This window comes from Microcaecilia unicolor, chromosome 11, assembly GCF_901765095.1.
Source record: "Microcaecilia unicolor chromosome 11, aMicUni1.1, whole genome shotgun sequence".
Taxonomy (NCBI): Eukaryota; Metazoa; Chordata; class Amphibia; order Gymnophiona; family Siphonopidae; genus Microcaecilia; species Microcaecilia unicolor.
In genome coordinates, this window is record NC_044041.1 from 147,011,600 (window position 1) to 147,576,113 (window position 564,514).

The 564,514-nt window shown below is 47.4% G+C and overlaps 2 protein-coding genes across 6 annotated transcripts in view; both read right to left on the reverse strand.

Moving 5' to 3' along the window:
• Positions 1–21,167: 21,167 nt before the first annotated feature.
• LOC115480781 (radial spoke head protein 6 homolog A-like) lies at positions 21,168–377,533 on the reverse strand. Of its 2 annotated transcripts, XM_030219680.1 has the most exons (7): positions 377,080–377,374; positions 376,007–376,235; positions 262,168–262,908; positions 166,417–166,561; positions 118,053–118,170; positions 42,445–42,722; positions 21,168–21,202 (listed from the first exon to the last, which is right to left on the reverse strand). In XM_030219680.1, the coding sequence occupies exons 1-6, from the start codon at positions 377,274–377,276 to the stop codon at positions 42,500–42,502; spliced, it is 1,653 nt and encodes a 550-aa protein (XP_030075540.1). In that variant the 5' UTR covers positions 377,277–377,374; the 3' UTR covers positions 21,168–21,202; positions 42,445–42,499. The 2 variants fall into 2 exon arrangements, with proteins under 2 accessions (XP_030075540.1, XP_030075541.1); XM_030219681.1 differs by lacking the exons at positions 21,168–21,202; positions 377,080–377,374 and adding an exon at positions 377,433–377,533 and having other exon boundaries at positions 42,205–42,722.
• A 116,010-nt stretch (positions 377,534–493,543) lies between these two features.
• Positions 493,544–564,514, reverse strand: part of SYMPK (symplekin) — a 767,776-nt gene continuing 696,805 nt past the window's right edge. The window contains exons 24-27 of one of the 4 annotated variants that reach the window (XM_030217307.1): positions 535,575–535,754; positions 533,893–533,979; positions 524,760–525,032; positions 493,544–494,054 (exon numbers count right to left, since the gene is read on the reverse strand). In XM_030217307.1, the coding sequence (XP_030073167.1) occupies positions 493,887–494,054; positions 524,760–525,032; positions 533,893–533,979; positions 535,575–535,754 (708 nt within the window). In that variant the 3' untranslated portion in view covers positions 493,544–493,886. Of the gene's footprint in view, positions 494,055–524,648; positions 525,033–533,892; positions 533,980–535,574; positions 535,755–564,514 lie in introns of all 4 variants that reach the window. The other 3 variants (XM_030217306.1, XM_030217308.1, XM_030217309.1) reach the window with 3 other exon arrangements.

A 564,514-nucleotide genomic window follows, 5' to 3' on the forward strand; every position in this document is an offset into this window, starting at 1 on the left:
CCGTGCCCAGCTCGCACCCCGCTGGCATTTGTGCGCATGCCCGTCGGAGCACGGCGCCATGTTAGTGGCGGCTCCGTGCACCCGGGGGGCACTGCGCCTTGCTTTAACATAGGCAGCAGAGACCCCTTGGGCCTAAGGGTATTCGTGATATTGAAATAATAACAAGACACATGGTATTTTCTTAACATGGCACAACTTGGCCGCAGCTTTATTTTAAATACAAACATCATAACCCTGGGTATACCCAAGCCAATCAACCTTCCGGCTTAGTAGCCAACCCAGTCCGCCGTCATTAGCAAGACTGACCAATCGTATACAGAGCTCCCCGCCGCACAGCAAGGGAGCTCAACCGTAAGCGCAGCTATCCCAGCTGCCTAGCTTACTCCCTCAGGCTTGGGTACCCCGCCACCAGCCCGGCGGGCAGCCCATTTAATAAACGAGTGGCCGACAATCCACACACTTTTTGTCCCTGTAATAGAAAATAGTGGTTGATAAACAGAGTTAAACGGGACCCTGATGGCCGGGGAACTCTTCTCTGATGTAGATCTTGTAAGCCTCTGACTTCCATCTACCCAACTTTTTAATGGATGGTGGTGGAAAACCTAACACTGCTGCGTATGTAGCAGCTCCAATCCTAAAAGAATGCGTTCCAAAATTCCCTGGGTCATGCCCCGCCCTCAGCAAACATTTGCGTAATACCGCAGAGAATTGGAAGCGGGTCAGAGGGGAGCTATCCTGGTGCACCAATAGAGCTTCGCCGCCCGTGGGCCTCCATGCTAGGTATTCCTTGATGTTCGCTACCGGGCAAGTCTGGAGCGAGTCTACCTGCACCAGAGTGATTGCCTGCCCCCTGCACAACTGGTCTGTTTTAGATCTATGAATTACGAACCGTAGGGTATTACCCGATAGCGTAACCCTGCTGAGCAGGAGACCGCACCCCGCCAGGGATTTCTTGGAGGGGGCTACCAATTCACATACCCTCAGTGCCCCAAAGAAGGCCAGAGTGAATGCTGCCCGGAATAGTCGAATCTCGTATTGTGATTTGCACACGTTCGACAGAGCGTGCCAAATTCCCAGCAGCATGTCAAGCGTTATTGGTAGTCTCCTATCTGGTCTAGCTCCGCGCTCCCGCCGCCATCCTTCTAGTAACTTTCTGACCATAAACTTATTTTTTGGGTCTCCCCACCCCGCTATCTTCGTAAAAAATGAGAATGCAGTCAGGTGTCTGGCTACTGAGCTGTGCGACCCTCCCTCTTTCTTCGCGTGTACAATATAGTCAGCTATCGCACTGTCTGGCACCGGGCTTCCGTGCCATCCTTGAGTATACAGGCTGGTAACAGGCTGAATAGGTCGTCCATGTTCGTGGCGCAAGTGATTGTCTCAGCAATCGCCAGGCCTCGGGGCTCCGAAACTCCAGAGGTATTCGGGAACAGTCTCTCCTTCCGCCTCGGCATGCGAGGCCAATTTCCGGAACACTTCCCACTTTGAACGAGAAAGAGCATCGGCAATTGGGTTGCTTGTGCAGGGGACATGCTTTGCACGCAATAAAATATTGTTGAATAAACACAACATTACCAGCTCGCGTGTCAAGTCGATCACCCGAGGACAGCGCGCAGTTTGCCTTTATTATGTCTACCACTGCCCTGTTGTCCGACCAAAAGACTACTCTCCTGTTGCTTAGCCTCGCCTTCCATATGGCCACTGCTACTACTATCGGGAAGAGTTGTAGGAATGTGATGGGACATCCTTTCCAACTCTGCGGCCATATGTCCGCGCACCAGGCTCCCTGGAAATAAATCCCAAAACCGATGCCGGCGGCTGCATCGGTATATAGCTGCAAGTCGGCGTTGGATATCAGGGCATCTAGCCATACTACTCTGCCATTGAAGTCGCTCAGGAACATGTCCCACACCCTGAGGTCGTCCTTCATGGACCTCGTCATCCTAATATGATGGAAAGGTTTATGAACCCCTGACATTGAGCTGGATAACCTGCGCAGGAATGTCCTGCCCATGACGATGACCCTGCACGCAAAATTAAGGTTACCCACCAATGATTGCATTTCTCGCAGTGTGACCTTTTCTCTATCCAAAGCCCCCACTATGAGAGTTTTCAGCTTCTCAAGTTTATCGAGGGGGAGCCGAGACACCATGTCGCAGGAATCCAGCTCAATGCCCAAGAATTGCAGTCGTGTGCATGGGCCCCAAGTTTTCTCTTTAGGTAAGGGGATACCGAAGGACTCTGCTATCGCACGGAAATGGTTAAGCGTGGACTGGCATGCGTGACTGGCTGCTGGACCCACGAATAGGAAATCATCCAAGTAGTGAATTATATTCTTACTCCCCGAGGCTCTCTCTACGGCCCAGTGCAGGAATGTGCTGAAACATTCGAATATGGAGCAGGACACTGAGCAACCCATGGGCATGCACTTATCATAATAGTATTGACCCTCAAACTTGAAGCCCAGTATGGGGAAGTTGTCTGGGTGCACTGGCAGACGTCGAAAGGCCAACTCGATGTCTGCCTTGGCCATGAGGGATCCCTGCCCTGCTCGCCTCAGTAACTGTACTGCCATGTCAAATGAGGCATATTGTACTGAGCCTGCCTCGGGGGGGGGGGGGGGGGGAGAAAATCATTCACAGTTGCCTGCCGGGTAAGATAGGTTATGTATGAGCCTGTATTTGCCAGGGTCCTTCTTGGGGATGATTGCTAACGGGGACACGATGAACCTTTCAAAAGGCTGATAAGGGAAAGGGCCCATTACCCTCCCTAGGTTCACTTCCTTAGTGATGCGCGCCCTAGCCTCCAGGCGCAGTCGCTTCACTGAGGGGGAGTTCCTAACAGCTCTTCCGAGCCACGTGCCGTAATAGGGTATTCTAAAACCTAGGGCAAAACCTTCTTCAAGTATGCGGGCGTCCTTTCTATGCGGGTATTGCGCTAACCATGGTCGCATAGAGCTCAGGTTGACCAGAGAGGGGGCTTTATATCTGTTAGCGATGTTACAGTTGGGTGGCTGGCCTGTCAGGGGCTTTCTTAGCGCACTTGTTGGCAGGATGTGGGGCTCCGCAAGTGGCACAAGCATGCTTGTATTTACAGTTCGGCAAGGAACAAGCAGCTCTGTTGATGCGCCAACAAATTCCCTCCTGGGAACCCGTTGTTCTCCCCGTGCCGTTGAACCCTCTTGGCCGAAAGGGCCTGCCCTAAGTGCTAATCGCCCTCTCTCTATTCGTCATGGTGTACAGCCACAGGTTGACATCCTTGAACCCCCACCCCAGTGTGGTGTCCTCCTCCATCCTGTCCCTGTATTCCTCGTCGTATTTCAACCATCTGTAGCCCTCGTAGTCCTGCATTATGCTATGGGCATATGCCAGCATAGGGCTGAATTGCGTGGCATCGGTGTGACCGGCTGCATCTATTACCCTGAGAAAGGCCCAAAGCCAGTTAAACAAGGATCTAGGTGCCCCTTTAGCCCGTGTAACTGCATTCTCCTTTCTGTCTTTACTCCTTTTCTTATCCCTCTTCCTCCCTTCTAGTACCTGAAACATGTCAAACATTTTTCTACTCTTTATCTTTTTCCTGGTGGATTTGGGAACCAACCTCCATAGGCGAGGTAGGGCAGCCAGTGGCCAGCGTTCTCTGTTTCCTCATCCTCATCCGATGAGGAAGAGGAAGAGGAGGATGAGGAATCGGAACTGCTCTCACTGCTAGAGTCTCTCCGCCTACTCTTTTTCTTCCTTTTCCCTTTCTTTTTCTTCTTCTCCTTCTTGTCTTTCGCAGGCCTCGCATTGTTAGCGGGCATGACCTGGCCCCCTCTGTTGCCCTCTCTCCCAGAGTGTGAGCTCTGCCGTCCCATGATCGCAGCGCTACATCCTTCCATCCAGCCCACCCCCTCCCCAACATTCACATCAACATTTGCATTATATTGTCTGTGTATTCCGCTGGACGTACCTGTGGGTTCTGTCATCGATGGATATCTCCACTGTGTTGACTGGCAAGCCTCGCGGCTCCCCCGTGCTCGATAGCATTGGGTTTGGCCCAGAGGTGCCGGCGTGCTGAGTGCCCCTGAGTGTGGGTTCCCGCATTGGAATAGGTGGTTTAGGGCACAGGTAACCAGGGTCTGGGGTGCCCGAGGCCGTTGTGGGTGATGGGTGATGGGTGTGGGGCAGCACCTTTTATAAAGGCGGGTTGCCGTGGCTGGTAAGGGGTGGGACCATAGCCCAGTCATGCACCATAGTATGGGGATTGCTGGGAGTAACCCATGGAACAAGAAAAAAGACAAACACACACTCAAAGACTGGAAACAGTTACAAAGAAAATACAAATACAATATCAGACAAACTAAAAGAACGTACTACAAAACCAAAATAGGACCTGCCTCCCAGAAACGCCATAAGATCATCACGCAAATTTCTCAATCTGCACTTCCCCAGCTGTAAAGGACTAAAATACAAGCTGATACATGCCACCACCTTCTCTTACATGAGCACGCAGCTGTGGAATGCATTACCCACATCCCTGAAAGCTATTGACGAAATAACTAACTTCCGCAAATCTTTGAAGACACACCTCTTCAACAAGGCCTACAAAGAGAACCCATAGCCTTACAAAGCTACCTCACCAATCCACCCAGTTATTAAAGTCCACCTTCTATACCATCATGCATAACACCTTCCTCTCTCTTCCCTTACTTATTCTTTGTACATTACTAACTGTATCTGATATCATAGTAACATAGTAGATGACGGCAGAAAAAGACCTGCATGGTCCATCCAGTCTGCCCAACAAGATAAAACTCATATGTGCTACTTTTTGTGTATACCTTACCTTTGATTTGTACGTGTCCTTTTCAGGGCACAGACCATGTAAGTCTGCCCAGCACTATCCCCGCCTCCCACCACCGGCTCTGGCACTGACCATATAAGTCTGCCCAGCACTATCCCCGCCTCCCGCCACCGGCTGTGCCACCCAATCTCAGCTAAGCTCCTTAGGATCTATTCCTTCTGAACAGGATTCCTTTATGTTTATCCCACGCGTGCTTGAATTCTGTTACCGTTTTCATTTCCACCATGTAATTACTATGTCATAACAAAACTCTGTAAGCCACATTGAGCCTGCAAATAGGTGGGAAAATGTGGGATACAAATGCAATAAATAAATAAATAAAACCCCAGCCCTAGCCATATGGCACTGGGGCTGCGACCAGATGCTGCCATTTCCCTGCCATTGGCCCCGGGCAGTCTGTCACCTGAGCCACAGCACTTTGCATCATTGGGTGTGGTGGTGTCCATCCCGGGAATGGTGGGGGGTTCGGCCAAAACCCTGGCGTGTCTGGTCTCAGCGGCAGGGAGAGGCTCCCCGTAGTGTCAGCTGTATCACTCGCTGACTCAGGGGCACCCGCTCCTGTCTGCGCCTGTTGGGTGGCTGCTTGAGCTTGAAGGCCTGTGGCCGCCTTCTTGCGTCGCTTCTTTGTCACCTCCACTGCTGTAGGAATGGCTTGTCTGGATGCATTATTGTTGGCTTTCTTCTTTTGGCCTTTTCCTTTGCCCAATGTGCCCACCGGCCGTGCCATCCCTGCTGAGGTGTTGGTTGTGTCCTCGGCGTTCGGCGTTGCTGCGTCCGGCAGCATGTGGGGGTGCGCTCTGTCCTTCCTCCATCCTGCATTCTGGGACGTGGCATGCTCCCTAGAAGTCCGTGCTCATTGCCGCTTCCATTCTGCTTGAGGAAGGGGGGGGATAATAAGGTTGAGAGACAGAAGGATCTTGCTGAGGCCCTGCCGGGAAACCCCAATCGCTCCGTCGGCGTTCACGTCTTGCTTGGATCTTGCAGCAATCGAGACTCAGCTCGTGTAGCATGTAGCGGATGGGCGCGCTCACGCCTAATGGGGGAGAGCGATGAAAAAACACTGGGAGCTTGCACAGCGTCACCGCGCCGGGATCGGGACCTCCAGCAGGGATGTTGCGGCGTCCAGGGCAGGCATATTCACACGACCTCAATCAAGGCTTTCGTGCGGGCTCAGGTTCTTTGTTGCAGGCTGATGCCCGGACGCCAGAAGAGGATGTCCAGGCTCTGCCCAGGAGTTTTAAACCCCTTTTGCTCCCCACCCTTCACAGCGGGGTGCTTCTGTGAGGCGGGAACATGCCCACCGCGCCCAGCTCGCACCCCGCTGGCATTTGTGCGCATGCCTGTCGGGGCACGGCGCAATGTTAGTGGCAGCTCCATGCAGCCGGGGGACACTGCGCCTTGCTTTTCTTTCTGAGAAGTTCTGAGAGAAGAGGACATTTCTCTGGTAAGTGAACGCTACTTTGCTTTGTGCTTTGGGAACTTAAAGATTAGGGTTTAAAGGAGGAATTGTAGGTTAGTGTTAGGCAAAATAAAAATATAAAAAGCACATTTTAACAACTAACCTCCATAGTCTTTTCCACTTAGTTTTAAAAGCCTTGTACCACAGCATTAACAGATAGAATCTTCCATCTTAAGTAGAGGAGTCTGGTAGCCGTGTTAGTCCACTCTTAAGGTTATCAATAGAAATCAAACAAAATAAAACATGGAAAAGAAAATAAGATGATACCTTTTTTATTGGACATAACTTAATACATTTCTTGATTAGCTTTCGAAGGTTGCCCTTCTTCGTCAGATCGGAAATAAGCAAATGTGCTAGCTGACAGTGTATATCACCCCCATCCTCCCACCCTGTCAGACTGTCATAATAATGCTTGAATGTTTTCACTTATATACACTGTCAGCTAGTACATTTGCTTATTTCCGATCTGACGAAGAAGGGCAACCTTCGAAAGCTAATCAAGATTAAGTTATGTCCAAAAAAAAAGGTATCATCTTATTTTCTTTTCCATGTTTTATTTTGTTTGATTTCTATTGATAACCAGATAGAATCTAAAAGGCACTGCAGGATCTAGTTTAGTCTTCCCACCCCTAGAACAACTCTTCAATTATAGTCAGTTATTGTAATTAGGGTAACAAGCAAGGAGTGCTCTTACAGAGTTTTAAATACATTTCATTATCATCTAAGAAGGAAACACTAAATAAATCATACAATATACTATCCAGCTTATAATCGAAAGGGAAAAACGCCTATATTTCGACTCAAATCGGGAGATGGGCGTTTTTCTCGCAAAGGCGCCCAGATCGGTATAATCGAAAGCCGATTTTGGGCGTTTCAAACTGCACTCCATCGCGGAAACGAATAAAGTTGACGGGGGCGTGTCGGAGGCGGGACTGGGGCGTGGTTATCAGCCGAGGAGAGATGGGCGTCTGTAGCTGATAATCGAAAAAAAAAGGCGTTTTTACCGCGATTTTGGGTCACTTTTTTTGGACCCTTTTTTTTCACAAACAAGTCCCAAAAAAGTGCCCCAACTGCCCAGATGACCACTGGAGGGAATCGGGGATGACCTCCCCGGACTCCCCCAGTGGTTACTAACCCCCTCCCACCAAAAAAAAACCCACTTTAAAAACTTTTTTCTCAGCCTGTATGCCAGCCTCAAACGCCGTACCCACCTCCATGACAGCAGAATGTGTTCGATCCTCTCACAGCCTTTCCCTGGGTCAGATGTGGCTCTCGGGTGCACTACGGGGTCACATCAGCATTGCATTGTGGTGGGTGTAGGGTATTGGGCTTCATGATTTCATTAACTTGTGTTACAGTCTTACAATGTTGGTAGTTGGTAGGCTCTTCTCCCATGGTGCTTTTCCCCCTGCCTACTGGGTCAGAGTGTGCCCTGTTGTGTTTCCTGTTGTAGACCATGCGGTAGTGGCCATTTTTGTAAGCCAGTTTTAGTTCCCTTTCCTGTGTTAGCCACGTTAGACAACTTAGTTCTTATCTTGAATGTGGCTGAAAGAGGGCATTGTACAGCATTCTGCCAGCTCTGACCTACTGCTCATCTCAGTACCAGGGAGACTCGTTGCCAGTGGGGCACAACCTCTGCAGTTAACTGTGAGTAAACGTGCTTATTCCAATAAAGGACGTTTTCGGAGAGATTAGTCTTCAGCAGGGGCGTATCTGGAATCCGGCGGTAGGGGGGGCCAGAGCCAGAGAGGGGGGGCACATTTTTGCCTCCCCCCCCCCCCCGCCGCCGCCGCCGCCGCCGCCGCCTCTCTCCACCCCCTCCCCGCCGTCAACCCTCCCCCGCTGCTTACTTTTGCTGGCGGGGTCCGACCCGCAATCTCCACATTTCGGCTTCCTCCGTGGCCATGTGCTTCCAGGAAGTAACGCTGCAGCGCTGATTCGTTGAATCTAGTTCGGCGTCTGACGTGCTGGGACGTCAGACGCCGAACTAGATTCAACGAATCAGCGCTGCAGCGTTACTTCCTGGAAGCACATGGCCACGGAGGAAGCCGAAATGTGGAGATTGCGGGTCGGACCCCGCCAGCAAAAGTAAGCAGCGGGGGAGGGTTGACGGCGGGGAGGGGGGCCAGGGCGAAATCTGCGGGGGCCCAGGCCCCTGTGGCCCCACGCAGATACGCCCCTGGTCTTCAGGTGTCAACTGGTGTGCCAATGTTATACAACAGCAACAAGTCCTAGAGGCCTGCGTGTATGCAGGTCCCTGAAGCACTTTTAGTGGGTACCGCAGTGCACTTCAGGCAGGTGGACCCAGGCCCATCCCCCCCCCCACCTGCAACACTTGTGCTGGTAAATGGGAGGCCTCCAAAACCCACTGTACCCAGATGTAGGTGCCCCCTTCACCCCTAAGAGCTATGGTAGTGTTGTATATTTGTGGGTAGTGGGTTTTGGGGGAGGGGGGCTGGGAGCTCAGCACCCGTGGCACGGGAGCTATGCATGTGGGAGCTTTTTCTGAAGTCCACCACACTGACCTAGGGTGCCCAGTTGGTGTCCTGGCATATCAGGGGGGCCAGTGTACTACCAATCTTGGCTCCTCCCACAACCAAATGGCTCAGATTAGGATGTTTTTGAGCTGGGCATTTTTAGTTTCCATTATCGCTAAAAAAAACAAACGCCCAGCTCAAAAACGTCCATTTTTTCTAAAATACGGTTCGGCCTGTCCCTTCACGGACCCGTTCTCGGAGATAAACGCCCATGGAGATAGGCGTTCACGTTCGATTATGCCCCTCCACATAAACTAAAAGACACTTTTATATTAGGCTAATATCCTTAATACTGTAGCAAGTTTTAAATTACTGAAAAACTCAAAAACACTAAGATGGAGTCAGCAGTCCAACAGCGAGAGGGGTGCTATCCAGTCTTTTGCATTGAGTGTCACATGTATGATTATCTTCTAGTTGGTGAGATGTCATATGTGTGTGCCTGATGCAAAGAGCTCCTAGCTCTTAGAGAACATGTCCGTTCTCTTGAGGCTAGAGTAGCAGACTTGGTAGAGCTGAAGATGACAGAGAGGTACATAGAGACCTACAGGGATGTTGTAGAGAAGTCCCACCTCAGGTCTGGTAGCCCTTGTGCTACCTTGGAGGAGGGAGGTCTCCTAGAAGGAAAGCATCACCCTGGTGAAGTAGGAAGTAATCCTGTAGCCAGGACCGGCCCACCAGGGGATGTATTATCCTCTCGCACCGAGGATATGTCTCCAAGTGCTGCCCTGGAGGGAAAGGTTAGGACAGCCGTTGTAGTTGGTGATTCGATCATTAGGCATATAGATAGCTGGGTGTCTGGTGGACGTGAGGATCGCCTGGTGACTTGCCTGCCTGGTGCGAAGGTGGCAGACCTCATGCGTCACCTAGATAGGATTTTAGATAGTGCTGGGGAGGAGTTGGCTGTCTTGGAACATGTGGGTACCAATGACATAGGAAAATGTGGGAGAGAGGTTCTGGAAGCCAAATTTAGGCTCTTAGGTAGAAAGCTCAAATCCAGATCCTCTAGGGTAGCATTTTCTGAAATGCTACCTGTTCCACGCGCAGGGCCAAAGAGACAGGCAGAGCTCTGGAGTCTCAATGCGTGGATGAGACGATGGTGCAGGGAGGAGGGTTTTAGATTTCTTAGGAACTGGGCAACATTCTGGGGAAGGGGGAGCCTATTCCGAAAGGATGGGCTCTACCTTAACCAGGGTGGGACCAGGCTGCTGGCATCGGCATTTAAAAAGGAGATAGAGCAGCTTTTAAACTAGAAATGGGGGGAAGACCGACAGTCGCTCAAAAGCGCATGGTTCGGGATACGGTATCTTGCAAGGATACCTCACAAACAGGGAAGATAGGGTTTCTGGATAATGAGGTTGCACAACAGACCGTGGTAGGCCAGGTGCCTTTAAATACAACTAAAGATCAGTCAAAAGATGGCAAATCAATAGTGTCAAGTACTAAGCATCATGCAAATAGGAACAACAAACATGCTCTGAAATGTCTATATGCAAATGCTAGGAGTCTAAGAAATAAGATGGGAGAGTTGGAATATATTGCACTAAATGAAAAATTGGATATAATAGGCATTACTGAGACCTGGTGGAAGGAGGATAACCAGTGGGACACTGTCATAACGGGGTACAAAGTATATCGTAGTGATAGGGTGGACCGGACTGGCGGAGGGGTAGTATTGTATATTAACGAGAGCCTTGACTCAGATAGATTACAAATTCAACAAGACACAAATCACACCTTTGAATCATGGTGGGTTGAAATTCCATGTATAAAAGGGAAAAGGACGGTAATAGGAGTGTACTACCGTCCGCCTCGCCAGGATGAGCAGGTAGATGCAGAAATGATAAAAGAAATCAGAGACACAAACAAAATGGGCAATGTGATAATAATGGGTGACTTCAATTATCCAAATATAGACTGGGTAAATGTAACATCGGGACACACTAGAGAGGTACAATTCCTTGATGAAATCAAGGACAGCTTTATGGAGCAGCTGGTGCAGGAGCTGACGAGAGAAGGAAAAATTCTAGACTTGGTCCTTAGTGGAGCGCATGATCTGGTGTGGGACGTTATGGTACTGGGGCCGCTTGACAACAGTGATCATAATATGATCAGTTTTGATATCAACCTTGAAGTAACTATACACAGGAAGTCAAATACATTAGCGTTTAACTTTAAAAAAGGAGACTATGATAAAATGAGAAAAACTTAGGGAGGCAACTGAGAGGGTAAAAACTGTAAAATAGGCATGGACGCTGTTAAAAAATACCATCCTGGAGGCCCAGGCCAAACATATTCTGCGAATTAGAAAAGAAAGACGGAAGTCCAAAAGACAGCCGGCGTGGTTGAAAAGTGAGGTGAAGGAAGCTATTAGGGTTAAAAAAAACGCCTTCAGAAAATGGAAGAAGGAACTGTCTGAAAATAACAAGAAGCAGCATAAGGAGTGTCAAAGCAAATGCAAGGCGCAGATAAAGAAGGCCAAGAGGGATTATGAAAAAAAGATAGCATTAGAGGCAAAAAAACATAGCAAAATTTTTTTTCAGTATATTAAAAGCAGGAAGCCGGCAAAAGAATCGGTTGGGCTGCTGGATGACCAAGGGGTAAAAGGGGCGATCAAGGAAGATAAAGACGTAGCGGAGAGATTCCAGGAAATTATAGACCGGTGAGTCTGATGTCGGTGCCGGGGAAAATGGTAGAGGCTATTATCAAAAACAAAATTACAGAGCACATCCAAGGACATGGATTACTGAGACCAAGTCAGCACGGCTTTTGTGTGGGGAAATGTTGCCTGACCAATTTACTTCAATTCTTTGAAGGAGTAAACAAACATGTGGACAAAGGGGAGCCGGTTGATATTGTGAATCTGGATTTTCAAAAGGCGTTTGACAAGGTACCTCATGAAAGGCTACAGAGGAAAATGGAGGGTCATGGGATAGGAGGAAATGTCCTATTGTGGATTAAAAACTGGTTGAAGGATAGGAAACAGAGAGTGGGGTTAAATGGGCAGTATTCACAATGGAGAACGGTAGTTAGTGGGGTTCCTCAGGGGTCTGTGCTAGGACCGCTGCTTTTTAATATATTTATAAATGATTTAGAGATGGGAGTAACTAGCAAGGTAATTAAATTTGCTGATGACACAAAGTTATTCAAAGTCGTTAACTCGCGACAGGATTGTGAAAAATTACAGAAGGACCTTACGAGACTGGGAGACTGGGCGACTAAATGGCAGATGACGTTTAATGTGAGCAAGGTGATGCATGTGGGAAAAAAGAACCCGAATTATAGCTACGTCATGCAAGGTTCCACGTTAGGAGTTACGGACCAAGAAAGGGATCTGGGTGTTGTCGTCGATAATACACTGAAACCTGCTCAGTGTGCTGCTGCGGCTAGGAAAGTAATAGAATGTTGGGTATTATTAGGAAAGGTATGGAAAACAGGTGTGAGGATGTTATAATGCCGTTGTATCGCTCCATGGTGCGACTGCATCTCAAGAAAGATATAATAGAATTGGAAAAGGTACAGCGAAGGGCGACTAAAATGATAGCGGGGATGGAATGACTTCCCTATGAAGAAAGACTAAGGAGGCTAGGGCTTTTCAGCTTGGAGAAGAGACGGCTGAGGGGAGACATGATAGAGATATATAAAATAATGAGTGGAGTGGAACAGGTGGATGTGAAGCGTCTGTTCAGGCTTTCCAAAAATACTAGGACTAGGGGGCATGCGATGAAACTACCGTGTAGTAAATTTAAAACAAATCGGAGAAAATGTTTCTTCACCTAACGCATAATGAAACTCTGGAATTCGTTGCTGGAGAACATGGTGAAGGCGGTTAGCTTGGCAGAGTTTAAAATGGGGTTAGACGGTTTCCTAAAGGACAAGTCCATAAACCACTACTAAATGGACTTGGGAAAAATCCACAATTCCAGGAATAACATGTATAGAATGTTTGTAAGTTTGGGAAGCTTGCCAGGTGCCCTTGGCCTGGATTGGCCACTGTCGTGGACAGGATGCTGGGCTCAATGGACCCTTGGTCTTTTCCCAGTGTGGCATTACTTATGTACTTATGATCCACCACTGTATAGATAATGACAGAATATAAGCTATAATGTAATGTACTTATGTAGATAATGGACTTTTTCTCCAGGAAGTTGTCCAAACCTTTTTTAGACCCAGATATGCTTAAGTACTTCTTGAGTGAAAAAATATTTTCTTCTATTTGTTTTAAAAGTATTACCATGTAACTTCATGGAGTGTTCCCCTAGTCTTTGTATTTTTTTTAAAGAGTTAATAATTGGTTTAGATTTTCCCATTCTACTCCTCTCAGGATTTTGTAGACCTTTATCATATCTCCCATCAGCAAAGGAGTTCCCTTACCTTAATCAGTATTCTTTGTCTTATTTGCTATCCCCTTCCTAATAATTCCTAGCATTCTGTTTGATTTTTGGCTGCCAGTGCACACAGAACATTGTCCGTCTCAATCTTCTTTTTTTTTCATCATGTTATCTGTTCAAATATATCCTTACAATATTGTAAATTGTCACTTGAAAAATTTATTAAAAATGCATTTAATCGAAAATAAAATTATGAGTTCTGCTTGTTTGGCTAATAAAGAGATTCGAAACAACATGACCAGCCAAATGTGTTTCTGACTTTACTATTTGTCTCAAAGCTAAAGCAAATAGGGCATCCAAAAGGATGTTATGTTGGTTGTATAAAATCTGTGGTAGAGGGTCAAAATGGTATATTAAAGTCTGTCAAAATATGCAGTTTAGAAAAATCCACTTGTAAAGAGAGATAAAAGTTTAACAACACAGCTTCATAGCGGGCCAACAAACTTTTGATAATATTAAAAGAGTACTCCAATTTATTTGGAACATTAAGAAGTATGGTGTTCCAGCATTGATCCTGGGAATCAATATAGAAAAGGTCTTTGATGGGATCTATTGTCCATACTTATTTAGGACCCCAGAAAAGACTGGAATAGTAGGACAATATTCGGTATGGATAAAGATATATTTGAAATCCTTACCAGTTTACAGAGTAATGGTACTTATACAGAGAGCTTTGAATTGGCTAGGGGCACTCGACAAGGTTGCACATTATCACATCTGCTTTTACATAAGGATTTCAGCAGAAGGAGATCTTAGGCATTTACTCTGGATTCTAGATAGCATGACTTAAGTTGTGCGTGCAAATCTGATCATATTCTGGATTTGCGTGCGCAACTTAATTAGTTAACAAGCCAAAAGCAGTAAAAACTACGCTCGACCACCTAAATTTTCAGAAAGCACTAAAGACAGACCTGTTCAGAAGAGCATACCCCACCGACCCAACATAAAAATTTTGAATTCTATTATAAAGATACCCAGCTTAAAGTTATGTTTATGTGGCAAAGAGACCGGGACAAATTGCCCCAGGTACAAAAGCTGAGATTTTGAGCCCACTAGGGACAAAGAAAGTACCTGCATATAATGTGTACAGCACTGCATACGTCTAGTAGTGCTATAGAAATTAGTAGTAGTAGTACAAAAGCTGAGTACAATAGAACACTATCTACTAGAGGTCTTAAGTTTGGCCTATCATCAATAATATTATTAACAATAAATTCATGGGGTCTTTTACTAAGCCGCGATAGCGTTTTTGGCATGCGCTAAATGCTAGGGACATCCATAGGAATATATAGGCATCTTTAGCATTTAGCACACGCTTATTTTTAGCGCGTGCCAAAAATGCTACCATGGCTTAGTAAAAAGCCCTATCAGAGTGCTAACAAAAATATTCCATTTCGTACTTTCACGTTCCTCATTGTCCTGTTCTCCAGTAGGAGGCAGTAGCATTTTAATTTGCTCCTATTACAGATGGAGTTTCTATTGAGTAGTGACATGTAACTACAATCAAACTACAGTTGAAGCTTCTACGAGGAGGTAATTAAACATTTATTAAGTTAATTAAAACTGACAAACATGGAGTGTCCTGATTTGATAACACAAACCATATTATCTCTATTCTTTGCAGGTGATACCACATTCTGTAACTCTGTGAGTGAAGAGATATATTGGTATTGTTTTGGAACAGCAAGAGCAGCTTGATTAGAGTCTGTGTGCTGGATTGTCTGTAATACAATTTTCAGCTTTTATATTTTACATTACATTAAGTCTTCTATTCTGCAATAGCTTTCACAGTTCAATGCAGATTACATAAAAAATATTACTAGAACAGGCAACTGGGAATGTACACAATCAGGATTGCAGCATAATAATAGATGATGTCACACATTTCTTAAACAGAATAGTCTTCATTTTTTTTTTTTTACAAAACAGTTAAACGAGTTAAAGAATGAACAGATGATTGAAGAGTATTCCATGATGAAGCAGCTTGATATGGAAGTGAAGGTGAAAACTGTTTGAAATACTTAACCAGCTTTACTGAGGGAAATAATAGAGAGATTTGCTCTCTGACATTGATCCATCTTTTCATCTGGTCTCTCCATTTCTCTGTCATGTATTACTTTCCTATACATAGATTTTATTTCTCTCTCTACTCTTTGCAGTCTTCATTACCCCTGCACTTCATAGGCTTCCTTTTCTACTCCTTCCATTTGGACCTGCATTTCTCCTTCCTTTCTTCACATTCCAGTTGCCAGGCATGTGCATTTGCTGTTGTCATCCCCTCTCATTCCCTCACCAAGTGTAATTCCTTCTCTGTCACTCTCTCTCTTCTGTACCTCTATTTCCTCTCTTTTAACTTACACTCTTACCTTTCTTCCCATTCCCCCTTTTACTTCAAAATATCTACCTTCCCTTATCTACCACAAACATATTCCATATGTAGGTATAGCGAATGATACATACCTGTAGCAGGTATTCTCCGAGGACAGCAGGCTGATTGTTCTCACGACTGGGTTGACGTCCACGGCAGCCCCTCAAACCGGAGTAAAAATCTTGCGGGAGGTCCCACACGCAGGGCATGCCCACTGCGCATGCACGGCCGTCTTCCCGCCCGTGCGCGACCGTTCCCACTCAGTTGAATGACAAGCAAAGAAATGAGGAAAAAAACGCAACTCCAAAGGGGAGGAGGGAGGGTAGGTGAGAACAATCAGCCTGCTGTCCTCGGAGAACACCTGCTACAGGGATGTATCATTCGCTTTCTCTGAGGACAAGCAGGCTGCAGTACACAAATGGTGCTGAGGGATGTGTATGTGACAATCTCATTACCTACCTACTTTGGTACCATATTGTTAGGGTGTAGAATGTGCCAGCTCACATGTCCCAATTGTGGTAGGTAATGGTGGTGTGATGCAATGTGGCTTATGCTGCAGAAATACTATGTACCAGAGAGATCCATGTAATAGCGATCTCAGTAATGGCATCATAGCATGTGGCTCTGTTGCATTGACTATGCAACCAGATAATCCCTGGATGCCTGTCATGCCCCACGCGTCTCACATCCTGTGTGGTGATACAACTGAAAAACGCATAGGTTAGGTTAATATGGGGCTCATTTTCAAAAGAGAAGGACGTCCATCTTTCGACATAAATCGGAAAATGGACTTTCTTCTCCCAAGGACGTTCAAATTGGTATAATTGAAACCCGATTTAGGACATTTCCAACTGCATTCTGTCGCAAGGATGGTCAAAGTTCAAGGGGGCATGTCGGAGGTGTAGCGAAGGCGGGACTTGGGCAGGCCTAACACTTGGACATCCTTCTTACGACTAAGCCACAAAAAGGTGCCCGAAATGACCAGATGACCACCGGAGAGAATCGGGGATGACCTCCCGTTACTCCCCCAGTGGTCACTAACCCCCTCCCACCATCAAAAAAACATCTTTCAAAATATGTCGTGCCAGCCTGTATGCTAGCCTCAGATGTCATACTCAGGTCCATGACAACGCATGCAGGTCCCTGGAGCAGTTTTAGTGGGTACTGCAGTGCACTTCAGACAGGCAGACCCAGGCCCCCTACCTGTTACATTTGTGGAGGGAACAGTGAGCTCTCCAAAACCCACCACTGTACCCACAAGGGCTATGGTAGTGGTGTACAGTTGTGGGTAGTGGTTTTTTTTTGGGGGGGGGGGGGGGGTTGGGGGCTCAGCACACAAGGTAAGGGAGCTATGTACCTGGGAGCAATTTATGAAGTCCACTGCAGTGCCCCCTAGGGTTGCTGTCCTGGCATGTCAGGGGGACCAGTGCACTACAAATGCTGGCTCCTCCCACGACCAAATGGCTTGCATTTGTCCGTTTTTGACATGACGTCTTTGGTTTCGAAAATCGCCGAAAGTCAGAAATGTCCATGTCTAGGGATGTCCAAATCTAGAGACGTGCAAATTTAAGGATTTGGATGTCTCTGATGGTATTTTCGAAACAAAATATGGACATCCATCTTGCTTTGAAAATACAGGTTTCCCCGCCCCTGGATTTCGCCATTTTGCAAGGACGTCCAAATCGCAATTTGGATGTCCCTTTCGAAAATGCCCCTCTATATGTCATTGTTGGGCCACAATGGAGGGTGTTGGAACTGTAATCCACTACATTCCTCCCCACCGCTATCATTATCTAAACCAAGGGATCAATTCTACCTGCCAAGGCAGAGTAGGAGATATCTCAGATAGCTAGAGTATGCATGTAAATGTCAAACTCACACATCAGTGCACAACCACCATTGAGACACTGGGACAGACCCTGGATGAGGGAGAAGGGACATATGCCAGATGGAAATGGGGAGAGGAGGGACAGACACTGGATGAAGGGGAGAGAGGGGACAGATGTCGCATTCGCACTTCTCACCTGCGGCGCGTCTGGCTCACTCTCCGCATTGGGCCCGCTCCCACCTCCGTGAAGGGGAGCGTCGGCCATGCTGCCTGGGCCGACGCTCCGACACCGCTCTTTCCCATGACCTGCTGTGCCGGCCATCTTGGCGGCACAGCACTATTGCTCCCGTTCAGGTCACCATTGCAGTTTGCAGCGCTGGCGCTCTGGGACTGGCACTTGTCTTCCGGGCGCGGTGCCCAGGAGCTCTGGGCACACCTCCTATGGCCAGATTGGCCAGTTGCGTCTCGGCTCCGTCCCTCCAGTCGGCTGGCCTATTGGCATGTCCTTTCCCAGCTGATTCCAGCCTCCCTATCCCTGATGGGGGGGGGGGGGTGGCTATGTAAGGAGCAGCTTTCCCCTATCTACTTGCTTCAGCTTCTACTTTGGTAGAGTGGCTTGTGTGTCTCTGTGACTCTGTCTATTACTGCTTATTGCCTGATCTGACCTGACCTCTGCTGGAATACTGACTACTCTCTGCTTGCCGCCTGACCTGATCTCTGGTGGTATCCTGATTCCTCTCTGCTTGCCACCTGACCTGACCTCTGCTGGTATCCTGACTACTCTCTGCTTGCTGCCTGGCCTGACCTCTGCTGGAATACTGACTACTCTCTGCTTGCTGCCTGACCTGGCCTCTGCTGGTATCCTGATTACTCTCTGCTAGCCGCCTGACCTGACCTCTGCTGGTGTCCTGACTACTCCTGCCTACTCCCTGTGGCCGTCTGACCCCTGTCTGTATCCTGAAGTCCTGTCGGCCACCTGCACCTGGGGGCTCAACCCGCAGGGAATGGTGGTCTTCTCAGGTGAAGCCTCGGGGTTGCTCGGCTGCCTGACAGAGCGCCGGCTCAACATCTGGTCGCTGTGCTCCTTCAGGGCACAAGGGCTCACAAACATGACAATAGAAGCTGGATGGAAGGGGGAGAGAGGATACAGATGCTGGATGGAACTGGGGAGAGAGAGGGGCCTGAGTGGATGGAAGTGAGAAGAGAAAGGGGCCAGATACTGGATGGAGGAGGGAGAAAAAGAGGAGAGACTCTAGATGGGAGGAGACAGAAGGGTCAGATGCTTGAATAACTGATGGAAAAGGGGAGAGAGGGGGCAGACGCTGGATGGAAAGGGGGAAGAGAGGGGGCAGATGCTGGATGGAAAGGGGAGAGGAGAGGGGGCAGATGCTGGATGGAAAGGGGAAAGAGAGAGAGGGAGCGACTCTGGCGAGAGTTAAGAAGAGATCGAGGAAAGAAGAAACAAGAGACTGGGACCAACACAATTAGAAAAAAGTAAACGGCCAGACAACAAAGGTAGGAAAAATGAATTTTATTTTTAGTTTAGTATAAAGTAGTGTGGTAGCTTTGTTAATAAAGAAAATGGAAATAAGATGATAATTTTATTGGACTAATTTTAATCAATTTTTTACTAATGTTTAGAGACCCAACCTTCCTTTCTCATGTCAGAACAGAATACCTTAATAGCAGTATACTGTCCTGACATGAAGAAAGAGGTTTTGGCCTCTGAAAGCTAACTGAAAAATATATTTGATCCAATAAATTGGTATCATATTTTCCATTTTTTTTCTTTTATGTGTATTTGTTAACCTATAGTATAGTGATTGAAATATGTCAGTTTTTGAAATTTGCATCTGCGGGCAGGGCAGTAGCAGCAGCACAGCGAGTAGGAAAGAACTGGGATGGTGGGTGGTGGGGGCATCGGCTGCGGTGGTAGGGGGGCGTCGGCCAATAGCCAGGTGGGGGGGGGGCCCAGACCACTCTCAGTCTGCCCCTGATACAGGTACTTTATCTCTAGGGGGCTCACAATCTAAGTTTTTTGTATTTAGGGCAATGGAGGGTTAAGTGACTTGCTCAAGGTCACAAGGAGCTGCAGTGGGAATTGAACCCAAGTTGCCATGATCAAAGCCTGCTGCACTAACCACTGGTATACTTGGTGGAGGAGCTTGACAGCAGTCAATTGGACAGGTTGAAGGTGTTTGAGCAAGTAGAGTGAAAGACCAGCATAGAGAGAATTACAGTAATCCAGATAGGATATGACAAGAGCAGTAAGGAGGGTGCAGATGAGAGAGGGGGAGAGAGAAGGTTGGACATTATGAAGAAAGCGTAGCATATAACGGTATCAATTTGTGGTTTGAAATGTAAGCTTTGAGTAAAAAATGACACCCAGAATTCTGACAGTGCCTTGAAAAGGAAGGGGAACATTGTTCAGGATAGGACAGGGAGGAGAGGGGATAAGAAGATTGGGGAACTGGAAGACTTCATACTTGGAGGCACTAAGAAACAGTAAATGGTCCTCAGCTACAGTGAGACATGGGAGAGGCAGGTATTAAGTGAGAAATTTGGATGTCATCAGCATAACTCCTGAATGATCATGAGAAGGTGGGGGCAAGAAAATGTTAAAAAGCTGTGGTTAAGAATGGAGCCTTGGGGGACACCAGAGTGAACAAGAAATACAGGTATATTATTGATTTATACACCTCTAGGGAACTGGTTAAATTGTGAACCAGAATTATCCTTTTATATGCATCTGTGCTGTTTCCATGACTTATTATTGTAGGTGATTTAAATTTACATCTGGAAAATATTTTAGATCCTAATGTAATTAATCTGTATTCTTTTTCTAAGTACTTTACAGATAGTAACATTTCCTACCACTCCTACCCATGGTAGGAGTACTTCATTAGATTTTGTAGCTTATACTTCTAATCTCTTGATGAATAAGGTATAATTATGTCTTACCTGACAATTTTCTTTCCATTAGTCCCTCAAATCTAACCTGCTAGAGGAGGGACATAACCCACAAGTCTCTGGATTGATCTGGGGATGCTATGGAACACACCTTTTGAATTTATATGGTGTCCAGTCTCATGGTCAGATCATTATTATATATATATATTTTTTTTTTTTGGGGGGGGGGGCCTTGTCATCTGACAACCCTGATCCTGAATTAGAGAATGACACGGAGACAAAGTTTGTCCCCATCCCCATAGGTTCTGTCTCTGTCCCCACCCCATCCCCACAGGCCCAGTCTCTATCCCCGCCCCGTACCCGCAGGTTCTGTCCCCGTGGGTTCTGTTCTCATCGGCAGAAGCCTCAAACACTTATGATTTTATAATTAAATCTTTTTATTAAACTATAAAAAGGAACAATATGCTGTGCAACTGCTGTGTATAAATTACAAACAGAAAACAATAATAACGAGCAGCTATAATAACCCTTCTCCCCACCATCACTCTCTACCCTTCCAACCCCAACAATAGCTGATTTCTACTACCCCACGGAATCCTAATCCTTCCTGTTAAAATGTCCAGGGCACAAAATACAACCCGTTCTGTATGCTGTAGAGGGGAGAAATATGCCCTATGAAGCACTGTTTTGATTTTTTAAATCTGTGAATGAATAAAAAGTCATTAACAATCTCAGGATTCAATCTAGCGCTCCTGTCTTCCACAGTCCTTCATGCAAAAAAAGATGTCTTCTTAGATGTGCTGGTAGTAGGATGTACAGGATCCCCCATGCAAATTTTGCCAGTTGTGGCCAGCATGTTTGCTTGCTTTTCTAAAAAATCAGAATGTTGTTGTAGATATCACTCAAACATAAATAACAATCCAGTTCGGCCAGCATGTTTGCTTGTTTTTCTAAAAAATCAGAATATTGTTGTAGATATCACTCAAACATAAATAACAATCCAGTTCATCAAAGTAGAAAATGACACGGGAACAAAGTTTGTCCCCATCCCCACCCCCGCAGGATCTGTCCCTGCCCAGTCCCCGCGAGCTCTGTCCCTGTCCCTGCGGTTACCGCGGGTCCCCGTCCCCGTATCATTTTCTATCCTGAATGTCTGCTATAATATATAGGAAATCTTCCTCAATTGCGGTCAAAGAAATGTGAATGTCAACAACTAGAAAGAAAATGGCAGAAATCTAGGAATCCAAGATTGGGCTATGTTTAATGAAATTACTAATAGAGAGATTAAACAGTTACTTTGTAATCTCTCTAAGTCAACTTGTATTCTGGACTGTTGCCCAGATTTCTTGTTACGTGATCCAGTGGCGTACCAAGGGGGGGGGGGCGGTGGGGGCGGTCCGCCCCGGGTGTCAGTGGGTGGGGGGGTGATCCGCTTCGCTCCCGCTGCTCCCACCCTATTTAAAAAATTTTTTTTTAAAGTGTCGTTGCAGGCAGCGTCTCGCGTCTACCCTGCAGAAGTAAATCTCTTCGCTTCGAAGTTCGTCGTCGTCGGGCCTCACTATGTCCCGCCCTCGCGGAAATAGGAAGTTTCCTCAGAGGAGGGCGGGACATAGTGAGGCCCGACGACGACGAACTTCGAAGCGAAGAGATTTACTTCTGCAGGGCAGACGCGAGGCGCTGCCTGCAACGACGCTTCAAAATAATTTTTTTTAAAGGTAGGGTGGGAGCAGGAGAGTCGGGTCGGGGTCCTCAGATGGGAGAGAGGTATTGTGGGGGTTCTCACATGGGGAGGGGGTTTTCATATGGGAGAAGGGGACTGAGTGGGGAGGGGGGTCTCAGATGGGAGAGGGGTGTTGTAGGGGTTCTTACATGGGGAGGGGGTTTTATATGGGAGAAGGGGACTGAGAAGGGGACTGGGGTGGGGAGGGGGTTCTCAGATGGGAGAGGGGTGTTCTGGGGGTTCTTAGATGGGGAGGGGGTTTCCAGATGGGAGAAGGGGACTGGGGTGGGGAGGGGGTTCTCAGATGGGAGAGGGGTGTTCTGGGGGTTCTTAGATGGGGAGGGGGTTTTCAGATGGGAGAAGGGGACTGGAGTGGGGAGGGAGTTTCCAGATGGGAGAAGGGGACTGGGGTGGGGAGGAGGTTCTCAAATGGGAGAGGAGAGGGGTGTTCTGGGGGTTCTCAGATGGGAGAAGGGGTGGGAAGGGGTTCTCAGATGGGAGGAGGGAAAGGGTTCTCAGATGGGAGGAGGGGGCTCTCAAATGGGAGAAGGGGGCTGGAACTGGGGTCTGAGAAGGGGTCATGATGGAAAATGGGGCATGCCTGGGTCAGGTGGGAGAATGGGTCGGGCTGAAAAGGGGGGCAAGGCATGTGGATGAAGGTGGCTGAAACTGAGGGCTGAAGGAGGGTAGGTGGGATAAGGGGGCTAGTACTGGGACCGGGGGCTGAAAGGCAGCAGGGGCTGAAATTGTGGGGACTGGGGGCTGAAAAGGAGACAGGGAGAAGTGGCTGGGGCTGAAGCTCAGGACTGGTGACAGAAAAGGGCTGGGGTTGAAACTGGGGGCTAAAAAGGGGACAGGGAGAAGTGGCTGGGGGCTAAAGCTCGGGACTGGTGGGAGACAAGGACTGGGGCTGAAACTGGGGACTGGTGGGATAGTGGGGCTGGAACTAGGGGCTGGAAAAAAGGGGCAGAGAGGGGACAGATCCTGGATGGAAGGGGGAGTGAGAGGGAGGGCAGACCCTAGATGGATGGGAGAGGGAGGGCAAATGGTGGATTGAGCGGACAGAGAGAAAGGGCAGACAGTGGATGGAAGCGATAGAAAGGGCAGAGAGTGAATGGAAGGGGGAGAGAGAGAGGGCAGACAGGGGCAGATGGTGGATGGAAGGGGCAGAGATAGAGGGCAGATGTAGATGGGAGAGAGGGCAGACATTGGATGGAGGGGACAGCAGAGAGGGCAGACACTGGATGGCAGAGAGAGAAGAAAGACAGATGCTGGATGGAAGGAAGACAGTGAAAAGATGAGGAAAGCAGAAACCAGAGACAACAAACTGTAAATAAAATATATATTTTTATTTTTTTTGCTTTAGGATAAAGTAGTATTGTAGCTGTGTTAATGTTTATAATAGAACATGTAAACAAGGTCATCTTTTTATTGGACTAATTTTAATACATTTTGGCTAACTTTCAGAGAACAAAACCCCCTTCCTCAGGTCCGGATAGGATATTGTAACAACACTATACTGTATTGACCTGAGGAAGGATGTTTTGGCCTCTGAAAGCTAAATGTATTAGTCCAATAAAATGGTATTATTTTATTTTCTAGATTTGTTTTATTTCTATTTGTTAATTTGTAAAGTGGTGATTGGTACTTGTTAGTTTTTTCAAATTTACATCTGCTGTCTTTATGTTTTGCACAGTACTAGGGGACATTTTCTGTTTCTGTGGTGTTGCATTGTATGCAGAGTCTGGCATCTTGGGGGTTCAGTTTAATTTTTGTCTAAATAGAAAGTTTATTATTGCTTATTCTATAGTGGATTAGGGTGTATCTGTGTTTGTGAAAAAGACATGGCTTTCGGTTGGCATTGACTGTGCAAGATGGACAATCTGTGTTATTCTGCCTGGTTTTGTTTTACAGTAGGTGAATTGATGTTCTAGTGCTCACTGTAGTGTTTAAGATGCTTTCCTTTTCCTTGTGTGACTTGTAGAAATTACTGCTTATGGTATGCTAGAATTCAGGGCCGTGCCGATGCGGTAAGCGGGGTAAGCGCCGCAGGGGGGCGCCCACCTCTGGAGGGCGCCGCCGCGGTGCTTACTCTCGCCCCGCGCCGCCGAGGCCTTTAAATCTTTTACCTGGTCGCAGCAGCGTCAGTGAAAGCGCTGCCGACGTCTCCCTTCCCTTGCACTCATTGGTTCCCTCAGTGTCCCGCCTTCTAGAAGAAGGCGGACACTGAGGGAACCAAGAGCGCGAAGGGAGATGTCGGCAGCGCTCCGCTTTCACTGACGCTGCTGCGACCGGAAGTAAAAGATTTAAAGGCCCCAGGGTGCGGAGGAAAGAGCAGAGGCATAGGCGCCCCGTATAAGAGGCTTGGGGAGGCTAAGCCTCCCCAGCCCAACCATGACCTTTAAAACCGGCTCCGGTCCCCACCTGGCAGTGTTGACGGCGTCCCCTGTGCCTTTGAGCAGCTTACCGGCACACGCAGCACTTCTCTTGTTTCTCCTCTTCGTTGCCGTCGCGTCGTCCCACCCCCCCTTCACGCGATTTGCGAACCGCGCTGCCGCTTAGCACTGCTTAAAAAAAAATTTACACGTCAGCAGGAACAGGCTGCTTCAGCCAATCCCAGGAGCCTTCCTTCAGCCCTTGGGCGGAACACGCTGAAGGAAGGCCCCTGGGATTGGCTGAAGCAGCCTGTTCCTGCTGATGTGTAATTTTTTTTTTAAGCAGTGCTAAGCGGTTCGCGAATCGCGTGAAGGGAGAGGACAATTTGCTGGAAATGGAGGGGAAGGGAGAGAGAGGAGGATTGCTGGTTATGGATGGAGGAGGGAAGGGCAGAGAGGGACAAGGATGGACATGGGGGCCCACGGAGAGGACAATTTGCTGGAAATGGAGGGGAGGGGAGAGAGGAGGATTGCTGGCTATGGATGGAGGAGGGAAGGGCAGAGGGGGACAAGGATGGACATGGGGGCCCACGGAGAGGACAATTTGCTGGAAATGGAGGGGAGGGGAGAGAGGAGGATTGCTGGCTATGGATGGAGGAGGGAAGGGCAGAGGGGGACAAGGATGGACATGGGGGCCCAGGGAGAGGACAATTTGCTGGAAATGGAGGGGAGGGGAGAGAGGAGGATTGCTGGCTATGGATGGAGGAGGGAAGGGCAGAGAGGGACAAGGATGGACATGGGGGCCCACGGAGAGGACAATTTGCTGGAAATGGAGGGGAGGGGAGAGAGGAGGATTGCTGGCTATGGATGGAGGAGGGAAGGGCAGAGGGGGACAAGGATGGACATGGGGGCCCAGGGAGAGGACAATTTGCTGGAAATGGAGGGGAGGGGAGAGAGGAGGATTGCTGGCTATGGATGGAGGAGGGAAGGGCAGAGGGGGACAAGGATGGACATGGGGGCCCAGGGAGAGGACAATTTGCTGGAAATGGAGGGGAGGGGAGAGAGGAGGATTGCTGGCTATGGATGGAGGAGGGAAGGGCAGAGAGGGACAAGGATGGACATGGGGGCCCAAGGAGAGGACAAATTGCTGAAAATGGAGGGGAGGGGAGGAAGATTGCTGGCTATGGATGGAGGAGGGAAGGGCAGAGAGGGACAAGGATGGACATGGGGGCCCACGGAGAGGACAATTTGCTGGAAATGGAGGGGAGGGGAGAGAGGAGGATTGCTGGCTATGGATGGAGGAGGGAAGGGCAGAGGGGGACAAGGATGGACATGGGGGCCCACGGAGAGGACAATTTGCTGGAAATGGAGGGGAGGGGAGAGAGGAGGATTGCTGGCTATGGATGGAGGAGGGAAGGGCAGAGGGGGACAAGGATGGACATGGGGGCCCAGGGAGAGGACAATTTGCTGGAAATGGAGGGGAGGGGAGAGAGGAGGATTGCTGGCTATGGATGGAGGAGGGAAGGGCAGAGAGGGACAAGGATGGACATGGGGGCCCACGGAGAGGACAATTTGCTGGAAATGGAGGGGAGGGGAGAGAGGAGGATTGCTGGCTATGGATGGAGGAGGGAAGGGAAGAGGGGGACAAGGATGGACATGGGGGCCCAGGGAGAGGACAATTTGCTGGAAATGGAGGGGAGGGGAGAGAGGAGGATTGCTGGCTATGGATGGAGGAGGGAAGGGCAGAGGGGGACAAGGATGGACATGGGGGCCCAGGGAGAGGACAATTTGCTGGAAATGGAGGGGAGGGGAGAGAGGAGGATTGCTGGCTATGGATGGAGGAGGGAAGGGCAGAGAGGGACAAGGATGGACATGGGGGCCCAAGGAGAGGACAAATTGCTGAAAATGGAGGGGAGGGGAGGAGGATTGCTGGCTATGGATGGAGGAGGGAAGGGCAGAGAGGGACAAGGATGGACATGGGGGCCCAGGGAGAGGACAATTTGCTGGAAATGGAGGGGAGGGGAGAGAGGAGGATTGCTGGCTATGGATGGAGGAGGGAAGGGCAGAGAGGGACAAGGATGGACATGGGGGCCCAAGGAGAGGACAAATTGCTGGAAATGGAGGGGAGGGGGAGGAGGATTGCTGGCTATGGATGGAGGAGGGAAGGGCAGAGAGGGACAAGGATGGACATGGGGGCCCAAGGAGAGGACAAATTGCTGGAAATGGAGGGGAGGGGAGGAGGATTGCTGGCTATGGATGGAGGAGGGAAGGGCAGAGAGGGACAAGGATGGACATGGGGGCCCAGGGAGAGGACAATTTGCTGGAAATGGAGGGGAGGGGAGAGAGGAGGATTGCTGGCTATGGATGGAGGAGGGAAGGGCAGAGGGGGACAAGGATGGACATGGGGGCCCAGGGAGAGGACAATTTGCTGGAAATGGAGGGGAGAGGAGAGAGGAGGATTGCTGGCTATGGATGGAGGAGGGAAGGGCAGAGAGGGACAAGGATGGACATGGATGGGAGGACAGGACCCAGGGAGAGAGAAGAAATTGCTGGAAATGGATCTAGAGCAAGAAATGAAGAAGAAAGGAGGAAAGTAAAGAAATAAATGGAAAGGAAGCCCTGGAAATGGAGTTAAGAGGACAGATAGCAGCAGACTCAGATACTGGGCCAGCATGATCGGAAAAAGAAAGTCACCAGACAACAAAGGTAGAAAAAAATCATTTTATTTTCATTTTAGCGTTTGGAATATGTCTACTTTGAGAATTTACATCTGCTATCTTATTTTGCAATGTATAGCAATTTGTTTCTAAGAATATTGCTGACAATTCCTGTCAGTGTAGCAAGTGGTGAGCGATCATTTTCACCGGGGGGGGGGGGGGGGGGGGGGCGCCAACTGATAGTCTGCAGGGGGGCGCCAGAGACCCTAGGCACGGCCCTGCTAGAATTGCTCTATAGGTCCTGAGTGTTTTGTATTCTCGGCATGCCTAGTACTAGATTTTGGAGAGGGGGGGGGTGTTAAAAAATGACCAGCCCCGGGTGTCAACTACCCTAGGTACGCCACTGACATGATCCACCTCAGGAAATTATAGGTTGGCCAGTGTTCTTTGCAAGTTGAATTTTAAAAGCTGGTTATTTTTTCCATCTATGGATAAGATTATACTGACACCTCTTCCCTTTAGAAAAAATTTAGATCTGTCACTGACCAGTGATTTTAGACCAGTAACCAGCACTCCTTTACTTACAAAACTAATAGAGACTATAGTTAGCTTATAATTGTCAAGATTTGTTGATGATTATAATGTATTACACTGGTTACAATTTCTGTTTAGAAGGTTACACAGTATGGGAACACTTTTGCTAACTTTGACATCTGAAGTTACTCAGTTGATCATTTAATCCTTTTGACTAAATTGAGTAAGTTAGGCATTATTGGCCCAGTTTACGCGCGGTTTCTTAAATTTTTGACTAACAGACATTATATGGTGAAAAAAGAAAGGAGAATAATCTCACTCCTAGTTACCACCTTGTGGGGTCCCTTGGCATTCTCCAAATTCACCTGTACTCATATGCAGAAATCCTGTACTCATATGCAGACAAGACCTTTGTACTGGTACCCACCCTAAGGGCCCTGTTTACTAAGGTAAAATTATGTATCATACCTGATAATTTTCTTTCCATTAATCATAGCAGATCAATCCATAGACTGGTGGGTTGTGTCCATCTACTAGCAGGTGGAGATAGAGTGCAATCTTTTGCCTCTCTATATGTGGTCATGTGCTACCAGGAATTCCTCAGTATAGTCGATATCAAAGCTCCATCCGCAGGAATCACCAACCATAGAGAATTACACCCACAAAGGGCCACTCCGCCACCCAACCACTGCCGAAGCGGGGGGGGGGGGGGCACCCACACCCGCTGACGCAGGGGAACTGGCATGTCCTGTTACCGCAACCGCGGGAGGAGCTGGCTTAACCCATCACCGTCAAAGCGAGAGGGAAACAAAGCTACCCTACTACCGCACGAAGCGGGAGGGAGCACTGGCATAATTTAGTTATGAATCCAACCACCGTCGAAACGGGGGGAAAGAAGCAACAGCTCATTGTAACACAAAGTCGTCCCAACTCCAGGGAAATCCAAGTGGAAGAACTTGAACTCGAAGTCCTCCTGAACAGGAACTGAAGTCTAAACTTGAACCTGAAATATAACTGAACTAGAACAAACAGTACAGATATCTGGGAGGGACTATGGATTGATCTGCTATGATTAATGGAAAGAAAATTATCAGGTATGATACATAATTTTACCTTCTGTATCATCAAGCAGATCAATCCATAGACTGGTGGGATGTACCCAAGCAGTATTCACCCAGGGTGGGACATGGAAATCCCAGAATGCAACACTGAAACTCCAAACTGGGCCTCGGCCTGTGCTGCCACGTCCAAGCGATAATGCCGTGAGAAGGTATGAGCCGACGCCCAAGTCGCCGATCTGCAAATCTCCTCCAAGGAAATGGACCTGGACTCTGCCATCGATGCCGCCTGTGCTCTAGTAGAATAACATAGTAACATAGTAGATGACGGCAGAAAAAGACCTGCACGGTCCATCCAGTCTGCCCAAGATAAACTCATATGTATATACCTTACCTTGAATTTGTACCTGTCTTTTTCAGGGCCCAGACCGTATAAGTCTGCCCAGCAGTATTTCCCGCCTCCCAACCACCTGTCCCTCCTCCCATCACCGGCTCTGGTACAGACCGTATAAGTCTGCCCTCCCCTATCCTAGCCTCCCAACCACCAACCCCTCTTCCCCCCATCTGCTCCGCCACCCAATTTCAGCTAAGCTTCTGAGGATCCATTCCTTCTGCACAGGATTCCTTTATGCATATCCCACTCATGTTTGAATTCCGTTACCGTTTTCATCTCCACCACCTCCCGCGGGAGGGCATTCCAAGCGTCCACCACCCTCTCTGTGAAAAAATACATCCTGACATCTTTCCTGAGTCTGCCCCCCTTCAATCTCATTTCATGAGATAGGCGGCACCTTCCCTGCGGCCACATAAGCCGCCGCAATCGTTTCCTTGACCCAACGTGCCACGGTAGGTTTAGATGCCTGCAGACCCCTACGGGGGCCCGCGAACAGCACGAACAGGTGATCCGACTTCCGGAAATCGTTGGTCACGTCCAAGTATCTGATGATAACTCGTCTAACATCCAGGCATCTGAGAGCACGATACTCCTGTGGATAATCCTCCCTACGGAAGGAGGGTAGACAAAGCTGCTGATTCACATGGAAGTGAGAAACAATCTTGGGCAGGAAGGAAGGCACTGGGCGAATAGACACTCCTGCCTCCGTGAACCGCAGGAACGGCTCTCTACACGAGAGCGCCTGGAGCTCGGAAACCCTCCTGGCTGAAGCGATTGCCACAAAAAAGACCACTTTCAACGTCAGGTCCTTCAGAGACAGCCACGATAATGGCTCAAAGGGCGGCTTCTGCAAGGCCCGCAGCACCAGATTGAGATTCCATGTAAGCACTATCGAGTGCAGAGGAGGGCGTAGGTCATTAACCCCCTTGAGAAAACGCACCACATCTGGCTGAGAAGCCAGGGAAGCACCCTTCAGGCGACTCCTGAAGCAAGCTAGAGCCGCTACCTGGACCTTAAAAGAGCTGAGCGACAGGCCTTTCCCCAGACCTTCTTGCAGGAACGCCAACACTGAAGCAATTGTCGCAGTGAAGGGCGACAGGGATCCTGCCTCGCACCATGTTACAAAGATACGCCATACCCTGGCGTACGTAGTAGAAGTAGAGCGCTTCCGTGCTCTCAGCATAGTGGCGATGACCTTGTCCGAGAAGCCCTTCTTCTTCAGCTGCTCCCGCTCAAGAGCTAGGCCGTAAGACCAAAAGGGGAGGGATCCTCCATCACCACGGGACCCTGATGTAAGAGGCCCCACTCCGCTGGAAGCCGCAGAGAACTGTCTACGGAAAGCCGGATCAGGTCCGCATACCAAGGGCGTCTGGGCCAGTCAGGTCCCACCAGGACCACCCGGCCTGGGTGTTTCGCCACCCGGCCGAGAATTCTGCCCAGCATAGGCCAAGGCGGGAACACATAGAGAAGCTCCTGTTCCGGCCACTGCTGGAGAAGAACATCGACCCCCAGAGATCGAGGGTCCCGTCCTCTGCTGAAGAACCGCGGCACCTGGCAATTGGCCGAGGTCGCCATCCGATCCAAGGTTGGCATGACCCAGCGCTTCGTGATCTCCAAGAACACCCGAGCAGACAGTTGCCACTCTCCGGGATCCAAGGTATGGCGACTGAGAAAGTCCGCCTCGACATTCAGGACTCCTGCAATGTGAGCCGCTGACAGCTGTTCCAGATTCGCCTCTGCCCACTGGCATAACTTCATGGCCTCCCTGGCTAGGGGGGAGCTCCTGGTATCTCCCTGGTGATTGACATAGGCCACGGCCGTGGCATTGTCTGACAGGATTCGAACTGGCCTCAGTATCAGTACCTGAAGAAACGCTTGAAGTGCCAACTGAATGGCTCGAAGTTCCAAGAGGTTGATGGACCACTTCGCCTCCGCTGGCGACCATATCCACTGCGCTGTCCTTCCCAGGCAGTGGGCTCCCCAGCCCGTCAAGCAGGCGTCCGTCGTAACGACAGTCCACTCTGGGGATGTGAGAGGCATACCGGCTGACAACTTGTCTGACATCAGCCACCAACTTCTCACCGCCAGGTCCAGGGGAAGGCGGACTGCGTAATCCTCCAAAACCGGAGTCCAGCGCCACAGAAGAGAGTGCTGTAGTGGCCTCATATGGGCCCTAGCCCAGGGCACTACCTCCATCGTGGCCGTCATGGAACCCAACAGTTGCACATAATCCCAAGCCCGAGGAGCTGAGGAGGCTAGGAACAGGCCCACCTGGGCCTGAAGCTTGAGGCTCCGGTTGTCCGGCAGGAACACTCTGCCCACTTGGGTGTGGAACTGAACACCCAGATACTCCAGGGACTGAGTTGGGCTCAGCTGACTTTTCTCCCGGTTGATGATCCATCCCAGGGAGCTCAGAAGAGCAATGACCCTGTCCGTCGCTCTCCCACACTCCGCAAAGGAGGGAGCTCGAATCAGCCAGTCGTCCAGGTAGGGATGGACTTGCACTCCTTCCTTGCGGAGATAAGCTGCAATGACCACCATCACTTTGGAGAAGGTCCGCGGAGCCGTAGCCAACCCGAACGGGAGGGCTCTGAACTGGAAGTGCCGGCCCAGCACTGCAAAGCACAGGAAGCGCTGATGAGGCAGCCAGATGGGAATGTGCAGATAAGCTTCCTTGATGTCCAAGGATGACAGGAATTCTCCTTCTTGTACCGCAGCAATCACAGAGTGGAGACTCTCCATACGGAAATGCCGTATTTGCAAGGCCCGATTGACTCCCTTGAGGTCGAGAATAGGCCGAGAAGAGCCTCCTTTCTTTGGCACCACAAAGTAAATGGAGTAACGTCCTGTGCCACGCTGCTCTATGGGCAGTGGAACCACCACCCCAAGGCGGAGCAAGTTGTCCAGAGTCTGCTGAACTGCTGCCACTTTGAGGGGAGACTTGCAGGGAGAGTTCAAGAACCCGACTCTCAGGGGCCTGCAGAACTCCAACTTGTAGCTGTCTCTGATGACTTCTAGAACCCAAGCATCTGAAGTTACCCTGGTCCACTCGCCCAGAAAAGAGGACAGCCTTCCTCCTATCTGCTCTGGGCCATGGACCAGGGCCCCGTCATTGGGTACAACACCCTGGGGGAGGACTGGAGGAAGAACCTCCTGAGCGGTGGTCTCTGCGAAAGGAATGCTGCTTCGGGGAGAACCTCTGCTTGAAGGAGGAGGAGGAGCCCGACTTGCCCGGGCGATACCGACGGGCTTCTTGAAAACAGCCCTTAGAGGAACCAGGGCTAGCACTGCTGGCCCTTGCCTTGACCTCCGGCAACCTCTTGCCTTTAGAAATGCCGAGATCCGTCACGATCTTGTCCAGCTCATCCCCGAAGAGCAGCTTGCCCTTAAAAAGCAACTTGGCTAAGCGGGATTTGGAGGCATGGTCAGCTTAAGCCATAGCCATACCTTTAGCCAAGGCTCTCAAAACATCATACAGCAAGTCTGCCAAGTAAGCCAAGCCCGACTCCAGGACCGGCCAATCCGCCCTCAAGGAAGGATCCGAGGGGGAGGCCCGCTGCACCACCGCCAGGCATGCCCTGACCACATAGGAGCCGCAAACCGAGGCCTGCAAACTCAAGGCGGCCGCTTCAAAGGCTAACTTTAAGGCCGCTTCCAATTTCCTGTCCTGTGAATCCTTAAGGGCAGAGCCACCTTCCACCGGCAAAGCCATCTTTTTTGTCACAGCAGTGATTAGAGAGTCCACTGCCGGCCAGCGCAAGGCCTCCTGTTCACCCTCTGGCAGAGGGTACAGACGAGTCATGGCCCTGGCTACCTTGAGGCTCGCCTCAGGAGAATCCCATTGAGCCAAAATTACAGTTTTCATGGCTTCATGGATGTGGAAGGTCCTGGAAGGGCGCTTGGTTCCCAACATAATAGCGGGACCCGCCGAGGCTGAAGGAGAGCCTTCCACCAGAAAGGAAATACTCAACATGCTCATAGCCTGAACTAACAGGTTAGGCAAGTCCTCTGAGCGAAAAAGCCGCGCTGCAGAGGGGTCATCTCCCCCATCAGGGTGAGGATCAGCCTCTTCCAAAGAATCCCCAAGGGACCTTTTGGAGAACTCAGAAACGCTGCCCTCATCTACATCAGAGGAGACAGAGTCCCCCAAGACCTGAAGATCCACCCGAGGGCACGATCAGGGAAGCCTCTTTCCCCATATCTGACAAAGGAGCAGGAGCAGCGTTTTGCAGTTGAAAGGCCTGATGCAGCAACAAAATAAACTTGGGAGAGAAACTCCCCTGTTTGTGCACCTCTGCAACCTGGGCCACAGCCCTAGAGGAACTCTCAACCTCCACTCCATAGGGCGGGGGAGAGGCGCGCTGCACATCCAAAATGGCGACCGGCGCACGGGAAGCATGGCGCTTAAACTTCACCATCTTCTTACCGCCGCCCAACTCAAAGGTGGCCATACCAGAGTCCGTCCGAGCTGCATGGGATGCCGACGTCGGAAGGGCGGACATCAGGGGATGGGCGCCTAAGGCAGGAAAGGCCGCCGACGCCCCAGCGGAGGAAAAACCGGCTAAATCAGCAAAGTCCGGAAGGGCGCCCAAAAAGGGCTTCTCTGCCTCCGATCCCCGCGCCTCCCCACTAGCCGCGCGATCGCGGTCCGGGGAGCGCTTTTTCGCGCCCTTACCATCTAACACCATGATCCACGAGGGAAACGTTCGGGGAATCCCCTGCCCGCTAGGAAAAGGTAAAATTACCTGCTTCTTGCTCTGAGCTGCAACGAATTGTGTACCAGTGAGCAGCTGCAAGTAAAATCTTTTCTGCTTCAAGATTGTTATGTTTTTCTTTTTTTTTTTTTAACGGAGCCAGCGGGAGGGAGGAGAAAAGGAGAGACATGGCACCACCAGGTTGGTACTTGCTCACGAAGAGCCCTCAACCCCAGGTACTCAACAAAGCCTAAGTAAATAGGCATGGAGACCAAGCCAGAGCTGCTGCGTGTGACCACACACCTGCAAGATAGAGAGAATACTGAGGATTTCCTGGTAGCACATGACCACATATAGAGAGGCAAAAGATTGCTCTTTATCTCCACCTGCTGGTAGATGGACACAACCCAACAGTCTATGGATTGATCTACTTGATATGTAAGCAGCATTATAGGCGCATTAACATTTTTAATGCATGTTAACCATGTACGTGCCTACAATATCTCTGTACGCGCCTATATGATGCTAAAAACACTAACGCACCTTAGTAAATAGGACCCTAAGTGGATCAGACCTATTAGAAAATTGTATTAATAAAATAAATATTGGGCAAAATCACATTAATTAAATATGAATAAAAGTGAAGTCCTATGGTTTAGCAACCATCAGAAGATTACACCAGATAAAATTCCACTGGGATAAAATGAATATTTATCAGTTAATCATACTACCAAAGTACTGGGTATCTAGATTTGTCTTTATCGATGGAACCTCAGGTGAACAATTTGTAAAAAAAAAAAAAAAAGAAAAAAAAGAAAAGTGTTTTAGACTTGGATAACTTAGATCAATCCGCCAGTGTTTTATAAAAGATCACTTTGGCCTTTTAGTACAGAGTTTGATTTTAGCACAACTAGATTATTGCAATTCTGTTTATACTGGAATATCATTAAAGTTGTTTTTAAAAAAAATTAAACTATTTCAGAATATAGATGCTAGCCTGATATTTAAACTGAAGAGATCTGATCAAATCACCCATGCACTTATAAAGACAGCATGGATAGTGTTTAAATTACAATGGGGGTCTTTTACAAAGCATCGGTAAGTCCAATGCGAGCTTACCAAATGCTAAATTGGGACTACCGCTGCTGTTCCATGGCCACCAGCGGTAGTTCTACTCTGAGTGCACGCCATTTCCGGTGGAAAAAGAAACCTCCCGGAAATGGCTTGCGCAGCAGTAACCCAGTGGTAATCGGGCATCACCGCATGCTGCCCGGTTACCACCAGGTTACTGCAGGAGCCCTTATCACAGTTCCACGCAATAAAAGTTCTCTTATCACATTTTTCTGGGAGCTTTTTACCCACTGTAGTAAAAAGGGCCCTGGCATGTGGAAAAATGGCCCCTGCCGCTAGCGCAGGGCCTTTTTTTCCGCAGCTTGGTAAAAGGACCCCTTTTGGCACACAATAAAGTGATGGTATATTCTGGACTTTTTACTCTTTGCTTTCTCTTCTTTTTGTTTTCTTTTCCCTGCCTGCTGCTTATTTGTTTAAATACTGTATTTATATACCCTTCCCTTCTGCCCTCTCAACTGTCATTATAATTGCTTTTATTAGTTCATTGTAAGCCGCTGTGGGGCTGCTTTACGTGGCAAAAAGCGGGGTATAAATGTTCTAAAATAAATAAATAAATATGTCTGTGTTCTCAAATTACTTATGGCTCAACACCTATGTATCTGACTAATTAGTGAATGATACATACCTGTAGCAGGTGTTCTCCGAGGACAGCAGGCTGATTGTTCTCACGACTGGGTGACGTCCGCGGCAGCCCCCACCAACCTGAAGAAGCTTCGCTGGCGGTCCGCACGCAGGGCACGCCCACTGCGCATGCGCGGCCGTCTTCCCGCCCGTGAGCGACCGTTCCCGCCAGTTGAATGACAAGCAAAAATGATGAAAACACAACTCCAAAGGGGAGGAGGGAGGGTAGGTGAGAACAATCAGCCTGCTGTCCTCGGAGAACACCTGCTACAGGTATGTATCATTCACTTTCTCCGAGGACAAGCAGGCTGCTTGTTCTCACGACTGGGGTATCCCTAGCTCTCAGGCTCACTCAAAACAAGAACCCAGGTCAATTGAACCTCGCAACGGCGAGGATACAACAGAAAATTGACCTACGAAGAACAACTAACTGAGAGTGCAGCCTGACCAGAATCAAAGCGGGTCCTGGAGGGTGGAGTTGGATTTACACCCCAAACAGATTCTGCAGCACCGACTGCCCGAACCGACTGTCGCGTCGGGTATCCTGCTGGAGGCAGTAATGCGATGTAAATGTGTGGACAGATGACCACGTCGCAGCCTTGCAAATCTCTTCAATAGTGCCTGACTTCAAGTGGGCCACTGACGCTGCCATGGCTCTAACACTATGAGCAGTGACATGACCCTCAAGAGCCAGCCCAGCCTGGGTGTAAGTGAAGGAAATGCAATCTGCTAGCCAATTGGAGATGGTGCGTTTCCCGACAGCGACACCTAGCCTGTTAGGGTCGAAAGAAACAAACAATTGGGCGGACTGTCTGTGGGGTTGTGTCCGCTCCAAGTAGAAGGCCAATGCTCTCTTGCAGTCCAATGTGTGCAACTGACGTTCAGCAGGGCGGGTATGCGGCCTGGGAAAGAATGTTGGCAAGACAATTGACTGGTTAAGATGGAACTCCGACACCACCTTCGGCAGGAACTTTGGGTGGGTGCGGAGCACTACTCTGTTGTGATGAAATTTGGTATATGGAGCATGAGCTACCAGGGCTTGAAGCTCACTGACCCTACGAGCTGAAGTAACTGCCACCAAGAAAATGACCTTCCAGGTCAAGTACTTCAGATGGCAGGTATTCAGTGGCTCAAAAGGAGGTTTCATCAGCTGGGTGAGGACGACGTTGAGATCCCATGACACTGCAGGAGGCTTGATAGGGGGCTTTGACAGAAGCAAGCCTCTCATGAATCGAACGACTAAAGGCTCTCCAGAGATGGCTTTACCTTCCACACGATAATGGTAAGCACTAATCGCACTAAGGTGATTCCTTACTGGTTTGGTCTTGAGGCCAGACTCTGATAAGTGCAGAACGTATTCAAGCAGGTTCTGTGCAGGGCAAGAACGAGGTTCTAGGGCCTTGCTCTCACACCAAACGACAAACCTCCTCCACTTGAAAAGGTAACTCTTTTTAGTGGAATCCTTCCTAGAGGCAAGCAAGACATGGGAGACACCCTCCGACAGACCCAACAAAGCAAAGTCTACGCCCTCAACATCCAGGCCGTGAGAGCCAGAGACTGAAGGTTGGGGTGCAGCAACGCTCCGTAGTTCTACGAAATGAGAGTCAGAAAACACTCCAATCTCCACGGTTCTTCTGAGGACAACTCCAGAAGAAAAGGGAACCAGATCTGACGGGGCCAAAAAGGCGCTATCAGAATCATGGTGCCGTGGTCTTGCTTGAGCTTCAGTAAGGTCTTCCCCACCAAAGGTATGGGAGGATAATCATACAGGAGGCCGGTCCCCCAATGAAGGAGAAAGGCATCCGACGCTAGCCTGCCGTGTGCCTGAAGTCTGGAACAGAACAGAGGCAGCTTGTGGTTGGTCTGAGAGGCGAAAAGGTCCACCGAGGGGGTGCCCCACTCTCGGAAGATCTTGCGTACCACTCTGGAATGGAGCGACCACTCGTGCGGTTGCATGACTCTGCTCAGTCTGTCGGCCAGACTGTTGTTTACACCTGCCAGGTATGTGGCTTGGAGGAGCATGCCAAATTGGCAAGCCCAACGCCACATCCCGACGGCTTCCTGACACAAGGGGCGAGATCCGGTGCCCCCCTGCTTGTTGGTGTAATACATTGCAACCTGATTGTCTGTCCGAATTTGGATAATTTGGCAGGACAGCCTATCTCTGAAAGCCTTCAGTGCGTTCCAGATCGCTCGTAGCTCCAGGAGGTTGGTCTGCAGATCCTTTTCCTGGAGGGACCACAGACCCTGGGTGTGGAGCCCATCGACATGAGCTCCCCACCCCAGGCGAGATGCATCCGTCGTCAGCACTTTCGTGGGCTGTGGAATTTGGAATGGACGTCCCAGGGTCAAATTGGTCCGAATGGTCCACCAGAGCAGTGAAGTGCGGCAACTGGTGGAGAGGCAGATGACATCTTCTAGATTCCCGGTGGCTTGGAACCACTGGGAAGCTAGGGTCCATTGAGCAGATCTCATGTGAAGACGAGCCATGGGAGTCACATGGACTGTGGAGGCCATATGACCCAGAAGTCTCAACATCTGCCGAGCTGTGACCTGCTGAGACACTCTGGTCTGCGAAGCCAGGGACAGGAGGTTGTTGGCCCTCGCTTCGGGAAGGAAGGCCTGAACCATCTGGGTATCCAGCAGAGCTCCTATGAATTCCAGAGACTGGGTTGGCTGGAGATGGGACTTTGGGTAATTTATCACAAACCCCAGCAGCTCCAGGAGTTGAGTAGTGCACTGCATGGACCGGAGGGCTCCTGCCTCCGAGGTGTTCTTGACCAGCCAATCGTCGAGATATGGGAACACATGCACTCCCAGCTTGCATAGATACGCCGCCACCACCACGAGGCACTTTGTAAACACCCGTGGGGCAGAGGCGAGCCCAAAGGGCAGCACACAATACTGAAAGTGCCGTGCGCCCAGGCGGAATCTGAGATACTGTCTGTGAGCTGGCAGTATCGGGATGTGAGTGTATGCGTCCTTTAAATCCAGGGAACATAGCCAATCGTTTTTCTGAATCATTGGCAGAAGGGTGCCCAAGGAAAGCATCCTGAACTTTTCTTTGACCAGGAATTTGTTCAGGCCTCTCAGGTCTAGGATGGGGCGCATCCCCCCTGTTTTCTTTTCCACAAGGAAGTACCTGGAATAGAATCCCTGCCCTTCCTGCCCGGGTGGTACGGGCTCGACCGCAGTGGCGCTGAGAAGGGCGGAGAGTTTCTCTGCAAGTACCTGCTTGTGATGGGAGCTGAAGGATTGAGCTCCCGGAGGACAATTTGGTGGAAGGGAGCCCAAATTTAGGGCGTATCCGCACCGCACTATTTGGAGAACCCACTGGTCGGAGGTTATGAGAGGCCACCTTTGGTGAAAAAATTTCAACCTCCCTCCGACCGGCAGATCGTCCGGCACGGACACTTTGAGGGCGGCTATGTTCCCGTGGATCCAGTCAAAAGCCCGTCCCCGGCTTTTGCTGTGGAGGCGCAGGGGGCTGCTTAGGCGCACGCTGTTGACGACAACGAGCGCGCTGGGGCTGTCCCTGTGCCTGTCGAGGCCTTCGGGCCGGCTGGGTGTACCTACGCTTGGCAAAAGCATAGGGCGCAGCCTGCCGGGCCCGGGAAAAACGTCCACCTGCTGAGGTGGATGCTGAAGGCGCCCGGTGGGAGAGCTTGTCGAGGGCGGTTTCCCGCTGATGCAGTTGGTCCACCAGCTGCTCGACCTTCTCGCCAAAAATATTATCCCCCCGGCAAGGGACGTCAGCCAGTCTCTGCTGGGTGCGGTTGTCCAGGTCAGAGGCACGCAGCCATGAGAGCCTGCGCGTCACTATACCTTGGGCCGCAGCACGAGATGCCACGTCACAGGTGTCATAGATGCCCCTGGACAGGAACTTTCTGCACGCCTTCAGCTGCCTGACCACCTCCTGATAAGGCCTGGACTGCTCCGGCGGGAGCTTAGCAACCAGGTCCGCCAGTTGCTTCACATTGTTCCGCATGTGGATGCTTGTGTAGAGCTGGTAAGATTGGATGCGGGTCACGAGCATGGAAGATTGGTAGGCCTTCCTCCCAAACGAGTCCAGAGTGCGAGACTCCCGCCCCGGGGGCGCCGAGGCGGTATCCCTCGAACTCCGTGCCCTCTTGAGAGCAGAATCCACGACCGCCGAGTCATGGGGCAATTGGGGCCGCATTAACTCTGGGTCCGAGTGGATTCTGTACTGGGACTCTGCTTTCTTGGGAATGGTGGGATTAGATAATGGTCTCATCCAGTTCCGAAGCAGTGTCTCTTTGAGGACATTGTGCAACGGCACCGTGGAGGACTCTCTAGGTGGTGATGGATAGTCGAGGACCTCGAGCATCTCAGCCCTCGGCTCGTCCACAGAGACCACGGGGAAGGGAATGCATATAGACATATCCCTAACAAAGGAGGCAAAGGAGAGGCTCTCAGGAGGCGAAAGCTTCCTCTCCGGTGAAGGCGTGGGGTCAGAGGGAAGGCCCACAGACTCCTCTGAGGAGAAATATCTGGGGTCCTCCTCTTCCCCCCACGAGGCCTCTTCCTCGGTATCGGACATAAGCTCATGTAGCTGAGTCCTTAACCGGGCCCGGCTCGACGTCGAGGCACCGAGGCCTCGGTGTCGTCGAGCGGTGGACTCCCGCGCCGGCGGGGACGAAGCTCCCTCCATCGACGGGGACTCCACCTGCGTGGCGGTCGAGACCAGCGCCGCAAGCGGCAGCGGTGTCGAAGGCCTCGGCGCCACAGTCAACGCAAGCACCCCCGGCGCCGGCACAGCCTGGCGCATCAGCCCTTCCAGGATCCCCGGAAGGATGGCTCGGAGGCACTCGTCCAGGCTCGCTGTCGGGAAAGACGGGGGGGGCCGGTAGAGGCGTCGGTGCCGGAAGCTGCTCGGGTCCAGGAGACTGCACCGAAGTGCTGGGACCCTGACGTGTCGGTACCTCCACTACTGAGGGGGACCTTTCCTCTCGACGTGGACGCTTCGGCGTCGACTCCTCTCCGGCACCGAGGGCCGGGCGCACTGATGGGGACCGATGACGGTGCTTTTTCTGTTTTTTGCGGTGCCCGTCATCGGCGCCAGGTGGAACGGAGGAGGAGGAGGTCGATCCCCCTCGGTCTCGAGGGGCTGGGTGGGACAGGGTTCGGTCCCGAGGGCCATGAGCAGAGGGAGTGACCGGGGCCGATTGCCCACGCGGAGGGCCGACGGGACCTGTACTCCTGGGGTCGATGCCATCGGTGCCGATTTCGCGGACATCGATACCGATGCCGTCGAGGTCGACGTCGAGGGGCCGGCGCAAGTTCCAAAAAGACGGTCCCGAAGAACTTGCCTCGCAACCTGAGTCTGTTTCCGGAGACCAAGACACAAAGAACACGACTTGATATTGTGCTCCGGCCCGAGGCACTGGAGGCACCAAGCGTGGGTGTCGGTCTGCGAGATAGGCCGGCCGCACCGACCACACTTCTTAAATCCACTCGGGACCTTCGAGGACATCGACGGAAAAATCGCGTCGGCGAAGTTAAAGTCGTCGATGGTGGCGGTAAATCACACCTCGAAAAATAAATCGACCCGCGCGGCCACAAGGCCGCAATGTGACGCCCCCGCTAGAAAACGAGGGAAAAATTAAGCGCGTTCTCTTTTTTTTTTTTTTTTTTTAAAAGGAAAAAAAAGGTTTGGAGCGCGCGACAAGAAACAGAAAATTAGCGAATTCGCGAACAACGCGACGGTTTTCCGGGGCTGACTAAGAGAGAGCGGCGACGCACGACTCTCTCCAGCGCGGAAAAGAAAAGACTGGCGGGAACGGTTGCGCACGGGCGGGAAGACGGCCGCGCATGTGCGGTGGGCGTGCCCTGCGTGCGGACCGCCCGCGAAGCTTCTTCCGGTTGGTGGGAGCTGCCGCGGACGTCACCCAGTCGTGAGAACAAGCAGCCTGCTTGTCCTCGGAGAATGATATTTATTCCATCATATAAGAACTTTTGATCTATGGATTGCTTGCTTTTAAATTATCCTCGTGTAAAGGTGTTCATTCTAAGAGAACGTTTGAGGGTTCTTTTCTTTACAAGTTGATCAACATTGGAATAATATACCATTAATTAATTAATTAGAAATCCTTTCTTTTTCAACAATATAAGATTGGGTTTTTTCCTTCCGTTAAGTGCCTGCTTACTGGATTTTAGAAGATGGACACAAATGTTTTATAATAATAGTCACTCTGAACCAGATTTTGGGATTGAGTGGTTTCTAAATGCCTCAGATTGAGATTGAACCCAAAACTTAGTGCTGTGTCTGTGGCTCCTTTGCTCTTTCCCTCAAACAGGAGTACACCCACTCCTCTGAGCCTACCTTACATTTGCTCGTGGTCTAGTGGTATAGCCAGGGCAGGAGTAATCTCCACTGGCTCCGGTGTCGAAATGACTGCCATGATCTCTAGTGCCTGGGGATTGCTCCTGCCCCAGTTACACCACCAGCAATTATAAAGTAGGTCTGGGGGTCCTACAGGTGAATGGGAGGGAGGTACTGGTGTGTGTGTGTGTGTATGTGGGGGGGGGGGGGGGGGGTCCCATGAGCAGGGATACTCCTATTTGGGGGGAGGGGACCACAGCAGTCTGTTTCAGTTCAAACAGAGCAATGAATTTTGGTTGCAAATTTGGTTTTGGCTAAAGCTGAACAAAGTAGTCTAACTGGCATAAATATGAGTAGTGCTTATATTGGTATTCTATAATGGAACCTAGTCATCCAGGTTCTGTTACAGAATCAGCTCCCTCTGGGTGTATAATTGGAACCACCTAATTAAAGACTTGCCCGAGTGGGGTACACCCAATGATCCCATTATTGTAAAGGTATTAGGAAAACAAGAAAATGAGTTTTCTTAAGATTAAGACATATATTTAAAAATATATTTATACAGTTCATAACATGGGGAAATACCAAATTTTAATGGTGATAATTTGTGAGTCTGAATGTTGTTTTAAAGGTTTAGCTTTTAATCATCATCATCTTCTTCCTCTTCCTCCTCCTCCTCCTCTTCCTCTAGAGCTTCCTCTTGGGCAGCTTTCAGTGCCTGTTCCTCTTCTACAGTTGGGTCACTTATCTCTGTGATTTCTGGACCACTTGGGTACTCCATCATTACCACAGGTGGTGGTGGTGGGCTATAGTTCTCTGGATTATATTTTAGCCCCCAACCAACGTAGATATTCTCAAATTTCCTATGAAGGATACAAAAAAATTACTAGGCTGCTCAGCTTCCCTCTGCCATCTCCCTCTGTTTTCTGCCTTTGCAACTCGTTCCTGTAATAAATATGGATGCTAAATTGTAAATGGGTGAACAAATCTATTGCTCCAGTGGATAGTATTCCATACCAGCAAGTAGGGGGGTCTATATTATAAAGGGGGGGGAGGGAACTGAACTATCAAGTGGTTTTTTGCAACTACATTCAAAGTGGTTTACATAGAGGGGCATTTTGAAAGGGACGTCCATGTTTTGATATGGACATCCTCGCAAAATGTCCCGATCCAGGGGCGGGGAAACCCGTATTTTCAAAACAAGATGGACGTCCATCTTTCATTTCGAAAATACCGTCAGGGACGTCCAAATCCTTAAATTTGGTCGTCCCTAGATTTGGCCGTTTCTGATTTTCAGCGATAATGGAAACCAAGGACATCCATCTCAGAAACAACCAAATGCAAGCCATTTGGTCGTGGGAGGAGCCAGCATTTGTAGTGCACTGGTCCTCCTGACATGCCAGGACACCAACTGGGCACCCTAGGGGGCACTGCAGTGGACTTCATAAATTGCTCCCAGGTACATAGCTCCCTTACCTTGTGTGCTGAGCCCCCCCAAAACCCACTACCCACAACTGTACACCACTACCACAGTCCATACGGGTGAAGGGGGCCACCTAGATGTGGGTACAGTGGGTTTCTGGGGTTTTGGAGGGCTCGCTGTTTCCTCCACAAACGTAACACTGCACTCACTAAAACTGCTCCCGGGGAGGGGATGTCCATAATCGGCTTTCGATTATTTGGATGACCCTGGGAGAAGGATGTCCATCTTCTGATTTATGGTTGAAAGATGGGCGTCCTTCTCTTTTGAAAATAAGCCCAATAGTATATACAGGTACTTATTTGTACCTGGGCAATAGAGGGTTAAGTAACTTGCCCAGAGTCACAAGGAGCTGCAGTGGGAATTGAACCCAGTTCCCTAGGATCAAAGTCCGCTGCACTAACCACTAGGCTACTCCTCCACTCCAGGACCTATAAGGTTAAATATAAAGGATAAATCATATACTTTCAAATTTGGGACTACTTAATGGATAACGTTTAGTCAGCCACCTCAATGTCTGGCTAAGATTTAGCTGGATGACTGAAGGAGTGCCAGGAGATACTCCAGAAGCATACTTTAAATGTAAGAGAGAGCTCAGAGCACCAATATCGGGCACTATCTGGTTAGCTTTATTAAGTTAAGTGAGACCACATAAATGGCTGTTGGAAAGTTAATTGGATAATTTATTCAGTTAATTTTGAAGCAGCATATTCTGTGTTCTGATTTAACTAGATATTCAGCTGCTTTATCCAGTTAACAGGATAAGTCAACTGATTGATAGTAATCAAATACCTTACAACTGCATATGGATCTCTTAATCGTGCTTTATTACAAGTGATGGCCCACACACCTCAGCATGACCAGATAAAGGTATAGGCAAATAGGATCCAAAGCATATTTTTGTAAAATTCAAACCACCCATCCTGAATGAGCCTGCCCTGCCTGCTTTTAGAGCTACTAGTAGCAGCAAAGACAAAGGGTAATACAAAGATGCCAAGGGTGGCCCAACTCAAAGCTGTAGATTTAAGGCCAATGAGTGAGGTTTCTCTCGTGGGTCCCAGCCATGTTTTAAATCCATTCTAGCATATGTACACTCCACAAACTGACATATTCTGATCAGTAAACAGAAAACTAAATTACTTTTCCTACATTTGTAGTCTGGTTTCTGCTTTATTTTCTTCTTTTAACTCTCTGCCAGGGCTTCCTTGTCCACTTGGCATTTTTCTCTATGTCCATCATTCAACTGTCCTCTTCCATCATTTTTGTTGCCCTTCTTTGAATCTTTTCTAATTCTGATATATCTTTTTTGAGATATGGTGACCAGAATTGCACACAATACTCAAGGTGAGGTCACACCATGGAGCGATACAGAGGCATTATAATATTCTTTGGCTTATTTTCCATCACTTTCCTAATAATTCCTAGCATCTTGTTTGTTTTTTTGGCTGCTGCCACACTTTAGGTACTGTCTACATTGACACCTAAATCTTTTTCCTGGGTGCCGACTCCTAAGGTGGACCCTAGCATCAAGTAACTATGATTTGGATTATTCTTCCCAATGTGCATCTCTTTGCATTTCTCTACATTAAATTTCATCTGCCATTTGGATACCCAATCTTCCAATTCCTAAGGTCTTCCTACAATTTTTCACAGTCTGCATGTTTTTTAACAACTTTGAATAGTTTTGTGTCATCTGCAAATTTAACCACCTTACTTGTCATTCCGATTTCCAGATCATTTATAAATATGTTAAATAGCACCAGTCCTAGTACTTATCCCTGCAGCACTCCACTATTCACCCTTCTCCACTGAAAAAAGGCAATTTTAACCCTACCCTAAGTTTTTTAAAATTCATTAACACATTCCTAATCCACAACAGAACTATCCCATGTCTTTTTAATTTTCTCAGGAGTCTCCCATGAGAAACTTTGGGGCTCATGTTCAAAGCACTTAAATAAATGTACATAGTAACCTATGGAACTATGGGGCCCTTTTACTAAGCCATATAGGCGCGTACGGGCATCAATTTTGAACTACTGCCTGGCTACCATGTGTCCCGGGCAGTAATGTCATTCTACTATGTGCCCCGGAAAATTTCTGGCACGTGTTACTAACCGGGCGGTAATCAGCATTGTATGTGCACTGACAATTACTGCAGGGTTAATGCGCAAGACTCTACCACTAGGTCAACGTGTGGCAGTAAGGTCTCAGGCCCAAAATGGAAGCACGCCAATTTTTATTTTGCTGTACGCCCATTTTCGGCTTTAAAAAAAAGAGGCCTTTTGGGAGATCATGTGACGCCATGGCGGAGAGCAGACGTACCTGAAGAGCTCTCCGATTCCGTTCCTCCTTCCCCGACAACCCAGGCCATCAACAGACCCACAGTGCAGAATAAAACGCACCGGAACACAGCCCATACACAAGAGAGTGGGTACCGAATGGCGGGAACAGGGGATGGCCACGAAAACCACCCAAAAAGAAAAGCTGCGGCAAAAACAACCGGACCCCAAAATGGCGTCCCCTCCGGATGTGCCTGGCGCCACTGTATCCTCTGCGTGGGTGGCGGAGATAATGGCGGAGATGTCCGCTGTTATGGAGGAGCTACTAGAAAGAAGATTAGCCCCCATCGACTCAAAACTGGAAAAACTACACACACGCATGGAGGATCTGGCGAGAGAGTGCGTGGCCTGTCAGACCCGAACAAGTGTGGTGGAGGACAAGCTACAAGAGGTGGAAGTCGAACAAAAAACAACCAGAAAGCAGGCTGAGGTGCTAGAGCAAAAAATAGAAGAACTTGATAATTGTTCTAGACGCAATAACCTGCAACTAGTGGGGCTTCTGGAGGCCATGGGAGGCAAAGATTTAATTGTGGAGCTGGAACGCTGGCTTACAGCACGAGTGGATTTCCCTTCACACATGGGCCCTTTGAGAGTGGAGAGAGCCCACTGGCTTGGCCCTCGCACAGACAATAGCAATAAACCCCGAGTGCTCATTATGAGAATATTGAATTTTACCCACAAGCAATATATTTTGCAAGCCTCAAGGAAGGACAATGTGTTGATTTATGAGCAGAAAAGAATATTATGTTTCCAAGATTACTCAGCGGGGGTGGTGGGGAGACACCGCGCTTTCTCCCCAGTGTGTTCAACATTGTTTAACCAGAAGATCAGATTCAACTTGATGTACCCAGCGCAGCTGAAGATCGTATAAGGGATCAACGCACATGTTTGACGCGGTGGAGGAGGCGAAAAACTTTGTGGCCAAGATTGAAGCAGAAAGCGCAGGGAGCAGCGGGAGAGATACCCTGACATGAGCCAGAGGAGAGGTCGAGGCATTGATTTATATCCTAACCCGAGGGAGACTTTTATGGGACCTCATGGACACAAGTTGCCACAGTTAAGACAGGTTTGACTAGATTGCATATAGACTTAACAGCCACAGTTAAAGTTTGTTTATCTTAACTAGTAAACAAGGATTCTGAGTAGCTGGAGAGACTCACACCCTAACACATAAGTCACAGGAACTGACCTCGGTAAAGCTGGATAAACCTAGGGATTCAGCTTTGGTGGCGGAACATCCAAGAATGGAGGCGGGGACTGAACAGCTCACAACTATAGGAAGCCCCTCCAAACCAGAGTCAGGTTAACTGTATATAAGTTCATACTGTGTAATACCATCTGAGGGGGGGCATGGCTAGAGGGGTAGAAGGGGTAAGTCTGAGAGGAATATGTCTGTTGGGGAATGATTGTCAAGGGGAATCAGTGATTGAAGTGGATGGAGCTCAAAGGCAAGGGGTAGACGATTGTTGTGTTATACGAAGGGGAGGGAGGGCAGGAGGCGGTAAACATGATCCATTCCCAATTTGGGGAACGCAGCACAGGGGAGAAGGGGTAAGAAGGAAGGGGAGGTAAGGGAGAGAGAGGGGGGGGGGACAGGAAGTAGAGGGGACAGAGGCTCGGGAGGAAGGGACAAAGGGGAACAAGACCAATGTTGCGTTCCCAAGGACCTTGGCATACTGTCAGGTTTCTTCCCCGGGAACCCTGGGTACGTGAGTCCTTGGACCACGGCCGAGGAGCGGCAGTGGCAGGCAAGATCACCTTCGGAGCAGAGAAGAGTCAAGGCTGGACTGGAACCCCAAACTGGAGTCCTGCACTGGAACACTCGGGACTAGAACGCACCGGACCGGAGCACACTGGAGTAGGCTTCACCTACGCTTAGCTGCCTTTCCCCAAGGGTTGAGCCCTCAGGTTCGAGCAGCTGGTAGGGCTTACAGGAAAACCAGAACTGGAACCAGCAACAGGAACAACCGGAGTCAGGATCCAGCAGTGCTTCCAGGTACCTAGGCTAATGTGAGACAGGCAGGCAGGGAATGTCCGGGTTCAGGCAATAGTCCGAGACAGGTGGCTGGCAGAGAAGATCTGAGTACAGGCAATAGGCAGAGACAGGAGGCTGGCAGAGAATATCTGAGTATAGGCAATAGGCAGAGACAGGCGTGGTCAGGTTCAAAGCAGGAGTCTCTGGGCAGGCGGCTAGCAGAGCAGTAGATAGGTACAGGCAAGGGTCAGAACCAATAGCAAGACTAGGGCTGGAGCTCCAGTAACAAGGAGAACTGACAAAGGACAAGACGAGGGCTGAAGCTCCAGAAACCAAGGAAACCCCACCAGGGAAAACCAGAGGCTAAACTCAGGAGACCTAGAAGCTGTACACAAGCTAACAAACAGAGCAGTCCCCAAGCTAACTAGGCAAACACTAGGAACTCACACAGATCAAACACAGAAGAACTAGTAAAGCTGAACACAGGCTACCAAGCAAGGCTGTGCCCAAGCTAACTAGTCAAACACTAGGCAATCACACAGAACTGGACAATGTAGCAGTGCACAGAGCACTCTAGCATACCAGGGACCTTATACGATGCAAAGGCAAGGGCTGCAGTCTCCAAGTGATTAATAAAGCCCTTCAACACCAGAGGCACAGCTGCAGCAATCTCCTTGCCTCCAAACAGAGGCTTGACACACAGAGAAGTCAGCCCACAGGAAGGAATAGCGGGAGCCATCTTGGATAATGGCATAGAGGAATCGGCAGCCATCTTGGAAGAGGCATAGCCCACACAGGTGAGGTCCAGTAAGGCAATCAGCACACAGAGCCAGAGAGCAACTAAGACAGAGACAGACACAGAGACAAGCAGAAGCCAGCACAGCCACTGACTCCCAGAAACAGGGTAAGAATGAGGGTGGTCACGGCCACAGACGTGACAACCAACCACTGCACTGGGACGGGGAAAGATCACTGAATCAGAGTCGGAACAAAAGTCGATGGTGGGCTTGGGGGGGGGCATAGGCTGGGATGCCTCCCTGAGAAGAAAACATGGCTTAAGAGAAACATCACAGAGAATTAAAAGACTGGTAGACTATGGTTAGGCTCATCACCTGGAATGTGGGGGGTATACACTCACCAGTAAAGAGAACAAAAATCTTGCAACATTTACAGAGAAATAACATAGACATTGCACTACTGCAAGAAACACATCTTAGCCAAGAGGAACACGCAAAACTTAGGACATGGTGGGTGGAGGAATGTGTCTCAGCGGGAGCACAAGGGAAAAAAGGAGGGGTAGCGGTATTAATTTGTAAGGGGCTGACAACAGTGGTGCGTCCCCTTGCGACAGACACTAGAGGCCGCTATGTCCTAGTGGAATTGGAGATCTCGGGACAAAAGCTGTTAATAGGCAATCTCTATGCTCCCAACCAGTTTGACAAGCAATTTTACAACCAAATACTACAACACCTACTCTTATATCAGGGGGAACATGTGCTAGTGGGGGGAGATTTCAACACAGTATGGGATGCCTCAGTAGACAGCTCACAGGGTAAGAGGAGCGACTCGGTGGCATCTAATAAAGGCTTGAAAAGATTAGGACAGACGCTAAATCTAATAGATGTGTGGAGGGTGTTGCACCTCACTGGAAGAGATTATACCCATCACGTGCGGGCACATGCTTCCCAAGCAAGAATAGATTACATACTCATTTCAGAAAACATGCTAGGAAAAGTAAAGGATACGCATACTGGGCCCTACACGATGTCGGATCATGTTTGGGTATGTCTTGATTGGGCTTGGGGACAGCGGAGACATAAAGGTGGCTCTTGGCAGTTCCCGTTGGACCTAGCTGGAGACGAGACATTTAAAGTCAAAATAAAGGAAAGCTGGGAGGACTATGCAGCACTGAATCACCAACACATAGAGACCCCACTTTTATTTTGGGATGCAGCGAAGGCAGTGCTGCAGGGTGAAATAATCAGCTACTCGAGGTTCATTATTGTAGAATTTTTTGATTAGTGTAGTTATTGGATTCTACATATTCCAACATTGTATAGGGGTAATTAAAATCACCCATTATTATTGCGTTGCCTAATTGATTTGCCTCACTAATTTCCTTTAACATGACTGCGTCCGTCTGCTCATCCTGGTTGGGCGGACGGTAGTACACCCCTATCACCGTCCTTTTCCCCTTTACACATGGAATTTCGATCCGCAATGATTCCAAGAGGTCTTTTGTTTCCTGCAGAATTTTCAATCTATTTGATTCAAGCCTCTTGTTAATGTACAATGCTACTCCTCCCCCAATCCGGCCCACCCTATCACTACGATATAATGTGTACCCCGGTATGACAGTGTCCCACTGGTTATCCTCCTTCCACCAGGTCTTAGAGATGCCTATTACGTCTATTTCTTCATTCAGTGCAATATATTCCAATTCTCCCATCTTATGTCTTAGGCTCCTAGCATTTGCATATAGACACTTCAAGCTAGACTTGTTATTCCTTATCACATCATGTTGATTACTTGACAGTACTATTTTACTATCCTTTGTTTGGTTTGTATTATTTTTATTTAAGGACATTGAGGGGCTAATTTTCAAAGTACTTAGACTTACAAAGTTCCATAGGTTGCTATGCAACTTTGTAAGTGTAAGTGCTTTGAAAATACGCCTCTGAATCTACTACAGTATCTTTTGCAACCTCACTATCAAGAAACCCTATCTTCCCTGTTAGCGAATGATACATACCTGTAGCAGGTGTTCTCCGAGGACAGCAGGCTGATTGTTCTCACGACTGGGTTGACGTCCACGGCAGCCCCCACCAACCGGAACAAAAACTTCACGGGCGGTCCCGCCCACAGGGCACGCCCACAGCGCATGCGCGGCCGTCTTCCCGCCCGTGCGCGACCGTTCCCGCTCAGTTGAATGACAAGCAAAAGAATGAGGAAAAAACACAACTCCCAAGAGGAGGGAGGGTAGGTGAGAACAATCAGCCTGCTGTCCTCGGAGAAAGGGTATGATACATACCTGTAGCAGTTGTTCTCTGAGGACAGCAGGCTGATTGTTCTCACGACTGGGTGACGTCCGCGGCAGCCCCCACCAACCGGAAAGAAGCTTCGCGGGACGGTCGGCACGCAGGGCACGCCCACCGCGCATGCGCGGCCGTCTTCCCGCCCGTGCGCGACCACTCCCGCCAGTTGAATGACTAGCAAAAGATGAAACACACAACTCCAAAGGGGAGGAGGGAGGGTAGGTGAGAACAATCAGCCTGCTGTCCTCGGAGAACAACTGCTACAGGTATGTATCATACCCTTTCTCCGAGGACAAGCAGGCTGCTTGTTCTCACGACTGGGGTATCCCTAGCTCTCAGGCTCACTCAAAACAAGAACCCAGGTCAATTGAACCTCGCAACGGCGAGGGTACAACAGAAATTGACCTACGAAGAACAACTAACTGAGAGTGCAGCCTGACCAGAATAAATTCGGGTCCTGGAGGGTGGAGTTGGATTTACACCCCAAACAGATTCTGCAGCACCGACTGCCCGAACCGACTGTCGCGTCGGGTATCCTGCTGGAGGCAGTAATGAGATGTGAATGTGTGGACAGATGACCACGTCGCAGCCTTGCAGATCTCTTCAATAGTGGCTGACTTCAAGTGGGCCACCGACGCTGCCATGGCTCTGACAGTATGAGCCGTGACATGACCCTCAAGAGTCAGCCCAGCCTGGGCGTAAGTGAAGGAAATGCAATCTGCTAGCCAATTGGAGATGGTGCGTTTCCCGACAGCGACCCCTAGCCTGTTAGGGTCGAAAGAAATAAACAATTGGGCGGACTGTCTGTTGGGCTGTGTCCGCTCCAAGTAGAAGGCCAATGCTCTCTTGCAGTCCAATGTGTGCAACTGACGTTCAGCAGGGCGGGTATGCGGCCTGGGGAAGAATGTTGGCAAGACAATTGACTGGTTAAGATGTAACTCCGACACCACCTTCGGCAGGAACTTTGGGTGGGTGCGGAGCACTACTCTGTTGTGATGAAATTTGGTATATGGAGCATGAGCTACTAGGGCTTGAAGCTCACTGACCCTACGAGCTGAAGTAACTGCCACCAAGAAAATGACCTTCCAGGTCAAGTACTTCAGATGGCAGGTATTCAGTGGCTCAAAAGGAGGTTTCATCAGCTGGGTGAGGACGACGTTGAGATCCCATGACACAGTAGGAGGCTTGATAGGGGGCTTTGACAAAAGCAAGCCTCTCATGAATCGAACGACTAAAGGCTCTCCAGAGATGGCTTTACCTTCCACACGATAATGGTAAGCACTAATCGCACTAAGGTGATTCCTTACTGAGTTGGTCTTGAGGCCAGACTCTGATAAGTGCAGAAGGTATTCAAGCAGGTTCTGTGCAGGGCAAGAACGAGGTTCTAGGGCCCTGCTCTCACACCACACGACAAACCTCCTCCACTTGAAAAAGTAACTCTTTTTAGTGGAATCCTTCCTAGAGGCAAGCAAGACCCGGGAGACACCCTCAGACAGACCCAACGCAGTGAAGTCTACGCCCTCAACATCCAGGCCGTGAGAGCCAGGGACTGAAGGTTGGGGTGCAGCAACGCTCCGTCGTTCTGCGAGATGAGAGTCGGAAAACACTCCAATCTCCACGGTTCCTCGGAGGACAACTCCAGAAGAAGAGGGAACCAGATCTGACGGGGCCAAAAAGGCGCTATCAGAATCATGGTGCCGCGGTCTTGCTTGAGCTTCAGTAAGGTCTTCCCCACCAAAGGTATGGGAGGATAAGCATACAGGAGGCCGGTCCCCCAATGGAGGAGAAAGGCATCCGACGCTAGCCTGCCGTGTGCCTGAAGTCTGGAACAGAACAGAGGCAGCTTGTGGTTGGTCTGAGAGGCGAAAAGGTCCACCGAGGGGGTGCCCCACACTCGGAAGATCTTGCGTACCACTCTGGCATGGAGCGACCACTCGTGCGGTTGCATGACTCTGCTCAGTCTGTCGGCCAGACTGTTGTTTACGCCTGCCAGGTACGTGGCTTGGAGGAGCATGCCGAACCGACACGCCCAACGCCACATCCCGACGGCCTCCTGGCACAGGGGGCGAGATCCGGTGCCCCCCTGCTTGTTGACGTAATACATTGCAACCTGATTGTCTGTCCGAATTTGGATAATTTGGCAGGACAGCCGATCTCTGAAAGCCTTCAGTGCGTTCCAGATCGCTCGGAGCTCCAGGAGGTTGATCTGCAGACCCTTTTCCTGGAGGGACCACAGACCCTGGGTGTGAAGCCCATCGACATGGGCTCCCCACCCCAGGCGAGATGCATCCGTCGTCAGCACTTTCGTGGGCTGCGGAATTTGGAATGGACGTCCCAGGGTCAAATTGGTCCGTATGGTCCACCAGAGCAGTGAAGTGCGGCAACTGGTGGAGAGGCGGATGACATCTTCTAGATTCCCGGTGGCTTGGAACCACTGGGAAGCTAGGGTCCATTGAGCAGATCTCATGTGAAGACGAGCCATGGGAGTCACATGAACTGTGGAGGCCATATGACCCAGAAGTCTCAACATCTGCCGAGCTGTGATCTGCTGAGACGCTCTGGTCTGCGAAGCCAGGGCCAAGAGATTGGTGGCCCTCGCTTCGGGAAGGTAGGCCTGAGCCGTCTGGGAATTCAGCAGCGCTCCTATGAATTCCAGAGACTGAGTTGGCTGGAGATGGGACTTTGGGTAATTTATCACAAACCCCAGCAGCTCCAGAAGTTGAATAGTGCACTGCATGGACCGGAGGGCTCCTGCCTCCGAGGTGTTCTTGACCAGCCAATCGTCGAGGTATGGGAACACGTGCACTCCCAGCTTGCGTAGGTAGGCCGCTACCACCACGAGGCATTTGGTAAACACTCGTGGGGCAGAGGCGAGCCCAAATGGCAGCACACAATACTGAAAGTGGCGTGCGCCCAGGCGGAATCTGAGATACTGTCTGTGAGCTGGCAGTATCGGTATGTGAGTATATGCGTCCTTTAAATCCAGGGAACATAGCCAATCGTTTTTCTGAATCATTGGCAGAAGGGTGCCCAAGGAAAGCATCCTGAACTTTTCTTTGACCAGGAATTTGTTCAGGCCTCTCAGGTCTAGGATGGGACGCATCCCCCCTGTTTTCTTTTCCACAAGGAAGTACCTGGAATAGAATCCCTGCCCTTCCTGCCCGGGTGGTACGGGCTCGACCGCATTGGCGCTGAGAAGGGCGGAGAGTTCCTCTGCAAGTACCTGCTTGTGATGGGAGCTGAAAGACTGAGCTCCCGGAGGACAATTTGGAGGCAGGGAGGCCAAATTCAGGGCGTATCCGCACCGCACTATTTGGAGAACCCACTGGTCGGAGGTTATGAGAGGCCACCTTTGGTGAAAAAATTTTAACCTCCCTCCGACCGGCAGATCGTCCGGTACGGACACTTGTAGGGCGGCTATGTTCCCGTGGATCCAGTCAAAAGCCCGTCCCCGGCTTTTGCTGTGGAGGCGCAGGGGGCTGCTTAGGCGCACGCTGTTGACGAGAACGAGCGCGCTGGGGCTGTCCCTGTGCCTGACGAGGCCTTCGGGCCGGCTGGTTGTACCTACGCTTTGCAAAAGAATAGGGTGCAGCCTGCCGTGCCCGGGAAAAACGCCCACCCGTGGGGGCGGATGCTGAAGGCGCCCGGTGGGAGAGCTTGTCGAGAGCGGTTTCCCGCTGATGCAGTCGGTCCACCATCTGCTCGACCTTCTCACCGAAAATGTTATCCCCCCGGCAAGGGACGTCGGCCAGTCTCTGCTGGGTGCGGTTGTCCAGGTCAGAGGCGCGCAGCCATGAGAGCCTGCGCATCACTATACCTTGGGCCGCAGCACGAGATGCCACGTCACAGGTGTCAAAAATACCCCTGGACAGGAACTTTCTGCATGCCTTCAGCTGCCTGACCACCTCCTGATAAGGCCTGGACTGCTCCGGCGGGAGCTTCTCGACCAGGTCCGCCAGCTGTTGCACATTGGTCCGCATGTGGATGCTCATATAGAGCAGGTATGACTGGATGCGGGTCACGAGCATGGAGGATTGGTAGGCCTTCCTCCCAAACGAGTCCAGAGTGCGAGACTCCCGCCCCGGGGGCGCCGAGGCGGTATCCCTCGAACTCCGTGCCCTCTTGAGAGCAGAATCCACGACCGCTGAGTCATGGGGCAATTGGGGCCGTATGAGCTCTGGGTCGGAGTGGATCCTGTACTGGGACTCTGCTTTCTTGGGAATGGTGGGGTTAGTTAATGGTCGCACCCAGTTCCGAAGCAGTGTCTCCTTCAGGACATTGTGCAGCGGCACCGTGGAGGACTCTCTAGGTGGTGATGGATAGTCGAGGACCTCGAGCATCTCGGCCCTCGGCTCTTCCACAGAGACCACGGGGAAGGGAATGCTGATAGACATATCCCGCACAAAAGAGGCAAAGGAGAGACTCTCAGGAGGTGAGAGCTTCCTCTCCGGTGAAGGCGTGGGGTCCGAGGGAAGGCCCGTAGACTCCTCTGAGGAGAAATATCTAGGGTCCTCCTCTTCCCCCCACTGAGTCCTCATCCTCGGTATCGGACATTAGCTCATGTAGCTGAGTCCTGTACCGGGCCCGGCTCGACGTCGAGGCACCGAGGTCTCGGTGTCGTCGAGCGGTGGACTCCCGCGCCGGCGGGGACGGAGCTCCCTCCATCGACGTCGACGGGGACTCCACCTGCGTGGCAGTCGAGACCGGCACCGCAAGCGGCGGCGGTGTCGACAGCCCCGGCGCCGGGCTAGAGCTCGCCGGCGCCACAGTCATCGGCGCCGAGGGCGCAAGCACCCCCGGCGCCGGCACAGCCTGGCGCATCAGCCCTTCCAGGATCCCCGGAAGGATGGCTCTGAGGCACTCGTCCAGGCCCGCTGCCGGGAAAGGCGGTGGGGCCGGTAAGGGTGTCGGTGCCGGAAGCTGCTGGGAGCCAGGAGACGGCACCGAGGTGCCGGAACCCCGACGCGTCGGTACCTCCACAACCGACGGAGACCTCTCCTCTCGACGGTGACGCTTCGGCGTCGACTCCTCTTCGGGATGCACCGAGGGCGTCCGGTGACGACGCTTCTTATCCTTTTTTCGATGCACGTCACCGGCGCCGGAGGGCATGGAGGAGGAGGAGGTCGATCCCCCTCGGTCTCGAGGCACCGGGTCAGACAGGGGTCGGTCCCGTGGCTCACGAGCTGAGGGAGTGACCGGGGCCGACTGCCCACGCGGCCTCTCAACCCCACTCTCACCGGCGGACCGGCGGGCCAACGGGACCTGTTCTCCTGGGGTCGCTGCCATCGGTGCCGATGTCTCGGGCATCGATACCGGTACCGAAGAACCGGCCTTCGATACCGATGCCGTCGAGGTCGACGTCGAGGGGCCGGCGCAAGTTCCAAAAAGACGGTCCCGCAGAACTTGCCTCGCAACCTGAGTCCGTTTCCGGAGACCGAGACACAAAGCACACGACTTGAGATTGTGCTCCGGCCCGAGGCACTGGAGGCACCAAGCGTGGGTGTCGGTCTGCGAGATCGGCCGGCCGCAGCGACCACACTTTTTAAATCCACTCGGGACCTTCGAGGACATCGACGGAAAAATCGCGTCGGCGAAGTCAAAGTCGTCAATGGTGGCTAAAATCACACCACGAAAAGATAAACGACCGAGCGACCACTAGGCTGCAATGTGGCGTCCCCGCTGGAAGCGAGGGAAAAGGGGAGCGCGTGCTCCACACGCGCAGAGATTTTTTTTCTTTTTTTTTTTTTTTTAACAAACAAGAAAAAGGAAAACCGAACGGTAATCCGAAGCGAAGCGACGATCCGCGTAAACGCGGTCGAAAAATCCGGCGGCTGAAACAGAGAGAGTGGCAGAAGCACAACTCTCTCCAGTCGCGGAAAAAAAGGAACTGGCGGGAGCGGTCGCGCACGGGCGGGAAGACGGCCGCGCATGCGCGGTGGGCGTGCCCTGCGTGCCGACCGTCCCGCGAAGCTTCTTTCCGGTTGGTGGGGGCTGCCGCGGACGTCACCCAGTCGTGAGAACAAGCAGCCTGCTTGTCCTCGGAGAACACCTGCTACAGGTATGTATCATTCGCTTTCTCCGAGGACAAGCAGGCTGCTTGTTCTCATGACTGGGGTATCCCTAGCTCTCAGGCTCACTCAAAACAAGAACCCAGGTCAATTGAACCTCGCAACGGTGAGGGCATAACGGAAATTGACCTACGAAGAACAACTAACTGAGAGTGCAGCCTGAACAGAACAAAATCGGGTCCTGGAGGGTGGAGCTGGATTCAAACCCCAAACAGATTCTGCAGCACCGACTGCCCGAACCGACTGTCGCGTCGGGTATCCTGCTGGAAGCAGTAATGTGATGTGAATGTGTGGACAGTTGACCACGTCGCAGCCTTGCAAATCTCTTCAGTAGTGGCTGACTTCAAGTGGGCCACTGACGCTGCCATGGCTCTAACACTATGAGCCGTGACATGACCCTCAAGAGCCAGCCCAGCCTGGGCGTAAGTGAAGGAAATGCAATCTGCTAGCCAATTGGAGATGGTGCGTTTCCCGACAGCGACCCCTTTCCTGTTGGGGTCGTAAGAAATAAACAATTGGGCGGACGGTCTGTGGGGCTGTGTCCGCTCCAGATAAAAGGCCAACGCTCGCTTGCAGTCCAATGTGTGCAACTGACGTTCAGCAGGGCGGGTATGTGGTCTGGGAAAGAATGTTGGCAAGACAACTGACTGGTTAAGATGTTACTCCGACACCACCTTTGGCAGGAACTTAGGGTGAGTGCGGAGTACTACTCTGTTATGATGAAATTTGGTATAAGGAGCATGAGCTACCAAGGCTTGCAGCTCACTGACTCTATGAGCTGAAGTAACTGCCAGCAAGAAAATGAACTTCCAGGTCAAGTACTTCAGATGGCAGGAATTCAGTGGCTCAAAAGGAGGTTTCATCAGCTGGGTGAGGACGACGTTGAGATCCCATGATACTGGCGGAGGTTTGACAGGGGGCCTTGACAAAAGCAAGCCTCTCATGAATCGAACGACTAAAGACTCTCCAGAGATGGCTTTACCCTCTACACGATAATGGTAAGCACTAATCGCACTAAGGTGATTCCTTACTGAGTTGGTCTTGAGGCCAGACTCTGATAAGTGCAGAAGGTATTCAAGCAGGTTCTATGCAGGACAAGAGCGAGGTTCTAGGGCCTTGCTCTCACACCAAACGACAAACCTCCTCCACTTAAAAAAGTAACTCTTTTTAGTGGAATCCTTTCTAGAGGCAAGCAAGACGCGGGAGACACCCTCAGACAGACCCAACAAAGCAAAGTCTACGCCCTCAACATCTAGGCCGTGAGAGCCAGAGACTCAAGGTTGGGGTGCAGAAGCGCTCCGTCGTTCTGCGAAATGAGGGTCGGAAAACACTCCAATCTCCACGGTTCTTCGGAGGACAACTCCAGAAGTAGAGGGAACCAGATCTGACGGGGCCAAAAAGGCGCTATCAGAATCATGGTGCAGTGGTCTTGCTTGAGCTTCAGTAAGGTCTTCCCCACCAAAGGTATGGGAGGATAAGCATACAGGAGGCCGGTCCCCCAATGGAGGAGAAAGGCATCCGACGCTAGTCTGCCATGTGCCTGTAGTCTGGAACAGAACAGAGGCAGCTTGTGGTTGGTCTGAGAGGCGAAAAGGTCCACCGAGGGAGTGCCCCACTCTCGGAAGATCTTGCGTACCACTCTGGAATGGAGCGACCACTCGTGCGGTTGCATGACTCTGCTCAGTCTGTCGTCCAGACTGTTGTTTACACCTGCCAGGTATGTGGCTTGAAGAAGCATGCCGAACTGGCAGGCCCAACGCCACATCCCGACGGCTTCCTGACACAGGGGGCGAGATCCGGTGCCCCCCTGCTTGTTGATATAATACATTGCAACCTGATTGTCTGTCCGAATTTGGATAATTTGATAGGACAGCCGATCTCTGAAGGCCTTCAGTGCGTTCCAGACCGCTCAGAGCTCCAGGAGGTTGATCTGAAGATCCTCTTCCTGGAGGGACCACAGGCCCTGGATGTGAAGCCCATCGACATGAGCTCCCCACCCCAGGCGAGATGCATCTGTCGTCAGCACCTTCGTGGGCTGCGGAATTTGGAATGGACATCCCAGGGTCAAATTGGTCCGAAATGTCCACCAGTGCAGCGAATTGCAGCAACTGAGGGGCAGGCGGATGACATCTTCTAGATTCCCGGTGGCCTGGCACCACTGGGAAGCTAGGGTCCATTGAGCAGATCTCATGTGAAGATGAACCATGGGAGTCACATGAACTGTAGAGGCCATATGACCCAGGAGTCTCAACATCTGCCGAGCTGTGACCTGCTGAGACGATCTAGTCTGGGAAGCGAGGGACAGGAGGTTGTGGGCCCTCGCCTCGGGAAGAAAGGCCTGAGCCGTCTGTGAATTCAGCAGAGCTCCTATGAATTCCAGAGATTGGACTGGTGGGAGATGGGACTTTGGGTAATTTATCACAAACCCCAGCAGCTCCAGGAGGTGAATAGTGCACTGCATGGACCGGAGAGCCCCTGCCTCCGAGGTGTTCTTGACCAGCCAATCGTTGAGATACGGGAACACGTGCACTCCCAGCTTGCGTAGATACGCCGCAACCACCACGAGGCACTTCGTGAACACCCATGGGGCAGAGGCGAGCCCAAAGGGCAGCACACAATACTGAAAGTGCCGTGTCCCCAGGCGGAATCTGAGATACTGTCTGTGGGCTGGCAGTATCGGGATGTGAGTATAAGCGTCCTTTAAATCCAGGGAACATAGCCAATCGTCTTTCTGAATCATTGGTAGAAGGGTGCCTAAGGAAAGCATCCTGAACTTCTCTTTCATCAGGTATTTGTTCAGGCCTCTCAGGTCTAGGATGGGGCGCATCTCCCCTGTTTTCTTTTCCACAAGGAAGTACCTGGAATAGAATCCCTGCCCTTCCTGCCCAGGTGGCATGGGCTCGATCGCATTGGCGCTGAGAAGGGCGGAGAGTTCCTCTGCAAGTACCTGCCTGTGATGGGAGCTGAAGGATTGGGCTCCCGGTGGGCAATTTGGTGGAGTGGAGGCCAAATTCAGGGCGTATCCGCACCGCACTATTTGGAGAACCCACTGGTCGGAGGTTATCAGAGGCCACCTTTGGTGAAAAACTTTCAACCTCCCCCCGACCGGCAGGTCGTCCGGTATGGACACTTTGATGGCGGCTATGTTCCCATGGATCCAGTCAAAAGCCCGTCCCCGGCTTTTGCTGTGGAGGCGCAGGGGGCTGCTTAGGCGCACGCTGTTGACGGGAACAAGCACGCTGGGACTGTCCCTGTGCCTGAGGAGGCCTTCGAGCCGGCTGGGTGTACCTACGCTTGTTGTAGGCGTAGGGTGCAGCCTGCCTGGCCCGGGAAAAATGTCCACCTGCTGAGGTGGATGCTGAAAGCGCCCGGTGGGAGAGCTTGTCGAGAGCGGTTTCCCGCTGGTGTAGTTGGTCCACCAACTGCTCGACCTTCTCGCCAAAGATGTTATCCCCCCGGCAAGGGACATCCACCAGTCGTTGCTGGGTGCGGTTGTCCAGGTCAGAGGCACGCAGCCAGGAGAGTCTGCGCATCACTATACCTTGGGCCGCAGCTCGAGATGCCACATCACAGGTGTCATAGATACCCCTGGACAGGAACTTTCTACACGCCTTCAGCTGCCTGACCACCTCCTGAAAAGGCCTGGACTGCTCCGGAGGGAGCTTGTCGACCAGGTCCGCCAGTTGCTTCACATTGTTCCGCATGTGAATGCTCGTGTAGAGCTGGTACGACTGGATGCGGGTCACGAGCATGGAAGATTGGTAGGCCTTCCTCCCAAACGAGTCCAGAGTGCGAGACTCCCACCCCGGGGGCGCCGAGGCGGTATCCTTCGAACTCCGTGCCCTCTTGAGAGCAGAGTCCACGACCGCCGAGTCATGAGGCAATTGGGGCCGCATCAACTCTGGGTCAGAGTGGATTCTGTATTGGGACTCCGCTTTCTTGGGGATGGTGGGGTTAGATAAGGGCTTCAGCCAGTTCCGAAGCAGTGTCTCTTTGAGGACATTGTGCAACAACACCGTGGAAGACTCTCTAGGTGGTGATGGATAGTCGAGGACCTCGAGCATCTCAGCCCTCGGCTCATCCACAGAGACCACGGGGAAGGGAATGCAAATAGACATGTCCCTGACGAAGGGGGTGAGAGCTTCCTCTCCTGTGAAGGAGTGGGGTTGGAGGGAAGGCCCTCAGACTCCTCTGAGGAGAAATATCTGGGGTCCTCCTCCTCCCCCCACGAGGCCTCTTCCTCGGTGTCGGACATGAGCTCTTGCAGCTCAGACCTGAACCGGGCCCGACTTGACTGCGAGGAACCATGTCCTCTGGTGGCGTCGAGCGGTGGACTCCCGTGCCGGCGGGGATGAAGCTCCCTCCATCGATGTCAACGGGGATTCCACCTGCGTGGCTGTCAACACCGGCACCGCAAGCGGCGTCGGAGGCCTCTGCATCGGGCTAGAGCACGCCGGCGCCTCCATCAACGGCGCCGGGGGCGCAAGCACCCCCGGTGCCGGCAAAGCCTGGCGCATCAGCCCTTCCAGAATCCCTGGAAGGATGGCTCGGAGGCACTCGTCAAGGCCCGCTGTCGGGAAAGGCAGGGGGGCCGGTGCGGGTGCCAGAAGCTGCTCGGGTCCAGGAGACGGTACCGAAGCACCCATGGACTGACGCAGCGACACCTCTTTGACCGAGGGGGAACGCTCCTCTCGGCACTGCCGCTTCCTCAGCGTCGAGTCATCTCTGGAGGCGCCGGAACTGGTAGTCCAGTGCGCCGTGGGCGACCGATAACGATGTTTTTTAGTCTTCTTTCGGTGCCCATCATCGGCGCTCGGTGGCAGAGATGAAGAGGAGGTAGAACCCCCCCGGCCTCGAGGGATCGGGTCTGACAGGGTTCGGTCCCGATGGCCCTGGGTAGAGGGAGTGGCCAGGGCCGACTGCCCGTGCGGTTGCTCACCCCCACCGTCGCCGGTGGTCCGGCGGGCCAACGGTACCTGTGCTCCTGGGGTCGGTGCCATCGTTGGTGTCAATTTCGTCGCCATCAGTACCGGTACCGAAGATCCGGCTGTCGACACCGATGCCGTCGATGTCGAAGGGCTGGCGCAAGTTCCAAAAAGCCGGTCCGAAGAACTTGCCTCGCCACCTGTGTCCGCTTCCGCAAGCCGAGACACAAGGTGCACGTCTTGGTATTATGCTCCGGGCCAAGGCACTGGAGGCACCAAGCGTGGGTATCGGTTTGCGAGATCTGCCGGCCGCACCGACCACACTTTTTGAATCCGCTCGGGACCTTCGAGGACATCAACGGAAAAATCGTGTCGGCGAAGTCAAAGTCGTCGATGGTGGCGGTGAAAAGCACACCCGAAAAAGAAACGACCGCGCAGCCACAACGCCGCAACGAGGCGCCCCCGTGGCTAAAGACGACGAGGGGACAAACTAACTAACTTTTTTTTTTTTTAAAACACAGAAAATTAAGAAAAGAAGCGCGAACGCGCATGAAAAGAGAAAAAAGCTCATGGCTGGGCCGCGATCCGGTTTCTGGGGCTGACAAAGAGAGAGACGATAATACGTCTCTCTCCAGCGCGGAATCGAAAAAAACTGAGCGGGAACGGTCGCGCACGGGCGGGAAGACGGCCGCGCATGCGCGGTGGGCGTGCCCTGCGTGCGGGACCGTCCGCGAAGTTTTTGTTCCGGTTGGTGGGGACAGCCGTGGACGTCAACCCAGTCGTGAGAACAAGCAGCCTGCTTGTCCTCGGAGAATGGGCGCTATCTTTGCAAGATACTTTATTCCGAACCAAACGCTTTTGTGCGACTGTTGGCCTTCCCCCCATTCCTAGTTTAAAAGCTGCTCTATCTCTTTTTTAAATGATGATGCCAGCAGCCTGGTCCCATCCCGGTTAAGGTGGAGCCCATCCTTTTGGAACAGGTTCCCTCTTCCCCAGAATGTTGCCCAGTTCCTGACAAAACTAAAACCCTCCTCCTTGCACCATTGTCTCATCCATGCATTAAGACTCCGGAGCTCTGCCTGTCTCTTGGGTCCCGCGCGAGGAACGGGTAGTATTTCAGAAAATGCCACCCTAGAGGATCTGGATTTGAGCTTTCTTCCTAAGAGCCTAAATTTGGCTTCCAGGACTTGGAGGAAAACTGGTACTGGAACTAGCAGGCAGGGACACCAGGAATCAGGATTCAGAAGTGCCCACAGGCACCTAGACAAAAGCAGGGCAGACAGGGTTCAGAAGTGTCCACAGGCACCTAGACAAAAGCAAGGCAGACAGGGGTGCAGGGCTATGGCTGGAGCTCCAGTAGCGGAGAAATACAGGCAGAGGACAGGACTATGGCTGAAGCTCCAGTAGCTAGAAATACAGGCAGGAAGCAGGGCTGTGGCTGGATGGAGCTCCAGTAGCTGAGAAATACAAGCAGGGAACAGAACTATGGCTGAAGCTCCAGTAGCTTAGAAATACAGGCAGGAAGCAGGGCTAGGGCTGGAGCTCCAGTAGCTGAGAAATACAAGCAGGGAGCAGGGCTATGGCTGGAGCTCCAGTAGCTGAGAGATATAGGCAGGAAGCAGATCAATACTGAAAGCTGCCAAGCAGCCACTAAGAAAGAAACACAAGACAGGAATACAGACCAGAGACAAGACTAGGAAAAGTAATAGAACCAAAACTAGCTACACACAGAATAACTAGAATAAGCTACACACAAGCTAACTAGAAAAGCTATACACAAGCTAACTAGAAAAGCTATACACAAGCTAACTAGACACAAGCAAGAAACTCAGACTAGGACTGGACTAGGCAGAAGTGCACAGAGCACTCTAACATACCAGGGACCTTATACGATGCAAAGGCAAACACAGAAGTTTCTAGGTGATTAATAAAGCCCATCAGCACCTGCGGCTCAGCTGCAGCAATCTCAAGGCAACTACGGGTGCTGTTCAGGCACAAACAAGAAAGACAAGTCTGGCAGCCTGGAAGATCCGGACCGGACTGCGCTGAAGCCTGGAACGGGTAGGGCCAGCAAGACAGTCTATGGCAGAGCAAGACAGTTTATGGCAGACACCAGTTCTGGCCACCAGAGGGCAAGGGGAGCACTCAGAGCCATGCTGGAAGCAGCCAGCACACAGAGACAGAGCAAACTTAGAAAGAACAGACAGAAGCCAGCTTAGAAGCTGACCGCCAGAAGCAAGGTAAGCCTGAGAGGGGTCACGACCACAGACATGACAGGCTGCTGTGAACTGTCTTCTTCCTGTTTCCCAAACATGTTCCAGAATCTGGTTCCAGCCAAGCCCATTCCAGTCCTATTCTGATGTTCCAGCATTCCAGACTTACTTGTGACCTCATCTGTAATTGCCTTTATTAAGCACCTGGGAACTTTCAAGGCTTGTCTTTGCAACAGAGGTCTTCAGATGAGTTTTCATCTGTTTGTTGCAGTTCCAGCCCTGCTAGTTCTTGTCTTGCCAGTCTTCAACTTCTACTCCAACCCTGCTTGTTTCAGCGCTGCAAGCCTTCAGCTTCAGTTCTCCCTGCTTGTGTTTGCCCTGTTTGTCTTCAGCTTCAGTTCCTCCACTGTTTGTTCCAGCCCTGTCTGCTTTCAGCTTCCATTCCAGCTCTACCTGAATCCTGTTCCAGCCAAGCCTATTTGAGAATCCTGAATCCTGTTCCTGCCTTGCTTATTGTCCAGTTCCAGTCAAGCCAAGCCCGTTCCAGAATCCAGTTCCAGTCAAGCCAGTTCCAGAATCCAGTTCCAGCCAAGCCTGTTTGAGAATCCTGAATCCTGTTTGTCAATCCTATCTACATCTTCAGCTTCACTCCGGTTAGTCCAGTCCTGCTTATTCCAGCCCTGCTCATCTACAGCTTCAGTTCCCATCCTGCTAGTTCTGGTCCTGCTTGTACCAGCCTGTCTGTGTTCAGACTCACTCCCTGTTTGGGTGGTTCACCTGCTGCTGCCGGTCACTGGCAGTTGCCCAAGGGCTCACTACTCCAAACTCCGTGACACTAAGCCAGTTGCTTTATGAAATTTCTGCTTTTGGAGAATTTTATACCAGGCAGATGCAATTCCTTTACTTACATTCACTAGTCTGCAAAGTTCTACCAGGCCCTGCCAGTTCTTCTTTTCCCACCAGGACCCATCCTGTCCCCCCACGGGGAGACAGGCTGAGCTTCCCTCTCCTCCACCTCTACTCACAGAGCCTACCAGCAGAACTCCTCCCTCCTCAACTGCTCAGCTCAGACTGAATGCAAGAGCCTTAGCATGAGGCACCCCCTAGGGTCCACCTTGGGGGTCAGCACCCAAGAAAAAGATCTATGTGTCTTTGTAGATAACACGCTGAAATCTTCTGCCCAGTGTGCGGCAGCAGCCAATAAAGCAACCCAACCTGGCTCTCTATCCAGTAAAGCATTGGTGTAGAGTCCACGAGTGATACAATGATGTAATTGTATTCAATGAAAATAGTGTTTAAAATTCAATGCAAATGTAGAACAGAGCTCATCAAAGGAGAGCCATATGGATGCAGTGCAGAGATCTCCTAACTTCCAGACTCCAATTTGTTGCCAATCTTTCTAACTCACAGTCGCACCCTGAATTCTGAAAAGAGAATTATTCCATATAGGCAGGTATGTGGTATTATCCCATTTAGCAGACACTATTCTCTTCTTGTAGAAAGGCACTTATGGTAGAGAGAAGAATATGGTTTGCACAATAGGAAGTCTGCAAAAACATTTTCAGCAAGTGATATAGAAGGATTGGAAAACAAAAATTCCTGTTCAAAACAAAGCCAGAGAGGAACTTCCTACTACTACTACTTATCATTTCTAAAGCGCTACTAGACGTACGCAGCGCTGTACACTTGAACATGAAGAGACAGTCCCTGCTCGACAGAGCTTACAATCTAATTAGGACAGACAGACAGACAGAACAAACAAGAGATAAGGGAATAGGAAAGTGAGGATGATAAAATAATGGTTCTGAACAAAGTGAATAAGGGTTAGGAGTCAAAAGCAGCATCAAAAAGGTGGGCTTTTAGCTTAGATTTGAAGACGGCCAGACATGGAGCTTGACGTACTGGCTCAGGAAGTCTATTCCAGGCATATGGTGCAGCAAGATAAAAGGAACAGAGTCTGGAGTTAGCAGTGGAGGAGAAGGGTGCAGATAAGAGAGATTTACCCAGTGAATGCAGTTCCCGGGGAGGAATGTAGGGAGAGATGAGAGTGGAGAGGTACTGAGGAGCTGCAGAGTGAATGCACTTATAGGTCAATAAGAGGAGTTTGAACTGTATGCTGCAAAACCCAATGTGCTCAAAGGCGCATGATAAAGGCTACATGATAGTCATAAGAACTGGGAAAGTTAACACAACTGAGATCTTTATTTCATTTCAATTTCTTTGTAGCTATCCGAGGTGGCTTATTATTCCAGAGATAACACAGAAGCACTTTCTCTATAGTCTTATAAGTTGCGCATGCAAGCAGAATCGGCAACATACTCAGGATGTAATTCACTTTGGGTACAATCATCATTTTGATAGTATCGTGGTGACCTCACCACAACAATCATAAACGGGACCATCTTGAAGTGAGGTCTATAATAGGAGAAAATTGTACTCGCAGTTACTTTATACCATGCGATATCTATTGAAGCATAGGACAGAGAAATTGTCCAGCAATTGAGAGGAAGTACTTCAGTCTTAATGGTATTAATCTTATATCCCAAGAGGACAGAGCTATGGTATTGAGTATGTATATCATCTTCATAAGCCGTTACTTTTTTGCAGACCCTACCACACTGCACGTCCTCTGTCTGATAGCAAAGGCTCAAGGGTGATATTAAAAAGAAGAGGTGAAGGGGGACACCCCTGTCAAGCTGCCTGAGTAGGATGGAAAGGTTCCAGAGTGAATTGTTAACCTCTATTCTAGTAAGGAGCACGGAGTAGAGAACTTGCACCATAGCAATGAAATGTGGCAAGACCCCATCCATCACATTGTTTCAAAGAGATAGGACCACTCAGCTTTTCAGCATCTAAGGCCATTGCAATATATGGCACAGTATCAAACTGAACCTTCAAAAGGGTATTAGAAAAACTAGAGGAATTCTTTAGAAAAATGCGCCTTAAAACACATTTCTATAATAAAGGGACACCAAACAGACCGGAATATATCTTAAACAAAAGAACACTTATTTCACCCCACAGGAGGGACAAAACTACAAGCTGGATAATTACATAGAAAGTTTCAGACATAGGGTGAAATCCCAACTTTCCAACAAACAAAAGAGAATCCTGTACAATCTTACCCCACCAGAAAGAGCGGCCAAAGTGGTTAAGGAGTCTTATTAGTATATTGTGGTTTACCATGTCGAATGCGCTTGACATGTCAAATTGGAGGAGAAGTATGCTTTTACCTGTGGCTATTTCCTGCTTGAATTTGGCCAGGAGTGTGACTAGGACTAGACAGTTTCAGTGCCATGGTGCGGGCGGAATCCAGATTGAGAGTCTTGTAGTAATGAGAACTTGTCCATATATTCCGTAATCTGTTTGGTCACCAAGCTTTCCGTCAGTCTGGGCGGTAATTGGTGAGATCATTTGTGTTTTTCTTAGTGTCTTTTGGTATTGGGGTGAGTAGGATGTTGCCATATTCCACGGGGAAAAGACCTTGTTGTAGCATGAAGTTTAGGTGGGATGTGAGGTCTGCTATGAAATGGCCGGGGGCAGATTTGAGTAGGTGACTGGGGCATATATCCAGATTGCAGTGGGTGTTGGCAAACCTATGAGTCGCTTATGTAACTGATTCAGTGGTGAGGGGGTAAGTGTTGACCATATACGGTCAGCTGGGTATCCATCAGGGATTAGGTCCAGGTCATTGAAGAAGTTTTCGATGTCGGTATTGTGCTGAAGAACTGTATTGCATAATTTTATTATTTTTTCGTTAAAGTAGTTAGCAAGTTTGTCTGCGGATGGGATATCTGTGTTGGTTGTGGTGATAGGGGTGGTGTCTAGTAATTTATTTATGAGTTGAAATAGTTTCTTCAGGTCTTTGTAATCTGGTCCTATGTTAGTTTTGTAGTAGGACCTCTTGGCTTGTCTTATTGTATATTTGTATTTTCTGTGTATTTGTTTCCATGCATTGAGTGTATGTTCATTATTTTTTTCCATGCTTGTTCAAGTTTCCTGGTTTGTGTTTTGAGTTTTTTTAGTTTGTCATTGAACCATGGTATCAAGTTTTGTCTTCTTGATATTCTTGTCTTTAGAGGTGCTATTTCGTTTAATACGCTACTGAATCTATTCTCCCAGTGATTGAGATGGTCTATTTGCCCTCTCGTGTTGTAGGTTGTATGTACTGGTGTACTGTTTAATCCCTTCTTCCGCCAGTCTAGTGATAGGTTCAGTTTGTAGTGGTCGGTCCAAGGTGTTTTCCAATCTGGTCCAGTGAATGATTTTGTAACCTGGGGGGCATAGTTCAAGGATTATGGGGTCCTTTTGATCGTGGATCCATGTTTCATTGATGAAGATGAGATTGAGGTTTTCTGAGCCGATCCAGTCTGATATTGTTGTTGTTTTGTTAACTACGGACCTAGCACTAATGTAGCCCACTTGGATGTTTTGGTATGGGGCCACTAGGGTTGATGATATATGGATTTTTGTTAGTTGTCGTTCCTTGGATGGTGTGTGTTTGTTGTGATCTTTCCTTCCGGTTTGTTGGTATTATCCGTATTTAGATAGCCTTCCTTTAATTTGGTGGGTGTCATTTTGGTGAAGTGTGGAGTATTTGATTAGTCTTTGGTGATTTTGTAGGATGGGTATCATATTAGTTTCTGTAAGTGGGATGGATAGTGTTAGATGGGTCAGTGAGAGGGAGTAGATTGCTAGGAGTATTTTGATAGTATTCATTTTGTTGTCAGTTAGGGGGTAGATAGATTACTCACAGTCAGGTGCTCGGGGGTGATGTCCTTGGATCAGCGCTGACGAGTATATTGCTTGGGGTAGCTTGGTGGTACTCGTGTTTTCATTTCACTTTGGGTTACAAATTAGGCTGTGTTGGTGGTAAGTTACTTCCGTTGTGAGGTTTTGATGTCTTAAGGGTGTCTTTGGCATGACAGGGTACAGATGAGGTCTATTTCTGACTGTGGTTTCGGTTATTGAGTACAAATAAATGGTTTGCTTACGGTTTGATGTTTTGAAGTGTTGCCTTAGGGCATTGAGGTTCCGTATTCTGTGCTCTTGAGGCGCTAATTCCTGGGTTTAGGGGACCGTGATCATAGCTCTATGAATGTCCCTTTCATATGTGTAGTTGTAATCAGGTATGAAAAAATTCAGTAATTCAATTGCCAGAACAGAATAAAATGCCAGATAGAACTCAACTGTAAGACCATCTGGCCCCAATGCTTTTATTCAAACCATGTTCTTAACAGTCAATCATACTTCTTTCTCCTTAATCTCCTCTAGAGTGACTGCATCTATCAGAGTAGGGTGAGGGAATGCCTTAAAAGGGCTTAGGGAGGTTAGAAACATGATGGCAGATATGGGCCAAATGGCCCATCCAGTCTGCCCTTCCACAGTAACTACTAAGTCCTCCTTTTCCTAAGGGATCCCATGTGTCTGTCACACGCTTTCTTAAATTCAGACACAGTCTTCGTCTCCACGACCTCCACCGGGAGGCCATTCCACGTATCCACCACCTTTTCCTTGAAAGAGTATTTTCTTAGATTCTTCCTAAGTCTATTTCCTCTTAACTTCATCCTATGCCCTCTCATTCCGGAGTTTTCCTTCATTTGAGGTATTTAAACGTCACCATCACATCACATCCCCCTCCTCAGCCCAACAAAAGGACAGCCACAGGTGCACTTAAAGACACACAAAGAAGCAGAAAGACAGGCAGACTCAGACTCACAGCACCAGCTGCAATAACTTTCTGCCCTGCTGTAAGCCTAATTTTATATAAAACTAGTAAGGCCCGTTTCTGACACAAATGAAACGGGCGCTAGCAAGATTTTCCTCGGAGTGTGTATGTTTGAGAGAGTGTGTGTGGGAATGACTGTGTGAGAGAGAGAGAGAGAGAATGTGTGAGTGTGTGTGTGTGACAGAGAGTGAGTGTGGGTGCAAGTGTGTCTATGAGTGAGAGAGTGTGTGAGAGAGTGTGTGTGTGAGACAGATAGAGTGTGAGAGTATGTGTGTGATACACAGACTCTCTGTGAGACCGAGAGTGTATGAGATCGAGAGAGTGTTTGAGAGTGACTGTGTGACACATAGTGAATGTGATAGTGTGAGAGACAGTGTGTGAGAGTGAGAGAAAGACACTGACTGTGAGAGACAGAGAGAGAGTGTGTGTGTGACAGAGATACCTCCCCCCCTCCCCTCTGGTCTCAGGACCCTCCCTGCCCCTATCCCCCTCCTCCCCTCTCAGGTCTCTGGACCCCCTCCACTCTGGTCTCAGGACCACCCCTCCCCTCTGGTCCCCCTCCCTCCCCATCTCTGGTCTCAGGACCCTCTCCACCCCTCCTCTCTCTGGTCTCAGGACCTCCCTCCCCCTCCCAATGTCTCCCCTCTTTCTTTCTGCATCCTTCCATCCAGTGTCTCCTTTTTTTTTCCGTACCCTTCCATCCAGCGTCTTCCCTCTTTCTCTCCCCATCCTTCCACCCATCTACCCTTTCTCCCGATCCTTCTATCTCATGTCTCTCTCTCTCCTTCTATCCAGTGTCTCTCTATCTCTCTACCCTTTTCTGTTCAGTGTCCCTTCTCTCTCCACATCCTTCCAGTCTCTCCCCTTTCTCTCTCCACATCCATTCATCCATCTCCCCCTTTCTCTCCCCATCCTTCCATCGTGTCTATTGCTCCGCATCCTTCCATCTGTTTTCCCTCTTTCTCTCCCCATCCTTCCATCCGTCTACCCCCTCTCCCGATTCTTCCATCCAGACTTGTCTCTCTCTCTATCCCCTTCTTTCCATCCAGGCCTGCCACGCCCCCCCCCCCCTCTAAAGGTTGGTGCTGCTCACCCCTCCACCCCCCGCCGAGGTTGCCACCGCTCCCCCCTCCACTCCCCCAGGTCACCGCCGCTCCACTCTCTCTGTCCGCCCAGCCACAGGCCCGCCCACCAAACAGACCTGCCAAGTCTCCTGCGAAACACGCGATGCCAGCTCCCAATTCCGGCCACTGCTGCTTCTCCTGTTGAGCGGCAGCAGCTGCTACAAAAACAAAAACAGCTGTTTTTAGGAAGCAAGCACGGCACCGCAGGCAGCCATCAGGCATTGGCTGTCGGCTCTGCAGCTGCTCCTCTCGCCTCTCACGTCACTGCGCTCCTCCAGGGTCTGCTCCAGGGGCAGTGACGTGAGAGGCGAGAGGAGTGGCTGCAGAGCCGATAGCCAATGCCTGATGGCTGCCTGCGGTGCCACGCTTGCTTCCTAAAAACAGCTGTTTTTGTAGCGGCCGCTGCTGCTCAACAGGAGAAGCAGCAGTGGCCGGAAATGGCAGCTGGTGCTGCATGTTTTGTGGGTGATGGCAGGTCTGTGTTGGTTGGGCGGGCCTGGGTGGCGACCTCGGGACGGGTGGAGGGGGGGAGCAGTTGCGACCTCAGGGGGGGTGGAGGGGGGAGCGGTGGTGACCTTGTCCCTGAGGAAAGTGATTGAAATCCCACGGAGTCGTGCGGTTTCAGGGGAAGGCAATTGATGAATGTTTCAGCGAGGCAAGATAGTTCTGTCAGCGAGGCAAGAATTTGTCGAGATAAGTGCACAGTTTTCACCTAGTATATATATTTTTAAAAGTGATAAGCGATTTTATAGCACTGAGGTGATTGGGAAGCATGAAAAAGCGAATGCTACATACCTGTAGAAGGTATTCTCTGAGGACAGCAGGCTGATTGTTCTCACTGATGGGTGACATCCACGGCAGCCCCCTCCAACCGGAAACGTCACTAGCAAAGGCCTTTGCTAGTCCTCGCGCGCCGATGCGCACCGCGCATGCGCGCCCGTCTTCCCGCCCGAACCGGCTCGTGTTCGTCAGTCCCATATGTAGCAAGACAAAGACAAGGGAAGACACAACTCCAAAGGGGAGGCGGGCGGGTATGTGAGAACAATCAGCCTGCTGTCATTGGAGAATACCTTCTACAGGTATGTAGCATTCACTTTCTCTGAGGACAAGCAGGCTGCTTGTTCTCACTGATGGGATATCCCTAGCCCCCAGACTCACTCAAAACAACAAACATGGTCAATTGGGCCTCGCAACGGCGAGGACATAACTGAGATTGACCTAACAATTTATCCAACTAACTGAGAGTGTAGCCTGGAACAGAATAAACATGGGCCTAGGGGGGGTGGAGTTGGATTCTAAACCCCGAACAGATTCTGAAGCACTGACTGCCCGAACCGACTGTCGCGTCAGGTATCCTGCTGCAGGCAGTAATGAGATGTGAATGTGTGGACAGATGACCACGTCGCAGCTTTGCAGATCTCTTCAATAGTGGCTGACTTCAAGTGGGCCACTGACGCTGCCATGGCTCTAACATTGTGAGCCGTGACATGACCCTCAAGAGCCAGCCCAGCCTGGGCGTAAGTGAAGGAAATGCAATCTGCTAGCCAATTGGATATGGTGCGTTTCCCCACAGCCACTCCCCTCCTGTTGGGATCAAAAGAAACAAACATTTGGGCGGACTGTCTGTTGGGCTGTGTCCGCTCCAGATAGAAAGCCAATGCTCTTTTGCAGTCCAATGTGTGCAGCTGACGTTCAGCAGGGCAGGAGTGAGGATGGGGAAAGAATGTTGGCAAGACAATTGACTGGTTCAGATGGAACTCCGACACCACCTTTGGCAAGAACGTAGGGTGAGTGCGGAGGACTACTCTATTATGATGAAATTTGGTATAAGGAGCATGAGCTACTAGGGCTTGAAGCTCACTGACTCTACGAGCTGAAGTAACTGCCACCAAGAAAATGACCTTCCAGGTCAAGTATTTCAGATGGCATGAATTCAGTGGCTCAAAAGGAGGTTTCATCAGCTGGGTGAGAACGACATTGAGATCCCATGACACTGTAGGAGGTTTGACGGGGGGCTTTGACAAAAGCAAACCTCTCATGAAGCGAACAACTAAAGGCTGTCCTGAGATCGGCTTACCTTCCACACGGTAATGGTATGCACTGATTGCGCTAAGGTGAACCCTTACCGAGTTGGTCTTGAGACCAGACTCAGACAAGTGCAGAAGGTATTCAAGCAGGGTCTGTGTAGGACAGGAGCGAGGATCTAAGGCCTTGCTGTCACACCAGACGGCAAACCTCCTCCATAAAAAGAAGTAACTCCTCTTAGTGGAATCTTTTCTGGAAGCAAGCAAGACACGGGAGACATGCTCCGACAGATCCAAAGAGGCAAAGTCTACGCTCTCAACATCCTGGCCGTGAGAGCCAGAGACTGTAGGTTGGGATGCAGAAGCGCCCCTTCGTTCTGTGTGATGAGGGTCGGAAAACACTCCAATCTCCACGGTTCTTCGGAGGACAACTCCAGAAGGAGAGGGAACCAGATCTGACGCAGCCAAAAAGGAGCAATCAGGATCATGGTGCCTCGGTCTTGCTTGAGTTTCAACAAAGTCTTCCCCACCAGAGGTATGGGAGGATAAGCATACAGCAGGCCTTCCCCCCAATCCAGTAGGAAGGCATCCGATGCCAGTATGCCGTGGGCCTGAAGTCTGGAACAGAACTGAGGGACCTTGTGGTTGGCTCGAGATGAAAAGAGATCTACCAAGGGGGTGCCCCACACCTGGAAGATCTGGCGCACTACTCTGGAGTTAAGCGACCACTTGTGAGGTTGCAAAATCCTGCTCAACCTGTCGGCCAGACTGTTGTTTATGCCTGCCAGATATGTGGCTTGGAGCAACACGCCGTAACGGCGAGCCCACAGCCACATGCTGACGGCCTCCTGACACAGGGGGCGAGATCCGGTGCCCCCCTGCTTGTTGATGTAATACATGGCAACCTGGTTGTCTGTCTGAATTTGGATAATTTGGTGGGACAGCCGATCTCTGAAAGCCTTCAGAGCGTTCCAGACCGCTCGTAACTCCAGGAGATTGATCTGCAGATCGCGTTCCTGGAGGGACCAACTTCCCTGGGTGTGAAGCCCATCGACATGAGCCCCCCACCCCAGGAGAGACGCATCCGTAGTCAGCACTTTTTGTGGCTGAGGAATTTGGAAAGGGCGTCCCAGAGTCAAATTGGACCAAATCGTCCACCAATACAGGGATTTGAGAAAACTCGTGGACAGGTGGATCACGTCTTCTAGATCCCCAGCAGCTTGAAACCACTGGGAAGCTAGGGTCCATTGAGCAGATCGCATGTGAAGACGAGCCATGGGAGTCACATGAACTGTGGAGGCCATGTGGCCAAGCAATCTCAACATCTGCCGAGCTGTGATCTGCTGGGACGCTTGTACCCGGGAGACGAGGGACAACAGATTGTTGGCCCTGGTCTCCGGAAGATAGGCACGAGCCATCCGAGAATCCAGCAGAGCTCCTATTGTCATGCACCCCTGAAATTCCGGATGAAATTTAAGTGCCTCAGGACAGATGTCGGTAGTCAGGCCAGTCCCTGAGTTGCACTTCAGAATCCCTGGGGTGATGCAGGAAAAAACTAACCTCGTCTTCCACTCTCAGAGAGCGGAAGAGGAAAAAATAAACTAAGTTTGGATTTCTTTCCTAATTTGTTCTGGTTGAGAAAACACACACTTCAAGATTTCTTTAACAAAAAATGTTAACTATTTTATTAAAACGATTTTGCTTTTTCTATCTAGTGTTTGTAAGAAAACATTTCATCTTTCATATAACCAAAACCAATGCTTTATAACAGTAAACTCAATTAATAATTCTTGTTCTATTTCTGTTACAGGTACTTCTCTCTCAACAGGAGAATCTATCAGATAAGTATTTCCAAATTTTACTTAGGCTAACATATAGCATCTATTTCTACTTCTTTATTCATCAATCACAAAGAATTGATACTTTGTGTCTAATTTTCTATTTCAGGTTTTCCACCCAGCACCTTTCCGGATCTCTAAGGTAAGTTTATATATATATATTTTTTCTTTATCAATATCCTTGTTATCTTTTCTTTATTTAGGATTTCCCTAATGTCCCACACAGTCACTTAGCTTCGGAATCTCCTCTCGCTGAAATGCGATGCAGCCTTTCTTGCGGTGGGGCCCGTGAGGTTTTTGACGAACCGCAGATCTTTTCTCCGGAACTCTTCCTCCTACACCTATTCTTAATGAACTCAAATGTAGGCAAAACCCTTTCTCCCTGACTGGCTGAAACAGTTTCTACGCTGGGGAAGATTTTTAATAAAAACTTTGGCCCAAGTAAACTATTAAAATCAAAAAAAATCAAAAATTCCCTTATCTATTAAACCTACCTCTAATTAAACTTTTATTTACCCTACAATTAAAGAGTGTTGGACAGTATTTCTCCTTCAACAGCACTCACACCACACATCAGATATCTCCCAGTCACCACATTCCATCACTCTATTTCTTTTTCTTTCCCTTCCTTAATCACCCTGGACTACCTAACACTAAATGTTTTTTTTCTCTTTAAAATAAATTTTCACACACGGCCCCTTATTTAAACACCTGTTAACCTACACACTCCCACCAATGAACACTCCCCAACACTTTCCCTTATACCCAAATTCCTAAACCCTATATAAATTAATGTAATTTCCCCCCCCCCCAACACTATCCTTAAAATATAACTACCTTTCTATGTTAATGCTCCCTCTAACTCTTTGGTTTTGTTTTTTTTTTCCCTAATTAATTTTTTTTTCATTCAAATCACCTCTTTTGCTCTGATCACACACAACACTTCCTTCCACCTTGATCGTCCCAACCACTCTGCCAACCGCCAGAGTCACCGTTACCTAGGAGACCAGCTCTGAGCTTGGGGTTCTAAACCCTACCAACCAATCCCAAGTCCTGCTCAACATTCCAAGCTCCTCTGCTGACAAGCGGAATGTTGAGCAGCACTGCTGAATCTCCATTTTAATTGAAAAATTCCCATAGGAATCAATAGGAAATTCTTCAATTAACCCTAAAACCCCTTAAACTTTTAATAATTTTCCCCAAATTTCCCATGCTAATTAAACTTTCCGTCCTCATTCAAACCATCTTTTTAAAATTTAAAAATCTCAAAATTTAACCCCCGCCTTACAACACCCTAACAAAAATCCCTGTAAAAATTCCCAAAAAATTTAAAATCCCTCTCAAAAATTCCAATAACTCCCCCCGGACACACTACGTCGAATTCAGCCCCCTAACTCTTAATTAACCCCTTCAAAACCACCTCCCACCAAAACACCCCCTCAAAATGTTAAAATCACAAAACTGACCCCCCAGAAAAATCCACAAAAAATTCCTGATCCCAAATATGAAAACCCCATCAAAATCTGATAAACTCCTGATTTTTTAAAAATAAAAAAACCCCATTTCTACAATTTAAAAATAAACAACTTACAATTTTGGGTCACCAGACCCCTTACCTCAAAGTAGAATTTTACCACACTCGAAGACCCCCATCCGTTCCTGTCCCGACGCCCTCCACACGAAATCGGAGTTAAAAATAAAAAACTACCGAAGCCGGCCCAAAATTTAGGCCCCGGCTTCGGCCTAGCCGCGAAGACGCGTGTTCGCGATTCGTGCATGAGGCGCGCTGCCTCATGCACGCTCGCGCCGACGTCTCGCGGATCGCCGGCCATTTTCTTAAAAACAAATGCTGGACCCGCAGCGCTGCCTCATGCACCGCTTCTCTTCAGCCCCTAACATGGGCCCGGCGACCCTCCCGAACTTCCACGCGTCCTGAAACGCGGCCCCCAAAACAACGGCGCCACTCTTCACTCCCGGGACCCGTTCCGATCAACCCCAGGAGCAACCGGCGATGCCTCTCCACCCTCCCGAGAATGGGACACCGGAGGTCCCCAAAAACTCTCGGGGAGCGCCACTTCTCCACCCCAGCGCTTCCAAAAACTCTCTGCTGCCTCCTGCAGCACCTCTCTTCTCTGCTTCTCCTCCTCTGCCTCCCCGGACCCAGGTAAGTATTTATAATTTATTTTTTTTTTCTTAACCCCTGGTTACACTATGAATTTGAGTCTCTGTACTGGGAGAAGATGGGACTTTGGATAATTTATCACAAACCCCAGTAGCTCCAGGAGTCGAATAGTCATCTGCATGGACTGTAGAGCTCCTGCCTCGGATGTGTTCTTCACCAGCCAATCGTCGAGATAAGGGAACACATGCACTCCCAAGCCTGCGAAGTGCTGCTGCTACTACAGCCAGACACTTCGTGAACACCCTGGGCGCAGAGGCGAGCCCAAAGGGTAGCACACAGTACTGGAAGTGACGTGTGCCCAGCTGAAATCGCAGATACTGCCTGTGAGCTGGCAATATCGGGATGTGCGTGTAGGCATCCTTCAAGTCCAGAGAGCATAGCCAATCGTTTTCCTGAATCATGGGAAGAAGGGTGCCCAGGGAAAGCATCCTGAACTTTTCTTTGACCAGATATTTGTTCAGGGCCCTTAGGTCTAGGATGGGACGCATCCCCCCTGTTTTCTTTTCCACAAGGAAGTACCTGGAATAGAATCCCAGCCCTTCTTGCCCGGATGGCACGGGCTCGACCGCATTGGCGCTGAGAAGGGCAGAGAGTTCCTCTGCAAGTACCTGCTTGTGCTGGAAGCTGTAGGACTGAGCTCCCGGTGGGCAATTTGGAGGCTTCGAGGCCAAATTGAGGGTGTATCCTTGCCGGACTATTTGAAGAACCCAACGGTCAGAGGTTACAAGAGGCCACCTTTGGTGAAAAATTTTCAACCTCCCCCCGACCGGCAGATCGCCCGGCACGGACACGTTGATGTCGGCTATGCTCTGCTGGAGCCAGTCAAAAGCTCGCCTCCTGCTTTTGCTGGGGAGCCGTGGGGCCTTGCTGAGGCGCACGCTGCTGACGAGAGCGAGCGCGCTGGGGCTTAGCCTGGGCCGCAGGCTGGCGAGAGGGAGGATTGTACCTACGCTTACCAGAAGAGTAGGGAACAGCCCTCCTTCCCCCATAAAAACGTCTACCTGTTCTACCACCTGTTCGACTTTTTCTCCAAAAATGTTGTCCGCTCGGCAAGGGGAGTCCGCAATCCGCTGCTAGATCCTATTCTCCAGGTCGGAGGCACACAGCCATGAGAGTCTGCGCATCACCACACCTTGAGCAGCAGCCCTGGACGCAACATCAAAGGTATCATATACCCCTCTGGCCAGGAATTTTCTGCACGCCTTCAGCTGCCTGACCACCTCCTGAAATGGCTTGGCTTGCTCAGGAGGGAGCTTGTCCACCAAGCCCGCCAACTGCCGCACATTGTTCCGCATATGGATGCTCGTGTAGAGCTGGTAGGACTGAATCTTGGCCACGAGCATAGAGGAATGATAGGCCTTCCTCCCAAAGGAGTCTAAGGTTCTGGAGTCCTTGCCCGGGGGCGCCGAAGCATGCTCTCTAGAACTCTTAGCCTTCTTTAGGGCCAGATCCACCACACCAGAGTCTTGAGGCAACTGAGTGCGCATCAGCTCTGGGTCCCCATGGATCCGGTACTGGAACTCGATCTTCTTGGGAATGTGGGGATTAGTTAAAGGCTTGGTCCAGTTCGCCAGCAATGTCTTTTTTAGGACATGATGCATGGGTACTGTGGACGCTTCCTTAGGTGGAGAAGGATAGTCCAAGAGCTCAAACATTTCAGCCCTGGGCTCATCCTCCACAACCACCGGGAAGGGGATGGCCGTAGACATCTCCCGGACAAAGGCCGCGAAAGACAGACTCTCGGGAGGAGAAAGCTGCCTTTCAGGGGAGGGAGTGGGATCAGAAGGAAGGCCATCAGACTCCTCGTCAGAGAAATATCTGATGTCCTCCTCCTCCTCCCACGAGGCCTCACCATCGGTATCAGACAAGTTCACGAACCTGCGTCTGAACCCGTGCCCGACTCGACTCCGTGGAAACACGGCCACGGTAGGAGCGTCGAGAGGTGGACTCCCTCGCCAGCATCGGCGAAGTTCCCTCCGCCGACGTCGTCGGGGAGTCTGCCTGGGAGGCGGCAGTAGCCGGTACCGCAAGCACCCCCGGTACCGGAGGGGAAGGGCGCAACAGCTCTCCCAGAATCTGTGGAAGAACGGTCCGGAGACTCTCGTGCAGAGCGGCTGTGGAGAAAGACATGGAAGCCGATGCAGGCGTCGATGTCAGAGTCTGTTCCGGGCGTGGAGGCGGTTCCGGGCTGTCCAAGGGGGAGTGCATCGACACCTCCTGAACAGAGGGTGAGCGGTCCTCCCGGTGCCGATGCCTACTGGGTGCCGACTGCCTCGGCAACCCAGAGCTCTCGGTACCGAGACGGGAAGGAGACCGGTGACGATACTTCTTAGACTTCTTCAAGCGAAGCATGTCACCGGAGCTTCCCGGTACTGACGAGGAGGACGTAGAATCCAACCGTCGCTTCCTCGGGGCCGAGGCCGAAGAAGGTCGATCTCGGGGGGGCTGTACTGCAGGAGCCCTCAGGGCAGGGGGAGACCCACCCGAAGGCTCACTGCCACCAGCAGGGGAATGGACAGCCCTCACCTTCACTCTAGATGAAGCACCACCGTCCGACGACATCAGCAACAGCGGAGGTCCCGGTACCACCGACGTCGACGCAGCCTTTCGATACCTCGGTACCGACGATGTCGGAGGTAGAGGCCTCGATGCAGTCGATGCCGAGGTTGAAGACTTCCATGCTGTCGACGTCGATGCACTCGATGCCCGTGCTGTTGTCGTCGAAGAGCCCGAGAACAACGCGTTCCACTGGGCCAATCTCGCTACCTGAGTCCTCTTTTTTAAAAGAGCACAAAGACTACAGGCCTGCGGGCGGTGCCCAGCCCCCAGACACTGAAGACACGAAGCGTGCCTATCAGTGAGCGAGATTACCTGGGCGCACTGGGTGCACTTCTTGAAGCCACCGGAAGACTTCGATGACATGGGCGGAAAAATCACGCCAGCGAAATCAAAATTCGCGATGATGACGAAGGGCACCAAAAATACGGGAGAAAAACCTGAATCGAGGCCAAATAGGCCGGTCCCGAAAGCAAAAGGAAACTTACGCGGGGAAAAAGCTGGAAACACGGGAAAAGGGGAAAAGACCGAAAGGTCCCTTTTTTTTTTTTTTTGCGAAAATCGCGAAGACGCGCGAGGTCAACTTGAGGGGCACGAAACGGCGGTAAAACACGACCGTCCCGAGCACGGACAAAAGAAGACTGACGAACACGAGCCGGTTCGGGCGGGAAGATGGCCGCGCATGTGCGGTGCGCATCGGCGCACGAGGACTAGCAAAGGCCTTTGCTAGTGAAGTTTCCGGTTGGAGGGGGCTGCCGTGGACGTCACCCATCAGTGAGAACAAGCAGCCTGTTTGTCCTCGGAGAAAATGAGCATATGCTGCTCCCCAAAAAAATTTGTTAGAGCTACCCAACGAAAGAAGTGCTATGCTACTTTGTAGCAGCATTATTGACTGCAGTAATAGTGGAAAATATCTGAGGGTACTCTACATACACAAAAACTTCTATTATATTATACTGGTGTGAACTGTTTCAAGCACTCTCTTTGAGTTGGTGGCTAATAGTCCTGGTTTGTCTGTATATGTCATATGCAGTGCACTTCAGGCAGGCGGACCCAGGCCCATCCCCCCCTACCTGTTACACTTGTAGTGGTAAATGTGAACCCTCCAAAACCCACCAGAAACCCACTGTACCCACATCTAGGTGCCCCCCTTCACCCGTAAGGGCTATGGTAGTGGTGTGGGTAGTGGGTTTGGGGTTTTTTTTTTGAGAGGCTCACCACACAAGGTAAAGGAGCTATGTACGTGGAAGCAATTTATGAAGTCCACTGTAGTGCCCCCTAGGGTCAGGGCCGGTCTTAGCAAGTGCCCCTGCCCTAGCCCCACCCCACCCCATTGATAAGATTATTCAATTTTTAGAAACTTTTTTTATGAAATTTCAAATAAAGACAAATGAAGCTAAACTTGTACAGAAAAACTGATTGAAATAAATAAGCACAATGCTATCATGAACTCCCCCTCCCCAGAAATTATTCAGTTCAAGTCCACTACAATTAGTAGTTCCAATTCTCATAACCCCGGGGGGTCAGAGGTGCGGACACACAATCTCTCCACTGCAAAACACTATACACAAACTTGTGCAAAAACACACTCATAACCTTACCAAACCATAACAGCACTAATGCCAAGGACAGGACGAGCTACAACCTTATGCGTGGAAAGGCAGAACTGTAATTACACCAGGCTCTAAAACACCAATACACTACCTTGTGGAAAAAAAACAAAACAAAAAGGGCTGCAAATACTACACACTAGCAGGATACTGCACCTTGATCACACATGAAAAACACATGACAACAGATATAAAGGCAAAATACTGAACTGGAAAGTTACCTCAAGAAGTCAGACTCAGCATGCAGCAATACTAGAAAAATTGAAACTTACATGCAAAATATCACAGATGCACATTTCCACAAGCTGACATATTCCAATTAATAAATTCTGAATAAAATACTTTTTTCTACCTTTGTTGTCTGATCGTTTAGTTTTTCTATTCGCTTTGGTCCCAGTGTCTTCTGTTTTATGCAGTGTCTTCTTTCCATTTGATATTGGTTTTTTCTCTCACCGTGTCCACCATCCTCCTGTGTCCTTATGTGTCCTGTCTACCATCTGTAGCCCTGTCTCTATCCTTTCTCCAGTTTCAGCATCTGCCTTCCGATCCAGCCCTTAAATTCAGCAATTTCCCATCCATCCATATCCAGCAATTCTCCTCTCTCCCCTGCCCTCCCCTCCATGTCCAGCAATTTCTCCTCTCTCCCTGGGCCCTGCCCTCCCATCCATGCTCCTCTGTCCCCTGCCCACCTCCATCCATCCATACAGTGGCATACCAAGGGGGGGGCGGTGGGGGCGGTCCGCCCCGGGTGCCAGTGGGTGGGGGGTGCTCCGCTCCCGCCGCCTCCCGTGGCCGTTCCCGCGGCGCCGCACATTAAAAAAAAAATGGCGAAGCAGCGTCGCAGGCAGCGCCTCGTGCCCTGCTTGTAAAAAAAAAAAAAAAATCAAATCTCCTCCTTCCTTCTCCTCCTCGTCTTGACGTCGACTCGGGCCTTCCAATCAATTTGATTGGAAGGCCCGAGTCGACGTCAAGACGAGGAGAAGGAAGGAGATTTGATTTTTTTTTTTTACAAGCAGGGCACGAGGCGCTGCCTGCGACGCTGCTTAGCCGGTGGGGAAGGAGAGGGGCGAAAGGGACTCGGGTGGGGGTGTTCAGAGGGGAGAAGGGGACTGGGGTGGGGATCTCAGACAGGGGAGGGGGAGAGGAGAAGGGGACTGGGGTGGGGATCTCAGACAGGGGAGAAGGGGACTGGGGTGGGGGTGTTCAGAGGGGAAAAGGGGAGGGGAGAAGGGGACTGGGGTGGGGATCTCAGACAGGGGAGGGGAGAAGGGGACTGGGGTGGGGATCTCAGAGGGGAGAATGGGACTGGGGTGGGGGTGTTCAGAGGGGAGAAGGGGACTGGGGTGGGGATCTCAGACAGGGGAGGGGGAGAGGAGAAGGGGACTGGGGTGGGGATCTCAGACAGGGGAGAAGGGGACTGGGGTGGGGGTGTTCAGAGGGGAAAAGGGGAGGGGAGAAGGGTACTGGGGTGGGGATCTCAGACAGGGGAGGGGAGAAGGGGACTGGGGTGGGGATCTCAGAGGGGAGAAGGGGACTGGGGTGGGGGTGTTCAGAGGGGAGAAGGGGACTGGGGTGGGGATCTCAGACAGGGGAGGGGGAGAGGAGAAGGGGACTGGGGTGGGGATCTCAGACAGGGGAGAAGGGGACTGGGGTGGGGGTGTTCAGAGGGGAAAAGGGGAGGGGAGAAGGGGACTGGGATGGGGATCTCAGACAGGGGAGAAGGGGACTGGGGTGGGGGTGTTCAGAGGGGAAAAGGGGAGTGGAGAAGGGGACTGGGGTGGGGATCTCAGACAGGGGAGGGGAGAAGGGGACTGGGGTGGGGATCTCAGACAGGGGAGAAGGGGACTGGGGTGGGGGTGTTCAGAGGGGAAAAGGGGAGAAGGGGACTGGGGTGGGGATCTCAGACAGGGGAGGGGAGAAGGGGACTGGGGTGGGGATCTCAGAGGGGAGAAGGGGACTGGGGTGGGGGTGTTCAGAGGGGAGAAGGGGACTGGGGTGGGGATCTCAGACAGGGGAGAGGAGAAGGGGACTGGGGTGGGGGTCTCAGACAGGGGAGGGGAGAAGGGGACTGTGGTGGGGGTCTCAGACAGGAGAAGGGGACTGGGGTGGGGGTGTTCAGAGGGGAGAAGGGGGCTGGAACTGGGGGCTGAAAAAAGGGGCAGAGAGAGAGAGGGGACAGATCCTAGATGGAAGGGGGAGCGAGAGGGAGGGCAGACCCTGGATGGATGGGAGAGGGAGGGCAAATGGTGGATTGAAGGGGCAGAGAGAAAGGGCAGGCAGTGGATGGAAGGGACGGCAGAGAGGGCTGACACTGGATGGCAGAGAGAGAGAGAGTGAAGACAGATGCTGGATGGAAGGAAGACGGTGAAAAGAAGATGAGGAAAGCAGAAACCAGAGACAACAAACTGTAAATAAAATATATTTTTTTATTTTTTTTGCTTTAGGATAAAGTATTGTAGATATGTTAAATGTTTATAATAGAACATGTAAATAAGGTAATCTTTTTATTGGACTAATTTTAATACATTTTGACTAACTTTCGGAGAACAAAACCCCCTTCCTCAGGTCAGGATAGGATACTGTAACAGCACTATACTGTACTGACCCGAGGACGGAGGTTTTGGCCTCTGAAAGCTAAATGTATTAGTCCAATAAAATGGTATTATTTTACTTTCTATATTTGTTTTATTTCTATTTGTTAATTTGTAAAGTGGTGATTGGTACTTGTTAGTTTTTTTCAAATTTACATCTGCTGTCTTTATATTTTGCACAGTACTAGGGGACAGTTTCTGTGGTGTTGCATTGTATGCAGAGTCTGGCATTGGGGGTTCAGTTTAATTTTTGTCTAAATAGAAAGTTTATGATTACTTATTCTATAGTGGATTAGGGTGTATCTGTGTTTGTGAAAAAGACATGGCTTTCAGTTGGCATTGACTGTGCAGGATCTACGATCTGTATTATTCTGTCTGGTTTCATTTTACAATAGGTGAATTGATGTTCTAGTGCTCACTGTAGTGTTTAAGATGTTTTCCTTTTCCTTGTGTGACTCGTAGAAATGACTGCTTATGGTATGGTAGAATTGCTCTATAGGTCCTGAGTGTTTTGTATTCTCGGCATGCCTAGTACTGGATTTGGGGGGGGGGGGGGGGGTGTTAAAAAATGACTGGCCCCGGGTGTCAACTACCCTAGGTACGCCACTGCATCCATATTAAGCAATTTCTCCTCTCTCCCTGGGCCCTGCAATCCCATCCATGTCCATCCATGCTCCTCTGTCCCCCGCCCACCTCCATCCATCCATATTAAGCAATTTCTCCTCTCTCCCTGGGCCCTGCCCTCCCATCCATGTCCATCGATGCTCCTCTCTCTCCTTCCCCCTCCATCTATCTAACATAGTAACATAGTAAATGACGGCAGATAAAGACCTGTACGGTCCATCCAGTCTGCCCAACAAGATACACTCATTTTACATGGTATGTGATACTTTATATATATACCTGAGTTTGATTTGTCATTGCCTTTCTCAGGGCACAGACCGTGGAAATCTACCCAGCACTGTTCTTGTACTAAGTTCTGAAGCTAACATCGAAGCCCCTTAAATTTACACTCCAGCCCATCCCTTATCTATTGTGAACCATGATGCCTCATATGAGCCACTCAAAAGGATGCGAAACTGCCAAGAATGTTTTCAAGCTGTTTTTCATTGCTCAGGCCACAAAGGAGAAAGAAATTTGTCTTCCCCGTCTCAACCTGATTGATTTGATTTAAAAAAATATATGGTAGCCACCAACTGTTGGGAGATAGCCAGTGGTGTCAAATCAATGAGAACATGCAGGCCAGCAATGAAATTTTCTTGAGGTTGATTAACACTGCTAAAACCATAACTCACAAAATGCTATTTCATTTATGACATTAAAGGTTAAAATAAATGATCTACAAGCCAAGTCCTTTCTCCTTACTGAAGTGTTAATGCTGCCTCAGTACAGGACAAAATTTACAACCTCGGGCACAATTAAAAATCAGGACAGAAATGCATAATTATGCAGCTGAAGATTGCTAATTACTGCCTCTTAATGTATAAAAAAATGATTCTTTAATAGTTCAATGCAGTTGTAAAACAAGCATACTTCCGACTCTATACAGACAGTGCACATATATGAAGTTATTTACTGAGGATAGTGTTATGCAAACTATTATACCATGCAATATTTATTATACAAAACAAAAAATAAACATTTAGGTCGGGCAGGGAAAAGGAGCTGTTAGCAAACACCCATTCTAATACAATTCCCTTTTTGACATGCCAACATAGGTATATTTGAAATGGTGTGAAAGGATATATGTATCAGATTGTTTTTTTTTTTTTTTTTAAATAAATGCAGCCAGAGAGAAGGTAGTATGAAAAACTACCCTGATATGCTGGAAATCTAACAAATATATGCCGTCATAGTACAGACTATCATTTCCCGCCTGTTTGTAATTAAGATGTGTCAGTCCTGGGCAAGATAGGCAGAAAGTCCAAAAGAACAGTTTTAAACACTAAGCAACGTGCTATCTTCTATCACGTCAGGTAAAGAGATTTGCTTGTAAGTGGAAGCTCCAGTTATTTAGCAGAGGAAGTCACGAAGAGAATCAGTACGATAAAAGTGGTGGTGGTTAGTAGAGATGGGGGTGGGGGGTAGTACAGGGTTAGCATTAATGGGCAGGAGGATACGGGCATAAGTAGTGAGCTGAGAACACCGAGGCAACCCTCTCCCGTCGCCTCATTTACTGAATTTCCCCTTCCATTCTTTTTCTCCTCCCTCTTTATTAAGTTTCAACAGTTTTTATTAATGAAGCACAAAAATGGTGTTTACATAATGTAAATGTCTCTACAATCAATCAACACACACCAAGTACTGAAATTGTACGATATTACACATCTCCATTAATCTTTTAACTTTATCCCCCCCCTATGTACTATTAACTAACATTTAGTCAACAAGATCTATTAACAGCAATTTCCCAACAACCCTTTCCCCCCATCTTTCCCTTCTACCAATTGACACCATATGTTCAAGTGCTTGACCCCCAAAATATAACCGCCTTCAGGTGTCAGCTGTACATTCACAAAGCCTAGAATTAAGATCAAACCATAATGTATAAATTTACTCCCCTCCGCAAGAGAGCCAGGGGGCCTGTGGTCTGATGGCCCTCCTACCCCTCCCCGGAGGATGCCCATATCACACTGGGGAAGGGCTAACATAACTCCAAATAGACTTCCCCCCCCCCTACTACCCCCCCTCCTAAACCCTCCCTCCCCCCCCCCCCCCGCCTTGGTCTGCTCTACTGTCTTTCCAATTCCTAAAAGGTGGCAGGAAAAGAACTCTATTCCCATTTAGTTCCCATTAGTTGCTGAGGGAAGCTTGGACAATGCGCCAAGTTTATTAATAATGTGACTCCTCGCCCTGTCGGACAAAGTGTTAATATATCCTTCCCAGGTAAGGAAAAAATTGCTTTGTGTCCGAGGGTTATACAGAGAGTCCTGGAGCTCCATCATAAGTAAGTCATGTAAGCGATTCCTCCATTGCCAAAAGGAGGGGTTCAGTTCTTGTGTCCAGTTAACAAGTATGCACTTCATGCCCACCAAAAAAGCCTTATGGGCCATTATATTCTGGTATCTCGTACCTCCCTCTACTGGAGCTTGGCAACCCAACAGAATACTCATAGGCTGCTGATTAACCTTTTTCCCTCCTATTCTTTCTAAATATTTAACTATCCTGGTCCAGAAGGCTGTTATAGCTGAGCACTTCCAGAAAGCATGGTAGAAGTTATTGTCCGGCGCACCACAACGTCTACATTGGGCTGATTCTATATATCCCATCTGACACAGTCGAGACTGAGAGGTATATGCCCTGTATATCACTCTGACCTGGCATTCTCGAAGGTTTGCGTTTTGTGTCCATTTCAGGACTCCTCTCCAACCCTTCAACAAATCTCCCGGGGTGATCCCTCTTTGTGTATCTGCTGACCACTTCGCTGCCACTCATGTGAAATCTCCCTGTGGCCTAGCCAGTAACAGCCTTTTATGTAATATGGATATCGAGATAGGATCCTCTGATATCATCTCAAATAAGTCCCCCATCTTAGTGGTCAGATCAACACCAAGTGCAGCACGGGGGAGTGAAGCTATATAATGTCTAAGCTGTTCGTATGCAAAACATACCCCCCAATCTGCTAAGTCTAGGTTTAATTCGGCCATTGTTTTAAGATTACCACTGGGCTCCAACCAATAGTGTATAAGTACATTATCCCCTTCTCCCCAGGATCTCACTATAGGATTTTCATCCCCTGGGCGGAACGCCTCATTCCCTAGGAGGGGTAGTAATCTACTACATCTAGGATCAAAGGACCACAGCCTAGCCAGGTCCTTCCATATGGCCTTTAAGGGCCACACCAATACACTAGTTCGCAACCTTGTAGGTAGGTCCTTCAATGCCCCATGTAAGACATACATCAGGTTTAAGGGGCTACACCTTGCTTTTTCTATCTCCAATGGGGTATAATCCTCCCTCTGCAGATACCAGTCCCCCAAGTGGCGCAATAAACATGCTACGTTGTAGCGTTTAATGTCCGGCATTCCCATCCCCCCGTTTCTCCAAGGCCTCACCAGTTGTGAAAATCGTATCTGGGGTCGTTTCCCAGCCCACAAAAATTTTGAAAGCAGTTTTTGTAGAGATCTCACTTCCTGGTGTTTGAGATACAATGGGATTGTCTGTAAAAAATATAGCCATTTAGGGAAAAGCACCATATTAAACAAGGAGATGCGGCCCACCAACGATATCGGTAGTCCTGCCCATCTTCCCAGTGTTCTCTTAGTGTCTTCTAGCAAGTATTCTACATTAGCACTATATAGCAGCTTGGGGTCCTTGGTGAGCTGGATCCCTAGATATTTAAACGCATCCCCCACTCTTTTAAGTGGACAACATAGACTTTCCCACTGCTCCTCTCTCATGTGAAGTGTCATAACCTCAGATTTGTCTAGATTAAGACGAAAACCAGAGTAATCCCCAAATTCAGCAAAAATGTCCAGTAGGGACGGTAAGGACACCTGGGGGTCCTGTATTATAGTCAAGAGGTCATCTTCGAAGGCCAAGATCTTAAAGGAAGTTTGCTGTATCTGTACCCCTCTCACCTCCCTCATATTCTGGATTTCTCTTATAAGAGGGTCAAGCACCAACACAAAAAGAAGGGGCGAGAGGGGACATCCCTGTCGGGTACCCCTGGCGATCCTGAATGTTTCCGAAGCCTGCCCGTTTACCCATACCTCCGCAACAGGTCCTTGGTACAGCGTTTCTATGGCATGTAAGAAAAACCCTTCCATCCCAAATGCCCTCAGGGAGGCAAACATGAAGTCCCAATTAACCCGATCAAATGCCTTTTCGGCATCAAAACTAATGATTAAGGCCGGGGTTGAGGATTCATGTAGGCTTTCCAACACTCCTAAAATCTGTCTCATATTTCGAGCTACTGATCTTTCTCGTACAAAGCCCACCTGAGACTCCTCCACTATCTCCGGCAGGATCCGTGCCAGTCTGTTTGCCAGAATCTTTGCCAATAATTTTGTTTCAAAAGGAAGCAAAGAGATAGGTCTATATGAACTGGCTAAGAGCAGGTCCCGGCCTGGTTTTAACAAGACTATGATTTGTGCCTTCTTTAAAGACTCTGGTAGACCCCCCGTCTCTATACATTTATTGAAAACCTCTGTCAGGCAAGGTACAATATCCGAACTAAGGAGCTTATAAAACTCAGAGGAAAGTCCATCCACTCCTGGAGACTTATGCAATGGGCTGGCACATATACCCCAGCTCACCTCGTCCTTTGTTATTAATCTATTAAGGCTACTTTGTTGTATTTCTGTGATCTGGGGAAGTGATTGTCCTGCTAAATAACACTCGGCTTGGAGCCCCTGATCCTCTGGAGGGGAATATAAAGCCTCATAGAACTGCCGGAATACTTCATTCACTCCCTCCAGAGTATGCTGAGTACCCCCCTGTGTATCTCTGATTTGTGACACATATCTGGAGCCACCCACTTGCTGTAACAGTCGTGTCATCAATTTCCCTTGCTTATTTGCATGTTTGTATAACTGATAGCGATAATAAAAATTTGATTTTTTAGCTTTGGCATGTATCAACTGGTTCAAAGATGACTGAGCTTCTAGTAGTCTTGATTTATTTAAGGGCGTTGGGTTAGTTCCAAATCTCTGGCGTGCCTGCCCCACTACCTTCCCCATCCTAACTATCTCTGCTTCTCTAGATCTTTTCTTATAGGAATGATATGAAATTATGGCTCCTCTCAGCACGGCCTTGGCCGCTTCCCAAAATAGTATCGGGTCTAACTGATAACTATTCTCATTAAACTCTGAGTATTCTTTCCACTGGGATTGTATATAGGAGGCAAATTGTGGGTCGTAGAACAGTTCTGTGGGAAATCGCCACCTAGGCTTCTGGGTTCTATCCCCACCACACCCAATTGTGATCCACACAAAAGCGTGGTCTGAGACCTGTGTTGGCCCTATCTCTGCCTGTTGTAACCAAGGAATCCTATTTGCTGAAACCAGGATATAGTCAATTCGGGATAGCGTATCATGTGCCCTAGATAAGTGGGTATAGTCCCTCTCTCCCGGATGGTACAGGCGCCATGCGTCAACTAGATCTAACATAGAGCACAGCCGTGGGACTCCCTTTGTCAGGTTCACTGGCCCTACTCTAGAGGCTCCAGTACTATCCAGTAATGGATCATAGACTGAGTTAAAATCTCCCCCCATAATTATAGGCATCTGACCAAAGGAATGCACATGTCTCACCAGGGTCTGATAGAACCTCCTGTCATATTGGTTTGGTGCATATACATTAATTAGTAAGAAAGGGTGATTATTTACATGGGCTTCTAAGAAAACATATCTTCCTAGCGGGTCCGCAATTACTCGTTTTTTTATAATATGGAGCCCTTTGCGGAATAAGATAATAACTCCCGCCTTTCTATTTGGTGACGGGCTTTCCACATAGTCTCCCACCCACCATTTACACAGCTTCTTGTGTTCTATTGCTGTTAGGTGTGTCTCCTGTAGCATTGCTATATGTGCCTTTTGTCTATTTAAAGTCTGTAAAATCTTACTTCTTTTGATTGGGGAGGAAATCCCCCCCACATTCCAAGATATTAGCTTAACCATAGCCCATCCTAATTGGCTCACATATGTTATTAAACCTGTAATAAAGAGAAAGATGTCCCAGCCTACACCTCCCTCTGCTTCTTTGTGTACTCTCGACACTTCCTAATTGTCTTCTCCTACCCCATTTACATGCCATGTTCAAACAGACCTGCTCCCCACCCCCTCCCCTATTCCCCCACTCCCCTCCCCTCCCCCCCATGAATTCCCTCCCTCCCCCTCTAATCTTTAAACCCTTGAGTTCCAACAGGGAACTCATCACGTATAGTGTCCTTTCCCCCTCTATGACAATTAACCATCTGCTCCATGGGGAAGACCCCATCATGTAGTATTTATGCCTGTCTCCATTTATTGAGACCGGGTGTTTACCTTGTATCCCCCTGTCCAATTATTCCCTTGAGACAAAAGTTTAGGTATGGAGATATAGTCTCTAATCATACTTAGCAGTCTTCTAGTCCATGTCTCAAAGTCTCTTTCAACTCACATGTCCCGTCAAAGACTTTCTTCTGTAAGACGCCATCTTTTCAACATCAGGTTGCAGGTTCCTGTGCAATACTCTTAAGGAATTCTTTAGCTGCAGCCACCTCTTCAAAGAGTTTCTCTCCCCCCTCGTACTGCACCTTCAGTTTGGCAGGATATATCAGTGCAAACCTGATTTTTTTCTCATGTAAAGCCGCACACACGGGCGCAAACTCCTTTCGCGCCGCTGCTACACGTGCTGAATAGTCCTGGAAGCAAAGGATCCGTTGGCCTTCACAACGAAGCTCTCCTCCTGCCCTTACAGCTTGCAAAATCGCCTGTTTGTGGCCATAGTGGAGGATCTTCATTATCACCGCCCGTGGTCTCGTCGCGCCTTGGCGCTTTGGCCCCAGCCGATGTGCTCTCTCGATGCGCAGCGGGCCCGGCAGATTATTCAATTTTAATGTGCTCTGAAGCCAGGTTTCTAAGAAACTTCCCAGCTCTGAGTCCTTTATATGTTCTGGGAGCCCAATTAGTCGTAAATTATTACGACGCGACCTGTTCTCTAAGTCGTCTAGTTTGTTTTCTAGCTCCACTATTTTCTTCTGTAGGGCCTCCACAGGTTGTTCGGATGTCACTGCTCGGTCTTCCAGGTCACTGATCCGCTGTTGCATGTGGTCCAGATCGAGGTGGAACCCGTCAAGCCGTTCATGGGCAGATTCTGCGCGGTCAAACAATGCTTGCAGTTTTTTATCAAGGGCCGCCTCTACCGCAGCTGTCACCTCCGCGGTAATTTCTGCCGTCCATACTGAGCAAACGCTCGAATTCGGCGATTGCTGTCCGGGTGCCATCTTGGATTCTGCGATCTTGCCTTTCTCTTTATCTTTTCTGAGCGTTTTCGCCGCCATTCTTCTTCACAAGGCTAGCAAACAAAAACCACCCGGTCTCCAAGTTGTTAGGCTGGCGATACAAAAGTTCGTTTTTCCCCTTTGAGGCTGTTAATAGCGTAAGATGATGGGGGAATCGCAGGAGCTCAGTTCCAACGCGACTTCACTCCTGTATTACACCACATGATCACTCCTCCTCCCTCTTTATTAAATGAACGTCAATTTCTCCTCACTTCAGCACTGCTGCACAATCCGCTAAGCCGCCAGCTATCTATCCACCAATTCTCCTCCCTCCCCTCCATGCCCAGCAAAATCTTTTAAATTTACCTCCGTTACAACAGCTGTGCAGTGCAGCGTCAGTGAAAGCGCTGCCCGACGTCTCTCACCAGTCACCACTGCCTTCCCTTCGCTTCGTTCGTTCATTCCCTCTCAGACTCAGTGTCCTGCCCTCGCAAGGAAATGATGTCAGAAGAAGGCGGGGCACTGTCTGGGAATGAACGAGCAAAGCGAAGGGAAGGCAGTGGTGAGAGACGTCGGGCAGCGCTTTCACTGACACAGCTGCTGTGACGTGGGTCGGAGACGAGTCGGACTCGCGATCGCGATGCAAAGTAAACGGAGCGCTGAGATGGAGCGGAGTAGGCTGACCGAGGCGTGCCGCGCGGGGCCCTCTTAAGGGCGAGGCCCTATGCGGCCACCTCGGCCTAAGACTGGCCCTGCCTAGGGTGCTCGGTTGGTGTCCTGGCATGCCAGGGGGACCAGTGCACTACGAATGCTGGCTCCTCCCATGACCAAAAGGCTTGCATTTGGTCGTTTCTGAGATGGGCGTCCTTGGTTTCCATTATCGCCGAAAATCAGAAACTACCAAGTTTAGGGACGACCATCTCTAAGGATGACCTAAATTTCAGGATTTGGGCGGCCCTGACCCTATTATCAAAACGAAAGATGGACGCCCATCTTGTTTCGATAATACAGGTTTCCCCGCCCCTTCGCCGGGATGTTTTGCGAGGACGTCCTCAGCAAAACTTGGGTGTCCCTTTTGATTATGCCCCTCTATGTGGTTTACACAATAAAAGTTAAATGCTAAAGAGAAAACAGAGTAGGGAAGCAGCCCGGGATAGAAAACAGAGAGATCAGCTTAGGGGTGACAGAGTGCTCAGGTTAGCAATGGACCAATGAAGAGATAAAATTTGAATACTGATTTGAAGGCAGAGAGGGAGGTTTAGAACCAGAGGTAGAGGGGGAGAGAATTCCAGAGACTGGGACCAAAGTAGCTAAAGGTAGTTTCACGTGGAATATTGAGTCTCAGGGAGGAGTGGGGAGGAGAGATAGAGCAGGTTACCAGAGGAACAGTGGATGGTATGCACTGGGTTCTGCATAGTATTGGGCAGATTGCAAAAAGATGAACAAACTGGTTTGTCTGCTCAGCTCTATGTTATACATATACAGGAACAGTGGATGGTATGCACTGGGTTCTGCATAGTATTGGGCAGATTGCAAAAAGATGAACAAACTGGTTTGTCTGCTCAGCTCTATGTTATACATATACTTCAAACACTGTAGCTGTGAAAGTTTAGGTATATTAGAAGGATCTGCCTGATGATTGTGCTCTAGCTGCCGTATATCCACTTCAAGTTTTTCTTTTAATTTTTTGATGCTTCTTGATGTATACAGGCTTTAAAGATATCCCACACTGTCGGCCAGCTGATATCTTCACTTCTGTTTATCTCAGTTATAGCGTTATTAACCATTCCTATATATAAATTTTTTTTTGTTACATTTGTACCCTGCGCTTTCCCACTCATGGCAGGCTCAATGCGACTTAGTACATAAGTACATAAGTAATGCCATACTGGGAAAAGACCAAGGGTCCATCGAGCCCAGCATCTTGTCCACGACAGCGGCCAATCCAGGCCAAGGGCACCTGGCAAGCTTCCCAAACGTACAAACATTCTATACATGTTATTCCTGGGATTTTGGATTTTTCCAAGTCCGTTTAGTAGCGGTTTATGGACTTGTCCTTTAGGAAACCGTCCAACCCCTTTTTAAACTCTGCTAAGCTAACCGCCTTCACCACATTTTCCGGCAATGAATTCAAGAGTTTAATTACACGTTGGGTGAAGAAAAATCTTCTCCGATTTGTTTTAAATTTACTACACTGTAGTTTAATCGCATACCCCCTAGTCCTAGTATTTTTGGAAAGCGTGAACAGACGCTTCACATCCACCTGTTCCACTCCACTCATTATTTTATATACCTCTATCATGTCTACCCTCAGCTGTCTCTTCTCCAAGCTGAATAGTCCTAGCCTCCTTAGTCTTTCTTCATAGGGAAGTCGTCCCATCCCCGCTATCATTTTAGTCGCCCTTCGCTGCACCTTTTCCAATTCTACTATATCTTTCTTGAGATGCGGCGACCAGAATTGAACACAATACTCAAGGTGCGGTCGCACCATGGAGCGATACAGTGGCATTATAACATCCTCACACCTATTTTCCATACCTTTCCTAATAATACCCAACATTCTATTCGCTTTCCTAGCCGCAGCAGCACACTGAGTAGAAGGTTTCAGTGTGTTATCGACGACGACACCAAGATCCCTTTCTTGGTCCGTAACTCCTAACGTGGAACCTTGCATGACATAGCTATAATTCGGGTTCTTTTTTCCCACATGCATCACCTTGCACTTGCTCACATTAAACGTCATCTGCCATTTAGCCGCCCAGTCTCCCAGTCTCGTAAGGTCCTCTTGTAATTTTTCACAATCCTGTCGCGAGTTAACGACTTTGAATAACTTTGTGTCATCAGCAAATTGAATTACCTCGCTAGTTACTCCCATCTCTAAATCATTTATAAATATATTAAAAAGCAGCGGTCCAAGCACAGACCCCTGAGGAACCCCACTAACTACCCTTCTCCATTGTGAATACTGCCCATTTAACCCCACTCTCTGTTTCCTATCCTTCAACCAGTTTTTAATCCACAATAGGACATTTCCTCCTATCCCATGGCCCTCCAGTTTCCTCTGTAGCCTTTCATGAGGTACCTTACATGGGGCAATGGAGGGTTAAGTGACTTGCCCAGAGTCACAAGGAGCTGCCTGTGCCTGAAGTGGGAATCGAACTCAGTTCCTCAGGACCTAAGTCCACCAAAGTCCACCACCCTAACCACTAGGCCACTCCTCCACTAAAACCTTCCTCCTCTAAAATGTCAGCCTCAAATATCCACTGTGATCTGGAAGCAGATATTAAAGCTGGACTCAACTTAAGTGAGATAACTGTATGATCAGATATCAGAATGTTACCAATATCTGCATGCTGCACTTGAGACATGAGAGATCCACTGATCAGGTATGAGAAGTGTGATTATGAGAATAGGGTATAATCCCTACCTGTGGGATTCAATGTCTTCCAGGATCCATCAGCTGAAGTTGTTTTATAAGGTTCTACAATTCCTCCCGTGCTTTGGTTTTCCTATACCAGACTTTAGACTGCCTGTCCAGTACCAGGTCAAGTACAAAAATTAAAATCCCCTGCCAATATTCAAGTGTTCCCTGCTTCAGCACTCAGGTCCGCTAAATCATGCAAAAACTTAGGGTCATCTGAGTTTGGTGCATAAATGTTAATGAATACAATTTTGTGATTACCAGTGTTAGTAGTGACCTGAACATAATGGCTACAAACATCACACCCTTGAGATAGGGTGCTTACACCAAGATTAAAACACCATTATGCTTGTCAACTGCTGGGGCCTGTCCCTGTCATTTCTTCTCCTTGCCGGTAGCGGCACTGCTTCAATTGAATCAGCCAGCCTTAGGGCTTTGGGCCTGCCCTGTGACACGTCCCATCCTCACTGATGCACCTTCCTGCTTCTGCGAGGTTGGGACACATTACAGGGAAGACCGCAAGCAGGTTGATTCAACTGAAGCAGTGCTGCTACTGGCAGCAAAGGAAAAAAGTGACAGAGACCATGTAGAGGGAAGACGGAGACGTGGAGGGGCATAACTGAAAGATCGTCCAAGTACGAATTAGGACGTTCTTACGAAAACGTCCAAAAATAGGCATGTATAATTGGAAAATAGTATGGGCGTTTTTCGATAATCGATTATCCCTGTAGCAAAACAATCAAACGAGGAGCACATAAGCTTGACTAAATTGGGCGCCCTAACACGTTTGATTATCGCTGGTTAAAACAACCAAATCAGAAAGCGTGTATAACAATATACATTACTTGTACCGCAAGTACAGTGCATGCTGTTCCGTTCATCCAGGTACATCAAATATGAGGGACGTTCATACACGTCAAATACAGGAACATCCTGCTGCTCCACCCAATATTCCTCATATGTGCCCTATCTGCATGTCCGGAACTGCATGCACTGTACCTACAGAAGATGCACCTATATTATTTTGTATATGGGAAAAGGGTAGCATGCTTCATAATGATCTATATAAGGCAAGTTCCGCACGCAAGAAGGGCCCACACGCAGAACAACCATTCATGCACGTCACGCACGTCTATGATAACGATGGCGTCCACGTGCTGAGAGGCCCATATATGGGTTGAGAATCCATATATGGAGCTGTGCACGAAAAGACGTCCGTCACGCAAGGGCGTCCATATAAGGCGCTTGTTTTCCAACCCCTATTGTTCACTCCGAAATATGGCGCACATGCGACGTGAGCCAAATTATAGTGAGCAGGAGAGCCTGCTGCTGGTGCGGCTGTGCATGAGGCACCGGCACAGGCTCTTCATTAGCCACCACCACCTGCCCCCCAGGATCCAGGCCATGAGAGCCTGGTCCCGCATCCGGGAGCGGCTTGAGAGGTATGTGTTTGTCCCCCTCCCCCCCCCCCCCCCCCCCCCGTACCTACACATATAATAGCTCCATCATCTATATAACCAGTAACTGGAGTGTGCATGCAAGGATAATGAGTAATATGGGTACATGCACAATCAGTAATTAAAAGTATGTATTTGAAGCCACAACCATTCCCATATCCCTACAATAATGTATTTCCGACTATAAGTCTTTGTTGCTTTTGTAGGCCACATTTCCCCACCCCTCTTTGCAGGCTCTATGTGGCTTACAATACATCATGAATAGTGGAAACATGTAACAAAAATAAATATATTGCATACTTGATAACATGGTCATGAGAACACATATAAAGTAGTTTAACAACCATTAATTATAATGCATACCAACGGTACTTAATGGCCTCATGGCCACCTGTATGCCATCATCTGCATAGGAGCCAACTCGGAGGCTGCTGTGGGTGCTTCAGCACCCCCAATATTCATTAAATTCCTTGTATGTGTTCAGGGAGGGCTTATCTCCACTGGGGCTAGCACCTCCAATAATCAAAAAAGGTGGCTCCTATGAATCAGTACCAATGGAAGTGGTTCCCCCCCCCCCCCAACAGTGTTGACCCTCTCTGCTATTTGATTGACAAATGAATGTGTGTGTAGAGGGCAAGAAGGACCATCCCCTGACTTCTGCTCTACAAACTTATATCTTACAGACGGTTCGGAGTACACAGGGACCTCGAGTCCCTGCGGAGGAGATTCCACCGCATGCGCCGGGAGAGGCCCGATGTCATCAGGGCAGTGCGACGGCACCTCAGGGCTCGACATACGTTTTCAATACAGGACACCTGTACTGATTTGTCTATGTATTTATTGAGTAATGCTAATGTCCTGTACAATATCAATTTCCATGTGGCAAATAGCCAAGTAGTAAGTAATAACAGATCTGTCCCACAGCAAGGACACAGGTTGCAGGTGCCCTCCCATTACTGTGCTTGCAACTTCCACCGACCATCCCCCTGAGATGAATGAGATGACACGCCTCCCTTTACTATCCCCCTTTCTGGGGTGGGCGGATAGTGGTTCCTGGTAGACCTGCCTGAAACCCTACTTTTAGTGGATGTCATGGCCTCACTCACATACAAATTATGTGCTCAACACCCTTTCCCACTGGGCCCCCCCCCCCCCCCCCAATAAAAGCAACAACAACTGGCCATCAACCCCTCATCGCATCTCACAATGCAAACATGTTGGTCAGCAATGAGTGTGGTATGCCAACATGTCCTCTGTGGTGTGTGTCAGAGGAGGTTCCAGGGTTCCTTGTCATGTCATCTGATGCATCTCATTCCCCATGGGCATAGGCCACGCCTCACCACACCTTGGCCCATCCCCCGCCTCAGGCCACCCAGCTACTGCACTATGCAAGCCATGTTGCATGTGCTGATCTCTATCACACTCCTTTTACATACACAGGCCTCCAGCACCAGCAAGACGAGCAGGCGGACGAGGAGGGCCACCACCTGCAGGAGGAGGAGGAGGAGCCAGGCCAGGAGGGTGACCTGGAGGAGGAGGAGGAGGAGCAGGAGGAGGAGGAGGCTGCGGCAGCACAGGAGGCCCAGCAGGAGGAGGAGGAGGAGGCTGCAGCAGCACAGGAGGCCCAGCAGGAGGAGGAGGAGGAGGAGTTGGCCTCGGAGGAGGGGGGTCCTCATTATCAATGAGGATATGGAGGACCCCTCCCCACCTCTACCACCATCACAGCCCTCTCCCTCCCCTCGGCCACCCTCATCCCCTGAGGCAGGACCTCCATCACCTGCCCCAAGGCCTTCCCCTGGCCCTGCTGCAGCCCCTGGGCTAGCTCCATCCTCTGGGCCTGCACCATCCCCTGGCCCTGCGCCATCCCCTGGCCCAGCTCCAGCGCTTGGTGCAGAAGCTATTATGGCCCTCCTGCAGCAGCTGGTAGATGGCCAGCAGCAGCTGGTAGATGGCCAGCACCAGCTGCTGCAGGAGGTCCGAGCCCTACGGCAGGGCAATGAGCAGCTCCAGGGCCCACTAAGGGTATTGCTGGGGCTGCTCATTGCCCTGCTACAGAGGGCCTTACTCAGAGGGCGTGCCTGCCCTTGACGTACATTGGGGGGGGGGGGTTGTTGGGGGTGTGGGGATTTGGGGGGGGGGAGGGAATTGTTGGGGTTCTGTGTGGGGGGGGGAGAGAATTGTTGGGGTTCTGTGTGGAGGGGGGGAGGAACTGTTGGGGTTGTGGGGAGTTGTGGGGGGGAGGAGGGCATTGTTGGGGGTTGTTTTGTAGGGCTGGGGTGGGGAATAAATGTTTTGTTACACTTTAACTATCAGGGTGTCTGTGTGTTTCTCTCCCTTGTGCATTACATATAAGCAAATGGTGGTGTTGAGTTGAGAGGAAGGAGGCAGCAATATTCATAGCATGAAATGTGCAGTGTAAATGAGAAAGTTGATGTATGTCTGAGAATGTTGGCCATACAGAAGGCCACCTGTTCATTCCAACCTGCATGGCCACATGTGCAGGGGGGGGGGTGGGCCGGGGAGGCTGGATGGATATTAGTGTTCATGACCACAAATGGCCAGCCAGCCTCTCTCCCTCCCTCCCCTCCACCATACTGACCCACAACACAGAGTGCCATCAATAAGACATTTGTTGTCTAGCACTTGTGATCTGCCAAGTAGAAACTTGTACATCACCCTAGGTAGCACATAGACGATGTTTGCTCTCTGATGGCCACACATCCTTACCCACAAGCCACATTGGTGGCGGGCCCACGAAGGACCTACAAACAGCTGGCAATATCTTTTCACATTCAATACATCAGCAATGGTATATAGTGCTGAGGAGAAAAGGGATAACAATGGGAAACCCATTAGATGGCTGCTTACTTTACTTCATCACAGTAGCAATATAATACAACAGTTACAGAAGGGCACAAATAAATATGGTGCTCCTTATTTGGAGGTTTCATCACACGTCCTCTAGTAGTGGCTCAAGGTGAGTTACATTCAGGTATTCTGGGTGTGTCTCTGTCACAGGATGACTCAAAGTTTGTCCCTGAGCCAACCGCCACTGAAGTGACTTGCCCTAGATCACACGGAGCAGCAGTGGGAACTGAACCGGCAACCTTGTGATTACAAGGCTGGTGCTCTAACCACTAGGCCACATCAGCCACCAGGCTGTAGCCACCTGCAGGTAATTTGGGTTTGGACCTGTACACAGAACCCTCTCCCTCACCACCACGTCTTAAGGGCTCAGTAGGCAGTACCTGTAGCCACCTTCAGCCTACTTCCCAGGCTACCAAATGTTAGAAATGTTCTTGCTCCCTAACTAGGGAGGATTTTAGGAGGAAGGTGTTCAATAATGTGTTACACACATCTATTGCATATATTATTCCCCCTCCCCCTCCTATGGACCTTGAGAATGGGTGCCCACTTCATACATGGGGACTGGGGTTCACCACATACACAAGGAAGATGGAACCTACCAGCAACCAATACAGCAGCTCCAACAGCTGGCCCACACCATTCAGGACCTGGCAACCCCACAAAGTACAGCGCTGATGGCCTCCAACCAGTGCAAAAGGAACCTGGTGAAAAGAGAGCTAAGAGTTGACTGCAGACTACATACAGTGAATGGACACTCCTTGATTATGAGCAGAAAGAGATGAGGTGGCTGAGCAGACTGAGCTTACCTTGAACGTGTGTTGCAACATTGTGTATTGGGGCTTCTTTCTCCTGGACCATGAGCTCCATTTCAGCGTCAGTGAAATGACCCTTACAGATGGGTGCTTCCTTTGGTGCCATTCTACCAAGCTCTCCGCTCCCACAGACTGCCTGCTACTACCAGCCAGAGAGAATGGGAGAAAGTAAGGGAGGCTCACGGGATGTGGAAGACTGGAAACCGAAGGCCTGGTGGCTGAGGGCCAGCACTAATCACAACCCCTCCCCCCCCCAAATACACAGGTGTACCCAAGCATACATTGGCAAACACAAACCTTATTATAAGTGAGGGTAAAACCCTGTCAACGCATGTTACGAACAACCAGCAACGTTCCAGCGCAGGAAATGCCGGTTTAAATGGCAATCAAGAAAGGGAAGGCAGGTGGGGACGCCCATACTTATCTACCCATAATCGAAATCATGTGTTCCAAATCGCTATCTGAGCTGGGCACGCTTAGGAATTATGTGTATAATCGGAAAAAAAAAAAAACCCGCCCATATCAGACACGCCTATTCCCCCGTCTCAATGGGCGTTCTTGGCGACTATATAAACGCCTACTCCGTATTTTCGAAAACTCCATTGGTACAATGCCGCCATGTCAACCCCCAACCCGGAAGGGTAATTTTACGGATGGAGAGGTAGAGCTACTGGTGCAGGAGATCCAGCAACGCCACCAACATCTGTTTGCTCCCACAGGGCAGAGGCTGGCTGCAACGACGAAACAGAGGGAGTGGGAGGCGGTCCGTGACAGCGTCAATGCAGTCTTCCATTGTGCAAGGGACGTGGAGGACTGCAAGCGCAAGTGGCGCAAGCTCCGGAGGGATGTGAGGCGCAAGGCTGGTGCCCATCCCCCACCACATGATACTGCCAACCTCACCCCCCTGGAGCTGATGGTCCACTCCCTGCTACCCCAGGAGGGCATCCATGGAATAGGGTCCCTTGACACCTCTGCACAGGCTGAGGACTCAGGTAGGTTGACCATTCTTTATGAAGCTGCGCTTATGTGTTCCGCTGCACTAAACTGTGTTATACAAGTTGGGGCCAGGAGGTGGGGAGTGGGGTGAGCGGGAAGCGGGAGGGAGTTTCAGGCGGGTGTGCTAATATGTACAATAAACGACCATCTTAATGATGCTGTGCTGACTTTCTTACCTAGCCCTACTCACTTGCTCTGTATCATTACTCTCTATCCCTACCGTACTCATTTACCTTCCCTCTTACTTGTCCTGTGTGTGCATCTTAACTACATTGTAAGCTCTCTTTGAGTAGTGGTGTGTCATAGGAGCACACTCTGTGGCTGCTGTGGGTTTTTCAACACCCCCAATATTGAGCAACTATCATGTAGGTGTCCAGGGTGGAGTTTTGTGCACTCGGCTTCACCCCCAATAATGCATAAAAGTTGGCTCCTATGGGTGTATGTAGGGTACTACTGTGGCACTACTTTGGGACCCTTCCTTCCCTACTACTCCCTCCTATTTTCCCATCACCAAACCGTGCCTATTTCCTTCTATCACCTCTGTGCTCTACTGAGTGTGGGCCACATGCATGCAACTTAAGGAGCCTGTAATGGGGGTGATAATGCAGTTCTAGAGAGTCTAGCAAGTCCGTAGTAACAGAAGACATGCTGAAATGTCCTTCATTGTGACAAATATACAACAAACTGCTTGTCCACAAAGTTGTGAGCGGTGTCCTTCTCTTGGCTGGCCGTCCACCACCTCTACCCAGCTGGCTGTGGGGCTCTCTTTCACATCGCTGTCAATTCCTTTCCTCCTCCTCACCATCTCTTTGCTGGGTCAGCAGTTTGGGGGCCAATGTATATGAATGCTGAAAGACAAAAGTGGGTTATTTTCACCAACATTTGCTCACCCTTGTGCTATACAGGTGATGACTCTGAGGAGGCTGGCCCTAGTGGCCTGCAAGACCAACCAAGGCCTACAGCAGCACCACAGCCTCACCCTCCACCGCCTGCAGCAGCAGTACAGCCTCTACCACCACCACCACCTGCACCAGTACAGCCTCTACCACCACCACCACCACCTGCACCAGTACAGCCTCTACCACCACCACCACCTGCAGCTGAACCAGCAGTAGAGGCTCAACCTCCACCAGCACCACCAGCAGAGGCGGCACCTCCACCACTGGTTGACTCTGCTGATGTATGCCTATAGGGGGCCAGCTCCTCGTCACAGGCCATCCAGCCAACGGAGGCAACTGTTGCGGGTGGCCACTGAGTTGCTGAGGCACAAAGTGCGCCTGGAGGAGTACCGCCAGGAAAAACTACAGCTGCAGAGGGAAGCACTGCAGGTGCAGCGGCAAGCCCTCCAGTCGCAGCGGGAAGCCCACCAAGAGCTGCTCCAGGCGCAGCGGGAAGCCCACCGAGAGGTGCTGCACCAACTCCAACAGCTGCAGCACACCATTGAAGGGCTGCGCCCTCCGGGCCCACCACCACCTACTGCAGCCATGCTGCAGCAGCAAGACCTGCCCTCCACATCCTCCTCCAGTGGGCAGCAACCACCAGCCAAGAGGTGGGCGTTGCGATCTGCCGCCTTCGCACCCACTACTGCAGCACCCACCACCAAACCATCTCCCATTCTGGGTCCTGTGGCCAGGCTACACCCAACAAAGTGGCCAGATTTCCACTCCGTAGCCCAAGCCGAGGAGGAGGACAGTGGGAGCAGCACATCAGAGAGTGAAGATACTTCCCCTGCAGCACCAGCTGCACAGGAAGTCCGTGGGAGGGGTAGGAGGGGACGGGGAAAGTGATGTCATCACATGCTGGAGGGTGAGGGTGGGGGGGGGTTGAACACCCATGCACTTATGCAGTTATACACAATAAATGTGCACTTACTTTCACGCAAAACTTGTTTCAATGAGTCTTTGTCTTGCTCTTATGCCAAGCTGGTAAGCACTGAGGTCTGCTCTGTGGGCTGGGGGTGGAGGGGGCTCCTCTTCCTGCTCATCTGGGGCCTCCTCTGGTGGCTGTGCCTCCTCTGGGAGAGGCTGTCCTCTGCGCTGAGCCAAATTGTGCAGCATGCAGCAGGCAACAAACATCTTGGCCACCTTTTCAGGGCTGTAGAGGAGCTCCCCTCCAGACCGGTCCAGACAGCGGAACCGGTTTTTGACCATTCCAAATGTCTGCTCAATGATCCCCGGGTGCTCCGATGTCTCCTGTTGTAAGTTTCTTGTGGGCCTGGTTGTGGATGCACCACGGGGGTCATGAGCCACGTCCTCTGCGGGTAGCCCCGGTCACCTTTGGAGAAAAGCAGAATGAGATAGATAAGTGTGTATTGCTTGGAGCAGGTACAGGGGGGTGGGGAAGGGAGGATAAGGATAGTGGGTTGTGGAGTGAGGTTGAGGAAGCCAGGGCGGAGGGCTGCCCAGTGGAGGAGGTATAGGTATGGGTCCATCCATGTTGAACTTACCTAGTAGTCATCCACCGGTGAACTCTCCTCGCTCAAATCTGCGGTAGATGCCCGAGTGCTGTAGGATGTATGCATCGTGGGTGGAGCCGGGGAACCTGGCACACACGTCTAATATCTCCCCCTGGGCATCACACACAACTTGCAAGTTCATGGAATGAAAAGCCTTCCTGTTTCTGTAGGTGGCTTCGTGTGCCCTGGGGGGTCTGAGGGCGACGTGTGTGCAATCAATCACACCTATGACTGAGGGGAATCTAGCAACAGCATAGAATGCAGCCATGTTGGTGTGCAGGGCCTGGGGGGTGGTGGGGAAAGTGATGTAGTGAGAGGTGTGAGTTAGAAAGGCATGCAGGAACTGGGTGAGACAGTGTGAAATAGAAGCCTGGATGAGCCCTGTGTTAGCAGCTAATACAGATTGAAAACTCCCAGTGGCCAGGACAGAGAGAGAGGAAGTGATTTTGAGATGGACAGGGATGGGGTTATTCCTACGGGTCTGGGGCTGAAGGAGGGGTTTCAGCTGCTCACAAAGCTGCACAATGGTGTCCCTATCAAACCTGAACCTTGTAAGACACTGCTGGTCAGTGAGTTGTAGGAAGGTGGTGCGGGGCCTATAGACCTGGGGCCGTGCATACGTCCTGCGGTGTGTGCCCTCTTCCTCTACCATGCCAGACACCAGTGCATTAAGTGCATCCATTTTCCCAGCAATGCAAGTATTATTATTAGTAGTAATAACACACGCACAACACACAGACCTTTCACTGCCAGCCACCACGCCCTCTTCCACTCACACAGGCAACACAGAGACAACGGAGGTCAGGGAAAGGGTATGATACATACCTGTAGCAGTTGTTCTCCGAGGACAGCAGGCTGATTGTTCTCACGACTGGGTGACGTCCGCGTCAGCCCCCACCAACCGGAAAAAAGGCTTCGCGGGACAGTCGGGACGCAGGGCACGCCCACCGCGCATGCGCGGCCGTCTTCCCGCCCGTGCGCGACCGCTCCCGCCAGTTGAATAACTAGCAAAAGATGAAACACACAACTCCAAAGGGGAGGAGGGAGGGTAGGTGAGAACAATCAGCCTGCTGTCCTCGGAGAACAACTGCTACAGGTATGTATCATACCCTTTCTCCGAGGACAAGCAGGCTGCTTGTTCTCACGACTGGGGTATCCCTAGCTCTCAGGCTCACTCAAAACAAGAACCCAGGTCAATTGAACCCCGCAACGGCGAGGGTACAACAGAAATTGACCTACGAAGAACAACTAACTGAGAGTGCAGCCTGACCAGAATAAATTCGGGTCCTGGAGGGTGGAGTTGGATTTACACCCCAAACAGATTCTGCAGCACCGACTGCCCGAACCGACTGTCGCGTCGGGTATCCTGCTGGAGGCAGTAATGTGATGTGAATGTGTGGACAGATGACCACGTCGCAGCCTTGCAAATCTCTTCAATAGTGGCTGACTTCAAGTGGGCCACTGACGCTGCCATGGCTCTAACACTATGAGCCGTGACATGACCCTCAAGAGCCAGCCCAGCCTGGGCATAAGTGAAGGAAATGCAATCTGCTAGCCAATTGGAGATGGTGCGTTTCCCGACAGCGACCCCTAGCCTGTTAGGGTCGAAAGAAACAAACAATTGGGCGGACTGTCTGTGGGGTTGTGTCCGCTCCAAGTAGAAGGCCAATGCTCTCTTGCAGTCCAATGTGTGCAACTGACGTTCAGCAGGGCGGGTATGCGGCCTGGGGAAGAATGTTGGCAAGACAATTGACTGGTTAAGATGGAACTCCGACACCACCTTCGGCAGGAACTTTGGGTGGGTGCGGAGCACTACTCTGTTGTGATGAAATTTGGTATATGGAGCATGAGCTACTAGGGCTTGAAGCTCACTGACCCTACGAGCTGAAGTAACTGCCACCAAGAAAATGACCTTCCAGGTCAAGTACTTCAGATGGCAGGTATTCAGTGGCTCAAAAGGAGGTTTCATCAGCTGGGTGAGGACGACGTTGAGATCCCATGACACAGTAGGAGGCTTGATAGGGGGCTTTGACAAAAGCAAGCCTCTCATGAATCGAACGACTAAAGGCTCTGCAGAGATGGCTTTACCTTCCACACGATAATGGTAAGCACTAATCGCACTAAGGTGATTCCTTACTGAGTTGGTCTTAAGGCCAGACTCTGATAAGTGCAGAAGGTATTCAAGCAGGTTCTGTGCAGGGCAAGAACGAGGTTCTAGGGCCTTGCTCTCACACCACACGACAAACCTCCTCCACTTGAAAAAGTAACTCTTTTTAGTGGAATCCTTCCTAGAGGCAAGTAAGACCCGGGAGACACCCTCAGACAGACCCAACGCAGTGAAGTCTACGCCCTCAACATCCAGGCCGTGAGAGCCAGAGACTGAAGGTTGGGGTGCAGCAACGCTCCGTCGTTCTGCGAAATGAGAGTCGGAAAACACTCCAATCTCCACGGTTCTTCGGAGGACAACTCCAGAAGAAGAGGGAACCAGATCTGACGGGGCCAAAAAGGGCGCTATCAGAATCATGGTGCCGCGGTCTTGCTTGAGCTTCAGTAAGGTCTTCCCCACCAAAGGTATGGGAGGATAATCATACAGGAGGCCAGTCCCCCAATGAAGGAGAAAGGCATCTGACGCTAGCCTGCCGTGTGCCTGAAGTCTGGAACAGAACAGAGGCAGCTTGTGGTTGGTCTGAGAGGCGAAAAGGTCCACCGAGGGGGTGCCCCACGCTCGGAAGATCTTGCGTACCACTCTGGCATGGAGCGACCACTCGTGCGGTTGCATGACTCTGCTCAGTCTGTCGGCCAGACTGTTGTTTACGCCTGCCAGGTACGTGGCTTGGAGGAGCATGCCGAACCGACACGCCCAACGCCACATCCCGACGGCCTCCTGGCACAGGGGGCGGGATCCGGTGCCCCCCTGCTTGTTGACGTAATACATTGCAACCTGATTGTCTGTCCGAATTTGGATAATTTGGCAGGACAGCCGATCTCTGAAAGCCTTCAGTGCGTTCCAGATCGCTCGGAGCTCCAGGAGGTTGATCTGCAGATCCTTTTCCTGGAGGGACCACAGACCCTGGGTGTGAAGCCCATCGACATGGGCTCCCCACCCCAGGCGAGATGCATCCGTCGTCAGCACTTTCGCGGGCTGCGGAATTTGGAATGGACGTCCCAGGGTCAAATTGGTCCGTATGGTCCACCAGAGCAGTGAAGTGCGGCAACTGGTGGAGAGGCGGATGACATCTTCTAGATTCCCGGTGGCTTGGAACCACTGGGAAGCTAGGGTCCATTGAGCAGATCTCATGTGAAGACGAGCCATGGGAGTCACATGAACTGTGGAGGCCATATGACCCAGAAGTCTCAACATCTGCCGAGCTGTGATCTGCTGGGACGCTCTGGTCTGCGAAGCCAGGGCCAAGAGGTTGGTGGCCCTCGCTTCGGGAAGGTAGGCCTGAGCCGTCTGGGAATTCAGCAGCGCTCCTATGAATTCCAGAGATTGAGTTGGCTGGAGATGGGACTTTGGGTAATTTATCACAAACCCCAGCAGCTCCAGAAGTTGAATAGTGCACTGCATGGACCGGAGGGCTCCTGCCTCCGAGGTGTTCTTGACCAGCCAATCGTCGAGATATGGGAACACGTGCACTCCCAGCTTGCGTAGGTAGGCCGCTACCACCACGAGACACTTTGTAAACACTCGTGGGGCAGAGGCGAGCCCAAAGGGCAGCACACAATACTGAAAGTGGCGTGCGCCCAGGCGGAATCTGAGATACTGTCTGTGAGCTGGCAGTATCGGTATGTGAGTATATGCGTCCTTTAAATCCAGGGAACATAGCCAATCGTTTTTCTGAATCATTGGCAGAAGGGTGCCCAAGGAAAGCATCCTGAACTTTTCTTTGACCAGGAATTTGTTCAGGCCTCTCAGGTCTAGGATGGGACGCATCCCCCCTGTTTTCTTTTCCACAAGGAAGTACCTGGAATAGAATCCCTGCCCTTCCTGCCCGGGTGGTACGGGCTCGACCGCATTGGCGCTGAGAAGGGCGGAGAGTTCCTCTGCAAGTACCTGCTTGTGATGGGAGCTGAAAGACTGAGCTCCCGGAGGACAATTTGGAGGCAGGGAGGCCAAATTCAGGGCGTATCCGCACCGCACTAGTTGGAGAACCCACTGGTCGGAGGTTATGAGAGGCCACCTTTGGTGAAAAAATTTTAACCTCCCTCCGACCGGCAGATCGTCCGGTACGGACACTTGTAGGGCGGCTATGTTCCCATGGATCCAGTCAAAGCCCGTCCCCGGCTTTTGCTGTGGAGGCGCAGGGGGCTGCTTAGGCGCACGCTGTTGACGAGAACGAGCGCGCTGGGGCTGTCCCTGTGCCTGACGAGGCCTTCGGGCCGGCTGGTTGTACCTACGCTTCGCAAAAGAATAGGGTGCAGCCTGCCGGGCCCGGGAAAAACGTCCACCTGTGGAGGTGGATGCTGAAGGCGCCCGGTGGGAGAGCTTGTCGAGAGCGGTTTCCCGCTGATGCAGTTGGTCCACCATCTGCTCGACCTTCTCACCGAAAATATTATCCCCCCGGCAAGGGACGTCAGCCAGTCTCTGCTGGGTGCGGTTGTCCAGGTCAGAGGCGCGCAGCCATGAGAGCCTGCGCATCACTATACCTTGGGCCGCAGCACGAGAAGCCACGTCACAGGTGTCAAAAATACCCCTGGACAGGAACTTTCTGCACGCCTTCAGCTGCCTGACCACCTCCTGATAAGGCCTGGACTGCTCCGGCGGGAGCTTCTCGACCAGGTCCGCCAGTTGTTGCACATAGGTCCGCATGTGAATGCTCATATAGAGCAGGTATGATTGGATGCGGGTCACGAGCATGGAGGATTGGTAGGCCTTCCTCCCAAACGAGTCCAGAGTGCGAGACTCCCGCCCCGGGGGCGCCGAGGCGGTATCCCTCGAACTCCGTGCCCTCTTGAGAGCAGAATCCACGACCGCTGAATCATGGGGCAATTGGGGCCGCATGAGCTCTGGGTCAGAGTGGATCCTGTACTGGGACTCTGCTTTCTTGGGAATGGTGGGGTTAGTTAACGGTCTCACCCAGTTCCGGAGCAGCGTCTCCTTCAGGACATTGTGCAGCGGCACCGTGGAGGACTCTCTAGGTGGTGATGGATAGTCGAGGACCTCGAGCATCTCGGCCCTCGGCTCTTCCACAGAGACCACGGGGAAGGGAATGCTGATAGACATATCCCGCACAAAAGAGGCAAAGGAGAGACTCTCAGGAGGTGAGAGCTTCCTCTCCGGTGAAGGCGTGGGGTCCGAGGGAAGGCCCGTAGACTCCTCTGAGGAGAAATATCTAGGGTCCTCCTCTTCCCCCCACGAGTCCTCATCCTCGGTATCGGACATTAGCTCATGTAGCTGAGTCCTGTACCGGGCCCGGCTCGACGTCGAGGCACCGAGGTCTCGGTGTCGTCGAGCGGTGGACTCCCGCGCCGGCGGGGACGGAGCTCCCTCCATCGACGTCGACGGGGACTCCACCTGCGTGGCAGTCGAGACCGGCACCGCAAGCGGCGGCGGTGTCGACAGCCCCGGCGCTGGGCTAGAGCTCGCCGGCGCCACAGTCATCGGCGCCGAGGGCGCAAGCACCCCCGGCGCCGGCACAGCCTGGCGCATCAGCCCTTCCAGGATCCCCGGAAGGATGGCTCTGAGGCACTCGTCCAGGCCCGCTGCCGGGGAAAGGCGGTGGGGCCGGCAAGGGTGTCGGTGCCGGAAGCTGCTGGGGGCCAGGAGACGGCACCGAGGTGCCGGAACCCCGACGCGTCGGTACCTCCACAACCGACGGAGACCTCTCCTCACGATGATGACGCTTCGGCGTCGCCTCCTCTTCGGGATGCACCGAAGGCGACCGGTGACGACGCTTCTTATCCTTCTTCCGATGCACGTCACCGGCGCCGGAGGGCATGGAGGAGGAGGAGGTCGATCCCCCTCGGTCTCGAGGTACCGGGTCAGACAGGGTTCGGTCCCGTGGGCCACGAGCTGAGGGCGTGACCGGGGCCGACTGCCCACGCGGCCTCTCACCCCCACTCTCACCGGAGGACCGGCGGGCCGACGGGACCTGTTCTCCTGGGGTCGCTGCCATCGGTGCCGATGTCTCGGGCATCGATACCGGTACCGAAGGGCCGGGCGTCGATACCGATGCCGTTGAGGTCGACGTCGAGGGGCCGGCGCAAGTTCCAAAAAGACGGTCCCGCAGAACTTGCCTCGCAACCTGAGTCCGTTTCCGGAGACCGAGACACAAAGAACACGACTTGAGATTGTGCTCCGGCCCGAGGCACTGGAGGCACCAAGCGTGGGTGTCGGTCTGCGAGATCGGCCGGCCGCAGCGACCACACTTTTTAAATCCACTCGGGACCTTTGAGGACATCGACGGAAAAATCGCGTCGGCGAAGTCAAAATCGTCAATGGTGGCTAAAATCACACCACGAAAAAAGAAAACGACCGTGCGGCCACTAGGCCGCCACGCAGCGTCCCCGCTGGAAGCGAAGGAAAAGAAGGGGAGCGCATGCTCCACACGCGCAGGGTCTCTCTTTTCTTTTTTTTTTTTTTTTTTTGAAGAGAGAAAAAAAGGAAATAAATTTAAATTAACGAAGCGCGATCCGCGTATACGCGATCGCAAGAATCCGGCGGCTGAAGTAGAGAGAGCGGCAAAGCACGACTCTCTCCAGGCGCGGAAAAAAAGGAACTGGCGGGAGCGGTCGCGCACGGGCGGGAAGACGGCCGCGCATGCGCGGTGGGCGTGCCCTGCGTCCCGACCGTCCCGCGAAGCCTTTTTTCCGGTTGGTGGGGGCTGACGCGGACGTCACCCAGTCGTGAGAACAAGCAGCCTGCTTGTCCTCGGAGAATACAATATACACATGGGAACAGTGATTGGAGAGGGATAGGGGGAGGGGAAGGGGAAGGTACTGATAGAGCAAGGAGTAGGAGTAGGGAAAGGTCAAACGGTCAGTCACAAAAGAGGCAGGCCACACAGACGAACGTACCAGGTACTCAACACACTCAACTTTCTCTCTGCAACCAACAAATCAGCTCTCCCAACACCGATCTCGCCACTCTCCAACTCCACACAAGCGCTATTGGGTCTAAAGACGTTTCCCCATTGCTCTGGTCGCTTTTATTTGGGGTCCAACAAATGATGCCCATGCTCCCGCCCAACCAGATCCATTTCGCTATCCGTTATACGTGGTACACGACCAGGTCGTATCACCGCCCCTAACACGCCCTCGACACGCCCCTTATTTGGGTGTTTCTCTCTGAGCGTACGAGCGACCCGGACGTACTGAAAATTTTGTTTCCATTATACTGATTTAATCGTTTTTGTGAGATAAACGTCTATCTCCCGATTTGGGTCACAATATAGGCGTTTTTCTTTTTCAATTATAAGCTGGATAGTGGGGTGGGGGAGGAAGAGAGAGAAAGAGATAAATATTGGCCCCAGGGTAGAGAGTAGGGGTTGTGAGGTGTGGGAGGAAGGGAAAAGAGAGAGGCGGGACAGGAAGACAGAGAAGAGATATTGGGTATGGAGGGAGCATAGGGACAGGGACACAGAACAGCAATGCTGGACAGAGAGGAAATAGGGACACAAGAGACAATATTGGACATGGGGGGGGGGTGCTTTTGAAAATGCATAATCTATGGTATTTTGCATTTCAGTTTCTATTTCTCTATTATTGTGTGCAGAATCTGAATTCCTGAGGTTTCCAGTTCAGTTTCTTGTCTTCATACCTGTATTACTGATGTGTGGTCCCTTGTTTCATATTTGTTGAGGGTCTATCTGGGTTTTGTGTGTCTGACTAAGACAGTAATTCCCAAATTTTGTAATTATTATTATTTATTGTTACATTTGTATCCCACATTTTCCCACCTATTTGTAGGCTCAATGTGGCTTACATAGTTCCGGAGAAGTGTTTGCAGACTCCGGTGTAAACAAATACACAGTGATGTTGTGGTAAGATGAAGTTCATGTGGCACAGCCACATTAGGGAATCGTGCAACGGAAGAGTTGTGTTATGTCCATACCGTACTTTAATTTTGTTGTGTTGCACAGATCGGGCATTTATGTTGGATCAGTAGGGTATGCCTTTTTAAATAGGTTAGTTTTTAGTGTTTTCCGGAAGTTTAGGTGGTCGTTCATATTTTACAAGGCTTTTGGTAATGCGTTCCATAGTTGTGTGCTTATGTAGGAAAAACTGGACGCGTAAGTTGATTTGTATTTGAGTCCTTTGCAACTTGGGTACTGCAGATTTAGGTACGTTTGTGTTGATTCGGATGTGTTTCTAGTTGGTAGGTCGATCAAGTCAGTCATGTATCCCGGGGCTTCACCATGGATAATTTTGTGAACCAGAGTGCAGATTTTGAAAGCAATGCGTTCTTTGATTGGGAGCCAGTGTAGTTTTTCACGAAGGGGTTTCACGCTTTCAAATCGCGTTTTTCTGAATATAAGCTTAGCTGCCGTGTTTTGAGTGGTCTGAAGTTTCTTTAAGATATTGTTCTTTGCATCCTGCATAAATTCCATTGCAGTAGTCTGCATGGCTTAGTACTATTGATTGTATCAGGTTGCGAAATGTTCCCCTCGGGAAGAATTGTTTCACGGGTTTGAGTTTCCACATTGTGTGGAACACTTTCTTTGTTGTGGTTGTCACTTGGCTCTCTAGTGTTAAGATGCGGTCCATTGTAATACCGAGGATTTTCAGGCTGTCTGAGATAGGGAAGGTGTAATCTGGGGTGTTGATAGTTGTGGGGTGGGCCACGCTGTGTTGGGATGAAAGAATGAGACAGTGTGTTGTTCTTTATTGAGTTTTAGTTGAAATGCATTTGCCCAAGAGTCCATGATGTTCAAGCTGATCTTGATTTCGTTGGTGATTTCTGTCAGTTTAGATTTGTAAGGAATGTATATTGTGACATCATCTGCATAGATGAAAGGGTTAAGACCTTGGTTGGATAAGGACTTGGCTAGTGGGGTCATCATTAGGTTGAAGAGGATCGGTGATTCTTCTGGTACTCCGCAGTCTGCTTTCCACGGTGATGATATGTTTGAGTTTGATTTTACTTGATATGTTCTTGTGGTTAGGAAACCCTTGATCCAGCTAAGAATGTTTCCTCCAACCCCGAACTTATCTAGTAATCTTATTAATATATTATGATTTACCATGTTGAAAGCACTAGACATGTCGAATTGGAGGAGGAGGATGTTTTTGCCTATGGCAGAACCCCTAAAATATTTTTTATACACCGAGGAACCCTCAATTTATGTAAACATATATAAACTTATTTATACACACAGATTCTACAATCTAAATTCTTAAGGAACCCCTGAAGAGAGTCTGAGGATCCCTAGGGTTCCACGGAACCAGTTTGAGAATAATTGGACTAAGATGTAGTATTCTGATAGCATGTAGTGCCCGTGTAGAGTTCTTGTTGCAGTCGTGTTTGTTTTGTGTTTTTTTTTTCCATAGGTAGTGCATTGGTGTTTTAGGGTATGGAATAATATTTACAGTGCTGCCTTTTCATGCACGACGTTGTTGCTTTCTGAGTGTTTTGCAGTTAGTGCTATTAAGGTATAGTAAGGTTCTGAATGTGTTTTTACACAAGTTTTATGCATAGTGGCATCAAAACTTTAATCTAATTTTAGTTTGTCATAACATCAGACAGGGTTTTAGAAAATGTTGCCGAATCTGTTGTGTGTTGAGGTGGTTGTCTTTATAGCAGACGTGTGTGATCAAGTTTAAATTATGAGATACTGCCAGATTAGGGGTCTTTAAATACAGTTGAATTGTTTCCATAGGTTTCTATATGGTTTAGTATTGTGTTTAAAATAATTTGAGTTTAAAATATGCAACATGTTATCCACGAAAGATATATGGATTGTCAATAAGTGTAGCCAGCAGCCTTCCTTCACCACCATTTCAAATTTATAGATTGAATGCACTGCGAGAAAAACCTCACTTATTGACCTTCAATTTCACTTATTGAGGTGGTACCTGTCACTCTTCTGGATGGGCCACCCTTGGCATCTCTGCACTCTGGTCCAGCATATTCCTTCCCTCACTACTCTAGTGTCCATCAGTTTCCTTACCCCTTCCCCTCAATGCCAACTACACTATACAGCCAAGGAGCTCTCAGACAGTTGGAGCAACCTAAGGTTCATGAAGAACCTGTTAACTTTGTAGTTCCCAATCTCATGAACCAGCAAAATCAATAAGCTGTCTGAGGGTCAGAGGGGAGGAGAAAAGAGATGTGTGCAAGAGAGAGAGGCAGGTGGGATGTGAGTGTGAGAAAGAGAGGGGCAGATGGGCTGCAGGCAAGTGAGAGAGGTAAGTGAGAACGAGGCCAACTGGCTGCAGCCGTAGGCGTCATCTACTGACATATTTACTAAAGTTTAAACGATTTAATTTTCTGTCACTTTATTCTTCTGTATTTGATACCTTTTATTAATACATATCTTAATATCTAAATGTATTTCGAACTATTTTGCTGATCTTTCTTTCTGCATGTTATTAGACTATTAAGGACTCAGGACCTACCCTGCCCTAGCCCCACCCACTTTAGCCTCCCAAAAACAGCTAAGCCACCAACTGCCTATTTTGGGTTGCATCTATACACGCCTACACGCCTCCCAAATAAACTGAGCAGGGTGATAAACATGACACTTCTCAGACTTAGCTTTCCTCACAGTAGGCTGTAATCAAATAAATTCTTAGAGGCAGATGCACCAAGCAAACGTTAAAAAATCTAAATCGTTAAAGTCCCTAACGATTTTCAAAAAACGAAGAATGCACCAAAACAACAAGTCACACATGCTTGGATCGGTATTGAAAAGTACAATGTATCAAAGAATCACAATACACGACGGTAATCGGCCCCTAAATCATGTGCAGAGCAGCCAAGCGTTATGTTAGCTGCTCTGCGCATGCCACAAACAGACAAAACACAAGCACATGGCTCCCAAATCAAAACAAAAATAAAAAAAGGGTCGGGAGGGGGCAAAGGCGCTCATCAGGAGCGTCCTGTATGGCCGTCCTTGCCCCCCCCCTGCCCGAGGTCGCCGTTCCCCGCTTCCCCCTGCATTGTAAATTAAAAAGCAAAACATACTGTTAGCAGCCCCGGCCCCCCTCCCTTCCTCACTACTCTTTCTCCCCTCAGCTCCACGTCCCGACATCCTCCGCCCTGTGCCCCGCCCCCTCTTGGGGTCGTCGCCGCCATTCCCCCCCTCCCCCCGGCCCCCCCTCCCTCTTACCGGGCCCATGCAGCACCTCTCTCCTCTGTCCGAAGGCGCTGCACGGGCAAGAAGAAAAGCTGATGCCTGTCTTCGCACAGCTTCGGTCGCGCGTCTCTCTCCTCCTCGACCTGCCCCCATCTGACGTCAGTAACCTACGTAGGTTACTGACGTCAGATGGGGGCAGGCCCAGGAGGAGAGAGACGCGCGACCGAAGCTGTGCGAAGACAGGCATCAGCTTTTCTTCTTGCCCGTGCAGCGCCTTCGGACAGAGGAGAGAGGTGCTGCATGGGCCCGGTAAGAGGGAGGGGGGCCCGGTGGAGGGGGGGAATGGCGGCGACGACCCCAAGAGGGGGCGGGGCACAGGGCGGAGCTGAGGAGAGACAGAGTAGTGAGGAAGGGAGGGGGGCCGGGGCTGTGCGAAAACAGGGTTGAAAGATCTTGCAAAGAGTGGCATGAAGTTCTGGGGACCATTTCTTCCTCCTGCCCCTGGATTGATTGCCATGAAAATAAAACCTGAAAATCAATTTTTTCAGGGAGAGCTGAATTCTTCAATAATGTCTTGGCATTCAACTCGTGCCCCAGCCCGCCTTCTAAGTTTATGTTCTCTGTGGCTGATCGAGAGACAGATGATGAAGCCTTTATGTGCAGAAAATAAAATCTTATTCAGGCCAGAAAAGAGGGATTGAAAAAAAAAAAAAGACATATTGTTTTAAAATGCATGTCAGCTGCAGTTTTCGTCAAGCCATTCGTCCCCAAAAACATCAGCTGCAGAAAGAACAACAAATTATACATAAACATCTAATTTCTGCCTATACAAGGACGGGTGCATTTTTCTGTCTACAAGTTTTGGAAAAAGATCTGTGAAGTAGTCGCTAGTTTATTTATTTTTTCTACTTCTAAGCAACGTGTGTTTTGTTTGCAGTCTGAGGACGGGGATGCATGCCTAGAAAAAAAATGTATTATCCGCTAAAAGGAAGCATGTCGACTTTTCTACACATGTGGAATAACAAAACCAAACTTACGTGCAAAGACATCTCTTTGTTACCTCTGGATTTCTCTTCCATGGGGACATTTTGAAAGCTTATTTAGGAAATATTTTTGAACTCCTTGGGGCTTGTAGAGGCTTCTGTTTATGGATTGTGCCTTTCACTTTCCTTTTGACCAATCACAGCGCTATTAGCTCTGCTAATGCGCTGGGATTGGCTCATAGTTTGTTTGTTTTTTCACTTTACAATTTTTCCTGGCACAGAGCTGTCCTCTCGTTAGATTTCCTGCCTTTTTCCTGCGTAAAGGCAATCGGAAAAGGTTAGTGCATCTAGTTTCAATGGGGTTTGTACACTAATTGCTCATCTGCATTCCGTTTTCGTTAGCTGCTAGCTTCCGCGGTAAAAGCCATTTGATGCATGCAACGGATCAAAATTTCCTCGTTGGAGGGTCATTAAAGGCTCATTAAGCTTTAGTGCATCTGCCTCTTAGAGGACTGCTGATAAGATTTAAAAAAACAAACAAACAGTCCATTATAAACAGAGCACTGGCTGCCAAAGGTATCACTGCAGATTTGCAGATGAGGGCCTGTTAATGTGTAACATTTTGCATTGAGGGAAACAAATGCAGGCAGAGACAAAAACTGAAACTTTTCAGGAGGCTTCTATCCTCAATGGGCTTTCAGAGTCCAGAAATTCGTCCAGCGCATTTGGATTGGCAAATTCCTGGGTGCGGTTAAGCAAAATTATCCAGAGACTGGCTGAGTAATACATCCCACAACATGCATTGACTGCCTTCACCTTTGGTTGCAGCACAAGTAGTTGCTTCCTCAGTTGCACAATACTTTTTTTAAGATCAGGGAAAAAGAGAATAGTGTGCTCTTCATACTTGATCGGTGCCTTCAATCTTGCTTGCTGCATATCTTCCACCAGCTGATTATATCTCAGAAACTGAAGCACAAATGGTTTAGGGTAACTTTCGCTCTACACGCGGCGCGATGGGGCCCAGTGAGCCCACTCAGTTTCGAAGTCTCTATCGAACTTAATGTCCAACAATGAGGGCATCAGAGATTCCAAGAATTTGACAGCGTTATGGCCTTCTTTTCCCTCTGGGATGCCTAGTATGCACAGATTGTTCCTATGCAATCTATTATTGAGATCATCAAAGTCCCTCTCCAACTGTGTAAGCATTTTGGCATTTCCTTGCAGGCCACGTATGTTGTCTTCAACTGCATATATCCTTGCTTCCGCTGAATCCATCCTAGTATGAAAGACAGCCATATCACTTTTTAGAGTGGTAAGTTCTGACTTTATTTCAGCCATGTCCTGTTTAGTTTCAGCAGGAAGCTCTTTAACCGCTTGTATTTCAGTCATAATGTTCACCAGCGATATCGCCTCCAGTTTTGCAAGATGCCATTTTTTGAAGGGAGGGAGACTCAGTTTTGTGTCTTTTACTCTCAATAGAAAAGGGATTTGCCACCTCTGTTTTATCAGACTTCCTAGATGCCATGTTGTAGATGCTAGCAAACTTGTGCAACAAAATTTATCTCACAAATTAGGTTGGAAAAGGAATCTTTTTAGGAGTTTCCTTTCTTAAAACTGGGGATGGGAGGGAGTGGCGATCAGCATCAAGGGGGAGGGACAGGGGAATTGGAGGAACACAGTGCACCTATGCCCCTTATGTGGGTCCCAGAGCATATTCAGCCAGTGTCTTATGTGGGTCCTGGCTAAATGTGGCCAGATCACTAGGAATTAGCACAAGATGTTTAGTGCCGGTGTCTGTACATGGCCTGGCATTGAATATCTGGGGCTAATTCTGTCTGCGGCAGTCAGCACTTAAAATAAAATGCTAATCGCCTTTCCGGAGAGGAGGAGAGTAGCACCTTTTATCTTCCTATGCCAGATTTATTGTGAAGCATAAATGCAGGGTGCCAGCAGGTCCCCAAAAGCTACAAGACCCTGCACAATTAGACTTCAGAGTGAAGCTTCCAGAAGTAGTAGACATAAGAAAGAACTGCTGTTCTTCTCCAGCTGGTGAAATGGGTAGTGGGGAGAATAGGATGGTATGATGGAAAAGGGAAAGGAAAGAAGCTGCTGCTGCTACAGTCCTGCAAGGAAGGATTTTTCCACAGACAGGTGATGCACTGACCATTCTGCCAGAAGTTGCCAAGGCATAAAGTGCAGGGCTTTTAATGATCTCTTAATTTGCTCCCCTCTCTAGGGACAGCCCTGCATGGTTTTCATAGATACCTTGTTACCCACTGCATCTTCCCAACATACTGGATATGCTGAGCCTAGGCTTAATCATCACTTTTCCTCTAAGTGTGAGATACTTACTTGTTACTGGTGAAGGCATAGGCGCCAGGCCAGAGATTGGACCGCAAGATAGCAAGTGCAAACTGAGGAACTACATGAGAGGAAAGCCTGGCTGTCCAAGGAGGGGTGTGGTTAATTTCTATAAAGAGAGAAGACAAAAACATTTAGAAGTGTTCAAACCATACAGCAATAACAATGCCAATGCCAAAGGAAAGATACAGAACTTGGCAAATCAAGAGAAAAATTCTCAATCTGGTCAATATTTAGCTGGCAGTAGTCAGCGTTTTTTTTTTTTTTTAATGCTGACTGTCATCAGCTAAATTAGTCTTCAATATTGTAAGGAGGTTGGAGGGTCTAAGCAGGTCAGGAGGAGGTATGGGGCCAGACTACATTCCCCACAAGGCCCTGGGAGAAGGAATCGGTGGGGTAGGTCCCAAAACCTGGTAGGAACACCACGGGGAAGGGAGGGGGAAAAGGACTGGAAAGAGCAGCTGCTATGGCAGACGAGGGCCAGAAGGGGGAGCCGTGATGACAAAGCTCAATTCCCTTGGGTCAGAAATCAGTACAAGATTCCTTCCACCTGGGAGGGGGAGGAGGTCTCTAACCAACAGCCTAGCAGAGAAGCAGAGTTAATGGAGTGCTTGGAGGAAGGAGAGTCTGGAGGGCCCAGCACACCAGGTTTGGAGGAACCGGTTGACATGGACTGTAATTGTACTCTGGGGCAGAGTTGCAGGGACTGAAGGCAGTGGGTGGTCACAGGAGTCAAGTAGCGGTGTTGTGGGAGGTGTACTGCCATTCTGCAACCACCCAAGCGGAAAGACTTTTAAAACTGAAACCCAAGTGGTTGAACTGGGAGAACTTGGATTTAAATGGAAGGTTTTTTTCTTGTTGCTTTGTTTTGAAACTGAATGGGACCTTAACCCCCTTGAACTGAGATCTGTGGAGGAGGGGAAATAAACTGCTTGGAACTAAAAGCTGTGTCGTCTGGAAGGACTTTGTTTTTGGACTGCTGGAGGGAGCCTACCATTCCCCTGAGGGTTTGCTACCGGGATTACAGTTATTACAGTGGCACCGCAGATGGGACCAGATTGAAGCTACCACAGAGCAGCCGGAGTGAAGCTGACAAGGCCACCCTTAGCAAAGCGAAGACCAGCGGTTACCCCAGGTAAGAGGTACCTGAAGGGGGATCAATGCTGGATTGGAGTGTGAAGCTAAGGGGGGAACACAAGTCATGCAAGGGAACCCAGGCGGGGTCGTGTAAAAGGGGAGTGGTGGGAGAAGAGCAGTAAAAGTTAGTAATTAGTGAAAAAAAAAGTGGTATCGCACTTGGTGTTTTTGGTTTTCTTTTCAGGTTACTCCAGACTGGCAGGATGGAGCAGAAAGAAATGCTTCACTGGATGGCTGCACAGTTTCAGAAGCAGCAGGAGGGGGCTCAACAGGCCTTGCAGCAAGTGGTGGAAGCTGCCAAGGAACAGCATGTACCTCTGCTCCAGGCAGTGCAAGGTCAGATGCAAGCCACAGGGAGCCTGTTGGATAAAGTTGCAGCCCCGGGTACAGTGGCCGGTTTACCCATGGGGGTAGGAACCACTCCTTTTGGACCTTTTTCTTTGGGACGAATGGGGGAGGGTGATGATGTGGATGACTTTATTGCTACATTTGAGAGGATTGCAAGGGCAGTGCAATGGCCGAAAGAACAGTGGGCTGTTCGACTGGCGGGAAGCCTAGCTGGGGAAGCTCTGGCTGCATACAGGGCCATGCCTGCGGACAGCTTCATGGATTATGAGCAGGTAGTGGCGGCCATTAAAAATAGATTAGGTCTTACTAGAGACCATTATAGGAGACTTTTTAGGGAGACTACTACGGGGAGGGAAGTGCGGCCCCGGGCTTTTGCCCAGAGACTGAAAGACTTAGCCTATAAATGGCTGGAGCCGCAACAGAAGACTGCAGAACAGGTTGTGGAGGAGATTATAGTGGAACAGTTTTTGTTTGCCATACCCACCTGGTGTGCGAGTGGCTCATCAAGCAAGGGGTGCGCTCATTGGAAGGGGTGATTCAAGGAGCTGAACTGTATTTTGAGGCAGGAAGACATCTTACTAACCTCTTTCTCCCTAGTAGCAAAGAGGGTATGGGTCAAGGGGGAAGTACTCATGCCAATACGAGGACCAGTGGGAAAAGGGAGGAGGGTCGTAGGGACCTGGGTCCCAGTCCAGGGGGAAGAAGGTGTTTTAGATGTGGGAAGCCGGACCATATGCTGAAGGAGTGTAGGGAAAGACTAGGGTTTGTGGGACATATGGGAACAGACCCCGAGGATTTATTCTTCCTGGAGGTTCAGGTGGGAGGAGTGACAGTTAAGGCACTGTTAGACTCGGGGGCCAATCAGTCTATGATGTCCCGGGCCCTGTGGAATAAGATCCAGAGCACAGCCGTGGGGGAAGAGGGCGGACAGTATGGGGGAATGATTCGGATTAGGTGCATACATGGGGCTTCAACCACCTACCCTGTGTTGAGGATCCAACTTCGGAGCCCTCTGGGAAGAGGGTGGCTTAATGTGGCAATCCTGCCAAAACTGCCTTTTGACCTCATTTTGGGGAGGGAGTGGGAGCTGTTTGTACGGGGGTTGAAAGGGGTCACAGGGTGGGTGACTACTCGGGCTCAGAAGGCTCGGGGTGGGTCGCAGGATAGGGGGGAGGATTCGGTAGGGCAGCTCTTCCCTTTCCATGAGGAGATAATGGGAGAACCGGGTAAAGGGAGGAAGGCTAGAGAAACACGGCAGGCGGAGAGGCATAGCCGGGCTAGGGCCCTAAGGAGGTTGGGGGAAGGAGAGGCTATGCCATGGAGGCCACAAGAGGTGGTGGAGAGATTTCCCGCTTTTGGCCAGGAGCAGAGAGATGACCCGGTATTAAAAAGGGCCTGGGAACAAGTGGAAGGGGGGCCTTCAGGCGGGTTTCCCCAGTTTCGGGTGGTGGAGGGATTGTTGTACCGGGAAATACAGGATCTGGTGGGGGGACCGGTGCGAGGCCAGCTGGTAATTCCCAGGGTCTTTAGGAGCCTTATTCTAAAAGGGGCCCATGATCATCCTTTAGCAGGGCATAAGGGCTCCCAGAGTACGTTGAAACAGGTGCTGGAGCGTTTTTATTGGCCTGGCGTACATAGGGAAGTCCAGAATTATTGCCAAAGTTGCCCCTCCTGTCAGCAGTTGGTGGACCAATACCCTCCCAGGGTACCTATGGTACCATTGCCTATTATTAGGGAACCTATGCGAAGTATGGCTATGGATATTGTGGGACTCCTCATCAGAACACCTAGGGGTTTTGCATACATTTTAGTAGTCATGGATAGGGCCACTAGGTTTCCCTGGGCCTTCCCAATGAGAAATATAAGAGCTACTGGTATAGTGACAGAATTGGTCAAGCTTTTCTGTGAAGTGGGATTCCCACGAGAAATGCTTATGGATCAAGGGTCCAATTTCAAATCTAGACAGTTAAGAGAGCTGTGGGAAGCTTTTAACATACGCCACGTTACCACAGCTGCCTATCATCCCCAGACAAACGGGATGGTAGAGCGATTTAATAAAACCCTTAAGCAGATGTTAAGGAAAGGCTTGAAAGGGCAGTATGAGGATTAGGACCAGTTGTTACCCTATGCTTTGTATGCATGTAGGGAGAATATCCAAGGGAGTATCCCCCTTTGAATTGGTCTTTGGACGATTGCTGCGGGGCATTCTGGACATAATTCAGGAGGCGTGGGTGGAGAGAGAGGAAGAGCCAAGGAAGGTTAGTACATACCTGAGGGAGTTAAGAGCAAGGATTCAGAGGGTCACGGCGTTTGCTCAGGACACCCTGGGGCAGAGTGGAAGGGACCCTGCGTGGTGACAGCCAAAGTAGTCCCATGGACATATCGGGTAAAGTTGGGTCCTCAACTGATGTAAAGGAGGGGGGGGGGGGGGGAAACCCGTTATCGGCGAGTCTCTATCCCCTGGGCAGAGGCAGTGAGTAAGGGAAATGATAGAGGAGTTTCAGGATGTTATCAATCCCCTACCTGGGGAAACCCATTTGGATTCCCATGATATAATCACCGAGCCTGGTAGGATTGTAAGGCAGAGGCCCTACAGAACACCCGAATTTAAGAGGAAGGAAATTATAAGGCAAGTACAGGAAATGCTGGACTTAGGTATCATAGAGGAATCGGTTAGTCCCTGGTCCAGTCCGGTGGTGTTGGTACCAAAGAGTGATGGGTCCCAGAGGTTTTGTATAGATTTCAGAAGGGTGAATGCCATATCCCGGTTTGATACTTATCCCATGCCCCGGATAGATGACTTACTTGACAAACTGGGGCGTGCTCAGTATTTAACTACCTTAGATCTTACGAAAGGGTATTGGCAAGTGCCGCTGACAAAGGAGGCTAAGCCCAAAACAGCCTTTGGCACCCCTATAGGGTTATTCCAATTTAGACGAATGCCATTTGGGTTAAATGGGGTGGCGGCGTGCTGCCAACGATTGGCTGATCAGTTGCTGAGATGGCATTCTGACTACGCAGCCGCGTACATGGCTGATATTGTCATTTTTAGCTCAGATTGGGAGTCCCATTTGCCCAAAGTCAAAGCTGTGCTAGAATCCCTCAGGCGGGCAGGCCTAACAGTGAACCCAAAGAAATGCGTGTTTGCTAGTGAAGAGGTAAAATACTTGGGATACATTGTGGGAGGGGGAGTTATCAAACTCCTAAGGGATAAAGTGCAGGGAGTGCGTGATTTTCTGCTGCCCCACACCAAAAAACAATTGAGGGGGTTTTTGGTTTTTTTTTGGGGTCTGATAGGATATTATCGCAGATTCATCCCTAGATTTGCGGAGAGATCAAGCACCCTAACTGACATGCTTAGGAAAAGTTGCCCTAATGTCCTAAATTGGACAGAGGCGGGACGTGGGGAGTTCCAAAGGTTGAAAGACCACCTGTGTCAGGAACCGGTCTTAAAAGGAATAGATTTTGAGAAGCCCTTCCTGTTACAAACAGACGCATCAGAGACGGGCTTGGGGGCTATGTTATCCCAAGAGTTTGGAGGGGAGGAGAACCCTGCCCTTTTTCTGAGTAGGAAACTGCACCCGGCAGAACAGCATTACGCTGCTATAGAGAAGGAGTGTTTGGCTATAAAATGGGCTATAGAAGCTCTGAAATACTATCTGCAGGGCAAACCTTTTGTTTTAATTACTGACCACGCGCCTCTGAAATGGCTCCAACAAATGCAGGGTCAGAATACCAGGCTCATCCGCTGGTATTTAGCATTACAAGCTTTTTCCTTTGAGATACAGCATAGGGCGGGGAAGCTTCACGGGAACGCTGACGCCCTGTCCCGAATTGCGAACTCCCCAGCAAGTAGCCTGGAGGAAGCAGGGAGTCGCAATTATTTGAAGGGGGGGTGTGTATAAGGAGGTTGGAGGGTCTAAGCAGGTCAGGAGGAGGTATGGGGCCAGACTACATTCCCCACAAGGCCCTGGGAGAAGGAATCGGTGGGGTAGGTCCCAAAACCCGGTAGGAACACCACAGGGAAGGGAGGGGGAAAAGGACTGGAAAGAGCAGCTCAATTCCATTGGGTCAGAAATCAGTACAAGATTCCTTCCACCTGGGAGGGGGAGGAGGTCTCTAACCAACAGCCTAGCAGAGAAGCAGAGTTAATGGAGTGCTTGGAGGAAGGAGAGTCTGGAGGGCCCAGCACACCAGGTTTGGAGGAACTGGTTGACATGGACTGTAATTGTACTCTGGGGCAGAGTTGCAGGGACTGAAGGCAGTGGGTGGTCACAGGAGTCTAGTAGCGGTGTTGTGGGAGGTGTACTGCCATTCTGCAACCACCCAAGCGGAAAGACTTTTAAAACTGAAACCCAGGCGGTTGAACTGGGAGAACTTGGATTTAAATGGAAGGTTTTTTTCTTGTTGCTTTGTTTTGAAACTGAATGGGACCTTAACCCCCTTGAACTGAGATTTGTGGAGGAGGGGAAATAAACTGCTTGGAACTAAAAGCTGTGTCGTCTGGAAGGACTTTGTTTTTGGACTGCTGGAGGGAGCCTACCATTCCCCTGAGGGTTTGCTACCGGGATTACAGTTATTACAATATTCAATGCTAAGCCAAGTCCAGGCACCAGCATTGAATAACGACAGCAGATCAGACTCATGCAGGGCACCGGGGCTTATGCAGGTCTGGTCAATGTTCATCCAGGACCCACATAAGACAAATATTTAGTTCCTGACTAAACACTGGTCAGGATCTGCATAAGCTGTGCATGTTCTCCTCTCCCTTCCCCCAGAATCCTCTGAGGCACCACCTCCCAAGTCTACCTCATTCCCTGGTACTCCAGTGGGAAGATGGAAGCTGAGCAAACTCCACTCACTCCTGCCCTCCATAGCTCCATTTAAAAAATGGCTGCTACGACTCCTAGAGGTACTCTCATGGTACAGGTCAAGGTGGACATTTTTACAATGGAGCCGCAAAGGACAGGAGCGAGTGGAGTTTGCTCTGTCCCCACTGCCTTGCTGAACCACCAAGGAGTAAGACTGGCCTAGGGGAGGCCTCGGAGGATGTGCAGAGGAGTGGGAGGGGACCTCAGAGTATGCACTGGGATGGGTGGGAGGGAAGGGATCACAATGGTATTTTGCAGACTGGGACCTGAAAGCTATGTGGGTGCCAAGTGATATTTGGTGCCAGCACCCACATAGCTAACCGGGAATGTTAGGACTGCTTTTTATGTAGTCCTACATGCCTGGTTAGTTATATGGGTGTTAGCACTGAATATTGCTAGCACCTGCATAACTCCTGGCTCCATTCCTGACCTGCTCACTTCAAATATGGCGCTCAGAAACAATATTCAGCATCACTGCCCAGTTTTGTGCTGCTGAATATTAGCGGTTAGGCAGCCACAAGCAATTTAAGCAGGTGGGAGCCTCTCCTGTCCGCTTAAATCATTTTGAATATCAACTAGAATACGTTTCTCAACTATAGTAGACTTTAAAATGCATATTGATGGGTTAACCCTGGAATTACGTCTGTTCAGTGTTTTCATGACCAGCTAAGATGATACTAGGGCCACATTTAATTTCTAGGTATAAACATAGCAGCCAGCTTTGCGGGTGCTGTAGATGTTTGAGCACCCCCAATATTGAGCAAACTCCTTGACTGTGTCCACGGAGGGCTAATTTCCTTTAGGTTTAGCACCACCAATCATTTTGAAAATTTGGCTCCCATGGGTATAAGAATGGCACAAACAGGCCAAACTTCAAATGGTTTAGATTCCTAACTTGGTTTCTGAAAATTTACTAGGGCTGAGGCTCTAAATTTAGATGCCTAAATAGTGGATGGCAATAGGTACAAATTTAAGAGTGGGAGAAAAGATGTCTCCTTTCGGATTTACAGTGGTGGAAATAAGTATTTGATCCCTTGCTGATTTTGTAAGTTTGCCCACTGACAAAGACATGAGCAGCCCATAATTGAAGGGTAGGTTATTGGTAACAGTGAGAGATAGCACATCACAAATTAAATCCGGAAAATCACATTGTGGAAAGTATATGAATTTATTTGCATTCTGCAGAGGGAAATAAGTATTTGATCCCCCACCAACCAGTAAGAGATCTGGCCCCTACAGACCAGGTAGATGCTCCAAATCAACTCGTTACCTGCATGACAGACAGCTGTCGGCAATGGTCACCTGTATGAAAGACACCTGTCCACAGACTCAGTGAATCAGTCAGACTCTAACCTCTACAAAATGGCCAAGAGCAAGGAGCTGTCTAAGGATGTCAGGGACAAGATCATACACCTGCACAAGGCTGGAATGGGCTACAAAACCATCAGTAAGATGCTGGGCGAGAAGGAGACAACTGTTGGTGCCATAGTAAGAAAATGGAAGAAGTACAAAATGACTGTCAATCGACAAAGATCTGGGGCTCCACGCAAAATCTCACCTCGTGGGGTATCCTTGATCATGAGGAAGGTTAGAAATCAGCCTACAACTACAAGGGGGGAACTTGTCAATGATCTCAAGGCAGCTGGGACCACTGTCACCACGAAAACCATTGGTAACACATTACGACATAACGGATTGCAATCCTGCAGTGCCCGCAAGGTCCCCCTGCTCCGGAAGGCACATGTGACGGCCCGTCTGAAGTTTGCCAGTGAACACCTGGATGATGCCGAGAGTGATTGGGAGAAGGTGCTGTGGTCAGATGAGACAAAAATTGAGCTCTTTGGCATGAACTCAACTCGCCGTGTTTGGAGGAAGAGAAATGCTGCCTATGACCCAAAGAACACCGTCCCCACTGTCAAGCATGGAGGTGGAAATGTTATGTTTTGGGGGTGTTTCTCTGCTAAGGGCACAGGACTACTTCACCGCATCAATGGGAGAATGGATGGGGCCATGTACCGTACAATTCTGAGTGACAACCTCCTTCCCTCCGCCAGGGCCTTAAAAATGGGTCGTGGCTGGGTCTTCCAGCACGACAATGACCCAAAACATACAGCCAAGGCAACAAAGGAGTGGCTCAGGAAGAAGCACATTAGGGTCATGGAGTGGCCTAGCCAGTCACCAGACCTTAATCCCATTGAAAACTTATGGAGGGAGCTGAAGCTGCGAGTTGCCAAGCGACAGCCCAGAACTCTTAATGATTTAGAGATGATCTGCAAAGAGGAGTGGACCAAAATTCCTCCTGACATGTGTGCAAACCTCATCATCAACTACAGAAGACGTCTGACCGCTGTGCTTGCCAACAAGGGTTTTGCCACCAAGTATTAGGTCTTGTTTGCCAGAGGGATTAAATACTTATTTCCCTCTGCAGAATGCAAATAAATTCATATACTTTCCACAATGTGATTTTCCGGATTTAATTTGTGATGTGCTATCTCTCACTGTTACCAATAACCTACCCTTCAATTATGGGCTGCTCATGTCTTTGTCAGTGGGCAAACTTACAAAATCAGCAAGGGATCAAATACTTATTTCCACCACTGTATATATATGCAAATAAATATGCTAATATGGAGGAAGGAAGGGAAAAAGAGCTGGCTTTTTTGGGGAATAACCATAATGAATATATATGAGATATCAAGCCAGCTGTTTCTCCCTTCCTTCCATTCTGACAATGAAAAGTAGATTTCTCCTTTAAAACTTTCATGTAGACAAAAACCCACACCAAAAAGCAACTCACCTCCTACATGTTCTTCCACTAAACCAAACCTAGCCCAAATGACAACGTGGATGCAGCAGCTCACAGCAGGTTTGCTTGCTGTGTTTTGAGTGAACGGCAACGGCTGCGCGGGGGAGTGGAAACGGAGATGTACCACATGGCTTCCTTCCTTACAGTGGTGGACTAATCAGGAGCCTTCCAGTCCAGCGGCAAACGGGCGTCGGGCGAGCGAGCGGGGGTTGTAAAAGCAACAAGCAGACACGCTCGTCTCCATCCGCTTCGCTTCCCTGCCCTCTCTGTCTGCGTCCCGCCTTCCTCTGATGTCATTTCCTTTTGGGCGGGACGCTGAGAGGGCAGGGAAGCGAAGCGGACGGAGACAAGCGTGTCTGCTTGTTTCTTTTACTTCTGGCGTCCCGGGTAAGTTGTCGTCGTCGTCGTTTGGGAGGGGCATTGCCCCCCCCCTCGCCCCCCCCAGTCTACGCCCATGTAGGAAACACATTTGAGAAGGGAGCATGAAAAGTTTTTATCCCATCTTCAATACCCATTTGTTTTCTGTGCATCTGCACTAGATGGGTCTAAGAAAAGGGGGATGGCTATACTGTTTCACTCCTCGCTACAGTTTCAGGTGGTGAGGGTAAAGCGAGACAGGGAGGGGCGTTTTTTGCTATTGAGCGTACTATTGGGAGATCTGGCTGTAACAATGGCCTCAATCTATGCTCCTAATGAAGCGCAGAAAGGGTTCCTGACTAAGCTGGTGGGACACGTTTCCTCCTGCCCTCAGGGTAAATTTATTGTTGGGGGGGACTTTAATACTACGCAGCACCCGACGTTGGACAGGTCGGGTTTGCCCTCTGGTGTAGATGTCATGCTTTCTCAAGCTTTGAATCGGTTTGCTAGAGAGCCACATTGAGCCTGCAAATAGGTGGGATAATGTGGGATACAAATGCAAATAAATAAATAAATATCAGATGTATGGCGTGTTTCCCATCCAGGGGTTCGTGACTATTTGTTTTACTCTCACCCTCACGATACTTATTCCCATATTGATCATATATCTTTGTGGATGTATCATTGACACATGCCGGATGGACATCAGATATTGGAATGCCCTCCCTGTCGGATCACGCACCGGTCTGGGTTGGTCTTCCTTCGCTTGCGGGGGAGGAGAAGGAGGGAAGATGGTCATTAAACGCAACTTTGCTGAAGGATGAGGAAATCTTAGCTGGGTATAGAAAGACTCTACAAGAATATCTGGAGCATAATGTTGACTCGGGACCCTCTCTGGGGGTTGTTTGGGACGAATTAAAGGCGGTCTCGAGGGGCTATTTTCTTCAAAAGGCTAGTGTTAGGGCGAGGCAGCAAAGGGCTGAGGTTGCTCAGTGTTTAACGCAATTGAATCTTTTATCAGAAAGACATAAAACTACTCATTCTGTAACAACTTTAGAGGGAAATTCAGGGGCTTCGTTTGAAGTTGGACCAGATATACTCTGACCAGTTAACGTTTTTCCAGGATCAGCAGAGGTACTCGCATTTTGTCTTTAGTAATAAACCGAGTAGGGTCTTGGTGGTTAAATTGAGGCAGTCAAGGGTTGACAGGACTATTCTTAAAATACGTAACAATGTGGGTAATATGGTGACCAACTCAAAGCAGATACGGGAGAAGTTTCAGTCGTTTTACCAATCTCTCTATACCTCAGATACTAAGCCAAATCCTGAAGCGACACATAAATTTCTGTCAGCATGCTCTTTCCCTACACTTACAGCTGGTCAGAGGGAAGCTTTGGACAGTCAGGTCTCTGTGGAGAAGGTTGCAAAAGTGATCAAGGCCCTTCCAACTGGGAAGTCACCTGGTTTGGTGGGTTACCCAATGATTTTTACAAGGCATTTAGGGGGGAATTGGCTCCCATTCTGGCAGAGATTATAAATGAGATCTTAGTGGGTGGTGAATTCTCCTCTTCTATCCCAAATTCGGCAGCATGACTTATTTTCCACCAAAATCGTTATTTATTTTTTATTTTTGTTACATTTGTACTCCGCGCTTTCCCACTCATGGCAGGCTCAATGCGGCTTACATGGGGCAATGGAGGGTTAAGTGACTTGCCCAGAGTCACAAGGAGCTACCTGTGCCTGAAGTGGGAATCAAACTCAGTTCCTCAGTTCCCCAGGACCAAAGTCCACCACCCTAACCACTAGGCCACTCCTCAAATCCTATACCCACACTAGCCCACTCCTCAAGTCACTTCACTGGCTCCCTGTCCGCATACAATTCAAATTTCTCCTACTGACCTTTAAATGCATCCATTCTGCAGCCCCCCATTACCTCTCCACTCATCTCTCCCTACATTCCTCCCCGTGAACTCTGCTCACTGGACAAATCTCTCTTGTCGTCCCCCTTTATCAAGCGTTTGCAGATGTGAGTGAGTTTGTGTGTGTGTGTGTGGGGGGGGGGGGGGTTCAGGAAGCGCTGCCAGATGAGAGAGAGAGAGTGTGTGTGTGTGTGTGTGGTGGTGGTGGTGGTGGGGTGGTTCTGGAAGTGTGGCCAAATGAGAGTGAATGAGTGTGTGTGTGGGGGGGGGGGGGGGGTTCAGGAACGGCTGCCAGATTAGTGAGTGACTGTGTGTGGTTGTGGCAGGGGTTTCAGGAAGCGCTGCCAGATGAGAGTGAGTGAGTGTGTGTATGTACGGGTTTTCTGGAAGCGCTGCCATATGAGACAGAGTGTGTGTGGGGGGGGGAGGGGGGGGGGGTTCAGGAACCGGTGCCAGATGAGTGTGTGTGTGGGGGCAGGGGTTTCAGGAAGCGCTGCCAGATGAGAGAGTGAGTGTGTGTGTGGTGGGGAGGAGAGGAGAGGGGTTTGCCAGATGAGTGTGTGTGTGTGTGTGGGGGCAGGGTTTTCAGGAAGCGCTGCCAGATGAAAGAGTGTGTGTGTGTGGTGGTGGTGGTGGGGGGGGGGGGGGGGTTAGGAAGTGTGGCCAAATGAGAGTGAGTAAGTGTGTGTGTTTGGTTGTGGGCTTCAGGAACCGCTGCCAGATAAGTGAGTGAGTGTGTGTGGGGGGGAGCAGGGGTTTTTGGAAGTGGTGCTTTGAAGATGAGGGAAGGTAGCGCTGCCAGATTGCAGGGGTTTGTTCGTTTTTTGCCGTCACTGCCTCCTCCGTGCGATGTTCCCCACCCATCGCAATGCCCCCCCCCCCCCGCCATCCCACCCACCGTTGCGTTACGTAGTTTTGCTGGCGGGGGACCCAAAATCCCGCCAGCAGAAGTACTTTGTTGTCTGCTGACTCCGCTTGATCTTCGGCATTGCTAGCCTTTGCTGGGCGGGGTTCTGTGCGTCGGACGTCCTGCACGTGCATGACGTCAGACGCACAGAAGCCCTGCCTGCACAGGCTAGTAAATGCTGAAGTTCACGCCGGAGTCTGAAGACAGGACTTGTGTTGGCGGGGTTTCGTGTCCCCCGCCAGCAAAGCAACGTGACGGTGGGTGGCTTTGGGGGGGGGGGGGGGGGCGGCTCGGAGGGGTGGGTATTGCACCTCCATCATTTTGTGGGCTGGGCTTCTTTTCGTCTGATGAGCTTTGTTGGTTGTTTTGGTGGGGCGGTGCGCGAGGGGGGGGGCGGCGCGGTGGGGAGTGGTTTTGGACCTCGGTCATTCTGTGTGCGGGGCTTCGGGTGGTTTGCGAGGTTGTTGCCCAGCGTTTTCTAGGCAGGGGGAGGAGTAGGGAAACACGCTCCGTGTGTTTCCCTACTCCTCCCCCTGCCTGGATGTGGTCCCTTCTTTCATTTTTCTTTTGGTTTTCCGCCCTCGACGTCATTACGTTTGACGCGAGGGCGGGGCAGTGAGTCATGGTCAGTGGCTTCACCACCATGAACTTACGAACTGTTCTGGGAGTCTGAGTGACTTCAGAACGTTGTCCTCAGAACGTTGAGGGTGAGTTTTATTATATCAGATAGGCAGGTGATGGATAATATTCGCCGAATGGTTAATTTGATCCACCTTCCTGTTTGTTTATTGGGGTTGGACACTGAAAAGGCTTTCGATAGAGTCCACTGGCCTTTTATGTTTCAAGTGTTGGACCGTTTTGGAATTGAGTCGGGGTTTTGCAAATGGATTAGGGCTCTGTATACAGCTCCTAGGGCATGTGTTCGAGTTAATGGAGGTAATTCGCAGATGTTTTCTTTGTCCCATGGGACAAGACAGGGATACCCCCTTTCACCACTTTTGTTTGCATTGGTTATTGACCCTCTTGCAATGTACATTAGGTCGGACCCTAATATAGCAGGTATTCAGGTTGGTAATAGGGATACAAGTTGGCGCTTTTTGCTGATGATGTGCTTCTTTCTTTGACAAAACCATTAATCTGATGAAAGGCTTGTCGTTATACTCAGCTGTTTCAGGTTTCAAATTAAATGTAAGTCAGAGGCCCTTGCGATTGGTATCCCCCGTCCGGTTTTGGAGTCACTCCAGCATTCTTTTTCTTTTAAATGGGTAATGAGAGGTATAGCTTACCTGGGGGTTACGGTTACTCATAATATCTCCGAGTTGTTTTCGGCCAACTACCCACCCCTCTTGAAAGCTATTTCTAGGGACTTGGAGAGGTGGGATACAACTGACATGTCTTGGCTGGGTAGAATTGCGGGATTGAAGATGAATGTTCTGCCACGTTTGATGTACCTTTTCCAAGTTCTTCCAATTAGGGTTTCCAGAGGTTTTCTGGCGGGTGTGCAGGACAAATTGGTTTGCTTTATCTGGGCTAATAAGCGTCTTCAGTTGCCTAGAGCTTTATTGTACAAGGATAGGAGAAAGGGGGGTCTAGGTGTCCCAAATGTTTTGTGGTATTATAGCGAGGCTTAAGCGCGAGCGGCTTTTGAGTGGTATCAAGATCATCCGCATAAGTTATGGGTGAAGTTGGAGCAGGCTGAGGTAGGCTCTTGTCTGCTTCATGCCATGATGTGGCTTCCTCGTAAGCATAGGTCTTTAGGTAAGGACCTGTGCCCATCGATCTATTCCACATTCTTTTACTGGGATGGGCTGTTCGCTAGGCCGGATGCAGTGTTATCTAAGCTGTCACTGATAGCGAACAACCCACTGGTGTTTCCCCGGGGCCCTTCTATCGGTGGGGATCTTTGGGTCTGATGATCTGGGGTCAGTTATTTGATGAAGGCCAATTGATTTCTTTTGACTCTCTGAAGGAACAATTCCCTATATTACCTAATGAGTCTTTTGCCTACTGTCAGTTGAGATATTTTCTAGCTCAAAGGAGATTCGGGCCACTATAGTGCGTGGGCACACGTTCATTGAGGACCTTTGTGAAGATTCCAAAACTACCAGGGGTCTTAAAATTGGGTGGCGGAGCAGGTGGGGGGAAGAGGGGTTGGTGGTTGGGAGGCTAGGATAGGGGAGGGCAGACTTATACGGTCTGTACCAGAGCCGGTGATGGGAGGCGGGACTGGTGGTTGGGAGGCGGGAAATACTGCTGGGCAGACTTATATGGTCTGTGCCCTGAAAAGGACAGGTACAAATTCAATGTAAGGTATACACATATGAGTTTGTCTTGGGCAGACTGGATGGACCGTGCAGGTCTTTTTCTGCCGTCATCTACTATGTTACTATGAGGCATATTTTCAAAGCACTTAGCCTTCCAAAGTTCCATAGAAACCTATGGAACTTTGGAAGGCTAAGTGCTTTGAAAATATTCCTCTATGTATGTTACCAGGGGTCTTATTACGTCTGTATTCCTTTTCACGTGGGCAGTTGGGCCCTAACCATGTTCATAGGGAGCGGTGGCAGCAGGAACTGGGGGTGGTTATTGATGAGGGTGATTGGTCCTTTTTTTTAGAACAATTGGTCTAAGATCTCTATTTCAGTTCCTTTTCAGGAGAATGTAGTTAAAGTGCTCTACCGGTGGTATTTAACCCTGGCTAGGCATCATCATATGTTTCTTGGAGTTTCACCAATGTGCTGGCGTGGCTGTGGTCAAAGGGGTACAATGGGACATCTTTGGTGGGTTTGCTTTAAAATTAGGGCCTATTGGAAAGCAATACAATATAGATTGCAGCATTGGATCCAAAGGCCTATTAAATGGTCCCCTGAGTTTTGTATATTTGCCAAAAAACCACCAGGCCTTACTAAGTCGCAGGCGCTGATGGTCAGGCAAGCAAGGGTGGCGGCGAGAGATGTGATTGCTAGGCATTAGAAATCCATGGAGACCCCACCTTTGACGAGATGGTTAAATAAACTTTGGTTCTTATGCGAAATGGAGAGGCTTCGGGCTGTGCGAGGCCACACGGAGGCGAAATGGGAGCCCTTTCTGAAACACTGTACATGCTAGGAGGGGGAGGGTTAGGGGAGATAGCTTGGGTAGGGAGGAGTGTGAGATCGGTGTAATTGGGGGGGAGGGGGTGGGGTTTGGTTCAACAAAATCTTAAAAACTTGGGGTCAATTCTTGAGCTGTAAGTAGAATTGGAATTCTTGTTGCTGCCGATACATATTTTCCTGGGGTTTGTACAGAAGTTACACGTTAGATTTATACTGCAAGAAGTAAGCTGTTTTTGCATGTGTAGTATCCTTTGTACAGGAATTCTTTAACGATTAATAAAGACTTCATACAAATTTAAAAAAAGAAAAAACAGAAGACTCTTTCCCGGGTCAAACGAAGAACACAGGGAAAAACCTGCCGCATCTTGTAGCAGAAAAAAGAAAACTGAAATATGCGCTCGCGCGGCAAGCAGGAAGTCAGTCCGCGCATGCACAGTGTGTGCTGCACGTGCGCAAGAAGACTCTAGGAAAACTTTTTTGTTTTTGCTGTGGCAAAATGCCGGTTCCTGGGCCGACACGGACGTTGAACCATGTGTGAGAATAAGCAGCCTGCTTGTCCTCGGAGAACATCCGCTATCCTCTGCTGGACTGAATGATCCAGGTCAGAGACATGCAGCCATGAGAGTCTGCGCATCGCTATACCTTGAGCAGAGATCCTGCATGCTACATCAAAGGTGTCATATGCGCCCCTAGCCAGAAATTTACGACACGCCTTCTGTTGCCAGACCACCTGGTGAAAAAGTTCAGCCTGCTCTGGAGAGAGGGCATCGACCAAACTAGACAGTAGCCGCACCAAGTTCCGCAAGTGGATGCTCGTGAAGAGCTGATATGATTGGATAAGGGCAGCAAGCATAGCAGCCTGATATATCTTCTTCCCAAAAGAGTCCAAGGTCCTAGCTTCTCTGCCTGGGGGCACCAAAGCATAGTCCCTAGAACTCTTGACTCTTTTGAGGGCGGAGTCCACCACCATGGAGTTATGGGGTAACTGAGACCTCATCAACCCAGGTTCACCATGGATGCGATACTGGGAATCTGTCTTCTTAGGGATCATAGGACCAGACAGAGGGAACGCCCAGTTTCGCATAAGGACTGATTAACTTATGCAAAGGAGATGTTACTGCCTCTTTAGGTGGACAGGTGTAGTCCAAGACCTTGAGCATCTCAGCTCTGGGCTTATCCTCCACATCTACGGGGAATGGAATGGCCTGAGCCTTTTCCCGTATAAAAGAGGAAAAGGAGAGGCTCTCTGGAGGAGACAGTCTCCTTTCAGGCGGAGGGGAAGGTTCAGAGGGAATCCCAAAGGACTCATCAGAGGAGAAGTACATGGGATCTTCCTCTGACTCCCACGAGTGCTCTTCCTCAGTGTCAGAAAGCACTTCCTTCAGTGATCTGCGAGACTGTACCCATCTCAACGCCGAAGACCAACGGTCTTGATGGCGATGTTGAGGGGCCAATGCCCGCATGGACTGCGGCAAAGCTTCCTCCACCGATGTCGATGGGGTGTCGATCCAGGTGACAGCCGATACCGGAGCTGCAAGCAGCATCGAGCTCGGGGACCTCACCACGAAGGGCCAGACGCAACTGCAGCAGACGGCACAGCAGGTGCAAGCACCCCCGACGCCGAAGCATATTGGCATAGCAGTCCTTCCGGGAGCTCTGGAAGCAAGGCCCTATGCGCTCATCAAGAGCCACCATTGGAGAAGGCTGCGAGGCCGGTGGAGCAGTCGGTGGCAGAATCGCCTGAGGCTCGGAGCAGGAACCGGACTACTGAGAAGCTGACACATTGGCATCTCCTGAATGGAGGGGGAGCGGTCCTCCTGGCACTGACACTTCTCAGGTGCCGAATCCCTTGGCACCCCGGAGCTCCCGGCACCATGCGTTGAGGAGAAACGGTGTCGGTGCTTTTAGCCTTTGCTCGATGCACCTTGGGGTAGGGTCCGATGATGGACAGTCCTGGGGGTCCTGTACAGCAGGAGGCCTCGAGATAGGTGGAGACCTACTCGATGCCTCACTGCTTCCAGCGTGCCGTGGCCTCTCAGGAGCCATGTGTACCTCCACTCCCAACGTCGATGCGTCCCTCGACGTCGATGCCGCTGACCTCGGTTCCGATGCCAATGCCAAAGTCGAAGGACCAGACCAAGCCCCAAAATGTTTTTCCCTCTGGGCTTCTTGAGCCAGTTGAGTCCTCTTCTTCATGTGAAGACAGAGGCCACAACAAGCTGGGCTATGGTCGGGCCTAAGGGACTGGATACACTACGAATTGGTATCTGTGCTTGAGATGGTCCGGTTGCATCGAGTACAACATTTGAAGCCACTGGGTGTCTTTGATGTCATGGAAGGGAAGACAGCACTGGCTAAATCAAAAGGCTTGATTGTGCCAAGAAAAAAGGATACAAAAAAAGGGAAGGACCCGGCCGAGCAGCCTAAAAACAGCCATGCCGAAAAAGAAAGGAAACTTTACCTTGGTGAAGAAAATACTAAGAAAACAAAGGAAAAACTAACTTTTTTTTTTTAAACAAAGGGAGGCAAAAAGCTTGAAAAAACACTCGAAGGCTCTTGTCCCGGGCAGCGAGAGGAACCACAGAAATTAACTGTTGCTCCTCACACAGAAGAAAAAGAACTGAAGAGCACGGCCGCGCGGTGGGCAGGAAGACAACTCATGCGCGCTCAGAAGGCTCTAGCGAATATATTGCTATGTGAAATGCCGGTTCCCGGGCCAGCAAGGATCGCCGACACAGTTGTGAGTATAATACAGCCTGCTTGTCCTCGGAGAATCTAACTGTAGCAGGTGCAGAAATTTATGAATATTAGGCTTACCAGAGGGAATACAGTGTACTCAACCTGTCTCCTTTACTTAAGGGTTTCTTTCAAAATAGCTTGCATTTCAATTTTACCACTCTTTTGAAGTGGAACGAGCACAGGCCTGTCTCCATGAAAGGGCTATACCTTTCTTGCTTAAAGTACTTCCATATCCGTAAGTTGTAGAAATCCTCTGTAAAGTGCTAACTCAGCAGGAAATTCTCTGAAACGGTTTGCCCTTACTTATCATATCTGATTTTGACAAAGAAACTGCAGCCAAAAGGAAACAACTTCTTGAGATGAGACTGCAGTTGTGTCATGTCCCCTACCTCAACACAAGCGGCGTCCTCGGACTGCGCGGGGTCCTGTCAACCCGCACACTTGACTGGCACAGCCCTGAGCCATATGTGTGTAGTTCTTCTCTGGCTGAGGGCTCCTTGATTGCTTTGCTTCCATGCACCTGAGTCTGCTCTCTCTCTGCCTGGCTACCCTTGCTTCTCTCCTATTGGTCTTCTGGTTCCTCCTTCCCCTGCTCTTGTCCTATGGCTGTGCTCCTTCTCCCTGCTGGACCCTGCTGATGTCAGATGCCAGCACTTTATCAGCTGAGCTCTTCCTGGACTCCATGTTTCAGCTTCTACTTTGGTAGGTGTTACTTGCTCAGTAGTGTGCTTCTTCTCTACTTTGTCCCTGGTTGCTGACTTTGCCTTTGCCTGGATTACTCTCTTGCCTGCTGCCTGCCTACTGACTTTGCCTGTACCTGGATTATTCTCTTAACCTGTTCCCTGCCTATTGACTTACCTGTACCTGGATTACTCTCTTGCCTGTTGTTTGCCTATTGACATTGCCTATACCTGGATTACTTCCCTGCCTGCCTGTTAACATTGCCTGTTCCTGGATTACTCCCTTGCCTGCTGCCTGCCTATTGACTTTGCCTGTACCTGGATCACTTTCTTGCCTGCTGCCTGTCTGGTCGTTACGTTCACCACCCCGCTTCCTGCTCCGTCTCATAATCCCTGCAGGCCGTCCACACCGCTGGGGAACGGCGATCAGTGCAGGTGAAAGTAAAATTATGTATCATACCTGATAATTTTCTTTCCATTAATCATAGCTGATCAATCCATAGACTGGTGGGTTGTGTCCATCTACCAGCAGGTGGAGATAGAGAGCAAACTTTGCCTCCCTATATGTGGTCATGTGCTGCCGGAAACTCCTCAGTATGTCGATATCAAAGCTCCATCCGCAGGACTCAGCACTTAGAGAATTACACCCACAAAGGGACACTCTGCCCAGCTCACCACCGCCGAAACGGGGGAGGGGAATTAACCCAGCTCATCCCCACACAAGTGGGGGAGGGGAATCAGTCCAGCTCATCCCCGCGGAGCAGGGGAGGGACACCACCCCGCCGATGCGGGGAGATCTGGCTTATCCTGCAACCGCAACCGCGGGAGGAGCTGACTGACCCTAACACCGCCGAAGCGGGAGGGGTACAAAGCTGCCCTACAGCCGCACGAAGCGGGAGGGAGTGCTGGCAGAATTTAAGTCTCAATCCAGCCCCGTAAAACGGAGGGGAGAGGAATGCAGCAGCTCACTGTAACACAAACTCGTCTCAACTCTTGAAGAATCCAAGTGAAAAAACTTGAACACGAAGTCCTCCTGAAGTAACTGAAGACTAAACTTGAACCTAAAATTCAACCAGAATATAAACAGTACAGATATTTGGGAGGGGCTATGGATTGATCAGCTATGATTAATGGAAAGAAAATTATCAGGTATAATACATAATTTTACCTTCCATATCATCATGCTGATCAATCCATAGACTGGTGGGATGTACCGAAGCAGTACTCACCCAGGGCGGGACATTGAAATCCCTGAACTCAACACTGAAGCTCCAAACCGGGCCTCCGCCCGAGCAGCCACAGTCAAGCGGTAATGTCTGGAGAAGGTATGGGCCGACGCCCAAGTTGCCGCCTTGCAAATCTCTTCCAAGGAGACGGACCCGGCCTCTGCCATCAAGGCCGCCTGAGCTCTAGTGGAGTGGGCCTTCAACTGAATAGGCGGCACCTTCCCCGCGGCCACATAAGCCGCTGCAATGGCTTCCTTGACCCATCTTGCCACTGTAGGCTTAGCAGCCTGCAGACCCTTACGAGGACCTGCAAACAGGACAAACAGATGATCCGACTTCCGGAAATCATTGGTCACTTCCAAGTATCTGATGATGACCCGTCTCACATCCAGATATTTGAGAGCAGAATACTCTTCTGGGTAGTCCTCCCTACGAAAGGAAGGGAGACAGAGCTGCTGACTCACATGGAAGCGAGAAACAATCTTGGGTAGGAAGGAAGGCACTGTGCGAATAGTCACTCCTGCCTCAGTGAACTGCAGAAAAAAACTCTCGACAAGAGAGTGCCTGGAGCTCGGAAACTCTTCTGGCTGAAGTGATAGCCACCAAAAAGACTGCTTTCAACGTCAGGTCTTTCAGAGATGCCCTCGACAAGGGTTCAAAAGGCGGCTTTTTAAGTCTCTTAGCACCAGGTTGAGATTCCACGCAGGCACCACTGAGTGCAGAGGAGGGCGCAGGTGATTAACTCCCTTTAGGAAACGCACCACATCTGGCTGCAAAGCCAGGGAAGCACCCTTCAGGCGGCCCCTGAAGCAAGCCAGGGCCGCTACCTGGACTTTCAGGGAACTGAGCGACAGGCCTTTCTCCAGACCTTCTTGCAGGAACGCCAGCACTGAAGAAATTGGAGCAGTAAATGGAGAAAGTGAACCTGCTTCACACCACGCTGCAAAGGTACGCCAAACCCTGGCGTAAGCAGTAGAAGTAGAGCGCTTCCTCGCTCTCAGCAGAGTGGCGATGACCTTGTCTGAGAAGCCCTTCTTCCTCAGACTCTGCCGCTCAATAGCCAGGCCGTAAGACCAAAGGGGGAGGGATCCTCCATCACCACGGGACCCTGATGTAACAGGCCCTGCTCCACTGGCAGTCGCAGAGGTTCGTCCACTGAGAGCCTGATCAAGTCCGCATACCAGGGACGTCTGGGCCAATCCGGACCCACCAGGATTATCCGGCCTGGATGCTTTGCCACCCGGTCTAGCACCCTGCCCAACATGGGCCAGGGCGGGAACACATAGAGAAGCTCTTGTGTCGGCCACTGTTGGAGAAGAGCATCCCAGGGATCGAGGGTCCCGTCCTCTGCTGAAAAAGCGCGGCACTTGGCAATTGGCCGATGACGCCAACAGATCTAGGCTCGGCTGGCCCCAGCGCTTCGTGATGTCCAAGAACGCCTGAACAGATAGCTGCCACTCTCCGGGCTCCAAGGTATGGGGACTGAGAAAGTCCGCCTTGACATTCATGACTCCGGCAATGTGGGCCGCTGACAGCTGTTCCAGGTTCGCTTCTGCCCACTGGCATAGATTCATGGCCTCCTTGGCTAGAGGGGCGCTCTTGGTACCTCCCTGGCAGTTGACATAGGCCACAGCCGTGGCATTGTCCGACAGGACCCGTACAGGCTTCAACGCCAGTACCGGGATGAACTCCAAAAGCGCCAACCGAATGGCTCTGAGTTCCAGGAGGTTGATAGACCACTTTACCTCTGCAGGAGACCAGAGCCCCTGCGCTGTCCTTCCCAAGCAGTGGGCTCCCCAGCCCGACAAAGAGGCGTCCGTCGTGACGACAATCCACTCCGGGGTCACCAGAGGCATTCCTGCAGACAACTTGTCTGTCTGCGTCCACCAGCTCAGCGCCTTGCGCACTGCTGGGTCCAAGGGAAGGCGCACAGCATAATCCTCCGACATCGGAGTCCAGCGCTGCAGCAGAGAGTGTTGTAGTGGTCTCATATGAGCCCTGGCCCAGGGCACTACTTCCATCGTGGCCGTCATAGAGCCCAACAACTGCACATAGTCCCAAGCCCGAAGAGGAGAGGCTACTAGGAACTGGTCCATCTGAGCCTGAAGCTTGACAATCCGATTGTCTGGCAGGAACACTCTGCCCACTTGGGTGTCGAATCGAACTCCCAGATACTCCAGGGACTGAGTTGGGCGCAGCTGGCTTTCCTCCCAGTTGATGATCCACCCCAGGGAGCTCAAAAGAGCAACCACCCGGTTCACAGCTTTGCCACACTCTGCATAAGAGGGGGCTCGGATCAACCAGTCGTCCAGATAAGGATGGACTTGTACTCCTTCCTTCCTCAGGAAGGCCGCGATGACCACCATTACTTTGGAGAAGGTCCGCGGAGCAGTAGCCAACCCGAACGGGAGGGCTCTGAACTGGAAGTGTCGGCCCAGTACTGCAAAACGCAGAAAGCGTTGATGAGGAGGCCAGATGGGAATATGCAAGTACGCTTCCTTGATGTCCAAGGATGCCAGGAACTCTCCTGCCTGCACTGCCGCTATAACAGAGCGGAGGGTCTCCATGCGAAAGAGCCTGATTGACCCCTTGAGGTCGAGGATAGGCCGTACAGAACCTCCTTTCTTTGGTACCACAAAGTAAATGGAGTAACGTCCCTTGCCAAGCTGATTTTCTGGCACCGGAACGACCGCACCCAGGTGGATCAGATTGTCCAAGGTCTGCTGCACTGCCACAGCTTCGACCGGAGACTTGCAGGGAGAGAGTACAAACCCGTCTCGTAAGGGTCGGCAGAACTCTAGCTTGTAGCCGTCTCTGATGACTTCCAGCACTCAAGCGTCTGAAGTTATTGTGATCCACTCGCCCAGAAACGAGGACAGCCGTCCTCCAATCTGCACTGGGGCGTGGACCAAGGCCCCATCATTGGGTACGAGACCCTAGGGGAGGACCGGAGGGAGCACCTCCGGGACGGCGGTCTCTGCGAAAGGAATGCTGCTTGGGGGAGAATTTCCTCTTGAAGGAAGAGGGGGCAGAGGAGCCCGACCTGCCCGGGCGGTACCGACGGGCTTCCTGAAACCGTCCTCTGGAGGTACCGGGGCGAGCACTAGCCCGAGCCCTGACCTCTGGTAACCTCTTGCCCTTAGACGTGCCGAGATCGGTCACGATTTTGTCCAGCTCGACCCCAAAGAGCAGCTTGCCTTTAAAAGGCAATCTAGCCAGGCGGGATTTAGAGGCGTGGTCAGCAGACCTATGCTTCAGCCAAAGCCACCGCCGTGCAGAGATTGTCTGAGCCATGCCTTTAGCTGAGGCCCTCAAGACATCATACAGCAAGTCTGCCAAATAGGCTAAGCCCGATTCCAGGGCCGGCCAATCAGCCCTCAAGGAATGATCTGAGGGGGAAGCCCGCTGCACCATAGTCAGGCACGCCCTGGCCACATAGGAGCCACAAACTGAGGCCTGCAAACTTAAAGCAGCCGCCTCAAAGGACGACCTTAAGGCCGCCTCCAATCTTCTGTCTTGGGCGTCCTATAGGGCCGTGCCACCTTCCACCGGCAACGCCGTTTTCTTAGTCACCGCAGTGATTAAAGAATCCACGGTAGGCCACAGATAGGCCTCACGTTCACTTTCAGGCAAAGGATAGAGGCGGGATATAGCCCTAACCACTTTAAGGCTCGCTTCCGGGACATCCCACTGAGCCGAAATTAAGGTGTGCATGGCATCATGCACGTGGAAGGTTCTATGCGGGCGCTTCGTCCCCAGCATAATGGCAGAGCCAACAGGGGCTGAGGGAGAGACGTCCTCCGGAGAGGAAATCTTCAAAATGCCCATGGCCTGCATTAACAGGTTGGGCAAATCCTCTGAGCTAAAGAGCCGCGCTGCAGAGGGGTCATCCGCTCCATCCGAGCGGGGATCCGTCTCCTCCAAGGAATCCGCAAAGGACCGTTGGGAGAACTCAGATACGCTGCCCTCATCTACATCGGAGGAGACAAAGTCCTCCAAGGCCTGGGAATCAACCCGAGGGCGTTTACCTCCGGGGGCCTCAACCTCTTTACCAGACGAGGAAGCAGGGGCAGCGTTTTGCATAAGGAAGGCCTGATGCAGCAGCAAAACAAACTCGGGGGAGAAACCCCGCATACTGTGCACTTCCGCAGCCTGGGCTACAGCCCTAGACGCACCCTCAACCGGCGCTCGCAAGAGCGGGGGAGAGACATGCTGCGCATCCAAGATGGCGTCCGGCGCGACACTCCGCGAAGGAGCCGCGCGGGAAGAACGGCGCTTAACTTTAGCCGCTTTTGTGCCGTCGCCCAATTAAGGGCGTTCATGGCATCAATGTCTCCCACCTCAAGGGCGGCCCAAGAAGAAGCCGTCCGAGCCTCGTGGCCGGCCAATATGGCGGAGGCGAGCCGCGGGGGATGGGCGTTTATGGCGGGAAAAACCGCCACACCTGAGGAAGGACCGGGACACTCATCGGTCACGAAACTGTCACCAACAAGGGCGAATCTGACTTTAAGACCCCCGCATCCCCTCTGGAAGCGCACACGCGATCCGGGGAGCGACTCTTTGCGCCCTCGCCCTCCGACGCCATAGGCCACGTGGAGACCAATCGGGGAACCCCCTGCCCGCTATAAAAGGTAAAAATTACCTGCTGTCCGCTCCGAGCTGTAACGACCTGGTGTTCCAGTGAGTAGCTGCAATAAACGTTTAAATAAACGTCGAAATAAACGCCTTTAAGGACGTTCAAAATTTTTTTTTTTTAAACGGAGCCAGCGGGAGGGGGGAGAAAAGGAGGGACCTGGCGCCACCAGGTTTGCACTTGCTCAAGAAGAGCCCTCAACCCCAGGCACTCAACAAAACCTAAAAATTAGGCTTGGAGGCCTAGCCAGAGCTGCTGCTGTGTGTGACCACCACCTGCTGAGATAGAGAACATACTGAGGAGTTTCCGGCAGCACATGACCACATATAGGGAGGCAAAGTTTGCTCTCTATCTCCACCTGCTGGTAGATGGACACAACCCACCAGTCTATGGATTGATCAGCATGATGATATGGAAACGCGGGTTTGTCCAGCCACCGAGCAGAACCTGGTCCAAGTACCGGGCTCAGCAGCTCTCTACTTGGTACAAGAACTTACAAATCTGACAAGTTGAAACAGCCTGCAGCTCAATACGGACTCTCTTACCCTGCTGTCCTTAACATTACTTTTAACAACAAGTCCTACATATTCGATTTTCTAAGAGAAGTACTTTAAATAAGTATATTGTTGTATGCAAATATGTCATGCAGCATAATGCGGAATTCATACTAACTTGTTCTGTTGAAATTCCAGTTGTACACTGGTTTCTATAATGTTTGCAATTCTAAATTTTCACAGTTTGTAAGGAACAATGTGTACTTGCAGGAGTCGGTTCTATTAAGTTTAGAATTTCATATTCACAGGTCTGGGGGAGGGGATTATCAGTGTATCCATTCTATTGGGATGACACAACAAGAATGATGGGAGACCTATTGGGGAAGGGATGGATGGGTAACTGGCATCAGTGTGAATGTTATAACTGAGGTAAGGATGGTATATATTAGGGCTGTATCGAATATTCACATTCGATTCAGGCCCGGAATACATTATTCATATTCGGCCAACCAGTGATTTAAATTCAAATACGAATAATCAGGGGCTCTGTAGTGCTAAATCCTACTGAAATAAACACCTGATCTCTGACTCCATGTTGCTTCTTTTATTATTTGTTATGTTAAAGCTCAATGCCCATTATTCTTATTCGGTCGAATAATATTTTTCATTATTTGTATTCAGCCAAATAGTAAAATATGCTATTCGGTACAGCTCTAGTATATATTACTGATTATGACTGTCTGTACTCTGGGAGAATAGTGGAAGCTTTCATTTCAAAGGTTAAAATGCATGGAATTAAACTTTACATTCAAGTCTCAACTGTCCTGTCAAGAGGGAAAAAAATATTGGGTTATTTAAAATATAAAAAAGCAGATGATATCTTAATCATTTATTTATAATTTTTTCATTTTACAAGGATCACTTGCAAAACAGTAAAACAGAGATGATTGTACATTAAAACAATATTAGAAGAAAAAAACAATCTCAACAAGATAAATGGATTTTATACAATCTTTCTCTTTCTTAGACCACAAAATAAATAGGGAGAGTGAAACAAGACAAGGAGATCAATTTAAGCAACAGCAAACAAAGAAAACGTGGTATTAACCCGATTATCCCCAGTTATTATTTATCTAAATCATTATTCCACATTGATCATCTGGTTGGTTTCTTCAAGACCACAACGGTGCATAGGGGAAGCTTCGGAGGGGAAGCAGATGATATCTTAAAGCAGGAAACCCACTTAAATATTTTGGATTTGCACAGAATACGGGGAAGTTCGTTCATCATCAGCACATACAAAGAAAGGGGGTGGTGCACCTATAAAACTGTTGGCTATAACATCTGATAATATGGGCTATTGGGTTAAAATGGATATATAGGTTTGTGATAAAAACATTTCTTTATTGGTCTTTTTAGAGGGTCAAGATGGCATCGGGAGCAGTCACATGAATGCGTTGCTCTTTCCATACCTTAGAAGCTGATGGGCGCTTTCGTTGGACCTAACTGATCTTCAGTATGGGAAAGCAGAAAGGAACTCTGAGGGTTCTCCCTCCAGTCTTGGTAGCTCAGACAACTTTGAATCAAGATCTCTGTCTCTCACTCACAATTAAGGACAATTAAGGACAAGGGAAGTACTGGGTGAGAAGGAACAAGGGGATGGCAAATTGAGTAGTGGCTAGGAGCCAAAAGCAGTGGTGAAAAGGTGGGTTTTTAGCATAGATTTGAAAACAGGTAGAGATGGAACTAGACGTACAAGCTCAGGAAGTCTATTCCAGGCATAAGGTGCAGCGAGGGAAAAGGAACGAAGTCTGGAGTTAGCAGTAGAGGAGAAGGGGGACGACAAGAGAGATTTGTCCAGTGAGCAGAGTTCACGGGGAGGAATGTAGGGAGAGATGAGTGGACAGGTAATGGGGGGCTGCAGAATGGATGCATTTAAAGGTCAGTAGGAGAAGTTTGAATTGTATGCGGACAGGGAGCCAGTGAAGTGACTTGAGGAGTGGGCTAGTGTGGGTATAGGACTTGAGGAGTGGCCTAGTGGTTAGGGTGGTGGACTTTGGTCCTGGGGAACTGAGGAACTGAGTTTGATTCCCACTTCAGGCACAGGTAGCTCCTTGTGACTCTGGGCAAGTCACTTAACCCTCCATTGCCCCATGTAAGCCGCATTGAGCCTGCCATGAGTGGGAAAGCGCGGAGTACAAATGTAACAAAAATAAAAAATAAATAACGATTTTGGTGGAAAATAAGTCATGCTGCCGAATTTGGGATAGAAGAGGAGAATTCACCACCCACTAAGATCTCATTTATAATCTCTGCCAGAATGGGAGCCAATTCCCCCCTAAATGCCTTGTAAAAATCATTGGGTAACCCACCAAACCAGGTGACTTCCCAGTTGGAAGGGCCTTGATCACTTTTGCAACCTTCTCCACAGAGACCTGACTGTCCAAAGCTTCCCTCTGACCAGCTGTAAGTGTAGGGAAAGAGCATGCTGACAGAAATTTATGTGTCGCTTCAGGATTTGGCTTAGTATCTGAGGTATAGAGAGATTGGTAAAACGACTGAAACTTCTCCCGTATCTGCTTTGAGTTGGTCACCATATTACCCACATTGTTACGTATTTTAAGAATAGTCCTGTCAACCCTTGACTGCCTCAATTTAACCACCAAGACCCTACTCGGTTTATTACTAAAGACAAAATGCGAGTACCTCTGCTGATCCTGGAAAAACGTTAACTGGTCAGAGTATATCTGGTCCAACTTCAAACGAAGTCCCTGAATTTCCCTCTAAAGTTGTTACAGAATGAGTAGTTTTATGTCTTTCTGATAAAAGATTCAATTGCGTTAAACACTGAGCAACCTCAGCCCTTTGCTGCCTCGCCCTAACACTAGCCTTTTGAAGAAAATAGCCCCTCGAGACCGCCTTTAACTCGTCCCAAACAACCCCCAGAGAGGGTCCCGAGTCAACATTATGCTCCAGATATTCTTGTAGAGTCTTTCTATACCCAGCTAAGATTTCCTCATCCTTCAGCAAAGTTGCGTTTAATGACCATCTTCCCTCCTTCTCCTCCCCCGCAAGCGAAGGAAGACCAACCCAGACCGGTGCGTGATCCGACAGGGAGGGCATTCCAATATCTGATGTCCATCCGGCATGTGTCAATGATACATCCACAAAGATATATGATCAATATGGGAATAAGTATCGTGAGGGTGAGAGTAAAATAAATAGTCACGAACCCCTGGATGGGAAACACGCCATACATCTGATATTTATTTATTTATTTATTTGCATTTGTATCCCACATTATCCCACCTATTTGCAGGCTCAATGTGGCTCTCTAGCAAACCGATTCAAAGCTTGAGAAAGCATGACATCTACACCAGAGGGCAAACCCGACCTGTCCAACGTCGGGTGCTGCGTAGTATTAAAGTCCCCCCCAACAATAAATTTACCCTGAGGGCAGGAGGAAACGTGTCCCACCAGCTTAGTCAGGAACCCTTTCTGCGCTTCATTAGGAGCATAAATTGAGGCCATTGTTACAGCCAGATCTCCCAATAGTACGCTCAATAGCAAAAAACGCCCCTCCCTGTCTCGCTTTACCCTCACCACCTGAAACTGTAGCGAGGAGTGAAACAGTATAGCCACCCCCCTTTTCTTAGACCCATCTAGTGTAGATGCACAGAAAACAAATGGGTATTGAAGATGGGATAAAAACTTTTCATGCTCCCTTCTCAGATGTGTTTCCTACATGGGCGTAGACTGGGGGGGGCGAGGGGGGGCAATGCCCCCCCCAAACGACGACGACAACTTACCCGGGACGCCAGAAGTAAAAGAAACAAGCAGACACGCTTGTCTCCGTCCGCTTCGCTTCCCTGCCCTCTCAGCGTCCCGCCCAAAAGGAAATGACATCAGAGGAAGGCGGGACGCAGACAGAGAGGGCAGGGAAGCGAAGCAGATGGAGACGAGCGTGTCTGCTTGTTGCTTTTACAACCCCCGCTCGCTCGCCCGACGCCCGTTCGCCGCTGGACTGGAAGGCTCCTGATTAGTCCACCACTGTAAGGAAGGAAGCCATGTGGTACATCTCCGTTTCCACTCCCCCGCGCAGCCGTCGCCGTTCACTCAAAACACAGCAAGCAAACCTGCTGTGAGCTGCTGCATCCACGTTGTCATTTGGGCTAGGTTTGGTTTAGTGGAAGAACTTGTAGGAGGTGAGTTGCTTTTTGGTGTGGGTTTTTGTCTACATGAAAGTTTTAAAGGAGAAATCTACTTTTCATTGTCAGAATGGAAGGAAGGGAGAAAGAGCTGGCTTGATATCTCATATATATTCATTATGGTTATTCCCCCCAAAAAAAGAGAAACAGGTGGAAACACAACTTCAAGAGATCAGTCCAGGACAAGAGGTGAGATGCTCCAAAACAAACTTTATTGAGGACCCAACACGGTCCGTGTTTCGGTTTTTAAAAAAACCTTCATCAGGGGTCTATAAAATAACAACCAAACATATATATGATTAAATAAAAACACATTGAATCAATTACATTAAAACAAATATAAAAGATAAAAACGCACAATTTATAAAAAGAGTATTTTCATTCTTATAGTGAATTGAATTCACAGAAAAAGAATCTGATATATTGATTTAATCAATATATATACTGTTACTATACTATCAAATAAACATCATAGAGAGCGAATAGTAAGTCAATTATCTATAATTGAATTAACATCATAAAAACCTATTTCCTGAAATATTATATATGAAAATTTTTTTTTTTTTTTTAATATAATATATTGAAAAAAATTTTTAAGACATATAATAAAATCCCATAGGTCAACATATGAATTGTATGTAATATATAGCAGAACAATTGTCTATAAATAGAAGAACTAGAATGTAAATATGTATTTAATAGAAGGCCATAATGTGCTGAATGAAAAATAAATAACAAGTAAATAACAAGAGATTAACAGCAAAGGTTTCTTAATGCATATATATTAAATAAAATAAAATGGAAGGAAAGTAAAAATCAATTAAACATACCAATCAGTAGTTGCACTGGAGATATACTGACAGACAAAGGAGCTCATAAAAATGTAGTCTCTAAAAAAATTTTTTGTAAATAAAAGGAATGATCAGAATTATTAATTATAGCGATGGTAAAAAGGTCATAATAATAGATGGTATCAAAAATACTTAACGACCAATATCATAAAAAAATTTTAATGCTTAAAAAATGACGTCTCTACAATCATAAGATGAAAATTGAAAAAAAATTTTTAAAGTGTTAGAGAGGAATTGTTGAAAAAGGGGGGGTTATTTGAAAAAAGCGTGTGTATCCCAGTATCTTATGTAGAAATGCATGCAAATCATTTCAGTGATGTTGTCACAAAAGGGATCATGAAGAACCTAGCAATAGAAAAGGAAAGAAAAGAAGGTCTACACCCACATATCCCACAAAGAGCAAAAAGAGAAAAGAGAAAAAAAGATGCATGTCACTACGAGTAATAGTGTGTCTTATATTTCAAAATATGCTAGCGCGTAAAATGTAAATATATGTATGTATATGCGCACATCCCTAACGATGGAATTAGCGAAAAAGGAACAAACTGGAAAAATTATATATATATGTGTTAATAATATTGTATCAAATGGTCATGGTGATTTTTAATAAGAATTGCCTCATATATACAGATTCAATTTGGTAAGGAATTAAAAAACCAAAGCGCCAGGATACGCTCCGTACTAATATGTGAAATATAAATAAAAATACATATGTGCGTACCTAACGTTTTAGGGACGCCAAAAGTACTAACGGAAAGGACATATTGATAATATCGCTATCGTGTTATCAAAATGAAGACCAGCTACATATATATCAATAGTTCCGTATCGAGTGGTCATAATAAGCTGAGTGTAAAAAGGAAAATACCTTACCTTGAATAAAGAGTGTTGCCTTGTACCAGCAGTTTCAATTTGAAATGGTATAGAAAAGGGCGCCAAAAGCGCCCAATTTAAATAGCGCTATGATGTAACGTGGAATCCATTGATAGGATATCTCAAATTTGAAAATAAAGGTTGACCCGTATACTACCTAATAAGATGCAAGTGACAGTTATATCAAACAATTATTGTATAAGTGAGTGAAAGAAATGAGAAAAAAGGTTGTGGAGTAATGAATGTATCGCATAATTATTTAGAGATTAATTAAATGGAAGGCTCAAGGGTTCATGGAAATTAAAAATGACGACTTTGGGGAGCTCAATAGAACAATCAATTGATAATTTTATATTTAGAAAATAGCTAAAAATTGAAGGTGATAGAATAATGACCAAATATTGTATCAAGAGATACTTTAAAAATCAATTAAACAATAATGTATAGATACCAAAATTTTGAACGATATACTAACTGGTAAGATACAGGTGACAGATGAGTGAAATATATAAAAATATTGGTTTTATCAACCAATTAGTCAGAGAGCCATTGAATGAATAACTCAAAGATTATAAGAAATATTAGATCAAAAGGTACTTTAAAAGATGAATTAAATGAAAATTATGTATGGCTGTCGAAACTAATAGCCGACAGAAGAACAGGTCTATGAACTAGCTCCGTGGAGTCAATGGGTAATAGATAAAAAGATGGATCGTTGAAAAACAAATGTTAATTAAATATTCATAATGACAGGCATACTAAGATTTGTTTATATTACATCAAATATCTTTCTCAATCCAAAAAAAATTTTGGGTAATGGTTGTATCAACCAATTAGTCAGAGAGCCATTGAATGAATAACTCAAAGATTATAAGAAATATTAGATCAAAAGGTACTTAAAAGATGTTAAGACCTTTTGGGGCTTAACAAAGAAATTGAATATTTACATTTTCTTTGAAAAATCTTTTTACTATGCTTTCAATTATTTTTATTCACTTTTTACTACCAGTTTATATATATATACATTTCCATATTTTTGGTACCATTTATGTGTTGAAGTTACGTCCATATCATTTTTATTTTTATTTTTATTTATTTTCTAATATTACAGCAGTATTTTTTAGACAACTTTGTTTATGTGTATCCAAATATCCAATTGCAGTAGATGACCAATTTTTTTAAAAAATTCACATTTTAAAATCATTTTTTAGTAGGAGTATAAGACCATTTTTTCCATTTTACTCTTGGATTAGACTTAGGTTTCTTACAACAAAATTAAAAATTTTATTTTGTTTTGAGATGGTAGCCATCTTTAATAGATACCTTTTAACCATCTTACTTTTTATTATTACATTTATTATTATTATTATTTTTACTTTCATTCCATCACCTTTCCCTCACTACATATTCTCAACAGTTTTATAAAAATTTTTTTGGATTGAGAAAGATATTTGATGTAATATAAACAAATCTTAGTATGCCTGTCATTATGAATATTTAATTAACATTTGTTTTTCAACGATCCATCTTTTTATCTATTACCCATTGACTCCACGGAGCTAGTTCATAGACCTGTTCTTCTGTCGGCTATTAGTTTCGACAGCCATACGTAATTTTCATTTAATTCATCTTTTAAGTACCTTTTGATCTAATATTTCTTATAATCTTTGAGTTATTCATTCAATGGCTCTCTGACTAATTGGTTGATAAAACCAATATTTTTATATATTTCGCTCATCTGTCACCTGTATCTTACCAGTTAGTATATCGTTCAAAATTTTGGTATCTATACATTATTGTTTAATTGATTTTTAAGGTATTTCTTGATACAATATTTGGTCATTACTCTATCACCTTCAAATTTTGGCATTTATACATTATTGTTTAATTGATTTTTAAAGTATCTCTTGATACAATATTTGGTCATTATTCTATCACCTTCAATTTTTAGCTATTTTCTAAATATAAAATTATCAATTGATTGTTCTATTGAGCTCCCCAAAGTCGTCATTTTTAATTTCCATGAACCCTTGAGCCTTCCATTTAATTAATCTCTAAATAATTATGCGATACATTCATTACTCCACAACCTTTTTTCTCATTTCTTTCACTCACTTATACAATAATTGTTTGATATAACTGTCACTTGCATCTTATTAGGTAGTATACGGGTCAACCTTTATTTTCAAATTTGAGATATCCTATCAATGGATTCCACGTTACATCATAGCGCTATTTAAATTGGGCGCTTTTGGCGCCCTTTTCTATGCCATTTCAAATTGAAACTGCTGGTACAAGGCAACACTCTTTATTCAAGGTAAGGTATTTTCCTTTTTACACTCAGCTTATTATGACCACTCGATACGGAACTATTGATATATATGTAGCTGGTCTTCATTTTGATAACACGATAGCAATATTATCAATATGTCCTTTCCGTTAGTACTTTTGGCGTCCCTAAAACGTTAGGTACGCACATATGTATTTTTATTTATATTTCACATATTAGTACAGAGCGTATCCTGGCGCTTTGGTTTTTTAATTCCTTACCAAATTGAATCTGTATATATGAGGCAATTCTTATTAAAAATCACCATGACCATTTGATACAATATTATTAACACATATATATATAATTTTTCCAGTTTGTTCCTTTTTCGCTAATTCCCCCGGCGCTTCTATCGTTAGGGATGTGCGCATATACATACATATATTTACATTTTACGCGCTAGCATATTTTGAAATATAAGACACACTATTACTCGTAGTGACATGCATCTTTTTTTCTCTTTTCTCTTTTTGCTCTTTGTGGGATATGTGGGTGTAGACCTTCTTTTCTTTCCTTTTCTATTGCTAGGTTCTTCATGATCCCTTTTGTGACAACATCACTGAAATGATTTGCATGCATTTCTACATAAGATACTGGGATACACATGCTTTTTTCAAATAACCCCCCCCTTTTTCAACAATTCCTCTCTAACACTTTTAAAAATTGTTTTCAATTTTCATCTTATGATTGTAGAGACGTCATTTTTTAAGCATTAAAATTTTTTTATGATATTGGTCGTTAAGTATTTTTGATACCATCTATTATTATGACCTTTTTACCATCGCTATAATTAATAATTCTGATCATTCCTTTTGTTTACAAAAAATTTTTTTAGAGACTACATTTTTATAAGCTCCTTTGTCTGTCAGTATATCTCCAGTGCAAATACTGATTGGTATGTTTAATTGATTTTTACTTTCCTTCCATTTTATTTAATATATATGCATTAAGAAACCTTTGCTGTTAATCTCTTGTTATTTACTTGTTATTTATTTTTCATTCAGCACATTATGGCCTTCTATTAAATACATGATATTTACATTCTAGTTCTTCTATTTATAGACAATTGTTCTGCTATATATTACATACAATTCATATGTTGACCTATGGGATTTTATTATATGTCTTAAAATTTTTTTTCAATATATTATATTAAAAAAAAAAAAAAATTCATATATAATATTTCAGGAAATAGGTTTTTATGATGTTAATTCAATTATAGATAATTGACTTACTATTCGCTCTCTATGATGTTTATTTGATAGTATAGTAACAGTATATATATTGATTAAATCAATATATCAGATTCTTTTTCAGTGAATTCAATTCACTATAAGAATGAAAATACTCTTTTTATAAATTGTGCGTTTTTATCTTTTATATTTGTTTTAATGTAATTGATTCAATGTGTTTTTATTTAATCATATATATGTTTGGTTGTTATTTTATAGACCCCTGATGAAGGTTTTTTTTAAAAACCGAAACACGGACCGTGTTGGGTCCTCAATAAAGTTTGTTTTGGAGCATCTCACCTCTTGTCCTGGACTGATCTCTTGAAGTTGTGTTTCCACCTGTTTCTCTTTTGTGTTGAACTTTTGTGGAAATTTTGGACCTTTTTTTACGGGTATTCCCCAAAAAAGCCAGCTCTTTTTCCCTTCCTTCCTCCATATTAGCATATTTATTTGCATATATTCTTTTTCCCCTTCCTTCCTCCATATTAGCATATTTATTTGCATATATATATATGCAAATGAACATGCTAATGTGCTCCGCCCCATCCTTTGCCCCCCCAAATGAAAAAGTCAAACTACGTCCATGGTTTCCTGGAGAAATACCACCTGAGGTTGAAAATGTGTTAGTTCTTTAAACAACTTTTGGCATTTTTGTGGCGAATTCAGGCCTTTCACATTATAAGACAAAAATTTTAGGTCCCTTGTCATGTCAAACCTCTAACAGGCAAGCTTATGTCCCACACTGCACATCCTGGGAGCCCCCTATTTCCACTTCCCCCTGCCTCCCACCCTTTCCCCCCTCCCCGCCACCCCCAGCACCCCCCAAGGGTCGTCCAACACCAGGCCCGGTTTCCCCCCTTGATATACACACTCCCCCTCCAACCCTGCCTGGGTACACTGAGAAAAGCACATCACCCAAACCCCAGCACCACCCAATCCCAGCACTCGCCACCCCCCACCTAACACATTCATACCCCCTCCCCACCATACACCCTTCCACGAGATGTTCCCCCCTGATACCTCCCACATTCAACCTCAATTACACATAATTACAGCAGAATAAGTAACAAACAGCTTCCTAAGTAAATCAAACTTGCATTCAAAGTTACATCAATTTTGCTTGAATACTGGTCCCACTAAATGTTCAAGTGGCCACCACATCTTTCTTGGCTTTCCTCTCCACTCTCTTCCATCGCTGAAGCTTAGCTCTAGCATTCATAATCGGATCAGCAGACGGTGCTTCAGCAGATGTCACTCCCGTGTCCAGCAATATCTTCCACATTTCCGCCAATGTACGGATTCGGTGCCACTTACCCCCCGCAGTGAAGCAAAGCTCAAAGGGAAAGGTCCACCTATAGGGGATTTTCTGCTGGGTTAAGACCTCTAGTGCAGGTTTCATTGCCCGCCTCTGACTTAAGGTGTATTGAGACAGGTCCTGAAAGACTGTGATCCGGGCATCTTTATAGTCCACCGAGGACATCTGCCAGCCAAGCTTCTGACTCCAGGCCTGACTCCAGTCCTGATTCCAGTCCAAGGCCCAGTCCGAGTTCCAGCCGAGATGCTGAGTCCATGCCAAGTTCCAACTCCAGCCAAGCTGCTGAGTCCACGCCAAGTTCCGGTTCCATCCGAGATGCTGGTTCCAGGCCAAGTTCCAGTTCTAGCCAAGCTGAGTCCACGCCGAGTTCCGGTTCCAGCCGAGATGCTGAGTTCGAGCCAAGTTCCTGCCCTGATGCTGAGTACAATCCGAGTTCTAGTTCCAGCCAAGATGCTGAGTCCACTCCAAGGGCCAGTTCCAGCCAAGATGCTGAGGCCACGCCAAGTTTCAGTCCCAGCCAAGATGCTGAGTCCAAGTCAAGTTCCAGCCAAGAGGCGAGGTGCAGTCCTGATGCCAGTCCGAGGTCCAGTCTTGACTCCTGTTCAAGCTCCAGGCCAGCTACCCCTGGTCATGTTTTGAAGCTCCTCCATAGGTTTCACCATTGTTACCCATGGAGACCGGAATTCCCCGTGGAGGTCGGGGGGGGGGGGGGCCTTGAGGGGGAGGTACTGTCACGGTGGTGACTGTTTCCTTGTCTGTGCTCACCTTGCCCTCTGGTGGCCTGAACCGGTGGCTGCTATGAACTGTCACACGTTCCAGACTTCAGCCCAGTCCGGTCCGGATCTTACGGGCTGCCAGACTTGCTTTTCTTGTTTGTGCCTGAACAGCACTCGTAGCTGCCTTGTGATTCCTGCAGTGAACGTCAGCTGATGGTGGGCTTTATTATTATTATTATTTATTGCATTTGTACCCCACATTATCCCACCTTTTTGCAGGCTCAATGTGGCTTACAGGATGTGAATTTGGTATGATCGTTACATAGAGTTGGGTACAGTTGGTAGTGAATTGTAGTAAAAGAGGAATTAATTAGAAGGTAATGGGTAAGGTCATGTCGAAGTGTTTTAGAGCGTTTGGGTGATGTACGGAGTAGTATGATTCATCAGGATTGTTTTGTAGGCTATGTTGAGGGGAAGTGTCTTCAAAGGTTTGTAGTTTGATTCATCAAGGATTATTTTTGTAGGCTTTGTTGAAGAGAAATGTCTTCAAAGATTTGCGAAAGTTGGTTAAGTTGTCCGTGGTTTTCAGGGTCTTGGGTAGTGCGTTCCATAGCCGCGTGCTTTTGTACGCAAAGGTAGTAGCATATGCCTGTTTGTATTTGGTTCCTTTACAGCTGGGGAAGTTCAAGTTGAGGAACTTACGGGCTGATCTTCTGGCATTTCTGGGTGGTAAGTCTATTAGGTTCAGCATGTAGATTGGGGCCTCTGCGTGAATGATTTTGTATACGGTCGTGCAGATCTTGAACTCAATTTGTTCCTTGAGCGGGAGCCAGTGTAGTTTCTCTCTTAGGTGATTTGCACTTTCGTATTTGGGTTTTCCAAAAATAAGACGGACTGCGGTGTTCTGGGCTGTTTGGAGTTTCTTAATGGTCTGTTCTTTACATCCTACATACAGAGCATTGCAATAGTCCAGGTGACTTATCACTAGTGATTGTACCAGGGTGCGGAAGACGTATCTAGGGAAAAAAGGTTTTATTCTTTTGAGTTTCCACATTGAGTAGAACATTTTTTTCGTTGTGTTCTTCACATGGGTATCGAGTGTGAGGTTTCGATCAATAGTGACTCCCAGAATTTTCAGATTTTCTGAGATAGGAAGTGTGCAGTAAGGTGTGGTTATGGTAGGATAGTTGCTTGTGTTGTATTGGGATGTGAGGACCAGACATTGAGTTTTCTCTGCGTTCAGTTTTAACTTGAATGAGTCCGCCCAAGAGTGCATGATGTGGAGGCTCTGATTGATTTCGTTAGTTATTTCGTTTAGGTTATTTTTGAACGGGATATAGATCGTCACGTCGTCCGCATATATATAGGGGTTTAGGTTCTGATTTGCTAGTAGTTTGGCCAGTGGTGTCATCATCAGGTTGAAAATAGTTGGCGAGAGGGGAGATCCCTGAGGAACTCCACACTCCGGCGTCCAGGTTGGTGATCTGTCATTGTTCGTTACTACTTGGTAGGACCTGGTGGTGAGGAAGCCTTTGATCCAGTTGAGAACTGGGCCTCCGATTCCAAAATATTCTAATAAGTGTAGTAATATTTCGTGGTCTACCATGTCGAAGGCACTAGACATGTCGAATTATAGTACGAGTATATTTTTGCCGGTTGCAATTGTTTTTTTGAATGAGTTCATTGCAGACACAAGTACAGTTTCAGTGCTGTGGTTTGATCTGAATCCTGATTGAGATTCATGTAGAATTGAGTGTTTTGTTAGGTATTCTGTGAGTTGTTTCGTTACTATGCCCTCCATCAGTTTTGTTATGAGCGACTGGTCGGTAGTTTGTTAGGTCCATTGTGCTTTTCTTGGCGTCTTTTGGCAATGGTGTGAGAAGGATATTTCCTTTGTCCTTAGGAAAGAGACCATTTAGAGTCTGTAATTCAGTTGGTTCGTGAGGTCTATTTTGAATTGTTTGGGGGCGGCTTTTAGTAAGCTGATCGGGCAGATGTCAAGTTTGCATTGAGATTTGGCATATTTTACAAGCCAGTGTGTGATTTCATCCATTGTAATCAGGTCAAAGTTGGTCCATGATCTGTCCGCTGGATATTCCCCATGTTTCGGGTCTAGGCATTCAAGGATGCTTGTATATTCAGTGGTAGTGATTGGAATCATGTGTCGAAGCTTTATGATTTTCTCTTTGAAATATTTTGCTAGGTTAGTAGCCGATGGGGCTTCTGTGCTATTTGAGGTGACCAGTGTAGTGTCTAGGAGATTGTTTACAAGTGAGAAGAGTTTGTGCGTGTCCTTGTAATTTGGTCCTTGTAATTTAGTGCATTCTTTTGGCTTGTCTGATTTTGTGTTTGTATTTCCTTTGCATCTGTTTCCATTCATTGAGCGTGTATTCGTCTTATTAGCCACCTGGAAACTTCTGTGTTTGCCTTTGCATCGTCTAAGGTCCCTGGTATGTGGGTTTGCTCTGTACACTTCTGCCTAGACCAGTTCTAGTCTGAGTTTCTTGCCTGGTTCTAGTTTGTTTGTGTGTAGTTAGTTTTGGTTTTATTGCTTAGTTCCTAGTCTTGTTTCTGGTCTACACAGTCCTGACTCTCACCTAAAAAAATTACTAAAAAGGGAATTGTGAGACTAAAAGATACAGCGAAACGCTATGTAGATAATGATGAAGAAAAAGCCAATTTGCTAAATAGATACTTTTGTTCTGTTTTCACTAAAGAAAATCCTGGAGAAGGACCACGAGGGACTGGCAAAAGTACACCTGAGAATGGAGTGGATAGAGCACCGTTCATGGAAGAGAGTATGTATCAACAACTTGGAAAGCTAAAGGTGGACAACGCCATGGGACTGGACAGGATCCACCACAGAATATTGAGGGAGCTCAGAGAGGTTCTGGCGGGTCCTCTTAAAGATTTGTTTAATAAATCCTTGGAGATGGAAGAGGTTCCGAGGGATTGGAGAACGGCGGATGTGGTCCCTCTTCACAAAAGTGGTGATAGGGAAGAAGCTGGAAACTACAGGCCGGTAAGCCTCACTTCGGTTATTGGAAAAATAATGGAAGCGATGCTGAAGGAAAGGATAGTGAATTTCCTGGAAGCCAATAAGTTGCAAGATCCGAGACAACATGGTTTTACCAGAGGGAAATCGTGCCAAACAAATCTCATTGAATTCTTTGATTGGGTAACTGGAGAACTGAATCATCGACATGCTATAGACGTAATCTACTTAGATTTTAGCAAAGCTTTTGACACGGTTCCCCACAGGAGGCTCTTAAATAAACTCGATGGGCTGAAGATAGGTCCCGAAGTGGTGAACTGGATTAGGAACTGGTTGACGGACAGACGACAGAGGGTGGTGGTAAATGGAGTTCGCTCGGAGGAGGGAAAGGTGAGTAGTGGAGTGCCTCAGGGATCAATGCTGTGACCGATTCTGTTCAATATATTTGTGAGTGACATTGCCGAAGGGTTAGAAGGTAAAGTTTGCCTATTTGCAACAGAGTGGACACCCGGGAGGGAGTGGAAAGCATGAAAAAGGATCTGAGGAAGCTAGAAGAATGGTCTAAGGTTTGGCAATTAAAATTCAATGCGAAGAAATGCAAAGTGACGCACTTAGGGAGTATAAACCCAAGAGAGACTTATGTGTTAGGCGGAGAGAGTCTGATAGGTACTGAGGGGGAGAGGGATCTTGGGGTGATAGTATCCGAGGATCTGAAGGCGACGAAACAGTGTGACAAGGCGGTGGCCGTAGCGAGAAGGTTGCTAGGCTGTATAGAGAGAGGTGTGATCAGCAGAAGAAAGGAAGTGTTGATGCCCCTGTACAAGTCGTTGGTCAGGCCCCACCTATAGTATTGTGTTCAGTTTTGGAGGCCATACCTTGCGAAGGATGTTAAAAAAATGGAAGCGGTGCAAAGAAAAGCTACGAGAATGGTACAGGATTTGCGTTCCAAGACGTATGAAGAGAGACTTGCTGACCTGACCCTGGAGGAAAGGAGGAACAGGGGTGATATGATACAGACGTTCAAATATTTGAAAGGTATTAATCTGCAAACAAATCTTTTCCGGAGATGGGAAGGCGGTAGAACGAGAGGACATGAAATGAGGTTGAAGGGGGGCAGCCTCAGGAAAGATGTCAGGAAGTATTTTTTCACAGAGAGAGTGGTGGATGCTTGGAATGCCCTCCCGCGGGAGGTGGTGGAGATGAAAACGGTAACGGAATTCAAACATGCGTGGGATATGCATAAAGGAATCCTGTGCAGAAGGAATGGATCCTCAGAAGCTTAGCCCAAATTGGGTGGCGGAGCAGGTGGGGGGGAAGAGGGGTTGGTGGTTGGGAGGCGAGGATAGTGGAGGGCAGACTTATACAGTCTGTGCCAGAGCCGGTGATGGGAGGTGGGAAGTACTGCTGGGCAGACTTGTACGGTCTGTGCCCTGAATAAGGCAGGTACAAATCAAGGTAAGGTATACACATATGTTTGTCTTGTTGGGCAGACTGGATGGACCGTGCAGGTCTTTTTCTGCCATCATCTACTATGTTACTATGTTACTATAGTAACATAGTAGATGATGGCAGAAAAAGACCTGCACGGTCCATCCAGTCTGCCCAAGAAATGTGCCACTTTTTTGTGTATACCTTACCTTGATTTGTACCTGTCTTTTTCAGGGCACAGACCCTACAAGTCTGCCCAGCACTATCCCCGCCTCCCACCATCGGCTCTGGCACAGACCGTATAAGTCTGCCCAGCACTATCCCCGCCTCCCAACCACCAGCCCCGCCTCGCACTGTGCCACTTTTTTTGTGTATACCTTACCTTGATTTGTACCTTTCTTTTTCAGTCCTGTTCTGTTCTGCCTTGCCTCTGGTTTGGGGGTGGTTTTGCCTGCCACTGCCGCTCCACGGCAGTGGTCCAAGGGCTCATAACCCCTGTGCTTCCGCGAGAAGCCTGACATCCATGCTGCAGTTCTCATGGAAGCCAGTTTGTCTGGAATGGAACATTATCTTTACTAAAAATGTGAGGTTATTAAAGCAGTAAAAATTTGATAGAAGAGTCTAAATTGGGTTTCTTTAGGCAAGGCCTGATCAGGGAGCGTTTCCTCTGATAAGGAACCATACCCGAATCATGACTAGAACTGATAAGATCTAAACAGACAGGTGAAAGAATGAACAATTGGATGACGTCACTCACTTTTGTGCCTAACTTAGAGGCAGATGCACTAAAGCTAAATGAGCCTTTAATGACTCTCCAACGAGGAAAATTTGATCCGTTGCATGCATCAAAGGGCTTTTACCGAGGAAGCCAGCAGCTAACGAAAACGGAATGGAGATGAGCAATTAGTGTGAAAACCCCATTGAAACGACATGCACTAACCTTTTCCGATTGCCTTTACGCAGGAAAAAGGCAGGAAATCTAACGAGAGGTCTGGACCACTCGTTAGGACAGCTCTGTGCCAGGAAAAATCATTAAGTAAAAAAATAAACAAACTTTGAGCCAATCCCAGTGCATTAGCAGAGCTAAAAGCGCTGTGACTGGTCCAAAGGACGTCAGAAAACACATAAATAAAAATAAAAAAAGGATCGGGAGGAGGCAAGGGCGCTCATCAGGAGCGTCCTGTACGGACGGCCTTGCCCCCCCCCCCCCCCGCTGCTCCCCACTTTCCGCCGCTCCCCCACCCCGAAAAAGCAAAATTCTAGCAGCCCCTGCCCCCCTCCCTTCCTCACTACTCTCTCACCTCAGCTCCGCCTCCCGACATCCTCCGTCCTGTGCCCCGCCCCCTTTTGGGGGTCGTCGCCGCCATTCCCCTCCTCCATCGGGCCCCCCTCCCTCTTACCGGGCCCGTGCAGCGCCTCTCTCCTCTGTCCGAAGGCGCTGCACGGGCAAGAAGAAAGCTGATGCCTGCCTTCGCCCAGCTTCGATGGCGCGTCTTTCTCCTGCTGGGCCCGCCCCTGTCTGACGTCAGTAACCTTCGTAGGTTACTGACGTCAGACAGGGGCGGGCCCAGCAGGAGAAAGACGCGCCATCGAAGCTGGGCGAAGGCAGGCATCAGCTTTCTTCTTGCCCGTGCAGCGCCTTCGGACAGAGGAGAGAGGCGCTGCACGGGCCCGGTAAGAGGGAGGGGGGCCCGATGGAGGAGGGGAATGGCGGCGACGACCCCAAAAGGGGGCGGGGCACAGGACGGAGGATGTCGGGAGGCGGAGCTGAGGTGAGAGAGTAGTGAGGAAGGGAGGGGGGCAGGGGCTGCTTGAATTTTGCTTTTTCGGGGTGGGGGGAGCGGCGGAAAGTGGGGAGCAGCGGGGGGGGGGGGGGGGCAAGGCCGTCCGTACAGGACGCTCCTGATGAGCGCCCTTGCCCCCTCCCGACCCTTTTTTTTTATTTTTGTTTTGATTTGGGAGCCATGTGCTTGTGATTTGACTGTGTTTTGACTGTTTGTGGCATGCGCAGAGCAGCTAACATAACGCTTGGCTGCTCTGCGCATGATTTGGGGGCCGATTAACGATGTGTATTGTGATTCTTTGATACATTGTACGTTTCAATACCGATCTCAGCATGTGTGACTTTTTTTTTTGGTGCATTTTTCGTTATTTTAAAATCGTTAGGGACTTTAACGATTTAGATTTTTTTACGTTTGGTTGCTGCATCTGCCTCTTAGTCCTACTTGTTAGAAAATGAACGTATACCAAAATCACAAAACAATGCAGCAAATCAGAGATAGGGAATTATTTGTAATCCCTGTGTATGTGGTCTGCATCTGTTCTGCAGGGATAGTTGAGGGAAGGCAGGTATTTTGGGGGGATAGTTGTGAGGGAGTGGGTAGTTGCTGGGGTAATTTTGGCAAGTTGGGACAGCATAAAATGTAGTGGGGTAGTTCACAAGGTGCTAGGGCAGTTGCAAAGGAGTTCTTTGGTGGGTGTTGCATGGAAGTAGTTTTTGGGGTGATAACTTTATGGGGTGGTGGGGCAGTTGCAGAAGATAATTCTTAAGGGTTGGGGAAGTTTGTGGAGTTGAGGGGAGGGGTAAAAATTCAGCCGGAAGCAGTCAGTGTCTTTTTTAAACATTGATCGTAGCTGGCTGAATTAGCCCCAAATATTCAGTGACAGGCCATGTGTGGGCCCTGTTACTGAATATCTGGGGCTAATTAAACTGCCCTGGCTGCCAGAGCTTATGTGGGCCCCAGTCGATATTCAGCTGGGGCCCGCATAAGACAGTTTCTTCTCCCCTCAAGCCCCCTTGTGCCACCCTGAAGCAGCCCCTCTTTTTCCGGGAACCCTACCCAACACACTAGACTGCAAAACCCCCTCCCATCCAAGGACTCAATAGGCCCCCATGCCTACCTCCTCCTATCATTGCTGGTTCAGTGGGGACGATGAGGTCGCATCAGGGGTGAACCTTGCTCCTGCCCTCATCGCTCCCACTGGACCAGCAATGATAGGAGGCAGGCCCTCGGGGGGGGGGGGGGGGGGGGGATGTTGAGCCCTTGGCGGTTGGAGGAAGAGGTTTTTTTTTTGGCAATGTCATGTGCTAGGGGAAGGAGGGGAGAGTGCCTGGAAGGAGAAGGGCTGCTTCACAGGGGGGAGAGGGGTGGGAGAGAGTTAGAAGGGGGGAAGAAAATTTTTAAAAGTTATGCGAATCCTGGCCGATATTCAGTACTAGGACCCACATAGATAAAATCAGCCAAGTTAGGATAGCTTTTGACCAGTCCTAACTTGGCTGGGTTAGCTATGTGGGTCCTGGCACTGAATATTGCTGGCACTCGTCTAATCACCGGCTCCTCCCCAACACTGCCCCCTGTATCACCCCTGAACTGCCACTTTCTTTGGGAGGCAATATTCAGTGGCACCGCCTGGTTAAGTACTGCTGAGTATCGGCGGTTGAGCAGCCCCAGGAAATTTAAGCAGGCAGAAGCCTCTCCTGCCCACTTAAATCATTTTGAATACTGCCAGTTAGTTGTTGGGGTGGGGTAGTCTGCAGGGTGGTAGAATACTGGCAAGGTATAGTTTTTCTGAATGTGTCAGTTTGTAGAGTGGATATTTTTGGGGGTGGGACTATGGGAGCAATTTCCAGGTTGGTGGGGAAGGTAGTTTGGGGTAATTGGGTAGTTTGTGGAGTGGTGGGGAAGTTGTAGCAGAGTAGTTTTTGGGAGGTAGAAGTCAGTTTGAAGAATGGTGGGGCACTTACAGAGGAGTGGATTTTGGGGCTGGGTTACTTGTGGGGAACTGCTTTTGGGTGTGGGGGCAGTTGCTTGGGGGTAGTTTTTGTGGATGGGATGGGATAGGTGCGGGGTAGTGGTGCAATTGCAGAGGGTGTTTTTTTGGGGGAGGGGATTGGAAGAGTACAGAACAGGGAAAGTTAGAAAGTATGTTTTAAACTGTTAATTTTTTCCTGTAAATTATTTGTTGTTTACAAATTTCAGGCTAATCGCCTCTTGTAAACTGTCTAGAACTCTTGGTACCAGTGAAAGGAGGTACCTTAACTGCTATACTTCATTATAAAAATCAAACGACATTACAATCTACCATCTAGTCGTCTCCGTATCCTTGATAGTTAAGTTGATGGAAAGCATGGTAACCAAACAACTTATGGAGTATTTGGACAAGTTTTCCATTTTACATGATTCACAATCCGGTTTTCGATCCTTATATAAGTACTGAAACGGTGTTGGTTACCCTAATATCCAAGTTTAAACAACAAATTGCTGCTGGTATGAATATACTTCTTCCATTCGACTAGTCCAGTGCATTCGATATGGTTGATCACGATGTCCTGTTACACATTTTGGACTATTATGGGATTGGTGGAAATGTACTTAAATGGTTTAAAGGTTTTCTTTCATTCAGATCCTATCGAGTGAAATTAAATTCAACTTTATCTTCTCCATGGAAGGCAGCTTGCGGAGTTCCTCAAGGCTTGCCTCTTTCTCCTACATTGTTTAACATTATGATAACCCAATTGGCCAATGCCCTATCCAAATTAGGTTTAAATCCATTTATATACGCAGATGATGTTACAATATATATACCTTTTAGACAAAACTCGGATGAAATTACCAATCAAATTACCCTTGGTTTGAACACAATGGACAAATGGGCTAACTCATTCCATCTGAAGTTGAATGCTGAAAAGACTCACTGCCTCATTCTATCGTCACAACATAACAAATATAATCCTACTACTTTAAATATTTCTAACCTCGCTCTACCGATTTCGGATAGTCTGAAATTATTAGGGATTACAACTGATTGACAGTTAACACTGGAGACCCAAGTAACTCACACCACAAAGAAAATGTTTTATTCAGTGTGGAGACTTAAGCGAATAAAACCTTTTTTTTCCTCGTGATGTCTTCTGCAATCTGATACAATCTATGGTTTTAAGCCAGATGGACTACTGCAATGCTATATATGCAGGCTGTAAGGAACATCTACTCAAAAAATTACAGACTGCTTAGAACACTGCGGCAAGACTGATCTTTGGTAGATCTAAATTTGAATCAGCCAAGCCTCTTCGCGAAAAACTACACTAGCTTCCCATTAAAGAACGAGTTGCCTTTAAGGTCTGCACCTTAATTCACAGGATAATTTATGGGGAAGTTCCAGAATATATGCTTGAATTGGTTGACTTACCACCTAGAAATAGATCCAATCTCTCACAATCCTACTTGAATCTACACTACCCAGACTGTAATGGCCTTAAGTACAAATCTATTTATGCCTCCAACTTCACATATATAGGCATACAATTGTGGAATGCTCTACCCAAATTAGTCAATTGTACCCAGATCTACTTAAAATTCAGAAAATTATTGAAGACTGTAATATTCAAAAAGGCTTATTCTCCAGGCTGAACATAATTCAAATTAACTTCTAGTATAACAAAGATTCAAAAACACTAAATATCTTTTTATCTTTACATATTGTTGTTTCAAATGTTGTTTACTATCTTACTCTTAAACTGTATAATTGTACTTCATGCACTGTAGCCTTTTCTACAGATTGTGTAAGCTACATTGAGCCTGCAATTGGTGGGAACATGTGGGATATAAATGTATTAAATAAATAAATGTATTTATTTATTTATTGCATTTTTACCCCACCTTTTCCCACAGAATGCAGGCTCAAAGTGGCTTACAGCAGACTGGAAAGACTAGCGCCAATCCAGCGGTTTTACAAATACAATATTTAAATAGACAAATAGTTAAAGTTGAGTAAAGGGAAAAATGAATAGAAATAGAGGATCTAAAATGGTCAATTTAAATCTGTCAAAGAACTTGGGAGTTCATGAGAGATCCTAGGTCGAACTGCAAAGGATGAGATGTTGACTCGTTGCGACCTCCAAGACAGTCAGAATAGCGATAGACTCCTCTCTCATAATCTGCGACAGAAACAGCTGACTGGAAACGGATCCCGTTGAACAAGAAAGGGGATGCAAGCAACAGCCATCTGCTAGGACCGGCAGTCCTGATGAAAGTGAGACCAGCAGAATCTTCCAAGAAGTCTCTCCAACGCAAGCAGCTGACAATGCCCAGCAGCCGGGACTGGTAATGCAGTAGACGACACCGGTCTGGCGGAGCCTGCTGGCAGAAGGCACCAACGGCCCGGTGAAAAAGCTGGAGGACAAAACTGGACCAGGACGAGCCGACCACCAGCCCAACCAGCTCCCAGCATTACATCGCACCCAATGAAGAACTGGTCCTTGCTCTCCGGCACCCACCACCGCACCGCGTCCTCTGCCAGCCAACCGACAAACTGACGAACGGGAACAACGGACAGTCGCTCCCCATAGTATATTTCTTTCTTTCTTTCTTAAGGAGCAACAGGTCAGGGCTGATTGAAAAGAGATAAACAAAGCTCCGAGGTACCGAATGAAGCTGTTACAAACAAAAATTATGCAGTCAAGCAACGTCTTTCCTTAGTGATGGTTCAGGGAGCTAACGGTTCTTAAGACCTTAAGCAGCAGCCATTTTATATTATTTATATATATATAAGTTTTTACGTTCAAGGAGCTTGAACTCCTTTTCCATACAAATGCATTGTGACTTTTTTTTTTTTTTTTTTTTTTTTGGGGGGGGGGGGGAAGCTTTTTTCCTAGAACCCCTGGTCTGATCTGGCTCATTTGCCTTCTTATCAGTTTATACCACATGCCAAGTTTCATCCCATTCCATTAAATTTTAAGAAACTTATTTTGCCTCCCAGCAAGACAGACAAACGGACAGATATTCTCAACTCCTTTTCAATAATTCTTTCCAACTTCCTTTGGATTGGAAAGAATAATAAACTCCTTGAGAAATTTTCAGAGAAAAAGTCCTGCAATTGCCCGCATGTTTCTACGTTACCTGTCATGGACAACTGCAAAAGATATCATTATGATCCCAGAAAAAGAAACTATGGAGACATCTTGACTAATCAAATAACATAGGGAGACAGACTAAATTACCTCTTGATGCCTCATTAACCTATAATAATAAAAAAAAGAAATAAACAATAAGAGAAGAAAGAAAGACAATATGACAAAATTAAAAAGACCAAATAATGGAGCAGAAAGGACAGGAAAATGGAGAGAATAAAGAGCATTGTGGTGAGGGAGAGAATAAATGGAAAAATGCAGTCTGGAAAATTGGGGTGGTTGTTACCTGCATCTTCGGAGAGAGGTGTTAGAAGAGGGGGCCCCACCTCTGGTTCCTGTTCACCTGGTTCATCTCTCTCTTCTTCTTCATCCTCCTCTTCTTCAACCTCTTCCTCAGACTTCTGGTAAGCATTAAACCAGACACACCGACCCTGAAAAATAAAGTGGAAGGAGTTAATGCAACTAGAAAAGCAATATGATTAGAGTGTGTGTGTGTGTGGGGGGGGAGATGTTCCTTTTAATATGTGCAGATTGTAAAGAAATAGGCACCATTACATATAAGAACATAAGACTTGCCATACTGGGTCAGACCAAAGTTCATCTAGCCCAGTATCCTGTTTCCAAACAGTGGCAATGCCAGGTCACAAGTACCTGGCAGAAACCCAGTGGCGTTCCTAGGGGGGCTGACACCCGGGGCGGATCACTGATGCGCCCCGCCCCCCGGGTGCAGTGCCCCCCCCCCCGGAACAGCGCGACGCCCCCCTGGCGAAAGAACCCCCCCCCCCGGGTGCATGCCGCTGGGGGGGGGGGGGGGCCGCACGCCTGTCGGCTCTTCGTTTTCATGCTCCCTCTGCCCCGGAACAGGAAGCAACCTGTTCCGGGGCAAAGGGAGCATGAAAACGAAGAGCCGACAGGCGCGCGCGGCGTGCACCCAGGGCGGACCGCCCCAACCCAATTAGCAGCAACATTCCATGCTACCAATCCTAGGGCAAGCAGTTGCTTCCCCATGTCTGTCTCAATAGCAGACCTTTCCTCCAGGAACTTGTCCAAACCTTTTTAAAACCCAGATACGCTAACCTCCTCTGACAGAGTTCCAGAGAATAACTATTTCCTCCTATTTGTAGCCTTTTCTCATACAAGAGGAATTCCATCCCCTTTATCATTTTGGTCGCTCTTCTTTGAACCTGCTATATCTTTTTTGAGATATGAAAACCAGAACTGAATGCAGTACTCAAGGTGTGGTTGCACCATGGAGTGAAACAGAGGCATTTTAGTATTTTTGGTCTTATTCATCATCACTTTTCTAATAATTTCTAGCATCCTGTTTGCTTATCTTTGCCTCTGCCGCACACTAAGCAGAAGATTTCAGCACCGGTACCGAAGCTGACGATCGCAGAAGCCCTTCCATGATCCCAGGAAGGATGGCTCGGAGGCGCTCGTCAAGAGCATCTGTGGAGAGAAGCTGAGAGGCCGGTGCAGGAGACGATGCCAGAACCTGCCTGGGGTGGGGAGGCGGTACCGGGCTGTCCGAGAAGCGCATCGACACCTCCTGGATAAAGGGGGAGTGGTCCTCTCGGCGTCGACACTTAGTGGGTGCTGAATCCTTTGGCGCCCCGGAGCTCTTGGTACCATGGTGGGAAGGTGACCGATGGCGATGGCCTTCGCTCGAAGCACGTCACCGGAAGCCCCCGGTACTGACGAGGAGGACGTGGAATCCACACGCCTCCTCGGGGACGGGTCCAAAAGAGGACGGTCCCGATGGCTCTGTACCGCAGGAGCTCTCGAGGCAGGTGGAGACCCACTCGATGGCTCACTGCTACCAGCATGGGGGGCCCTATGGACAGCCATCACCTGCGCTCCCGACGTCGATGCACTCTCCGACGCCAACATTGATACCGCCATCAATGACCTCGGCACCGCTACCGACGTCGAAGAACCGGACGGGGCTCCGAACAGCAGGTTCCACTGAGCCGATCTTGCCGCCTGGGTCCTCTTTTTGAGTTGAAGACACAAAGTGCAGGCGTTGGGACGATGACCAGCCCCCAGACACTGAAGACACGAAACGTGCGGATCAATGAGTGAGATCATCTGGTTGCACCGCGTACACTTCTTGAAGCCGCTGGCAGGCTTCGAGGACATAAGTGGAAAAATTGCGTCGGCGAAATCAAAACTCGCGATGATGCTGAAAAAAGGCACCAAAACCAGGGAAAAAAACCCGTACGGGCGCCCAAAAGGGCCGCGCATGAAAGCGAAAGGAAACTTAGAGGCCAAACACTAAGCAGTAAAGGAAATCTTTTTTTCTTTTTAACTAAACAAAAAAGAAACTCGACGGAAAAAATCCCGAAGAGCAAACAAAGACGAACAGCGAAAACAAGCTTTGAGGGCTCTTTCTGGGGCGCAGAGCAGCGAAAAAACAGCCACCCTGACCGCGGGAAAAAAAGAGACTGAGGCATGTTCGCGTTTCGGGCGGGAAGACAGTCGCGCATGCCCGAGGGCTCGCAAACTTTGTTGCTAGGAAGATTCCATTCCTGGGGCTGCCGTCGGATGCCACCCATATGTGAGAACAAGCAGCCTGATTGTCCTCGGAGAAAAATATTTCCAAAAAGACTGACACAAACCAGCTTATTTCTCACCGTGGATCTTGTACTGGGTATCAATTTTCTTGGGGACAATAGGGGCAGGCAGAGGCAGATGCCCAGTTCCGTACGAGGACTGCTTGAGTACCTTGTGGAGAGGAGTAGTCACTGCCTCCTCAGGAGGGGAGGTGTAGTCCAGGACCTCGAGCATCTTGGCCCTGGGCTCATCCTCCACTTCTACGAGGAATGGAATGGCATCAGCCATTTCCCGTACAAAATAGGTGAAAGAAAGGCTCTCAGGTGGAGACAGTCTCCTCTCAGGTGAAGGAGAGGGCTCAGAAGGAATCGCATAGGACTCGTTGGAGGAAAAGTACCTGGGATCCTCTTCTGATTTAACCAAAGAAACAAACTGCAGTATCTACTAGAGTAAATATCAGGTAAACTAATACTGGAAAAAACAGACTCTAGTTAATTACGTTTTAAAAAATTGTGCTTAAATCATCATTTGGAGAAAAGCCCTCAGAAACCAAAGGCAAATTGCAGAAGATTTTTAAACGCTGATAGGCGGTGTAAACATGCACTTATCAAGCGCTTGAGAGCTGTGTTGAGAGACTGGCTCCCATCTCAACTCTGGCGAAGCTTCCTCCACTGACAAGTGGATGCCGGCCTGGGTGGCTGTTGACACTGGTGCTGCAAGCAGAGCAGGCATCGGGAGCTGCACCGTTGGCAGAGGGCCACATGGGGCTGAAAAGTGGGAGGTATGGTAAGCGCAAGCACCCCTGATACCGACGCACATCGCTGCATAAGGCCACCCTGAAGCTCAGGAAGCAAGGCCCAGATGCAATCATAGAGGGCTGCCATCGGGAAAGATTGTGGCGTCAGTTGAGGCGCAGGCTGCAGAATCGCTGGGGCCGGTGCAGGAGCAGGACTTTGGCTGCTTGGAGACACACACGCCAGCACCTCCTAGAAAGAGGGAGAGCGGTTCTCCTGGCATCGACGCTTCTCGGGTGCTGAATCCCTCAACGCCCCGGAGCTCCCGTCACCATGTATTGAGGGAGATCGGTTTCAGTGATTCTTGGCCTTCGCCCAATGCATGTCACCTATGCTCCTTGGTGCAGGCACTGAATCCTCCCGTCTTCTCAGGGTTGGATCTGACGATGGACAGTCCTGAGAGCCTGCACAGCGGAATGCCTCAAGACAGGTGGCGAGCCACTCGATGCCTCACTGCTCTCAGTGTCACGGGGTCTCAAAGCAGCCATCCCTACCTGGGCTCCTGATCTCGGTGCAATGTTCGACGTTGATGCTGACACCTCCAACCTCGATGCCGATGGTTCCAAAACTCTTCGCACATTGAGCCTCTTGGGAAACCTAGGTCCTCTTTTTCTTACAAAGGCAGAGGACACAGTTGGCAGGGCTATGGTTGGGCCCAAGGCACTGAAGACACCAAGAATGGGTGTCTTTGCCCAATATGGTCCGGCTGCACTTGAAGCCACTGGGAATCTTTATGGACATGGAAGAAAAAACTGCACCGGCCGAATCAAAAGACACGATGGTACCTGAAAAGGGGGGGCAGACTTGCAAACGGCCCGTGTCGAAAGAGAAAGGAAATGTATACACGGGGCAAAAATACTAAAAAAATAAATAAATAAATAAATAAATAATGGACTTAGTTATTTTTTTAAAAGAAAAAACAAAAGGGAGCGAGTAGGAAACCGCCGAAGGCACTCAAAAATCAAAGGAACGCTCTGACCGGCCGTGTGAGGAGCCACCACAAAAAGCAAAACTGGTGCGGGCGGTGAAGGCACTTGTGGCTCATGCTCCTAAAAGCTCTAGTTAGTTCTATGGCAAATTTGCTGGACCGGGCAACATGTGAGTATAAGCAAACCTGCTTGTCCTTGGAGAAAAAGTGTTACTATGAGTTTTCATCTCAACAGCAAGTTTTTCTTCATATTCTCTTTTAGTCTTCTTTATCAATGGCTTTGCATCCGGCTTGACAGTGCTGATGTTGCTTCTTATTTTCTTCATTCAGATCTTTTTTTCTTTTGAAGGATGTTCTTTTGGCTCTCATGGCCTCTTTCACCTCACCTTTTAACCATGCTGGCTGCTGTGGTTTGCTCTTTTTTTCCACCTTTGTTAATGCATAGGATACATCTAGTCTGGATTTTTGTTTTGTATGTAATACTGTGAACCGCTTAGGTTTAAGCGGGGTATAAGTTTGATAAATAAACAACATCCATGCCTAATTTAAAGTCCAAACCTTCGCAGCCAACCCTTTTAGCTTCTTTTAACCATTTTCCTCATTATGTCATAACTGCCCTTTTGAAAATTAAAAGCTGCTACAGTAGATTTCCTCAGTGACTTCACCCCAGATATCGGCTCACATTCAAGAAAAACTAGGGCCTGTAATGGAAGAAAGTTTTGGGGCAAGTTGATATTTATCCTTCAGGAAAGTGATGATACACAGCTTAATGTGACCCTGATAAGCTGAGTTGTGATGAGCTGGAGAAATTAATAGCTCAGAACAGGGGGCTGTGTGATGGGAACACTTGTAAAACATCAATGGTGAAAATGCCAAGGTGTCTGAGTAAACCCCACTGCCACATAATCAAGTGCCCTAGGACACATGGAACATAGGTGGAGCCTTCCACTGGGGTCCATTATGTGAATTTGTTATTTAAAAAAAAGCTTGAAACTGAAGCAATAGTAGGCAGGTTAGGGGAAGTCATTCTGACAGACAGTATCTGGGACACAATTCATTCGAAGCCGCAGCTATGTGTTATCAGAGAGAAAATACATTTGGGTGAGATTTTTTATTGTTGACATTTCAATTAGCAAAGTAGCTAAATCTGGGGAACTTTAGTCTCTCAGTAGCTGTGAGGTAAACCTTGCATTTTACTGTTCAGGAATGTTTTCTTTCTCTCTCTAAATTCAACTTCTGTATTATTAAATTTGTATTGTGATCCTTTTAAAATCTGATGCCTGAATAAACCTCTTAATGTGAGTTTTCTTTCACCATCACCTTCTGGGAAAAAGTATAGCCTTGATGGAAACTGAAACATACATATACATTTTCTGTAGCAGAACAGCTCTCCAGGTTCAGCAAAACCTTTGAGAGTGTTGTGCTGCGCATGTGTGCACCTTCTCGGGACCTCACCAGTGGAGTCTCTAGCTAATGGAATTCAACTCCATAGGGAGGAGGGATGGTATGTGAGAATATGTATCCTGCTGTCCTCAGAGAACATCTGCTACAGGTAAGTAACTTTAGGATCTTTTACTAAAGCTTTGCATGCACTAACAGACACGTGACTCATAGGTATAAAATGGGCTGCACATGCACTAAGCTTCAGCAAAATGGGATACTAATATTCTCATGTGTGGGACCTCCCTAGCTACAGGTGCCTTCAATACAAAAAAAGGGGAATAATTAAATGGTAGCTTTAAAACGAGCAATGTTTAACAATAAAATATCTATATCATTATGAAGTCGTTTTTTTTTGGGGGGGGGGGGGAGGGGAGTCAACCTGAAACAAAATAAATGGACCTAGGGAGGTGGAGTTGAATTCTAATCCCCAAATACATTCTGGAGGATTGTCTGGCCAAACTGACTGTCACATCAAGAATCTTGTTCCAAAAAATATTGAGATGTGACTATGTGGACAGATGACATTGTTGTAGCTCTGCAAATCTCTTCTATGGGGGCTCTAACATTACAAGCTGTAATATGACCCTCTAAAGTCTGCCCAGCCTAAGTATAAGTGGCAAAAATGCAACCTACTAGCCAATTCGAAAGAGTGCATTTACAGATGGCTGCCCTCATCCTGTTTGGGTCAAAAGAAATGAAAAAGCTAGGTGGTCTTTCTATGCACTTTTTTCCGCTTTAGATAGAAGGCCAAGTCTCTTGTGGGCATGGGGTTTTGGAAAAAAATGTTTATAGAACCACTGACTGGTTAAGGAAGGAACTAAGGATGTGTGCGCAAGCCCACTCTGTTATTGAAAAAATGTGTAAGGTACTTCAGCTTCCTAGGGTCTGGAACTCATTAATCCTTTGAGCTGAAGTGCCTGCAAAGGACATTGCTTTTGACTCGTAACCACTCGCCTCCACCTACCCTCCTCTCTTCCTTCCCGTTCACATTAATTGATTTGATTTGCTTACTTTATTTATTTATTTTTCTTGTCTATTAGATTGTAAGCTCTTTGAGCAGGGACTGTGTCTTTCTTCTATGTTTGTGCAGCGTTGCGTACGCCTTGTAGCGCTATAGAAATGCTAAATAGTAGTAGTAGTAGGTGGCAAGTATCCAGTGTCTGAAAAGGAGCCTTCATCGACTGGGTTAAAACAATGCTGAGATCTCATGAAACTGCAGGAGGCTTCAGCAGAAACAAACCCTGAATAATGCAAACAACTAAAGCCTGAGCAGAGATGGGTTACCTTCTGCCTGATGATGATAACTGCCAATTGGACTAAAGTGAACCCTAATGAAGTTGGTCTTGAGATCTTTCTGAAAGAAGTAGAAGGTATTCAAGCAGTTTTTGTGTAGGACAGGTAAAAGGAACTCAGGCCATGCCTACACACCAGATGGCAAACCCCTTCAATTTAAAACCGTAAGACCTCCTAGTGAAAACTCTTCTGGAGTCCAAAATAACTTGAGACACAGTGTTCAGCAAGTTCAGGAAATTCACCACTACCTTCTCAACATCCAAGCCATGATGCTAGAGACTGAAGGTCAGGATGTAGAAATAACCCTTGACCCTGGGTAATTAGTATTGGAGAATCTCCAAGGTTCTCTGAAGAAAAGCCACTGTAAACCACTGTATCTTGGCCAATTAGACGTGATTAGATTCGTGGTTCCTCAATCTTGTTTGAATTTCAGAAGAATTTTTGCAATCAAAGGTACTGGAGGATACATATACAGAAGGTCCCTCCCCTAGTGGAGGAGAAAGGCATTAGTTTGCTGTGTGATCCCAATATGGAGAAGAACTGAGGGACTTTTTTGTTGTGCTGCATTTTATTGAGGGTGTGCTCTACCCTCAAAAACGTTTCTGGGCTACTTTTGGGCTCATTTTCGAAAGAGAAGGACGCCCATCTTTTGACATAAATCGGAAGATGGGTGTCCTTCTCACAGGGTTGTCCAAATCGGTATAATTAAAAGCCGATTTTGGACGTCCCCAACTGCTTTCCGTCGCATGGATGGCCAAAGTTCAGAGGCGTAGCGAAGGCGGGACTTGGGCGTGCCTAACACTTGGACGCCCTCGACCCATAATCGAAAGAAACAAGGATGTCCCTGACGAACACTTGGACAACTTTACCTGGTCGTGTTTTTCTTACAACCAAGACACAAAAAGGTGCCCGAAATGACCAGATGACCACCGGAGAGAAACGGGGATCACCTCCCCTTACTCCCCCAGTGGTCACCAACCCCCTTCCCACTCTCAAAAAACATCTTTAAAAATATTGATTGCAAGCCTCTATGCCAGCCTCAGATGTCATACTCAGCTCCATCACAGCAGTATGCAGGTACCTGGAGCAGTTTTAGTGGGTGCAGTGCACTTCAGGCAGGCGGACCCAGGCCCATCCCCTCCCTACCTGTTACGTTTGTGGAGGAAACAGTGAGCCCTCCAAAACCCACCACAAACCCACTGTACCCACCATCTAGGTGCCCCCCTTCACCCGTAAGGGCTATGGTAGTGGTGTACAGTTGTGGGTTTTGGGGGGGTGTTAGGGGGCTCAGCATACAAGGTGAGGGACCTATGTACCTGGGAGCAATTTATGAAGTCCACTGCAGTGCCCCCTAGGGTGCCCGGTTGCATGTGAGGGGCACCAGTGCACTACAAATGCTGGCTCCTCCCACTAAATGGATGTCCTTGGTTTCCATTATCGCCAAAAATCAGAAACGACCAAATCTAGGGATGACCATCTCTAAGGACGACCAAATTATCAAAACGAAAGATGAACGTCCATCTTGTTTCGAAAATACGGGTTTCCCCGCCCCTGGATGGGGATGTTTTGCGAGGATATCCCTTTCGATTATGCCCCTCTGTCATCCAGAGGCCATTCATGAGGTTGCAGAATCTGACTCGGTTGTCTTTCCTTGCTACATATGTGGCTCTCAAATACATACCATGCAAGATGGTCCACCACATTCTATTTCCTGACACAAGTAATATGGCCCCATACCTCACTGCTAGTTGATGTAATACACTGCAACCTGGTTGTCCATCAGGATTAAATAAGAACATAAAAACATAAGTCTTGCCATACCGGGAGAGATCAAAGGTTCATCAAGAGCAGTTTACTGTTTCCAACAGTGGCCAACCCAGATCAAAATACCTAGCAATAAAGAGTAATACTAATTTTATGCTGTTTATCCTAGAAAAAAAGCAGTGGATCTTCCCAACTCCATCTTAATAATGGCTTATGAACTTTTCTTCCTATTCCTATGGGCTTCCTCTCATTTGCTGTGTTGGAATTGCTAGCATGGCTTTGTAAAAGCCTTGAGTAAAGAAATATTTTCTCCAATTTCTTCTAAATTCACTACTTAGTAGCTTCATTGCATGCTTCCTAGTCCTTGTATTTTAGGAAACAGTAAACAAGCAATTTACATATACCATTTCCACGCCACTCAGTATTTTATAAACTTCTGTAATATCTTCCCTCAGCCGTCTCTTCTCCAAGCTGAAAAGCCCTAGCTTCTTTAACTTTTCCTTTTTTATTGTACTTTATTAGTTGGCAAGACACATGATAATGCTTAGACCTCAACATAATCCAAGGCCCATACAGCAACAATTAAACCAAACCAACAAATCATAACCAATATAACATTTTCACTATAGTCTGCAGGGCCACCTAAATCCATCGATGGACTCTTATTAAAAATAATCATACAACCTGCTGACATACCTCCATGATCAACATCATAAGTACATAAGTAATGCCACAATGGGAAAAGACCAAGGGTCCATCGAGCCCAGCAGCCTGTCTACGACAGCGGCCAATCCAGGCCAAGGGCACCTGGCAAGCTTCCCAAACGTACAAACATTCTATACATGTTATTCCTGGAATTGTGGATTTTTCCCAAGTCCATTTAGTAGTGGTTTATGGACTTGTCCTTTAGGAAACCGTCTAACCCGTTTTTAAACTCTGCCAAGCTAACCGCCTTCATCATGTTCTCTGGCAACGAATTCCAGAGTTTAATTATGCGTTGGGTGAAGAAAACCTTTCTCCGATTTGTTTTAAATTTACTACACTGTAGTTTCATCGCATGCCCCCTAGTCCTAGTATTTTTGGAAAGCGTGAACAGACGCTTCACATCCACCTGTTCCACTCCACTCATTATTTTATACACCTCTATCAGCCGTCTCTTCTCCAAGCTGAAAAGCCCTAGCCTCCTTAGTCTTTCTTCATAGGGAAGTTGTCCCATCCCCGGTATCATTTTAGTCGCCCTTTGCTGCACCTTTTCCAATTCTGCTATATCTTTCTTGAGATGCGGCAACCAGAATTGAACACAATACTCCTTTTCATCATTCAAACTATACTCACACACACGCACTCCTCCCTTCCCCCTCTCTCCCCATCAGTACAAGGCTCTTCTATCTGCTATAATTAACAAAGAGAATCATCAAAAGAAAGGAGTATCACTCCTGCTCATCCACTTCTCTGGCAAAGTGAGTAATTTATGAAGAAACTTTTTCCACAATGCTAGATAAGTGCGCACCCAAGGTTTGGACTTGTATTTATATGCTTGCAGCTCAAAGGCACACAATCTGCTCATCCACTGAACCCACATTGTTGGGTCAGGTGCTGTAACTGTTATCCATTCCTTCAAAATCAGCTTTTTAGCTAGCAAGAGAACATACGTGATAAATTTCTTCTGTGCAATGGAAACAATTCTGTCTGCCAAAATAAGCAATATATATATATATATATATATATATATATATATATATATATATATATATATATATTTATTGCATTTGTATCCCACATTTTCCCACCTATTTGCAGGCTCAATGTGGCTTACAATACATCATGAATGGTGGAAATATATAAGAGAATATACATTTAGTATTACATAGGATCTTGGGTAACATGATATTGGTGAAACATGATAGTAGAGTAACAAGCAAATATTATAAGACAATTCTGGATATTTTTTTTGTTACATTTGTACCCCGCGCTTTCCCACTCATGGCAGGCTCAATGCGGCTTACATATACAGGTACTTATTTGTACCTGGGGCAATGGAGGGTTAAGTGACTTGCCCAGAGTCACAAGGAGCTGCCTGTGCCTGAAGTGGGAATCCCCAGTTCCCCAGGACCAGAGTCCACCACCCTAACCACTAGGCCACTCCTCCACTTCCTGGATATTCTGGATATAGGTGTAGGAGTTCACATTTGTTGATCTTTGTGGTATGCCTTGTTAAAGAGATGGGTCTTCAGTAGTTTGTGGAAGTTAATTAATAAATCGTTTTCAGGCAGCGCGTTCCAGAATTGTGTGCTCAAGTAGGAAAAGGCTGACGCATGCGATTGTTTGTATCTTAGACCTTTACAGTTGGGGAAGTGGAGATTGAGGAATGTGCGGGATGATTCTTTAGCATTCCTGGGTGGTAGGTCTATCAGGTCTGACATGTAGGCTGGGGCATCTCCGTGAATGATTTTGTGAACTAGGGTACATATTTTGAATGTGATGCGTTCTTCAAGTGGGAGCCAGTGTAGCTTTTCTCGTAGTGGTTTCGCACTTTCATATTTTGTTTTTCCGAATAGGAGTCTAGCTGCTGTGTTCTGAGCTGTCTGAAGTTTCTTGATTATTTGCTCTTTGCAGCTGGCGTTGCAGTAGTCTAGATGACTGAGTACCATTGATTGTACCAGGTTGCGGAAGACTGTCCTTGGGAAGAAAGGTCTTACTCTTTTTAGTTTCCACATTGAGTGGAACATCTTCTTGGTTGTGTTTTTTGCGTGACTCTCAAGAGTTAGGTGTCGATCAATGGTAACTCCAAGAATTTTTAGGGTATCTGAAATTGGAAGGTTCAATTTTGGTGTATTAATGGCGGTGAATTTGTTCTTGTTATGTTGAGAGGTGAGTATTAGGCATTGAGTTTTTTCTGCATTAAGTTTCAGCCGAAATGCATCTACCCATGAATGCATGATCTGGAGACTTTGGTTGATGTCATTGGAAATTTCCTTAAGATCTTGTTTGAATGGGATGTAGATCGTTACGTCATCTGCGAATATGCATGGGTTGAGGTTTTGGTTTGATAATAATTTCACCAAGGGTATCATCATTAAGTTGAATAGAGATGGCAAGAGGGGAGAACCCTGTGGGACTTCGCATTCTGGTATCCATGGGGCTGAGGTAGTTGAGTTAGATGTCACTTGATATGATCGTGTGGTTAGGAATCCCTTAAACCAGTTGAGAACGTTACCTCCAATTCCAAAGTAGTCAAGGACATGTAGTAATATTCCATGATCAACCATGTCAAAAGCGCTTGACATGTCAAATTGTAGGAGAAGTATGTTCTTTCCAGATGCAATCATTTGTTGGAATTTAGTCATGAGAGTAACTAGTACTGTTTCAGTACTGTGGTTAGACCGAAATCCTGACTGAGAGTCGTGGAGTATTGAGAATTTATTTAAGTAGTCTGTAAGTTGTTTGGTCACCAATCCTTCCGCTAATTTGGTTATTAAGGGAATGGATGCTACTGGTCTGTAGTTGGTTAATTCACTGGCACTTTTCTTTGCATCTTTGGGTACGGGGATGAGTAAAATGTTTCCTTTCTCCCTCGGGAAAAGTCCATTTTGTAACATATAATTAAGTGTTTCGTTATGTCTGTTATAAATTGTTGAGGAGCAGATGTCAAAAGATTGTTTGGACATATGTCTAGTTTGCAATGGGATTTGGCAAATCTTTTAAGCGTTTGGGAGATGATATCCTCTGATAGTGTTTCGAAGTTGGTCCAAGTTCTGTCTGCTGGGCAAATGCCAGGGTTCGGATCTTAAATATTTTACTGTATTAAATATTTTTGCAGGCTCATCTTTTTCAGAACCTACATGGCACTTTACGTATGAGCTCTCTATTACAACAGACAGCGACCATGATTCCAGAAGATACTTCCATCACCTGGACTAGTTATGAGTTTTAAATTTCTGCACATTAGTCTTCTGCTTTGACTATGACTATTTCCTAAGCTACCCTTCTTTCTGAATCATCTAACTCTTAAGTCCTGCTGGCCTCCTGCAGCTGAGGGCCCAACCCTTGGTGAATGGTAATCATCGCAGGTGAAGATTCCATACCTACTGCCGATAGATTGCAACGCATTGCCCGTGCCTTTTGACTATTTTTGTGCACCATATTCCTGACCCTCCATACATCAATAACTTGAACAATCAACATCATCTCTAAATTTTAATTTTTATTGTTTTTTGGTACCCTTTTCTTTTGTTCCATATACTTAACTATTGTTATTTCATCATCTCTTAGTAGTAATTACCAATCTGTCTTGCACATTATGCAAGTCAGAAGTGGGGATACATTCTGCAAATCCCAATTCCTAGTATTAAGACTGTCACTTCTACTGATTTCTTGCCCAAGTCGCTGTGAAAATCCAGCCCTGTTAGATCTTCCAGATCTCCGTCCAGATTCTTCAGCGCTTCCACCGCCTCAACCATGATCGATGAAAGAGAATTCAGAACCAACTGATACTTAATTAGAGATTTACTGTTGCTGTTTATGGACATTATAGACTCATATTTTGTTTTATTTCCAGTTTAGCAATAATCCTGATTGAAAAGTTCAATTTTATTTTGTTTTTTTGTTATTCCCTTTCTAGCTAATGACACACTCTCTATTATGAATGGACAGTCAGAATTGGACTATAATTGTCTTTATTTTCTCTTGTTGTATTGGTTTTGAAACTCTTTTCTGCCATTTCTGTTTATGTAATTTAAATTGAAGTTGATATTGCTCAGACACAGGGGTAACATCAAACCCTAATAATGGCTAAGATATCATAATGTAGGTGTAAACCCTGTTGGTATCAACCAGTTATGCATTTGTTTAACTTTGGTGTAGGCTTACTTAAGCTGCATGTCTTTCTGTAGGTTTGACTAAGCTCCAAGTGGGGTAACGGATATATAAAATGCTTCCCATACTTCCAGGTCATTATGCATATGTCAAGATCCATGCATGACCTTTGTTAATATAAATTTTCCTAGGATTGACCATTTTGCTGTATGAGGCAACCTCATACTTGCTATCCACTTTTTAGTGCTCATGATTGGATGCCAATGATGAGTAATAGTAAGGTCCAGGAATTCCAACCTGTTTAAGGATTCTGTGTCCCGTCTGTGGCCGTGCCGCCCTTCAGACTTACCCTGTTTCTGGGAGTCAGTGTCTGTGCTGGCTTCTGCTTGTCTCTGTGTCTGTGTCTGTCTTAGGTTCTCTCTGGCTCTGTGTGCTGATTGCCCTACTGAACCTCACCTGTGTGGGCTATGCCTCTTCCAAGATGGCTGCCGCCTCTTCGTCTCTGCCAGTATCCAAGATGGCTCCCGCTGTTACTTTCTATGGGATGCCTGCTCTGAGTGTCAAGCCTCTGTTTGGTTGCAAGGTAATTGCTGCACCTGTAGCTCTGGGGTTGAGGGCTTTATTAATCACTTGGAGACTACAGTCCTGGCCTTTGCATCTGATGGCATCTGATCGCATCTCATCTCATCTCATCTGATCTGATCTCATCCAAAGGTCCTGGTGTATAGAGTGCTATGTACCCAGTGTCAGTGTTTGCTCTGTGTGAGTGTTCTATGTTTGTTTCCAAGGTATGACTAGTTAGCTTATGCACCGTCTGGCTTGTTGCCTGTGCATAGCTTACTAGTTCTCTATGTTTGTTTCCAAGGTTTGACTAGTTAGCTTATGCACCGTCTGGCTTGTTGCCTGTGCATGGCTTACTAGTTCTCTATGTTTGTTTCCAAGGTTTGACTAGTTAGCTTATGCACCGTCTGGCTTGTTGCCTGTGCATAGCTTACTAGTTCTCTATGTTTGTTTCCAAGGTTTGACTAGTTAGCTTGAGCACCGTCTGGCTTGTTGCCTGTGCATAGCTTACTAGTTCTCTATGTTTGTTTCCAAGGTTTGACTAGTTAGCTTAAGCACCGTCTGGCTTGTTGCCTGTGCATAGCCTTACTAGTTCTCTATGTTTATTTCCAAGGTGGGACTAGCCAGCTTAGGCACCGTGTGGTTTGTAGCCTGTGCATAGCTCTGCTAGTTCTCTATGTTTATTTCCAAGGTTAGACTAGCCAGCTCAGGCACCGTGTGGTTTGTGGCCTGTGCATAACTCTGCTAGTTCTCTATGTGTATTTCCAAGGTTAGACTAGCCAGCTCAGGCACCGTGTGGTTTGTAGCCTGTGCATAACTCTGCTAGTTCTCTATGTTTATTTCCAAGGTTTGACTAGCCAGCTCAGGCACCGTGTGGTTTGTAGCCTGTGCATAACTCTGCTAGTTCTCTATGTTTATTTCCAAGGTTTGACTAGCCAGCTCAGGCACCGTGTGGTTTGTAGCCTGTGCATAACTCTGCTAGTTCTCTATGTTTATTTCCAAGGTTTGACTAGCCAGCTCAGGCACCGGGTGGGTTGTAGCCTGTGCATAGCTCTGCTAGTTCTCTATGTTTAATTCCAAGGTTTGACTAGCCAGCTCAGGCACCGTGTGGTTTGTAGCCTGTGCATAACTCTGCTAGTTCTCTATGTTTATTTCCAAGGTTAGACTAGCCAGCTCAGGCACCGTGTGGTTTGTAGCCCGTGCATAGCTCTGCTAGTTCTCTATGTTTATTTCCAAGGTTAGACTAGCTAGCTCAGGCACCGTGTGGTTTGTAGCCGGTGCATAGCTCTGCTAGTTCTCTGTGTTTGTTTCCAGTGATAGCCTAGCCAGCTTAGGCACCGTGGGGCGTGTAGCCTGTGCATAGCTCTGCTAGTTCACTGTGTTTGTTCCTAGTGTTAGACTAGCCGCCCCTGCTAGTCACTTCCCAAGATTGTGTTTGTTCCTAGTGTTAGACTAGCCGCCCTTGCTAGTCACTATCCCAAGTTTGTGTTCGTTCCTAGTGTTTACTAGCCAGCTTGGGCCCCGTCTGGCTTGTAGCCTGTGCTCAGCGCTGCTAGTTCCCTGTGTTGGTTCCTAGTGACAGACTAGCCAGCTTAGGCCCGTCTGGCTTGTAGCATGTGTTAAGCTCTGCTAGTATTCTGCGTTGTGTCCAGGGCATGACTTGTTAGCTGGGGCACAGCTTAGTTGTTAGCTGGTGTATAGCCTTCCAAGTCTCCTGAGTTTGCTCTGTGTATGTTCTTGTGTATGACTGGTTGGCCTGGGTATAGCGTTTCTATTAGCCCGGGTACAGTCTACTAGTCATTGTGTTGATTCCTGCCGACTGCCAGAACCCGGACAGTTCCTGCTTGTCTGCCTTGCCTTCACCTAGGTGCCAGGGGCCACTCCTGGATCTTCATTCCTGCGGTTCCTGTAAGTCCTACCGGCTGCCAGAACCTGAGGGCTCAACCCGAGGGAGAAGGCAGCCAAGTGTAGGTGAAGCCTAGGTCCAGGGTGTTCCAGTTCCGCGGGTCCAGCTCCAGTGTGTTCCAGTCCAGCGGGTTTCACTCCTGTACGTTTCAGTCCAGTGGGGCCACTCCAGTGTGCCCCACTCCAGTGCGCACCAGTCCGGTGCGTTCCAGTTCCGAGTGTTCCGGGGTAGTACTCCAGTCCGGAGTTCCGGTCCAGTCTTATCTTCTCTCTACCTGGAAGGTGGTTTTGCCTAAAGGACTCACAAACCCCGCGCTCCCGGGGAAGAAGCCTGAAGGTATGCCAAGGTCCTCGAGAGCGCGTCAAGCGCGAGAGGCGCGACATTCTGAATACCTACAACCTAAAACAGCCTGCAATCAGAGTACTAACCATATATTTGTTGAGCCCATAACAATGCTTAATCAAACCACTATTCCTTCCCAAGACCACTGAGAAAGATACATTAGATTATCTCCCCATGCACTATGCTACAGATACAATAGAAGCCATAGTAAGACCTGAAAGTGTTTATTAGTATGATCCACCTGAAATTGCTATTACCCACATACCGATACTTCATGAGATTTTGTAGATGAACTCATGGATTTGTCCCATTCAAAAAACATTTCTCACTACAGGTTTGAGTAAGTCTCAAGAGAGGTGACATCAGGATTAAGGCCCAAGGGGTTGGGTAATATAACGGGAATTCCATACGCCCCAAATAATATATCACCTGAGAATGAAGTTTCCTATCTTGCACCATACCTTCTAGTAATTTGTAAGACCAAAACTCGCCCTCTCGTTTGATAGCTCGCCACCTTCTGGAATGGATGATGACAAGCTTGACGAGCTTTCTGTCACCCCTCCCCAGAGGGGGTGACAAGTGGGGAATGTATAATTATGGTACAGCCAGAGACCCCCCCCACTGGAATGGTGGCAGGCCCAGTCATAGAGCTCAGGCCATTACAGACCTTGGCTGAGTCAGAAATCTGATGGCTGACATAACTGGGACCTTACTGGAAAAGTATGGCCTAGTTTGTAGCCCGGATTGAGGCCTAAATAAGCTAAATTAGGAAACGTTAGGTCAATAGATATGGAAACAAAATGGAGGATTTCAGCACAACATGGAAGCCGTATCTGTTATAAGGTAAAATTATGTATCATACCTGATAATTTTCTTTCCATTAATCATAGCTGATCAATCCATAGACTGGTGGGTTGTGTCCATCTACCAGCAGGTGGAGATAGAGAGCAAACTTTTGCCTCCCTATATGTGGTCATGTGCTGCCGGAAACTCCTCAGTATGTCGATATCAAAGCTCCATCCGCAGGACTCAGCACTTAGAGAATTACACCCACAAAGGGACACTCTGCCCAGCTCACCACCGCCGAAACGGGGGAGGGGAATTAACCCAGCTCATCCCCACACAAGTGGGGGAGGGGAATCCGTCCAGCTCATCCCCGCGGAGCGGGGGAGGGACACCACCCCGCCGATGCGGGGGGATCTGGCTTATCCTGCAACCGCAACCGCGGGAGGAGCTGACTGACCCTAACACCGCCGAAGCGGGAGGGGTACAAAGCTGCCCTACAGCCGCACGAAGCGGGAGGGAGTGCCGGCAGAATTTAAGTCTCAATCCAGCCCCGTAAAACGGAGGGGAGAGGAATGCAGCAGCTCACTGTAACACAAACTCGTCTCAACTCTTGAAGAATCCAAGTGAAAAAACTTGAACACGAAGTCCTCCTGAAGTAACTGAAGACTAAACTTGAACCTGAAATGCAACCAGAATATAAACAGTACAGATATCTGGGAGGGGCTATGGATTGATCAGCTATGATTAATGGAAAGAAAATTATCAGGTATGATACATAATTTTACCTTCCATATCATCATGCTGATCAATCCATAGACTGGTGGGATGTACCGAAGCAGTACTCACCCAGGGCGGGACATTGAAATCCCTGACCTCAACACTGAAGCTCCAAACCGGGCCTCCGCCCGAGCAGCCACAGTCAAGCGGTAATGCTTGGAGAATGTATGGGCCGATGCCCAAGTTGCCGCCTTACATATCTCTGCCAAGGAGACGGACCCGGCCTCTGCCATCGAGGCCGCCTGAGCTCTAGTGGAGTGAGCCTTCAGCTGGATAGGCGGCACCTTCCCCGCGGCCACATAAGCCGCTGCAATGGCTTCCTTGACCCATCTTGCCACTGTAGGCTTAGCAGCCTGCAGACCCTTACAAGGACCTGCAAACAGGACAAACAGATGATCCGATTTCCGGAAATCATTGGTCACTTCCAAGTATCTGATGATAACTCGTCTCACATCCAGATATTTGAGAGCAGAGTATTCCTCTGGGTAGTCCTCCCTACGAAAGGAAGGGAGACAGAGCTGCTGATTCACATGGAAGCGAGAAACAATCTTGGGCAGGAAGGAAGGCACTGTGCGAATAGTCACTCCTGCCTCAGTGAACTGCAGAAAAGGCTCTCGACATGAGAGTGCCTGGAGCTCGGAAACTCTTCTGGCTGAAGTGATAGCCACCAAAAAGACTGCTTTCAACGTCAGGTCTTTCAGAGATGCCCTCAACAAGGGTTCAAAAGGCGGCTTCTGCAAGGCTCTTAGCACCAGGTTGAGATTCCACGCAGGCACCACTGAGTGCAGAGGAGGGCGCAGGTGATTAACTCCCTTGAGAAAACGCACCACATCTGGCTGCGAAGCCAGGGAAGCACCCTTCAGGCGGCCCCTGAAGCAAGCCAGAGCCGCTACCTGGACTTTAAGGGAACTGAGCGACAGGCCTTTCTCCAGACCTTCTTGCAGGAACGCCAACACTGATGAAATTGGAGCAGTGAAGGGAGAAAGTGAGCCTGCTTCACACCACGCTGCAAAGGTACGCCAAACCCTGGCGTAAGCCGTAGAAGTAGAGCGCTTCCTCGCTCTCAGCATAGTGGCAATGACCTTGTCTGAGAAGCCCTTCTTTCTCAGCCGCTGCCGCTCAATAGCCAGGCCGTAAGACCAAAGGGGGAGGGATCCTCCATCACCACGGGACCCTGATGTAACAGGCCCTGCTCCACTGGCAGCCGCAGAGGACCGTCGACTGAGAGCCTGATCAAGTCCGCATACCAGGGACGTCTGGGCCAATCCGGACCCATCAGGATTATCCGGCCCGGATGCTTTGCCACCCGGTCTAGCACCCTGCCCAACATGGGCCAGGGCGGGAACACATAGAGAAGCTCTTGTGTCGGCCACTGTTGGAGAAGAGCATCTACTCCCAGGGATCGAGGGTCCCGTCCTCTGCTGAAAAAGCGCGGCACTTGGCAATTGGCCGATGACGCCATCAGATCTAGGCTCGGCTGGCCCCAGCGCTTCGTGATGTTCAAGAACGCCTGAACAGATAGCTGCCACTCTCCGGGCTCCAAGGTATGGCGACTGAGAAAGTCCGCCTTGACATTCATGACTCCGGCAATGTGGGCCGCTGACAGCTGTTCCAGGTTCGCTTCCGCCCACTGGCATAGATTCATGGCCTCCTTGGCTAGAGGGGCGCTCTTGGTACCTCCCTGGCGGTTGACATAGGCCACAGCCGTGGCATTGTCCGACAGGACCCGTACAGGCTTCATCGCCAGTACCGGGATGAACTCCAAAAGCGCCAACCGAATGGCTCTGAGTTCCAGGAGGTTGATAGACCACTTTGCCTCTGCAGGAGACCAGAGCCCCTGCGCTGTCCTCCCCAAGCAGTGGGCTCCCCAGCCCGACAAAGAGGCGTCCGTCGTGACGACAATCCACTCCGGGGTCACCAGAGGCATTCCTGCAGACAACTTGTCTGTCTGCGTCCACCAGCTCAGCGCCTTGCGCACTGCTGGGTCCAAGGGAAGGCGCACAGCATAATCCTCCGACATCGGAGTCCAGCGCTGCAGCAGAGAGTGTTGTAGTGGTCTCATATGAGCCCTGGCCCAGGGCATTACTTCCATCGTGGCCGTCATAGAGCCCAACAGCTGCACACAGTCCCAAGCCCGAAGAGGAGAGGCTACTAGGAACTGGTCCACCTGAGCCTGAAGCTTGACAATCCGATTGTCTGGCAGGAACACTCTGCCCACTTGGGTGTCGAATCGAACTCCCAGATACTCCAGGGACTGAGTTGGGCGCAGCTGGCTTTTCTCTCAGTTGATGATCCACCCCAGGGAGCTCAAAAGAGCAACCACCCGGTTCACAGCTTTGCCGCACTCTGCATAAGAGGGGGCTCGGATCAACCAGTCGTCCAGATAAGGATGGACTTGTACTCCTTCCTTCCTCAGGAAGGCCGCGATGACCACCATTACTTTGGAGAAGGTCCGCGGAGCAGTAGCCAACCCAAACGGGAGGGCTCTGAACTGGAAGTGTCGGCCCAGGACTGCAAAACGCAGAAAGCGTTGATGAGGAGGCCAGATGGGAATATGCAAGTACGCTTCCTTGATGTCCAAGGATGCCAGGTACTCCCCTGCCTTCACTGCCGCTATAACAGAGCGGAGAGTCTCCATGCGAAAGTGCCGAACTTTCAAGGCCCGATTGACCCCTTTGAGGTCGAGGATAGGCCGTACAGAACCTCCTTTCTTTGGTACCACAAAGTAAATGGAGTAACGCCCCTTGCCAAGCTGATTTTCTGGCACCGGAACGACCGCACCCAGGTGGATCAGGTTGTCCAAGGTCTGCTGCACTGCCACAGCTTTGACCGGAGACTTGCAGGGAGAGAGTACAAACCCGTCTCTTAAGGGTCGGCAGAACTCTAGCTTGTAGCCGTCTCTGATGACTTCCAGCACCCAAGCGTCTGAAGTTATTGTGGTCCACTCGCCCAGAAACGAGGACAGCCGTCCTCCAATCTGCACTGGGGCGTGGACCAAGGCCCCGTCATTGGGTCCGAGACCCTGGGGGAGGACCGGAGGGAGCACCTCCGGGACGGCGGTCTCTGCGAAAGGAATGCTGCTTGGGGGAGAAGTTCCTCTTGAAGGAAGAGGGGGCAGAAGAGCCCGACCTGCCCGGGCGGTACCGACGGGCTTCCTGAAACCGTCCTCTGGAGGTACCGGGGCGAGTACTAGCCCGAGCCCTGACCTCTGGTAACTTCTTGCCCTTAGACGTGCCGAGATCGGTCACGATTTTGTCCAGCTCGACCCCAAAGAGCAGCTTGCCTTTAAAAGGCAATCTAGCCAGGCGGGATTTAGAGGCGTGGTCAGCAGACCAATGCTTCAGCCAAAGCCACCGCCGCGCAGAGATTGTCTGAGCCATGCCTAGCTGAGGCCCTCAAGACATCATACAGCAAAAGTCTGCCAAATAGGCTAAGCCCGATTCCAGGGCCGGCCAATCAACCCTCAAGGAATGATCCGAGGGGGAAGCCCGCTGCACCATAGTCAGGCACGCCCTGGCCACATAGGAGCCACAAACTGAGGCCTGCAAACTTAAAGCAGCCGCCTCAAAGGACGACCTTAAGGCCGCCTCCAATCTTCTGTCTTGGGCGTCCTTTAGGGCCGTGCCACCTTCCACCGGCAATGCCGTTTTCTTAGTCACCGCAGTGATTAAAGAATCCACTGTAGGCCACAGATAGGCCTCACGTTCACTTTCAGGCAAAGGATAGAGGCGGGACATAGCCCTAGCCACTTTAAGGCTCGCTTCCGGGACATCCCATTGAGCCGAAATTAAGGTGTGCATGGCGTCATGCACGTGGAAGGTTCTAGGCGGGCGCTTCGTCCCCAGCATAATGGCAGAGCCAACAGGGGCTGAGGGAGAGACGTCCTCCGGAGAGGAAATCTTCAAAATGCCCATGGCCTGCACTAACAGGTTGGGCAAATCCTCTGAGCTAAAGAGCCGCGCTGCAGAGGGGTCATCCGCTCCATCCGAGCGGGGATCCGTCTCCTCCAAGGAACCCGCAAAGGACCGTTGGGAGAACTCAGATACGCTGCCCTCATCTACATCGGAGGAGACAAAGTCCTCCAAGGCCTGGGAATCAACCCGAGGGCGTTTACCTCCGGGGGCCTCAACCTCTTTACCAGACGAGAAAGCAGGGGCAGCGTTTTGCATAAGGAAGGCCTGATGCAGCAGCAAAACAAACTCGGGGGAGAAACCCCCCAGACTGTGCACTTCCGCAGCCTGGGCTACAGCCCTAGACGCACCCTCAACCGGCGCTCGCAAGAGCGGGGGAGATACATGCTGCGCATCCAAGATGACGTCCGGCGCGACACTCCGCGAAGGAGCCGCGCGGGAAGAACGGCGCTTAACTTTAGCCGCTTTTGTGCCGTCGCCCAAATTAAGGGCGTTCATGGCATTAATGTCTCCTACCTCAAGGGCGGCCCAAGAAGAAGCCGTCCGAGCCTCGTGGCCGGCCAAGATGGCGGAGGCGAGCAGCGGGGGATGGGCGTTTATGGCGGGAAAAACCGCCACACCTGAGGAAGGACCGGGACACTCATCGGTCACGAAACTGTCACCCAACAAGGGCGAATCAGACTTTAAGACCCCCGCATCCCCTCTAGAAGCGCCCAAGCGATCCGGGGAGCGACTCTTTGTGCCCTCGCCCTCCGACGCCATAGGCCACGTGGAGATCAATCGGGGAACCCCCTGCCCGCTATAAAAAGGTAAAAATTACCTGCTTTCCGCTCCGAGCTGTAACGACCTGGTGTCCCAGTGAGTAGCTGCAATAAACGTTTAAATAAACGTCGAAATAAACGCCTTTAAGAACGTTCAAAAATTTTTTTTTTTTTTTTAAACGGAGCCAGCGGGAGGGGGGAGAAAAGGAGGGACCTGGCGCCACCAGGTTTGCACTTGCTCAAGAAGAGCCCTCAACCCCAGGCACTCAACAAAACCTAAAAATTAGGCTTGGAGGCCTAGCCAGAGCTGCTGCTGTGTGTGACCACCACCTGCTGAGATAGAGAACATACTGAGGAGTTTCCGGCAGCACATGACCACATATAGGGAGGCAAAAGTTTGCTCTCTATCTCCACCTGCTGGTAGATGGACACAACCCACCAGTCTATGGATTGATCAGCATGATGATATGGAAAGTGGAATTTTCTCTAATGTAAGTTAGAAAAACAAGTTGAGAAATGAGACTTTCCTGTGAGCAGGATTGTGGTCAGCCATGGTGTGAGAAAGGAAAGGTGTAGCTGGATGCAGGGTCTTGCTTAAGATTTGTGGTCAAGCGAGCTAAAGACAAAACCATGTTAGCAAGATAGAAGCTACTCATTAGTATGAGCCAATCAGTGGTAACCATGACATTAGCATAGATCCAATCAGGTATATCTACTGTCATATTATCCATATCCTGAGGGCACCTATAAAAATCAGGGTATTTCCTGGTTTAAGTTAGAGAGAAAAGGGTTGCCACTCTCTCTCTCCAAGGGAAACCAATGTGTCCAACAGAATTGACAAATTACCTAATTGCTTTCCCTTGTAAAACCTTTAATTGGTAAAAGAAATTATAAAAGATTAGGAACTAATTAACACCTATTTGCAGCTGGATTATTATATTCCTATAACTAATTGATTGTACGTGCCTGTTGTCAATCACTGATTTGACTTGTACCTTGGCAAATAAACTCCTCATTCCAAATGATGATTTGTGGGCTTCACTTAATGATGAAAGGCTGTAAGTATAAATGCTTTTGCTGTATCAGGCTGTCTTTCACTGCATTTTATAACTTGTGACATAAATCCAGTTTGTTATAAGGCTGGTATCTTTTCCTTAGACCTAACATCTCTCTTAGTGGCAATTCCTTTTAGAACTTCACAACTCCTTGATTACCCCAGTACTAGTGCTATTTAGAGATGGAGTCAGATTTAAGGTCACTCCAGCCTTCTTGGGGGGCTCTGGACCCCTCAATTCACAACAGGATCTAGACAGGTAAGGAGTTCCGTATAGTCAATAGTACTGACAGGTATTTTGAGTCGCAGTTGTACAATTTTCTCATTGAAGTATCTCGCGAGATTACCTGCTCCTGGTGCGTCTTTGCTATTGGTTGTGATTGGTGTAGTATCTAGCAGTTTATTCACGAGTTGGAAGAGTTTATGCGTGTCTTTGTAGTTTGGACCAATTACAGTTCTGTAATATAATCTTTTGGTTTGTCTTATGGTATATTTGTATTTTCTTTGAAGTTGCTTCCAGGCGTTAAGTGTGGGCTCGTCTTTCTTTTTATTCCATGCACGTTCTAACCTTCTAACTTGTGTTTTGTTTTTTCAACTCTTCATTGAACCATGGTATTGAATTCTTTTTATGTGAGGTTCTGGTTTGGATTGGAGCAATATTGTCTAATATGGCTCTGCATCTGTCGTCCCATTCTAAGAGGAATTAGATTGTATCTGTTTTTATTGTCCATTCGTTATAGTAGATCTGTTGCCAGAATATTGCCGGGTCTATTTTTCCTTTCGTGGTGTAGGTTTTTCATTCTTGTTTATTCGGTGAGTTTTTCGTTCGCCATTGGAGGGAGATGTTTGCTTTATAGTTTATGAAATAGTGCTGCTCATAATATTTCCAAGTGTTGTCCTCACAAAACTCCAATTATCTAACGCTGTGCATTCTACAAAGGAGTGGAGCACTGTTCCCCATTCCCACTTACATTCCAAACATCCATATCCTAAAGTTTCATCTGGCATCCCCTGTGTCTTGTGATGTATACCCTATGCGAGCCTTTTAACATGATTTCCTAAAGAGGCATAGAGGATGTTGGTTTAAAACCTTCTTCCCAGTATGTACTTTAATTATATCTGCATTAACATCAATACCCTCGGACAGCGCTGACATCATGTCCGGAAACAGTCGCTAAAGAGATCGGCTCCGGCTCCCTGCGGACCCTCTGGTTTTCAATATCAAAACACTCCCCGAAAAAAGGCCTCTGAAGAGTGGGCAGATAATCCCGAAGTAGGCTGGGATCAGACGTAGTGAATGGCAAAGGGAGATGGCCACGAGATGCGTGAATAAAGACAAAGTTCGTGGCAGGCTTGGGGAGGACAAGATGGCGGCACCTTCGAGCCCTGCAGGGCGGTCAGTGTCATCCACATGGATCACAGAGATTACAGCGGAGATGTCCTCAGTAATGGAGGACCTGCTTGAGTGCTGGTTGGCACCTCTGGATACAAAATTGGAAAAGGTACATTCACAGCTGGATGAGTTGGCAAGGGACTATGCAGCATGTCTGACACACACAAGTGAAATGGAGGATAGAGTGGGTGCGGTGGAGGAGATGCAAACCTCAAATTAAAAATCAGATTTCAGCATTGGAAGCGAAAGTAGAGGACCTAGAAAATATGTCTCGGCGAAATAATCTTCGTTTAGTGGGGTTTCCAGAAACTATAAAAGACAATGAGCTCGTTGGCTGCTTGGAACGCTGGTTTGTAAAGGAACTCTGTCCTCCAGAAGCTGCAGGGCCCCTGAGGATCGAGAGAGCTCATTGGTTGGGGCTTCGGAGAGAGCAGCAAGCGAGACCGAGGGTGGTCATGATTCGTATACTAAATTATGCCCATAAGCAGGCAATTTTGAATAAGTTGAGAAGGGGCAAAACCCTAAACTTTGAAAATTGCAATGTGACGTGCTTTCAGGACTATTCTGCGGGGATGGCGGCAAAGCGGAAAAGATTTACACCGATATGTTCCAAATTATTTTCACTTAAGGTGAGATTTGCCCTGCTGTATCCAGCATCCCTGAAGGTCACCTATAACGGCAGGACCAGAACTTTTGATGCGGTTGAAGAAGCTCAGAGGTTTTTGGCTGGCATAGAAGAGGACTGCATGACAGCGAAGGCGAAAGAGGCTAATAAGTGAAGATGGACCGGATACAGGCTTGATACAGAAAGGAGATGTATAAAAATGATTGTGATGTAAAGCTGGAAGTTGAGGTGTGGCAATTGGCCACTGAGGAAAAGTCCCTAATGACAGATTGTAGTCTAGGACATAACAGATACCGAGTATAATTGGATTTTGGACCCACAGAGACAGTAATGGGAGTATGTCTTTTTTTTTCTTCTCTTCTCTCCTTTCTTTTTCACATTCTGGTTTTAAGCATAAATGCTCCTTGATTTCTCTGATGATGTAATGGCTGGTAGATTGTAGTGGATAATGATCCGGGAGTAGTGGAGGGGGTGAGGGGGTTACAAGGCCTGGAGGGCAGGGGAATTCTGGTCTCATGGCTATCTTCAGTTCACTGGTTTTGAGAGGTAAATTTATGTCTTACCTGATAATTTTCTTTCCATTAGTCCCTCAGATCAATCCAGAGACTTGTGGGTTATGCCCCTCCTCTAGCAGGTTAGATAGAGAGAACTCCAAAGTTTGCCACAAGAGGGCATGTGCAGCCAATCTAACTTCAGTATAACAATACCAAAACAGTAAGAAACTTCAATTGAACTATAGAACACTCTCCTGCCTCTGCAAAAGCAGCATAAACTTGGAAGGAAGTCTCTGAGCTGCTATAAAATAGATAATGAAAATATAACACATATGAACGCCCTATAACCGTTCTAACAAAGGAACTTGAACAGAACCGACTGAATCATAATGAATCCGAGCAGACCTTACGAAAGCGAAACCCAGGGAGGGCCTCTGGATTGATCTGAGGGACTAATGGAAAGAAAATTATCAGGTAAGACATAATTTTACCTTCCATAGCGTCCCCAGATCAATCCAGAGACTTGTGGGATGTACCAAAGCAATCCTCATCAAGGGTGGGACTGGACTACCCCGGCGGACAAAACAGAAGCCCCGAAAGTCACCTCTCGACACGCAGCAACATCAAGACGGTAATGCTTCGCAAACGTATGCAAAGATGACCAAGTCGCCGCCTTACAAATGTCCTCCAACGGAACCAAACGAAACTCCGCAAACGAAGTAACCTGAGCTCTAGTTGAATGTGCACGAATGTGAAGAGGGGAAGACTTTCCCATCAAAAGGTAAGCTGATGCAATCGCCTCCCTAAGCCTCCGAGCGACCGTAGCCTTAGAGGCCATGTTCTCTTTCTTATGTCCTGCAAAAAGCACAAAAAGATGATCTGACTTCCGAAAAGGATTAGTCACCTCCAAATAACAGAGTATCGCTCTCTTAACAGCTTGAAAGATGGCAAAACCACTTCTTGGTTAATGTGAAAACGCGTGACTACCTTTGGAACAAATGACGGCACCGTCCTCACTGACACACCCGCCTCCGAAAAACGGAGAAAAGGATCCCTGCACGAAAGGGCCTGAAGCTCCGACACCCATCTGGCTGAAGCCATTGCTACCAAAAATACAGTCTTCAACGTAAGGTCCTTCAATGAAACTTTTTTCAAGGGTTTGAAAGGAGGCCGTTGGAAGGCCCTCAGGACAAGGTTCAAATTCCACTCCGGCACCACCTGAACTCAAGGAGGTCTGAGATGTCCTACCCCTCGAAGAAATCTTACTACATCCGGATGTGAGGCTAAGGAGTATCTACCCAAACGCCCCCTAAAGCACACCAAGGTCGCTACCTGAACCTTTAAAGTGCTTAACGATAGTGCCTTATCCATTCCGTCCTGCAAGAATGCCAAAATGGATCCGAGAGGAGCTGATTGTGGAGTAATGCCTGCCAAAGAACACCAAGCAACAAACATCCTCCAAACTCTAGCATACGCCGCCGAAGTAGACCGTTTGCGTGCCTGCAACATTGTCCCAATACCTGCCTCCGGATAACCTTTACGCCTCAGCTGCGACCTTTCAATAGCCAGGCCATAAACCCAAACGGGGCGTGATCTTTCATGACTACCGGACCCTGATGGAGAAGATCCGTCAATGGATACAGATGAAACAGCTCGTCAATCAGGAGGCGAATCAAGTCCGCATACCAAGGATGCCTGGGCCAATCCGGCGCAATAAGTATCACCAGACCTGGATGCCGAGAGATTTTGCTTACTATTCGACCGAACATCGGCCATGGAGGGAAGACATACAGAAGCTCTAATGGCCATGGCTGAAGAAGAGCGTCTATGCCTTCGGACCCGAACTCCCTGCCTCTGCTGAAGAAGCGGGGCACCTTGGCATTGGAGAAGTGAGCCATCAGATCCAACACCGGAATCCCCCAATGATCTGAAATCTGACGGAACTCCTGCTGAGAGAGTTCCCACTCCCCGGCATCCAAGCAATTCCGACTGAGGAAGTCGGCCTGAACATTTAGCACCCCTGCTATGTGAGCGCTGACAAGAGGACTAGATGCGTCTCTGCCCAACGACAAAGAACGGACGCCTCTTCCGCCAGCGGAGCACTGCGAGTTCCCCCCTGTCGATTGACGTACGCCACATCTGTCGCGTTGTCGGAGAGAACTCGTACTGGCTGATATCTCAATAGAGCCTCGAATGCTAGGAGAGCCAACCGGATCGCCTGAAGCTCCAGTAGATTGATCTGCAATCTGGACTCCGAAAGAGTCCAACTGCCCTGAGCTGAGTGCCCGAGACAATGAGCTCCACAACTTGACTGGCATCCGTTGTCACTACGCGCCAATCCAGCGTAGCCAGAGGCATGCCTCGCATCAAATTCTCCAACCTGAACCACCAACGGAGAGCAAAACGAGCTCGAGGTGTCCAGGGAAGTCGAATCGTATAATCCTTGGAAAGGGGAGACCACTGGCTGAGCAGATGCCATTGCAGAGGACGCATGTGACTCCGGGCCCAAGGTACAACCTCGATCGTCGCCGCCATTGACCCCAGCACCTGAACATAATCCCACGCTGTTGGAGCCGGCATCTGCATGATGGAAGAAATTTGCTTCAGCAGCTTCAACCGTCGCTGCTCCGGAAGAAAAACTCGACCCTGACGGGTATATAATCACACCCCCAGGTACTCCAGAGTTTGAGTTGGAATGAGATGACTCTTTTGAACATTTATCACCCAACCCAGAGACTGTAAGAGATCCATAACCACATGAGTCGCCTGTACGCATTGTGCGTGAGACTGAGCGCGGATCAACCAATCGTCGAGATAAGGATGAACTTGCCATCCTCTGGCCCGGAGAAAGGCCGCCACCACCACCATCACCTTGGAAAAAGTACGTGGTGCCGTGGCCAGACCAAAGGGCATGGCCCTGAATTGGAAATGCTGCCCTAACACCGCAAAATGCAGGAATCTTTGGTGCAGGGGCCAGATGGGAATGTGCAAGTAGGCTTCCTTTAGATCGAGTGACGCCAAGAATTCTCCTGGCTGAACTACTGCCAGCACTGACCGAAGCGTTTCCATCCGGAAGTGACACACTTTCAAGGCCTTGTTGACCGCCTTGAGATCTAACACTGGCCGAAAGGTCCCTCCTTTCTTTTCCACTACAAAGAAAATAGAGTAGCGACCTTGACCTACGTCATCCGCAGGCACGGGTACCACTGCCTCCAGACGCAATTCTGCCAAGGTGTCTTGCACCGCTGCGCTCTTTATCACAGACTTGCAAGGAGACTCGAGAAAACTGTCTCCTAAAGGACGAGCAAATTCCAGCTTGTAGCCATCTTGAATAATGTCCAGCACCCATTCGTCCGTAGTTACCCTGGCCCATTCCTCCCCGAACTGAGACAGCCGTCCCCCTATCGGCGGAGAGGACTGGACCAGGGCCCCATCATTGTGTACCTCTGGCTCCTTGTTGATTTCGGGAAGCTGGGGGGGGGGGGGGAGTCTGCGCTCCGGACGAAAGGACTGCTGTTGCTTCTGAGTAAAGCATGGCTTTTGAAAACCTCCGACCCTCCCAGGTCTATATCGCTTTGCACCTCTAAAGCGCGGACGAAATGATTTCGCCTGGGATTTAGACTTGTCCTCCGGCAAGCGACCTTTAGAGTCTCCAAGATCTTTAACAATCTGAGCCAACTCCTGACCAAACAGGAGCTTCCCCCTTAAAGGGCAACCAGGCCAATCTTGACTTAGAAGGCAGATCAGCAGCCCAATGCTTTAACCAGATCCAGCGTCGAGCTGAGACCGCTAACGAAACACTTTTAGCGGAAGCCCGAAGAATACCACTAACGAAACACTTTTAGCGGAAGCCCGAAGAATATCGTATAATAGATCCGCCAAATAAGCCAACCCGGACTCCAGGAGCGGGAGAATATTGATCAACTCATCCGGCGAAGCTGCCTTCTGCACCCAAGACAGACATGCTCTGGCAGCATAAGACCCGCAGACAGAGGCCCGTAACGTCAAGGCCGCAACTTCAAATGAAGCCTTAACCGCAGTTTCAAGCTTCTTCTCTTGCGGATCTCTGAGAGCTGTGCCTCCCTCTACGGGCAATGCGGTCTTCTTTGCCACCGCTGAAATCAAAGAATCTACTACCGGGAGACGCAAAGAATCCAAATCCTCCTGTCTCAAAGGGCAAAGCTTGGCCATCGCCCGGGCCACCCGAAGACTGGCCTCTGGGGAATCCCATTGAGCCTAAATTAGCACCTGCATAGCCTCATGAATATAAAAGGCTTTCGAGGGTGCTCTAGTGCCAGACATAATGGAAGAGCTTACTGCGGGTGGGATCGCAGATTCCGGAGGAGACAAATTCAGCACTTGTAATGCCTGAACAATGAAGGGAATGAGCTCTTCCCTTCTAAATAGCCGGGCCGCGGTGGGGTCATCCCCTTCACCTGCGGGCAACTACTCCCCCTCTTCCAGCAGGTCTGTTAAGGATTCCCCCGACCCTGGTACCATCCGAATCTGAATGTCCCGATTCGTCACCCCTGGGATCCTCCAACTGAAAGCAGGACCTCTTAGCTGGCTTCTGAGACAACTCAGAGCACGAGGGAATGGAGCCCCCCAAAATGGCCGCCGACTGACACTCTCCCTCTGAGCGCAACAAAAATTCCTTGTGCATTAGGAGCACAAACTCTGGGGAAAATCCCCCCATACTCGTTCTCTCTGGGAGAGAAGAACACAAACTGTCCCGTTCAGTCGTGGTCCCAGCTGATCCAGCCCGCTACACATTCCTGTGAAAGCGGCGGTAATGCAAAAATGGCGCCGGCAGAGCCACGTACTGCCCCAGACACAGATTTTCCTGCCAAGCAAGAATTGCTCCCCTCTGGCACTTCGACGCCCGACCCGCGTTCTCCCTGTTCCGAAACCGGTTTCCCCACCTCCGCGGAACAAGCCTCGCAGGCACCCAACGCCGACCTCCATGCCCCGCAGCGCAAACATCGCTTAACAGACTCTGACGGAACAGACATGGCACCCAAAGGCCTACCTTCTCCACTGCACAGCCCTGCTCACGTTCCCTCAAGCTGAACGGAGAAACGCTTCCTAGACAAAGTAAGCCACCACTAGGTCTGGAGAGGAGACCGTTCCGTCTGAATTTCCTCGTCATTTTTTTTTTTTTAAAGAGGCAAGAGGGGAACACAGCCAAAATCCTGAGAAGAAATATATACAGGCTGACAGGGGGAGAAGGGTAGAGACCTGGCACCACCAGGTGTATCCCACAATGTGCTCCTGCACCTCAACCCCAGAGAAGGCTCAACATACCCAAGGGAACGGGACAGGAGCCTCAGACAACAGAGCTGCACTTTATGCACCCTTCTACCTGCTAGATAGAGAGAATACTGAAGTTAGATTGGCTGCACATGCCCTCTTGTGGCAAACTTCGAAGTTCTCTCTATCTAACCTGCTAGAGGAGGGGCATAACCCACAAGTCTCTGGATTGATCTGGGGACGCTATGGAAGCTATTATTGCTTTCGGGTTTGGTGCGAGTGGGGAGACTGTTGGATACATAGCTGGTCAAGGGTTGGCGGGATCTGTAGGGAGGATGTCAAAGCGCTAGTTCCTGAGGAGGAACGGAGTTGTTTGGGATGGGGGAGGACGGGGGAGGGGGGTTAAGGGATGTAACATTACCGGACAGCTGGTGGTATGATTGGGCAAAGAAGTTTGAGGGCTGTGAACGACCTTGGGGTCTGGGAGACTGGAAGAGGAGAGGGGATGTTGGCTGGGACATCCCTTCTGGAATTCAGATAATAAATGTGTATATTGATTCTTTTGAGGTAAATTAAAGCAATGGTGAAGGTAGTTACATGGAATGTGGGGGGTATTAACTCCCCAACAAAAAGGTCTAAGATACTAATGCCCAGATGATCAAAAGCTCCGTGCTGTTCCAAATAGCGCTCTACAATAGCACTGGAACAGCGCAGGACGCTATTGGACCTATGATCAGAGATAATGCATGCAAATTTAACCAGCGCAATTATCTCTGATCATGGGGTAGAAGTGCGGGAGAATTGTGCCAGAGCATGCGCTCAGCATAATCCTCCCGCACTTGTTTGACAGGTCTGGGCTGTCAAAAGCCCAAACCTGTCAAACACAGGAGCTGGAGGTCCATGGGACCACCAGGCCCTGACTACCCCAGCCCCGAGCAACGGGGGCTGGAGGTCCGGCGGACCTCCTGTCCCCCCGACGATCCCACCCCCCCAGGTTCAGGGAGGGCTGGAGATCCGGTGGGTCACCAGCCCCCCCAACCCCCCAGCAAATGGTCCCTGGTGGTCCAGTGGGCGCCAACCAAGCCCCCCCCCCCCAGCGACGGGGAGCTGGAGGTCTGCTGGACCGCCGGTCCCCCCTCCCCAACCCAACCCCCAGCATTGACAAGGATCCCCGTGTGATGGGCCTGCCTCCCTACCTTGGTTGGAGAAGGGATGCAGCCTGCCTCCCTCCTCTTCCTTCGATGCCGCAAAATGGCGGCGCATATTGTGTGTGAAGGAAGAGGAGGGAGGCAGGCTGCGTCCCTCATCCAACCAAGGTAGGGGACGGGCGGGCAGAAAGGGAGGGTGGGCGGCGGATGGAGTGACAGGTCCATCACACAGGAACACTTGTCAATGCTGGGGATTGGATTGGGGGGACTGGCGGTCCAGCGGGCCTCCGACCCCCTGTCACTGGGGGGGGGGGGGCCCTTGATCGGCGCCCACTGGATCACCAGGGGCCATTTGCTGGGGGGTTGGGGAGCCTGGAGACCCACCGGATCTCCCTGAACCTGGGGGGGGGGGGAGGGACCGGAGGCCCGCCGGAACTCCAGTCCCCTGTCGCTGCCCCCCAGTTGGGGGGGGGGTTTGCATCGTTGGGGGGAATGGGGGCCTGCCAGCATGTGAATTCATGCTGGACAGGGCTCACCATTCCTACCCAATGATCTGCAAACCCTAACGCCAGCTCGGAGCTGGCGTAGATTTTGTCGTGGCCAGCGACCCAATCTTTGGCGCGCTGGTCGCTGATCATTGGGGATGAATGCGTTAAGTGCTGATTAGCATGTATTTGCATGCTACTTGCGCTAAGAGCCCTCAAGCGTGTTGTTTCACGCGCTTGAGGGCTCTGATCATGGGTCGGTAGCAAATGCCGGCACTAGTATGGCGCTAACAGCCTCTAGCGCCGGCGTTTGCTTTTGATCATCTGCCTGTAAGGCAGTTGCTCAGGCATGGGGTGAATATTGCTCTCCTGCAGAAAACACATCTTAATAACCTGGAACATGCTAAGCTTCAAACTTGGTGGGTTCGGCATTGTATGGCGGCCCCGGCCCAGAAGAAGAAAGGGGGGTGGCTATTCTGGTTAGAGAGGAGTGGTGGATTCAATTAAATTAGTAGAAGCGGACCCACAGGGGAGGTATGTGCTGGTAGAAGTGGTGGTTGATCAGCGGAAAGTGCTTATATGCAACCTTTACGCTCCTAATCAGTATGATAAAAATTTTTATCAACAGTCGATCAATTTCCTAATAAGATTTCAATTTAGGGAGTTGATTGTGTGTGTGTGGGGGGGGGGGGGATTTTAATGCGGTTTGGGATCTGCTACTGGACCGTTCACTGCCCAATCTACGTCTTATCATCTTAATGGGGGGTTACTTCATTTGAGCCACTTGATAGACTTAGTGGCGGATTTTACACCCCTTGGAAAGAGATTATACTCATTGCTTGAGAGCGCACTCGACGCAGTCGCGTATAGATTATTTGCTGATTTTGAGGGGTTTGTTTTGGGAGGTTGTGCAGGCAGAAATAGGCCCATATGTAATTTCAGATCATGCTTGGGTCTAGTTGGATTGGAGGGATAAAAATAAGCGGGAGGGCCTTAGGCGGTGGAGGTTTCTTTTGGAGTTATTTAAGGATATGGCATTTAAAGAAAAATTAATAGAAGTTTGGAAAAGTTATGCAATGCAGAACCATGCAGCATGAGGGAGATCCTGTCTTGTTTTGGGAAGCAGCGAAAGCGGTACTGAGGGGAGAAATTATAAATTACTCACATCATGTTAAGAAAACTAGAGATGAGATATTCTGAGATTGAGTTCGCAGCTGTGCCAAGCCCGGAGGATATTTGGGGTTACACATTCGGAGGTCCATAAGCAAAGGATGACAGAGCTGCAGACGTCTTTGAATGAGCTTCTACATAGTCATAAGTACATAAGTAATGCCATACTGGTGGGGGGGAATACTAAATTAGATCCTGCAGTGGCTGTTAGATTCTATCTGTTAATGCTGTGGTACAAAGCTTTTAAAACTAAGTGGAAAAGACTATGGAGATTAGCTGTTTTCTGTTAGCTGTTGAAATTTGCTTTTTAATTTTGCCTAACACTAACCTACAATTCCTCCTTTAAACCCCAATCTTTAAGTTCCCAAAGCACAAAGCTAAGTAGCGTTCACTTACCAGAGAAGTGTCCTCTTCTCTCAGAACTTCTCAGAAAGAAAGTTCAGTGGGACCTTTCCTCTTTATATACTTTTGAATCTAAGGGGCCTCTTTTAAGCCGATTCAGCAACCTATGCAAGTATTCTACTTCTCCCACCCTTAATTATCACTTAATTGAGGTCACTGGATGAGCTAACTCTCCAGCAGCCAAGGAAAGAAAAATAACTGCCGTTTAGAACAAAGGAGTTCCTACCTCTAGAAAAGGTTTCAGTTTAAAACTAGATCACTGGATGAGCTAATTCTCCAGCAGCCAAGGAAAAGAAAAATAACTGCCGTTTAGAACAAAGGAGTTCCTACCTCTAGAAAAGTCTCAGTTATATTAACGATATCAGCTATATCATTATGGTAACAAGGCAGGGAGCTTAATGGTCAAGCTAATTCGACCGAAAGGGGGAGCGCGTCGGGTTCTTGTACTGAAGGATGGGAACGGAGATTGGGTTAGGTCGGATGAAGAGATTTGTACAGCGTTCAGAGAGTATTACCGGTCATTATATTCAGCTCCGCAGACAGAGGGTTTGGACAGTAACATGTATTTGGGGAACCTGAACTTACCATCTCTTACACGGGAGGCGGTGGCATGTCTCAATGCCCCAATTGCGGCAGAGGAGGTGGAGTTGGTCATAGCTAGGAGCCCCTTACAAAAAGCTCCGGGTCCTGAGGGACTTCGAGCGGAATTTTATAAACTATTGGGGAAGGAAATAATCGTTCCGCTCACGAGGTGTCTGAATAAAACTGTGGATTTAGAACGTATGCCAGCTACTTTGGAGTCGGCACAAATTATAGTTTTACCTAAACCGGGGAAAGACCCAGAGGAATTGGCTTCTTACCGGCCCATGTTGTTATTAAATTTCAAGGTGAAGGCGCTGGCTAAGATAATGGCGAATAGATTGGGGCGGTACTTACCAGAGTTAGTGCATGATGCCCAAGTGGGCTTTGTTGGGGGGAGATCAGTGGCAAAAAATCTGAGACGTATCTTGACATCCTTAGAATATGGTCAGCAACATCGGTTGGAGTCTCTACTGATTAGTTTTGACATGGAGAAAGCGTTCGACCGGGTTCATTGGGGATTCCTTTTTGCTACTCTGGAAGCACATGGGGTGGTAGGGAGATTTGTATCCGCGGTTAAAGCATTGTACTCTAACCCCACTGCTAGGATATGGGTTAATGGAGTACAGTCGGAAAGTTTTGAGATTCAGAGAGGAACGAGACAGGGGTGCCCCTTGTCGCCACTGCTTTTTGTGTTGACTCTAGATCCCCTGGTGTGAGATATTTTGGAAAATCCATTAAGGGAGTTCCAGTGTGCTCCTGCTGTTTTAAAATTATGGCATATGCTGATGATCTTCTGGTACATCTCACTAGCGCAAGGTCTTCGCTTCCGGAGCTGTTAGAAAATTTTTGGGAATATGGAGATTTTGCAGGCCTTCATTTGAATCTGGTGAAATCGGAGGCGTTGGCTTGGTCTGCGCGACTGAGAGCAAGCTCGGGAAGAGACTTTCCTTTGAGATGGGCGGATAATTCTTTTAAGTATTTGGGGATAAGGTTAACGATGGAGGTACGGGATTTGTACGCCCTTAATATCCCTGGGATGGTTGCTGCCACAAAACAAAATCTGGATAGATGGAAGACTCTCCCGTTGTGGTAGGGGGGCAGGATTAATTTGATACAGATGGTTATACTTTGTGAAGGGGAGGAAAAGGGGGTGGGAGCAGATGGAAGTAGAAGGGGAAGAAGTGAGGAGGCTCAAGAACAGAAGGAGACAGAACAGAGCCTTGCCTTTACTACTTCCCCAGAGAGAGAGAAGAGAAAGGGTAATGCCCCCTGAAAAATGGAGGAGAGAAAAAAGACTACATCACCCAGCAGCCCCGGCGCAAGCCCTGGTACAGAGATTACTTTCCCCAGCAGGCCACAGGGGAGAACTCTGACAAGGCAAGGGAGGGGCCCCTGGAAGGTAATCAAGTGAAAGAGGAATAGCTGAAAAGTGGGGGGGACGAGGAGCATATGGAGTGGCAAGAAGCCGAGGAAAGAGAAAGAGAGGAGAGCCCGGAGGAACCAATGGACCTCACAGCCTGGGCTCATTCCTTAGGAAAAAAGCTGAGAAAGCAGGTGAACTCGTGGTATGGCAGCTGGGCTGAGAGGGGAAAGAGAAAGGGTCATGAGGCAGAAGGGTCAGTGTATTGAGAGAGAGACCAAAGAAAGGGTGGGACCTTTTTTCTCCCCAAAGCGAGTTCAGGCTGTTTTGAATGGTGTGTTAAAGAGTGCTGTCTGAAGAGAGGTTATTCTCCCCTGTGTGAACTGTTCACAGCGGGAGGAAGCTGTTTGGGGGAAAGTGTTTGCTCAAGCCTGAAGAAGTGGTTTATTGGGAGCTGTTTATTGGGATTGGTTGCCAAAGCACCAGGAAGAAACCAGGAGCAGTTTCTTTCTTTTTCTTGTGTTTTTTTTTTGACTGCCCTTCACGGACATTCTCCCCCCTTTTCAAAGGGGAGGGGGAGAAGGAGAGCACGGGGCTGTAGACTGCTTAAGGTGGAACAAACTGAGTTCTGGAAGCAGGGGAGTGGAGTTGTTTTTCTTTCCTGTTCTGCTGTTATCTTGAAAGGAGAAACAGTGGGATTGTGTTTTTTTTTCCTGCTTTAATTCTGAACTGCTGGACTGTGAATCCCAAGAGAATAAAGATACTTACTGATTTTTGCTTTCTGGAGTTTGGATTGCTTTGAGCCCTGCCCTGTGAACTGCAGTTGGCGAGGAGGCTGAGACAGGTATCCTGACTCTTAACCGGAGGGTCCAGGGCAGAGGCAAGATCCTGAGGACCCCGGGAGGAGGGACGGATCTTTCACAATTGGTGGCAGTGGTGGGATCACACCGGACGTCCACGCAGAAGGAAGGCGGACCCGCAGGGAGCCAGAAGCCCGTCGAGGGGGCCAACGCTGAGAGCAGCGCAGACTCGTCACTGCTTCCGGTAAGCATACACGGGAGCAGGGGTGGAGTGGAGGTGAGAAGGGAGTGGCCAGCGGGGACCAGGTGTCAAGGTGCTGCACTTGGAGAGTTTTTTTTTGTTGTAGGTGACGGCAGCAGCACAAGCGATGGATCCTAAGGAGGTTTTCGCCTGGATGACCCTGCAATTCCAAAAGCAGCATGAATTGGCGGAAAAGATGATCGGGGATTCCCTGGCGGCTAATCGAGCCCAGCAGCAGCTGGTACTGGACATGTTCCAGGAGTTCCTGCAGAGGGAAGCCCACGCCCAGGGAGCCATGAGTGGGACAAGAGAACGGGACTTGACCGTGGAAGGAACGAGTATGGTAGGACCTTATACAATTAACTGGTTCACCTGGGGTAAACTGTCAGAGGAGGACAATGTGGATGACGTTTTGTGTGCTTTTGAGAGGGTGGCGCTGGCCGCTAAGTGGCCTCAAGAACAATGGGCCATTCATCTAGCCCCCCTCTCTATCGGGAGATGCCCTAGCGGTTTTTCGCGGCTTATCGCCCACGGATGCTGGGGATTACAGAAGAGTGAAAGAGGCCATTAGGGATAGTCGATGATGTCAAGGACCCTGTGGGAAAAGATAAGGAGGACCGGGATGCAGGACAAGGGGACGTATGATGGGCAGGTGGTGATTCAGTGCATTCATGGGGCTAGTACCCAGTACGGGCTGCACCGGGTGAGCATTCAGGGCCCCACAGGGAAGATAAAACCGTAGCGGTTTTGCCCAGATTGCCCCAAGAGTTGATTTTGGGCAGGGATTGGCCGCCGTTCGCAGAATGTATAGAAAGTAAGAGGGTTATGGTGACCACTCGAGCGCAGGCCCGGGAGCGCCAGGCATCCGAGCCCAATTTGGATCAAATTTTCCCTTTTCAAGGTGAGGTGGTGGGTGAGCCCGGGAATACTCGCAAGGCGAGGGCAGACAGAAGGGCGGAGAAAAGGGAACGGAGAGAGGCCTTTGACCAGGCGAGAGGGAAGCTTATATACCCCGAGAAGTAGGCCGACTCAAAAAGCAGTTCCCCCACTTCCCTAGGGAGCAAGAGTCTGACCCTACTCTAGAATATGCTTGGGAAGGTGCCCGTAGGGAGGAGGGTAGCCAGGTCCCGAGATTTGTAGTAGAAGAAGGGGTGCTGTATAGGGTGAGGCCCACCTGGGAGAATCCCGAAGGAGGGAAGCAACTGGTGGTACCCCGAGCGTTCAGGCCCCTGGTATTCGCCTGGCCCATGATCATCCCCTGGGAGGGCATAAGGGGACACAAGCCACATTGGAGCAGGTGCTGGAGAGATTCTATTGGCCCGGGGTGTACAAGGGGGTGGAAGGGTACTGTAAATCCTGTCCGAATTGCCAGAAGGTGGCCGAATGCCTCCCCCCCTCCCCCCCCCCCGGCTCCCTTGTGTCCTCTGCCCCGAGTGGGTCAGCCCATAACGCGTTTAGTTATGGACATAATTGTTCCAGTTACTAAGTCAAAAAGGGACCACAAATATGTACTGGTAGTGATGGATGTCGCTACGCAATTCCCTTGGGCCATTCCCTTAAGGAATATCTCGGCTAAGGTGATAGCGGCCGAAATAATTAAACTTTTTTGTGAGGTGGGGTTTCCCAGGGAGGTGCTGACAGACCGAGGATCTAACTTCATGTCCCGAACAGTACAACGGGTGTGGGAGGCATTTCAGATACACCATGTGAGAACTTCAGCCTACCACCCCCAAACAAATGGGATGGTGGAGAGGTTTAACCGAACCCTTAAGGGGATGCTGAAGAGAGGACTGGGGACCGAGTTAGAAAACTGGGATCAGCTGCTCCCCATTGTGCTGTATGCCTGCCGGGAATCCATCCAGTCCTCCTTGGGGGTAGCGCCATTTGAACTCTTGTTCGGCAGACCACCAAGGGGGTTCTTGGATATTCTAAAGGAGCAGTGGGTGGCCCCGGAGACAGAGGAGGAATCGGTAGGATCCTTCCTGCAGGACTTGAGAGAGAGGCTCGAACGACTAAGGGAATATTCTCAGGAGCAGCTTAGACAGAGTCAGGAGAGACAAAAGGAGTATTACGATCAGGGAACTCAGGAGAGGGAGTTTCAAGAGGGAGATAAAGTCCTCATATTAGTATCGGAAGCTCCACATAAGTATGAAAGCAGGTGGAGGGGACCCTGGGTGGTGCGTAGGAGACTGGGCCCTCTGACGTATGAAGTAGCCAGGGGGTCTGGGAAGAGGCAGACCTTTCATGTTAATTTGATGAAGCCCTGGATCGAAAGGAAAGGGTTTCAGGTAGAGAGGGTGACGTCACGCTGAGAAATGGCGGTGTGAGTTAACAGCTCCGCATGCCTCACATACAAATACAGCAAATATAGCGGATTGTCGATAGATCTTATTGAGCGATTTATACATCTACTTACCTGAGCCTGCAGCGTTTGCGATAATGGCAGGGAAGGAAGCCGCAGTATCGAGGAAATCCTTGAAAGTGTTTAGTTATCAGCCACAATCTTCCGGCGGCAAGATGGCGTCTGGTTCGGGCTTCTTGCGGGCCGCAGGTGAGCATTCAGAGAATGCTATGAGCGAAATGGAGGTGGCAGAAGATTTTAATCCCAGCGACTTTCGGGCGCTGCTCGAAGAGATACGGGCGGAGGTAAAGGCGGGTCGGGAGGATTTTACAAAACTATCTACGGAGCTCAGAGGTGAACTGCTGGAAATGGGTCGACGCGTGGAGGACGTAGATGATCGGGTAGAGGAACAGCAGGAGGCCCTGAACTCGTTAGAGAACTCGCTAAAAGAACAACAAGAAGTGAGTAAATCGCTTATGGATAAAATAGAAGACTTAGAGAATCGTGGAAGGCGATCAAATATCAGAATCCGAGGCATTCCCGAACAGGGGACTATTTAAATTGCAAAAAAGTTGCACAACAAGTTGCAAGCATGCTGCTTTCGGAAGATGGTCCTGAGGTGAGCCCGGAGGACATTAGAATAGATCGTGCTCACAGAACGCTTACAAGAGTGCGGGACAATGTGCCAAGGGATATAATAGCATGTTTCGCGGATTACAAAATTAAGGAAGCCATCTTGAAAAAAGCCCGCCAAAAAGACAGCATTAAATGGGACACACTCCCTATTGAGCTCTATGAAGATCTGGCCCCGATGACCTTGAAGCACCGAGCCGAGCTCCGAAATTACACTAGATACCTCCGGGATCAAGATACACTATACAGATGGCAACATCCTTTTGCCTTGGCATACAATAAGGAAGGAAAATGGATCCGCATTCAATCTGTAGAAGAAGTGCGTGTGACCTGGCCGGAAGTGGATGGCCCGCCGCCGAGATCGGACGACAAGATGAGGAGGAGAGAAGGCCGAATCGCCAGCAATGGACACGGGTGACGAGAGGCAAAGGACGTCTCACCCGACAGCAATCAACACAGCAATTGCCCACGGCGGCTAAGACTGTAACTTGATAAATAGTTCCGGGACGCTACTACAGATAAGCAGTTAACAGCTTCTTGCGCTATATTTGTGTTAGTATTGTTTTACGATGAGCGATAGGAGGCATGTGTTAAGTCATCGCTCTCTTGATTTAGTGGTGAGATAATTTTGATCCACTGGATATATGGGACGGGGGGGGGGGGGTGGGGGGGGGGAGACCAGGATAACACAGGAATCTGGGATATATGGTGCTATATCGGAGGGTGCTTCTTGGAAGCAGCACATAGGGAAGTGGGACATACACTTTAAGGTCCAATGACACGCATAGTTTGTATGATCATAAATGTTCGTGGTCTGAACTCCCCTTTAAAACGCTGGCTACTATTTAAGGAGGCCAATAGAGTGGGGGCAGATGTCCTATTGATACAAGAAACGCATTTGCTGGAGAGGCATGAGCATCTAATGGGCAATGCCCGATATCCTCACCAGTATATGGCTTCTAATAAGAAACAGAGGAAGACAGCGGGGGTGGAGATATTGATAAAACGGGGGGTGGCATGGGAACCAATCACAGTGAAACGGGACTCTGAAGGGCGATTTTTATTAGTGGTTGCCAAATTGGGGGGCCAGATCTACACTATAGTAAATATACGCCCCTAATCAAGCACAGGGAGGGTTTTTCGAGTCTGTTGGCACCCAGTTCTTAAAATATGTACAAGGGGAAATCCTCATGGGTGGAGATTTTAATGTCACCTTGGACCCTAATATGGATAACACGGAGGAGGCAATGGGATATGTGCAGCTAGAGAGAGGTAGATTAATTCGATTTCTTAACCAGTGGGGGCTAGTGGATATATGGAGGGTGTTACACAATGATGAAAGGGACTATACATGCTTCTCAGCCCCACCCAATACACATTCGGGAATAGATATGTGGATGGGCAGCACGGGCACATTGACACAGATAATTTCTGTAGAGATACAGACCCGTGTGTGGTCTGATCATGCCCCAGTGGTATTAGAAATGAGAGGTGACAGGATGGAGTGGGGACTGAGGACATGGCAATTTCCAGATAGTTTACTCGATGATCCTAAACAGGCACAGCGTATTGAATTAGAACTTAAGGAATTCCTTCAGTTTAATGACACCCCAGAGATTACTTCAGAAATTTTATGGGAAAGTATGAAGGCCATGATTCGGGGGAAGGTGATCTCCATACAAGCACACTTAACTAAAGATCATAGGGAAAAAGAGAGGGAGCTTAGGTCGACTATTAACCAGCTGGACACCCTGGTAAAACGGCAGCAGGACACACCCAGTCAACTAGAGGAATTACATAAGGCACGGCTACAGCTGGCGTCCTTAGAAAGTATAGAAATACAGGAGCAGTTGCAAAGGGTACAGCAAGAATATTATGAGTTTAATAATAAAGCGAGCAAACTTCTAGCGTATAAGCTGAAGCAGTTAGCAGGCCGTAATAATATATGTAGTGACAGGGATAATACAGGGAGATTGCACGAGCAGCCAGACGAAATACGACAGGCTTTTGTGCAATTCTATCAGCAACTATATCAGCCGGAGGGTCCACCTCCGCTGGAGGCTATTCAGTCTTTGCTGGATAATGTGGACATGCCCACCTTGTCAAGAGCTGAGGGGCTATCACTTTCGACCCCTATTGAGTTAGAGGAAGTAGAGGCTGCTATCAAAGGGCTGCCCGGGGGAAAGGCCCCGGGGCTTGATGGATTTGGCAATCGGTTTTACAAAAGATTCCGAACCATTCTGGCCCCCCTATTGCAGAGAGTTTTTAATGATATCAAGAAAGATGCCCTGCTTCCGCGCTCTTGGAGACTAGCCAATGTGATATTGTTGCTCAAACCGCATAAGGATCCGCAAAGCTGTGGTTCATACCGTCCAATATCCCTTTTAGGGACTGACTATAAAATATTCACCTCCATCTTGGCTACACGCCTGCAAACAGTTTTGCCCCGCTTGGTACATGAGGACCAAACGGGCTTTATCGCGAATCGGCAAACCTTTGATAACACCAGACGGGCACAATATATACTGGATCGGGTGCAAACACTTGGTCATCCAGCGGTGTTTCTTTCTCTAGATGCAAAAAAGGCTTTCGATAGGGTGCTGTGGCCCTTTCTATTCCGCCTTCTGGAACGCATTGGACTGGGCGGGCAATTCATGCACTGGGTCACAGCGTTCTACTGACAACCGATGGCCCAATTGAAGATTAATGACACAAACACACAACCTTTTGAGTTACAAAGGGGCACGCGGCAAGGATGTGCTTTGTCCCCCCTATTGTTTGCTCTCTCTATGGAACCTCTGGCGATCATGGTTCGAAGAGAGCCGCGAGTGCGGGGCATCAGCATAGGTAGGCAGGAAACAAAAATTATGTTGTATGCAGACGATGTGCTATTGACGCTGACAAGCCCCGGGGACTCCCTACAGGCAGTAATGGACATCCTCAAGGTATATGGGGAGGCGGCTGGCTTAAAAATTAACCTACAAAAATCTGAAATTATGCCCCTACAGTTTCCCATGGGGCTACAAGCAGAACTACAACCTTTATTTCCGTTCAGCTGGTCCCCCCGCTCTATTCGGTATCTGGGGGGCAATTTGACCCCGAATACTGCAGATTTGTATCGGGAGAATTTTACCTCTAAATTACCAGAATTATTTACTGAGTTGGAGAGATGGGGGGGCTTGGGACTGTCATGGATGGGCAGAATTGCGGCAGTAAAAATGTCCTTACTCCCTAAGTTACTCTATCTATTTATGGCAATTCCAATAGCAATCCCGAAGGCCTTCTTCCAGGTGCTTGACAGGAAAGTCTTTGCCTTTATTTGGCGGAAAAGGCCTCCGAGAGTAACTAGGAAGGTGTTACACCAATCTAGGAAGGATGGAGGGATGGGGGTTCCAAATTTCTGGCTATATTATAGAGCGGCATTATTTCAAATGTTGGCCGTTGGACAAGCAGGGATAACCAAGCCGTGGTCGTATGCGGCACAGTGGGGCCTGCGGGGGGTGCCATTGTGGGCGGCCCCGTGGCTCCCATTAGAGTCGCTAAGAGGGCTGCTCTCGGGGTTAAAGGGTCAGATGAGGATAGCACTTGGTGAATGGGCGCGATGCACAGCTGTGTGGATCCAGGGACGGAAATATCATATGAACACCCCTATAATATTTGTACTGGATTTCCCGCCAGGTAGAGGAGAACGAATATATGGGCAAGCTGAAGAGTAGTAAATCACCGGGACCTGATGGTATTCATCCCAGAGTATTAATAGAACTAAAAAATGAACTTGCGGAGCTACTGTTAGAAATATGCAATCTGTCCCTAAAATCGAGTGTAGTACCGGAAGACTGGAGGGTAGCCAATGTTACTCCGATTTTTAAGAAGGGTTCCAGAGGAGATCCGGGAAATTATAGACCGGTGAGTCTGACGTCGGTGCCGGGCAAGATAGTGGAGGCTATTATTAAGAATAAAATTGCAGAGCATATACAAAAACATGGACTGATGAGACAAAGTCAGCACGGATTTAGTGAAGGGAAGTCTTGCCTCACCAATCTAATGCATTTTTTTGAGGGGGTAAGCAAACATGTGGACAATGGGGAGCCGGTTGATATTGTATATCTGGATTTTCAGAAGGCGTTTGACAAAGTGCCGCACGAAAGACTCCTGAAGAAATTGCAGAGTCATGGAATCGGAGGTAGGGTATTATTATGGATTAAGAACTGGTTGAAAGATAGGAAGCAGAGAGTAGGATTGCGTGGCCAGTATTCTCAGTGGAGGAGGGTAGTTAGTGGGGTCCCGCAGGGGTCTGTGCTGGGTCCGTTGCTTTTTAATGTATTTATAAATGACCTAGAGATGGGAATAACTAGTGAGGTAATTAAATTCGCCGATGACACAAAATTATTCAGGGTCGTCAAGTCGCAGGAGGAATGTGAACGATTACAGGAGGACCTTGCGAGACTGGGAGAATGGGCGTGCAAGTGGCAGATGAAGTTCAATGTTGACAAGTGCAAAGTGATGCATGTGGGTAAGAGGAACCCGAATTATAGCTACGTCTTGCAAGGTTCCGCGTTAGGAGTTACGGATCAAGAAAGGGATCTGGGTGTCGTCGTCGATGATACGCTGAAACCTTCTGCTCAGTGTGCTGCTGCGGCTAGGAAAGCGAATAGAATGTTGGGTGTTATTAGGAAGGGTATGGAGTCCAGGTGTGCGGATGTTATAATGCCGTTGTATCGCTCCATGGTGCGACCGCACCTGGAGTATTGTGTTCAGTACTGGTCTCCGTATCTCAAAAAAGATATAGTAGAATTGGAAAAGGTACAGCGAAGGGCGACGAAAATGATAGTGGGGATGGGACGACTTTCCTATGAAGGGAGGCTGAGAAGGCTAGGGCTTTTCAGCTTGGAGAAGAGACGGCTGAGGGGAGATATGATAGAAGTGTATAAAATAATGAGTGGAATGGATCGGGTGGATGTGAAGCGACTGTTCACGCTATCCAAAAATACTAGGACTAGAGGGCATGAGTTGAAGCTACAGTGTGGTAAATTTAAAACGAATCGGAGAAAATTTTTCTTCACCCAACGTGTAATTAGACTCTGGAATTCGTTGCCGGAGAACGTGGTACGGGCGGTTAGCTTGACGGAGTTTAAAAAGGGGTTAGATAGATTCCTAAAGGACAAGTCCATAGACCGCTATTAAATGGACTTGGAAAAATTCCGCATTTTTAGGTATAACTTGTCTGGAATGTTTTTACGTTTGGGGAGCGTGCCAGGTGCCCTTGACCTGGATTGGCCACTGTCGGTGACAGGATGCTGGGCTAGATGGACCTTTGGTCTTTCCCAGTATGGCACTACTTATGTACTTATGGCATTGGTCAGCTTTATCGCTGCGGATGTTGGGACAGTTGTGGGATGAGGGGAAATGTCAGTCGTTTCAGGCTCTGGATTGACTGATAGAGACCACTTTCATTATATGCAGGTGAGGGATTTTATGCATCGTAAGGCCAAAGACGAGCTATTGTTGACAGTAACAGAACTGGAATGGGTGATGGGCTCGGGGGCAGGGAGGGGTGGCATATCCAGGATTTATAAAGCGCTCTTACATCAATCTTCCCCCTTGTCCCAATATACTGATAAATGGGAGACTCTTTTATCCGTCCATTATGAGCGGGATAAATGGCCCCGTATATATAAAACTTTACTGAATTTTTCTGTGGCAACACCACTGGTGGAGAATGGGTACAAGATGTTATACCAGTGGTATCTCACCCCCCCACAGAATATCACGTATATTTCACACGGAGGTCTCAACTTGCTGGCGGGGCTGTGGAGCCCGAGGTACATTCTGGCACATATAGTCGGACTGCCCGACCATAAAGCAGTTCTGGACAGACTTAATATCACACCTCCACACTAAGCTGGGGATAGCACTTACGCCGATCCCTGAGCTTTGTTTACTTAACATACCAGTGGAGGGCATACGTTGCTCACTTCATGGTATTCTCTCTCATGTAGTAACAGCAGCACGTATTTTAATTGCTAGATACTGGAAACAAACAGCGATCCCTACGTTGGATCAAGTCTTTAAAAAAGTGGATTACTGTTGCTTAATGGCTAAAATGACAGCTGTGAAGCGGGGACAGTTGGTAAGATTTCTCAAAGTGTGGACAATATATATGGACTGAAGAGGGATCTCTGTTTGATAGATGGAGGATACCTTCGGTTTGAACTGTTGAGCCTGACTGTTGTTACCCTGGAGGGAGGGTGGGAGGGGGGTAGGGTGCGGGGGGGGGGGGGGTTGGGTTGTGTAGCATTTGTTGTCAACAGCGCATTTGGACTGTACATTGAGTTGAAGTATTGGATATTGTATTGAACTTGTTTATGTGAAATAATAAACATACATTAAAAAAAAAAAAAAAAAGAAAGGAAACGGTTTCAGGCTCTGGCTAAAAGGAGGCAGAGGAGGACCTGGGGCCCCAGATAGATGAGATTTTCAGGCCCGGGTTATCAGACATTAACGCCCAGTTAAGTTTTGCCCAGAAAAAGGAAATGCAAGAGCTCCTGAAGGAGTTTAAAGATGTCCTTACACCATGTCCTGGGAAAACACATGTGTTGCAACACGAGATTGTAACAGAGGAGGGGAAGGTGGTTAGACAGAGGCCTTCCAGGCTGTCCCCCCAAAAAAGGCAGGAGGTAATGCGGCAGGTTCAGGAGATGCTAGGCTTTGGGGTGATCGAGGAGTCTAATAGCCCCTGGTCAAGTCCGGTGGTGCTGGTGCCTAAACCCGATGGGTCATGGCGGTTCTGCATTGATTTTCGTCAGCTGAACACCATTGCGCAGACCGATGCCTACCCCATGCCCCATATTGACGAATTGCTAGATAGGCTGGGAACGGCCCAGTTTCTCACCACGCAGGACTTGACCAAAGGGTATTGGCAAATCCCCCTGTCAGACGGCCTTCCGGACGCCCCAGGGGCTGTACCAATTTAAGCGGTTGCCTTTTGGGTTGAACTCGGCATCGGCTAGCTGCCAACGCCTTCTGGATAGGGTGCTGCTGCCGCATACATGGACGATGTGGTCATTCACAGCAGGGACTGGCCTACTCACGTGGCCCGGGTCCGAGCGGTGCTTAGTTCCTTCCGGGAGGCTGGGCTAACCCTTAATCCGGAGAAATGCCACTTTGCCCAAAGGAGGGTGAAATACCTGGGTTATATGGTAGGGCAAGGCGAAGTAAGGCCGATTATTGACAAGGTCCAGAGCGTCCAGGAGTTTCCCCGGCCTAACACAAAGAAACAGTTAAGGGGGTTCTTGGGGCTTATCGGATATTATCGCCGGTTTATCCCCCATTTCTCTACCCTGTCCGCACCCCTTACTGACATGCTGAAGGGAAATAAGCCCAATCAGTTAAGGTGGGAGGAGGAAGGGGCACGGGCGATAGAAACCCTCTGGAGGGCCCTCTGTCAGGAACTCGTGTTGAAGGCCGTAGATTTTAGGAAAAACTTTATCCTGCAGACTGACGCTTCCGGGGTAGGGCTGGGAGCGGTGTTGTCCCAGGAGCATGAGGGGGAAGAACATCCAGTGCTGTACTTGAGTAGGAAGCTCTTCCCACATGAAATCCACTACTCCACGATTGAAAAGGAGTGTTTGGCCATTAGATGGGCAGTCCAGGCCTGTCAGGTGTATTTGGAGGGGAGGGAGTTTAGGCTGGTAACAGATCATGCGCCCCTCAAATGGCTTAATCAGATGAACAATAATGCCCGCCTCACGAGATGGTATCTGGCTCTGCAGCCGTTCCGCTATTCGGTGGAGCTTTGGCCTGGCAGTACCATGAGCAATGTCGATGCTCTATTCCGAATCGGAGAGGAGGATACAGAGCCTAGGGTTCAGGAGAGGGGTAGTCTCTTAAGGGGGGGGGGAGTATGTGAAGGGGAGGAAAAGAGGGTGGAGCAGATGGAAGTAGAAGGGGAAGAAGTGAGGAGGCTCAAGAACAGAAGGAGACAGAACAAAGCCTTGCCTTTACTACTTCCCCAGAGAGAGAGAAGAGAAAGGGTAATGCCCCCTGAAAAATGGAGGAGAGAAAAAGACTACATCACCCAGCAGCCCCGGTACAGAGATTACCTTCCCCAGCAGGCCACAGGGGAGAACTCTGACAAGGCAAGGGAGGGGCCCCTGGAAGGTAATCAAGTGAAAGAGGAACAGCTGAAAAGTGGGGGGAACGAGGAGCCTATGGAGTGGCAAGAAGCCGAGGAAAGAGAAAGAGAGGAGAGCCCGGAGGAACCAATGGACCTCACAGCCTGGGCTCATTCCTTAGGAAAAAAAGCTGAGAAAGCAGGTGAACTCGTGGTATGGCAGCTGGGCTGAGAGGGGAAAGAGAAAGGGTCATGAGGGAGAAGGGTCAGTGTATTGAGTGACCCAAGAAAGGGTGGGACCTTTTTTCTCCCCAAAGCGAGTTCAGGCTGTTTTGAACGGTGTGTTAAAGAGTGCTGTTTGAAGAGGGGTTATTGACTCCCCCTGTGTGAACAGCGGGAGGAAGCTGTTTGGGGGAAAGTGTTTGTTCAAGCCTGAAGAAGTGGTTTATTGGGCGCTGTTTATATTCAGAACTCTGCTGCACGTCTTATATTCCGCTTGAACCGATATACTCATATCACCCCTCTCCTCAGGTCGCTTCACTGGCTTCCGATCAGATACCGCATACAGTTCAAGCTTCTCCTTCTCACCTACAAATGCACTCAGTCTGCAGCCCCTCATTACCTCTCCACCCTCATCTCCCCTTACGTTCCCGCCCGAAACCTCCGCTCACAGGACAAATCTCTCCTCTCAGTACCCTTCTCCACCACCGCCAACTTCAGGCTCCGCCCATTCTGCCTCGCCTCACCCTATGCGTGGAATCAACTTCCTGAGGCCCTACGCCAAGCCCACTCCCATCTTCAAATCCTTGCTCAAAGCCCACCTCTTCAATGTTGCCTTCGGCACCTAACCTGATACCTCTCAAGGAACCTAGACTGCCCCAATTTGACTGCCACTACTTGATTGTCTGTACATTTGTTCATTAGATTGTAAGCTCTCAGAGCAGGCACTGTCCTTCTATGTTATATTGTACAGCGCTGCGTAACCCTAGTAGCACTTTAGAAATGTCAAATAGTAGTAGTAGTAGATTGGTTGCCAAAGCACCAGGAAGAAACCGGGAGCAGTTTCTTTCTTTTTCTTGTGTTTTTTTTTTTGTTTGTTTTGACTGCCCTTTACGGACATTCTCCCCCCTTTTCAAAGGGCTCGAGGGGGAGAAGGAGAGCACGGGGCTGTAGACTGCTTAAGGTGGAACAAACTGAGTTCTGGAAGCAGGGGAGTGGAGTTGTTTTTCTTTCCTGTTCTGCTGTTATCTTGAGAAACAGTGGGATTGTGTTTTTTTTTCCTGCTTTAATTCTGAACTACTGGACTGTGAATCCCAAGAGAATAAAGATACTTACTGATTTTTGCTTTCTGGAGTTTGGATTGCTTTGAGCCCTGCCCTGTGAACTGCAGTGGGCGAGGAGGCTGAGACAGGTATCCTGACTCTTAACCGGAGGGTCCAGGGCAGAGGCAAGATCCTGAGGACCCCGGGAGGAGGGACGGATCTTTCACAACTTCCAAAATGGCTTTATGTCCTACAAACATTGCCATTGAGAGTTAAACAGGGGGAGTTAAAAAGACTTAATAGGCTGTTTGGAGATTTTTGTTGGGCGGGTAGGAAGCCAAAGCTTAGGCGGGATTTGACGCTGGGGAGTAGAAATCAGGGAGGAGTAGGGTTTCCTAGTTTGCAAGTAAATAACTGAGCCTGTCTTTTGCGCCATTTAGGAGAATGGTTGGGCTATTCAGTTTTATGTCCCATATGAACTTTTTTCATTGTTACATCTTAAGCCGGTTCAGGTACCAATTCATCTTAGAGATAGTGTAATGTTAAAGTCTATGAGGGAGACGTTTTGGACAAATTTACTTGCACAACTACAATGTAAGTTGGGGATAGTTATTGCTCTGGACCCAGGGCTATGTTTACTTAATATACTTGTGCCAGGTATACATAGTTCATTTCACTGTCTTCTGTCCCATGTGGTTACAGCAGCCCGGACTCTAATTGCGAGACTTTGGAAGCAAACCATGGCACCATCATTGGAACAAGTATTTGCTAAAGTGGACTTTTGTTGCATAATGGATAAAATGACAGCTGTGAAAAGAGGTCGAGTGGTGAAGTTCTTTAAAAATTGGTCCTCATATATGACATGGAGAGGGATAGCTGTTTAATTGTTGAGCCTCTAGAGAGGAGAATAAATGATCAGTCTGAAGTTACTACTACTACTACTTAACATTTCTAGAGCGCTACTACTCCTGGCGAGGGGGAAGGGGGGAGGGAGAGGGTAGTTGGGGAACATGTTTATGGCAACAGATCTTAGATTTTTGTATTATGATGCATTATTGGATGATGTTTTGCAGATGGATTTATGGAAAATAATAAAAATATGTTAAAAAAAAAGTCTATGAGGGAGATGTGGGAAGTGTTAGTAGGCAAATTGGGGGGGGGGGGGGGGGGGGATGACCCTCGGAAGTCAGACCAGCTAACAGTAAGGGAGAATGTTATGTTTTAGGCTGGAATGGATAATCTGGTTTTTGCTAAGTGGGAAAGGGTGGGCATTAAGACTTTGGAACATATTGTGGGAGAAGAGGGATCCAATGTTTTCTATGCGGACTTGCAGGGTAGGGGAGTCTTGGGGGAACAGATTTGCGTATGCTCAGATTAAACATTATATAGCCGGGGTCACGTGATGCCTTAGAGGGGAACAGCAGCTTGTTGCTTTCGCTCTCGGGCCCCCTCCTGGTTTAACGAGCCACCCAGGAACAAATGTAAACAGCAGTCAAGGAAATATCACACTCAAGTAGCAACTAATTTATGGATTCCTTTGTCACGCAAACAGAGGCGGAGATGCCGCGCAAACTAGGGATGAAAGACCAAGTGAAGACACGAGGGCAAGCAGAAGTAAAGATGACGCGGAGCCCCGGCCCTGAACAACAATTATTCAGCGAGTCCCAGATGCAACAGATCACAGCAGCGGTAAAAGGGGTGATGGAGCCGGTTTGCTCAGCTGTCAGACAGATGACAATAGAAAAGGCACTCGATGAAACTGTATGCCGCACGGGCGACCTGGAAAACAGAGTAGCAGAGACAGAAGAGCGGGAAACAGAAATGGCGGCCGCGGTCCGCACATTACAACAAACGGTAAAAGAACAAGGCCAACTGCTCGATGATTTAGAAAACCAATCTCGCCGCTCCAACATCAGAATTGTGGGTTTTCCAGAGTCGGTGTCCGACCAAACACTACTTACAGTGCTGGAATGCTGGTTAAGTGTGGATATGGCCCTTACAGACAGCATGGGAAAGCTACGCCTGGAACGAGCGCACCAGCTGGGGCGACGACAGGAAGGAAACACACGGCCAAGAGTAATAATAGCAAAGGTGCACAACTTTCTTCACAAAGTGGAAATATTGAGAGGAGCGCGCCAAAAAAGAGAAAATTTATGTTATGACGGCAAACCTGTCAAGATATTCCAGGATTATTCTTTGGCACTACCACAGCGTTGCAGAGAATTCAATCCGGTTTGCAGTGCACTGTTTGCTAGCAAGGACAAGTTTGTTACTGTACCCAGCAACCTTAAAAATCTTACATAAGGGAAAGTGGCATGTTTTCACTTCAGCGGGAGAAGTGGATGTCTTCCAGAAAGCCATGCATATCAAAACGGAATCACCCCAGGAGTCAGGGCCATGTCGACACGGTAAGCGAGGTAAGCACGGCAGGGGGGCGCTCCCATGTTCCAACTGCCCGCCCTCTTCTTCCCCCCCCCAAGATCCCTTTCCTTTTTTTTTCCTTTTAAATTTACCTCAAGGTAATGACGTCAGAAGAAGGCGGGACACTGAGCGAAGGGAAGGCTGGCTAGAGACGTCGGGAGCGCCGCCTCCTTCACTGACACTGCGCTGCCGGACGGAGGTAAATTTAAAAGAAAAAAAAAAAGGAAAGGGATATTGTGGGGAGAGAAGTGGGCGGGCAGTTGGGACATGGGAGCGAGAGGGCAGGGGAGAGAGAGGAGCATGGATGGGAGGGGAAAGAGAAGCATGGACGGGAGAGAGGGGAATTGCTGGATAGAGATGAATGGAGGGGGCAGGGGACAGATGGGCATGGATGGATATAAATTGCAGGGCTCAGGGAGAGAGGGGAATTGCTGGATAGAGATGAATGGAGAGGGCAGGAGACAGATGGGCATGGATGGATATGGATTGCAGGGCTCAGGGAGAGAGGGGAATTGCTGGATAGAGATGAATGGAGGGGGCAGGGGAGAGATAGGCATGGATGGATATGGATTGCAGGGCTCAGGGAGAGAGGGGAATTGCTGGATAGGGATGAATGGAGGGGCAGGGGACAGATGGGCATGGATGGATATGGATTGCAGAGCTCAGGGAGAGAGGGGAATTGCTGGATAGGGATGAATGGAGGGGGCAGGGGATATAGAGCAAGAAACGAAGAAGAAAGGAGGAAAGTAAAGAAATAAATGGAAAGGAAGCTCTGGAAACGGAGTTAAGAGGACAGATAGCAGCAGAATCACATACTGGGCCAGCATGATCAGAAAAAGAAAGTCACCAGACAACAAAGGTAAAAAAAAAAAAAATCATTTTATTTTCATTTTAGTGTTTGGAATATGTCCACTTTGAGAATTTACATCTGCTATCTTATTTTGCAATGTATAGCAATTTGTTTCTAAGAATATTACTGACAATTCCTGTCAGTGTGGCAAGTGGTGAGCAATCATTTTCACGGGGGGGGGGGGGCCCAACTGATAGTCTGCAGGGGGGCGCCAGAGACCCCAGGCACGGCCCTGCCAGGAGTGAAGGAGAATTGCTGCTCAGGAGCCAAATCAACAAGGCAACAAAGGATTCTATGATAATCGTGAAATGAGTGAAATGCACACACTGAGAGGCACAAATGAGTGCATGATAGCGATCAGCAAAGACTTTAAGGATTAAGTCCAAGGAATTGCTAAAGGTTAATAGAAGTTTAAAACAGATTCCTGCCAGTCAAGGATATCATCAGGACTGCATAATAACCAGGAGATAATGCTTGAAGACAGCTAAGTACTACTGTTATTCTATGCAATACTGTCAGAGGTTGTTTGTCTGTAGGAATATAGCCACAGGATTTGAGCACAGGACGCTAACAGCCTGTATGAGACGTCCTGCAAGCATGGAAACAGAACTGAAAGAAACACATAACACCATGAAGACAACATGTATTAACTGTTATGTAAGCATGTTAGTTAAGTATTACTGTTATAGGTTGAACGGTTGTGGGGCAGATAAGTGTGATAAAGATGGGAGGGGTGGGGGGAGGCCGGGGGGGGGGGGGGTATATCACGGTGACTGATGCTTTTCTCGATGCCAAGGGAAGATGTGGAGGGAGTAGATTTGGAATCGGGGATCTAGCAGGGGAGGAGACAAGGGGGGAGAGAGGGTTATGGGGGAAACGGAGGGCAGGGAAGGAATAGGAAACTGATAAGGGTCTACAAATGTTCTTTTGAGCAACGTTTTTTCCCCTTCTGACATCAATAAAACCTTTAATACACTGCATGTGGGCCTCCCTAAAGGAAGGGGCGGAGAGATTAAAATATGAGCGAGGAGGAGCGGGGCGAACTGGGCGCCTACTCCTTACCTGAACGTAGTAACACAACAGGGAGTGGCCAAGGTACAGAATGGTGGTTAAGTCAGTTAGATTTCACACATGGAAAGTGGGAGGGATCACATCCCCAATCAAACGTGCGAAAGTCTTGACGGCACTGCGTAGGAAACACTCTGATATAGCCTGCATACAGGAAACACATCTGTCCCAGGAAGAACATCACAAGTTGCAGAGAAATTGGGTGGGGGAGGTACATGCTTCCCCAGCAGATGGGCATAAAGGAGGGGTAGCAATTTTGATAAGAAAAGGGTTGGCAGCAAAATCAGAACTCCTAATGACAGATTCAAAAGGCAGGTATGTCCTTCTACATTTATGGCTACAGGGCAGGGAAATCTTGCTGCTAGCACTCTACGGGCCAAACAATGGAAAGTTTTATAATGACTTGATACAGACATGCAGATTGTACAGATCATTAAAATTAATGATAATGGGGGACTTTAATTTGGTAGCGAGGCCTGCGGAAGATTGCTCAGCGCCAGGCTTGGCACATAGAGGGGGACCAGAATAATGTCTACTTTCATGCAGAGCTTGGATGTTGTGGACACATGGCGTGCGCTCCATCCTAGACAGAAAGATTTCACTCATCTGTCCAGGGCACACGGGACATCTTCCAGGCTAGACTATATTTTAGTGGCACGCACGATGTTTCCAGAGGTGGTATATAGGGGTGCCTGACATATCTGACCACGCAATGGTCTGGTTATACCTTGAGGCCCCAAACTATTTCCAGCAGCAGGAGAGGGGATGGAGGTTTCCAGCATATTTGTATAAAAGCCAGGAGTTTGTGAAATACCTTAGAACCAAATGGGAGGAGTTTGAGCATTTTAATGAACAACATAAAGATAACCCAACATTATTTTGGGCAACTGCAAAAGTGGTCCTGAGGGGCGAGGTGATGGCGTATGTCTCTGCAAGAAATAAGAAACTATCTGGGGCAATCATAGATTTAGAAAGAAAAGTATCATTAGCAAAGAGAAAGCACCTAATATCTCTTACTGATAGGCACACTAACAAAATATATTGTCTAACTACACTCTGATTATCCTGAGACTACGTAATGATTAGAACAGTACAAATGATATCCTAATGATCCTTATGAAAACTTATCACATCTTATGCAAAATACACAATACTTATAAATAGCTGACAGGATGTTATGCAGGAAGTGAGCAGAGCATTCCGAAAACATTTTCAGATTCATAAAGTACTCAGCAGGAGATACAGTGGGGGAAATAAGTATTTGATCCCTTGCTGATTTTGTAAGTTTGCCCACTGACAAAGACATGAGCAGCCCATAATTGAAGGGTAGGTTATTGGTAACAGTGAGAGATAGCACATCACAAATTAAATCCGGAAAATCACATTGTGGAAAGTATATGAATTTATTTGCATTCTGCAGAGGGAAATAAGTATTTAATCCCTCTGGCAAACAAGACCTAATACTTGGTGGCAAAACCCTTGTTGGCAAGCACAGCGGTCAGACGTCTTCTGTAGTTGATGATGAGGTTTGCACACATGTCAGGAGGAATTTTGGTCCACTCCTCTTTGCAGATCATCTCTAAATCATTAAGAGTTCTGGGCTGTCGCTTGGCAACTCGCAGCTTCAGCTCCCTCCATAAGTTTTCAATGGGATTAAGGTCTGGTGACTGGCTAGGCCACTCCATGACCCTAATGTGCTTCTTCCTGAGCCACTCCTTTGTTGCCTTGGCTGTATGTTTTGGGTCATTGTCGTGCTGGAAGACCCAGCCACGACCCATTTTTAAGGCCGTGGCGGAGGGAAGGAGGTTGTCACTCAGAATTGTACGGTACATGGCCCCATCCATTCTCCCATTGATGCGGTGAAGTAGTCCTGTGCCCTTAGCAGAGAAACACCCCCAAAACATAACATTTCCACCTCCATGCTTGACAGTGGGGACGGTGTTCTTTGGGTCATAGGCAGCATTTCTCTTCCTCCAAACACGGTGAGTTGAGTTCATGCCAAAGAGCTCAATTTTTGTCTCATCTGACCACAGCACCTTCTCCCAATCACTCTCGGCATCATCCAGGTGTTCACTGGCAAACTTCAGACGGGCCGTCACATGTGCCTTCCGGAGCAGGGGGACCTTGCGGGCACTGCAGGATTGCAATCCGTTATGTCGTAATGTGTTACCAATGGTTTTCGTGGTGACAGTGGTCCCAGCTGCCTTGAGATCATTGACAAGTTCCCCCCTTGTAGTTGTAGGCTGATTTCTAACCTTCCTCATGATCAAGGATACCCCACGAGGTGAGATTTTGCGTGGAGCCCCAGATCTTTGTCGATTGACAGTCATTTTGTACTTCTTCCATTTTCTTACTATGGCACCAACAGTTGTCTCCTTCTCGCCCAGCGTCTTACTGATGGTTTTGTAGCCCATTCCAGCCTTGTGCAGGTGTATGATCTTGTCCCTGACATCCTTAGACAGCTCCTTGCTCTTGGCCATTTTGTAGAGGTTAGAGTCTGACTGATTCACTGAGTCTGTGGACAGGTGTCTTTCATACAGGTGACCATTGCCGACAGCTGTCTGTCATGCAGGTAACGAGTTGATTTGGAGCATCTACCTGGTCTGTAGGGGCCAGATCTCTTACTGGTTGGTGGGGGATCAAATACTTATTTCCCTCTGCAGAATGCAAATAAATTCATATACTTTCCACAATGTGATTTTCCGGATTTAATTTGTGATGTGCTATCTCTCACTGTTACCAATAACCTACCCTTCAATTATGGGCTGCTCATGTCTTTGTCAGTGGGCAAACTTACAAAATCAGCAAGGGATCAAATACTTATTTCCCCCACTGTATCTGCCAGGATGACTTCTTAATCAAGCCTGGGTTGAGTGTGTCAAGCCACCAGGGACCTCCGAAGTGCCAGGAAAGCTTCCTCTCCCTATGTACTGGAGATTGACATCAAAGTGATTACTATTAACTGATCCCCTTTGAGGCCTCAGTGTTGCTTCTCCTGCAGGCAGTGAATGGTTTTCAAGTATCAGTTGGATTATTTCAAGCTTCGGAACTGACTCTAAGCAGTAACCTTGTATAGAGAAAAGAAGTGCTCCATCCATTCCTTGAACTTCATCATCAGCTGCTCCTCAAACGCTGCCATCGACAAGGCAGAAACACCCATAACAACTGGCGTGGCTACATCCCTGAGTCACACAGGGTGTATCAGAAGCTAGGAGAAGGGTAGTTAGCGGGGTCCATCAGGGATCGGTGCTGGGATCACTGCTTTTCAACATATTCATAAATGACCTAGAGATGGGGGTAATTAATGAGGTAATTAAATTTGCTGATGACACAAAGTTATTCAAAGTAGTCAAATTGCGGGAAGATTGTGAAAAACTACAAGAGGACCTTACGAGACTGGGAGACTGGGCGTCTAAATGGCAGATGACGTTTAATGTGAACAAGTGCAAAGCGATGCATGTGGGAAAGAGGAACCTAAACTATAACTACGTCATGCAAGGTTCAGCATTGGGAGTCACGGACCAAGAAAGGGATCTAGGTGTCGTTGTTGATGATACATTGAAAACTTCTGCTCAATGTGCTGCTGCGGCTAGGAAAGCAAATAGAACGTTGGGTATCATTAGGAAAGGGATGGAAAACAAAAATAAGGATATTATTCTGCCGTTGTATCGCGCCATGGTGCGACCGCACCTCAAGTATTGTGTTCAATTTTGGTCGCCGCACCTCAAAAAAGACATAGTGGAATTGGAAAAGGTGCAGAGAAGGGCAACAAAGATGATACAGGGGATGGGACGGCTTGCCTATCAGGATAGGCTGAAGAGGCTGGGGCTCTTCAGCTTGGAGAAAAGGCGGCTGAGGGGAGATATGATAGATTACTTTCACGATAAGGTTCACAAGATAAAACTTGAATTCACAACCAGCTCTCCTCCACCCCCTTCTTCCCTTAGTCCACTCTCCCAACCCTCTTACCCCTACCTCCTTTTCTTCCTTTTCCGAAATCACTGAAGAAGGAACTTTATTTCTTCTTCAATCCTCAAAACTAACCACCTGCTCCTCTGACCCTATTCCCACTCACCTACTCAACACTATTCTCTCCTGCTGTCACCCCTTTCATCTGTCATATCCTCAATCTGTCACTTTCCACTGCGACTGTCCCTGATGCCTTTAAGCATGCCGCAGTCACCTCACTCCTCAAAAAACCTTCTCTGGATTCTACCTCTCCTTCCAACTATCGCCCCATCTCCCTCTTTCCTTTCTTATCCAAGTTACTAGAACGTGCTGTCCACCGTCGCTGCCTCGACTTTCTTTCTTCTCAACCTATTCTTGATCCACTCCAATCTGGCTTTCGTCCCCTTCATTCAATTGAAACAGCACTTACTAAAGTCTCCAATGATCTATTCCTGGCTAAATCCAAAGGGCTCTATTCTATCCTCCTCCTTCTCGATCTTTCTGCTGCCTTTGATACTGTTGATCACAGCCTACTTCTTGACACGCTGTCCTCACTTGGATTTCGGAATTCTGCTCTCTCCTGGTTCTCTTCTTATCTCTCACAGTGTACTTTTAGTGTATACTCTGGTGGATCCTCCTCTTCCTCTATCCCGCTGTCAGTGGGTATACCTCAAGGATCTGTTCTAGGACATCTCCATTTCTCCATCTATACTTCCTCCCTTTGTGCTTTGATCTCATCGCACGGCTTTCAGTATCACCTTTACGCTGATGACTCCCAGATCTACCTCTCCACACCAGTAATCTCGGCAGAAATCCAGTCCAAGGTATCTGCCTGCCTCTCTGACATTGCTACCTGGATGTTTCACCACCATCTGAAACTCAATATGTCCAAAACTGAACTCCTTATCTTCCCTCCTAAACCAACCTCTCCCCTTCCCCCATTCTCTATTTCTGTCGACAACATGCTCATTCTTCCTGTCTCGTCTGCTCGCAACCTTGGGGTCATCTTCGACTCCTCCCTCTCCTTCTCTGCCCATATTCAACAGATTGCTAAAACCTGTCGTTTCTTCCTTTATGACATCGCCAGAATTCACCCTTTCCTTTCTGAACATGCTATCAGAACCCTCATCCAAACTCTCATCACCTCTCGCTTAGACTATGCAACTTGCTTCTCTCAGGTCTTCCACTCAGCCATCTCTCTCCTCTTCAATCTGTTCAAAACTCTGCCGCACGACTAATATTTCGCCAAAGTCATTATGCCCATATCAGCCCTCTCCTGAAATCACTTCACTGGCTCCCTATCCGTTTCTGTATACAATTCAAGCTCCTCTTGTTGACCTATAAGTGCATTCACTCTGCAGCCCCTCACTACCTCTCCACCCTCATCTCTCCCTAAACTCCTTCCCTAGAACTCCGTTCACTAGGTAAATCTTTCCTAATTGCACCCTTCTCCTCCATCGCTAACTCCAGACTCCGCTCCTTCTATCTCGCCGCACCTTATGTCTGGAATAGGCTTCCTGAGCCATTACGTCTAGCTCCATCCCTGGCTGCCTTCAAATCCGGGCTAAAGGCCTACCTGTTTGATGCTGCTTTTGACTCCTGACTTGTAACTTTTATCTTATCCTTATGTGTCCTTCTGTCTGTCCTTCCCTTCTCCTTTTTGGTCCTGTCTGTTTGTCCTGATTTAGATTGTAAGCTCTTTGAGCAGGGACTGTCTTCTTCATGTTCAATTGTAAAGCGCTGCGTACGACTGGTAGCGCTATACAAGTGATTTATATTAGTAGTAGGTCTATAAGATAACGAGTGGAATGGAAGAGGTCGAAGTGGAGCGTCTGTTTACGCTTTCCAAAAATACTAGGATATGGGGGCATGCGATGAAGCTGCAGTGTGGTAAATTTAAAATGAATTGGAGGAAATATTTCTTCACTCAACGCGTAGTTAAACTCTGGAATTCGCTGCTGGGAAACGTAGTTAAAGCGGACTTCAAAAAAGGGTTGGACGGCTTCCTGGAGGAAAAAGCCATAGAAAGTTATTGAATGGACGATGTAATACAGTATTTCTAGGATGGGTGGGACAAATTGCTTGTTCTTTTGGCCACTGTCGGTGACAGGGTGCTGGGCTTGATGGACCTTGGTCTATCTCAACATGGCGATGCTTAGGTCTTGGCTCCATGGAGGCTGTTGTATCCCCTCCATACCATGGAGAACGAGCAATCCTCAGGTTGGGAACACTTTGAGGACCCTGGTGATCTCGATGTTTCTTGGTGCCATACTCAGAAGGGACTCGATGCCAGTGTGCCACGGCTTCCACCTGATGTCCAGCATCCTTGTCTCTCAATGACAATGAGAGCAAATGAGGGAACTGAATGATGACCAATCCCAATGGCTTCATCAATAATTAAAGTCAAGGGTGATAGAAACACTCTTGAATGTTGATGCATCCTCTGTGTTCAATGCTGCTTTGGGAGCCATGGAAACCAATGCTTCTGACACCGATGTCAACGGACCAGTCTGTTTCTCACAATTCTTTGATATCTGTGAACACAGAATACATTGAGAAGGATCATGATTGGGTCCCAGGCACTACAAGTACTGGGAGTGGGTATCCATTATGGATATGATCCTGCCACACCGGAAACACTTCTTAAAGCCATTAGAAATTTTTTTCTGAGATATGTACAGAAAATAGCTGTAGCAAAATCAAATGACTGGATGCTAGAGGCCAACAAAAAAATAAAGGAACCTTAAAATTGACCACAAAACCTAAGTGGAGGAGTGGCCTAGTGGTTAGGGTGGTGGACTCTGGTCCTGGTGAACTGAGGAACTGAGTTTGATTTCCACTTCAGGCACAGGCAGCTCCTTGTGACTCTGGGCAAGTCACTTAACCCTCCATTGCCCCATGTAAGCCGCATTGAGTCTGCCATGAGTGGGAAAGCGCAGGGTACAAATGTAACAAAAAAAACTAAGGCAGCTAAAAGGAAAAAAGACATCACACAACACTGATAAGGATGATACACTATATACGTTTTTGGAAACAATGCATTCATTAGGGTGGGCACAAGGACCTCCACATGAAGGAGGCCATATTTTAGATTTAGTTTTCATGGAGAAAAATGTTTCTTTTCATTTTGCTGGGGTGCATGATATATTTATCTGTCCCTTAGTTCAATCATTTATTTATTGGGATTGGTCATTATCTTATTGTGTTTTATTTGAATTTGAAAATTAAGTCAGCATACAGTTCATTACCTAGACCGTATTATAGTCAAGATCCATATGAATTATCTGATTTAAAAAAATGTCCATAGGTACTAACATGGTAGACTTTGAAGAGTTAGATGTGACAGCTGCTGTTGAAACTGGAATACTCTTGTCACTGGATTCATTGAATGACACCTCTGAAAGAGTATTGAGTTACTGGGTATAATAGGGTTCCATGGTTTTCTGATGATTTGAAAGATATGAAAAAAAGAAGACACCACGTAGAAAGAGAATGAAGTGTCCCTCCAGACTAACTTTAGAACAATATAATTTAAAGCTCCAGAAATATAATACAGCAGTGTTGAATGCTAAAAATAATTATTTTAATAAGACAATAGAGTTCTCTCCATAAGAAAATAAAGAACTGTATGCTGTAGTAAATCGGTTAGTGAAGTATAGTAGAATAAATGATATAGTTTTGTCACCTTTGAGTTGTGAAGATTTTGCATTAGGATTTGTTCAAAAAATGTCTCAGATAGTGGTACAGTTTGATATGAGAGCCTTACCAATTGAAATTAGCTGTTCTTTGCAAAGAGATGAGCTCTGGTCTTATTTTCAACTAATGAGCAGTGATTCTGTTAGGAAGATGTCTGTGAGGGTTAACAGAAAATTTTGCAAACAAGATGTATTACATTCCTCTATTCTGAAAGCTTTGAATTATATTGTGATTAATGTTTTTGTTAGTATAATCAATAAGTCATTGACTGAGGGAGTCTTGCACCTTCACTGAAGTTGGCAAGTGTGAAACCTATTATTAAACATCCATTGTTACATGTTACTATGACTGGAAATTATTGACACTGACTGGGTTTGGAACTGGTTGAGAGGAAGGCAAGAGAGGGTTGTGGTAAATGGAGCTCATTATGAGGAAAAGGATGTTACCAGTGGTGTGCCACAAGGTTATTTATTTATTTGTAGCATTTGTATCCCACATTTTCCCACCAATTTGCAGGCTCAATGTGGCTTATATTTGCCGTAATGGCGGTTGCCATTTCCGGGTAGCAGCATTACAAAAGGTATTACGTTAAGGTGCATACATACTTAGTAACATACATGGAAAATAACATATATGGACCAGATCATGGTATATATATATATCATGTGTATACATACATGGTAAAGAAGAATACATTATGGTATTGCATGAGGTTCCTGAGAAATAAATTGGTTTATAACATACATTAGGTCCTCGACTATAGAGAGACCCTGTTTGACATAAGGTTTAAGGTGGTAGTGCTTGCTCATTAATATCAAAGAGGTTAATCAGTCGTGTGATAAGATTTCAGTTTTGTGTAGATCATGTATAGTGTTATTGTTTGGTATTTAGGATGGGTGTTTATGGTATGCCTTCTTGAAAAGATCTGTTTTCAAAAGCCTTCGGAAGATGGTTAAGTCTTGCGTTGTTTTTATGGCTTTCGGTAGTGCGTTCCATAGCTGCATGCAGATGTATGAGAAGCTAGTCACGTATGTGGATTTATATTTTAGCCCTTTGCAGTTAGAGTAGTGGAGACTGAGGAATGTGTGTGATAATCTTTTTGCATTCCTGATAGGCAAGTCTATAAGGTCTGACATATAGGTCGGGGCTTCCCCGTAAATGATTTTGTGGACCAGGGTGCACACTTTGAATGCAATTCGTTCCTTTAATGGGAGCCAGTGTAGTTTTTCTCTTAGGGGTTTGGCGCTTTCGTATTCCCAAATATGAGTCTGGCTGCTGTGTTTTGAGCGGTTTGGAGCTTCTTAATGATTTGTTCTTTGCATCCGGCGTAGATGGAATTGCAGTAGTCTAGATGACTTAGCACCAGGCTTAGTACTAGGCTGCGGAATACATCCCTTGGGAAGAATGGTTTGATTCTTTTAAGTTTCCAAATTGAGTAGAACATTTTCTTTGCTGTATTTTTTGCATGATCTTCGAGTGTGAGATTTCGGTCAACTGTGACTCCCAGAATTTTCAGGCTGTCTGATACCGGGAGGGTGTAATTTGGGATGTTTATGGTATTGGGTTTGTTTGTGTTGTACTGTGAGGACAGGATGAGACACTGTGTTTTTTCTGCGTTTAGTTTTAGTTGAAATGCACGCTTGTGATTTCGGTTATGTCTTGTTTAAACGGGATGTATATCGTGACATCGTCTGCATAAATGTACGGGTTGAGTCCTTGGTTGGACAACAATTTGGCTAAAGGTGTCATCATTAAGTTAAACAGGGTTGGTGAGAGAGGTGATCCTTGTGGTACTCTGCATTCAGGTTTCTATGGTGTTGATGTTTTTGATTTAGAAGTCACTTGATAAGTTCTTGTTATTAGGAAGCCTTTAAACCATCTTAGTACGTTTCCTCCAATCCCGAAGTAGTCTAAGATGTTCGAGAGTATTTGGTGACTGACCATGTCGAACGCACTGGACATATCGAATTGTAGAAGTAGCACATTGTTTCCTGTTGCAATTAATTGTTTAAATTTGGATATGAGAGTAGTTAGCACTGTTTCAGTGCTATGGTTGGATCGGAATCCTGACTGTGATTCATGTAGTATTGTGAATTTGTTTAGGTAAGTGGTGAGTTGTTTGGTTACCATACTTTCCATTAGTTTTACTATCAGAGGGATGGATGCTACTGGTCGATAGTTGGTTGTGTCATTTAATTTTTTCCTTTTTGGGTATGGGTGTGAGTAGTATGTTTCCTTTGTCCTTGGGGAAGAGTCCGAATTGTAGCATGTAGTTCAGGTGTGTTGTAAGGTCTGTTATGAAGTGTTTGGGGGCGAACCTTATTAGGTTACTGGGGCAAGTATCCAGTTTGGAGTGGGTTTTGGAGAATTTGTTCAGAGCTTGAGTGATGGTTTCTTCGGTTAGCAGATTGAAGTCATTCCAGGTACGATCTGCTGGGTATTCACCGGGAGTAGGGTCCAAGCAATCCATGAATTTTTTGTGGTATTGTGGGTCGAAGTTTTATAATTTTCTCATTGAAGTATTTGGCAAGTTGGTCTGCCGATGGGGTGTCTGTGCTGTCTGTGGTCACCGGTGTGGTGTCTATTAGTTTATTCATGAGTTGGTAGAGTTTATGTGCGTCTTTGTAGTCTGGTCCTATTTTGGTTTTGTAGTATGTTCTTTTGGTTTGTCTTATTGTGTATTTGTATTTTCTTTCCATTTGTTTCCAGGTCTTGAGTGTATGCTCATTTTTCTTTTTTTGCCACGCGCGTGCGAGTCTCCTGACTTGTGTTTTTAGTTATTTCAATTCTTCGTTGAACCAAGATATTGAGCTGTGTCTTTGTGTGGTTCTTGTTTGTAGTGGTGCAATTTCGTCTAGTATGTTCCTGCATCTGTCGTCCCAATTTTGGAGATAGTGTTTGGAGTTTGTTTGTGCTAGCCATTCATTTTTGTAGATCTGTTGCCAGAATGTAACAGGATCAATCTGTCCTCTAGTGGTGTAGGTTGTGCATTCCTGTTTGGGGTGCGTGTCTTTTTTCTGCCATTGTAGGGTTATGTTTAATTTATGGTGGTCTGACCATGGTATGGCCGTCCATTTTGTATCTGTTAGTATAAGATTTGAGTCTAAGGATAGTTTGTATGTTATGAGGTCAATCTTGTGTCCTTTGACATGTGTAGCTTGCATATTAGACAGATTAAGGTCCCATAGTTGTAGGAAGTCTTTGCAGTCACGTGCATTGGTTGCATTAGGTGTAGGTTTATGTCCCATATTATGAGTAGATTGGAGTTGTGTACACATGTATTCGATATGAAATCCATGAAGTTTGACTGGCATTCTTGCCAGTTGCCTGGTGGTCTAAAAAACAGGACTACATTTAGATGGTCGATCAGGTTATCATGGTGGATTCTAACTGAGACAATTTCGAGTTTTGGTGTTATAGATTCAGCAGTTGTTGTTACGGTAAAGTGGGATCTATAGATTAGTGCTATTCCACCTCCTCTTTTTTCTTTCCTTGTCCAGTGCGTTAATTTGTAGCCTGGTGGGCAGAGTTCTAGGATTATGGGGTCCTTGTTATCGTGGATCCAGGTTTCGCTGATGAGTACTATGTCAAGATTGTCTGCCATGATCCAGTCAGTTATTGTTGTTGTTTTATTTACTACTGATCTGGCGTTTGTGTATCCCACCTGAATTGTTTGGTAAGGGTCTTTTATGTTCGTAGCTGTGATGATGTTCTTAAGTTGTCTGTTCTGTTGTTGTGTAGGTTTGTTATTTCCTTTCTTTCCTTTGTGGTATGTTTGTCCCGGTGGGGTAGCTTTTTCATTGTTTTGACTGTTGTTGTTCTGGTGAGGTGTAGTGTGCCTAGGTAATCTGAATAGGTTAGCTATTGTGGGTATTGTATTTGTGAGGGGGATGGTTAGTGTTTGGTGAATTAGGGATAGTGTGTAGATTATTATAATTAGTTTGGTGATAATCATCTTGTTGTTTCTCTTTAGTTATGCAGCTGGGCTAGGAATCGTGGCAGGATATAGACCTTGTACCAGATATAAGGTATATATGAATGTAGAGCAGTGCAGTATAACGGCCAAGGTGTATACAATAAGCCTATGTAGTAGATAAAGATACGTATATATGGTATGTATGAGTATTCAGTAAAGCGAATGCTACATACCTGTAGAAGGTATTCTCCGAGGACAGCAGGCTGATTGTTCTCACTGATGGGTGACATCCACGGCAGCCCCTCCAATCGGAATCTTCACTAGCAAAGTCCTTTGCTAGCCCTCGCGCGCCTGTGCGCACCGCGCATGCGCGGCCGTCTTCCCGCCCGAAACCGGCTTGAGCCGGCCAGTCTCATATGTAGCAAGACAAAGACAAGGGAAGACACAACTCCAAAGGGGAGGCGGGCGGGTTTGTGAGAACAATCAGCCTGCTGTCCTCGGAGAATACCTTCTACAGGTATGTAGCATTCGCTTTCTCCGAGGACAAGCAGGCTGCTTGTTCTCACTGATGGGGTATCCCTAGCCCCCAGGCTCACTCAAAACAACAACCATAGTCAATTGGGCCTCGCAACGGCGAGGACATAACTGAGATTGACCTAAAAAAATTTACCAACTAACTGAGAGTGCAGCCTGGAACAGAACAAACAGGGCCCTCGGGGGGTGGAGTTGGATCCTAAAGCCCAAACAGGTTCTGAAGAACTGACTGCCCGAACCGACTGTCGCGTCGGGTATCCTGCTGCAGGCAGTAATGAGATGTGAATGTGTGGACAGATGACCACGTCGCAGCTTTGCAAATTTCTTCAATAGAGGCTGACTTCAAGTGGGCTACCGACGCAGCCATGGCCCTAACATTATGAGCCGTGACATGACCCTCAAGAGCCAGCCCCGCCTGGGCGTAAGTGAAGGAAATGCAATCTGCTAGCCAATTGGATATGGTGCATTTCCCCACAGCCACTCTCCTCCTGTTGGGATCAAAAGAAACAAACAATTGGGCGGACTGTCTGTTGGGCTGTGTCCGCTCCAGGTAGAAGGCCAATGCTCTCTTGCAGTCCAATGTGTGCAGCTGACGTTCAGCAGGGCAGGAATGAGGACGGGGAAAGAATGTTGGCAAGACAACTGACTGGTTCAGATGGAACTCCGACACAACCTTTGGCAAGAACTTAGGGTGAGTGCGGAGGACTACTCTGTTATGATGAAATTTGGTGTAAGGGGCCTGGGCTACCAGGGCCTGAAGCTCACTGACTCTACGAGCTGAAGTAACTGCCACCAAGAAAATGACCTTCCAGGTCAAGTACTTCAGATGGCAGGAATTCAGTGGCTCAAAAGGAGGTTTCATCAGCTGGGTGAGAACGACATTGAGATCCCATGACACTGTAGGAGGCTTGACAGGGGGCTTTGACAAAAGCAAACCTCTCATGAAGCGAACAACTAAAGGCTGTCCCGAGATCGGCTTACCTTCCACATGGTAATGTATGCACTGATTGCACTAAGGTGAACCCTTACAGAGTTGGTCTTGAGGCCAGACTCAGACAAGTGCAGAAGGTATTCAAGCAGGGTCTGTGTAGGACAAGAGCGAGGATCTAGGGCCTTGCTGTCACACCAGACGGCAAACCTCCTCCATAGAAAGAAGTAACTCCTCTTAGTGGAATCTTTCCTGGAAGCAAGCAAGATGCGGGAGACACCCTCTGACAGACCCAAAGAGGCAAAGTCTACGCTCTCAACATCCAGGCCGTGAGAGCCAGGGACCGGAGGCTGGGATGCAGAAGAGCCCCTTCGTCCTGCGTGATGAGGGTTGGAAAACACTCCAATCTCCATGGTTCTTCGGAGGATAACTCCAGAAGAAGAGGGAACCAGATCTGACGCGGCCAAAAAGGAGCAATCAGAATCATGGTGCCTCGGTCTTGCTTGAGTTTCAACAAAGTCTTCCCCACCAGAGCAGACCCTCCCCCCAATTCAGGAGGAAGGCATCCGATGCCAGTCTGCCGTGGGCCTGAAGCCTGGAACAGAACTGAGGGACTTTGTGGTTGGCTCGAGATGCGAAGAGATCCACCAAGGGGGTGCCCCACGCTTGGAAGATCTGGTGCACCACTCGGGAGTTGAGCGACCACTCGTGAGGTTGCATAATCCTGCTCAATCTGTCGGCCAGACTGTTGTTTACACCTGCCAGATATGTGGCTTGGAGCACCATGCCGTGACGGCGAGCCCAGAGCCACATGCTGATGGCTTCCTGACACAGGGGGCGAGATCCGGTGCCCCCCTGCTTGTTGACGTAGTACATGGCAACCTGGTTGTCTGTCTGAATTTGGATAATTTGGTGGGACAGCCGATCTCTGAAAGCCTTCAGAGCGTTCCAGATCGCTCGCAACTCCAGAAGATTGATCTGTAGATCGCGTTCCTGGAGGGACCAGCTTCCTTGGGTGTGAAGCCAATCGACATGAGCTCCCCATCCCAGGAGAGACGCATCCGTGGTCAGCACTTTTTGTGGCTGAGGAGTTTGGAAAGGACGTCCCAGAGTCAAATTGGACCAAATCGTCCACCAATACAGGGATTCGAGAAAACTCGTGGACAGGTGGATCACGTCTTCTAGATCCCCAGCAGCTTGAAACCACTGGGAAGCTAGGGTCCATTGAGCAGATCTCATGTGAAGGCGGGCCATGGGAGTCACATGAACTGTGGAGGCCATGTGGCCCAGCAATCTCAACATCTGCCGAGCTGTGATCTGCTGGGACGCTTGCGCCCGCGAGACGAGGGACAACAAGTTGTTGGCTCTCGCCTCTGGGAGATAGGCGCAAGCTGTCCGAGAATCCAGCAGAGCTCCTATGAATTCGAGTCTCTGCGCCGGGAGAAGATGGGACTTTTGGTAATTTATCACAAACCCCAGTAGCTCCAGGAGGCGAATAGTCATCTGCATGGACTGCAGGGCTCCTGCCTCGGACGTGTTCTTCACCAGCCAATCGTCGAGATATGGGAACACGTGTACCCCCAGCCTGTGGAGTGCTGCTGCGACTACAGCCAAGCACTTTGTGAACACCCTGGGCGCAGAGGCGAGCCCAAAGGGTAGCACACAGTACTGGAAGTGACGTGTGCCCAGCTGAAATCGCAGATACTGTCTGTGAGCTGGCAGTATCGGGATGTGTGTGTAGGCATCCTTCAAGTCCAGAGAGCATAGCCAATCGTTTTCCTGAATCATGGGAAGTAGGGTGCCCAGGGAAAGCATCCTGAACTTTTCTTTGACCAGATATTTGTTCAGGGCCCTTAGGTCTAGGATCCCCCCTGTTTTCTTTTCCACAAGGAAGTACCTGGAATAGAATCCCAGCCCTTCTTGCCCGGATGGCACGGGCTCGACCGCATTGGCGCTGAGAAGGGCGGAGAGTTCCTCTGCAAGTACCCGCTTGTGCTGGAAGCTGTAAGACTGAGCTCCCGGTGGACAATTTGGAGGTTTTGAGGCCAAATTGAGGGTGTATCCTTGCCGGACTATTTGGAGAACCCACTGATCGGAGGTTATGAGAGGCCACCTTTGGTGAAAAGCTTTCAACCTCCCTCCGACTGGCAGGTCGCCCGGCACTGACACTTGGATGTCGGCTATGCTCTGCTGGAGCCAGTCAAAAGCTCGCCCCTTGCTTTTGCTGGGGAGCCGAGGGGCCTTGCTGAGTCGCACACTGCTGACGAGAGCGAGCGCGCTGGGGCTTAGCCTGGGCCGCAGGCTGTCGAGAAGGAGGATTGTACCTACGCTTGCCAGAAGAGTAGGGAACAGTCTTCCTTCCCCCCAAAAATCTTCTACCTGTAGAGGTAGAGGCTGAAGGCTGCCGGCGGGAGAACTTGTCGAATGCGGTGTCCCGCTGGTGGAGCTGCTCTACCACCTGTTCGACTTTCTCTCCAAAAATGTTATCCGCACGGCAAGGCGAGTCCGCAATCCGCTGCTGGATTCTATTCTCCAGGTCGGAGGCACGCAGACATGAGAGCCTGCGCATCACCACACCTTGAGCAGCGGCCCTGGACGCAACATCAAAGGTGTCATACACCCCTCTGGCCAGGAATTTCCTGCACGCCTTCAGCTGCCTGACCACCTCCTGAAAAGGCTTGGCTTGCTCAGGGGGGAGCGCATCAACCAAGCCCGCCAACTGCCGCACATTGTTCCGCATGTGTATGCTCGTGTAGAGCTGGTAAGACTGAATTTTGGCCACGAGCATAGAAGAATGGTAGGCCTTCCTCCCAAAGGAGTCTAAGGTTCTAGAGTCCTTGCCCGGGGGCGCCGAAGCATGCTCCCTAGAACTCTTAGCCTTCTTTAGGGCCAGATCCACAACTCCAGAATCATGAGGCAACTGGGTGCGCATCAGATCTGGGTCCCCATGGATCCGGTACTGGGACTCGATCTTCTTGGGGATGTGGGGATTAGTTAAAGGTTTTGTCCAGTTCGCAAGCAATGTCTTTTTTAGGACATGGTGCAAGGGAACAGTGGACGCTTCCTTAGGTGGAGAAGGATAGTCCAGGAGCTCAAACATTTCAGCCCTGGGCTCGTCCTCCACAACCACCGGGAAGGGGATGGCCATAGACATCTCCCGGACAAAGGAAGCGAAAGACAGACTCTCAGGAGGAGAAAGCTGTCTTTCAGGAGAGGGAGTGGGATCGGAAGGAAGACCCTCAGACTCCTCGTCAGAGAAATATCTGGGGTCTTCTTCCTCTTCCCACGAGGCCTCACCCTCGGTGTCAGACACAAGTTCACGGACCTGTGTCTGCAACCGTGCCCGACTCGACTCCGTGGAGCCACGTCCACGATGGGGGCGTCGAGAGGTAGACTCCCTCGCCCGCATCGGCGAAGCTCCCTCCGCCGACGTAGTCGGGGAGCCTTCCTGGGAGGCGACGGCAGCCGGCACCGCACGCGGCACCGGCGCCGGAGACCTCACCTCGGGCGATGGGCCAGCCGGCGCCACGCTCGACGGTACCGGTGGCGCAAGCACCGCCGGTACCGGATGGGTAGGGCGCAACAGCTCTCCCAGAATCTCTGGGAGAACGGCCCGGAGGCTCTCGTTCAGAGCGGCTGCAGAGAAAGGCATGGAAGTCGATGCAGGCGTCGACGTCAGAACCTGTTCCGGGCATGGAGGCTGTTCCGGGCTGTCCAGAGTGGAGCGCATCGACACCTCCTGAACAGAGGGTGAGCGGTCCTCTCGGTGCCGATGCCTGCTGGGTGCCGACTCCCTCGGCGACCCAGAGCTCTCGGTACCGACATGGGAAGGGGACCGGTGACGATGCTTCTTCGACTTTTTGGAACGAAGCATGTCACCGGAGCTTCCCGGTACCGACGAGGAGGACGTAGAATCCAGCCGTCGCTTCCTCGGGGCCGAGGCCGAAGGAGGTCGGTCTCGGGGGGGCTGTACCGCAGGAGCCCTCAGGGTAGGAGGAGACCCACCCGAAGGCTCACCGCCACCAGCAGGGGAATGGACAGCCCTCACCTGCACTCCAGACGATGCACCACCGTCCGACGACATCAGCAGACGAGGTCCCGGTACCACCGACGTCGATGCAGCTATCCGATGTCTCGGCGCCGATGCAGAGGGCCGATGCCTCGATGCACTCGATGCACTGGCGGCCGAAGATGAAGCTCTGGACGCTGAAGACGTCGATGCACACGATACCCCCGGTGCCGATGTCGACGAAGAGCCCGAGAACAAAACGTTCCACTGGGCCAATCTCGCTACCTGAGTCCGCCTTTGTAAAAGGGAACACAGACTACAGGCCTGAGGGCGGTGCTCGGCCCCCAGACACTGAAGACACGACGCGTGCCTGTCAGTGAGCGAGATTACCCGGGCGCACTGGGTGCACTTCTTGAAGCCGCTGGAAGGCTTCGATGTCATGGGCGGAAAAATCACGCCGGCGAAATCAAAAGTCGAAATGACGAAAGTGGCACCAGAAAAAGTTAGAGAGAAATTTCGACCGAGGCCTAAGTGAGGCCTACCCCGACGACGAAAGAAAATTTACCGGGGCAAAATCTGAAAATACGGGAAGGGGCAAAACGAAACCCAAAGGGCTTCCGGAGCACTTCCCAAACAGTTTAAGGATTTTCCGAAGAAAAAACACGTCGAAGAAAAGGACGCGCGAGGTCGACTTTCCGGGGCTCGACACGGCGAAAAAACGACCGTACCGAGTGCGGACAAAAGAAGACTGGCCGGCTCAAGCCGGTTTTGGGCGGGAAGACAGCCGCGCATGCGCGGTGCGCACAGGCGCGCGAGGGCTAGCAAAGGACTTTGCTAGTGAAGATTCCGATTGGAGGGGCTGCCGTGGACGTCACCCATCAGTGAGAACAAGCAGCCTGCTTGTCCTCGGAGAATGCAGTATATAAACAAACAGGTATGTATGATAATCCTATGCAGTATATAAACATACAGGTTTAACAGAGTTGGGATTATCATGATTACTAAGAGGTTGCGTTAGATTGCACACAATCAAGCATGGGCAAAATATACACAATCAAGCAGCATAAAGTTCCGAGCAGTTGAAGCAGTTGAAGCTACAACAAAGGATATTTAAAGCTATGACTGACTACTAGTGTTAATCAATATTTCAGTCAGATTGGATATTTTATAGTACTTTTATAGGAAGCAGGAGGACATAAAGAGGTAAGGTAGTGAGATCAGAGGTAGAGAGAAGCGTTGTAATATCGGTAATCAATATTGCAGTCAGCTGAGATATTTTATAGTATTTTTATGAGAGGCAGGAGGACATAGAGAAGTAAGGTAGCGAGATCAGAGGTAGGGAGAAGCATAGTAATATCGGTATCAATATTGCAGTCAGTTTAGGTCGGGGGAAGTGTAGTACTATCGGTGGACTAGCTAGGTTAGAGAGGTATATATATATGGTATTTATATACCTGATCAACAAGAACAGGCTGGAAGATTACACGTCAAATGTCCAGTTTACGTTTGAGTGGAGACATTGTTGGGGTAGTTCTTCTGTGTCGATCTTGTGTGTCGGCGATGCGGGCTGTAGAGGTTTCACCACATGAGTGTAGTAATCCACGTGGAGCGGCACTCGTTCGTCTTAGCTCAAGAGCGTCACTGGAGATCTCTCCGCTCTGTGTTCACTCTGTAGCCACGCTTCAATGTTGGTCCCTCTCAGCTTCGGCCTGCGTTCGGTCGGCCCTTCCGATGGTTCCCAATGCTGGTCTGGTTCTTGGCGGCTTCTGCTCAACGGAGCGGTGCCTCTGGTCAGAAAGGAATTCGCTCCGGTAGACAGCGGCAGTAGTGGTCTCCTGCTAAACGGCTCAGCGGTTCTCCTCGCGTGCAGTTCACCGGGAGGGCCGTCTGAGCTCCCGTGGTCTTTCTGCACTGCAGGTGAGTTTACCAGTCGGGTGGGTGCTTTTTTGGCCGCCACTGCATACTGATTAGAAGATTTCAGTGTATTATCTACAACGACACCCAGATTTTTTTCTTGAGCGCTGACCCCCACAGTGGACCCTAGCATCAGGTAACTGTGTTTCGTATTATTCTTTCCAATGTGCATCACCTTGCATTTGTCCACATTACATTTCATCTGCCATTTGACTCTGCTTTCGCTTAAATTCTCACAATGTAATCCATAACTGAATTGTAACAAATCGTATTTCCATTATTTACAATGTATTGTAAGCCACACTGAGCCAGCAAATAGATGGGAAAATGTGGGATACAAATGCAATAAAATAAATAAATAAATAAAATTTGGATGCTCAGTCTTTCAATTTCCTAAGGTCTTCCTGCAATATTTCACAGTCCGCATGTGTTTTAACATCCTTGAATAGCTCCGTTTCATCTGCAAATTTGATCACCTCACTCATCGTTCCAATTTCCATATCATTTATAAATATGTTAAATAGTACCAGTCCCAATACAGATCCCTGCGGCACTGCACTGTTCATCCTCCTCCACTGACAGAAATGACCATTTAACCCTACCCTCTGTTTTCTGTCCAATAACCAATTCCTAATTCACATTAGAACCTTGCCTCCTATCCCATGACTCTTTAATTTTCTCAGGAGTCTCTCATGAGGAACTTTATCAAAAGCTTTCTGAAAATCTAGATACACTACATAAACAGTCTCACCTTTACCCACGTGCTTATTCATGCCTTCAAAGAAATGAAGCAAACTGGTGAGGCAAGACTTCCCTCGACTGAACCCATGCTGACTCTGTCCCATCAAACCATGTTTGTCTATGTGTTCTGTAACTTTATTCTTAGCAGTGATGTCAGGCTTACCAGTATATAATTTCCCGGATCACCCCTAGAACCCGTTTAAAAATTCGGCATCACACTGGCTACCCTCCAATCTTCAGGTACTATGGATGATTTTAATGACAGGTTACATATTACTAATAGCAGATGGCCTGAGGCTTGTTCGCAACTCTAGCGATGAGCCGGTCAAAGCATTTGCATTTGGCTACTTTAATAGCTTTGCGATATACTCAAAAGGCAGACTGGTAGCGCAGGGAAGCCTGTGGTGATCTTGACTTACACCAAAGGCATTCTACAGGACACAACTGTGTCTTTAAAAGGCACCGAGCTGGAGTGTACCATGGTGATTGGGAGGCAGAACTATTAGCCTTTATGCCAAGAGGTGTATGCTCATCAAGAAGTTGTAGTAGATTGGTATGCAATCTATCAGCTGACTCATTTACACAGACTGTGAAGTCAAAGTTTATGACAGCAAGTCCCAAAGCAATTTCATTAATAGCAGTATCTGAAAAAGGGCTTGAGAGGACGTGTCCCCATACAGTTAGGGGAGGATCATACTGAATAACAAAAGAGAATGATCTGACTATGGCTGGGGATGAGCAGATAGGCAGACCAAGGGATGGGGAAGAGATATTACCCGCCGAGTTTGTGGGCAGACCAAGGGATGGGGAAGAGATATTACCCGCCGAGTTTGTGGGAAAGGACACATGTTGATTAAGTCCTAGGTTTGAGGTGAGTGAGAAGAAAGAGTCTGTGGTAGATGAGGGAAGTAGGTTAAAATCCCCCAGTAGAATCACAGAAGAGATGAGACCTGTGCATTCTGCAGTGAAGGTGGCAAGCTGATCTAAAGATGGGGAAGAGAATGATGGGGGATTGTAGAGAATTGCAAGGTAGACTGAAGCTATAGAGGAAGAAACACGAAAAACCAGTGCGTACGAGATAGAAAGAGCTGTAAAAGAACACTGGATTACCTGAAAGGTTACCTAATTGTCCAGATAGGGGGAACACATGGACTCCCAGTCTATGTAGCGATGCTGAGACTACTGCTAGACATCTAGTGAAAACCCTGGGAGCAGACATGAGGCAAAAGGCAACATATGGTATTGGAAGTGATGTGTCTCCAGCCGAAATCGAAGATAATTCTTGTGTCCTGGGATATGAGTGTAAGCATCCTTTAAGTCCAGAGAGCACAGCCAATCATGTTCCTGAATCATGGGGAGAAGGGTGCCCAGGGAAACCATCCTGAACTTTTCTTTGATGAGGAATTTGTTCAGGGTCATCAGGTCTAGGGTGGCAAGCATCCCACCTGTTTTCTTTGGCACAGAAAGTGCTTGGAATAGAATCCCTTCTCTTTTTTCCCTGGTGGAACGGGTTCAACAGCATGGGGCTTTAGAAGGGCGGAGAGTTCCTCTGCAAGTACCTGCTTGTGCAGAGAACTGAAGTGAAATGCTCTTGGTGGGCAATTTGGTGGTCTCTGATACCAATGCACCCACCGGTGAGAGGTTATAAAGGGCCTCCCCCCAATTGGTTGGTCATCCAGGACGGTTACTGTTACTGCAGCTATGCTCTGCTGGAGCCAGTCAAAAGCTCGTCCCCAGCTTTGACTGGGGAACAGGCTAGGCCTTGCGCACACGCCATTGATGAGAATGAGAATGCTGGTACTGAGCCTGCTCACTGGCAAAAACAAGGTGTGTAACTATGTCTCTGAGAGTAGTATGAGGCTATTTTTAGTGCTCACTTGAAAAAATTTTTGCATGCAGCAGGTCGCTCCTTAGAGGGAACACTGGTAGGGACCCCTCTTTGATTTGCCTAAAAATCTTAGATGAGGAGTAAAGTGCAGATGTCCAGTGGAAGAGAGTGTGAATGGTGTCAGTGTGTTTCTTGAGGAGGTCAACGACCTCCTCCACCCTGTCTCCCCGGCATGTGGCATCCATCAACCTCTACTGGACCGTAGAGTCCAAGTCAGACACAAGCAGCCATGAGAATCTGTATATCGCCACATCAAAGCCCCAATTTGACCGCCCCTATCGGACTGACCGTTCACTTGTCTCTTAGATTGTAAGCTCTTTGAGCAGGGACCGTCCCTCTATGTTTAAACTGTACAGCGCTGCGTAACCCTTGTAGCGCTTTAGAAATGTTAAGTAGTACTAGTAGTAGTAGTCATAGGTGCCCCTTGCAAAGAATTTTCTACATGCCTTCTGCTGCTTGACTAACTGGGGAAGAAATTTGACCTACTCCCATGGGAGCGAATCCACCAAATCAGACATACTGCGCACCACTTTCCACAAGTATAGGCTCATGTACAGCTGGTAAGATTAAATCCGAGAGATGAGCATAGAGGCCTGATACATCTTCGGCCCAAAAGAATCCAGGGTTCTAACTTCTCTGCCAGGGAGTGCCAAAGCATAGGCCTTAGAACTCCTGGCTCTTTTGAGCATGGATTGCACCACCAAGGAGTGATGAAGCAACTGGGGCCTATCAAACCCAGGGAAGCTCTGGATCTGATACATCATTTCAATCTTTTTGGACAGGACAGGGACCGACAGAGGGGACTCACAATTCTTCACCTGAATGTCCCATAGGACCATCACAGCCTCTCTAGGAGGGAAATCATAGTCCAGGAACTCGAACACCTCAGCCCTGGGCTCATCCTCTGTCTCTAAAAGAATCAGAATGGCAGCTGCCATTTCCCTGGCAAAAGATAGAAAGGAAAGGCTCTCAGATGGAGATTTTCTTCTTTCCTCAGGAGGGGAGGGGTCAGATGGGATATCATAGGACTCCTCCTCCTAGAAGTACAGTAGGTTCTCATCAGACTCCCATGAGCGCTCCTTATCAGTGTCAACAAAGAACTCGTCATAGGAGGGCCAAGACCAAGCCTGCCTCGCTAGGGAGGAACCATGTCCTTGAGATGGGCGTTGAGGTATCAGCTCCACCCTCGACTGTGGCGAAGCTTCCTCCACTGATGTCGAGTGGGTGTCAGCATGGCAGCATCAGTGTCGAAGACCTCAACTGCAGGCTGAGGCCCTACCGCGGCAGCAGCTAGAGACATGGTAGGCACAACCACCCCAGACACCAGTGCACTCTGTTGTAAAAGCCTCACCAAGTGCTCATGGAGCATGACCCGGATGTGCTCATTGAGCAAGGCTATTGGGAAAAACTGGGGTGTCGGGTCAGAGATAGGCAGTTGAACTGCTGGCGTCAAAACGGGTGCTGGATCCTGGTTGCATGAAGACCTACGCATCAGCACTCCCAGGGCTCCGGTCTGTCGGCAGTGCTTTTCAATCTTTTTCTTATACCGCTATGCATGTTGTTGAAATGTCTTGGAGTGCAATATAAGTTGTATGTTGATGACATCCAATTTTTATTGCCAGTTGAAGTTTCTTTTGAGGACACTTTCACAAAATTGAGATTGTGTCATACGAAAATCACTCATGCCCAGATGATCAAAAGCTGTTCCAAACAGCGCCCTAAAAATAGCGCAGGGACAGCGCGGGGCTTTTCTGCATCGATGATCAAAGATAATGCATGCAAATCTAAGCAGCGCTATTATCTTTGATCATCATGTTTTAGTGTGGGAGAATTGTGCCGAGCATGCGCTCAGCACAATCCTCCCGCACTTGTTTGACAGGTCTGGGCTGTCAAACGTCCAAACCTGTCAAACAGCATGCCGCGCAAACCATCTCCCACCCTCCCGCCCAGCGATGGGGGGGGGGGGGGCCTGGAGGTCCGGTGGGTCTCCAGCATCCCCCCCCCCCGAACCCAATCCTTAAGTGGCCGCACCCCCGAACCCACGCCGCCTCCCTAAAAACGCTGTCCTACCCTCCCACCCGACGACGGGGGGGGGGGGGCCTGGAGGTCTGGTGGACCTCCAGCCCACCCCAAATCCTCCCCCCAGCGTTGTCCTTAGATTTCCTGGTGTCCGTGGTGTGCTGTGGTGTCATGACACCCCCCCTCCCGGCCCCCCTACCTTTTGTTGGAGGAGGGACGCAGCCTGCCTGCCTCCTTCCTCTTCCAGTCAGTCGACGCCCAAAATGGCGGCACCCAGCCCCGCCCATTGCATCCTGGGATGCGCTGGGCGGGGCTACAGACCACGTAAGGGAATCGCTCCCTTACATGGTCTGTAGCCACGCCCAGCGCATCCCAGGATGCAATGGGCGGGGCTGGGCGCCGCCATTTTGGGCGTCAACTGACTGGAAGAGGAGGGAGGCAGGCAGGCTGCGTCCCTCCTCCAACAAAAGGTAGGGGGGCCGGGAGGGGGGGGTGTCACGACACCAAAGCACACCACGGACCACCAGGGAATCTAAGGACAACACTGGGGGAAGAATTGGGGTAGGCTGGAGGTCCGGTGGACCTCCAGCCCCCCCCCCCCCCCGTCAATGGATCACAGTGGTGGGAGGGTAGGACAGCGTTTTTCTGGAGGCGGCGTGGGTTCGGGGGTGCCCTCTCTGAACATGGGGGGGGATCGTCGGGGGAACCGGAGGTCCACCGGACCTCCAGCCCCCCGTTCGCGTTTGCCTTGGGGGGGGAAGGGGGGCCTGCCAGCATGCAACTGCATGCTGGACAGGGCTCACCATTCCTCCCCAATGATCTGCAAAATCTAACGCCAGCTCGGAGCTGGCGTTGATTTTGCTGCGGCCAGCGACCCAATCTTTGGCGCGCTGGTCGCTGATCATTGGGGATGAATGCATTAAGCGCCAATTAGCATGCATTTGCAAGCTAATTGCGCTAGAAGCCCTGTTTAGCATGCATTTGCATGCTACTTGCGCTGAGAGCCCTCGAGTGCGCTGTTACAGGCGCTCGAGGGCTCTGATCATGGGTCGGCTGCAAACTCTGGCGCTAGTATGGTGTTAACAGCCTCTAGCGCCGGAGTTTGCTTTTGATCATGACCCCCTCAGTGGATGAAAGGTATTTATTTATTTATTTCCAAACACTTGTAAATTAAGCCTGTACAGGCAACTAATTCGTTTACAATAATTAAAACAAAATTCTTTCTGAAACTGCAGGTGAGGGGAGAAAGAAAGAATCATTGAATCAGGAGAAAGAGAAAATCTATGAAACAGATGAAAAGGCAATAGATAAAAAGAAAGTTTTTAAAAGAGCTTTGAACAATGGAAGGAACATTAACAGCGCTCAGCGATGGAGGGAGATCATTCCAAGATCTGGGCCTAAATAGCTCACGGGAAAGGGATAAATGCAAAGCTGTTAGTGAAAGGTCACAGAGCAAATTGCCTGACAACATGGGAGGGTACGAGAAGGAGAGTAAGGGATCAGGAGTCTGAGCAGAGGGGTTCTGACACTTACATAAGAAGTTTATATCTGATGCAATACAAGACTGGGAGCCAATGTAATCAGGCAATCAGTTAAAATTAAACATTACAAAAACTCAAATTCTTCTTTTATCATTGACTAGTAAAAAAGGCCCGTTTCTGAGCCCTATCAATCTGAAATCCACGACAAAATCAATACTGCCATTACCACTCTAACCTCCTGGGCTAATGCTTTTAAAATGAAATTAAATCAAGAAAAAACGCAGTGCCTGGTTCTCTCTTCCCAATACTCCCCTTACTCCCCTTATCTCCAGACTACTCTCAACACCCCTGATGTCAAACTCCCCATATCTGACAACTTAAAGATACTGGGAGTAACGATAGACAGCCATTTATCTTTTGATAACCACACTAAGCTCACCACAAAGAAAATGTTTAATATGATGTGGATATTGAAACGAGTGAAGCCTTATCTCCTACTCAACACTTTCCGGAACCTGATACAGTCTACTGTTATTACCCAAGCCGACTACTGCAACAGTGTCTTTTTAGGATGCAAAACCCAAATACTGAATAGACTCCAAACTGCCCAGAACACAGCTGCCACTTATTTTTGGCAAATCAAAATTCGAAAGTGCATCACCTCTTCGAGCAAAGCTTTCTCTGGCTCCCTATCAAAGAAAGAATAAATTTTAAGATCAACACAATGACCCGCAAGATTATCCACGGCGAATCCCCTGGCTACATGAATGAATTGATCGACCTCCCTGCTAGAAACAGATCTATTTCTTCACGAACTTATCTTAACCTACACCTTCCCAATTGTAGAGGAATTAAGTATAAGACCTACTATGCATCCAGTTTCTCCTTTTTGGGCAGCCAGCTTTGGAACGCTATACCCAGACCAATCCGATTAATAAACGACTTCTTGCCCTTTAGAAAAATACTGAAAGCTCATCTCTTTAAGCAAGCATACCCAAATGCCCCAACCTAATCTCGCCAACTTTCACCCCCAATTCTGTTCTGACTTAAATACCAACCTCCCATCCTTCTCTTTCCATCTCTCCTTAATTTTATCCCTCCTTATCCTTTCTCCCAAATTACACTATCCTATCCTGTCTACCCTCTTTTATCTAGCTCAACTTATCATACACTACTAAGCCCAACTTTACATTGTTTTACTACTGTTTTATTAAAATTCTATTAACTTTGTATTTCAAATTACTATGTAAGCCGCATTGCGCCTGCATTATGTGGGAAAGCGCGGGGTACAAATGTAATAATAATAATAAAAATAATAATAATATTTAGGATAATTATGTTGTCATGGTAATGATTAATTTACATTTTTGTGTTGTGTGTAATTTGTTTTTTTGTTGTGTTGGTTGTAATGTTATTTGGTGGCACAGTTGTTTTCTGTGAAATGAAATGGGCAGGGTCACAATTCTCATGTATTTTCAATTATTTATTGTAGTACTCTGATAGGAGACAGTAAGTCTGACAGTTACATGAAGTGAGTATGTGTGTGTCTGAGAGTGATGTATGTGTGAGAGAGAGAGATGATGTGTGGGTAGGGGGAGTGTGTGGCGATCTGTGAGGCGGCGTCACAGAGAGTGTGTGTTTCACAGAGATAGTTTGTGTGTGTGTGAAAGTGAGAGAGGGTTGTGTAGACTTGGAGGTTGGGGGCGAGTGTCTGTGTTTGTATGATTTTGTGTGTGTGTCTCAGAATGGTTGGGGGGGGTAGGGAGCAGGGGTGGTGAACTGAGAGGGTGTGACGGGGAGAGAGTGAGTGTCCATGTCTCCATGTTGCGCATCAGTGTTTGTATGTGTGAGTGTTTTTTTTGGGAGGGGGGTTTGGGCGGCGGTGGTTGTGTGAATGTGAGAGACAAAGATCATGTGTGTCACAAAGATATTTTGTGTGTGTGTGGAAGTGATAGAGGGTGGGGCAAAGTTGGAGTGTGGTGGGGGGGAGAGTATCAGCATGTGTGTGTTTGTTGTGTTTATTGTGTGTGTAACTTTGGTGGGGGGGTTATTGGTGAACTTGGAGGAGTTGGCTGTTGTGTTGTATTGTTTTTATCTTACAGGTACAGGAGTCTTGCTAGTTTAGGGGGCTTGGGGGGGGCATAGGTTGGGGAGGGGGCGTGTTTGGTAATCTGTGAGCCTGCATCACTGTGTGTGTGACACAGAGAGAGAGAGAGAGAGTGTGTGTGTGTGAAAGTGAGCGAGGGTGGGGCAGACTGGGAGGTTGGGTGCTAGTGTCTGTGTTTTTGTGTTATTGTGTTTCTCACCAAGGGGGGGGGAAAGTGATCTGAGAGGGTGTGGCAGGGGGCTTGGAGGGTGGGTCAGGGGTTTTTTTTGCGGGGGGGGGGGGGGTGGTTGGCAATGTTGTTGCTTGCTCGTATTACTGTGGTGCTGTGGTGTGGGTTTTTTTGTTTTGTTTTTGTTGGGGTGGGGGGTTGGGGGATTTCTCGTGCTGGCAAAGTGGGATGAAAAGTTGTGTGGCTTTGAGGGTGATTATTGTTTCTGGGATGATATATATACAGAAAGAGATGGAGTGTGCATCTAGCCATGTTCCGCATGAGTGTATGTGTTTGTGTGTTTTTTTTTTTTTTGGGGGGGGGGGGAGGATGTGGGGGGTGGCTTTGAGGGTGGTTATTGTTGCAAGGGTGATATATATATATAGAGAGGGAGTGAGTGTCCTTGTTCTGTGGGTGAGTTTTTTTGTGGTGTTTTGGGGGTGGTGGTGGTGGTTGTGTGTCTGTGTGTGTGTGAAAGTTCATATGTGTCACAGAGGTAGTTTGTGTGTGTGTCACAGAGTGTGTCTGTGTGTGTGTGGTTGGACTGGGAGGGTGGAGGCGAGTGTCTGTTTTTGTGATATTGTGTGTGTGTCTCACAATGAAAGGGGGGGTTGGTGAACTGAGAGGATTTTGGTGTAAGAGGGGGAGGAGGGGGGTTGTGGGGATGTCTCGTTTCTGACACAAATGAAACGGGCGCTAGCAAGGTTTTCCTCGGGGTGTGTATGTTTGTGATACTGTGTGTGAGACTGACTGTGCGAGAGAGAGAGACTGAATGTGCGACTGTGTGTGTGTTACAGAGAGTGAGACTGGGTGCGAGTGTGTCTGTGAGAGAGAGAATGTGTGTGTGAGAAAGTGTGCCATGGGCCCCTCCTCCCTCCCTCCGAGTTCCAGGGTCGTCCCCCTCCCTCCCTCCGAGTTCCAAGGTCATCCCCCTCCCTCCCTCGAGTTCCAGGGTGGCCCTCTCCCTCCCTCTCTCCGAGTTTCAGGGTCGTTCCTCCCTCCCTCCGAGTTCCAGGGTCGTCCATCCCCTCCCTCCGAGTTCCAGGGTCGTCACCTACCTCCCTCCCTCCAAGTTCCAGGGTCGTCCCCCCTCCCTCCCTCCCAAGTTTCAGGTTCCCCCCTCTCTCTAGTTTTGGGGTCTCCCTCTCTCTCTCTCCTAGTTTTGGGGTCTCCCTCCCTCTCTCCTAGTTTTGGGGTTTCCCTCCCTACAAGTTCCAGGGTCATCCCTACCTCCCTGTTTCTCTCCGAGTTCTAGGGTCCTACCTCCCTCCGAGTTCCAGGGTCGTCCCCCCCTCCCTCCCAAGTTTCAGGTTCCCCCCCTCCCTCTCCTAGTTTTGGGTTCTCCCTCTCTCTCTCTCTCCTAGTTTTGGGGTCTCCTTCCCTCTCTCTCTCTTTCCTAGTTTTGGGGTCTCTCTCTCTCTTCTAGATTTGGGGTTTCCATCCCTCCCAGTTCTTGGGTCGTCATCCCTCCATTCCTCCCTCCCTCCCTTCCAGTTCCAGCCGCACTCCCTGCAAATTTGTGAAATCATCTTCACACTTACCAAGCAGCGTTAAAAGGCGTGCAGCCTCGGCCCTTCTCTCTCTGTTAGCTCTGGTCCCGCCCTCATTGCAGAAACAGGAAATGAGGGCGGGACCAGAGCTAACAGAGAGAGAAGGGCCGAACCTGGGGGGGGGGCATGGTGTTGCAGCAAGGGCGGCAGGGGCGGAGCCTCGTGCTGCTGTCATTTGACCTGGGGGCGTGGCTTCGTGGTGAGGGCAGCAGGGGCGGGGCCTCGTGCTGCTGTCGTTCGACCTGGGGGCGTGGTGTTGCAGCGAGGGCGGCAGGGGCGGGCCTTGTGCTGCTGACGTACCCAGAACTACGTGACGTTGGTTTAGCCTGCAGCCAGAAAGCACGAATGCCTCAGCCACGCAGTCAGCTTCAGAACGTTGGAGGTGCTTTTTATTATATAGGATAGGATATTGATTGCCCCACTGTATTTAAATTTAATTCAGCTGAAATTCCAATAATGAAAGAAATTAGAAATTTGGGAGTTCAACTTGATACAACCAGATACAACTTTGTCAATGAAGAAACAAGTTCAGAATATGATCTCAAAGGTCTTTTATACACTTAAAATAGTTAGATGTATTAGACCTTTTATTATAGAAGATAATTTTGAAAAGGTTGTTCAATCAGTGGTTTGTCCCTTGATGGACTACTCTAATGACCTTTTTATAAGCATTACAAGTAGTTCTCTGAGAGCACTGCAAGTTACTCAGATCTCTATAGCAAGAGTGAACACAGGGAGGCCACGTTATGATTATATTACTCCCATTTTGAAGTCCCTGTATTGGCTTCCTATTAGGTTCCATATTGAGTTCAAAATTTAAATTTTTGTTTTTAAGTATTGAATGGTTGTGTTTCCTCGACATTCAATTCCAGTCTAAGATGTTATCAACCTTTGCGCTATTTGAGATCTTCCCAAAAACAGTTGCTTGAGGTTCCATCATTAGGCAGATTCGTTTGGAAGAGTATAGATCTCCATCTTTTATATTAAAGGCCCTAAGTTATGGAATGCTTTGACCATTGAGCATTAGTGTTAGTGTTTAGTTATTTATTGTATTTTATGTTGTTTTGTTTGTATTGTTATACCTTATTTTGTATGTATTTTTTGATCGCCACTTAGAATGTTTCAGATACAGTGGATTAGAAATAAATATTTTATTATTATTACTATTATTGTATGGAGGGGAAGCAGTCCTCCTTGCGCCAACGCTTCTCAGGGACCCACTCAATGCATGTCCACTCCCAGTGTCAGAGACAGGCCTAGCCACTATATGGACCAATGCACCCGATGCCGGTGCAACTCTTGATGTCAAAAGACACCAATGTAACTGCCGATGTCGAGGATTCAGACCAGGATCCAAAAAGATTGTCTCGCTGAGCATCTCTGCCAGCTGGATGCTTTTCTTCATACAAAGACACAGAACACAGTTGGAAGGGGTATGTTCAGGCTCCAAACACTGAAGACACCTGGAATGACTGTCCTCGCCACCGATGTTCCTACTGGTCTGGGTATAGTGCTTAAAGCCACTGGGAACTTTCGATGAAAGGGAAAACTGAGATAGAGCTGTTTTACAGTACTTGTCTAAAGCAAAATATTCTGGACGCGTTACATCGGTGCAGTTATCTATGTTTTTTGCACGACTTTAACCATTATTATTATTATTATTATTACATTTATATCCTGCGCTTTCCCACTCAAAGCAGGTTCAATGCGGCTTACAAAGTAAAAGGGTAAAAATTAAGTATATTAGAATAAAGGATGAGATGAATAGGTAGAAATAGGCCATGGAGAGGGGAGTGAGGTGGGAGATGTAGTTAAGGTCAGTGTCGTTATCATGGGGTATGTGTAGGTAGATGATTCATTAGATTAGTCAGGATTGTTTGGATAGGCTTGCTTGAATAAATGGGTTTTTAGTGCTTTCCGGAAGGGTAGGTAATCACAGATTTTGTTATTTGCTGGTACTGACTCCTGAGGCAGGCCTTGCAGCTGAAACATGGCTCGTGCTGGGTCGATACCAATAGACTCTGCACCGCACCATTTGGTTTGGGACTTTTTTGTTACCTTTGCTGTTTGTTTGTTTTCTTTGCTTGCTTTTTACAAAGGTTTGTTTTTCTCTTTCTTTTTTGATGGAAGGGAAAACAGCCATGGCCAAATCAAATGGCTTGATGTTGCCAGAAAAAAAGGAGCAAAGTACCCCAAAAAATGAGAGAAACAAGTCCCGACCAGAAGACAGACCTAAGAGGGCCTAAAGAGCGCAAAAAAAAAAAAAAAAACCCAAGGAAACTAAAAAGTGGATAACTTGTAAGGGACCAAAAATAAGGCAAAAAAAGAACACAAAAAGGACAAAAAAACAGGAGAAAAATCTCCTTAGGAAGGCACTATATGCTCTGAAAAAACACTCTCGCACCAGACAGTATGAGGAGCTGCAGAAAGCGTGTCTTCTCCTCACAATGGATGAAAAGAGACGGTCCCACACTCTTGCGGTGGGTGCGAAGCCACTCGCACATGCTCGATAGGTTTGCTGTGTGTGCTCTTAAAGCGATATTAGCTTTTTTTATGTTCTTTACCAGGCGACATGGATGATGTCACCCACATGTGAGAATATTGCATTATTGTCCTCAGAGAAATGTCAGTTTTACTATACACATATAAGTATAGCCCTGGTCTTGTGAAATATGTCACAGGTTCTGCATTTTTTTGCTAAAACTTCAATATGCTCACATCCAAGACCTATCTGTAAAGGCGCCACTCACTATCCAAATGGCAATGTTGTACATACCTGAAACATTTAACCACCATGGCCAGTACACTGACTGCTGTGTTTAAATATTGACCCAATAGGAGCTGATATTCAGCTGGTGAGCATTTTTTTTAGCCACCGGCAGCAGTGAGTGTTTTTTTTAACAGGTGGTGAAATTATTTCTGGATACTCGATGCCGGGACATGTCCGGGCACTGGTACTGAATATATGGGTTTATGCGGATAGCGCTCTCTTGTGCAGTTAAGCGTGATATTCAGCATTTAACTGCATATGCAACACCGCATAGTGCTAACTCTGCCCCAGTACCACCCACAAAATAGCCGGCTTTGAGTTTAGCAGTCTGTGGTGATATTCAGCAGCACTGGTTAAGTGCTGCTGAATATCAGCGGACAGCCCTGAACACGTGATTTAACCAGTCAGGAGCCATTTCTGGCAGGTTAAATCACTTCAAATATCAACCCTATAATTTTCAAACCCATTTATGTGGGTATAAATATTTTATCAATAATCAAAAACAGCGAAGATGACGCACAATAACAATAAAGTGAAAAAATGGAAAGGAAGATGAAAACAGGAAAAAACATAAAAAAAATTTTGAGACAAAGAAACAAAAAAAATTGAAAATTGCAAAAATATGCACATAAAAAGAAAAGAAGAAAAAAGAAGAAAACCCAAAATATGTGTATGGGCAAAATCAAAAATCAAAAAAAGACGACACAAGAATGATGCAAAAAATGAATAATTAAAATAATTTATTAAGGTGATATGACTCGACACAGCTGTGTTTCGGCCAAACCGGCCTGCATCAGGAGTCTAAATAAAACAAATTTAATTTAATTTAAAACATCTCAATTTTTGTCTCTTAAACTATAAATTAATATATAATAGAAACAAAAAACAAACAACAAAGAAACAAGTGTATTGCAGTAAATAGTCCATTTCTCTTATATTACTTATTTTTAAAAAAAATTTTAAAATCGATGCTATAACAAAGAAATACATGAATAAATTACATACTTGTTGAAAACTGTAGACAAAGTATATATATATATCTCCAGAACTCAATTTTCATTTTCTCTATCGATAAATCTCATGTTATTAGTGAGAACTAATTATATCTATTACAAAAGACAGAATTTCTACAAGTGTTAAGACTACAATGTATATATATATATAATATGATGCAAATTAATGATCATTGTGAAGTTAAATTATTGAAAGTGAACAATGTTATATATAGTCTTGATATACAATACATATTTAGAAGAAGAAGATTTTTTGTATTTTTAAAAATTTACCTGTTACACCATGTGTGTATTCTCTGGCAATGTAAATTCTTGTAAGGAATTCAATGAAATTTTATTCAATAACACTCTACCTTTAAAAAGGCTGTGTGCGTAGTTTGACAACAATCTATATGGTAAAAAAGGAGAGAATATGTAAACTATAGAGATAGATATTCTAATTCTTACTATAGTTCTATTTATTTCTTTTTGTAAATCATATATTATTTTGAACATATTTCTGTTTATTAGGAAATACATATACTTGTAATAATGGCGGGGAACAATGTTCCTATAATATATATAACAAGAGTCTAGGAGACGGAGTGGTGTGTCTGCAGATAAAAGTCTTGTAAAGATCGTTTGCATCATCTTGCAGCAGAGCAACAGTATGCTGTTTGTAATAATGACGGAAAACGATATTCTTATAGCATATATAACGGGAGTCTTAGAGACAAAGTAATCTATCTACAGAAAAAAGTCTTATAAATATCATTTATATCATCTTTCAACTGGATATATCTGTTACGGGTCTATTAGCAGAACAAAGAATGTGAATAATGAAGATTTTTTCTATATTTAGCTGCATGATGTGTATTATTTAAATATAAAAAAGGTCGGATCACTGGAATATAAATAAAAATGGCTGCTATGATATATACTCTGGATATAGTTTGGTTTCTTACCGTAATGAAGAATTCTGGTGTGAAAAGTGTAGCTATATCTTGTGGAGCAGAGTTTCAAAGTTACTGGCGTTCACCGGCAATCAAACTAAATGACGTATGTATTTTCCTTTATAGAGATGTAGCCACTTCTGAAAACGTCACTGTTAACGTCATATCCGCATTTTTAAAAGACATTAAAAAAGTCAAAATTAATAAATTACATAGAGATGCGAATGACTACAAGAAGGGATCTATTTATCCCTGGTCAAAATCAAAAGTATATCTAAACAAAAACAGGAAACAAACTCAATCAAGATCCAGACCAAGAGACCCTACAGGACCACCTATCAATAATCAGCATGTTACTACCACAGCACCACACTCCCGGAAACGTATCCGTAGCGATTCCGGGGATCTGTTTACCTCACCTCCAAGCAGCCCTATGGTTCACCATAGAGAAGAAACAGCAGAAGCTTTTTTAGATCGGATTCTACCCATTCAGCGACAGAGAAACATAGAGAGAGACAGACTCCCCTCTCAGCCCTACGATCATCCACAAGATTACCTACAATACAACAAACCTTATACACACAACAGAGGCAGAGGAAGAAGCCGAGGAAGAATGCGAAGACCATACAACATTTACAAATGGACTTAAATAATGGTCATAGTAGATGTGAAGATGAAATTCCTATTTTCAACCTATCACAGTTTCAATTGTCAGAATTACATATACAAGTTTTGCATAAAGGTCTGTCTTTTGTGCCAACGTCCAAATATGATCCATTTCAAACTAGAATAGATCTCTTTAGATTTTTCAGGAAATTACAAATTACACATTTCTTCAGGAATGCTCCAGTCACATCAGATACTTCTATTCTGAAACGTAACACAAGATGGTTTCCCCCTGGACCACCCGATCCTATCATTAGTACATTCTATCAATGTACTTTAAAAGAGATAGAAAGTATAGAGAAAAGTCATCACCGAAAAAGTTTTTATAATTTGACACAAGCCGAATACTCCGCTCTACAAGATTTGTCAAGAAATACACAAATTGTCATTAAACCGGCAGATAAAGGAGGAGGTATAGTGATCATGGACAGATCCAAATATATACAAGAGGTAAATAGACAGATTACCGACAAGAATTATTATATTCCATTAGAAGAAGATCCTACACATCAAATACAGAAAGAAATCGAAGAAATCACCGTTTTAGCATGTGATGCAGGCTATCTCACAAGTAAAGAAAAAGATTTTCTTTTAGTTTCGGCCCCAGTTATACCTACCTTTTATATTTTACCCAAGATCCATAAATCAACGTCAGATCCACCAGGACGACCTATAGTTTCAGGGAATGGATCCGTTTTAGAACCTCTATCACAGTTCGTAGATTACTTTTTGCGTCCATATGTTCCTCAGATAAAATCATATGTGAGAGATTCTACTCATATTCTCAATATGTTAGAAGACTTCGATAAAGATCTAACTAATGTCATATTAGTAACTCTTGACATAGATGCTTTATATACGAATATACCCCAACTTGAGAGTTTAGCAATTATAGAAAAAACTTTACAGAACAGAACCATTTTAAAGAGAATACCCAATTTTTTGATTATGGCTTTTGCAACATATGCCTTAACCAAGAATTATTTCGAATTTCAACATAATATTTACCAACAGATACGAGGCACAGCTATGGGTTCTCCTATGGCTCCAGATGTTGCAAACTTATATGTGGCAGATTTTGAAAATAAATTTCTAGTGAACCATCCCTATACATCTCAAATAATCTTCTACAAGCGGTATATAGACGACATTTTGATCTTATGGGAAGGTGATGAAAAACGGCTATTAGAGTTCTTTGATTGGATTAATGGTCTAGACCAACATTTACAGTTCAAGATACAATATGATACGCGACAAATTTCATATTTAGATATTCAGATTATTAAAACTCCTTATAGACTAATTACACAAGTCTTCAAAAAAACCGACAGATCGCAATGCTTATTTGCATTTTCAAAGCTTCCATAATAGAAGTCTCAAGACTAATCTTCCCTATTCTCAATTTTTAAGATTAAGAAGACTTTGTACAAATTTTGAAGATTTCGAATTTCATGCACAAGAGATGTCCCAGCGTTTTATCCAGAGAGGGTATCCTACTAAAGTAGTAGAACAATGTAAAAACAAAGCAAGGATACAAGAGAGAGAGCAATTACTCACTCACAAAAAAGAGAAGAAAACTCCAGAATTAATTTGTACTTTAAAATATTCAACAATTTCAAATCAGATTAGGAAAATCATTCATAAAAATTGGCACATTTTAGAAACTCATACATGTTTTCAAGAGTCTCGTCCTACCATCGCATATGCAAGAAACAAAAATTTAAAAGAACACTTAGTCCCTTCAACACTCCCAGAAGAAACTTTAAGTGACACAGTATTCTTTGGACACTATCCATGTGGGAAATGCACAGTGTGCAAACATTGCATTACTTTACAAAATTTCACACATCCAGTTACCAAAAAGATCTTTACATTACAACATTCCACAAATTGTACAACTACCCATGTCATATATGTAATTAAGTGTCCGTGTGACCGTCTATATGTAGGCAAAACAAAAAGAATGATTAAAACAAGGATCATAGAACATAGGTCCTGCATAAGTAGGAACATTACGACAGCTCCGTTAGTCAATCACTGGTATGAGGCAGAACATACCATAGATGATTTAAAATTTTTTATCATTAAACACATTCAAAAGAAATGGAGAGGTGGTAATATAGATAATATTTTATTGAAAGAAGAACAACGTCTCATTTATACACTTAATACTGTTTCACCACATGGTCTTAACATGGAACTAGATTTAATTCCTTTTGTGTGATCGTACACATTGTTACACATCATTAGGTTCCCCGTTCTACTTCTGTTAGGTTTTTGTCATTCTACATCAGTTTTATATAGGTATGTATCTATTTTAAAATATTAATTGTCACACAAAAACTATAATATATTCTTCATAAAGATTCAGAATAATTAGTTTTTCTATTTTTTATTTTTATTTTCTATATCAGATTCGTTTTTAATATAATATGTTGTTCATCAACGTCTTTTCAAATTTTATTCACACAAATACAAGATTACAATATCTCATATTTTATTAGTATTTTATGGTCATAATATTTAAACTATAACTATTGAAGTTTTTTTAGAGTAACATAAAAGATTCTTTTTAATATTGTTCATCAATAAATTTAATTAACACAAGTACAAGATTATAATATTATATTTTATTAGTACTTTATGGTCATAATATTTAAACTATTACTATTGAAGTTTTTATAAGATCAATACAAAAGATTTTTAATTTTATTTATCCATACAATTGATTTCAAAATTATCAATACACCATAATTTCGTCAACATATTGAAGTTTTCTAGTTAGACAATATACAACATTTTTACACACATTCAAGCTTGATAGAACGTCCAAAAACTACATAAAATCTTCACGTTAAACTCAATGAGCAGTAATCTTTCATCTATTATTCAGATTAACAGTCTTAGATTGAAAAATAACGATATATTTACATCAACCTAACAATGCATTAGCAAAAATATATATCGGTAATTGTACGTTTTAGACGACATTGAATCTTTACATAATATAATGTGCTGAATTGTAGTTAACAACAAATGAAGAATCGTTACAGATATTAAATCAATATAGTATAAGAAATACAGTTTAATTTCATCTCATCGAGTCAGCTAATTTTCGCTTTATCCAAAGCCACATATCACTGTTTAACTTTCCAATGACGTTCAATCTTTAAAATTACTAGTTGACTGTTTAATTATGAATATAATTATTTTGTTTAATTATTTAATTATTAATTTATTAATTTCACAACCTAAAGGTATTACACAACACAAGTACTTATTTAATAAATAATTTATAATACTCTATTGAATCTGGTTTATTATTTTCGTTCCATTTTGATTATACGAAAGAATTTACATTTGTAATCATTTGTGATTTGATTGAGGTAATATAAATTATTATTTAAGTGAGTTAAGATATAGGAAGTGACATGGATCGGCTACAGTTTACTTTTGGCGGGAATAGACATTTTTTAAAAATGCGGATATGACGTTAACAGTGACGTTTTCAGAAGTGGCTACATCTCTATAAAGGAAAATACATACGTCATTTAGTTTGATTGCCGGTGAACGCCAGTAACTTTGAAACTCTGCTCCACAAGATATAGCTACACTTTTCACACCAGAATTCTTCATTACGGTAAGAAACCAAACTATATCCAGAGTATATATCATAGCAGCCATTTTTATTTATATTCCAGTGATCCGACCTTTTTTATATTTAAATAATACACATCATGCAGCTAAATATAGAAAAAATCTTCATTATTCACATTCTTTGTTCTGCTAATAGACCCGTAACAGATATATCCAGTTGAAAGATGATATAAATGATATTTATAAGACTTTTTTCTGTAGATAGATTACTTTGTCTCTAAGACTCCCGTTATATATGCTATAAGAATATCGTTTTCCGTCATTATTACAAACAGCATACTGTTGCTCTGCTGCAAGATGATGCAAACGATCTTTACAAGACTTTTATCTGCAGACATACCACTCCGTCTCCTAGACTCTTGTTATATATATTATAGGAACATTGTTCCCCGCCATTATTACAAGTATATGTATTTCCTAATAAACAGAAATATGTTCAAAATAATATATGATTTACAAAAAGAAATAAATAGAACTATAGTAAGAATTAGAATATCTATCTCTATAGTTTACATATTCTCTCCTTTTTTACCATATAGATTGTTGTCAAACTACGCACACAGCCTTTTTAAAGGTAGAGTGTTATTGAATAAAATTTCATTGAATTCCTTACAAGAATTTACATTGCCAGAGAATACACACATGGTGTAACAGGTAAATTTTTAAAAATACAAAAAATCTTCTTCTTCTAAATATGTATTGTATATCAAGACTATATATAACATTGTTCACTTTCAATAATTTAACTTCACAATGATCATTAATTTGCATCATATTATATATATATATACATTGTAGTCTTAACACTTGTAGAAATTCTGTCTTTTGTAATAGATATAATTAGTTCTCACTAATAACATGAGATTTATCGATAGAGAAAATGAAAATTGAGTTCTAGAGATATATATATATATACTTTGTCTACAGTTTTCAACAAGTACAGTGGGGGAAATAAGTATTTGATCCCTTGCTGATTTTGTAAGTTTGCCCACTGACAAAGACATGAGCAGCCCATAATTGAAGGGTAGGTTATTGGTAACAGTGAGAGATAGCACATCACAAATTAAATCCGGAAAATCACATTGTGGAAAGTATATGAATTTATTTGCATTCTGCAGAGGGAAATAAGTATTTGATCCCCCACCAACCAGTAAGAGATCTGGCCCCTACAGACCAGGTAGATGCTCCAAATCAACTCGTTACCTGCATGACAGACAGCTGTCGGCAATGGTCACCTGTATGAAAGACACCTGTCCACAGACTCAGTGAATCAGTCAGACTCTAACCTCTACAAAATGGCCAAGAGCAAGGAGCTGTCTAAGGATGTCAGGGACAAGATCATACACCTGCACAAGGCTGGAATGGGCTACAAAACCATCAGTAAGACGCTGGGCGAGAAGGAGACAACTGTTGGTGCCATAGTAAGAAAATGGAAGAAGTACAAAATGACTGTCAATCGACAAAGATCTGGGGCTCCACGCAAAATCTCACCTCGTGGGGTATCCTTGATCATGAGGAAGGTTAGAAATCAGCCTACAACTACAAGGGGGGAACTTGTCAATGATCTCAAGGCAGCTGGGACCACTGTCACCACGAAAACCATTGGTAACACATTACGACATAACGGATTGCAATCCTGCAGTGCCCGCAAGGTCCCCCTGCTCCGGAAGGCACATGTGACGGCCCATCTGAAGTTTGCCAGTGAACACCTGGATGATGCCGAGAGTGATTGGGAGAAGGTGCTGTGGTCAGATGAGACAAAAATTGAGCTCTTTGGCATGAACTCAACTCGCCGTGTTTGGAGGAAGAGAAATGCTGCCTATGACCCAAAGAACACCGTCCCCACTGTCAAGCATGGAGGTGGAAATGTTATGTTTTGGGGGTGTTTCTCTGCTAAGGGCACAGGACTACTTCACCGCATCAATGGGAGAATGGATGGGGCCATGTACCGTACAATTCTGAGTGACAACCTCCTTCCCTCCGCCAGGGCCTTAAAAATGGGTCGTGGCTGGGTCTTCCAGCACGACAATGACCCAAAACATACAGCCAAGGCAACAAAGGAGTGGCTCAGGAAGAAGCACATTAGGGTCATGGAGTGGCCTAGCCAGTCACCAGACCTTAATCCCATTGAAAACTTATGGAGGGAGCTGAAGCTGCGAGTTGCCAAGCGACAGCCCAGAACTCTTAATGATTTAGAGATGATCTGCAAAGAGGAGTGGACCAAAATTCCTCCTGACATGTGTGCAAACCTCATCATCAACTACAGAAGACGTCTGACCGCTGTGCTTGCCAACAAGGGTTTTGCCACCAAGTATTAGGTCTTGTTTGCCAGAGGGATTAAATACTTATTTCCCTCTGCAGAATGCAAATAAATTCATATACTTTCCACAATGTGATTTTCCGGATTTAATTTGTGATGTGCTATCTCTCACTGTTACCAATAACCTACCCTTCAATTATGGGCTGCTCATGTCTTTGTCAGTGGGCAAACTTACAAAATCAGCAAGGGATCAAATACTTATTTCCCCCACTGTATGTAATTTATTCATGTATTTCTTTGTTATAGCATCGATTTTAAAATTTTTTTTAAAAATAAGTAATATAAGAGAAATGGACTATTTACTGCAATACACTTGTTTCTTTGTTGTTTGTTTTTTGTTTTTTGTTTCTATTATATATTAATTTATAGTTTAAGAGACAAAAATTGAGATGTTTTAAATTAAATTAAATTTGTTTTATTTAGACTCCTGATGCAGGCCGGTTTGGCCGAAACACAGCTGTGTCGAGTCATATCACCTTAATAAATTATTTTAATTATTCATTTTTTGCATCATTCTTGTGTCGTCTTTTTCTGATTTTTGATTTTGCCCATACACATATTTTGGGTTTTCTTCTTTTTTCTTCTTTTCTTTTTATGTGCATATTTTTGCAATTTTCAATTTTTTTTGTTTCTTTGTCTCAAAAATTTTTTTATGTTTTTTCCTGTTTTCATCTTCCTTTCCATTTTTTCACTTTATTGTTATTGTGCGTCATCTTCGCTGTTTTTGATTATTGTTGTTTTTGCGAAGACAGGTTTCTTCTGTATTTGTTATAAATATTTTATCCACATTAATCCTGTCTGAAATCTTCCTTCCCCCACTGAAGATAAAAATCCATGCATCATTCACAACATGTGTGCTTTTAGGCACATTCAGAGGAGGTGTTCCCAGGGGCATGTTGAGTTGAGTGAGGAAAACAAAATGTGCAAATTCCATTTTCAAATGTAATTGTGTTATTTTCATTGCAAAAAGTACTCATACACATGGCAAATTTAAAAATGAAAGCATATATGAACATTTGCTTTGAAAACTGGAGTAAAATGTATAGGTAAACAATATGTGCATACTTTGTCCCAATGAAGACAGTTTAAGAACTGACTTCTGAATAAGGTAAAATTTATTCTTACCTGCTACTCTCCTTTCTGTGAGTCCTGCTAGACTACTCCAGCAGAGTGTGTTAAGTCTCCCAACTACTTGTCTGGAGTGGTCTAGCAAGATTAAAAGGAAATAAGTGGGTTTTTTAAAATCTTTTTTTTTTAAGATCTGTCGTCTGCTATAAGGACTGGATCCATGGGACTTTAACATATATGTGGATTATCAAATGGTGGAGCTCATTCTGATCATATAGGTGATATAACTAACTGAATGACAGAGTAGATTAGTTAACTGAATGACAGAGTAGATTAGTTTTATTACCTGAGGTAGAATATGCTGGACATGATGCACCCAGTTAGACAAGTTCTCTACCATCTCTAAAGCAGGAATACCCTCAAACTCAGGATTTTCTTCATAGCTGGAGCGTATCGCCCCTTCCTCTTCCTCCTCTTCCTCTTCTCCAAACTGGTAAAAGCCCAAAGGACTGACCTGTGTGCCTCCTGAGATGCGTGCAATCTGAGCTCGCAGATAATTCATCTCATTGCCTGGGAACAATGGATAGCTCACTACTGGAGCATCCAGTCGCCCAGTGAAAAATTTGCGGATTTTCCTTGCAGCCACAATCTGAGCTGGTGTAACCATTGGCAACCTCACCCAGGGCATCCCTGGCTCACTGCATACCAAGTAGGTGAACTTATTAGTGCCTGTACGGTTTTCCTCTTTTGGGATGATCGGCGGAGGTTTGAAGGTAGATTTTGGTGGCTCATCTTCAGGTTCCTCCTTCTCCTCTTCACCTTTCAATTCGCTTTCTTGCTCCATTTCCTCAGCTTCCTCCTCCTGATCCAGCTCATCTTCCCCTTCCCGGTACTCCACTTCAGCTATGATGTAGTTGAATTTGATTCCCAGAATTTTGCCCCAGAAGCGACATTTCTGAACAGGCTGGCTTTCCACCAACTGTTTTAAGGCCAGAAAGATACGGCTGGTCTCGTCTCTGCTGAGTCCCACCCCAGCCTGCTCAAAGTAGTAGGCCAGTTCAATCACATTGGGGAGAACTGTCTCCATCTGCCAGAGGAAAAAAAAAATTAATAGTTTCTCATCCACAAAATTTTGCATCTTCCACAATTTGTTCAGTTTTTTGGGTGAGAAGGTATGGATCAACAGTTTCCTTCCTTTCCTTGGACTTAATGAAACCAGCCTCTGCTAGGCTACAGCAGCATAGGCCTTCACTCATAACTACCTGTGGGAGTTTCCCTATTTCATAACTCACCCAGTCCTCCTATTTAGTCTAGTCACTGCAAGAACAGTCTTCAGTCATGGTCCAGAGTGCGGCTCCTTTTATGTGCACCTTGAATCTAGCTATTATGTATTGATGACACATGCAGTACCTAAGACTCCATCCCCCTCAGCGATAAAGCAAAGATGTTCTCTGAGGACAAGCAGAACATACATTCTCACATATAGGTGATGTCTTATCATAGAGCCTGGTACAGACGCTCCTGGTGTTCTGTTACTTTAAGAAGCCTATGGCAGCATTCCACCACGTATACGTGAGTGCCTTCCGCCCAGCATGAGCGCACAGGTCCAGCAGTACAATATTAAAGCTAAAAGAATACAACTCTTAGGGGAGGTGGGAGTGAATGTGAGAACACATGTCCTGCTATCTTCAAAAAACACCTGCTACAGGTCAATAACTACACTTTCTCTGAGAACAAGCAAGACATTGTTTTTCACATAAGGGAATCCCTAGCTTCCAGGCTCACCAAAAACAACACATCAAGGACAACAGGGACTTGCAATGGTAAGGCCATCTAGAAACCAATCATCCTTAACTTATACATAGTTTTGCTGTGAGGGAGCAGCCTAGAACAGAACAAAAATGGGCCAAGGAGTGCGGAGCTGGATTCTAGACACCAAACAAATTCTGCAGAACTGTCTGAGCAAAATGACTGTTGTGTTGGGTATTCTGTTCAAGGCAGTAATGAAATGTGAATGTTTGGAATGAAGACCATACTGCAGCTTTGCAAATCTCTTCAATGAAAGCTGATCTCAAGTGGGCTATTGAGGCAGGCAGGGCTCCAACATTGTAAGTCGTAACATGACCCTCCAGAGTCAGCGAACAACAAATGTATAACAATAAAGCAGAAGGTACCCCCAGGCAAAACAACAAAGAAAAGACAAAATGGGGGCCGACCAATTATGGTGGGGTAGCTTCTCAAATTCGAGAGACTTCTCGACTCTATAAATAGAGTCCACATTCTTAGGAATTGGCTGCACAGAGAGAGGGGTTTCCAAATTCTTCATCTGTGCCTGACATGGGATATCCTGCACAGGCACTGTCGTGCCTTTGATAGGGAAATTCTCGTAATCAAGGACTCCAAAATAGCCCTGAGCTCATCCTCATCTCCAAATGAAATGGATTGGCCCTAGCCATTTCCCTTAAAAAAAATCAACAAAGAAGAGTTCCTCTGGTAGGGACATTCTCTGCTTCTGAGGTGAGGAGGGGTAGCGAATGATACATACCCGAAGCAGGTGTTCTCCGAGGACAGCAGGCTGATTGTTCTCACGACTGGGTTGACGTCCACGGCAGCCCCCACCAACCGGAACAAAAACTTTGCGGGCGGTCCCGCACACAGGGCACGCCCACCGCGCATGCGCGGCCGTCTTCCCGCCCGTGCGCGACCGTTCCCTGTCAGTTGAATGACAAGCAAAAGAATGAGGAAAAAACGCAACTCCCAAGGGGAGGAGGGAGGGTAGGTGAAAACAATCAGCCTGCTGTCCTCGGAGAACACCTGCTACAGGTATGTATCATTCGCTTTATCCGAGGACAAGCAGGCTGCTTGTTCTCACGACTGAGGTATCCCTAGCTCTCAGGCTCACTCAAAACAAGAACCCAGGTCAATTGAACCTCGCAACGGCGAGGGCATAACGGAAATTGACCTACGAAGAACAACTAACTGAGAGTGCAGCCTGAACAGAACAAAATCGGGTCCTGGAGGGTGGAGTTGGATTCAAACCCCCAAACAGATTCTGCAGCACCGACTGCCCGAACCAACTGTCGCGTCAGGTATCCTGCTGGAGGCAGTAATGTGATGTGAATGTGTGGACAGATGACAACGTCGCAGTCTTGCAAATCTCTTCAGTAGTGGCTGACTTCAAGTGGGCCACTGACGCTGCCATGGCTCTAACACTATGAGCCGTGACATGACCCTCAAGAGCCAGCCCAGCCTGGGCGTAAGTGAAGGAAATGCAATTTGCTAGCCAATTGGAGATGGTGCGTTTCCCGACAGCGGCTCCTTTCCTATTGGGGTCGAAAGAAATAAACAATTGGGCGGACTGTCTGTGGGGCTGTGTCCGCTCCAGATAGAAGTCCAACGCTCGCTTGCAGTCCAATGTGTGCAACTGACGTTCAGCAGGGCGGGTATGTGGTCTGTGAAAGAATGTTGGCAAGACAATTGACTGGTTAAGATGGAACTCCGACACCACCTTTGGAGAGGAACTTAGGGTGAGTACGAAGTACTACCCTGTTATGATGAAATTTGGTATAAGGAGCATGAGCTACCAGGGCTTGCAGCTCACTGACTCTACGAGCAGAAGTAACTGCCACCAAGAAAATGACCTTCCAGGTCAAGTACTTCAGATGGCAGGAATTCAGTGGCTCAAAAGGAGGTTTCATCAGCTGGGTGAGGACGACGTTGAGATCCCATGACACTGCAGGAGGCTTGACAGGGGGCTTTGACAAAAGCAAGCCTCTCATGAATCGAACGATTAAAGGCTCTCCAGAGATGGCTTTACCCTCTACACGATGATGGTAAGCACTAATCGCACTAAGGTGATTCCTTACTGAGTTGGTCTTGAGGCCAGACTCTGATAAGTGCAGAAGGTATTCAAGCAGGTTCTGTGCAGGACAAGAACGAGGTTCTAGGGCCTTGCTCTCACACCAAACGACAAACCTCCTCCACTTGAAAAAGTAACTCATTTTAGTGGAATCCTTTCTAGAGGCAAGCAAGACACGGGAGACACCCTCAGACAAACCCAACGAAGCAAAATCTACGCCCTCAACATCCAGGCCGTGAGAGCCAGAGACTGAAGGTTGGGGTGCAGAAGCGCTCCGTCGTTCTGCGAAATGAGAGTTGGAAAACACTCCAATCTCCACGGTTCTTCAGAAGACAACTCCAGAAGTAGAGGGAACCAGATCTGACGGGGCCAAAAAGGCGCTATCAGAATCATGGTGCCGTGGTCTTGCTTGAGCTTCAGTAAGGTTGTCTCCACCAAAGGTATGGGAGGATAAGCATACAGGAGGCCGGTCCCCCAATGGAGGAGAAAGACATCCTACGCTAGTCTGCCGTGTGCCTGTAGTCTGGAACAGAACAGAGGCAGCTTGTGGTTGGTCTGAGAGGCGAAAAGGTCCACCGAGGGAGTGCCCCACTCTCGGAAGATCTTGCGTACCACTCTGGAATGGAGCGACCACTCGTGCGGTTGCATGACTCTGCTCAGTCTGTCGGCCAGACTGTTGTTTTCACCTGCCAGGTATGTAGCTTGGAGAAGCATGCCGAACTGGCAGGCCCAACGCCACATCCCGACGGCTTCCTGACACAGGGGGCAAGATCCAGTGCCCCCCTGCTTGTTGATGTAATACATCGCAACCTGATTGTCTGTCCGAATTTGGATGATTTGGTAGGACAGCCGATCCCTGAAGGCCTTCAGTGCGTTCCAGACCGCTCAGAGCTCCAGGAGGTTGATCTGAAGATCCTGTTCCTGGAGGGACCACAGCCCCTGGGTGTGGAGCCCATCGACATGAGCTCCCCACCCCAGGCGAGATGCATCCGTCGTCAGCACCTTCGTGGGCTGCGGAATTTGGAATGGACGTCCCAGAGTCAAATTGGTCCGAATGGTCCACCAGTGCAGCGAATTGCGGCAACTGAGGGACAGGCGGATGGCATCTTCTAGATTCCCGGTAGCTTGACACCACTGGGAAGCTAGGGTCCATTGAGCAGGTCTCATGTGAAGGCGAGCCATGGGAGTCACATGAACCGTGGAGGCCATATGACCCAGGAGTCTCAACATCTGCCGAGCTGTGACTTGCTGAGACGCTCTGGTCTGGGAAGCGAGGGACAGGAGGTTGTGGGCCCTCGCTTCGGGAAAAAAGGCCTGAGCCGTCTGTGAATTCAGCAGAGCTCCTATGAATTCCAGAGATTGGACTGGCTGGAGATGGGACTTTGGGTAATTTATTACAAACCTCAGCAGCTCCAGGAGGTGAATAGTGCACTCCATGGACTGGAGAGCCCCTGCCTCCGAGGTGTTCTTGACCAGCCAATCGTCGAGATACGGGAACACGTGCACTCCCAGCTTGCATAGATACGCCGCGACCACCACGAGGCACTTCGTGAACACCTGTGGGGCAGAGGCAAGCCCAAAGGGCAGCACACAATACTGAAAGGGCCGTGTCCCCAGACGGAATCGGAGATACTGTCTGTGAGCTGGCAGTATCGTGATGTGAGTGTAAGCGTCCTTTAAATCCAGGGAACATAGCCAATCGTCTTTCTGAATCATTGGTAGAAGGGTGCCCAAGGAAAGCATCCTGAACTTCTCTTTGACCAGGTATTTGTTCAGGCCTCTCAGGTCTAGGATGGGGCGCATCCCCCCTGTTTTCTTTTCCACAAGGAAGTACCTGGAATAGAATCCCTGCCCTTCCTGCCCGGGTGGCACGGGCTCGACCGCACTGGCGCTGAGAAGGGCGGAGAGTTCCTCTGCAAGTACCTGCTTGTGATGGGAGCTGAAGGATTGGGCTCCCGGTGGGCAATTTGGTGGAGTGGAGGCCAAATTCAGGGTGTACCCGCACCGCACTATTTGGAGAACCCATTGGTCGGAGGTTATCAGAGGCCACCTTTGGTGAAAAACTTTCAACCTCCCTCCGACTGGCAGGTCGTCCGGTACAGACACTTTGATGGCGGCTATGTTCCCATGGATCCAGTCGAAAGCCCGTCCCCGTCTTTTGCTGAGGAGGTGCCGGGGGCTGCTTGGGCGCATGCTGTTGACGGGAACGAGCGCGCTGGGACTGTCCCTGTGCCTGAGGAGGCCTTCGGGCCGGCTGGGTGTACCTACGCTTGTTGTAGGCGTAGGGCGCAGCCTGCCTGGCCCGGGAAAAACGTCCACCTGCTGAGGTGGATGCTGAAGGCGCCCGGTGGGAAAGCTTGTCGAGAGCGGTTTCCCGCTGGTGTAGTTGGTCCACCAACTGTTCGACCTTCTCGCCAAAGATGTTATCCCCCAAGCAAGGGACATCCGCCAGTCGTTGCTGGGTGTGGTTGTCCAGGTCAGAGGCACGCAGCCAGGAGAGTCTGCGCATCACTATACCTTGGGCCACAGCTCGGGATGCCACATCACAGGTGTCATAGATACCCCTGGACAGGAACTTTCTGCACGCCTTCAGCTGCCTGACCACCTCCTGAAAGGACCTGGACTGCTCCGGAGGGAGCTTGTCGACCAGGTCCGCCAGTTGCTTCACATTGTTCCGCATGTGAATGCTCGTGTAGAGCTGGTATGATTGGATGCGGGCCACGAGCATGGAAGATTGGTAGGCCTTCCTCCCAAACGAGTCCAGAGTGCGAGACTCCCGCCCCGGGGGCGCCGAGGCGGTATCCCTCGAACTCCGTGCTCTCTTGAGAGCAGAGTCCACGACCACCGAGTCATGAGGCAATTGGGGCCGCATCAACTCTGCGTCAGAGTGGATCCTATATTGGGACTCCGCTTTCTTGGGGATGGTGGGGTTAGATAATGGCTTCAGCCAGTTCCGAAGCAGTGTCTCTTTGAGGACATTGTGCAACGGCACCTTGGAAGACTCTCTAGGTGGTGATGGATAGTCGAGGACCTCGAGCATCTCAGCCCTCGGCTCATCCACAGAGACCACGGGGAAGGGAATGCAAATAGACATGTCCCTGACGAAGGAGGCAAAGGAGAGGCTCTCAGGGGGCGAGAGCTTCCTCTCCGGTGAAGGAGTGGGGTTGGAGGGAAGGCCCTCAGACTCCTCTGAGGAGAAATATCTGGGGTCCTCCTCCTCCTCCCCCAACGAGGCCTCTTCCTCAGTGTCGGACATGAGCTCTTGCAGCTCAGACCTTAACCGGGCCCGTCTCGACTGCGAGGAACCAAGTCCCCGGTGATGGCGTTGAGCGGTGGACTCCCGCGCCGGCGGGGATGAAGCTCCCTCCATTGATGTAGACGGGGATTCCACCTGCGTGGCGGTCGACACCGGTGCCACAAGCGGCGTTGGCGTCAGAGGCCTCGGCATTGGGCTAGAGCACAACGGCGCCTCCATCAACGGCGCCGGGGGCGGAAACACCCCCTTGCCAGTAAAGCCTGGCACATCAGCCCTTCCAGAATCCCTGGAAGGATGGCTCGGAGGCAGTCGTCAAGGCCCGCTGTCGGGAAAGGCAGGGGGGCCGGTGTGGGTGTCGGTGCTGGAAGCTGCTCGGGTCCAGGAGAAGGTAACGAAGCACCCATGAACTGACGCAGCGACACTTCTTCAACCGAGGGGGAACGCTCCTTTTGGCACTGCCGCTTCCTCGGCGTCGAATCATCTCTCGAGGCGCTGGAGCTGGTAGTCCCGTGCGCCGTGGGCGACCGACGGTGCTTCTTGGTTTTCTTTTGGTGCCCGTCATCGGCGCTCGGCGGTAGAGATGAAGAGGAGGTAGAACCCCCCCCCCCGGCCTCGAGGGATCGGGTCTGACAGGGTTCGGTCCTGATGGCCCTGGGTAGAGGGAGTGGCTGGGGCCGATTGCCCGCGCGGCCGCTCACCCCCACCGTCGCCGGCAGCTGGCGGGCCAATGGTACCTGTACTCCTGGGGTTGGTGCCGATTTCGTCAACATCAGTACCGGTACCGAAGATCTAGCCGTCGACACCGATGCCGTCAACGTCGAGGGGCCGGCGCAAGTTCCAAAAAGACGGTCCCGAATAACTTGCCTCGCCACCTGTGTCCGCTTCCGCAAGCCGAGACACAAGGTGCACGTCTTGGTATTATGCTCCGGCCCAAGGCACTGGAGGCACCAAGCGTGGGTATCGGTTTGTGAGATCTGCCGGCCGCACCGACCACACTTCTTGAATCCGCTCGGGACCTTCGAGGACATCGATGGAAAAATCGCGGCGGCAAAGTCAAAGTCGTCGATGGTGGCGGTGAAAAGCACACCCGAAAAAGAAACGACCGCGCAGCCACAAGGCCGCAACGAGGCACCCCCGCGGCTAAAAGACGACAAGGGGACAAACTTTTTCTTTATCTTTTTTTTTTACAGAAGAAAGAAAAAAGTACGCGATCGTAAAGAGAAAAAACTCCGGTTTCCGGGGCTGACAGAGAGAGAGAGAGAGAGACGGTAACACGTCTCTCTCCAGCGCGGAATAGAAAAAAACTGAGCGGGAACGGTCGCGCACAGGCGGGAAGACGGCCGTGCATGCGCGGTGGGCGTGCCCTGCGTGCGGGACCGCCCGCGAAGTTTTGTTCCGGTTGGTGGGGGCTGCCGTGGACGTCAACCCAGTCGTGAGAACAAGCAGCCTGCTTGTCCTCGGAGAAATGAAGGTAGACTAAGGGAGCCTTCTCCAAGACCTCCTCTGGTTCTGCCTCAAACACCCAAAACAGTCAGAGTCAGCACAGTACTCTTCTTTAGAAGGCTGTCTGCTTCGGGTGGCTAGACTGGTGTCTAGTCTCAGGGCATGAGCAATGTGGACACTGGGGGAGCTTCATTCCCTGATGGGCTAGAAAGGAGCACCTCCTCTTCCGAAGTCTACGTTGGCTCCTTTCTAGACATGCATGGGCAACAGAAAAAGCATAGGCCTCCAGGATCGGCTGGGGCAGCACCATGGCTGGTATAGATGTCCTTGAGGCCTTGGCATTGTGCCAGGCCAAGATCCACTCCAATTCTTCCTGCAGCATGGCCCAGAACTTTGTAGGTAGGCATCAGTAACGGTGGGGCCAGTGTCAGTGTGGTAACAGCCTGCGAAGGTGCTGGTGCCAAATTGGAAAACTGGTCCCGGCAGTTAGGAAACTAGTGCATTGGCACTGACACCACAGAGAGGGCCTGATCCTTATGGCACCGATGCTTCTTGGGTATCAGAAATGCCAATGACCCGAAGCTCCAGGTACTGTGCTTCGAAGAGGACAGATGTCGGTGCTTCTTCGCCTTTGCATCACAGAAGACATTGGGGTCCCTTGGTGCTGGTGAAGATGATATTGAATCCAAACATGTCCTCAGTGTTGGATCTGATGCAGACTGGCCTGACAGGGCCCTTCCAGTGCCCGATGTCGATGCACAAGGAGACGTGCTCAATGTCGATGCACGCCCAATGTCTGATGCAGCTTCTCCAGCCATGGAGACCAATGTTTCTGATGTTGATGTAGATGGATCAGTTTTAGAAGCACCAAAACCTCTCTCGCATAGAGACTCTCTGCTTTTATGAGTTCTTTTTCTGCATTTTTAAACAAAGAACACAATGAGAGGACTTATGGTCAGGGCCTAGGCATGAAAGACACCAGCTATGGAGGTCAGTCCCAGAAATGACTCTGTTGCGCTTGAAACCATTGGGAGTTTTCTCTGACATTGAGGAAAAAACAGCTGAAGCAAAATCAAATGGCTCAAATGTGAGAGAGGAAAAATTCTCTTCACTAAAAAAGAGAGAAGTTCCCTGACCAGTGCTCAGGCCTAAGCGGACCTCAGGAGCTGTGAAAAAAATAAGAAGACCAAACCTGCGAAAAAGACTAAAATACAATAAGGGGCAAAAGAAGAAATGATACAAAAGAAATATAAGAGAAAAAAAACACGTACCACAATGGGAAGGCATTCCAAAAATTGATGGACAGACACCAGAGGGTGGTGGTTAATGGAATTCGCTTGGATGAGGGAAAGGTGAGTAGTGGAGTGCCTCAGGGATCGGTGCTGGGGCCGATTGTGTTCAATATATTTGTGAGTGACATTGCCAAAGGGTTAGAAGGTAAAGTTTGCCTTTTTGCGGATGATACTAAGATTTGTAACAGAGTGGACACCCGGGAGGGAGTGGAAAACATGAAAAAGGATCTGCGGAAGCTAGAAAAATGGTCTAAGGTTTGGCAATTAAAATTCAATGCGAAGAAATGCAAAGTGATGCACTTAGGTAATAGAATTCCATGGGAGACACAGGTGTTAGGCGGTGAGAGTCTGATATTTACGGATGGGGAGAGGGATCTTGGGGTGATAGTATCTGAGGATCTGAAGGCGACGAAACAGTGTGACAAGGCGGTGGCCCTAGCTAGAAGGTTGCTAGGCTGTATAGAGAGAGGTGTGACCAGCAGAAGAAAAGAGGTTTTAATGCCCCTGTATAAGTCGTTGGTGACCTGGAGTATTGTGTTCAGTTTTGGAGGCCGTATCTTGCTAAGGATGTAAAAAGAATTAAAGCAGTGCAAAGAAAAGCTACAAGAATGGTATGGGATTTGCGTTACAAGATGCATGAGGAGAGACTTGCTGACCTGAACATGTATACCCTAGAGGAAAGGAGAAACAGGGGTGATATGATACAGACGTTCAAATATTTGAAAGGTATTAATCCGCAAACGAACCTTTTCCGGAGATAGGAAGGCGGTAGAACTAGAGGACATGAAATGAGGTTGAAGGGGGGCAGACTCAAGAAAAATGTCAGGAAGTATTTTTTCACGGTGAGAGTGGTGGATACTTGGAATGCCCTCCCAAGGGAGGTGGTGGAGATGAAAACGGTAACGGAATTCAAAAATGCATGGGATAAACATAAAGGAATCCTGTTCAGAAGGAATGGATCCTCAGAAGCTTAGCGGAGATTGGGTGGCAGAGCCGGTGGTGGGAGGCAGAGCTAGTGCTAGGCAGACTTCTACGGTCTGTGCCCTGAAAATGGCAGATACAAATCAAGGTTAGGTATACACAAAAAGTAACATATATGAGTTTATCTTGTTGGGCAGACCGGATGGACCGTGCAGGTCTTTCTCTGCCGTAATCTACTATGTTACTATCCAGCTTATTTTCGACGGAGATCACCGGCTATCTTCCGACACAAATCGGGAGATGACTGGCCATCTCCTGAAGCCGGTCAAATCGGTATAATCGAAAGCCGATTTTGGCCGGCGCCAACTGCGTACCGTCGCAGGGCCGGCTAAACTTCAAGGGGGCGTGTTGGCATGGTAGCGAAGGCAGGACTGGGGCGGGGCGTGGGCATGCATTGAGATGGCCGGCTTCACCCGATAATGGAAAAAAGGGCGTCCCTGGCGAGAATTTGGTGCGCTTTATTTGGTCCCTTTTTTTTCAGATCCAAGTCCCCAAAAACTGCCCGAACTGACCAGATGACCACTGGAGGGAATCGGGGATCACCTCCCCTGACGGTCACTAACAGCCTCCCACCCTCAAAAAAACAACTTTAAAAACTTTTTTTTGCCAGCCTCAAAGGTCATACTCAGGTCCATCACAGCAGTATACAGGTCCCTGGAGCAGTTTAAGTGGGTGCAGTGGACTTCAGGCAGGCGGACCCAGGCCCATCCCCCTCCCACCTGTTACACTTGTGGTGGTAAATGGGAGCCCTCCAACCCCCCCCCCCCCAAAACCCACTGTACCCACATGTAGGTGCCCCCCCTTCACCCATAAGGGCTATGGTAATGGTGTAGAGTTGTGGGGAGTGGGTTTTGGGGGGGGATTTGGGGGGCTGAGCACCCAAGGTAAGGAAGCTATGCACCTGGGAGCTATTTTTATTTTTTACTTTTTAGAAGTGCCCCCTAGGGTGCCCGGTTGGTGTCCTGGCATGTGAGGGGGACCAGTGCACTACAAATGCTGGCCCCTCCCACGACCAAATGCCTTGGATTTGGCCGAGTTTGAGATGGCCGGCCTCAGTTTCCATTATGGGCAAAAACCGAGGCCGGCCATCTCTGACATTTGGGCGGCCCCAACCGTATTATCGAAAAAAAAGATGGCCAGCCATCTTTTTCGAAAATATGGTTGGCCCCGCCCCTTTGCGGCGCTGTCCTCGGAGATGGCCGCCCTTAGAGATGGGCGTCCCCGTTCGAAAATGCCCCCACGTTTCACATACTGAGGAGAGCTCACTGAACACGAACTCTCTGCTTCACGGAAAAGCAAAGACTGATGGTCCCTTTCACTCATGCTGGGTGGGAAGGCACAGAATACTGGACAGCATCCGCATTGGGCTCTATCGGATGACATCACCCATATGTGAGAAACAATGTCCTGCTTATCCTTGGAGAATGAACACTATATCCACAGAATACCCAGGTTTGGCCACCTCAAGGAGGAGAATCCTGGTTCAGGTATGGAACCCAAGTCCTGATTATCAGCTTAGCGTCTCTTTTTTAAGGTTAAGTTGCTTGCTTCATTCAGCAAGTGTAATATGTAGAATAATATTATGCCTTTAAATCAAATGGGCTCAACCACTCAATCAAGGAAACTCATTCCAATATCTAACCAGTGGATGTTACTCTGTGGTGCTCACTCATTAATATGATTAATGGAGGAAAGCCTCTGTTTATCCCAGGTCACTATATTGATGATATGTGACTCTCGAGCACTAAATTCTTCATTGGCTCAAAACCTCCGTTGTATTAATTCAATTTTTTGATGTTTTGTTTTTTTTCTTTTTAATTTTTATATATCGATTTCAAATATTATTCAGCATATAACACTTATCTTGTCTTCCGACAGGGTCCTGTTTCGCTATGTCAACTTTATCAAGGAGAACCTCATGCTTATGTCCACTTATGTTATTTGACTTATATCTGTGAAATAAATTAGATCACATCAGTCTGGCTAACTCCTACTCACTACGTATGTTATAAAGCTGTGCGGCACATTTCTCTATACAGAACCATTCGGGTGTGCAATCTTAATGCCACATTATCAGAAAGAATTGGGACATTGTACAATCCCACCCCTCATTCACTGCTAGCAAACTGCGGATTGCCTTCTCGAGAGACTCAATTTAAAGGAAATACTCAGCCCTGCATTGTTAAAACAGAAACAAGACACTGCCACAACCAATGGACATTTCAAATGTGGCAGTTGTAGTACCTGCGATATTACCACAAAAGGGTGTAGAATTTGTAAATCCAGTAGATCAAAAGAAATATTCCATCAGATCCAGTACTAACTGTAGATTAGATTTTGTAATTTACATAATACAGTGCCCTTGTAATAAGTTTTACGTGGGAAAAACTATACGAAGATTGCACCCCCGAATGGTTGAACATAAGTCCTGTTTAAAAAGAAATCAAATTGGGGTTCACCTGACAACACACTGCAATATGGTTAGACATGAATTTTCACAATTCTGCTGCTTTGTTATTGATCATGTAAAGTTGAGCAGCAGAGAGGGTGACAGAGGGAAACGCCTTTTGCAATTAGAACAACGTTGGATATATAGGTTGCAGACCTTAGAACCTCACAGGCTCAATACGACCATACAATGGGCAACCTTTTTTAAACGCAGAATAATATCCCTTTAATTGTGGTGGGCAGAATACCCATTTTAAATTTCTGACCAATAACTGCTGTCCTGAATTAATGAGCATTCGCTTAAATGGGCGCCATCTTTAAATGTGTTCTAGCAATAGCGAAGAGAAGACATGCTGCATCTGAACAAGTAAGATCACACTTTGCATTACAGCAGACGGTGAATGTAAGATCTTTTGGTGATCAGAGTATGATGGGGTTTAACTTAAGTAGCGCGAGGTTCTAAATGTGCCGCACAGCTTTATAACATACGTAGTGAGTAGGAGTTAGCCAGACTGATGTGATCTCATTTATTTCACAGATACAAGTCAAATAATTGTTGTAAATTGCTTTTGTTTTTACTGTCAGTCTAAAGATAAGTGACAGAAAGCTCACGTCTGTCTGAGAATAAACCTTTAGAGCCATAAGAGGAGCTTGGGCTCTAGGAGCTATTATATTGAATGAAAAGAACATTTACTATATCCTGTCTTTAGTGACTGCTTTCACTGCAGCAACTGGAAAATACTGTAGCTGTTACCTTGGTTAAATAATGCACTTTCCTTTTGTGCTGTGAAAATCTAGTTAACTCTCGATAATGTCCAGTAGCAAACTTCCTGTGAGACAGTGCCCTTGTACACACTAATATTTTTACCAACATTGCTTTTATGGGATTAACATGAATGATGCTGCGGTAGCTCAGTTTTAAACCCTAGCCTGATTTTTAGTGATGATTTAACTAAATTTAACTTAAATAAACTGTGAAGAAACAGTGTGTTTTAAGCATGTAAAATGTATTATTTTCCTGCTTTAATCATGTACTGAAGTGTATTTCTCCTATTTGGCCAGCAGGTGGAGTTTCTTTGTTGTAAAGCTGTTACAGGGAACTAAATGTTCTTTTTCTTTAACGCAAGCAGCAGTACACTTTTAAATCTTGTTGACTGGACTCTGATTGGCCCAGGAGCTCATCTCATTTGGATTTTAATGGGTTTGAGTTCAGTCTTAGCCCAGGAGAAAAGAGAGACAGATCCCTTTGCTGAGGTTTGGTGAATTATATCTTCTCAAGTACTGTTTAGTTAGAGTTATAATTGATCCATATTTCAGTTGGCAGGGATAGTGCTGGGCAGACTTATACGGTCTGTGCCAGAGCTGGTGGTGGGAGGCGGAGCTCGTGGTTGGGAGGCGGGGATAGTGCTGGGCAGATTTATCTTGTTGGGCAGTGTAATCAGTTGGGTTGGTTGTGAGCCCTTGGGCCCTGGCCGAGGCCAGCAGGGTGCCGACCCAGGCCAAGGGGAGACCGACCCACCACCGCACACCCCAGCTACACAATACCCCCTAAGCTACCCCTCCCCACAGTCCCTCAGGAAGAAGGGAAATAGGCATACAGGCGGGCCTCGCGGCCGAACCGGAACCCACACAGACAGAGCCACTCGTGCGAGCCTCACGGCTGAACTGGAACCCAATCACACACAGGGAGGGGTGAAAGAACCCAGAGGGCCCCAAGAGGCCAGACACGCGCTGAACACCAGCAATAGGGCAGAGGGGGAAACACGCCCACGCAGGGGACTAGCGCAGGACAGGGAAACTAACACAGCAAACCCCCCCCCCCCCACCAGGGTAGGAGCCCCAGGCAGAAGCCAGAGGAACCAAACACAAAAGGAAGGCAGAAAGCCTTTGCCTCAACCCCACTGTAGACAGAGGCACCCAGAACACAAAGGGTTAAGCTTGTAGAGCCAGCAGAGAGAGAGTGCCATAAATCAACAAACAATCAGAGAGAACGCTTCCCCTCCTGAGAGGGAGTGGGGCCCATCCAAACAAACACACTGGCAGAGGCAGGAATACAATACACACAGTACACAAAGGGTTAAACTCACTGAGCCAGCAGGCCGGGACACTGGGAAGAGAAATCCTTAAAACAAACACACAAAGGAGAACACTCTCACTCAGCCCAGAACCCAGCCCCCACTAAACAAACGAGCAGCTGACCCTGATTACAGCTACGTACACACACACACACACACAGCAGCAGCTAACCCAGAGGGAAGGAAAAGAATACTCTAAACCAACACAGATCCCTGTCAGAACCTAGAGCACGTTCTGAGAGAAACCTATCAGGCTTTCCTGTTACTACCAAGAAGTAACGCAAAAGCAGAGAAACTCTTCAGCTGCAGGCTAAAGTACTATCCCCTGACGTCAGCACAACCCCTGGCAGCCAATCAGAAGAGACGTCCCCCCTCCCCCTCAGCCAAACCGGCAGAATCATAACACGCAGACTGGATGGACCATGCAGGTCTTTTTCTGCTGTCATCTACTATGTTACTATGTTACCTGTTATTGTTTGCTATTTGCACTATTTTGTTCCACTGTTCAAAATTTTTAAGAGAATAAACATAATTGTTTGTTCACCCTGTTTGTCTGGACTGATAAAGAATCCTGGTGGTTTGTGTGTTGGGTCTGTAAGTGCTTTTTGGGAACTGTGAGACCACTGGGAGTATGGCCCCTGTAACCTAGAAATCACTGGGGATAACGAGAGTGGGAGATTCACCCAGAGGTGGTTGTGACCCAGTCAGTAAAAGGAGGGTGCTAGTGTAGAGCACAAGCAGCAGGTGCAGGCGCACCTGAGCTGTGATGGGGACAGACCCTCTAAGTGCCCGCAGAGCAACCCCAGGCAGGTGGCTAAGTGTTTTGTGACATAAACGTAACAATTTTTCTTTTAAAGAATGACTCTTTGGCTCTGCCGGAGGAGGGGAATATATATATTCATAGGGGCACCTTTGTTGTGTTATACAATATAACGAATTATGTTAATAAGATTATTTGAGCTCTGTTTCTGTACATTTGTGAGTTTCTGACCGCTCTGCTTTTAGAGGCAGATGCACTAAACGTTTTTCATAGTTAAATGAGCCCTCGGGGAAGAATTTCCGATCCTTTCCATGCACTTAAGCCTATTTTCCGACGACAGTAGCAGCTAACGAAAACGGAATGGAGATGAGCAATTAGTGTGAAAACCCCATTGAAACGACATGCACTAACCTTTTCCGATTGCCTTTACGCAGGAAAAAGGCAGGAAAACTAACGAGAGGTCTGGACCTCTCGTTAGGACAGCTCTGTGCCAGGAAAAAGTGTTCAGTGAAAAAATAAACAAACTTTGAGCCAATCCCAGCGCATTAGCAGAGCTAAAAGCGCTGTGATTGGTCCAAAGGACCTCAGAAAACACATAAAAAAATAAAACTAAAAAAAGGATCGGGAGGGGGCAAGGGCGCTCATCAGGAGCGTCCTGTACGGACGGCCTTGCCCCCCCCCCCGCCGCTGCTCCCCACTTTCCGCCGCTCCCCCCACCCCGAAAAAGCAAAATTGTAGCAGCCCCTGCCCCCCTCCCTTCCTCACTACTCTCAGCTCCGCCTCCCGACATCCTCCGTCTGTGCCCCGCCCCCTTTGGGGGTCGTCGCCGCCATTCCCCTTCTCCATCGGGCCCCCCTCCCTCTTACCGGGCCCGTGCAGCGCCTCTCTCCTCTGTCCGAAGGCGCTGCACGGGCAAGAAGAACGCTGAATCAGCTGATGCCTGCCTTCGCGATGGAGTCCCAGTGAGCAGCTGCAACCAAGGGAAAATTAGGTTCTTACCTTGGTAATTTTCTTTCCTTTAGTCATAGCAGATGAAGCCATTACGTATGGATTGTGTCCATCAACCAGCAGGGGGAGATAGAGAGCACTCAACTTTTCACAGTGCCTCATGGCCAGCCAGCTCCACTGCCTCTTCAGTATTTGAAGCTTCCAAAGCAGTATGGCAAACCGCAATGGGAATAACATGAACTTTTCTCACAGCGAACGATGGCCCCTTAACAAGGGCATGAACTCAAAAGGAGGGAATGAACACATCCTCCTGGAGGGAATAAATTCGTCCTCCTTATTGTATAACTGGAGGGGATGCACGCAACCTCCTGGAGGGAATAAACTCATCCTCCCAAAACATAAACTGGAGGGAATGGACTTATCCTCCTATAAGTGAACATGAATCCTGAAGACTGTTTTCCAATTTTCTCCCAAGGAAGGAACTTCAGGAAACAAAAACAGAACCTGAAACAGATTCACAGCATACAGACAATCATACAGGGAGGGCTCATGGTTTCAACTGCTATGACTAAAGGAAAGAAAATTACCAAGGTCAGAACCTAATTTTCCCTTCCTTGTCATCAAGCAGATGAAGCCATTACGTATGGGATGTAACAAAGCAATCCCTATATAGGGTGGGAACAGGTCACACCACGCGCTAGCACGTGCTCTAAAACGCGCATCCCTCCTAGCAGCCACATCCAGCCTTTAATGTCGGGCAAAAGAGAGCTTAGAAGCCCATGTTGCTGCACTGCATATTTCTTGACGAGAGAGTGCTCCAGTTTCAGCCCAAGAGGAAGAAATCGTTCTGGTAGAATGCGCCTTAAAGGCTATAGGCGGAGACCGGCCAGCAATCACATAAGCTGAAAAGATAGTTTCTTTGAGCCAGCGGGCAATAGTGGCTTTAGACGCTGGAGACCCTCTGCGAGGACCTGATAGCAAAACAAACAGATGATCATAGATCCTGAAAGAGATAGTAACTCGCAGATACTGCAGCAGAGTCCTGCGCACATCCAACAAGTGCAACTGCCCAAAAGATTCTGGAAACTCCTCCTTATCAAAGGAGGGCAAGAAAATAGGCTGGTTTAGGTGAAACGCTGAAACCACCTTAGGCATGAAGGAAGGCACGGTCCGAACCGTGACCCCGGACTCTGAGAATTGCAGAAATGGGTCTCTACAGGACAGCGCCTGGAGCTCTGACACCCGTCTCGCCGAAGTAATAGCCACAAGAAAAACGGCCTTTAGTGTCAAATCTTTCTCCGATGCTCGCCGAAGCGGCTCAAAAGGAGAAGCCTGCAGGGCCTTCAAAACTAGCCCCAGGTTCCAAGCTGGACAGGGTGCTCGCATGGAAGGCCGGAGCCGAAGCACCCCACTAAGAAACCGTGCCACATCTGCATGAGCAGCTAAAGACACGCCTTCAACCTTACCACGAGGGGAGGCCAACGCTGCCACTTGCACTCGCAGGGAATTATAGGCCAAGCCTATTTGTACACCATCCTGCAAAAAGTCCAGAATCGGCGAGACAGGAGCCCGCATGGGTGTGATTGCTTTTGAAGCACACCAAGACTCTTTCATGACCTCGCTTCAAGTGCATCTCCTGGATGAACATCACATCTGCTTTCATTCGCAGCATTTCTCTGAACATCTGACTACGCTTTTGAGGAGTATTAAGGCCTCTCACATTCAAAGTTACACAATTAAGAGCCATTTTGTTTAGGGTCGTCTCGCCCAACTATCATATCAGCATCTTGCAGCCCCAGAGTACCCACCATTCCCCTTATCCCCCTTCTTTTATCATCTCCGTCCCCCTCCCTCCCTTCTTCCCCTCTGTCCCCAACACAATATAAGCACCATTGCCCCACACAGTAGATGCTATTCAGGCAGGAAGTGACCCCGCCCTTCACCTCCCTGCCTCCCGTGTTGCCTCCTGCGCATTTCCCAAATGCATTAAACTCTCTGCAGGAGAGTCCAGCTTTCCTCTCCTCATATTAAACTCTAACTGTTAACCTTATATCCCCTCTCCCCCACAAACTCAAACATCATCAACCAGATTCCTCATTTCTAGTGCTTTGCTACCACAATCTGCTGGCCTGTCACGCTCCACAGTTCACTGTCAGGCCTGGACATCTCCACCCTCAGGATCATCAGGTCAGCCGTCCCGCTGATTGTTGACGCTGCAGTCTCTTGCATCCCACTCTTTGCCATTTCGGGTGAGTGGCCAGGACTCCCATTGGCCCACTTTTGGCGCTCGCTGAAGGTGTCTCCTCTGGGGTTCCCTCCAGAAGCGCTTCCCGCGCCTCCACCAGAGAACGGACCTGATGTAATTTGCCATCTTTGTAAAACACGAGCGCAAAGGGATGGCGCCATCTATATCGCAGGCCCAATTCACGCATCTTGGCTGTGACAGGTTTTAACTCCGCTCTTCGTTTTAATGTCACTGCTGCTAGATCTTGATATACCTCTATGTGGTACATGTCCCATTTAAAATCAGCTATTTGGCGAGACGCCTGCAAAACTTTCTCCTTTATCTTAAAGTTCCGAAAGCAAGCGATGATATCTTTAGGAAGGTTCTGCCTGACCGGGCCTAGCGCTCTGTGCACTCTCTCGAGTCTAATTTTCTCCATACTCACAGTCGTTCCATCTGCAGAGAGCAGCATGCTCGCTATTTTTTGAACTACTGCCTCTGCATCTTGATAAGCAGGAGTCTCCGGCAAACCCCTGAAACGCAGGTTGCAGCGTCTGCTGCGATTTTCTAGGTCTTCCAACTTGTCATTTATTTGCTGTTGACCCAGTCTGACATCGGAGACCTGCAGATCGAGTGAGTTCAGAGCTTCCTTTTGATCATCTATCCGTGTTTCAGCCTCGTCTACTCTGTGGCCCACTTCCGTGATTTCTCCTCTGAGTTTAGTGCCCAGAGTTGTGAGTTCCGCCCGGACTGCTTTTAAGTCAGATCGTATCTCCTGCAGCCAGTCCCGCAATTCTGGCAACAGCTCCCCGAGTCGATCCGTTTGTTCCTGGGAAGAGAACAGCTCCCGCTCGGATCCTTGTGTGTTGGGGGTCAGCTCAGCTTCCTCCGCCATCTTTTTTTTCAGCGTGCCGCTCTCGAATGCGTATTGGGAGAGATTTACTGCCTCTCCACTCGCCTGCATAGCATCTCCACCGACCACACCTGTAGGCAGTATTCCGACTCGAGGTATTTTTAAGTTTGCCACTAGAAAGAGGAGGGAAATTGCTCGTTTGCTCACGGGGGTACGGGAGCTCAGCGTTTAGGCAGCCATTAGCTCCGCTGACGTCACTGTCTCTTCTTTCAATTCTTCATTAAACCATGGTATTGAATTTTTTCTATGTGTGGTTCTGGTTTGAAGTGGTGCTATGTTGTCTAGTACTGTTCTGCATCTGTTGTCCCATTCTTGGAGAAATTGGGGTGAGTCTGTAGGTGTTGTCCATTCATCGGTGTAGAATTGTTGCCAGAATATTAGTGGGTCTATTTTGCCTCTCGTAGTATAGGTTTGTTGTTCTTGTTTTTGTTGTCTTTTTTGTTCTCCAGTGGAGGGAGAGGTTTGCTTTGTAGTGATCGGACCATGGTGTTGCTGTCCATTTTATGTCTATTAGTTTGAGAATTGGTTCTGATGAGAATTTGTGGGTAATGATATGTAGTGTATGTCCTTTGTTATGTGTGGGTTGTATGTTCGGCCAATGGAACTCCCATAATTGGAGGAAGTCTTTGCATTCGCGTACATTGCTTGAGTTAGTATCTTCAAGGTGAAGATTGATGTCTCCTGCTATGAGAAGGTTCTGGGTGGAAACACAAGTATTCGATATAAAATCCAGAAAGTGTGTTTGTGAATCTAGACAGTTGCCCGGGGGTCTGTAAAATAAGATTAGGTTTAGGTGATCACGCAGGTTTGGGTGGTTGATTCTGACTGAGGCTATTTCGAGTTGTTGTTGTAACTGTGGATTGAGATTTATAGGTTATTGCTTTGCCTCCTCCTCTTTTTCCTTCTCTTGCCCAGTGGGTAGTTTTGTATCCTGGAGGACATAGCTCTAAAATTATTGAATCTTTGGAGTCATGGATCCAAGTTTCGCTAATAAGTAGGAAATCGAGATGGTCAGCTGTAATCCAGTCGGTTAGTATCGTGGTTTTATTAACTGCCGATCTGGCATTGATGTATCCTTTTTGTATTTATATCTGGGAGGGAAAGACAATTGTGTGGTGGACAGGCTGAGTTGGACTCTTCAACCTCACAAGAAGTTTCTAAATGAGGAAGTAGCCCAGAGGATTTTTAAGAGTGGTGCCCCTCGATAAATGTTTTTGCCTCTTGGTACAACAAAAATATTCCCTTGGTTCTGCTCCCGACTAGGGTCATATGGCAGACTAAATTTATATTCCTTCCTCCTCCATTCAGGACAGGGTTTTCTGTACATGTATTCATGAATACCTCTGATTGTGAAAACTCTTCTGAAACTTAAACAGATCAAGGAACCATGATTTTGATCACCCCCTACTGGCCAAGGCAGATATGGTTCCTCTTTTCCTGGAGCTTTCCTTCAGGGAACTTTGGAGACAGGAATGTTTTCCAGCACTAGTTACACAGGATCAAGGATGCTTAATACATCCTGACCAATTGCTAGCTCCTCACGGCTTGGATGTTGAGAGGGTGTGGTGGATTCCCTGAACTTGCCGAAGTATGTCTTAGATTACGTTGGCTTCTAGCAGAGTTTCCACTAGGAGGTCCTATGGTTTTAAATGGAAGAGGCTTGCCATCTGGTGTGAGGGTGAGACCATAGATTATTTTAACTAACCTACAAAAAACCTGCTTGAGTATCTTATCTGTCAGAGTTAGGTCTCTCTTAAGGTTCACCTTAGTGCAGTTGGCACCTTTAGTTGTTTACTTTGTAGGAATCCCATCAAACCCTCCTACAATGTCATGGGACTTCAATTTCATTTTAACCCAACTGCTGAAAGCTCCTTTTGAGCCACCTGTCAGCTAAGTACTTAGCTTGGAAGGTCCAATTTTTGGTGACAGATACTTTATCCCAAATGGTCAGTGAGATCCAGGCTCTAGTTGCTGATCCACCTTATGCAAAGTTTTTCAATAACACGATGGACTTGTGCACTTATCCTAAGTTAAGTGTTAGAGTTGTTCTGCCTGCACTTTTTCCAATGCCTCAAGCCTATAAAGGTGAAAGCACAGTGCATGCTTTAGGCTGCAAGAGAACCTTGGCCTTCTATCTAGAGTGAACTAAAGCCCATAGAATGTCCACCCAACTTTTTGTTTCTTTTGACCCAGAAAGAGTGGGGGCTGCCACTGGCAGCCACACCATTTCGATTTGGCTAGCAGACTGCTTTCTTCATTTATACTCGAGTTGGGCTAACTCTAAAGGGCCATGTCACAGTTCATAATGTTAGTTATAGTCCTATCAATAGCCTACTTGAGAACGCTCCCATAGAGGAAATTTGCAGAGCAGTGACATGGTCTTTGGTCCACACATTCACATTTCATTATTATTTGAAACAGGACTCCTGATGCAACGGTCAGTTTAGTCAGACAGTATTACAGAATTTATTTTGGGTTTAGAAGCCAACTCCACCCCCCCCCCCCCCCGGCTCAGTTATTTCTGTTTCCAGCTGCCTCCCCCCCCCCCCCCCCCCCCAAAAAAAAAAAAAAAAAAGAAAAACCAAAAAGAAAAATAGATTTTTTTTTTTTGCATATTACTGTTCTTAGGCTTTGTTTCACCGGTAACGGAATTCAAACATGCGTGGGATAAACATAAAGGAATCATGTGCAGAAGAAAGGGATCCTCAGGAGCTTAGCCTAGAATGGGTGGCAGAGCTGGTGGTTGGGAGGCGGAGCTAGTGTGGGCAGACATATACGGTCGGGGCTGGTGGTTGGGAGGGGGGACTAGTGCTGGGCAGACTTATACGGTCTGTGCCGGGGCTGGTGGTTGGGCGGCGGGGATAGTGCTGGGCAGACTTATACGGTCTGTGCCAGAGCCGGTGGTGGGTGGCAGGGATAGTGCTGGGCAGACTTATACGGTCTGTGCCAGAGCTGGTGGTTGGGAGGCAGGGATAGTGCTGGGCAGACTTATACGGTCTGTGCCAGAGCCAGTGGTGGGTGGCAGGGATAGTGCTGGGCAGACTTATACGGTCTGTGCCAGAGCTGGTGGTTGGGAGGCGGGGTTGGTGGTTGGGAGGCGGGGATAGGGCTGGCCAGACTTATACGGTCTGTGCACTGAAGAGGACAGTACAAATAAAAAAAGTAGCACATATGAATCTATCTTCTTGGGCAGACTGGGTGGACCGTGCAGGTCTTTTTCTGCCGTCATCTACTATGTAAGACTCAAACTGGCGCCAAATCCTGGCATAAGCCACGGAAATGGAACGCTTGCGGGCCTGCAGGAGAGTGGAAATGACTGTGTTTGAATAGCTTTTGTCCCTCAATTGCGCCCTCTCAATCGCCATGCCATAAGACCAAAGCGGCAGGCGGCCTCCATGGCTACCGGGCCCTGTGACAACAGGTTCGGTACCAGAGGTAAAGGAAGGGGAGCCTCCACTAGCATCTGTCGGAGGTCCGCATACCAAGGCCTCCTGGGCCAATCCGGGGCGATGAGGCCCACTTCTCCTGGGTGCAGCCGAATCCGCAGGAGCACACGCCCTATCAAGGGCCACGGAGGGAACACATATAGTAGGCCCGGAGGCCAGGGCTGAGTCAAGGCATCCAACCCTGCCGAGCGAGGATCTCTCCGTCTGCTGAAGAAGCACGGGACTTTGGCATTTGAACTTGTTGCCATAAGATCCATCACGGGCTTGCCCCATTTGGCACATATCTGCAGGAATACTTCGTCTGCTAGTTCCCATTCTGCTGGATCGATCTGATGCCTGCTTAGATAATCGGCCTGCACGTTGCTCTGACCTGCAATGTGAGCTGCCGACAGAAACTGAAGATGCAGCTCGGCCCAGAGGCAAATCTGTTCGGCCTGCGCGGCCAGTGCTCTGCACTGAGTGCCGCCTTGTCGATTTATGTAGGCCACTGCTGTCGTGTTGTCCGACATCACTCTGACAGCCAATCCTTCCAGGGTCACTTGAAAGGCCAGAAGCGCCTGAAACACCGCTTTCAACTCCAGGCGATTGATGGACCACTCCGACTCCTCGGGTGTCCATAGACCCTGGGCATGCTTCCCCTTGCAATGTGCGCCCCAGCCCTTCAGGCTGGCATCTGTCACTACTAGACACCAATCGGGGAGCGCCAGCAGCATTCCTCGCCGCAGCATGCTGTCTGAGAGCCACCACTCCATGCTGAGTTGGGCCGCAGAGAGCCAAGAAAGTCTGCATTAATAATCCTGAGAAACTGGAGACCATCTTTGAAGTAGGGAATACTGTAGAGGTCTCAGGTGCGCTCTCGCCCAAGGCACCACTTCCAATGTGGCCGTCATCGATCCCAGCAGCTGGACAATGTCCCAAGCTCGCGGGCGGGGCATCCTCAGGAGCAGACGGACCTGATTCTGAAGCTTGCACCGCCTTAGCTCGGGTAGGTATACATAGCCCGAGTCTGTGTCGAACCTGGCCCCCAAATATTCTATAGATTGCGAGGGGGTCAGGTGACTTTTGGCCATATTGACGACCCAGCCTAGAGACTGAAGTACTGAGACCACTCTGGCTGTAGCTTGATAGCTCTCTGTTACAGAGTCTGCTCTGATGAGCCAGTCATCTAGGTACGGGTGAACCCTAATACCTTCTTGCCTGAGCAAAGCAGCTACTACCACCATTACCTTCGAAAAGGTTCGGGGAGCTGTGGCGAGGCCAAAAGGCAAGGCCCGGAACTGGAAATGTTTTCCCAACACCGCAAACCTCAGAAACTTCTGGTGCGGGGGCCAAATTAGTATGTGCAAGTAAGCTTCTTTCAGGTCTAGAGACTTGAGAAACTCTCCTGGCTGTACCGCAGCAATGACGGAGTGCAGGGTTTCTATGTGGAAATGCCGCACTCTCAGGGACTTGCTTAATTCTTTTAAGTCCAGAATAGGGCGAAAAGACCCACCTTTTCGCGGCACCACAAAGTAGATGGAGTATCGGCCGTAGCTGTGTTCTGCGGGAGGTACCGGGGACACGGCCCCTAACTGAATCAGACCTTGCAAAGTCTCCTCTACCGCCGCCCGTTTGGCGGCAGAACCGCATCGGGACTCCACAAACACGTCTCTTACTGGGGCGTTGAATTCTATTCTGTAGCCATCTCTGATCAGGTGTCACGTCTGTGGCCGTGACCACCCTCATTCTTACCCTGTTTCTGGGAGTCAGTGGCTGTGCTGGCTTCTGCTTGTCTCTGTGTCTGTCTCTGTCTTAGTTGCTCTCTGGCTCTGTGTGCTGATTGCCTTACTGGACCTCACCTGTGTGGGCTATGCCTCTTCCAAGATGGCTGCCGATTCCTCTATGCCAGTATCCAAGATGGCTCCCGCTATTCCTTCCTGTGGGCTGACTTCTCTGTGTGTCAAGCCTCTGTTTGGAGGCAAGGCGATTGCTGCAGCTGTGCCTCTGGTGTTGAAGGGCTTTATTAATCACTTGGAGACTGCAGCCCTTGCCTTTGCATCGTCTAAGGTCCCTGGTATGTTAGAGTGCTCTGTGCACTGCTACATTGTCCAGTTCTGTGTATGTTTCTAGTGTATGACTTGTTAGCTTGGGCACAGCTTTGCTTGTTAGCCTGTGTACAGCTTCCCTAGATCTCCTGTGTTTGCTTAGTGTATAGCCTGTGTACAGCTTCCCTAGATCTCCTGTGTTTGCTTAGTGTATGTTTCTAGCGTATGACTGGTTAGCTTGGGCTTAGCTTTCCTGTTAGCCTGTGTACAGTCTCCCAGTCTTCTCGTATTTAGCTTTCTGGTTTTCCTGTGTGTGTTTTCTTTTGCTTCTGGAGCTTCAGCCCTTGTTCTGTCTGTTGCCAGTACTCCTTGATACTGGAGCTGCAGCCATAGTCTTGCTCCTTGACCTGACCATTGCTTTGAATCTGACTACTGCTTTGCTAGCTGCCTGCCCAGAGACTTTGCTTTGAACCTGACTACTGCTTTGCTAGCCGCCTGCCCAGAGACTTTGCTTTGAACCTGACTACTGCTTTGCTAGCCGCCTGCCCAGAGACTTTGCTTTGAACCTGACTACTGCTTTGCTAGCCGCCTGCCCAGAGACTTTGCTTTGAACCTGACTACTGCTTTGCTAGCCGCCTGCCCAGAGACTTTGCTTTGACCCTGACTACTGCTTTGCTAGCCACCTGCCCTGAGACTTACTTTGAACCTGCCTACCGCTGGAACCCGGACATTCCCTGCCTGTCTGCCTTGCTTTCGCCTAGGTGCTTGGGGGCACTTCTGTATCCTGACTCCTGTTGTTCCTGCTTGCAAGTTCCAGTTTTTCCTGTAAGCCCTGCCGGCTGCCCGAACCTGAGGGCTCAACCCTCGGGGAACGGTGGCTAAGCGTAGGTGAAGCCTAGGTCCAGTGTGCTCCTGTCCAGCGGGTTCAGGTCCCTTGGGTTCCGCTCCAGGGTGTTCCAGTCCAGCGGGCTCCACTCCAGTGCACACCCGTCCGGTGTGTTCCAGTCCTGGATTCCGGGACAGCCCTCCAGTCCAGGGTTCCAGTCCAGTCTTGCCTCATCTCTGCCTTGGTGAACTTGACTACCACTGCCGCTCCACGGTAGTGGCCCAAGGACTCACGAACCCCGTGCTCCCGGGGAGGAAGCCTGACAGTATGCCAAGGTCCTCAGGAACGCGACATCAGGTCCAGAACCCACTGATCTGAGGAAATATTGGCCCACTCCTCGGTAAAGAGGGAAAGACGTCCTCCGATGACAGGAAGCGAGGAGGGGGCCGGCGCACCATCATTGAGAGGGTCGCCCTGAACTCCAGGCCTAGAGCCAGTGGCTGCAGAACGCTTGTCCGAGCGAAAGGAGTTCCTCTGCTGAAAAACGGGCACGAGAAGTGAACCCAGCAGAACGCCCCGGGCGGTACCTTCTAGCTTCACGGAAGCAAGGTCTATAAGAGGAGTGGACCGCCTGGCCCTTGGAGAAAGGCCTTGGCCTATCTTCAGGCAAGCGCTGGGGTTTAGGATCTCCCAGTTGGAAAAAAAATTGTTAAACTTCTTACCAAATAGGAGAAGGCCTTGAAAGGGCAACTTCACCAACCTTTGCTTAGAGGGCATGTCCGCTGCCCAATGTCGTAGCCAAATAAGACGGCGAGCCGCCACTGCTACTGCCATTTGTTTAGCTGAAGCTCTGACAATATCATAAAGGGCATCAGCCAAAAAGGACAAGGCCGACTCCAGCCGCGGAGCCAAATCCGAGAAGGGCTCCGCTCCATCTCCGGGCTGTTCCACTGCCTGTTGCAACCACGCCAGGCAGGCTCTAGCAGCATAACAACTGCATGCAGACGCCCAAACAGTAAGACCTGCAATTTCAAAGGACCATTTAAGTGCTGCTTCCAGCCTACGGTCTTGTATATCCTTCAGAGCAACTCCTCCTTCCACAGGGAGGGTAGTTCTCTTTGTCACCGCAGTGACTAGGGCATCTACTTTAGGCATTGCAAAACAAGCCAAATGCTCCTCACGCAGAGGGTATAATTGCCCCATAGCCCTGGAAACTTTCAAAGGTCCCTCGGGGTCAGCCCACTGAGCGGAAATAAGCTCTTGGATGGAGTCATGCAAAGGAAAGGCTCGAGCAGGCTTTTTGGTACTAGCCATCCTAGGATTCACAGAGGAGGCCGTGCCACTGTCAGGCTCTTCAATAGAAAGGACCTGTAGGGCATCTGAAATAAGCGCTGGCAGCTCATCACGGTGGAAAATCCTAACCGCGGAGGGATCATCCAGATCCTGTGATAATTCTGCACCTGACTCTGGCTCCTCAGACCACGAAGGCCTGTCAGAACTCTCCGAATCCTCACAGCCCGACCACGGGGGGGGGGGTGCACCACAATCTGAAGGGGAATTAGCCCTTCTACGCTTTTCTTTATGCCAATTATCAGGGAAAATAGCCTCAGCAGGCAGTCCCAGGTCAGAATCCACCGGGGGGGGGGACAATAGAAGGGGCCTCAGACGACCCTTGAGGGAGAGCTCTTTTCAGCACCCAGATCCCGTCCGGGGCTAGCCGCTCCCTGAATAGCCTCAATTCGAGGTCCCCCCGGGCTCTGGGCTCTCCATCTCTACGGAGGCCGCGCCATGTGGAGAATTCAAAATGGCGTCCGCTGCCAGCTCTGAGCGGGAAGAATCATCGCTCGCCATGCTCGGGCCGGCTCTTACACCTGTACAGCATAATTTACAGAGCCCTGCTGCTGATTTGCGCTTGCCACACCAGGAACAGTGCTTTACATTCTCCGCAGCCATCGCCGAAAACGGCGGGAAAATTCAAAATGGCGGTGGGCCCGGAGGAGTTAGAAAACACTCTTACCTCACCGGACCGAGTATCACAGCTCCGGTCCCATAGAAGAATCAAAGGAAAACCTCTGTTCCATTTTCTTTTTTTAACGCTGTGAGGAAAGCAGAGGTAATAAGAACTCCGGAGGCTCAGATGAGTGGGAAAGGCAGGGAAAGGCGAACCAATGTGCCTGTATCCACTGAGTGGGAAAGGACAGGGAAAAGCAAGCTAATATGTCCAGATCCACGGGGGCATGGGTAAGGCAGGGAAAGGGCTATGTGCCTTCAAAGTGAAGCTGCTATAGCCTCTAACACCCTGGCTAACAACTGGCAAGCCAGGAGCCACCCCCAGGCAGATTTTTGATGGAGCTCGAAGAAGCTGCAGCCACCCTGCTTGGGGAGATAGAGAATACTGAAGAGGCAGTGGAGCTGACTGGCCATGAAGCACTGTGAAAGCTGAGTGCTCTCTATCTCCCCTGCTGGTTGATGGACACAACCCATACGTAATGGCTTCATCTGCTTGATGACAAGGAAAGACGTTTTTCTCTCAAAGACGTCTATTTTTCTGTTTTGTTTTTTTTAAACGGAGCCAGCGGGAGGGGGGAGAAAAGGAGGGACCTGGAACCACCAGGTTTCACTTGCTCAGGAAGAGCCCTCAACCCCAGGTACTCAACAAAACCTAAGCAATTAGGCTTGGAGACCTAGCCAGAGCTGCTGCTGTGTGACCACACACCTGCTGAGATAGAGAACATACTGAGGAGTTTCCGGCAGCACCTGACCACATATAGGGAGGCAAAAGATTTCTCTCTATCTCCACCTGCTGGTAGATGGACACAACCCACCAGTCTATGGAAAGGCTGAATGTAAATGGGTTAATTATATCTTCATCTATTGTTTATGCAGCTTAATAAATTTATACCCTACCTCACCCCCACCTGTATAATCCAGACTGAGTTCTTTGTGGATGGCTCTTGTCTTAGAGACACCCAGGGTAACTAAGGGCTGGCTACGCTGTTTGTACCCTTTTAGATTTAGTTGACAGTGCTTGTTCTCAGATGCTCATAGTGCCTACACAGATACATTTAGTGCCTTCTTCTCTGCTTGTGAAATTGTTATTTCCAGGCCTGTTACCGGATTATACTGATAGTTGTTATGCATATGGAGTTACTCAGGACTATTGGGAAAATAGGGGATTCTTAATATGTTTAGGGAAAACAATTTATAATGCCCCTCTGTTTCTGTCTCGTTGAAATCTATTATGTATCCACAGGAAATTGCCATTGTTAACTGTGAGGAACATTCTAAAGCCCATAGTGAAGTGTCTTGGGGGAATTTGTTTAACTGATCATGCTCCTAGGGTGGCTGCTTCAGGAGAATGTCGTACTCTGCCTTCCATGTAATTAGTGATGCTGTCTCCTTTGCCTCCCTAACAGACTGTCATCCAAACCTAAGCGGAGGTGTCAGTATCAACCAGAAGTGGTGGAAGGGTGGAGGGGAGGGATGGGTTCTTTCTTGTTTGGGAAAGGGATGAAGAGGTGTCAGAGTTTGCAGAAAAAAAACTATATATTGCTGTAATTTCCACTTGCTTAATAAACGACTTAAACATAAATTTACTAGAGTGATAGGAATCCTGATCATTACACCCACCCAAATAAGCCACCGTTCCTTCAAGTCTTTAAAAACCTTGGTACATTCCATCTTTACATGCTCAGCTATCAAAGTTACCACTCTCCACTTCTTTTTCTCCTCCCTATTACCTACAAGAATGACCTGAGGAAATTTTTTTGTGCTGAAGTAAATGTTCGTTCAAATGCCACAAATGTGTTTCTTCAATAAAACATATCCCTAGGTGAAGTCTGACAACTTCCTTACACATCAATTGTCCCTTCTGAGGTGAATTAAGCCCCCTCACATTTATGGTGCCAATTTTCATCCCCATGTGTCCCTATACAGAAATGCATCATACATCTGATGCAATAGGATGCCAATCCCCCCAAAGGACACACCACCATACCAATGGTCCCAACAAAACACAGAAGCGCACTTATCTCACTCCACACATTCTACTTCTCTTAACCCCCACTTCCTGCTCTCCCAACCCCTCTCCCCAACCAAACCCTCTCCCTTGCCAGCTGAAAACTAACTGCATGACTTCCCGTGCAATACAGCAGCTCTCCCATAGCTAAAAACTCCATTGTACCCTGAACATTCATAACCAAACACACTACTTCCCTCACACTCTTACTCATCATACTTCTCTAAACCCTTCAACTCTCAACCTGCCACCAAGCCGTCACACCTCTCCAACAATGAAACATAAACACAACCAACTCCCCCACCAGAAATCAAATAACTCCCATGACCCCTTCAAAAGACACCTCAGACCACCCTCTTCTTGCCCTCCCAATACCCCCACACTAGCATACCTGGTACCACATCCCATACCCCACCCCCAAGTATCTAAACAAGACAACCACAGCCCCAATTGTGCCCCACCATGGTCTCTTATATGATGCTGCATACAAACAAGAGTCATGTGGCTGTAATGGAAGATTTTAAAGATTGCTTTTCAACCCTGCTCTAACCGACAGTCTACTTTAAAGTTCCTGTTTTATTTATTTACTAGTAAAAAAGCCCCATTTCTGATGCAAATGAAACGGGGGCTAGCAAGGTTTTCTTCTGTGTGCATGTGGGAGTGTGTGTGTCCCTGCCCTCTGCCCTCTCTCCCTTCCCCTGTGCTGTCTGTCCCCTCCCCCCTCGGAGTCGAGTCCTTCAGTGTTAAGTTTCTTGCTGTGCTGTGTTTGTGTTACAGAGATAGTGAGGGCTTCTGCCCTCTCTCCCCTCTGAGTCCTTCACTGTTACAGAGAGAGCAATTTGATTCCGTGCTTTGCTGTGTTTTCCTTCACTGTTTGTGTTACAGAGAGAGCGAGGGCGAGGCAGACACTCATGGGGAAACCGGATATCTCTCCCCCTTCACACTTCCGGCTGGAGGCTTCATTTAGAACGTTGGTGGTGCCTTTTATATAGAGAGATTACGTTTGTATCCCACATTTTCCCACCTATTTGCAGGCTCAATGTGGCTTACATGGTACCGTAATGGCTTTCGCCAGTTCCGATAAGAACAGATACAAGGTTTCTGACCGAAACTAACTTTTTCTTGCAAAACAAGTTGAAGTCATGTCTCTGATTAATTTGTGCAAAAGGGAAGTGGAGCATGTTTAAGGCTCAAGAGATAAGGCATCTGGCCAGTGGTTTGTTTACTTGAAGCCAAGAGCATGTGACTACATTCCATTGCACATCTTTGTAATTTTCCATGGCTCTGAAAAAAAGTTTTAACCTAATAAAAAAAAAAGGGGGGGGGGGGGGGCTTTGAACAGTGAAGCCACAAGCTCATCTATGGATAGACGTATCGAATAGAAAGATTGCTCCTGATCACGAGACTTCAGGTTTTCACTGAATTTCAGGGCTTCCCAGTTGATGACAAGAGCCTCAATGTGGTAATTCATGATCTGTGATGTATATATATTATGATGTAATGATTATTCATTTTCCTGGTCAAGAGACTCCTTGCTTTGTTTGGATGTAGTGACCAGTGATGTAATGATTGTTTCTTTTCAACTATAGATAGGTATTATTGTTTATGTTCAGTTCTCTTCAGTTATATAGCTTAATCATCGTGTATATTTATTTATTTGTTACATTTGTATCCCACATTTTCCCACCTATTTGCAGGCTCAATGTGGCTTACATTGTACCGTAGAGGGTTTAGTAATGTGACAGTTAGTGACAGATGACAGATGTTCAAGAGGAAAAAAGAACAATGTGGTTTCACAGGTAGATGACAAGGCTTCCAAGAAATGCTGGCCTCTTCATTATCATACAACCAATTATCTGTAACCAATTAATTATCATATAACCTATCATATGTGACCAATTAACATATAGCCAATTACCTGTAACCACAATATTATCATATGTTACTGAAATTACCTGTATAAAAGTGATTGTACCAGGAAACTGGAGACAGAGTGCCAGATACGGCCAATACTTTTGTATAAGCAGTTGTGTACTCTCATGAGAAATTCCAATTTGTTATCTGTGCTTGGTGAATAATAAACAATCACATTTCTCATTCTAACGTAGCCTTGGTTTATTTATTCCACCTATTAGGAGGTGGCTGGTCCATACAACTTTAGTAAGGGATAAATAAACCTAAATTAATTCACAACTCCGGTAGAGAAACAAATACAAAGAGTTGTTGTGGTCGAATAAGGTTCATGTGCTATAAACATAATGGGGAGTCTTGAAGAGGAGATTTATGCAGAGTCAGTTATGAGCTTTGGTTTCGTTGTGTTGCAAGGTTTAGGCATTTAAGTTGGGTCGATAGGGTATGTCTTTTTGAACAGGTAGGTTTTTAGTGATTTCCAGAAGTTTAGGTGGTCGTGCATTATTTTTACGGCTTTTGGTAGTGCGTTCCACAATTGTGTGCTTATATAGGAGAAGCTGGATGCATATGTTGATTTATATTTGAGACCTTTGCAGCTTGGATAATGGAGATTTAGGTATGTTCGTGTTGATCCGATTGTGTTTCTTGTTGGTAGGTCTATGAGGTCTGTCATTTAACCCGGGGCGACGCCGTAGATGATTTTATGGACCAGGGTGCAGATTTTGAAAGCAATGCATTCTTTGATTGGTAGCCAGTGTAGTTTCTCTCGGAGAGGTTTGGCGCTTTCGAATCGCGTTTTTCCAAATATAAGCCTAGCTGCTGTGTTTTGAGCGGTCTGAAGTTTCTTTATGAGTTGTTCTTTGCATCTCACGTAGATTCCATTGCAGTAGTCTGTATGGCTTAGTATCATTGATTGTATCAAGTTGCAAAATGTTTCCCTTGGGAAGAATGGTTTCATGCGTTTGAGTTTCCACATTGAATGGAACATTTTCTTAGTTGTAGAATTGACTTGGCTCTCAAGTGTGAGGTTACAGTCGATAGTAATGCCAAGGATTTTCAGGCTGTCTGAGATAGAGAGGGTGTAGTCTGAGTTGTTTAAATTTGTGGGTTTGTAAGTGTTGTATTGGGATGAGAGGATGAGACAGTGTGTTTTTTCTGTGTTGAGTTTTAGTTGAAATGCATTTGCCCATGAATTCACGGTGTTTAGGCTGAGCTTCATTTCATTGGTGATTTCTGTTAGATCATGTTTATAAGGTATGTATATTGTGACGTCATTTGCATAGATGAATGGGTTAAGGCCTTGGTTGGATAGGGATTTGGCTAATGGTGTCATCATTAGGTTGAAGAGGATTGGGAATTGGGGTGAGTAGGATGTTGCCATTTTCCTTAGGGAAGAGGCCTTGTTGGAGTAGGTAGTTTAGATGGGATGTAAGGTCTACTATGAAGCGGTTGGGGGCAGATTTCATTAGGTAGCTAGGGCAAGTGTCCAGTTTGCAGTGAGTGTCGGAGAACTTATGAATCACATGGGTAACTGTTTCGGTGGTGAGGGGGGTGAAGTTTGACCAGATTCGGTCTGCTGGGTATTCACCAGGGGTTGGGTCCAGGCCATTGATAAAGTTTTCAATATTGGTGTTGTCAAGAGGAAGTGTATTGCGTAAGTTTACAATTTTTTCATTGAAATAATTGGCAAGTTTGTCTGCAGATGGGATGTCTTTGTTGGTAGTGGTGACTGAGGTGGTGTCTAGTAGTTTGTTGACTAGTTGGTATAGTTTCTTTGTGTCTTTGTAGTCTGGTCCCATTTTGGTTCTGTAGTATGACACTTTGGCCTGTTTTATAGCATATTTGTATTTTCTTTGTAATTGTTTCCAGCTTAACCATTGTGTATATATCTTAATCACTGTGTATATCAGACAATAAAGCAAAGATACTTACCTGTAAGCAGGTATTCTCCGAGGACAGCAGGCTGACTGTTCTCACATGTGGGGTCGTCGTCGTCCACGGCAGCCCCAGGACGGAGATTTTCTAGTAAAATCTAAAAGAGCTTTGCGACAGCCAGCAAAGCACGGGATAGACGCACTGCGCATGCGCGGCCATCTTCCCGCCCTGCGCGCGGTCTGTTCCCGCCTCAGTTATATCAAAAGCAAACAAAGAATAAAACCAACTCCAAAGGGGAGGTGGGCGGGTTGCTGAGAACAATCAGCCTGCTGTCTTCAGAGAATACTTGCTACAAGTAAGTATCTTCGCTTTCTCAGAGGACAAGCAGGCTGCTTGTTCTCACATGTGGGGTATCCCTAGCCCCCAGGCTCACTCAAAACAACAAAGAAAGGTCAATTGGGCCTCGCAACGGAGAGAACATAACTGAGATTGACCTATGAAGAAACAGCTGAGAGTGCAGCCTGGAACAGAACAAAATGGGCCTAGGGGGGGTGGAGTTGGATTCTAGACCCCAAACACATTCTGCAGCACCGACTGCCCGAACCAACTGTCACGTCGGGTATCCTGCTGAAGGCAGTAAAGAGATGTGAATGTGTGGACTGATGACCATGTCGCAGCCTTGCAAATCTCTTCAATAGTGGCTGACTTCGGGGGGTCACATGATGCCTGCTACCTGAGAGGCAGCAAGAAGGAAAGGCTCCGTCTAATACCCACAAAAACCGGCTAAAATACAAGACTAACAGATCCCCGAACGCTCCAAGATTGGGGCAAAGATCCCCCTCAACTTGGTCTGGGGCTTTCCAGTGGGAGCTTGTGAGAGGTATGCCAGCAAAATTGCACAAAAAAACAACCACCGTTGCGAAGCAGGCACCACTCAATATGGCAGGTAGCTCGTCTGTGCAGTCTGACGCTCTGGCCCTCTCCGTGGACTGGGCACAAGAAATCTCACGCTCTGTGACCACAGCGCTGGAGGACAAGTTTAATAAACTGCAGTCAGCAGTGGATGAAATAAATGAAAAATTCGATTCCCATGCGGTGCGGCTTACTGAGGTGGAACAACGGCTCTCGATGCAAGAAGATGAGGTACAGAGGGCCGTAGCACAGGTTACGGCAATGAAAAAAGAGGTGGACACCTTGAAGAGACCGTATAGAGGAACAAGAAAATCGTGCCAGAAGGAACAACCTGAGGGTAGTTGGATTACCAGAATCGGTGTCGGATAACAACACTATGAGTTTTTTGGAAATAGTTACCGGAGCGCCTGGGTCTCGGTGGCTCGGATTCCTCCTTCGGCTGTGATTGGGCACACCGCATGGGAGCATGTGGGGCAAAAGATAATAGACCCCACAGCGATTGCCCACTTCCTGAATTGGAGAGAGAAGGAGCAGATCTTGAGGGCGTTCCGCTTGCAGAAAACAATAGAATATGAAGGGCAGCGCCTGTTGTTATTCAACGATTACTCAGCCAGAGTAGCGCTTTTGAGAAGAGCAATGGCTCCTGTGTGTTCGGCGCTCCATGAGAAAGGAACCCGATTTGCCCTGCTGTACCCGGCATCGCTACGCATATGGCACGAGGGGAAGTCGTTCCTGTTTACGGAGGTGGCGGCAGCAAAAGAGTTCGTGGAGCAGCTTAACTGGGAGCAGGATCAGCAACCTGGAGCCCCAGATTGAACGAGCGCCAGAGAGACGAAGGAGATGGAACGGTTCGCAGCGTTTGGAAGGAGCGCTTTTGTGGACACTCTGGCGGGCAATAAATATTGATGTAATGATTCCTGGTTTGTTTTTTGAGACAGTGTGGACCTGCTGAATATGACTGAACGGGGAAGGGGACTTCCCTTTCCTGACTCCTTTTTGTGCAGCTCTCTGCTACAGATCAGTCAGGGGACATACTGAGAGGTCGGTATGACTGGCTGCGTCACTGGGAATCTTGACACAGAGAGCAAAAGGACAAGCAGCTGATCTCGGGTAGATGAAGGATGGGGTAACAGAAGATGAGGGGGAGGAAGGGGAAGGGGGTTGGGAGGGGGAGTTGGGATGGACAGAAGAGAGGGAGGGGACGGGGAGAGAACTGGAGAATGAATGGGGGTTGTATGTGGATGCATGCGGAGGAACAGAGGGGGAAGGGAAGGGAAAGAGTTGGGATGGGGAGAGGTAACTTGGCTGAGAGGTCGGAGATCGGTGTTTATCTCTGCTTTTACAGGCTGTGCTGGGGGGCCTGTGAGAGCCTTGCTCAAGTGATTCCTGCTACTAATGGCAAAGAGTCCCAGAATGGCTAGCTTAAAGATCATTACCCTTAATGTCGATGGTATCCACATCCCTGTCAAGAGAACTAAGGTACTCTCCTGGCTCAAAAAGGAAAAAGCAGATATTGCCTTTCTCCAGGAGACGCATCTGCCCGCTGGGGAACACTTGAAGCTCAAGCGGAGCTGGGTGGGTGAAGTAGGATATTCATCTTATAACGTTAGGCAAAGGGGGGTAGCCATATTACTACATAAGCAATTACCTTTCCATGTCCACAAAACGGTACAGGACAAAGAGGGCAGATATGTCTTAGTCCTTGGCGAGTTGTGGGGAAAAAAGCTTCTACTGTGTAATGTCTATGGGCCTAATATATACTTCCATAAGTTTTTCTCGGAACTAGTGGCGAGGGTGGTCCCCTACTCTGAGTATACACTTATTATGGGAGGGGATTTTAACCTTGTAGCAGATCCGGCAAAGCCTAGCGGGGGGGGGGGGGGGGAGCTTGGGAGGCTAGGGGGGCTAATTTTGTATCCTCTCAGTTAGGGTTAGTGGATATGTGGAGGCTTCTGCACCCGCACGATCAGGAGTTCACATTTTACTCCCACCCACATAGAGTTTACTCTAGACTAAATTACTTGTTGGCTATGTCTCATTGATCTCAAATATCAAAAGTGCATATAGTAGATCAGGTTCTGAGTGATCACCAAGCCGTTGAGATGACAGTGGTCTGGGGGGATGGGAGCGGGAAGCGGATGTGGAGATTCTCCCCTGCATTGTATAATGATAGGGACTTTCATGAATTTCTACGTGCTAGATGGTTAGAATATCAAACTTACAATCAAACGACCTTCTCACCAAAAATATTATCCCCTCCCCAGCAAGGAACATCCGCAAGCCACTGCTGGGTCCGACTGTCCAGGTCAGAGGCACGCAGCCATGAGAGTCTGCGCATCTCTATACCTTGAGCAGCGGATCTGGATGCAACATCAAAAGAGTCATAAGCACCCCTGGACAGGAATTTACGACACGCCTTCAGCTGCCTGACCACCTCCTGAAAAGGCCTGGCGGGCTCCGGAGGGAGCTTATCCACCATGTCCGCCAGTTGTTTAACATTGTTCCGCATGTGGATGCTCGTGCACAGCTGGTAGGACTGAATTTTGGACACGAGCATAGTGGACTGGTAGGCCTTCCTCCTAAAAGAGTCTGAAGTCCTAGCTTCTTGCCCCGGGGGCGCCGAGGCGAAATCTCTAGTACTTCTGGCTCTCTTGAGAGCGGAATCCACAACCGCAGAGTCATGAGGTAACTGCGACCTCATCAACTCCGGTTCTCCATGGATCCGATATTGGGACTCTGCTTTCTTGGGGATGGTGGGATTAGATAAAGGTTTTCATCCAGTTCCTCAGCAATGTCTCCTTGAGGACATTATGCAGAGGGGCAGTGGATGACTCTTTAGGTGGCGAAGGATAGTCCAGGACCTCGAGCATCTCAGTCCTGGGCTCAACCTGAGTTACCACAGAGAAGGGAATGCCCACAGACATTTCCCGGACAAGGAGGAGAAGGACAGACTCTCCGGTGGAGGAAAGCTTCCTCTCAGGTGAAGGAGTGGGATCAGAAGGAAGACCACAAGACTCCTCGGAAGAGAATATGTCTGGGGTCTTCCCCTTATCCCAGGAGGCATCCTCCACGGTATCGGACAAGAGTTCATAAACTACAGTCCGAAACCGGGCCCGTCTCGATGCCGAGGAGCGATGTCTTCGATTTTATTTTTTATTTTTGTTACATTTGTACCCCGCGCTTTCGCACTCATGGCAGGCTCAATGCGGCTTACATATTGTATACAGGTACTTATTTGTACCTGGGGCAACGGAGGGTTAAGTGACTTGCCCAGAGTCACAAGGATCTGCCTGTGTCTGAAGTGGGAATTGAACTCAGTTCCTCAGTTCCCCAGGACCAAAGTCCACCACCCTAACCACTAGGCCACTCCTCCACTCCACTCGATGTCGAGAGGTCGACTCCCATGTCGATGGCGACGAAGCTCCCTACATCGACGGGGAGTCGACCTGGGTGGCAGCCGAGGCCGATGCCGCAAGCGATACCGGCGTCGGAGACCTCATCACAGGCCCTGAGCCAGCGCCACTTCCATCGTCGGTACCGGAGACGCAAGCACCCCTGGTAGCGGAACAGAGCACTGCAGCAGCCCTTCCAGAAGTCCTGGAAGAATGGCTCGGATGCTCTCCTCCAAAGTCGCTGTCGAGGAAGGCTGGGAGGCCGATGCAGGAGTTGAAGTCAGAATCTGCGAAGGCCTGGGAGGCGGTACCGGGCTGTCTGGAGATCGACGCAGCGACACCTCTTGTATGGAGAGGGAGCGCTCCTCCCGGCGTCGACGCTTTCCGGGTGCCGAATCCTTCGACGCCCCAGAGCTCCCAGCACCGTGTCTCGAAGGAGACCTGTGCCGATGCTTCTTAGCCTTCGCTCAAAGCACGTCACCGGTACTCCTCGGTACTGACGAGGAGGACATGGAATACACACGCCTTCTCGGGGTCGGGTCCGACATCGGTCGGTCACGGTGGGCCTGCACAGCAGGAGCCTTCAAGACAGGTGTAGACCCACTCGACGGCTCACTACTTCCAGCTACAGGGGAAGTTCGGACAGCCATTACCTGCGCTTCCAATGTCGATGCCGAGGAATCGGTCGTAGTTCCAAAAAGGCGGTCCCGAAGAGCTCTTCTCGACGCCTGTGTCCGCTTTTTCAAGCTAGACACAACTTACAAGCGTATGGGCGATGGTCGGGCCCAAGGCACTGAATGCACAAGGAGTGCGGGTCAGTGCCAGAGATCGACCGCTGGCACCGAGCACACTTCTTGAAGCTGCTGGAAGGCTTTGATGACATCAGCGGAAAAACTGCGGCGGCAAAGTCAAACAGCTCGACTGTGGCAACTTAGGGCAAAAAAAGGGAAAACTGCGGAGGGGCGGCCCAAAAGGCCGCAACCGAACCGAACTTATAAAGGGCAAAGCGAGGGCTTCTTCTCTTTTTTTTTTAACTAGAAAATAAAAACAAGAAAAAAGGCGACTAAAAACAAGAAAAAAGTGGCAACAGCACGCATATAAAGCGCCTAAGTCTTTTCCTGGGACCTAAGGGAGAGAGACTGCAAGCAGCCACTCTCCACCGCGGAAAAGGGAAAACTGAGGAGGGGATATGGAACGCGCACGGGCCGGGAAGATGGCCGCGCATGCGCAGTGCGTCCGTTCCCGTGCTTTGCTGGCTGTCGCAAAGCTCTTTTAGATTTTACTAGAAAATCTCCGTCCGGGGCCGCCGTGGACGACGACGCCCCCACATGTGAGAACAAGCAGCCTGTATGTCCTCGGAAAATGACTTATACACTCTCCGTTTGAAATGAACCACTAATAAAAGTCTCATTTACTCAATACGATTCCAAAAGAATCTGCAGTAATTTACTTTCTGAGCAGTCTGTGGTTATAAAAGCAGGCTTGTACTTTTAGAGCAAAACATTAGGTGGCGCTGTGTAGCAGGATTCTTAGAGGGAATGGCAGTTTTTAAGAGCAAAAGTGAGAAGAAAGAAGAGGAGAGTGCTGAAATCCCAGGATGGGATGAAGTTCCATATGATATTCTAGCCACTGAAGTGGTCAAAATGTGCAGGATTGTGTGAGGAGTGGGATTTCCTGTTTATGTGGTTCGTTGTATGCAAAAATTAAAATAGAGAGGGGAAAAGAACAGCATTCTGGTTGGGCGGCGTGGATGGATTCTGTTGTCCGCCTATTGGAAAATCCATCAGAGCCAGGATGAACAGTATAGGAAAATTGCAGAATTGCAGCAACAAGTGTGTGATTTAAGTAGTCAGAATGTAATGCTTAATTGTCAGAATAAGTTACTGACTGATAAGCTGGATACATAACAAACCATTGCTGAACGTTCTGCGGTAAGAGTGGCATAATATAAATACAAAAAGTGAAGGGGAGAATTAATAAAAATAAAGTACATTTATGTATTGCTAAAGCAGGGCTTTTTGACCCTGATACTTGGGATGGGGACATTTGGGATACCTTGACCTCAGAATCTGATGAGGATCCCAAAGATTGTGAGTACCCTCCAAAGATTACAACAGGGAAAAAGGCGCTCCTGACAGAATGGCGGTGCCTGATCCAAGATGCCCAGGGAGCATATCAGAGAAGGGATCTATTGGAAGATTACACCCAAAATGAAGTTGCTGATTTGATAGAGAGATTGCAACAGAAATCGGGGGAAACTTTGCTTGCCTGGGTTGTTCATATTTATGAATTGGGGGCAGCTGATATTAAGTTGGATACACTGGATTGTAAGAAATTTATTACACTAAGTAAAGAACCCCATGTGCCGGCAGCTTTTTGGGAATTTCAGGGACATCCTCCAATAGATGGGAGACCTTATAGCAGTGCCATCATGTTAACTGACTGGATCACTGATGACAACCTTGACTTCCTATTTATTACTGAAACCTGGACTCCACAACCTCCATGACCCTATAATCTTAGAACTATGCCCACCAGGATACAAAATTACACACTGGACAAGAAACGGAAAAAAGAGGAGGAGGCATAGCCATAATATACAAATCTGAGTTCATCATCACAAACATAGCTGAATCCATACTGCCACAACTTGAAACTGCTTCTATAAGAATCAGTCACCCAAAATTCCAGGAATACCTTACCGCAGTTATACTTTACAGACCACCAGGAAACTGGCGAGATTGCCAAACACACTTCATGGACTTTATCTCGAATACCTGTATCGCTTCCTCAAACCTCATCATAATAGGAGACATTAACCTACACCTGGAAGCTCTCACCGCTTCAAGCACCCAAGACTGCAAGATTTCCTACATTTATGGGATCTACAGGGACCAAATACTCAACCAACACACAAACACGGACACACACTGACATCATAACACACAAATTTGACCACGATGCCACCTTTATACCAATGAACACTAAATGGTCACCTACATTGTGGTCAGACCATTACAAAGCACACATCACCCTCAAATGGAGAATAAAAGACTCACCAAACAAACAAGCACGAAAAACTTACACCACAAGAGGAAAAATAGATCTGGTTGAATTCTGGCAACAGATTTACACTGACGAATGGACAATTAAAACAGACACAATCCAATTCCTCTCAATATGGGACAATAGATGCAAATCAATACTAGATACCATCGCCACGATCCAACCCGAACCCTCGCCACAGAAAGAACTCAACACCATGGTTCAACGAAGAACTGAAAAACAACTCAAAGCACAAGTTAGGAAACTAGAACTTGCGTGGAACAAAAAGAAGACGATACCAATCTCAACGCCTGGAAACAACTCCGAAGGAAGTAAAAATATACCATAAAACAAACCAAAAGACAATACTACAAAACTGAAATCGGACCAAATTACAAGGACACACACAAACTCTTCCAACTCGTGAATAAACTATTAGACACAACCCCAGTAACCAATAACAGCACAGACACACCAGGAGCTGACGATTTGGCGAAATATTTCAAGGAGAAAATCATACAACTGCGAACTCAAATACCTGTCAGTCCAACTGATTACACTACACTCCTGGAGTGCCTAGACCCGGACCCTGGGGTCTACCCAGCAGATAGGATCTGGACTGAATTCGCAATACTACCGGAAGATCTTATCTCACAAACACTTAAAAGAGTCGCCAAATCTCACTGCAAACTAGATATATGCCCAAACAACCTCATGAAGTCGGCCCCCAAACAATTCATAACAGACTTAACAAACCACGTGAACTTCATGCTACAAAATGGACTCTTCCCTAGGGAAAAGGGTAACATTTTACTCACCCCCATACCCAAGGATACGAGGAAAAAAGCTAGCTAGCGAACTAACGAATTACAGACCAGTAGCATTCATTCCCTTGATCACCAAAATAACAGAAGGAATGGTGACCAAACAACTCACGGAGTATCTAAATAAATTCTCAATACTACACGATTCCCAGTCAGGATTCCGTTCTAATCACAGTACAGAAACCGTACTAGTTACGCTCATGACCAGATTCAAACAACTGATAGCAAACGGCAACAATATACTACTGCTACAATTCGACATGTCAAGCGCATTTGACATGGTTGACCATGAAATTCTATTACACATCCTCGAATACTTTCGAATCGGAGGCAACGTTCTCAAATGGTTTAGGGGGTTCCTAACTAAACGCTCATATCAAGTGACATCAAATTCGACTACATCAGCCACATGGACACCTGAATGCGGAGTCCCACAGGGATCCCCCCTCTCACCGACCATATTCAACCTAATGATGACACCATTGGCCAAACTACTATCGAATCAGAATCTAAACCCTTACATATATGCTGATGATGTAACGATCTTTATCCCATTCAAACAAAACCTAAGGGAAATCTCTAATGAAATCAACCAAAGCCTACACATCACGAATTCATGGGCAGATGCATTCCACCTGAAACTAAATGCAGAAAAAACCCAATGCCTAATACTCACCTCGCAATACAATAAGAATAAAATTACCACCATCAACACACCCAAACTAGTCTACCAGTTTCGGATACCCTAAAAATTCTTGGAGTTACCATTGACCGACACCTAACGCTTGAGAATCATACGAACAACACAACCAAAAAGATGTTCCATTCAATTTGGAAACTAAAAAGAATAAGACCATTTTTTCCAAGGAACATCTTCCGCAACCTGGTACAATCATGGTACTCAGTCACTTGGACTACTGTAATTCACTCTACGCCGGCTGTAAAGAGCAAATACTCAAAAAACTCCAGACAGCTCAAAACAGGGCAGCCAGACTAATATTCGGCAAATCAAAATACGAAAGTGCAAACCCTTACGAGAAAAACTACACTGGCTCCCACTCAAAGAACGCATCACGTTTAAACTCTGTACTTTAGTCCATAAAATCATCCATGGTGACGCCCCAGCCTACATGTCAGACCTAATAGAACTTCCACCCAGGAACGCAAAAAAAATCTTCTCGCACTTTCTTCAACCTTCACCCACCAAATTGCAAAGGCCTGAAATACAAATTAATGCACGCATCTACCTTCTCCTATATGAGCACGCAGCTCTGGAACGCGTTGCCACGCAACTTGAGAACTGTCTATGAACTGACAAACTTCCGCAAACAATTGAAAACCTATCTCTTCGACAAGATATACAACAAAAAGCAACACATGTAACTATATAACCTCTGACTTATCCAGAAATGTTTTATACTATCTTTTGCTTTATTACTATCATTTAAGCCAAAACTATCTGTTATAATAAATGTACGTTCCCCTCTATTTCCCATATCCACGATGAATTGTAAGCCACATTGAGCCCGCAAAAAGGTGGGATAATGTGGGATACAAATGCAATAAAATAAAATAAATAAATAAATCGTAAATTTCCCACAGAGGCAGATTTATTTATTTTTAATAGCATTTATTTATCGCCTTTTTGAAGGAATTCACTCAAGGCGGTGTCGGGTTCTCGAGGCAGAACCGGAATATGTAAGCCCTTGGGCCACTGCCGAGGAGCAGCAGCGGCAGGCAAGACCACCCTGGAACTGGATACACAGAAGAGCAGGACTGGAACTCTGGACTGGAGTAGTACTGAGGCAGGCAACTAGAACAGGCAGAACAGGAACAACTTCACCTGCGCTTGACCACCGTTCCTCCGGAGTTCAGCTCCGGAGTGCGGGTGGCCGGCAGGACTTGCAAGGATAAGGCAGGAACTGAAGATCCAGAGGACCCACCCTGGGTCCGGGGTACACGAGGGAGACTAGGCTAAATACTAGATTCGGACTGAAAGCTGCACGCAGCCCCTAAGCCAAAAACACAAGACAGACCAAGGGAACAAGACATACACAAAGGCTAGGCAGAGACAGGATTCAGGATATACACTCAGTATATACACACTAGCTAGGCAGAGACAGGATTCAGGACATACACTCAGGATATACACATTAGCTAGGCAGAAGCAGGACTCAGGAAATGCAAGCAAGCTAGGCAGAAACAGGACTCGGGAATATACAAGCAAAGCAAGCTAGGCAGAGCAGACAGAAGAAGAACCAGGAACTAGCAGAGTCTTTGGGCAGGCAGCGGACAATAGAAAAACCAGGAGCAAACAGAGTCTTTAGGCAGGCAGCAGGCAGAGGAATAACCAGGAGCTAACAGAGTCTTAGGGCAGGCAGCGGATAAAAGCGAATGCTACATACCTGTAGAAGGTATTTTCCGAGGACAGCAGGCTGATTGTTCTCACTGATGGGTGACGTCCACGGCAGCGCCTCCAATCGGAAAACTTTACTAGCAAAGGCCTTTGCTAGTCCTCGCGCGCCCATGCGCACCGCGCATGCGCGGCCGTCTTCCCCGCCCGAACCGGCTCGTGTTCGTCAGTCCCATATGTAGCAAGACAAAACAAGAGAACACACAACTCCAAAGGGGAGGCGGGCGGGTTTGTGAGAACAATCAGCCTGCTGTCCTCGGAGAATACCTTCTACAGGTATGTAGCATTCGCTTTCTCCGAGGACAAGCAGGCTGCTTGTTCTCACTGATGGGGTATCCCTAGCACCCAGGCTCACTCAAAACAATAACATGGTCAATTGGGCCTCGCAACGGCGAGGACATAACTGAGATTGACCTAAGAACTTATCCAACTAACAGACAGTATAGCCTGGAACAGAATAAAACATGGGCCTGGGGGGGGTGGAGTTGGATTCTAAACCCCGAACAGATTCTGAAGCACTGACTGCCAGAACCGACTGTCGCGTCGGGTATCCTGCTGCAGGCAGTAATGAGATGTGAATGTGTGGACAGATGACCACGTCGCAGCTTTGCAGATCTCTTCAATAGTGGCTGACTTCAAGTGGGCCACTGACGCAGCCATGGCTCTGACATTGTGAGCCGTGACACGACCCTCAAGAGCCAGCCCAGCCTGGGTGTAAGTGAAGGAAATGCAATCTGCTAGCCAATTGGATATGGTGCGTTTCCCCACAGCCACTCCCCTCCTGTTGGGATCAAAAGAAACAAACAATTGGGCGGACTGTCTGTTGGGCTGTGTCCGCTCCAGATAGAAGGCCAATGCTCTTTTGCAGTCCAATGTGTGCAGCTGACGTTCAGCAGGGCAGGAATGAGGACGGGGAAAGAATGTTGGCAAGACAATTGACTGGTTCAGATGGAACTCCGACACAACCTTTGGCAAGAACTTAGGGTGAGTGCGGAGGACTACTCTGTTATGATGAAATTTGGTGTAAGGGGCCTGGGCTACCAGGGCCTGAAGCTCACTGACTCTACGAGCTGAAGTAACTGCCACCAAGAAATGACCTTCCAGGTCAAGTACTTCAGATGGCAGGAGTTCAGTGGCTCAAAAGGAGGTTTCATCAGCTGGGTGAGAACGACATTGAGATCCCATGACACTGTAGGAGGTTTGACAAGGGGCTTTGACAAAAGCAAACCTCTCATGAAGCGAACAACTAAAGGCTGTCCTGAGATCGGCTTACCTTCCACACGGTAATGGTATGCACTGATTGCGCTAAGGTGAACCCTTACAGAGTTAGTCTTGAGACCAGACTGAGACAAGTGCAGAAGGTATTCAAAGCAGGGTCTGTGTAGGACAAGAGCGAGGATCCAGGGCCTTGCTGTCACACCAGACGGCAAACCTCCTCCATAGAAAGAAGTAACTCCTCTTAGTGGAATCTTTCCTGGAAGCAAGCAAGATGCGGGAGACACCCTCTGACAGACCCAAAGAGGCAAAGTCTACGCTCTCACATCCAGGCCGTGACAGCCAGAGACCGGAGGTTGGGATGGAGAAGCGCCCCTTCGTTCTGGGTGATGAGGGTCGGGAAAACACTCCAATCTCCACGGTTCTTCGGAGGACAACTCCAGAAGAAGAGGGAACCAGATCTGACGCCGCCAAACGGAGCAATCAGAATCATGGTGCCCCGGTCTTGCATGAGTTTCAACAAAGTCTTCCCACCAGAGGAATGGGAGGATAAGCATACAGCAGACCTTCCCCCCAGTCCAGGAGGAAGGCATCCGATGCCAGTCTGCCGGGGGGCCTGAAGGTCTGGAACAGAACTGAGGGACCTTGTGGTTGGCTCGAGATGCAAAGAGATCTACCAAGGGGGTGCCCCACACCTGGAAGATCTGGCGCACTACTCGGGAGTTGAGCGACCACTCGTGAGGTTGCATAATCCTGCTCAACCTGTCGGCCAGACTGTTGTTTACACCTGCCAGATATGTGGCTTGGAGCACCAATGCCATGACGGCGAGCCCAGAGCCACATGCTGACAGCTTCCTGACACAGGGGGGCGAGATCCGGTGCCCCCCTGCTTGTTGATGTAATACATGGCAACCTGGTTGTCTGTCTGAATTTGGATAATTTGGTGGGACAGCCGATCTCTGAAAGCCTTCAGAGCGTTCCAGACCGCTCGTACCTCCAGGAGATTGATCTGCAGATCGCGTTCCTGGAGTGACCAGCTTCCCTGGGTGTGAAGCCAATCGACATGAGCTCCCCACCCCAGGAGAGACGCATCTGTAGTCAGCACTTTTTGTGGCTGAGGAATTTGGAAAGGACGTCCCAGAGTCAAATTGGACCAAATCGTCCACCAATACAGGGATTTGAGAAAACTTGTAGACAGGTGGATCACTTCTTCTAGATCCCCAGCAGCCTAAAACCACTGGGAAGCTAGGGTCCATTGAGCAGATCGCATGTGAAGGCGGGCCATGGGAGTCACATGAACTGTGGAGGCCATGTGGCCCAGCAATCTCAACATCTGCCGAGCTGTGATCTGCTGGGACGCTCGCACCCGCGAGACGAGGGACAACAAGTTGTTGGCTCTCGTCTCTGGGAGATAGGCATGAGCCGTCCGAGAATCCAGCAGAGCTCCTATGAATTCGAGTCTCTGTACTGGGAGAAGATGGGACTTTGGGTAATTTATCACAAACCCCTGTAGCTCCAGGAGGCGAATAGTCATCTGCATGGACTGCAGGGCTCCTGCCTCGGACGTGTTCTTCACCAGCCAATCGTCGAGATAGGGGAACACGTGTACTCCCCAGCCTGCGAAGCGCCGCTGCTACTACAGCCAAGCACTTCGGGAACACTCTGGGCGCAGAGGCGAGCCCAAAGGGTAGCACACAGTACTGGAAGTGACGTGTGCCCAGCTGAAATCGCAGATACTGTCTGTGAGCTGGCAGTATCGGGATGTGCGTGTAGGCGTCCTTCAAGTCCAGAGAGCATAGCCAGTCGTTTTCCTGAATCATGGGAAGAAGGGTGCCCAGGGAAAGCATCCTGAACTTTTCCTTGACCAGATATTTGTTCAGGGCCCTTAGGTCTAGGATGGGACGCATCCCCCCTGTTTTCTTTTCCACAAGGAAGTACCTGGAATAGAATCCCAGCCCTTCTTGCCCGGATGGCACGGGCTCGAACCGCATTGGCGCTGAGAAGGGCGGAGAGTTCCTCTGCAAGTACCTGCTTGTGCTGGAAGCTGTAGGATTGAGCTCCCGGTGGGCAATTTGGAGGTTTGGAAGCCAAATTGGAGGGTGTATCCTTGCCGGACTATTTGAAGAACCCAATGGTCGGAGGTTATGAAAGGCCACCTTTGGTGAAAAACTTTCAACCTCCCCCCGACCAGCAGATCGCCCGGCACTGACACGTTGATGTCGGCTATGCTCTGCTGGAGCCAGTCAAAAGCTCGCCCCCTGCTTTTGCTGGGAGCCGTGGGCCTTGCTGAGGCGCACGCTGCTGACGAGAGCGAGCGCGCTGGGGCTTAGCCTGGGCCGCAGGCTGTCGAGAAGGAGGATTGTACCTACGCTTACCAGAAGAGTAGGGAACAGTCTTCCTTTCCCCATAAAAACGTCTACCTGAGGAGGTAGATGCTGAAGGCTGCCGGCGGGAGAACTTGTCGAAAGCGGTATCCCGCTGGTGGAGCTGCTCTACCACCTGTTCGACCGTCTCTCCAAAATATTGTCCGCTCGGCAAGGGGAGTCCGCAATCCGCTGCTGGATCCTATTCTCCAGGTCGGAGGCACGCAGCCATGAGAGTCTGCACATCACCACACCTTGAGCAGCGGCCCTGGACGCGACATCAAAGGTATCATATACCTCTCTGGCCAGGAATTTTCTGCACGCCTTCAGCTGCCTGACCACCTCCTGAAATGGCTTGTCTTGCTCAGGAGGGAGCTTGTCCACCAAGCCCGCCAACTGCCGCACATTGTTCCGCATATGTATGCTCGTGTAGAGCTGGTAAGACTGGATTTTGGCCACGAGCATAGAAGAATGGTAGGCCTTCCTCCCAAAGGAGTCTAAGGTTCTAGAGTCCTTGCCCGGGGGCACCGAAGCATGCTCCCTAGAACTCTTAGCCTTCTTTAGGGCCAGATCCACCACACCAGAGTCGTGAGGCAACTGAGTGCGCATCAGCTCTGGGTCCCCATGGATCCGGTACTGGGACTCGATCTTCTTGGGAATGTGGGGATTACTTAGAGGCTTGGTCCAGTTCGCCAGCAATGTCTTTTTTAGGACATGATGCATGGGTACTGTGGACGCTTCCTTAGGCGGAGAAGGATAGTCCAGGAGCTCAAACATTTCAGCCCTGGGCTCGTCCTCCACAACCACCGGGAAGGGGATGGCCGTAGACATCTCCCGGACAAAGGCCGCAAAAGACAGACTCTCAGGAGGAGAAAGCTGCCTTTCAGGGGAGGGAGTGGGATCAGAAGGAAGGCCATCAGACTCCTCGTTAGAGAAATATCTGATGTCCTCCTCCTCTTCCCACGAGGCCTCACCATCGGTATCAGACACAAGTTCATGAACCTGTGTCTGAAGCCGTGCCCGACTCGACTCCGTGGAAACACGGCCACGGTGGGAGCGTCGAGAGGTAGACTCCCTCGCCCGCACCAGTGAAGCTCCCTCCACCGACGTCGTTGGGGAGCCTTCCTGGGAGGCGACCGCAGTCGGTATCGCAAGTGGCACCGATGTCGGAGACCTCACCCCGGGCAAGGGGCCAGCTGGCGCTTCACTCGACGGTACCGGTGGCGCAAGCACCCCCAGTACCGGAGGGGAAGGGCGCAACAGCTCTCCCAGGATCTCTGGAAGAACGGCCCGGAGACTCTCGTGCAGAGCGGCTGTGGAGAAAGACATGGAAGCCGATGCAGGCGTCGAGGTCAGAGTCTGTTCCGGGCGTGGAGGCTGTTCCGGGCTGTCCAAGGTGGAGCGCATCGACACCTCCTGAACAGAGGGTGAGCGGTCCTCCCGGTGCTGATGCCTACTGGGTGCCAACTCCCTCGACGACCCAGAGCTCTCGGTACCGATGCGGGAAGGAGACCGGTGTCGATGCTTCTTTGACTTTTTCAAACGAAGCATGTCACCCGGAACTTCCCGGTACCGACGAGGAGGACGTAGAATCCAGCCGTCGCTTCTTCGGGGCCGAGGCCGAAGAAGGTCGGTCTCGGGGGGGGCTGTACCGCAGGAGCCCTCAGGGTAGGGGGAGACCCACCCGAAGGCTCACCGCCACCAGCAGGGGAATGGAGAGCCCTCACCTGCACTCCAGTCGAAGCACCACCGTCCGACGACATCAACACTAGTGGAGGTCCCGGTACCACCGACGCCGACGCAGCCTTTCGATGTCTCCGGTACCGACGATGCAGAGGGTCGAAGCCTCGATGCAGTCGATGTAGTCGATGCCGAAGGTCTTCACGCTGTCTACGTCGATGCATTCGATGGCCCCGGTGCTGTTGCCGACGAAGAGCCCGAGAACAACACGTTCCACTGGGCCAATCTCGCTACCTGAGTCCGTTTTTGTAAAAGGGCGCAAAGACTGCAGGCCTGTGGGCGGTGCCCAGCCCCCAGACACTGAAGACACGACGCGTGCCTATCAGTGAGCGAGATTACCCGGGCGCACTGGGTGCACTTCTTGAAGCCGCTGGGAGACTTCGATGACATGGGCGGAAAAATCACGCCGGCGAAATCAAAACTCGTAATGGCGGTAAAGGCACCAAAATAGGGAGAGAAAAAACCCGAACCGAGGCCTCAAAAGGCCTACCCCGAAAACGAAAGGAAACTTAGCGGGGCAAAACTGGAAACACGGGAAAATGGGAAAAGACCGAAAAGGTCTTCTAATTCTTTTTTTTTTTATAGCAAAAAACGCGAAGACGCGCGAGGGTAAACTTGAGGGGTGCGAAACAGCGCAAAACACGACCGTCCCGAGCACGGACAAAAGAAGACTGACGAACACGAGCCGGTTCGGGCGGGAAGACGGCCGCGCATGCGCGGTGCGCATCGGCGCGCGAGGACTAGCAAAGGCCTTTGCTAGTAAAGTTTTCTGATTGGAGGGGCTGCCGTGGACGTCACCCATCAGTGAGAGCAACCAGCCTGCTTGTCCTCGGAGAATAGAATAAACCAGGAGCAAACAGAGTCTTTGGGCAGGCAGCAGATAATAGAATACATCAGGAGCAAACAGAGTCTTTGGGCAGGCAGCGGACAATAGAATAAACCAGGAGCAAACAGAGTCTTTGGGCAGGCAGCAGGCAGAGGAATAAACCAGGGACAACAGAGTCAGGGCTAAAGCTTCAGACTCCAAACGCAGAGCAAGGCAAAGGAAGGACTAGCAGTCCACAGACAAAAAACATAAGGGCAAAAGCCCACACGGAAGGACTAGCAGTCCACAGACACAAAGCAGAAGGGCAGCGCCCACACAGAAGGACAGGCAGTCCACAGACACAAAACAGAAGGGCAAAAGCCCACACGGAAGCACTAGCAGTCCACAGACACAAAGCAGAAGGGCAGTGCCCACACAGAAGGACTGGCAGTCCACAGACACAAATAGAAGATGGGCAAGAGCCCCAGAGAAAGGCTAAGTAGCAGCGCAACAGTGCTCTCACTAACCTCACGGCCTATTGGCATGGGTCCTTCGCCGAAAAGGACATATGCATGCGGCAGCACGGACGACCTTGCCCGACCACGCGGACACCGAGAGGCCAACCAGGTAACGGCCAAAATCCAAGGGGTCACGCCGGAAACACCACTGTGGCGGATCTGTAACCCACCTCGCGGCCCGATCGCTTGTCCATCGGGCGCCGGCTGAAAATTTCTGAGTGTTGCGAGGGGCGGTGGAGTAGAAGCGGCCTGCCTTCTCGGCCCAGCGCTGTAGGCTCTCCAGTTATCGTCTGATTACTGTCTCCTTCCCACATGAGAGCGGCATACCAGCACATCAACTGAATCGACGGTGGAGCTGCCCAACCGCCGATTTGGGAACAACCCGCCAGCCAAACCAACACGAGCGGATGTACTGAAACCCGGTGGCAAAAGCAGTTGGTGAACATATCTCCAGACCTTCTGCCCTCACAGGTCAACTCTCTTTGTTTGTTGTTGGAACATTGTAGCAAGTACTTTCATGACAAATTGCTAACGTAAACGCTTAATTGAATTACTACAATGTCTGCCGAAATACTGTAGTAAGAAACTCTTAAGAACCTGGCTAACCTAAATGTCTTAACTGCACTGCTACTCTTAAATGTATCTCAAGGTCTCTCAAATGTTTGCCTTAGTGCTTTGCTTTTAAATGTTCCCAAACGCCTTGCATTATTAATGATTGCCACGCTTAATTAATTAATGCTAGCATAAATGTTTAATTATCTTACTACTCTCAAACTGCTCCGCCTTAATGCCTTGCTTTTAAATGCTTCTTAATGCCTCGCATTACAAATGACTGTTACACGTAAAACGTTAATGCTAGCACAAATGTATTAATTGCCCTACTACTCTAAACAAATGCTAAAGCCTCTCAAATCACTCTGTCTCTAACGTACTTAAATGCCTACCTTTTTAAAAGTTTTATAAATGACTGATCAGATATCTAACAATACCATAAGGAGGCAAGTACTGCGACCTGCTATAATAATCTTAATCACATATTATGGACCTCAATACAACAGCAAACATGAATACCAACAAACTAATTATGATAATATACTTCCTCTCCCTAATACACCATGCATTGAATATTCCCAACACAAACACCAATCTACCCACAATACACGCACCCTACAGACAACTTACGCACAACCCACCAGAAAAAAAGAACAATAATCAACTAAAAGGAAAAATAAATATATATGGAAATAACCAACAGAAAGGGAAGAAAAGACACAACAAAATTAGACACCAGGACAACAGGCAACTAATAAAGATCAAGACATCAACACCCCAAGCTGAACCCTACCACACAATCCAAATGGGATACGTAAATGCCAGATCAGTAGTAAACAAAACAGAGACCTTAACTGACTGGATTACTGATGACAACCTTGACTTCCTATTCATTACTGAAACCTGGATCCACAACCTCCATGACCCTATAATCTTAGAACTATGCCCACCAGGATACAAAATTACACACTGGACAATTAACGGAAAAAGAGGAGGAGGAATAGCCATAAAATACAAATCTGAGTTCATCATCACAAACATAGCTGAAATTGCTACAAATTGAAATTGCTTCTATAAGAATCAGTCACCCAAAATTGCAGGAATACCTTAATGCAGTTATACTTTACAGACCACCAGGAAACTGGTGAGATTGCCAAACACACTTCATGGACTTTATCTCGAATACCTGTATCTCTTCCTCAAATCTCATCATAATAGGAGACATTAACCTACACCTGGAAGATCTCACCACATCAAGTACCCAAGACTTCAAAGATTTCCTACATTTATGGGATCTACAGGGACCAAATACTCAACCAACACACAAACACGGACATACACTGGACATCATAACACACAAATTTGACCTCGATGCAAACTTTATACTAACGAACACTAAATGATCACCTACATTGTGGTCAGACCATTACAAAGCACACATCACACTCCAATGGAGAATGAAAGACTCACCTAACAAACACGAAAAACTTACACCACTACAGGAAAAATAGATCCGGTTGAATTCTAGCAACAGATTTACATTGACGAATGGACAATTAAAACAGACACAATCCAATTCCTCTTAATATGGGACAATAGATGTAAATCAATACTAGATACCATCGCCCCGATCCAAACCAGAACCTCGCACAGAAAGAACTCAACACCATGGTTCAACAAAGAACTGAAAAAACTCAAAACACAAGTTAGGAAACTAGAACGTGCGTGGAACAAAAAGAAAGACGATACCACTCTCAACGACTGGAAGCAACTCCGAAGGAAATATAAATACACCATAAAACAAATCAAAAGACAATACTACAAAACTGAAATCGGACCCAATTACAAGGACACACACAAACTATTCCAACTCCTGAATAAACTACTAGACACCACCCCAGTCACCAACAACAGCATAGACACACCAGGAGCCGACGATTTGGCGAAATACTTCAAGGAGAAAATCATACAACTGCGACTCAAAATACCTGTCATTCCAACCGAATACACTACACTCCTGGAGTGCCTAGACCCGGACCCTGGAGTTTACCCAGCAGACAGGATCTGGACTGAATTCACAATACTACCAGAAGATCTTATCTCACAAACACTTAAAAGGTTCGCCAAATCTCACTGCAAACTAGATATATGCCCAAACAACCTCATGAAGTCGGACCCTAAACAATTTATAACAGACCTAACAAACCACATGAACTTCATGCTACAAAATGGACTCTTCCCTAGGGAAAAGGGTAACATTTTACTCACCCCCATACCCAAGGATGCGAAGAAAAATGCTAATGAACTAACGAATTACAGACCAGTAGCATCCATTCCTTTGATCACCAAAATAACAGAAGGAATGGTGACCAAACAACTCACAGAGCACATCCAAGGACATAGATTACTGAGACCGAGTCAGCACGGCTTTTGTGGGGGGAAATCTTGCCTGACCAATTTACTTCAATTCTTTGAAGGAGTAAACAAACATGTGGACAAAGGGGAACCAGTTGATACTGTGTATCTGGATTTTCAAAAGGCGTTTGACAAGGCACCTCATGAAAGGCTACAGAGGAAATTGGAGGGTCATGGGATAGGAGGAAATGTCCTATTGTGGATTAAAAACTGGTTGAAGGATAGGAAACAGAGAGTGGGGTTAAATGGGCAGTATTCACAATGGAGAAGGGTAGTTAGTGGGGTTCCTCAGGGGTCTGTGCTAGGACCGCTGCTTTTTAATATATTTATAAATGATTTAGAGATGGGAGTAACTAGCGAGGTAATTAAAAGTTATTCAAAGTTGTTAAATCGTGACAGGATTGTGAAAAATTACAAGAGGACTTTACGAGACTGGGAGACTGGGCGGCTAAATGGCAGATGACGTTTAATGTGAGCAAGTGCAAGGTGATGCATGTGGGAAAAAAGAACCCGAATTATAGCTACGTCATGCAAGGTTCCACGTTAGGAGTTACGGACCAAGAAAGGGATCTGGGTGTCGTCGTCGATAATACGCTGAAACCTTCTGCTCAGTGTGCTGCTGCGACTAGGAAAGCGAATAGAATGTTGGGTATTATTAGGAAAGGTATGGAAAACAGGTGTGAGGATGTTATAATGCCGTTGTATCGCTCCATGGTGCGACCGCACCTTGAGTATTGTGTTCAATTCTGGTCGCTGCATCTCAAGAAAGATATAGTAGAATTGGAAAAGGTGCAGCGAAGGGCAACTAAAATGATAGCGGGGATGGGACGACTTCCCTATGAAGAAAGATTAAGGAGGCTAGGGCTATTCAGCTTGGAGAACAGACGGCTGAGGGGAGACATGATAGAGGTATATAAAATAATGAGTGGAGTGGAACAGGTGGATGTGACGCGTCTGTTCACGCTTTCCAAAAATACTAGGACTAGGGGGCATGCGATGAAACTACAGTGTAGTAAATTTAAATCAAATCGGAGAACAGTTTTCTTCACCCAACATATAATTAAACTCTGGAATTCGTTGCCGGAGAAAGTGGTGAAGGCGGTTAGCTTAGCAGAGTTTAAAAAGGGGTTGGACGGTTTCCTAAAGGACAAGTCCATAAACCGCTACTAAACGGACTTGGAAAAATCCAAAATTCCAGGAATAACATGTATAGAATGTTTGTAAGTTTGGGAAGCTTGCCAGGTGCCCTTGGCCTGGATTGGCCGCTGTCGTGGACAGGATGCTGGGCTCGATGGACCCTTGGTCTTTTCCCAGTGTGGCATTACTTATGTACTTATATACTTATGACTACATCAGCTACATGGACACCTGAATGCGGAGTCCCACAGGGATCCCCCCTCTCACCGACCGAATTCAACCTAATGATGACACCATTGGCCAAACTACTATCCAATCAGAATCTAAACCCTTATATATACGCTGATGATGTAACGATCTTTATCCCATTCAAACAAAACCTAAGGGAAATCTCTAATGAAATCAACCAAAGCCTACACATCATGAATTCATGGGCAGATGCATTCCACCTGAAACTAAATGCAGAAAAAACCCAATGCCTAATACTCACCTCGCAATACAATAAAAATAAATTTACCACCATCAACACACCCAAACTAAGTCTACCAGTTTCGGATACCCTAAAAATTCTTGGAGTTACCATTGACAGACACCTAATGCTCGAGAATCATGCGAAAAACATAACTAAAAAGATGTTCCATTCAATGTGGAAACTAAAAAGAGTTAGACCATTTTTTCCAAGGAATATCTTCCGCAACCTGGTACAATCATTGGTACTCAGCCACTTGGACTAATGTAATTCACTCTACGCCGGCTGTAAAGAGCAAATACTCAAAAAACTCCAGACAGCTCAAAACACGGCAGCCAGACTAATACTCGGCAAATCAAAATACGAAAGTGCAAAACCCCTACGAGAAAAACTACACTGGCTCCCACTCAAAGAACGCATCACGTTTAAACTCTGTACTTTAGTCCATAAAATCATCCATGGGGACGCCCCAGCCTACATGTCAGACCTAACAGAACTTCCACCCAGGAACGCAAAAAAATCTTCTCGCACTTTCCTCAACCTTCATCAACCAAATTGCAAAGGCCTGAAATACAAATTAATGCACGCATCTACCTTTTCCTATACGAGCATGCAGCTCTTGAACGCGTTGCCACGCAACTTGAGAACTGTCTAAGAGTTCATAGACAGTTCTCAAGTTTCCGCAAACTATTGAAAACCTATCTCTTCGACAAGATATACAACAAAGATCAACAAATGTAACTGTATAATCTTTTAAAAAACAGTCTACAAGGTATGGAAAAATTTACTTACAAAAAATATCAAAATACTACACTTTCCTTACACTAGAATGATACAAAAAATCAGTGTATTGCGCTGGAATTATAATATGGAGGAAAAAGAGCCTCACAGAGCTCCTGGACAATATATCTGTCTATTGGAGCTAAACGGATCTTAAATTGATCCTCTGTTCATCATTGGCTCTGAAAAAACCTCCTATTTAATATTTCCACAATAGTGACAGAAATAATGGTTCCATTCAATTGTTACTTCACAAAATATTGGAACTAAGTGTAAAATAAACACTTATCTGTAACGCTAGAAGACTTCAAACACTCTTCAGTGAAGAAGAACACAGTCTCTGAAGGACACGCTCCGCACTCCACTGTGTCGGCTCCTGGCAATAGAAACAGAAGCGCTGAACCCTTCTTGTTCCGGGGTTTAAATCCCCCGCCAGTCCATCCCCTCCCTAGAGAGGAGCCAATACTTCCAGCCCTGACAGGCCAGGAGGGCCTGGATTGGTGGACCCGCCTCGCAGGCGGAGTTCCTTCTTCCATGCGCCAATCCGGCGCCAGTGGGCGGGACTTGCTTGCTGCCTAGCTCTGGCCGGGGAGACGCCGGCGCCGCCATCTTGGCGGCGTCCTCCCTTCCCTGAGGCCGGCGTTCGCTCCCGCGAGTCGCCAGCCTCAGGCCGACCCGCGGAAGCGCTGGCCCCGTCGGCGGCTTGTCTCTGCCGCACTGGAGCCCGCGGACCCCGTCGATCATCGCTCCCCGCCGCGGGAGCGCAGGTAAAGACCCGTAACGGGACAGTATCCTCCCCGGATGCCCCCTTTCCCCCGGGCCCCGGGTTTGGAAGGGTACCGGGCGTGGACGGCTTTGACCAACTCCGGAGCATGTACATTCACCGCGGGCTCCCAGGAGTTGTCTTCGGGGCCAAAATTCTTCCAAGACAATAAGTAATATAGCTTTCCCCGCCGCTTCTTTGAATCCAGAACATCCTCCACCTCATACTCTGGATCGGGATCTGCTTCAAGATCTTCGGACTCCTGCCGTTGGGGGTGCCATCGAGATCCTCGAAAACTTTTCAATAGGGAAATATGGAAGGCGTTATGCACCCGCAGGGTACTAGGCAATCGCAACTGATATGTCACAGCTCCAATTCGTGATTGGATTGCAAACGGTCCAATATACCGAGGTCCCAATCTCCGAGAGGGCACCCAAAGTCGGAGATATTTGGTGCTTAACCATACCTTCTGCCCTGGTTGCAAGTCGGGAGCGGTTCTCCGATGCCGATCTGCGAAGACCTTGTATTTGGTGGCTGCCTTCTGCAGTTGTTCTCGGGCCATTTCCCAGACTCTTTGCAGATCTGCCAGAGTTACATTCACCATGGGGGTCGGAGATCCAGACGGGAAAGGTGCTGGAAGTCGAGGATGTCGTCCATACACCAAGAAGAATGGAGAGTCTCCCGAGGCCGAGTGGACACTGTGGTTATATGCAAACTCGGCCCAAGGAAGTAGGGAGACCCAGTTATCTTGGCGTTTGTTGACAAATGCTCGTAGGAACCCTTTTAACGTTTGGTTCGTCCTCTCGACCATGCCATTGGTTTCGGGATGGTATGCTGATGAGAAATGGGTCTTCACCCCCAATGCTGTACACAAGGCCCTCCAGAAACGCGAGGTGAATTGGGGGCCTCGGTCACTAATAATCCAAAGAGGCAGCCCATGAAGTCGAAAAATGTGTTGAATGAAGAGTTGGGCTAATACGACCGCCGAAGGAAGTCCCGGCAAGGGCACGAAATGGGCCATTCGGGAGAAACGGTCAATTACCACCCAAATCACCGTCTGTCCCCGGGAACTGGGGAGGTCGGTGATAAAATCCATGGAAAGCTCCGTCCAGGGGCCTGTCGGTACGGGCAGTGGTTGTAGCTTCCCCATGGGGGTCCCGATTACCGGTTTGGTCCGGGCGCACACAGGACAGGTGGTGACAAATTGAAGAATGTCCCGCCTCATCTGAGGCCATTGATACTGTCTGGTAATGAGACGCAGAGTCTTTTGATACCCAAAATGTCCCACTCATCTGGATGAATGCCCCCATTGCATTACCTTCGCTCGCTCAGCGGCCGGCACTAGTTCTTTCGTAGGAGCGACCTCCCCCACGGCCGCGCTGAGGCATGCCGGATCCAACATGGAATGGGTCTCCTTAGTCTCCTCTGGAACCTCAAATGCTCTGGAGAGGGAGTCCGCAGGGGTATTCTGAGCCGCAGCCCGAAAGACCAATTGAAAATGAAATCTGGCGAAAAAACAATGACCACCGGGCTTGTCGGGGATTGAGCCGTTGAGCCTCTTGTAGATACAGTAGATTTTTGTGGTCAGTGATCACCGTGAATCGATGTTCCGCTCCCTCCAGCAGATGTCTCCATTCCTGCAGGGCTAATTTCAATGCTAAGAGCTCTCTGTCCCCTACTGTATAATTACATTCCGCTGGGGAAAATCTCCGAGAGAAGAAAGAGCAAGGCTGGCGCTGGCCTTTGGAATTCACTTGCGAGAGGACCGCCCCGGCTCCCAACGCGGACGCGTCCACTTCCACAATAAAGGGTTTTTCTGGATCCGGGGCTAACAAAATGGATGCTGAGTTGAATGCCTCCTTTACCTGGCGAAAAGCCTCCTGCGCCTCGGGCGGCCAGTCCCGGACCTTCGCGTTTTTTCTAGTGAGCGCTGTCAATGGCGCTGTCAGTTGTGAATACCGGGGAATAAACTGGCGATAGTAGTTCGCAAATCCCAAGAAACGTTGTAGTGCTTTCAATCCCAGCGGTTATGGCCATTCTCGAATCGCCCGGAGTTTGTCCGGCTCCATCTGTAGCCCCCCGGGTAACAGAATGTGTCCCAAAAATGGTAGCGACCTCTGATGAAAAGCGCACTTGCTGAGCTTAGCAAACAGGCGGTATTGTCGTAACCGCTGGAGCACTGCGCGAACATGACTCACATGTTCCGCGGGGTTTTGGGAAAACACTAAGATGTCGTCCAGATATACAATCACCGTGGAGTTCAGCAAATCCTCGAGCACAAAATTAATAAGTCGCTGAAACACCGCCGGGGCATTACATAGGCCAAACGGCATCACCCGATACTCGAAATGTCCCTCATGGGTGTTAAAAGCCGTCTTCCATTCGTCCCCTCGCCGGATTCGCACTAAGTTGTAGGCCCCCCGTAAGTCCAACTTAGTAAACATCTGGGCTCCTTGCAGCCTGTCAAAGAGTTCGGGAATGAGCGGTAGAGGAAAGCGATCCTTTACCGTGATGGCATTTAACCCCCGATAATCAATACAGGGCCTCAAGGAGCCATCCTTCTTAGTAACAAAAAAGAATCCTGCCCCGGCCGGGGACGTAGAAGGCCGGATGAAGCCTCTTCGCAGATTCTCCCGGATGTACTCCTGCATTGCCTTGGACTCCCCTCGGGACAAGGTGTACAGTCGGCCCCGCGGTGGCATGGTATCTGCCATCAAGTTAATGGCACAGTCGAACGAGCGATGAGGCGGTAGAACCTCCGCCTCTATTGGACTAAACACATCTGCAAAGTCCCTATAGTCCATAGGCAGGGAGCCCAGCTCAACCCGTGCCCCCCCCCCCCCGGGCACACTAGCTAAGGCAGGGCAGCTGCCGGTCCGGCCCTTACAACAGTTCTCCCGACAGGAACTACCCCAAGCTCGGATGCTTCCCCCGGTCCAGTCAATAACCGGGCTATGACTCTGTAGCCATTGGCAATCCTAGGACCACCGGATGGATGGTCCGGGATAGAACCAGGAATTGAACTTCTTCCCGGTGATCCTCCCCCACCTGTAATCCCAAAAAGGGGGTGATCTCCGTGACTGGCTGCGGTAATGTAGTTCCCTGGATGGAGGTTATTTGCAGCGCCGGCCGCCGCGGGAGCGTGGGCCAGCCCATCTGTTGCAGTAGTTCGTCCCTGATGAAGTTGCCCCCCGACCCAGAGTCCACTAGGGCTCGGGTCTGGATCGTGGTCTCGTGCCATCGTAGTATTACTGGCAGTGTGATTAGGGAATCCGGCAGGGGAGCGGAATGCCCCAAGACCCCTCCCCTCAAGGTGCCTTGGGGGAGACGTTTCCCGCCCGGGAGGGACAGGCTCGGATAAAATGTCCAGCCTCACCACAATAGAGGCACAGTCCGTCCCATAAGCGTTTCTTCCGGTCGGAGGGAGCTAGCCGCTGACGGCCCATCACCATCGGCTCCTCTCCATTGTCCTTGGAGTCCCGGTTCCCAGGGCGAGGGGTCGGCCCCTTAGCAGTCCGGGACGTTCCCCGCGCCCACTTCTGCCGTTCGGACCGGGCTCTAGCTCGCTCCTGGAACCGGGTATCAACTCGGATACAGAGTGAAATCAGGGCATCCAATTGGCCCGGGACTTCCCGTCCTGCCAATTCGTCCTTGATTCGTTCTTGTAACCCCTCCATAAAAATTGCCATTAGGGACTCCGGGTTCCAACGGAGCTCCGTAGCTAAAGTCCGGAACCGAATGGCATAACCGGCCACCTGATGAATTCGCAGCAGCTCCGACGCCACAGAAGATGGTCTCCCAGGCAGGTCGAACACCATACGGAAACGGCGCTGAAATTCACTATAGTCATCCAAGATGGGGTCCTGCTGTTCGTTTAGTGGGGCCACCCAGGCTAGGGCCTTCCCTTCGCATAGGCCCATAATATATCCCACTTTACTGTGGTCCGAAGCAAAGGTCTCCGGTTGCATCCGGAAGGCCAGATTGCACTGATTGAGGAACCCCCGGCACCCTCCGGGGGCCCCATCGTATCGTGCCGGCTCAGGGAACCGAGGGTCCCGTGCGGAACCCTCCCGAACGGGGAGCTGCTGCGGCCCCCTGGACCGCAGCGGCCTGGTTCTGTACCTGAAGCGTTGAAAGTTGGGAGCATACGTTTTGGAGCGCCCCCGACAGGGCGTTCAGCTGCTCCAGCTGCTGCTGGAGTACCTTGGCCAGGTCCCGTAGATCAGGCTGCGTAGGCGAGCTCATGGCTTCTGTTTCCTGTCCTGTCGCGGTTATTGGTGAGCCCTTAGGTTCCTGGAGGCCCGGTAAGACCTCCGAGGACCGCCGCGCACCCCGAATCTTCACCCGCGGCGACCGCCGTTCACCGAGGGTTGAGCCCTCAGCTGCAGGCGGCCAGCAGGACTGCTGGAACCACGGGGTGACGGCCGGCCTGGCTGGTAGTCAGCAACTCAGTCTCTAAAGGGCAGCTAGCAAGGGCGGCTAGCTGAGAGAGGCACTCAAGGTTTGAGAGTGGCTAGCAAGGACGGCTAGCTGGAAGAGGAACACAGTCTCCGAAGGTGGCTAGCAAGGACGGCTAGCTTGAAGAGGAACACAGTCTCTGAAGGTGGCTAGCAAGGACGGCTAGCTGGAAGAGGAACACAGTCTCTGAAGGTGGCTAGCAAGAACGGCTAGCTTGAAGAGGAACACAGTCTCTGAAGGTGGCTAGCAAGGACGGCTAGCTGGAAGAGGAACACAGTCTCTGAAAGTGGCTAGCAAGGACGGCTAGCTTGAAGAGGAACACAGTCTCTGAAGGTGGCTAGCAAGGACGGCTAGCTTGAAGAGGAACACAGTCTCTGAAGGTGGCTAGCAAGGACGGCTAGCTGGAAGAGGAACACAGTCTCTGAAGGTGGCTAGCAAGGACGGCTAGCTTGAAGAGGAACACAGTCTCTGAAGGTGGCTAGCAAGGACGGCTAGCTTGAAGAGGAACACAGTCTCTGAAAGTGGCTAGCAAGGACGGCTAGCTTGAAGAGGAACACAGTCTCTGAAGGTGGCTAGCAAGGACGGCTAGCTGGAAGAGGAACACAGTCTCTGAAGGTGGCTAGCAAGGACGGCTAGCTGGAAGAGGAACACAGTCTCTGAAGGTGGCTAGCAAGGACGGCTAGCTTGAAGAGGAACACAGTCTCTGAAGGTGGCTAGCAAGGACGGCTAGCTTGAAGAGGAACACAGTCTCTGAAGGTGGCTAGCAAGGACGGCTAGCTTGAAGAGGAACACAGTCTCTGAAGGTGGCTAGCAAGGACGGCTAGCTGGAAGAGGAACACAGTCTCTGAAGGTGGCTAGCAAGGACGGCTAGCTTGAAGAGGAACACAGTCTCTGAAGGACACGCTCCGCACTCCACTGTGTCGGCTCCTGGCAATAGAAACAGAAGCGCTGAACCCTTCTTGTTCCGGGGTTTAAATCCCCCGCCAGTCCATCCCCTCCCTAGAGAGGAGCCAATCCTTCCAGCCCTGACAGGCCAGGAGGGCCTGGATTGGTGGACCCGCCTCGCAGGCGGAGTTCCTTCTTCCATGCGCCAATCCGGCGCCAGTGGGCGGGACTTGCTTGCTGCCTAGCTCTGGCCGGGGAGACGACGCCGCCGGCGCCGCCATCTTGGCCGGCGTCCTCCCTTCCCTGAGGCCGGCGTTCGCTCCCGCGAGTCGCCAGCCTCGGGCCGACCCGCGGAAGCGCTGGCCCCGTCGGCGGCTTGTCTCTGCCGCACTGGAGCCCGCGGCCCCCGTCGATCATCGCTCCCCGCCGCGGGAGCGCAGGTAAAGACCCGGAACGGGACACAAGAAGCAGGAAGAGAAAAAGGTGGAAAGGGATGGAAGGCAGAAACCACCGTATGCAGAAAAGACAGCACTGTGCGCCCGTCACCAGTAGAAATCCAGAGGATCTCAAACGGATGAAGTTGGGAGTTCCGAGAACCTGCCTGGACTGGATTGCTAAAGAAAACTAGGCTGCCCAGGATGATAGCCCTGGTGTCGTAAAGATAAGGGCGAGCCTGACCCAACCGAAAAGAACTTGTAGACATGTCCTCAGGAAGACGCTGAGTCTATAAGTCACCCAGGTCTTCCACCAACTTCATGGAGTCCTCAAGCAATAGTTGCCCTGAAACGTGAGCTGAACCAGCCATCATTAGAAGCTGCATTCACTACCCAGCAGCGCAACCACATCAAATGGCAGGCTGTGACTGCCATAAATGTCTGTTTATTTGACACCCGAAACAAATCATAGAAGAAAACTGACAAATAAGCCTGCCTCGACTACATCTGGCAAGTGAGGAGGCAGTTGACTGTCTGCCTTCTGGAAGGGATCTGAAATCTGTTGCCGCCATCTGTTGTGCTTGTAGGCACAGCCTAGCAGCCTACAAGCTGCAGATAGCCACCTTCAGGGAGATAGAACTGAAATATCAGCAGAAAGCTGTGTTGAAATCACCCATTGAGACTAAGTTGGCTTGAAGGGAACCATAGAGATGGGGACCAAAGCAGAGAAGGAACCCCTGAAGTGGTCTGATACAACTCAGGCCCATGGGGGAATGTCCAAAAAAGAGAACCTTGTGCCCATAACTTGAACCTATTCCCATATCCTGGACTTGGTAGAGAAAGTAAAACCTGACTTGGGTTGGCACCTGTTGCTGAGGAGCAAAAGAAAGAAAGGACTTACCAAGCCTATATGGAACAGCACCCCCCGATAAGCCAAGATTTGTAAGGGAAACAACTGACTCTTGGTGACACTGATTACCAATCCTAAGGACTGAAGACGAGTAGGTATCTTGGATGAAGTTTGCAGAGTCTCTTGATAGAGAGAGCCGCAAATCAGTCAGTCACGAGATATGGCTGAACCTGTAATCCATCCTCACGAAGGAAAGCAGCCACCATGACCTTGCAAAAATGTCCTCGGCAACATGGAAAGGCTGAATGACATGGTCATAAATGATTAAGATCCCTCTGTAGCAAGGAGCACTGGGAATATGAAAGTAAGTTTCCTCGAGGTCCAAGGAGGCTAGAAAATCTCCCCACCAGACAGAACTATTACACACTGCAAGGTTCCCACTGTGAAATGCTGAACCGTAAACACCCTAGACGCTTATGTTGTCCAAACTCAGCTGGAAGGAAGCTCCCTGGTTAGAACTACAAAGCAAAAGGAACAACTTCCCATTCCCCAAATGCAACTGGGGACAGACTCGACTGTGCCTAAAGGAAGAAACGTTGGCAAGGTGGCAAGAACTGCCTGACAGCATTTGAGCTTGCATGTACACTCCAAGAAAAATCTGTATTGAAGTCCAGGTTGTAACTGTGTGATAGAAAAACTAAGACACATGTGAGCTGAGGTAATCTTGGTCCACTCCTCCTGAAACCAGTACAGGAGTCCTGCCTGAGGAGTGAACTGAGACTCCATCATTGGAAGATGCAGCAGGCATAGGTTGACCTGGAGTTGAAACAGAGCTCATTCTATCAGCAGCCAGGTGGCTTGTCGTAGTGGAAGTGGAAACCCAGAAAGTGGTTTTCCTGGCCCCACAAAACCTACAACAAAACCAAGCGGATTAAAAATCATCCTTAAACTCGTCCCCTGGCAATCTCCGAGACTTGGAAGTCCCTCAGGTCTTTACCAAACCGCCCTAGATCTTCTCCAGTCCCAAGATTATTTCCAAAAGGCAGGTTACCAAATGTGACTTGGAAGCCACATCAGTGGTCTGATGCCTAAGCCCGCGCTAATTTCTTATAGATAGAGACGAGAATTGGCTGGTGTGACTGTGCACTATAACTGCTGCGCATTGGAGCTAACAAGTGCGGCTGAGAACCAGAGACAGATGGTGTAGCAGAATATGGCTGTTGAACCATTGCACACTACAGACAGCAAGCTGCAGTGAGTCGTGAAGCAGTACCCCTAGAGCTCTGTGCTTACTCTCAGCTGATTGCAACGACTATTAAGCTACCTCTACACTGAAGTAGCTCCTGGACCACTCCTCATGAAATTTAGGTACCCCATACCATGAAAAGATGCCAAAAATACCATAGAAGCAATTAGAGGTACTGGGTACACTGCAGATACCGGGGTAGCTGAGACTAGTATGCAAAGGTGTGGCCAGTATCAGTGTGCAAAGAGGGAGAGAGAGAAGGGCAATCTTTAGTACTGTAGAGTTCTGATAACTGTCCCAGTCATGTAAGAACTACTTGGCCAGGCAAGCAATAAGACAGAATGAAATAAAATATGCCCCACTGGAAATCTAGCTGAGCCCACAGTTTCTAATAGATGGATAAAACCAGCCTTGAACCTGTAACCTTCAGGCTGAAAGGCCAGCCACCCTCCTCAATAAAACTAGTTTGACGTAAACAGTATACACACACAGCAAATGCCACCAGGGCAGCACAGAGGGTGCAGGATTACCATGGAAACAGAGAGAAACTTGAGAGGCCTGCAGTAGCCTCAAAATGTAATAACATTTCTCACAGAAACATGGAGTCAACAGCCCTAAGCCTGACTACTAAACAAACTGTACTGCCATGCTCTGAGAAAGGGGAAGAGGGAAAGAGTGAAAAACCTAGAGTAGGATCCCTAATCCTGATCCCTTTCTCCCTTCCATTAATGATGTACACACACCATGAACCTCATTAAGGAGGGTCCAGAAATATTCTTAGCGAAAATAACCAAGTGAAGCACAGGCATCTCTACCAGAAGACTTTCAGATAGTCAGTACTTTCCAAGCTGCAGCTTAAGGCTCTCGATGCCACAGAACAGCTGCAGGGGACTAATGGGTCTCCGACCTCGCCCCTGGAAAGCTGTAGGAAACTCAAAGCTGTGGGAGACCCGAGGACTCCCACAGGAGTCTGCAAACCTCCCCAGGCCTCCTTTCTTAGAAGCCCTTAAATAACCAATATGAAGAAACTGGGAGTGATCCACACCAGTTCCCCAGTCACATTTCTGAAAAGCCTACATATAAAACTGCCTGAATCGCAAGCAGATCAGGCCCCAGGGAAGCGCTGGGGCTTCAGCATTGCCATGTGGATTGGCAAGAAAGAAGGAGCCATCAAGCACGCACGCACGCACACCCAAGAAAACAAGTGCCCTGCGCCCACCAAAATGAGCTGGGAAGAAAGGAGCACACTGCTCCACGGAGTTGGGCTGTACAGTGGAACTCCAGCACAGGAAACTGCAGCAGCCCAGTGGCTCCCACACAGGGAGCCGCTTTTGGTCTGCCCACTGGCGCAGATAGGATAATGATTACTCACCCTTTCGGGAATCGCTGTCACATGCCAAGTCGATCCTCACACCATTCAGCCAGTACTGCAAACCGGCATGAGCTTGCCGTGCTGGACAAATCAGACTGAGGAGGTTTTTTTTTTTTTAAGGCAGGAGAGGACGCCAGAGTAAAAGAAACCTCAGACTCCTTTTAAAGTCAGGAGAGTGAGAATCACAAACCCCAGTCAGGCAGAGAAGAGGGGTTGAAGGGGGAGGAAGGGAGGGACCTGGCACCACCAGGTGTGCACCCACGTCCCAGGACCGGGACACCTCAGACCCCAGAAGCTCAACTAGACCCAGGGAACCAGGCCAGGAGCCAATCATTCCAGAGCTGCACAGATATGACCTATCCACCTGCTAGATAAAGAGAATACTGAAGTTAAGGTGACTGCACATGACCACATATAGTAAACCTCTGAAGTTCTCTCTATCTCCGCCTGCTGGTAGAGGGACATAACTCATAAGTCTCTGGATTGATCTGTGGGACGCTATGGAAATGTTCATTGCTCTGTTAAAAGATGGGGTAACCCGGGAGAAATTGGATGGTATCCCTACAGCAGAAATGTGGCAAATGTATAAAAAGCGGGGATTAAATGGGGGCAAAGTAATACGCAGTCAGCGAGCCCAAATAAATGCTGACAAATCGGATCCCCCTCCTCCCCAAGACTGGAGCCCCTAGTGTTAGTGCTAGTGTGCCCCCACAGGAGGAAGAGGTATGGCAGGGATATGAGAATTTGTATCCCTGGAAAGAAGTGCAACATTTAAAAAAAAGCAGGGAAATATGATTGACAGAATGGCCAGGCTTCTACCCACTTAGCGTGCTCAGATCTGCGGCTCCATGTAGATACAGAAATTTGTTGGAAAAATAGGTCCTACCAAAAAGTGCGTGCTCTAGTGGACACTGGGGCTGATGCCACTTTATTATATGGGAATCCACGAAAATTTAAAGGTCAAAGAGCTGTCATTACCAGATTGGGGGGAAAGCAATTTGAAGTTGTACAGACATGGGTGACATTGAAAATTGGAAATCTACCTAAGAAAAGAATATAAAGTTATGATTGTGCCTGTACCTGAATATATACTAGGTATAGATATATTAAAAGGATTGTCATTGACATTAGAGGATGGAAGATACCAATATGGAGTAAAACCTTATTTTCAATCCTGTCCAATAACTGTGGGAAAAGTAAAAATGACTCCGGTAGAGATTCCCCCAGCTACCCGAACCATTCATCTTAATTAGTTTAGAATACCGGGGGAACATCTTGAGATTAGCCAGACCATAAAAGAATTAATGGAGAAGGGGGTCATTAATTAGAACATCACAAACATACCTAAATCTTCACTACCCTAGCTGCAAGGGACTCAAGTACAAATCAATTTACGGATCCAGCTTCTCCTATATAAGCACGCAACTATGGAACACATTAGCGAAAGCCATAAAGACAATGCAGGATCATCTCAATTTCCGGAAATCACTAAAGGCCAATCTGTTCAAAAAGGCATACACTACTAATCCAACTTAAGTAACTGAACTCAGCAACACAACGAAGCCATAACCTGCAATGAACAATACATCACTCTTCTTCTCTTGATTCTCTAATGTTCTGTAACAACCGGAGGTGGCTAACACCTCGTGGTACTATGTAAGCCACATTGAGCCTGCAAGCCACATTGAGCCTGCAAAGAGGTGGGAAAATGTGGGGTACAAATGCAACAAATAAATAATCAATTAAAACCACCACCACCACCACCACAGATTGGAATAATCCTGTCTGGCCAGTTAGAAAAAGTGACGGTTCCTGGTGTATGACCGTAGACTATCGGGAATTAAATAAAGTTACACCTGCTTTAACTGCCTCAGTTCCAGACACTATTACTTTAATATAGAAAATACAAACACATTCTTGCAAATGGGGGGGAAGGCCGACAGTCGCTCAAAGCGCATGGTTCGGGAAAAGGTATCTTGCAAAGATACCTCACAAACAGGGAAGATAGGGTTTCTGGATAGTGAGGTTGCACAACAGACCGTGGTAGATCAGGTGCCCTTAAATACAACTAAAGATCAGACAAAAGATGTCAAATCAATAGTGTCAGGTACTAAGCATCATGCAAATAAGAACAACAAACATACTCTGAAATGTCTATATGCAAATGCTAGGAGTCTAAGAAATAAGATGGGAGAGTTGGAATATATTGCACTAAACGAAAAATTGGATATAATAGGCATTACTGAGACCTGGTGGAAGGAGGATAACCAGTGGGACACTGTCATACCGGGGTACAAAGTATATCGTAGTGATAGGGTGGACCGGACTGGTGGAGGGGTAGCATTGTATATTAACGAGAGCCTTGACTCAGATAGATTACAAATTCAGCAGGACACAAATCACACCTTTGAATCATTGTGGGTTGAAATTCCATGTATAAAAGGGAAAAAAAACGATGATAGGAGTGTACTACCGTCCGCCTCGCCAGGATGAGCAGGTAGACACAGAAATGATAAAAGAAATCAGAGACGCGAACAAAATGGGCAATGTGATAATAATGGGTGACTTCAATTATCCAAATATAGACTGGGTAAATGTAACATCCGGACACGCTACAGAGATACAATTCCTTGATGAAATCAAGGACAGCTTTATGGAGCAACTGGTGCAGGAGCCGACGAGAGAAGGAAAAATTCTAGACTTGGTCCTTAGTGGAGCGCACGATCTGGTGAGGGACGTTATGGTAATGGGGCCGCTTGATAACAGTGACCATAATATGATCAGTTTTGATATCGACCTTGAAGTAACTGTACACAGAAAGTCAAATACGTTAGCGTTTAACTTTAAAAAAGGAGACTATGATAAAATGAGAAGAACGGTAAAAAAAAAAACTTAGGGGGGCAACTGAGAGAGTAAAAACTGTACAACATGCGTGGACGCTGTTCAAAAATACCATCCTGAAGGCCCAGGCCATACATATTCCGCGAATTAGAAAAGAAAGACGGAACTCCAAAAGACAGCCGGCCTTGGTTGAAAAATGAGGTGAAGGAAGCTATAAGGGCTAAAAGAAACGCCTTCAGAAAATGGAAGAAGGAACCGTCTGAAAAAAACAAGAAGCAGCATAAGGAGCGTCAAAGCAAATGCAAGGCGCAGATAAAGAAGGCCATAAGGGATTACGAAAAAAAGATAGCATTAGAGGCAAAAAAAACATAGTAAAAAAATGTTTTCGGTATATTAAAAACAGCAAGCCGGCAAAAGAATCGGTTGGGCCGCTGGATGACCGAGGGGTAAAAGGGGCGATCAAGGAAGACAAAGACGTAGCGGAGAGACTGAATGAATTCTTTGCTTCGGTCTTCACCGAGGAAGATTTGGGTGGGATACCGGTGTCGGAAATGGTATTTCAAGCGGACGAGTCGGAGAAACTTACTGACTTCACGGTAAACCTGGAGGATGTAATGGGGCAGTTCGGCAAACTGAAGAGTAGCAAATCTCCTGGACCGGATGGTATTCATCCTAGAGTACTGATAGAACTGAAAAATGAGCTTGCGGAGCTACTGCTAGTGATATGCAACTTATCCTTAAAATCAAGCGTGGCACCGGAAGATTGGAGGGTGGCCAATGTAACGCCCATTTTTTAAAAAGGCTCCAGGGGAGATCCGGGAAATTATAGACCGTCGGTGCCGGGGGAAAATGGTAGAGGCTATTATTAAAAACAAAATTACAGAGCACATCCGAGGACATGGATTACTGAGACCGAGTCAGCACGGCTTTTGTGTGGGGAAATCTTGCCTGACCAATTTACTTCAATTCTTTGAAGGAGTAAACAAACATGTGGACAAAGGGGAACCAGTTGATACTGTGTATCTGGATTTTCAAAAGGCGTTTGACAAGGCACCTCATGAAAGGCTACAGAGGAAATTGGAGGGTCATGGGATAGGAGGAAATGTACTATTGTGGATTAAAAACTGGTTGAAGAATAGGAAACAGAGAGTGGGGTTAAATGGGCAGTATTCACAATGGAGAAGGGTAGTTAGTGGGGTTCCTCAGGGGTCTGTGCTAGGACCGCTGCTTTTTAATATATTTATAAGTGATTTAGAGATGGGAGTAAGTAGCGAGGTAATTAAATTTGCTGATGACACAAAGTTATTCAAAGTCGTTAACTCGCGACAGGATTGTGAAAAATTACAAGAGGACCTTACGAGACTGGGAGACTGGGCGGCTAAATGGCAGATGACGTTTAATGTGAGCAAGTGCAAGGTGATGCATGTGGGAAAAAAGAACCCGAATTATAGCTACGTCATGCAAGGTTCCACGTTAGGAGTTACGGACCAAGAAAGGATCTGGGTGTCGTCGTCGATAACACACTGAAACCTTCTGCTCAGTGTGCTGCTGCGGCTAGGAAAGCGAATAGAATGTTGGGTATTATTAGGAAAGGTATGGAAAACAGGTGTGAGGATGTTATAATGCCGTTGTATCGCTCCATGGTGCGACCGCACCTTGAGTATGTGTTCAATTCTGGTCGCCGCATCTCAAGAAAGATATAGTAGACTTGGAAAAGGTGCAGCGAAGGGCGACTAAAATGATAGCGGGGATGGGACGACTTCCCTATGAAGAAAGACTAAGGAGGCTAGGGCTATTCAGCTTGGAGAAGAGACGGCTGAGGGGAGACATGATAGAGGTATATAAAATAATGAGTGGAGTGGAACAGGTGGATGTGAAGCGTCTGTTCACGCTTTCCAAAATACTAGGACTAGGGGGGCATGCGATTAAACTACAGTGTAGTAAATTTAAAACAAATCGGAGAAAATCTTTCTTCACCCCAACGTGTAATTAAACTCTGGAATTCATTGCCGAAAAATGTGGTGAAGGCGGTTAGCTTAGCAGAGTTTAAAAGGGGTTGGACGGTTTCCTAAAGGACAAGTCCATAAACCGCTACTAAACGGACTTGGAAAAATCCAAATTCCAGGAATAACATGTATAGAATGTTTGTACGTTTGGGAAGCTTGGCCAGGTGCCCTTGGCCTGGATTGGCCGCTGTCGTGGACAAGATGCTGGGCTCGATGGACCCTTGGTCTTTTCCCAGTATGGCATTACTTATGTACTTAGATTTAGCTAATGCCTTTTTCACCATACCAATTAATGAAAAATATTAGGACCAATTTGCCTTCACTTGGCAGGGCAGACAATATACATTTATTGGTTTACCCCAAGGCTGGATTCACAGTCCCACTATCTGTCACCGGACAGTGGCAGATCATTTAGATGAGTATTCCATAGCTGATCACATGCAAATTGTGCATTACATTGACGATATTATGATTCAAGGGGATACACAAGATGATGTCCAGACTCATTTGGAGTCATTAATTGCACATTTTTTTTTTATTTGTTACATTTGTACCCCACATTTTCCCACCTATATGCAGGCTCAATGTGGCTTACATAGTACCATCAAAGGCGTTTGCCAAGTCGGTTGATAACAAATACAATACAAATACGAGGTTATATAGTGATCGAGTGAGGTAGTTGTGAAGGGTCGAAAGGAGTAAAGATTGTATGTTGTCCAGTATGATCATTGGTCATGCTGTGTTGCTGGGTGGAGGAGCTTTACGTTGGATCGCTGGGGTAGGCCTTTTCGAAGAGGTTGGTGTTTAGTGATTTCCTCAAGTTCAGGTGGTCATGGATTGTTTTCATAGCCTTTTGGGAGTCCATTCCATAGATGTGCGCTTATGTAGGAGAAGCCGGATGCGTAAGTTGTTCTGTATTTAAGTACTTTACAGTTTGGGCAAGGGATGGGAAATAAATCCTAATAAGATACAAGGACCGTCCCAGAGAGTGAAATGTTTAGGTATCCAATGGCATAATGGTTCTATTGTGGATTAAAAACTGGTTAAAAGATAGAAAACAGAGAGTAGGGTTAAATGGTCAGTATTCTCAGTGGAGAGACGGGGTAGTTAGTGGGGGTTCCCCAGGGGTCTGTGCTGGAACCAACTGCCTTTTACAACATATTATAAATGACTAGATGTGGGAGTACTGGTGGAGGTAATTTAAATTTGCTGATGACACAAAATTAGTCAAAGTCGTTAAATCCGGCAGGTTGTGAAAATTACAAGAGGAACCTACGAGAACTGGGACACGTGGCTGTCCAAATGGCAGATGAATTTAATGTAAGCAAGTGCAAAGCGATGCATGTGGGTGTCAGGTTCTCAGGTTCAGAGCCCGCGGGGCAGGGCTCTGGAGCAAACGTGAGCCCTTGGGCTGCTGACAAGGAGCGACAGCAGCAGGCAAAACCCACCAACCAACGCTAGGCAAGCACACCGGCACCGGCAGGGTCTGCAGGCACGCCCAGTGAGCCGGAACACACGGACTGGAATCCCCGGACTGGGGAAACACAGGACTGGAACACTGGACTGGAATCCCCCGACTGGAGGACACTGGACCGGAACACTAGACTGGAGCACCCTGGACTAGTCCGTACAGCTTCACCTGCACATAGCCACTGCCCCCCAAAGGTTGAGCCCTTGGGTTTGAGTGGCTGGCAGGACTTACCGGATCCCGGATGACACAGGGACCAGGACTGGAAACAGAAGTACTCCTAAATCCTATACTGACCTAAGTGCTCCCACGCCCTAAACCAACAGGAGTGTTCCTAAACAGTAAACTAACAAAAGAAACTTCCTAAGCCCTATACTAACAGGAGTGCCCCTGGGCACTGACCTAACAGGAGTGCCCCTAGGCACTGACCTAACAGGAGTGCTTCTCACAGCACCAAACGAAAAACAGGGGAGCCACAAGGAAGAACAGGGAAGCTAGAAGCTAAACACATCTATATATATAAAGGCAACCCCAACGTTCTGAAGCCTCCACGGAAGTTGAGGCGCCCAAGATATCCGGTGTGCCCTGGAGTGTCTCTGCACCGCCCTCGCGTCAAAACGTCATGACGTCGAGGGCGGAGCTAGTGACACTCCAGGGCCGAAACGGCCCACAGCGAACAAGGCAAGTAGCTTCGAGGGACGGAGGGAGGGGGCACCTTGCTAGCGCCCATTTCATTCCGCTCAGAAACGGGCCTATTTTTTCCTAGTAAGCTAATAAAGGTGCTTCCTAAGCACCAAACTCAGCAGACCTAACACAGGTGCTCTGAGCACCAAGCTACAGAAGCTCTACAACTCTAAACTAACTAGAGTGCTCCCACGCAACAACAACCAGAAGAGCTCCTAGCACTAAAAGGGAAGACAGGGGAGCCACTAGGGAAAAAAACAGGGAAGCTAAACACGTAAACCAAAAGTGCTTCCAAAGCACAAAACACAAACAGCAAAGACTGCAATGCTCCTAATAGCACAAACACCAAAAGTACTTCTAACAGCAAAATCTGCAGTGTTCCTAACACCACCAAACCCCGAAGTACTTCTATCAGCAACAGAGCTTCCCAAAGCCCTACACACAGCAATGCTTCCAAAGCACCAAGAGGTAAAAGCAGGGGAACCACAAGGGAAAAACAGGAAAGCTAAACACACAGTCACAAGTGCACACTGCACTAACACTAACCTGGACCTAAAGCAAGTAGCAAAAGCAAACGTTGCAAAGGCCCTGAAGGGAAGAACACCACTTCCTTCTCAAGGCCCTCCATGATGATGTCACACTCCCTAGACCCAGGCAGCACAGCACACTGAAACCAAGAGAGGCCCAACCCACACCAATGCAGCACCGTGAAGCACTTGAAGCCAGTACACCCAAAGAGAGGAAGAGCTAACTCAGTCCACACACACAGCTGTAGTAAAGTGAAACAATTAGAGTCATGCTGCTGGAAGCTGCCAGCATAGAGAGAGAGAGAGCTAGCTCAGAAAGGACAGACAAAAGAAACAGAAGCTAAGAAGCTGACCCCCAGGAAAAAGGTAAGTTTGAGAGGGGTTCTGACCACAATCATAACAGTGGGAAAGAGGAACCCGAATTATAGCTACGTCATGCAAGGTTCACGTTAGGAGTCACAGACCAAGAAAGGGATCTAGGTGTTGTCATTGATGATACGTTGAAACCTTCTGCTCAGTGTGCTGCTGCGGCTAAGAAAGCAAATAGAATGTTAGGTATTATTAAGAAAGGAATGGAAAACAAAATGAGGATGCTATAATGCCTTTGTATCGCTCCATGGTGTGACCGCATCTCGAATATTGTGTTCAATTCTGGTTGCCGGATCTCAAAAAAGTTATAGTGGAATTAGAAATGGTGCAGAGAAGGGCGATGAAAATGATAAAGGGGATGGGACGACTTCCCTAGAGTAAAGGCTAAAGTGGTAGGGCTGTTCAGTTTGGAGAAAAGGCGGGTTGAGGGTGAGATATAATAGAGGTCTATAAAATAATGAGTGGAGTTGAAATGGGTAGATGTGAAGCATCTGTTCACGCTTTCCCAAAAATACTAGGACTAGGGGGCATGCGATGACGCTACAATGTAGTAAATTTAAAACGAATCGGAGAAATTTTTCTTCACTCAACGTGTAATTAAACTCTGGAATTCGTTGCCAGAGAATGTGGTAAAGGCGGTTAGCTTAGCGGAGTTTAAAAAAGGTTTGGACGGCTTGCAAAAGGAAACATCCAAAGACCGTTATTAAATTGACTTGAGGAAAATCCACTATTTCTGGGATAAGCAGAATGTTTGTATTTGGGGGGGATCTTGCCAGTATCTGTGATCTGGATTGGCCACTGTTGGAAACAGGATGCTGGGCTTGATGGACCTTTGGTCTTTTCCAGTATGGCAATACCTACGTAATTATGAGAGAATGTTTGCCAAAAGCTAAACAGAAAAACTTTGGAATTTGTCCCTCCATGTAATAAGGAGGAGGCACATTGATTTATTGGAATATTTGGCTTTTGGAGGCAGCACATACCTCACTTGGGGCAAATTCTGGCACCATTATATAAAGTGACTAGGAAAAAAATATGGCTTTGAATGGGGAGAAAAAGAGTAACAGGCTTTCAAAGCAGCGCAACAGGCGATACAAAGTGCTTTACATAAGGTAAAATTATGTATCATACCTGATAATTTTCTTTCCATTAATCATAGCTGATCAATCCATAGACTGGTGGGTTGTGTCCATCTACCAGCAGGTGGAGATAGAGAGCAATCCTTTTGCCTCCCTATATGTGGTCATGTGCTGCCGGAAATTCCTCAGTATGTCGATATCCAAGCTCCATCCGCAGGACTCAGCACTTAGAGAATTACACCCACAAAGGGACACTCTGCCCAGCTCACCACCGCTGAAACGGGGGAGGGGAATTAACCCAGCTCATCCCCACACAAGTGGGGGAGGGACTCCGTCCAGCTCATCCCCGCGGAGCGGGGGAGGGACACCACCCCGCCGATGCGGGGGGATCTGGCTTATCCTGCAACCGCGGGAGGAGCTGACTGACCCTAACACCGCCGAAGCGGGAGGGGTACAAAGCTGCCCTACAGCCGCACGAAGCGGGAGGGAGCGCCGGCAGAATTTATGTCTCAATCCAGCCCCATAAAACGGAGGGGAGGAGGAATGCAGCAGCTCACTGTAACACAAACTCGTCTCAACTCTTGAAGATCCAATTGAAAAAAACTTGAACACGAAGTCCTCCTGAACAGGAACTGAAGACTAAACTTGAACCTGAAATGCAACCAGAATATAAACAGTACAGATATCTGGGAGGGGGCTATGGATTGATCAGCTATGATTAATGGAAAGAAAATTATCAGGTATGATACATAATTTTACCTTCCATATCATCATGCTGATCAATCCATAGACTGGTGGGATGTACCGAAGCAGTACTCACCCAGGGAGGGACATAGAAATCCCTGACCGCAACACTGAAGCTCCAAACCGGGCCTCTGCACGAGCAGCCACAGTCAAGCGGTAATGCCTGGAGAAGGTATGGGCCGATGCCCAAGTTGCCGCCCTTGCAAATCTCTTCCAAGGAGACGGACCCGGCCTCTGCCATCGAGGCCGCCTGAGCTCTAGTGGAGTGAGCCTTCAGCTGAATAGGCGGCACCTTCCCCGCGGCCACATAAGCCGCTGCAATGGCTTCCTTGACCCATCTTGCACTGTAGGCTTAGAAGCCTGCAGACCCTTACGAGGACCTGCAAACAGGACAAACAGATGATCCGATTTCCGGAAATCATTGGTCACTTCCAAGTATCTGATGATGACTCATCTCACATCCCAGAAATTTGAGAGCAGAGTATTCTCTGGGTAGTCCTCCCTACGAAAGGAAGGGAGACAGAGCTGCTGAATCACATGGAAGCGAGAAACAATCTTGGGCAGGAAGGAAGGCACTGTGCGAATAGTCACTCCAGCCTCAGTGAACTGCAGAAAAGGCTCTTGACATGAGAGTGCCTGGAGCTCGGAAACTCTTCTGGCTGAAGTGATAGCCACCAAAAAGACTGCTTTCAGCGTCAGGGTCTTTCAGAGATGCCCTCGACAAGGGTTCAAAAGGCGGCTTCTGCAAGGCTCTTAGCACCAGGTTGAGATTCCACGCAGGCACCACTGAGTGCAGAGGAGGGCGCAGGTGATTACCTCCCTGAGAAAACGTACCACATCTGGCTGCGAAGCCAGGGAAGCACCCTTCAGGCGGCCCCTGAAGCAAGCCAGAGCCACTACCTGGACTTTAAGGGATCTGAGCGACAGGCCTTTCTCCAGACCTTCTTGCAGGAACGCCAGCACTGAAGAAATTGGAGCAGTGAATGGAGAAAGTGAGCCTGCTTCACACCACGCTGCAAAGGTACGCCAAACCCTGGCGTAAGCAGTAGAAGTAGAGCGCTTCCTCGCTCTCAGCATAGTGCGATGACCTTGTCTGAGAAGCCCTTCTTCCTCAGACGCTGCCGCTCAATAGCCAGGCCGTAAGACCAAAGGGGGAGGGATCCTCCATCACCACGGGACACTGATGCAACAGGCCCTGCTCCACTGGCAGCTGCAGAGGGTCGTCCACTGAGAACCTGATCAAGTCCGCATACCAGGGACGTCTGGGCCAGTCCGGACCCACCAGGATTATTCGGCCCGGATGCTTTGCCACCCGGCCTAGTGCCCTGCCCAACATGGGCCAGGGCGGGAAGCTCCTGTGTCGCCAATGTTGGAGAAGAGCATCTACTCCCAGAGATCGAGGGTCCCAGTCCTCTGCTGAAAAAGCGCGGCACTTGGCAATTGGCCGATGACGCCATCAGATCTAGGCTCGCTGGCCCCAGCGCTTCGTGATGTCCAAGAACGCCTGAGCCGATACTGCCACTCTCCGGGATCCAAGGTATGGCGACTGAGAAGTCCGCCTTGACATTCATGACTCCGGCAATGTGGGCCGCTGAACAGCTGTTCCAGGTTCGCTTCCGCCCACTGGCATAGATTCATGGCTTCCTTGGCTAGAGGGGCGCTCTTGTACCTCCCTGGCGGTTGACATAGGCCACAGCCGTTGGCATTGTCCGACAGGACCTGTACTGCCTTCAACGCCAGTACCAGGAGGAACTCCAAAAGCGCCAACCGAATGGCTCTGAGTTCCAGGAGGTTGATAGACCACTTTGCCTCTGCAGGAGACCAGAGCCCCTGCGCTGTCCTTCCCAAGCAGTGGGCTCCCCAGCCCGACAAAGAGGCGTCCGTCGTGACGACAATCCACCTCCGGGGTCACAAGAGGCATCCCTGCAGACAACTTGTCTGTCTTCAGCCACCAGCTCAGCGCCTTGCGCACTGCTGGGTCCAAGGGAAGGCGCACAGCATAATCCTCCGACACCGGAGTCCAGCGCTGCAGCAGAGAGTGTTGTAGTGGTCTCATATGAGCCCTGGCCCAGGGCACTACTCCCATCGTGGCCGTCATAGAGCCCAACAGCTGCACACAGTCCCAAGCCCGAAGCGGAGAGGCCACTAGGAACTGGTCCACCTGAGCCTGAAGTTTGACAATCCGATTGTCCGGCAGGAACACTCTGCCCCACTTGGGTGTCGAATCGAACTCCCAGATACTCCAGGGACTGAGGTCGGGCGCAGCTGGCTTTTCTCCCAGTTGATGATCCACCCCAGGGAGCTCAAAGAGCAATCACCCGGTCCACAGCTTTGCCGCACTCTGCATAAGAGGGGGCTCGGATCAACCAGTAGTCCCAGATAAGGATGGACTTGTACTCATTCCTTTCGCAGGAAGGCCGCGATGACCACCATTACTTTGGAGAGGTCCGCGGAGCAGTAGCCAACCCGAACGGGAGGGCTCTGAACTGAAGTGTCGCCCAGGACTGCAAAACGCAGAAAGCATTGATGAGGAGGCCAGATGGGAATATGCAAGTACGCTTCCTTGATGTCCAAGGATGCCAGGAACTCCCCTGCCTTCACTGTCGCTATAACAGAGCGGAGAGTCTCCATTCGGAAGTGCCGAACTTTCAAGGTCCGATTGACCCCTTTGAGGTCGAGGATAGGCTGTACCGAACCTCCTTTCTTTGGTACCACAAAGTAAATGGAGTAACGTCCCTTGCCAAGCTGATCTTCTGGCACCGGAACGACCGCAACCCAGGCGGATCAGATTGTCCAGTCTGCTGCACTGCCACAGCTTTGACCGGAGACTTGCAGGGAGAGTGCACAAACCCGTCTCTTAAGGGTCGGCAGAACTCTAGCTTGTAGCCGTCTCTGATGACTTCCAGCACCCAAGCGTCTGAAGTTACCCTGGTCCACTCGCCCAGAAACGAGGACAGGCGTCCTCCAATCTGCTCTGGGCCATAGACCAGGACCCCGTGATTGGGGTACGAGACCCTGGGGGAGGACCGGAGGGCGCACCTCCGGGACGGCGGTCCTCTGCGAAAGGAATGCTGCTTGGGGGAGAGTTCCTCTTGAAGGAAGAGGGGTGCAGAGGAGGCCCGACTTGCCCGGGCGGTAACCGACGGGCTTCCTGAAACCGTCCTCTGGAGATACCGGGGCGAGCACTGGCCCGAGCCCTGACCTCTGGTAACCTCTTGCCCTTAGACTGCCGAGATCGGTCACAATTTTGTCCAACTCGACCCCAAAGAGCAGCTTGCCTTTAAAAGGCAACTTAGCCAGGCGAGACTTAGAGGCGTGGTCCGCAGACCAATGTTTCAGCCAAAGCCACCGCCGCAGAGACTGTCTGAGCCATACCTTTAGCCGAGGCTCTCAAGACATCATACAGTAAGTCTGCCAAATAAGCCAAGCCCGATTCCAGGGCCGGCCAATCAGTCCTCAAGGAAGCATCCGAGGGGGAAGCCCGCTGCAACAATCGTCAGGCACGCCCTGGCCACATAGGAGCTGCAAACTGAGGCCTGCAAACTTAAGGCAGCCGCCTCGAAGGACGACCTTAAGGCCGCCTCCAATCTTCTGTCTTGGGCGTCCTTAGGACCGTGCCACCTTCCACCGGCAACGCCGTTTTTCTTAGTCACCGCAGTGATTAAAGAATCCACGGTAGGCCAAAGAAAGGCCTCCCGTTCACTTTCAGGCAAAGGACAGAGGCGGGACATAGCCCTAGCCACTTTGAGGCTCGCTTCCGGTACACCCATTGAGCCAAAATTAAGGTGTGCATAGCATCATGCACGTGGAAGGTTCTAGGCGGGCGCTTCGTCCCCAGCATAATGGCGGAGCCAACAGGGGCTGAGCGAGAGACGTCCTCTGGAGAGGAAATCTTCAAAATGCTCATGGCCTGCACTAACAGGTTGGGCAAATCCTCTGAGCGAAAGATCCGCGCTGCAGAGGGGTCATCCGCTCCATCCGAGCGGGAATCCGTCTCCTCCAAGGAATCCCCAAAGGACCGTTGGGAGAACTCAGATACACTGCCCTCATCTACATCAGAGGAAACAGAGTCCTCTAAGGCCTGGGAATCCACCCGAGGGCGTTTACTTCCGGTGACCTCAACCCCTTTATCGGACAAGGGAGAAGGGGCAGCGTTTTGCATAAGGAAGGCCTGAGGCAGCAGCAAAATAAACTCGGGGAGAAACCCCCCAGACTGTGCACTTCAGCAGCCTGGGCCACAGCCCTAGACGCCCCTCACCGTCGCTCGCAAGAGCGGGTAGAAACATGCTGCGCATCCAAGATGGCGTCCGGCGCGACACTCCGCTAAGGAGCCGCGCGGGAAGAACGGCGCTTAACTTTAGCCGCTTTTTTGCCGGCGCCCAATCAGGGCGGCCATGGCATTAACGTCTCCCAGCTCAGGGCGGCCCAAGAAGAAGCCGTCCGAGCAGAGTGGCGGCCAAGATGGCGGAGGCAAGCAGCGGGGGGGATGGGGTGTTTATGGCGGGAAAAACCGCCGCACCGGAGGAAGACCCGGGACACTGACCGTCCTCCGAACGGACACCCACAAGGGCGAATCAGGTTTAAGACCCCCGCATCCCCGTAGAAGCGCACACGCGGGTCCGGGGAGCGATTCTTCGCAGCCTTCGCCCTCCGACGCCATAGGCCACGTGGAGATCGATCGGGGAACCCCCTGCCCGCTATAAAAAGGTAAAAATTACCTGCATCATCGCTCCGAGCTGTAACGACCTGGTGTCCCAGTGAGTAGCTGCAATAAACGTTTAAATAAACGTCGAAATAGAAACGCCCTTAAGGACGTCCAAAATTTTTTTTTTTTAACGGAGCCAGCGGGAGGGGGAGAAAAGGAGGGACCTGGCGCCACCAGGTTTGCACTTGCTCAAGAAGAGCCCTCAACCCCAGGTACTCAACAAAACCTAAAAATTAGGCTTGAGACCTAGCCAGAGCTGCTGCTGTGTGTGACCACCACCTGCTGAGATAGAGAACATACTGAGGAGTTTCTGGCAGCACATGACCACATATAGGGAGGCAAAAGGATTGCTCTCTATCTCCACCTGCTGGTAGATGGACACAACCCACCAGTCTATGGATTGATCAGCATGATGATATGGAATAAGTACATAAGTATTGCCATACTGGGAGAGACCAAAGGTCCATCAAGCCCAGCATCCTGTTTCCAACAGTGGCCAATACAGGTCACAAATACCTGGCAAGATCCCCAAAAAGTACAAAATATTTTATACTGCTTATCCTTGAAATAGTGGATTTTCCCCAAGTCAAATTTAATAATGGTCTATGGACTTTTCCTTTAGGAAGCAGTCCAAACGTTTTTTAAAACTCTGCTAAGCTAACTGCCTTTACCACATTCTCTGGCAACGAATTCCAGAGTTAATTACATGTTGAGTGAAGAAACATTTTCTCCGATTCATTTTAAATTTACTACTTTGTAGCTTCTGCTCCTGTACCAGCTGCTCCATAAAGCAGTCCTTTATTTGTCAAGGAATTTTACCTCCCTAGTGTGCCCTGATGTTATATTTACCCAGTCAATATCCGGGTAATCGAAATCACCCATTATTATTGTGTTGCCCAGTTTGTGTCCCTAATTTCCTTTAACATTTCTGCATCCGTCTGTTCATCCTGGACAGGCGGACGGTAGTACACTCCTATCACTATCCTTTTCCCCCTTTACAAATGGAATTTCAATCCATAGTGATTCCAAGAAGTGTTTTGTTTCCTGCAGAATTTTCAATCTATTTGATTCAAGGCTCTCCTTAATATACACTGTTACACCTCCACCAATTCGATCCACCCTATCACTACGATATAATTTGTACCCCGGTATGACAAGTGTCCCACTGGTTATCCTCTTCCATCAGGTCTCAGAGATGCCTATTACATAAGTACATAAGTACATAAGTAGTGCCATACTGGGAAAGACCAAAGGTCCATCTAGCCCAGCATCCTGTCACCGACAGTGGCCAATCCAGGTCAAGGGCACCTGGCACGCTCCCCAAACGTAAAAACATTCCAGACAAGTTATACCTAAAAATGAGGAATTTTTCCAGTCCATTTAATAGCGGTCTATGGACTTGTCCTTTAGGAATCTATCTAACCCCTTTAAACTCCGTCAAGCTAACCGCCCGTACCACGTTCTCCGGCAATGAATTCCAGAGTCTAATTACACGTTGGGTGAAGAAAAATTTTCTCCGATTCGTTTTAAATTTACCACACTGTAGCTTCAACTCATGCCCTCTAGTCCTAGTATTTTTGGGATAGCGTGAACAGTCGCTTCACATCCACCCGATCCATTCCACTCATTATTTTATACACTTCTATCATATCTCCCCTCAGCCGTCTCTTCTCCAAGCTGAAAAGCCCTAGCCTTCTCAGCCTCTCTTCATAGGAAAGTCGTCCCATCCCCACTATCATTTTCGTCGCCCTTCGCTGTACCTTGTCCAATTCTACTATATCTTTTTGAGATACGGAGACCAGTACTGAACACAATACTCCAGGTGCGGTCGCACCATGGAGCGATACAACGGCATTATAACAGCCGCACACCTGGACTCCATACCCTTCCTAATAACACCCAACATTCTATTCGCTTTCCTAGCCGCAGCAGCACATCTTATTTCTTAGGCTCCTAGCATTCGCATATAAACATTTCATAGCATTCGCATATAAACATTTCAAACTATGTTTGTTGTTCCTATTTACATTATGCTCAGTACTTGACAGTATTGATTTGCAATCTTTTATCTAATTTTTATTTTAGGACACCTGACCTACTATGGTCTCTTTTGCAACCTTAGATTTGTGGCTGGTGCAGCCAGGAGAGGTAGAGTTAAGTGTCTAAGTAATTGAAAATTATGCTAATTGGAGCCTTTGGCAGAAACAAAAGACTCAAGTACCACTAGAATTTTGGAGTTGCAAGCTGCCAGAAGCAGGAATGAAATATACTCCTTTTGAGAAACAGCAAGTTATTGGGCTCTTTTAGATACTGAGCAGTTAACAAAAATGGACAGCCATGCCATGGTCTGATCACTACAAAGCAAACCTCTCCCTCCGCTGGAGAACAAAAAAGACACAACAAAAACAAGAGAAGAAAACATACACTATGAGAGGCAAATAGACACACCAACATTCTGGCAGCAATTCTATACAAACGAATGGACAACACCCACAGACTCGCCTCAATTTCTCCAAGAATGGGACAACAGATGCAGAACAGTACTAGACAACATGGTAAAATTATGTATCATACCTGATAATTTTCTTTCCATTAATCATAGCTGATCAATCCATAGACTGGTGGGTTGTGTCCATCTACCAGCAGATGGAGATAGAGAGCAATCCTTTTGCCTCCCTATATGTGGTCATGTGCTGCCGGAAATTCCTCAGTATGTTGATATCAAAGCTCCATCCGCAGGACTCAGCACTTAGAGAATTACATCCACAAAGGGACACTCTGCCCAGCTCACCACCGCCGAAACGGGGGAGGGGAATCAACCCAGCTCATCCCCACACGAGTGGGGGAGGGGAATCCGTCCAGCTCATCCCCCGCGGAGCGGGGGAGGAACACCACACCCGCCGATGCGGGGGGGTCTGGCTTATCCTGCAACCGCAACCGCGGGAGGAGCTGACTGACCCCAACACCGCCGAAGCGGGAGGGGTACAAAGCTGCCCTACAGCCGCATGAAGCGGGAGGGAGCGCCGGCAGAAATTAGGTCTCAATCCAGCCCCGTAAAACGGAGGGGAGAGGAATGCAGCAGCTCACTGTAACACAAAATCGTCTCCAGAAGAATCAATCGAAAAAACTTGAACACGAAGATCCTCCTGAACAGGACAGAGGACTAAACTTGAACCTGAAATGCAACCAGATATAAACGGAACAGATATCTGGGAGGGGCTATGGATTGATCAGCTATGATTAATGGAAAGAAAATTATCAGTATGATACATAATTTTACCTTCCATATCATCATGCTGATCATCCATAACTGGTGGGATGTACCGAAGCAGTACTCACCCAGGGCGGGACATAGAAAATCCCTGACCGCAAACTGAAGCTCCAAAACCGGGCCTCCGCACGAGCAGCCACAGTCAAGCGGTAATGCTGGAGAAGGTATGATCCGATGCCCAAGTTGCCGCCTTACAAATCTCTTCCAAGGAGACGGACCCGCCCTCTGCCATCGATGGCCGCCTGTGCTCTAGTGGAGTGAGCCTTCAGCTGGATAGGCGGCATCTTCCCCGCGGCCACATAAGCCGCTGCAATGGTTTCCTTGACCCATCGTGCCACTGTACGCTTGGATGCCTGCAGACCCTTATGAGGACCTGCGAACAGCACAAACAGATGATCCGATTTCCGGAAATCATTGGTCACTTCCAAGTATCTGATGATGACTCGTCTCACATCTAGATATTTGAGAGCAGAGTACTCCTCTGGGTAGTCCTCCCTACGAAAGAAGGGTAGGCAGAGCTGCTGATTCACATGGAAACGAGAAACAATCTTGACAAGGAAAAAAGGCACTGTGCGAATAGACACTCCTGCCTCAGTGAACTGCAGGAAGGGGTTCCCGACATGATAGCGCCTGGAGCTCGGAAACTCTTCTGGCTGAAGTGATAGCCACCAAAAAGACTGCTTTCAATGTCAGGTCTTTCAGAGATGCCCTCGACAAGGGTTCAAAAGGCGGCTTCTGCAAGGCTCTTAGCACCAGATTGAGATTCCACGCAGGCACCACCGAGCGCAGAGTAGGGCATAGGTGATTAACTCCCTTGAGAAAGCGCACCACATCTGGCTGCGAGGCCAGGGAAGCATCCTTCAGGCGAACCCTGAAGCAAGCCAGAGCCGCTACCTGGATAGGGGAACTGAGCGACAGGCCTTTCTCCAGACCTACTTGCAGGAACGCCAACACTGAAGAAATTGGAGCAGTGAAGGAAGAAAGAAAGCCTGCCTCACACCACGATGCAAAGGTATGCCAAACCCTGGAGTAAGCAGTAGAAGTAGAGCGCTTCCCTCGCTCTCAGCATAGTGGCGATGACCTTGTCTGAGAAGCCCTTCTTCATCAGACGCTGCCGCTCAACAGCCAGGCCGTAAGACCAAAGGGGGGAGGGATCCTCCATCACCACGGGACCCTGATGCAACAGGCCCTGCTCCGCTGGCAGCCGCAGAGGGCCGTCCACTGAGAGCCTGATCAAGTCCGCATACCAGGGACGTCTGGGCCAGTTCGGACCAACCAGGATTATCCGCCCGGATGCTTTGGCCACCCGGTCTAGCACCCTGCCCCACATGGGCCAGGGCGGGAACACATAGAGAAGCTCCTGTGTCGGCCACTGTTGGAGAAGAGTATCTACTTCCCAGAGATCGAGGGTCCCGTCCTCTGCTGAAAAAGTGCGTCACTTGGCAATTGGCCGATGACGCCATCAGATCTAGGCTCGGCTGCCCCCAGCGCTTCGTGATGTCCAAGAACGCCTGAGCCGATAGCTGCCACTCTCCGGGATCCCAAGCTATGGCGACTGAGAAAGTCCGCCCTGACATTCATGACTCCCGCAATGTGGGCCTCCGACAGCTGTTCCAGGTTCGCTTTACGCCCACTGGCATAGATTCATTGCCTCCTTGACTAGAGGGGCGCTCTTGGTACCATCCCTGGCGATTGACATAGGCCACAGCCGTGGCATTGTCACCCAGGACCCGTACTGGCTTCAACGCCAGTACCAGGAGAAACTCCAAAAGCGCCAACCGAATGGCTCTGAGTTCCAGGAGGTTGATAGACCACTTTGCCACTGCAGGAGACCAGAGCCCCTGCGCTGTCCTTCCCAAGCAGTGGGCTCCCCAGCCCGTCAAAGAGGCATCCGTCTTGACGACAACACCACTCCGGGGTCAAAAGAGGCCATCCTGCGGACAACTTGTCTGTCCTCAGCCACCAGCTCAGCGCTTTGCGCACCGCTGGGTCCAAGGGAATGCGCACAGCGTAATCCTCCGACACTGGAGTCCAGCGCTGGCAGAAGAGAGTGTTGTAGTGGCTCATATGAGCCCTGGCCTAGGGCACCTACTTCCATCGTGGCCGTCATAGAGCCCAACAGCTGCACATAATCCCAAGCCCGAAGAAGGAGAGCTACTAGGAACTGGTCCACCTGAGCCTGAACCTTGACAATCCGATTGTCTGGCAGGAACACTCTGCCCACTTGGGTGTCGAAACGAACTCCCAGATACCTAGGGACTGAGTCGGGCGCAGCTGGGCTTTTCTCCCCAGTTGATGATCCACCCCAGGGAGCTCAAAAGAGCAATCACCCGGTCCACAGCTTTGCCGCACTCTGCATAAGAGGGGGCTCGGATCAACCAGTCCGTCAGAATAAGGATGGACTTGTACTCCCTTCCTTTCGTAGGAAGGCCGCGATGACCACCATTACTTGGGAGAAGGTCCGCGGAGCAGTAGCCAACCCGAACGGGAGGGCTCTGACTGGAAGTGTCGGCCCAGGACTGCAAAACGCAGAAAGCGTTGATGAGGAGGCCAGAATGGAATATGCAAGTAAGCTTCCTTGATGTCCAGGATGCCAGGAACTCCCCTGCCTTCACTGTCGCTATAACAGAGCGGAGAGTCTCCATTCGGAAGTGCCGAACTTTCAAGGTCCGATTGACCCCTTTGAGGTCGAGGATAGGCTGTACCGAACCGCCTTTCTTTGGTACCACAAAGTAAATGGAGTAATGTCCCTTGCCAAGCTGATCTTCTGGCACCGGAACGACCGCACCCAGGCGGATCAGATTGTCCATCTGCTGCACTGCCAGAGCTTTGACCGGAGACTTGCAGGGAGAGTGCACAAACCCGTCTCTTAAGGGTCGGCAGAACTCTAGCTTGTAGCCGTCTCTGATGACTCCAGCACCCAAGCGTCTGAAGTTACCCTGGTCCCATCGCCAGAAACGAGGACAGGCGTCCTCCAATCTGTTCTGTGCCATAGACCAGGGGCCCCGTCATTGGGTACGAGACCCTGGGGGAGGACCGGAGGACGCACCTCCGGGACGGCGGTCTCTGCGAAAGGAATGCTGCTTGTGGGAAGTTCCTCGTGAAGGAAGAGGGGGCAGAGGAGCCCGACTTGCCCGGGCGATACCGACGGGCTTCCTGAAACCGTCCTTTGGAGGAACCGGGTGGGCAACTCTGGCCCGAGTCCTGACCTCTGGTAACCTCTTGCCCTTAGATGTGCCGAGATCGGTCACAATCTTGTCCAGCTCGACCCCAAAGAGCAGCTTGCCTTTAAAAGGCAACTTAGCCAGGCGAGACTTAGAGGCGTGGGTCAGCAGACCAATGCTTCAGCCAAAGCCAACGCCGTGCAGAGACTGTCTGAGCCATACCTTTAGCCGAGGCTCTCAAGACATCATACAGCAAGTCTGCCAAGTAGGCCAAGCCCGATTCCAGGGCTGGCAAATCAGCCCTCAAGGAAGGATCCGTGGGGGAAGCCCGCTGCACAATCGTCAGGCACGCCCTGGCCACAATAGAGCCGCAAACTGAGGCCTGCAAACTTAAAGCAGCCGCCTCGAAGGACGACCTTAAAGCCGCCTCCAATCTTCTGTCTTGGGCGATCTTTAGGCCGTGCCACCTTCCACCGGCAACGCCGTTTTCTTAGTCACCGCAGTGATTAAAGAATCCACGGTAGGGCCAAAGAAAGGCCTCCCGTTCACCTTCAGGCAGAGGATAGAGGCGGGACATAGCCATAGCCACTTTCAGGCTCGCTTCTGGGACATCCCATTGAGCCGAAATCAAGGTGTGCATGGCATCATGCACGTGGAAGGTTCTAGGCGGGCGCTTGGGTCCCCAGCATAATGGCAGAGCCAGCAGAGGCTGAGGGAGAGACGTCCTCCGGAGAGGAAATCTTCAAATGCTCATGTCCTGCACTAACAGGTTGGGCAAATCCTCTGAGCGAAAGATCCGCGCTGCAGAGGGGTCATCCGCTCCATCCGAGCGGGAATTCCGTCTCCTCCAAGGAATCCCAAAGGACCGTTGGGAGAACTCAGATACGCTGCCCTCATCTACATCAGAGGAGACAGTCCTCTAGGGCCTGGAAAATCCACCCGAGGGCGTTTGCTTCCGGATGCCTCAACCCCTTATCGGACAGGGGAGCAGGGGGCAGCGTTTTGCATTAGGAAAGCCTGATGCAGCAGCAAAATGAACTCAGGGGAGAAACCCCCTAGACTGTGCACTTCTGCAGCCTGGGCCACGGCCCTAGACGCACCCTCAACCGGCGCTCGCAAGAGCAGGGGAGAAACATGCTGCGCATTCAAAATGGTGTCCGACGCGAAACTCCGAGAAGGAGCCGCGCGGGAAAAAACGGCGCTTAACTTTGGCCACTTTCTTGCTGTCACCCGAATCAGGGCGACCATAGCATTAACGTCTCCCACCTCGAGGGCGGCCAGAAGAAGCCGTCCGAGGCAGAGTGGCCGGCCAAAATGGGGGGGGGGGGGGGGGGGGGGGGGGGGGGGGGGGGGGGGAGCAGCGGGGGATGGGCGTTTATGGCGGGAAAAAACCGCCGCACCGGAGGAAGAACCGGGACACTGATCGGCCTCTAAACTGACGCCCAAAAAAGGCGATTCAGGCTTTGAAACCCCCACATCCCCGCTAGAACGCGCACACGCGGTCCGGAGAGCAATTCTTCGCGCCCTCGCCCTCCGACGCCATAGGCCACGTGGAGACCAATCGGGGGAACCCCCTGCCCGCTACAAAAGGTAAAAATTACCTGCTTCTCGCTCCGAGCTGTAACGAACTGGTGTCCCAGTGAGCAGCTGCAATAAACGCTAATATAAACGTTGAAATAAACGCCCTTAAGGACGTTCAAAACTTTTTTTTTTTTTTTTACGGAGCCAGCGGGAGGGGGGAGAAAAGGAGGGACCTGGCACCACCAGGTTTGCACTTGCTCAAGAACAGCCTCAACCCCAGGTACTCAACAAAACCTAAGGATTAGGCTTGGAGACCAGCCAGAGCTGCTGCTGTGTGTGACCACCACCTGCTGAGATAGAGAACATACTGAGGAGTTTCCGGCAGCACATGACCACATATAGGGAGGCAAAAGGATTGCTCTCTATCTCCACCTGCTGGTAGATGGACACAACCCACCAGTCTATGGATTGATCAGCATGATGATATGGAAAGCACCATTACAAACCAGAACCTCACATAGAATAAACTCAATACCATGGTTTAACGAAGAATTGAAAGAACTAAAAACACAAGTCAGAAGATTAGAACGAGCATGGATCAAGAAAAAAGACAAACATACACTCAAAGACTGGAAAAAGCTACAAAGAAAATATAAATACACTATCAGACAAACTAAAAGAACATACTAGAAAAACCACAATAGGACCAAACTACAAGGACACACACAACTCTTTACACTCGTAAACAAACTCCTAAACACTACACCGGTCACCTCTAACAACACAGACACCCATCTGCAACCAACTTGCGAAGTACTTCAACGAAAAAATTATAAGCTTCGACTCATGATACCCACTAACACAACCGAATACACAAGCATCCTTGAATGCCTAGACTCAAAACCTGGGGAATGCCCAGCAGATCGATCATGGACCAAGTTTGACACGATATCTTCAGCTGAATTCCTCAAAATGGCTCGGAAAATATGCAAGTCACAATGCAAACTAGACATCTGCCCCAATAGCCTAATAAGAACCGCCCCCAAACAATTCAAAAAAGACCTCACAAAGCACAGGCTTCAAAACGGTCTCTTTCCCACGGAGAAAGGAAACATCTTACTCACTCCATTACCAAAAGATGCTAAGAAAAGCACGATGGATCTAACCAATTATCGCCCAGTAGCATCTATTCCACTCATAACTAAACTCATGGAGGGCATAGTGACCAAACAACTCTTTGAACTACCTAACTAAACACTCAATTCTGCATGAATCTCAATCAGGATTCCGGTTAAATCACAGCACCGAAATGGTACTAGTATCTGCAATGAACTCGTTTAAACAAGCAATTGCAACCGGAAACAACATACTCCTCCTACAATTCGACATGTCCAGCGCCTTCGACATGGTTAACCATGAAATACTACTACATATACTAGAATACTTCGGAGTTGGAGCACAGTTCTCAAATGGTTCAAAGGATTCCTGACCACAAGATCATACCAAGTTACAACCATGAGGACATGTCACCCCCCATGGACACCTGAATGCGGAGTTCCCCAAGGATCCTCCTTATCACCAACTCTCTTCAACCTAATGATGATACTGCTAGACAAACTTCTAGCCAACCAAAACCTCAATCCCTATATATATGCAGACGAAATCACCAATAAGATCAATCAAAGCCTCCAAACTATGCACTCCTGGGCGGATGCGTTCAAACTGAAACTCAACGCAGAGAAAACACAATGTCTTGTACTAACCTCACAACACAACAAAAAGCAACTACTCCAAAATAGCCACACCATACTGTTCTATTCCCGTCGCACAAAACCTAAAAAATTCTTGGAGTGACAATCGACCGAAACCTCACACTCGATACCCATGTGAAGAAAACAACGAAGAAGATGTTCCACTCCATATGGAAACTCAAAAGAGTAAAACCTTTCTTCCCGAGATATATCTTCCGCACCTTGGTACAGTCAATGGTATAAGTCACCTGGACTACTGTAATGCACTATACGCTGGCTGCAAAGAACAGACTATCAAAAAACTCCAGACAGCCCAGAATACCGCCGCTAGACTCATATTTGGAAAACCTAAATATGAAAGTGCAAAACCCCTAAGAGAGAAACTTCATTGGCTCCCACTCAAAGAACGCATTGCGTTCAAGATTTGCACGATTGTACACAAAATCATTCACGCAGACGCCCAAATCTACATGCCAAACCTTGTGGACTTGCCTCCCAGAAACGCTGTAAGATCATCCCGCAAATTTCTCAATCTGCACTTCCCCAGCTGTAAAGGACTAAAATACAAGCAGCTACACGCCACTACCTTCTCCTACTTGAGCACGCAACTATGGAACGCTCTACCTACAGACCTGAAAGCTACTGACGATATAACAAACTTCCGAAAATCTCTGAAGACACATCTCTTCCAAAAAGCCTATAAAGAAACACATAACCTACAAACTACCTCATCAATCCACACAATTAATACAGCTCTCCTCTATCCTACCTAACACCTTCTTCTATCTTCCCTCACCTAACCTTCAAACTTTAATAATTGTTCCCGTTATCGTGAAGCGATTCTGTTGACCCTCTCTTACCTAATCCTCAAACACTAAGAACCATACCTGTTATCATGAAATGAAATGATTATGTCTTTACCATACTCTGTAAGCCACATTGAGCCTGCAAATAGGTGGGATAATGTGGGGTACAAATGCAATAAATAATAATAATAATAACTATAGGACATGTGGTTTCCTGAGACACCAATAATGCAATGAGTACATAGCTCCCCAAAAACTAATTGGATAGGGCATGCACAAGAAGCCAGCATAATTAAATGGAAATGGTATATTCAGGAAAGAACAAAATCAGGAATTGGGGGAATTCCCTTGCTGCATGAAAAGGTGGCAGCCCTTCCAGAAACAGGACAACTGGGCTAGAACCCCTGGAATGGGTGGACAGCCCAGTCAGGTGAGGAAAAGCCTAAGATAAATTAACTAATCAGGAGCAGCAACATGCATGGTTTACAGATGGCTCTGCTAAATATGTTGAGGGGAAGAGAATGTGGAAAGTGGTAGCCCACAATCCAAAATAAAACGTTGATTAGAGTGGAGGAGTGGAGGGTGGTGGACTCTGGTCCTGGGGAACTGAGGAACCGAGTTCGATTCCCACTTCAGGCACAGGCAGCTCCTTGTGACTCTGGGCAAGTCACTTAACCCTCTATTGCCCCAGGTACAAATAAGTACCTGTATACAATATGTAAGCCGCATTGAGCCTGCGATGAGTGGGAAGCGCGGGGTACAAATGTAACAACAACAAAAAAAATGCAGTAGAGAAGGAGAAAGGGAAAATTAGGTTTCTTACCTTGGTAATTTTCTTTCCTTTAGTCATAGCAGATGAAGCCATTACGTATGGGTTATGTCCATCAACCAGCAGGGAGATAGAGAGCACTCAAACTTTCACAGTGCCCTCTTGGCCAGCTAGCTCCACTGCCTCTTCAGTATTTGAAGCTTCCAAAGCAGTATGGGCAAACCGCAATGGGAATCACAAGAGCTTTCCTCACAGCGAACGATGGCCCATCACAAGGGCATGAACTCATAAAGGAGGGAATGCACATCCTCCTGGAGGAATAAACTCATCCTCCTTATTGTATAAGTGGAGGGGAACACACGCGCCTCCTGGAGGGAATCACACATCCTCCCAACACACTGGAGGGAATGAACTCATCCTCCTATTTATAGAACTGGAGGGGAACACACGCGCCTCCTGGAGAGAATCAACACATTCTCCAAAAAAAAAACATGCTGGAGGGAATGAACACATTCCTCCTAAATTTAAACTGAACATGAATCCTGAAGATAGTTTTCCAACTTTCTCCCAAGGAAGGAACTTCAGGAAATTAGAACAGAACCTGAAAAACAGATTCACAGCATACAGACAATCATACAGGGAGGGCTCATGGCTTCATCTGCTATGACTAAAGGAAAGAAAATTACCAAGGTAAGAACCTAATTTTCCCTTCCTTGTCATCAAGCAGATGAAGCCATACGTATGGGATGTACAAAGCAATCCCTAGATAGTGTGGGAACAAGCCACACCACGCGCTAGCACTTGTGCACCAAAACGCGCATCCCTCCTGCAGCCACATCCAGCCTGTAATGTCGGGCAAAGGAGAGCTTAGAAGCCCATGTTGCTGCACTGCATATCTCTTGAAGAGAGAGTGCTCCAGTTTCAGCCCAAGAGGAAGAAATCGCTCTAGTAGAATGTGCCTTAAAGGCTACAGGCGGAACCCTGCCGGCCAGCAGATAAGCTGAAAGATAGTTTCTTTGAGCCAGCGGGCAATAGTGGCTTTAGACGCTGGAGACCCTCTGCGAGAACCGGATAGCAAACCAACAGATGATCAGAAGAGTCCTGAAGAGTTAGTAACTCGCAGATACTGCAGCAGAGTCCTGCGCACATCCAAAAGGTGCAGCTGCCCAAAAGATTCTGGAAACTCTTCCTCTGAAAAAGAGGCAAGAAAATAGGCTGGTTGTAAGTGAAAGGCTGAAACCACCTTAGGCATAAAGGAAGGCACGGTCCTAACCGTGACTCCGGACTCTGAAAATTGCAGAAATGGGTCTCTACAGGACAGCGCCTGGAGCTCTGACACCCGGTCTCGCCGAGGAAATGGCCACCAGAAAAACGGCCTTCAGTGTCAAGTCTTTCTCCGATGCTCGCCGAAGCGGCTCAAAAGGAGATGCCTGCAGGGTTTTCAAAACTAGCCCCAGGTTTCAAGCTGGACAGGGTGCTCGCACTGGAGGTCGGAGCCGAAGCACCCCTCTAAGAAACCGTGCCACATCTGGGTGAGCAGCCAAAGATACGCCTTCCACCTTACCACGAAGGGAGGCCAACGCTGCCACCCTGCACCCGCAGGGAATTATAGGCCAAGCCTTTTTGTACACCTCCTGCAAAAAGTCCAGAATCGGCGAGACAGGAGCCCGCATTGGAACAATTGGCTCTGAAGCACACCAGGACTCAAACAGGCACCAAATCCTGGCATAAGCCACGGAAGTGGACCGCTTGCGGGCTTGCAGGAGAGTGGAAATACTTTATTGGAATAACCTTTATCCCTCAATTGCGCCCTCTCAATAGCCATGCCGTAAGACCAAAGCTGGCCGGCGTCCTCCATGGCTACCGGTCCCTGAGTCAACAGGTTCGGTACCAGAGGTAACGGCAGAGGAGCCTCCAGGAGCATCTGTCGGAGGTCTGCATACTAGGTCTCCTTGGCTAATCCCGGGGCGATGAGGACCACTTCTCCTGGGTGCAGCCGAATCCGCAAGAGCAGGCGCCCTATCAAGGGCCATGGGGGAAACCACATAAAGTAGACCCGGGAGGCCAAGGGTTGAGCAAGGCATCCAACCCCGCGAGCGAGGATCTCTCCGTCTGCTGAAGAAGCAAGGGACTTTGGTAATTGGCACTTGTCGCTATTAGATCCATCACGGGCTTGCCCCATTTGACACAGATCTGCAGGAATACTTCGTCTGCCAGATTCCATTCTGCTGGCTCGATCTGATGCTGCTCAGATATCGGCCTGCACATTGCTCTGACCTGCATATGGAGCTGCCGACAGACACTGAAGATGCAGCTCAGCCCAGTGGCAAATCAGTTCGGCCTGCGCGGCTAGTGCTCTGCACCTTGTTTCGCCTTGTCGATTTATATAGGCCACCGTTGTCGTGTTGTCCGACATCACTCTGACAGCCAATCCTTCCAGGGTCACTTGAAAGGCCAGAAGCGCCTGAAACACCGCTTTCAACTCTAGGCGGTTGATGGACCACTCCGACCTCCTCGGGTGTCCATAGACCCTGGGCATGCTTCCCCTTTCAGTGTGCGCCCCCAGCCCTTCAGGCTGGCATCTGTTACCACTAGGCACCAAACGGGGAGCGTCAGCGGCATTCCTGGCCACAGCATGCTGTCCGAGAGCCACCACTCCATGCTGAGACGGGCCCGCAGGGAGCCAAGTAAGTCTGCATGGTAATTCCTGAGAAATAGGAGACCATCTCCGGAGTAGGGAATACTGTAGAGGTCTCAGGTGCGCTCTCGCCCAGGGTACCACTTCCATCGTGGCTGTCATCGATCCCAGCGACTGGACAATGTCCCAAGCGTCGCGGGCGGGGCATCCTCAGGAGCAGACGGACCTGATTCTGAAGCTTGCACCGCCTTGGCTCGGGTAGGAAACACATAGCCCGAGACTGTGTCGGAACCTGGCCCCCAAAAACTCTAGAGATTGTGAAGGGGACAGGTGGACTTTTGGCCATATTGACGACCCAGCCTAGAGATTGCAGTACTGAGACCACTCTGGCTGTAGCTTGTAAGCTCTCTGTTGCAGAGTCTGCTCTGATGAGCCAGTCGTCTAGGTACGGGTGAACCCTGATACCTTCTCGCCTGAGAAAAGCAGCTACTACCACCATTACCTTCGAAAAGGTTTCGGGGAGCTGTGGCGAGGCCAAAAGGCAAGGCCCTGAACTGGAAATGTTTTCCCAACACCGCAAACCTCAGAAATTTCTGGTGCGGGGGGCCAATCGGTATGTGCAAGTAAGCTTCTTTCAGGTCTAGAGACGTGAGAAACTCTCCTGGCTGAACCGCCGCAACGACGGAGCGCAGGGATTCCATATGGAAATGCCGCACTCTCAGGGACTTGTTCACTTCTTTTAAGTCCAGATAGGGCGAAAGGACCCACCTTTTCCGGCACCACAAAGTAGATGGAGTTCGGCCGCAGCCTTGCTCGGCGGGAGGCACTGGGGTCACTGCCCCTAACTGAATCAGACCTTGTAAAGTCTCCTCCACCGCCGCCCGTTTGACGGCAGAACCGCATCGGGACTCCACAAACACGTCTCTTACTGGGGCGTTGAATTCTATTCTGTATCCATCTCTGATCAGGTCCAGAACCCACTGATCTGAGGAAATCTTGGCCCACTCCTCGACAAAGAGGGAAAGCCGTCCTCCGATGACAGGCATCGAGGAGAGGGCTGGCGCACCATCATTGAGAGGGTCGCCCCTGAACTCCTGGTCTTGAGCCACCGGCGGCGGAACGCTTGTCCGAGCGAAAGGAGTTCCTCTGCTGACCACGGGCACGTGAAGTGAACCCAGCAGAACGCCCCGGGCGGTACCTTCTAGCTTCACGGAAGCGAGGTCTGTACGAGGAGTGGACCGCCTGGCCCTTAGAGGAAGGCCTCTGCCTATCTTCGAGCAAGCGCTGGGGTTTTGGATCACCCAGGCCTTTCACAATTTTCCTCTAACTCCTCACCAAATAGGAGAAGTCCTTGAAAAGGCAACTTCACCAACCTTTGCTTAGAGGCCATGTCCGCTGCCCAGTGTCGTAGCCACAGACAACGGCGAGCCGCCACTGCTACTGCCATTGTTTAGCCGAAGCTCTGACAAGGTCATAAAGGGCATCAGCCATAAAGGACAAGGCCACCTCCATCCGCGGAGCCACATCCAAGAAGGGCTCCGCTCCATCTCCGGGCTGAGCCACTGCCTGTTGCAGCCAAGCTAGGCAGGCTCTCACAGCATAAACAGCTGCATGCAGACGCCCGAACAGTGAGACCTGCAATTTCAAAGGACCGTTTCAATGCTGTTTCCAGCCTACGGTCTTGAACATCCTTCAGGGCAACACCTCCTTCAACAGGGAGGGTAGTTCTCTTTGTCACCGCAGTGACTAGGGCATCCACTGTAGGCATTTGAAAACGAGCCATATGTCCCTCACGCAGAGGGTATAACTGCCCCATAGCCCTGGAAACTCTCAAAGGTCCCTCGGGGTCAGCCCACTGAGCCGAAACAAGCTCTAGGATGGAGTCATGCAAAGGGAAGGCCCGAGCAGCTTTCTTGGTACTAGCCATCCTGGGATTACCCGAGGAGGCCATGCCACTGTCAGGATCTTCAATCAAGAGGGCCTGCAGGGTATCTGAAATAAGCGCTGGCAGCTCATCACGGTGGAAAATCCTCACCGCGGAGGGATCATCCAGATCCTGTGGTAAATCTGCACCTGACTCTGGTTCCTCAGACCAAGAACGTCTGTCAGAGTTCTCCGAATCCTCACACCCCGACCACGGGGGGAAAAAGGTGCACCACAATCTGAAGGGGAATTAACCCTTCTGCGCTTATCTTTAGGCCAAGCATCCGGGAAAAAAGCCTCACTGGGCAGTCCCAGGCCTGAATCCATCGGGGGGGGGGGGGGGGGGGGCAATCAGAGGAGCCTCAGGCGACCCTTGAGGAAGGGCTCTTTTCATCATGTATGCTTTATGCAGCAAAAGCACAAAATCCGGGGAGAAAATCTCACCCTGGGCACCCAAATCCTGTCCGGTGCTAGCCACTCCTGAAATAACCTCATCTCGAGGTGCCCCACCCGGCTCAGGTCTCTCCGTGTCCACGGAGGCCGCACCATGCGGTGTAAGCAAAATGGCGCCCGCTGCCAGCTCAGAGCGGGAAGAAACATCGCTTGCCATGCTCGGGCCGGCTCCTACGCCAATACAGCACGATTTACAGAGCCCTGCTGCTGATTTGCGCTTGCCACAAGTGGAACAGCGCTTTACATTGTCCGCAGCCATCGCCAAAAAACGGCGGTAAAATCCAAAATGGCGGTTTCGCGCCAAAATCGCCCCGATCGCGGGCCCACCCCGGAGGAGTTGGAAAACACTCTTACCTCAAAGGATCTAGTGTAGAACTACGATCCTGCTGAAAATGAGGTCAAAAACCTCTGTTCCAACGTCTCTGCGTTTAAAAACGCGACGCGACTGTTTTTTTTTTTTTTAAGCTGTGAGGAAAGCAGAGGTATTGAAGACTCCGGAGGCTCAGATGAGTGGGGAAAGGCAGGGAAAGGGCGAACCTATATGCCTGCATCCACTGTTGGTGGGTAAGGACAGGGAAAGCAAGGCAATATGTCCACATCCACAGAGGTATGGGTAAGGCAGGGAAAGGGCTAACCTATGTGCCTTTAAAGTGAAGCTGCTATAGCCTCCAACACCCCGGTTAACAACTGGCAAGCCAGGAACCACCTCCCGGCAGATTTTTCTGGAGCTCGAACAAGCTGCAGCCACCCTGCTAAGGGAGATAGAGAATACTGAAGAGGCAGTGGAGCTAGCTGGCCAAGAGGGCACTGTGAAAGTTTGAGTGCTCTCTATCTCCCCTGCTGGTTGATGGACATAACCCATACGTAATGGCTTCATCTGCTTGATGACAAGGAAGTAGTCAATATGCAGAGTTATATGCTGCCTATATGGCTTTGAAAACCAAAATTTTGAGACAATGTATATACTGACTCATGGTCTGTGGCGAATGGATTAGCCACTTGGCTACTTACGAGGTACAAAAACAATTGGAAGATTAATACCAAAGATTTGTGTGGCACAGAATTGTGGCAAGATATTTGGAATTATGTACAAAATACTAATGTTATTGTTTTTCATGTAGATGCCCATTGCAAGGGTGATACTCTAGAACATCTTTACAACACGGCTGGTGATGAACAAAGTAAAATCACACCCCTCGAGGTGGAAACTGTGGAACAGCTAGATAATTGCTCAGGTTTGGCAACATGGGCGCACCAGAAATGTGAACATTAGGGAGGAAAGGCCACTTACAGGTGGGCAAGATTGTGGTATTAGTTTAACTATGGATGTTATTAAAACTGTTATTGCCGAATGTCCAGTCTGTCAGCACCAGACTATGCGATCTGTTCCCCACGTGACTAAGGGGCAATTACAAAGGGTAAAATTACCTGGACAGATCTGGCAAATGGATTATATGGGACCTTTGCCTAATTCACAAGGATGTCAATATGTGTGCACGGCAGTAGATACTTATTCTGGATATTTAACTGCACATCCTTGCAAGCGAGCTACTCAAGCTAACACCATTAAAACTTTAGAATTAATATCTCTTTACTATGGTATTCCTCTCAAAATTCAGACTGATAATGGTTCCCAATTTAGAGGTCAATTAGTACAACAATATGCCTCAGACCATAATATATATTGGATTTTCCATATTCCTTATTATCCATAGGCAGCAAGTTTAATTGAACAAATGAATGGTTTGTTAAAATGGTCTGTTAAAACAACAATTGCGCAAAATAGGGAGATCATTGAAAAAACTGTAAAGTAAATTTAGTAGAGGCCATAAGGATACTTAATAATTGACCTATTGGGGAGGCAGAAACACCCCTAATGCAAATGGTTACTCCAAACCTACAAGATTTAGCTACCAAACATGACCAATTAGGATACTGGGAAATTGTAGCAGGAGCCATGATGTCCTACAGAGCCACTCCAGGAGCGGCAGGGCTAGATTTATATACTCTACACATGGTCAAGTTGATACAAAGGGACATTCAGATAATAAATACAGGAATAGGAGTGGCTATCCCACAGGATATTTTGGGTTGATAGCCCCACGGTCAAGCTTAGCAGTGAAAGGAATACAAGTTCTAGGAGGGATTATTGATGCAGACTATCAAGGAGAAATAAAGGTTGTACTTAATAACCAAGGTCCAGCTATTGATTTTACCTGTGTTACAATCTGGAATTGTAAAATTGGATCCACCAACTACCTTTACCATATGGGGGGATAAAGGATTTGGATCCACTGATTTACCTGTAGGTGCAAAGGTGTAGGTTACCCAGGAGAATGGACTCCCACAACCGGCTGAAATCACTGCCCAAGGGGCAGATAATACTGTTCTGATCCTCTGGTCCGGGAAGGAAAAATGGATGTATGTCCCAGCAAATAAATGTTATTTGAGAGAGTAACTAATCTGTTGATATGTTTTATTCATAGATCCCTGTAAGAATCAGTATAATCCTCCTTCTTACCATGTCTTTGGGTAATACTATTACCCCCGGTGGACAGCTACAACTCACCGCCGAGAGTGGGGCAAGCTGATTTGGGAATGGAAGAATCAGAGTAAAATCCAACAACAAGATAATTACACAAGCGCAGCTTACCAGATGTGTCCTGTAGTAACTATTGTTTTCAAAGGAACAAAAACACAACTATGCAAAGGAGTCCTGCCACAAGATAAACAATTGCTTTCTGCTCAAATTGTTACCACCACTCAGATTTGATGCTGTCAACTTAATATGACTTGCACAGCTAAACTTCACTTAAACCAGAAACAGGCAATAAGAACAATGTTGTCCTAAAACTGCATCAAAAAGAATCCAGTAGTAATACAAAGATATGTAATTTTAAAAACGAGGAAAAGACCTCAAAACACCCAAACACCTACTACAACTTTGACATCTTTCACTGGGGTTGTGGTATTCATCATGGATCTATAAAAAAAAACCTCATAATTTCTATGATTTACTCATTCTTTATTTAAATCAATTTTTTTTTAAATATATTGTTTTCTTTTCACTTATTTTAAAATTACTCTTCCTTAATGACACAGTAACTGTTATGTACTTGATTTTGTAAATAACAGAAAAAGGGTCAAGCACTTTTCTGAAACCCACTTTCAATTTTGTCACAAAAATCTTTTTCTTTGATAATATAACAGCAACTAAATCATTGTTGCTATAAATAACAAAATGGTCGAGCACTTAACTGACACCCGACTGCGGCGAGACCCGTTTCACTCAAACGGCTTCCTCAGGAGTTGTGCATCAACATTTGGTCTAACAAGGGAAAGTATCATTCACATTATGTTTTCTTCACATTCTTTAAACTCTTGCTTCGCTTCCTTAAGCACTATTTACACAACATATCAAATGTCAAACGCAGAGAAAAACCCTGCCTTTAACAACACAGTCACTCCAACCGCTAGCCAATCATCAGATAGCAAAAAATGTGGTCTAAAAAAACAAATACATCTATTGTAAGATATCCTCCTCCTCTTCAACATGATGTTGATTCCTTTGGCAGCGGCTCTCTCCAAACTGGGACTTAACCCATTTATCTATGCTGATGATATCACTATCTTCATCCCTTTTGAGAAAGACCTAAGTGAAATAACCTGTAGGATTCGGCAAGGCTTTAACACCATGCTCGACTGAGCCAACTCTTTTCGATTCAAATTTAACGCCGAGAAAACACACTGTTTGATTCTCTCCTCTCCCTATAACAAACTCAGGCCTCCTACATTAATAACTCCTGAGCTCGTCCTGCCAATCTCGGAGTCCCTAAAAATCTTGGGAGTCATGGCTGACAGATTTTTGTCACTGGAGCAGCATGTGAACTCTACAGTCAAGCAAAAGTTCTTCTCTCTTTGGAGGCTTAAGCATATCCAACCTTACTTCCCTAGAGAAGTATTCCGCAACCTAGTCCAGTCTCCAGTTATAAGCCGTCTTGATTACTGCAACAGTATCTACGGGGGATGCACAAGCATGCTCCTAAAAAAATTGCAAACTGCTCAGAATACAGCAGCTCGACGCATCTTCGGTAAATCGAGATTTGAAAGTTCGAGACCGCTGTGTGAGCGGTTGCACTGGCTTCCTGTAAAGGACTGCATCACTTTCAAGATCAGCGCATTGGTGCACAAAATCAACTATGGAGAAGCCTCTGCTTATATGGACACTCTTATTAACCTGCCGCCCAGGAACTCCCGAAGGTCAGCTCGCTCGTACCTCAATCTCCACTACCCAGCTTTTAGTGGTCTCAAATATAAGACCGTCTATGCTTCCTCTTTCTCTTATCTCAGCACTCGTGGAACGGGCTACCTCAAGAGGTCAAACTCACTCCAGATCACCTGACCTTCAAGAAGCGACTCAAGACCTTCCTTTTTGGCAGAGCATATGCTGTGAGCCCGTCTGGCGCCACATCCTTTTGATCCATGACTACCTCAGCGATAAATTATCACCTCTCCTCTTTCCCTTTCCCTCCTCAGTTATTTCTCTTTCCCTCTTGCGACCTTGTATACTGTATTTTGTACTACTGTTTGCTTAATAGACTATTGTACGCCACATTGAGCCTGCCCGTGGGCGGGAATATTGTGGGATATAAATGCCATAAATAAATAAATACAATAATTCTCACCTCCAACGTTCTATGCGTCTTGCTGCCTGTGTCCGTGGCTTCTTCGGAGTTGATCTGCTAGGCTCCGTAGCTCAGGCTGACGTCACTGTAGCCATTGTGGCCACACCCCTGGGGGGCGGGGCTGTCCTGGGAGTGGGCAGAGTGGGGATGGCGATGGGAAGGAGGACCACAAAGGTGTCCAGCTTATCCACGCTCCCTGCCGTGCACGCAACAGCTGAGCCCTCTGCAGATGAATGGTTGCTCCCCACAGCAATTCTATCACTGCGTCACCCAGAGTGGTATGTGGTGATTCATCCAAAATGGCGGCTACCAATACTGCGTGATGAACTCAGGTCTGCGGAGCTGGCCAAAACCTCCCCCAGCAGCTCAATCACTGACCTGGACCAGAACAGAGAAGGAACAGTGTCCAAAGGAGCCTCTCGCGAAGGGCTGTTAACACACACCACAGACAGTATAGAGAGAGAGGTGTGACCAGCAGAAGAAAAGAGGTTTTAATGCCCCTGTATAAGTTGTTGGTGAGGCCCCACCTGGAGTATTGTGTTCAGTTTTGGAGGCTGTATCTTGCTAAGAATGTAAAAAGAATTGAAGTGGTGCAAAGAAAAGCTACAAGAATGGTATGGGATTTGCGTTACAAGACATATGAGGAGAGACTTGCTGACCTGAACATGTATACCCTGGAGGAAAGGAGAAACAGGGGTGATATGATACAGACGTTCAAATATTTGAAAGGTATTAATCCGCAAACGAACCTTTTCCGGAGATGGGAAGGCGGCAGAACTAGAGGACATGAAATGAGATTAAAGGGGGGCAGACTCAAGAAAAATGTCAGGAAGTATTTTTTTCACGGAGAGAGTGGTGGATGCTTGGAATGCCCTCCTGCGGGAGGTGGTGGAGATGAAAACAGTAACGGAATTCAAACATGCGTGGGATAAACATAATGGAATCCTGTTTGGAAGGAAGGGATCCCCAGGAGCTTAGCGGAGATTGGATGGCAGAGGCGGGGCTGGGTTAGTGCTGGGCAGACTTATACGGTCTGTGCCCTGAAACAGATACAAATCAAGGGGCTGGTGGTTGGGAGGCGGGGCTAGTGCTGGGCAGACTTATACGGTCTGTGCCCTGAAAATGACAGATACAAATCAAGGTAAGGTATACACAAAACAGCACATATGAATTATCTTGTTGGGCAGACTGGATGGACCGTGCAGGTCTTTTTCTGCCGTCATCTACTATGTTACTCCCAATGCCAATCTCTGGCCACCACACTGGGAGCAGCGCTTCACATTTTCAGCAGCCATGCACCAGTACTTACAGATTCTGGTGCAGGAGAGAACCCAGTGCTGACAACAATCGGCCCCACAGCCCAGATGCCCTGCTAGCTGCCACAAGCAGGAAACTGCTGTGCCTGACTGGGGAAACCACTACCCAATATGTTTTTTTTGTTTGTTTGTTTTTTAAAAAGAAAGAGGCAGGAGATTTTAATCCAACAGGAGAGCCCAGCGAAAAAGGAGCAAAAGGGGAGGAAGGGAGGGACCTGGCACCACCAGATGTACCCTGTAGCCCACCGGGCCCCTCAACCCGTCCTCAACTGACTCAGAAAAGGATGTGGAATGCCTTCCTGCAGGAGGTGGTGGAAATGAAAATGGTAATGGAATTCAAACTCAGAGGGAGAGGGGGACCCTGAAACTCGGAGGAAGGGAGGCAGGGACCCTGAAATCCTGTTCGGAAGGAAGGGATCCTCAGGAGCTTAGCGGAGATTGGATGGCAGAGGCGGGGCTGGTGGTTGGGAGGCTGGGTTAGTGCTGGGCAGACTTATACGGTCTGTGCCCTGAAACAGATACAAATCAAGGGGCTGGTGGTTGGGAGGCGGGGCTAGTGCTGGGCAGACTTATACGGTCTGTGCCCTGAAAATGACAGATACAAATCAAGGTAAGGTATACACAAAACAGCACATATGAATTATCTTGTTGGGCAGACTGGATGGACCGTGCAGGTCTTTTTCTGCCGTCATCTACTATGTTACTCCCAATGCCAATCTCTGGCCACCACACTGGGAGCAGCGCTTCACATTTTCAGCAGCCATGCACCAGTACTTACAGATTCTGGTGCAGGAGAGAACCCAGTGCTGACAACAATCGGCCCCACAGCCCAGATGCCCTGCTAGCTGCCACAAGCAGGAAACTGCTGTGCCTGACTGGGGAAACCACTACCCAATATGTTTTTTTTTGTTTGTTTTGTTTTTTAAAAAGAAAGAGGCAGGAGATTTTAATCCAACAGGAGAGCCCAGCGAAAAAGGAGCAAAAGGGGAGGAAGGGAGGGACCTGGCACCACCAGATGTACCCTGTAGCCCACCGGGCCCCTCAACCAGTCCTCAACTGACTCAGAAAAGGATGTGGAATGCCTTCCTGCAGGAGGTGGTGGAAATGAAAACGGTAATGGAATTCAAACTCGGAGGGAGAGGGGGACCCTGAAACTCGGAGGGAGGCAGGGACCCTGAAACTCGGAGGGAGGGACCCTGAAACAAGGAGGGAGGGAGGGACCCTGAAACTCGGAGGGAGGGGACCCTGGAACTCGGAGGGAGACCCTGAAACTTGGAGGGAGGGGGGAAACCCTGAAACTCGGAGGGAAGGGGGATCCTGAAACTCAGAGGGAGGGGGGCGACCCTGGAACTGGGAGGGAGGGGGGGCCCCTGGCACACACTCTCTCTCTGACAGACACACTCGCACCCAGTCTCACTCTCACTTTTCCTTTAGGAAGCTGTAAAAACCTTTTTTAAACCTCGCTAAGCTAACCGCCTTTACCACATTCTCTGGCAACGAATTCCAGAGTTTAATTACACGTTGAGTAAAGAAATATTTTCTCTGATTCGTTTAAATTTACTAAAACTGAGCAACGTTATATATTCTCTTTGTTGTCCTTGCAATAAGACTTACATCGGCATGACAACAAGACCTTTGAAAGTTAGAATCATGGAACATAGATCCAACATCCGCAGGTCTGCTGTCAAACAACCTATTGTGCAACACTGTATTTCTTTAAATCACAAATTTGAAGATTTACGTTGCTCAGTTTTAGATCAAGTGGGAAAACATCACAGAGGAGGCAATCGGAAATTGACTCTATTAAGAAGGGAGGCTAGGTGGATCTTTGAACTTAACACCATGGAACCTATCGGGCTTAACAACGCCATTGATTGGCATTATTTTTACTAACGCCCGATACGTAACGTGCATGACAGTATTTCAGTCAGCTGATCGTACGTGGACGCCAAGGCGCCATTTTGAAGCATTGCAGACGTCTGGCTAAAAGTAACTTAGACCATGGTGTGAGTTTTTGGTGTGCATTGACCATATCTTTTTCTTTCATTCTGTGATTATGTTTTGACTTTTATCTATCATAGATTCCCAGCATATTTCAACAGCACTCCGTTCCTGAAGAAGCCACGTTTCTAGGCGAAACGGGTTCCCGTAGAACGGACAGTGATGAGTGCCTGGTCTTAACACACTAGAAAGCTAAGTGTTCCTTTTTTGATATGCTGATGCGTTAATATCTTTTCACAAAAATATTCAGAAAAAGAGAAAAATTCTTTTGTGTCTTTATAAATTAATTTGAGGCAATAATAAATTTTCATGAGCCCTGTTTTCTAAATGGAGTTTTTTTGCCCAGTGATCGAACTGTAGCATGTGTTAAAAGCTGGCACAAGCTTTAACCACGCTCTAAACCCATTGGCAATTCAGCCTACGGTTTTTCTGAGGGCTTTTCTCCATTTTTTACAAACAAGCACCAATTTGGTAATTTTGCTAGAGCGTTTTTTTGGTATTAGGTTACTGTTCTAGCTCTAGCACACTGCTTTTGTTCAGTTTGATTGTATTCATAGAACCCCACTAACTACCCTTCTCCATTGAAAATTCTGACCATTTAACTCTACTCTCTGTTTTCTATCTTTTAATTAGTTTTTAATTCACAATAGAACACTACCACCTATCCCATGACTCTCCAATTTCCTCTGGAGTCTTTCATGAGGTACTCTGTCAGACGCCTTCTGAAAATCCAGATACACAATATCAACTGGCTCCCCTTTATCCACATGTTTGTTCACCCCTTCAAAGAAATGTAGTAGATTGGTGAGGCAAGATTTCCCTTCACTAAATCCATGTTGACTTTGTCTCATTAATCCATGCTTTTGAATATGCTCTGTAATTTTGTTCTTAATAATAGCCTCTACCATTTTGCCCGGCACCGACGTCAGACTCACCGGTCTATAATTTCTCTGATCTCCTCTGGAACCTTTTTTAAAAATCAGTGTTACATTGGCCACCCTCCAATCTTCCAGTACCACGCTCAATTTTAAGAATAAATTACATATTTCTAACAATAGCTCTACAAGCTCATTTTTCAGTTCTATCAATACTCTGGAATGAACAACCATCCGGTCCAGGAGATTTGCTACTCTTCAGTTTGTAGAACTGCCCCATTACATCCTCCAGGTTTACAGAGAATTCATTAAGTTTCTCCGATTCTTCAGCTTCGAATACCATTTCCGGCACCGGTATCCCACCCAAATCTTCCTTGGTGAAGACCGAAGCAAAGAATTCATTTAATCTCTCCGCTACGGCTTTGTCTTCCCTGATTGCCCCTTTTACTCCTTGGTCATCTAGTGGTCCAACCAATTCTTTTGCCGGCTTCCTGCTTTTAATATACCTAAAAAAAGTTTTACTATGTGTTTTGCCTACAACGCAATCTTTTTTTCGAAGTCCCTCTTTGCTTTCCTTATCAGCGCTTTGTATTTGACTTGACATTCCTTGTGCCGTTTCTTATTATTTTCAGTCAGTTCCTTCTTCCATTTTCTGAAAGATTTTGTTTTAGCTCTAATAGCTTCCTTCACTTCACTATTTAACCACGCTCTGCATGCTGTCCGCACTTGCTTTTATCATACTTTGACAGCCTGCAGTCCTATAGGGCTGTTCTCAGATCTGCCGACTAGAAAGACGCGTAAGCACACAGCTCCAAGGACCCAATTCGGATTTCGGCCGGAAAAATAGGACTATTTGAGACTTGAGACCACTTGGGACCACCAAACTCTTGACCCGAATCAGGACAGAATTGATAACTTGTAAGAAATACGGCCATACCCAGCCAACCCCAGGTAATCCATCCGGACCGAGCCACCCCTGTTGGTCGATCTCAGCCTCCCATCATATTAGGCCCAATGGGGCCCTAGCTCAGCACACAACAACCGGACTCCCCCCTGGCATTGCCGATCAAGCAGTGGTGCCATCAACCCCGCAGCACACCGCAGGTAATCTGACTGGCGTCCGCCCTACACCTTGCATACCACTGCACGGACTCCCAGCCTCACCTCAGACCCCTCTGGATGGGTAGGGTGGCCCTTGCCTGAGTGGCAGTCTGGTAAAATGTTGGTAAAAGCGGCTGATCACCCGAGCTGTGAAGAGCGGAACGCCTGAGCAGCACTCTGAGAGGAGCCGACCGATTGGCTGACCACCCGGTCCGTGAACAGCGGGACGCCTGTGCGGCACGTTGAGAGGAGCCGTCCGATCAGCTGAGCACCATGGGGGGATGCGCGGCCCAGTCTAACGGTCTTCTGTCTTCCATACAGCGCTTGCAAACCACTGAAGATCACAGCAGCATAAAGGTTTGTCTACCTACTAATTCCCTCCTATGGGTGACTGTTTATCATCGGGCCCGCCTCGGTGCCAACCTCAGTAGGGCGGGCAGGCAAAAGGAGAGAATAACAAGCACTGATTAGACTGGGTGGAAAGGTGAATTACGGAGCTTCAAAGTCTGATCGTGAAGCTGAACATATGAGTAGTCTCTGAGATACACAGTGGTTCAAAGGCATGGTCAGCTGACCAATGGTTAAGCCATAGCCATCGACGGGCAGAGACTGTCTGAGACATACCTTTAGCCGAGGCTCTCAAAACATCATACAGCAAGTACATAAGTAATGCCATACTGGGAAAAGACCAAGGGTCCATCGAGCCCAGCATCCTGTCCACGACAGCGGCCAATCCAGGACAAGGGCACCTGGCAAGCTTCCCAAACGTACAAACATTCTATACATATTATTCCTGGAATTTTGGATTTTTCCAAGTCCGTTTAGTAGCGGTTTATGGACTTGTCCTTTAGGAAACCGTCCAACCCCTTTTTAAACTCTGCTAAGCTAACCGCCTTCACCACTTTCTCCGGCAACGAATTCCAGAGTTTAATTACACGTTGGGTGAAGAAAGATTTTCTCCGATTTGTTTTAAATTTACTACACTGTAGTTTCATCGCATGCCCCCTAGTCCTAGTATTTTTGGAAAGCGTGAACAGAAGCTTCACATCCACCTGTTCCACTCCACTCATTATTTTATATACCTCTATTATGTCTCCCCTCAGCCGTCTCTTCTCCAAGCTGTATAGCCCTAGCCTCCTTAGTCTTTCTTCATAGGGAAGTCGTCCCATCCCCGCTATCATTTTAGTCGCCCTTCGCTGCACCTTTTCCAATTCTACTATATCTTTCTTGAGATGCGGCGACCAGAATTGAACACAATACTCAAGGTGCGGTCCGCACCATGGAGCGATACAACGGCATTATAACATCCTCACACCTGTTTTCCATACCTTTCCTAATAATACCCAACATTCTATTCGCTTTCTTAGCCGCAGCAGCACACTGAGCAGAAGGTTTCAGTGTGTTATCGACGACGACACCCAGATCCCTTTCTTGGTCCGTAACTCCTAACGTGGAACCTTGCATGACGTAGCTATAATTCGGGTTCTTTTTTCCCACATGCATCACCTTGCACTTGCTCACATTAAACATCATCTGCCATTTAGCCGCCCAGTCTCCCAGTCTCGTAAGGTCCTCTTGTAATTTTTCACAATCCTGTCGCGATTTAACGACTTTGAATAACTTTGTGTCATCAGCAAATTTAATTACCTCGCTAGTTACTCCCTTCTCTAAATCATTTATAAATATATTAAAAAGCAGCGGTCCTAGCACGGACCCCTGAGGAACCCCACTAACTACCCTTCTCCATTGTGAATACTGCCCATTTAACCCCACTCTCTGTTTCCTATCCTTCAACCAGTTTTTAATCCACAATAGGACATTTCCTCCTATCCCATGACCCTCCAATTTCCTCTGTAGCCTTTCATGAGGTACCTTGTCAAACGCCTTTTGAAAATCCAGATACACAATATCAACCGACTCCCCTTTGTCCACATGTTTGTTCACTCCTTCAAAGAATTGAAGTAAATTGGTCAGGCAAGATTTCCCCACACAAAAGCCATGCTGACTTGGTCTCAGTAATCCATGTCCTCGGATGTGCTCTGTAATTTTGTTTTTAATAATAGCCTCTACCATTTTCCCAGGCACCGACGTCAGACTCACCGGTCTATAATTTCCCGGATCTCCCCTGGAGCCTTTTTTAAAAATGGGCATTACATTGGCCACCCTCCAATCTTCCGGTACCACGCTCGATTTTAAGGATAAGTTGCATATCACTAGCAGTAGCTCCGCAAGCTCGTTTTTCAGTTCTATCAGTACTCTAGGATGAATACCATCCGGTCCAGGAGATTTGCTACTCTTCAGTTTGCCGAACTGCCCCATTACGTCCTCCAGGTTTACCGTGAAGTCAGTAAGTTTCTCCGACTCGTCCGCTTGAAATACCATTTCCGACACCGGTATCCCACCCAAATCTTCCTCGGTGAAGACCGAAGCAAAGAATTCATTCAGTCTCTCCGCTACGTCTTTGTCTTCCTTGATCGCCCCCTTTTACCCCTCGGTCATCCAGCGGCCCAACCGATTCTTTTGCCGGCTTCCTGCTTTAATATACCGAAAAAAAATTTTACTATGTTTTTTTGCCTCTAATGCTATCTTTTTTTCATACTCCCTCTTGGCCTTCTTAATCTGCGCCTTGCATTTGCTTTGACACTCCTTATGCTGTTTCTTGTTATTTTCAGACGGTTCCTTCTTCCATTTTCTGAAGGCGTTTCTTTTAGCCCTAATAGCTTCCTTCACCTCACTTTTCAACCAGGCCGGGTGTCTTTTGGACTTCCGTCTTTCTTTTCTAATTTGCGGAATATGTATGGCCTGGGCCTTCAGGATGGTATTTTTGAACAGCGTCCACGCCTGTTGTACAGTTTTTACTCTCTCAGTTGCCCCCCTACGTTTTATTTTTACCGTTCTTCTCATTTTATCATAGTCTCCTTTTTTAAAGTTAAACGCTAACGTATTTGACTTTCTGTGTACAGTTACTTCAAGGTCGATATCAAAACTGATCATATTATGGTCACTGTTATCAAGCGGCCCCATTACCATAACGTCCCTCACCAGATCGTGCGCTCCACTAAGGACCAAGTCTAGAATTTTTCCTTCTCTCGTCGGCTCGTGCACCAGTTGCTCCATAAAGCTGTCCTTGATTTCATCAAGGAATTGTATCTCTGTAGCGTGTCCGGATGTTACATTTACCCAGTCTATATTTGGATAATTGAAGTCACCCATTATTATCACATTGCCCATTTTGTTCGCGTCTCTGATTTCTTTTATCATTTCTGTGTCTACCTGCTCATCCTGGCAAGGCGGACTGTAGTCTGCCAAGTAAGCCAAGCCTGACTCCAGGACCAGCCAATCTGCCCTCAAGGAAGGATCCGAGGGGGAGGCCTGCTGCACCACCGTCAGGCATGCCCTGGCCACACAGGAGCCGCAAACCGAGGCCTGCAAACTCAAGGCGGCCGCTTCAAAGGCTAACTTTAAGGCCGCTTCCAATTTCCTGTCCTGTGAATCCTTAAGGGCAGAGCCACCTTCCACCGGCAAAGCCGTCTTTTCTGTCACAGCAGTGATTAGAGAGTCCACTGCCGGCCAGCGCAAGGCCTCCTGTTCACCCTCTGGCAGAGGGCACAGACGAATCATGGCCCTGGCTACCTTGAGGCTCGCCTCGGGAGAATCCCACTGAGCCGAAATTAAGAGTTTTCATGGCTTCATGGATGTGGAAGGTCCTGGAAGGGCACTTGGTTCCCAACATAATAGCGGAACCCGCCGAGGCTGAAGGAGGGCCTTGCTCCGGAGAGGAAATACTCAAGATGCTCATAGCCTGAACTAACAGGTTAGGCAATTCCTCTGAGTGAAAAAGCCGCGCTGCAGAGGGGTCATCTCCCCCATCAGGGCGAGGATCAGCCTCCTCTAAAGAATCCCCTAGAGACCTTTGGGAGAACTCAGAAACGCTGCCCTCATCTACATCAGAGGAGACAGAGTCCCCCAAGACCTGAAGATCCACCCGAGGGCGCTTGATCAGGGAAGCCTCTTCCCCCATATCTGACAGGGCAGCAGGAGCAGCGTTTTGCAGTTGAAAGGCCTGATGCAGCAACAAAATAAACTCGGGAGAGAAACCCCCCTGTTTGTGCACCTCTGCAACCTGGGCCAAAAGCCCTAGAGGAACTCTCCACTCCATAGAGCAGGGGAGAGGCGCGCTGCGCATCCAAAATGGCGTCTGGCGCGTCACTCCGTGAAGGAGCCGCGCAGGAAGCATGGCGCTTAAACTTCGCCATCTTCTTACCGCCGCCCAACGCAAAGGTGGCCATACCAGAGGCCATCCGAGCTGCATGGGCGGCCGACGTCGGAAGGGCGGACATTGGGGGATGGGCGCCTAAGGCAGGAAAGGCTGCCGATGCCCCAGCGGAAAAAACGGCTAAATCAGCAAAGTCCGGAAGGGCGCCCAAAAAGGGCTTCTCTGCCTCAGATCCCCGCGCCTCCCCACTAGCCGCGCGATCGCAGTCCGGGAAGCGCTTTTTCGCACCCTTACCGACGCCATGATCCACGAGGGAAACGTTCGAGGAACCCCCTGCCCGCTAGGAAAAGGTAAAATTACCTGCTTCTTGCTCCGAGCTGCAACGAATTGTGTCCCAGTGAGCAACTGCAAGTAAAATCTTTTCTGCTTCAAGATTGTTATGTTTTGTTTTTTTACGGAGCCAGCGGGAGGGGGGAGCAAAGGAGGGACCTGGCACCACCAGGTTTGCACTTGCTCACGAAGAGCCCTCAACCCCAGGTACTCAACAAAGCCTAAGTAAATAGGCGTGGAGACCAAGCCAGAGCTGCTGCGTGTGACCACACACTTGCTAGAAAAGAGAGAATACTGAGGATTTCCTGGTAGCACATGACCACATATAGAGAGGCAAAAGATTGCTCTCTATCTCCACCTGCTGGTAGATGGACACAACCCACCAGTCTATGGATCTGCTTGATGATATGGAATATTGTGTTCAATTCTGGTCACCGCATCTCAAAAAAGATATGGTAGAATTAGAAAAGGTGCAGAGAAGGGCAACGAAAATGATAAAGGGGATGAGACGACTTTCCTATGAGAAAAGGCTAAAGCGGCTAGGGCTCTTCAGCTTGGAGAAGAGACGGCTGAGGGGAGATATGCTAGAGGTCTATAAAATAATGAGTGGAATGGAACGAGTAGACGTGAATCGATTGTTTACTCTTTCTAAAAATACTAGGACTAAGGGGGCACGCAATGATGTTTACGAAGTAGTACATTTAAAAACGAATCGGAGAAAATATTTCTTCACTCAACGTGTAATTAAACTCTGAAATTCGTTGCCAGAGAATGTAGTAAAAGCAGTTAGCTTGGCAGGGTTTAAAAAGGAAAGTCCATAAACCATTATTAAAATGGCCTTTGGAAAAATCTATTGATTAATTCTAGGATAAGCTGCATAAAATGTGTTGTACTGTTTTGGGATCTTGCAGGTTACTTGTGACCTAGATTGGCTGCTGTTGGAAACAGGATGCTAGGCTTGATGGACCTTCGGTCTGCCCCAGTATGGCAAATTATGTTCTTATGTACTTATATTATAATGCCTTTGTATCGCTCCATGGTGCAACTGCACCTCGAATATTGTGTGCAATTCTGGTCACCGCATCTCTATCTTTTTTGATAGTGGTATTAAAAAAAAGGTACAGAGAAGGGCAATGAAAACGAAAAAGGGGATGGGATGACTTCCCTATGAGGAAAGGCTAAAGAAGCTAGGGCTCTTCAGCTTGGAGAAAAGACGGCCGAGGGTAGATATGATAGAGGTGTATAAAATAATGAGTGGAGTAGAACAGGTAGATGTGAATCACTTGCTTACTCTTTCCAAAAATACTAGGACAAGGGGGGAAACGCAATGAAGCTACAAAGTAGTAAATTTAAAATGAATTGGAGAAAATATTTCCTCACTCAATGTGTAATTAAACTCTGGAATTCGTTGAAAGAATGTAGTAAAAACAGTTAGTTTAGCGGGGTTTAAAAAAGGTTTGGATAGCTTCCTATAAGATATCTTCTTAATTAGGATGGACTTGGAGAAAATACACTGCTTATTTCTAGAATAAGCAGCATAAAATGTATTGTACTGTTTTGGGAATTTGCAGGTACTTGTAACCTGGATTGGCCACTGTTGGAAACAGGATGCTGGGCTTGATGAACCTTCGGTCTATCCCAGTATGGCAATACTTACGTTCTTCTGTGTGGATTAGGTAAAGGAGGCTGAGCACTCTGAGTTTCTGTTTTGTTAACTCCCGATACATATATCAGGGCTTCCCAAACCTGTCCTAGTGATCCCTCAACCAATCAAACTGTTAGCATATCCACCACAAATATGTATAAAATAAATTTTGTATAGAATGCAAGCAGTACAGGTAGATTCATCCAATGTCTAATGAAGGTGAATATCCTAAAAACCAACGTGATTTTTAAAGCTCTACTATGCACAATACAAATACTCGTTCTAGAAGTTAATAGGAACTGAAAGCAAAGTGTTTTAGATAAATAGTATACAAGATATCAGCCATCTATTAACTTCTGCCTAATACCACAAAAGATTTTATTCCTGGACTATAAGTGCTTAAAGCTCACCATTTCCTCCTCTGCTTCCTGTTCTTCTCCACCTGCTCTCAGAAAGAGTGCCTTGTGCTTCTCCGCCAGCTCATAGGTTTCGCGAACAGCATACTGGTCTCGTAGAGAGTCCATCTTTTTGTGGAACAGCAACCACTTCATTTCCTTGCTTATGTCCTCAAAGAAGTCCACCACATTGTCCGGACGCTCATTCAGGATCCGGGTCAGTACCCTGCCTAGGTGATCATACCTGTAGAGAGCAGCAGAGGACATAAAGACAGTAATCAACATCCTATATAATAATTCTCCCTCCAACGTTCTGACTTGCTGCCTGGGACCGTGGTTTATTCCAAGTTGGTCTGCTAGGCTCCGTAGATCAGGCTGACATCACCGTAGCCATTATGATGTCAACTTCTGACCCCGAGGGGAAAAAAACAAAACATGCCTCACAGCTGATCCATGTCCAGAGGAGGGTTCCTGGACATGGGTGGCTTGAGCGGGGGCAGGGGAGAGAGAAGGGTCGCTGGACATGGGTGGCTGCAGGGGGGCACTGGACATGGGTGGCTGCAGTGGGCACAGGGAGAGAGGAGGGTCGCTGGACATGGGTGGCTGCAGGGGATCCGAGGAAAACCTTGCTAGTGCCCGTTTCATTTGTGTCAGAAACGGGCCTTTTTTACTAGTAATTAAATAAATTCATAAGTACATAAGTGTTACCATACTGGGACAGACCAAAGGTTCCATCAAGCCCAGCGTTCTGTTTCCAACAGTGGCCAATCCAGGTTACAAGTACCTGGCAAGATCCAAAAACAGTACAATACATTTTATGCTGCTTATCCTAAAAATAAGCAGTGGATTTTCTCCTCCAAGTCCATCTTAATAATGGCATATAGACTTTTCTTTTAGAAAGCTATCCAAACCTTCTTTAAACACCATATTAAGCTAACTGCTTTTACTACATTTTCTGACAACAAATTCCAAAGTTTCCAAAGTGTAATTAAATATTTTCTCCGATTTGTTTTAAATTTACTATTGTGTGCTCCTAGTATAATCAAATTTCCTTGGTTCCAAAAAAGTACTGCTCATAACACACTTACAGATTAAGACCAGATTGGGTGCTGGTCTTCAACAAAAAAGCTTTCGCATTTTGAACCGATAATTCTTGAGCATTTGTAGTTAGTGTCGTAGTCGAACCTGGAACAAAGCCTGGAGCCAGAAAAGAAAAACCGGGAGGCAAGTCCATAGTAGACCCTGGAGCCGCATGCGAGAAGGAATCATAATCCGGAGCCGACATGGAACTCGATGAAAACGAAACCCTGCTGGATCCTAAAATAGGAGCACAGATAGCACTTGGGGCCAGAGACGAAGGGAAACTTTGAAGTACACCAGATAATAAGTCTGGAGAAAGACCCACACCCGAACTGCGAGCAGGACCTGGAAGCAAACTTACAACCGAGCCTACAGGCAAACCCACGATCGGAAATCGGAACCGGCTCCAGCTGTTATGTCCGCTCTAGGTCTGACCGCTTTCTGCACCGTTCGGAATCGCTCTACTCGACCAATCTATTCCTTCCTTCACACACTGTATTGGTTGGGCAGTTCTTGCTCTCCATGACAACGGTTTCCAGGCAGGAGAGCGTCCTCATGATAAACCGAAAGGTCGCTAGGGAAGGACAGAACAAAGAGGTTTGAGAGAACAGGACACGGCATGAATGACGCCAAAACGTTGAAGCCACTTAGATTAATGTACGCGCAGCCGTCGTTCTGCGTACACTCAAAACAAAATAAGTAAACCTTTGAGCAGCTGTTGCATCCGCGTTGTCGTTCTTTATTGTTGGTAGCATTTTTATTTAATCTCACTTATACTTTCAAACATGACAGCTTGTGCAGCATACGGAAGTAGGGGCTACCCTGGCATGTATTATATTCATTCAGAATTTTTTTTCTCCTGGCAAAGGGACATAAAACAGACATCATGTTATGAAAATCAGAGTTTATATCTATTAATTCCATATCATCATGCTGATCAATCCATAGACTGGTGGGTTGTGTCTATCTACCAGCAGGTAGAGATAGAGAGCAGGGTTGCCAGGTGGAAAATTTTTTTCCAGCCCGATGGAGCCCAAAAAACAGCCCAAAACCCGCCCAAACACAAACCCCGCCCCTGACACCCCCACCCCCGCGTCATCACCCCCACCCCCGCCGTCATCAACCCCGCCCCCGCCGTCACCGGCCCCGCCTCCCACGTCACCGGCCCCGCCTCCCCGTCATCGGCCCCGCCTCCACGTCATCGGCCCCGCCTCCCCGTCATCGGCCCCGCCTCCCACGTCACTAACCCCGCCCAAAACGTCATTAACCCCACCCAAAACGTCACTAACCCCGCCCCCCGCGGCCGAAAAAACCGCCCTGAAGGCCAAAAACAGCCCAAAAAACCGCAACCCGCCGCGGGCAAAAATTTCCCGCGGCGGGTCGCGGAAAACCGCCCAATTGGCCGGTAAAACCGCCCACCTGGCAACACTGATAGAGAGCAATCCTTTTGCCTCCCTATATGTGGTCATGTGCTGCCAGAAACTCCTCAGTATGTTCTCTATCTCAGCAGGTGGTGGTCACACACAGCAGCAGCTCTGGCTAGGTCTCCAGGCCTAATTCTTAGGTTTTGTTGAGTACCTGGGGTTGAGGGCTCTTCTTGAGCAAGTGCAAACCTGGTGGTGCCAGGTCCCTCCTTTTCTCCCCCCCTCCCGCTGGCTCCGTTAAAAAACAAACAAAAAAATTTTGGGACGTCCTTTAAGGGCGTTTATTTCAACGTTTATATCAGCGTTTATTGCAGCTGCTCACTGGGACACCGGTTCGTTACAGCTCGGAGTGAGGAGCAGGTAATTTTTACCTTTTGTAGCGGGCAGGGGATTCCCCGATCGGTCTCCACGTGGCTTATGGCGTCGGAGGGCGAGGGCACGAAGAATCGCTCCCAGGACCGCGTGGGTGCGTCTAGCGGGGATGCGGGGGTTTCAAAGCCTGAATCGCCCTTTTTGGGCGTCAGTTTGGAGTCCGGTCAGTGTCCCGGTTCTTCCTCCGGTGCGGCGGTTTTTCCCGCCATGAGTGCCCATCCCCCGCTGCTCGCCCCCTCCATTTTGGCCGGCCACTCTGCTCAGACGGCTTCTTCTTGGGCCGCCCTCGAGGTGGGAGACGTTAATGCTATGGTCGCCCTTGATTCGGGCGACGGCAAGAAAGCGTCCAAGTTAAGCGCCGTTCTTCCCGCACGGCTCCTCGGAGTTTCGCGCCGGATGCCATTTTGGATGCGCAGCATGTTTCTCCCCTGCTCTTGCGAGCGCCGGTTGAGGGTGCATCTAGGGCCGTGGCCCAGGCTGCAGAAGTGCACAGTCTGGGGGGTTTCTCCCCGGAGTTCATTTTGCTGCTGCATCGGGCTTTTCTTATGCAAAACGCTGCCCCTGCTCCCCTGTCTAATAAAGGGGTTGAGGCCTCCGGAAGCAAACGCCCTCGGGTGGATTTCCAGGCCCTAGAGGACTCTGTCTCCTCTGATGTAGATGAGGGCAGCGTATCTGAGTTCTCCCAACGGTCCTTTGGGGATTCCTTGGAGGAGACGGATTCCCACTCGGATGGAGCGGATGATCCCTCTGCAGCGCGGATCTTTCGCTCAGAGGATTTGCCCAACCTGTTAGTGCAGGCCATGAGCATTTTAAAGATTTCCTCTCCGGAGGACGTCTCTCCCTCAGCCTCTGCTGGCTCTGCCATTATGCTGGGGACCAAGCGCCCGCCTAGAACTTTCCACGTGCATGAAGCCATGCACACCTTGATTTCGGCTCAATGGGATTTCCCAGAAGCGAGCCTTAAAGTGGCTAGGGCTATGTCCCGCCTCTAACCTCTGCCGGAAGGCGAACGGGAGGCCTTTCTTTGGCCTACCGTGGATTCCTTAATCACTGCGGTTATTAAGAAAATGGCATTGCCGGTGGAAGGTGGCACAGCCCTAAAGGACGCCCAAGACAGAAGATTGGAGGCGGCTTTAAAGTCGTCCTTCGAGGCGGCTGCTTTAAGTTTGCAGGCCTCAGTTTGCGGCTCCTATGTGGCCAGGGCGTGCCTGACGATTGTGCAGCGGGCTTCCCCCTCAGATCCTTCCTTGAGGGCTGATTTGCCAGCCCTGGAATCGGGCTTGGCCTACTTGGCAGACTTGCTGTATGATGTCTTGAGAGCCTTGGCTAAAGGTATGGCTCAGATCTGGTCGGCGCTCGCTTTGGCTGAAGCATTGGTCTGCTGACCACGCCTCTAAGTCTCGCCTGGCTAAGTTGCCTTTTAAAGGCAAGCTGCTCTTTGGGGTCGAGCTGGACAAGATTGTGACCGATCTTGGCACGTCCACGGGCAAGAGGTTACCGGAGGTCAGGGCTCGGGCCAGTGGTGCCCGCCCCGGTTCCTCCAAAGGACGGTTTCAGGAAGCCCGTCGGTTTCGCCCGGGCAAGTCGGGCTCCTCTGCCCCCTCTTCCTTCAAGAGGAACTTCTCCCCCAAGCAGCATTCCTTTCGCAGAGACCGCCGTCCCGGAGGTGCGTCCTCCGGTACTCCCCCAGGGTCTCGTACCCAATGACGGGGCCCTGGTCCATGGCCCAGAGCAGATTGGAGGATGCCTATCCTCGTTTCTGGGCGAGTGGACCAGGGTAACTTGAGATGCTTGGGTGCTGGAGGTCATCAGAGATGGCTACAAGCTAGAGTTCTGCCGACCCTTAAGAGACGGGTTTGTGCACTCTCCCTGCAAGTCTCCGGTCAAAGCTGTGGCAGTGCAGCAGACTTTGGACAATCTGATCCACCTGGGTGCGGTTGTTCCTGTGCCAGATCAGCTTGGCAAGGGACGTTACTCAATTTACTTTGTGGTACCAAAGAAAGGAGGTTCTGTGCGGCCTATCCTCGACCTCAAAGGGGTCAATCGGGCCTTGAAAGTTCGACACTTCCAAATGGAGACTCTCCGCTCTGTTATAGCGGCAGTGAAAGCAGGGGAGTTCCTGGCATCCTTGGACATCAAGGAAGCTTACTTGCATATTCCCATCTGGCCTCCTCATCAACGCTTTCTGCGTTTTGCAGTCCTGGGCCGACACTTCCAGTTCAGAGCCCTCCCGTTCGGGTTGGCTACTGCTCCGCGGACCTTCTCCAAAGTAATGGTGGTCATCGCGGCCTTCCTACGAAAGGAAGGAGTACAAGTCCATCCTTATCTGGACGACTGGTTGATCCGAGCCCCCTCTTATGCAGAGTGCGGCAGAGCTGTAGACCGGGTGATTGCTCTTTTGAGCTCCCTGGGGTGGATCATCAACTGGGAGAAAAGCCAGCTGCGCCCGACTCAGTCCCTGGAGTATCTGGGAGTTCGTTTCGACACCCAAGTGGGCAGAGTGTTCCTGCCAGACAATCGGATTGTCAAGCTTCAGGCTCAGGTGGACCAGTTCCTAGTAGCCTCTCCTCTTCGGGCTTGGGACTATGTGCAGCTGTTGGGCTCTATGACGGCCACGATGGAAGTAGTGGCCTGGGCCAGGGCCCATATGAGATCTCTACAGCTCTCTCTGCTGCAGCGATGGACTCCAATGTTGGAGGATTACACTGTGCGCCTTCCCTTGGATCCAGCGGTGCACAAGGCGCTGAGCTGGTGGCTGAGGACAGACAAGCTGTCCGCAGGAATGCCTCTTTTGACCCCGGAATGGGTTGTCGTCACGACGGACGCCTCTTTGACGGGCTGGGGAGCCCACTGCTTGGGAAGGACAGCGCAGGGCCTCTGGTCTCCTGCAGAGGCAAAGTGGTCTATCAACCTCCTGGAACTCAGAGCCATTCGGTTGGCGCTTTTGGAGTTTGTCCCAGTGCTGGCGGTGAAGCCAGTATGGGTCCAGGGTGACAATGCCACGGCTGTGGCCTATGTCAATCGCCAGGGAGGTACCAAGAGCGCCCCTCTAGCCAAGGAGGCCATGAAGCTATGCCAGTGGGCGGAAGCGAACCTGGAACAGCTGTTGGCGGCCCACCTTGCGGGAGTCATGAATGTTAAGGCGAACCTTCTCAGTCGCCATACCTTGGATCCCGGAGAGTGGCAGTTATCGGCTCAGGCGTTCTTGGACATCACGAAGCGCTGGGGCCAGCCGAGCCTAGATCTGATGGCGTCAGCGGAGCAGGGCCTGTTGCATCAGGGTCCCGTGGTGATGGAGGATCCCTCCCCCTTTGGTCTTGCAGCCTGGCTGTTGAGTGGCAGCGTCTGAGGAAGAAGGGCTTCTCAGACAAGGTCATCACCACTATGCTGAGAGCGAGGAAGCGCTCTACTTCTACTGCTTACGCCAGGGTTTGGCGTACCTTTGCATCGTGGTGTGAGGCAGGCTTTCTTTCTCCCTTCACTGCTCCAATTTCTTCAGTATTGGCGTTCCTGCAAGTAGGTCTGGAGAAAGGCCTGTCGCTCAGTTCCCTTAAAGTCCAGGTAGCGGCTCTGGCTTGCTTCAGGGGTCACCTGAAGAGTGCTTCCCTGGCTTCGCAGCCAGATGTGGTGCACTTTCTCAAGGGAGTTAATCACCTACGCCCTCCTCTGCACTCGGTGGTGCCTGCGTGGAATCTCAATCTAGTGCTAAGAGCCTTGCAGAAGCCGCCTTTTGAACCCTTGTCGAGGGCATCTCTGAAAGACCTGACGTTGAAAGCAGTCTTTTTGGTGGCTGTCACTTCAGCCAGACGAGTTTCCGAGCTCCAGGCGCTATCATGTCGGGAACCCTTCCTGCAGTTCACTGAGGCAGGAGTGTCTATTCGCACGGTGCCTTCTTTCCTGCCCAAGATTGTTTCTCGTTTCCATGTGAATCAGCAGCTCTGCCTACCCTCCTTTCGTAGGGAGGACTACCCAGAGGAGTACTCTGCTCTCAAATATCTAGATGTGAGACGAGTCATCATCAGATACTTGGAAGTGACCAATGATTTCCGTAAGTCGGATCATCTGTTTGTGCTGTTCACAGGTCCTCGTAAGGGTCTACAGGCATCCAAGCTTACAGTGGCACGATGGGTCAAGGAAGCCATTGCAGCAGCTTATGTGGCCATGGGGAAGATGCCGCCTATCCAGCTGAAGGCTCACTCCACTAGGGCACAGGCGGCCTCGATGGTAGAGGCCGGGTCCGTCTCCTTGGAAGAGATTTGCAAGGCGGCAACTTGGGCATCAGCTCATACCTTCTCCAGGCATTACCGCTTGACTGTGGCTGCTCGGGCGGAGGCCCGGTTTGGAGCTTCAGTGTTGCGGTCAGGGATTTCTATGTCCCACCCTGGGTGAGTACTGCTTTGGTACATCCCACCAGTCTATGGATTGATCAGCATGATGATATGGAAGGTAAAATTATGTATCATACCTGATAATTTTCTTTCCATTAATCATAACTGATCAATCCATAGCCCCTCCCAGATATCTGTACTGTTTATATTCTGGTTGCATTTCAGGTTCAAGTTTAGTCTTCAGTTCCTGTTCAGGAGGATCTTCGTGTTCAAGTTTTTTTCGATTGAATTCTTCTGGAGTTGAGACGATTTTGTGTTACAGTGAGCTGCTGCATTCCTCTCCCCTCCGTTTTACGGGGCTGGATTGAAACCTAAATTCTGCCGGCGCTCCCTCCCGCTTCGTGCGGCAGTAGGGTAGCATTATATCCCTCCTGCTTCAGCGGTGTTAGGGTTAGCTAGCTCCTCCCGCGGTTGCGGTCGCAGGATAAGCCAGATCCCCCCGCATCGGCGGATGTGGTGTCCTTCCCCGCTCCGCGGGGATGAGCTGGACGGATTCCCCTCCCCCACTTGTGTGGGGATGAGCTGGGTTGATTCCCCTCCCCCGTTTCGGCGGTGGTGAGCTGGGCAGAGTGTCCCTTTGTGGGTGTAATTCTCTAAGTGCTGAGTCCTGCGGATGGAGCTTTGATATCGACATACTGAGGAGTTTCCGGCAGCACATGACCACATATAGGGAGGCAAAAGGATTACTCTCTATCTCCACCTGCTTGTAGATGGACACAACCCACCAGTCTATGGATTGATCAGCTATGATTAATGGAAAGAAAATTATCAGGTATGATACATAATTTTACCTTTTCAACAGTGGCCAATCCAGGTCAAAAATACCTGGCAAGATCCCCAAAAAGTTCCATACATTTTATGCTGCTTATCCCAGAAATAAGCAGTGGATTTTCCCCGAGGCAATTTAATAATGGTCTTTTCCCATAGGAAGCTGTCCAGATCTTTTTTAAACCCCACTAAGCTAACTGCTTTTACCACATTCTCTGGCAACGAATTCTAGAGTTTAATTACACATTTGAGTGAAGAAAAATTTTCTCCGATTCATATTAAATGTAGTACTTTGTAGCTTCATCGCATGCCCCCTAGTACTAGTATTTTTGGAAAGAGTAAATAAACGATTCATGTCTACCCATTCCACTCCACTCATTATTTTATAGACTTCTATCATATCTCCCCTAAGACGTCTTTTATCCAAGCTGAAGAGCCCTAGATACTTCAGCCTTTCCTCATCGGGAATGGTCTAATCCCCTTTATCATTTTCGTCACCTTCCTCTGTACCTTTTCTAATTCCACTATATCTTTTTTGAGATGTGGTGACCAGAAATTAACACAATATTCAAGGTGCGGTCGCACCATGGACCGATACAAAGGCATTATAACGTCCTCACTTTTGTTTTCCATTCTCTTCCTAATAATACCTAACATTTTATTTGCTTTCTTAGGTGCCGCAGCACACCAAGCTGAGAGTTTCAATATATCAACAATGATGCCAAGATCCCTTTCTTGGTCAGTGACTCCGAACGTGGAACCCTGCATTACGTAGCCATAGTTTGGGTTCCTCTTTCCCACATGCATCACTTTGCACTTGCTTTACATTAAACGTCATCTGCCATTTAGATGCCCAGTCTCCCAAGGTCCTCTTGTAATTTTTCATAATCCTCTTGTGATTTAACAACTTTGAATAACTTTGTGTTGGCAGCAAATTTAATTACCTCACTAGTTACTCCCATCTCTAGATCATTTATAAATATGTTAAAAAGCAGCGGTCCCAGCACAGACCCCTGGGGAACCCCCACTATCTACCCTTCTCCATTGAGAATACTAACCATTTAACCCTACTCTCTGTTTTCTATCCTTTAACCAATTTTTAATCCACAATAGGACACTACTTACTGTCCCACGACTCCCATTTCTTCTAGAGTCTTTCATGAGGTACTTTGTCTAACGCCTTTTGAAAATCCAGATACATAATATCAACTGTCTCGCCTTTATCCACATGTTTGTTCACCCCTTCAAAGAAGTGTAACAGATTGGTAAGGCAAGATTTCCCTTCACTAAATCCATGGTGGCTTTGTCTCATTAATCCATGCTTTTGAATGTGCTCTGTAATTTTGTTCTTTATAATAGTCTCTACCATTTTGCCCGGCACCGACGTCAAGCTCACTTGTCTACAATTTCCTGGATCCCCTCTGGAACCTTTTTAAAATATTGGCATTACATTGGCCACCTTCCAATCTTCCAGTACCACGCTCGATTTTAAAGATAAATTACATATTACTAACAATAGATCTGCCAGTTTATGTTTCAATTCTATCAGTACTCTGGGATGAATACCATCTGGTCCAGATTAGCTACTCTTCAATTTGTCAAATTGCCCCATTACATCCTCTAGGTTTATAGAGATTGCTCCTTTTGTTTTGTGGACTGCATTAGGGGCTTATAGCCCATTTAGTTAAACAAATGAGAGGTCTTCATGAAAAAAAAATTGTTTTATTATTTTGACTTATGAAAACCACTTGTCCCTACAACATGAACAAAACAGAATAATCCATTTGTACAAAAGAGGTGAGGTGAAGACATTAACCTATGTGCCCCAATGAAAGGAGAGTTTAATTTTACTTCCAATCTTTATATATTACAACAACAGTTAAGATGAACCCATTAATAAACAGGATATCCTCACTGAAGTTTGGCCATGTAATACTGTGTTGTAACCTGTTCTCTGTTAGTGGAAGTCCACACAGCATCAAGCTTACGCTGTAAAGCAGCCATTTTGACTTCAAACCATTTATCTGGGTTCTACATTCTTTTTCATTTACAGGGGTGAACCCACTGTGCCCTTCCCCCTTCTTTTCTGCTAGGGAAGCACTATTCACGGCTGTTCCAGGAGACGCTTAAAGTCTTGGAGGTGTTGCCTTTTGGAAGTGGACCCTCCCCTTCCATGGTGACTGGGCAGGCTGCTAATTACCTCCCAGCCATAGGCGCCCTTGTATAAGAGGCTTGGGGAGCATGACTTCTACTTTCCTCCCGTCCCATTGCTAGCTCTGCTGCTGCTGCCGGTTTAGAAGTACCAGCAAAATACAAGAGAGCCGCGGGGTCACATCAACCTGTGTACTTGCAGCTGCCGACTTTGCCAGCCTCTCCCCCTCCCTGATGTCATTTCCTTTCCTGGCGAACGAGAGCTGCAGAATCGGAAGGCACGCCTATGCAGAATGCGGCAATGCCTGTTCCGCAGCTGGTCTCGAAATGCAGCAGCCACTTATGTTCCGGTAGAGTGAAAGTGAAGGGAAAGAGGAAAGATGTTGATACAAGCAGAGAGACTGGATGGAAGGAGAGAAAAGAGAGAGAGAGAACGCTGAATGGAAGGGGGAGGGAGTGTAAGATGTTAGATGGAGGGAAGAAAGAGGGAAATCACTGGATGAAAGATGTGAGAGAGGGGAGAAGCTGAAAGGAGGGGAGAGAGGGGACATGCTGGCTGAAAGGGGGGCAAAGAGGACATGCTGGATGAAGGGGGAGAGAGGGGACATTCTGGATGGAAGATGGAAGAGAGATAATGGATGGAGGAAAGAGGGGAGACACTGGATGGAAGATGGAAGAAGATGGATATAAGTAGAGATAGAGAAGGGGAAAAGCTGAATAGAGGAGAGAGAGGGGACATGCTGGTTGAAAAGGGGAGGCAAAGAGGACATGCCAGATGGAAGGGGGAGACAGAGAAAGCGTGACACTCGGAAGGGGGAGAAAGGGGACACACTGGTTGGAATGGGAGAGTGGGGGGCACTGGGTGAATGGGGAGAGAGGGGGATATGCTAGATTGAAGGGGGAAAGAGGAAATGCTGGATAGAAGGGGGAGAGGATAGAGTTAATGAGACTGGGAAATAAAAGGGAGGGGAAAGATGGAAAGCTCTAGGTAGATTCAGTTGAGAAAAGGAAAACTGAAGAATGAATGAAAATAGATAAAAATAAATGGAAGAAAGCTGAGAGGAAAATATCAGTGTTGATGGATGTAGTGGAGAATGTGAAGGAACTTCAAAGTCCAATCACTGATTCACAAGATTATCTACGGAGAATGTCCAAGCTACATTACCAACCTAACTGACCTACCAGCTAGAAACGGATCAAAATCCTATCGAACATATGTCAATCTACACCTTCCCAACTGCAAAGGTCTCAAGTACAAAACGTACTACGCATCCAACTTCTCCGTTATAGGCATCCAACTCTGGAATGCCTTACCAAGACCCATTCGAACAGTTAGCGACCATCTACCCTTCCGGAAGTTGCTAAAAAATTACCTCTTCAAACAAGCCTACCCAAATGACCAGTCTTAACCTATGAACCCACTCTACACCACTCCTACCTCTCCTACCCCTGCATCCCTTGCCCATTTCACCTATCTCAACCTATTTCCTAACAACCACATCATACCTCTACTATTGCTACAGCTGTGTTCTTTCGGTGATACTATGTAATTCCATACTATGTAAGCCGCACTGAGCCTGCTACCGAGCGGGAAAGAGCGGGGTATAAATGCAACAAACAAACAAATAAATAAGACAAGAGAAGAGAGAAAAAGGACAAATGGACAAGAAACCCTTCCATGAGAGTTAAGAGGAAAGCAGAATGCAAAAACTGCGACCAACACAATTAGAAAAATTAAATGGCCAGACAACAAAGGTAGAAAAAATATTTTTAATTTAGGATAAAGTAGTGTGGTAGTAATGCTATTCCACTCTTATAAACATAAAACAAAAAAATGCAAAATAAGATGATACCATTTTATTGGACTAACCTAATATACTGTATATTTTGTTTTTAGTAGTTTTCGGAGGTCGAAGCCTCCTTCGTCGGGTCATAACAGTATACCATAACAGCAATATATTGTCCTGAACTGAGCAATGTGGTTTGGGCCTCTAAAAGCTAATTGAAAAATGTATTACGTTAGTCCAATAAAAAGATATTGCCTTATTTCCATTTTTTTGTTTTATTTTTATTTGTCAATTTGTAATGTGATTGGAATATGTCGTATTTTAAAATTTACATCTGCTATCTTTACATTTGGCATATATTTTAGTGTTGCATTGTAGAGTCTAGTTTCTTCAGGGTTCAATTTAATTTCAGAAGTTCTTAAAATCATATTAGTGATTTTTTAAGAATATGGGTTGAAGAAAATTTAAATACTTTACATATGATCGAACAGCTGAGGTATGCCTAGTTATATTGCTGTAATCCATAAGTATTTGTATTTTTGTCTACATATTTCTATTTTTAGTTCATGGTTACTTATTCACTACCTGGTGAGGGTCTGTCCATGATCTCTCTGTTTGGAAGACTAGGTATTCTTTTAACACTGAATGTCTATATAGGGCTGATCTGTTCTAATCCGGCTTGTTTAGTTTTCCAATATTGATGGTCTAGTGCTCACTGCATTGTTTACGCTGCTGCCCTTGTTGTGTGACTCCTGGAAGTTAGTGCTATCATGGTATTGTAGAATTGTTCTTTAGGTCCTAAGTGACATTTGTAATGTTTTATATCACTTTATTATATGTGTGGTACTAGTTTTCGGGATTTGATTTTAGATCACGCCTTTCTCAGCAGTAGCTCAAGGCAAGTTACATTCATATGCAATAGGTATTTTCCTGTCCCTGGAGAGTTTACAATCTAAGGGCTACTCCCTACTCTAAGGATTTTAACTTGCCCAATCACACTCCATTCAACCGCACCTTGGCCCTGCCTTAACCCCACCCACTTTTTAGCCCCACCCATCTTAGCCTCCCCAAATAGTTGAGTCACCGACCGCCTATGCTCCCAGCCCTTCTCCTCCCTGTATTAGACTAGCAAATGAGGGGGGAGGGGTTCTCTGACCTGCCAAACCAACAACTAAGAATCTCTTCAAGCCGGGCTTTGTCCATCTCTTGGGCTTGGATAGCACCTGCCCTTACAGCTTTGAGCAATGACACATTGAAACAATTTCTCCCCAGGCTTCTGCATAGTAGTCTTGCAGAGGATTTAACATTCCTCTCTATATTCTACACTACCATACATGCCTTCCAGTAATTCCAAGCAATCTTTGGCAGTAGCATCTGGCTTAGATAGGGTCAATGACAATACTGCATCTGTAGGGAACTTGGGGGGAATCAGGACCCCTAATGTTTGTATGTTCAGAGCACAACCTTTGAACAATGAAACAAGGGTTACCTGTAAGCAGGGGTGTGCTGGTAAATTTTTTAACAACTGGCTCTCTCTCCAGGCATAACCAGACCTGAAATTTGGGGGTGGGGGGTGGGAATACATGCTTCTCTCTCCCCTCCCTTGTGCGGGCACGCTAGGCATACCTCTGCCGAGCCCCACCAGGACTGCCACCATTCTCTGCTGCTTGTTTCTGGCTCTGAGCAGCATGATGGAACCTTCTTGTGCTTGCATGAAAAGTCCCAGCCTGATGCTCAGAGTCAGAAACAAGGAGCAGGGAGCAGCAGCAGTCTATTTACTTGGCTTGTGGGGCCAACATCACTGCCAGCAAAGTAAAAGAGAATTCAGGAGGGGGCCCAAGCCCACATTTTGGGAGTCAGTTGTTAAAGTAGCCATGGGGAGGCCTACTTTAACAACCGGCTCCCAAAATTATTAAAAACTTAACAAACGGCACTCGCGAGCCCGTGAGAGCCCGCTCCAGCACAACACTGCCTGTAAGATGTATTTAATCCCCCCTAATTATTCTCTGTGCTGTTTTCAATCCTTGCTGACTAGTGAAATTGTTCAAGGACAGCCATATGACCCACACTCCTTTTGACCAAAAACATGTTTACGCATTTAGCATGATTTGTTGGGCAAGCGATGGGAGAAGGGGAAGTGGACGTTTTATTGAGACAGATGTCTGTGGGTGGGGAGATGGCTATGGAAGATCTTGGGGAGGGAGATGTGTCATAAGAATGGAAAAAACCTGTTTTTTTCTTCTGTATTTTTTGCTGACCAATGTTAAGGTCATGTCTAGGGCAAGATACTGTACAAGACAGCTTAAGAATTTATTGATTGTGAACTTTGTTAGAAGCTTTTAGAAGATATGTACATGCATATACAGTGGGGGAAATAAGTATTTGATCCCTTGCTGATTTTGTAAGTTTGCCCACTGACAAAGACATGAGCAGCCCATAATTGAAGGGTAGGTTATTGGTAACAGTGAGAGATAGCACATCACAAATTAAATCCGGAAAATCACATTGTGGAAAGTATATGAATTTATTTGCATTCTGCAGAGGGAAATAAGTATTTGATCCCCCACCAACCAGTAAGAGATCTGGCCCCTACAGACCAGGTAGATGCTCCAAATCAACTCGTTACCTGCATGACAGACAGCTGTCGGCAATGGTCACCTGTATGAAAGACACCTGTCCACAGACTCAGTGAATCAGTCAGACTCTAACCTCTACAAAATGGCCAAGAGCAAGGAGCTGTCTAAGGATGTCAGGGACAAGATCATACACCTGCACAAGGCTGGAATGGGCTACAAAACCATCAGTAAGACGCTGGGCGAGAAGGAGACAACTGTTGGTGCCATAGTAAGAAAATGGAAGAAGTACAAAATGACTGTCAATCGACAAAGATCTGGGGCTCCACGCAAAATCTCACCTCGTGGGGTATCCTTGATCATGAGGAAGGTTAGAAATCAGCCTACAACTACAAGGGGGGAACTTGTCAATGATCTCAAGGCAGCTGGGACCACTGTCACCACGAAAACCATTGGTAACACATTACGACATAACGGATTGCAATCCTGCAGTGCCCGCAAGGTCCCCCTGCTCCGGAAGGCACATGTGACGGCCCGTCTGAAGTTTGCCAGTGAACACCTGGATGATGCCGAGAGTGATTGGGAGAAGGTGCTGTGGTCAGATGAGACAAAAATTGAGCTCTTTGGCATGAACTCAACTCGCCGTGTTTGGAGGAAGAGAAATGCTGCCTATGACCCAAAGAACACCGTCCCCACTGTCAAGCATGGAGGTGGAAATGTTATGTTTTGGGGGTGTTTCTCTGCTAAGGGCACAGGACTACTTCACCGCATCAATGGGAGAATGGATGGGGCCATGTACCGTACAATTCTGAGTGACAACCTCCTTCCCTCCGCCAGGGCCTTAAAAATGGGTCGTGGCTGGGTCTTCCAGCATGACAATGACCCAAAACATACAGCCAAGGCAACAAAGGAGTGGCTCAGGAAGAAGCACATTAGGGTCATGGAGTGGCCTAGCCAGTCACCAGACCTTAATCCCATTGAAAACTTATGGAGGGAGCTGAAGCTGCGAGTTGCCAAGCGACAGCCCAGAACTCTTAATGATTTAGAGATGATCTGCAAAGAGGAGTGGACCAAAATTCCTCCTGACATGTGTGCAAACCTCATCATCAACTACAGAAGACGTCTGACCGCTGTGCTTGCCAACAAGGGTTTTGCCACCAAGTATTAGGTCTTGTTTGCCAGAGGGATTAAATACTTATTTCCCTCTGCAGAATGCAAATAAATTCATATACTTTCCACAATGTGATTTTCCGGATTTAATTTGTGATGTGCTATCTCTCACTGTTACCAATAACCTACCCTTCAATTATGGGCTGCTCATGTCTTTGTCAGTGGGCAAACTTACAAAATCAGCAAGGGATCAAATACTTATTTCCCCCACTGTAGAATGGTCCAATGTAATTAAGATAACTTTAATGGATATTTAGATTTATATTAATCTTTGGGTCAAGATTTCCTGTGTTTTATACAATTTTAAACCTTATTAAATCTAGATATTTGAAAAGGGGAAGTTGGGAACAGTCTGGTAGCCAACCACAGGTCAGCTGCTATATAGTTTGGATATGTGATACAAAAAAACTGCTGAAAGAATGAGGAGGGGGGCATGGAATTTGTGACAGAAAGTATGGTGGGAGAGAAGTTTCTAAGTAGGTGGATGAAGATTGTGACTCAGAGACAGGTGGGGTGGGGTAACTACTATTCTAAGAATTAGGGTATGAACTAACAATTGATAGGCTTAAAGTCAGATGTGTTGGAATAGGAAGGTAGATGATTGGTTAGTGGGATGTGCTAAGATGGTAATTAGTTTCCTGATTATTATATACAGTGCTTTTTTTGTAGAAAAAAAGGTGCCGGTACTGATTGTGGGCGGGGTCACCACATATGACTCCACCCTATTATATTCAAATAATTACTGGGTGTTCTCTAAATTCAGTTCCTTTGTATGTCAAGTATATGTAAATCAGGAACCATATTTTAAGCTCAATGCAATAAAAAATAATAAAACAATTATCAGTATAAATAAATATATGTGATTTGTGCTCAGTTTTTTTGGTGTATATACAAAGACTCAGGAGCTGAGATGTAATAACACCTTCATAGACATCATAGCACGCCCTACCACCTCCCACAGAGGAAGTTATTCAACAGTCTTTCTTCAATATACAAAATTGCAAAATTATATGCAGTATAAAGCTGTTACTTAGCTTGAGCAATAGATTGAATCTTGTTTCTTGACGTGTATGAAGTATTCAGTGTAGCTTCCTGGTCAGTGCAATACTTTTCTAGTACAACTTATTTTCAATCATTCACAAAACAAAACCAAATATTCCCAAGTTCCCTACATGAACCATGTTTTGCCATTAGAACGGCGTCTTCAGGGGAACCAAACTAAAACCCAAAACAAAAAACAAAACCTCAGTAAAACTTCTGCATTCAAGTTTTCACATTATAAGTAGAGGAGTGTGGTAGCCGTGTTAGTCCACTCTTAAGGTTATCAATAGAAATCAAACAAAATAAAACATGGAAAAGAAAATAAGATGATACCTTTTTTATTGGACATAACTTAATACATTTCTTGATTAGCTTTCGAAGGTTGCCCTTCTTCATCACACCTTTACAGATGCAAACCAAATGGGGATAATAAACCTCTCGAACCATCAATTATCACAGCATGAGGTCTCTGTGCTCTCCAAAGGGCTCTCATTCTGCCCATCGACGAAACTAGATGAAATCCAACTATACTCAGACCTAGAAGAATTCTTTAGAAAAATGCGCCTTAAAACACATTTCTATAATAAAGGGACACCAAACAGACCGGAATACAGTCTTAAACAAAAGAACACTTATTTCACCCCACAGGAGGGACAAAACTACAAGCTGGATAATTACATAGAAAGTTTCAGACATAGGGTGAAATCCCAACTTTCCAACAAACAAAAGAGAATCCTGTACAATCTTACCCCACCAGAAAGAGCGGCCATAAGAACCCTACAAACTAACGAACGCATTATCATCAAACCCGCAGACAAAGGAGGCGCAGTGGTAATTATGGACATACAAAAATACATTGGGCACAGACAGCTCTCAGACAATAAATACTACAGGAAACTAACTGAGGACCCCACACAGGATTACACAAAACAGCTGAAAAACCTTATCAAAACATTTCCTACACAAGCGCAACCTCACCTGAAGAAACTCATACCAAACCAGCCTGCTGTGGGCACATTCTACATGCTACCCAAGATCCACAAACCGGGAAACCCTGGCAGACCAATCATATCAGGTATTGGCACACTCATGGAAGAAATATCTGGATTCATAGAGGGAATTCTGAAACCTCTCGTACACAAAACTAACAGCTTCATACAAGACACCACAGACGTTCTGAATAAATTGAAAAATATCAAGCAACTACCACCTAACACCCTTCTGGTCACGATGGATGTAGAATCACTATACAGCAACATTCCACATGCGGATAGCATAGCTGCATGTGGAAGACTCCTAAAAAAAATCCACACTGGACCATCAATACTCACCAGAAACTATTACAAAATTAATCAAATTAATTTTAACTCACAACTACTTCCGCTTTAACAATGATATCTATCTACAAATAATGGGCACTGCGATGGGCACCAGGACAGCACCCCAATATGCCAACCTTTTTATGGCTGAGCTGGAAGAGACATTTCTGAATACACACCAGACCAAACCTCTAAAATACTACCGATGGCATTTTTATGATTTGGACGGAGGGTGAAGAAACTCTGAAACAATTTTATTCTGCCTTCAATACATACCATCCTACAATCAGATTCAAAATTGACTACTCCCCAGAAAAAGTCAATTTTTTGGACACCACGGTCTCAATCAGTGATGGCTGTATACAAACATCTATATACAGTACAAGAAACCCACAGACAGATGCAGCTACCTCCACAACTCCAGCTTCCATCCTTCACATACAAAAAGATCCATCATTTACAGCCAAGCCACAAGATACCACCGTATCTGCTCTGACCCAGGGGATAGAGACAGACACCTTAAAAGCCTGACTGCATTCTTCAAACAGAAAGGCTACAACCCCAAAATAATCTCCAAGAATATTGCCTCCTCCCTCAAAACACTCAGGGAGAATCTGCTATAGTACAAGGAGAAAAAATGCACAGACAGAATCCCCCTTGTAGTGACATACAATCCAGAGCTGGAAAAACTGAGGAAAATCATAAGAGATCTACAACCTATACTCCAGGAGGATGAATTACTGAAAGAGATATTCCCATCCCCACCAGTACTGGCCTTCCGACAGCCACCCAACTTAAAACACAAGCTAATCAGAAGTAAACTTCCATCACAGACTGAAAAGGAACAGAAGGGCACACTTCCCTGTAATTTATCCAGTTGCAAACTATGCCAAAATATTTCACAGGACCCCAAAGTCATCCACAAAGGAAAGATATTCAACATAAAGGGATATTTCACTTGCTCATCTTCCAATGTGGTATATATCATTCAGTATAAAAAATGTAACGAAGGATGCTATATTGGAGAAACAGGCCAGATGCTTAAGACAAGATTCAATTTACATAGACATCACATGAACAATACTGGTGCCAGTAGGGTTCCCACACCTGTTGGTCAGCATTTTACAGGACCAGGACACTGTACCAGTGACTTCACAGTGAGAATCCTGAAAGGTAACTTTAAAACCATACAAGAACGTAAGACCTTTGAAGTCAGAATGATTGAATATTTTAACACCCAACAGAAAGGACTTAACAAGGATCTGGGGTTCCTAGCCCATTATAAACCATAAAGCTGTATGTCTCTGTTGATCACCCCACCCCTCATCTATCCACACCCATCCTGTTAGAATATCAATGATATGCTTTGATGTCCCCATGCATACCTCCTACCCACCCCCATCCTCCCACCCTGTCAGACTGTCATAGTAATGCTTGAATGTTTTCACTTATATACACTGTCAGCTAGCACATTTGCTTATTTCCGATCTGACGAAGAAGGGCAACCTTCGAAAGCTAATCAAGAAATGTATTAAGTTATGTCCAATAAAAAAGGTATCATCTTATTTTCTTTTCCATGTTTTATTTTGTTTGATTTCTATTGATAAGTTTTCACATTAAATCATGTAAACATTATAAACTTCACTTTATATCTTAATTTGAGGTCAAAGTTTTGTTAACTCACGATACAGCAGCTTTGGAAGGAAGACCTCTCCAAATCGATCTATGTCCTGTGAAAAAACGCCCACACATGCGCAGTATTTGTGACAAAAATCAGCTGATTAACAGGCGCGGGAAACACCGTCTATATGAATACTTGCCATTCAATTTCTCGGTTTAGACCACTAGGGGGTCACTGTTTGCCAGCGAAAAATAAACTCTTGTTCTTTCCGAAGCACAATCCGTGAGGCATCACCTCCAAGAGGCAAATTGATTTGAAAAAGTACCACAAATTTCAAGTCTAAGTTTATGCTGCATTTGTGACCAATGTTCTACAAGGGGTGCTTCATTTTTGTTAATTCTTAAATGCTCCGTTGCTTAATACGTCTATTTGTGTGTCCTATGTACCATTTAGTACAAGGACACACAATTCCACAGACATCGCGAGAAGAGTTGCAATCTGTGCAGCTTCTAAGATGAAATGCTTTACCAGTTTTCGGATTAATAACTACAGAGGTGTGCCAAACATATTGGCAATAAACACATTTGCCACAACATTTATGTTCACCTGATGCAAAACTGGCATTACTTCGGGAGAAAGGTTTAGTAAATGAAAAAATTTCTCCTAAGTTACGATTACGTGTGTAAGCAAAAGTAGGTATTTGATCAAAACCAAGTTCAGCCAGCATACCCCAATGTTTAGTGATGATTTTCCTAATACTGGTTGCTTGACGAGAATGAGGCAATATACACACTAGTCGATTATTTTTATCAATAGATTTAGGAGCAGGGTTCAGCAGCCATTGACGGTTAACATTAGTAGCTCTCTTAAAAGCTTTTTTGATCACTTTAGTGGGATAAGCCCGAGTTTTGAATCTATTATACAGATCTCTTGCTGAATTTCTGAAGTGTTCGTTAGATGTAGATAGCTTTTTCATCCGCAAAAATTGTCCTATAGGAATTCCATTTTTGGAAGCCATTGGATGGAAGCTGCGATAATGTAATAGGGTATTAGAGTCAGTCTTTTTCCGAAATACTGAGACGTCAGACTCCGTCCAACTGGAAGGGATGCAGCTTTCAGAGCATGAGGATGAAGAACTCAAAGAAGACCTCGGCTGGGCTGGCGGGGGTTGGGGTCCCCTGCCAGCTGAAGTAATATTTTTAAAAACCGTCAGGAGGAAGCGGACCTCGGGGGTAGGTGACGTGGTAGGCGGGGAAAGGGTTGACGGCAGTAGGGGGGGAGGGCTAATGGCGGTAGGGGGGCGGCAGCCGGGGGGGCTATAATGTGCCCCCTCACTCTAGCCTCTGCCCCCCCTACCGCCGAACCTCAGATACGCCCCTGCTTTATACACTATATTTCTCTTGTTTCCTATATAATTACTAATTGTATATGTTTATTCAGTCATGATGATACCATGATGGAGCAATGTAAGCCACACTGAGCCTGCAAATATGTGGGAAAATGCGGGATACAAATGCAATAAATAAATAAATAATTGCTCAGAGCGAGAAAAGGCAGAGAAATTATCAACATTTATACACTTTGGGAAAAATTATCTATTAAAAGTAATAAGTAAAGCTGGGAATAATAATGCACATGCAGTAAAGGTAATTGAAGCTGATTATATGGTCAGGGAAACTACTCACCAGAATACCAATGGGACAGTATAATCATACTGTCATATTTCTTTGATACAGAGATTATGTCTAAGATCTCTGGCTGAAAAGGAGTCTTCCTTCTATTGGGGGAAAACCTGGAACTGCACATCAGAGGCTCCAAAGGGCTGGAATCAGAGAATGAAAAAGCTAGTCTTACAAAAAGAGCTGAGCTGTAATCCAAGTAGGGAAAGGATCCCTTAAGGTGCCTCCTGAAGACAGCAGCAGAGCAGAGCAGGAGCACTTGGGAGCATGCTGAGGACAGAAATAAAGGTCATTGAGGGCAAAATCTGTGCATGAAAGCAAGAAGTAGAACAACCCTTGGGAGTCGGATCTGGGCAGCGAGGCCCTTGGGAACAGCTCAGGGCCTGGGGTCCACAGCAGAGCGGCCCTTGAAAGCAGGCTCAGGGCACTGGCCCCTGGGAGTCAGTTCAAGGCAAGGGCTTTGGAGACACAGTCAGTGTCCAAGGCCCAGTGGCAGATAGACTTCTGGGAGTGCCACTGGTGCTCAGAGCCCTGAGGAGGTGCAGGCTCCTGGGAGTGTAATCGGCACTCAGAGCTCAGCAGCAGAGACTGGCCAAGCCAGACTGACTCAGTTTCTTGGACATCCAGCAGCCACCAGTCCAGAGTGCTCCAGCAGGAGATTGGATTGAGCTATGGGATGGGGATGGATAAGGGGAAAGACTTATAGAAGGGGTAGGAAGGATAGAGGTAATACTGCCACGCCAATATAAAGACTTAATAAAGGATCAGGGAGAGGTGTTTAAAGCTGCCATATTGGCAAGGAGACTAATTGGTTTTGAGAGTACTGTTTAAGGTTTAGTAGTTTACTATTGAGTACCATTAACTCATCTTTTCATTTTGCTTATTGACTACTTACTCTTTCCCTTCATCCATCATCACCATTGTACTTTTATTGTAAACCGCTTAGTCGCCTGTTTGGATCTATTTGCGGTATATGAAGTCTGAGAAATAAATAAATAAGGGTCACGTGATGCCATGGTGCAGGGCTGACGCTGGGTAGCTAGGCTCCGCGCACATTCGCCCAAAAATCTGCAAATTTGACAGGCCCGAGGAGAGAAACGGCGCTGCCTAGCGTGCTGAAGAAGCGGGAATCGCTTTGTGATCGGCGGGATGGTGCAGAGGTACGGCATGGCAGCGAAAACAGTTCGCAGAGAGAAAGACAAGTCCAAGCCGGCCGATACCAAGATGGCCGACTAGCGTGAACACGGGGAGCTTGTTGTGGGCTCCGCGTGGCTAGCAGAAATCACCGCCGAGGTAACCGCAGCGGTGGAGGCAGCGCTGGACAAGAAGCTCCAGCAACTTTATGGTCATACGGAGGAGGCTCATGAACGCATTGATAGCATGAGCTTAGAGTTGGATGAAGGACTGCAGCGCATATCGGAGGTGGAGGGGAGCGTGGAGGCGCAGAAGGAGCTAAATAAGAAACTGGAGAAGAGAGTGCAGGATCTGGAGGTAAAGCTGGACGATTTAGAGAATCGAAGCAGGCGAAATATCCTGCACCTGATTGGACTCCTGGAGTCACTCTTGGATAGGGATTTGCCTAATTTTTTGGAAGAATGGCTGCCAAAGACCTTACAAATAGAGGATAAATTACAACAATTTTGCGTGGAGAGGGCCCACCGGGTGGGGCCTACGCAACAGCCAGGGAACAGGCCAAGAGTGGTGATCTTAAAAACTCTTAAGTTCAGGCATAAGCAATATATATTGGATGCGCTCCGAGGTGGACAATCGCTTATCTATCAAGGGAGAAAAATTCTCTGTTTTAAAGACTATTCTCATCAGGTGCAAATGATGAGGAAATCCTTCGCGCCATTATGTACGGAGCTATATAACAAGAAGATAAAATTTGCACTCCTCTACCCTGCCAAGCTCAGACTCACCATAAATGGCACAACTCATTTTTTTGATCGGGTGGAGGTAGCCAAAGAATACATTCAACAACATGGAGGGACATCAGAGTCTAAATGAAGTAGAGGAAGCTTGCAGGATGGTAAAGGGACTCAATAGAGGACGCTGGAGTTTAAAGTACAGATTTTACAGTGGAGAGCAGATTTGGAGAGTGATGTTGCGAATTTAAGGACTGAGCACTTAGCTGTTGGACTCATGGCAGATTGGGAGGATATAATCTGGGAATGTATATAAGACAGTATCCCAGGTGTACTCGGATCTTCTCTGCTCCCTTTGGCATCAGATGCTGTCAGAGTGGCAAATCTGACTGGATTGCATTGAGACCACTAGGACTGAAGTGGAAGCCAGAAACCTGCAGGTTATGGCTTTACAAGAATTACATAAAACTGACCACCGGAGGATCTACACAGGAGTGGGAGTGTGAGACAGCTAAGAACTGATACTAGAGATATGACACATAAGCTTATGCATGTTTGGGATGCTGGGAAAGAGGCATGGGGGAAGGGGGGATATGAGGTATGTTGTAGGGTGAGTGCAGGTGTTACAGCGTGACTGGTTCTGGGAACAGGAGGGACGGGGGGAAGGATAGTGGAATGGGAAATAGGCAGGGTCCGTATGGGGGGGAGGGGGGAGGATAGGGCTTGGGTAGTAGGGAACCGATTAGCAAAAAAGGTTAGAAGGAGATATGTGAGTGAGTGGAATGTTGAGTGGCTGCGAGATAGAATAGTAGGGGTGGTGTTGCTGGGACACCATGCCTGCTTACCGTTAGATGAGATGTGTGAGTTGCTGTACGTGAGAGCTGCTGTGGGCTGATGGGCCTTAAAGTGTACTCCTGGAATGTGGGGGAATATCCTCCCCCATTAAAAGAAAGAAAATACTTCATAGTCTTAAAAAGAAAAGAGCGGATGTAGCTCTCCTTCAAGAGACACATTTATCAACGCAGGAGCATGAGAAGTTGAGAACCTGGTGGGTGGGGATCATATTGGAGGCCCCGGCAGTGGGGAAAAAAGTGGGCGTTGTTATTTTATTCCATAAATCGCTACAGGTGGAGGTGGGACAGGTGTGTGCTGATCCTGAAGGGAGGTATATACTGGCACAGGTAAAGGTGAATGGTAATACATGTCTCATTAGTAATGTCTATGCCCCCAATGTGTACTGTAAGCAATTTTACCATACACTTATCAGTAAGATACAGCAATTTAATATCCAACAGCAGATAATAGGGGGGGACTTTAACGTGGTTGCGGATCCCATTCTGGATAGATCACACGGGGCAGCGGGTTCTGTAGTGGGGGCGGATAAAGGCATAAAACTGTTGTGTGGAGCATTGGGAGTGGTTGATGTGTGGAGGGTATTGCATCCAAACACTAAAGACTATACACACTACTCAAGAGCCCATCACACTCAATCGAGAATTGATTACCTATTGATAGATGAAGAGAGCTTTACACATATATCGGAGGCTGATATTGATCCTACGATTATATCAGATCATATGGCTATGTATATCAAATTTCGAGATCAAACTCCACAAAATAGACAGTTTAGGTGGGTTTTTCCTATGGATCTGTATTATGATCCGGAGTTTTGGACGTATATTAGAGGGAAGTGGAAAGAATATTCATTACATAATGCATCTCATATGCATACCCCGACATTGTTTTGGGAAGCTGGGAAGGCTGTTTTAAGAGGAGAGATAATAGCTTATAGTGCTAGGAAGAAGAGACGAAGAGATAAGGAGATTATCAGATTAGGGGATCGCTTGGTACGGTTGAGGAGGGCTTATGGGCAACAGTCTGCAGACCACCTCTGTGAGCAGTTATTAGCCACGCAGGCATCTCTGAATGAGCTATTACATCAGCGTGCTAATAAATCGGCTGAATATTATAGATATCAATTGTATAGGTTTGGCAATAAGCCTGAGAAGCTGATGGCGGGTCTAGTGAGAAGAGTGAAGGGACAGCGGAGAGTGCTTGCGATTAGGACGCAGGCTGGGGGACTGGTACATACTGATGCAGAGATACAGGACGTATTTCACGACTATTATGCTAAGTTGTATACTAAGAATGAGATAGATGACTTAGATCCAGATATGTAGCTTGAGAATGTTAATTTGACGAAGATAACAGCGCAGCAGCAGGGAGAGTTAAACAAGCCGATAGAAGTGGAAGAGGTCCTGGGAGAAATCAGAGGTAGTGCATTACATAAAGCTGCGGGGCGGACTTCCGGTGATGCGGTGAGCGGGTCGGCAGCAGCTTAACTCGGCTCTGAGGTCCCTCGCTGTTGAGCGCTAACATTTACGAAAAACTAAACTAAAACAATCGCCTGCCACGATAGCGAACAGTGCACACACTGTATGGACAAGTTCCTCCACAAATCGCCGACGGAAATGGCACAGAAATCATCAAGAAAAGAAAAAACTAAAGCGGGGGGAAGCGAGTCCAAGATGGCGGACGCGATTGCGGTCGCGGCGCCAACTCCTATATTCACGGACGCACAATTGGAGCAAATAACAGCGGCAGTAATAAAAGCCATGGATCCGCGCTGGAACACGCTATCTGAACAATTGGAGTCCTTCCAGGCACGATTGGATGGTTTGGGGAAAAGAACTGGAGATTTAGAAACAAGAGTTTCAACTATTGAGGACGAAACTCGATCACAGACCCCAGATTTAGCTTTGTTAAAAAAACAATTGGCAGAGCAAGCCCAGAAACTGGAAGATCTGGAAAACAGATCCAGGAGAAACAATATAAGAATCGTGGGCATTCCGGAGAAGGTTCCAGAGAAGAACTTGGAAACGTGGCTGGAGGCATGGCTGGCAAAGGAGCTAGCAGTAACAGATTCTGGAAATCCACTAGTGGTGGAACGAGCGCACCGCGTGGGCCGCAAAGATGACTCTAAAAACCGCCCCAGGGTGATTGTGGCGAAGATACTCAACTTTAAACACAAAGTGGAAATAATGAATGGATTTCGCCTCAGGAGAAAAGAACTCGAGTATGAAGGGCACAAGATATTGATTTTCCAAGACTACTCTCAGTCTGTTCAGGAACAGCGGAGAGGATTTCATCCGTTATGCTCCTGGTTAATTACCAAACATCTGAAATTTGCCTTGATGTATCCAGCCCGCCTTAAGATTCTGTTTCAGGACAAGTGGCATCATTTTCCAACTGTGGCTGCAGCTAAATCTTTCCTAGCAGATAATGGACATACAGTGGAAGGTTGAGTAGATGCTTGTTAGACATTGTGCACTGTTATGTGAAATTTTGTGGTTACATTACAGAGTGGTGGTTGTTACTTAGGATGTTCCAGGGAGCGCTGAGAGCGAGGGCCTCTTGCCTCTAACGGGAGATCACATTCTGTGCTTGTTCACAGAATGACTGGGGTGCAAAATTGGGTATTGGGGAGAAGGGATGGGGAGGGAGGAAGGGAGGGGGTTTGGGAGTTGGGTAAGGGGGGTAGGGTTAAGTACGGGGAAAGGAACAAGGAGGTTAATGAGGAATGTCACGTGCTCCACAGAATGGGGACGAGGCCATTGTTACATAGGATGTGGAGAAGAGCTGTTAGTATTAGAATGATTATCTATACAACTCACTGGGGGGAGGCTGGGTCCCCTGGGGAGAAGATTAAAGATGGGAATGGCTACTGGGGTACAACATTAACAATGCATGGCACACATTAAGAAAACACGTTTCATTTCATGGAATGTGGGAGGGATTACGTCGCCAGTAAAACGGGCAAAAATACTAGCGGCATTGCGGCGACATGGGGCAGATATCGCTTGTTTACAAGAAACTCGCCTCTCCGAGGTAGAACACATGAAGTTAAAGAGGTCTTGGGTGGGAGAAGTATTCTCAGCCTCGGCAGATGGGAGGAGGCGAGGGGTAGCGATCCTCCTTAAAAGGAGTGTGGCTGCTAAGGCAGAACTAATATCAGCGGATGAACAAGGAAGATATGTCTTAATAAAATTGTGGCTACAGGGGAAGGAAATGGCGTTGCTGGGTGTTTATGGCCCCAACATATATGAATCCACTTTTTACCAAGCATTAATACGTCAGTGCGCTAAGCTGCAGTGCCCGCTGATAGCACTGGGTGATTTAATTCTAGTGGTGGACCCAATGCAAGACTGTTCAACTCCCAAAGGGGCTACACAGGGAGGAAGTAAGGCAAAGGCGCTGAAGGTGTTTATGAGCACCTTGGGGGTGTTGGATACATGGAGGGTAATGCACCCGGGCGAGAAAGAATTCACTCACGTCACGAGCACATGGGACCCTCTCCCGAATAGATTATATTATGGTAAGCAGAGAGCTATTCCCAACAGTCTTACAAGCAGAAATAGGTCCTGAGGAGATATCAGACCACAGCATGGTGTGGGTGGACATGGAGGCGCCTAGTTATTTTCAATCTAACCGGGGATGGAGATTCCCAGGGTACCTTTATGGGAACAAAGACTTTGCGCAATTCATTGTAACAAAATGGGAAGATTATGCCAAATTCAATAACCAACATCTAGATAATCCCAGTTTATATTGGATGGCAGCGAAAGCGGTCCTCAGAGGTGATGTAATAGCGTACGTGACGGCACGGAATAAAAAGATAGCTAGGGCTATAGTACAACTGGAAAAACAGGCACAGAGGGCAAAACGACAATATGCGGCTAGCCCAAATAAAAAGACATAGGAACATTATAAGACAATACAGGTAGCCCTTAACTCACATCTACATGAGAAAACCACAAGAGCGATGTTTTATCAAAAATACAGACTGCATAGGCATGGGAACAGAGCAGGCCCCCTACTAGCAAAGTTGGTAACGAATTGGAAACCCCACCGGGTGGTCACAGCTGTGAGAGATAGCCAGGGGGTGCTACGGACCAAAAATGAGGACATCAGACAGATATTTGTGCAATATTACTCCAAGCTATATCAGAAACAACAGACGATTAGAGAACAGTCTTTGGATAACTATTTGGGGAGGCTGGGTTCCGCGCTTGCAAGACCAGGAAATTAGACAGCTGAACGAACCTATCCAGGGCCAGGAGCTCCAGAGGGTGGTTAGAGGACTGGCGCTCTCCTCTGCGCCAGGCCCTGATGGATTCTCAGGGGAGTTCTACAAGCTACTGCCCGAGGCCTCCCTGGGCGTCCTCGGGGTATATTATGATACTGTAGTGGAGTCTCAGAGGTTTCTGCAGTATGCAAACACAGCGCTTATAACTCTGCTACTGAAACCGGGCAAGCCCGAAGACCAGGCTGAAGGCTATCGGCCAATATCACTACATAATGTGGATAACAAAATTTTGGCAAAGATTTTGGCCGATAGACTAGCAAAAATTCTGCCGAGGCTGATTGGGGAAGATCAGACAGGGTTTGTGCGCAATAGACAGGCAGGTGGGAATGTCCGTAAGTTACTCTTGGGAATGGCCCGTAGCAAACATGAGGAAGTACCAGCACTACTTCTGAGCCTCGATGCGGAAAAAGCATTCGATAAAGTGGACTGGGAATTCATGTTTGATACGATGCGCTATATGGGCTTTCATGGCTGGTTTTATGAGGCTACCATTGCACTATACACAGAGCCCTCAGCCGCGAACCTCCTTAATGGAGTGAAAAGTGAGAATTTTCAGATATATAGGGGGACACGTCAGGGGTGCCCCTTATCGCCCCTATTATTTATCATAGCGCTGGAACCCCTGCTCAGAGCAATAAAATTGGAAAGGGCAATACAAGGGGCTAAGATAGGAGACAATGAGATTAAGGTGTTGGCATTTGCTGATGACCTGCTAATTTTGACTACTAACCCTAATGAAGCACTTCCGATATTATTAAATATAATTGAGAGGTATAGCCAACTTTCGGGGTTCACTCTTAACCTTGCAAAGTCAACAGCCATGATGGTGCATGGGGAAGGGACTCACAGCTCTAGACAACTCAAGGTGAACTGGGTGGATAGTGAAATTCGGTATCTGGGGGTCCGTATACCAAAAGATTTAACGCAATTGTACCACCTAAATGTTTCCAAATTGATGAGGGACACGTGTACAAGGTTGCAATTGTGGCATGACTACCCACTTTCTCTGTTGGGTCGTATTGCTATAATTAATATGATGATAGTGCCTAGGTGGCTATATGTTTTTCAGGTACTTCCGCTATTCTTAACAACTACAGTGGATAAGAAATGGACTACAGTCATTCAACGTTTCCTCTGGCGGGGGAAACGGGCACGAATACCGTTGTGGATACTTCACACCCCAGTGGAATATGGGGGTCTGGGGCTTTTGAACATTAGACATTTAACAATAGCTAGTGGCATGCACCACATAAATGACTGGCTCAGAGGGACGAGCTACTTTTCGGCCACAGCAATAGAAACTGCAGCGCTACAGCAAGTACATCCTGGATACATGCTGCATGCTTCCAAAGCGATAATAAGTAAGGAGTTTGTGGACACAGGAATCTTCACATCAGCACGAGTGGTCTGGAGATGGGTTTGCAGATTACACCGCTTTTCAGCAAAAACGACACCGTACATGCCCATATGTGGGAACTTGGACTTTCCACCAGGGCAGCTACATAGCGCTTACCGGAGGTGGAAACAACAGGGTCTGATTTTTCTAGCACAAGTATTGACAGCGGAAGGAAAGATTCAACCCTTTGGGGAGTTACAAAAAAGTTATCAGTTACCACCACTGGACATTTTTTACTATTATCAATTGAAACATTACATCACTGGATTACCCTGGGACAATTTGACTGAGGATGTCCGGGAGGAGTTGGCGGAGGCATACACCATCAGATCCCAGCAGAAGGTACCATTGAAGTTCCATCATAGACACCTTAAAGATGCAAATACAGAACTTGACACCGGAAAGCTGGCAGAGGCATGGAGTGCGGAGCTGGGTGTAACTATAAAAGCTGCAACATTAAAGGAACACATTTTGGGATTGAGGCAAATAACCCAATCCTCAAAACATTGGGAGATGCAGTACAAGGTAGCGCTCAGAGCACATATACCGCCAAGGCGGGCCTTTCATATGGGGCTATCCCCAGATGGGGCATGCCCAAAATGCGGGGCTGCAGGAGCCACTCTTGGACACATGTTTTGGGTCTGCCCGCAAATACGTACCTTCTGGGACAGACTTTTGAAATGGATCTCACATGTTTGGCATGCTGGCTGGCAACCCAATCCGGAGATGCTGTTTGGAAAACTGCAAATACTTGAACCAATCCCACAGGGCATGCGAGAATTCTCGCTTCGAGCCATAATTGTGGCCAAGTTAAACATTTTAAAATCATGGTTGTCCATAAGAGCCCCCTTGCTTCAGTCTTGGAGAGGGGAGATGATACAGCTTATGAGATTCGAAAGGTTGGAAGCAAAACAACAACCCCCCGCCAGAGAGAAACGATTCTATTGCAGATGGGGTCCCTTTTTGGACACAGTGAGGCATATTTTCAAAGCTCTTTGGGAGGCTAAGTTCCATAGGTTTCTATGGAACTTTGGGAGGCTAAGTGCTTTGAAAATGAGCCTCATTGACTCCTAGAGCACGAGGCCATTTATTGAATATGTGAAAAGTAAAGCACGGACTTGATTAACAGGTTAAGAGACTGAGTTACCTCCAAAGGGGGGGGGGGGGAAGGGAGAGGGTGGGTAGGAGATTAACCAGGGAAGGGGAGAGGTGGGAGGGGGGAAGGGGATGGGAGGTAAGGAAGGTTAAGGGTTGGAAGATTAGTTGTTAGATGCAGAGACTTACAATGCTGTGAGTATGTTGCAAAACGTTGAATGTATATGTCTTCTGAAAAACTCAATAAAAATCATTTAAACATAAAGCTGCGGGGCCAGATGGATTTAGGGCAGAACTGTATAAAATCTTAATGCAGGATATAGGGAAACCTCTGGCTAACGCCTTTAATAGGTCAGTTGAATTAGGGGAGCTACCGCAATCTTTGTGTTTAGCGGATATTATGGTTTTCCTGAAACCAGGGAGAGATTCGACCTTACCAGACTCATATAGGCCTATATCACTCATTAGCTATGAAGCTAAGTTATTGGCTCAGATTTTGGCCTCTAGGCTGGCAAAAGTGCTGACACATATAGTGGCATCCCCGCAGGTGGGATTTGTGCAGGGGAGACAGAGCGGGAAGAATATCAGGCTGAAATTGGCCACGATGGAGAGAGTGTGAAGGGAGGGAGGGGACTCCCTCTTGATCAGTTTCAACGCCGAAAAGGCGTTTGATCGGGTTGAGTGGGAGTTCCTCTTTGCATCACTGAAGGCATATGGATTTGAAGGATATTTTACACAAGCGATATCCATATTGTACAAGAATCCGGCAGCGAGAGTGTTGGTAAATGGCACGTACTCTCGATGTTTCCGAATAAATTGGGGAACCAGACAGGGCTGCCCTCTGTCCCCATTACTCTTTGCCATCACCCTGGATCCCCTGATTAGGGAAATTCTAGGAAATGTGGAGATAGAGGGGATTAAACTTGGACCTCGCGAATTTAAAGTATTGGCATTTGCCGATGACATTTTGGTTAATCTGGCGAGACCGTTGCCGGTACTGATGGAAGTATTTGAAGAATATGGGGCCTACTTGGGATTTAGTTTGAATTTCCAAAAACCTGAAGGATTACCCACTAGCAACATAGTAAGGAAGACTTGGAAGGGACCATTTCCACTGAAATGGGCAGATCGGGAGTTTAAGTACCTGGGCATTACGCTGACGGGGGATTTGAGAAGATTATATAGAAGAAATGTTGATGAGTTATTAAACTATACAAGGAATCAATTGGCACTATGGGAGGGGTTGCCTTTAACACTGAGTGGTCGAGTTGGTTTGTTCGCCATGATGCTGTTTCCGAGATGGCTGTATGTCTTAAGACAACTGCCGATCTTATTACAGACCAAGGATTTAAAGAAACTTAGGAGAATGGTGACCAGATTCTGCTGGGGTGGAAAGAAGGCCAAAGTTAAAATGGAATATATGTATGGGAGTAGGAAAGAGGGAGGCCTTGGGATGCCAGATATCAAACAATATAATTGGGCTTGTTTGGCTAGACACCTAGCGGATTGGATATTAGACACTGAGGAACATACAGTGTGGAGTACGGAGTGTGTATTGTTTGAGCCTTATCACCCCTATTATATGCTGCATGTTCAGGGGAAGTGGTTACCTAAGGGATGGAGACAACATATTTTACTACATCCAATGCGCCGCATATGGCAGTATATACTAAAGGGGTTAAATAAGAATCCACACTGTACGGATCTGCTTCCTCTGGTGGGGAACAGTGCCTTTGATCCTGGGAATATACAACTGAGGTTCAGAAATTGGGCACGGGAAGGGGTAGTACTGGTGGCGGATGTTATGCAGGATTCGGGGAAGATTATATCTAGAGAGGCTTTAGAGGATATAGTGGGAGCAGAGAATGTGACCTGGTATGATTATTATCAATTACATAGCTATATTAAGCAGTTAAATAGTGCTGGATGCGAGAGAGGGATATATGACCTACTGGTGAATTTATTCCTACCTCAGGGTAGAGAACAGACCTCGGTGTCGACACTTTATAAATAGTTGCAAATGATTTCCCCGCACTGTGGATATGAGGAGATTGCCCGGAGGTGGTCTGCGGATATGAGGGTGGAGATTAGAAGTGGAGATATAGCCCAGTTTTTGAAGGAGATAGTACATAAAGTGACTAGTGCACGACATAGGGAGATCCAATTCAGAATCATTATGAGAGCATACTTCTCCCCTTTACAGGCCTACTACGCTGGTAGAATTCAAGCACCACATTGCAGCAAGTGTAACTTTCAGAGAGCATTGTTATATCATATGCTTTGGGAATGTCCAGACATTAAGAAATTCTGGGATAATATTATGGAATTCTATGAGACATTAATTCATAAGACAATTAGATTGCCACCTAAAAATCTAATCTTGGGCCTAAGGGGGAGCGGGTTAATTCTGAGGCACACAGAGGGCCTATTCCTGTATAAGGTAATAATTACAGGAAAACAATGTATTCTACAATTTTGGACTCAGGATATTGGGCCCTCTTTCTGGCAGTGGAGGAATTTGCTTCATACCCTAGTGCTTCTGGAGGCACGTGGGGTGCACCGTAGCCCTAGGAGTAAACAACGTTTCTGGGAGATTTGGGAGCCGTACGTGCAGGCCCTATCGGGCAGAGCTCGCAGCTTACTAGTGAACTCACTCACATTGTAGCTTGTTATCTGAAAGAAAGGCATGTTAGAATATTCTTGCGTGGGAGGGAGGTGGGTGGGTAAGGAGATGGGAGGGAGGGGGAGGGTAGAGGGGGGAGGAGGGAGGTGGGGGATGTGTGCTTTATGCTTAAACATATGAAGACTGATTCAAGTTAAAGATGTGTTGTATTTGTGAGACAGCATGGGCATAATTATATATATATAAGAAATCATATTAATTGTTAATTCTGTTAAAAAATCTGGGGTTTAAAAGTTTGGTGTTTGAATTCAACTTTTTCACCCTGCAAGTGAAGGAATGCCAGCTGGATTTAATTACTTAGAAAGTCTAGCTTTGGCTAAGCTAAAGGTTAGAAAGGTCAGAGACAGAAACTTTCTTTGACACCTTGTGAGTGATGGATTGCTAATGCTAGCACATATGTATACTATTATAAACAAGGCATGAGCCAGACATACTGTAGTTTAAAAGTAGGCTGAATGCTGTTTAAATAATACTAGATATTTTTGATATGTAGATTTTGTTATAAGGAATTCTGATTTCTGTTATTTTAGAATATGTCTTATAAGGATGCTTATTTTAGAATATGTTTTATTCTGTGTAGAATGTTTGTTCAACTCTTTGCCTTAACGTTCTGAGTAGGACTGCAGTGAAAAGGTCAGCATATGGTTTGACTTAGCCACAGTCCTAGCTAGTTCAGTGTGTGAAGCTAATAGGTGAAAGAGGTCAGAGAAGTCAACTCTCTTCTCCTTGATTGATTAGCTAAGTATAGGAATGGTCCTGAAAGTAATAACAGACTATATCTGTATGCTATTAAGTAAGACTGGCCCTTGACCCCTTAATGAATGCCAGAGTTCAGTTAGCAGTTAGTATGAAGTTGACTAGGAATATGAGAATGTCCCTTAGCCCCTAAATGAACTCAGTTTAAGCTATAGCTGAGAAATTAATCATAATGAAAATGTAAGAGATGGGAGCCACAATGTCTAGTGTGAGAGGCCCCAGGTCATAGGTCAGTTTAGGATATGTCTGGAACCTATGTAACTGATATTTTGAACATATGTATAGAGATGATTGGTTGAGACAAGGTAATTAATCTATTGTTTACCATCTGGAGAGTAAGGGGGGCTAGGAGGGAGATAGAACAGTATATAGGTGGGAGCAGAAGCAGCTTACGTCAGAAGGAACAGACAAAAGAGAAGAGAGCTGAAGGAAGACAGACAGCAGAAGAAGAGAAGGAGCTGAGACAGAAGCCACAAAGACACAGAGAGCTGAGAAAGAGAAGAAGAGACTTAATGCTGATGTCCTACTTTGTTTGCTGGCAAATAAAGAAGATTTCTCCCTCATTCTGGTGTGTGCTGTTTGACTCCTGAAGTACCACAGATTCTGCTAACAATAGGGGTAATTCATGCATCAATTCCTGCAACAATTCTTGGTGGCAGCGGTGGGATCCCGGACCCTGCATCAATTTCTGGCACCCAACTGACTGAGGAACATTCGCCGGGTATGTATTCTGTATTCTGTATTGTAATCCTAGCTAGGAAACTGTAAACCAGCCCCTCAAAAATTGAGGGAAGGGGAGTCTGATCAACTCTCAGCGAAGGCCTTAGTAGCTTTTAGTCTAGTGGAGATTAGAAGCGAAACCGCTTGAGCTTATCTGTATCTGAGAAATCTGAAATTGTTGGTTGGGATTTTTTGTGCAGAATGTGTGAAGCATGAATGAATGTTAATGAGTGCGGACTTCTTATAGCTGTGTTTCCAATTAACGCGAGTTCAATTGGCCAGCGACAGAAGGAAGCGATTGTTGTTTGTGTTACCTTGTGTCTCGGATCTGTGGACCCCTTACCACAAATCCAAAAACTCCCTCCCTTTTGTGTGTTGTAACTGTAAGCATTATGGGAGGGACATCATCTAGACAAATTGATACTCCCCTAGATTGTATGCTTAAGAATTTCAAAAAAGGATTTTTAATTAATGATTATGGACAGACTTTAAGCTCAAGTACTTTAAGAACCTTGTGTGAAGTTGAGTGGCCATCTATGGGAGTGGGGTGGCCCCCTGGTGGCAGCTTAGATATTGAAGTAATCCGGAAGGTCTACAGCATAATTGTAGGAGAACCAGAATATTCTGAACAACTCCCCTATATAGATTCCTGGGACAGCCTTGTGACTGACCCTCCCTCTTGGTTGAAAACTTATATGGGATCCCCAGTAAAGTTCATGTTGGGCCGCGTTCAAAGAAAGATTAGAAAATCTAAACTGGAAGAGGGAAAGAGCCCTAGGAAGCCTACCACCCAATCGGTGGCTTCCGTCCCTACCCTGTCCGAGAAACCTATACTCTCGGATGACCCCTCAGATCTTGAGCCACCACCTTATGGCCCATTGTTGGGGTTCCGTGCCACCCCCAGAGATCCACGCCGCCCAGCCCAAGCTTCTCCAGCACAGGCTTCTCCGGATAGCTCCTCTTCTGTGCAAACCCCGTCACATCCTAGGGTGGACCTTTCAGCCAGCCTCTACCCTCCTTTGCCACATTCTCCCCTGTTAACCTCCCAAGACCCGCTTTGGGCTGCACCCCCTGACTCCTCAACTCCCGACAGCCCAGCCTTTCCCTCTAGTACCCCTACCCACTCATTAGGGGCCCGGCATCCCTTTCAATGGACTGAATCACCTGTGACCACCTCTCAGTCTATGAGTACCCCTCCCCATCCCTCAGGGGTTCAACACACCTCCCCTGAATGGGTTAGACCTGCTGCAATCACTTTTGAGCATGATAGGAGGGTAGCTCCTAGCTCTACCTCAGGTTCTATTCCCACCTCCTCGAGAGTTCTGCCCCTGCGTCAGGTAACCACCACTCGACCGGATCCTAATAATGAGGGTCAGGTTATACAGGCACAGGCCTACCAGTATGTACCCTTCACAACCACCGATCTCCTGAATTGGAAGACGCATTACCCCTCTTATACTGAAAAGCCTCAGGCAGTGGTAGACCTAGTGGCTAGCATTATGGCCACCCATAACCCAACCTGGACTGATTGTCAACAACTTCTCCTGATCCTCTTCACAACTGAGGAGAGGCGGAAGATTTTGCAAAATGCTGAGGCCATCACGCGAGCGCGTGCCCCCGAGAGGACACCGGACCTAGAGGAATGGGTTAGAACTCGGTTCCCTCGCGCAGCTCCAGCTTGGGATCCAAATAATGAGCAGCACTATGAACTGTTGTCTGACTATTGCCGGGACTTGCTGGAAGGTATGAGGAAAGGCATAAAGAGGCCCATTAATCTGGCAAAGGTCTCTGAAATTCTCCAAGGGGCAACTGAATCCCCTGGGGCCTTTTTAGAGCGACTAATTGAAGCCTACAGAACATACACCCCATTTGACCCTGATGCACTAGAAAACCAGAGAATGGTGAATAGTGCATTGGTGGCCCAGAGTATGCCAGATATCCGGAAGAAGTTGCAGCGTCAGGAGGGATTCGCAGGGATGAATACCACCCAGCTAATTGAGATCGCAACCAAGGTTTTCATTAATAGGGATCAGGAGGTGCGCCGAGAGGCTGACCGGAAGATGCAGAAGAAGGCCGACCTTTTAGCGGCAGCCATTACTAATTCCACCCTTAACCGAGGTCGACCTCTAGCTAATGGGAAGCCAAAGTGGGACCCCGGACCGCCAGCCAGGCCCCGAGATTCCTTCAATCAATCCCGGCCAAGGGGGGAGAATCCCAGACCAAGATTGGAGAGGGACCAGTGTGCCTACTGCAAGGAAAGAGGGCACTGGAAAGATGAATGCCCCCAGAGGCGCCAGGGACTGAGAAGGGGACCAGGAGATCGAGGAAGCCGAGGCCGAGTTCGAGAGGGAAGGTATGAGCCTCCTGAATCTGACATCATCGGGATAGCCGAGATGGCAGAATGGGACGAATAGGACAGACCGGGTTCCTACAAACTGGGCTCCCAGGAACCTATGGTCAAGTTAACTATAGGGAGCCGTTCAATTCCATTCATGATTGATACAGGAGCTGAACATTCTGTTGTGACGGAGCGATTAGCGCCTGTGTCTGGAAACACTGTCTGAGTGGTGGGAGCCACGGGGGTGCAGAACCGGAGGCCCTTTCTGACGACCCGTAGATGCCAATTAGGCTCACACACAGTCACTCATGAATACCTGTATATGCCAGACTGTCCAATCCCTTTGTTAGGTCGAGACCTGCTGTCCAAGCTTAGGGCCCAAATTTCCTTTGACTCTGATGGCCAGACTTCAGTCTCCTTTCGGCCCCCGACATCCAGCCCTAAGGGTATATTGAGTTTCTGCTGCCCCCTTGAAGAAGAATGGCGGCTGCATCAGTCGCATGGCCAAGTTGACCTACCCCTGGCAGACAGCTTTCAGGTCAGTGGGGTATGGGCAGAAGATAATCCCCCAGGGTTGGCCCGAAATATTCCTCCTGTCCATGTAGACTTACTTCCAAGTGCCCGGCCAATCCATCTTCGCCAATACCCAATTCCCCGAAAGGCTCTGGAAGGGATTCAAGCACATCTGAATCGTTTGTTATCCCATGGGATTATTCGTCCTTGCCAGTCTCCATGGAATACGCCACTATTGCCGGTTCAGAAGCCAGGGACTGAGGACTACCGGCCAGTCCAAGACTTACGAGTGGTCAACAAATCCACTATCTCATTACACCCTGTAGTGCCTAATCCATATGTCCTGCTAGGATTGATACCTTCTGGAGCTACCCATTTCACGACACTAGATCTAAAAGATGCCTTCTTTTGTATTCGGGTGGCCCCCGCCAGTCAACTGCTCTTTGCCTTTCAATGGGAAAACCCAGTAACAGGAAGGAAGCTTCAGTATACATGGACCCACCTGCCACAGGGGTTCAAGAACTCCCCCACCATTTTTGGGACAGCCCTAGGACAAGACCTTAAGACTTTTAAATCTGAGCCTTCCAGGCGAGTTTTACTCCAGTATGTAGATGACCTCCTGATTGCAGCAGTGACCCAGGAAGAGTGTTTTGAGGCTACCAGAGAATTGCTGGAGCTACTCTTGGATGCAGGCTATAAGGTCTCACGCTCAAAGGCCCAACTTTGTCAGTCAGAAGTGAAGTATCTGGGCTTCTGCATCTCCCAGGGAAGTCGGAGACTGGATGTCAGTAGGAAGCAAGCGGTTGCTGCAATTCCCCAACCCAAGTCCAGAAGGGAAGTTAGGGAATTTCTGGGAGCAGCCGGATTCTGCAGAATTTGGATTCCAAATTTTGCACTGATGGCGAAACCCCTTTACCAGGCCACAAAGGGGGGTGAAAAGGAACCATTTGAATGGGGATCTACTGCTCAACAATCCTTCATTGCCATAAAGAAAGCCCTACTCCAAGCCCCTGCGTTAGGCCTTCCTGATGTGGAGAAACCTTTCTCATTGTATGTCCATGAGCGACAGGGGGTTGCTCTGGGTGTGTTGACCAAGATGATGGGATCCTGGCAGAGGCCTGTTGCATACCTGTCTAAACAGCTGGATGGAGTAGCTAAAGGATGGCCAGCCTGCATGAGGGCTATTGCAGCAACAGCCTTACTGGTCCAGGAAGCTGACAAGTTGACCTTGGGGCAAGAACTGGTTGTTAAAGTCCCCCACGCAGTTCTCACCCTCATGGAGTATAAGGGCAATCATTGGTTTACAAATAACCGTATGGTTAAGTACCAAGCTAGCTTGTGTGAGAATCCACGGATACACCTGGAAACAGTGGCTACATTCAATCCTGCCACTCTTTTGCCAGCATCTGAGGGACCACCGGATCATGACTGTATCCAAACCATGGATGAAGTGTACTCCAGTCGACCAGATCTTAAAGATGTTCCTTGGAGGGACCCAGATGTAATTTATTTCACAGATGGAAGCAGTTACGTGGAGAACTCCAAGCGATTGGCAGGCTATGCTGTGGTGACAGAGGACAAGGTGATAGAAGCAAGAGCCCTGCCCCAAGGAACTTCAGCCCAGAAAGCAGAACTTGTGGCCCTTATACGAGCTCTGGAGCTAGCAGCAGGACTGGTAACCAACATTTATACTGATTCCAAGTATGCCTTCACAACTCTACATGCTCATGGAGCTTTGTATAAGGAAAAGAGACTCATAAATGCCGCAGGCCAACCTGTTAAGTATGGACCCGAAATACTTCAGCTGCTAGAGGCTGTTTGGGCCCCTAAGAAGGTAGCTGTCATTCACTGCAGGGGACACCAAAGGATAGATACTCCAGTGGCCCGAGGGAACCGCCATGCTGATCGGGTGGCCAAGGAAGCTGCTCGAGGACCCCCAGCAAGTACTGTGACTCCCCTGTTCCAAATTCGACTGCAAGAATGGACGCCTATGTATACCCAAACGGAAGAGAAATGGGCTCAAGAGGAAGGTGCAGTAAGGAGACCTGATGGCTGGTTACATCTCCCTGATACCAGAGTTCTGGTGCCACGCCACCTAGCTTGGCCTGTAGTGTCTCAAGCTCATGACCTATCACACTTAGGGAAAACAGCACTAGCCCGCCTACTCAGTCGAGTAGTGGTGCTGGAAGGATTGGATAGTCTGGTTGCCACTGCCTCTGCTCGATGTACTCTCTGTGCCCAGAATAATGCTCGTCAGGGACCCCGTATTCCACCAGGAGTTCAGTCCAGGGGACTAACACCCTTTGAGTCCCTAGTTATAGACTTCACAGAAATGCCCAGGAGTGGTAGGCTCCGATACCTCTTGGTCATGGTTTGTACTTTCTCTGGGTGGGTGGAAGCATATCCTACAGTCACTGAGAAAGCCACAGAAGTAGCTCGAGCCCTCCTTAGGGATGTCATCCCCAGGTATGGACTGCCCCTTGCCATAGGTTCAGATAATGGTCCCGCCTTTGTTGAAGCTACACTTCAGGCCCTGTCCCGCGCATTGCGCATTACCTGGAAATTGCATTGTGCCTACCGTCCCCAGAGTTCAGGGCAGGTTGAGCGGGCAAACAGAACCTTGAAAAATAGCCTAGCAAAGATTTGTCAGGAAACCCAACTGAAATGGCCACAGGCACTGCCATTAGCCCTCTTCCGCCTCCGATGCACCCCAACTAAAGGAACAGCCCTCTCTCCCTTTGAAATTGTGTATGGGAAGCCCCCAGCCATTTTGCAGGGAATTAAGGGAGACATAGGGATTTTAGGGTCTGCCCAGGTGCAGGAGCAGGTAGCCCTCTTGGGCAGGATAATTTCTGAGCTTCAGTCTTATGTGAGAGAAATAAACCCTGTCCCCTTCCAGGCTCAGGTACATTCCTTCCTGCCAGGGGATAGAGTTTGGGTGAAAGACTGGAGGCTCCAGCCTTTGGGGCCCCGATGGAAAGGACCTTTTACTGTTTTGCTTTCTACCCATACAGCTGTGAAGGTCGCAGGGATAACTCCATGGGTCCATTGGTCTCGAATTAAGTCTGCTGACCAGACTGAGCCCAGCACGGATCAGACGGAGCCTAAACAGTGGGGAGCAGAAAGTGATCCAGCGGAGCCATTGAAGTTGCGCTTGACCCGAACCAAAGAATCTACTAGCTGAAAAGAAGGGTCAACTGCATACTGCAGGAGCTGCTGAACTTCGGCTTCACACTGAGACTCTTTCTTGCCCTGATTCTGGCTTTCTTGGAATTTGAGAGCTTGATCCTTGTCAGTTGAGGGTCTATCCCAACTGGTATAAGAACTCAAAGACTGAGAACATTATATTAGAGTAATCTGTGATTAGCACAGACTGTTGAAATATTATTGCTTAATTAGTTTGCTGTATTTGTTTTAGATTAGGAAGAAAGAAAATGTTAGTAGTTTGGATGCTTTTGTTGTTTTCTACTCCTTGCCTCCTTGTTCCTAATACCCCAACTCGCTCCAATCTTTGGTTACACTCTGTCCAGGAACTAATTAGCCAGGCAAAGATTACTTCCCCTTGTATTGTGTGTTCCCGATTTTCTCCTTATACCACAGATGTCCCAGCTGTACCTGTCCCTGTGCAGCTCCCAGCTCTTATACCTCCCTACTTTTCGAGTTCAGGCCCTTGGAGCCAGGATTATACTTGGTGGTCCTTTTATAATGCCACTTCCCCCTCTGAATCTTCTCTAAGGCCAGTCTTTACGTCTCCCTATCCAGCTTCTGGAGTGTTTTGTTTAACAAGAAACATCTCAACTGTTCTTCCCATTCCCTGTAACTATACTAATGTTCTCCCAGAAAAAGGGGAATCTGTGTGGGTAGTCTCTCCAGGTACTCCTATGTGCCCTACTACCATACCTGCAGATTATGACCAGGGTGATTATCTGGCTCCTAACCGTACTACTGAGAAGACTATAGTGTCCCGGCCTATTTTCTACTTTCATAAGTCCCCGGGGTATGAAAGGTTTACAACATATGAGCAGCTTGTCACAATTGGGGATTGGCACCTATGGTGTATAAAGTCTCCATTTCTTCTTCGTTCCCCCTGGGATAGGGGCTCGCATTATGGGCATCCTAATGTCCATCCTGTGCCAACATTTATTGGGAACTTTCCCCGCCCTCTCCTTGGTCATTACTGGCTCTGTGATAATGTCCTCCACATGATTCTTCCCCCTACATATGATTTTTGTGTATTGGTAACCTTGAATTATTTTCCTAAAGTTATTCCTCTCCTCAGGCCACCATCCCCGCACCGCTCTAAGCGAGAGGCCTTGTCCTTACCTTCCTCCGTTGCCACAGAGGATGAGGCGATTGAATTAGCCCTCCAGTATATTAACTCTACTTATCCTCTGACTAAAAAGAGACTTGTAGCCCTTTCTGCCACGGCCTGGATTCCAATTGGGGGTCCGGTAGCGGGTATTACTGAACTAGGCATGGCTACCCGGAGACTTCAGTCTCTACTTCATGTTTTAGTTCATGAGCTGAACGTGGTAGTCAATGCATTGCAGGATCAAATTAATGAATTAAGTATAGTTTCTCGGTATAACCGTATGGGTCTTGACTATCTCTTTGCAGCCCAGATCAGAGAGGGAAGGGGGGAGGGGGTCCTGGGACCAGAGAGGGAGGGGGGAGGTATCTTTGTCACACACACACTATCTCTCTCACACACACTCTGAGTCAGTGCCTTTCTCTCTCTCTCACACACACTCTATGTCTCACACTTTCTCCGAGGACAAGCAGGCTGCTTGTTCTCACGACTGGGTTGACGTCCATGGCAGCCCCCACCAACCGGAAGAAAACTTCGCGGGCAGTCCCGCACGCAGGGCACGCCCACCGCGCATGCGTGGCCATCTTCCCGCCCGTGCGCGACCGTTCCCGCTCAGTCTTTTCTTTTCCGCGCTGGAGAGAGCCGTGTTCGTCTCTCTCTCTCTCAGCCCCGGAAACCGGATCGCGCTTTCGTTGCGAATTTTCTCTTTTTTTCCCTTTTCGTTGTTCTCCGTTTTTCTATTTAGTTAAAAAACAAAACAAAAAAAAACGCTGAACTTTGTTTTCCCTCGTCTCTTAGCGGGGGCGTCGCGTTGCGGCCTTGTGGCCGCGCGGTCGATTTATTTTCGAGGTGTGATTTTTATCGCCACCATCGACGACTTTGACTTCGCCGACGCAATTTTTCCGTCGATGTCCTCGAAGGTCCCGAGTGGATTTAAAAAGTGTGGTCAGTGCAGTCGGCATATCTCGCAGACCGACACTCACGCTTGGTGCCTCCAGGGCCTCGGGCCGGAGCACGATACCAAGACGTGTACTTTGTGTCTCGGTCTCCGGAAACGGACACAGGTAGCGAGGCAAGTTCTTCGGGACCGTCTTTTTGGAACTTGCGCCGGCCCCTCGACGTCGACGGCATCGGTATCGACGGCCGGTTCTTCGGTACTGGTATCGATGTCCACGAAATCGGCACCGATGGCATCGACCCCAGGAGCACAGGTCCCGTCGGCCCGCCGGTCCCCCGGTGAAGGCAGGGGTGAGAGGCCGCGTGGGCAATCGGCCCCGGTCACTCCCTCTACCCAGGGCCCTCGGGACTGAACCCTCTCGGACCCGATCCCTCGAGGCCGAGGGGGATCGACTTCCTCCTCCTCAGTTCCACCGAGCACCGATGACGGGCACCGCAAAAAGGCTAAGAAGCACCGTCATCGGTCGCCCACGACGCATCTGGCTCCCGGCGCCGGGGATGAGTCAACGCCGAGGAAGCGGCAGCGTCGAGAGGAGAGGTCCCACTCTGTCGTAGAGGTACCGCCACGTCAGGGTGCCAGCACTTCGATGCAGTCTCCTGGACCCGAACAGCTTCCGGCACCGACGCCTCTACCGGCCCCCTCGCCTTTCCCGACAGCGGGCCTGGACGAGTGCCTCCGAGCCATCCTTCCGGGGATTCTGGAAGGGCTGATGCGCCAGACTGTGCCGGCGCCGGGGGTGCTTGCGCCCTCGGCGCCGTTGACTGTGGCGCCGGCGTGCTCTAGCCCGGTGCCGAGGCCTTCGACGCCGATGCCGCTTGCGGTGCCGGTCTCAACCGCCACGCAGGTGGAGTTCCCGTCGACGTCGATAGAGGGAGCTTCATCCCCGCCGGCGCGGGAGTCCACCGCTCGACAACGCCATCGAGGCCTCGGTGCCTCGACGTCGAGCCGGGCCCGGTTGAGGACTGAGCTGCACGAGCTCATGTCCGACACCGAGGAAGAGGCCTCGTGGGGGGAGGAGGAGGACCCCAGATATTTCTCCTCAGAGGAGTCTGTGGGCCTTCCCTCCGACCCCACTCCTTCACCAGAGAGAAAGCTCTCGCCACCTGAGAGCCTCTCCTTTGCCTCCTTCGTCAGGGATATGTCTATTTGCATTCCCTTTCCCGTGGTCTCTGTGGATGAGCCGAGGGCTGAGATGCTCAAAGTCCTCCACTATCCATCACCACCTAGAGAGTCCTCCACGGTGCCGTAGCACAATGTCCTCAAAGAGACACTGCTTCGGAACTGGTTGAGACCACTATCTAATCCCACCATCCCCAAGAAAGCAGAGTCCCAATACAGAATCCACTCGGACCCAGAGTTAATGCGGCCTCAATTGCCTCATGACTCGGCGGTCGTGGACTCTGCTCTCAAGAGGGCACAGAGTTCGAGGGATACCGCCTCGGCGCCCCCGGGGCGGGAGTCTCGCACTCTGGACTCGTTTGGGAGGAAGGCCTACCAATCTTCCATGCTCGTGACCCGCATCCAGTCTTACCAGCTCTACACGAGCATCCACATGCGGAATAATGTGAAGCAACTGGCGGACCTGGTTGACAAGCTCCCGCCGGAGCAGTCCAGGCCTTTTCAGGAGGTGGTCAGGCAGCTGAAGGCGTGCAGAAAGTTCCTGTCCAGGGGTATATATGACACCTGTGACATGGCTTCTCGTGCTGCGGCCCAAGGGATAGTGATGCGCAGGCTCTCATGGCTGCGTGCCTCTGACCTGGACGACCGCACCCAGCAGAGACTGGCCGACGTCCCTTGCCTGAGGGATAATATTTTCGGTGAGAAGATCGAGCAGTTGGTGGACCAACTACATCAGCGGGAAACCGCCCTCGACAAGCTCTCCCACCGGGCGCCTTCAGCATCCACCTCAGCAGGTGGACGTTTTTCCCGGGCCAGGCAGGCTGCGCCCTATGCCTATAGCAAGCGTAGGTACACCCAGCCGGCCCGAAGGCCTCGTCAGGCACAGGGACAGTCCCAGCGTGCTCGTTCCCATCAACAGCGTGTGCCTAAGCAGCCCCCTGCGCCTCCACAGCAAAAGCCGGGGACGGGCTTTTGACTGGATCCATTGGAAAATAGCCGCCCTGAAAGTGTCCGCACCGGACGATCTGCCGGTCGGGGGGAGGTTAAAATTTTTTCACCAAAGGTGGCCTCTCATAACCTCCGACCAGTGGGTTCTCCAAATAGTGCGGTGCGGATACGCCCTAAATTTGGCCTCCCTTCCACCAAATTGTCCTCCAGGAGCTCAATCCTTCAGCTCCCATCACAAGCAGGTACTTGCAGAGGAACTCTCCGCCCTTCTCAGCGCCAATGCGGTCGAGCCCGTACCACCCGGGCAGGGATTCTATTTCAGGTACTTCCTTGTGGAAAATAAAACAGGGGGGATGCGCCCCATCCTAGACCTGAGAGGCCTGAATAAATTCCTGGTCAAAGAAAAGTTCAGGATGCTTTCCTTGGGCACCCTTCTGCCAATGATTCAGAAAAACGATTGGCTATGTTCCCTGGATTTAAAGGACGCATACACTCACATCCCGATACTGCCAGCTCACAGACAGTATCTCAGATTCCGCCTGGGCGCACGGCACTTTCAGTATTGTGTGCTGCCCTTTGGGCTCGCCTCTGCCCCACGGGTGTTTACAAAGTGCCTAGTGGTGGTAGCGGCGTATCTACGCAAGCTGGGAGTGCACGTGTTCCCGTATCTCGACGATTGGCAGGTCAACAACACCTCGGAGGCGGGAGCTCTCCGGTCCATGCAGTGCACTATTCGCCTCCTGGAGCTGCTGAGGTTTGTGATAAACTACCCAAAGTCCCATCTCCAACCTGCCCAATCTCTGGAATTCATAGGAGCTCTGCTGAATACTCAGACGGCTCAGGCCTTCCTTCTAGAAGCGAGGGCCAACAACCTCCTGACCCTGGCTTCCCAGACCAGAGCGTCTCAGCAGATCACAGCTCGGCAGATGTTGAGACTTCTGGTTCATATGGCCTCTACAGTTCATGTGACTCCCATGGCTCGTCTTCACATGAGATCTGCTCAATGGACCCTAGCTTCCTAGTGGTATCAAGCCACCGGGAATCTAGAAGATGTCATCCGCCTCTCCACCAGCTGCCGCAATTCACTGCGCTGGTGGACCATTCGGACCAATTTGACCTTGGGGCGCCCATTCCAAATTCCACAGCCCACGAAAGTGCTAACGACGGATGCGTCTCTCCTGGACTGGGGGGCTCATGTCGATGGGCTTCACACCCAAGGACTCCAGGAAAAGGATCTTCAGATCAACCTCCTGGAGCTCCGAGCGGTCTGGAACGCACTTAAGGCTTTCAGAGATCGGCTGTCCTGTCAAATTATCCAAATTCGGACAGACAATCAGGTTGCAATGTATTACATCAACAAGCAGGGGGGCACCGGATCTCGCCCCCTGTGTCAGGAAGCCATCGGGATGTGGCGTTGGGCCTGCCAGTTCGGCATACTTCTCCAAGCCACATACCTGGCAGGCATAAACAACAGTCTGGCCGACAGACTGAGCAGAGTCATGCAACCGCACGAGTAGTCGCTCCATTCCAGAGTGGTACGCAAGATCTTCCGAGAGTGGGGCACTCCCTCGGTGGACCTTTTCGCCTCTCAGACCAACCACAAGCTGCCTCTGTTCTGTTCCAGACTACAGGCACACGGCAGACTAGCGTCGGATGCCTTTCTCCTCCATTGGGGGAACGGCCTCCTGTATGCTTATCCTCCCATACCTTTGGTGGGGAAGACCTTACTGAAGCTCAAGCAAGACCACGGCACCATGATTCTGATAGCGCCTTTTTGGCCCTGTCAGATTTGGTTCCCTCTACTTCTGGAGTTGTCCTCCGAAGAACCGTGGAGATTGGAGTGTTTTCCGACCCTCATTTCGCAGAACGACGGAGCGCTTCTGCACCCCAACCTCCAGTCTCTGGCTCTCACGGCCTGGATGTTGAGGGCGTAGATTTCGCTTCGTTGGGTTTGTCTGAGGGTGTCTCCCGTGTCTTGCTTGCCTCTAGGTAGGATTCCACTAAAAGAGTTACTTTTTCAAGTGGAGGAGGTTTGTCGTTTGGTGTGAGAGCAAGGCCCTAGAACCTCATTCTTGCCCTGCACAGAACCTGCTTGAATACCTTCTGCACTTATCAGAGTCTGGCCTCAAGACCAACTCAGTAAGGAATCACCTTAGTGCGATTAGTGCTTACCATTACCGTGTACAGGGTAAAGCCATCTCTGGAGAGCCTTTAGTCGTTCGATTCATGAGAGGCTTGCTTTTGTCAAGGCCCCCTGTCAAGCCTCCTGCAGTGTCATGGGATCTCAACGTCGTCCTCACCCAGCTGATGAAACCTCCTTTTGAGCCACTGAATTCCTGCCATCTGAAGTACTTGACCTGGAAGGTCATTTTCTTGGTGGCAGTTACTTCAGCTCGTAGGGTCAGTGAGCTTCAAGCCCTGGTAGCTCATGCTCCGTATAGTAAATTTCATCACAACAGAGTAGTGCTCCGCACTCACCCAAAGTTCCTGCCGAAGGTGGTGTTGGAGTTCCATCTTAACCAGTCAATTGTCTTGCCAACATTCTTTCCCAGACCGCATACCCGCCCTGCTGAACGTCAGTTGCACACATTGGACTGCAAGAGAGCATTGGCCTTCTACTTGGAGCGGACACAGCCCCACAGACAGTCCGCCCAATTGTTTGTTTCTTTCGACCCTAACAGGATAGGGGTCGCTGTCGGGAAACGCACCATCTCCAATTGGCTAGCAGATTGCATTTCCTTCACTCACGCCCAGGCTGGGCTGACTCTTGAGGGTCATGTCATGGCTCATAGTGTCAGAGCCATGGCAGCGTCGGTGGCCCACTTGAAGTCAGCCACTATTGAAGAGATTTGCAAGGCTGCGACGTGGTCATCTGTCCACATATTCACATCACATTACTGCCTCCAGCAGGATTCCCGACGCGACAGTCGGTTCGGGCAGTCGGTGCTGCAGAATCTGTTTGGGGTGTAAATCCAACTCCACCCTCCAGGACCCGAATTTATTCTGTTCAGGCTGCACTCTCAGTTAGTTGTTCTTCATAGGTCAATTTTCTCTTGTACCCTCGCCGTTGCGAGGTTCAATTGACCTGGGTTCTTGTTTTGAGTGAGCCTGAGAGCTAGGGATACCCCAGTCGTGAGAACAAGCAGCCTGCTTGTCCTCGGAGAAAGCGAATGATACATACCTGTAGCAGGTGTTCTCCGAGGACAGCAGGCTGATTGTTCTCACCTACCCTCCCTCCTCCCCTTTGGAGTTGCGTTTCATAATTTTTTCTTGTCATTCAACTGAGCGGGAACGGTCGCGCACGGGCGGGAAGACGGCCGCGCATGCGTGGTGGGCGTGCCCTGCGTGCGGGACCGCCCGCGAAGTTTTCTTCCGGTTGGTGGGGGCTGCCGTGGACGTCAACCCAGTCGTGAGAACAATCAGCCTGCTGTCCTCGGAGAACACCTGCTACAGGTATGTATCATTCGCTGTATCACATTCACTCTCTATGTGTCACACAGTCACTCTCAAACACTCTCTCGATCTCATACACTCTCTCGGTCTCACAGAGTCTGTGTATCGCACACATACTCTTACACTCTGTCTCTCACACACTCTCTCTCTCACAGACACACTCGCACCCACACTTACTCTCTCTCTCTCTCACACGGTCACTCTCACACACACACTCAAACATACACATCGAGGAAAACCTTGCTAGCGCCCGTTTCATTTGTGTCAGAAACGGGCCTTTTTTACTAGTAGTTAAATACACTGTAACATTGTTCACAACAGTCTTTTTGAATTTCCTGGGGGGAAAGGTGGAAATCCCACCTGCTAACACTTTTGTTCCCCAGGTGAAGGCACCAGGCACCGGAGGGAGACTCCAGCTAGGTGCTCTTAGGCTTTCACAGCTGGTATCATGATTGTTGTTGTTCATGTCATGCCACATCTGAATACGTGGAACCAACATTTCAGCCATCATGCTGTGGCTGAAGACAGCCACAACGTGATGGCTAAAATGTCAGTTCCATTTACGTAGTCGTGGCAAAGACCTGGACAACTGTAACAATCATCCAGCCAGGTCATCCCCAGACCCAGGGTTGCCCACAAGGGGACATTACAAATGCATTGGAATGGAGGAGTGGCCTAGTGGTTAGGGTGGTGGACTTTGGTCCTGGGGAACTGAGGAACTGAGTTCGATTCCCACTTCAGGCACAGGCAGCTCCTTATTTATTTGCATTTGTATCCCACATTTTCCCACCTATTTGCGGGCTCAGTGTGGCTTACAATATTTTGAGAATGATGGAGGTACAATTGGTGCGATTATGGATTACATTATGATGAGTTATAGAAGACAGAGTAAATACAGGATATCATTTGGGAATATAACATCAGAAGATAACAGTGGTGAGTTGAGAGGGGGACAAACAATATCGAGGTAACATAAGGGTCTAACATTCTTACTTGTGGGTAGGTTTTTAAGGGTGGTGAGGATACGGGAGAAGAGAGTTCAGGATAGAGTGTTTTGGTGCGTATCTATTGGTTTGTATGGACTTCATGTGTTTTGATTCTTGCCGTAGATTTTCTCAAACAGATAGGTTTTCAGTAGTTTGCGGAAATCGGTCAGTTTATAGATTGTTTTCAGATTGCGTGGTAGTGTATTCCAGACTTGTGTGCTCATGTTTGCGAAGGTCGATCCATGCAATGCTTTGTATTTTATTCCTTTGCACTTGGGGAAATGGAGATTGAGGAAGGTTCGGGAAGATCTTTTTGCGTTTCTGGGTGGTAGGTCTATTAAATCAGACATGTATGCAGGGGCTTCCCCGTGAATGATTTTATGGACTAAAGTGCATACTTTGAAAGTGATGCGTTCCTTGAGTGGTAGCCAGTGTAGTTTCTCTCGTAGGGGTTTTGCACTTTCGTACTTTGGTTTTCCGAAGATGAGTCTGGCTGCTGTATTCTGGGCTGTTTGAAGTTTCCTCAGTATTTGTTCCTTGCATCCTGCGTATAATGAGTTGCAATAATCCAAGTGACTGAGTACGAGTGATTGCACTAGACTGCGGAAGACAGATCTTGGAAAGAATGGTTTAATTCTTTTCAGTTTCCACATGGAGTAGAACATTTTTTTTGTTGTGTTGTTCGCATGAGTCTCGAGTGTTAGGTGGCGGTCGATAGTGACTCCAAGGATTTTTAATGTTTCTGTGCAAGTCACTTAACCCTCCATTGCCCCTGGTACAAATAAGTACCTGTATACAATATGTAAGCCGCATTGAGCCTGCCATGAGTGGGAAAGTGTGGGGTACAAATGTAACAAAAATAAAAAAAAATAAAAAATAAAATTTAAGAGAGTAAGGCATACAAATGGCAATTCCCCTTTGCTCTTCAGTTCAGCAAAGATGGGTAAAAGTACTGTATTTCTAGCAAAGAGGAAGTTCATTTACTGTAGGAGGGGATCAAGAACTATTGCGGGAACAACAAAGACAGCAGAAACTCTTCACTCTGCATGAGTGACCCAGATGGCAGCAAGTCACCAATGGAAAAGGCTGACTTCACCAGCAAGTTTCAGAGATGGGCATTTCCAAGGATAAAAATTGTTGTTCCTGATTGGCAATGAGATGGCAGGGGAGAGTGGGTTTGGAGCACGGGAAGGGGACAGGGGGATGAGGGTGGGGGGAGAGGCCTTACTGGTGGGTACATGGAATGTGAACGGGCTCAATAATCAGGGGAAGCGCAGTAGAGTATTTAAGGAGTTGAGCAGGCTGAAGTGGGATGTAACTTAAGACCAAGAGATACATGCTGCGTTGTAGGCCTTTTCGGGAAGTGATGGTACATCAGGGAGGACCAAAGAGGATGGGGGGAGTGGCCATATTGATAAGACAAAATTGTGGGGATTGTGATTAAAAAGGTGTTTTGAGATACTAGTGGGTGCTGTGTGGCCCCTTAGAGGGTGGTTGCAGGGCAAGGAGCTGACATTGATCAATATTTATGCACCGAATGTGGGACAGAAGAAATTCTTTCACACATTAAAAGGAGATATTCTTGGATTTGTGGGAGGGCAGGTAGTGGTAGGGGGGGATTTTAATCTCACCCCGGATGCAAGGTTAGACCATTCGACAGGAGGAGGGAAGCAGTGTGGTCCTGGGCAGAAGGCATTGCTGCAATTTATGAAGGGGTTGGAAGTGGTGGATTGTTGGAGGTTGCTACATCGGGTGCAGCGGAATTACACCATTTACTCGCATGCAGCGCAGACCTATTCCCGTATAGATGGGTTGTGGGTGCATCGTAATGGATGGCATATGGTGGAGGCGGCTGAGATAGAGACAATTTGTGTTTCTGATCATACGCCAATGTGGATTAAACTAACTGGGCTGGGTCATTGCAAGCGACAAGGAGTCTGGAGACTTAATGAGTCACTGCTAGGCAATGAGAAAGTGAAGGAAGATATTAAGTGTAATATTCAAGAGTTCCGTCACTTTAATGACAATGGGGAAGTAACTGACGGGGTGTTATGGGATGCATTGAAGGTAGTGGTGAGGGGGGCCTTCATTAAGTGGGGATTGCGCAAGAAAAGGGAAAAAGGACAACACTTGCTAACTTTGCATATGAGGTTATTACACTTAGAAAAGCTGCACAAACAAAAACCTACACCACAGATATGGGAAGACCTTAAACAAGTGAGAGGGGAAATAGCACAATTTCAGATGGCAGACGTTGATTTCCCGTCCCTCCCCCTGCTCCAAACCCACTCTCCCCTGCTTTAACATATCCACAGTCCCTCCCCCTTCCTCCCCAACCCTCCCCTCCCTTTAGCCAATCTATCAGTAGATCAGCCATCCCACGAGGAATAAACGCACTCTCCCGGGATTTGGCCTCACAACAGTCCATCCCCTGCCCTCCCGTCACCCTCCCCCCCACATCCGCTACATTCACTTAACCGTTACCCTTCCTGTCTAGCATCCCTCCACCCTTCCACCCCCCAACCCACACAATTATATTTCCCACACCCCAATTCCCTCCAATTCAATCTCTCAGCTCACCCCTCACAATGTTCCAACATGCTCCCATGATTCCCACTCTCACCAGGGTGCCATGCCTGCCCTCCCCTCTCCCCACCCGACCCCCTATGCATAGCACCCCCTGAAATAGTTGCTTATCCGCATAATGTCCTCAGTGAATTAATCAATCTGTTGCCAGTCCACTTAAGTCTGTTTGCTTTCAGGAAGCCTGCTTATCAGATTTCTTTCCCCGATCCACCACCGTCTGCCATGCTGAATCCGCTCTGGGTTCCCTGGCGGTCTCCAGTAACTCTGTCTGTACTGGAACACCTCTACACCCCAAAGATCACCATGTTGACCAGGCGTCACTCGGGGTCTGTACTTTGCCCAACTTCCCATCCACCATTAGCCACATCGCAAAGGGGAATAGCCACCTGTAGCGGATCCCCTTTGATCTCATGAATATCGTGACTTCTCTAAAGGATCGACGCTTTTGTAAAGTAATCCATTCCAGATCTTGAAACACTCCAATCTTGCAGTTCTTCCAAAGAATCTCTTTTTGCTGCCTCGCTTTAGACAATATCTGCTTCTTCGTGGGAAATTCAGCGAAACAGACTACAAAGTCCCTTGGGTTGGAATCTCGCTGCGGGCCTGCCACTCTTTGCGCTGTCTGGATGTGCAGGTCCGGTAATTAACCCCCTTCCTCGGAATTCAATATGTGCCCACATGGCTCTCGAATCACTGCTTCACAGTTGCTGAACATATCCAAGTCTGGGATTCCTTTAAATCTCAAATTATTTCAGCGCGACCTATTCTCTAGATCACCCAACTGCTCCTTTAGTTGTTGCACTTCCACCGTGTCAGCATTCACTACTTTATGGGGTTTTCCCATGTCCTGCTTAAGAGTCTCCATCTCCTCCTCCACCTCACCGACATGCGTTCCCAGGTTGTGGATTTCAGCCCTAATTTCTCTCAGGGCGTTTTGGACATCCTTTCAGACCCCCGCCAGATCGGCCTTCAAGTCCTGAAACCAACCCACCATATCCGATTTAGTAATCTCGCCAGAGTCCTCCAGTCCTTCCTCAGCATGCTGCTTCTCGGCTACAGCTGGAATCGCCGCCATCTTGGACTCGCTCCGCTCTGGCCCCACCAAGACCGCTGGCGTTTTTTTTGCTTTGTTCCATCGTGAAATGGAATCGCTCCAGTCCCTTCTTCGGTGGCATAGCTCTGGGACCTCTCCCCTGCGATCCAAGCTTCAAGATGTTGCTCAAATCTACGGGATTTGCTCACTTTTAATAGCGCCCCAACGGAGCTCCGCGTTCAAGCTGCCATCCCTGTCCATGACGTCACTCCTCTCCTTGTTGATCTGTTTTTATTAATATTATTGTTGATTATCATTTGGGCTGTGAACACTCTGTGTGTGGGGGGGGGGGGGGGGACAGAGTGAGAGGGTCATTCCAAATATAGGTATATTTGTAAAGGATGGGAACAGTTAATAGGGAAAGGGGAATTAGGAAAGCAGGGATGGGTGGGAGGGGGATGGGTGGGATAAAGGTTAATGGGGTGGTGGGGTTTAGAAAAAGGGGACATGGCCATCAGCATAGTATCAGGTTACCACTACTAGCTCAGCATATCTTTTTTCTCTCTGCTATGACCTATGGAAAAATTATGGTGGACTATAGTATTTTTGAACGTGAAAAGTTTGAATACCCCATATAAGGGGCAGTGTTTATACAAAGAAGTCTCTTGCCTTTCTACCTCTATATGCTGCATCTAGCAATCATTTTCTGGGATAAGCAGAGTTTATTTTTTTTTGTTAGAATTGTTTTGTGTCATTTCCTACTAAAAAAAATACATGGGTGGGGGTCTTATTTGCACAGCATCTGCAACCCATTATCCATGAAACCATTAAGGACCCACAGTAGATCTTTCTGATGTTATCCTATATAATAATTCTCACCTCCAACGTTCGAAAGCTGCCTGGGACCGTGGCTCTGTGGTCTGCTTCCGTCGGTAGATCAGTGACGTCATCCGCTTCACACAGCCTCTTCTTTCGCTTCTGTTTCTGCTGTTCATGTGATCCTGCCCTTGAGGGCAGGACCATAGGAACAGCTGAAACAGAAACGAAAGAAGAGGCTGTGGGAAGCGGCGTCCCTACGTGCAGGAGGTAAAAACATGCAGGAGGTGGGGAGGGGAGGGAAGGGGGGGTCATGAACGACACGGGGGGGGGGGGGAAGGGGGTCCTGAAACTACAGAGGGGGGTCTGGAAAGGCGTGGGAAGGGGAGAGAGGGGATGGGAAGAAGTGGCAGGGGGGATCCTGGAACTCAGATGTGAACAAGTGGCAGGGGTTTCAGGAAGTCATACAGGGGTGGAAGGGGGGAGGGGAAGGGGGTTCAGTAAACTCTCGGTCTCACTGTGTCTTACATATGCACTCGCACACACATTCTGACACACACACTCTCTCTCACACAGACACACTAGCACCCAGTCTCACTCTCTCTCCGACACACACACACACACTCGCACAGTCACTCTCTCTCACACAGTCACTCTCACACACACACACTCTCAAACATACACACTACAAGGAAAACCTTGCTAGCGCCCGTTTCCTTTAAAACAGAAACGGGCCTTTCTTACTAGTGTACAATATTGTCTCTATTCATGCCCCCAATGATCACAAACAACTTTATTTTCTTACAATTAGAGCAACAGTTTTCTAGCATGGGCTCTGGAGTTTGAGTCCTGGGAGAGGACTTTAACATCATGTTGAATCCACTGCTTGACTTAAGAACATAAGTATTGCCATAGTGGGAAAGACCGAAAGTATATCAAGCCCAGCAGCGTATTTCCAACAGTGGCCAATCCAGGTTACAAGTACCTGGCAAGATCCCAAAACAGTACAATACATTTTATGCTGCTTATCCTAGAAATAAGCAGTGGAGTGGATTTTCCCCAAGTCCATTTTAATAATGGCTTATGGACTTTTTTTTAAAGGAAGCTATCCAAACCTTTTTTAAACTCTGCTAAGCTAACTGCTTTTACTACATTCTCTGGCAATACATTCCAGAGTTTAATTATATGTTGAGTGAAGAAATATTTTCTCTAAAGCTTTATTGTACCTGTTAGATTTATTCAGTATACTAGATTTCTTAAATTCTAAATTTATGTTATTTGACATGAATGTAAATGTTAAAAACTGATAAAAAAAAAAAGAAATATTTTCTCCAATTTGTTTTAAATGTACTACTTTGTGGAGATCACGTGATGAGCTGAGTGGAGCAGACGTGCAGTAGCTCCTCTCTCGGACCCTGCCTCCCCCTCGGACACAACACACTGCTTACCGGGCGGTAGTGAACCGCGAAAAATACATAAAGCAGCAAGTTAGCTTATATGGACCCTTTTGTTATAAAAATTGAAGCGGGGATGCCGGCGAAAAGCATCAAAAAAGATGCGGAGAAGCCGCGGGGGATGGATCCCAAAATGGCGCCGAGCCCCGGGCCAAGCCCGAAAGAGGTAACTTTCACAGAACAACAACTAATACAATTAACCGAAGCGGTAAAGTCGGCATTAGAGCCTCAATTACAGCAGCTCTCTAATCAGCTCACCTCGATGGAAACACGTTTGGATGACACTACCCGTCGAACGGGAGAGTTAGAGCACAGAGTGTCGGCCATAGAAGACGGCGAGGCTGGGCAAGTCAAACAGCTGGAAGAGCTTAAAAAGTTAGTGCATCTACAATCTCAACAGATCGATGAGTTGGAGAATCGTTCGCGACGTGATAATTTACGCTTGGTAGGCATTCCAGAAACAATTCCGGAGCACATGTTACAATCAGCACTGGAAAAATGGCTGGCTGAAGAAATGGTGCTCTCAGATAATACAGAATCCTTGTGCCTGGAAAGGGCCCACAGATTAGGGCGTAAGCTGGAACAAAATCAAAGGCCAAGAGTGGTGATTGTAAAGGTGCACAATTTTGTGCACAAGATGGAGATCCTGAGAGGGGCTCGGCTGAAGCGCGATAAGCTGTTTTATAACGGCAGCTCCGTCAAGATATTTCAGGATTTTTCACTATGCTTACAGGAGAAGCGACGGGCATTCCAGCCAATCTGCCAAACTCTAGCAGAAAATCAAAAGAAATTTGCCTTAATCTATCCAGCGACATTAAAACTCCAACACCAGGGAAAATGGCATCTCTTTAAAACACCACAAGAGGCCACAAAATTTATTGCTGGACTGGATGCGACATGAGAGACAAGAGAAGGCTTCTAAGACGCAGAGAACATTCCATAAGGTCTAAGTTCAAGTGTATGATTATGACAAGTTAAAATGGTTGTGTGTTGTACTTTATATGCAGAGATGCTTATGTAATTAACGGTGAAAGGAACAGTAGGTGGTGGGATTGATATGAGATGATAACGTGTGTGTGTTTGGGGGGGGGGGGTTCAAATCTCATCTGATCTCCGTTGGGTGAATAAGGATGGGAGTTAAGTTGTTTTGGGTTGTAACAGGGGGGGTTGGGGGGGGAGGGGGGATAGGAGAGGGAGGGAAGGGGGAATAATGGTAATGTTGGGTAGAAGGAAAGAAGGTGATAAATGTTTGTGTAATTCACAATGCAAAAGCGATCAGAGGGAAAAGCGGGCTGGATGTGATAGGAGGGATGTTAGCTGGGGATCAGACTGGAGACACTTGACATTTTGGATCTCTCGGGTGAGGCTGGGCGCCCGGGAGATGTGTTTGGAAGTAGCTAAAGACGACAAAGCTTTACGGAGAGGAAGATTAAAACTTTAAGGTTTGCTACATGGAATGTGGGAGGGATAGCAACTCCAATTAAAAGAGTGAAAATTCTGGAGGCCCTAAAGAGACATAAAGTAGATGTAGGGTGTTTACAAGAAACTAGACTCTCCCCGGAAGAGCATAGGAAATTGAGAACTAGATGGGTGGGGGAGGTCCACTACACTTCAGCAGGAGGGCGGAAAGGCGGAGTGGCCCTATTAATACGCAAGGGGTTAGCAGCCAAATCCGAAGTAGTGCAGGTTGGTCCACAGGGTGATTACGTAGTGGTTAAGTTATGGATACAAAATAGAGAATTCTTGGTGCTGGGATTATATGGACCTAATGTCTATGATGCAAAATTCAATGCGAAGTTAATGGAAATATGTATACCATACAAAGCTTCACAACTTATAGTCATGGGCGATTTTAATCTGGTCTCAGACTATCATGTAGATTGCTCTGATCCAAATGTGATATCTCGGGGAGGGCCTAAATCACGGGCCATGAGGTCCTTCATGCGCTCTCTAGACTTGGTGGATACATGGAGGGCACTACACCCTGGAGAGCGTGATTATACTCATGTTTCTCGAGCACATGGCACGCTCTCTAGACTAGACTACATACTGATAAGTCGAACAGCATTCTCATGGGTAGCTAGAGCAGAAATAGGCCCAGGGGGGTTGTCTGACCATTCTATGGTGTGGATAGATGTGGAGACTACGAGGTTCTATCAGACATCAGGGGGATGGAGATTCCCGGCATATCTTTACCATAACAGGGAATTCCGGGATTTTCTCCATCAGAAATGGGAAGATTACAAGCAGAATAATAGAAGGCATATGACTCAACCAACATTGTTCTGGTCGGCTGCAAAAGCTGTATTGCGAGGGGAGGTGATAGCCTATGCCCATGCCAGGAACAAAAAACATTCCATAGCAATCTTGAGGCTGGAAGCTAAACTGCAGAAGGCGAAAGTCCGTTATATACGTAGCCCCAATGCCACAACAAAAGAACAATTGCAGGCAATGCAGGTTACACTTAATTCATTGTTGCATGAACGCATGTGCAGATCCCTGGCGTATCAAAAATTTAAACTGCAAAGATTTGGGAATAGGTCGGGATCAATGTTAATGAGATTAGTAAGGGCTTGGGGAAATCAGCAACCAATAACGACTTTGAGAGATGAGAAAGGAGTGCAGTACAATAATAGTGAAGACATTGCAAGAATATTCACAAGGCACTTTAAGGCTCTATATCAGGCAACCCCAAAACCAGATCGCCAAGTACTTAACAGTTTTTTGGAACGCGTGGGGGTACCCAAACTAATGGAAATAGAATTAAACATGCTGGAAGGTCCATTATAGGGGAAAGAGATCCAGGAGGTGATTAAATCCCTACCCTTGGGTTCCGCGCCAGGGCCTGACGGATTTACAGGGGAATTTTATAAATTACTACCAACCTCTTTCGTGGGGCCTCTCTGTGATTACTATACTCAGGTCATAACAGAAGGTGAATTTCCCCAGTACTCTAATACAGCATTGATTTCGCTCCTTCCCAAACCAGGGCGCCCAGAAGATCAGGCTGCCTCCTATAGACCAATCTCACTCATAAATGTGGACATTAAAATCCTGTCCAAAATTCTTGCCAATAGGTTGGCCACGATATTACCTAGGGTAATAGGACAGGAGCAGGTAGGCTTTGTCAGAACTAGGCAGGCAGTTGGGAATGTGCGCCGACTACTGTTGGCAATGGCATCGAGTCAGCAGCGGGGTGTGCCGACTTGTCTGTATAGTTTGGATGCTGAAAAAGCTTTTGACCTAGTGGGCTGGGAATACCTATTCACAACTCTTAAATATATGGGAATCCAGGGCTGGTTCTATCAGACCATAATAGCTCTATATAAAGACCCAGAAGCTGTGATTTTGGTTAATGGGGTCAAAGCTGCACCATTTGGGATAGAGAGGGGTACTAGACAGGGGTGCCCTCTCTCACCTTTACTTTTTGTGCTAGCATTGGAACCACTGCTGAGGGCTTTGAAATCCGAGCAGGATATACCGGGAGTGATGGTGGGAGAGGGACAAGTTAAAGTGTTAGCGTTTGCTGATGACTTGGCCGTGATTACATCCAGACCGCAGGAGGCATTGGAAGCTATGTTATCTATAATTACGGAATATGGGAACTTGTCAGGCTTCTTGCTAAATTTGCAGAAGTCCAAGGGATTGATGATATACCCACAGGCAGGAGGCATGAGTGTGGGTGAGAGGAATTTGATATGGGAAAAAGAAAAAATCAAATACTTGGGCACTTATATACCACAGGATTTGACTACCCTATACTTTAAAAATGTGCAACCATTACTTACTCAGACTTGTATGCAGCTGAGACTGTGGCATGATTATCCATTATCAATAACAGGGAGGATAGCCTTATATAATATGGTTATTGTGCCCAAGTGGCTATATGTCTTCCAAACCTTGCCACTGTTTCTACGCTTGGAAGATGAACAGAAATTGAATAAGCATCTGAACAAATTTTTGTGGAAAGGGCGGAAGGCTCGGATACCGATTGCAACGCTCCAGACGTCGGTGGAACATGGAGGCCTGGGACTTTTGAGTGTGAGACATCTTACTGTAGCATGTGGTATGAGACACGTCTCAGATTGGTTTCGTAACACAGCGGAGTTTTCTGCCACAGATTTGGAGACACAAGTCACTGCTGGGATCCACTTTAGTAACCTGCTACATACAGGAGGAGGTCGGATCCCGCCGATACTACAGGACTCTCATATAATGCCAACAGCGAAAGCAGTTTGGAGATGGATCTGTCGACTTCACCATTTCTCATCAAGGACCACACCATACTTGACCATATGTGACAATCCAGACTTCCCGCCAGGACAGATATACGGTGTGTTCCGCCGTTGGAAAAGCAAAGGGTTAAGTTACATAATGCAAGTGTTGACTGAGGAGGGGCAAATTCAACCATTTGAAGAGCTGAAGTCTAAATATTCTTGTCGACAATCAGAGTACTTCCACTACATGCAATTAAAACATTACATTTCCGCTCTGGAGTGGCAAGACCTGACGGAGGACGTACAGGAGGAACTGCCTGATGCATTCTCCTTACAGGCACAAAATAAAGTTCCACTTCGGATGCACCATAGACACATCAGAGACACAATACCAGAACCTGATTACAAGGGTCTGGCACAGGCCTGGACCATAGACTTAGGAACAGAAATTTCCTACCAAATTCTTAAAGCATATGTTTTGTCTTTGCGAGGCTCTTGCAGGATGATGTCACATTGGGAATTACAATTTAAGTTTGCTATGCGTGCACATATTCCGCCAAGAAGGGCCTTCCATATGGGAGCCTCGACGGATGGGTCCTGTCTGAAATGTGGCGAGATGGGAGTACAGTTAGGACATATGTTTTGGCATTGTGCAAAAATAGCAAAGTTCTGGAGGAGTCTCCTAAAACATGTATCCCTTATGTGGAAGGCAACATGGTGTTATGAGCCACAATTATTGTTTGGCAATCCGGGATTGGTGTCCCCGACCCCAGCTGGTTATAGAGGATTTGCAATTCGGGCAACCACTTTAGCGAAGAAAGTAATACTAACCGAGTGGATTACAAATAAAATTCCCACAGTTCATCAATGGAGATGCCAAATGGTTTGTCTCATGAGGTTTGAGAGACGGCTGGTGGATCAGAAAGAAACCTTTAAAGAAACAGATTTTTGTAAGATATGGACTCCATTTTGGTTGACATTGCCTCCAGCGGTGAAAGGTCCTATACTAAATTTTTGATGTACACAATCATATAAATAATAGTTTGTGTGGTGTCAGTAGAGTAAATACACAGATGTTTAGGCTCCATAGACAATGAGAAGAAAGAGGAATGTTCCCTCCGGGGGGGTTTTTGGGGGGGGGGGGGGGGGAGGGAGGGAGGAGGTTAGGTATAGTTCTAAGATTGTATAAAATGATGATGTGATAGTTTGATGTTTGAAGTTTGATTCAAGACTTATCTGCAATGGATACTGTACTGTATTATACCTAATGATTGATACCATCATCAATAAAAACCTATTTGCAATAAATGTACTACTTTGTAGCTTCAATGTGTGCCGCCTAGTCCTAGTATTTTTGGAAAGAGTAAACAAAGGATTCACATCTACCTGTTTCACTCCACTCATTATTTTATAGACCTTTATCATATCTGCCCTCAGCCGTCTTTTCTCCAAGCTGAAGAGCCCTAGCCGCTTTAGCCTTTCCTCATAGGGAAGTCGTCCTATTCCCTTTATAATTTTAGTCGCCTTTCTCTGTACCTTTTCTAATTCTATATTTTTTTTGAGATGCGGTGACTGGAATTGCACACAATATTCGAAGTGTGGTTGCACCATGGAGTGATACAAAGGCATTATAACATCCTCATTTTTGTTTTCCAATCCTTTCCTAATAATACATAACATTCTATTTGCTTTATTAGCCACTGCCATATACTGAGCAGAGGGTTTCAACGTATCATCAATGATGACACCTAGATCTCTTTCCTGGTCAGTGACTCCTAGTGTGGAACCTTGCGTTACGTAGACAAAGTTTGAGTTTCTCTTTCCCACATGCATCACTTTGAACTTATGGATGAGATGATGGTGCAGGGGAGGAGGGTTTTAGATTTGTTAGGAAATGGGCAACATTCTGGGGAAGGGAGAGCCTATTCCGAAAGGATGGGCTCCACCTTAACTAGGGTGGGTCCAGGCTACTGGCATTTAAAAAGGAGACAGAGCAGCTTTTAAACTAGAGACTGGGGGAAGGCCAACAGTCGCTCAAATGCGCATAGTTCGGGATAAGGTATCTTTCAAAGATATCAGCAACACAGGGAAGATAGGGTATCCCAATAGTGAGATTGCAAAAGAGACCATAGTAGATCAGGTGTCCTTAAATAAAAATCAGACAAAAGATTGCAAATACTGTCAAGTACTGAGCATGATGTAAATAGGAACAACAAACATAGTTTGAAATGTCTATATGCAAATGCCAGGAGCCTAAGAAATAAGATGGGAGAGTTAGAATATATTGCACTAAATGAAAAATTAGATATAATAGGCATCTCTGAGACCTGGTAGAAGGAGGATAACCAGTGGGACACTGTCATACCGGGGTACAAATTATATCATAGTGACAGGGTGGATCGAATTGGTAGAGGGGTAGCATTGTATATTAAGGAGAGTCTTGAATCAAATAGATTGAAAATTCTGCAGGAAACAAAACACATCTTGAAATCGCTGTGGATTGAAATTTCATGTTTAAGGGGAATAGAATAGTGATAGGAGTGTACTACCGTCTGCCTGGCCAGGATGAACAGACGGATGAAGAAATGTTAAAGAAAATTAGGGACGCAAACAAACTGGGCAACACAATAATAATGGGTGATTTCAATTACCCCAAAATTGACTGGGTAAATGTAACATCGGGGCATGCAAGGGAGGTAAAATTCCTTGACCAAATCAAGGACTGCTTTATGGAGCAGCTGGTACAGGAGCCGACGAGAGAAGGAAATATTCTAGACCTAGTCCTTAGCGGAGCGCATGATCTGGTGCGGGAGGTAATGGTGCTGGGGCCGCTTGATAACAGTGATCATAATATGATCGGATTTGATATTAGCTTTGAAGTAAGTATACATAGGAAATAAAATACGTTAGCATTTAACTTTAAAAAAGGAGACTATGACAAAATGAGAAGAGGTGAAAAAAAAAAACTTAGAGGAGTGGCTGCAAGGGGCAAAAATTTACATCAGGCATGGATGCTGTTCAAAAACACCATCCTGGAAGCACAGGCCAAATATATTCTGCGTATTAAAAGAGGACGGAAGACCAAACAACAGCCGGCATGGTTAAAAAGTGAGGTGAAGGAAGCTATTAGAGCTAAAAGAAAATCCTTCAGAAAATGGAAGGAACAGACTGAAAATAATAAGAAACAGTATAAGGAATGTCAAATCAAATACAAAGCGCTGATAAGGCTAAGAGGTACTTTGAAAAAAAAGATTGCGTTGGAGGTAAAAACACATGGTAACATTATTTTTAGGTATATTAAAAGCAGGAAGCCGGCCAAAGAATCGGTTGGACCGCTAGATGACTGAGGGGTAAAAGGGGCGGTCAGGGAAGACAAAGCCATAGTGGAGAGATTAAATTAATTTGGTCTTCACCGAGGAAGATTTGGGAAATAACGGTGCCAGAAATTGTATTCGAAGCTGATGAGTTGGAGAAACTGAATGAATTCTCTATAAATCTGGAGGATGTAATGAGGCGTTCTACAAATTGAAGAGTAGCAAATCTCCTGGACCAGATGGTATTCATCCCAGAGTACTGATAGAACTGAAAAATGAACTTGCGGAGCTATTGTTAGTAATATGTAATTTATCCTTAAAATTGAGCGTGGTACCGGAAGATTAGAGGGTGGCCAATGTAACATCGATTTTTAAAAAAGGTTCCAGAGGAGATCCGGGAAATTATAGACTGGTGAGTCTGACGTCGGTGCTGGGCAAAATGGTAGAGACTATTATAAAGAACAAGATTACAGAGCATATTCAAAAGCATGGATTATTGAGACAAAACCAACGTGGATTTAGTGAAGGGAAATCTTGACTCACCAATCTACTACATTTCTTTGAAGGAGTGAAGAAACATGTGGATAAAGGTGAGCCGGATGATATTGTGTATCTGGATTTTCAGAATGTCGTACCTCAAGAAAGACTCCAGCAGAAATTGGAGAGTCATGGGATAGGAAGTACTGTCCTATTCTGCATTAAAAACTGGTTAAAGAATAGAAAACAGAGAGTAGGGTTAAAGGTCAGTATTCTCAACGGAGAACGGTAGTTAGTGGGGTTCCCCAGGGCTCTGTGCCGGGACCGCTGCTTTTCAACATATTTATAAATGACATATTTATAAATGACCTAGAGATGGGAGTAACTAGTGAGGTAATTAAATTTGCTGATGACACAAAGTTATTCAAAGTCGTTAAATCGCGGGAGGATTGTAAAACGTTATGAAAGGACCTTACGAGACGGGGCACTGGGCGGCTAAATGGCAGATGACGTTTAATGTGAGAAAGTGGAAAGTGACACACGTGGGAAAGAGGAACCCGAATTATAGCTACATCATGCAAAGAATGTTGAGTATTATTAGGAAAGGGATGGAAAACAAACACAAGGATGTTATAATGCCGTTGTATCGCTCCATGGTGCGACCGCACCTCGAGTATTGTGTCCAATTCTGGTCGCCGCATCTCAAAAAAGATATAAAGGAATTAGAAAAGGTGTAGAGAAGGGCGACGAAAATGATAAAGGGAATGGAACGACTTCCCTATGAGGAAAGGCTGAGAAGGTTAGGGCTCTTCAGCTTGGAGAAAAGGCGGCTGAGGGGTGATATGATAGAAGTCTACAAGATAATGAGCGGAGTAGAGCACACGGATGTGAAGCATTTGTTTACACTTTCAAACAACAACAAAACCAGGGGACACAAGATGAAGCTAGAATATGGTAGATTTAAAACAAATAGGAGAAAGTTTTTCTTTACTCAGCGTGCAGTTAGACTCTGGAACTCGTTGCCGGAGAATGTAGTGACAGCAGCTGGCCTTACGGAATTTAAAGGGGGTTTGGACAGATTCCCAAGGGAAAAGTCCATTAAACATTATTAATTTTTTTTTTTTTTGGGGGGGGGAGGTTGCCGGGTTCTTGAAGCCTGGATTGGCCACTGTCGGAGACAGGATGCTGGGCTTCATGGACCCTTGGTCTTTTCCCAGTATGGCGGTGCTTATGTACTTATGTACATGCAAGGCTCCACGTTAGGAGTCACAGACCAAGAAAGCGATCTAGGTGTCGTCGTTGATGATATGTTGAAACCTTCTGCTCAGTGTGCTGCTGCAGCTAAGAAAGCAAATAGAATGTTAGGTGTTATTAGGAAAGGAATGGAAAACAAAAATGAGGACATTATAATGCGTTCGTATCGTTCCATGGTGCGACCGCACCTTGAATATTGTGTTCAATTCTGGTTGCTGCATCTAAAAAAAGATATAGTGGAATTAGAAAAGGTGCAGAGAAGAGTGACAAAAATGACAAAGGAGATGAGATGACTTCCCTATGAGGAAAGGCTAAAGCGGCTAGGGCTCTTCAGCTTGGAGAAAAGGCGGCTGAGGGGAGATATGATAGAGGTCTATAAAAGAATGAGTGGAGTTGAACGGGTAGACGTGAAGCTTCTGTTTCCACTTTCCACAAATACTAGGACTAGAGGGCATGTGATGAAGCTACAAAGTAGTATATTTAAAACGAATCAGAGAAAAGTTTTCTTCACTCAACGTGTAATTAAACTCTGGAATTCGTTGCCAGAGAATGTGGTAAAGGCGGTTAGCTTAGCAGAGTTTAAAAAAAGGTTTGGACAGCTTCCTAAAGGAAAAGTCCATAGATCATTATTAAATTGGACAGGGAAAATCCACTATTTCTGGCTTAAGCATTATAAAACGTTTTTTTTACTTCTTCAGGATCTTGCCAGTTATTTGTAACCTGGATTGGCCACTGTTGGAAACAGGATGCTGGGCTTGATGGACCTTTGCTCTGTCCCAGTATGGCAATACTTATGTACTTGGATGCCCAGTCTCCCAAGGTCCTCTTGTAATGCAATTTAACAACTTTGAATAACTTTGTGTCATCAGCAAATTTAATTACCTCACTAGTTACTCCCATCTCTAGGTTATTTATAAATATGTTGAAATGCAGCGGTCCCAGCACAGACCCTTGGGGAACCCCACTATCTACCGTTCTTCAAGAATACTGACCATTTAACCCTACTCTCTACTTTTTATATTTTAACCAGTTTTAAATCCACAACAGAACACTACCTCCTATCCCATGACTCTCCAATTTCCTGTGGAGTGTTTCATGAGGTACTTTTTCAAATACCTTTTGAAAATCCAGATATACAATATCAACCGGCTCATGTTTATCTATGTTTGTTTACTCCTTCAAAGAAATGTAATAGATTGGTGAGGCAAGATTTCCCTTCACTAAAGCCATGTTGGCTTTGTCTCATTACTCCATGCTTTTGACTGTGTAATTTTGATCTTTATAATAGTCTGTACCATTTTGCCCTGCACCATCAGGATCACCGGTCTATAATTTCCCAGATCACCTCTGGAACTTGACTGATATGTGGCCAATTTATATGTCAATCAATTTGAGGAAAACAATTTATACCAGTCACACTGGTATATTGAAAATATTACGAATTGGCATCGCTTTATTGATGATGTTTTTTTCTTATGGCATGGGACGGAGGATCAATTAAAATCATTTTTGCAATGGCTGAATAATATCGATAGTAATTTAAAATTTACTATGAGCAGCAGTAATATCAATATTTCATTTTTGGATACTTGGATATACAAGGCACACGGTCAATTACAGGTAACAGTGTACCATAAACCCACTGATCGCAACACTCTTCTTTCATGGAACAGTCATCATCCATATAAGTTGAAATGGTCTCTTCCGGTGGGACAGTTCTTATGTCTTCGAAGAATTTGTTCCACTGATGAAGCATTCAAAGTTCAAGCCTCTATCCTTACGTTGAAACTGCAAGCAAGAGGGTATACTCAGAAGTGTATACAACAAGCATACAAAAGAGCTTGGTATGCTCAACGCCCATTACTGTTATTGGATAAACAAAAAGAACAAATGGAACGAACAGTTTGTGTATTGGGCTTCTCCACTTTGGCTCCTGAGGTGGCACATCTAATACATAAGCATTGGCAGGTGTTGACATTTCATTCAGTCTTTCGCCAACATCCCTGCATTGCTTATACTCGGGGTAGGAATCTTAAGGATCAACTGGTTCATACAAATTTTCCCCCGACATTTAGAACAAGAGATCAAGGATGTCATCAACCATGTGGTCAGTGTCAGTTTTGTACACAAACTATGACTTTGTCCCAATGGACTCATGCAGGTACTCAATGTACATACAAGATGGAACAACGGACTACTTGTCTTTCATCGTATGTAGTGTACATTATATGTTGTCCTTGTTCTCTATACTATGTGGGGCGCACAATTAGAACCATGAGAATACGTCTGGTGGAACATAAAAGCCGTCTCACTACAAGGACTCTGACTGCTCCACTAGTTTCTCATTGTTTACAACATCATCATGTTTTTTCAGACCTTAGATGGTTTATAATAGAGCAGGTATTAGAGTCAAACGGAGGTCGGGACCGGACTTCAACTTTAACCAGGAGAGAGCAGTGGTGGATACACAGGTTACAAACTATTAGCCCACAGGGATTGAATGAAACTGTGGAATGGAACTCTATGATTTGAGTTAAGTCCTTTGCAATGATTATTGATCCAACAGGACTAACACTATTAATTTTAATTTTATTTCTGTGTAAATAAAAGGGAAAATATTGGGATGTATCAGTTTTTGTGGTGGGATAAGACGCTTACATGTTAGCAAGGATATTATTTATGGTGTCTGGTTGGACTACATTCATTGGCTCAAGACTTTTTGTTTTCATAGTGACGTCATGCTGAAGCGACAGCTGTTGGTAGCCTTTAAATAGCGCCTACAAAGAACTTATGAGTGCAGCACAAGCATTCAGCGCCGATGTCTCAGTTTACAGGTCATTGTGTATCTGTTGAGGGCAATTAACCCGAGTCCCTGACGAAAGCACTGAAACCCGCGGTGTCGGGCGCAATCAGGGGAAGCCCAAGTGGATTTCAGCATTAAGAGACACGGACACGGCTTAAAGACAAGATAAGTTTATTATTATTTAGAGCACATGCAGTTTGAGCACTTTTACGTGTTTGCAATAGCACTACAAAAAAATGAATCAAGGGATAGCCCAATGAAGAGATGCTATGCCACTAGGCAAAAGAATTAATGATATTGCCCTTATAAGTGGTATCTTCCGAGGGTTCCCTTATACAAGTATAAGAATATATTATATCATGAATATGTTCAATTAAATAATGTGTAAGGAGAAAAATCAAAGGTATTGCTATTTGCAGACAGTCAGTTCCTATCTTTGGTTTTGTAGTTTATTTATTCATTATAAAAACAGGTACATAAGTATTGCCATACTGGGAAAGACCAAAGGTCCATCGAGCCCAGCATCCTGTTTCCAACAGTGGCCAATCAAGGTCACAAATACCCAGTAAGATCCCAAAAATGTACAAAAACATTTTATACTGCTTATCCCGGAAAGTGGATTTTCCCCAAGTCCATTTAATAATGGTCTATGGATTTTTGCTTTAGGAAGCCTTCCAAACCTTTTTTAAACTCCGCTAAGCTAACCGCCTTTACCACATTCTCTGGCAACGAATTCCAGAGTTTAATTACACGTTGAGTGAAGCAACATTTTCTCCGATTTGTTTTAAATTTACTACATTGTAGCTTCATCGCATGCCCCCTAGTCTTAGTATTTTTGGAAAGCGTGAACAGACGCTTCACATCTACCCGTTCAACTCCCTCATTATTTTATAGACCCTGGAACTGGGAGGGAGGTAGGGCCCCTGGCATGCACTCTCTCTCTGACAGACACACTCGCACCCAGTCTCACTCTCATTTTTCCTTTAGGAAGCTGTCCAAAACTTTTTTAAACCCCGCTAAGCTAACCGCCTTTACCACATTCTCTGGCAACGAATTCCAGAGTTTAATTACTCATTGAGTAAAGAAATATTTTCTCTGATTCGTTTTAAATTTACTACATTGTAGCTTCATCGCATGCCCCCTAGTCCTAGTATTTTTGGAAAGCGGAACAGACACTTCACATCTACCCGATCAACTCCCTCATTATTTTATAGACCTCTATCATATCTCTCCTCAGCCGCCTTTTCTCCAAGCTGAACAGCCCTAACCGCTTTAGCCTTTCCTCATAGGGAAGTCGTCCCATCCCCTTTATCATTTTCATTGCCCTTCTCTGCACCTTTTCTAATTCCACCATATCTTTTTTGAGATGCGGCGACCAGAATTGAACACAATATTCGAGGTGCTGCCGCACCATGGAGCGATACAAAGGCATTATAACATCCTCATTTTTGTTTTCCATTCCTTTCCTAATAATACCTAACATTCTATTTGCTTTCTTAGCCGTAGCAGCACACTGAGCAGAAGGTTTCAACGTATCATGAACGACAACACCTAGATCCCTTTCTTGGTCCGTGACTCCTAGCGTGGAACCTTGCATGACGCAGCTATAATTCGGGTTCCTTTTTCCCACATGCATCACTTTGCACTTGCTCACATTATGTGTCAACATTTTTATTGATGATTCCACCTGGTAACACATTCATTAGAGTACATATACAACAAATTGTAAAGCTATCGTTCTTATGTACATTAATCTTTAGTTGCTATCACCAGTTTTTGTTTTATGACAGTACCCTCTCTTATCCCCCTCCCCCCTTAATACCTTCACTTTTGCCATGTACACTGAAAGAAACAAGTCAGCATGTTACATTAAACTCAAACCGTAATTCCAGTAGTAACACCTTACATTAATCCGTGATTGAACCCCTTATTACTATTATTCCCCCTCCTCTCCCCCCCCATCTTTTTAAATACTCCATGCTCATTCATAATCCTTTCATGGTCTAGTCATAGCCATCCTCTTCATTTTCCTATATTTAATGTGTTGGTAAAGGTTCACTGCATTACTGGTGCTTCTTAAAGCTTTATATACCATTATCCTCTCTGTCTATTGTATTCCTTGTCCAGACTCCCCCCCCCCCCCCCCCACAAAGATACCCTGAGACTCCCTCTCCCTCATGACTCTTCCTTCTCCTTCTTATTGTGTAGAAACTTTATTTAACACTGCACTTCTTGCTTTATGGGAAATACTTTGCAAATATTTATTCCAAATAGAAACAAACCGCTTTCTTTTCTTTGGAGAATCCTGAGCTTCCCTGGCCTCCCATAACATCAGCTCATGAAATTTATTCCTCCAATACCAAAAGGAGGGCGATTCCTCCTGCATCCAGTGCCTGAGTATACATTTCTTTCCCACAGCATGTGCTTTGCATAATAATAGTTCCAAATTCCTATCGGAGATCCCATAAGCTGCCCTTCTATTTAAAAGTACTTCTCTCTATGATGGGATTATTCTTTGATCAGTAATGTTTTCAAAATATTTATGCACCGCCTTCCAAAATATTTTCATTCTATCACAGCTCCAAAATGCATGCATAAAGGTATTCCGTCCCCTGTTACATTTAGGACATTGAGCGTCAGGTGTCCACCCTGCCCTTGCTGCTTGTGTTTTTGTCATGTGTCCCCTGTGTATTATCCTGTATTGACTCTCCTGCAATTCCGCCCCCCCCCCCCACCTGCTTTGGGATATCTGTTATCAATTTTGCAAAATTTACTCCCTTCAATTCATAACCTAGTTCTTTGCTCCATGCCTCTTTAAGAGCTTCATAATTACAGGGGGGGGGGGGGGGGGGAACAGCAGCAGTGCTTTATGTAAACTAGATATCGAAACCTGGTCATATTCATCCCCCTTTAAGAAGTCTCAGAGCTTTTGACCCAGTTTTGTTCCCAAGGCCTCTTGGTCTAAACTAAACCAATAGTGATGTAATTGTCTATAAGCATAATAGTCTTTGTTGGTAATGGAAAGCTTCTGTTGCAAGTCTTGAAATGTGTATAACTTTCCATCCTCATTGACTAAGTGTTCAACTAATGTGATTCCCTTTACCGACCAATTTTTAATGATCCCTGCTTCCATTCCGGGTTGGAAGTCCCCATTTCCTCGAATAGGCAACTGATCACTAACATTTGGGTTCTGATTCCAAGCTTTCATTAGGTATTGCCAAACTTGTCTTAAAGGTCATAGCAAAAAGCTTTTCTTACATGCTAACGGTAGGCTATTTGAATTGGCTTGCAAAAGAAAGTTTACATGCCAAGGTTTATACAATGCCTGCTCCCATCTAATCGGGGTGAAGTGATTGGTATCTAACAGCCAATCTCGAAGGTGGCGCATAAGACAGGCCTGGTTATATCTTCGTATATTGGGGAGCCCCAAGCCTCCCCGTGCCCAGTTGTCAAAGAGGTATTCTAGGCGCAATTTGGACTTCTTCCTACCCCAAAGGAATTTCCTACAAATCCTATATAATTTTCGTATATCCCTGCTTAATAAATATATTGGCATAACTTGTAATATGTAGAGCCATCTTGGGAATATGAGCATTTTAAACAAATTGATTCTACCTATGAGAGACAAGGGTAGATGGCTCCACTGTTCAAGAGAGCGTCCTGTATCCTGCAGCAACTTCTCTGTGTTCAGTTGGTACAATTTTGAGGTATCCTGGGTACACCCAGGTAATGAAAGGACCCATCTGCCCATTTCAATGGGATGTGCCCCTGCCAACTCTCTTCATGGTTCGCCTCACCTTCTCCAGGTTTAACTTAAAGCCAGAAAAATCTCCATATTCTGCCATACATTCTAATAGAGCTGGCAGCGAGGTTCCTGGATAAGTTAGATGGGCTAGTAAGTCATCAGCAAATGCTGTGATCTTGAACATATCTACGCTTACCATGACCCCCCCCCCCCCCGTATATCAGGTGACCTTTGAACGTCTCTGATTAAGGGGTCTAATGTTAATACAAACAATAGGGGTGACAGCGGACATCCCTGTCTGGTGCCCCGGTGTATGGAGAAGAGGGCAGATAGTATTCCATTAACCCACATCTGGGCCTGGGGAAGATAGTATAACGCCCATATTGCCTCCTGAAAAACCCCACTTATTCCATAGGCTTCTAATGTCCCAAATAAAAAGTCCCATACCACTCTGTCGAATGCCTTTTCGGCATCGAAGCTGACTAACACAGATGGTATTGCCTGATTGGAGACTACCTCTAATGTTGTAAGTATCTTCCTAACATTTTTTGTAATGTTTCTGCCCTGCACAAAGCCTACTTGAGACTCCTCAATAATGTCTGGTAGTATTCGGGCTAGGCGGTTCGCTAGGACTTTTGCATATAATTTGGCTTCATAATTTAAAAGTGAAATCGGCCTATAAGATTCTGGCTTCTTCGTATCTCGTCCCGGCTTTGGTAATACTATAATTTGTGCAAGCCTTAGGGATGGGGGCATTTGTTGTTCCTGCACAATGGCATTAATCATGTCTGTTAGCGGCTGTACCACCTCCTCTTTAAGCAATTTATAAAATTCCCCTCTATAACCATCGGGGCCCGGGGCCTTTCCCAGGGGTCCTTGTTGTATTGCCCACGATACTTCGTCTGCTGTTATGGTAGCATTTAACATGGCTAGACTCTCTTGTTCTACTCGGACAATATCTTGTCCACTTAGATACATCTCACTTTCCAGCGGCGATGGATTAGGGGGTGAGTACAAACTCGTGTAATATTCTAACATGATTTTATTGATTTGAGCATCCTTATTCTCCAGTGCCCTGCTAGAGGCGTACAGAGCATCTATTTTATTGGGCCCCTGCTTAGGTTTTGACAACCGTGCTAGCATCCTGCTGCTTTTATTTGCATATTTATAGAGTTGATATCTATAATAAGCATAGTTCTTTTGGGCCTTTTGATGAAGCCTTTCATTTGAGGCCTGCTGCATTTCTAATAGTTGGGCTTTTAGTTGCAAATTATGATGGCGCCCATATGCTTTCCTTACTCTTGTTACTTCTTTTTCCAATCTGAGAAACTCCCTCTCCCTTACCTTGTTTTGATGACTCGTGTATGCTATGATCTCTCCCCGTACTACAGCTTTTGCCGTATTCCAATATAGAATTGGGGTGCCCCTATGCTCCTGATTAGTTTCTTGAAAATAATACAAACCCAAAGGGATGTAATCATGAGGAACATGGAGGAATTACATCCACACCTTGTGAACCAACTTAAAGAGGACCTACATAACATCCAAGGAGAAAAACAATACATTGCTATCCGCAAAAAGGAAATAAAGCTATATTCTCTTCTGCAAAATCAAAAAGATATAAACTGCTTATCCTTGAATAGCTACAGCTCTGCAGAACCAACATCCCCAGACACCTTGGAGACACTTGGATACACATCTGAGGCATGTGAAAATCAGAGCCCAAACAAACCAGGGAATACTGATCACACCTTTACAGATGCAAACCAAATGGGGATAATAAACCTCTCGAACCATCAATTATCACAACATGAGGTCTCTATGCTCTCCAAAGGGCTCTCATTATGCCCATCTAGTAAACTAGATGAAATCCAACTATACTCAGACCTAGAAGAATTCTTTAGAAAAATGCGCCTTAAAACACATTTCTATAATAAAGGGACACCAAACAGACCGGAATACAGTCTTAAACAAAAGAACACTTATTTCACCCCACAGGAGGGACAAAACTACAAGCTGGATAATTACATAGAAAGTTTCAGACATAGGGTGAAATCCCAACTTTCCAACAAACAAAAGAGAATCCTGTACAATCTTACCCCACCAGAAAGAGCGGCCATAAGAACCCTACAAACTAACGAACGCATTATCATCAAACCCGCAGAAAAAGGAGGCGCAGTGGTAATTATGGACATACAAAAATACATTGAAGAGGGGCACAGACAGCTCTCAGACAATAAATACTACAGAAAACTAACTGAGGACCCCACACAGGATTACACAAAACAGCTGAAAGACCTTATCAAAACATTTCCTACATAAGCACAACCTCACCTGAAGAAATTCATACCAAACCAGCCTGCTGTGGGCACATTCTACATGCTACCCAAGATCCACAAACCGGGAAACCCTGGCAGACCAATCATATCAGGTATTGGCACACTCACGGAAGAAATATCTGGATTCATAGAGGGAATTCTGAAACCTCTCGTACACAATACTAACAGCTTCATACAAGACACCACAGACGTTCTGAATAAATTGAAAAATATCAAGCAACTACCACCTAACACCCTTCTGGTCACGATGGATGTAGAATCACTATACAGCAACATTCCACATGCGGATGGCATAGCTGGCATGTGGAAGACTCCTAAAAAAATCCACACTGGACCATCAATACTCACCAGAAACTATTACAAAATTAATCAAATTCATTTTAACTCACAACTACTTCCACTTTAACAATGATATCTATCTGGAAATAATGGACACTGCAATGGGCACCAGGACAGCACTCCAATATGCCAACCTTTTTATGGCTGAGCTGGAAGAGACATTTCTGAATACACACCAGACCAAACCTCTAAAATACTACCTGTACATCGATGACATTTTTATGATTTGGACGGAGGGTGAAGAAACTGAAACAATTTTATTCTGCCTTCAATACATACCATCCTACAATCAGATTCAAAATTGACTACTCCCCAGAAAAAGTCAATTTTTTGGACACCACGGTCTCAATCAGTGATGGCTGTATACAAACATCTATATACAAGAAACCCACAGACAGATGCAGCTACCTCCACAACTCGAGCTTCCATCCTTCACATACAAAAAGATCCATCATTTACAGCCAAGCCACAAGATACCACCGTATCTGCTCTGACCCAGGGGACAGAGACAGACACCTTAAAAGCCTGACCCCAAAATAATCTCCAAGAATATTGCCACCTCCCTCAAAACACTCAGGGAGAATCTGCTACAGTACAAGGAGAAAAAATCCACAGACAGAATCCCCCTTGTAGTGACATACAATCCAGAGCTGGGAAAACTGAGGAAAATCATAAGAGATCTACAACCTATACTCCAGGAGGATGAATTACTGAAAGAGATATTCCCATCCCCACCAGTACTGGCCTTCCGACAGCCACCCAACTTAAAACACAAGCTAATCAGAAGTAAACTTCCATCACAGACTGAAAAGGAACAGAAGGGCACACGTCCCTGTAATTTATCCAGTTGCAAACTATGCCAAAATATTTCACAGGACCCCACAGTTATCCACAAAGGAAAGATATTCAACATAAAGGGATCTTTCACTTGCTCATCTTCCAATGTGGTATATATCATTCAGTGTAAAAAATGTAACGAAGGATGCTATATTGGAGAAACAGGCCAGATGCTTAAGACAAGATTCAATTTACGTAGACATCACATGAACAATACAGCCAGTAGGGCCCCCACCCCGGTGGGACAGCACTTCACAGAACCAGGACACTGTACCAGTGATTTTACAGTGAGAATACTGAAAGGTAATTTTAAAACCATACAAGAACGTAAGACCTTTGAAGTCAGAATGATTGAATATTTTAACACCCAACAGAAAGGACTTAACAAGGATCTGGGGTTCCTAGCCCATTATAAACCAGAAAGCTGTATGTCTCTGTTGATCACCCCACCCCTCATCTATCCACACCCATCCTGTTAGAATATCAATGATATGCTTTGATGTCCCCATGCATACCTCCGACCCACCCCCATCCTCCCACCCTGTCAGACTGTCATAGTAATGCTTGAATGTTTTCACTTATATACATTGAGGCTCATTTTCAAAGCACTTAGCCTCCCAAAGTTCCATAGAAACCTATGGAAGCCTCCCAAAGTGCTTTGAAAATATGCCTCACTGTCAGCTAGCACATTTGCTTATTTCCGATCTGACGAAGAAGGGCAACCTTCGAAAGCTAATCAAGAAATGTATTAAGTTATGTCCAATAAAAAAGGTATCATCTTATTTTCTTTTCCATGTTTTATTTTGTTTGATTTCTATTGATAACTTGAAAATGCTTATATTTTTGGGTAAATATAACATTTTCTAGCTATTGGTTGAATAACATTTGGCCCTGACCCATTTGCATGGCCCCTCTTTAACTCTCTTTATTAATTTATATGGACAACATTTATTCATTCATCAATTTAGATTGTAAGCTCTGTTGAGCAGGGACTGTCTTTTCATGTTAATTTGTACAGCGCTGCGTAAGTCTAGTAGCGCTATAGAAATGTTTAATAGTAGTAGTAGTTATACAAACGAGTAGGAAATCTCCATTGAACTTGGGCAGACACGGGTCCGGGAGGGTCCAAGATGGCATGTACTATCGCATGATCGGATATATTTATAGGACCTATTTCCGCCTCCCGAATCCTCGCGAATAAAGAGCGTGAAAGTAAAATATAGTCTATACATGACAGGGTAGCATGTGCACGAGACAAATGGGTATAATCCCATTCCAATGGGTGTACAGTCCACCACACATCCACTAAATCAAGGACCTCACTTAACATAGTTATTCCTCTCGAATCTGACCCCGACCCTCTCTTCCCCCCATGCGACCTATCCAATTTTGAATCAGCCACTGCATTAAAGCCCCCTCCTACCAGCATGGGAATTCCTTCAAAACTTGTTAGATGTTGCATAAGTTTTTTTTATAAAAGGCTTTATTATATGTATTGGGGGCATATACATTACACAAGACTATTGGTTGTCGTTCTATCGTTAAATGCACTAGTACATATCTGCCCTCTGTGTCTGCCACAATCTTATGAGTATGGACTTGAATCCCTTTCTTGATTAATATTATAACTCCCACTTTTTTGCCCTGTGCCGGGGACTCATAATAAGCTCCCACCCACCACTTGCTTAGTTTCGCATGTTCTTTAGCATTCAAATGTGTCTCTTGAAGTAAGGCTATTCCTACATTTTGTTTATGGAGTGTCTGTAGTATCTTCTGTCTTTTGATCGGTGAGGAGATGCCACCCACGTTCCAAGTCACTATCTTAAGTGCCATTACCTAAAATCATTTTTCATATTGTACATCAAGTTGATACCTGCATTTAATAAGCAATGGGGGCATCCCAGCCAGTACCCCCCTCACTTTCTTCTTATGTGGCAGTGTTCCCATAGTTTCCTGTACCCAACTACTTATGTCCTTCTTCTTCCTGACCATGAAGTTATGTCTTCTTACTGTATCCCCCCCTGATCCCATCCCTGCCCCTCCCAACCTCTGTTTCCCCCTACTCCTAAGGTGCACAACCTCCGTGTCTCCGATCGAGGACTCCTTTAGCAAGTGTTCCTAAGTTTGTGTCTTCCCCCCCCCCCTTTGTGATTTATAACATCCATAACAGCAAGTGTAACATTAACCATTTCAGAGATAATTAACTCAACATCAACATAAGATATTTTCATCTCTTCTATCATCATTCTCACAGTTACTCATGACGCGCTTCGCACCATCATAGTGTTCTTGTTTTTAGAAGGACTCGGTCTGTCTCTCTCCATCTGGTCTACAAACGCTTGGGCCGCCTCCACATTATCATAAAACCTCACAGCTCCATTATGCTGGATACGTAATTTTGCTGGATATAATAGTCCAAAACGGATTTGCAGTTTGTGCAGTCTCCCTCAGACTTGTGAATATTGTTTACGCTGAAGAGAGACTTTAGTGGAATAATCTTGAAAACATAATATCTTGTGGCCTTCAATCTCGAGTGCTGCTCCTTTCCTGAGAGCTGTGAGTATCTCCATTTTATGATGATAGTGGAGCAGACACACGACCACCCTCGGCCGGTCATTGGGAGCTTTCCTGGGCCCCAGACGATGTGCCCGCTCTATCTTGAGAGGTCCTGCTGTGCTTACATTGTGTAATATCTTAGCAAGCCAGGGTTCCAGAAATTCTCTCAGATCTCCCTCCTTGATGGTTTCTGGTATTCCTACCAGTCTGATGTTATTCCGTCGAGAGCAGTTTTCTAAGTCGTCCACTTTATCTTCTAAGACTGCTACTTTTTTTGTTAGATCAACTATAGCTATGGTGGACTCCTGCGTCGTCGTTTCCACTTCTCCCAGTTTCTGCTGGACCTCTTGAAAGTCTTTTGTGAAGGTTGTGAACCGTTGGTCCATACTATCCAATTTGTCTATTATCTGTTGAAGTTGGTGACTCATAGTTTCTTCCACCGCCATCTTAACTTCCGTCACAATTTCGAAGGTCCATACGGAACTCACCGATGGCGGTGAGCTTTTCTCCGCCATCTTTGAGCCTTCTCCTTTGGGTTTTTCCGGCTCTTTTCTAGATCCTCTGGTCACCATACACAGTATAGTAAAGTAGCGCTTTTGAGGTGCCTGTTTGGATCCTAGTACCGTCCCAAGCACTCCTTCTTCCTCAATGCTTTATGAGGCAAGTTCAACTCCACCAATTCAACATTCCTGCAGGGACTTAAAGTGTTGTACACCTCCCTCTCTCTTCCTAGACTGAGGTTAGATGAATAAAAAAAAAAAAAAAAAAGGTGCGTCTGTCTCTTTAAATCTCCAGGCTGCTCTCTTAATACAGGCTTGATCTGCTTTCTTCGGCTTCTCTTGCTAGTACTATAACAGTTTGGCTCAGCTGCACCAGCTCTTATCTCTGCTGATATGGGATTATAAAGTCTCTGTTGCATTCATTTCTCTCTGTTAGTCTCTCCAACCCTCTCTGCCCTTCCTGCCTGCCGCAGCTCCCACTCTCCCGTTGTTTACTCCCCCAGTCGCTGGTCTGCTATCCTTTGCTAATTTCCTCTTGTACCAGAAGGGACTCACTCTGTCAGCCTGTTTATTCAGTGCTCGTGCTGCCCCTGTCTTCCGACCTTATTTTGCTGTCCACTCGCTCCAGACCAGTATCTCTCAGGTGCCGGCCGTTCGCCTCGTGGAGTGGGGGAGGGGTGACCCGCTGCTGCCGATTCTTGCCGCTCCGATTTCACCACTGCTATGTTTTCGGGGGTCGGATCGCCGTCCCGTTTCCTGCCCCGGTGTTTATCATCGAGCTGCGTCTTAATGTGGTTGGAAGCAGCGGGTTTTTCAGAGTCCACGACCGTGACTTTGCGGAGCTTAGCATGCGGCGGCCATCTTGGCTGGCAGCTCCACGGGAAGTTCTGCACTTGCTCACATTAAACGTCATCTGCCATTTAGACGTCCAGTCTCTTAAGGTCCACAATCCTCCTGCGATTTAACGACTTTGAATAACTTTGTGTCATCAGCAATTTTAATTACCTCAGTAGTTACTCCCATCTCTAGGTTATTTATAAATATGTTAAAAAGCAGCAGTCCCAGCACAGAGCCCTGGGGAATGTTGAAGTTTTCACCCTAGACATTTTAATTTTGTTCCATTATGGCTGTAAAACATCCAAAACCCACCTTAATCTCACCTTTACAGATGCCAGCTCGGGGTCCCATGAGGTATCTGGAAAGCTCAGTGTTACTCCAGAAGTCACCTTGGTGGTTGTTTAACAGTTTTAAGTCATTCATTAGGGGAAAATTTATTATGTGGGCTAGTAGACTTAAAAAGGAGTGCGATCAGAAGGATGCTCAATTACAGGCGGACCTTAGGAAGTTGGAGAGGTAGCATGCTAGTGATCCCAATAGATCTACACTATCAAAATTATCCCAATGTAGTCAATTAAAGGATTTATGGGCGGGACAGGCAGCCCATGATTTATAGCTGGCGAAAAAGGTATTTGTTTTGAGGAGGGAAGCAGAGCCAGAAAATTATTAGCATGGCAACTTAAACAGGTACAAGTCCATATTGAGGGGAATAATCGAACGGTGCCGGCGAAATACATGGCCGGCGATGTATTTTGGCGGTGCCGCAAACAGCTGGCCAGACCCGTATTTTCGAAAAAGATGGCCGGCCATCTTTTGTTTCGATAATACGGTTCTGGCCAGCCAAATGCCTTGGATTTGGCCGGGGTTTGAGATGGGCGGCTTCATTTTTTAGCGATAATGGAAAGTTATGTCGGCCATCTCAAACCCCGGCCAAATCCAAGGCATTTGGCTGTGGGAGGAGCCAGCATTTTTAGTGCACTGGCCCCCCTGACATGCCAGGACACCAACTGGGCTCCCTAGGGGTCACTGCGGTGGACTTCAGAAAAGCTCCCACGTGCATAGCTCCCTTACTTTGGGAGCTGAGCCCCCCAACCCTCCCCCAAAACCCACTACCCACAAATGTACTGCACCCACTAAAACTGCTCCAGGGACCAGCATACAGCCTCTAGGACTTATTGCTGCTGTAGAACTTTGGCACACCAGTTGACACCTGAAGACTAATCTCTTTGAAAAAGTCCTTTATTTGAATAAGCATGTTTACTCACAGTTAACTGCAGATCAGAGGTTGTGCCCCACTGGCAAAGAGTCCCCTGGTACTAAGATTAGCAGTAGGTCAGAGCTGGCACAATGGTGTACAATGGCCTCATTCAGCACCATTCAAGGTAAGAACTACGTTCTCTAACGTGGGTAACACAGGAAAGGGAACTAAAACTGGCTTACAAAAATGGCCACTACCGCATGGACTACAACAGGAAACAAAACAGGGCACACTCTGACCCAGTAAGCAGGGGGAAAGCACCAGGGGAGTACAGCCTACCAACTACCAATACCTACACCCACCACAATGCATTGCTGATGTGACTCTGCAGTGCAAATAACAGAAAACGTGTCACACTCACCCCAGAGCCACATCACAAGCAGGAAAAGGCTGTCGGAGGACAGAACACATTCTGCTGTCATGGAGGTGGGTACGGCATTTGAGGCTGGCATACAGGCTGGAAAAAAAGTGTTTAAAGTGGGGGTTTTTTTGGTGGGAGGGGGTTAGTGACCACTGGGGGAGTACGGGGAGGTCATCTCCGCTTCCTTCCAGTGGTCATGTGGTCAGTTTGGGCACCTTTTTAAGGCTTGGTTGTGAAAATAAAAGGAGCAAGTAAACCCGGCGAAATACTGCTTAACGTCGTATTTTTTTCCATTATCGGCGAAAGCCGGCTATCTGGTAGCCACGCCCATACCCACCCATGTCCCGCCTTCGCTTCGCCGCCGCCACACCCCTTTGAACTTTCGCTAGCGAGGCGACGAGAAAGCGGCGATGCTGTCAAAGAAAGCAGCTTTCGATTATATCGATTTCACCACTTTTCCGAGATCACCGGCCATCTCCTGATTTGTGTCGGGAAATGGCCGGCGATCACTTTTGATTATGAGCTGGATTGTCTCCATAAAAGATGATGATTGTGGACAGTTTCAGGGCACTTCAGATAAGATCAGAGAATGTTTTCTTGATTTCTATTACATAGTAACATAGTAGATGACGGCAGAAAAAGACCTGCACGGTCCATCCAGTCTGCCCATCAAGATAAACTCATATGTGCTACTTTTTGTGTATACCTTACCTTGATTTGTATCTGTCATTTTCAGGGCACATATCGTATAAGTCTGCCCAGCACTATCCCTGCATCCCAACCATCGGCTCTGGCACAGACCGCATAAGTCTGCCCAGCACTATCCCCACCTCCCAACCACCAGCCCCGCCTCCCAATCTCGGATAAGCTTCTGAGGATCCATTCCCTCGGAACAGGATTCCTTTATGTTTATCCCACGCATGTTTGAATTCCGTTACCATTTTCCTCTCCACCACCTCCCGTGGGAGAGCATTCCAAGCATCCACCACTCTCTCCGTGAAAAAATGCTTCCTGACATTTTTCTTGAGTCTGCCCCCCCTTCGATCTCATATCGTGCCCTCTAGTTCTACCGCCTTCCCATCTCCGGAAAAGGTTTGTTTGCGGATTAATACCTTTCAGATATTTGAACGTCTGTATCATATCACCCCTGTTTCTCCTTTCCTCCAGAGTATACATATTCAGGTCCGCAAGTCTCTTCTCATACGTCTTGTAGCGCAAATCCCATACCATTCTCATAGCTTTTCTTTGCACTGCTTCAATTCTTTTTACATCCTTAGCAAGATACGGCCTCCAGAATTGAACACAATACTCCAGGTGGGGCCTCACCAACGACTTATACAGGGGCATTAAAACCTCTTTTCTTCTGCTGGTCACTCCCCTCTCTATACAGCCTAGCAACCTTCTACTTACGGCCACCGCCTTGTCACACTGTTTCGTCACCTTCAGATCCTCAGATACTATCACCCCAATATCGTCCTTATTTTCCTCTGAGGCTAATCTCTCCCAGATTTACAACAATATCTTCAGGAGATAAGACTTGTCTAGTTTGAAAGACGCTCAGCAGGAGGCTCTCAATAGAGAAATACAGATTCAGAAGGTCCAAGATGCGATCAGACGACTAAAACCTGGTAAATCTCCAGGCCTAGATGGCATATCTTTTAAATTCTTTAAATTTTTTTAGGCCTTATAGCACCCTTTTTGACTTCTGTCTTTAACAGAGTACTTGCCGGGCATAAGCAGGTGCAATCTATGCTTGAGTCTGCTATTACGGCTCTTCCTGAACCTGGCAAGGACCCCAAGATATGTAGTTCTTACCAGCCAATATCCCTACTGAATATAGATATGAAATTATTGGCTGGCATTTTGGCCACTAAGCTAAATGCATATACTGGAGAAATTATACACAAGGACATTGTGAGTTTATCTCCAGTAGCAGAACAGCTTTGCTATTGATGTGGTGAGCAAAACAGGAGGTAACCCCAATAGTACTCTTGGCTATCAACATTGAGATGGTGTTCGATCACACAAAGTGGCTATTCATGGGGGAGGTCCTCCGTAAGATGGGGTTTGAACCTAATTTTTGTAAATGAGTTTTAGTATTATATCTTGCTCCTAGAGCAACAGAGTAAACTGGGATTATTCGGCATCCTTTCCCCTTTCCTGTGGAACACGCCAGGGATGCCCCGTCTCTATTATTGCTTGCCTTGACATTTGAACCTTTGGTGTCTAAAATTCATGCTGACCGGAACATTAGGGATGTAAGAGTGGGAAAGGAAGAATGCAAGATCTTGCTGTTTGCAGATGACATTTCACTGACAGTAGTGACTCTATTATTACCGAGACTTTAAAATGTTTGTTTGGAAATCTTTCAAATAACATTTTCACAGACCTCAGTGGTGCCACTTAGGGCCCAAACTTCTCATAGGTCTAAGCTTTATGCCCCAACTTATTCATCAGTCCCATAATAAATTTAACTTGCATACATTCAGCCATTTTAAATGGTAAAATACTTAGAACACCCACTGGCTCTCTCAAAGCACACTCCTTACAACATGAAACAAACTATTTTAAACATTCCTCAAATATTTATCACTCTAACTCCAAAAATATGTGGACACAGACAAACGCTTACCAGCGATGGCAAACTCCTCTCCATACCCCAGTCACATCCTGGAACAGGATAGCATCTCCCCACTGCTTGCTTATATTAACCACTTCCTCTACTCAGTCACCCAATCATAAAACATCCTGTTTACAGCAGTGACACCCACTCTAATTCAGCATTCAAACTGCAGAGAGCCACTGTATTAAGCTTATAAACCCATCTTTACTCTCTAGAGTTTAACCACTGTTCTACATTTCCACCCTCCCCCGACAGTAATAGTACCATACTCTCTAACGTATATCTGCAATACCATGATCAATCCAATGATGCACAAAAGCTGTTTTGTCACAAGAATTATGTTCATTTAATCTTATTCTTACTGGACATCCCATATACCCCACATACACTAGGTTGCATGGGATTGTATAATATATACACATTACAACTATTATAGTTTGTATAATAATTTGCTATCATCACTCACTTTGTTTGAGGATCTGTCCATTCTTTACCCCTCATGCCCACCCTCAACCATATCTCTACTGAATGTTCCAAATTTTTAAAAATTAAACTTATCTCTCAAAGTTCTCCCCCAAATGAAAGCCACAACTGGGAACTCTTCAAAATATGAAAATAACTGCAGCCCATGCCAATGTTTCATTGCACAGATTCCCTATACAGGGTGGTACATAACTTATTACCTGACAATCACCTATAGGTATAGAAATTCAATATTAAAATCATCTACAATATTCAGTCATATCACAAAATGTAATAATTCTTCAAACTGTCCAGTCCAGAGGGAAAAAGTATCATCAAGGAATCTTTTCCACAAAGGTATCCATTAAAAAAAATAGAGATGTATAAGTATGCAGAAATTCAAAACAAGCTACATACAGAGAAGTAGCATAAGGTGCTAAAGAGAGGCATAATCGAATGTCACCAGCCAAATAGATTGCCGGCGATCTATTTTGGCGGCGGCGCAACAGCTGGCCGGAACCGTATTATCGAAAAAGATGGACGGCCATCTTTTCTTTCGATAATATGGTTTGGCCTGGCCAAATGCCAGAGTTCGCTGGGTTTGAGATGGCCGGTTTTGTTTTTCAGCGATAATGGAAAAAAATGCCGGCTATCTCAAACCCGGCGAAATCCAAGGCATTTGGTCGTGGAAGGAGCCAGCATTTGTAATGCACTGGTCCCCCTCACATGCCAGGGCACCCTAGGGGGCACTTCTAAAAATGTTTAATACAAAAAAAGCTCCCAGGTGCATAGCTCCCTTACTTTGGGAGCTGAGCCCCCCAAACCCACTCCCCATAGCTCTACTCCATTACCATAGCCCTTATGGGTGAAGGGGGGCACTTACATGTGGGTACAGTGGGTGTTGGGGGGGTTTGGAGGGCTCAACACTTACCACCACAAGTGTAACAGGTAGGGGGGGGGGGGATGGACCTGGGTCTGCCTGCCTGAAGTGCACTGCACCCATTAAAAACTGCTCCAGGGACTTGCATACTGCTGTCGGGGAGCTGGGTATGACATTTGAGGCTGGCATACAGGCTGCCAAAAAAGTGCTTTATTTTTATTGTGTGGGAGGGGGTTGGTGACCACTGGGGGACTATGGGGAGGTAATCCCCCATTCCCTCCAGTGGTCATCTGGTCAGTTGGGGCACCTTTTTGAGGCTTGGTCGTGAAAATAAAAGGACCAAGTAAAGCCAGCGAAATACTGCTTAACGCCGCTTTTTTTCCATTATCCGCGAAAGCCGGCCATCTGGTAGCCGCACCCATGTTACGCCTTCGCTTCGCCAGCGACATGCCCCTTTGAACTTTCACCAGCGAGGCGATGGGAAAGTGGTGATGCTGTCAAAAAAAGCAGCTTTCGATTATACCAATTTCACCACTTTTGAGAGATCACTTTCGAAAATAAGCTGGGAAGTCACCCCCATTGCTACTTTCTGTATTTGCTGATACCACTGTCCTTGTGTTTAGTCCACTACCTGTAATTCTGATCAGACAGGTTGCAAGACATGGGGCCAAACCTTTAGGAGTGCTCGCCCTGGCAGGGCAGGTCCAACCCGGCAAGCAGGGTAAGCACTGCAGGGGGGCGCCTGCTTTCAAGGGCGCCGCTTTGCAAGCAAGCTCTGCTGAGGCTTTTGTTTTTCAGTATCTAATCTCTGCAGCTCATCTCAGTCTGGCTCCAAATCGTCCTGTCCCCTCCCCCCTCCCAAGCAGAGAAATATCCTCCCTTTGTTTGTCAGAGGATGTCACTGCTCCAACTGAATCTGGCTCCAAAATAGCTTGTGGGAGCTCAGCTAACCTCTGCCCCCTGCCCCCCCCCCCCCCGGTGACAAGCGGCTTCAGGGCAAGAAGGAAAGCCTGAGGAGGCTCCAGCACAGGCACTCACTATGCCTGGCTGAGCTCAGGAGCTAAGCAGCAGCATAGTATTCTCTGCAGCCACCCCTTCAACACATTGGGATTGAGAGTGAAACCACTACTACTACTACTACTATTTAGCATTTCTATAGCGCTACAAGGCGTACGCAGCGCTGCACAAACATAGAAGAAAGACAGTCCCTGCTCAAAAAGCTTACAATCTAATAGACAAAAAAATAAATAAAGTAAGCAAATCAAATCAATTAATGTGAACGGGAAGGAAGTGAGGAGGGTAGTGGAGGCGAGTGACGAGTGTGGAGAGATACTGGGGAGCAGCAGAGTGAGTACATTTATAGGTTAGTAGAAGAAGTTTGAACAGGATGCGAAAATGGATAGGGAGCCAGTGAAGGGTCTTGAGGAGAGGGGTAGTATGAGTAAAGTGACCCTGGCGGAAGACGAGACGGGCAGCAGAGTTTTGAACCGACTGGAGAGGGGAGAGGTGACTAGTGGGAGGCCAGCAAGAAGCAGATTGCAGTAGTCTAAACGAGAGGTGACAAGGGTGTGGATGAGGGTTTTGGTAGAGTGCTCGGAAAGAAAGGGGCGGATTTTACGGATGTTGTAAAGAAAGAAACAACAGGTCTTGGCAATCTGCTGGATATGAGCAGAGAAGGAGAGAGAAGAGTCAAAGATGACTCCAAGGTTTCGAGCTGAGGAGACAGGGAGAATGAGAGAGCCATCAACAGAAATACAAAACGGGGGGAGCGGGGAGGTGGGTTTGGGGGGGAAAATGAGCTCGGTTTTGGTCATATTTAATTTCAGGTGGTGTTGAGACATCCAGACAGCAATGTCAGACAAGCACGCTGAAACTTTGGTTTGGATGCAAGGTGAGATATCAGGGGTAGAAAGGTAGATTTGGGAGTCATCAGCATAGAGATGGTAGGAAAAGCCATGGGATGAGATTAATGAACCATGGGAAGAAGTGTAGATAGAAAAGAGGAGGGGACCAAGAACACAACCCTGAGTTACGCCGACAGGCAGAGGGATAGTAGAAGAGGATCCACCAGAGTGAACACTAAAGGTGCGGAGGGAGAGGTAGGAAGAGAACCAGGAAAGGACAGAGCCCTGGAATCCAAGTGAGGACAGGGTATCGAGAAGTATGCTGTGATCGACAGTGTCAAAAGCAGCGGAAAGATCAAGAAGAATGAGGATGGAATATTGACCTCTGGATTTAGCCAGTAATAGGTCATTGGAGACTTTAGTAAGCGCAGTTTCGGTTGAGTGGTTGAGTGCTGGAATCCAGCCCAGAGAGGGCTCAGAGACAGGACAGCACAGAAGAGCCTGGACCCTTGTTTTGTAAGAGACTGCTGTTTAGTGCTGCCCCTGACCTACCCTTTTCCACCCCCACCCCAGCAACTCACAGGACAGGAAGGCTAGATGCCTGCTTTCAATTCCTAACCATCACCAATCTCCTATCTCTCATTCCTACTTCAGTAACTCCTGTTAGTCTGTCCAAGTTTATGCTGATTAAGTCTGCCCTAGCTAGATCCTAAGCTGTGCTGGATGGGAAGGCTATTGTGCTGCATGCAGAGTCTAACTTCTTAGGATTTCAGGTTAATTTTTGAAGAATTTGAAGAGGGGCTATCTTTGTTCTACATGTGTGACTGCAAGGCCAAGTGTCTGAATAAGGATCTGTTTGTTAGATTCTGAAATTTTGATAACACATTGTTTTTCAGAGTTGGCAAGACTGTCTGTTCTCCTAATTCCTGGTCTGTGTGCTAAGTTATTTTTCTTCTATACTGGTGTAAGATTTTCAATGATGCCGTGGCTGGTAAAAGGGGTGTGTCTACTGTGGGGGCGGAGCAATAGTGATCCCACCCCTGGATGGGTAGGGGCGCCGACTAATAGACTGCAGGAGGGCGCTAGAAACCCTAGGGCCGGCCCTGGTCCCTGGATTCATAAATTTGGTTCTTACCTGATTCTGATGTTCACAGGAAGAGATATACCACTAGCTAATCATGAATTTATTTCAGAAGCAAATTTATTGTAAATATAATAGACATCTGATTGCTGATTTGTCAATTATAGTATATAAGTAGTACACGCAAAAAGAGTCCATTCTCAGTAATAGCAGAGTTCCCGTTTCTGTTTTAGCAGAGCAATATGTACTTGACAGGTCTTACATCTGCTGTTCTGCTATTTTACCCCTTTTTCTGTAAAAACATCTGCTGCATCCTGTCCTAATAATATACTGTTTCATCACTGTGTCCAGAGAAATCACAGCCACAAGGCTACAGTGTTTACCCTAGAGCTTTCCATTTCCTGCTTCACTCCTTCCTGTTGTTGTGTTAGCATTTATGTTGGCTGTAAAATTCTGACAACATAACTTGTCTCCCTATATCACACAGCTGGCCAGACTCTGCTTTACAAAGGCAACAGGGATCATGTCAGCTATCTTAAGAGAGCTCTCATGTCATGGACAGCCATATTATGCGCTGTAGATTTATACATTTGGTAATGAAAAAAATTCTGATATATAACCTGAATAATTCTCCAAAATCTGCAGGAAGCGTGAAGGGTATTTCAAAAAAAGAAGTGATCTTAACCACCTCCCCTTGTATGAAACAGTTAAATTTTGAAAAAAGGCTCCAAAACAGAATCTCTAGTAATACTATAGGTCTTTCTGGCATGTTATGAACTTTTGGAACAAAGGAGATCTCGGATATTTTCCACCAAAATTTGGAATTATTTCAAGGTCAACATCCTTTGTTTAAACATAGCTAATATCAAATCCTTAATTTCTTTAATCAAACGTGGAGTAGGATCCTCCTGTATTTTCGTATAAGCTGTTTCATCCACCAATTGACGGTCTGCTTCACTCTCATACTATCTCCTAACAAATATCACAGTGGCTCCACCTTTATCTGCTTTCAAAATAATCAAGTCATCATTCTCCACTAATTTTTGTAATGTCAGTTACAAATCTTTAGATTCCAAATAATTTGTTTGTTGTCATTATTTTGTTCCCAACTCACAAGATCCTGAAGAATTAAATATTGAAATGTTGATACTACAGAATTCATATTCCCTGGTGGTAACCATCATGACTGTGGTTTACAAAAAGAAATATCAGGGCCAATAAAGTTATCAAAAAATAAATTTTTAATTGACCCTTTTGCAAAAACTGAAAAAATGCCACACTTAATGCAAAAGGGTCATAGGGAGTATTTATTTGGTACATTTGTATCCCAGTTTCCCACCTATTTGCAGGCTCAATGTGCTTACATAGTACCGTAAATGGCATTAGCCGATTCCGGTATGAACTAATACAAGTATGAACAATTACAAGGTGATATTGTGGTAGAGAGAGGTGCATGTGTGGTAAATATAATTGGGGGAACATTAGAGAGGGAGAGGAAGAGTTAGGATATGTCCATTACGGTTTTGGTTTCATTATGTTGTAGGTATCCAGGTTTTTTATGTTGGGTCGGTGGGATATACTTTTCTGAACAGGTCTGTTTTTAGTGCTTTCCGGAAGTTTAGGTGGTCTACCGTAATTTTTATTACTTTTGGTAGTGTGATCCATAGTTGTGCGCTTAAGTAGGAAAAGCTGGATGCATAAGTGGATTTGTACTAGAGTCCTTTGCTGCTTGGGTAGTGGAGTTTAGGTATGATCATGCTGATTTCCTAGTGTTTCTGGTTGGCAGGTCGATGAGGTCTGTCATGTATCCCGGTGCCTTGCCGTAAATAATTTTATGAACTGTCGTGCAGATTTTGAAAGTGATACGTTCTTTAATTGGGAGCCAGTGCAGTTTTTCTCGTAGTGGTTTGGCGTTGTCAAAATGTGTTTTTCCAAATGTAAGCTGCATATGCCTTCCTATGCTTGGCCTATGACTAAGGGCTAGGCCTAAGGCCTGTACTGTCAGTTTGGTTCTCACAAGTTAGCCTACTAACTCAGGATCTTGTGTAACAATCATTGCCTTCTCAGGAGCTGAGAACTGACACTTCATAACATTTGTTTGCAGATGAGTATGTTTTTCATATAAGGTGGATATAACCTTGATAGTTGCTAAGGGACTGAGGACACAGTGAAGCCTACCAGTATGTTGCATTTGTGGAGAGAGACAGAGAGAGGACACAAGGGTATTGTTCTATGTAATTTTTTGCTCTGTGACTAACTGCACGCTATACTGATAATTGACTAGTCAATGGCCACAGACTGTTCACATGCAAACACATCAGGAAAGACTGATAGAATACATGACCAATCCATATATGGTAGAAGGCAACCTAATGGTGTCAGTTTATGGGAAATCACATGATTTATGAGAAATGGAATTTGCAACAGTAAATATGTGATGTCTGGGAGGTGTTAGCTGAGCAGTCCTTGTCTTTCAGGAGGCGCATTTGCTGACTGACAACCTGCTTCAGGGAGAGAACTATTGTTTGTATTTTTTGGCTCTATGATAATAAAGGTAATTACTGGCTGCGCCTAACAGAGTCTAAGTTCTCTTTCTTATTTTTCCAGCCGTTGGGGCTGTAGTGCTTTCTCTCCCTGTGGGGGCTAAGGGACAGAAATACACAAAGCCTAGCTGCTGTGTTTTGGGTGGTTTGAAGTTTCTTTATGATTTGTTCTTTGCATCCCACATAAATTCCATTGCAGTAGTCTGCATGGCTTAGTGCCATTGAATGTATCAGGTTGCAAAATATTTCCCTCGGGAAGAATGGTTTCACACGTTTGAGTTTCCACATTGAGAAAAACATTTTATGGTGGATTTCGCTTGGGTCTCTAGTGAGAGGTTTCAGTCGATTGTTACGCCAAGAATTTTCAGGCTGTCTGACATAGGGAGGGTGTATCCTGGGGTTTGTATGTATTATATTGGGATGAGATGATGAGGCAGTGTGTTTTTTCTGTGTTGAGTTTTAGTTGGAATGCATTTGCCCATGAGTTCATGATGTTTAAGCTGAGCTTGATTTCATTGGTGATTTCTGCCTGATAATGCTTGTAGGGGATGTATAGAGGCATATTTTCAAAGCACTTAGCCTTCAAAGTTCCATAGGTTTCTTGGTGTCTTTTGGTATTGGGGTGAGCAGGATGTTGCCTTTTTCTTTAAGGAAAATACCCTGCTGAAGTATGAAGTGGGATGTGAGATCTGTTATGAAGCGGTGGGGGGCAGATTGTATTAGGTAGCTGGGGCAGGTGTCCAATTGACAGTGGCTTTTGGAGTAACTGGGTAACTGTGTCGGTGCTGAGGGGAGCGAAATGTGACCATATTCGGTTCGCAAGGTAAAAGCCAGGGGTTGGGTCTAGACCATTAATTAAGTTTTCTATGTCTATGTTATCCTGAGGTAGAGTTTTGGGTAGGTTTACAATTTTTTTATTGAAATATTTAGCAAGGTTGTCTGCAGTTGGGATGTCAGTGTTGGTTGTGATGACCGGCGTTGTGTCTAGTAATTTGTTCACGAGATGGTATAGTTTCTTCATATTTTTGTAGTCTGGCCCAATTTTAGTTTTGTAGTACAACCTTTTAGTCTGTCTTATTGTGTATTTGTATTTCCTTTGTGTTTGTTTCCATGCGTTGAATGTATGCTCGTCTTTTATTTTTAGTAGGTTTACAAAACCTAATCCAAGTTCTAACAATCTTAACTGATATGGAGAAAGACATGTATATGACAAATTATTTACAGTTTTCATCTCTGACGAGTCTGGACACTCCTTTGGGGGGTCTGTCTCGACCTTTCTGATGTTGTTTTGGATGACTTCTTCCTACTCCTGTTCTTCCAACTGGGAGACTTTCCCCTTCAGGTCTTTCAGATGTTAAGTCACTACTACCTTCATCTGATTTGACAGATGAAATCTCAAAAGCCACTTTCTTCAGTTGTATTTTCAATTTCCTTTCATCTCTTTTACTGATTCTTTAAACTGAGAAATGTTCTTCTGTAGATCCTGCTGTTGTTTCTCAAACTCCACCTTTTCCACTTTATTACTTAGTTCTGATTCCTTCAACTTCAAATCTTCATCCACTCCCACTGTTGTTTTCACAACAAGGACCACAAGATCCCTACAGCATCAATTCAATATAGCATCCATAAAGACTTAATCAGTTGTTATAATCTTTGGTTTTCTTAATACACCCAATCTCCTAGGAATCATAGATTTCTTCAGATATTGTACACATTGTAGTCCCATGTAGCTAATTCAACCCAGGACGCTTGTACAGGCAACTCGCTTTTCACCATCCAAAAAAGCAGGATGTAATAATTTCTTCTGTTCCTTCTCTTATGAATATCCCACAAATTCTTTTTGATTTTGAGCCATCATATATCAAATTCAGCAATCTTCTCTTATGGCAACACAATTTTACTCTCAAGATATCCAATAGTGCCTCTATTATTACCTTGAGACTTAAAAACATTTGGAAATCTTTAAAATAACATTTTCTCAGACCTCAGCGATGCTACTTAGGGCTCAAACTTTTCATAGCCCTAAGATTCAAGATATCCTAAATTTTATTTTGTTCCAAAAGTTCATACTAGAGATTCGGTTTTGGAGCCTTTGTCAAAATTTGTTGACTGTTTCATACGAGGGGAGGTGGTTAAGATCACTTCTTTTTTGAAAGACTCTTCACACTTCCTGCAGATTTTGGAGAATTATTCAGGTCCTAATGAATCAGCATGGTTAGTGACCTTAGACGTCACTTCTTTATATACCAAAATACTGCAAGAAGAAGCATTGGATGTCATCAGTGTTTAGAGAAAAGAAATGGTCCACAACATATCACCACTGATTTTTTTGCCCAACTTGCCAAATGGTTGATATATCTGCTGCTTCTCTGTATGTAGCTTGTGTCGAATGTCTGCATAGTAACATAGTGACGGCAGATAAAGACCTGTACGGTCCATCTAGTCTGCCCAACAAGATAAAATCATTTTACTTGATAAACGATACTTTATATATATACCTGAGTTTGATTTGTCCTTTCAATTCTCAGGACACAGACCGTATAAGTCTGCCCAGCACTCTTCTACTAAAAGTTCTGAAGCTAACGTTGAAGCCCCTTAAAATTTATACTCAAGCCCATCCCTATTTATTCAGTTACTATCAGGGTGTAGACCATAGAAGTCTGCCCAGCACCGGTTTTGCTTCCCAATTACCAGCGTCGCCACCCAATCTACACTAAGATTCCGCGGATCCATTCCTTCTAAACAGGATTCCTTTGTGTTTATCCCACGAATGTTTGAAGTCCATTACCGTTTTCATCTCCACCACCTCCCTCAGGAGGGCATTCCACGTATCTACCACCCTGTGAAAAAAATACTTTCTGACATTACGCCTGAGTCTGCCCTCCTTAAAACTCAATTCATGTCCTCTAGTTCTACCCCTTCCCGTCTCCAGAAAAGGTTTGTTTGCGGATTAATACCTTTCAAATATTTGAACGTCTGTATCATGTCACCCGTTTCTCCTTTCCTCCAAAGTATACATGTTCAGGTTGGCAAGTCTCTCCTCGTATGGTTTGCAACGTAAATCTCATACCATTTTCGTAGATTTTCTTTGCACCACTTCCAGTCTTTTTACATCCTTAGCTAGATACAGCCTCACCGACTTGTAGAAGGGCATCAATACCTCCTTCTTTCTGCTAGTTATACCTCTCTCCATGCATCCTAGCATCCATCTGGCCACGGCCATCACCTTGTCACATTGTTTCTTCACCTTCAGATGCTCAGACACCAACACCCAAAGGTCTCTCTCTTGAGCCGAGCTTACTAATCTCTCCCCTCCTATCCAATATCTCTCTTTCATGTTTCTGCTCCCCAAGTGCATCACTCTACACTTCTTGACATTAAATTTTACTGCCAGACCCTCGACCTTTCTTCTAATGTTTGGAGATCCCTTCTCATCATTTCTACTTCCTCCAGGGTATCCACTCTATTGGCTATTTTTGTGTCACCCGCAAAAAGGCAAACCTTTCCTTCCAACCCTTCAGCAATATCACCCACAAATATATTAAACAGAATAGGCCCCATCACCGACCCCTGAGGAACTCCACCGCTCACCTTCCTTTCCTCCGAGCGGATTCCATTTACCACCACTCTCTGCCACCTGTCGGTCAACCAGTTTCTTATCCAGTTCACCACTTTCGGTCCTAAGTTCAGCCCTTTCAGCTTATTCACAAGTCTTCTGCTGAAATCCAAGTAGATTACATCTAGCGCACATCCTTCATCCAGTTCTTTGGTCACCCAGTCAAAGAACTCAATATGATTCATTTGGCAGGATTTTTCTTTGGTAAAGCCACGTTGCTTTGGGTCCTGTAGCCCATTGGTTTCTAGAAAGTTAACTATCCTTTCTTTCAGCAGCAATTTCATTATTTTTCCTACCACTGACGTGAGACTTACTGGTCTGTAGTTTCCCACTTCTTCCCTGTCTCCACTTTTGTGAAGAGGGACCACATCTGCTTGTCTCCAATCCCATGGAACCTCTCCCGTCTCTAAAGATCTATTAAATAAATCTTTAAGAGGTCCCACCAGTACCTCTCCGAGCTCCTTCAGTATCCTGTATCCCATCCAGCCCTATAGCCTTGTCCACTTTCAGATTCTCCAGCTGTTTATAAACTCTTTCTTCCGTAAATGGCGCAGTATTCACTCCATTCTGAGATGTTCCCTCAGCAGCCAACCACGGTCCTTCACCAGGAACTTCCTCCGTGAACACTGAAGAGAAGTAATTGTTTAGCATATTCGCTTTATCTTCATCACTCTCCACATAACCATTCTCATCATCTTTCAGTCTTGCAATTCCATTCCTATTTTTCTCCTTTCTCCAATATATCTCAAAAAGGTCTTGTCACCTCTCGTTACATCTTTAGCCATTTTTTCTTCTGCTCGAGCTTTCAATACCTGTATTTCCCTCTTCACTTCTTTTGAGTTTAATCCGATAATCTTTTCTGTGATCCTCTCGTTGTGTTCTTTTGTATTTCTTGAACAAAGTCTCTTTTGCTCTTATTTTTTCAGCTACTTGTTTAGAGAACCATGTAGGCTTCCTACTTCTCTTGTTTTTGTTTACTTTCCTTGCATAAAGATCAGTTGCCATATTTATAGCAGCCTTTAGTTTTGACCACCGATTTTCCACATCTCCTATGCCTTCCCACGCTAAGAGCTCCTCCTTCAGGTATTCCTCCATTTTATCAAAATCAGTACATCTGAAATCTAGTACTTTCAGTTTTGCGCATCCGCACTCCGCCTTTGCCCTTATATCAAACCATATGGTGTGATGATCACCATTACATAGGTGGGCACCGACCCGGATTTTGAAAACACTTCCTCAGTTCATGAGCACTAGATCCAGCATTGACCCTTCCCCTCATGGATTCTGTCACCATTTGTCTGAGCAAGGCACTTTGACAGGCGTCCACAATCTCCCTACTTCTTTCCGATTCTGCAGACGGGACGTTCCAATCCACGTAAGACAAATTGTAATCTCCCAACAGTAGCACCTCTCCTTTTATACCAATCTTTTGAATATCTTCTATCAGATCTTTGTCTAACTTCTCCATTTGTGCCAGAGGTCTGTAGATAACCCCCATGTGGATACAGGTTCTTCTCTTTCCAGAATGATCCATAAAGCTTCTTCCTTTCCTCAGTTTCCCCGCATTTCAGCCGCTCTGATATTGTCTCTCACATACAGCACCACTCCTCCACCTCTTCGGCCCTCTCTATGCTTCCTAAAAATATTATAGCCGGGTACGGTCACATCCCATTCATGGGAATCGTTGAACCACATCATCTCTAATAGCAACAATATCCAAGTTTTCTTCAAATATCAGGGCTTGCAAGTCTTGAACCTTATTAGACTAAGAGCACTTGTGCTCATTGCTTTCCATGTGCTTAGTGAGTTTAGGTGGTTTTCTATATTTACATGACCATTCCCTCTGCCATCATGTTTATTCTGGGGGTGACTTTCCGAATTCCCTTGTTTCCTTTTGTCATCCCCACACTCTAGTTTAAATGTCTAGAAACATACTGTCTGAATTTCTCCCCAAGGATCATTTTCCCCATCACAGATAGATGTATACCATCATTACAGTACAGCCTGTTATTTTTCCACGTATTACCCCATGCTCCTATATATCTAAAACCTTCTTCTTTACACCAAGACTCAAGCCACTTATTGAATTCCACTGTTTTGCGTAGTCTTTCCTCTCCCTTCCCCCATGTAGGAATTACTTCAGAAAAAGCCACAGTCCGAACCAAAGATTTCAGTCCCTCCCCAAGCTTCTGAAACGCTCTCTGTGCTGTAAACTTGCTATTGTTGGCCAGGTCATTTGTCTCCAGGTGAATTACATCAGGGTTTGAAGCCTTGCTCTCTTCTCGAATCACTTACAGTATTTGGTCGGTACATCTGGTAACTGAAGATCCTGGAAAGCATTTCACTAGATTGGAACCCTTGAACTGTGTTCCTAAGTTAATGCCTCTGATAATGGAGTCTCCGAGCAGTAAGAGTTTTCTGCTTTTCACCAATCTGTCATTGTTTGGGGGATTGTTACGTCTGTGGCCGTGACCACCTTCAGACTTACCCTGTTTCTGGGAGTCAGTGGCTGTGCTGGCTTCTGTTTGTCTCTGTGTCTGTCTCTGTCTTAATTTCTCTCTGGCTCTGTGTGCTGATTGCCCTACTGAACCTCACCTGTGTGGGCTATGCCTTTTCCAAGATGGCTGCCGCCGACTCCTCTATGCCAGTATCCAAGATGGCTCCCGCTGGGCTGACTTCTCTGTGTGTCAAGCCTCTGTTTGGATTAGAGAGCTGCACGGCTTCCGTCCCCGCGGGAATCCTGCGGAACCCGCGGGATTCCCGCGGGGACGGAGGTAGTTCCTGCGGGGTTCCCGTGGGGATGGAAGCAGTTCTGCGGGGTTCCCGCGGGGATGGAACCAGTTCTGTGGGCTTCCCGTGGAAGTGTAAGCTGCACCTGCACCAGCCTCTCATCTACCGAATACCAATTTATTTGAGTGCTGTCTCTTCCTCCTCTTCTTCCTTGCTTTAACAGCATAAATGTGGAAAGTCTTCCATTAAGGAGGTGGTAGAGTCACAAATGATGACGGAATTCAAAAAGGCATGGGATGAACACAGAGGATCTCTAATTAGAAAATGGAAGTTATATAAAAGCTAACCTTAAATGGCTGCATGTGTGTGGATGTGTCAAGTGACGCTTAGATGGCGACTCTGGCTGTGATGAACTAGAGCTGATACCTGGCAGACTTGTATGGTCTGTGTCTCATACATGGCAATCTGGTGTAGGATGGGCTGGAAAGGGCTTAGACAGCAACTTCAGTGGCTGGAACATGAGGACAGTGCTGGACAGACTTTTACGGTCTGTGTCCCACAAATGAGAACATGAATAGGCTGGAGTGGGCTTCGATGGCAACTCCAGCAGTTGGAACATAAGGATGGGGCCAGATAGACTCCTGTGGTCTTTGTTCCAGAAACACGAAAGAAAGACCATAATCAAGTATATAATATCACACTCGTTGATTTAATGATGAATTGATCATGAGTGTGACTATTGGGCAGAGTGGATGGACCGTTCAGGTCTATTTGCTGTCACTTACTATGTTACTGTTAATCCTCTTTGCTCCCAGGCTGGTGCACAGACCTCAGCTCTGACACAGGCACGAGAATCAGATGTCACCTGACCTACTGGCGCGTGCATGTGGCGGCCTCTCAGCACACACTGCCAGTGAATCAGAGACAAATCTTACATGTGCGCACCAGAGTGTTCCAAGTTCCAACTTCCATTCCTTCCTTGCCTACAGTGCTGTGGCTCAAATCCAGAAAGGGAGCTGACTGGAACTTTCTTTTATGTACTATTAAATTCTTACGGGGATGGGTGGGGATGGGTTAAATTTTTGCGGGGATGGGTGGGGACGGGTAAGATTCCAGCGGGGATGGGTGGGGATGGGTAAGATTCCAGCAGGGACGGGCGGGGATGGGTAGGATTTCTGTCCCCGTGCAACTCTCTAGTTTGGATGCAAGGTGATTGCTGCAGCTGTGCCTCTGGTGTGGAAGGGCTTTATTAATCACTTAGAGACTACAGCCCTGGCCTTTGCATTTCATTTAGGGCCCTGGTGTATAGAGTGCTCTGTACACTGTTTGCTCTGTGTGAGTTTCTATGTTTGACTAGACAGCTTAGGCACCGTGTGGCTTGTTAGCCTGTGTATAGCTTTGCTAGTGCTCTGTGTTTGTTTAGACTAGCCAGCTTAGGCACCGTGGGGCTTGTTAGCCTGTGTATAGCTTTGCTAGTGCTCTTGTTTGTTTAGACTAGCCAGCTTAGGCACCGTGTGGCTTGTTAGCCTGTGTATAGCTTTGCTAGTGCTCTGTGTTTGTTTAGACTAGCCAGCTTAGGCACCGTGTGGCTTGTTAGCCTGTGTATAGCTTTGCTAGTGCTCTGTGTTTGTTTCCAGTGCATGACTTGCTAGCTTGGGCACAGCTTTGTTGTTAGCTGGTGTATAGCTTTCAAGTCTCCTGAGTGTGCTCTGTGTATGTTTCTTGTGTATGACTGGTTTGCCTGGGTATAGCGTTTCTATTAGCCTAGGTACAGTTTACTAGTCATTGTGTTTAAACCTGCCGACTGCCAGTACCCGGACAGTCCCTGCCTGTCGGCCTTGCCTGCGCCTAGGTGCCAGGGGGCACTCCTGGAACTTCATTCCTGCTGTTCCTGCTTGCAAGTTCCAGTTCCGGGTTTTCCTGTAAGTCCTACCGGCTGCCAGAACCTGAGGGCTCAACCCTCGGGGAAAGGTGGTCAAGCGTAGGTGAAGCCTAGGTCCAGTGTGTTCCAGTCCAGCGGGTTTCACTCCTGTATGTTCCAGTCCTGTGGGGCCCTCCAGTGTGTTCCAGTCCAGCGGGCTCCACTCCAGTGCGCACCCGTCTGGTGCGTTCCAGTTCCGTGTATTCCGGTGTAGAACTCCAGTCCGGGGTTCTGGTCCAGTTTTGTCTCATCTCTACCTTGGAGGTGGATCTTGCCTGCCACTGCCGCTCCACGGTAGTGGCCCATGGGCTCACGAACCCAGTGCTCCCGGGGAAGAAGCCTGACAGTATGCCAAGGTCCTCGAGCACGCGACAGGGATGTTTCTTGGGTTGTGCTACATTAATTGCCTCCGGTTCCACCACAGTACTTCTTTTTCCAGTATCATGGTGATGCAACGCAGCAAAAGAATTTGACAGGGGCAAAGGTTGGAAGGGTGAGTGCTTCTGTCTCATAGATCTTAGTCCACCTGAGCCTACTGTGACCCATTGCTCTGCTGTTTCATTCTCTGTGGAAGTGGTGGTAGTAAATTGGCTGGGATATTTATACATCTCCATGTTTTCTTGCATTTTTTCATCTCCATATCCATCTTGCATATTTATACATCTCCATTTTTTAAATGGATACCTTTGTGGAAAAGATTTCTTGATGATATTTACTTTCTTTGCACTGGACAGTTTGACAAATTATTACATTTTGAGACATGGTTGAATACTGTAGATGTTATCTTGCAGTTTATTATGTCAAATAATGATTTTAAAATTGAATTTCTAGACTTATGGGTGATTAAGTCAAGTAATTCGTTATGTACCACCCTGTATAGGAAATCTGTACAACAAAATACCCCGGTTACATTTTTCTAGTTTTCACCCTTACTGATTAAAGTATAAATTGCTTATTAGCCAATTTGTGAGGGTTTGAAGAATCTGTTCAAGTCTGGAAGAATTGAAGCAGGCCTAAATTACTGAGTTCATAAAGCTGTGAGAGCATATTTGAGCACAAGATTTGTTCAATGTTCCTATTGATAGTCTATAAGTTTTAGCTATAAAGTTCTACTTTAGGTATGCTGCACTATTTCCCATCCCCCATCTTTTTTTACTGTCAGCCACATGAAGGAACTTCTGGCTGGTCACAAACTCTGATGGTGCCTCCCGTTGCTAGGGCAACTCAGCTACCTGGTATAACTTGCTACAAATGTAATTTACTGAGAAGAGGTATGACAAGGACACCAATTGCAAGCCTCCAGCACATATGAAAGACCCAATTACAAGTCTCCAGCATATATGCAGCATCTATGATTGGTCCAGGGGAGAGGAGAGGTGGATGCTCACCACAGCCTATAAAACCACACTGCAGACAAAGAAACTCTGAAAAAGTAGGCATGCTTGGAAAGAGAGTTTCAGATCCATCCAATGGCCAATTTTTTTTCCCGAAGGGGGTGCTCTCTCACCTTCATAAAAACGAATTCTCGAATCTTTCTTTCATTCTTTCTTTGTTCTGTGACCTTTGTATGAGGAATAAAACTTTCCTTCCTCCTTTTTCTCTTCTTTATAAAATTAGTCTGATTACTTATAATTACCGAAGGTACTGATGTTAGATTTTGTAAGTTTGTTATAACTTGCCACTGATATCTGATGCTGTGCTTGTGGGTGAGTAATAAAACTTTCTTTTCTCTGATTCCTGTCCAATTTTTCTATAATATTTTGTAACATGTTTAGAGAATAGCAAACAAATGCGTAGCCTAGTACAAAAATATAAGATAGGGAGCAAGTTAAGGAAGAATTGTTAATTTGTGTGTTACCTTTTTCTGATATGATAAAAGTGTTTGTGGATATTTTGAGGAAATATTGGCATGTGCTCCAGTTATTTTCATATTTTGAAGAGATCCTGGTTATGGCTTTCACTCGGGGAAGATCTTTGGGACAGAAGTTTAATTGTAAAACATTTGGAAATTCAGTAGATATGATTGAGGGTGGGCATGAGGGCTGTGGCACCTGCCAATGGTGTAGTTTGACCCTTAGGGGTAAAGAATGGATAGATCCTCAAACCAAGAGAGTGGTAATAGCAAAACAAACTGTAATAATTGTAATGTGATATATATTATACAAGGCCAATGCAACCTAGTGTATGTGGGACGTACAGGACATCCAGTAAGAATAGGAATAAATTCTTGTATTGTGAAATAACATCTTCAGGCACCTTTGGTGCATCATTGGGTTGATTATAGACATGGTAATGCAGATATACATTGGAAAATATTGGGTACTATTACTGTCGGCAGACTCCATGGGTGCCACCGTGTCATCTCCTGCATGCAGCTTATCTTAGTAGGCATCGCTCCTGATGTTGAAGTGAGAAATTTGCCCAAGGGTTCACCTACTCTGTATTGACTTTCTCACCAAAAGTGCTTAGTTTGCTGACTTGTTATTGCGTCAATGATGCGGGAACCCCAGAGAGGCAGCAGTGTGCGCCTGCTTCTCTCAGCATATCACATGATCTCCCTGTGCAAGCCTTTTTACATTTCACTTATGTCTTATGCAACTTCAAAATTGCAGGGAAAAAAAAAGACTTCAGAAGCTCAGCCAACAACCTTATATTAAAGGCTGTCTTAAACTAAAAGCAAATTCCCAGATCTCAACAAGTTTCCTCATAAGTCTTTAAAAAACACTTTATTTTCAGAACATATTATTGAATTTTTAATTTTCTTAAAGCGAAAGCTACATACCTGTAGAGGGTATTCTCCGAGGACAGCAGGCTGATTGTTCTCACTGATGGGTGACGTCCAATGGCAGCCCAGGACCGGAAAATCTTCCCTAGCAACAAAAGTTTGCTAGCCTCGCGCTCCCGTGCGCACCGCGCATGTGCGGCCGTCTTCCTGCCCGAACACGAGCGTGTTCGTCAGTCCAGTACATAGCTAAGACAAGGGAAGACACAACTCCGAAGGGGAGGTGGGCGGGATTGTGAGAACAATCAGCCTGCTGTCCTCGGAGAATACCCTCACAGGTATGTAGCTTTTGCTTTCTCCGAGGACAAGCAGGCTGCTTGTTCTCACTGATGGGGTATCCCTAGCCCCCAGGCTCACTCAAAACAATAAACATGGTCAATTGGGCCTCGCAACGGCGAGGACATAACTGAGATTGACCTAACATGTTAACAACTAACAGAGAGTGCAGCCTGGAACAGAATAAAAATGGGCCTAGGGGGGAGGAGTTGGATTCTAAACTCCAAACAGGTTCTGTAACACCGACTGCCCAAACCGATTGTCGCGTCGGGTATCCTGCTGAAGGCAGTAATGAGATGTGAATGTGTGGAATGATGACCACGTCGCAGCCTTGCAAATCTCTTCAATTGTGGCTGACTTCAAGTGGGCCACTGACGCAGCCATGGCTCTAACATTATGAGCTGAGCCATGACCCTCAAGAGTCAGCCCAGCCTGGGCGTAAGTGAAGGAAATGCAATCTGCTAGCCAATTAGATATGGTGCGTTTCCCTACAGCCACACCCCTCTTGTTGGGATCAAAAGAAACAAATAATTGGGTGGACTGTCTGTGGGGGTTCATCCGCTCCAGATAGAAGGCCAAAGCTCTTTTGCAGTCCCATGTGTGCAGTTGACGCTCAGCAGGGCGGGTATGAGGACGGGGAAAGAATGTTGGCAAGACAATTAACTGGTTCAGATGGAACTCCGACACCACCTTTGGCAAGAACTTTGGGTGAGTGCGAAGGACTACTCTGTTATGATGAAATTTGGTATAAGGAGCATGAGCCACTAAGGCTTGAAGCTCACTGACTCTGCGAGCTGAAGTAACTGCCACCAAGAAAAGGACCTTCCAGGTCAAGTACTTCAGATGGCAGGAATGCAGAGGCTCGAAAGGAGGTTTCATCAGCTGGGTGAGAATGACGTTGAGATCCCATGACACAGTAGGAGGTTTGATATGGGGCTTTGACAAAAGCAAACCTCTCATAAAGCGAACAACTAAAGGCTGTACCGAAATCGGCTTACCCTCTACACGGTAATGATAAGCACTGAAAGCACTAAGATGAACCCTTACGGAGTTGGTCTTAAGACCAGACTCGGATAAGTGTAGAAGGTATTCGAGCAGGGTCTGTGTAGGACAAGAGCGAGGATCTAGGGCCTTGCTGTCACACCAGACGGTAAACCTCCTCCATAGAAAGAAGTAACTCTTTTTAGTGGAATCTTTCCTGGAAGCAAGAAAGACTCGGGAGATACCCTCCGAGAGACCCAAGGAGGCAAAGTCTACGCTCTCAACATCCAAGCCGTGAGGGCCAGGGACTGGAGGTTGGGATGCAGAAGCGCCCCCTCGCTCTGAGTGATGAGGGTTGGAAAATACTCCAATCTCCACAGTTCTTTGGAGGACAACTCCAGAAGAAGAGGGAACCAAATCTGACGCGGCCAGAAGGGAGCATTCAGAATCATGGCTCCGCGGTCTTTGTTGAGTTTCAACAAAGTCTTCCCCACCAGAGGTATGGGAGGATACGCATACAGAAGGCCCGTCCCCCAATGAAGGAGAAAGGCATCCGACGCTAGTCTGTTGTTGGCCTGAAGTCTGGAACAGAATTGAGGGACCTTGTGATTAATCTGAGTGGCAAAAAGATCCACCAAGGGGGTGCCCCACTCTCGGAAGATCTTGCGTAGAACACCCATGTTGAGGGACCATTCGTGAGGTTGCATTATCCTGCTCAACCTGTCGGCCAGACTGTTGTTTACGCCTGCCAGATACGTGGCTTGGAGAAGCATGCTGTGACGGCGAGCCCAAAGCCACAGAGGACAACTCGAGAAGAGGGAACCAGATCTGACGGGGCCTGAAAGCAGCAATCAGAATCATGGTTCCGTGGTCTTGCTTGAGTTTCAGCAAAGTCTTCCCCACCAAAGGCGAAAAGTGGCGAAAAGATCTATCAAGGGGGTGCCCCACGCTTGAAAGATCTTGCATACTACTCTTGAGTTGAGAGACCACTCGTGAGGTTGCATGATCCTGCTCAACCTGTCGACCAGACTGTTGTTTATGCCTGCCATGGCTTGAAGAAACATGCCGTTCCGGCGAGCCCAGGGGGCGAGAACCGGTGCCCCCCTGCTTGTTGATATAATACATGGCAACCTGATTGTCTGTCTGAATTTGAATAATTTGATTGCACAACCGATTCTTGAAAGCCTTTAGAGCATTCCAGACCGCTCGTAACTCCAGGAGATTGATCTGAAAACAGGTTTCCTGGAGGGACCAACTCCCTTGGGTGTGAAGCCCATTGACATGAGCTCCCCAACGCAGGAGAGACGCATCCGTTGTCAGCACTTTTTGTGGCTGAGGAATTTGGAAGGGACGTCCCAGGGTCAAATTGGATCAAATTGTCCACCAATGCAGGGATTTCAGAAATTTTGTGGACAGTAGGATGACATCCTCTAGATCCCCCATGGCCTGAAACCACTGGGAAGCTAGGGTCCATTGAGCTGATCTCATGTGAAGACGGGCCATGGGAGTCACATGAACTGTGGAGGTCATGTGGCCGAGCAATCGCAACATCTGCCGAGCTGTGATCTGCTGAGATGCCCGTACCCAAGAGACAAGAGCCAGAAGATTGTTGGCCCTCGGCTCGGGAAGGTAGGCACGAGCCATCTGGGATTCTAGCAGAGCTCCTATGAATTCTAGTCGTTGAACTGGAAGATGGTGGGACTTTGGATAATTTATCACAAACCCAAGCAGTTCCAGGAGTTGAATAGTCATCTGCATTGACTGTAGAGCTCCTGCCTCTGAGGTGTTCTTCACCAGCCAATTGTCGAGATAAGGGAACACATGCACTTCCAGTCTGTGAAGAGACGCCGCTACTACAGCCAGGCATTTCGTGAACACTCTGGGCGCAAAGGCGAGACCAAAGGGTAGCACACAATACTGAAAATGCCGTGTTCCCAGACGGAATCGCAGATACTGCCTGTGAGCTGGCAATATCGGTATGTGAGTGTAGGCGTCCTTTAAGTCCAGAGAGCATAGCCAATCGTTTTCCTGAATCATGGGGAGTAGGGTGCCCATGGAAAGCATCCTGAACTTTTCTCGGACCAGATATTTGTTCAGGGCCCTTAGGTCCAGGATGGGACGCATCCCCCCTGTTTTCTTTTCCACAAGGAAGTACCTGGACTAGAATCCCAGCCCTTCTTGACCCGGTGGCACGGGCTCGACCGCATTGGCACTGAGAAGGGCGGAGAGTTCCTCTGCAAGTACCTGCTTGTGCTGGAAGCTGAAAGATTGAGCTCCTGGTGGACAATTTGGAGTTTTTGATATCAAATTGAGGGAGTATCCCAGCCGGACTATTTGAAGAACCCACCGATCAGAGGTTACAAGAGGCCACCTTTGGTGAAAAAACTTTAACCTCCCTCCGACCGGCAGATCGTCCGGCACAGACACTTTATCTCGGCTATGCTCTGCTGGAGCCAGTCAAAAGTCCGTCCCGTGCTTTTGCTGGGGACCGCAGGGGCCTGAAGCGCACGCTGTTGACGTGAATGAGTGCGCTGCGGCTTAGCCTGAGCAGGCTGCCACAAAGGTGGATTGTACCTGCGCCCCTTATAAGCATAGGAAGCAGTCCTCCTACCCCCGAAAAAACCTCTACCTGTAGAGGTAGATGCTGAAGGCGCCCGGTGGGAGAGCTTGTCGTATGCAGTATCCCGCTGGTGGAGCTGATCTACCACCCGTTCGACTTTCTCACCAAAAATATTATCCCCCCGGCAAGGAGCATCCGTAACACGCTTTTGGACTCTACCGTCTAGGTCAGTGGCACGCAGCCACGAGAGTCTGCGCATTACTATACCCTGGATGCAACATCAAAAGTATCGTAAGCACCCCTGGACAGGAATTTACGACACGCCTTCAGCTGCCTGACCACCTCCTGAAATGGCTTGGCCTGCTCCTGCGGGAGCTGATCAACCAAACCCGCCAACTGCCTCACATTATTCCGCAAGTGAATGCTCGTGTAGAGCTGGTAAGACTGAATCTTGGACACGAGCATTGCAGAATGAATCCCAAAAGAATCCATAGTTCTAGATTCACGCCCAGGAGGCGCCGAGGCGTAATCCCTAGAACTCTTGGCCTTAAGGGCCAAATCCACAACTCCAGAGTCATGAGGCAACTGAGTCTTCATCAACTCCGGATCCCCGTGGATTCGGTACTGGGACTCAATCTTCTTGGGAATGTGGGGATTAGTTAATGGATGCGTCCAGTTCGTCAACAATGTCTGCTTCAGGACATTATGCAGAGGAACAGTGGACGACTCCTTAGGAGGGGATGGATAGTCCTGGACCTTGAACATCTCAGCCCTGGGCTCATCCACAGTCTCCACCGGGAAGGGAATGGCTGTAGACATTTCCCGGACAAAAGATGAAAAGGAAAGGCTCTCCGGGGGAGAAAGCTTCCTCTGGGGCGAGGGAGTAGGGTCAGAGGGCAGACCACAGGACTCCCTGTCCGAGAAGTACCTGGTATCCGCCTCTGCTTCCCACAAGCCCTCCTCTGCGGAGTTGGACATGAGTTCATGAACTTCAGTCCGAAGCTGAGCCCGTCTCGACTCCGAGGACCGATGCCCATTGTGGTGTCGTCGAGAGGAAGACTCCCGCGCCGGAGGCTATGAAGCTCCATCGACGACAGCGGGGAATCAGCCTGGGTGGCACTCGTCCATGGCACCGCAAGCGGTACTGAAGTCGGAGACCGCACCACGGGCGATGAGCCAGCTGCCGCCTCCCTCGATGGCACCGGCACCGCATGCACAGACGGCATCGAAAAAGACGGTACCGGTGGCACAAGCACCGAAGGTACCGAAGATGGGCGCAACAGCTCCCCCAGAATCTCTGGGAGAATGGCTCGGAGGCTCTCGTTGAGAGTGGCTGTTGAAAAAGGCAAAGGCGCCGGTACAGGTGAAGATGTAAGAACCTGTCTGGAGCGCGGAGGCGGTACCGGGCTGTCCGGAGATGAGCGCACCGACACCTCCTGAATAGAGGGCGAGCGGTCCCTCCAGCATCGGCGCTTCGGGTGCTGACTCTTTCGGCGCCCCGGAGCTCTCGGTACCGTGTTGGGACGGTGACCGAAGCTGATGTTTCTTGGCCTTAGCTTGCTCGGTACCTCCCGGTGCCGAAGAGGACGTTGAATCCAAACGGCTCCTCGGGGCTGGGTCCGAAGAAGGTCGGTCCCGGTGGGCCAGTGCAGCAGGAGTCCTCGAGGCAGGTGGAGACCCACTTGATGGCTCTCTGGACAGCCATTACCTGTGCTCCGGAGAACGATGCACTCTCCGATGTCGACATCGATACCTGCGATGACCTCGGTACTGCTGGCTCCGTCGACGCCGAAGGACCGGACCGGGCTCCAAACAAGACGTTCCACTGAGCCAAATGCACCACCTGAGTCCGCTTCTTCAACTGAAGACAGGCGTCAGGTCGATGACTCTCACCTAGGCACCGAAGACACGAAGCGTGCCTGTCAGTAAGGGAGATGGTCCGGCTGCACCGCATGCACCTTTTGAAGCCGCTGGTAGGCTTCGATGACATGGGCGGAAAAATCGCGCCGGCGAGGTCAAACGCGATGGTGCCTGACAAAAAGACACAAAAAAAGAGAAAGACCCGCACGGGCGGCCCAAAATGGCTGCGAAACAAAAAAGAAAGTAAACTTAAGGGGAAAAACTAAGAAAACTAAAGGTTTTTCTTGTTTTTGTTTTTTATTAAACAAAAGAAAGAAGAGTCAGAGACTCAAAAAAGAAAATCAACGAAAACGGGCAAAGAAACAAACAAATTAGCGCAAGAGGAATCCTGGGCAGAGAAAAGCAGCGTTCCTGAACCTCGGAAAAAAGAAGACTGACTAACACGCTCGCGTTCAGGCGGGAAGACAGCCGTGCATGCGCGGTGCGCACTGGAGCGCGAGGCTAGCAAACTTTTGTTGCTAGGGAAGATTTTCCGGTCCTGGGCTGCCGATGGACGTCACCCATCAGTGAGAACAAGCAGCCTGCTTGTCCTCGGAGAAACAATTTTATATATATTTATTCCAAATTACTGTTTCACGCCCATTAAAACAACCTGCAAGAACACTTTCCTGAAAACTCTTGCTGGTTTGCTCAACAGAGCACCACTGTTTCACCTAAAGCTTCCTCCGGAGTGTAACCTTAGCTGGTATCAAAAGCGTGTCCTATAAAAAGTAAGACATAGTATCAATTCTACTGTTGGTTCAACACAGCATTTTATTACACGGTTCCACAAGTTAAAATTGCTGCATAGGGCATACCTTCTTTTTGCAGCTTATCTTTTTCTCTTAGTATCAATTCAAGATGGCACCTGACTTTTAAAATAAACTCCAACTTTAATGACAAATAAAAATGTAGGATAGATTTGATTGGAAAATGTTGTTCTAAAATACAATATGTGTGTTTATCCATTTTTGTCCTAGTTGTAAAAGTTTTCGACCCCTATCCCCACCTCTTATAGAATCCTTGATCTGATCTATTACGCTACAGTGGTTCAACACAGTCCCACAAGTTAAAATTGCTGCACAGGGAACACCCTTCTTTTTGCCACTTATCTTTTTCCCTTAGTCACTATCAATTCAAGATGGTGCCTGACTTTTAAAACAAATTCCAACCTTAATGACCAATAAAAATGTAGGATAGATTTGACTGGAAAGTGTTGTTCTAAAAGTATTCTGTCTGTGTTGACCAATTTGTGTGTTTAAATGTTTTGGACTTAAAGCTTTTGACCCCTATCCCCACCTCTTATAGAATCCTTGACCTGATCTATTATGCAACATTTAAGATCTTCAAATATATGAGTTTTCTTCATACAATGAGCAACTACCGGTGCTTCATATTTTTGATGCATGTTAAATCCATATTCATTTGGTCACTGTCTCAAATGATAGACTAAGACCATACTAGGTACCCACACAATTTTGGATATATTTGGCAGAACTGGCTTTAACAAAAAAATGTTTTCTTTTCAAGAATACTACTGATAAGCTGAAATAAACTCAACTAACTTAATTTTATTTATTGCATTTGTATCCCACATTTTCCCACCTATTTGCAGGCTCAATGTGGCTTATATAGTTTTGTTATGACATTATCATTACAGGACATCAGATACAATTAGTAGTGTGCAGAGATTGCGTAAAGGAAGAAAGAAGGACGTGATTAGGCGGGTAAGTATAGAAGGTTCATAGCTGGGTGGGTTGGTGAAGTGGATTAGTGAAGCTATGGGTTCTCTTTGTAGGCCTTGTTGAAGAAATATGTCTTCAGAGATTTGCGAAAGTTAGTTATTTCGTCGATTGATTTCAGGTCTGTAGGTCTGCGTGCTCATGTAAAAGAAGGTGGTGGCATGCATCAGCTTGTATTTTAGTTCTTTACAGCTGGGGAAGTGCAGATTGAGAAATTTGCAGGATGTTCTTGTGGCGTTTCTGAGAGGTAGGTCCACGAGGTTTAGCATGTAGATTGGGGCGTCTGCGTGAATGACTTTGTGTACAATTGTGCAGATCTTGAACGCAGTGCGTTCCTTAAGTGGCAGCCAGAGAAGTTTCTCTCTTAGGGGTTTTGCACTTTCATATTTAGTCTTTCCAAATATGAGTCTGGCAGCTGTATTCTGGGCTGTTTGGAGTTTTTTGATAGTCTGTTCTTTGCAGCCAGCATACAGTGCGTTGCAGTAGTCCAGATGGCTTATTACCATTGATTGTACCAGGGTACGGAAGATGTATCTCGGGAAGAAAGGTTTTACTCTTTTGAGTTTCCACATGGAGCAGAACATCTTTTTCGTTGTGTTCTTCACGTGGGTATTGAGAGTGAGGTTTCGATCAATAGTAACTCCAAGAATTTTCAAGTTTTGTGAGACAGGAAGAGAACAGTATGGTGTGATTATGGTGGAGAAGTTTTTTGTGTTGTGTTGAGAGGTGAGTACAAGACATTGTGTTTTTTTCTGTGTTAAGTTTTAGTTGGAATGCATCCGCCCAGGTGTGCATGATTTGGAGGCTTTGGTTGATCTCACTGGTGATTTCATTTAGATCATGTTTGAACGGGATGTAAATTGTGACATCGTCTGCGTATATGAAGGGGTTGAGGTTTTGACTGGCTAGAAGTTTGGCTAAAGGTATCATCATTAGGTTAAATAAGGTTGGTGAGAGGGGGGATCCTTGGGGGACTCCTGCGTACGTTGATCTGTCTGCGTATGTTGTTACTTGGTATGATCTTGTGGTCAGGAATCCTTTGAGCAATTTCAGAACTGTGCCTCCTACTCCGAAGTATTCTAGTATATGTAATAGTATTCCATGATTAACCATGTCAAAGGCACTGGACATGTCGAATTGTAGTATGTTGTTACCTGTTGCAATTGCTTGTTTGAATGAGTTCATTGCGGACACTAGAACAGTTTCAATACAGTGATTTGACCAGAACCCTGATTGAGACTCATGCAGAATTGAGTGTTTATTTAGATATTCAGTGAGTTGTTTCGTCACTACGCCCTCCATGAGTTTGGTTATGAGCGGAATGGATGCTACTGGGCGATAATTGGTTAGGTCCATTGTGCTTTTCTTGGCATCTTTTGGCAGCGGTGTAAGTAGGATGTTTCCTCTATCCGTGGGAAAGAGCCCGTTTTGAAGCCTGTGGTTTATGTGGTTCGTGAGGTCTGTTTTGAATTGTTTGGATGCAGATCTTATTAGACTAGTAGGGCAAATGTCTAATTTGCATTGTGATTTGGCGTATTTTCCGAGCCAATGTAAGATTTCATCTGATGAGAGCGTGTCAAAGTTGATCCATGATCGATTTACTACTACTACTACTACTTAACATTTCTAGAGCGCTACTAGGGTTACGCAGCGCTGTACAGTTTAACAAAGAAGGTCAGTCCCTGCTCAAAGGAGCTTACAATCTAAAGGACGAAATGTCAAGTTGGGGCAGTCTAGATTTCGTGAATAGAGGTAAAGTGGTTAGGTGCCGAAGGCAACATTGAAGAGGTGGGCTTTGAGCAAGGATTTGAAAATGGGCAGGGAGGGGGCCTGGCGAATTGGTTCCGGGAGTTTATTACAAGCATGGGGTGAGGCGATACAGAAAGGGCAGAGCCTGGAGTTGGCGGTGGTGGAGAAGGGTACTGAAAGGAGGGATTTGTCTTGAGAGCGGATGTTCCGGATAACTCAAGCCAATCTTTAGTAAAAGACCCCCTATAAATTGCTGGATGCTTGGCAGTTTGGTTTCAGAGATGGTTTTAGTACCAATACCATACTTCTTGCCCCTGGTCTATTCAAAATAATCCACATATTATTTTGAATAGACTACAGTCTTTTAGGATTATAAAAGTGATATTGCAAGGGTTTGTTTCTTTTCTTAGGAACCATCAAAGGGTGAGACAGGATATCCAGACATTTTAATCCCAACAATTAGTTTGTGGTGTCCCAAAGGATCTCCTTTATTTCTGATCATTTTTAATGCCTTTCTTCAACTATTGAGAGAAATGCTAGTAATATCCAGGTGTCTGTCCATATTTGGGCATCAGTAGATTGTTCATTAGATAACCCTGAAAAAAATGAATTATTATGGATAGATTACTGCGATTCCTACACATGGCTTACCAAACTTAATAAAAACTCTTAGCCTTATACTCTTTATTGACTCTTACATTGAATGACAAACTGGTTTTAATAGCCAAGAACTATTTTTATATACATTACATCAAGAACTCTATTCCACAATAACCTGATCAGTTCCATGCGGATAACAAAAAGAAAACCAGAACAAGCTCTGTGAATTTACAAAACCTAGAATCAATAACTCAAATATAATCATTTAAAGTATTTTAAAAATAAAACCATCTTCAGCTGTTTACGGAAGGACCACAAATGAAACAGAGAGTAGACAGAAGAAGGAAGAGAATTCCATACGGAATTGACGCCGACAGTTATTTGGATAGAAAGACAGATACAATTATATTTTCCAGTATTTGACCTATGATTTTTAATGTAAGTTGTTGTTTTACCACAATTAGAGTACAGCAATGCCATTTAAGCTCACCTTCCTGAGAGATAGATTGCCAGACTTCAACTGTACAATTTGCTGGGCATTCCCCGGGTTTTGGGTCTAGATATTCAAGGATGTTTGTGTAGTCCATTATATTGGTGGGTATCATGAGTTGGAGCTTTATTATTTTTTCCTTGAAGTAGTTCGCAAGATTGGTTGCTGATGGGTTGTCCGTGTTGTTGGAATTAACCGTTGTAGTATTTAGGACATTGTTTACGAGTGAGAAGAGTTTGTGTGTATCCTTGTAGTTTGGTCCTATTTTGGTTTTATAATACGTCCTTTTAGTTTGTCTGATAGTGTATTTGTATTTTCTTTGTAATTGTTTCCAGTCTTTGAGTGTGTGTTTGTCTTTTTTCTTGCTCCATGCTCTTTCTAATCTTCTGACCTGTGTTTTTAGTTCTTTCAGTTCTTTGTTAAATCATGGTATTGAGTTTTTTCTGTGTGAGGTTCTGGTTTGAAGTGGTGCTTTGTTGTCTAGTATTGTTCTGCATCTGTTGTCCCATCCTTGGAGAAATTGGGATGAGTCTGTAGGTGTTGTCCATTCGTCAGTGCAGAATTGTTGCCAGAATATTAGTGGGTCTATTTTGCCTCTCGTAGTGTAGGTTTGTTGTTCTTGTTTTTGTTGTGTCTTTTTTGTTCTCCATTGGAGGGAAAGGTTTGCACTGTAGTGATCGGACCATGGCGTGGTTGTCCATTTTATGTCTATTAGTGTGAGATATGGTTCTGATGAGAATTTGTGATTAATGATGTCTAGTGTATGTCTTTTGTTATGGGTGGGTTGTATGTTCGGCCAGTGGAGTTCCCATAATTGGAGGAAGTCCTTGCATTCGCGTACATTGCTTGAGTTAGTATCTTCAAGGTGAAGATTGATGTCTCCTGCTATGAGAAGGTTCTGGGTGGAGACACAAGTATTCGATATAAAGTCCAGAAAGTGTGCTTGTGAATCTTGCCAGTTGCCCAGGGGTCTATAGAATAAGATTAGGTTTAGGTGATCATGTAGATTGGAGTGGTTGATTCTGACTGAGGCTATTTCGAGTTGGGGAAGAATAGATTCTGCTGTTGTTGTGACTGTGAATTGAGATTTATAAATGATCGCTATGCCTCCTCCTCTTTTTCCTTCTCTTGTCCAGTGGGTAATTTTGTATCCTGGAGGACAGAGCTCTAAAATTATTGGATATTTGGAGTCATGGATCCAAGTTTCGCTAATAAGTAGGAAGTCGAGATGGTCAGCTGTAATCCAGTCAGTTAGTATCATGGTTTTATTAACTGCCAATCTGGCATTGATGTATCCTATTTGTATTTGTTTGTGGTGATCAGTTGAGTTTGAGTTAGTGATCATTTTTATCAGCTGTCTGTCTTCTTGGTATGTAAGTTTGTTGTGTACTTCTTTCCTTTCTGTTGATGGTGACCGTGGCTAGTAGGTTTTTCGTGCCATTGTTTAATTTTTTGGATAGGCATGTTGTGTATAGGTTGTGTGGGTGGTTTGTGAATTGTGGTAGTAGTGTTGTCTATGTTAGGGGTTGTGAGTGCGTGATAGGTTAGGGAGAGACAGTAGGTAATTAAGAATAATTTGCTGGAGCTCATGTCAGTGTTAGTTTGCGTGTTAATATGTGTGTTTAAAGCGTTAGAGGATTCGGTTAGCAGTCAGTAGTGCTATTGCTCTAAAGTAGTATATTTGTTAATTATGTAGATAGTGTTTAATGCATTATTTTAGAGAATTTAAAGGAAGCATTTAAGGAAGTCTTTCAGCATGCTACAACGTTGCTGAGTAGTTAGATCATTTATCGCTCTTAAAGGAAGTCTTTCATTTTGTTACAACGTTGCTAACCGAATAAAGCAGTTAAAGCATTTAAGGAAGTCTTTCAGCATGCTACAATGTTTCTGAGCAGGTAGATCATTTATCGCTTTTAAAGGAAGTCTTTCATCATATTACAATGTTGCTAAGCGAGTAAAGCATTTAAAGGGAGCATTTACAGCATATGAAGGGAGCATTTAAAGCATTTATAGGAAGACTTTCGGCATACTACAGCGTTACTAGACAAGTGAAGCATTTAAATAATTTAAGGAAGCATTTAAAGGAAGATTTTCAGCATGCTACAGCGTTGCTGAACAAGTAAAGCATTTACAGCGTTACTAGACAAGTGAAACATTGAAATCATTTAAGGAAGCACTTAAAGGAAGATTTTCAGCATGCTACAGCGTTGCTGAACAACTAAAGCATTTACAACATTTAAAGGGAGCATTTAAAGGAAGTAACTCAAAGACTGTCTCCGCTCTGCAGCTCTCCGTTGCTCAATTGGTCGGTCTTCTCTTCAGTATGTGTTGGAAGCTAGGCCTGTAGCCGCCAATCCTGCGGTAGTCGCGTCCTCTGTCGGATGGTCAGCTTTCAGCGAAGGTGTCTCCCGACCTCCGTACCTCCAAAGCTTGTCTCGCTCATCCGCTCAACTCCGTCACAGCCGCCCCGCACCTCCCCTCATCCAGTGTCATCCGGGGCACCGGGGGGATCAGGTCATAGCTCCCGATGAGGCAGAAACAGTCGCCCCAGCGGGGTGGTCAGCATCCAGCAGAGGCGTCTCCCGATCTCTGCGCCGCTACTTCCTTCGCTCAAGTCGGCACGCGTCTCCGCTCCTCCAGTGGTACGAGCCGGCCTCTCCGTTCACCCTCTGCTATCCCGCCGCTCTCGGCGTCGGAGGAAGTCTGGGCAGGCAAACTGTCGACCACAGGTGGGCTCCGGTGGGAGGGCGGCAGCTTGGAGCAGCAGCGCTTGGCGGCGGAAGCCTACCACAAGGTAGGCCTCAGTGGGTCAAGTGGATGGGTGGTAGTCGGCCACACCAACGCTTGCTGGTGCAGGAAGCGATGCCGGCACTGAGTGGTATCTAGGCAGTCGGGTTACCTGGCCACGGTCGTGGGCATCTGCCCGCGACAATCTCAGCCGGTTCCGCAGCTGTGCGAGTGGGCCTCGCCCTGCCCGCCTCGTGGTCGCGAGTCGCAGGCTATGCTCACCGTTGGCCGCGCGATCGACGCGGTCATGTCTGTGTGCCCGCTGGGATGGCCGCCCGAAGCCTTCAAATGCGGCCACGGCCTCCTTTGTTCACCCCTGCCGTCTGTCACCCAAATGTTTCTCTTCGAGCTACGGCACAGGAGGCTAGACCCGTCCTGGAGCCCTTTCAGCTCGGGAGCTCCTCACTTGGGCTCTTGTCCGTCGGCCATCTTGACACGCAACTTGACACTTCAAAGGCTTGCTATTAATCACCTTAAAAGTGGAGAAAAAGACCTCAGTAGTCACCGCGTGGCAGCAGAACAAAAAAATGCACTCAATGCCCGCATTTCTGTGACTCCGTTCTTATCATTGGACTTTCATATTGGTCAAAAAACTCCACTATGTGTGAGTATAGGTATGTTGTGACCAAGTGCAGGAGAATTACTTTCTTAGCTAAGATTAATCTCAACAAAACAAACCTGTACTGGTGGTTGGTGAGACCTTGTCGCAAGAGATCTGCGTCTGAGCCCATAAGTAGAACTCCATATGTCCACTCAAGTGTATCGTCTAACACAGTCTCCAGCAGCACAATAACCCCTGGCCAAAACGTCTGAAGTAGCCTGCACTCCAAGAAACAGTGTACCAGGGAGCCCCTGCTCTGTCCACATTTGACACAATCATCAGATTCCCAGAGGCCCATGACTTTCCCCTTGCTTCTAGTGATATATGCATTATGTAAGATCATGTACTGGATTTCCTGCAAGCCTACATTAGGGGTCACCCACACAGCTAAACTAAAGCATCTAGATAGCTCTCATGTAGAGACCTCTGTTCCCAAACGTGTACTCCATTCTGCTGCTAGCATTATGAAAAAAGGAGAAGGCCCATACTCTTTCCCCAGCTTATACCATAAGGATAGCTTGTTTTGTGTGGCGGGCAGCTGCAAAAAGACCTTGTCCAAGGCAGTAAAAATAAAAGTGCTATAACTGTTCTTTACCCACTATAACAGTTCCCAATCCTTCTACCCCCCTCCCTTAGAATCCCCCCCTCTTCCCCATCCCAGTACGATTATTGAAGGTCCCAGGTATTATGTATCTATAACATTCCTATCACACTTCGTCTAATGTTAAGACCTTCATTAACGTATCCATAGCAGTAGAAATCTCCAAAACATTTTATTGTCCTTCCCCCTCCCCCCTCCTCATGCACTCTACCACTGAGCAGTGATGTCTTACTTAACGATTTAACTTCATGCGTCTTTCCACACTCGTTCCAAGCACTCCAGCTAACCTAAAGTATTCAGGACTTGACTCCGTGCTCGTGGGGATATTTTGTTTATATATGCCTTCCAGATTTTTATAAATCGCAGCCGCCTCTTTGGCGAGTTGCAGGGATCTTGCATTTCCCATAACATGAGCTCGTGTAACTTATTTCTCCAATACCAAAACGAAGGTCCCTTATCTACAGTCCAACAATTAAGAATGCATTTTTTCCCCAGAATACAAAGCTTGCTAAGAAATATCTTTTCTTCGAGCGTTCCCTTATTCCATGCCATTATAGCACTCAGTATCATCCCCTCAAAGGACAGGACCACTTGACGTCCTAGAACCCAGCTTGTAAATCGGGAGAGGGCTGACCAGAACCCTTGTATCTCTCTTCATTGCCACATATCATGGTAAAAGGAGGCACCCACTTCTGCACATTTAGGGCACTCACTTGTTTCCACCACACCTGCGTACCAGGCCTGCTTCACTGAGAAATATGCCCTGTGGACACTGCGGAAGTGACATTCCTGTAATTCGGCACTGTGCACCACCCTCATACCTCCCTGAAGCGCTGCTAAAATCTTCCCTTCTGCTATTCGGCTTCCCACCTCCTGACTTCATCTTTCAGCAACCAGTTTAACATCTCTTTTGGGTTGTTTCCCCTCCAGTGCTTTATGAAACCAGGACACTGATATCTGTCCTGCTGCATCCCCAGTCAGGAAGTCCTGGATTTCCTTCTCAAATCCTGGTAAGAGGCTTACTGTCCCGTCCCGGGCCCTTACCTGTGCTCCCGCGGGGGGGGGGAGCGATGGTCGGCAGGGCTCGTGGGGTCCAGGGTGGCGGAGACGCGCCGCCGACGGGGCCGGTGCTGCCGCGGGTCGGCCCGAGGCCGGCGACCCGCTGGAACGAACGCTGGCCTCGAGGAGGGGAACACGCCGGCCAAGATGGTGGCGCCGGCGTCTCCCTGGCCCGGAGCGGACCAGTGAGCAAGCTCCGCCTACTCGCGCCGGATTGGCGCATTGAAGTGGAGACTCCGCCTGCAAGGCAGTCTGGCCAATCCAGGCGCTCCTTGCCTGCCAGGGCCGGGGGGATTGGCTCCTCTTCCAGGGAGGGGATGGACTGGCGGGAGATTTAAACTACGGAACGGGAACTGCGCTGGAATCAGGAGTCCCTGGTGGCCATATTTATGGAAGGCCTGCAAGAGCGGATCAAGGACGAATTGGCAGGAAGAGAGGTCCCGGGACAAATGTTTGCTAAATTTCTCGTTATCTCCTTAATTGCTGCCTCCTGCAGTGCGACCATGGGCAGATCTTGGGATCCCAAAGAGCTCTGGTCAGACACCATCTTAGCCGCGTGATTGCTCCCGCGCTCTCTAGCAGGTCTCGGAGTCTTGGCGGGCATAACCAATTTAATTATCTACCAGACCACCTCAAACCCCTCAACAGCCATGCCGCCTCTAGCTGCACAGTTTACACTCACTGGGGTCTAGGATAGGGGGAGAAAAGCAGGTATGAAAGCTGGTTTTCCATGCTAAAGGACAGATCAGCCACCCGGCGTCCGATCAGGTTGCAGCCATCACGTGACCCCCCTGTTGTTTTAATACTAGAAACTGCAACAATGGGTGTGAAGTGGTAATGGGAAATAAATATACATAAAAAAAGTTTAAGAAAATGAAAATTTGGCAACGTTTTGAAATTAAAGTTTTTTTTAAAAGACTTAAGAAGAAGCATGCTCAGCTGGGAATTTGCTTTCAATATAAGATAGCCTTAAATATAAGGTGGTCGGCTGAGCTTCTGAAGTCTTTTTCCCCCTCAATCTTGAAATTACATAAGTGAAATGTAAAAAGACTTGCAGAATTGGAATATTGGATTCTGAGTTTTTAGCCAATTGCCAGGTGCTCTATGGTGGCCAACGGCAGGAAGGACACAGAATACAGAAATCCATAAATGCACTGGAGGCAAGTCAGCTCTGGTTCAGCTTGTTCCTTGTATCATAGAATCATCTGGTCTCATGCCATCTCAAATCAGTCAGTTTATTACCAATGGGAAACAGGACTGCAGATTAAAAAAAAAAAAAAAAAATCACTGCTTGCCTCTTCCCTCTCTCAAACTGCAGCAGGAACTTGGGCTGGGAAAAAATGCTGGAGCGGAAAGAATTTTTTTATTATCAGAATCAGCTGAATGCATAGATATGAAGAGACAAGTAGCTCCAACTCTTAGCAATGTTTAACATTACACACAAAAGGGAACAAAATGGAAAGTCAAATCAATCAATCAAACATTTCTTTCTGCTTAACAGTCCTCTCCTCATTCTGTACTTCTAATTAGAACTTGTTCACATACAGATCATTCTATTAAAGAGTATAGAACTGGAAAGTGATAATACATCTTTTCTTGTGATAAACAACAGAATATTGGGGTGAATTCCTCTGAACCTAGGGATATTCCTCCTTCTCACATCATATCGGTACATCATGTGCTCTCAGCTCTCTTGCTTTTCTGCTGTGCCCTGCTCCACTGGTTCTTCTGATTCGTCATCTGGGAGTGTGCCTCCTGCAGTAGTTTCAGGGCTTTTGCCTTCTGCCTCATTCACAGTGTCATTTGCTGTGGTAGTAGCATCACCGACTGCTTCCTTGGTGGTTTTTGACTCCTGTTAGTTCCAGAGAAAGAAAAATAAGACAGCTATGAAAAAGTAGGAAAGATAACATACACACCCATCACGACAGTTCAGTTTGACAGTAAGCATGAGTAATGCCTGCAATTGGTTTTCACAGTGCAATCTCTAGAACACAGGTAAACTACCAGAATGCCTTGCTCTAGTATAAGAATGAACCCTGTGTGTGCATCTGCTGTAGGACTTTTAACTCATCATCTCAGCTGACATGTCACTTTTTTCACATTGTTACTGTAGAGTGGAAATGGAGGCGGTAGCTTAGAATGCATCCTGTGAGTATCAAAATGTCCTTCTAGTACAAATCACATTATAATCATGGTCCTTTCAGGCAAATGACATTTATGGTAGTCCCAGCTCATGTTTGCTCAGCATACAAAATGAAACAATCATTTTTAAATTGTAAAGTGATCTGCCTCTCTCCATATAGAGCTCCATAATGAATACAGGATAAACCAGGACAATGAACCCCATGTAAAGGTGTGGCTGATAACATGTAAAGTGAACACAGGGAAAAAGAATTTGAAAGACCTTATGTATGGTGAAATCTGGTCTTATCTGCTAATTTCCTTTCTCAGTGGGTTGTGCTGTCCAACCAGTAGATGGATGTGGAGAATATTGACTCTTAGGGACATCAAGGTTGCACTATAAGGATTAGTGCAGACCTGAAAGATCCAAAGCAGTGAATAAAGTCCCCCCTTCCCAAAACAATATATTATAACAGAACAGCAGAACCATACAACATATAACCAACAAAATAAACAACAATTGGCCCAGGACCAGTGACAAATCACTCAGGAGTGAAGGACCCGCATCCTGGACCATGCTGAACCTTGTACACTCGAGTGTCCCAAACTAGGTAGGCAAAAGGACTAGTCTAGCAGGAATCAAGGAAAGGAAATAGCACATAAGACCAAATTTCACCTCCCTTATCCTCCTGTTAGACCAGTCCCAACCAACAGGACGTACCAAAGCTTCAATGTCTCAGGTGTGAAGTCAATGCCTCCCTCAGCACTGCCCTGCCAAAGGTACTGTCTTCAAGAGTTTGAATGTCTAACTGATAATGTCTTACAAAGGAATGCATGGACAACTGAGGATGTCTCTACAGGGACTTCTGCCCAGGAGGCAGGGGCGTAGCCACGGGTGGGCCTGGGCCCACCCAATTTGTGCTCATGCCTACCCAATGGCTCTGCACTCTTGCAAGCACAGGCATAGGGGGAGCAGGGTGGGCTCTGGAGGTTCCTAAGGTTATGTGGTCCTGCATCTCCCTATCTTCATCCCTTCCTTCACAAATATTTCTGTCAAAGCATTATCGCAGGTAGTGGCAGTGATTCCCACACTCTGTCCACGGCTAACCCAGAAGTCTCCACTCTGCTGTGTACTGCCATCATAGGACACAACTTCCTGTTTTTTGTTTACCCTGAGTGTAACATGGCAGAGGAGTGGCTTCCAGGTTAGCCACGGGCAGCATGTGGGAATCGCTACCACTGTTGGAAACCCTTAAACACAAACTTGTGTGAGGTAGATGGGGGCAGGGGAGAGATTCATGCTGGCAGAGAAATGCATGGGGGTGGAGAGGAGGGAAGGAAAGAGGTGCTGCACATGGGGGAGAGAAGAGAGAGGATTAATTGATGGATATGGAGGGAGGGATAGATGCTGTACGGGGTGTGGGGAAGGAGGATTGTTGGAGGTGGGTTGAGGTGAAGTGGAATATGGTGAGAGGGAGAGGCTGTACGGGGGAGAAGGGCGAGAGAGGGAGTCATGTTGGACATTGGGGTGGAGAGATAAATGGGGAGAAAGAGGGAGAAGTGTTGGGCATGGGGTGGGAGGGAGAGATGCTGCATGGAGGAAGAAAGATGTTGGACTCAGGGTACAAGGAAGAGAGAGAAATGTGCACAGTGGGAGAAAGGGAAAAGCGGTTGGACATGGGGGTGGAGGACAGGAAGGAAGAGATATGCACAGGACGGGGAAGGGAGAAAGAGGAAGATGTTGGATCCAGGGACAGATGGGAGGGAAAGATGCTGCATGGATAGGGGGAGGAAGAAAGAGATGTTGGACCCAGGGCACAAGGGAGAGGGAGAGATGTGGACTGTGGGAGAAAGGGAGGAGGTGTAGGAGAGGAAGGGAGAGGTATGAACAGGATGGGGAAGAGATGTTAGAATATTGGGACAGAAAAGCGTGAGGGAAAACTGGACAACCGGAGACAGAAAGGCTGGATCATGGGGGGGGGGGGGGCAGGACAGAAGAGAGAAGGGACAGAACACTGCTGGGGGAAAAGAAAGGATAGGGAGATGTCAGGCTGCAAGGGTGGGGAGGGGAGAAAGAGGGAGCAGGTGCTGAGTTGGAAGGGTGGAAGGAGGAACATGCTGGAAATGGTGAAACTATATGGGACAGACAAACAAGGGGGTATCAAAGAAATTAATGAGAGGGGTATAGTGATTATAGGGGTTGAAATATAGCATGGGGAGTTGATTAAAGATGAAAGGGAAGTAAAAGGGAGAAGGATGAGAAAGAGGGTGAAATTTGAGGAAATAAGAGAGGCAGTAAAGAAAAAGAGGAAAAATCTAAAAAAGGAAAGATCAATATGTCAAAGATAGGCGTAGTGAGGGAACTGAACAAGACAGGATAGAGGAGAAAAGACACATGGACAGCAGCCGCTTGAAGGAGAATTAGCAGAAGACAAGACAGGACAGCAGAAAAGAGAAACTGGAAACAACATAATAGAAAAATAAAATGTCCAGACAACAAAGGTAGAAAAAAAAGCATGTTTATTTTGAAATGTATTAAATGGAATATGATAGCTTTGGGAAATGTACATAGCAAATGTCTTTCCATTGTGATCCCTTGTTCTGTATTTGGTGAGGGTCTGTCGGTATTATAGTAATGGCAGCTGAAAAATTGTAGAGGAGTCAGGGAAGAGAAGGGATCAGGAGACCCCAGCATGTTTAACACCACCCCTGACCCTTGCTGTAGCTGGTGGGGATTTCCAAGCATTGCCAGCTGAGGACCTCCTCCAAAAGTGGCCAGACATCCCTTCTGCCAAGTTCTACAAGTGCAGCACCAACCTTGAGTCAACAACAACTACAAATACGTGGGATGCATCAGTGGCTCAGGGACATTGCTGCCTGCCAAACTTGGTAAAAGGGAGTTCTGGCCACCTTCAGTTTAAGTCTTCAGCTGACAGAGCTTGGGGATCCTCATTAGCTATAGTATTTATACTTTGAGTTGTGGGGTGGGGGAGGAGGAGGGGCGGGGGGAAGAGTGAGGGTAGGGTAGGGCAGTAGAGAAAATGTTGTGCCCTTCCAATTTGGGTTCAAGCTCACCCAAAATTGGCTGTTTGGCTACGCCACTGCTAGGAGGGAATAATTAGGGCAGCTGTTTTAGTTGGAGAATCAATCATTAGTCATGTAGATAGCAGGGTAGCTAGTGGACATGAGGATTCCTTGGACCAGGGGCGTAGCCACGGGTGGGCCTGGGTGGGCCTAGGCCCACCCAGTTTGGGTTCAGGCCCACCCAGCAGTGGAGGCAGCGGAGCGGAGGGAGCAGGCTGAGCTCCGTTCCTGCATCTGCCTCTCTCTCCCAGACGCTGCCTACCGCCGCCATGATCGCAGGATCTACCTCCCTCCGTCTTAGCACTCATCAGCAGCAGCGCCGGTAGCGAATCATACACACTGCCTTCTTCTAACCCGGAAGCGTCTTCTCAGCTGCGTCCAGCCCCAGCAGAAACAGGAAGTTCTGATAATGGGGGCGGAACGCGGCAGAGAAGACGCTTCCGGGTTAGAAGAAGGCAGCATGTATGATTCGCTACCAGCGCTGCTGCTGATGAGCGCTGAGACGGAGGGAGGTAGACCTGCGATCGTGGCGGCAGTAGGCAGCGTCTGGGAGAGGGAGGCAGATGCAGAAGCTCAGCCTGCTCCTACTGTAAATTTTTTGGGGGAGAAGAGGGCGGGCAGGTGAAATTGAATGGGAGGGAAAGATGGAGCCTGGAGGGAATTGCAGGGGAGAGAGGAGAATCGCTGATGGCTGGAGGGAGGGGACAGGGGAGAAAATAGAATTGCTGGGTATGGATGGATAGAGGGGGGCAGGGGCAAGAACAGAATTGCTGGATATGGATGGATAGAAGGGGGCAGGGGCAAGAACAGAAATGCTGGGTATGAATGGATAGGGGCAGGGCAGAGATGAGAATTGTTGGGGATGGATGGAGGGGAGAGGAGAGTTGCTGGACATGGGTGGATGGAGGGCAGGGGAGAGGAGGGTTGCTGGACATGGATGGATGGATGGACGGAAGGGCAGGGGAGAGGAGGGTTGCTGGCATGGATGGATGGAGGGAAGGGCAGGGGAGAGGAGGGTTGCTGGACATGGATGGAGGGGATGGAAGAGTGAGGAAGGCGAATAGATGAGATGAGGGAAAAGGAAGAGAGGAGAAAAACTGCACATAGATGAAGAAAATAGGCAGAAGCTGGATCCACTGGACAGTCGTCTGCAGAGGACCCAGCTTTTACTTACGGATGTAGGGCAAGAAATGAAGAAGAAAGGCGGAAAGTAAAGAAATAAATGGAAAGGAAGCCCTGGAAACGGAGTTAAGAGGACAGATAGCAGCAGAATCGGATACTGAGCCAGCATGATCAGAAAAACAGTCACCAGACAACAAAGGTAGAAAAAAATCACTTTATTTTCATTTTAGTGTTTGGAATATGTCCACTTTGAGAATCAGGTGCTCAACATTAAAAGTTTATATTTATTTACTTATTTATGGCATTTTATCCCACAATAAACATGAATTAGATTGGAACCTGGGATCATTTAATTTTTTTTTTCCTGGAGAGAGTAATGCATTGCCCCCCCCCAGGCTCTCTCCCAAGCTATAGCCAGCTCTGCAATTTTGAGGGGAGGTGCACAGGTGGACGGGGGGGGGGGGGGGGGGGGGGGGGGTGCAGAGGTGGACTGGGGAGAGAGCCTGTTGTTAAACATCTACCAGCACACCACTGTCTAGTGCCCACCCATCCAACCTGTTGGCCCACCCAAAAATTGACTTCTGGCTACGCCACTGCCTTGGACACTTGCCTGCCTTGTGTGAAGGTGGCAGACCTTACATCAGCTAGATAAGATTTTAAAAAGTGCTGGGGTGGAACCAGACTGCTGGCATCAACATTTAAAAATGAGATAGAACAGCTTTTAACCTATAAACTGGGGGAAAGGCCAACAGTCGCTCAAAAGCACATGGTCCACAACAAGGTATCTTTGAAGGATATCACCAAAACAGGGAAGAGAGGGCATCCTGATAGGTTGCAAAGAAGGCCATAGTAGTCCTGTAAATAAACAACAGACTGAGCTGAAAGATTGCAAATTATCACTGCTGAGCAACTTGGTACGAGAAATTAAAAAAAAAAACAAAACAAAAAAAAACGCTATTTGACATGTCTGTGTGCAAATGCTAGAAGCCTAAATATAAGATAGGAGAGTTAGAATATATTGCACTAAATGAAAAGATAGGTAATAGGTATCACTGAGACATGATGGAAGAAAGACAACCAATGGGACATTGTCATATACAAGTTATAACGCAGTGATAGGGTGGATCATATTAGTGGAGGAGTAGAATCATATGTTACAGAGGGCCTTGAATCAAGCAGATTAAAAGCTCTGCGGGTCACAAAATACAACTTGGAATGCTCATGGAGAAAAATTCCAATGTTTAAAGGGGAAGAGGACAGTGAAAGGAGTATACCACCTTCCACCTGGTCAAAATGAACAGGTAGAGAAAGGTTAGTAGAAATTGGGGAAGCTAACAAAGTGGGTAACACAATAATAATGGGTAATTTAAATTACTCCAATACTGACTGGATAAATGCAACACCGGAGCATGTTAGAGAAGTTCCTAGATGAAATCAAGGACTCTCTTACGGAATAGATGGTTAAGGAACCAACAAGATGGAGAGATCTACCTGTACCAGAAATGTTTTTCAAGGATGACGATGTGTAGGAACTGAAAGAAATCTCCGTGAACGTGGAAGACACAATGAGCCAAAACTGACAAGTTAAAGAGTGATAAATCACCTGAACCAGATAGTATACACTGCAGGGTACTGAAATAACTCAAAGATGAAACTGATGATTTGCTATCAGTGATCAGTCATTAAAATTGACTGTAGTACCTGAAGATTGGAGGGTGACCAATGTAATGCCAATGTTTAAAAAGGGTTTCAGGGGTGATACGGGAAATTATAGACCTATAAGCCTAACCTCAGTGGGGGGCAAAACAGTGGAAACTATTAAAAAAAGAATAAAATTATGAAACACATAGAGGGGCATTTTCAAAAGAAACGTCTAAATCAGAATTTGGACGTTTTACAAAGACGTCCAAATTCGGAGGCGGAGAGAAGATCATTTTCAAAAAAAGATGGATGTCCATCTTTCGTTTCGAAAATACCAAGGACGTCTTGTGATTTGGATGCCCTTGTTTTTGGTTCATTTTCGAACAAAAAACGTCCAAATGCAAGATGTCCAAAACAGATGAGTGGCTTAATGGTTAGTGCAGCAGGCTTTGATCCTGGCAACATGGGTTCAATTCCCACTGCTGCTCCTTGAGACTTTGGGCAAGTCAAATACAGAAAGGGCATTTTTGGGTATGCCATCTAAGTCTGAATTTGGATGTTTTTTGTAAAATGTCCAAAATCAGAACAGGAAAGGCCATTTTCTACAAAAAAAAGTCTAGCTTTTCCTTTTGAAAGTGCTGTTTGGAAAAATGTTTTGTGATTTGGGGGAGGTAAGGGGAGGTGATCCCCAAGTCCCTCCAGTGGTCATCTGGGGCACCTCTTGTGTGAAGTAGAGGAGTAGCCTAGTGGTTAGTGCAGCAGACTTTTATCCTGGAGAAGTGGGTTCAATTCCCACTGTAGCTATTTGTTATAAAAACAAGTTTAGCTCAAAACGTCTGAGTTTTAGTCTTGGACATCTTTGTTTTGTTCCATTATCGCTGAAAGACGTCCGTGTCTTAGGAATGCCCAAGTCCCACCTTGAACACGCCCCTGGCACGCCCCCTTGAGATTTGGATGTCCTTCTGATGGACTGCAGTTGGAGAGTCCAAAATCGGGTTTCGATTATACCGATTTGGACGTCCCTGGGAGATGGACGTCCATGTTCCGATTTATGCTGAAAGATGGACGTCCATCTCTTTTGAAAATGAGCCTGATAGACAAACATGATTTAATGGGACAGAGTCAGCATGGGTTTAGCCAAGGGAATTCTTACCTCACCAATTTGCCATTTCTTTGAAGGATTATGAACATGTAGATAAAGGTGAGCTGTTGATGTTGTATATCTAGATTTTCAGGAAGCTTTTGACAAAGTTCTTTAAAAAAGGCTCTTGAGCCAGCGACCAGCAGGTCTCAAAGAACATGAATGGCTTCTGACAAGGGGAGCCTTGCAGACAGCCAGAGCGAATCTGGCTCAGAGTTGGAAGTCGCCATTGGTACCACCATTAACACGCTGGCTTACCAAGTTACGATATGTGTGCGAGATGGAGAGATTGATTGCAGTTAAAGCCCAGGTCCTGCCTAAGTGGGAGAGAATATGGGGGCCTTTCTTGAACGCTGAGTAGGGGTAGTGCCACCGGAACGTCTCTAAACACAGGGCTTCATAGTTGGACACGGGGAGTGGGAGAAGGGGGGGGTGGGAGGGAGGGGTTGGTTTGGACGGGGGGGAGAGTTTTCTTTGTACAAAAATGAAAAAGTTGAAGTTGCTTACAGATTTCAGTTTGTTTCGACACAAATTCAGATCATAGTTTATCTTTGTATTCCTACTACCGCTATAATTTTGTAATGTTTATTAGCTGTAACTATTCTGTTATGTATCTGAATAAGTACAATAAAGACTTCTAAAAATTAAAAAAAAAAAAAAGGCTCTTGAGAAAATTAAAAAGTCATGGGATAAGAGGCAATGTCTTTCTGTGGATTAAGAATTGGTTATTGGAAAACAAAGGGTAGGGCTAAATGGCTATTTTTTTTAATGGAGGAGGATGAATAGCGGAGTACCGCAGGGATCTGTACTAGGACCTGTGCTACTGCCCAGTCTACGGTGGCAGCCAAAAAAGCAAACAGGATGCTAGGAATTATTAGGAAAGGGATGTAAAATAAGACCAATAATATCATAACGACTCTGTATTCTTTCATGGTGCGACCTCAATGGTGCGACCTCACCTTGAGTTCTGAGTTCAATTCTAGTCACTGTATCTCAAAAAAGATACAGCAGAATTAGAAAAGGTTCAAAGAGCAACCAAAATGATAAAGGGGATGGAACTCCTACTCTCATATAAGGAAAGGCTAAAGAGGTTAAGGCTCCTCAGCTTGGAAAAGAGATGGCCGAGGGGAGATATGATTGAGTTCTACAAAATCCTGAGCGGTGTAGAATGGGTAGAAGTTAATTGATTTTTCACTCTTTCAAAAAGTACAAAGACTAGGGGACATCCAATTAAATTACATGGAAATACTTTTAAAACAAATATGAGGAAATATTTTTTCACTCAAAGAATAGTTAAGCTCTGGAACTCGTTGCCGGAGGATGTGGTAACAGCAGTTAGCGTATCTAGGTTTAAAAAAAGGTTTGGACAAATTCCTGGAGTAAAAGTCCATATCTGTTACTGAGATGGACATAGAAGAAGCCACTGCTTACCCTGGGATTGGTAGCATGGAATGTTGCTACTAATTGGGTTTCTGTCAAGTACTTGTGACTTGGATTGGCTACTGGTGGAAGCAGGATACTTGGCTAAATGGATCATTGGTCTGACCCAGTATGGCTATTCTTATGTTATGGGAGCAATTCTAGATCTAGTCTGTAGTGGACTGCATGATTGGGTGCAAGAGGCAATGGTGCCGGTAAAAGAATCAGTTGGACTGCTAGATGATCGAGGGGCAATATGTGCAACTCAGGGAAGACGAGACCATAGTGGAGAGACTAAAAAAAATCTTTGCTTCGGTCTTCACTGAAGATGTGTGGGATATATCCATGCCAGAAATGGTATTTAATGGTGATGAGTTGGAAGAACTGAAAGATGTAATAGAAAAATCTGACAAAATAAAGAGGAGCAAATCACCTGGACTGGATAGTATACATCCCAGAGTACTGATCAAACTAAAAAAAATAAACTTGCAGAGAGCTATTAGTAATATGCAATTTATCTTTAAAACCAAAGGGAAAGGGGGTGGGATTTGATATACCACCTTTCTGTGGTTACAATCAAAGCGGTTTACATGTTAAATATAGGTACTAATTTGTACTAGGGGCAATGGAGGATTAAGTGACTTGCCCAGAGTCAAGGAGCTGCAGTGTGAAGCAAACCCAGTTCCTCTGGTTCTCAGGCCACTGCACTAAGGCTACTCCTCCAGTCCTGCTCATTAGGCTACTCTCAAGTGTGATACCAGAAGATTGGAGGGTGGCCAATTTAACACCAATTTTTAAAAAGAGTTTGAGAGGTAACCTGATATTGGTACTGGGCAAAATGGTAAAGACTATTATAAAGAACAAAATTACTGAGCATATAAATAGGCATGGATTAATGGGACAAAGCCAACATGGATTCAGCAAAGGGAAATCTTGCCTCACAAATCTGCTACACTTCTTTGACGGGGTGAACAAACATGTGGATAAAGGTGAGACGGTTGATACTGTGTATCTGGATACTCAGAAGACATTTGACAAAGTACCTCATGAATGACTCCTAAGGAAATTAGAAAATCCTGGGATAGGAGGCACTGTCCCATTGTGGATTAAGCACTGGTTAAAACATAGAAAACAGAATAGGGTTAAATGGTCAATATTCTAAATGGAGAAGGGTAAACAGTGGGGTTTCCATGTGGTCTGTGCTGGGAATGAAGTAAAAATAAAACAACCCTCATTTATAAATGATCTAGAAATGGGAATGAGTGTGGTGATTAAATTTGCTGATGGCACAGTTATTTAAAGTTTTCAGCTCACAAGAGAATTGTGAAAAATTGCAAGAGGACCTAACGAGACTGGAAGACTGGCTATCTAAATGGCAGACGATATTTAATGTGAGCAAGTACAAAGTGCTGCATGTAGGAAAGAGGAAACCAAACTATAGTTACCTGATGCAAGGTTCCACAATAGGAGTCACCACCCAGGAAAACCCTCTTCTCAGTGTGCAGCAGTGGCTAAGAAAGCAAAGAGAATGTTGTAAGGAAATGGAGAACAAAACTGAGAATATTAGAATAGTTTTGTATTGCTCCATGGTGTGATGGCACCTTGAATATGGTGTGCAATTCCGGTCACCACATTTCAAAAAAGATATACGGAATTAGAAAAGGTACAGAGAACTGTGACGGAAATAATAAAGGGGATGGGATGATTTACCTATGAGAAAAAGCTAAAAATGCTACAGCTCTTCAGCTTGAAGAACACATGGCTGAGGGGAGATATGGTCTATAAAATAATTAGAGTGGAATGCTTGTTTACTTTTTCCAGGAATACAAGTTGTAGGGGGAACAAAATAAAGGTACTAAGTAGTAAATTAAAAATATATTGGAGAAAATATTTCTTCACTCAGTGAGTAAACACTGAAATTTGTTGCCAAAGAATGTGTTAAAATCAGTTAGCTAGAGTTCAAAATGGCTGCCGAGTGAATCGGATGTACATTTGAGCTCTCGCAAAAAATTTTTTCTTTATCTCAAATATGCCTAAGAGAAGGGGAAGAGCCGCTGCCTCAGCCTCCCAACGGCTGAACCCGCCAACTCCCACTGACCTGATGGATACCTTTTTGCAGAGAACTCCAGATTCTAGTGCGTCGGCGGGCGGTCCGCGGAGGAGTTCCGGGGTTGTTGAAGGCCTACAGGAAAGCCCAGGACTGGAAGTTTCGTTGAGCCCGGACGAAAGAGCACCTTCCCCCTCCTCCTTTCCCACGTGGAACTAGCTCTCCGAGGTTGGCATCTCCGAACCTGAGCTCCAAAGTAGTCACAGGAGTGGGAAGACGAGTGGCGAAATTAGATCAAGCGGAAGCTATGAAAACCACGGCGGTTGAGACAGCTTTGACGGAGGAAAATGCCTCAAGCTTGGCAGGTATTGCCGCACAACAGACAGAGGTAGAAACTACTTCATTTGCAATATTACAGGCAACTAAACCTCCTGAGGTAACACTAGATAATCTTTGGTCATTGATTGTTGACTTAGGGAAGGCGTTAGTCCCCTAGATCCAGAAGATAAAACAAAACTTTGGACAATTAGAGGAGAAAGTTAATACACTGAATTTGCAAGTCCAAAAGCAAGAGAAAGATATTCAACAAGTGCAAGATGTGCAAAATACTATGCTTAAAGACTTAAATTTAAGAAGAAAGACAGACATTTTGGAGAATTACTCTAGAAGCAACAACCTACGTTTCATAAACTTTCCTTACTTATTTTCAGTTGCTTCAAGAGAGATGTTAAAATCCTATTTTAAAGATGTTATTCAGATAGGGGAGGAAAATATCCCCCCCCCCCCTTTGCTCAAGCTTACTTACTTACTAATACAGAATAATCAACCCTTAGATGTAACAACTTTATTAGATACTTCTGACACTGAACAAATAATTCCAGCTACTTTGGTAGTGACGGTGGCTATAGCACTGGACAAAATATGGATACTAAAGATGTTTTAGAAAAATTGAAAAAAACTATTTAAGGTTTAAAGATTTGTGTTTATTCAGATGTCTCGAGGGAGACACAGATACGCCGAGTCATTTCTCACTGCTAGAATAGCAGTTGGAGTAGCAGTTCCAACAATAAGTAGCTCATAAAATATTGTATATAGATCAGGCATACCTCCGTTAACTCTCTTTAATTTTATATGTCTTTATTATAAGTACATAAGTAATGCCACACTGGAAAAAGACCAAGGGTCCATCGAGCCCAGCATCCTGTCCACGACAGCGGCCAATCCAGGCCAAGGGCACCTGGCAAGCTTCCCAAACATACAAACATTCTATACAAGTTATTCCTGGAATTGTGGATTTTTCCCAAGTCCATTTAGTAGTGGTTTATGGACTTGTCCTTTAGGAAACCGTCTAACCCCTTTTAAAACTCTGCCAAGCTAACCGCCTTCACCACGTTCTCTGGCAACGAATTCCAGAGTTTAATTATGTGTTGGGTGAAGAAAAAGTTTCTCCGATTTGTTTTAAATTTACTACACTGTAGTTTCATCGCATGCCCCCTAGTCCTAGTATTTTTGGAAAGCGTGAACAGATGCTTCACATCCACCTGTTCCACTCCACTCAATATTTTATATACCTCTATCATGTCTCCCCCTCAGCCGTCTGTTCTCCAAGCTGAAAAGCTCTAGCTTCCTTAGTCTTTCTTCATAGGGAAGTCGTCCCATCCCCGCTATCATTTTAGTAGCCCTTCGCTGCACCTTTTCCAATTCTACTATATCCTTCTTGAGATACGGCGACCAGAATTGAACACAATACTCAAGGTGCAGTCGCACCATGGAGCGATATAACGGCATTATAACATCCTCACTAGAGAGCTGCACGGCTTCCGTCCCCGTGGGAATCCCGCGGAACCCGCGGGATTCCCGCAGGGACGGAGGCAGTTCCTGCGGGGTTCCCGCGGGGATGGAAGCTGTTCTGCGGGGTTCCCGCGGGGACGGAGTCAGTTCCTGCGGGGTTCCCGCGGGGACGGAGTCAGTTCCTGCGGGGTTCCCGCGGGGATGGAACCAGTTCTGTGGGCTTCCCGTGGAATTGTAAGCTCCACCTGCACCAGCCTCTCATCTACCGAATACCAATTTCTTTGAGTGCTGTCTCCTCCTTCTCCTCCTCTTCCGCCTTGCTTTAACAGCATAAATGTGGAAAGTCTTCCATTAAGGAGGTGGTAGAGTCATAAATGATGACGGAATTCAAAAAGGCATGGGATGAACACAGAGGATCTCTAATTAGAAAATGGAAGTTATAAAAAACCTAACCTTAAATGGCTGCATGTGTGTGGATGTGTCAAGTGACGCTTAGATGGTGACTCTGGCTGTGATGAACTAGGGCTGATACCTGGCAGACTTGTATGGTCTGTGTCTCATACATGGCAATCTGGTGTAGGATGGGCTGGAAAGGGCTTAGACAGCAACTTCAGTGGCTGGAACATGAGGACAGTGCTGGACAGACTTTTATGGTCTGTGTCCCACAAATGAGAAAATGAATAGGCTGGAGTGGGCTTCGATGGCAACTCCAGCAGTTGGAACATAAGGATGGGGCCAGATAGACTTCTGTGGTCTTTGTTCCAGAAACATGAAAGAAAGACCATAATCAAGTATATAATATCACACTTGTTGATTTAATGATGAATTGATCATGAGTGTGACTATTGGGCAGAGTGGATGGACCGTTCAGGTCTATTTGCTGTCACTTACTATGTTACTATTAGTCCTCTTTGCTCCCAGGCTGGTGCACAGACCTCAGCTCTGACACAGGCATGAGAATCAAATGTCACCTGACCTACTGGCACGTGCATGTGGCGACCTCTCAGCACACACTGCCAGTGAATCAGAGACAAATCTTACATGTGCGCACCAGAGTGTTCCAAGTTCCAACTTCCGTTCCTTCCTTGCCTACAGTGCTGTGGCTCAAATCCAGAAAGAGACTGAGGGAGCTGACTGGATCTTTCTTTTATGTACTATTAAATTCTTACGGGGATGGGTGGGGATGGGTTAAATTCTTACGGGGATGGGTGGGGATGGGTTAAATTCTTGCGGGGACGGGTGGGGACGGGTTGGGATGGTTTAAATTTTTGCGGGGATGGGTGGGGATGGGTAAGATTCCAGTGGGGATGGGTGGGGACGGGTAAGATTCCAGCAGGGACGGGCGGGGATGGGTAAGATTTCTGTCCCCGTGCAACTCTCTAATCCTCACACCTGTTTTCCATACCTTTCCTAATAATACCCAACATTCTATTTGCTTTCCTAGCTGCAGCAGCACACTGAGCAGAAGGTTTCAGTGTATTATCAACGACGACACCCAGATCCCTTTCTTGGTCTGTAACTCCTAACGTGGAACCTTGCATGACGTAGCTATAATTCGGGTTCTTTTTTCCCACATGCATCATCTTGCACTTGCTCACATTAAACGTCATCTGCCATTTAGCCGCTCAGTCTCCCAGTCTCGTAAGGTCCTTCTGTAATTTTTCACAATCCTGTCGCGAGTTAACGACTTCAACAAGTCAACAAGTGTGATTTTGAACTCCAATTAGTGGACTTAAATGTGGTTAAACTGTGAAAAGGAAATATGTATTATTATAATTCTTGGAGAAGTTATATTTTGACTTTAATTAACCAATTCTCTGTACAAGTTTGTAATGTTTGTATATATATATTTGAAAAATCTAATAAAAAAAAAATCAGTTAGCTTAGCAGAGTTTAAAAAAGATTTGGATAGGTTCCTAAAAGAGAAGAAGTTCATAAACATTTATTAAGATGGACTTGGGAAAATCCACTGCTTATTTCTGGGATAAGCAGCTTAACATCTTTTCTCTTATGGGATCATGCACTTTTAATATTGAGAGGCAGGATCTATGCAATGTTGCATCTTGAAAAATGGTGTGCATAACTCCACATGGTACATCCCACAAAGAACTGTGTGAGGTCAGTCTGCCATACTTTATTTGGCAGACTGACCTTGCATGGTGCATCCAAGGATGCACCATGTGAGATCAGGTGTGTGAGGAGGCATGAGTGTGGATTCTGCGATCATTCGTTATTTGGGAGTCATACTTGATTCATCATTGACATTACAGATTCATTTGAAACATGCCTTTAGACATGTTTATGTTGACGATTAAGAGACTTATTACTTGTACAAAATTTTTTGTCTGTGATACAAAGTACCGTTCTTCTTACTTTTGATTACGGCAATGCTTTGTTGGTTGGGCTTCCGTCCTATGCCCTCCAAGTTGCATAAGCGCAGTTTATTTCTCACATTACTAGATTTGACCATATTTCACCTGTTTTGGCTTCCTTTCATTGGTTCCCAATCAAAGATGCAATTTAAAATTTTAACACTGGTTTTAAAAATTTTTTAAAGATTAAGCTCTGTCTATTTTGATGCTGGAGACCTCAAAGATGCCTTTGAAGAGCTTAAGGTTACTCTCCTATTGTGAATATGCATATTGGCTGCTGATGGTCTTTATTTTATGAATCAGGAAGGTCAGGAACAAAGTTCATGGCATCATCATAGGCCTGCAGCATGAAACTTGTGGGACTATAGCACAGTGTTGACACACTGCTATTTGTGACTGTACACTCCTATAAGACGATTTGACATGTTTTTACCTTCATTCTGACCCCTGATGCAGGCTGTGTCAGGTCTTTGAATGAGCTTGTGAATAAATTGCTTCCTCTATAATTTTGGCTCCGCCTTGTTGCTCCATCTAAGGACCTCTATACTACTGCTCCATGCTTATTTGTGTTGCTGTTTCCCTCTGATCTGCTTTCTTCTGTATTAAAGAAAGATAATTTTGCAACAGTAGCAGCCTTTGAGTTGATGTGTTCTGATATGATCAGGAGAATGAAGCGGTGATGCAGAAGAGAAAAAAAAGTTATACCATTCGAGTCCCACTTTGAGACTTTCTTAAGAATAACAGATTTCCTTATGTGACATATTGCTTGAAGGTAGTACAGGGTAGTACACCAAAGCTCTTTTGCAGTCCAAGGTGTGCAAAGACTTCACCCTTGTTGATGTGCAGTTTCGGGTGTAAACAAAAACCTTGAAGTACAAGATTCTGGTTTAGATTAAACTCAAATACTACCTTTGGCAGTAAATACGTTCCGAGTATATGGAGGATACTGTACTAGAGTCTGAAGCTCAATTACTCTGCACACAAAAGTTATAGCTGCCAGGAATATAGCTGCAGCGAAGGGCAACTAAAATGATAGCGGGGATGGGACGACTTCCCTATGAAGAAAGACTAAGGAGGCTAGGGCTTTTCAGCTTGGAGAACAGACGGCTGAGGGGAGACATGATAGAGGTATATAAAATATTGAGTGGAGTGGAACAGGTGGATGTGAAGCGTCTGTTCACGCTTTCCAAAAATACTAGGACTAGGGGGCATGTGATGAAACTACAGTGTAGTAAATATAAAACAAATCGGAGAAACTTTTTCTTCACCTAACGCGTAATTAAACTCTGGAATCCGTTGCCAGAGAACGTGGTGAAGGTGGTTAGCTTAGCAGAGTTTAAAAAGGGGTTAGACGGTTTCCTAAAGGGCAAGTCCATAAACCACTACTAAATGGACTTGGGAAAAATCCACAATTCCAGGAATAACTTGTATAGAATGTTTGTATGTTTGGGAAGCTCGCCAGGTGCCCTTGGCCTGGATTGGCTGCTGTCGTGGGCAGGATGCTGGGCTCGATGGACCTTTGGTCTTTTCCCAGTGTGGCATTACTTATGTACTTATGTACTGTTTTCTAGGTTAGGTATTGCATAGTAGCAAGAGCTAGTGGTTCAAATGGACAGCTTAAAAACGTACCAAGTACAAGGTTAAAAAGCCACTCCTTTCATAGAATCTGATTTGGTTGTTTTTTTCACTCATGAGGCCTTGCAAAAATCGTGATAACCACGGAAACAGGTTGTCACGAGCTAGGGAGGGTGAGCCCTTGGGCTGCAGCTGAGTTGACATTGCCTAACTAGCCTGGAGGCTAGGTAGGCCCCAACTGGTGGCAGGCGAGTCAAGCCCAGGCTAGGACCAGGGCAGCCAAGAATAGAGGTACATCAGGAGAGTTGGCCATACAGTAACATAGGCTTCAGAAGGAAGCTCGTTCAGGTACCAACAATGGTATTGGAGAGGGTCGAGAAAGTCCAAGCAATCCTGGAGGTCGGGGCAGGTGGCAATCAGAGGAGAAGAGGAGACAGGCTGAGGTCAAAGCCGAAGTCCCAGAAATGGAGACGGCAGAGACATACAGGAGCCAAGGAAGGGAGACTGGAGAAACTTTCAGGAAACAAGGCAGCAGGTGGTTCTTTGGGGGCTGCATGAGGCAGGAACCCTGGAACAGGGCTAAGTAGGTAACAGGCAGGCACACAGGAACTGGACAAGGCAGGAACACAGGAACAAAGCAAGGCAAGGCAGGAACAGACAGTCAGTGACACAGGAACAGGGCAAGACAGGGACTCAGGAACAAAGAAAGGTAGGAAGACAGACAGACAGGGACTCAGGAACAGCGAACAGGAACCATGTGAGGCAACACACACCAGGCAAAAGCTAGGAGATCTGTTGCAAAGGCATTGGTTGAGAGTCTGGAACTTCCTTATACCCCACTAGACACAATGTGATGTTCATCAGCCAGTGCCCCCTGTAGGGCTATAAAAGGAAGTGCAGAGTTCCAGGAAGTACATTCTTCTGGCACAGAATGCTGCTGGAGACCACAGACCAGGTGAGGGGCGTGACAGTGCCCCCTCGCCGGAACCATGGGTTCAGGTTTGAGGGCATAAAGGCAATGAAAACGACTTTAGAACATTGACAGCAGATTCCTATATATCGTCAGGGCCAAAGACCTTCCAAGCAGAAAGATAGTGTAGTTAGTCTTCCCCTAATCCTTTTGGCGTCTAGAATAGCTTGCATACCATGAGACATTTGGGGCTGCCAGTACTGGTGTACCCCCAATAGAAGGCTCTTCTTTTTTCCCAGGCGCCCTGTAGTTTTGAAATTGTGTACCCAGTGCAAGACCCTCTTCCTTGATTGCTTAGGGACTATAATTTGCCACAGAAGTACAGAGATGTGGGAAACAGCAAGAATCTATACAGGGTCCATGATAGATCGGAATTTGGAAATGGAAGGCGAGGAATCCTTGCCCTGGGGGATGGTGGTATCTTACCCAGCTGGAGATCGCTAGAGCATTCACACTCCTGGTAAGGCAGTAGTTCCACAGCTTGCTTCTTGCCGGAAACATCTGCGTTGGAGGCTGGGGAAGCTGGCAGATCAAGAAATAGAGGTGAATCAATCTCAGATAGGATTAGTCGAAACTGAGAACAGGTTAGACCCCAGACTAGAATATCTTCGAAGCACCAGTCAATGCAAGATTCATGCTTCTGTAACCAAGGAAACCGCAAAATGACCTCATTAACAGATCTGAGGAGTACATAAAATTCTATCATTTCTTGATGCTGGGGGCCCACCTAGTAACTGCCAACAGATGCTCTAGCAGTGGGTCCCTGTATATTGAAGAGATACAAAGAGGGTCTCTGAGGAAATTCACAGGAATGTTGTATTGGCATATCAGATATTCGTCCACAAAGTTCCTGGAAACTCTGGAATCAAGAAGGGCATGGACAACGATTTTGGCTGGTAGGGTAATGAGGGAGGTTGGAACAACTTGGAATAGACCTATGGAAGCCTCCCCTATCAATTCTAGGCCTCAAAGTTTTCCCGATTTCCAGGGACACTGATTAGCATAAACAAAGCACAGTATAAACATAGGTCTTGCGTTCCCCAACATCATTTCTTCTCCTTCGAAAGTCAAGAATGTCCTATTTGCATGGGAACCTCCTCCTCTCCCAGAGAGGCAGGAGGAACTGGCGGCAGTAGCTCTATGACGTTCTGAAGCTGGGGTGTCAATCAAATGTATACAGCAGACAATGCCTCCACGTTCTTTAGCCCACTCTTGTAAATGAATATCGATTTTGATGTATAGAGAGACAAGGTCATCCAAATTGGTTGCGAAAACCTGCTCCACACGTGCATCCTTAATGTGCTTTGCCAGGCCCTGCCACAAGACGCCACTTAGGCTTCTTGATTCTACTGCAATTCTGAAACCAGGGACCGGAAACAAATGGCATATTGGCCCCCAGTCAGTGTTCCCTGTTGTAAGTGCAGGCAATCGGAAGCTATACAGGAAAAAATGCCCTGGCTCGTCACATACCTGCCAGAAACATGTGAGGAAGTCCTGCTCCCACAGGGGAGATGTCCAAGCCAGTGCATGCCCAGAAAGGAGAGAGACAATGAAGATGATCTTGACCCGATCAGATGGAAAGCTAGAGAGCTGTAGTTCAAAATTCATCAGGCAATGATTAATAAATCCTCAGCACGCCTTGGGGTTCCCATCAAAGTGCGATGGTGCCAACAGTCAAGGAGACACTGGAAACGGGACTGCTGAAGAGGGTCTCGGAAATGGGTTCAAGGCCAAAAGGGATGGGTTTGCATTGCCTTGAGCACAGACCCCCTTAATCTGTAGAAGCTGAGTCTGTTGTTGCTTGACCTCCTGGCGAGGTTCTGAAGAAGCTGGAGGTAGTCCATGCAGGCGATCAGGTCCTGAACAGAACCAGAAAGTTGCTGCAGGGTAAATTGCTGGAGAAGCTGCAATGCGGGTGACTTGCCCAAGCTCATGGCCTTTGCAATCTGTCACAAGCCAGGGAGGGTGAACCCTTGGGCCACAGCTGAGTTGACACTGTCTAACTAACCTGGAGGCTAGGTAGGCCCCAACTGACGGCAGGCGAGTCAAGCCCAGGGTGGCCAAGTATAGAGGTACACTAGAAGAGTTGGGCATACAGGAACAGAGGCCTCAGAAGACAAGCTGGTTCAGATACCAACAATGGTTTTGGAGAGGTTGAGAAAGTCCAAGCAATCCTGGAGGTTGGGGCCAGTGGCAATCAGAGGAGAAGATGAGAGAGGCCGAGGTCAAAGCCGAGAAATCAATCCAAGGAAGCAGGAACGAGGGCAGACTAAAGGGACGTACAGGAACCACGGCAGGGAGGCTGGAGAGACGTACAGTGGTGGAAATAAGTATTTGATCCCTTGCTGATTTTGTAAGTTTGCCCACTGACAAAGACATGAGCAGCCCATAATTGAAGGGTAGGTTATTAGTAACAGTGAGAGATAGCACATCACAAATTAAATCTGGAAAATCACATTGTGGAAAGTATATGAATTTATTTGCATTCTGCAGAGGGAAATAAGTATTTAATCCCTCTGGCAAACAAGACCTAATACTTGGTGGCAAAACCCTTGTTGGCAAGCACAGCGGTCAGACGTCTTCTGTAGTTGATGATGAGGTTTGCACACGTCAGGAGGAATTTTGGTCCACTCCTCTTTGCAGATCATCTCTAAATCATTAAGAGTTCTGGGCTGTCGCTTGGCAACTCGCAGCTTCAGCTCCCTCCATAAGTTTTCAATGGGATTAAGGTCTGGTGACTGGCTAGGCCACTCCATGACCCTAATGTGCTTCTTCCTGAGCCACTCCTTTGTTGCCTTGGCTGTATGTTTTGGGTCATTGTCGTGCTGGAAGACCCAGCCACGACCCATTTTTAAGGCCCTGGCGGAGGGAAGGAGGTTGTCACTCAGAATTGTACGGTACATGGCCCCATCCATTCTCCCATTGATGCGGTGAAGTAGTCCTGTGCCCTTAGCAGAGAAACACCCCCAAAACATAACATTTCCACCTCCATGCTTGACAGTGGGGACGGTGTTCTTTGGGTCATAGGCAGCATTTCTCTTCCTCCAAACACGGCGAGTTGAGTTCATGCCAAAGAGCTCAATTTTTGTCTCATCTGACCACAGCACCTTCTCCCAATCACTCTCGGCATCATCCAGGTGTTCACTGGCAAACTTCAGACGGGCCGTCACATGTGCCTTCCGGAGCAGGGGGACCTTGCGGGCACTGCAGGATTGCAATCCGTTATGTCGTAATGTGTTACCAATGGTTTTCGTGGTGACAGTGGTCCCAGCTGCCTTGAGATCATTGACAAGTTCCCCCCTTGTAGTTGTAGGCTGATTTCTAACCTTCCTCATGATCAAGGATACCCCACGAGGTGAGATTTTGCGTGGAGCCCCAGATCTTTGTCGATTGACAGTCATTTTGTACTTCTTCCATTTTCTTACTATGGCACCAACAGTTGTCTCCTTCTCGCCCAGCGTCTTACTGATGGTTTTGTAGCCCATTCCAGCCTTGTGCAGGTGTATGATCTTGTCCCTGACATCCTTAGACAGCTCCTTGCTCTTGGCCATTTTGTAGAGGTTAGAGTCTGACTGATTCACTGAGTCTGTGGACAGGTGTCTTTCATACAGGTGACCATTGCCGACAGCTGTCTGTCATGCAGGTAACGAGTTGATTTGGAGCATCTACCTGGTCTGTAGGGGCCAGATCTCTTACTGGTTGGTGGGGGATCAAATACTTATTTCCCTCTGCAGAATGCAAATAAATTCATATACTTTCCACAATGTGATTTTCCGGATTTAATTTGTGATGTGCTATCTCTCACTGTTACCAATAACCTACCCTTCAATTATGGGCTGCTCATGTCTTTGTCAGTGGGCAAACTTACAAAATCAGCAAGGGATCAAATACTTATTTCCACCACTGTATAGGAACCAAGGCAGGGAGGCTGGACAGACGTACAGGAACCAAGGCAGGGAGGCTGGACAGACGTACAGGAACCAAGGCAGGGAGGCTGGACAGATGTACAGGAACCAAGGCAGGGAGGTTGGACAGACTTACAGGAACCAAGACAGGGAGGCTGGACAGACTTACAGGAACCATGACAGGGAGGCTGGACAGAAGTACAGGAACCAAGACAGGGAAGCTGGACAGACATACACTTTCTCTCACCCTTTATCTTGTTGCATCACTAATTGTATTTGTTAACCAGGAATGGCTATGCCATAGCTAGTCTCTGTAAGCCACATTGAGCCTGCAAATAGGTGGGATAATGTGGGATACAAATGTAATAAATAAAAATAAATAAATACAGGAACCAAGACAGGGAGGCTGGACAGACATACAGGAACCAAGGAAGAGGGTGGTTCTTAGAAGAACCTTTGGGAGCTGCATGAGATAGAAACCCTGGAACAGGGGTAACAGGATAGGAAACAGGAATGGAACAAGGCAGGAACAGGAATGGACAAGGTATGAACACAAGAACAAGGCAAGGCAAGGCAAAGAAGAGACAGACAGGGACACGGGAACAGGGCAAGGTAAGGTAGGAACAAAGCAAGGCAAGGGACAGAATGGACTCAGGAACAGTGAACGGGAACAGGAACCAAGTGAAGCAACACACACCAGGCAAAAGCTTGGAGACTGGAGGAAGTACAGAGTTCCAGGAAATAGAACAGATTCTTTTGGCACAGAATGCTGCTGGAGATCACGGAGAAAAGGTGAGGGGCATGATACAAATTTTCCATCTATAAGCTGTTATGGCTACTAGATCAAATTAAGGTTGACTTCAAACCAGAACTGGGTAAGTGCAATAGATCCAAACCGCACATGAAATTTCATGTGGACACGTGCAAAGAAATGTACTTTGGTAAGAATAACCCAAAGTGAAGATACATATCTGTAGCAGGTATTCACTGAGGACAGCAGGCTGATTGTTCTCACATGTGGGCCGACGTCCGCAGCGGCCCAGGAATTGGAAGATTTTGCAAGCAAAATAAAACAAAGTTTCTAGAGAGATCCGTCGCATGAGCATCGCGGACCGCGCATGCACGGATTTCACACCCATCGCGCAAGCGTTGTTCCTTAGTTTAATCAAAAAGCATAAAACAAAGAAAGAACAATAACTCCAAAGGGGAGGAGGGTGGGTTTGTGAGAACAATCAGCCTGCTGTCCTCAGATAAGACCTGCTATAGGTATGTATCTTCGCTTTCTCTGAGGACAAGCAGCTGCTTGTTCTCACATGTGGGGTATCCCTAGTACCCAGGCTCACTCAAAACAATGAACATTGGTCAATTGGGCCTCGCAATGGCGAGAACCATTGGAGCCGACTCTGTGGGTGCTTTAGCACCCCCAATATTGAGAAAATTCCTTGTATGTGTCCAGGGAGGGGTCATTTCCATTGGGCTTAGCACCCCCAATAATTTTGAAAAGTTGGCTCCTATGGCGAGGACATAACATAGACTGACCTGAAACCATAAACAACTACCTGGGAGTGCAGCCTGGAACAGAACAAAAATGGGTCTAGCTGCTTGTTCTCACATGTGGGGTATCCCTAGTACCCAGGCTCACTCAAAACAATGAACATTGGTCAATTGGGCATAGATGAACATACTTTTCTTTTTTTGAAAAAGAGGCTGAATATGCTTTTTCCATTGGCCTCATATGCAACATTGCTTGGAGAACATCATTACTTGATGCTGCCATATCTCAAAAGACCTTGTGTGCTGTAACAATTTTGGTTCCTTTTATTTGCCTGCACATTTCAATTATAGACATACATTTTTCTTGCGGTATAAATGCTTTGCCCATAGAGGCTTTGAGACAGGCCCCTATGAAGGTCAAGAATCTGAGTGAGCATAATACTGAGTTTTTAAAATGTTTATCAGAGAACCTATTTCTTTGAGTATGATTATTATCTTTTGTCAGTTATACTGTTTCTTGCATCTCTGCTCTAATTGAGGTAGGGGTAAGAACACAAGAATAGCCATACTGAGTCAAACCAATGGTCCATCTAGCCTAGTATCCTGCTTCCAACAGTAGCAAATCCAAGTCACATTACCTGGCAGAAACCCAATTAGTAGCAACATTCCATGCTACCAAACCGTGGACAAGCACTGACTTCCCCCATGTCTATCTCAACAACAGACTATAGACTTTTCCTCCAGGAACTTGTCCAAACCTTTTTTTTGAACTCAGGTATGCTAACCGATGTTACCACATCTCCTCAGGTGGGCAAGGCATTTAGTAAACACTCTCAAAGTTGACGAGGCGAAAAGATGATACCTGATATTAGTAATGTTTTCGGAAAATGAAGCCCAGGTAGTTCCAATGAAGACGACAAATTAGAATGTAGATATATACATCCTCTTAAGTCCAGGAAAACTAAGCAATCATTTTGATGACTGAAGGGAAGGATGTTTGCTAAGAAGGCCATCTTCCTGCGATGGATGCAAGAACATAGTAGATGACGGCAGAGAAAGACTTGTACGGTCCCATCCAGTCTGCCCAACAAGATAAACTCATATGTGCTACTTTATGTGTATACCTGACCTTGATTTGTATCTGCCATTTTCAGGGCACAGACCGTAAAAGTCTGCCCAGCACTAGCCCCGCCTCCCAACGTCTAGCCACACCACCGGCTCTGCCACTCAATCTCCGCTAAGCTTCTGAGGATCCATTCTTTCTGAACAGGATTCCTTTATGTTTATCCCACACATTTTTGAATTCTGTTACCGTTTTCATCTCCACCACCTCCCGCGGGAGAGCATTCCAAGTATCCACCACTCTCTCCATGAAAAAATACTTCCTGACATTTTTCTTGAGTCTGCCCCCCTTCAACCTCATTTCATGTCCTCTCGTTCTACCGCCTTCCCATCTATGGAACAGGTTCGTTTGCGGATTAATACCTTTCAAATATTTGAACGTCTGTATCATATCACCCCTGTTTCTCCTTTCCTCCAGGGTATACATGTTCAGGTCAGCAAGTCTCTCCTCATACGTCTTGTTAAGCAAATCACATACCATTCTCGTAGCTTTTCTTTGCACCGCTTCGATTCTTTTTACATCCTTCGCAAGATACGGCCTCCAAAACTGAACACAATACTCCAGATGGGGCCTCACCAACGACTTATACAGGGGCATCAACCCTTTCTTCTGCTGGTCACACTTCTCTCTATACAGCCCAACAACCTTCTAGATACAGCCACCGCCTTGTCACACTGTTTCGTTGCCTTCAAATCCTCAGATAATATCACCCCAAGATCCCTCTCCCCGTCCGTACCTATCAGACTCTCACCGCCTAACACATACGTCTCCCGTGGATTTCTACTCCCTAAGTGCATCACTTTGCATTTCTTCGCATTGAATTTTAATTGCCAAACCTTAGACCATTCTTCTAGCTTCCGCAGATCCTTTTTCATGTTTTCCACTCCCTCCCGGGTGTCCACTCTGTTACAGATCTTAGTATCATCCGCAAATAGACAAACTTTACCTTCTAACCCTTTGTAAAGGTCACTCACAAATATATTGAACAGAATCGATCCCAGCACCGATCCTTGAGGCACTCCACTACTCACCTTTCCCTCCTCTGAGCGAACTCCATTCACCACCACCCTCTGGCATCTGTCCGTCAACCAGTTCCTAACCCAGTTCACCACTTCGGGTCCTATCTTCAGCCCATCCAGTTTATTTCAAAGCCTTCTGTGGGGAACCGTATCAAAAGCTTTGCTGAAATCTAAGTAGATTATGTCTATAGCATGTCCATGATTCAATTCTCTGGTCGCCCAGTCAAAGAATTCAATGAGATTCTTTGGCACGATTTACCTTTGGTAAAACCATGTTGTCTCGGATCTTGCAACTTATTGGCTTCCAGGAAATTCACTATCCTTTCCTTCAGCATCGCTTCCATTACTTTTCCAATAACCAAAGTGAGGCTTACCGGCCTGTAGTTTCCAGCTTCTTCCCTATCACCACTTTTGTGAAGAGGGACCACATCCGCTGTTCTCCAATGCCACGGAACCTCTCCCATCTCCAAGGATTTATTAAACAAATCTTTAAGAGGACCCACCAGAACCTCTCTGAGCTCCCTCAATATCCTGGGGTGAATCCCGTCCGGTCCCATGGCTTTGTCCACCTTTAGGTTTTCAAGTTGTTCAAACACACTCTCTTCCATGAACAGTGCTATATCTACTTCATTCTCATATGTACTTTTGCCAGTCAATCGTGGTCCTTCTCCAGGATTTTTTTTCTGTGAAAACAGAACAAAAGTATCTATTTAGCAAATTTTCTTTTTCATCATTATCTACATAGCGGGCAGCATCTTTCAGTCTCACAATTCCCTTTTTAGTCTTCCTCCTGTCACTAATATACCTCAAGAAATTTTTGTCACCCCTCCTTACATTTCTAGCCATTTGTTCTTCCGCTTGCACTTTCGCCAGACGTATCTCTCTCTTGGCTTCTTTCAGTTTCATCCGGTATTCCTCTCCGTGTTCCTCTTCTTGATTTCTTCTGTATTTTAGGAATGCCAACTCTTTAGCCTTTATTTTCTCAGCCATTTGCTTGGAGAACAATATCGGTTTCCTTTTTCTCTTGCGTTTATTTACTCTCCTTACATAAAGGTTTGTGGCCATATTTATAACTTCTTTCAGCATGGACCACTGTCCTTTCACTTTTCGTATGTCCTCCCAGCCCATCAGCGCCTTCCTCAGGTATTCCCCCATTTTACTAAAGTCAGCATGCTTGAAATCCAGGACTTTGAGTTTTGAGTGGCCGCCCTCCACTTCAGCTGTCATATCAAACCAAACTGTTTGATGGTCACTGCTGCCCAGGTTTCCATCTCTAAAACAAGTGCGCATTTCCAAAGATGCACCAAGGTAATTTTTGGTGGATTTGTAGTTGTTAACTTTTAAATTTATCCTCTACCTCTGGTTCATGATCCTCACTTCCCATTTGTCTCTATTTTGTTTTGCCATGAATCTTAGAAGTAAAGCACTGTCCGTGCCTCCATGGGCAAGCAATCAAAAAATAGGCCTGGGTTTTTGACCCAAAATATGATACATCATTTGGAGTCACTACCCTACAACCAAGCATTGCAACCTGGCAAAATTTCCTGCTTACTGAATCCAATATTCTAGGACCATAGCCTAGTGGGTAAATCATTTCTGATTTAATAAGACTTCACGCTGTGATGCCCTGCTACTAATGACTGAAGAGGCAACTAAGGCTACTCATGGCCTGGGTCAGGATGCATCTAGTCACTTGGACATTGGATTATTGAAAAGTGAATATTGCAATATGTCCATTTGGAGATCCAGGTAAACTTGATGAATTGGCAGAGATATTTGCTCTTTAGGCACATTTATGGATTTTAGGATGGAGAGGAAATCACTCATAGGAAGAGACTTCCTTCTCCGTAAATGTTTATGTTTAGGTTTATTGTGGCTTGATATACTGCATTTCAAATCAAAGCAGCTTACAATATAAAATTCAAATAGAATATAAAATTCCAATAGTATAAAGCCAGAAAGGAACTACAAACTCATTTAAAAAAAAAGGAAAAAAAAAAGAGAAGATAAAACTAAGTTTGTAACTGCAACAGGGCTGTGGAGTCGGAGTCGGCAGCAATTTTGGGTACATTGAGTCGGAGTTGGAGTCGGCACAATTGTACCGACTCCGACTCCTCATACATTTGAATAAAGTACTTCTCTGCTGTGAATAAAGCTTAGTACCTAGTTGTTTCACTAGTGTGAAGTCCAGCTGAACTATTTTGCTGGAGAGCTTCCCTCTGCTCAGTCTCCCTTTGCATTTACTGACCTGCTGTAGAGCACCTCCTCTCTGACCCCACAGTGAACTTAAGCGCCAAGAGAAGATCTATCAGCACACACAGATAAGGTAGCAGAGAGACTCCACCCAACTTCCTCTCTCTCTGCAAGAAGAGCTTTATATTTTAGTGGAAGTGGCACACCATTCACAATGGCAAAAAGAATGTCAGGAAACATGACAAAGTCTGCTGTTTATGAACACTTTAAAATATCAACAGATGGGAAACATTATGTATTATAAAAGATGATGATGGTGAAAAAGCATGTGATGCAAAAATGAGCAGTTTCAGTGGTTATGAAAAAAATGCACTTACAAGAGCATCAAATTTAAAAAGACACTTGCAGCATTTCCATCCTAAAGTGTTAGAAGCTGTGAATGAGAAAGATAGCAATGAAAACATTCCATCTACTTCAGGGTCAATAAAAGATCAGAAATCTACTGGAGGCCAGACACAACTATCAAGATTTTTTACAGCTGACAAAGTTACTATAACAATGACACCAGAAAAATTCAAAAACCACATCATTGAAATGGCAGTAAAGAATAGTATACCACTATCTTTTTTTTTCACAACCAGCCTTTTTCGGCTTAAATGGAGAAATGGCTAAAAAGCTTGGAGTTTCTCTGGAACGAGAAAGTATAAGGAAACTTATACTTGAAGAGGCCAAATGTAAGAAGGAAGAACTAAGAAAAGTCTGAAGGGACGTTTTGTCTTTATTAAAATGGATGCATGCACACGTCACAGAGTCAATTATTTTGCAATTAATGTTAGATTTGCTGATGAAAACAAAAAAAAACAATAACCCGGACATTAGGAGTAAAGGACACTCAGGCACATCATACCAGTGGGTATCTGCAGAAGTTAGTGGAAGGTGTTTTAGAAGATTTTGAAATTAAAAAGGAACACATTCTATGTATTGTAACTGATAATGCTTCAAATATGTTAAGCACAATTGAAAAAATGAAGGAAGTTGATGAAGAAAGCAGCATACAAATATCAGAAGATGACAGTTCTGCAATTCAAGAAAGCTGTGAAAGTTTGGATGATATTGCTGAAGAAGCATCTAAGCTTATTACCATTCAACATATGCGTTGTGCTGTTCATACTCTGCAACTAGCAATAAGAGATGGATTGAAGGATCGTCATGCGGCTACACTAATTAGCAAGTTGAGGCAAGTAGCTGTTGCAACCAGGATCCCTAAAGAGACGTGCTGGAAAAGGAGCCATTTTGGATCAAGCAACACGCTGAGGAAGCACTTACTTGATGATAAAGCGTTTGCTTGAACTAAAAGACTTTCTTGAAGAACTGGACAATGTAAATGTTTCATTAAAAGAAAACCAGTGGGCTCAAGTTACAGAATTAGAAAGGCTACTTTCTTACCCTTTTGCTGTTACCAAGAAGCTGCAATATGAAGATTTAACACCAGGTAAATTCTTCTTGGAATGGAAGGGCTTGATATATAACCTTAACAAAAATGGGGGGTTAATTGCTGATGGCGTTGTATCTTCAATGAGGAAAAGAGAGGAGCTCTTGCTGGATAATCAAATTCTCTTATCTGCTATTTATGTTGATCCAATGAGCCGAATTTTGTTGAGCAGTGACCAAATTGCTACAGGAAAACAGGCACTCTATGACATAGCAGTTCGCATGAAAGGGTTGCTACCTGAAACTCATAAACCACTGGATGAAGCTAAAGCTATAAATACTGGTGGTAATGGTAACTCAGGTTCATCCTCTTCAAATGAAGAAGAGAATTTTCAAGCCTATTTGGACAAAATGGAAGCTTCAAAAGCAAAGCGATGTCGGTTAAGCATGGAAAAGCAACCTGTAAATGTCCATATAAAGAAATTCATGTAAGCGTTTTTTAAAGGATTAAAAGAAGTGGAAAAGTTTGACCGCTCATCAAAACTGACTATAGAAGAAGCCATCATTGTTTATCCAGAGATTGTCAGTGATGCAGCTAGAACCGTAACAGCAATGCCACCCACCCAAGTCAGTGTTGAAAGACTGTTTTCAGCACTGAAAATAATCAAATCAGATTTAAGGGCTTCTATGAAGGAGGATCTGGCAGAAGCAATTCTGTTTCTAAGAACAATATATTAGTTAATTTTGGATTATGTTTAACAGCTATTCTACAGCTATATTTGCCAAGTTTAAATAATATATAAGTTGTTTTAGGTTTTCCAAATGTTTTTGGTTTATGTAGGCTAACTTTGATTTTGTTCTAATTTCCAAAGGATGTTCTAGAATTTCCAAAGGATGTGGTTATTCCAGATTTTTATACTTGCTAATGCTATGATGACTTTATACTTGATAAAAAAACAATAAACATAACCTTGTTTTTTTATATGTGTTTTTTTGTTTAAACTTTAGGATTAATGAATATTTATAGTTTCTTTAATAAATAAAATAAAAAGTCACAATGACATAGATTTAAACCCAAACATTAACATGCAGCTCTGCATGCTGCACTCTTTCAGTCAACATGCAAAAAAAAAAAAAAAATATTAAAAACTGAGGAGTCGGAGTCAGAGTCGGAGGTACCATAAACTGAGGAGTCTGAGTCAGAGTCGGAGTCGAAGGATTTTTGTACCGACTCCACAGCCCTGAACTGCAATTGCTGTTACGGGAGCTTGACACATCAGGTGACAGTTGCAATAGTTTTAGCAGAAATAAAGGCTAGGAAGCATCCTAGATTGGAAACTTGGAATTGATCTGCACATGAGAATCAGGTGTGGATGAAAGAGAAGGGGAAGAAGAGGATGTTAAGTCAGGTACATGTTCCAACCTTCATGGTGTAATAGTTTCATCCAAAACAGATCAAGTCTAATTCATATAGTATTAAAGAGAGTGAAAAAAAACAGACTGCAAATCTTGACTTGCTGTAGGCAAAGTACCTGCAATCCTGTCCTGAAGCAGCTTCTGGATTATTTGTAACAAAATGATTTGATTTTTCCTTATGATCAGAGAAACCTAAATGTAAAATTTTCTTCTTCCCAAATTAGTTAGACTGAAGGGGAAGAGCCACCTCCAGCATGAGTGCACCGAAGCACGTGGAAGGGGGGTGTCTTTAAATGTAAATTTGCTAGAGTAAAATCTGGGTGGCTGCAGCCTAAGAGGTGTCAACAGCAACCATCTTCACCATTGCCATGCAGCAGAAAAGAACAGTAGACTTCCAACAGCAGCAGAGGTCAAAGCAGCTGCTAACAAAGAATGTGCCAACAATACAGAGAGGCACAACAGGAGAATACAACAAATAGTAGAGGACGCACGTCATTAAAAAAGCACAATCCAAACACTTTAGGAACCAGGAGGCTGGTTAAGAAGCAGCAGACAGCATTATAAACGCTTGGTTTTCATCACCTTGTCTGATGAAGCCGGGACACTGCTTGCCTCCTCCTGAGCGTCACCTTGCCCAGCCTCAGGGCTCTTGCTGTCTAAGAGCATGGTGGGCAATGCTGGCTGCACAGATACCTTTGCTGAGATGGTTCCATCTTGGTCAGGCTCTGCCACGCCACTCTCCTCTTCCATGCTAATAAAGATAGTGGGGGTCTCCACCTCTGGCCCCTCCTCCCGGAAGTCCATGATCTCCTCCAGTGAAGGAGCAGGAGGGACAGTGGTTTTCCGGGACTGTTTCAGTTTCTGCTCCTCCTCCAGCTGCCGCTTCAGTGCTTTCTCCTGTGCCAAGCGCACTGCAATCATTTCCTGAGGTGCAGGCCGTGAGGCTACTATCTGCTCCATGTCCTCCTGTGGGGAGACAAGAAATAAAGACGGCAGCTGTATTACTAGCGATGAGTGGCACTGTGAAAGATAACAAGCCCCTCAATCAATAACAAACCATAATCAAGCCTCTGCCCCTGTACGAAGAGAACAACAATGCTGAAGGGGAAATTTCTAAATCCAGATGATTTATTTTGTTGCATTTGTATCCCACATTATCCCACCTATTTGCAGGTTCAATGTGGCTTACATTGTACCGTAATGGCAATCGCCAATTCCGGATCAAGAAATACATAGTGGTCTTAAAGTTCGTACATGATAAAGTAAATTATGCTACAGTGACCTTGAAATCACAATTCTAAAGAGGAACTTCAAAATAACCTCTCACACATTGCGACCTACCAAAAAAAATGAAGATACATACCTGCAGCAGGTATTCTCCGAGGACAGCAGGCTGATTATTCTCACCATTGGGTCGTTGTCCGCGACGGCCCAGGAGACCGGAAAAAAACATGAGAGCAAACGAAGAAGTCTCTGGAACGCTCCGTCGCGCGGGCTGAGCGCACTGCGCATGCGTGAATGGCTTTCCACCTGCAACATGAGCGTGAGTCCCTCAGTTTAATAAAAAAGCAAACCAGAAACGAACAACTCCAAGGGGAGGAGGGCGGGTATGTGAGAATAATCAGCCTGCTGTCCTCGGAGAATACCTGCTACAGGTATGTATCTTCATTTTCTCGAAGGACAAGCAGGCTGATTATTCTCACCATTGGGGTATCCCTAGCCCCCAGGCTCACTCAAAACAATGAACGGCGAGGATATGACAGAGACTGACCTGAAAAGAAATACAACTAAGTGAGAGTGCAGCCTGGAACAGAACAGAATGGGACTAGGAGGGTGGAGTTGGATTTTAAACCCCAAACAGATTCTGCAGCACCGACTGCCCAAACTGACTGTCGCGTCAGGTATGCTGCTGAAGGCAGTAGTGAGATGTGAATGTGTGGACTGATGACCACGTTGCAGCCTTGCAAATTTCTTCAATGGAGGCTGACTTTAAGTGAGCCACTGACGCAGCCATGGCTCTAACATTGTGAGCCGTGACATGGCCCTCTAGAGTCAGTCCAGCCTGGGCATAAGTGAAGGAATTGCATAGAGATTGTGCGTTTTCTGATGGCGACTCCCCTCCTGTTGGGATCAAAAGAAACAAACAACTGGGCAGACTGTCGATAGGGCTTATTCCGCTCCACGTAAAAGGCCAATGCTCTCTTACAGTCCAAGGTGTGCAACTTGTCTTCACCATGGCGGGTATGAGGACGGGAAAGAATGTTGGCAAGACAATTGACTGGTTCAGATGGAACTCCAACACCACCTTCGGCAAGAACTTAGGGTGAGTGCGGAGGACTACTCTGTTATGATGAAACTTGATATAAGGTGCATGTAACTACCAGGGCTTAGAGCTCACTGACTCTACTCCTTCTCTGCGCATATCCAGCAGACAGCCAAGACCTGTCGCTTCTTCCTCTATAACATTAGCAAAATCCGCCCTTTCCTCTCTGAGCACACCACCCGAACTCTCATCCACTCTCTCGTTACCTCTCGCCTTGACTACTGCAACCTACTCCTCACTGGTCTCCCACTTAGCCACCTATCCCCCCTTCAGTCCGTTCAGAACTCTGCTGCACGTCTTATCTTCCGCCTGAACCGATACACTCATATCACCCCTCTCCTCAGTCACTTCATTGGCTTCCAATCAGGTACCGCATTCAATTCAAGCTTCTGCTACTAACCTACAAATGTACTCGATCTGCAGCCCCTCCTTACCTCTCAACCCTCATCTCCCCTTACGTTCCTACCCGTAACCTCCGCTCTCAAGACAAATCCCTCCTTTCAGTACCCTTCTCCACCACCGCCAACTCCAGGCTCCGCCCTTTCTGCCTCGCCTCACCCCACGCGTGGAACAAACTCCCCGAGCCCATACGCCAGGCCCCCTCCCTGCCCATCTTCAAATCCCTGCTTAAAGCCCACCTCTTCAATGTCGCCTTCGGCACCTAACCTCTACACCTCTACCCAGGAAATCTTGACTGCTCCAACTTGACATTTCGTTCTTTAGATTGTAAGCTCCTTTGAGCAGGGACCATCCTTCTTTGTGTATTTTATACACCGCTGCGTAACCCTAGTAGCGCTCTAGAAATGTTAAGTAGTAGTAGTAGAAGTAACAGCCACCAAGAAAATGACCTTCCAGCTCAAGTACTTCAGATGGCAGGAATTCAGTGGCTCAAAAGGAGCTTTCATCAGCTGGGTGAGAACGACGTTGAGATCCCATGACACTGGTGGAGGTTTGACTGGGGGCTTTGACAAAAGCAAACCTCTCATGAAACGAACTACAAAAGCTGTTCAGAGATAGGCTGACCTTCTACACGTTGATGGTAAGCACTGATTGCACTAAGGTGAACCCTTACGGCTGGTCTTGAGACTGATAAGTGTAGAAGATATTCAAGCAGGGTCCGTGTAGGACAAGAAAAAGGATCTAGGGCCTTGCTGTCACACCAGATGGCAAACCTCCTCCATTTGAAAGAATAACACTTTTCGTGGAATCTTTCCTGGAAGCAAGCAAGACTCGGGAGACACCCTCCGAAAGACCTAAGGAGGCAACTTCTAAGTTCTCAACATCCAGGCTGTGAGAGCCAGAGACTGGAGGTTGGGATGTAGAAGTGACCCTTCGTTCTGGGTGATGAGGGTCGGAGAACACTCCAATCTCCAGGGTTCTTGGAGGACAACTCCAGAAGAAGAGGGAAACCAGATCTGACGGGGCCAAAAGGGCGCAATCAGAATCATAGTTACACGGTCTTGCTTGAGTTTCAGTAAAGTCTTTCCTACTAGAGGTATGGGAGGATACGTATACAGAAGGCCTGTCCTCCAATGAAGGAGAAAGGCATCCGACGCTAGTCTGTCGTGGGCCTGAAGCCTGGAACAGAATTGAGGGACTATGATTGAACTGAGTGGCAAAAAGATCCACCGAGGGGGTGCCCCACACTCGGAAGATCTTGCGGACAACGTCCATGTTCAGAGACCACTCGTGATCCTGCTTAATCTGTCAGCCAGACTGTTTTTACGCCTGCCAGATACGTGGCTTGGAGAAACATGCCGTGGTGGTGAGCCCAAAGCTACATCCGGACGGCTTCCTGACACAGAGGACGAAATCTGGTGGCCCCCCTGCTTGGTGGTGTAATACATTGCAACCTGATTGTCGTCTGAATTAAAATGATTTGGTTCGACAGCCGATCTCTGAAGCCTTCAGAGCGTTCCAGATCGCTCGTAATTCCAGGAGGGTGAAGATCTTTTTCCTGAAAGGACCAAGCTCCTTGAGTGTGAAGACCATCACCATGATGCATCCGTCGTCAGAACGTTTGCGGCTGAGGAATTTGGAATGGACGTCCCAAGGTCAAATTGGATCAATAGTCCACCACTGAAGGGAACTGCAAAAGTCGGTGGAGAGATGGATGACATCTTCTAGACCCCCTGTGGCCTGGCACTACTGGGAATCTAGGGTCCATTCAGCTGATCTCATATGTAGGCGTGCTATGGGAGTTACATGAACTGTGGAAACCATGTGCCCTAAGAGTCTCAACATCTGCCGAGCTGTGATCTGTTGAGACGCTCGAGCCAAGGACACTAGGGCCAGGAGACTGTCTGCCCTTGCCTGGGGAAGATCTCGAGACGTCTGTGTGTCCAACAGCTCGAGACGTCTGTGTGTCCAACAGAGCCCCAATGAACTCCAATTTTTGAACAGGGATAAGATGGTACTTGGGATAATTTGATCACAAAGCCAGCAGTTCGAGCACCCAAACAGTCATCTGCAGGGACCATAGAGCGCCTGCCTCTGAGGTGCTCTTCACCAGCCAATCGTCATGATAAGGGGAACACATGCACTCCCAGTCTGAGCAGTGATGCTGCGACAACTGCCAGGCACTTTGTGAAAACCCTGGGCACAGATGTGAGACCAAAGGACAGTACACAATACTGCAAGTGCCGAGTTCCCAACTGAAATCGAAGATACTTCCTGTGAGCTGGGAGTATCGAGATGTGGGTATAGGCGTCCTTTAAGTCCGTTTTCCTGAATCATGGGAAGAAGGGTGCCTAGAGAAAGCATCCTGAACTTTTCTCGGACAAGGAATTTGTTCAGGTCCCTTAGGGTTTAGGATGAGACGCATCCCTCCTGTTTTCTTTTGCACAAGGAAGTACCTGGAATAGAATCCCAGCCCTTCTTCCCCTGGTGGAACGTGTTCGACTGCATTGGCCTTTAGAAGGGCGGAGAGTTCCTCTGCAAGTACGTGCTTGTGCTGGGAGCTGAAGGACTGAGCTCCCGGTGGGCAATTTGGAGGCCTGGATTCCAGATTGAGAGTGTATCCTAACCTGATTATTTGAAGAATCCACCTGCTGGAGGTTGTAAGAGGCCACCTTTGGTGAAAAAATATCAACCTTCCCCCGACCGGCAAGCCACCGGCACGGACACTTTTTCCGAGGCTATGCTGCACTGGAGCCAGTCAAAATTCCGTCCCTTGCTTTTGCTGGGGAGCCCTAGGGGCCTTAGGCGCACGCTATTGACGGGAACGAGCGTGCTGGGACTGAGCCTGGACAGGCTGCCGAGAAGCAGGAGTGTACCTACGCCTGTTATAGGAATAGGGAGAACTTCTCTTCCCTCCAAAAAACCTTCTGGATGAGGAGGTGGTAGCAGAAGACGCCCGGCGGGAGAGAGAATCCATAGCATCATGGTGCTTTTTGATCTGATCGACCATGTCCTCTACTTTTTCTCCAAAAAGATTATCCCCCTGGCAAGGAACATCTGCCATCCGCTGCTGAGTCGTATGATCCAGGTCAGAGACATGCAGCCATAAGAGTCTGCGCATCAGTATACCCTGAGCAACTACTTGGGATGCCACATCAAAGGTGACCAGGAATTTGCGACACGCCTTCTGCTGCCTGACCACCTGGTGAAAAGGTTTGGCGAGCTCCGGAGGAAATGCTTCAACCAAACTAGACAGTTGCCTCACCAAGTTCCGCAAGTGGATGCTCATGTAGAGCTGGTAAGTTTGGAGCTTGGCGGCGAGCATAGCAGCCTGATACATTTTCCTCCCAAAAGAATCCAAGGTCCTAGATTCTCTGCCTGGGGGCGCCGAGGCATAGTCTCTAGTACTCTTGGCTCTTCTGAGAGCAGAGTCCACCACCATGGAATCGTGAGGAAGTTGGGCCTTCACCATTACAGGTTCTCCATGGACTCTGTACTGTTACTTGGATTTTTTGGGGACCACTGGATTAGAAAGAGGGAATGACCAATTTCGCATAAGTACTTCCCTGAGCGTATTATGCAAGGGGGCCGTTGCAACAGCAGGTGGAGAAGGATAATCCAAGACCTTGATCATCTCGGCCACAGGGAATGGAATGTCCTTAGACATTTCCCGAACAAATGAGAAAGAAAGACTCTCAGGTGGAGACATTCTTCTTTCAATTGGCATAGGATCAGAGGGAACCCCATATGACTCTTCCTCCGAAAAGTATCTGGGGTCTTCCTCCTCTTCCCACGATCGCTCATCATCGGTATCGGACAAAAGCTCCCTAAGAGCAGCCCAAACCTGGGGCCTGTCTCGACGCTGAGGAACGACGACCTCGTGGGAATGTCGAGAAGTTGACCCCTGCCTGGACTCCGGTGAAGCTTCCTCCACCGACGCGGAGAGGGAATCGACCCAGGTGGCGGCCGACGCCGATACCGCAAGCGGCACCAAAGATGGAGACCTCCCCACAGGCGATGGCCCAGATGCTGCTTCCACAGTCGGTACAGAAGGCGCAAGCACCCCCAACACCAAAGCAGATTGGCGCAGCAATCCCTCCAGAAGCGCTCTGATGCGCTCGTCGAGAGCTAACATCGGAAAAGGCTGGGGGCCCGTGCAGGAATTGGTGGCAGAATCTGAGGGGGATCGAGAGCCGGTACTAGGCTGCCAGATGACCAACGTATCAGCACTTCCTGTATGGAGGGTGAGCGGTCCTCCCAGCGCCGACGCATCTCGGGTGCCGACTCCATCGGCTCCCCGGAGCTCTCGGTACTGTGCATGGAGGAGAATGATGATGGTGCTTCTCAGCTTTCGCTCGACGCCCGTCATCGAGACTCTTCAGTACCGAAGAGGAGGATGTGGAATCCTCACGCCTCCTCGGGGCCGCGGACCTGCATAGCAGTACACATCAAGATAGGTGGAGACCCACTCGATGCCTCGCTGCTCCCAGTTAGATGCGGTCGTTCGGCAACCATTATCTGGACTCTCGATGTCGCTGCTTCCCTCGACGTCGACGACCTCAGTACCAATGTCGATGCTGACGTCGAAGGACCGGACCGATCAGCAAAACGTTTCTCATGTTGAGCCTCCCGAGCCACTTGGGTCTGTTTCTTCATCAAAAGACACAGCTTACAGGCAGCTGGCAGATGGTCGGGCCCAAGGCACTGGAGACACCACACGTGGGGTCGGTACCCGAGATGGTCCGGTTGCAGCGAGTACAACGTTTGAAGCCGCTGGGAGTTCGTGATGACATGGACGGAAAAACAGCGGCTGCAAAATTAAAAGACTTGATCGTGCCAAATAAAAGGCACAAAAAAGGGAAAAAAATGACCCAGCCTAGCAGCCTAAAGGCGGCCGCAACGAAAAAAGGAAACTTAAAAAGGTGAAGAAAAAACTAATAAAATAATGGAAAAACTACTTTTGTTTTTATATATTTGAGAAAAAATACTACAAGTTTTAGAAGAAAGGAAAAAGGGGAGCGGTAAACGCTGAGGCCAAGTCTCCTGAGCCGAAAGAGCGCAGTCAAAGAAAAGACGTATCACTCCAGATCGCGGATCAAAGAACTGAGGGACTCACGCTCGTGTCGCAGGGGGGAAGACGTTCGTGCATGTGCACTGCGCTCGGCCCGCATGACAGAGCGTTCCATAGACTTCTTCGTTTGCTCTCAAGTTTTTTTCCGGTCTCCTGGGCCGTTGTGGACGACGACTCAATGGTGAGAATAATCAGCCTGCTTGTCCTCGGAGAAACAAGAACTACATAGGTCACAGTAGTGCAAATTTCTTACACATACACACACACTTTCCTCATCACAGGACACAACTATGCAGGAGGAAGCAGGGCGAGCTTTATCATATAGAAATATGCACACACACATACTGATCACAGAAGTTGTTCTCTAAAGACAACTGCAGTGCAAGTTTCCCTCTCACACATAGTAACATAGTAGATGACAGCAGAAAAAGACCTGCACGGTCCACCCAGTCTGCCCAACAAGACCAACTCATGTGTGCTACTTTTTGTGTATACCCTACTTTGGATTATACCTATGCTCTTCAGGGCACAGACCGTAGAAGTCTGCCCAGCACGATCCCGCCCTCCCAACCACCAGCCCCGCCTCCAACCACCGGCTCTGGCACAGACTGTATAAGTCTGCCCAGCACTATCCCTGTCTCCCATCACCGGCTCTGGCACAGACCGTATAAGTCTGCCCAGCACTATCCCCCGCCTCCCACCACCGGCTCTGGCACAGACCGTATAAGTCTGGCCCCAGCACTATCCCCGCCTCCCACTACCGGCTCTGCTATCCAATCTCTATCCAATAGAAATATGCCACACACACATACTGATCACAGAAGTTGTTCTCTAAAGACGACTGCAGGGCAAGTTTCCCTCTCACACATGCACATACATGTAGAGTCACTGTCCTACACAATAGGGCAGAAACTGTACATGTAAGGGCAAGCTTCCATTACACACACAATCACCACCAAAGGACTGGAACAGTGTAAGACAGCAGCAGTACAAGCTTCTCACACATCCCCATCACCATAGGACAAGAACCGTACAGCAGGCATGTAGTCAGACCTCAATTGTTTCCCCGGGTGGTGGTGGTGGGGGGGGGGGGTGTCTTAGCCTAAAGTGGAGTAGCACATTTTGCCCCCCTCTCTGCTGCAACCCCATATACCTGGGTTGGCGGGGGTCTCCAATCCCAGCCAGCAAAAGCCTTCCTTCAGCACTGTTCGCTGACACATGCCATCTGCCCTGCTTCATTCCAAGGCGCTCATGCTCGGTTTTAATCAGTGCATTTATTCTAGCGAAAAAGGTGCCGGTACTCAAATGCCAGGCCACCCTTCAGGGGTGAGGTGATCACTGAGGGACCCACCCCACAATAGCCAGGCCCCTTGCAACCAGTCACAGAATCTATGACAAGGCAGAATTTGCATGTAGAGCCTGAGCTCGTTCATTAAAACTTGGGGTCCATGGGTCAATTTTAGCAGACAATGGAAAAGGTGCCGGTACTCAGTACCCCAAGTACCCCCCCCCCAAAAAAAAAGACCCCCTGGTTTTAATGAAATTCACTAAACCAAGCATGCGTGCAGTGGGGGAAGTAGGACAGGCGGAGTGTGACAGTGAACAGTGCTGGAAGAAGGTTTCTGCTGGTGGGGCTTGGGACCCCTACCAGCCAAACCAGACCTTTGGGGATTCCAGGACTCCCCCCCCCCCAATGACTATGCCACTGCCATACAGACAAGCAGCAGTGCAAGCTCTCCTCGTATAAACACACACACACACCAGAGAAACAGGTACTATAAGGGCAGCAGTGGTACAAGTTTCTATGACACACTGCAAGATAGTGAGAATGATGATGGTAGTGAGAACCTGACTTTCTAGGTTTCACATCTGTGCTGTATTATACTACAATGGCAGGCCAGAACCATCTGCATCCTTCTGCTTCCCTCTCCTCCATTTCATATATCAGTGCCTGTAAAGAACTCAGCTGATTTCTGACGTGTGGAAAGAGGCCGTGTGTCCTCATCTTTCTGCCATATTTGTGCTGATCTCACCTCCTCCATCTGTGGCAAGTCTGTTTGCAATTCCTGCTTGCTGCTGGCCTCCAAGATCACCATGATAGAGCTGGGAATATGAGCTTGCTGTGGGAGAGGCAGCAAAACACATCTAGTCAGACTGATGCATGCTCAAGTGTAGAGCAATTTGCTTGACAATAGTGAAACAAGACTGTGCCCGACCTAGAAAGGCTTTTGAAAAGAGAAGTTTAAGGTTGCCAAAATATTTTCTTACATATCTGAACATCTTGAGTGCCCAAGCCACATTCATTATTTTACATGGAAATGCCTGAAAACACCTTGAACCCGCCATGATCATAAGCCCTCCACTGATACAACAGCAGCTGTGTCAAAAAAACAAGCAGATCCAGTGGGCAGCAGACTATGGCAGAGTGCGTCTTGCTGCAAGATTTATGCCAGTGCTGCTATTACTAACCCAAACAAGCTTCAAAGCCCTGCCAGATCCTCTGTCCTAATCCCTTCCCTGCCACTGCCTTCTGACTTCCACTGAGATGGTATTAGTGTAGATTCAAATTGGTAAAGTAATAATCAATGAAAAATAGTTCAACAGTTATCCCAATGTGCAAGAGGACTGGACTGGTTCTTGCTGTGTAACCTCACTGATAACATCCTATCCAAGAGCAGCATGGATCATGTTGTCTGTGACATTTTAAAATTAGAGTTACTTGCAGGGATATCAGGGCTTCTCTACTAATATTACTAGGTCTAATTATCTAGGCAAGACAACTGGGTTATTACGAGCTCTGTAAGGATATTTGTGTGGTTAAGTATTCCGTGAGTGTATCCTGTGGACCAGAGCTATGTAATGCAATTTCAGGTTTACTTGAAAGAAAGCTGTTTCATTTTAAAGTACATTACATTTTTAAGTCATACAGGACAACTGCTATTGTTGTATTTGTGGTTTCCAATATTATCCCTACTGGGGGATCTTGTGCAAAGAAATTAACTTCTGCACAGAGTATGTTAAATTCAGCAATTTTTGTTGAAATAATCATTGAAATATAATATGGTCACAGAAAAAAATCATCACTCAGACACTGATTTTTCTTGGCTAATAATTTCACTGAAGTACTATTGCCATCTCCCATCTATCCTCCCCCCAAACCGCTCATTCTCCATTTCATACCCACATACATTTTGTCAACCAGCCTCATCCTCTTACCAACATCTCACCCTTATTGTCCCCACCCTCCTCAGCCTCTGAACTTCCTCTTCTTTCAGCCTCTCTCTCACATTCCCCACAGCATTCCTCCCCGACTCCTGTTTCTTTATCAACTATCTTAGGCCCTGCCCTCCTACCATTTCATTCTAGCCTGTACTGGAAGGTGCTATGACCATTATCCATGCTCTGTCTCTCACAGCCCACTAAGCCAATAGCTAACCACATATCTAAATTCTGTGGGACAGGGGAATTCTGCATTGTTCAGTGGTACAAAAAAAAAAAAAAAGCAAACATGAGTACATGAAATGTACGCATCATTCCGTGTTTACTAGACCTTTACTCACTCCTAGTCAGACAATACAAGAAAACTTTAAGACTGACAACACTAAATTGGAAAAAAGAGAGAGGAAATTCATCCAGGTATACAAAATCTGTAATATGTTCTAGATTCCTGAGGTGTGGGCTATTCTGGGATAGCCTTTGTGGGCCAGGAAATTACCTGATGTGGTGTGAAAGAGCGCACATGAGCCCAGCAGCTGGTTTCACGTAGCTCAGGACATTTCTCAAAAACAGCAGAGAGCTGCGGTGGTGGCAACTGCAGCAGAACCTGGAAGGACTGAGGCTTGGTACGCTGGCAACATTTAATGAACCCTTCCCAGACTTTTGGGTATTTCCACACCTGGGGAGAAAACCCCCCCCCCACACAAATACTGATGATTATTAACAAGAAGAGAGTTAACCAACCAAAATAAAGAGGACATCAAAAACCCCAAACTAGTAGGGTTATGTCTAATCGTGCATATTGGAGAACAATTCATTTTAATTATGTTTATGTTTTATTTAGTTGATATACTATCATTACTGATGATGCAGATCAAGGAAGTGTACAATACAGTAGTAAAATCATAGAAAGGAACTCCATAAATTTTAACAAGAAAGTAATCATTCACAACAAGGACACAGGCAGAGAGAAAAGTAATAAGTTGGTAACAGTGTGTTTAAGCCTGTACACTGTCTAATTAATTTGGAAGTGTATTTCTTTAGTTTGGCCAGCAGGTGGTGAACATTTATGCTTTAAAGCTATTACAGAGGACTGACCTCTCTTTCTTTTAGTTAGCACACAGATAAAGGAAATGCCTGTAGCGATGTAACCAGTTTATTTTTTAAACTTGACTGTTCTGGGCTCTGATTGGCCCAGGAGCTTTTTTTTTTTTTTGGAAGGGGGGGGGGGGGGGACTTTACTGGCTTTTTCCCAGTTCAGCCCAGGAGAAGAGAGAGAGAAGTTCTTTGCTGAGACCTGTAAAAAATAGTTATTATTTGATAACTGGTAAGCAGCTAAATCTCCTGATCTCCCCAGGTACTTTTTAGGAAGGAAACAAATGTTTAGTTAGTTTATAATTGATCCATATTTCAGCTACCTGTTATTGTTTGCTGAGTGCACATTTTTTGTTCATTGCTCAATATATTTTTAAGACAATAAACAATTGTTATTGGCTCTATCTGGACTAATAAGGAATCCTGGTGGTTTGTGTGTTTGGGTATGTGGATGCTTTCTGGGAACTGTAGGACCAGCTGTGAGTGTGGCCCCCAGTAACCTAGAAATCACTGGGGATATTTTGTGAGTTGGGAGACTTGCCCCAGAGGCGGTTGTGACCCAGCTGGTGGGAGGAGGGTGCTAGTGTAGAGCACAAGTGGCAGGTGCAGACGGACCTGAGCTGTGCTGGCCACACAGGCTCAGGTCCGTGGCTAGACCAGCTGCGGCATGAAGAGCATGAGCGGGAATTCAACTACAGAAAATGAAGTAGGAGATGGCCTCATATCCAAAGCTCCGCCCCAACCCATAAGCCAAGGCCAGAAGACAGGGTCCGAAGCTCAGATTGGGCACAACTTGTTTTCAAAGTATGATAATACCCAAGGTGACACTGAGAAACATCTAAATGACTTTGAAAACATTTGCTGCCTCAATGAGATTCCTCAGAAAGACAGGGTGTGCTAGACTGGGCATCTAATGGCAGATGGCATTTAATATGAGCAAGTGCAAGTGATGCATGTAGGAAAGAGGAACCCAAATTATAGCGACGTAATGCAAGGGTCCAAGTTAGGAGTCACCGACAAGGAAAGGGATCTAGGCGTCATTGTTGTTGATACATCGAAACCCTCTACTCAGTGTGTGGCGGCTAAGAAAGCAAATAGAATGTTAGGTATTATTAGGAAAGGAATGGAAAACAGAAATGAGGACATTTATAATAACTTTGTATTGCTCCATGGCGCGACTGCACCTCGAATATTGTGTTCAATTCTGGTCACCAAAGTGGCTAGGGCTCTTCAGCTTGAAAAAAGATGGCTGAGGGGAGATATGATAGAGGTCCATAAATAATGAGTGTGAGTGGAACGGGTAGATGTGAAGCATCTGTTACTCTTTCCAAAAACACTAGGACTGGGGGGGGGGGGGGGGGGGTGGGGGTTATGCAATGAAGCTACAAAGTAGAAATTTTTTACAACGAAATCGGAGAAAATTTTTTCTTCACTCAACATATAATTAAAATCTGGAATTCGTTGTCAGAGAATGTGGTACAGGCGGTTAGCTTAGCAGAGTTTAAAAAGGTTTGGACGGCTTCCTAAAGGAAAAGTCTATACACCATTATAAAATGGACTTGGGAAATCCACTGCTTATTTCTGGGATAAGCAGCATAAAATGTTTTGTACTTTTTTGGCATCTTGCCAGGTATTTGTGACATGGATTGGCCACTGTTGGAAACAGGATGCTGGGCTTGATGGACCTTTGGTCTGTCCAGTATGGCAATACTTATGTTACTTATGTTATGTACTATGACAATGTTGTAGCTCCTCAATTATAACATCTGAGACAAACAAGGTATTGTGATAGCCAGTGTGGAGCCTGTCAGCTTCAAGGACCTCTGCTTCATCAGAATTGAATAAAGAGAGCAGGAAACCACAAACAAAGGGCTGTTTTTGCCATTAACCGAACTGTTATCATTCAGGTACTGATATACGATACTTTATATATATACCTGCGTTTGATTTGTCCTTTCCATTCTCAGGGCCAGACCGTATATGTCTGCCCAGCACGCTTCTGTACTAAACGTTCTGAAGCTAACGTCAAAGCCCTTAAAATTTACTCTTAAGTCCATCCCTATTCATTCCTATCAGGGCGTAGACCATAGAATTCTGCCCAGCACCGGTTTGCTTCACAATTACCAGTGTCGCCACCTAATCTCCGGTAAGATTCCGTGGATCCATTCCTTTCTAAACGTATTCCTTTGTGTTATCCCATGAATGTTTGAACTCCATTACCGTTTTCATCTCCCACCTACACCAGTCTCCCACTCTGCACTGTTCTGTGATTCATCTAAGGAACTTCAGCATACTTCTGATCATCTGGTGTTCCATCTATATTTAGGTCATACAAATGCTATGTTATGTTAAGGAGTTTAAATAAGAGGCCATACTAGTAGTCTGCCTTTGGGTTTAATGTGCATTTGCTCTGAACTAGTTTTGATGTGAACATTTTTTTATTTTAATTTAATTTGTTGTATTTATATAATTATTCTGTTGCTATGTAAATAAATAAGCTATCTATTTTTATATTTGAGCTCTGTCAGTTCGGTTAATATATTTGGGGCTTTGATTCAGATCCATAGATAAAGGAACGTAATTGTTTTTCAGTGCTTACTTTATACTAACAATTTTACAGAGTGCTTACTTTATACTAAGAATTGCCCGTCCTCTGCTAGGTTGAGGTAATCTGTATTGCCCCTACAGATTGGTGGTTCCCACCGGACATAACACTGATTGGGGTGATCCACAGGAGGTAACACCGGTAGATAGTAACAGTACCTTAGATGTTAAATTTATAGTCTTGACAGATTTGTTATAGCTAAATTAAGATCATACTGATAAAGCCTTAAACTGCAAGTTCAAACTTAGCTGTGTTTTTCTGTATTAGAGGTAATGCGGGTGCTGTTTTTTTCTCTTGCTATATATTTCTTTCTCGCTCTGTAGACTGAAGACAGAAAATGACCTTTGCAAGTGATAAGTGGTTCCTAGCTCTGTTTAATTACACTTTTGTAAGCACCACAGTGAAAGTACACCGTTTAACTCTTACATTGAGCAGAGGGTTTCAACGTATCATCAACGATGACACCTAAATCATTTTCCAGGGCAGTGACTCGTAATGTGGAACCTTGCACCATGTAACTATGGTTTCGGTCCCTCTTTCCCACATGCCATCATTTGTCCTGTCTGTCCTGATTTAGATTGTTAAGCTCTTTTGAGCAGGGACTTTCTTTCTTCATGTTCTTGTGAAGCGCTGCGTACGACTGGTAGCGCTATAGAAATGATTTGTAGTAGTAGTATGAAAAGTATCTGTCATTTGGATGCCAGTCTCCCAGACTCGTAAGGTCCTCTTGCAATTTTTTCATAATCCTCTTGCGATTTAAAAGCTTTGAATGACTGTGTGTCATCATCAAATTTAATTACCTCACTAGTTATTCCCATCTCTAGAACAATTATAAATATGTTAAAATGCAGCACTCCTAGCACAGACCCCTGGGAAACCCCACTATCTACTTTTCTCCATTGAGAATACTGACCATTTAAACCTACTCTCTGTTTTCTATCTTTCAACCGGTTTTTAAACCACAATAGAAGATTGCCTCCTATCCAATGACTTTCTAATTTCCTCAGGAGTCTTTCATTAGGTACTTTGTCAAATGCCTTTTGAAAACCAGATACACAATATCAACCAGCTCACCTTTATTCACCCCTTCAGAGAAATGTAATAGAATGGTGAGGCAAGATTTCCCTTGACTAAATTCTTGTTGGCTTTGTCTCATTAATCCATACGTATTGTGAGCACTAGAGTGCTGGTGCGGGGAAAAGGGGGATAGTGGTTCTTTTAGCCGTCAGCATCCCTGGTTATTCAGCCCAGCTAGGAGAGCAGGTGGCCTTCTAGGGGCCCAAACTGCTGGAGAAAGCTTTAGTTAGGAGGAAAACTACTCTCCCCAGAAGCCAGTGCAGGGTCAGCTGGACTCCCAGGAGAGGAAGGAGGGAATAACGGATTGGGAGATGAGGTCTGATCCTGGAAATGAGGAACAGCTGGGGGAGCTTAGGGAGGAGGAGGATATGGTTTGTGATAAAGAGGAGGTGGCAAAAGAAGGGGAGGAGGAGTGTATGGAAGTGGCTGGTTTTGCTCTAACCTGGGCAGACAAGGTGAAAGCTTTTGTGGCCTCAGCATTGCCCCGGCTGTGGAGTTGGAGAAAGCTGGAAGTAAAGAAGAGAATGGAGAGCACAACTTGCTACTGTACGGTCTGCTCACAAAAGGTAGTGCTGTTAAAAGTTAGATTGTTCCCCTCCGAAGGGACACTACCTTGTAGTGGTGGAGGGGCTTCCGTGTTTCAATGACTCAGAGGGCTATGCTGAAGGGCTACCCATATCAGACATCTCACCAAACTGGGAGAGTGGTGAGATGGTGACCTGGAGTTCGTATGCCCAACGGCCCAGCTGCCCTCTGAGGTTCTGTCTTCTTTATGTAAATTTCCTCTCTGCAATTGCATTTTCCTTAACTGAGAGGAAGGGAACAACCGGCGGTCAGCGCTGATGGCCAGCGTTTGTCCCATGGCGCAGCAAGTGCTGGGACCGACTGACCATCAAACTGCCCACAGATGAAAGGGGTTAGCGAGTCCTTGATTAGCGCCGGCGAAGGAGCGTCGATGCTCTTGGATCTGGAAAAAACAACTCCACTCACTCCCCGAATTATCAACCACCATGTCCAAAGGAAGTGGAGGAGTGAGTTAGAGGCATATGCTGAAACGGAGGACTGTTTACAGCAGAACCCGAATCGGCAGAAGGCAACTCCTAAACACCTCAAGAGAAATCATCTTGGAGTTTTTGGCTTCCGTGGAGGTTTCATTGAATCCCATCTGGAAGGCGCTTCGGGACCTAACGGCCATTCCCGGGTAGCAAATAACTTTGTTTCAGATATGATCTTATTGAAGAGTTGCATGGACAATTGACCCTGAACCATCTGAGAGTGAAAAAATTGATATGACAGATGAAGTTCTGTACAAGACGAAGTGGTTATGATCTTGAAATGATAATGGACCAGGAACTTTGAATAATAAGGTGGATGTTTTTTGTGGATGATTAATGTCGAGATTATTGTTTTTTCCCAGAGTTCCGGTATGACTCCTTAAAGTTTTCCTCAGACATATTTCCTTAATTATTACTCGAGGAGTGAAGCCTGTGAAAACTGGGATTGCTTTAATCAGTGGGATATTGAATTAGAGACTTGAGTATATGTATCGTTAAATAATTTCTGGTTTTTAAAAGAGAGAGAATGTAATCAGATGTATTATTTCTAACTAAAACCTGGGACAATAAGTATGTTCTCAATGAAATGAATTGACTATACGCCGTATTTGGTCTTGAGGAAGCCAACCAGATGATCAATGGGAATAATGAATTAGATGAGTAATATCTGGGGATAATCAGGTTAATATCATGTTTTCTTTTTCTGTTTACTGTTTAATGATCTCCTTGTCTTATTTCACTCTCCCTATTTTTCTCACATTGTGGTCTAAGAAAGAGAAAGATTGTATATAATCCATATATCTAGTTGGGATTGTTTTCTTCTTATATTGTATTAATGTGCAATCATCTCTGTATTACTGTTTGCAAGTGACCCTTGTAAAATGAAAAATTATAAATAATGATTTTAAAAAAGTTAGATTGTTCGGAGCAGGATTGTGCACTGGAAAACTCAGACTGTATGTGTAAGAGATGTGTGGCAATCACCTAATCACCAAAACTGTCTGCTGATAAGATAGTGCTGCTGGAGGTTTGGTGGGATTTGAAGCAGAAAACTGCAATTGTCAAGGGGAAAATGAGTCTGCAATATGTAAAGATGGGAGGACGACCCATTAGGAGATAAAGTCTACTGATTGAAGGAGGTGTTTAAGCCAGATTAATCTGGTGTTAAGAGAGCTGGAACAATAAAGAACTTTTTGATGTTTTCTAACGGCTGTGAGTGTGAAAGAGTTTCTTAACATCTACAAGAAGGAGAGAGAGAGAGGAAAAGTGAGGTGTCTGGCTAGCAAAGCTCACGGAAGGCGGTGGAAGATAAGCAGGAACGACCTTGGCCCCATCTGGAAGGGTGACCTGGTTATGTATATGCTCTGTAATTCTGTTCTCATAATAGTCTCTACCATTTTGCATGGCCACTGACATCAAGCTCACTGGTCTATAATTTCCCAGATCACCTCTAGAACAGTTTTTAAAAATCCAGTTACATTGGCCACCCTCCAATCTTCCGGTACCATGCTTGCTTTTAAAGATAAATTACACATTACTAACAATAGCTCTGCAAGTTCATTTTTCAATTCTATCAGTACTCTGGGATGTATACCATCCAGTCCAGGCAATTTGCTACTCTTCAATTTGTCAAATTGCTCCATTACACCTTCCATGTTTACAGAGATTTGTTTCAGTTTCTCTGACTTGTCAGCATTGAATACCATTTCTGGCACTGGTATCTCTTTTACATCTTCCTTGGTGAAGACCGAAGCAAAGAATTCATTTAATATCTCCGCTACGGCCTTGTCTTTCCTGATTGCCCCCTTTATCTCTCGGTCATCAAGAAGTACAACTGATTCTCTTGCTGGCTTCTTGCTTCTAATAGACCTAAAAAAATTGTTATTCTATGTTTTTGCTTCCAACGCAATCTTCTTTTCAAAGTCTCTCTTTGCTTTCCTTATCAGCGCTTTGCATTGACTTGCCATTCCTTATGCTGTTTCCTATTAATTTCCATTTCTGAAGGATTTTTTTTTTTTTTTTTTTTTTTTTTTAGCTCTAATAGCTTCCTTCACCACACTTTTTAACCATGCTGGCTGTCGTCGGCCCTTCCTTCCTCCTTTTTAAATACATGGAATATGGCCATAAAGCCGTATGCATTAAGGTCCTATTGGACCTTGCTAAAGATTTATAAGCATGTATATCTGCAGCTCTCGTGGCATGGATTTCACAATACACTCAAAGCAGTGTGTTGTATGATACATTCACCCTTGATTACAGCATTGTTTCTTTCATCATTTCTTCATTTGTTGCACATTTTAACATGGGCTTATGCACTACATGTTAAAGACTGTACCTAGATGGACTGTGTCTACAGCCATGGACAGCCAGCAGGCTATGCTGTGGACATTAAATGACATCTGAAGTGGTGTGTTCCACACTATCTTACAACATTATGATTCATCACTCATTTGCTACAATGCTTTGCTACAAAGTGAATTTTATTCCATGAACTTACAAGTCATTGATACTGCAAGCATTTGACTGCAGACACAAAGAAATTTGACCTTCTGTGGAAATTCACGTAAACATTCTTAAGTCACTTAACTGGATTCTGAGGAACTTTGGCATACTTCTGATCATCTGGTACTCCATCTATATTCAGGTTGTATAACTGCTATGTTATTGCTAAGGAGTTAAGATAAGAGACTGTACTAGTGACCTGCCTTAAGGTTTAATGCGTGTTTGTTCTGAACTAGTTCTGATGCAAACATCTTTTTTCCTTTATTATTCTTATAGTTACATTATTGCTCCTGCTTCTATGTAAATAAATAAGCTATCTATTTTTATAATATTTAGGCTCTGTGTCAGATCTGTCAATATATTGGGGCTTGGATTCAGATCCATAGAAAGAGCAACGTAAAATGTTTTCCAGAGTGGTACCTTTATATTAAGAATCTACATTCCCAAATTGCAGTGCTCTGCTGGGTGAGTTAATTTATTTATTTGTAGCATTTATACCCCGCTCTTTCCCGCTCGATAGCAAGTTCAGTGCGGCTTACAACAGTGTGGAACAAAGTATCCCGGAGATAATACAGGTATGGAAACAATGTATCACAGAGATGACATAATTACACAGAGTGGGTTTCCAGCGCTTACAAAGTATGGTACCAAGTATCACAGAGATGATACAAAGTATGGAACAAAGTGTCAAAGAGATGACATAATTACATAGAGTAGGACAATAATAAGAGATGTAGGGAAGGGATTGGAGTGTGGGTAATACTAATGGTTGTGGAATTATGTTGAGAATTTAGGACGTGTCTTTGGGTAGGCTTGTTTGAAGAGGTAGTCTCAGCCAGTTTTCGGAAGGGTAGGTGTTCAGTGGTTTTTCGAATGTGTCGAGGTATATGGCGTTACAGAGTGCATATATTCCAACTCTCCCATCTTATTTATTAGACTCCTAGCATTTGCATAAAGATATTTCAGAGTATGTTTGTTGTTCCTATTTGCATGACGCTTAGTGCTTGACACTATTGATTTCCCATCTTTTGTCTGATCTTTAGTTGTATTTAAAGGCACCTGGCCTATCACGGTCCTCTTGTGCAACCTCACTATCCAGACATCCCTTACCATCCCTTTTTGTGAGGTATCCTTGCAAGATACCTTATCCCGAACCATGCACTGTTGTTTGACTGTCGGCCTTTCCCCCATATCTAGTTTAAAAGCTGCTCTATCTCCTTTTTGAATGCTGATGCCAGCAGCCTGGTCCCACCCTGGTTAAGATGGAGCCCATCGTTTCGAAATAGGCTCCCCCTTCCCCAGAATGTTGCCCAGCTCTTAACAAATCTAAAACCCTCCTCCCTGCACCATCGTCTCATCCACGCATTGAGACTCTGGAGCTCTGCCTGCCTCTAGGGCCCTGTGCGTGGAACGGGTAGTATTTCAGAAAATGCCACCCTAGAGGATCTGGATTTGAGCTTTCTTCCTAAAAGCCTAAATTTGGCTTCCAGAACCTCTCTCCCACATTTTCCTATGTCACTGGTACCCACATGTACCAAGACAGCCGGCTCCTCCCCAGCACTATCTAAAATCCTATCTAGGTGCCGCGTGAGGTCCGCCACCTTCGCACCAGGTAGGCAAGTCATCAGGCATCCTCCCGTCCACCAGCCACCCAGCTAGCTACATTCCTAATGATTGATCGCCCAAGTGACAGCTGTTCTAACCTTTTCCTCCCAGTCAGCCATTGGAGATGTATCCTCTGTGCGAGAGCATAGTACATCTTCTGGTGCGTAGGTCCTGGCTACAGGAGTACTTCCTACTTCACCTTCTGGGAGACCTTCCTCCTCCAAGGTAGCACAGAGGCTACCTGAGTGGAGGTGGGACCTCACTACAACATCCCTGAAGTGGAGGGCGGTCACCCAAAACCCAAAGTCCTGGATTTCAAGCATACGGCCCCTACAATTCCAGTTATCTCATATCTGAGAAAAAGTTGGAAAGGACCCTAACTCAAACTCCACGAGCTCCGCTAAAGATGTGCAACACCTACACATCCATTCCTGAAAGACAAGTCCCCCAACTTCCCGGCGGAAGTTGGCATTTCTTTACACTAATAAGAATAGGGATGCCTTTGGACTTTTACTTTGCTTCCTCCTCTACCTCTCCATGCCATGCGCATTGGGGCTAGAAACCGCACTTTCTGCTGAAGCGAGATCTGCTCCTCCTGCCCATGAATCAAGTTTAAAAAAAATTTTCTCCGTCCCCGTTGAGTACTCTGCGCACCCACCACATCAAAGCGGCCACATTATAAAGGTTTATGTCCGGAACGTTAAGCCTGCCTTGAGATTTATCTAGGGTTAGCTTGGCCAAGACAATTCTGGATGACATAGAGGGGCATAATCAAACAGGGGCACCCATCTATAAGGGCGCCCATCTCTAGGGACGGCCCCGTAAAAAAGCGTACCCGACCGTATTATCGAAACAAGATGGGCGGCCATCTTTCGTTTCGATAATACGGTCGGGGACGGCGAAATCTCATATGGGCCGCACTTAGAGATGGCCGACATTCGCCGATAATGGAAACTAAGGGCGGCCATCTCAAAACTGACCAAATCCAAGCCATCTGGTCGTGGGAGGAGCCGGCATTTGTAGTGCACTGGTCCCCCTCACATGCCAGGACACCAACTGAGCACCCTAGGGGGCACTGCAGTGGACTTCACAAATTGATCCCAGGTGCATAGCTCCCTTACCTTGGGTGCTGAGCCCCCCAACCCCCCCCCCAAACCGTACAACACTACCATAGCCCTTAAAGTGTAACGGGGGGCACCTAGATGTGGGTACAGTGGGTTTCGGAGGGCTCACATTTACCACCACAAGTGTAACAGGTGGGGGGGGGGGGGGGTGAGTCTGGGTCCGCCTGCCTGAAGTGCACTGCAGCACCCACTAAAAACTGCTCCAGGGACCTGCATAGTGCTGTGATGGAGCTGGGTATGATATTTGAGGCTGGCAAAAAAAATGTGTTTTAATTTTTTTTTTTTTGGGTGAGAGGAGGTTGGTGAGGAGTAAGCAGAGGTGATCCCCGATTCCCTCCGGTGGTCAACTGGTCAGTTCGAGTACCTTTTCAAGGCTTGGTCGTGAACAAAAAGGGACCAAGTCGGCCAAGTGCTTGTCAGAGCCGCCCTTCTTTTTTCCATTATCGGCCGAGGATGGCCATCTCAACCACTCCCTGTCCCGCCTTCGGTACACTACCGACATGCACCCTTGAACTTTGGTCGGCCCTGCGACGGAAAGCAGTTGAAGCCGGCCAAAATCGGCTTTCGATTATACTGATTTGGCCGGCCTTGCGAGAAGGGCGCCCATGTCCCAATTTGTGTCTGAAGATGGCTGCCTTCTCCTTCGAAATAAGCTGGATAGCCCTCCACATAAATTTAGAGATGATCTAGCAGAATTTATGTTCATCATTACATTTCAACCACAGTGATCATTACATTTCAACCACAGTGGCATGGTTTGCAAGGGATACAGTTGCTTTGGTATCATCACCATTTTCACCAATGCCACCCTGCCCATCAAGGAGAAGGGAAGATCCTGCCATTTCAGGCAGTTTGCTAATGGCATCAAGATGAGCTGTACATTGGCACTGAATATAATGCAGGGTTAGCACTTAATAAATACCTAAATACCTCATAGGATGAGAGGTGGGTGGTATACCGAGATCCTTGTGACAGGGAGCACTCAGCACCAATAATTCTGAGCTTGCACAATTTATCTGCAACCTAGAGGTTTTACCAAATTCTTTAACAATACACAAGGCAGGATCAAGGTGTTTAGGTGTTTGGTCAAAGTATAGTAAAATGTCCCTCCACCATTACACCTTGAACAGAATCTGCCGACCGAATTTTAATGGCCAATGGCTCTATGGCCAGCAGGAACAGGAATGGGGAGAGTGGGCACCCTTGCCGGGTACCTCTGTAGAGCAAATGGGGCATAAAAACCCCTATTCAACAATAAGCAAGCTTGTGCCTGTTATACAGGGCTTGCACCCTCCCCAAGAACATGTCATGCATGCCATATTGGCCCAGAAACTAAAACAGGTATTCCTAGGAAATGGTATCAAAGGCCTTCTCCATGTCGCGCCCCACAACTGCAAATGTCCCCCATTCCCTCTAACCATGTAGTGCCAACAAAACTTTCATTAAGCTCATGGACACATAACGTCCGGGCACAAAGCCTACCTGATCATTAATGCGCCTGGCTAGTGTAGCTGCTAGTATTTTGACATTCTGATTCAGGAGGGATATGGGCCTATAAGAGCCCACCTGTTCCCGGTCCTTTCCTGGTTTTGGAAGTAGCAGCACATAAGTCACATTTTCTCCAAACTGACTCATATAAAGCAAGCACATTGCACATGGCACCCAAAGGGCCAGCCACCAAATCTTGGAGGAGACGATAATATTCAGGACCAAAACCTTTACATTACATTATACTAGACTTACATCCCACTAATACCATGAATAGTTCCAAGTGGATTACATATTAAACAAAGAGAGAACCACATGCTCAGATGTTACATGTTCAGTTAACCTTTGATGACCTGCCCTGTAAGGCGTACAAAACCCCATCCTTGGCTGACTTCTAATATCCGCTACCTACGTTCCTGTACCCGCTCCGCTGAACGCCTCTGGCGGAAATCTCGGGCCCTTGCTGATTTCTTACACTTTAAGTTCATGCTGACCTCCTTCCAATCTGCTCTTTTACATGCCAAACAGGATTATTATATCCAACTGACCAACTCTATTGGCTCTAATCCTCGACTTCTCTTCACCACATTGAACTCTCTCTTCAAGGTGCCCCTCCCCCAACTCCCCCTTCATTATCTCCTCAGACCCTTGCTGAATTCTTTCACAACAAGGTTCAAAAGATAACCTTGCTTTCTCTACCTCACCACCTCTCCCTCCACTAGTCCGTTCCCCTCTCTCTCCTTCCCCTCATTCCCTTTCCTCCTTTCCTGAAGTTACTATTGAGGAAACTACACTTCTCCTTTCTTCCTCAAAATGTTCCTCTGATCCCACTCCCACCCACCTTCTTAATGCCATCTCTCCTGCTCTTATTCCTTTTATCTGTCACATTCTCAACCTCTCACTTTCCACTGCGACTGTCCCTGCTGCCTTTAAACATGCTGTGGTCACACCTCTCCTTAAGAAGCCTTCACTCGACCCTACTTGTCCCTCTAATTACCGACCCATCTCCCTCCTTCCTTTTCTCTCCAAATTACTTGAGCGTTGCTGTTCACCGCCGCTGCCTTGAGTTTCTCTCCTCAATGCTATTCTTGACCCACTACAATCTGGTTTTCGCCCTCTCACTCAACCGAACTGCGCTTACTAAAGTCTCCAATGACCTATTACTGGCTAAATCCAGAGGTCAATATTCCATCCTCATTCTTCTTGATCTTTTCCGCTGCTTTTGACACTGTCGATCACAGCATACTTCTCGATACCCTGTCCTCACTTGGATTCCAGGGTTCTGTCCTTTCCTGGTTCTCTTCCTACCTCTCCCTCCGCACCTTTAGTGTTCACTCTGGTGGATCCTCTTCTACTTCTATCCCTCTGCCTGTCGGCGTACCTCAGGGTTCTGTTCTTGGTCCCCTCCTCTTTTCTATCTACACTTCTTCCCTTGGTTCAGTAATCTCATCCCATGGCTTTTCCTACCATCTCTATGCTGATGACTCCCAAATCTACCTTTCTACCCCTGATATTTCACCTTGCATCCAAACCAAAGTTTCAGCGTGCTTGTCTGACATTGCTGCCTGGATGTCTCAACGCCACCTGAAATTAAATATGACCAAAACCGAGCTTCTCATTTCCCCCCCCCCAAACCCACCTCCCCGCTCCCCCCGTTTTTCTATTTCTGTTGATGGCTCTCTCATTCTCTCTGTCTCCTCAGCTCGAAACCTTGGGGCCATCTTTGACTCTTCTCTCTCCTTCTCTGCTCATATCCAGCAGATTGCCATGACCTGTTGTTTCTTTCTTTACAACATCCGTAAAATCCGCCCCTTTCTTTCTGAGCACTCTACCAAAACCCTCATCCACACCCTTGTCACCTCTCGTTTAGACTACTGCAATCTGCTTCTTGCTGGCCTCCCACTTAGTCACCTCTCCCCTCTCCAGTCGGTTTCAAAACTCTGCTGCCCGTCTCGTCTTCCGCCAGGGTCGCTTTACTCATACTACCCCCTCTCCTCAAGAACCTCACTGGCTCCCTATTCCGTTTTCGCATCCTGTTCAAACTTCTTCTACTAACCTATAAATGTACTCACTCTGCTGCTCCCCAGTATCTCTCCACACTCGTCCTTCCCTACACCCCTTCCGTGCACTCCGCCCATGGATAAATCCTTCTATCTGTTCCTTTCCCACTACTGCCAACTCCAGACTTCGCGCCTTCTGTCTCGCTGCACCCTACGCCTGGAATAAACTTCCTGAGCCCCTACGTCTTGCCCCATCCTTGGCCACCTTTAAATCTAGACTGAAAGCCCACCTCTTTAACATTGCTTTTGACTCGACCCACTCGCCTCCACCTACCCTCCTCTCTTCCTTCCCTTCACATTAATTGATTTGACTTGCTTACTTTTTATTTATTTTTTGTCTATTAGATTGTAAGCTCTTTGAGCAGGGACTGTCTTTCCTTCTATGTTTGTGCAGCGTGCGTACGCCTTGTAGCGCTATAGAAATGCTAAATAGTAGTAGTAGTAGTTAACAAGAACAGTAAGAGGAGAAAACATCAGCTAAAAACTAGTTTCTATACACTGAAAAACTTCCAAAATAAAGTCTTAAGTGACTTCCTAAATATAGATAATTTCCTATCAAACCTAAGTTCTAATGGTAAGGAGTTCCAAACGATATACTGCCTTATAAGAAATAGTAATCTTTTTTTTTTTTTTAAATAAACCTTTTATTGGTGACATCAACAATTGTGTTATTCCAGTCTTATCACAATAAGTATAACATTTTCACAACCATCATGTAACTTTTGTCTCACATTGTCACACCTTTTGTTATTTCTCCCCCTTCCCTTAAACATAATCCTCTCCCTCCTTTCTCCCCCTACCCTTTCCCACCCCCACCCACCTTCCCTTCCTCCCAGTAGTGCTTGCTAGTATGCTTATGCCTAGCCATAAGCACTCTACTCCGTGCCGAGGGTGTTAGAGTATCAGGAAAGGCTGCCACACTTAAAGAACTTGTCTCCCTCGGGGATGCTAAATCAGGTAGATCTTTTCGCTCCATAGCGCATAAGGAGAGCATGTAGGCCCGCCACAACTGGATCGAGGGTCCTTCCTCCTTGAGCCACCATTTAAGTATAGATTTCTTCCCCATCATCACCGCTCTCCGTAAAAAGGCTTTGGACCTGTTTTCTTTCTGCCCCTGGTTGCATATATCTCAAACAATAGGCCAGGTGTCGATTCCACAAAACCCCCCCATCTTTGACACTTGTGTACATATAAGGACCAAAAGGCTAATACAGGTGGGCAATGCCAAAACATATGGCCTAAGTGTGCTTCTGCCCCGTGCATCCCGGAAAGTCCTCAACTCTGCCGCAAGGTTGCCTTATAGGCTCTATGGGGAGAGACATACAATCTCATCAAAAATTTATACTGAGTTTCTCTAATATCTGTGTCCCAAATTCTTTATAGCCGTCTGGAGGCAAGGACTGTATGTTTATTTCCCTCACCGAAGCCCAGCTCTAGTGACCATTCCTGTGCCAATTTAGCATATGGTATTGGTGCCTGTGCCTCTTTAATCTGCGCATGGTAATATTTAAGAGGTACCGCCCTCTGTGCTTCTAGGTCATAATTTCTGTCAACTGACTGCGCACTTTGGAGGTAAGTGACCGTTGTGGGAGTGAGCTTATATAATGCTTTAGCTGAGTGTATGCAAGAAAGTCCTGACACATTATCCCTGGCGGCTATACAACTCCTCCTTTGTCCTTAACTTGCCATCCCCCTTCATAATCTGGAACAGAAAAAAAATGCCCTCTGTTCTCCAGGTGACAAAAGTAGCTGAGGAGCTGCCCACTGGAAACTCTGCGTTTCCTCCCAGGGGTAAGAATGGGGTCACCTTCGGATTTAACTGGAATAATTTGCAGATCCATTTCCACGCTTTTTTCATAGGTCTAAAGAGTGTCAATATATTTTTTGGGTGTGTCCCCCTTCCCAGCCCTACATGCAACCAATAGCTAAAATGTATGTTGCCCAACAGCGTACATTCCATTTCTGGGAAGGAAAAGTGTGATGTTCCCTTAACCAATCCGCTATGTGTCGAATGCATCCTGCTACCGACATCCATTTCACACTCAGTACACCCAATCCTCCCTTGTCCTTTTGTAGATATGTTTGTTTGAATGACACTCGGGCCCTACGTCCATCCCACAAAAATCGCTTAAGCATCCTATGGAGGTCTACCTCCTCGTTATGAGTTAGAACAACGAGAGCACCTGCACCACATACGTCCACTTAGGTACGCGGATCATATTGTATAGCGCTACCCGCCCCCAATAGTGAGAGGGGTAATTTTTGCCACATCAGTAAAGCTGTCTTTGTGGTATCCCACAATGGTCGCAAATTGAGGGCGTGTACCTTATTCAATTGGGTTGGAATGTATATTCCCAAATATTTAATCGCTTTTGTGCCCCATTGCAGCGGGAAGGATCCCTCCCACTGTGTCTTTGTCTCATTAGTTGGCAGAGCTACGGATTTTTGTTTATTTAATTTGAATCCTGAGTAATATCCAAATTCCTCTACTGTTTCCAACAATCCCGTTAGGGAGCCCTGTGGCCTTGTAAGTGTAAGCAGGATATCGTCCGCAAACGCTAGCACCTTAATTTCAGTCTGCGGCATTGTTACTCCTGCAATCTCCTTGTTCTTACTGACCGAGCGCAGTAGGGGCTCTAAATATAATAAAAAGAGAAGGGGCGAAAGAGGACAGCCCTGCCGCGTTCCTCTTTGTATTGGAAAGGGTGTAGATATCATATTGTTTACTATAACACGTGCTGTGGGTGCTGCATACAATGTTAAAATCGCTCTGAGGTACCAGCCCTCTAGTCCCACATATTTCAATACCTCAAAAAGATATGCCCAGCTTACTTTGTCAAACGCTTTCTCCGCGTCAAGACTCACTAGTAGGAGCGGATCATTTCGCTCTTGACTCTGTGCTAGCGCTAACAAGGCTCGCCTGACATTGAGCCCAGGGTGCCTCCCTTTCACAAAACCAACTTGATGATCCCCTATCAAAGACGGTAAGTGTTTTGCTAGCCTATCTGCTAGGAGTCTGGCCAGTATTTTGAGATCAAGATTCAGTAGAGATATTGGTCTATATGCTTCTAAAGCTTCTGGGGGTTTACCCGGTTTAGGTATCAGGGTTATTAGGGCCTCATTCACTCTAAGAGGCCAAGCTCCACACTCCACCACATCCTCAAAGTATAGTGTAAGAGGCCCACTCACCCTGTGTCCCATACGTTTATAGTATTCTGTGGAGAACCCATCTATCCCCGGGCTTGTGCCTCCTGCAAGGGACTTAATCACCTTCTGCACTTCCTGAGCTCTTATGGGGGCGTTAAGCTGGTCCCTAATTTCTTGGGGCAGGCGTGGCATTCCCGAGTCCTCTAAATAGTCCCCGGGCGCTGGACCTACTGCTTCTGGGTCTGCCCCATATAGCTTCTTGAAATAGTCTGTGAAGAGTTGTAAGATTTCAGTAGGTTTGTGTTGCTGTGTACCATCTGGTGCTGTTAACGTGTGAATAAGTTTTTTAGTCGTCCATGTTTTTACCATTTTTGCTAATAATTTCCCGTTTCTGTTGCCAAATTTAAAATAATGATATCGCCTACTGAATAAAAATTTCTTCGTTCGTTCATGTATCAATGTGTTAAGCCCTGCCAAATTTGCCATCATGTGCTCATAAGTGGCGTCAGTTGGGTGTTGCTGGTGCTTCCTTTTGGCCTGCGTGTACTGGCGCTCTAATTGGATAATGCCTTGTGATATTCTCTTGTTCCTGGCAGCTACATAACTAATGATCTCTCCTCTCATCACTGGTTTGGATGTTTCCCAGAACAACTCAGGTGTGTCCTGGTGCTGTATATTGGTCTCAATATAACTATCCCACTTCTGTTCTAAATAAGACCTGAAATCTGGGTCTCCCGCTAAATATGCCGGGAATCTCCATCGCCTATGTTGTTCAATAGGTGGCCCCAATTCCACATCTATCCAAATTAACGTATGGTCTGAAATAGCCATCGGTCCCACCTCCGCAGAGTGTACTGCCGAGAACAAGGGGGCCGATACCAATATATAGTCGATACGAGACCACGTCCGGTGAACCCTCGAGAGGTGGGTGTAATCCCTTTGCGTAGGGTTCAGCAGCCGCCAGGGATCAACCAGATTTAGCGTGTCACATAAATAATCTAAACCTTTTCCCTTACCCATTGCCCCCCAAGCTGTGGACGATGATCGGTCCAGATCTGGGTTTAACACTTGATTAAAATCTCCCATTATTATCCATGGTGCCGTGTCATATTTTAGTCCTAATTTTACTAAGGTTGGAAAAAAACTTGGGTCACGGGTATTGGGCCCATAAATACCACAAAGATAATAATTCTGGCTCATGTAATTTATGTGTATCAAAATGTATCTGCCCTCCTTATCTCTTTCCACTACCCGTGACTCGCAGGGGAGGCCCCTCTTTATGAGGACTGCTACTCCTCCCTTACGGCCTGTGGCCGATGAGTAATAACATTCCCCCACCCATTGTTGTTTCAATTTCTGGTGTTCCTCGTCCGACAACTTAGTCTCCTGCAGACATGCAATAGAGGCCTGGTGGTGTTTTAGACATGTTAGTATCTTGGTCCGCTTCACTGGGGAATTTATCCCCGATACATTCCAAGATATCACACGCAGAGGAGGAGTCCTAACCATTAGCCTTTTGTAAGTGTCTCCTATACAATGTGTCCAGCATAGCTCTAGGCCCCAGGTCTCCCAGCCACAACCCGGCGCCTCCTACATTGTGCATAAATCGTGTTTCTATTCCATACTCTTTACCTGCAATATGCATGATCTTCCTACCCGGTGAGACTTGCCTACCCTCCCATCCCCTCCCCCCTTCCCTTCTATTCCCCTCCCCCCACTCTCCCCCCCCTCCCTGTCCCCGTGTCCCTTCCCATACCTTCTTCCTCATGCCACTCTTGCCTGGCATATGGGTCTGTCTGATGCACCCGGAATCCCCCCACCAAACTTTTGCAACATGTCTACAATTCCCTGTGTGCTCTCTATTTACTGTGCACATTAACATCACAAATCAACCCCCTTGAACAGTCTCTTACAGTTAGAAAGCCAGTTCTTCTATGTCTCTTTGGTCAGATTGATGTTCCTCCACGGACTTCTCTTGCCATCAACTACTGGTCCGCCATTACTCTTCACTTGTGATGATGTTCAATATAGCCAAGAAGTGGCCTCCTGGTTTTGTAAGTTCCCCTGTGGTTCTTGAATTCTGACTCTCGACCGCCTGCCACCTCACTGCGATCACGCCGGCGGACGCTCCATCCACGCTAAAGCTGACTCCGGTGTCTGAAACGTTTTCCATCCGTTAGCGGTCTGCACCTTCAGTGTGGCCGGGTACTGTAATGTAAATCTTAGTTGCTTTTCCACCAACTTCGAGCACACCGGCGTAAACGCCCTCCGCCGCTGTGTAAGAGATGAGGAGTAGTCCTGAAATACTTTTATTAATCCTCCTTCGTACTTCGCTTCCTCTTTGTTAGCTTTATAAAGGCGCAATATTGCTGCCTTCTGCGAGTAGTCATGGAATTTTGCTATAACCACCCGAGGGCGATTTTCGCGTGGTTGCTTCTGGCCTATTCTGTGCGCTCTATCTAGGCGAATGTCCATGCCTTCCCGGGCCTCCGGGTAGCGCGCCTGCAACCACGTTTCCAAAGTTGTCTTTAATTGCCCCTCAGCCAGGGACTCTGGGAATCCAATGAATCTTAAATTCTCTCGTCGAGACCGATTCTCCAGCTCATCTAGCTTTTGCTGGTATTCTATTGTCAGCTGTTCCAGCTTATCTATGCTCGTCCCCTGTTCTTGCTGCGTGTCCTCTACTTCGGACACCCGGGCTTCGAGCTCGCCAGTGCGGCGCGTAAGTTCTGAGGTCATATTTTTAAGCTCCGCTATTTGCTCCGATAGTGTATTAAATCGGGAGTCCAGTGCGTGAACAACCGCCTCCGTTAACTCTGTTACCAGAGTATCAGTTGGGGCGTGCGCCGGAGACACGGACGGGGACACCGGCGCCATCTTGTTTTCCGCCCCGCGGAGTCTCTCGTCCTTACGTTTAGTTGCTTTTGTGCTCGCCGACATTTTCTGCTGGATCAAGAATTGTCCATATATTCCAGGTCCGGTCAGGAGCTCTTTTTTTGTTCAATTGCGGGGTTTGAGAGCTTTAATTGTTAGGTTTGGCGAGGGGCTCCGGAGCCACGATGTAACTTGCGTCCACCGCCGCTCACTGCATCACGTGACCCCTAAGAAATAGTAATCTTAAATCTAACATTATGTACCAGCGGTAAATACAACAGACATTATCCTCTTAAACAATCAGACTTATAAAAATTGTTAATATTTCAACTGGATTTAAGATAGAAAGGGACCGCACCATGCAATATCCTAAAAACAAGAATCCCAAGTTTAAACTGCACCCTCAGCCCCACCGGCAGCCAGTGCATATCAAACAAATATGGTGTAACTGAATCAAATAGATCAAAAAAATAAATCAGCCTGACCGTTGTATTTTGTATTATCTGCAAACTATGCGATGATGCTTTGGTGCAAACTGAGAAAACACTGTTACAATAATCGATTCTAGAAAGAATTAAAGATTGAACCACTAATCTGAACATAGAGGTGGTGAAATATACCACACTTTTTTCAACAAGAAAAAAGACTTCTTAACACCAAAGTTTATATGAGATCACATATTAAGCATATTATCTAGCTCTACACCAAGTACCCTTGTTGACTTATCAAAATTTATTTATTGCATTTGTATTCCACATTTTCCCACCTATTTGCAGGCTAAATGTGGCTTACATAGTACCGTACAGGCGATCGCCAATATCGGTATGAACAAATACAGAGTGATGTTGTAGTATGTCTTACAGACACGTTAGGGAATCGTAAGGGGGAAGAGTTAAGTTGTGTCCAGTACAAGCTTTCGCTTCGTTGTATTGTAGGGTTAAGGCATTTAAGTTGGATCTTTAGGGTATGCCTTTTCGAACAGGTTAAGTTTTTAGTAATTTCTGGAATTTTAGGTGGTTGTTTGTTTTTTTCACAGTGCTTGGTAATGCGTTCCATAGTTGTGTGCTTATATAGGAAAAGCTGGATGAATAGGTTGATTTGTATTTGAGTCCTTTGCAGCTTGGGTGGTGGAGATTTAGGTATGTTCGTGTTGATCTTGATGCATTTCTGGTTGGTAGGCCTATGAGGTCTGTCATGTATCCAGGGGCATCTCCGTAGATGATTTTACGAACCAATATTAAATTGCAAACACAGCTAAGGTAAAATTATGTATCATACCTGATAATTTTCTTTCCATTAATCATAGCTGATCAATCCATAGACTGGTGGGTTGTGTCCATCTACCAGCAGGTGGAGATAGAGAGCAAAGCTTTTGCCTCCCTATATGTGGTCATGTGCTGCCGGAAACTCCTCAGTATGTCGATATCAAAGCTCCATCCGCAGGACTCAGCACTTAGAGAATTACACCCACAAAGGGACACTCTGCCCAGCTCACCACCGCCGAAACGGGGGAGGGGAATTAACCCAGCTCATCCCCACACAAGTGGGGGAGGGGAATCCGTCCAGCTCATCCCCGCGGAGCGGGGGAGGGACACCACCCCGCCGATGCGGGGGGATCTGGCTTATCCTGCAACCGCGGGTGGAGCTGACTGACCCTAACACCGCCGAAGCGGGAGGGGTACAAAGCTGCCCTACAGCCGCACGAAGCGGGAGGGAGCGCCGGCAGAATTTAGGTCTCAATCCAGCCCCGTAAAACGGAGGGGAGAGGAATGCAGCAGCTCACTGTAACACAAACTCGTCTCAACTCTTGAAGAATCCAATTGAAAAAACTTGAACACGAAGTCCTCCTGAACAGGAACTGAAGACTAAACTTGAATCTGAAATGCAACCAGAATATAAACAGTACAGATATCTGGGAGGGGCTATGGATTGATCAGCTATGATTAATGGAAAGAAAATTATCAGGTATGATACATAATTTTACCTTCCATATCATCATGCTGATCAATCCATAGACTGGTGGGATGTACCGAAGCAGTACTCACCCAGGGCGGGACATAGAAATCCCTGACTGCAACACTGCAGCTCCAAACCGGGCCTCCGCCCGAGCAGCCACAGTCAAGCGGTAATGCCTGGAGAAGGTATGGGCCGATGCCCAAGTTGCCGCCTTGCAAATCTCTTCCAAGGAGACGGACCCGGCCTCTGCCATCGAGGCCGCCTGAGCTCTAGTGGAGTGAGCCTTCAGCTGGATAGGCGGCACCTTCCCCGCAGCCACATAAGCCGCTGCAATGGCTTCCTTGACCCATCTTGCCACTGTAGGCTTAGAAGCCTGCAGACCCTTACGAGGACCTGCAAACAGGACAAACAGATGATCCGATTTCCGGAAATCATTGGTCACTTCCAAGTATCTGATGATGACTCGTCTCACATCCAGATATTTGAGAGCAGAGTATTCCTCTGGGTAGTCCTCCCTACGAAAGGAAGGGAGACAGAGCTGCTGATTCACATGGAAGCGAGAAACAATCTTGGGCAGGAAGGAAGGCACTGTGCGAATAGTCACTCCTGCCTCAGTGAACTGCAGAAAAGGCTCTCGACATGAGAGTGCCTGGAGCTCGGAAACTCTTCTGGCTGAAGTGATAGCCACCAAAAAGACTGCTTTCAACGTCAGGTCTTTCAGAGATGCCCTCGACAAGGGTTCAAAAGGCGGCTTCTGCAAGGCTCTTAGCACCAGGTTCAGATTCCACGCAGGCACCACTGAGAGCAGAGGAGGGCGCAGGTGATTAACTCCCTTGAGAAAACGTACCACATCTGGCTGCGAAGCCAGGGAAGCACCCTTCAGGCGGCCCCTGAAGCAAGCCAGAGCCAATACCTGGACTTTAAGGGAACTGAGCGACAGGCCTTTCTCCAGACCTTCTTGCAGTAACGCCAGCACTGAAGAAATTGGAGCAGTGAAGGGAGAAAGTGAGCCTGCTTCACACCACGCTGCAAAGGTACGCCAAACCCTGGCGTAAGCAGTAGAAGTAGAGCGCTTCCTCGCTCTCAGCATAGTGGCGATGACCTTGTCTGAGAAGCCCTTCTTCCTCAGACGCTGCCGCTCAATAGCCAGGCCGTAAGACCAAAGGGGGAGGGATCCTCCATCACCACGGGACCCTGATGCAACAGGCCCTGCTCCACTGGCAGCCGCAGAGGGTCGTCCACTGAGAGCCTGATCAAGTCCGCATACCAGGGACGTCTGGGCCAGTCCGGACCCACCAGGATTATCCAGCCCGGATGCTTTGCCACCCGGTCTAGTACCCTGCCCAACATGGGCCAGGGCGGGAACACATAGAGAAGCTCTTGTGTCGGCCACTGTTGGAGAAGAGCATCTACTCCCAGAGATCGAGGGTCCCGTCCTCTGCTGAAAAAGCGCGGCACTTGGCAATTGGCCGATGACGCCATCAGATCTAGGCTCAGCTGGCCCCAATGCTTCGTGATGTCCAAGAACGCCTGAGCCGATAACTGCCACTCTCCGGGATCCAAGGTATGGCGACTGAGAAAGTCCGCCTTGACATTCATGACTCCGGCAATGTGGGCCGCTGACAGCTGTTCCAGGTTCGCTTCCGCCCACTGGCATAGATTCATGGCTTCCTTGGCTAGAGGGGCGCTCTTGGTACCTCCCTGGTGGTTGACATAGGCCACAGCCGTGGCATTGTCCGACAGGACCCGTACTGGCTTCAACGCCAGTACCGGGAGGAACTCCAAAAGCGCCAACCGAATGGCTCTGAGTTCCAGGAGGTTGATAGACCACTTTGCCTCTGCAGGAGACCAGAGCCCCTGCGCTGTCCTTCCCATGCAGTGGGCTCCCTAGCCCGTCAAAGAGGCGTCCGTCGTGATGACAATCCACTCCGGGGTCACAAGAGGCATCCCTGCAGACAACTTGTCTGTCTTCAGCCACCAGCTCAGCGCCTTGCGCACTGCTGGGTCCAAGGGAAGGCGCACAGCATAATCCTCCGACACCGGAGTCCAGCGCTGCAGCAGAGAGTGTTGTAGTGGTCTCATATGAGCCCTGGCCCAGGGCACTACTTCCATCGTGGCCGTCATAGAGCCCAACAGCTGCACATAGTCCCAAGCCCGAAGCGGAGAGGCTACTAGGAACTGGTCCACCTGAGCATGAAGTTTGACAATCCGATTGTCCGGCAGGAACACTCTGCCCACTTGGGTGTCGAATCGAACTCCCAGATACTCCAGGGACTGAGTCGGGCGCAGCTGGCTTTTCTCCCAGTTGATGATCCACCCCAGGGAGCTCAAAAGAGCAATCACCCGGTCCACAGCTTTGCCGCACTCTGCATAAGAGGGGGCTCGGATCAACCAGTCGTCCAGATAAGGATGGACTTGTACTCCTTCCTTTCGCAGGAAGGCCGCGATGACCACCATTACTTTGGAGAAGGTCCGCGGAGCAGTAGCCAACCCGAACGGGAGGGCTCTGAACTGGAAGTGTCGGCCCAGGACTGCAAAAAACAGAAAGCGTTGATGAGGAGGCCAGATGGGAATATGCAAGTACGCTTCCTTGATGTCCAAGGATGCCAGGAACTCCCCTGCCTTCACTGCCGCTATAACAGAGCGGAGAGTCTCCATGCGAAAGTGCCGAACTTTCAAGGCCCGATTGACCCCTTTGAGGTCGAGGATAGGCCGGACAGAACCTCCTTTCTTTGGTACCACAAAGTAAATGGAGTAACGTCCCTTGCCAAGCTGATTTTCTGGCACCGGAACGACCGCACCCAGGCGGATCAGATTGTCCAAGGTCTGCTGCACTGCCACAGCTTTGACCGGAGACTTGCAGGGAGAGAGTACAAACCCGTCTCTTAAGGGTCGGCAGAACTCTAGCTTGTAGCCGTCTCTGATGACTTCCAGCACCCAAGAGTCTGAAGTTACCCTGGTCCACTCGCCCAGAAACGAGGACAGGCGTCCTCCAATCTGCACTGGGCCATGGACCAGGACCCCGTCATTGGGTACGAGACCCTGGGGGAGGACCGGAGGGCGCACCTCCGGGACGGCGGTCTCTGCGAAAGGAATGCTGATTGGGGGAGAAGTTCCTCTTGAAGGAAGAGGGGGCAGAGGAGCCCGACTTGCCTGGGTGGTACCGACGGGCTTCCTGAAACCGTCCTCTGGAGTTACCGGGGCGAGCACTGGCCCGAGCCCTGACCTCTGGTAACCTCTTGCCCTTAGACGTGCCGAGATCGGTCACAATTTTGTCCAGCTCGACCCCAAAGAGTAGCTTGCCTTTAAAAGGCAACTTAGCCAGGCGGGACTTAGAGGCGTGGTCAGCAGACCGATGTTTCAGCCAAAGCCAGCGCCGCGCAGAGATTGTCTGAGCCATACCTTTAGCCGAGGCTCTCAAGACATCATACAGTAAGTCTGCCAAATAAGCCAAGCCCGATTCCAGGGCCGGCCAATCAGCCCTCAAGGAAGGATCCGAGGGGGAAGCCCGCTGCACAATCGTCAGGCACGCCCTGGCCACATAGGAGCCGCAAACTGAGGCCTGCAAACTTAAGGCAGCCGCCTCGAAGGACGACCTTAAGGCCGCCTCCAATCTTCTGTCTTGGGCGTCCTTTAGGGCCGTGCCACCTTCCACCGGCAACGCCGTTTTCTTAGTCACCGCAGTGATTAAAGAATCCACGGTAGGCCAAAGAAAGGCCTCACGTTCACTTTCAGGCAAAGGATAGAGGCGGGACATAGCCCTAGCCACTTTGAGGCTCGCTTCCGGGACATCCCATTGAGCTGAAATTAAGGTGTGCATGGCATCATGCACGTGGAAGGTTCTAGGCGGGCGCTTCGTCCCCAGCATAATGGCAGAGCCAACAGGGGCTGAGGGAGAGACGTCCTCTGGAGAGGAAATCTTCAAAATGTCAATGGCCTGCACTAACAGGTTGGGCAAATCCTCTGAGCGAAAGATCCGCGCTGCAGAGGGGTCATCCGCTCCATCCGAGCGGGAATCCGTCTCCTCCAAGGAATCCCCAAAGGACCGTTGGGAGAACTCAGATACGCTGCCCTCATCTACATCAGAGGAGACAGAGTCCTCTAAGCCCTGGGAATCCACCCGAGGGCGTTTACTTCCGGGGGCCTCAACCCCTTTGTCGGACAAGAGAGAAGGGGCAGCGTTTTGCATAAGGAAGGCCTGATGCAGCAGCAAAATAAACTCGGGGTAGAAACCCCCCAGACTGTGTATTTCAGCAGCCTGGGCCACAGCCCTAGACGCACCCTCAACCGGCGCTCGCAAGAGCGGGGGAGAAACATGCTGCGCATCCAAGATGGCATCCGGCGCGACACTCAAGAACGGCGCTTAACTTTAGCCGCTTTTTTGCCGTAGCCCAAATCAAGGGCGGCCATGGCATGAACGTCTCCCAGCTCAAGGGCGGCCCAAGAAGAAGCCGTCCGAGCAGAGTGGCCGGCCAAGATGGCGGAGGCGAACAGCGGGGGATGGGCGTTTATGGCGGGAAAAACCGCCGCACCGGAGGAAGACCCGGGACACTGACCGGCCTCCAAACTGACACCCAACAAGGGCGAATCAGACTTTAAAACCCCCGCATCCCCGCTAGAAGCCCACACGTGGTCCGGGGAGCGATTCTTCGCGCCCTCGCCCTCCGACGCCATAGGCCACGTGGAGATCGATTGGGGAACCCCCTGCCCGCTATAAAAAGGTAAAAATTACCTGCTTCTTGCTCCGAGCTGTAACAACCTGGTGTCCCAGTGAGTAGCTGCAATAAACGTTTAAATAAACGTCGAAATAAACGCCCTTAAGGACGTCCAAAAAATTTTTTTTTTTTTTTTAACGGAGCCAGCGGGAGGGGGGAGAAAAGGAGGGACCTGGCGCCACCAGGTTTGCACTTGCTCAAGAAGAGCCCTCAACCCCAGGTACTCAACAAAACCTAAAGATTAGGCTTGGAGACCTAGCCAGAGCTGCTGCTGTGTGTGACCACCACCTGCTGAGATAGAGAACATACTGAGGAGTTTCCGGCAGCACATGACCACATACAGGGAGGCAAAAGCTTTGCTCTCTATCTCCACCTGCTGGTAGATGGACACAACCCACCAGGCTATGGATTGATCAGCATGATGATATGGAAAAGGATGTTCCATAGACCCAAACCAGAGAAATTTCATTTTTTTCATGTTCAATTTTAACCTATGAGCAGTGATCCAATTTTCTATTATGGCAAAATATTTCAGAAAATTATCTGCATATAAAAAAAAAGTTAGATTAGCCTTCTCAAAAAAAAAACACCCAATGATTGCAATACATTGAATAAAATGAGTGATAAAGAAGAGCCCTGCAGTACTCCACAATAGTCTGAAAATCCCACATTCCATTTTAGTATGACCTGTTGGTAAGGAAGCCTTAAAACCACTTTAATAACAATCTGGAAATTCCAAGTTTGCTCAATGTAAACAACAAGAGTTTGTGATCAACCAGATCAAAAGCATCATCAGGGCCAGGTGTTTGTGTCAGCTGCAGGCGCTTGATAGTAACCAAGATTTTGTCCCTGGTCAGTAGGGTGTTCAGGGCTTGAAGCTGATGCTCACTATGCTATGGGAAGGGGAGCCCCTTAAAGAACTGAGCAACCACATCCAGATGCAAATCTCACCTGCCACAATATAAACTACTCTACTATCCAATGTTCCTGTCAATATATATTTCCATGGGCAACTTTTATGGATGTAATCATCTGCTTCTTTTTGAGGGGGGTCTAACCAGGTTAGCCAGCAATTTCCTGGACCCCCACCTATGGAGCTTATAACGCCAAAAGTACAATGATTGCTCAGCTTTCTGTTGCAAGTGTAGTGCCCCCAGTGGCGGTAAGATGTAATTACTATGAAAATAATTTTTCAAGTCACGGTTGGTTCCCTGTTTATCCAACCACTGAGGGGTGACACAGAAAAAAAAATGTTTAATGTGGTGAACAATTTTCCCTGGACCCTTTACAGCTTCAATTAATATGCAAAGCACAAAGTTTCAGTAAATAGCTTTATTGCACCAATTAATACGATAACTATATAAAATGCAGTGAAAAGTGCTATAGTTTGAAGTGCAATGAACTAGAAATAGAATGCTTTCTAACAACAAGTCATAAGTACATAAGTACATAAGTAATGCCATACTGGGAAAAGACCAAGGGTCCATCGAGCCCAGCATCCTGTCCACGACAGCGGCCAATCCAGGCCAAGGGCACCTGGCAAGCTTCCCAAACGTACAAACATTCTATACATGTTATTCCTGGAATTTTGGAGTTTTCCAAGTCCGTTTAGTAGCGGTTTATGGACTTGTCCTTTAGGAAACCGTCCAACCCCTTTTTAAACTCTGCTAAGCTAACCGCCTTCACCACTTTCTCCGGCAACGAATTCCAGAGTTTAATTACACGTTGGGTGAAGAAAAATTTTCTCCGATTTGTTTTAAATTTACTACACTGTAGTTTCATCGCATGCCCCCTAGTCCTAGTATTTTTGGAAAGCGTGAACAGAAGCTTCACATCCACCTGTTCCACTCCACTCATTATTTTATATACCTCTATCATGTCTCCCCTCAGCCGTCTCTTCTTCCAAGCTGTATAGCCCTAGCCTCCTTAGTCTTTCTTCATAGGGAAGTCGTCCCATCCCCGCTATCATTTTAGTCGCCCTTCGCTGCACCTTTTCCAATTCTACTATATCCTTCTTGAGATGCGGCGACCAGAATTGAACACAATACTCAAGGTGCGGTCGCACCATGGAGCGATACAACGGCATTATAACATCCTCACACCTGTTTTCCATACTTTCCTAATATACCCAATTCT

Coding starts and splice junctions, on each gene's coding strand:
- LOC115480781 (XM_030219680.1), bottom strand. CDS start 377,276: ATGTCGGCTCCGGATTATGATTCCTTCTCGCATGCGGCTCCAGGGTCT. Junction 262,909..376,006: donor AGGAAGCAGAGGAGGAAATG/GTGAGCTTTAAG, acceptor TTCCTCTGGCAG/ATGGAGACAGTTCTCCCCAA. Junction 166,562..262,167: donor TCCAGCATATTCTACCTCAG/GTAATAAAACTA, acceptor TTTATTTTTCAG/GGTCGGTGTGTCTGGTTTAA.